The following is a 442712-nucleotide window of genomic DNA, read 5'->3' as shown; positions in this document are numbered from 1 at the left end:
CTGTGCTTGCTGTAACCCACTTGAAACCTTCCAATGACATTCAGAGCCCACGAATCAACAGCTGTTTGACTGTCACCCTAACACAAGAGATGAGGAGCATGAATGAAACAGTCTGTCTGCATAGAAGGGGTGGGGGCTAATAAATCTACTAACCTCATGGAAAGGCGGTGTTGAAGCCATATACTTGGACAGAACTCAGTGAGAAAACACAAAGCTGTATGCCACGCTTCAAAGGTCTGAAAGAAAGCATTCCTTACCTGGCCACTCCACAGCTTTTCCTGCTGCACAGACTTGTATACACCATGCGCTTGCAAAGTGCGGCGACTGCCGTCTGGGATGAGGAAGTCTGTCAGCCAAGAGGGTGTCCTGACAGCCACAGTGCGACGCAGCGCGGCCGTGGTACAACCAATGCAGCAGTCATGAGTGGGACTGTAAAGGAATAACAGATTAGATAAAACCACTGCACGCTCAATACAGCTTGTCCCCACCATTCTCCTAGCCAAGACTTGTCCCAGGCTGGGCCACTTCCACACCGGAGGTGTGTCTAGGACAGGCTTTCACCACCAGCACTCCTGCTCTGAGTGAGGCAGATGGGGACAGGCAGCAGATGCCATTTTTACAAGGTAGTAAGCAAGCTACTTCGGGGGGGGGGGGGGGTCCACAGCACTCCATGTGCTCTAAAGCAATTGCCCTTGTGGCATCTGCCAGGTACTGACATGCCCCCAAGTACTCACCCCTCAGTGGAAGACCATCGTCACGCATGGCCCAGCAGTCCTTGGGGAAATCTGTGCATGCATCAAGCCGTGACTCTGCACAAGAGCTGCCTCTGGGGTGACAACCCCCCCCACACACCCTCCACCCTGCGCAAAGTTGTTCTTTCACTGGTGAGGCACCACGGCTGCACACAGACCAGCACACGTCCAACTGCCTTCCTGGTAAGGCCAGGCTTGAGCGCCCTGGAAATGCACCCAGTTCTGCACCAAGGGCAGATATTGGGGTGCCTGCATATCCACCCCCTCAGCCTCAGTCACAGCTGAGAGCCAGCGAACTGCTCCTGGAGGAAACCCTGCTCTGACGCCTGTCCTGCTGGGGATGGGGGAAGAGCAATGTCAAAGTTGTTGTTTTACCCAAAGAAAGCAAAGAAACCCCCTCCTGTGTGGCTCTTCCCCTCCCATCTTGAAGCAGCTGGGTGTTTGCACTTCTGCCACCCGTCAGAGAACCCAGGAGCAGCAAAGCAGCGCTTGCCAGGCCCGATGCACTGGCAGCAGCTGCCTCCTTATTAGCAGAGAGGATTAGACGCCTCTCTCTTTCAAAGCCCCCTCGTTGCGCTGCTGCAGCTCCCAGCCATCCTGTTTTCAGATGTCATTATCTGAACATGCTCCTAATCCGACCTTGGAGCAGAGAGGTTTGTTCTCACTGGAGCTCTGCCCACAGCGCACGGGGTATTTACATGGCCGTGTTTCGGGGAGCGGGGACAGGGGACATGAATGGCACGACTCACTGCTTGAAAGCTCTTGCTGGAACTTGCCTGCTCTCTGTGGATCTCTGCACTTCATGAAAGAATGACTAAGTTGTGGGAGAAGCTGCCAGTTGAACAAATCAAAGCCTCACTATTGCATTCATTCCAAGCCCTCGCAACCGGTGACGCTGCAGCTCCGCATCTGCAGCTCCGCAGCCAGCCGCTGCAGCTGGCGAGCCATGGGGAGCAGCAGCCACCCCGCGAGGCTGCCGCTTCTAATGTCAGGACAACAACTGGGCAGTTGCTGCTGCTATTACACTTTGAGCACACCAAGCGTACCCCTGTAACAGCATTTTTTTGCGCGTGCAGGACCCTACAGTTATACTCATAGCCACGAAACTACACTGCCTGTTTTACAGAAGACACTAGATACCCACTTCTCAGCGCACTACCAACTCTTCCGCAGCACCCACCAACACAGGCACCCACAGCGCAGTATCCCTTGGCACCAGCCCAAACACAAAACTCAAACAGAAGAGCACTATGTTCCCCTTTCCAAACAATTCAAGTCTTTAAACCAATAGAGGCAGCAAAAGTTCAATCGCCTCAAACACAGAGAAGCAGCATTCAAGGTATTCGAGGACACAGAATGGGAGACCAGATGGTTCTGCTGCTGCTTCCAGTCATCCTGGTTTTCAAATGTCATTAACTAAACATGCCCAGTCCAGCCTTAGCACATGGAGACCCAGCCTTGCTGGAGCCATAAGGGCCAACAAGGACAGAAATAAAGAGAGCAGGTTATCAGCGTTGGCCGAAAATGAAGGTAATAGCCATCCTGATGGCTCAGAAAGACAATCATTGCCGTTTATCCAAGTGCTTCTCACAGACAGTCTAGCAAGGGTATTTTCAGGGATTACCATGAAAACAATACTTTGGGTTACACCTCTCCTTATGTCCCAGACCTACAAGGGAACACTTTTTATACTGCAGTAGGCATGCATTTAATTTGCAGGAAGCTTTCTCACAAGCTCTTATCAGCTCCAACCTGAACTCCCCTTTATTCAAGCAGCCATCTCACAGGAATCTGCGAAGTCCAGAATGCAGAGCAGTCGGGGTAGGGCAGCCAGCGGTCATCTCTGAGCCACACCATCGGGTGTGCAGAGCTGGTGCACGTGCCCAGCAAAATCCTCCTCATAGCTTGCTCAGCTGAGTACAGAATGCAGTAAAGCATGGCTGACTCTGGGAGGGTATTTACTCTGGTAGAACAATGCCTCCTACACCCCGACAGAAGGAAATTCAGAGTCCTGATGCTTACTGGTACGGAGGAAAAGCAGCCGTTATGACGCACAACACATACTGGGCATAACTTACAGCTTGCAAGGACCAAGGCTCAACACTGGCTTCCTAAGGCATAATGTCATTAAGAAAGACCTGGAGACTTGCTAGGGAAAAACAGGTCTGTTAAATAAGCCCATCTTTATACCTCTAGTTTAGAGAATCAGACTCGGAACTGAGCAGGATTTTAGCATAGAAGAGCAGTGGTCAAGTCCCTGGCTATAAGCGTGGCGGAGATGCCCACAGGAGCCCACTCTCAGAGGAATCCACAGGGCAGGAAAGGGGCACTACACATGTGCTGCTGCAGCCTTAGAGAAACCTGCTGTTGAGAAAACAGGGCATGCCTCTGATCGGGTGGCAGGACTGGAGGCTCCTAGCTCTCTTAGAAGACTACAGCAAGAGTTACTCTAACATACCCTCCTCCCTGTAACAGGACAAGAGGCCAGAAGTAGGAATTTTGACAAAACACAGATGTAAAGGGGCGTTAAAACATTCACACAATGGAGAAAAAAATTAACTGAGCCAGCTTTTGGTACTGTCCATGTTGCTCAGGTATGGGATCTAAGATAGAAACCAGCCATTAACAGGTAACAACTAGCTAATAGATAATAAATGCCTTGAGACTTCCTGGAAAAAATATTTCCACTGGGCATTGGGTATAGTGACACAAAGCAAGAGAGACATATTATGACACAGAAGTTAACAAGAGAGTGTGGACCAAATGTTTAAACTAAGACCTTCACTTGACCCCTAAAATTTCCTTCACAGTTCTGCACAAGCCCTCTGCCAGAAGTAAGGCTCCGAACCAACAGTCCAGCTACACGGTACCCACAGACTGCATCAACCGCTTGTGTCACAGCTGAGTCTTGCATTCACACTTCTGGGCTGTTGCACAAACCTGCAGGTGCCTTTTTAAACATCATGGGAAGCCCTTTTAAAGAAGAAGCTCTTGGGGAAAGGGAAGGAGAGGAGCTATAACCAAATATCCACCACCCCCCCATCTGCATGCAACCTGCACAGAAGACTGAAGATTTCAAACACGACAATAAAATCTCACATAATCTTCAAGGGGAACATGAACTTTAAACTCTGAAAGTCATTGAGCAGCTTGTACCTATTCCAAACAAAAAAAGCACATAGATTGTTGGGAATGTTTTTGGAGTTTCACATATGCCAGCGCATACACACCCGTGAATAAATAAATAATTTCTGTCTTCCTCTACAAATCAAGGCAGATCTTAGCTTAATATGACCAAACTTGGAAAGAGTCAGAGCATGCATGAATATATCTGTACACAAGAGTTGTACATGCATAGCTACAGCAAAACACGTAGGTTTGCCTAATGCTTCTGTGGGGACAAGGAAAGTATGCCAGTTTCGGTGAAAGCACGCACCAGCATGCGAAGGAATTGCACATGTGATATTTACTACACCTGGTGCGTTTTATGGGTATCTATAAAAAGGTAAGGGTGGGCAAGGCGCTTCTGAGTCCCTCTGCTGCAGACACTACTACGTGGAAATCCAACATCCAAGCAGGAAGCCCCCACTTCTGGGGTCTCTGTCTGCTGTCCTGAACAAAGTTCACCAGGACCTGAAAGCTGACAACACCTAACTCTGGAGGTAACAATGTCTGCGAAAGGGCTGAGGGCAAAGAGGGGAGAAAGGCACTGAACGGCATTTGCAGGTACAGTGGGCGTTAGAGGGACGACAAGTTCTTCATGCCAGCCCTGGGGCAAGAAGTGGGCTCACAGGAGTCCCTGCCAGGCATCTCCCCTTGCAAGGGCCAAGCGTTTGCTCACAAGACAGGACCATGGCCCCTCCGGAGGCAGATGCCTTCATCTTACCCAGGGCAGGCTGGGTGCCCCTGAAGCGCCCCAGACCCATCCTGGCTGCGGAGGGGTGGCCAACAGAGGCAGCTTCCCTCCTTCCTTTTGCTCTTTTTTGGCAGGGAAACTCTTAAACAAACAAATGAAGAAACACTGAGGATTTAAGTAAACAGACGAAGATTTATCTGACAGGCAGACGGAGCCTTTCCCTGCCCCCTTCCCTTCCCACAGGGCAGGGTGCTGCCTTGTGCTCTTGCTGTGAAGCCAGCTACCAACAGCATTTGCCCCGAGCCCTTGCTGTCACCGGCAGCCCCCAGGACCCTCCTGTGATCCTAGGCCACAGCCAAGCTCTGCCTAAACATCAGAGCTCGACAGTCCAAAACATCAAAGAGGATAAACCAAAGCCATTTGGTCTGTGGCCAAACAAGTCAGCGAGCCCCTCGCAGGGAAGCAAGCTCGTTCATTCAGCTCCCAGGCACTGAACCCTGCAGGTCACCCCTCAGCCCAGAAGGAAGGGAACCAGCTCCGGGCTGTGGCTGGAGGCAGAGCCATCCCTACCTGCCTGAGCCCTGCACCATCACCTGGCACGGAGCCGTGGGTGCGGAGGGGGGTCCCGGCAGCTGGCACCGCTGCGGCCGCTCCACAGCCCCTCGGCAGCACTGCTGTGGGGACACCCGCTGCTGGGCAGCCACCTCGCTCCTCGCTTTTACACAAATTGGCAGACTCTGCCTGCGGTTTTTAGAGTTGGGGAAAAAAGGAGGTAAGAAACAGGTGCAAGAGTGTGAGGTTCCAGTTTCAGTCGAATCGTCAGGCTGCACCCGAGCTCATTCTGGGGAACAGAAGAGACTGAAGCAAGAGGGAGCCCCAACCTCCATCTCACACCCAAAACTTGCTGGCTGCTGCAGTGGAAGAGTTGGTATTACTGCAGGGCAATGCACAGACTCAAAAATACACACAAGCAAGCAGGCAAATGGGCATGCAGAGATGGAATCTACAGATGATACTGTAAGGGGGCAGGAAGCAAGGAAACAGTTCATCTACACAGGAAAGCTGCAGCAATTTAGCACACAGCCTTTTGTGCAGGCTGGTATCACCTGAAACTGCTTAAGTAAAGCAAATCTGCTCAAAGAGATGCAAGAATGTCCACCCAATAATTTGCTCTGGTTTAATTAAATCAGTTAAAGAAATTCATTTTAAAGAGGTGTTACTCCAGCTCCACACAGATAAAACCTCAGTGCCAGCTTACAGAAGCAGAGGGATAAAGTTGGAAGCAGTCTCTTTCTGAAGCGTTAGAAAGAAAAAGGAAAGAGCATTAGGAGACAGGCAGGCATGACGGAAGACTGAAAAACCAACAACAGAGATGCTGTACAAAACAGACACTCCAAGCAGACAAAGTGACTGAGAGACAGACAGGCAGGCTGGCAAAGTGACAGACGCAAAAATAGGCAACAAATCAGCCAGTTGTACTTCTAGCTCCTCTGAATCAGCCCTATCCAGCCAACCACCTTCTCGCTCAGGAGACACAGTCCTAAAGAAAAGCAACTATTTTACCTAAAACAGCAAAAAATACAATGTCAAATCCCCCCCACTCCTCTTCAGGCATATTCTTGCAGCCAGCATCACAAAACGTCTCTCATTATTTGCACAAATATAGAAGAAAAAAAAATCCTGAAGGGTTAAATCCTTCAGCAGATGCAGAAAAGACGGGCTTGGTGGGAAAACAGGGGTGTTCTTCTAAGATGCTCCATATTGTAAGTAACCCCTGCGCAGTCCCAGCAAAGCATTTGGGGAGATTTTTAGTCTGAAAGACACTTTACAAAAATAAATTGTAATTGCATTTAATAATCTTCCCGTTTTCAGAAAGGGCCTGACAGATGCTGCCTAGTGCTCACTTCTGCCCCATTTCAAATATTTTTACCTTATTTGGATGAAATATATTATTTTTCTAATGAAAGGAGGTTTGTTTTTTTTTTTTTTCCAAAGAGCTGGTTTTCCCTTCGTCCAGCTGGTGCCTTTATTAGGTTAGTGCTTGTTCCCTTTTGGGGATGGGATTGTTTTTTTCCCTGAGCTGGGAGAGACCATGCCAGCCCCTCAATCTACAAGTGCGCAGTTCGGAGCTCCTACTGTACAGCAAGTGGAGGAGTTGGGCCCTGCCCTCCATCTTCCCTCTTTCCTGATACCCCAAGATTCACCTTAGGTACATTTCCATTACTATATTTCATTTTTTGAGAGCACCCACAGTGGTAAGAGCCAGCCTTTCATCGGTACAATAGGTAGACAGAGCTCTAAAGGTGCCTATAGAGGCTGACTCCTGAGGAAAACGCATAGGCTGGGGATAAGATGATAAAAAGGAAAATGAAGAAAGTTGGAAAGGCAAATAATTTCCTATGTTTCACCTCCCAGCATCCCTTCATTTGTGTTTTCAATCCCTGGAGGCCAAGCCCCTCTCTTGCTTTGCACTTGCATACTACCCAATGGTATAAGAGGTCAAGTCCAGGCTGGAAGACTCTCAGCTCATGCTTAACATCGGTCTTCGGTGTGCATGGTCACCACCACATACAATTTGTGCTTAACAGAAAGCACCACCACATAGAAGGGACCTTCCAAAGCTTCCTGTTGTCAAAGCCTTTGGGAAACACTTATGTGATCCACAGTGTGCTGGCTGCAGAAGGTCTAGTCAACCATGGAGACCTTGACTTTACCACAACAGGTTTGCAACAAAAAGCTATGCTGGACTTGCTGTCCAGCCTTTGTTTTCCCCAAGCATCGCACTGGTCCCCACCAAAGGACAGGCAAAGGCAGCCTCTGTTTCTGTAGCAGGCACTGCAAATTGAAGCAACCGAGTAGACACAGGCTGGGCTTTTCCACAGCCCCCTCCCTGCTCCAGACAGCAGCCTAGCATACACCATGCTTCCTTCCACCAGTACACACCAGCACAGACCTCCCGGCAACCCTTCTAACAAACCCCAAACCAGGGTGAAGTAGCCACTGGAAATACAGCCAGTTCCCCCACTCTGCTGAAGACAAAATCAAGAGAGAACATAGCCATTAAAAAGCACTTACTTGCCAGAAGAACCTGAGCTGCAACAAGCAAAGGCCAGGTCCAAAATGTCTGCCTCCGAGCCAGGGCCAGCTGGCTAACGAGGAGCACAGGTGCCCCAGGAGGCAGGGCAGCTCCTCGGACACAGCTGGGCAGCCCCGGCTCTCAGGGGACAGTGGCTACAGCTGGGCAGGGTGCCCCAGGGCACAGCACTGCAGGGGGGCTGGGGTTTTTGTGCGAGCTGCAGGACCTAGCATGAGACCTGGTTCCCAAAGCTGGCTTTCTCTCCAACATGGCTTTGTCACATCTCTCCATTCACCAGCCAGTATTTTTTACCATCATGTGTGGAACCTGAGGGACACTTGTAAGTAAAATACTCTGCAAAGCGTCATGCAGCAAAGCAGCAAGATCACAAGGGATCCTGCAGTCCATCCTCTTCCTCCTGATCCCAAACACTGTGAAGTTACACCCCCAATATTCAAAAAGCAATAAAAAAAATAATCTTCCTGCTTCTGACAAAGATGCACATAGGACTTACCTGTCACATCTGGGGGCGAGGAAGGTTGGACAAAGATGGTCAGGGGACATCTCTCTTAACCCTTTCCCACCTTGTCACATTTTTTGAGTTCCCCACACTGCTCTTGCAGCTATTGAAAAGGGAGCTTTCATATCCTCAAATTACTGGAAACCACCATCCCAATATTGTTTCTTCCAGGAGAGAGAGCACAGGCTCTCACGGTTTTACTGAAATGTGCTCAAATGACACTGTTCAGAGGAAGCTCCCTTCACCTGCTTTCTATACGCTGTTAAGGTCCTACAGAAACCATGTTACCAACTCACCAACCAGGGTGTTGTTACTCTTCTTCCTGTCTCAAAACAAAGGCTGATGACACAGTAAAACAGAGCACTTGAATTGGCGGGTAACTGCTGCTGCTGGCTGGCTTGTTCTGCAGAAGAAAGGTTCGCTACCTGGTCATCTTTCAGCTAGCACGATGCCATTCTCAGTGCTTACTGGCCAGTGGGCTAAACATTTCACAGGGCAGCTGATCTAGGAAGTTTTTTTCTAGCAAAAAAAAATAAAAAATAAAAAAAAAATTACAAGTTAGCAGTCAGGCTACAGGGTTCATAAGGACCAAAATGCTCGCCCTAGAACTGTTGCTACACTGGAAAGACAAGGAACACGAGACAGAGGAATAAAACTCGTGATTCACGATAATACCTGCTGGTAAGAAGGTCTGGCTTCTTCCAAATTCTCTGCTGGTGGGTTGGATCTCTTCAATAAAGTACACAAACACCCCATCAGCTGCCAGAGGCCCAGTGTCAGATTTTTTGAGCAACAAGGGCTATGATGGAGTTTTCTGGGATTCATCAGGTTACGGAAAGGCAAAATTGTGACCTATTGAAATGGTAAAGGTTGTAAGAAATAAAAACTAAGGGAGGGAAAAGGGCAGTTGCAGAAAACTGCCTTTTACCCTGCACCAGAACTTTTGAGGTAAGTGAATTGAACATTGCAAACATGGAGGAAAAGGGGGGAAAAATGAACCCGCAGGGATGCTTGTACTGTAAACCTCGTAAGTCACTCTGCAAGGCACATACCTCAGCAACATATTTTCCACATTTCACCAACTGCTGTTGTCCAGGCACTTTCTATTTCCAAAACCTTCTATGTATATAAAATGTACACAGGCAGGACAATACTTTTTCATCACACCCCTGCGTTCAGTCTTGTTTTCTCTTCACAAGGATTCTTGGCTTGGAGAAATGAAAAGTGCCATCTCTTAAGAAAAGCCTTTCCTTTTAAACACTTTCAAATTTGCCCTGTTTTAGCTAAACGTGACGTTCTTTGTGAACGTTAAACAGTGGAGAGAGAGACTGAGAGGGAGAGGGAGAGAGACACACACACACACACACACTCACTCACTCCTGGGGAAGATATTCGTCCATTTAAGGAATGAGAAATCATCACATTCAGCAGCAGGTCTAAATACAGTAATAGGAAGGTCCCTTTCACTCCCCCTGAGCACGAAAATGTCACTGTGTACCAGACACCCAAATACTCAGGAATCAAGTAAATCCCTCATTTTTAAGAACGGAGCCAAATACTTCTGTTGAACAAAGATGGGACTGCAGTAGCTACAAATCACTTTCTGTACGCCATTTCTTTCGATGGCTTCTGTACTGACATGGCCGGGTTAGACCAGTCACGGGACACGGCACAGCATTCCCTGCCAGCAGATAAGACTGAGGGGCCGTGGGCCACCTCACACCCTCCCCTCAGCACGTCGGGCTGCGGGGCTGGAAAGGAGCGGGATGCGGCACCCCGCACCCTGCGGAGCCTCCTGCTGGGAGGGCAGAACCGGAACAGCTGCATTTTACTGACGGGACGATACATCCACCTCACCCTCCGCCACACTGGGGGCAACCCAGCATTACAGTGTTGTTGGAGCTATTTATAGCATACCTTATATTGCACTTACCCCATTCTCTACACTGCCTCCTTCTGACAGAAGCGAGTATTGGAGCAGTCAGAAAATCAACCATAAATTTCCTTCAGAAAACATTTTATAAGGACTGAATTTCTGTAATACTCCCTTTTCGCTCCCTTTACCACCCTGCATGCATATGTCTCCCCAAAATAAGAGCCACAGTAATCCAGTAACAGCCTGGTGTTAAATAGTGGTAACTCATATTTATTACAATTATATACAATCGTATTTTATATTTGAAATCTATACATGATCACACAGACGAGCACACTTGCTTGGTGAGGACAGTGAGACTCAGTTGTTACAAGAATTGCTCTGCTAAGAGGCTCTGATGCAGTGGATAATATAATTGGACACCACCATTTTACCAGCTGAGAACACAATGCTGCAAATGAGAGGCTTCAGAATTCACTGTTTTAATTTGTGTATAGCCCCAATGGGGCAAAAGAAGGCTGGACTGGGCAAGAAGGGCCAGTGGTGTACCTCAGAGCTGGAACTGTTCTCTCTTCTGTAAAGACTGCTCTGCTGAAGCAGGTGCCTGTCACTGGGTAGGTGCAGGTCTCAGCTGATCATTTAAGATGGGTTTTCGCCTCATTTAGGGAGAAAACCAGGCTAAGAACCATTGCAAAGATTCAGAATTAACCAACTATTTCAGCATCTGATATCACCCTGTTCATTCACTCATTCAGGGCAGCTATAAATAAAATGTGAGATGTCAAAAACTGATGTGAGCTCCTTGTCTTTGGAGGAGCAAGGGTAATTGGGATGAGTGGGGTCAACTTCTTTTAAAGCCTTCTTTTACTGGGAAGCAATCAGTAACAAAGCCACCTGTTCACCTGGATTTTACTGTGGCCATGAAACCTGGACGTGGTCCCTAGCAAGCGGCCACTTTAATCAGTATAAGCATGTGGGGTGGAAACAGTGTTCTTTGGACCCCACAGAAATTTAGTGGTTTTAGATGCTAGGTAGTTTCAGGAATTTGAGGCTTGACATAAGGCCTGGAAGAGCCAAGACTGAGATCTGGTGATGAATTCAGTGTTAAAATGTTCTTTTTTGACAACAGAGTATCAAGTAGTTTGAGAAATAAAACAGGGGGTTAATCTAGGAAACAGGGAACTGGTTTGGGCCTTATGTGGGGATTCAAGGCTTGTGAAATCAAAGAGCTCAGGACAGATTGGTTTCTGGAACTAGACAGAAGGATTCTAGGATGCAGCTAAGAGGCTGACTCTTTCAGGAGAGGTGGCATTTTTGTATGAGGACTTATTGTGTAGCTGTGTTGCATGGTAAGGCGATTGGTCTTCCAGCCTAGGCAGTGACCCCAGCTCATGGGGAGGAGGTGGGTCTGGGAGGGGAGAGTAAGCCACCACAACATTGCGAAGCCCTGTGGTGAAACAGGGCCCACCTTGTTTTCTGGGCAATCACGACCCTACTCAAGGTCAATCACAGGAGAATCACTGGAGGGGATGATAGCACTTCTCTCCACAAAATGGGAGAGGCACTGGGGACAGTGCAGGAGGCTAGGGAAGATGTACAGCAGCAGCAGCAGAAGCCAGGATGCCTTAGTCAATCTCATTCTCATTGCTGGCCCCTTCAGGTCTTCGTAGCTTTTCCACTTGCTCATTAATCTGACCATCCCCTCCTCGCCGGTCCTCTGTCTGGACACCCAGACATTCCTCCTCATCCACATGGCTAACATCATCATCCTCATCGTCCTCTTCCTCCTCTTCATTCCTTTGGTTTTCCCTTTTCTCCTCCTCACCCTGCACCTCCATTCGCACTTGGCTCTTGACGTCAATCACGGCCTTGTTGCCCTCCTCCGTGCTCAGCAGATGGCAGCTGACCTTGGAGCCCTCAGGGCTGTGGTTCTCCTTGACTGGTGATGAGGTGGTAGACTCGTTGCTGACAGGTGAGATGTCACTGCTGCTATTATGGTTGGCAACAACAGGGTTGGAGGGTGAGCTTGGCTTCACCGGGATCTGCCATGATGGGATCTTAGGAGCTGAAGGGGAGGGAGGGAACTGCCTCCTTGGGGGAGGGGAAGAGGGGAAGAAAAGGAGAGAAAGGGGCTTTTATTAAAAACACTGAGGGGATATCATTAGAGAGATTGGTATTTGCACTGGAGAAGTCATGTAAAGCAGGACTGAAACTGCAAGTCTCCTTTCTCACAAATGAACAAAACCAAGGCCACTTCACTTCTTCAGCCAGAATCTCAAAGTGCTTTACAAGCACTCAGTAATCGAGCCTGCACACAAGGAAGTATCTCAGCTGGGCAATCTGCAGTACGAAAATGGTCTGGTTTGGCCAATTTCACAGAGTAAGCTAGCACTCACGAATGCTGACTGTGGAAAGACATGAGTGTCCCTTTATAAAACAATCACTAATTAATTGGTAAAGAAAATTCCCACTGGAGCAAGAAGTCAGACACACCAGGTCCTTGTGCCTGAGCCAAGGAATTTCACCACCTGGCTCTCGCCTCCGCTGCGATACACAGCTATTGCATGCTGCCTCATTACAATCCAGGGCCTATCTCCCAGCCCCAGCATGCGCTTTACATGTTGGGGCCAGGTCCTGGCTGCCACAAACTGATTCAGCTTCTCTAACTTGGACGGAGTCATACTAGCTTGCACCAGCTGAGAAGATGGCTGCTCTGTCCTCGAGTCCTTTCCAGGTGGGCTTCAAGTATCTGATAGTGGCAGGCTAATGCCCAGCCCCAACAGGAGAATGCAAGTACCAAACAGGCCCAAATATAAGTGCAGTGGGGAGCACTGGTGCCCTCAGAAACTCACCCATCACGAAGAGCAAAGTAAAGAAGCATATCTGATCTAGCACTCCCCTTGCATCCTTGCTTGTGTATGTGAAAGACAGGAGTATGAAGAGGTATCAGATCAAGTTCTGAAAAGGATGCTATGTGGCAGGGAGTTCTCATGCCCCTCAGCTGGCCTGGTTAGGGCCACCAACAAGAGCAGCGCAGATGAAAGCTGGCTGCTCTCCTGCAGTGAGCGCTCAAACACAGCAGATTACATTTTCTTAGACTGAGCTAGGAACAGTAGTTGCTCTCACCTCCCTCTTCCTGCTTCCACCACCAGCCAGCGAAGAACTCTGCTGATCTCCTGTGAGTGCAATAAGCTAATGTCTGCATTATTTAACCAGCACCATAAATGCAATCAACAAATTAAATCTGGAGACTTTCTTGGCTCCAGTGTTGCTGCTGGCTCCTCACTTCAGAAACATTTGCCGTTTTGTTAAAAAACAACCCTCCAAAAAGTTTTCTTTTTTCCAAAAAGGACTTATCCCCGAACTGCAACTTTCCCATTGCTGAAGAGGTGTCATTAACTAATGCTCTCTCCCCAGCAGTGGTGATAGCACGACCCAGCTTAACAGACAGTAACTTCTCATGTGTCCTACATCCTCCAAAGCTTTCTACTGTGACTCCTTGGAGGAATGGGAGGTGCAGCATGAATTTAAAAGGACATTAAACCCAATGCACTTTTCAGACTTCTGAAAAGCCCACTTGCTGAGATCCAGAACATGTCTAGTCCACTCTTAGACTGATCTCTGAAGTCCATCTCTCAGGAAACAGATGACTTTGAGAAGACTTAGTTACATGTAGAAGGATGCAAGGGAGTCATATCAGAGTGAAAGGATCAATAGCTGAAAAGCTAAACTCTTAAGTAATGTCCTTGGAAAAAAAGACTTTCCTCAAGAACTGAGATCTGATCCCTGTCCTTACGGCTGTCCCACGGGCTGGGATTTATATCACCTCATTTCAGACATCTACTGCATTATAAGATGTCTATACCTGAGCTAGCTAGTCAAGAGAAACAGGCTCTACTGAAGTGTGATTCTTTTCATCTTGGTTATGCCCTAACCACGAACATGTCAGCTGAGCTGTATCCAGAAGTGACTCTCTCTCTAACAGAATGCAGGTGCAGATGCAGTCAATACCTCAAACTCGGTGAGAGGCATCCTGACTGTGGTGAATGGCAGAGAACTCCTCTATTGTCAACAAAAAGGAAAAATCTTATTAATTACCAAAAGCACTCTGTGATTTAAGGCAAGTTTGAAAAGCATTTTGAGACCTGCAGATAGAAAGTGACAGTGGAGTGCAAAGTGGTATTATTAAAATAGTAGTAACAGGATATAGAGCTAGTTCCTGTTGGAAATGCGCTTCCTCTCCATGACTGAGAGAATCCCAGAATGCAACCCTTCCCCCACACAATAACCTCCTCACATATTCCATCCATACCGGTTCAGGAGAAGTCCTTTTAATGAGTAGATCTCAGATTTCAACTCATTAATATTCTGCGACTCCAGAATCCAGTTGGTGGAGGTTGTGGCCTAGAACATGAAAAAGACGACATAAAGATCAAAGTATGAACTGGGAGATAGTTCACAAATGTCACTTTGTCCTATGTTATCCTCCCTCTCCTCCCATCTCGGAAACTCAAGCCCTGGGGATAACACACATAAGCTCTATCATTTAAAGTATCTCAGATCTAAGTGAAACAAATTCCACAATAAAGGACCTGAATGGGTCCCCACAACGATCAGAAATAATAATTGTCTCAACATGCTAAGACTATTTAAATATTCGCTTTCCTTTTGGGGGACTAATTAATCTTGTCTCCAACATACCATGCACAACCATCACTGAAGCATCTCAAGGGGACCTTTCTCATTCGATTAGGAGGCGGCCAGCACTTGTGAGAACTCAGACAAAGCTAGGCCTACAGAGCATGTTTTCCACCAACATAACACACAGAGAACAATACATAAAGAGGTAAACAAAATAATTTGACACTGACCTATGACTAATGATTTCCAGAGAAGAAGAACTAGAACTAGGATCCTGAAATGCAGTGAGAGTTACACTGAATCAGGTCCTTTAGTCTTTCCTGGGACTGCACAGGATGTTAGCTGAGGCAACAGATTCAAATATTATATATTAATAACTATTGGAAGGCTGCTATAAGGTCTCCCCAGGGCTTTCTCAGCCTGGAGAAGAGAAGGCTCCAGGGAGACCTTAGAGCAGCCTCCAGTACTTACAAGAAAGCTGGAAAGGAATTTTTCCAAGGGCAGTTAGTGATAGGACAAGGGGTAATGGCTTTAAACTGAAAGAGGGGAGATTTTGATTAGAAATAAGAAAGAAATTCTTTACGATGAGGGTGGTGAGGCACTGGCACAGGTTGCCCAGAGAAGCTGTGGATGCCCCCTCCCTGGAATGGTTCAAGGCCAGGCTGGACGGGGCTTTGAGCAACCTGGTCGAGTGGAAGATGTCCCTGCCCATGGCAGGGGGGTTGGAACAAGATGATCGTTAAGGTCCCTTTCAACCCAAGCCATTCTATGATTCTATAAAACCATTTGTTCATTTCTCCTAAATCATGAAATAAAGAATCTACTGTCTGCACGCTGTGGTGTTTAGAGGTGGGCTGATAAATCAATGCTTGAAAGTTGCAAAAATTCTCCCTACTAGATCTGAAGAACTAGAGCTATGCTTCAGTTACCAGATTGTATCTGCAGGCAGCAGCTGGACTAGGCACTGTCTCTTGGATATTTCAAGGCAATGAATTCAGTTGGATGGGGAAAGATGATAAGTAACTCATGGAAGCTTGGTACAGCTGCTGTCAGCACTGCATCAGAATTGCTACGGGATATCAGGCAGAAATTAGAGAAAGGTAACAACTGAGGAGAACATGCTGCAGAGAATACTTTCAGCAACCCTTCTTTTAACCCTTTTGCGAACTTGAGAAATGGGAGGAACATTCTGAAAGACAGATCATGGCCTGTGGTTAGCCCATCCTCTCACTCCAGCAACTCCTGTAGCAATGGGCTGAGTATGAGACCAAAGAACACTCACGTCTAGCACTTCCCATAGTAATTTCTGCTGAAAGCCATTAGGAATGAACCCACTTGTGAGCACTGCTCCAGAGATACTCCTAATAAATCCCTGATAAAGGAAGCCAGGACTGGAATAACACAAAACTCCTCTTCAGCAGTTCCTACTAGATGTAGCCAGAACTGGTTGTTCCTACTTATTTTTTACAGACTTCAGCTAGCGCTGAGTAACCCTGAACACCTTCACAGCCAGCACTCCTCACAGTGACTTCTGGGCTGTGAACCCAGTGAGCTGGGAGAGGCTCAGTCTGTAGTAGCTGTGATATACACAGATGCGTTCCCTCGGGATTCACACTCCCAGCCCTCAGACAGCAAGAATCCAGGAGCCACTGTTCTGGCTTTCCAAGACCCTGAAAGCTACAGCAGCACATTAACAAGGGAGTGATTTCCACTCACTGGCCTGCAAAGGACTCAGATTTCCAAAACACATATGGTGCCAGATGCCTAGGATTTAGAAATAAAATCTGACATCTGGGGCTTTTTAGCCAGTCTCTTTAAAAAACAGTTGTAGAAGATTCAAGCCTTGAATTTTTATGTACGTTTTTTAATTACTTAAAGTCCCTCTTTTTAATTTTTTACAGCATGCCAGTAGGAGTTTGAAAATCAGATATAAAAACTTACATTACAGCTGAGAAAACACAGCTTTTATTCTTTGGTTTGTGGGGTTGCCCAAGTTTTTCTTTGTACACATGAGGTTTAGATATCATAACAATGTGTGCTACCATTTCGGTGCAGGGGGTAGAGAGGGGGGAGGAAAAACTTCTTCAAGACTCTCTAAACCACCAAGACTCTTATGCCCTTTTTCTTTCTTAAAGCTCAACATGTGGTCTTAATCTTAACACTTAAGACCTGAAAACAGTTTTCCAATTTCCGGGCTGGCTCCAGGCCACTGACAGGCCACAGTTCCCAAGGAAAATTGAAGCAGAGTGCTGTGACCATAAACTGGCTTTCATGGTTGGGTTTACAGCTGTGCCACTGAGGGATTCCTACTGTACAGTGTGCACACCACATAGTCAGCTGTGGCCCACCAGTTACACACCATCAAAGGGTTTATATGAGATTAAAGTACACGTAAGGGGAGAAGACAACTGTTCATGCTATAGGTAAAAGACTGTAAGCATTGTCAAAGGGATTTCACAGTAAAAAGAAAAATCTCTCTCTGTACAGAGAATACGGCAACATGACTGGGCCCTGAATAGTCACAAATTTGTGAGTGAAAGGAAGACTTCATCTCTGTGTGACTGGTTCAAATCCATCCCACCTCACATGCAACCAACACTTACCAGCTAACAGAATGCTTAGGCCAATGGCTACAAAGTACGTTGGAGATGAAAAGCACTAATTTTCATTGCCAGAAAGAAAATCAATTTTGGTTAAAAGTGGTTACTTGTAGTTACACACGTAACAAGACAAACTAGTCGGAAGTGGTGGTTTTATAGCCAGGATCAAGTCAGGAGTCAAGGGGAATGGGCCACTGTGCATGGCTGATGTGGTTGTGGTGGGGCAACCTGTTACGCTGAGATGACCAAAATCACTGAAACAAGAAACCAAACAGTAAGAATGTTCCACCATTACCTGGCCTGGATCTGAACAAGTGACTTAAATACGGTACTTCAAGTATGTGCTTGGCTGAACAGGATTAAGTCATTGCTTTGACAATGCACAAGGGTTTGGGAGAAATATAAACACGTAAAATTACATATTACACACAAAACCTTTGCACACCTGGCCTTTACCTCTTTTGGTCAGTGGACTAACAGCACAGTTATTTCATCTCAAATGCAATGCAGAAGATACAGAGCTGAGAACAGGTCTGAGGCCTCAGGCACGCAGGCTGCATACAAAGCTATATAGCAAAGCCCTCTCAAAAGTTAGATTTCATTGAGGACCCAGTTAATTCCAGTGCTTTAAACAGACCGCCTATGGAGAAGTCAGCTGCAGAGAAACTGGCTGGGGATACGACAGAGCTGAAGGCTGGACTGTGAATGTAATAAGATGCTTTCCATGTGCCCACAAAAGAAGCCATGCATGTTCCAAAGAAGACGATGGTGTTCTAAAGGTGAAGAATTGGAAGTTGATACCTTAGAAGCAGCCAGTTCTTGGGTGAGGTCCTGGATTTTCTGTTGTTGCTGGATTAAGAGGTCCTGGACAGCTGCTAAAGTTGTCTGTAACTGAGTCACTGTGAGGGAAAAAGGACAGTGTTAAACTGAGATACGTGCGCATGGACACACTCACACACGTCCTTCCTGCTGTCTAGCTGCAAAGATGCCTCTATTCCTACTACATTTAATTTATCTATGCCCGCCTGCTCACTTTAATCCATATGATTTATCTGCACTATGGGTAATCTACCTGCACTGCATCTAACCTCCAGTATTTCTAGTTTATCTTTCCATTGTATAGATGTCTATAGCCCACAGTATATCCGTCCAAAACCTCTCCCTTCTAATTATATTGGTTTATGATTTGTACATCTCCCTGAACTTAGACAATGTTTGTATCATTTATCTATCTTGGGCCTCACACAGGCAAACACTGGGGCTAGCTCCAGTCCGGGAAGAGCCTGGTCTCAGGATTGACCTTAGGGTATCCTCAGAAACGAAAGATGCTTTTCTTCTCACCCTCCTCTAAAAAGTGTAATTAGCATCCTCCCACTCTCAACCCAACAGCTCCGTCAACCCCAACATCTTTAACAAACTTACTGCTGAAAATCATACTTTTTTCCATCACACCAACAGAACATACTTTGCGCTTTTCCCCTTTTATTTCAAGAGAACATCCAGTATTCCCCTCCTACACCCCAGCAAACACTGAAGACCTTCTGCTGGACTCCACCTCCAGCTGCAGGAGAACTTTTTCTACTTTGGTACTTTATCCAAAGCTTCCAGGCAGTAAACAAGCTGATAAAATTAAAATAAAATTAAAAACTCTATTGGTGTGACAGGTAACAGCTAATCCAGACCATCATTAGGGCATCGGGTAATGAACAGACACCCTATAGAGTCAATAACAGAGAAGGTGGCTAAGGTCAGGGAGGCACAGTAATTACAGACTCTCCTGACCCTTCCTCGGATTTCCAGATGGAAGGTGGGGGAAAACACCAAAAAAAAGCCCCTGAAAACATCAGAGAAGCAGAAATTAAAAATGAACTTTACAGCCCTCCGAAAGGCTGTCATTTTATTCCCCTTATTAATATTCTGAGGTTGGGAGCCTTTCCGTAAAAACATAATTAATTGAGGCTGCGCCGACAGTAAACAAGCAATTTCAAATTAAACCGAAATGACGGCGGCTTCATTTGCAAATGTGAACAGATTCTCAGAGCAGATAAATGAAGTCACCACATAAAGTGGAGATGGAGGGAAAGAAAAGGGTGGGGGTCTTGGCAGAATGGAGGATACATGGAGAAAGGCTTTGAGGGGTGAACTGATGGAGTCATTAATCTTTACCTGTCTGTGTCACACTGCCACTCATCTCAGAAATGTTTGACTCAATCCTCTGAAGTTGTTTCCTGTCTTCTTTGCCTCCCATGATGAGAGGAAGCAGGTATTTCTGCATGGAGTACAGAAACTTTTTTAGGAAATAGAGATATGCAAAGTGGTCTTTCTAATCTACCTGAAACATCCTCAAAGCCCACCACCCAAACCTCAGCCTTTATCACAGAGCCAATGATCATTTATCCACACACCTGGCTGAGAAAATAAATTCCCCCTACAGTAGGTGCTAAAAGAAATTGCAGAAGAGAAGATATGAGTTCTGTGGTTACATTTTTGAGTGTGCTAAAAAGCAGTTCCTAACTCCATTAAAGGTTTCCTGGGACAGCTCTTAGTCCAGAGGAACATCTATCACATATAGGGTACCATTTCAGATCTCACACTCTCAAATGTGAACACACTGATGTGTCGCAACATCTGGGCTAGATCTACAAGGGAAGAAATGCAGAAGTGGGAAGAAGTGGAGAAAGGCCCAGGAAAGGCCAGAGCAAGCACAAGCCAGGGAATGAAAGGTATTGATAAATCTTTTGAACCTTGGTGGGGGAATGGTTATGAGTCACGGAGGTAAAAGTAGAGATCTGGAGCACAGGGAAGAGAACTAAGGAACCAGTGCTGAAGGAAATGAGATCCAAGCTAGCACAGGATGGAAGGCAGTTCAGTGACACTGCACACAGCCATGAAATCTACCTCATTCTGCCCTTGCACAGGATGGACTCCCTCGAATAGGTCACAACTTTTCTCTCACTACCATGGATCCTTCTGCAGCACTGCTTCTATGAACTGAATATGCACTTTAACAAGGGCACATCCAAGCACAACACGGCAGGTGAAAAAAACATGAGAGAAAGATGCTCTAGGATGTGGAAACAGCCCTGATAGTGCCTATTGGTTCTTCTTCATCCTGGCTTTTGATGCATGTACACCCACTCTAGGGGCATACGCACAGGATGATTTCTGATTTCCAAACTGACATGTGTGGGACAGCCTTCTTTTACACTTAATAGCACTGGGTTTAAGATTTCAGTGTTGCTGTACATAGCTCTTACCCTCACAAAGCACATGTACATGTTTACACTCGGACATTCTGAAAAGCAAATAGCTTTTGATGACATTCATAAACAGTTCTCTCAATCTTCACAGAACACACATGGACAACTATGCTTTATCATAGAATCCTATCTTTCACATAAAAATCACTATGTGCAAACTGGCTCAAAATCCCACGAAGAGTAGAGGGAATTTATCAGCTGTCTCCAAAAATGTCTTACTCCTATAAAAGAATGTGGGTCTCTGCTAGGCACACAATCTGCCTTATGAGGTTTGGACAGACAACAGAGCAAGATTTGTAAACAAAGAACACAGCAGTAGGATATATTAACAGCTTCAGTGACATTAAGAAAAAAAATTATCTAAATTTATGTTTTCTGGACACTTATCAGCCACGCCATTCTTTGCAAGAATGAAAACATCAGCAAGGTTGGCATCACTACTTTGATATAAAAACACAGGGACAACACACCTCAACAAAATGCCACTCTCTTAAGTCATGTAACTTGCACAGATGGAACATGTTGCTTAATCTGGTCTCTTTCTGAGACCCAGAAAATTAATGACAGGACAGGATAAGAAAAGTAGTTTTAAACTAGAAGGCCAACGCTTTTATTTGTAAAATAAATTTTACTAAACAAGGCAATAATTGTTAAAGAACAAAAAACCATGAAAACTATCACCTTCTCATTACGTCTTCACCTCTGTCCCTTTGTCAAAAATAAAACACAACTTCTACTGGACCAAAGCTATTACACTCTGCTGTGTTGACCTGAACCACTTATGTCCCTCTATGTAGCCACAGAATAGGACTGTTTACCAAAGATATTATCTGATGTCATTTACACACTGCTGGAAAGCAAATCCAGAGTGAAAAAATATGTTCAGCTGCAGAAATGTTGCACAAGAAACAAGCAGAGGCTGCTGTCTCTACGATACACAAGCAGACACACGCTTGCTCTACCTTGTTCTAAGCACATTGGAGTAGAACTACAGGGTGTATGGCAGACCTGGAAATTAGCACCTTCTTTTCAATGTTCCCATTGGTCAAAGAAGATTCTTTTCTACCCAATGCGCAGGATCACCAGTGGAAAAATCTAATATTAGACTGGGGCTATGAGAGGAATGTCTTTTAGCCAATGCTGGGAAAATGCCTTTACAGAACTGTGCTCAGTTTCCCCAGCTTGAAAAATTCTGAAATATACATACATGATGAAAAAGACCTTGTTTCTAGCAGTTTCAGATCCATGGCTAAAAACTAGCAGTTTGAGACCCACTGCTAAAAACCAGTTTTGTTTGCTTGCCACTTTTTAACTCTGCATTTTCACATTAAGTGTCTACATTTCTCAAATATAAGAGTGGCAGTCCCAGTAAGAACAGAGATGCTTCACCAACTTGGAGTCAACATGATCGTTTGGACATAAGCAGCATGACAGCGTTCTCTCAGATATTACCTTGTAGAGCTGGTGGAATCCAAAGGCAATTCCTGCCATTATGATAGCCAAAGCCCCATAATCTCGCCATCTGGAGGCAGGTGGACCTAAAGGCCAAAATCAAGAAATAATCAGAGTCAAAACTGTAGATGACAACATTTCCTTACACTCATTTTATCAGAGAAAAGAGCAACGAATACTGCCTGTTCTGCTGTTTCTTAGCAGGCATAGATTTACTGAGCAGAGGGAATTAAGATGCTGGTAGTCCTTCAGGTGAAGTGTGCAGGCTTCTGGCCCTAGGACATCAAAACACCTGTCCAGACCTCTAGCATTGACACTAGCCTTGCACAAGATGTCAAAGGGAGACAAATCACAGCAGCAATTTAAAAAGTTCCATCAAGCTGTTTTGCCTTACTCTTTCCTTGCAGAAGGCACTCTAAACCCTATTGCATTTTCCCCAGGTAACTGGTTGTGATGTTAGTGCTAGCCAAGGCTAACTCATTACTTCAATACCGATTGTTCTTCACTATCATAATTTTTTAAAATGGGGACAGAGCCAGCAACCCAGAAGAATGCAGAAAAAAAGAAAGAAGGAAGTGTTTTGAGAAAGAACAGAAATCAGGGCAATAAAGAGGTTTATGAACACTGTGTCAGCAATTACGGACTGTTTCAATAAGGAAGGATCCAGTGTCTTTCAAGCCTGAATTACAAATAGGGACCAAAGCACACATAAACAACAGAGAGAAAATATGCAATTAAGTATCTACAGAGAGAGGTAAAGAAGTAGATAAAAGCTTTAGCTATGTAACACACAATTCTGCACAGAAGCTTAGAGACTCCACAGAGCAAAGCAAAGATATGGTATGCCCTCCTCCTTCAAGCAGAATCAGAAGACACTTGTAGTTTTCCACCAGCTTTATCCTTTTACCTTTCTCACAGTTCCCTTAACAAATCTTGTACTGCCCCCAATTTTCTTTAATAATAAAGAGAATGTAGAGTGATCTTTCCTAAAGTTCAGTGGCAGGATGTGGGCAGAACTGATGAGGTAGAAGCCATTGTACAGTCTCCAACAGACAGATCCAAATCTACGTGACCTACAATGTCTCAGAAATGCATTCTGTTCTCCAGAGTTTCAATTTAGGCTTTCAAAGGGAGGATTAACTGGCTGAAATGGCTGGAAGCTTGTCTCCTTTCTGCTTTGCTCACCTATTGCCATTTTTCCTGTTGCTGAGGTCTTCTACAGGCATTTCATCACAAGGTTTACCCCTAATGCCAGCCCTCAGGCTCTACAGACTGCCACTGACTCTCAAGTACTGGCGCTCATAACATCTTGCTATGTTTTAGGATGCAGCTCCTCAAATTACCCACTGGCTAGAAATCCGAACAAATTAAAGCAGCTCTGTCAGAACTGGTGAATAGTGTCACCAGCAGTATTTTGGGTTGCTGCAGTTGCAATTTTGGAGCTTAGGCACATGATCAAATTATAATAACTTTTTAACTTAATGAGTTAACATACGTCAGCTAAGCTGCAGTAACTGGCTGTGTACATGTCAGGATTTAAAATGATCTCTGGCTAATCTTGCTGCAAACCCCAGTCATCCATCCCACCTTCCCCTCCTTACCCTGCTCCCACTGTCATTTCTGGTATCTGAAGTCTCTTGGTTGTCCAATTCTCTGCCCTGAACTTCTGACTAAAAATATCCTTCTGTGACAATACAACTTGTTCCAGGCTGAACTGCCTATTGTAAAGGGTTAATTAATCTCAGAGGGTCTGTGGGTCCAGCTGTGCCCTGTCCATGGCAGTCCTTGGCTGGCTGTCCCTACCTACCTCCCCGCCAGGGTGACCTCCGAGCAGAAAGCAGGGACACCTGTAGGACCCCGTCTGCTTCGCCCTTTCACCTCACTCATCTCTCCCTCCATTCCTCTAATGCTTGAGCTAAGAACATTTTATTGCCCCCTGGTTTTCATTATTAATGAAAAGGGACCAGAATGATCTTTCCTAAAGTTCAGAGAGTCTATAAAGACAAGAAGCTGAAATGCCATTTTACTCGTTTTAGAGATGTGTGAAATAATTCTGTCTTGTGGCAAAAAAAAAGTGACGGGGGTGGAGAGGAAAAGTGAGTGAGTGAGGGATGCAGTAAAGGCTTCGCATTGACCATATCAACTTTACAGTGTTATGAGGAACGTCACAGCTCTGCCTAAAATCCACATTCAATCTTCCTTTTTCTCTGCAATACTGTAATCTAAAACATGGGGTGGAAAGAGGGTTAGAAGCTTCTCAGTTGTAACCTCAGTGCTCAGCTGACTTCTTTGCATATCCTCAATTTCCCCACTTGTGGAACCGGAATAAAATTCAGAGAAAGTGAAAAAGCAGTAATAGCCCAACTACTCTTCGCTTTAGGCACTGCAGAAGTAACAAACCATTCTATATAACAGACCCTCAAAATGGAAACGGAATGGACACAGACATTTTCTCCAGCTCTAGGTCTGTGTTATCTGTAAGTATATTTAATTTTCACAGCAGCAACTGTAAATTGCAATTCCAGAGTCAACACTTACATATTTTTAAGATCCCCATTCATCTCCGAATTAACTTTCCTGACATCAGTTAATTAGGTCTTGTGCATCCAAGTAAGGTCAGCCTCACTAGCATCCACATTTAAAACTGTAGAAACTGAGGCTGGAAGAGGTGATTTGCCAAGAGCAAACAGTGAACCCACGGAAAGGACTTGGGGAAAAAGAGCTGGATTCTAGTTGCCATTTTTAATTGTAAGAGAAAACAGTCTGTATTCTACAGCCTACCACATAATGAAGACATGGGTGGAAGAAGAAGATCCAAATGGCAAGAAAAACAATCACTACAGATGACTTTTCAGCAGGTGTAAAATCTGCACAAAACCCCATAAATGGAGACCATACATACCATGGGGAAGAACACAGACAATACCTGGATGTTAAGCGTGCAGCTTTGCACACCTAGCTCAGAAACTCCCCTGAGTTTGCTTGCAATTATAGGGGTTAGAAAGGTAAAAAAAAAAAAAAAAATATAAACCCAATTAATCATTTAAATATTTAAAGTCAGATTTTTGTCCTCACTGCTGGATTAGTATATTTCATAACGCCAACAGCAGACAGCCCAGGTTTTTTACTGGGGGTTCATTTTAGAGCATGTTTAAACTAGTCAGATTGAGTGATGCTTCCAGTAACTAATCGCATGTCAAATAAAAGATATTTTATGTAATAAATTACTGCTACAAGTAATTCAAATGTCATTTATCAGTTTTATTATCAGTCAGGCAAAGTCTTGTTTCTCTATATTAATCAAATTCAAGCTTTTTTTAAGCTGCTTTTTTTTTTTTCAAGCGGTTTTGACACCTCTTGGCAAAAGTACAAACTGGAGGGAAGGAATCACTCCTCCAGAACAGGAGGAGAAACAGTAGAGATGGTACTGAGCTAAAATACAGAGTCTAGAAACTTAACTTAATTCTTGTCTCTTCCTCCCAAAAGTTATTATTGTTTCTCTTAAACCAAACCCAGGAGGAGTTTGGCATACAAGAACTATGCTGCTCTGAAGGTTTACAAATACGCTTCTTTTTCGTTAACTCTTAAAGAATAAGGAAGTACTTACACAGGTAACAGTTATTTCCAACAAAACATTAGAAGTAATACCTACACTAGCAGCTCAATTTATACAAAAGAAAGTATTTAAGTGGTATGAATTATTTCCTGCAACTTTAATAATTAGAACAGACTAAGCTGACAACAGTAGGAGATCAAGCAAGTAAAATCAAAATGCATAGGATTTATTGCTCTGACTCACAAGAGTGGACATCTTACACTGGATTTGCTGGCAAGTTCACCAACTTGGCTGTCTGCTCCATGCCTGCTGAATGAACTCTTGAGATGGTTCTGAAGCCATCCTGAACTTCTGTACTCGTAACCCACAGTTTTAAAGTAATTTTTAAACATGAAGCAGTAACACCTTGTGGGGAGGGGGGACAGAGAGAAATTAGGTTTCTTAAGATACTACCCACTGCTTTTCAGCACAGTACCCTCCTCAACTTCTTCCTCTTTTTGCTCTGTGGGGGTTAATTCTGTCTCTCTAGTTTCGCTGTTTTGTGTAGAGGTGTCAAAACTACTCATAAAAAAAAGAGTGAAAAATACCGAAACAAAGTGGTTCACAGTCTTCAAGACCTAAACTCCAGCAGATCAGATCATGCCTCACAAGAAACTCAGATGTCTTCTTTGGGTAAAGCAAATATAGCTCAATCTTTTTCAATATCAGCTCTTCCAATATGAGCTCTTCCCTTCAACGAGTCAACTTATAGATTCAGCAGTCTATCTATCTCATTGGTCCTTTAGCTATACTTTTGAACTTTAAACCTTGAAGCATTCCAACACTAGTGTCATGAATACTCTGTATGAAGATAAGCATAACAGATAGACAGAAAAAGTAGTACTTATCCTTCTCTGTACATGACAACCCCTGACAAATCTATGAAAGATAAATTGACTTAGTAAACTATCACAGAAACAACTGTCCTGAAGCAGATTTGGACCAGTTCAGAAATATTCATTACAGGATTAGCATCCAACTGATGAAATAACCTACAGCAAACAAGGCACCTTGAAAGAGCACTGAGCCACTGCACAGTGTCATCCATCAGCTCTAGAGAAATTCATGTTTTCTTTTTGCAGTTCTGATACCATGGAAAGTACTTCACAGGCAGACACAAAGATGAATCCACCATTAACAACATCAGCACTACACCAGTCAAGGAGCAGAACAGGGCCCAGACGACAACTCATCAAAACAAATATTTTGGTCAAACAAATAACATGCATATTTAGCTATTTATTCTTCTTATACATCCATTTAGAGGTTAAGCTTAAATAGAAGGTCTACAAAGAATGGCTAGAGAGTAGAGGGACAATACCTAATGAACCTGTTGTCACCACTTCCCTTATTTTGGGTGTTGCTAAAACGGACTGGCTCACAGGCAAAAGCTTTTGGTTCAAATTATTTGAAAAGCACCAATCAGATCACAAAGCCGGAGCACCAGTTTACAATTACAACCCCTACAAAAGCTTTACTTTGGCGGTATTTTTATTCACCTTTGGTTTCTGAGCATTACAGGATGATACTTTCAGACTTCTCTTTGGAGCTGCTACTGGGAACTTTTTTAATGTTTAAATATTAGTTAATCTTACCTATTAAGAAGAAATTGGGAGCTGGTGCTTTGACGAAAGCCAAAACAGTGAAAGGGAAAAACCAACCAGTGACAAAGTTGCAAGGGTTAACAATGATGACATTGTTTTCCAGTCTGAATTGCATACTTCTTTCCTGCCCTACTCATAGTAGTGGAACACTATAAAATAGGGGAAGATTAACTCTTCGAATATTGGGCTGTGTTAAGAGTTAGCTGAATGAGCAACAGATAAGAGGGGTCTGGCACTGTTTCTTCAGCAAGAGACCAGATTTTGCTTTTCTGGCGTTTTCTGTGAACCTGGCAGACAGGTTCTGCCCAGGAGGCAGAATTCAGTCCTTGAGTTCACCAGCACACCCAGTATAGCAGTCAGAAATATTCCAGCTCTGAGTCCAACTCCACCACAAATCTTTTTCTTCCCAAACTGTGCCAAACCAGAGCATTTAAAAACTCAGAAAGCAAGTCTAGCATTGTCTCTAGCAATAGCAACACTACGCCATAAACTAATAAACACAGCCCTAAGTGGACTGTTACGTTGCTCAATATCTAACCTAGAGCTGCTTAGGAGCAGTATCAAAATCCTATTCTTAATACTTGGCAGGATTTTCAAACTGCCAGACACACATGTGAGCTGAACAGCTTCTTTTGATGGATTTTTAATGGTGTGTACTTTGGTTTTTATTGTTTGGAGCTTAGATACTTTTTTGCGAGGTTTGTTTTAAAATGCAAATATGTATGTAAATTTTGAGTCTACACAGATTATGTTGGGACTTTAAAAATTCTTTGAGAGTCTATTTTGTACACAAAATCATACAATCACACCCACACAGTCTACACAGAATTTCTGCTGTCACCCCTTAGATTATTTAAGATTGAAGAGAGAAAGCTTGTTAAAATTAAGGATCAATATTGACTGTTTATTCTTATTTGTAACCTGATAGCACTCTTAAAACTCATTTATACCGGAGGTCCATTGTGCCAGACCTTAAACTCACAGATGGGAAGTCACAGACTAAGTCCTGAAGACCTCATATTCTAGCTTGCTGATCATGCTGAAAATACACCTCTTTCAAGTAACTGTTCTAGGCATTACCTGTCAGAGTCCAAGGACCATCTGGATGACACTACTAGTCATGCGGTTTAGTTTTAGGTAGTCCTGTGAGTCAGCTCTGCCATATATTAATGATCTTAGAAAACCCTACTGAGGAAGGGAAGGACGACCTTCAGTTTTAGAAGGGAAGACTGAGTCCTATGTGGACTAAATGCTTTTTTCAAGTTCTTATAGTGGGTCAGAATCTAATTTGTATTGACTATACACCTTCAGGTCCAGAGGCTAGTACGTATGGTGTTTGCAGACGATGACCATTTGTATCTCATTTTCCCTGTGTAATCTGATCTTGTCACAGGCATTAACAACTATGAAGTGCATTCAAAGTAACATTTGGTGTTCAATTCTGACAAAAAGTATGGCATTAGTTGAATTGAAATCGAGGATCTGGTGAAATTGCTGCAGAAATCACTACAGAAAGCAACAGGACCAGATGTTTTTCAAAGTGTTACTTACTATACACCACAGGGTGAGAGGGCTGAGTTGGCACGGGCTGTGTAGAAGGACTTAGCGACTGTGGCTCATCCGTGCTTGTGCCCGACTGCTGGAAAGCCAGGTCAACTTCTTCATCTGTCAGGCCTGGGGGAGCAGAGGAAATGAAATCAGTTTAGCACCTTTACCCACTTGATGCACGCATAATTAAATTCTCAAGCCAGGCAGAACCCTTTCAAGCTGCAAAGAATTCTGGCACTGACTTCAGCAGTAATGCCTCCCCAATTTTGGATTCACTGGAATGTCTCCCTCTCTCTTTCTCTGTTGCAATTTAACCTTAAGCGACAGAATATTAGCCTCAACGCTGCTTCCAAATGTGGCTCATTCAATTTCCTTAATTTATCCTTGAGTTTATTGCTGCTTTTGAAGTAGCTTTCTACTGCAATTCTCCATTCTTCCCCCGAAAAAAAGATACCATCAACTGCAAATGTGGCTCATTTTAATCTGTAATGGTGTCAAAAAAAAAAAGAGAGGAAAAAACTAACAATAATGCATGAAAACAGACAGGGAAACAAAAAACTAATTATTGGGTTAGACGACTAATTAGTCTAGATCGTTTCCGAAGACGGGAATAATTTGCTTTATTTTATGACAAATGCAGAAATAAAAAGAAAAAATCAGGACTGACTGTGATTAGTATGAATGGGACACAGAATGTAAGGAGGAAATAAAACTGTAACAAAACAGATCAAAACAAGGCCAAGCCCGAACTTTCAGCTTAGCACTGCCCCGGCCTATTGCTGCATGATTCAATTGCCCTAGGGCAGCCTGGTTTTTATTTCATGTGGGCTGTAGTAACACTGCACACATGGTACATGTTGGTGCAGTCACTCCTGCCATCAGGAAATGCCAGGATGACCATCTGTAATTGGCCACAACATATGGAAAGGATTTGGCCAACAAGGAGGAAAAGAAAAGCAGCTAAAGGATTCACGATGACCAACATCTGTGAAAAAGGAAGCACAGCTGGATTATTTTTTCCAACAGGAGAAAACATCCTCTAGAAAAAGAATTTAGTACTCGGATGGCAACCACGATGTGGGGCCTGGACAGCTGTGTATTATTTGTTATGTTACTCTCCCGCACAGAAGCAGGTAGAAAGCCAGTGTCCCTGCTATGAGGAAGACATGAAGTGATTCAGGACCTTTCACTATACATGCAGCATGCATGCAAGAACATTCAGAAACGGTGGAAGTGAGAATATGCATTTAACGGACGAGATGTAGAAGAGAAGAGACAGACTACTTGATTCTCACACAGCTGTTGTAGGAACTGAGCACAGTGAGGAAAATTGTATGAATATGACAGCAGCGGGAGCAAAATGGGGGAATACTTTCTCTCCATCACCTCCTTTCGAGGTCCATGAACTATTGCTGGTAGACGAAATTCCTGAACTTAATTCTTTAAAACACTTAGCTCTTTAACAGTACAGGGAGACACAATATAGAAAATGGCCAGGCTTCTGGGCATGTTACCTAAGTTTTAAGAAATTTTTTTCAGGATCTTAAACTTCACTGCATACTGGGGGTCTACACAGAATAATCTAGTACAAACAATATTGCCAGAAATAAATACACAAGTCTGTCTCAGAACCATTATTTAATATCATAAAGCACTAACACAGCGCTTCTGGTATTCAGAAGGCTTTACAACTATTAACAGATCTTTTCCCTGTTCCTGTGAGTACATGAGACACTGTGAGTTCCTGTGAGATACTATTATATCTACTCTATAGTGCAGATACTGATGCACAGAGAAGTTAAGTGATTTCTCCAACATAACAGAATATTGTCAGTGTCAGAAACAGTATCCGAATTCTGACGTTCCTGATCTCTGGTCCTGCAGTCTGACAAAAACACCCCTTTACTTGTATTTGATGCATGCCTCAAATAGTAAGGAACCAAAACCACACATAACAGTATGTAATATGACTTGCAGTGAGAGTAATAAAACACATAAGAACACAACTCAGCCTAGTTCTAGTCACAACAGCAATATTTATGGTGTCTAATCCATGCTAAAAAGCAAAGTTCTAATCACAAAGAAACTGTTTTAACCAGTTCCTAACTATCCAATGTAGAAGAAAGCATGAACAGATGCCAACACTGCAGATCACTAGCAACTCTGGAATTTCATAAAGATGGACACAGTATTAGCTGCTGGCTGCAAATGTGGCTCCCACTAGAACAGGGCATTCTGTTCCATATCCATGCACAGACAGCGATCTGATAATATTTAACACTTTGAAACGGATGGAAGTTATGGAGGATCCTTACTTCATTCCACAAAAAGAGCAGGAAACAACACTTCTTGTTTCCTAAGCATACCACCCCTTCGATTCTCATCCTATTTTGAGAAAAAAACCCTAAAATCTTTTGTAGACAAAATGCACTTCCAGGATTATTCTGGTCTTGCCAACTGGGGAGACTCAAGTATCACTGTTTCCATTAAAACCCTTCAGTACTGTGAAGAAAAAGCTGATCCGAATGATAGAATGATGGGAAACCTTTCACATGTGGGTTCCTGTTCTGAATCCTGTGCAAAGTAGCACAAATTAAAATTGTTCTTACTTCCCTGGACTATTCTGTTGCCTTGTGAAGTCGTCTTGTTCATAGTACTAGTGGCATTATACAAAAAGAACATCACAACTACATCCCTTCTTAATTATCAAAGGTGAAGACTGGGAGTGCAACATCTTGCAACACCTCATTTTTATTCATCTGAACAAGATGTTTTTAAGGCCCTGTCATCTTGGCCTCCAAGCATCAAGGGAATAATCTCCCGGAGCTGATTCCTTAAGCATATATATTGAGTATGTCTGCACTGCAACTAGTCATCTGTGGATTCAGAAATATATCTGTCTTCATGATTGTCATTTCTCACACACACTAACAAAAATGTACAAGATATTCTACAATTGTCCCCAGGCAACTATAACTAACTCATCAGAATTTGCTTTGGACTGATTTTTTTTCAGATTCAGCACCAACACACATGTATGCACTCAGTACGAGTTTTCCATGCCTCAAATTATTCAACCTTGATACACTAATTACATAGAAAAGTGGGAATTTCTAAACCAGAACAAAGTGTCATCTGTTCCAGTATCTCCCCTTGCTTAATTTTATCACAGTCCTTCTACCACTGCATTATATAAAGAAGTATCCATGGTCCATTCATTGCTCTAATCTAGCAGCCAGCTGGTAACCCCAAAATAACATCACTTCCCTTGGCTGCAAAAGCAGTGCCACGAAAACTGGAGCTTTGTGTCTAACATAACTCTCAAACAGGTATGTCAATAAAATCACCTCAGTTTAACAGAAGAATTGCTCTAAATCCACTTTCTCAACACTTTGGAAAATGTTTTAGTTCTTCTGGAGTTGCAGCAAGATCAAGACCATGCAGAATGCAAAAGGTTAAAAGGAACAATAAAGGAAACTGCCAATTGTAAGTGAATTATATTTGGCTTTGAAAGCTGAGCCACGGCTATATTATAAAAGGCATCTCTTTGCGTTGTTTACCATCACCCTGACTAATGCAGACCTTTTTTTTTTGTTTTAAATAATCTCATGCAAATTAGACACACACTTCCTTCCAGTTGATTGCTATCTGCAAGGAATAATCTAACCGCAGAGGGTACTGAGCAAGGACTGAGCTGAGGAGAAGGATGCAAGCAAACTGTCTTCACAGCCCTACAGAATGCAAACCTATTCCCTTCCCCCAACCATCCATTTCATTCCTCCACAGTACCACAGCCATTGCAAAGAATCAGTCATAATTTTCACAAAGCCTTAAAATTTCCTTTTCAGGCTGCAGGGTGTTGATTTGAATAATCCAACACCCATGACTGTTTAGCACTCAAAGGTTCTTGCTGATCCTCTTTTGTGATTGTCACTGCTGCCACTCAATTTTCAGGGATCACTCAGATTCTGTAAATTGTAGTCAAACACAGAATCAGAGCAAGTCGGAGAATAAAATGGGTTGTCACAAACATCTCTTGGTGCCTGCACCTCAGGTATTGTATAAAAAGCTACTTTGCCCAAGAACTGTGAAGATTTGACTGTCTGCTTAGGCCCTTTTACAATACCTATTACTGTTTAATATAAGGACCTCATGTACATCACGATACTGTTCCTCTTATGACCACTCTGAAGTAGAGAAGTACTTAGAGGAGTACTGTTATCCATATTTTACAGATGAGGAAGAAGTGAGATGTACAGACACGAGAAGCGCTCCAAGGTCAGAACGGAACCTCTGACAGAAAATAAAACTCAGGAGAAGTGAGTCCCTATCCACTGTTTTAACAGAAATCCACTCTTCTCTATTTTCTGGATGAAACACAGTAGCAATACTTGCAATGCAAAACACTTGCATGAGCTTAACTAGATGAACCATGAAGTTTTTTCTTCTCCTTCTCTGAGCCAGGCTCTGACATTTCAGCGACAACCCTTCTTCCCATCCCAACGACTGAGCATATCTTTTTCTCCATTGCATTCCTCCTTGCATTGTTCAACCCAGTAATTCATGCAAGATTTTCACAACCTGAAGGCAACATTAGTTTTAGGGAGAAAAATTCTGGTTAGGAATAAATTAAGAATTCTGTGATAACAGGGAAAGGTGGTGGAAAGAATTAAGTTCCATTTGTGGTTTTCCAAAGCCAGCTTTATTACGTCTCTGGCAGACCACCCTGGAGCAACCACCACACCTACCCTTTACACGGACAAAAGGCAGGGGAGAGGTGCGGGGTGGCGGGTGGTATCTGTTCTTGTTTTCCTCACACATGCATACACTTTCTATTAAGAAGAAAACAAAATGGAACCGCACAACTTGTTTAGCTACAACATACTATACAACTACCCGAAGTTAGTGCACGGTATCATATGACTAAATGGAAGACACCCCTGAAACGACATTACATTCCTGTTCCTGGAAGCCACTGAGTCAACTCTGCGCAGAAAGAACATGGCCACATTTTAAAAGAATCATCACAAACACCTTCTGGGATCTGATCCAGACTAATGATTCCACCTGTTCAGTCCGTTACATGCAGTGCTGGGCGATTCTTTTATTAAATGTTTGTCCTAGATCCTATTCTGTGCTTAGCAGAACACATTTCAAAAAGGTCAAAAAGGCATAGTCTCCTGATCCATTTTCTTCCACACATCTTGGTTCTTGGGGCATTGGTGAGGCTGAGCCAACATAACAGCGTAACAAAACGTAAGGTCTCAGAAAGATCACGGATTTTTTTACCCTTCATTTACACTAAGATACTGTATTTGAATGTAAACATCCTGCTGCCGCACTTCCAGCTCAAACTTTGTGTAAAGCAACCAGACATCACAGGGAAATTGACTGCTCTCACCCGCCAGGCCAAGAAATGTAGAAATAAAAGGAATTCGAGAAGTTACTGAGAGGGCTTTGAATTCTTACAGCTTCGTTCATCTACAAGACTGTTAATTATGCAACTGCAATCTTTAAGAAACATTATATACTTTAACCCATCAGGGTGACTGCGCAGCAATCATAACTGATAAAGGTGCTCTAACCTCAGCTGCACAGCACTAAAATAAGGAAGGAAAACCTGACTGACAATACAATGCTAAGAAATACAGTGAGCTAACCAGGAAGGAAAAGGTTAAAATAAAAAGTATTTTGGCACACCAAATATATATAAATAAATAAATACATCTGGCAGCAGTTTCTGTTCCTGGCCAAGCTTTTTGGAGTCTATAATAAAATGAAGTGTAATGGAGGAGAGGAGGGCAATGTCAGAGGGTGAGGGTTTGGGAGAGAGGTTGTTAAGTATCTCCCTCTCCTCAGCTGTGTTTACTCCATTTACAGGACCCCAGGTGATTGATAGACAGACAAAAGAAAAGCAAGCAGAGAGTAACCCCCTCTGGGAGCATCAGTAAAGGGGATAACTCCTGACATCATCTAGAGCCCCAAACTCTCCTTAGCCACTTGTAATTAAAAAGACAGAGCAAGATATGTAAACCAGAGAAAAAGTAAAAGAGGATTTTTTTTTTTATTTATTATTAACATTTTGTTGGAACAGTAGAGTGCAATAAGGACTCTCAGAGCCGTTAAAAGTCGTCGGGTGACCTGCAGACCCCTATTTCCCAGAGCCTTGTATAAAATTGAATTTTTTAAACATAAATTACACGTAATGACGACACTGTAAAAACTAACAGTAATGGAAAGCTGTGCTGTATTTCATTAGCCTGTATTATTCCGTGCCACCTGATCCAGCCGGGCCTTGTTTATGAGTTAGTGTGTTAGCAGATGCCGATGGAAGCATTTGCTTCGACCTTGCTCTTCTCATTGGGGCATGAAATTACGACGGCAGCACCTTGATATTACAGCCATAAATACAGTAAACTGCAAATTTAAGCCAACGGCTCCTATTGTCTCTGAACATAAAGCTGATCGGTATTTATTTAAAAGGAGAACGAAAAAAAATATTATATATCACCTTGTTTATGGGTCCAGTCCCCCCCCTTCCCCTAATCTGCCTTATTCACTTGGTTAAATACTAAACAAACAAACTAAATCCTCCCTATTTTCTACTGATTAAATATTCTTATGAAATGAGTATTGTCTTCAGAAAACTGGATCAAAGTACTTTCACTCTGAATAAGAAAGGGCAAGCAACTTGCTTAGTATGTCTTGGAATGCAAAAAACAGGAACAAGCACTACAACTTTTCTTCTCAGTTTTCTATGTATGAGAAGTTCAAAATGTAAAATGAAAAAGTTGCTTCTGGTCACTCATTCATGTTTGTGTGTTAACATGTATGTGTATGCACAAGAGAAAGAGAAATATGTTTTCTTCCAGTTATTTTCTGTGTAAAAATATCTCCCTTGTTAATACTATTTCAAAACAAGGAGGAAAGATACAGAAAAAAAAATGCAGTAAGATTTGGGAGGGGAAAAAAAATGCACAGAATTCCTTCTCTGAGGCAGCAGACAGCAGGCAGAATGCCTCGTTCTTCCATGGGCACTTTGGGTAAATACCCCCGTTCACTGACGACATACCCACTAAAATTTATTAGAGGGGAAAAAATCAAACACAAAGGCAAAAGGACATTGTAATATCACAAAGCATATCACAACATAAATCACAGCATTATAAGTCAGTGCAAAATGTATTTCACTGGTAGTTTCAAGGCAGGGAAAATACAGTTTCACTTGTAGTAAGAGAGGTCAGGTCTTCCTCTTCTAATGTAAAGCTCCGTGCTTGTATAAAGTATGTTATCTCTGTTCCACATAGAAAAAAAGGAAGGCATACCTTAAGTAAAAGCTCCCAATACTAAACTGTGTATTTCAGGGGCCAAAGAACCCTAAAAGAGGAGAATACGAGGAACAACATGCAGGATGAAGTGGCTGGATAACAGGACTCGGACTCGGGATTCTGAAATGTGAAAGTCCTATTAGATGCAGTGCTATCACAGCCTTAACAGGACTCGGATGCCTCATTTTTGAAATAATCTACAACAAGTCTTCAGGTAGAAGACAACATAATTCAACAGGCACAATTTTTGTTTCAAAAAAAGTTAGAATTTGAAAAAAGGCAGACAGCAACATGACTCTAAATCAAACAAGGCATGTCCAGAAGTCCTCAGTAACCTGAATTATGGAATCAGAAGTTCTGTTACAAAGCCCAGTTAAATTCCTACATGCAAAAACACAGTGAAACTTCAATCTTGGGTACCTTCTTCTGAAGACCTGTCTATTACAGAGTCAGTCTAAGAATACCACGATCAGCAAAAAAGACAGAAGAAAGAAGTCTTTCTGTAACATAATTAAATATCTCTCCTTCTAAAAATTTTATTTTATCATCATCTATGAGTTTTATTTTTAGGGCTCTTGCCTTCAGCTATTCCTTTCTATTATCATACAAGCAGAAGAAGAGTAGCTGATAGAAAGCCTCCTTTGAGTGGACAATGGTAGAGCAAGTCCACCTGCCTACTGCACCACTGGTGCTGAAGAGACAACGCATGTGACTGAACTGGAAGCCAATGCTGGAACATGGGAACACAGGACGTCCAATTCAGCCAGTACGTGATGTGAGAACACAGCACAGAGAACAAAAACCTCTGTGTATTTGAAATTATTTCAAATTCGTATCTACCTTGTAGTTTGAAGGCTTTGAAGACTCTATTCCAAGGTAGTTTATCAGGAATAGAATGCAACCAAGGTCCTGACATTTGTTTAAAAGAAGTCTGTATAGGACAGAGAATCCAGATAAAGGCAGAGACACTACTCTAGTAACCATAGTGCTGTCATGACTTGTTACCACAACTGACAACCTCCCTAGAAATAAGACTATGCATTCAGAGAAAACAAGCATTAGATACACTAAACGGGTAAGTTCCCAAGCATACCCAACCTCTGATCTGCAAATGCTTGCTGTTATTCCTGCAGAGAACCAAGTCTCATGGTGATGGTTCCTGATCCTCATTACTTCTATTATATAATACTCCTTAGAGACCCCAAAAGGCACTCACTGTGCAGGTACTGTGCAGAAACAGAGTAGAAGGCAGCCAGACCCAAAGCATTCAGCAGTCTCTGTGACGGAAGACAGCTTGGAGAGAAAAACACTGCACAACGTAAATGAAATAACCTACCCAAAGTACATACCAGGTCTGTGAAATTTCCGTTCTATTAAACTGGGAACTAGAACAAAAACCATTCTATAAAGGTGAAAGGATATTAACTTCTTCTGTAAGTTCATTTCCAAAAGTACAACAGTTTCGTACATGGCACTTCAAAAACCTAGAATCTAAACTTCATTACCAAAACTTACCACAAATTTTAAAAATAGCAGTGTCAGAAAATGTTTGTGCTTCAGACCAATTTACTTTGTGTGAAAGAAAAATGTTTTGTTAAGTAGGTTGTTGAGCAAAAGTAAAAAAATGATTGGCCTTTGGCTACTCTTTGATCTGTGATACCACCTTTAGGAGCTTCTAAGGAGAAAGCCAGAGGTTGTCTTAAATTTGAGTAAGGTAAAACACTAACAATATAGGAGGTTTGGTTTTGATCTACCTTTGGAACTCCAATTTTAAACTGTATTTCCAACAACTTGAACTAGCACGTCACATGAATTCCGGCACTGAAGTAGAAGGAGTTGGCCTGGAAGATCTGCAGTCAACCAGACATCTGTAACCCCAACATCTCCTCTGTTACTGCAGCAGAGACTACCCAGGTCTTTCTGTGGTACAGGCCTGAATACGGTCCATATTAGACTCGACCTAGCAGGCTGGCCCTAATGTGGAATAACTCCGGATTAGAAATCACCGCTCATCTGTTATTACTGGATGAGGCCAGCCTGCAGTTCTAGAACCAGACTCTCCTTCTCCACAACTCTGCATTCAAAAGACAGGAACTGTGCAAAAGAACACCAATTTCAAGCCATTATAAGGAATTCTTTAACCAGATTTGTCCGAATATCTGAAGGATGACTTAGTTTTATACATAAGAATGAGAAAGTCTGTCCTGATGCACCCTTATCAGATCCTGATGTTACTCTGGAAGTACTGATTGCCCCAAACACACTACCAAGAGCACCTGGATACTTTCTACGTTAAATAATACCTGTCATAGTGTAGCCTCTGCAGACTAAGATTAACTGCAACGTAAAGAGCAACCTGGCTCAATATTATTTATTTCCTCTTTTACTTTCAAAACTTCAAACTTTAGAAAGGAACAAACCAAACCCACTAATCTCAACTCCTCACACAAAAAATCATATAAAGTGTATACTAAATGACGTTTTAGTGTTTGAAGAATGCACAGACGGAACACTGAATATGCAGTACGACAGCGCACACTGTGCACTCTGTCAGGAAGTTGCTATGAGGAGCATGGAGAACAGTAGCTACAGCTGCATGTTTCTAAGAAAACCTAACAACACGTGAAGGTATATATGGAAAAATCTATGGAAATGTAAGGAAACCAACACTGTGTGAGCAGCCACAAACACAGGAGTCTACGTCCTTTTTCCAACAGATGTTTTCTCACAATCTTATAGAGCGTCTTCGCTTCTCTAAACCAGTTTCTGTGAAGTGGAATCATCGTTAGACACCTAGGAGTCAGGTATCATTGCACTGAGAAGATAAGCTCAACTAAGAAAAATACATCTAAATACTACATATTTGATTATTATGGTACAAATATTTCAGGAAAATCTGGTTTGCACTTCAACTAGAGAGACACTAATACACTGTTATAAAAAGACATGTCAGCAAGTATCCATTACAGATTATAAATCACCCTCGTTCTTCTTTCTTTTGTTTTAGAGAAATTTTTTTACATGCCATTAAAATATTGTTTGCTGAATGCTACTACAAAGCTAGCCACCTGTAAAATTAAAGGCTGATGCTGCCAATAACAGTGTTGAAATACCTTCTGTTTAAAAGGCAAACCTGCTTTGTAATTTTTAACACAACTGTATAAATATTTCTCCACCCACCCTTCACAATTTTGTTGGTTACATCGCGTCCATTTAGACAACAACCATCTATGTCATCACACAGGATGTTAATCTTGGGTGGAGAAGAAAGAAACAATAGCAAATGAACTTTTAAGAAACCCAAGATTACACATTCAAGCAGGGTCCTTCATGATAAAAGAAGAGCGAAGACAAAAAACATTAGGGGACAAGTCAACAAAATAGCAGAAGTTTCAAAAGATCATTTTTCATCTTTTTGTTTGTTTATTGTTGTTTTTTTTTTCTCCCCATGTGCCTTCGACAGCTCTTCAGAGTTCTACAGAAAATTACAGGAGTCTGGATTAAATGCCCAAAGGACGACTAATGCTAACAATACTAAAAATAACGAGGTTAAGTGGTGGAAAAACTATGGTGACCACACACGGAGAACTGGAGTGGTAAGGTAGAAAAGGAGTTTCATCATTGCTCCCTCGGGACACGCACAGAACATACTAACTGCTTCTAGTTCTCTAGGGTTCCGATTACCATGCCAAACACACCTCCAGAGTTTCCTTATTAGTATAATAAAAAGCCTCTACACATTTGGGTTCTATTCCCAGCCTTGCTATTGACCTTGTGTAGGTCATTTAACCTCCATCTGCCTCAGTTTCTACATCTGTAAAACAGGAATAAAATTACACAGTATCTTCTGTAAAACATTTGAGACTGACACAATTATCACGTACAAAGACCAACTGACAGTTTTGAGAATCTATACATACATTATATGCACTTGAGCTATGTAAGGCATTTGCAACAAATAATTTATTCAAGCAACAAGTTTAGCCTTTTTTTGTGTGCTTGCAGATCATCTTTGGAAATACTTCCAGATTGTCAACTCGCACCAAACTGCATAAGGACCCAAATACATGCTTTGCTTTGAATGGGTGCTCAAACACCTGGCATCACTCCAGTCTCCTTTTGGCCAAGCGTTGCTTTCAACATCCAGTCACTGGGGTTGAATGTTCAAAATGGAAATACTGAAACACCTATTTATTTCTTTTTTTAACACTGTCTGTTGTCTTCTAGTGCCTCATGAATGTTCCAGCCCAAGAGTTCAAACGGGAGTGGTTACACAGAATTCACACAGAAACTGGAGTGAAGATTAAGAAACATTTATGGGCATGTTCCTGCAACATAACACAAGTCAGATCAGCAGGCGAGGCAGCTGAGAAACTTGCTACTATTATCAACTCATACTGTACGAGGATAGCTCTTGGCGTTCCAGGACCAGGAAACATCCCCTAAACAAAGGAACCCCCTCACAAATAGAAAGGGAGTGAATAAAAACGGGAAGATATTCCCTTCTGGGCACTACCTAAGAATGTGTCTCCTTTCCGGGGTGCCAAAAGGCTAATCAGCACCACGATATGGGGGTACCCAAAGAGCTTTCCACAGAGTCGGGGTCAACGATGCAGGGCCAGGGATGCACTTTGCAGATCCCTCTCTCTCCATGTGATTTTGCACGCTGCAGTCTTGAAGCGCAGGAATCGTGCCAGGCACAGGTGGAACACCGTTGCAGGGGAAGCGACTCGTTGACGCGCTGTTTAAGGGGCAGAGCTCCAAGCAGCAGCTTCATCCTTGGTCCCCCAGGGATGACACAGTCCCCGCACTTGCGTGTGACTGAGTGCCAAGTCCAACGACCAGACAGAACAACTTACCCTCTACAGTCAGGGCAGTAGATGAAGCTCGCCAAAAGGACTCTGACTCTTTTCTTCCCCCGTTTCCTCCCTGGTTTTCTTTTACCGCTACCCTGTCTGTCCCAGGCGGCCCAGAGAGAAAAAAGCTCTCCTTTTACGACGCAATGTCTGGGACCAGGTGAGGCCCTGACTCTGCAGATAACCTAACAAATGGGCAAGAGCAGCTTGTGTTCTTACTGACAGTACACGTGCTAGTAAATACCAACCTCCAGGGTATTCTCAGTAAACACACAGCCATCCCTAGCTTCTAAGATATACACACACACACACAAGCACTTGCTTTACCCGACACTGAACTCACACCTCACAAACAAATTATTTAACTACTCTTTTCCCCAAGGAAGACAGTGATCATTTCAAATGCAGCTCCCTGCTCGTCTCTCACATGCACGCAACGGCCTGATAGGTTAAATGCTGCCATTTAATTACAGTAATGGAACCTGCTATTTTTTGGTTGCCTTGAATCCTCTCTCGCTCACTTTTTTAAATATGTACAGAGTCATCTTTTAAACATGTATTCTATATTTCTGAGCTTAACAGCTGCATTCTCCTGGTTACTTGAAAAGCAGGAGCAATGATATTCTGATATTCTTCTCTGTACCTCTGAGCAACTAGCCTTTTAAATGCTACATAAAAAGGAAGACAGGTTGGGGGAGATGCTGTAAAAAGGGATACATGCTAACATTGCAGAGGCCAATCTGCCCCCTCATTCACTTAGATGGCTTGCGTTGATTTTATTGAATAAAACTAGCTTAACCTCCCCCACCCCCTCAAAGCAGCTGGGGCCTGGAGAGGATAAACACAACAACGCTTTGAGTGATTCTACTGAAAAAGCTATATACATCAGTATATCACACTGACAGTATGGCACAGTATGGTTATAGTTATACATATATATATATGTATGACTGGGTGTTAGAATTATTTCAGATCCAGCTGTTCTTAATACAACTGACTCAGTTTCTCCTTCTAAACTAGGGATGATATTTCCTCTGTTTCCCACTGAAATTTGGAGTTTGCAAACTGTTTGCAAACTGGAGAATGTAAAGGTCTAGCAAAGATGAGAAAATGTATTCAGAAGTTCACTAAATTAATCTTATAATCTTGCCATTCCACAAAACGTGTCACAAGCTCAGTCAGTTAATATTTGTAGAGTGCTTTGAATATGCAAAGTGGTATAGAGATATGGGATATATATCTGTTACATTCCTGAGCATGCTGCAAAACACTTTTTTTCTCCAGTGAATGCAGGAAGGGGGCTGTAGGTGGCCAAAGACTAGAGGGTTTTGCGGTTGAAGGAGGACGCGTAACACAGTATTACATGAGTAGCACAATAACTATTTGTGGATTTTACATCTTGTATTGTGTGCCAATTAGAAAAAATCCAGAAGCAAAGAATAAGTACTTCCAAGTCAAAATAAATTCTTACCTATGCTAAGGCCATAACAATCCTAGAAAAATACCCATACTACACCTGTCCTCAGCTTTATTTGTCCTCTAAATGTGAAAACCTTATTTATTTGTTCCATGGCAGTTGGCTCACAATCAGCCAGCCAGCCATGCAGGGATATTGCCCATCTTCATTCTCTGGTACAGAAATCCACTGGTGTCTCTTAAGGATGGAATCTTAAAAGGTGAGGCAAGGCAGAGACAAAGACAAATTTAATTTTATCACCGTAAAAAGGGACATTTCCACATGGGCAGCAAGGACATGAATATCATGTGTATGCGGGGGCAGGGGGGGATTATAAACGCATTTTTGGCGAAATTCAATAAAGCTGATTCCACTGCATAAGGTCAGCAATTTACTTTTAAAAAATGATATGATTGCAACTTTTAATATAACCCATGTATTTGCTGCAAGATGCTCTAGAAGATTGTGTAATGTAACCACCCGACCTCTCCACAGGAGCAGAGATCACCCCATTTACCCTTTATTGTCTTGCTAAAAGCAATGCACATTTGCACAGTATGACAAAGTCAACAGCTTTTACTTCAGAGAGCCTCAGATTTCATTGAGAATGAATTCTCTGCTCTCCTCCTAGGGGAGTGGAGTCTCGCCTAGACTAGGTTCCATCAGAAAAAAAAGGAAAGAATAAACCAAAGACTAAATTCCCCTTTTAGCTAAGGAAAGAGTGGTTGCGCTCCAGATTACAAAGAAGAGGGAACAGTGTGTAGCAGAAAAGCAAATAGTAGGATTTCATGTTCACAGGCACCCAAGACGTAGTTTTAAACAGGGTAGAAATGTTGTCTAAGAGAACCTAGAGAATTATCTCATACAGGAACTTATTTTAACTTTCCTAACAGGAAAGTATCATTAGGTCTGAGATGGATTTCAGCAGAGGAGCAACGCAGATTATTCCAATTACACTCCTTGCTTTAGCCCCAAGAGAGAAGGCTGTCGCTTTGGACCTAGAATACCAGGTTCATTCACAGAGCAGATCAGGACCTGAATTCCTTTACTTGCTCCAGGAAGGCTGCGGGGAAACCCTGGGCCGGACAACCATGAAGAGTAAATTCATTCCATCACAAAAATATATTTATACAAACGTACACAGATTTCTTCAGCTGTCTCAAGGTGAAGCTTGCTTCAAAGGTCAAAGCTGCAGGGCTGGATTAGGATTGCACGCAATCTGCCTGAGCCTTGACATTCTGACATTCTAACGTTTACGGCTCTCCCCTCCCATAATACAGCTGATGGAAGTAAATTCTCAACCTCTGCAAGCACGGCTCTTACTGCAGCAAGCAACTTCAAAAAATCACACGTTGCAGCACCAAGAACTTCAAAACAAGCATATCAAAGCAGTTTATAAACAGAGCTAACATAAATCTTACTAAGTCACTAATGCAAAGTGCTAATTAACCCCATTTTACAGATGGGCAAGCTGAGAACAAGTAACTTGCCCAAAGCCAAGCACGCAGTCAGATCTCCAATGCCTGCTCTTAAACTGTAACTACAGAAGTGACCTTCTTTTGGCACTTTGCATTTACTTTCACCTGAAAACATGACAAATAAATAGTTAAATTTACAAGTCAGACTTTGGGTCTGAGTCTTTTCTGCCCATCATTAAGGCTAACAATTTCAGGACTCAAAATACAACTGGCTATTTTAGCACTGTCTTCTAGAATAGACTTCAACTCACTCTGCTGTAATCATATTGGTTTTTCAATGCTACCAGAAATGGAAATATTATTTTGACAGTAAACAAGGCAGATATGACTCAAAACACACTCAGTGAGCAATAGGAGTTAATTCTGCAAAGCCATTTTTAACGGCTCTTTTACATTACATAGTTACTGTCAGATAGCCAAGTGGAGAGACATCATTAAACCCATGACATTCCAATTATTTGTTAAAATTAAGCTTACAACCAGTATTTTGTAGCATACACCATTTCCTGGGCACCAAACCAGTCTGTTCTAATTTATCAATAATTTTCAAGCTACAAAAACATGGCAAAGGTGATTCTGGACTCTTCACTGAAATCACGAGGAATTTCTGTGGCCCAGTAGAAACAGGAGATGTAGCAGACTGTTTATCCAATATACTCTGAATGAATCACCTCTCTTCTTCTGTGGAGTATAGATCTAAATAGTTCAAGATCACTGTAGGTTCAGCATGAAGTGAGAGAGGAAGGATACTACCACTAATGCAACTCGTATCCTCTGTTACAGAACACATACAGGCATTTAGAGGATGTAAAATTTGAAAGCCGCTCCCTCAATGGCTTCTTCACAACATCATTAAATATCAAAGGGGTGCCTCTTGCGATGCACCTTCTCAACACTTCACACAGAAACCAAAGACAAAGTCACCAAGATTTTCATGTTTTTAATATTAAATAGCAGAGTTTGTATCAAAGTCCTTTAAAATAATCTTGCTTAAAGGAATACACTGCGAAGATTAGCAGGTCCTAAGATGTCCATGACTTTTTTCCTCCTTCTCCCTTTAAACAGACCCAAGTAGGACTTTCTGCCTCATGTTCAGCAACATGCAGAGTTCAGAGCCAGCAGTCTAGAGTATTCAAGCCAAATATGCAAGTACAAAACAGTGCAAGATGACAAGTTTGTTGGAGCTATCCAGTAACAACGATGATGTATTTTCCTGCTAGTGGAAAGCACTTCGGTGAAATTCTTTAGTTCCAAGTAGAGCTTATCAACAAACTTCTAGAAGTTAATACAGAGAGTGCTTCTTCAAAACCCCCAAAACATTCTGGAGAAAAGTGATTATTTCACAACAACTCAAAAACCATTTTTCAAAACATTTTCACTTTAGTATTATGGTACATATTATATTTTTCTATCAATCTCTTTTATTATCAGTTACAATATTAAAGATTCCAGTCTAACCAATACAGAGTGATCTGACAGGTCCATAATATCTCACATTTTAAAAAAACTCTGAGAATTTAAATGTTAATCCCTATTTAGTACGAAAACAAATTTCCAAATCTCAGAATTTCCACTGGGATGGAATGTATTGTTCAACCTAGTTACTAGACACCATTGAGCTATAAAAAACAACTGTCATAAAACAATGAAATGTACCTTGAGTTCTATGTTCTTGTAAAATAAGAAACTCATTTGTAAGTAACTATAGTTTCTATCAAACACACACACTTCTCTTAATCATCTGGCTATTATTAAAAGGTAGCCAACAGAAAGGATTGCCTTCCTTTGCATACTGCATCATGTGGCTAGTTATGCCTAAACTAATGTCAGGTGTTTTTCTGCCCTCTCTTGAATCACTAGTGACTGGGACAAGAGTCAAAAATAAGATATGCACTGATTTCTCCACGTGGACAGGAACTAAATAGATTACTTTTTCCAAGCTTCCCTCCAAATCTTGAGGAATGATAGTGAAGGCTTTCTATCAACTATAAAGATTTTCTTCCAAAACCCTGACAACTCCAAAGAATAGCTGTATCTGATTCCCCAGGATGTCCTAAGGTTGATGAGTTTATCACATTCTGTTTGGACTACTGCTGCAGGTCTCTTCTTGCCAAAGAAGACAAGAAAATCTGTAAAGTTCATGACAAGCTCAGATAACAATCAGTAGTAAAACTGATGGGGGAAAACAGTCAGCATGATGAATAGGCTGGTACTGAACAACAAGTGACAGATATGTAGACAGAAGACTGGTGGGACAGGGAGACATCTCCTTCACAGCAGATGGATAGAGATTCTCAATCATTTTCAGGCGAAAAAAAAAGACAACTAATACAAAATACAGAACTGAGGAATTAATTTCTGGATCATGAGCACATCTATCCTTCTGGATTATGAGACTCCAGCAGTGGGAATCTTCCCTGCGTGTTGAACATTATCAGCACTGGGCAAACACAGCAGCGTGCCAAAACCAGATGTGACTACCGATAATGCTGATTCATATAGGAACTGTTCTGAGTCTGTTAGCAATGAAAGCATTCATTCTCCCATTCTTCAGGTCCCTAATAATTTCCTTGGGAGACAACCAGATTTCCCCATTTATGCAGGGTTGTATTGACACAAAGCTTGGATGGGAGGCACCTGAAGAACAAACTGACAGCATGAACATGTATAGGACGTATTTAACCTAAGCAAAATTTTATAAGGCACATTAGCTGTCTTTCAAAGTCATAAACAGAGGCCTAAGCATCTTTAGTAATTATATATCGCATAGTGCTTTTCAAGAATCTTAGTAAATTTTTTACCCAGTAATTACAGTCTCTATCCCTAAAACTCACTTTGCAAGATCACTTAGATAAAGTATTCTTCATTTCTTAGAATCATAGAATCATAGAAAGTTTTGGGTTGGAAGGGACCCCTACAGGTCATCTAGTCCAACCCCCCCGCAGCGAGCAGGGACACCCCTAACTAGATCAGGTTGCTCAGAGCCCTGTCCAACCTGGCCTTGAATGTTTCCAGGGATGGGGCCTCCACTACCTCTCTGGGCAACCCGTTCCAGTGTTTCACAACCCTCATTGTAAAGAATTTCTTCCTTATATCTAGCCTAAACCTACTCTGTTTTAGTTTAAAACGTCCTGTCACTGCTGTCTCTACTAAAAAGATTGTCCCCATCTTTCCTATAGGCTCCCTTTAAGTACTGAAAGGCTGCAATCAGGTCTCCCCGCAGCCTTCTCTTATCCAGGCTGAACAAGCCCAACTCTCTCAGCCTGTCCTCATAGGAGAGGTGCTCCAGCCCCTCAGATCATTTTTGTAGCCCTCCTTTGGACCCGCTTCAACAGTTCCATGTCCTTCTTGTGCTGAGGGCTCCAGAGCTGAAGGCAGTACTCCAGGTGAGGTCTCACCAGAGCAGAGTAGAGGGGCAGAATCACCTCTCTCGACCTGCTGGCCACGCTTCTCCTGATGCAGCCCAGGACACGGTTGGCCCTCAGCGCACATTGCCGGCTCATGTCCAGCCTTTCGTCTATCAGTACCCCCAAGTCCCTCTCAGCAGAGCTGCTCTTGATCCTTTCATCCCCCAGCCTGTATTGATAGTGATCTTCTCCTAAAAAACATGCAGTGATGTTAAGCAGCTACTGTCCTCTACCTCAGAGGTGAATGCTTTTTAGTGGAAAGCACAGTGAGATCTAGATAACCCATACACACGATCAAACATGTTCCACGCAAATAGCTGCAAAGTTTCAGTGGTTAATGGGTACATTGTGCTCTAAAATCCTCAAATGAAAAGCATTATGAAAATGTAGAATGCACTGACTTCCGTTTAACCAGTACAATCATTTTTCTAAGTCTACACAAGCTGTTAGACTTACTTTATGCTACTGAACACCTGTTCCAAACTTCTTTAATAACCAGAAAGCACTCCCTCCCTGGTACCACCTACGATAGCGAATTTTCTCTCATTGTGGGTTAATTTGTTCTAGATGCTTCATACACTAAGTATATTCTTGGAATAAATTTTTGTTATCAGTATCTGAATTCCAGGTCTCACGTGCAGCTTTGCAAGGGCAAGTGACAAGATATGCACAGGCTTTGGCACAAAACACTTACTAGACAGCTAGAGAACAAGTTACCCGATCTGCAAGTACAAAACAGGACAAGTGCTCACTCACACAATCAGTTGTGCAGTGAAGTTGAGACTTCACTCCTTTTCTTCACCATCTCTTAAATCCATAGTCTGTCAGCACGTTTGAAGAGAAGGACAAGTCATCTAGCATTCCTTGAATAATCTACACTTACGGCCTAATCACACATTCTTGTATCAAATATGGTATTTCTAGAAAAGCATGAGGTTTGGAGGGCCATAGCGGTTTGGCCCAAAGAAGCATTTTGACAGCACAGGCTACTAACTACATTTTTTTTGTATCAGTTATCACTGGACTCTATTGGCTTGCATTGTATTTTCTTCTCAAGGAAAAGCTTTGCAAAAACTGTTCAAGCTTCACTGAGACATGTTAAAAGAATTAATTACAAAGTAAAGCTGAAGGAGAAAATTAATTTTGGAAACACAAGAGGTTACTTTTTTTTTCCTCCCTTTTCTGGAAGTGGGGGAGGAAAGGCAGTTATTTTCATCTTCGTGCTGGGGGCAGGAGTTGGGAGCTGTCCAGTCGATAACCTGACCATCAGAACAAGGTTTGTAATTAAAAGGTCAGTGACCTGGAAAGCTAGGCCCTCACTCTCAGGGCCTCTCTGTAATGACGGCGCTATTAAATTAAGACTGTTATGAAATCAATGCTAAAAAAGCTTTCATGGTAACGAGATTCCATTCAAGGACATGCAAACTGCCTCATGAAATGGACTTAAATTACAAAAAAGAAAAGTAATAAAAGAGGGTTAAATTGAAATCTTCTGAAGAATTTACTTCCTTTAAAGCCCTCCAACAGTGGGCTGTGCCCCCTTCTCTCAGGTCCTCAAGGTGATCCACTTGGGTTTCTTTGGCAAAGAAGGAAAGACAGGGGTTCAACTTCCAAGAATGCTGATTACAGAAAGAGGAAGAAAATTAAGTCAGTTTTCTACCGGAGATCCTGGGGCTGACAGCATTTGTTTCCAGGGAATCAAGTGTCTTTGAGCTCTGACTGGGAAGGGACACGTACAACTAAATAATTTATTCATCCCTTCAGAAATCACCATGGCCTGGCATCTTGGCACTGGCAAAATTTTCTGGAACCCTGACGCACTGTAAAAAGACATGCAAGACCTACAGGAAAACCTTGTGTAGTAACTCACTTCCTACCAGGCAAAACAATGAACAGATTAGTAGATACAACATGTAAAAGGGCAACACTTCCAACAACCTCCACTTCACCTCACCAAGCAAGAGTGTGACTGCTTTTGGAAGCACATAGCCCATTACATCACCTATATATACACAAAAGACCAATCCAGGTAGCATATCTTCTGAACACTGTCCAGCCTTCTGGGTGGACATTTTCCCAATATAACTGAACAATTATACATTTACTTGCCCTAACGCACTTCTGTTGTCCCATCACTATAATTTCTTAGCTCCTCATATGCTTTTCTCTGTTCCCACAGCCCCAGCCTGGGAAGGCATTACTGTATTCATTTTACAGATGAAGAGAACAAGCAACTAAGAAAAAAGTTCTTCATCCAGGAATACACAATAAATCTGTAACCTAGCAGTTTTTCCCTGCCCCAAAAGACTAGCACCCTGAAAAATAGAGCTCCACATCCACAGTGCACTTCCACCCCCTTTCTCCATCTCGCCAGAAGTTACAGATTCAGAGTACACAAAATTAACAAGCCACATGAGTTACTGGATGGGTAACTGAGCAGTACAGGACATCTGAGGCACAACAGTTAGATGACAGACACATTTCCACAAGGGTTTAAACCCCACATGCTGTCTAATTACTCCCAAGGCGCCGCTGATTCTGTGGCATGTCATCAGCAGAATCAGCGAGTTGGACAAAAAACAAACAGCATCTTTTTTTCCTTTCTTTTCTTTCAGATACTCTGAGGGGAAACAGCTGTTTTTCCCTTCATCTGAAGAAGTTCATGATAAAAAGGAGGAAATGTCATAAATTACAGAAAATGCCAGTGTAAGCTTCAAAGAAAATGATAAATGATTCTAATAACTTCATGTTTCTCATTAATGCCTCTGTATCTGGGAGTTTAAAAGTGCTTAAGACAACAGAGAAATCTCATCCAAGTTTTGAAAGACCTTTTACAAATGCAGGACACTCTCAGTCTCCCAAATGTCATCAGCATTACCATCCCATGTCTGGAGAGAGCAGTTCAGCAAACCCCTGACCTGCATGTAACCAGGAAAGCCTACTTTCAGCCTCTGCAACTACTGTTTCACGAGAAACCAAACCCAGTCCAGCTGATGATTCTGAAGAAACTTCCATTTCTCACTGCACTGAAATGTGTTAAACAAACCCAGTTCATATATTAAATACTAAATAATATTAAAAGGAAATAAAATTTGATTGGTCTTTTTTAGGAAGGAGACGCTTATAAAAAAATTATAATTCAAGGCAGAACCACTTCTGCAAGTCTCAGAAGTGAAATTTCTTAGGCAAAGTCAGGATTGCAGGACCTGGAAGCTCTCCCACAGCTAATGCCCCAGCACCATCCCTGTAGCCTACATAGGCTGTAGCTGGGGTAGTGGAAGGCTCCTGCAGGGGCAGGGCACCTGGTCTTTTCCCTTCACATTGATCCAGCACCATCCTCTCCACTGCAGGAGTTTTTACCCAGACTTAGCAGGGAGTCACAGACCTCTCCTGTAGGATTCCACAAAAGTAACTACAAAAGACAAGTTCATGCGTGGTGTACAACTATCTATAGATATGAAAATTCCCCTCCACTGAAATTCTTCTGGGGTCTATAAAAAGATCTTCAACTGCAATTTCTGCTTGAAAAAAAATGGATCAGAGTAACTGTGAAAAATATAAGGGTATCTCTGCATTACTTCCTACAAAGATAATTTTAAAAGAGACTCTTGTAACTGTTTCTCAACAGAAAATGCTTTTTCGGCTGGCAGTGACGACTTCTCTACCAGACAGCCTAACTATCTGTAAACTGGGAATAAACATTATTATTGGGATGACAACGACTGTATATCAGAGAATAGGGGGAATAGCCTACCAAACTGTGTAATCCCTCATTTACTCAGAACTAAAGTAGCCACGACATCTACGTTTCAAGAACAGTTGCCTCCACCTGCTAGAGCACACAGGTACTATGACAGCACGTACGTTCCACTCTTGACCACTCAACAGAGATCATGTTGTAAACTCAGTGGTCAGATTCCATATGGACATATTTCCAGTGACTGCTGGGTACAGGGTCTGCTGGACCCTGCTCCTTCCTATCTCCTACTGTTTTCAAACAAACAATTAGCACAAAGGCAAGGAGGGGTAATTAACAAACAGGAACAAACAAACAGCTCTACCAAACCATTTCTGCTCTTTAGTGATTATTAGCCAAGTAATTCATAAGAAGTATTAGTCGGGCCACAGTTTCTCTGTGCCTCCATCTCCCCACCCTTCCTCTTCTCCCAGTCAGGGATTTATTAAAATTAAACAGATTAGATGGAGCTCCTGATACTAAAAACTGTTCAGCAAAGCCTGCGGTGGGGAAGTGCAGAGCAAACACCAGAGACATTTGTCTCTAAATTGCTCTAAATACCTTCTGTAAATGAAATTCTAACCCAGCTGTGTTGAGAGAGAAAATGAGGAATAACTGGTCATTGTCAGCATAGAAGAAGATCAGGCAGTTATAATATTGCACGATATACTGGGGGCTAAGGATCTCTCGGCAACAATAGATTTTGTATCAGGTTACCCCGGGTAATCAGCACAGCTTTTAGGCTCAGCTTTCCCTTGCTTCATTGCTTCGATGATAGAGTTGAAATCCCCAAGCTTTTATGATTAATTACTCCCCATAGGTCCACATATTTCAAGGAAAAACTCATGGAGCACAGCAGCCAACAGGCTTCAAATTTTAATGCCACCCTGATGGCAGGGCAGGGGAAGCAACATACCTATGTGATTGGAATGCTCTCCAACTGGCACTGGGACAAGCAGTGAAAGGATCACACTCAAAATGATGTACACATGAACTACTTGTCATGACACCATTGCTAAAACACAAAACTGCCATTCCCTTCTAGGTCCTTTGCTATGAGCAAAGTGGTGCACATACTTGAACTCTCCATCTCATGACATCAGGTCTCAGGCGTCTCAATAAACAGTTCACAACCCCAAACAGAGTAACATCTATTTCACAGGCTTCCCTGCTTCTCAAAACTCAAGATCTTTAGCTACAGAATTTGATGTATCCTGAAGTATTTCTTACTTCAATTTATAAGCGGGTCACTCCTCTCTGAAGTTTGGAATTTCTGTTTTCAGTATCATTCCAACTGCTTCAAGTGCTCCATAGTGCATGTAATTAACTCCAAGATAAGATTGTCCTTATTATTTACATCTTGCGGTAAGGATCTAAGCAATATGGTCCCAGGATGGTAGCATAATATGGACTGAACTTCACCTGAAATGCACTATAAGTTGCAGACTAAAAACTTTAGAAAGAAAAAAAAAGAACAAAACATATTTCTGCTATGAGTCAGAAAGGAAAATAAATTCTCAGTAGGCAATGGTCAAAGTATGTTCCATCTGTCTAAGACGATATAGGATTTGTCAGGATCTGTTCTATCCCTGCTATAGAAAAGGACTAAACTCCGTCAGTAGTTTACCATTTCAGCCTGAAAGCCAGGCTGACCCCAAGCTTGACCTTAACCTGACCTTTTTTACTTTCACCAAGTCCTTTGCCCTTCATTCCTCTCGCTGGCTTTCTTCAGAAACATTCGACCTTTTCACCTAGAAGCTGGTCACTCTAAAGCCAATGTCACTGAAGTTAGAACTGACCAACTAGTCCACAACGCTAAACTGTCCTCACTTCAGAAAAGATCTGATAATAGTTAACCCAAAAACTTACAATATGTCTTCTGTATTCTACAATTCCACATCTGGTGCCAATATTGCTCTAGCCAGTTTAGAAGAAGAGAGACTGGTATTTTTTATAAACTTCACATCTTTTTTTGAAACAGACTACTTCCTTTGTCCTTAACATCCGATTTTCCATAGCAATACATTTTGGCTTTACGCTAACTCAAGCTCCCTCATTTTCATTGAGACCATGAACTTAAGAGTCCATACCTTTCTTCTTCAGAAATGCTCTTCTGGCTGCAAGAGGACTTTGGCGGACTCGTGGATTCTGTAAAAACTTCACTGCTGTCGCAATCTGATGAGGGTAGGAGGATTGGAGAAATAGAAGAGAGAAAAGATCCAAGTTAGGAACGGACAAATTCCTATTTTACATTATGCATTCTGTACTGCAAAGTAAGGCATCGCACCCAACACGTCAGGACGGTCTGGAGCTGACAGTAATCCAACTTCCAGAAATGGTTCAACAAGCATCAGAGTTTGTGGCCCAACTCTAATCAGACAGCACAATTATGGTATTTCACACCTAGAAGTATCTTGTTGAATTACTCTTGGAGCAGCTCAATCTGTACAAAAACTCCATTAAGATTCTTAGGGGTTTCTGTCATTTCTACTGTGATCTTCTCACTTAAGTTGGCTCCTACAGTTGAGGGCAACCTTGAGAGTGTGTATGTGATCTGTAACAGTAGGCTCGCCAGTGAGACTGCTTCCTTTCTACTCGACTCAAAGCTCCCTGCAAATTCTAAGAGATTAAGGCCTCTTCTGCCATCCTTCTAATTTATGGAAAGCAATAAATAAACCTCAGCTTGTCATGACTGGAAAAGAAGCAACTTCACATGGTTTGGCTCACATAACAAAAATATCAAAAAAAGTCACTTTTCATGACATAAACGGGTAGGTGAGTGGCTAAATGTATGTGCCACACCAGCACAAATCGCAGCTTACTTTAGACAAAAGACTGACTTCTACATCCTTCTTTGAGGTGACAGAGCACTTGCAACAAACCACTTATTCAAACAAAGGGTGAAGTATGGGATAATACTCAATGGCATCGACAACGGCACTTGTTTTTTACATTTCCATTTACTGCCAGTGAAAGGCATTTGATTTTTTTCTTCATACGGTAGGTCAACTTTCCACATACTCTCCTACACTATTACACACAGCACTACACTTTGTTGCACTAGTGAAAAACAGCTGATTCACTTTACTTTTCTACAAAGACATCTGTTCTGATAGTAGCGTCAGGGGGAATAATTCGCCTGAGGTTAACAGCACTTAGGAGATGGACACATCCACACAAACTAGTGGAAGAGATGACTTCCTTCCTCTAGAACTAAAAATCACCATGCGTATGCATGGAAGAGGTTTTTCCCCCAAACAGTGGCATAAACCTTCTCCTAAAATGGTGGTATATGCTAGACCTATGTTAAGTAGGTCTCGAAGAGTTTGTCCTAACATACAATTTCTGGAATTCAGTCCCAAAATGGTTTTCAGAACTTTTCACAGCAAAAAAAGAAGGAAAAAAATAGCATCACTGCTGAAATCACTAAGTTTCACTTTGTGTTTGAATCAAACCCTTCGAATATGCATTTCTGGTCAGAGAGCAAAGTTCTGATGGGTTTAATGGCACTTTCAATGTACTCCTCAGTGCATTCCATCAATGTTTTTTTTCTTTTAAATTGCATCTCTTATTTCTTTAAATACATTAATCAGGCTAGTGTAGGCAAAACGGATCCATTGGACAATGCAATAAACATGAATTATCATCTATCCAACATGCATAATGGCTTAAAAATACATAATAGCAGGTGTAGTTTAAATGATTAGTTATTACACCTGTGGTGGGTCTGATTCAATTGGGGAAAATCATCTTTAATAGGTTAAAAGGTTTAGATCACCAGGCTTCCCTTAAAGTGGCTGTAGAGAGGGTATGATGGAGTACGCTGTCATTACTAATTCATTTAAGAAAAACATGGGGGATACAGCAAAGAACAGCATAAACGAGCGAATCCAATTTAAACATCAGGTAAAGCAGAAAACACCTTTTAAAAAAGCATGATAAATGAATTTGGAAGAGAGATGGAATTGACATATTTATTTTAACGGGAATTTGACAAAGTCCCAGCACACTTCAAAGTTGGAGGGTAAAACGAATGGGGTATTTTTAATTATTTTCCTTTTCTTATTTTCCTTCATTTTTTTCCTTAAGTTTACATTCAGTAATTTTGAACCGTAAAAAGCTACAGCAAAATACCCCACATAAAGTACACTTTGGTTTCATTTATGTGCACTTGATCTGTCTCCAGCTGAAACGCAGGTGACAGGCAAATCACAGATTTAAACTGTGCTGATGTTGCTATGCCAGATGCAGAAATATAAAGCACCCAAACTAATAACCTTAAGGTAATATGCTGAATAAGAAAGATGCCCAAATGAGCAGACCAACAGACATGTGAACATATCAAAACCACTTTCCCTCTAACCATAATTACTTGTTTGTTTCTTCAGAAACTCCTCAAGACTCCCTCCCACATTTAGTGGGCTAGAGACACAAACGGCCTGCAGACCTGAAATTCTGCAAGCTCTCATATTTAATTATCAGTTTTTAAGCACTAAAAACCTGTAAGAAATAACCAGTATTTTTCATTCTGCTATTTCAATCACAACCATGTAAACATTTTATTGATTCTAACCCTTTATTAAAACTTATTTTTGCCTTGTAAAAATGTAAACACTTCAGCAGTAAATTTCACTCCAAAATAAACTTCTATTTTATCTCTCCTCTGCATCACTTCCTCCATTATTCACAACGTTTTTACTCTTAAAACAAAATAAAATTAGAAACAACAACAAACTTCTTGAAAAACAATCCTGGACGTGTATTCCTCCTCCCAATAATCCCATGTTTCTCGTATCTGTGTTTGCATTTACCTCTGAACATTCCTCCTATAGGCTGAGCTGAAACTTCCTCATTTTTATAATTCATCTTACACACATGAGCAACTTATGAAGCAATTTTGGCCATGTCAAAATGCCAATATTTTCAACAAACATACACAAGAACTTTCCTGCCTTCTACGGATCATTTTCTTTGCACAAACAAGGGCAACTGCAGTCCATAATTTAAACAACAAAAAAAGGAGGAGGAATACGAGAAGACTTTGCAGTCCTCTGTATAGCCAAAAAAAAATCATGCAGCAAATAGCACTCTGACTCAGCTGGTAACATTGTTCCATACTATTTCTGTATCATTTGTAACACTTCTCCCATTTTTTATAGTATTAAGACACTGCCAAATAATGTGCACTGTATCACTGCTCTGATTCTTAGATTGCCAGCACACACTGGCCAGCAAACTAATTTTATCTAGTGGATCAGGTACGTATTTCTCTTCATGAAAGACGCTGTATTTGGCTTTTAAAAGCAAGTCAATTCCATAAACTTGCTATCCTACCGCCACTTCTCCTGCAGTGATATGACACACAAAGACGTATTTCTGACTGGCTGGTGGTGGGTGGAATCCTGCAGCAAGTCTTGTCCTACAGTTTGATTTTCTAATTAGAAGATGAATGTAACTATTCACGGATTATATTTGTGTCTGGCCAAATTACATAAATTCAGTCCAAATATTCTGCTTCAATGTCAAAGATATAAAATGGAGACAGGAACTTTATTGCAGGTGTTGTGGGAGTGCAGCAGGCTGGCAAAATTCTGGGCCAAAGCACAGCACATGGACGTTATAGCCAAGGTCCTTCATTCCTAATCTCCCTCCCTTTTGTGTTAATGGGGAATGTAAAGCCAGCCTTATTTCTCACTATGCTCAAAGATGCCGGGTTTCCAATGAAGCAATCTAAGCTACTTTATCAGTTACTAGCATTAGAAAAATAAACCATGAAATTTAAAATACTGCTGCAAATGCCCACTTTCTACCACCTCAAAAAAAAAAAAACACCAACCCCCCCAATGAATTAACAAAAATGTAAAAGAAAATCACCTTCATCAATAAAAGTTCCACAGGATTTGGTAACAGAGTCCCACGTGGAAAAGAGAATCAAAAGCCCCCAGCAGCACAGCCCGTGAGAGCTCTAATAGATTTCCGCATACTGGGAACCCTCTGTAGGTTATTACTAAACAGCATTTGTTGATGGACTGAGACTTTGAGATGACCTGTGATGTAAAGGTTGGGTCTGAATTATACGTTGCAAGGGATGGTATTTTGTCTTTCTGAGTGGATCTGTATCTGTTTAAATGCAACACTTCTTTTCATTAAGCAGAGGCGGCACAGGCCATGAACTATGCACAGACAGTTTACATTACATGTGCGGAAGCAATCAACACTGGCAATATACATGACGTATGTAAAAGAAGTTGGAATTAATTTTTTTCCAGTGTATTAAAAAATAATAATATGGCAGTATCAACAAACACTCAACGTATTTCAGCCAGAGCAGAAGGCCACAGCTATAGGGCAAACGGAACTGATCAATACATTAGCCTACAGCAACACCCCCTCAGCGTACGGCTGTATGTTTGCAAGGCTCAGAAGATTAAATTGCCTGTGAAAGGTTTCTGCACTCCTACTCTAAAGGAGATACCCAGAATCCTGTTAACAAGCAGCAGGCTAAAGCCAACTTACGCTTTAACAAGGGCTGACTTAAAAGCCTGGCACTGCAATGAACAAGAAAACCCCTTCAAACAGAAACGCTGCATTTTGGTAAGAAATCAGTGCTCTGCCAGGACCAGCTTGACAACTATGGTTATCGGTGGCACACGGAAATAGTTGCAAAGCAGCTGTTAATCAGGGAAACACATCATAGAACGCTGATGCTAGCACTCATGAAAAAATGCAAGGGGCTAATTATGAAGCCATATATCTCACTAAAGAGGCACTGTTCCTTGAGATTCCAGGCAGGGCTCTTTCCGAGTCACGGTCCTGGGACACTACATACACAATGTTCTCCAGCACAAGCTTCATTCTCCCAGGACAAACCTTCTCCCAATTTAGTGTTCTGGGCCCCAGAATTCCTGTCAAATTCGTATTTTACAGAAACTGCTTTTTATTTCTAAAGAAAACATCTGCAGGTGGCTCAGAAGAGAGGAAACACTTTAAAGTTCCTATGATTTCATTGAAATTTTTATGAAACCATACAGAACCCCAGGAATTATTTCTGTTGTGAGAGAACCTAGAGACCTACAAAGTTTGGCAGATCTCAAAGTCGTATCAAGGAAAGTTTAAACATGCAATAACAACAATTAAAAAACCCTCATGTAAAACAGAGCAAAGAAAAACAATTTAAAGCTAGATTCTCAGGAGTCAGAACCAGAAAAGAACAAAGGCAAGGAAGAAACGAGCTTCAAACCGTGCCTAAGAACACCGAACGAGGAGACTACAGGACAGTAACCCCGGAACGGCGACACAAGCTACGCGGGGAAAACCCCAGGTGCCGCGAAACTCGGCCAACTGCGCGCTCTGCGGCCGCAGCGCGACTCGGAGCCATCGCCGCAGCGGCGGCCGGGGGAAAGCGGAGGAAGCCGAGCCCGGCCGGCCCTCCCGCCGCCGCTTACCCCGCACGCCGCCGGCCGGTTGCGGGGCCGCCCGGCGCGGAGCAGCGCGGAGGCAGCGCTCCCCCTAGCCGCGGCCGGCCCCGCTCCGCGCGGGCTGCACCAGCCAGCGCAGCCCAAATTAAGTGTTTTCACTCAGTGGAAATGAAATGTTTTGCAAGATGAAACAGAAAGAAAATTGAGGTTTTAGGTAATTACTAGTTGGCATTTACATATCACAGGCTGGTTCAACACCTATTCATTTTCCTCTTTTATTTTCAATTTTTTAAAATTGCTCATTAAAGTGAACACATGACAGGGACGGGGGGAAAAATTACTCTTCCTCTTTTTCCTGAGGACTACAAAATCCAGATCTACTTTAAATACATTTATCTATAATTATCACATACAAAAAAGCCTTACTTAATTTACATTAACAGGGTGACCAAAAAAAAAAAAAAAATTTATAAAAGCCAGAAAAAAATCCAAGCTGAGCTGTCTTCATGTCATCTTGTTGTGCCTGCTTAGTTCCAGGGACAGCCTCCTCGGAGCCAGGACCCCTGCCACTCCCTGCGCGTGCTGGAATGGGCAGAAACGAAGCAACTGAAAATTCTTCGGTGCAGGCTGCTCTCCTACTCCCATCAGTTTCTCCCACCAGTTCCACTACAGAGGCGTGCTTTCAGATGCCTTCTTTCCCTTCGACATGCTTTCCCCTGATTTCTTCTACTATTCTCACTACAAAGCGACTCCATACAGTCCCTGTTAACTTCTTTGTTCCAGGAGCCACTTCACACTTCCTCCAGCTGTTGCTCAAGGCGTGACCCTTCCACCTTCTGCATTCACGCAGCACCAGCCCTTCCTCACACAACCCTACCATTTCCAGGGATCCAGATCTGCAGCTCGAATCAGACTTACAGGCTCTCTTAGATTGGTGCCCTCTCCATTCCGATTACCACTCTTCAGTTAAACAAATATTTCCTATGAAAAGCCCTTAATTTTCCTGTACCCTTCAGCTTTTTTTTTAATTTTAACCTTGTGAAAGTCTTATTTAACCCCACAATGCATTCTAGAATGCAATTTGTATGAAAAATGCTATATAAAATAAAGTTTTATTGTATCATATGTTAAGGACATAAAATATCCCTGATAGAAGTGTACAGGAGCTGACATGATAGACTAATATATTTTAAGGTCTATTGTGTAAATATGTATTTAGGGAATTCTAAAGCATGGTATTATTGACCCAAGTCTCTCTTAAAACACATTGATATATGGAGTAAAAGCCCTTATGAAAAGTAGCAACTTCGTTTGTGTAGTAGTCACCTTTCAAAGTGAAATATCTCTGCCATCTTCAGTTTTTTCTGATTCGATTTAAAACACAGTAGACATCTTGACAAAATTCCTCTCTTTTTAAGGGGAATAACATTCAAGTAATACTTACATGCATAAAACTAAAGACAACAAGAAACTTTTACACATGCTTTAGGAGAAACATACGATAACTACTTTCGTACACAGAGAAAACGTGCTACCTATGTATTTTTTTTTATTTCAGAAAGAAATACACCTCCAAATGAGACTTCACAACATCAGGTTTAACACAATACAAACTGTTATGGGGAAGTGATAGTTGCTGGACAAACATAAGAAACATGCGCAGAAGAGCAAACTAAATGCATTAAACTGATAATGCAGCCATAACAAATTATAACCAATGAGTAGCATGAACCTTTTTTCTAGAGTTCAAACATTTTAACTTATTGAAAAGATATAATCTCGCCTTCAGAGGAAAAAGAAACTTTTAAAATCCCCTTTTTGTACTTCTGCCTAAGCTTAAATTGCAAGCTTCCTATAATCACTAGTACCACCAAAGAAGGTATTGCAGTGAGATGAACGGGCGGGGAGGGGGGGGGAGTGTGGTGGGAAATAATGCTTGCAATCCAACTGGCAGCAAATTATTTGAAGTTCTGTTTACATAAAAACAGCAATAACCTCATTGCTGAATGTACTGGATCACTGTGGATAACGTATGGACTAGAAGGTCAGTGTCTCATGCATGGAGGTAAGGGATCTAGCTTCCAAGTGTGGGTGAAGCCTGTGTGCCGCCATAATGCTAACTAACTGATTCAACAGGACCTAAGGAAGGTGCCCAAGAGAAGGTGAAAGGTCAAAACTGAGTAAAGAAAATCTGATTTTTGTAACTTTTCAGGACAGTACCCAATTCATACATCTTGCTTCTCCCTTCTTATAGAAGGAAGCTTAGGGATCACCAGGGCTCTGCTATAAAATGAATGCAAGTGTCAAGCTGTTGAGCTGAATCACTCCAACGGAATGTAATGACTCAGTGTCCAAGACGCTCACTACAGCAGAACTAAGATCATTCCATGGCTCCACAACTAAAAAAAAATGCATGATACAGCTTTCAGGGGAGTAGATGGTAGCACCTCCAACTCTTACCTTTTTCACTCCTCTCTCCATATTGCCATTACTGAAGAGTTCAAATAGAGCAGCTCTTGAAAGAAATCTCTTTTACCCTATTATCTTCACATGTGCAGAATGTAAAAAACAATGAAGCTGTGATTTATTACATTTTCACTCTTTTAACTACAGGGCAGACAAGGACTGCTGGAGGTTCATTCACGTGCTAGGGAGCTAGAAGATGACGTAAGGATAGGAAGCCCGTGCCACATCTAACAATTATGCCGAAGTACTTAAAATCGCTATGGAATGGTAGACTCCAGAAGGCTAAATCAATCACAGGCAGGCACCAGAACAGGATCCCTGTTCAGACTTACTTAGATCCTCCTACTTCCACAGTCAAGAGACTGGAAAATACTAGTAATAAAATGGTTCAGATTTAGTGCAAGAGGATCAAAAGTAGAACCCATCTGTGGAAGATGCTATGAAGATGTTTTAGACTGAAATTACTCAAATGGAGAGGAAAAATCAGCAAGCTATTATTCCTTGAATCTGCTATTTCAAGAACCCCATTTAATATTAATCCTTGGAAATGTAGATGAGAATCTGAGTGTTTTCCTTGCAGCAATAAACCCCCAAACAATTAGGGGTGAAGTCGGGGCCTATGATGGCATTATTATATGGAAGATCTGAATGACAGTATGAATAAGGAGATACTAGAGGAAACTACCTGGATCACCAGGATCTAACAAAGAAAAGGTTTTGTGTTGGAAACATTAAAGAAGCTGGAAATTGTGACAGGTGCACAATAAATCATGCAAACCACAGCAGTTGGAAAGTAATAGCAAAAGGAGAAGGACTGAAAACTCTGGAAGACCTTTATGTAAGTTTAGTATTTTACTTAGAGCTCTTTGGGACAAGAATTGTCCTTTTACTCTGTATTTGTACAGTGCCTGGTGCTGGTGTGCCACTGGCCTCCTAGACATTTATTACAATACAAGTAATAATAAAGACTGAGCCGACCATGCACTTTGTTCCTGCTGTTAATTGCCCCATTAAGGGAAAAACTAAGTAAGGGGCAAGAAATCTGATTGGCCAGAGCTGCCTAGTCTATGGGGATTGCAAGTGGAATAATTTGAGATTCGAAAACAGCTGCGTCCCTTGTCTTTTGTCCAGTCCTCAACAGAAAGATGCTCACATCACAGAATTTCTCCTTCTCCTTCATACGTAGAAAGTTGAACGAGCAGCCTCAAAAGCAACCAAGCTTCCCTGTCAACTCTTAAGATGCTTCCTCTACAACAGGAGTGAAACACAATATAAGGGCAAACATGAGGAACATTTCCACTGTAGCTGTCCATGCCATAAATATTCTGCAAATGGGTCCATGTCCTTTTCCCCTAGGGTCAACTGGGCTTTTTTCATGGATGTTACATTCACTATTTAAAGAAACAAAGCATATAGGTGCCAGGAAAATTCAAGACTCTGCTCAACCAATACGACAGTGGAGGTACCAAAAAATCACATGCACCGATCATCAACTCCTCTCTCTTGAAACACTTGAGTAAGATCCCACCATCCTAAACTGAGTTAAAATGTCCAAGAGAATTAGTTCTGCAGAGAACTATACTCAAGCCAGGGTACTCCTGCCTAGTTTCTATGCAGAAATCTGGGTCCAAACTAGAAAGGCCTACAAAATCAGAGAAGGTTCAAAATGGCACTTCTACTGTTTTTTGTTTTCCTTAAACCTTGGCACAGCCAGCACATGTCAGGGACTATTATAATTATACTTTTTATGTGTTGAAAAATTAATAAACAATTACTCCAGGAAAAAAAAAAAAGAAAGCAGCCATTTCCTTGACAAATGCTGCAGAAAGCATCACCAATCTCTTTAAAATCTGCGTCCATACCACAGCAAGGGATCACACCAACGTAAGCATGGCCATTGTTGCTACAGAGAACTGGCACGACTGAAAGCTTGAGTCTGTGACACCATAGTTTTCTCAAGACTCTGTACCTTATCCATAGGAACTACAGGGCACTTTTCTATCTTTGTAACAGAGGAAAGTAGATTCACTCCCTAATGCTGCTTTGGCCCAAGTACAGGCTGTTCAATCAATTTCTATGAAGCCACAAAGTCCAAAATTGGGGTAAGTGTTTAAAATGCGCTAGTTTCAATCCCGCTAGGCCAAAACAGGCTTCCACGCTGCCTTCTTGGCTGGAAACTAAGGGTTACCTCTACTGTGGTAGAAAATCAAGCTCAGCTTACCAGGAAATCACAAGAATGGTAAAAAATACATACTTTCCTGAACAAGTAGTTGAGATAGTAAACACCTGCGACCATGATAAATTCTTACTGAAATTTATTTGCAGCCTAAATCTTGACTAAAATCTGCCATTCAGTTAGCTCTTTCTAAAATATTGGCAAGTTCTATATTAACTTCCTTGAGAATACAGAGGGAACTCAGGTGCACTTGCACTGAAAGGCTTCCAATTTTCTTTAAAAAATTAAATAAAGTTAAATAAATCCCACATATCCCGTTTTAAGCAGACCCATGCTACTCAGTCTTCTCCCCACCTTAAATCAATGGTAACCCAATTCAAATGCCTTACAGCTCTGTCTGAAAACTAGTGGAGAGATCAACGCTTTTTATCTTAAGGATTATGGATCGCTGCTTGGCTGACTAACATACCCAGCAGCCCATTAGAATACCACAAAGGGCACACTGTTTCTCCTTCCACCCCTCAGACTTGAGAAAGCAGCATATAAAACTTCACCACTTCATGTTGTACTTCTTAGCCTGCCTGCCTTGTTTCATACTCGAAACATACCAAGATTTATTAACCTTTACAGTAAAAACAAATAAAATAACGATGAAGTAAAAACACAGTGATGTAAGGGCTGCAGCTAGCACCATTTATCTGTGGAAATCCAATTAGTGCTCAAGTGGCAGAGATACCTGGAAAAGTGCTCACAATCAAATCAAAAAATGATACAAAAACATTAACCTGATGGCTAAAAACTCCACATTTAAACATTTAAAGTAATAAAGGTGCTTTTATTGAGTATTTTCTATATTTCATTAGGTCCCAAATTGACGAGGAGCCCTAGAGATGCATTTCCTGGGCTTTTGGATCCTTAGACCAAATGCTTGACTCTGTTGTTGTTGTTGTAAAAGAGAAAGAGTGTTTCTTGCTAGAATGGCAAACTTCTTTCCACAGCAGCAACTACAACAACAATTGCATATGCAGGAAACGCTGAGAAGCCTAAGAAGATATTCTTAGATCTGACACATTCATTCTGTACTCACCATGACGCAAGCAGAAATGGTGTCTGAATTACTTTTGCATGTGAGAGTCTGGATTTACCTCCATTGTTGCGCTCTACCAGAAATTCTTCTCTCAAAGCCATCGTCTCATGTCCCTTGGCTAGGAAAATGACCATACTGACAAGACAGTTGCCAGAAAGACATGTACCCACTCTACACCTTGATGGTCTCAGAAAAGGAGATAGGAACTGAATAAATAATGAGTCAAGCCCGCAGCAGCAGGGCCCTCAGATTAGGTCTCTCACAAGACTTGCAGAAAAAGCACACACTGCATGTCCCTGCTCTATCTTTCCGAATACTGTGATTCTGCTGCTTTTTGTCAGCATCAAATTCACTTAGATTTATTAAAAGAGGAATCAGGAGAGAGTCACTGTCAATGAACAGAAGACCAAACTTCTAAGTAACAATTTTCTTCATCTCTCTAAAACCACAGAACAGGAGACAAGGATACTTCATAAGTTTGGGAACATCTAATAGAACCTTACCCACTGGTTTGCTTATAGCAAAATGTTACACTTGCTTCCAGTATCAATTTATGCATGCTGCTCTTAAGCTTTACACAGAGGAGTTAAATATACAGATTCAGAACAGAATGCATTAAATGCAAAACAAAACGCACTTCAATTTCATTCCAAGGTGAATTAATTGAGTTAAAAGAAGCAAACTTCCTTGAACTGTACAGAAAGTATATTTATATTTCAAAAAGAATTTTTGCTTTCTATTTTGTCCATCTATTTCTAAAAGTGTAAAAGTCTTTATTACCTTTCTAGGGAGAAGATTTCATGTGAGATCACTGTCAGCATTTTTACGTAGTGCTAATTCTTAATTTCCTTTTTTTGTAATATGAATCCACTGCTCAGAAATAAATTTAAGACTTAAGAACATCATATGAACACCTTGGACTGTACTGGGTACAAGAAAAACAGTTATTTCCTGAACTTTACTGTTTCACTGGGCTGCTACTCACACTCTCATGTTCTGAACTGACTGGCCCTATGTGTGGTATTCTCTTTCTGCAGAAAATGTTCATGAATTAGCTTTTAGATGCCAAAGAGTACAACCTGTCTTCAAGGAGCAATTTCTATGTCCTTCTAACTTTTGTGCTTGGTATGTAGGAAATTATAAAGAGGAATGTGATACCTAAAATTTGTAAAATGGTAAAATATTTAAAATAAAAAAAATGGGGAAAAAAACCCACTTAAACAGATTCAACACAGCAATGTTTAGATTCCCCTCCTCTCCATCCTCTGTAATAAACAGGGATGAGTACTGGGTAGAAATCAGTGGTTAGAGACCTCCTGCTCCTGTTCAGAGTGTAAAGAGTCCTGGTTTATTATTCTGCATTTGCATGTGGCAGCAAATGTGTAAATGTTTTAATAATACAAAAATCCCAATAGAGTGGAGGTGGAAGATATGAAAGAAAGAAATACAAGGACATCTACCTTCTTGAGAGTGAGATAGAAAGGAAAAGAAAGAAGATGGCATGATAAGAGACAAAGCAAGCTTTCTGGGGTGTATCTGGAAAAAGGTAGAAGAGAAATCATTAGGAAGTCCATAGTGCATCTACAGTGATACAGTGTGGATCAATTCATTTAACACTGCCCTGTACATTTACAGAAAAGTACTTTTGATATAATAAAGGCTCATAAACACACAGAAATTGGGTTAGACCTGTTTCGAATTCCTGCCAAACAATGGTTCAGAAAAATGAAGCTCTATTTTAATTAGCTCGACTCAAGAGTGATTTGATAACAGCAGATGCTGTCTGGATGCTTTCAGCTTGATGGGCTCCACATACATGAACTTAAGAGTGGCTTTGATGCAATTAGATATCTCTCTCTCCTTTAACATGTGTTAAGCTGAACCAATGGCTTGTGTCTATTTAACATCTTGAACTAGAAGGATATTGACACTCTTCCTCATTCTTCTCCAAATGAGTAGAGCTGAAGCAAAGAGAAGGCAGCTTATTTGAGGCTTACCCACACCGTTTCAGCAACTTGAGGACAGAAAGGAAAGGGCACCAATACACTACTCACAATGTAATATTAAGGTCTTAACATTAGATCTGTTTCTACCACAAACCACATTTCCTGGCATGTAATTTTTACAGGCTTGGTTACTACCAGTCAAAAAAACTGCCCTATCAATTGCTGCTTCAACTTATGTCACTTTCTGTAAAAACAAAAGGGACTCAATAATAATTCCATATATCCCTTTCAGTCCTATATTCCCAGAAGATACTCTATACACACACTGTACCATTAGTGTAGCTTCCATTCAGTCATGGTACAGCTCTCCCACCTACTGTCCACCATTTTCTTCAAGAGACAACTTCTTCCATTCCTGGAAATATTTGTGCATTCGCTTCTTAGGGAACCCTTTGCCTTTCTGAAGTCATCTACCTATCTCACTCTGTAGCCATAAAGTACAGGCATCTGCTAAAGGACACATGCAACATAGGAGCTGCTTTAATGCATCAGGGACAAGGCTAATAGGAGGTCTTGATTTGTTAATTATCTGTCAGTTTGTCACAGCTGGGCTGCAAGGAGTGGGTGAGGGGGAATCTTGCTGCTTGGTTCTTTCTTTAAATGCTGAATTAGGCTGTCAAAACCTTCATCCCACCACAAGAGGCTGTGAAAAGAAGAGCCAGACTACCCTTTTCTTCCTCCTTTTCCCAGCAGGATATGCTGCTTCAGATGTCCTACCCTCCACGATGTCTCCGGAAATGTATATGGCATACATAAAATGACCTTCACACCATCACACTGTGCCCAGTTTAGTCAAGGGACATTAGCAGACCCGAGCATGATAAATCAGAGAGGAAATCCCAGTGCTAGGGGAGCATGCAAGAGGCATTTATTCTGCAAGGAGTCCTAAAATTGCTACCTGCTTGAATCAGCAATTTCGGAGCAGGGTTTTGGAAGGCAGAAAGCTTGGCCCCTGAGAGCAGACAGATAGATACACATTGAGTTATAGAGATGGAGAAGAGGTGCAGCAGTGGCAACATTCCCTTTCTTCTTACATCTCTGCCCCATGTAATCCTCTAAATAGCGGAAAAAGTTCAGGCTGTGAAATGGGATAAAGCATGGAATACACTCATGGAGACAAAGCTAGAAAAGCAGAAAGCAAGCTGTGGTACAGCAGTAGAATTTACTATAAATGCTTATGCCTCTTAAATCCAGCTAAATGTGGCCGTTAAGCCATGAGATACCCACCCACTCCTCTGTTTTCCCTGCAGGCCACGTCCAGAGCATCCCATCACTCAAGTCCTCTCCTCAACAGGCCCTGGATTATGAAAAATCCCCTGTAGGAGCTTCCCACATGCAACAGACACACCCCTTTTCTACCACCAGCAATGCTTCTCCCTTTCAGGTGTGGGAGGCTTGAAATTTATTCCATGTACACAGGGGTACTGCCTGCTTGAGATGGGAAAACTGAGGGCATTCAGCTCTGCCTTTGTACCGGTGATTAGAAGATACAAAGTCACCTGAACTGGAAAACATGACCATGAGCATTCCCCTAGTCCACTGCAACATAAAATTTTTAAAAAAGTGCCTCAAGTTAACATTTGTTTATTTTACACTTAGGACAGGCGAGGAACAAATACACATAGTCAGCACACATCAAATTCTCAAAGCAATTTTCTTCTGTGGACTGTCTTCTCCTGTAGTTTGACAAAACTAGGGCTTTTCAATTTTCGAGCTAGAATCCCTCAGAACCAGCACTTCATTTTCTAGTGTGATCCACCTACCAGCTGTAAGGACAGAATAAGAGCTACAGTTTCCTCACATCATTATTTAGTCCTGAGCACTAAAATAAACAATCACAGAATCACAGACTGGTCAGGGTTGGCAGGGACCTCTGTGGGTCACCCAGTCCAACCCCCTGCCGAAGCAGGGTCGCCTACAGCAGGCTGCACAGGACGGCGTCCAGGCGGATACATTTTTGCACACAGTCCTACCTTCCCCAGATGGGGCCTATCGAGAAATCCACTGGGGACAAAATAACTGCCTTTATCACTCATCAGGTAAAGTTCATAGATCCATTTCGGGGAACATTTGCAGAGCTTGTCCCTGGAAAATAAAATTTGCTAAAGCACTGCTTCTCTAACTTTACGCAAGCTTGACTCCCTTTTCCACTCATCTGTTGTGGTGGCTCATCCCACATTCCTCAGCTGAGATGGCAGCAAGTTCCTTCAGGAAAATGAGAGTTACTGGAATAAATGCTAACTCTTCAAACCAGGAGAAACAGAACTCCTAAAAGCAATTACAAGTAGAAAGATGTTTACTGGCTACTGACTTCGTGAGTTCCTTTGAAGCCTTTTGCACCCCGTTGGGGGTTATAACCTAAGTTTAAGAAACACTGCTTTAAGGAACTTAACTATAAAGAGACATAGCATTGGTGACGACAATGTGATGACGTAGCATTGTTCCCCACCCCACACCTACATAAGAGTTTAGGAGCAATTTCCCAGCAGGTCCTGGTGGCCTCAGCCCCTTTCCCTTCAAAAGCTCTGCCCTGCAGTGATACAGACTCATGGGTGTTGTGATGATGCTCGAGATAAAGACCCACTAGCATCGATAATACCACCAATGCAGCAGTCAGCATTAATTATTCCAAAACACTACAGGGCAAGGCCTATGTCTCTTAAAATATCTGTCTCTCAATCTTCAGGTCTTTAATAAAATCACCCTCCCAGCCATAGGGTGTAACTGGAATTGTACATACACATGTACATGCAAAAACATAAATGCATAAGGAGAGATTCAGGTCCTCATTAAAAAAATTTAATAAATAAGAATTCACCAAGGAATTCTGCCAGAGTCTGATTTCCAGATCTGGTTTTGCTGCATTCTTGCCCACAGCCTGCAGAGTTCTGGGTGCCTCCCTAGCCTTCTCCAGCTGCACCGTCCTCTTCACATTCAGACTTCTTGCACCCATAATTACTAGGTGCCCTGTGCCAGGCTCCTTTAATTAACCAACCCAACTCTTCTCCCTTTGGGATCAGACTAAGCTCTTTTTTATTAGTTCCATCGGTATCTAGGCCTAAGCAGGATACTTTATACCACTTTGTGAGTGGGGCTGTAGGGTGCACCTGCCTGCAGAAGAGGCAAAGAAAGCAAGGCTACGAACCAAGGGGAAATGGCATGAGGGGCTGATAAAACACCTTTCAAACTTACATCAGCAAACATGACACAGCTCAAAATCCTCAGGAAAATGTCTTGCATGAGGGGGACCTTGGTGTGCCAGTTAGGTGCTGCTACAAGCCAAAGAGCAGAGGCAAGAACAGATTAAAACCGCCTTACTTGTCGTTACACTGGAGCCAACCTTATGATTTTCAGGGCTCCAAGAAAGAGCTCAGCACTCCTGGAGAGCACTATTTCCCCAAGCCTCACTCTCTAGCTGACACTGTCTTACCACCAGCTAGGATGAAGTCTGAATTACAGGTCCATGTAATGCCCTAGAAAAACAGGATCCCCATTTTACTGTTTGTACTTAAGACTCCATGTTCCTGTCTCCCAGGAGAACCGACAGATCAGAGTCCACAAACTGTCCAAACAGTTCTTCTTCCTACCCTGCATGGCACTGCTAAACCTCTTGCAGGCAGCTTCTTTAGCCTTTATTGGTATTATACTTTTAGCCAAGACACTTCCATTCTTTGAAGCTGTTTCATCTAATTTCTGGACAAACTGCAGCACACATGTAAAAAAGAAATGGCAAAATGCACACCGGCCTTTTCTGGACCATGAGATATTCTGCACGTATGTGTTCGTGCACGCGGTGGAGAGAGAATGGGAGGTGAAAAGCAAAAGAGCTGGCTAATGTCTTGGGATTTCTTAGGACAGACGGTCACTCTAGTTGCGCAGCTTGACGTCCCCAGAGAGTTTTCTCAAGGAGAAACCAGCCATCGATCTTGGGACACACAACTTCCAGGACCGTTCCTTATCTCAGAACAGCTTCTGCCACGAATTCCTGAATGCGCTTTAATGTTTAAATTATTAAATGCATTAATGTATTTACATTATTCAAGTCTTATGTGCATTTTTCTAAGATAATTTATGTATAAGAGTTTGAATGTCCATGACTGTTAATGTCTACAACCCTTCCTGTTCATTATTGATTCTGGAAGGGAAAAAAAAAGGCAGTGTTTTAATGCCTTATTTTTAATGTATTAAGAGTCTGAATAAGTGCATTCTCTTTTTTCTTTTGTAATTTCATAATTTAAGTAGTGCATTTATTAAACTGACACAGTATGAATTGTGGTGAAGTCTGGCACAGGTCCATGCTGCCAACGCAGCCCAACCGACCATCACACTACTCTGCAAATCAAGTACAAGCCCAGCTCCTCTTACGCTAGCTTTTATTCCCCACCTGAAATCAGAAGGGACAGAGACTACAAGGAATTATCTTTTAAAATACATTTTCTTTGCTATTTACATGGCTTTTCTCTGTCATCTCCATTTTAAGTCGGTGAAAGTTTTCCTATGCTATTGATGAACTGTTTTAACGCAAATCTGTTTTTTTTCAATGAGCTCTGACACATATACTGCAGGTAAAAAATTTCTACAGTACCTTTTAAGCCCAGTAGCTCCAAAGCTCTTCAAAAATCTAAACTGAATATAGTTCTGTTGTTTCTACACTACAGTCGCGCACATCATAAAACCAAAAATTTGCCCATAGCTTAATGTTCACAAGCAAATATATAATTATACAGGAATCAGGTCACCTCCACTGTTGAACCACAGTCACTTCAGAATGCAGAATGCAACAGCTACTCAGCAGTAGTTGGCCATCCTGCACGCCAGTTTGGGACAAGAATGCTATAACAGGCAACAGAAAGTGAAAAAAATTTCAGTTAACACACAACAGAGCTACCTCCGCTCACTCCACCCACACATAAATGGTGTTGTATGGACATGCACCTTATATATAAATTATGTGTAAATGTCTTAGATGTTTATAGCCAAAAATACTAATTTCAAAGTCCAGTTTTTACTGCCAGACAAATCCACTGCCAGCTGAGCCTACACAGAGCAACAGTGACACCCGATGGCTTTCAGCCTAACCTTCGGACATGTGTCCCCTGGAGAAGAACCCGGGGGCTCCATCGCCTCCGTCAGCGTGGTAGCCCCAACTCAAATCACCTATCAGAACAACTCATCAAGAAGCTGAACTGCAGAGAGATAAAACTTGCTATACGTAGGCACTGTATGTAATTATGAGTGTGTGCATAAGTTTCACAGTACATTCTGCATAATTACAGCCCTGCCTGGCACAGTTGCCAGTGCGAGCATGAACACACACGCACACACATAATGTATGCACAATACTGTGCATATGGACTTGGGAAAAGACAGAGAACAGTGAAAGTTGCTGGCTGTTGTTTTAAGAGCTGACTCTGCCATTTCTAAGGTTAAGTTTGTGTTTTTTTGCTACTCATTACCATTCTTTAACTGTTACAATTTATATCAGCATATAATGTTAAATAATTACAGGGAGCGGAGCTCACTCTAGCGAGGATATAAATGCGCTGTGGGATTCTACAGATTTAAACAAATAACACTCACAGCAGGGGGTGAGCAGATGAATTAGCATTAATATCCTGCCTGGGAGATCCCAGTGCAGTGTTATGGCTTAAATACAGATCTTTTCTGTAACAGTCAATATGACAGCTACTAGCAATACAGCCCAGCACATTCACTAGTCAATATAGCAGCAGCAGCTAAAAGAATGCCCTTCTAATAATCCATACAGCAGCCAGTTAAAATAAATAACTTCCCTTTAACAGTCTATATCGCAGCCAACTGCATTAAAACTTTCCCTTTTAAGGTCTATACAATAGTCAGCTAAATGGAAAAATTGGCATCCTTCTTGGCAGCTTCAGAGGGAAATCAAGCATCAGATGGGCTAGAGACTGAACTCTCATCTCTTGGGGGACAAGGGGGTCCCTTCGATATTGCACTGGTGGGGAATATCACAGCTTGCAGTTTAAGTTTTGTTAAGAAGAGGATTTAAGCCTCCAAAGCCATCACTTTGCTATCTTTCACAAGCAATTACATTCACTTTAAAAAATAAAGACCAAAATCTATTTCTTTCCTGATCAGAACAACGAATGAGGCAGACCACAGCTGTCCAGGAGTAGCCAGCACGTTATTTCCTCAGAGTAAAGGCAATATGCTTTTTCTAGCACTTTTACCATTAGAGAGATACCCCATCTCAGTCTAAAAGCAGAACCCGAACTTGAACTCTCTGTTTTGAATCAGTAGCTGCTTTTTCACTCTCTAACAAGAAGCAACAGGCTGAGGTAGGTTAGGAGTCTACCTCCCTTGGACTATACCACAGCCCCTCATTTTGCAATAGCAATTGCAAAAGACTGTAGTATAAATCATGATAGAAATTGTTACAAAGCATCCAAATCTGAAAACTGAACTGGAGGAAAACCCATGACCACAACAAATTCTGTCATAAGGCCACTACATACGCTTTTTATATCTAGGGTCAAATTCTGTTCTCACATATACAGATTTTATGCTGGCAGACCTCCGTTCTTCTGCGACGGAATGGCTGTGGATTTACACTGTGAATTAACTGACCTGCAAAACAAACCTGTAGAACTTTGACAAATTAAAACAATGCTTCTTGAGGCAAATTAGAAAGTAAACTGCAAAAAACTCATAAAGCACTTAATACTGAGCTTACAGTTTACAAACTGTTCTACAAGCAGTAATAAATCTCCAGAAAATGAAATGTTTAGATATTTTCATATTTTCCATATTGCTAAGACATTTTATTGATAGGGAATTCTGCCACTAAGATACTACATTTGCTAGCTTCTTATAAAAGAAAGGAGATAGATGACAATTTTGTTAGAAATTGGAATGATAAAGCACGAATGGCATTTATTCTTTAAAACTCCACAAATGAAAAACAGCTGCCTGCTTTCTTTTTAAGAAACCTATCCCTTTGGGTATATATTAAAAAACATAAACATAAACCAGGGGCCTACAATCCCACCAGATGTTTGGCACCTGGAGCCTTTTCAAGTAACTGATCAAGAAAATAAATATTTTTTCAGGTAACAGGAGAAAAAAAATCTCTAAAATCTTTTGCATTGTCAATGTCTTAATTTATTTTATCTCAGATTTTAAGGGAAGACTGCAGCTATAAACACATTCCAGATTACAGCCTCCCAAATTAAAAATAAATACACACCACCCTTACTCCAGAAGTCATGGTTTGAAGCTTTGACCATATTTTGCAAAATGACAGTTATTAAAAACAACAAACATGCATCACAGTGAGTCATCTGGTTTCCAACTTGTGAGTCAAAAGGGGCTGATTCCACACAAACTGAAACCTGGCTCTCTGACTACTTGCATGTTTAACGATTTGTATCTCTGCACCACAGCTTCAGAACAGGATGTGGAAGAAAAGAATGAAAAGGAGATGGAAGAAAGGGGAGGGGAGAGGAAGAGAAAAAACACTTCTTTACTGGTCCCAGTGTCATTGCAAATAAAGACCATGTCAAGATTTAAACCATAATAATGGAAAGGCTATAAAGGTCCCTGCTATAATGTTTCCTCTGATATTCCCTTTCATAAATGCTCTCTTTATGTTGCATGCTTTGCAATAATACATGTAATGTTTGTGAACTAGCCCCGCTGGGGAAGCTGTATCATATGAAGCTTCACAGAATACAACATTAGAAGCTAGACAATTCATTTACCAGTTCCTCAACTTCTGTTAGCTACACCTATCTTCTGCAAGAGAATGCAACAAACATGAAGAGACAGGTAATCTAAAGCAACCTCCAAATAAGTTTAGCTGGAAACAGATCTGTATGTACCAATGTATGGACGGAGTTACCTCTTCCTCCAATGCAATACCTTTCTGGATAAAACTAAAAGCCTCTTCCCAGATCCTACATGTACAAGCAAGAACCCTGAACTTGTTTACAGCTATGCCAATCGGATCAATAGTATCCCGAGCTTCCTCTTGGCAGACCGTGGAGAACACCAGTGCCAAGATTATCTTCACCACAGATCCCTGCCAGCACCAGCGCGGTGAGCCTCCCGATGGCACTGCATAAGCACACGGGCGTGGGGTACCAGTTGCAACACCTCCCTCATTTTGCATGAGCGTAGCAAGACCCATTCACTTCAGCAACACACTCTGCTGCATGGAGCTCTGCCTTCCCAGAAGGAATGACCAGCAGCAGCCTGAGGCACCTGCAAGCCTGGCAACACCACCTCTGTAGAAATTAGGATCAGACTGGCTTTAGCACTGAATTTCCCAAGTCACCTGATACCTCTACTTGGCAGCATACCGGGTGCTCGGTAGCTGACCATCAGAGTGAGAACTACGTCCATCTTGACAGGATCGTGGCAACCTGAGGTTGAGAAAGGGGTTGTCAAAAACATAGTGGCAGGGGGCGGGGGGGGCGCGCTCGTCTCAGTCTTGACTGTAATTCTCAATCACTGCACAGAAAGTATTTATATCCTGTTGGCAGCATGTGTAACCAATGCGACTCTTCGTGTCAGAGCTGTCAATTACGGGCTTGACTTATGAGGAAAGATTAAATGAGCTAAATATGTAGAGCTTGGCTAAGAGACCAGGATGGGGGTGGGGGAAAGGAGAAATGATGTGATAACTGTCTGCAAACATCTGAAGGGTGCAGATGCTTAAGGAGGAAAGGAATCACTTAGGGTGGCACACAAAACAAACAGGAGAAGCAAGCTGGAAGGAAGACACAAAAAATTCTCACTGCATAGCAGGGAAACTCCATTCCAGCAAGATGTACTCTGATGTAGAATTGTATCCCAAGGAATACCATCATTCAGGCTATTCAGATGCTTGACAAAACACCACAAAGTTGGCAGCAAATGAAAATCCCCCCCGACCAAAAGATAAAACAGATAATGTAAAAAAGTGAGTCACATTGTGAGTGTGGCTGATGATAGGAAGCTCTCTCTCTTGCCTCTCTCCAGCTGTAAAATTCTTTTACTTAAAAGCTATGCATATTTTTGTTGTTACTTTTCCAGAAAGGCAATTGTCAAAGTAGCAGTGGTGTGTTATGGGATCACAGCTGGGAAGAGGACACGGTCTGTACAATTATAACAAGGAGAAGAGCTATGTAAACATCCATATGAAACCCAAACAAACAAAAAAACCCCATTAAGATGTTTGGAAGGATTTGCAATAAGTGGCATACAGAGAAATACAAGAAACATGAAAAGCAGGGAAAATCTCATCTCCAGTAAGTTGGTTAGGAACTTCAAATCCAAGAATTATACCAACTCTCAACTTCCTAGCTCAGCAAATCTCGCTTCTGAAGGTGCTGGCATCAGAAGTATCTGATGGTTGTATTTCTGTGCATCAAAGTTGGGGAAAGTTCTTTCAAGTTCTTAAGTCATTCTGCCTTTTGTGCCGCAGTTACCTTACTTTTTAATGTGATGAAGATGCAACACATGCTTTACTCTGAGGCACAACAAAGATGCCACAGACATTGCAAATTTTTTCTTATGGCATCATCTTCCAGCTAAAAGTAGGAGGAAGCCAAGAAGTGAAGAAAGTTATCACATTTAGGCAGTTATAATCTGATAAGAATCACTAGCTGTCACTAGACTCTTCTTGATTGCAGTAACAATGACACAGGCAGCACCTGTATACAGGGAAAAGGAGTCCAACTGCTCAGTGGTATTAGAGGTATGAGAGGAATTCAGACTCTCTAGCAACACTTCCCAGGTTAGGAATTTAATAATGTGGAATCAAAAGGCGCTCCAATGAGCAAGTCTCCCGCATAAAGCTATTTCAAGCAGCTAAAAAGGCAGACACTCCTGTGATGTTCTTAAACCGGTCCCTCCTCTCCCTAGGCAGAAAGAACCGTGGGCAATTGCTGCCCTCTACAAGTTGTTCTGCACATAGCATGTTTCCACACACACGTAGCTGAAATAACACCATTATCTCACCTTGACCCCACAACCCAGCATCACCAAAGCGCACACTGCGCAGGTACCTCTCTGCTGTGTGCCGTCACCTGTCTGAAATTCAGAGGTACCCCTTCCAACAGCTGGGATGCCCACAGCAAAGCGCTCCCGATCTTTGAGCAGGCAGAGAGCGGGGCTGCCAACCGCTACAGAACACCCAGCTCACAGCAAAGCAGGCAATGATCTGTAAAAAACTGTTTGTAGGTTTAGTACACCTCCAAAACATCACGTGAACATTAAAAAAAAAAAAAAATTCATTATTCTCTAGGCAAAAATATCAAGTAACATGCAGTATTTCCCAAGTGAGTGCCAGTGTTTTTTTCCAATGTCACAAAGCGCTGTAGCTTTCATTTTACCTTCAGTGAGAGATCTGGGATATCTGGAACTTAAATCATACCTAATATTGAAAAAGACTCTAACCTAACTCTTACTACTTTAATTTCCTTATAAGTTTTGTAAAGAACAACTTACAGTATTATTACTATTGTAAAAAAAAAAAACCCTTAAAACTCTTCTGACGAGTAATGTCGGTTTGTCTGAAAAGCAAGTAGGAATTGCTTTCAGAGCTCTCTTCAGCACAAATGCATAGAAAATACTATAAGCTGCTAACTCACCACACTGTTAGTAATAGAAAATGACTGTACCTATCCTAGTTGTTACGCGGCCTCACCCACCAGCTGTAAAGTGTTGTTTAACCTGTAAGCTCTTAGGGACAGGCAAAGCCATTATTACATTTTGTATAGTCTGACAGGGTCTGAACCTGCTTTGGCCTGTAACTGCTGCAAGTTTCTAGCTTTCATACATTAACATATAATGCTACAACAGCAGTTACATCCCAAACTACTATAGTCCACCCTCTTTTAAAATTGTGATTGAAAGGAATTCCAAAAAAAATTTCCCATTGACCTCAGACAGGCAATTTAACTTGACGTGACAGCGTTCCTTTAACTACGCTCAGTAAGTAAATTTGCATCTGTTTACTTGTCTAAATCAACAGAGTAAAAGGAATTGACAGATTAAGAGAGTACACTTTGGATGAACAACAGAAGAAGTCAATGAATGCACAGAAGAGACAAAAACATGCAAATAATCTCAAACTTATCGGAGGGTCAAACACAAGAGAGGTCTGCTTAGTAAATCATAGAATTATCTTTGCAGCAAACCAAAGGATATTGTGTGAGGCAGTCACGCACCTCTGGCTCCCTGTTCCAGGACCAGCAAAACCGACATCGGCACAGCAATTGCCCTCCTCAGCCTGATGGAATTATTGTCCAGCACTGGGAATCCACGGCAACACCTTCAGGACCTCCTCAAACGTGCAGAAGCATTATCACACCACAGGGTTACTGCCCGGACGGGAGGTCGCAGGGCTGATGGTCTCCTCTCACCCCTGCTGACAGTGGTAAATTATCCTGACTAATGTTTCGCTGGGGGCTGTAAGTTAGTTGCCTACTAACTCTGGCTGTCTCAAAATCCCCTCTGGATAGATTTACTTTTAGAGAAGCATTCAGCGCAGGCCACTGCTCCAAACAAACCCATTGTGGCAGACAGAATATTTGTACAGTAAAGAGGTATAAATCTTGTCTTAAACAACAAAAGGTGGGAAAATGGAAAGCAAAAGTGTGATGGGGAGTGTCCCTCCAGCACACTCCAGTCTCTCACATAATTCCTGGAAACAAAAGTCTTTCTGGAAAAAAAAAAAAAAAAAAAATCATATTCTACAAATCTAGACTAGGATCTTTGAACTTTAAAAGAAAGGATAAGGATACCACACAGTAATCCTTGCATTAGAATGTGTTCCAGAAAACAAAGCGCAAGTTTTTCAGTGAAAATGCCTTTCTTATTTCAAACAACAATTTCAGGCAAAGGAGAACTTAAAAAAATTCCCATGTACTTCAATTTCTGTAGGTTTTCATCAGGCAGAAAGAGCATCTGCAAAGAGACATAGATCCTCAGTGTGTCCAAAGATTTGTTCATAAAAAGTGGATCTGAGTCCTCTTAACTAACATCAGCTCCAACAAGGTCTCTCAAATCTCGTAGCACAGTTCTGTAACCTTTCCTCATTCCCACTCATGGTTTTCTTCACATAGTTAAAGACAACAGTACCATTAGTGTTAGGCTCTGTCAACTTCTAATTACACCAGTTAGAGCTAAAAGTAGTCAAACTCAAAATCTCGATTGGAAAGCTCCTTCCTCAGAAATCTAAATTAAATTCTCTTTAACTATAGCCTACGTAAGAGGAAGCTTAATAGAACACATAAGGCTTAAAAGGAGGCAATGAAACAGAGAGGATCCAATCTATCGTCTGTCACTGAATTCTAAGCACCCAAATCCAGGCAGCTGCGAAAAGGGTAACTAACTGTTCAGTTTCAGTTTCAAAAATTTTATGCATTATAAACACATATCACAAATTTTACTGGTTTACTTCCAAGGAAACCTAGCAACTCAACACAAAAAACGATGAGGAACTAAATATGCCCACAACCAAACCCCAGTATCATGGCTTCAATCTGAGAATTCAACTCACAGTTCAGGAAAGCAAAGATAGATACAAACACTGAATGTGTTCAGCATGGACATACAGACGGATGTGACTTTGTGCCTGTGGATACACAATGGGTACAGAAATGTCAAGACTCTTTGCAGCTCTCCATTCGTTTTCATTATTCCTCAATCACCAGAAAAGTAGTCAAAACCAGAAAAAAGACAAACTAAAGAAGTAGCAGTATACTACAATCACTTTTAAAAAACGTATTACACATGCAAGGCTAGAGACTTTTCCAAAGATATAAAAGGGGCAGAACGAAGCCCCTGAAATAGAAATTACCTCATTTGCCAGGCCAACAGACTAGGTCTCACATCTATGCCACCAACTTGCCAGGTGAACCTGGCTAAACAGTTAACCTGTGTGTCTCAATTAGCTTTTCTAGAAAATGGAGATAACACAGACATACTCCCTAAACATGACAATTATTGTCTGCAGTGTACACTATGATGTTTGCACAAAAAGGGTAGTTAAAAGTATTCTGGCCATTATCATGACCCTTAAAAAATCTGAAAATCAGTTTAACAAAGGGTGGGGAAAAGCCACGAGGGCTCCAGCACATACCAACAAACTCTACACTAATGGCTACAGAGGCAGCAGTAACTCCTGTTACCTTGTACCTTTCAGCAGCCTGTAAAAAAGGGAATAAAATCCATATTTCAGAGCTAACTGCTATCATCTGCAGAAAGAAACAGAAAGAAACAAAAGAAGGAAAGTTAAATAATCCTGCAAAAGAAAATACTCTGCTTCTCATACCATGATGCAGGGATTCTTCAACTTACTGAGAAACCAAGAGTGTTTTACATCTACAACCAGTACTTTTATATTTACAACTAGTACTTCTTCCAGATAGCAGGCACTAGCAAGGGAATGAGTATGTTTTGTGACAGGGAAAACAACCCAAAACAACAAGCAAGCAGCATGTAGAAAGGTGTCACTTACAAGCTCTGCTTCCTTAGGTTTTTCTTACAACCCAGGCTCGTGTTAGGGGCAATCATATGTATAACCTTCATAGTTGTAATTTAGACTTCAGCAGATTTGGCAGAAAGAAAAGGCCAGCAAACATATTCAAGCTCTTAAAAACATCTCAAAAGCAGCACAGAATGGTTAAAAAGCTACACAATGCTGCTAGAGAGAGACAAGCTAAAAAGAGCAGCAGAAAAGACAACATAATGACACTGAAGAGAGAAAATAGACCAAAGAAACAATGATTCAAAAAGAAAAGAGGATTTTCTAACTCTTTAACCTCACAGAAAGGGGTTCTGTCCTATGTAGTTACATCTTTTGCACGTCCCAGAACTTTGAGTCATTGCAAAAAGACAAACCTATTCCAATTCCACAAGTGTTCAGAGGATTATCAGAGGTGGCTGCACATACAAGCAGAAAGGGATGCAGCAGTGTTCACTGATAAGCTGGACTCAAGGAGAAGCTGATCCCACACTGACGATGACAAACGTGGCTGTAAACAGCAGCAGAGCGAGATGCTGACACTCTGCTAACACAAGGTTACACTTCCCACTATGGAGCTACACGGCAAATTTTAATGGGCCAAGACCGACAGCTAGGGAAATGAGTGTCCGCTCTCTGCTGCAAAAATTATAGCTTTTCCCATCCCCCTCCAACTCATTCTCCACTGCCAGAACTATAACACAATGACCTCTTATTAGGGAGTATTTTTCAGTTGGGACAGTTTATTGTAAGGACACTGGATAACTCAAGGGATTAATGGCATGGACGCGGAGTCCCTTATCTACAGTTTGGTAGTTCAAGACACCAAAAGTGGGTTGAAGAAAGAGCAGTTAGGAGTGTGACATGAGTTTGTAGGACTCCATTCTGAAGGCCTCAGTGAAGCCATAAACCTTAGCAAGGTATGTTCTGAGGACCCAAAATTCAGGACATGATACGATGTCGGACTGCACCTGCTACAAGATATTGCAGAATGCTGAAGTCCTCTTGCAAACAACAAGAAACGATTTTTTCTCCTGTGTTCCTGTTGAAAGCGGCAGGCTGTGTGGGTACAGAGTACAGAAGACAGTGCCACTGAGCACACAGAAGGTATTTAGCACCTTGCAGGATACAGCGCCCGTTAGAATGACAAATACAAAACAAAACCAGTTTGAGCCTATAATGACATCTGCTGATACAATGCAGGATGTTTTAACTCTCTTGTTTTCTCATACTTGTGCATAAGCACCACTGGTATGTTCCAAACAGGTCTCAGTCCTATGAAGCACTGAGTACTGTCCGTCACCAATTACGTCAAAAAAGGTGAGGGAGTACAGAGCAGAATTTGGTCATGAGACTTTTCTCCCTCCTCTGGATTCTCTAAGTCTTCTTCAACTGCTTAACACCAGATTTGAAGTCAGCAATGATACGCCTAAGCACATGGCTTTCCCATTCAGAGCCATTTGTTGGATTCATGCCATAGTTTGTTCTGGTGTTTCCACAAACATTTTCATGACATGGCGCCATGTGCCTACAAGTCTGCTTTATGGACCGAGATCTACTGCATGTGTTAGAAGGCAGCGTGCATGATCCTGGCTACAGAGAAGCCACAGCAGTGTGGTGGAAGTTAGGTCATCTGGCTCACAGAACTGAACTGCTCATTTAATAAGGCTTCTGCAGACACTCAGCTGGAAGCAATAATGACTCCTAAGCAAACGTGACAGAGTCTGTGAGAGTTTAACATAAAAAAAAACAATTAATGAAAAAACAAGGAGAAAACCTCCACCTTTCAAATGGCTCTAATTAGCTCACATGCAAGACTCAGCATTATGAGAGTGAAGTTTATGCTGGAGTTCTTTAAATTTATAAATATTTTTATGTGGTAGGAACATACCTCTATTCAGAAAGATACACAACTGCTATGTGCTTCCTCTCAGCAATTTTTCAGTTGCACATACAGTAAGAAATTAATTAAATCAAATGTAATGTTAGACTCTGCCTCGAGAAAGAGAACAAACTGTTGACCAGCACAGGATGCAATGATCTGCTGCCTGCTATGACCTTTCGTAAGGGTGGAGGAAGAAGCCAACCCCCCAAAAAAATAAACCACCAAATCCATCACAAAGCACGACAACTTCAGGTAATCTCACACACAGATGTCTATGCAACTACAGATGGCACGGTGTTACTAGACTAGAGAGATTTTCACTGCAGAGCTTAACAGAATTCATGAACAGGCCCTTTCATTCGATGCACTTTACTGACCCTTCCCAGTTCGCAGTCTTTACTGACATCTCCCTCCTTTAAAAATCATCTCCTGCGTTCTCCAGATAAGAGTTACAAGGTAAAAATAGTTTGATGTGGCCAGTGCTACACCATTATGGAAAGTATTTGAGTCTGCTCACTGCAAACAGCTTGTACTCACTATGATCACCAAATGAAAGCCAGGGAAGAAACTCAACTAGAGATTTATATGTTTAGGACAATAACATGGGCTAAGAATTTTGGCAAGGTTTTGACTGAGTTATAGATGCCCGAAGAGGAAGCAAAAAAAAAGAAAAAGAAGGTTGTAAAACAATATATATACTGCAGCTCCAGAGAGTGGCGGCTCACTTCCCACTCTGCGCCACCATAAAAATGAAAACAAAACAGGGTTCTCTTAGTTATCCTCACACACAAAAAATCCCAGAGCTCTTTCCAAAATGGTTCTGGAGTGAAAACATTGGATCACACGCACTGCCAGCTGCCAGACACTTCTAAGCTCACTCTGAGTGCAACTGAAAATAAAGACAGCTTGAATGTGGTCTCTGAGCAGCAAAGGGTTTTTTTTATTAGACAATAGCACTAAGAATCTGCGTCCAAATTTTGCTGCACAGGTCTTTCTTCAGACTCTTTACTACACAAGCACTGATCAAGAGCGTACACTGCACACACTTAGGACACGCAGTCTGTGCCCAAGGACAACTCAGTGGCCTAGGTGACCCATCTCTAACCCCAGAAAGGCAGGAGGTTATAGATACAGGTCAGAATTCAGAGGTCAACAGCAGGGCAACATAAGGCAGATTACACCTTTTTCACAAAGCACCAGCTCCTCAGAAAAGCAAAACAACGGATGCAAAATGATGCAGCAAAGAGAACAACTCATGTATACTATATTATCAACCTGAAATTCTATGCTGTTTCTTGAAGAACTCACCAGTGGTTCCCGAGATGCTGCATTTTCCGTCGCAGGGCAGGAGCCAGCCTGTAAAGCAAAAAGAAAAGCGAGGTTACATTGCCACCTGAAGGACACAGTTAGAAATACCAGTCTGTCAAGACCGCTCTTCCCAGGAGCAGGATCTCGGCAGATACACTTGTTTCTACTGTCAGCAGCGGTTCTGTGACAGACTGAAGACAAAAAGGTCACAATCACACGAAAAAAAAATTGTTCCGGCAGTCCCCATTGAAAAGAACAAAATTCACACAAATCTGAAGAACTTGTTTCAGGGAGCCAGAGAGACTACTGAGAGATGTCATGAAAGAAACGTTCACCCTAACTCGAATTCTGAAATACATGGTGCAGTGAACAAACACAGCATGAAACTGGGACGACTCCCGTTAAACTCCTGGCTGCAACACGTGTCCCACTGCACGGTGTAAGACAGGACATTTTCCTCATAGACGAAATGAAGATAAGAACTTGCCTGTCTCTAAGAAACCTGACAACGTACTTGACGTCCACAAAGAACTGTGTGATACTAAAAGGAAAAAAATGCCGCAGAAGCCCAAAGTACAGTTGAAGTGGATGCAAAAGTACCTCCCTCCGATTCCATGGTTCACTTTCTCCGCTCTAGAAGGACTAAACTTAACTTGACATCGAGCTTCTCCCATTTCCATGATCCAGTAACGCACCCTTTGTTTCCTGCACTATTCTTCTCAAGATTTCAAAACACTATGATTTAACTAAACCTCACACTATGTCAGCAATACCAGTGCCATCCTTGTTTCCCACACAAGAGATACAGTTTTAGGGCAGATGCTGAACACCTTACCTTGCACACTAGGAAAGGGTGGCACACAGGAGGAAAGCAAAACTATTTGATTAAAGCAGACCAGCAATCCAAAGACTGGACTAGACTTCAAATTCAGGAGCTTCCACCCTCCAGGCTCACCTGCAGTTTTGCTCATATTCACTCACTCGTCAAGAACAGGCACAACATTTTAGTATAGTCCCATGTTTTACAGAATTACTCTCCGGGCTTTTCTTCACTGCCAAAAAAACCTAGTTTGGTCTCTGTGTAACTAGCATATTTCAGCTCTTCCAAGGCAGAGACACCCAAGTTTTACCACAAAATAAAATTATGTTGTCAACCATCTACTGTCAAATGGGATTCACGTGATGTTAAGATGGTCTAAACCACACTGCCTTCACTGTGGTTTTTTTTATGTTTGGAGAGGTGACACATACTGGCTACCTCAACAGTAAAATAATGCAGTTTTATTAGTAATGAAGACAAGTTTTGAGGCTCAGAGAAAAGCAATCCTATTCACTGAGTTTAGGGAAAGATAAAACTTTCATAAAGGTCCTTCAGTGACTTTTTGTCCTCCAATTCTATTCATTACTTTTACACAATATACTACAAAGTATCTCAAGATTTTTTTTTCTATCCACAAAGTAAGCAAAAAATATAGATCAAAATAAGTATTTACCACAAGAGGGTGCCAGAAACTCAAATATACCACAGCTCTGCCGGTTCCAGACATAAGCACCATCACCAGAGCCCAGCCAGATCTCACAGCTAGGCAGTGATTCTCTAGAGAGGCCCTTAGTCTCTTCTTGTGCGGTCATCATCATTTTCACTACTTCGCTATATATGTGCAAAATTTTCAGCCACTAAGAATTCACTTGACATAACCACCGCAAGTATCAGCTTCAACACCGTACTGGAAGTCGCACTGCCTGGTCTGTCTGCAGTGGATACAATGCTATGCAATACCAAGAAAAGGGCAATTCTGTCTTCAACCTTGTCACTGGCTTCCCATTCTTCTATGCATAGTGTACCTGCTTTCCAGTCTTTTACAGTTGGACGAAAGAAAAATAATGAACAGTCTCAAGATCCATCCACTCCTCCAAAAATATGGAAAATGTGAAAATCAACACAAGAATGGTTTGCATGATTTATTAATAAGTTAACTGAACTTGTTTAGGTTGTGGATACACTTATTTGGTGCATATGCTCTATTTTATTTCTTCAGTCAAATCCCAGGACTAACACAGGTATCTTACTATGGGTAATACTCTAAAATATTGGGCCCTGATTCATAGCACACTGAAGTCAAACAAAAGATTCTCATCAAAGTCAGTTAGCGCAGGGTCAGAACTGCTCAGAAGAGGCAGATGAAGACCAACAGATCAAATTCCTGCTGAATACTTCAAAAAAGTATCTATAGCTGTTAACTATTATTTCCATGGAATTGTCCCATCAAGCCACTTGCGTTTAATGTTGAGTTTTCTAAGAATATATGTATTTTGCTCTTCTGTAGCGTGTTTCAGGGAAAATTAAAAGCATTTTAACTACCTACACTGACTTTGCAAAGAGAAAAACTACAGATATATGGTGCAAACAGTACAGGCACAAAGGCACAAAGAAAGAAGCAAACCACCACAGAATTCACAACCTCAGCAGATCCCCAGAGCATCCAAAGTACTGGGGCTTGTTATGTTCTGCCCTAAGGTGCTGCACTAGCGTTTATGGGCTGTCATGCACACAAAATTTGGCCAACCTGGGAAACTGCCCAAAGAATGATTTGAAAGGAAGCCTAAGTTACTCTGAGAAAACATGTTTTATATTGACAAGTAAGAGTCTTGATCCTGAAGACAAATACTCAAAAATTCTGACGTGTGCTTGTACATAACCTGATGACATACACATGCTGAGCTAGATAACTTATGGTACTTTGACTGCATTGTCCAAACCTACCGACACTTTAAATGAGATCTGCATTTTCCTTCCAGCAAGATTTCCAAGTACAAGGCGTAGTGTAACAGCGAAAGAACTAGTCTTACAAAGTCGCGGACAGTAACCCTCCAGAACATGTTAGCTCCGAGACAAGTCAGGGAAGATTCCCATCCTTGCCACACGATGGCTGTTCAGCAGCCTGTATTTAATGAAAACAATGGACATCACAGTCCAGAGACCATTTATCTTCACCATAAAAAGCATATTTTAAGGCAGAGAGCCCAAAGGCTTAACACTCAAGAGCTACAGGCAAGCGGGAAGGAAAATGTACCTATGTATTGACTAACAGTGCAACTAGGGAATTCAGTCTCTGAATTTGAGCAACAAATTTGAGCAACAAATCGGGCATCTTTCAACATATTTTAAATTTGCTTTAACTACTTCCTTCCACAAAGAAAAAATGGTAGCTAGATGGTAGACTCAATCCAAAGTGGGTATAATGAAGCTTTAGAAAGAAAACTAGTAAGATTTGGGCCTCAGTACTCTGCTTGCTTCCCCACTAAACCACATGTAAGAACATCACAAAGTGTAAAAAATGTTGGAACACCAATGCATTCTGTTCACCTTATCAACTCTCCTTTCTCAGTCCCTTACACTAAATCTATATGTAGTCTGTTTTTAGCACAGTGAGCCTTCCAGCGTTATAAAACAATCAAAAGAATCCCACATACAGAATCCACCCTGCCTATCCTACCTCAACGGCTGCACTACCGTTTCGGTACCAATTCAAATTCAGCCACTGCCTTGAACAATCTCACGCCTTTCACGACTCACGCAGACCAGCTACAGACTGACTTCCAGGATTCTCAGCTTCTGCACGTAATTGTACAGATAATTAGGTATCCTTTTGTGTCCCAAACTAAGCAGCTTGGAAAAATTTAGACATGTTTATCTAAACCAACAACACAATCGACAATTAATGCTAAAGAATTTCCATTTCTCTCACACTACTGAGATTTACGATTAGATGGAATGCTGGAGGAATGGGTTGCTGGCTGGCTGAGCCAACGACTCACCAAACATACTGCCAAAGTATTCAGCATCAAAGAAATACTGATAGCCAAGAAAAATCGGAAATTGGCTATTCTGTTCACAGGCCATACCACCATCCTGCTCTTCCCTTTCTTTTACTGCAAGGAATAGTAACAGAGATCGGATCTTTTCTTCTGCTTATTTTTCAGTAAAGTCATTACTACAGGCTCAAGGAACACAATTTCTAAACAAATCAAAATATTTTAAAATCTCCAGTAGAAACCTTTATTGCCTTTAGAATATTATTCCATGCAAATGATTTCATTTGAGCTGCAATACTCCCCCCTCCCCACAATGCCTGAGGCAATGTTAATTCATGAGAACGAGAAAATTAAACTAAGAAAAACAGATAATAAGCCAAAAGATATCTGACACTCCCTTTTCAGCATCTAAACTAACTAGATTTGTAATAGAAAACACGTTAGGACCCAAATGCAAACATGTTAAGCAAGACAGTGCTACTACTCATAGCCCTATGTTGAATGCTTGGCATAAATAAACAGACATCAACAGTGGTAGAAGGTAAATATTTTTTTTAATTCTCTAAATATTTATCAAGTAGTGGGGACAACTTTGTACACGCATTGATAACAGTGTCAAAACTGCAAGGGTTGCATAAGCGGAGTGGCATTTACATTCTGGTAGAGTAATAAAGATATTTTCATTGTTTTGCTTCATTCCAAAATTGTCCCCTTAAGAAATCATCTGCTGTGCTATACGTCCTTCAGTTACACCCCTTTTTCCAGCCAAACTGCAGGATTCTCTCAAATCCCATCCAAGCCAACAGAATCTGAGCACACCGAATATTTCTCAGCATGAGGAATGTGCAGCCAGTGTAAGGCACACATGACGGTGAAGACGGGGATATCGGTCATCGGCAGGCACCGACAGCCTTGGACAGACAGAACAACCCTTCTGTCGCCACTTAAGCACACGATGGGGGGAAGGAGGAAAGCCAACACACAAGCAGGGCTGCTCCTGGTGCGTGTGTGGTGGGGGTAAATACTGGTGTGGCTACCCTCCAGCTGAACCTCACACACCTGCAGCAAGGCAGGCCACCAGAGCTGCCTCTTAAACTCTGCCACTAACGAAGTCACAACAGGCCAGGAGCCAAAAGGGGTCCAACTGATTTGCAATTGCCTGAGAATCCAGCATTTTTGCATACTATGTGACAGAATCCAGCAGAGGAGCAGCTAATTGACCACGTTCACCCACAGTGGCTTCAAAGACCCTCCCTCCTTGGAGGAGCTGACACCAAATAGCCTCTCTGTGGTGAAAAGTTAACTTTGCAGCCTGGGTATTCTGCCTTACCTCAAATTCTTCCTGATTTAGAAAGCAGCACAGCAATAACTCCACTATGTTCTTTACAGCCAATGCCTGAAAAACTCCATGTTACACATAAGCTAAGAGTTACCGTTCCCATTTTTCACTACAGAGACAGTGACAGAGTGACTTTCTTCTTGTCCTTCATTTTAAAACCCAGGGGTGCTCTGGCTACATTTATGAGGCCCATTAAAAAGCAAGACTTTTCTATTTCCAAACATCCAGCCTTCTTCTGAGGTAAAGCAACACTAAATAAATGTTAAAAAAAGGAGTGCAATGGGAGGATACTATACCCAAACTCAGGAGAACCTGAATGTTTCTCAGGCAACCACATTTGCCAAGTAACCAGCTTGCTTTCTGAGAAACCAACAGCCAACTGCCTTGTAGGTTGCCCAAGGGGCTTATGGATTAGTCACAGGTTGTTTCGGGTTTCCTCATTCTGAAAGGATTCACCTGAAGCATGAGGTAGGGACTGTAATGCCTGCACCTCCAGCTACGACTGATGAAAGCACCTGGCTGATGCAAAACTGCCCAGCAAGCCTACTGTGAGTTTGGTAACTGGGCCTTCCACAGCCTAGGAGGAGATTTGTGCTGGTTAGTCAGTGTGAATTTTACGTAACGTATTTATATTTCAGTTTAGTTCAACAATGTTCCCCTACAAACTCAGCCTCCTCTGTCCTAAATAAAAAGGATCAACAGAGAGGTTCACAGCAACTTAGTCAAATCTGGACAGATTTGAATGATTGCACACAACAGCGCGTCAGTGTTAGACTTTGATCTATTTTATTGCCTGTTGCTGAAACAGCCAGACCGTTCATCTCCCGCTGGCTGCCGGAGGGCCCTCTGCGGCCACCGAAAGGATTCTGCAGAATTCCATTGGTATCACATACTGAGAAGTCTGTCCGATACTGGTGAGATGAGAGAGCTACCAGGAGGTCACCAAATTTGAGGCAGGTACAGTTTGCAACCAGACACAAGTTAACCTGGCTCATGAGCAAACCAGTGCAAGTGACAAGAAACCGACGCCAAACACATCATACGCCCATTTTCCCCTCTGGCTCCCATTCCCATTTGTTTCAGGTCGCAGCATCTCAAGGTTTTAGTACGTTTCTTGAGCACACGCTCAAGTTAGTGAACCTACAGTCACTTACCCTCCTCACTGTTTTTGCCAATGCTTATACTACGCCTATCACTGCTGCAACCTTTTACGTTCCTGGTTCAAGGATCTTTCTCCTTCACAGTTGCAAGGCAGAAACATTTTGTCTAACTGGTGCTCCGCCTCATTCCCAAGCCCGGCTGACACAGAAACCGCCTCCTGCCTCCCTGGCTGTGCTGTGGATTCCCCCCAGCTCCCCGATTCGAGTGCTTTCTGGAGCTGCAGCCACTGACCCCAACACGCAAACATGCCCACCGTCTGGGGCCCGGCCCCAACAGCCCTTCCCACCAGCGCTGCCCCGCACAGGGCAGGCCGCCAGCCGCCTCCCCCGCGCCGCGGAGCCCTGCCGCTACCCCCGGGCCGCGCAGAGCGGCCGAGCGGGGGGGCCCGGCGCTCCCCGGCGCTGAGGGCCCCGCCCGGGCAGCAGCCGCCGCGCGCTGCTCCCGCGCACCCCAGGGAGCCGCTGGCAGCTGGGGCTGAGGCGGCGGGGCCTGAGGGGGCCGAGGCGGCCCGAGCCGGCGACCGTTACCACAGGTGCGAGGCCGCGCGCGCGGGGGAGAGGGGCGCGAGGAGCGGAGCGGGCCGGCGCGCGTGCCCCTCTCCGCGGGGAGGGGGGGAACCAGGGACGAAACACCGAGGCGCGGCGCCCTCCCCCCGCCCGCTGCCCCGCGGCGGCCTGGCCTGGCCTGGCCTGGCCTGGGCTCTCCCCGTCCGTCCCCCGCCGCCCCCGGCCCGAGCCGCGCGGGCAGAGCGCCGGCCCCGCTCACCTGGCTGGGCTGCTCCGCTTGCTCTGAGGAGGCCATCTTCCCAGGCCCGGCTAATTCATCCCCGCCCAATCGATGGAACGCCCTCGCCGCGCGGCCCCACAGGCTGGCGCTGCAAGGCAGGACGAGTCGAGCGCCGGGGCAAGGATGCGCCCCGGCGGAGGAAGCCACTCCTGGCGTGAGTTCCCGGCCTCTGCGGCCGGGCCGGGAGCCGGCGGGCGGGCGGGCTCGGGGCAGGCCTGAGGGGAGCAAAGCACGGGCCGGGAGAGCGCGCGGGTGGCGGAAAAGTTCTCCCTGCCTGGAAAAACCAGTCGGGCGGCCATGGCGGCGGCGCTGAAGCGGTGCGTGGTGCGGCGGCGGGACGGGCGGGAGCAGCACGGGCTGGCCGCCTCCTGCCTGCGGGAGCTGCGCGACAAAGGTGAGGGGGGGGAGGCCCGGCTCCCTCGGTCGGGGAGGCGGCGGGGTCCGAAGGCTGCGGGGGAAGGGGCGGCGGGGAGCGGTGTCACTGGAGCGCGGCTGGTTCCGCATCCAGAACGTTGATCCTGGGGTGCGTTAAGAGGAGTGCGGCCAGCAGGGCCAGGGCTGTTCTCCCCTCTGCTCTGCCCTGGTGAGGCCCCATCTGGAGCGCTGCCTCCAGTGCTGGGCTCCCCAGTTCAAGAAAGATGAGGAGCTACTGGAAAGAGTCCAGCGGAGGGCTACGAGGATGAGGAGGGGACTGGAGCATCTCTCCTACGAGGAGAGGCTGAGGGAGCTGGGCTTGTTCAGCCTGGAGAAGAGAAGGCTGAGAGGGGACCTTATCAATGCCTGTAAATATCTGCAGGGTGGGTGTCAGGAGGACAGGGCCAGACTCTGTTCAGTGGTGCCCAGCAACAGGACAAGGGGCAATGGGCACAAACTGAAGCAGAGGAAGTTCCAGCTGAACGTGAGGAAGAACTTCTTCCCTCTGAGGGTGACGGAGCCCTGGCCCAGGCTGCCCAGGGAGGCTGTGGAGTCTCCTTCTCTGGAGCTATTCCAGACCCGCCTGGACGCGGTGCTGTGCAGCCTGCTCTGGGTGACCCTGCTTGGGCAGGGGGTTGAGCTGGGTGACCCACAGAGGTCCCTTCCAACCCTGACCATTCTGTGATTCTGTGATTTCTGGAGGGGCAACTCTTACATGCTAAAAAAGAGCTGACCCGCAGAGCTGTGTGGAGATGGCTCCTGGGCTCTAGCCTAATTACCAAGGGCGCCTTGTCCCTTAATAAAATAAAACAGGCAGCGCGTAAGTCACTTTTGCCATTTCATCAAGTATTTTTTCTGTTCTGCAGCTAGGGGCATTCTGGCTATTGACGAGGCCAGGGAGCCCATCACCTTAGTACTGGCAGAAGATGGCACCATTGTGGATGATGAAGATTACTTCTTGTGCCTGCCACCTAACACCAAGTTTGTGGTACTGGCCAGCAATGAGAAGTGGTCCAGCAGAAGCTTAGGTACTCTGTGGGCGCAGGAGCGTGGAAGGGGAGGGGTGTTTGGAACACACCTAGTGAAATTAGGCTGTCTCGGGTAGATTGGGAATGACCCATGAAACCAATGACTCTTGTGTCAGACAGTGGAACAGCCCAGCTCTCAGAGTCTGCGGATGAAGTGGACAGTGCTGCAGAGAAGTGGAGGCAGCTGGCCAGGCAGCTGAAGGATGACCTGTCCAATATCATCTTGATGTCTGAAGAAGACCTCCAGGTACAGTGGGGAAACCTCTAATTGCTGTTCTTGGCTCTGCCCATCATCCATTTATCTCGGTAGATGGCAGAGAACAGAACAAGTAAATGAGATCTCAAGCTTAATTCAGCTGCTCCTGTTTGGCTGTGGTGCTCGAGTCCATTTTCTCCTTGAGGGGAAAGAGTCGGAAGTGTCTGAGAATGCTGTTAATCACTGATTGTCCCCCACAGCACGTCTTTCCAGTCCTGGCAGTGGGAGGGCAAAAAGTCAAGATTTGGCCAAATGGGACCTGAGGTGGGCTCCTTCCTTAAAAGCAGACCCCTGTGTAACGGGTCAGAGGGGAAGGCTGAGCAGCAGGCCAAGGCTGGCTGCTCCAGAGCGGTTCGAAGAACTGCAGTCGGTTTGCAGAGCTGATTAATTCAAGTATCTGACTGTTTAACCCCTTGTCTGTAGTGAGGCATGGTCACAACTGCCTCTTCTCATCCTCTTGCAGTGTGCAGCTTCCCAAGTGCTACTGGTTTTCCTTTGTGTATTCCCATGCACTCTTAAGAAGTGGTACTTTGTCGGGATTTCTGTTAAAAATGCACATGGTTCCACACCTTCCTGGATGCCTTTTGGTTTCTGGTAAAGAATGCTGGCTGGTGGAGTGCCACTACAGCCTCTTGTACCTAGGCTGACAAGGAACCGTGTGAAACACGCTGGGTTTCGTGAAGGTGGAGGCTCTGTCCTTCAGGCAGCTTGCTCTTTGTGCTGTAATCCGCGTAACAGAGTGAGTTCCTCAGGCAGTCCCTGTAACAGGAGCACTCTCATTGCTTTAAGGTGCTTATTGATGTACCACGTGCAGACCTGGCAGAAGAACTTGCCCAAAGTGAAACCAAAATCCAAGTATTGCAGGACACCCTGCAGCAGGTGCTGGACAGACGAGAAGAAGAACGCCAGTCAAGACAGCTCCTGGAACTCTACCTAGAGGCCTTGAAACATGAAGACAGTATCTTAAGGAAAGTAGCAGGTAGGGAGCATTAGGATGCTGGAGAAGGCGTTTTTCAGAGATGCCTGAAATAGTTGAGTGGAATAAATAAGGCAGAGTAAAGGACTGGAGTGAGTCACTCGCTTAGCAGCTGTTAATGTGGTGGATGTAATAGCTGGTGTAGTGTAAGAATTCTCTGACTGGGTGAGACCAGGAGTTCTCCCACTGCTATGTCACATTTCCCACATGGCCCAAAAGTAGAATATTGGGAGAAAGCTTAAAGCATGTAGTCATCCTTAACACTATGCATTTCTTAAGTTAGAGGATGCACCTAGATACAATGCACATTTTATTAATTTGAAAACCATCAAAGCAGCCCAGGCCACTTTTCCTGTTCTGCGTGTGTCATGGGCTGTAATGATTCTGCTACTTTTCAGAACCTGAGGCTGTACCAGGAAACGAGATGGATGTGGTTGACACGGGTACCAGCAGTACAGGCACCTCAGCCAAAACAGCGCTGAGTGAGCAGATCCTTGCTGCTCTGAAGGAGAAACCTGCGCCAGAGCTCTGCTTAGACAGCCAAGATCTAGAGGTGGGCGAGAATAATACAACCACAGTCTGGCAAATCTCTCCCTCTGGAGAGAGAGGTCATAGGGGAAGCTGTCCTTGCTTCTGCAGGCTGTAACGTAAATATACCTTAGTCTCAAAGTGGTGAGATGTAATGTATTTCTCTTCCTCAGTAACACTACCCCCTGCTTGGCAGTAGCCAGCCGACACTATTCCAAGTACTCTAGTCTGTCCTCTGAAAAGCCACAAAATAATTTTGGTTTTGATCTCTGCCAAGTCATACAGTGCTTCAGCTGTCTTACCAGCAAGGTTTTTTTGTATGCAGATGCATCTAGCTACATTTCTTTTATACATCCCAAACCAAAATGAAAACCTCCCTGTTTTGGAAAACAGTGTAAATAAACCCAGTTTGGAAAGTCTAGGCAAACTTTAACCATTAGAAAGTGTGTTCTTTCTAATGCTATGAACTTGTTCCTTTTGCTTTTCCCTGCTGTACCAAGTAACTGCTTTCTGTTCCTTTGAACATCTGAATATAGCTTCGAGCTCCAAGTATTGCTAGAATATTGCAGATACTCTAGCCCACAGGACAGATGATGAAAGCTGGGAACATCTTCAATACCGAACTGCCGGTATTGAGCAGGTGTTGCATTACTGCTGTTCTTAATGTGGGCAAGGGATTAGTGGTGGAGGAGTATCAGTAGAAAAGACTGTTAGAAATCTGTCTTGCTACAGCTCGTCTTGAAAGAAGACACACAAGCCCTGGCCTCGGCTCTGAGATGGGACAAGCAGAAAGCTGAAGCTCTGCAGCAAGCCTGTGACCAGGAGCTCTCCAAGCGTCTACAACAAGTGCAGACTTTGCATTCCCTAAGGAGCACGTCAAGGGGCAAGAAAACGCTACCCTGGGGAGACTGGCTTAGTTCAAAACGCAAAAAATAAGACACTAGTGCTGCTTGCATCTTTTTTTTTTTTGGCATTAGAGTCAATACAAGCAAAGATCCTGGGAGCCATAGTTTGCTGGTCATACTGTGGTCTGGCTGTAGACAACTAAAATCTGGACATTGTCCTGAGGCTTAAACTCCTGTGATGATTCAAATCATGTGTAACCAAAGGGATTTTGACTTTTTGCAGAATACTAGAACAATGGTATTGCTAAACACAGCATGTAAGGCTTCAGCTTTGAATACCTGGTTGAGAGCCAGAAGCTTCCATCTGATAATGATGGATCCAGCTTCTGAAGCCCCAGGCAGTTTGCTTACTTTGTCCTCCCTCCATTTTTAACGTAAAGGATGGAAGACCTCTGGAAGACACGTTGAGGCACAGTTAATGAAGGTGGCAGAGGGGTTAGTCAGGTGCTGTCTGGCTTTAAGCTCCAGCCTGTGATCTAGGAACTTGAATTCTCATGCTAATTTAATCAGTTAAAGTAAAATCCAAGTCCTTTAACTTCTGTGCTTTTCCTGAAAAGAACTCCTGCCTCTTGCTGCAGCATAAGCACTAACCTGGAAGGTAGAAATACTTGCTTTGTAAGGCTGTGGGGCAGAAGATTTGCATTTGGCCTGTCCGTATTACTTTGCTAATCATTAGTGTAGTATCATGATTCTTTTGTATTAACTGGCTTATTTTTAAATTTGTTAGTCTTTTTTTCTAATATTAAAACCGTTTTGAACCTTACTGTTGGACTAGTTTTGATATTCCCACCAGCTGCTATGATTAAAGAATGTGCTGCTAAGTACAGTATTACCTTAAGGACAGAGGAAGAAGAAATTAAATACAGAAACACTCTGTATTTAACCTGTCCAAAGCATTTAGGTAGAATGCATGTTCATACTGGTGACGCTGCACCAGAACTCTCACCTGGCACTGCTGTTCTGCTCTTGTGAGAACAGAAGATGTACATGAAAAAAAATCTGAAAAGTGAGCTGAAACTTCTGAGAAAGTTTTAGCAGGTACAAATGTTTTCTAGTATCAGGCAAAACCCTCTGATTTAACATAACCTTAAATTTTACAGAATGCCAACTGATGAGTACTCCCACAGCAGGCATTCAGATGAACCCATTGCATGTAGACATTCCAGGTGAATTATGGTGCACTCAGCGTTCGACTGCCAGCGTAACTAACAAATATTCTGAACAGTTTAGTGCCTTTGAGCAGGTAAGCGAAGATACTTAAGGTAACTTCAGAAGAAGCTGCCCATATGGGAACTGTCAGGATTTCGGCAGGAAGCTTGCAGTCAACTTTTTGGTCAGTCTGTTTAGCTAGGGCAGGTAATTGCTTTTTACAATATACACTTCTGGGTTGTAACATTACTGGCCATGGCAGGTAAAAAGGTTTCCTACTGCTTTAAATAGCCACAAGCTGTTTATGTTCAGGTCTTTCTGAAATAGCATATATGGCTGCGCATCAGAGAATTTTTGAAGCATGCTGTATTGCACTGAAAGCTAATTACACTGGCTACCAGTTAAAATTGCGTGCATTGAGTAGACGGGCTGTCAGCAAGCTTTTTCTGTGAGCTTCTGTCTCAGCTTGTGACTACCACTCTCTCCATTATAAACCAGTTTTTCAGTCTTGCTCAAAGCTGCAATACTTTAGCTTTTTTTCAATCTCAACTTGGCAATGGAAATTCTACTCCTCAGGTTGTGCAAGAGGAAAGAAGGGTTTGACCTGTGCCTTTTTTACATCTACTTAAAATAGCAGATAGCATAATTACTTCAATCCTGTGTGTATTAGGAATATTTAACTCGCCTACTTCCAGGCAAACACTGAGACAGAATCACAGAGACCATGCTGATCATTCCTGTAGGAATGCAGTGATGGTCCTTCCAATGTAGCCTTAAGGAAAAAAACAAATGGAGGCTTTTCATTGCTGCTTTTCCCTCTTTTCTGTTACCAAGGTTATAGCCTTTTAGTTGCCTGTAAATTACTACATGCTGCAGTTCTTATGTTACAGAATTCAAATTATCAACTAGACCTAGCATAGTATGATTTAAACTGTTTGTTAGGTTAGAACAAGACAATTAAGACAAAACTATCAGATTTTCATAATCTCATGGGAGTGCAGCTCTACTCTATCCTAAAGCTGAGCTGGCAGTTTAATAGTAATATTGACTATTATTGGCAAAAAAGCAGGTATATAATACTTAACTCTCTTTAAAGCTCTATTATAGTCAGCATCCTTCAAAAGTCTCTGTGAAGAAGGAGAAGCAATTAGCTACTGACTAAGATTAAGAGAATGAGAAGCAATTAACTACTGCATATCATCCTGTAATATCTATAAAAAAATCCTTTTTTAGTGGTGAAGTTTATGTATTGCTTCATGGATCTCTTTCAGTAGTGCAATCAAACAAAGATGAAAACTGCTAAAACATCTCCATTTAATGAGATTTTTAAACCTAACAGGTCTAACTTGATTTTTTTTTTTTGTATAGAATTTACTATAGATCTTTGGATCATTATATTCTGAAAGCTGGTTCATAGCTAGAATTTCCTGTTGGGGATAGCAAAGAGCTGCTGCCAGATCTAATATTTCCCCAGCAAATAATCACAGAGCTTTTCAGTAAACAACCTGTAGCCATTGGCCATCACCTTCTGTATACCAGTAGTGTATACCCATGTGTGTTTGGAGAGGCAGTAACAGGGGATTTTAGCTGAGGATGACAGACAACATCAGAGCTAACAAACTTGGAGACATGTTATTTTTCTTCCTGACATGTTGGGCTTAATGACCTCAGAGAGACAAAAAAAAAGAAAAAATCAGGTAGCCTGTGTAATAAACATCCAGGTGGCCTTCCTCTTGAAAGACAGCTCCTACGACATCAAAATGCTTGATGCTTCTAAACACCTAGGAGTCCTGTGAAATCAATTTCCTACTGAAGAAAGGAACAGGATAAATGAAAGAAGCGAATCAAACAGAACTGCCATGTCCTGATAACCAGATCCCTGCAGAAGTTGCTCCTTTAGAGACAGAACAGTGGAGAAGAGCAAGATACTTGATCATTTTTTGCTTACCTTACCTATCCAAGTCAGGAGAAACTGTCCACCTAAAACATGCTCTGTAATCTAATTTAACCTTAAATTAGATCTACATCTTGTAGACATGAAGTATGTTTGATTCACTTAAGCTTATTTGAGCTGCACAGACACTTCAACTATGCAAAAATTAGCATTTCCTTGATCTTATTCCTGATTCCTGTAATATTTAAGAAGCTTTAACTTTTGAACCACGTGACTGAGCTGCCCACGATTGGTGAGGATGGATTTTGTAGAGGTGTTCAAGAGGGAGGAATACAGTATGGAAGGTCTAAAACATAGCCAGAATGTGTGTCAAATCCTAGGGTGGCTGCCATTACACTTTTTCCAGGGTAAAAAATTAACTCAAGGCTTTGATGTTCTAAAAGTTTATCATTAACACCTTCAAGTAGACAAACCACCTTGTAACAGAGATTCCACCTTGTAAGAGTGAATGCCATTTGCCATGAACGAGTATCCTCAATTACTGGTCTTCAACGCTGCATTAATGATTTCTCCCTTAAAGCACCAAGAAAACCTTTTGCATCTCCTGCTGGATTGAGTTGATGACCAGGCCACATTAAGGTAAACTCTGATGAACTTCTAGAAAGCAAGTAATATGTAGTGGCATAAAAAAACCCCCCACACACCAATACGAAAACTGAGTCACGTAAGCACTGGTATGCCAAGAGGACAGATTTCCTGTTGATTACAGAATTGCTAGTTTCTTACCTACCTAGCCTACATCAGTCAGTAGAAGAATTCTTCCAAAAGATATCTCATCCCTGAAAGTGGAACAGTTTGGGATAGGGGAAAGGGAGGGTATTTAAGTGTCATTGTGTAAAATGTCCCATGTAAAGCCAGAGACAGGGATTCATGCCATTCCTATTTTCTTCTACACTGCAGCACTTGATTTTTTTTGATCAATATTGGACAGTTACAGCCTACAAAAGGGATGGGTTTTTTTTCCCTATCCACTGCTGCTTAATAGCTGAAATACAGAGCAAGAATAAAAGGGAGCACATGTAAGCAGTCCAGAGCATTACTCTTTTTCCATTGTGTCATGAGTGACTCTAGTCCAGAAAGTGCACTCTGCTTTCAAGAGAAAGGTTTCAAACAAGGAACAAGGCTGCACCTAGAAGTCCTCATGGGTGATCAAAAATATTATGTCATCTGGTACCTTCTTTATCTTGGGGTAGTGTTTAAGGTATGAGTCTTACTAAAATGAGAACCTGATGATTTTAAACTTGGTTTTGGGGAATTGCCCTAAGCTGTACCCTTCAGGAAGAAACAAGTGGCTTCAAGAAAAGCTTGGCTCACAATTAAAGGCTGAGCACGAGAAACAGTGTTCAAGTCTTTCCTCTCTTACTGCATATTTTAAACTATGCTTGGCAAGCATATGTGTGCTTGATAAAGTTTGCCCACGCAGTAGTTGAAGCAGCCTTCTCATTTCACTTGGCTATATCGGTCTAATACCTTATGTCTTTAAATCTGATTTTTTCGCATCAACAGCATTTGGTAAACCTCTGTCAGTCCAGGAGAGGGCAATGGTGATAACATTTCTGGCCACTGCTCCGGAGCCACGTTACAAAAGTTTAGAAATGTAATACAATTTATTGAAAGTGAATATTGTGCACCAGCAGTATCACAGGTGAAAAATGACACAAAGCATCTTTTAACTGTCAAGACAACAAGTGATAGATGTGGCTAGAACAAAAATAAAATACTCAAAATACCTAAGCAAAAGTGTCAAAAATGGAAGCAAGGAGCAAGTCAAACAACTACTGGAAAAACTAAGTAGCAGCATGGAGGGAGTTGCACATACTGAGCTATTATGGTCAGTGAGAATGCTCTGCTTTAAACACTTTATTTACAGGATTTTCTTTTTAATAACAGTAAGATAACTTTTTGTGAGCAATTAAGGCATTTTGGCTGTAACCTTTACTGAATTCTGACAGACCTTTCATTTTTTGGAAAAAAAGAAAAAAAAAATTCCAGCTAATCACATTCACCTAAAAACCTAAAGCTTCATTACTGTTGCGGACCTGCAAGAGGAGTCTCTAATAGGCTAACTCGGGTTCCTCGAGGATAAGGAGAGAAAATGACCAGAGACATTACTTGAAAGGTAAATCATGCCATGTTGGAATCTTCACTTTCTGTCACAGCTGCTGCTTGTTCCCCAGAAGTTCTCCCTCCCTTAGCTGCACTGGACTTCTTTTTCTTCTTCTCCTTTTGCTCCATGTTACTCCATGTGAGCTCTTCACTCTTCTGGGTGATGTACTTTAGCTGAGAAAAATAAACTAATCGGTCATCTACTGAGGAACTTCATTTATTCATGAGAAATTAGAGAGAAATGTTTAAGAGAAATTAACAGGGCAAATTCTGATTATAAAAAAAGACAACAGATACTCCAAAAAGGCTGACAAATATCAACTAGTTTTAATTCTTGCACAAAGCCCTCAGTCTAAGCTAGGTACCCTCAGATACTGAAATGCCCTGGCAAGACTAGGATTTATAAATCGATGTTACATCTCTCTCTAGAACCAAGACAGCAATATCAGCAGTTACTCAGAGTTGTAGTTTACCGAGATATAATCAGAGTACAGAAACTTTGCAAGATTCCTCTGCACCCACTTTACATAAACAGCACACAATAGGAAAACAAAATTCAGCTCCAGCATTTACTATGCCTTCTCAAGCAAGTTCATGCTGCATATTTCAAATCACAGACTGAAGGAAAACACCCCCTCACATAAAATAAAAATTGGTATTGGAAGTATTCTTCTTCATGGAAGCACTTACAGGTATGTCAACACATCAGGGAATTTGTGTCCCCTGACCATCATACAGATCAGCACATGAGAGAATACAGTAACGTGAATCATCCCTATGTTAACGTTAGGAGACTTGGCGCCTCAGGGTGGACTCAAGCTATTCCCGACCTCAGGCTAAAACGAAGGAACACCACATCAGGGAAAAACCAGTGATTTATTCCAAGATTGACAATGTTGTAATGTGACTGTTTATTGCGCTTTTGTGCTTGGAAACTGAGCAGCCCTGCTGCAACCAGAATATTGCTGCTTGAATTGCAATCAGATCTCTATTCCCACAGTGAGACACAGCATCACATGAAGCAAAATAAGATGAAAATTTAAAAAACCACTGGATTGTGCCCATCGATCATCTATTAGCCAGTGAAACTGCTTAAGCAACAGTTGCTTCATCATCTATAGCCTTCATTCAAACACTTTTAGTAATTAACCAATTTAAGAATGCTGTGAGACAGAAAATGCAGTGAATCTTACCAAAGAATTGCTCCTTCTCGCCAAAAGCTTCACATCTTCTGTAGTGACTGTGCTTCGTTTTGCATGCCTGCATAAAATTAAAAAACAGCCCCCTTAATATGTTTGCCAACACTGCTTGTAAGAGGCTGTAGAGCATATAATTCAGAACACTAACTAAAATGGCTTAATAGGGACCCAGTAAACCCAACATGCCTATCTTTTCCAGCTATAATACATAAAAACCTATTTTACAAGTTGGTATGTGTGCATCTAAATTCCCACACTTCTTGTGTAAAACCAGTAGAATTTAGCAACCAGAACTTCAAGCACCACTGTTCCGTTTGCTCTTACTTGCCAGGTCACGGTGTTACGTTTTGACTCCTCAAAACATTCCCTTACCTCCTCTGAGCAACCAGATGGAACAGGCATGCTGGCAAGCATCTCTCACTCCCAGACCACGCAGGACTGCTATGTACTGACGCATTTTACAATTATACACAGACATTGATCTAAACAATCACTTGTACCACGTAAATGAACTTCCAAGATCAGGAAGAACCTATGTGGGAGTATCTATTTCCTAACTTCACAGCCACTATTTAAGCAGACAATAGAACCCTTTAAAACTGGAAATACAAGATATATTTTAAAGATTTATCTATTTATTAGAGCCGAATACAGAAAGGAAAGCATTTGTAACAACCAAGTGTTCCAGTACCTACCTTGCAAACATTTCGAGATCTCTTGCAAAGTTCTCTGGAGGAAACACAAAGACACCACATATTTTAGAACGCTAAAACTGAGCGGGAAGAGATACATGACACGGTTCTAGCTGTTACACAGGCTTCACGGCAGGTTATCCGAGTTAGTTACGAGAAGCGACCATCACTTGTTACTGCGTGCCCCTCTGCTGCACTGGCAGGTGGCTCACAATATTTCCACATATATTTAAACGCTTTTTCCAGGTCTGAAAAATAGAATCACCGTTTCTTGTACTTTAAAAAATGTAACGCAAGAAACCACGCACCAGTGATACCCAGTTCCCGTGCGGTATTTTTTCAAGCACGGCTTCTCCCGCAGCCACCCTTCATGCAACAGCGAAGACGCGCGGTTCCGTACCGCACTGCCTGAAGGTGATCTCGGCGACGGCGGCCACGCTCTGCTTGCCGAACTGCACCCCCTTGTCCTCCGCCACGTCCCGGCACAGGCAGCCAGCCGTGTAGTGCACCGCGGCCCGCAGCCTCTGCAAGCGCCGAGGCGGCCGCGGTCAGCTCCCCGCCGCCCCGCGGCCCCCTCACGGGACCTTCACCCGCAACGCCACGTCCGCCGCTCAGTGCCCCGCACCCCCGCCCCCGGCGCGGCTCCATCTTGTCCCGGCCGGGCGCTGCCCTGGGGAGCGGGGCCGGGGGCCCGGGCCGGAGGCGGGGGGGCCCAGCCCCGCCGTACCTGCGTGAGCAGCAGCCGCTCCTCGCCGTCCGCAGCCTCCATGGCGCGGCCCTCAGCGGCTCGGCCGCGTTTCCCGCCCAGCGAGGCGGGGCGGGGCTGCGCCGCCGCAATGTCCGGCACCGCCCCGGGGAAGGGGCCGCTCCGAGGGGCCCCGGGCGGAGGAAGCGCAGCCCCGGGCTGATCCGGTGGAGAGACGGGGCGCGCGCCGGGCTGCGGCCTGCGGGAGGCTCCGCGCGTCACCCCATGAGGTGGCTGCCCGCGCCCGCCCGGTACCGAGAGGCTGTCCCCCGCGGGCGGGTAACGCGTCTGCCCGGCGGAGAGCAGCCGCCAGCCGGGGCGAGAGGCGCAGAGCCGCGCCAGCTGCGGGCCCCGTCCCGCCTCTGCCCCGCTGGCTCGGTTACTGGCGCTGGCAGGGCCGGCCCCGCTCCGCTGCAGGCGGCGGGGCAGGTCCTCTGTCCGCACTGACACGGGGGGGTGGGGGGACCGCACCCCCCCCGCGCGCCATGACCTGGCAGGACTGGGGGTGGTTCGCAATAGAGTTCTGCTGCTGGAGAACCCAAACCACAGAGGCTGGGGCAGACCGACTGCGGAGGTGTTCGCGACCCTCGAGTTACCGCTACTGCACGCAGTTTGTCACACGTGAATTTTACAGAATTCCTAAATCTTACAACACAGCCTGCAGAGAAGCTGCTTTCAACGGAAAGTAATCTTTTGCTAAGTATACACTCAACTATGTAGCCAACTGTCTTAGCAGAAATAAATGGAGCAAAAGAAATAGTACAAAATCAGTGCACAGCACAAATGTAACACTTCAGAGGTTCCATGAAAAAAAAAGAAAGATACAGGCCTCCGGGGGAATTTTCAAGAGTGTGAAGGTGCCTGGCAGTGGGACTGCAGGAACAGGCTATCAGCTGGGGCCAACTTTGCGTGCTGCTGCAGGTATTTTTAACTGCCCCACGGGAAAAGGAGGCAAAGCAGCAGGGAAATTTGGGGAAAAGAGCACAAGCACACAGCTAAGCCAACAGTTTGCGCCAGGGCTTAACACTGGAACAGCTGCCGGAGGGAGAACGGCTTGGTGACAGGAACATCAGCCTCGACACCCTCGGGCTGCACTCGAGTTTTCGTGTGATGCATCCCACCCGTCACACTCTCACAGAAAACAGAGCTCACAGTGTGACAGACTGTGTGCAGGGGGCCAGGAATTCATCTTTCAGAAGCAAACTACTGTCTATTATGAATCAATAACGACAACCAAAAAAAGGTCTTTACCTCCCTGAAATCTTGTGTAGCGTTAGTCTGCCATTCTCTGCTTTAGCAGTTACTGAAATGCTGTCATCTCTTATCTTGATCCCTAGGAGTTTACACTCTATAATAGAATACATTTTTAAATTGTAATATTTTTATTCTATTAAATACTGCACAAAGACATTTTAGCCAGTTTTGGCCAGCAGCAGTGGAAAGAAAACACCTCTAATGCATTTATAAGCAAGTTTATTTAGCTTTCTTATATGATATATATATATTGAGATATATATATGAAATATACTCACAAGTTATTAAAAAAGTGTCCAAACACAAGTTCTAGCACAGTACATTAAAAAGTGGTATTCTAGGAGGAATATCTGAGATCTACAGTATCTGGGCTTCAAGAGGAAATACCTCCATTAGACATTGTAGGCAGAAGAGGACACATTTCCTCCGTGGCCTGTCCAGTTAGTGTGGATAAATACACCTGGCTTCGATAGTAATTCGTATGTATGTGCACCAAAGTAATCGCGCTGAGCCTGGAGTAAGAACACACAATAGACACAGGAATATCAGAGTCATCTGAGTACCAGAAGTTGCATCTACTGATACACGACTACAGGAATACTAAAAATAAGATCTGACTCCGGTATTATAACAAAGTTATTTTCCCATTATTAGCAAAATCACTGCAATGAAACATTTACTAATATCTAGTAATTAAGAGTTCTGTAGAAAGACAAGTATATTATTTCTGCTAGGTACTAATTTAAAAAACCAAGCACTTACATCCAAAGATTCAACAACACTTACTTCTTTATAAAGCATTTTGATTCAAAGATGTCATCGCCCTTGGTTCGCAGACGGAATACTAACACACGCTGGGCACTATCACACCAACACCTCTGGTGTTCTTTATCCAGACATCTCATAGTATTTTATTGCCGTGACTTTCAGGTTTAGCAGAATTCTATTAGGCAATCTATGCCTTTATGTTTACAATGTTGGAGTGATTAGGACATATTGCCATCATGGCGTTTAGACCAGTATTTAAATAACGACATGATGATATTGCAGTAGCCAGATCTGCTACACTATTTCAGGCACCTACCTGAATCAGGTTAGCTGGTAATATTTCATGCCTGTATCCATCATAAAAAGAAAGTGCTGTAGTGAAGCAGGGCATAGGGATACCAATTTGCACTCCAGTACTGATCACACGTCGCCAGGAGTCCTGGGAGAGAGGAAAAGGGGCGGAAGAAAAAGTAAAGAAACTACCAGTGCTTGCTCAGAGGTATGTGCAGGCACACGAATATCCTAGTGTAATAGCATGTGCTATTTCACGTTATGTGAAATCTAATGACAAAGTCTGAGCAAACGCAGCAGTAGATTCCTGATTTTACATAAACAATGTTGATCCAAAATAACGGCCAGTAAGACAGAGTTAACAAACAGTGCAGTAAGAGTGCAGACATCTACTTCACATGCAATTAAACGACAGCCTCCAGCAAGGATGCTGTTCTTTCACATAATCAGCGCATCCCAAAAGCACCAACACAGTGGGGAACACACTGAGCAAACACTGAGGCACTTCCAGGACCTCTAATCAAGCACAGTATAAAGCCCGCACAAGGGCATAAGAGGTCAGCACAATACTCCACACAGGTATGTGGATAATCCTCATTTCAGCTGTACATCTGATCTAGTAACCTGCATGGAATATTCCGCTTCAGTTAAAAGAATTGTTAGTGATAATATATGGCTTCTTTGTTGGTCAGATAATCTGGTTTTAGTCATGCTTGTCAAGTCCATCTGAATCAGGACACTGTTTGGACAGACCTAGGTCTAACAAATGGCAGGTCTGCAACACTGTTATTTTGGTGCTACTGCAAACAATGGTAATAGAACAGAACGTTCTGCTCTGCACAGCTGAAATCCAAGTGCACAGTAGGCACGAGATACAGGGCAGTGATGAGAATGTTCACGCAGGCCAGACATTTTTTCCTGACATCACGGCAGTTCTGAATTACTGCCCAAGGCTCTTCTGTAATAGTAAAATGGAAACCTTAAGTTTCTAATAGTAGCTTGTCTAGTATCAAAGAACAACCATGACACAATAAGGACTATACATTTGTTTGCTCCTGTATTATCTTTAGGTTGACAGTACAAATATACCTTGCAACATTACATGAGACCTCGGTTCATCGCTTGATGTATCTGGATACTGATTTATAAAGTAGTGCTGAAGTGATGCAACCCCCTTTTTTTCTTCATTTAGAACCAACATTCTTCAACTTTCAGATGGAGGCAAGACGCGTATTTTCAAGGACAGGTCACTATCCCTGGCATCTGGCAAAATTCTAATTTGGACCTCAGCATAGCCCACCTCATCACAGTAACGCTCTTGTTCAGTTTCCACCAGCTCCAACTATGCAGTTTTTTTCCTGTCCTGATCTTGTAAGACTGGTAATAAAGAAGGGTACCTGGAAGCCATAGGTGATTAATTCCTACACCCACACGTTCTGTGCGTACAGATATACACACACAGTCCCAAAGAACTTAAGGATTGTTTGGTGATCTTTGGGATTAAGGATGCTGTATAAATAGGTTTCAAGGATGTTCTCTATCTTTTAATTTTTCAGTATAAATATACTTGTGAAGGTAATTCCCAGGAAAGAAGCTGAAGAAATCCAAATTGTAAACTATTGTTTTTATGTTCTTCCTTCCTTTGGAAACTCACCTGACAGTTTTCAACAGCTGTCTTAAAGAAATCATCCAACAGCAAATTCTGGAGCTGTGGGTTTCGATCAAAAGCATCTTTGATTTTTCCCAGGAACACGCTAAGGCAGAACACATGTAAATCAGGAATAAAATTTCACAGCTTTCAACAAAGGCCCAGAATCCAAAGCTTAACAGTGCTGAAACGTGACTCAGTCAGACTCAGATTCCAAGCACTGAGAAAGATGCAAACAAAACAAAGACCAAAGAAAATCTGCACTAGCTAAGCCACCAGAAAACTCGCTTAATCTGCTAACCTTTAGGGCTGTCCACAGAAACAGCCTCCCAGTACCTTAACAGCAGATTAAATCCATGGATTTTCCAAGAAAATCTCTCATCTTGTCAGTCTAGCACTGCATAACTAAATTGCCTGCTCTTCTCCCCTCAGCAACTGAATAGCCTGCTCATCTTAATTACCTTCTGATGATGCAGCCTCCCCTCCACATCAGTGCAATGCCACCGTAATTCAGTGTCCAGCCAAATTCTTTGGCTGCTTGTCTCAGCAGCATGAAGCCTTGAGCATATGAGATAATCTTGGAAGCATACAGGGCCTAAAAAAAAACAGATACCCATTCCAAATGAAGTCCCACAAAGTTGAAAGTGAAATTTCAAAGTCCACATCTCATTAGGGTCGAGTACAGGAGGCACATTCCAGCTACCTGGGAACCAAAATATCCTTTCCAAGTTTTGGAAAATTGAGAGAGAAATCAAGAGCTATTATCGCCATTACAAAGATGGGAGTGTTGAGGGGTGAAAAAGTAAGCTCCTGTGCATGAATTATGACCTCTGCACCCCAGACTGTGGCTTAGACTTGAATTCCTTCAGGACTGTTTTTTGGTCAGGAAAGGAACTGGTCACATTATGCATTGTGAACACCACCAGACAATGCACAATGGGACTGCTGGAACCAATTGTCGTGAAATGTAAACACAAGAACTCCTCACCAGGGCTTACAGCATCCAAAACCTGCCTTGATGTGCAGCTTTAATACAGCACTCTGGCAAGCACCATGACTCACCTTGCGTATGTCCTCCAGAAAGGCCTTCTTGCTCCCACTGAACGGAGTCATTTTAGGCCCACCCAGCAGCTTACTGGCCTGTACTCTCTCATCCTTGAGGGAAGACAGGCACCGTGCAAACACAGCTTCACCTTTAAGTATGGTAGAAAAAGGCAGATAATTAGAAAGTTCAGCATCACTGTTAAGGTCCGAGATACTTGTCCTCGAGCACAGTGAAAGTGCCAGTGAATGACGAGCCGCATACGTAGTGAAACGGCCATGTGTGAAGAGAGATGTACACATGAATTATTTCAACAGCATTACTGAGGGACCAAACTGCCAGTCAGCATAACCATTGGGTAAATACTGACTGACACAGCTTTCCAATGATAAAGAAAAAAAAAAAAACCACAAGTCATCTGCATGAAAATTTATCTTCAGGAACCTTCACCTTTAAAACAGCTCTCTGTTTTAAACATTTACTTTTAAATCTCTTTCTATCTATAGAAGACAGACAGTGTTGCACTGCAGTCTAGGGACAGGCAAGGCTGAAGCCTTCACTAGTTATTGTATCTTGCTTGGAAGATAAAAAGCTGTTGCATAAATGCCAACTCACATTAACTAGATGTGCTTTGAAATACACACAGGCAAAATAAGAGCAATTAAAATCAAGAATAAATCATCAGGTTAACTTATAAGAGGGAATAAGTTTTACAAATCTAGTAGGCTCACAACACTAGCATTCAGAAGCCCATAAGAATGTTTTATAACATCACTAAGCAGGTTACTAAATGTCAGTTGCCAGGGCTAAGGAGCTAGCCAAGCAGTATCTTCAGCTCCCAAAGAGAAAGCCTGAATACCAGTCTCTTGATCTGGCTCAGTCAATTCCTAATCATGCTGGTGTAAGTTGTACTTATTTGCAGTCAAAGACGGTATTATTATAGGGGGGGGGGGTTTCCTTTTCTTAGTCTAATAGAAGGAAAGCAATCAAGTTTATTACAGTCTTCACACTGAACTCTTCTTCCACCATTTAAGTGAGACTTGAGTTACCAAAAAAAACCAAACCCCAGAACAAAAAAACCACCCACGCACGCAAAACAAACCAACCAAAAAAAAGCTGACTGAGTAATGTTTTCACAAGATCCTGGATCCTCCCTGCAGTAGGATTAACAGACCATATCACAATCAGAACTGGCTCCTCCATTTCTGCATGAACTTCCTTCTACACTGGGGAGGAGAAGTGTAGGGGGAAAAAACCAGGAAAAAGCAGGAGTAGCATGACACCGCTTTTACAAGCGGAAGTCTGCAAGTCACGCTTATGCAGTAAAACCACACACACAGCAACTGCCCTAAGCACAGCCATGTTTGCACAAGGGCTATTGCACATACTTCCCTATCAACACATCATCACCTGACAACGCTCCCCTGGCAGTGCAGAGGACTAACTAGGGAGTGTCTCCTCCACTCTTCATCTTTGCAAGAACCCCAAACAGGAGAATATTAACAGCACAAGTGAGAAAGAATGTTTCGAGCCTAGAACTGAAAGATTATAGGTGTAGTAGAATATTCAAACTATTTACAAAACTCGTTTTGAAAAGATATGTTGTTGGAATGCAGTCATGTTTCTGACAGCTATCACTGCAGTTACTCCCTTTTAGCCTACTGAATATAGTTTTTCTTATCTTCTAATACAAAGGCAAAGGAAAAAGAGCTAGAGAAAGCATGAAAATTAAAGTCAATCCAAGAGCAAAGAACCTGTTGAGTCATCTTATTTACTCAACGGGAAAATCTACATTGGACCTGTGGTAAGAGACCACTCTAAACATGTTGCAGATGTGTTACAACTCCTGTGTCACAATTCCCCTCAGAGGCCAGGTTAGATAAAAGGGTAGGTAACAAGACTGTTAGGTATGTATGTGAGCAGGTAAATTCTCACACTTTAGGGATATAATTCAAAGCAATTACAAAATACACATCCATACCTTAGTTTGGCTTTGGATCAGTAGCCTTATAAGCCACAAAACAAAAAACAGCAGCAGTCCAGAGTGTATAATGAAACTCCACAATCAACTGGTATGGAAAAACAGCAGCCACCGTCACAGGGTAGCAGCCTGCCGCTATTCTCAGAGAAATCTGTCCGTGCTCCTCAATCCATACTACAGTCCAGCCCTCATGTTCCTGTTTAGTCACGCTTATGCTGGGTTAGCTAAATTACGCTGAAACATAGAAGACTTAGGTAGATATCCGAAAAATAATTCTTATGCCTTCAGAGAAGTCTAAATACTCATCAAGCAGTAGTCAAGCAATAAGGTTTTGGGGTCCCGTCCTCACCTTTTTTCTTTTTTTCTTCTTTTTTTTTTTTTAACATTTTTAAGGCTATGATGGGATTTGGAGTAGCAGGTAAAGTGGAGGATTACTGAGAGGAATGTTACATCAATCTAGCATGACACTTCTAGCAAAGCACTTACATGTTCACCTGTCACTATGTCATCACTAGCGCTGCGAAGACACCATGGACAAAGGCATGATAACGGTACTGCCGACATTTGAGAAAAAACGTAAAGACAAGCCCAGCAAAGAAAAACAGCAACAGCTCTCAAGGGCAGAAGGACTGCAACAGCTACACCTAGAAAAGCCTCTTCTGTGAGCCAGGCTCCAGTGTGGGCTCATTTCTGAGATTACTGTGTTAACATGCTCCTCACTGTGATCTGGTCCGTGCAGGTAAGAAAGATGAGGCCAGAACGAAGAACCAGTTACCTATAAGTGTGACAGGGACTCCATATTCCAGGGCGGAAATGGCTGTCCACTTCCCCGTCCCTTTTTGTCCTGCGCTGTCCTTGATCTTTGGGAGCAGGTATTTGCCATCGCTGTCTTTGAATTTGAGAATATTGGCTGTGATTTCAATCAGGAAAGAGTCCAACTCTGTCTTATTCCATTCCTGAAATACCTGGAAGAGGAGAAACAGTGTGTGTGTATATATATATATATACACACACACACAGATTTACTATGCATCTACTATATATACATCAAGTGATTTATTGATGTACGTATAAATACACATACATATAAGTATGATCCTCTTCTGTACGCACAATCTCAGTTACTGCTTACTGGCACCCCGCCACATCTACCAAAGATTTCAGCGCTGCCGAAAGGCTGCTGTGCAGGAGCACTGCACTGAAAGGAGCACACCCCAGACTCAGAGCGTCCATCTCCAACAAACAAGGCAGAGGCACAGTCAATCCTCTCGCCTATCATTATCAGCACTGAGGGCTGGAAACAGAACTGCCCTTTCAAGACACATCATACTTATTGACTTGCTTCAACAAGGTCTTTGCAAGATTTGCCTGCTTGATTATAACGCTCAATACTTTACTAGGTTTTTTCAGGCAAGGTAATTCATATCTCTGCAGAAGAAGGTGCTTCCTGGGGACAAATCAACTGCCAAATGGGAGAGTTTAGGCAATTTCTGTAAACATTCGGATGTACACGCTTGCTGCTCCCTATCTCATTTGAAGCTCAGGAATATTGTGCACTGCCCTCGGCAGAAGGCATGTCAGAAAAATTAACTCCATGTACATACGGCAGCTTTACCCAAGCCCAGCTGCCCCTATCAACCACAGGCAGCCACCATGGCTCAAGAACGCAAGACGCAAAACACCTCAGATCACCTTTGACATCTCGTCATGCTCCATGCCCACCACATCTTTCATCAGGTGATAGGCCTCACAGATCAGCTGCATGTCTCCATATTCAATCCCATTGTGCACCATCTTCACAAAGTGTCCAGCGCCCTCATCTCCTACCTGTCAGGAAACATCACAAAATGCCATCAGCAACAGTGCTGTCACCACTTCCAGTGTTTAATATCAGTCTATGGCTTCCATCTGCCTAAAGGAAGGAAGGAAGCAAGCCCAATGCTAACTGAAAAGACTGTGGGTCACAGATCCATTTAGCTGCCCCAGTGCACGACCCAGCCATAAAGCTTTGCCTTTCCATTGTATGGGATAAGCTATCAGAGATGGCAGATCTGAATTGAATGCAGTCAGCCAGAAAATCAACCCACTAATGTCACTGGGTTTATTAAGGACAAACGTGCATGAGCTTCAGCAACCAAACTACTACTATGGACCTAACCACAAGTTAAGGTCAATATCAAATAAATATTTACCCAGTCACAACAAGGTTCCCCAGATCCCACTTTAGCAGCAATGCTTTGAAATATAGTCTTGATATAGGGCCTGTGGGGAGAAATAATATGCCTCAGAAGACAGGCAGAGGACACAAACACCACAAGAAAGAAAAATAGCCTTTAGTATGATGCATCCTTCTGTAACCTGCCGAAAGGCAGCTTGTGGTGAGGGCATGCTGGCAAGCTGATAACTCACCACACAGCAACATCAAATAAAGTGTATGTTTTTCCCAGATCTAGACATTGTTTGCAAGAAATGGGGACAGGCCACGTCACGCTTACAACACTGTTCAGATGAGCTTAATGTACCTAAAGGAGCCCCGATATTCTCTTCTCCATTTTAGAACTGGGGAAGCGGAGGCAGGTTATGATACAGCCTCACACTCCCAGAGCATCAGTGGCAGAGCTGAAACAAAATCCCATTCTATTCCACAATCACAAGAAAAATCCAGGGTGTTCTGGAGGAGAGGGAAAGAGGGAAGAAACTCCACAAACGCAAGTCAGGATAGAGTTATCTGCATTATTGCAGTAAACAGGAGCTTTTGCAATTGCCAGCCTCCCCAAGCGTAGTAAATTGCCTAGCCAACAGGAGAGCACTACAGCTTGCCAAGTTTGGAGCAATCTAAAGTGACCACTGGAGAAGGAGCATGGGTGGCACAAGGGCTGCAGGTACCGTGAAAGCGGAGGGGGACAAAGTTCGGGGAAGGGTGACAAATAGAAGCTGTCTTTACTGAGCTCTTCATGGCAAAAAGATGATCAGATAGCAGATTACTGTTATGTTGCTTCTGGCGTTGTGTCATCAAATTTGACCAGGCTGATAATGTTACGAAATGCTAACACAAACAGACAGGGACTTCAGAAATTCTAAAGCTCAGGTAAGGCTCAGACACACCTTTTCTTTCTACATTTACAGAGAGAATGGGCAAGCAGGCATAAAGTCTAATATGAACATTGATGTACAGTTCTTTACACTAACACAAGTACAAAACAGCACAGCAGCACAGCAGAAGCTTCAAAAAAAATTAATGTATTCAATAGTCAGTACGAACATGTACTGAACCCTCCTTTTATAAGGAGATCATATGTGTCACCGCAGCCATCTTTGCTGCTGCCTGTTTCATGGTTAACAGCCTTCCAAACGCGTCGGTGCCCAGAAGAAAAATCATAATCAAGAAATAGCACTTGTTTAAAATTTAAGCAAAATTCCTTTCTCCCTGGCACCCATTGCTCCCTTCACATCTTTGTAGGTGCTGCTTATGCCTGTGGATTCCTGGAAGAAAAACCTGCCCTGGTTTTGCCTGCCATGAAGGCTCAGCACTGCCCCATGACCCCAGCGAAGCTGAGAAATCTTGAGCCTTGAGGAAGTGAGATCGCAACATATCTTGTTCTCTCCACACCCACGCCCTCCTCCTTCCCTCCCTCTGCTCTCATCGTGAACAGAAGACGATTGTTGCAGACCATTCTGAAGAAGAATATATGAGCTTGTGCTTACCAGGCTTCTTTGGCTCCTCCTGGCATGAGTGAAGGACCATATCTGGCACCCTCCTCTCCACCACTAACACCACTTCCAACAAGTAAGATGCCCTTCTCCCGTAGTTCCTTACAACGTCTCTGGAACAGAAGACAGCAGCATTATGTAATTTCTTTCAATGCCAGAGCTTTACAAACAAAGGTTAGCAGTTCAGACCTAAATTTAGGTTTTCAATTCGGCTTCAGACATGCTAGAAAACAACCTTAGAGAAAGCTTGTACACACACCAAAGTGAGTATTAGGAAACTTCCTGTTGCCTTGACATGGATCCTTGCAAAAGAGGCACGCTGTGAAAACAAAGTCCTTATAAGCACCAGATAGAACAGAGCAGTACTGAGGCCAGAGAAGGCTCAGAATTAAATGTCAGGTGACACATGCTGTGTGCGAAGATGTGGGGGAAGCAGATTAGGCCCAAGGTGGAGCTGCCGAGTGCATTGCAGAGTGAAGGTGCAAGCACGGACAACTATGAGGGAAACTAATTCCCTCCGAGTGGGAGAGAAGCACAGGCTGAGATCCGTAAGGGCAGCTGCAAGCTCCCCAAGTATTAAACCTCACTGAGTACCTGTTTTTCACTCTGGCGTGGCCGACTCGCTTATCCAAGATCAGGATGCCAAAGCAGAAACACTAATACCAGCATCCTTCTAAGAGTCAAAAGTACTGATCTGAATGCAGTATTTTCATGTAAGCATCCCAGATATGCTAACGTAACTTCAGTAACTTCTATAGTTACAGCCTGCTCACAAGCAGGATTTTTTTGTTGGTTGCGGTTTTTTTTTTTTTGCAAAACCAGGTAATTCCTCTATTGTTTTCATTACCGAGATAGCCAAACCAGCAGTTCTGCCTTACTGGATTCTCCGGTAGTCACACAGGATTGAAATATAACAACAAATCTATATCCTCAGATTTTCAAGTCTCCCTGAAAACTCTTTAAGATTGTAACAGGAAATATTCTAAAGGCCTTCACTCTTTAAAAGAAGTCAGTAAAAATATTCTTTGATGATTTAGGCAACTTCCAGGAAAATGTACTTATAGAACAGTCCTTAATGGCTGTAACAATCACCTTTTAATAGGCTGTATAATCTAGTTTTGCAGAGATAACTCAGTTTGGCCTTCCCTGATTAGAGGAAAAATGGCATCTTATTGACTGACTATTCTGACGATCAGAGGAGAAAGAATCACGTGTATTTTATACATCCACTTCGGGCAGAAAACAGGCTTACCGTGGTATCTCTATACTCAGAATTCCCACCATCAATTATGATGTCTCCAGCCTCCAACAACGGCACCTGCCAAAAGTAAACCAGCATTTTGGTTTTCTCCATGCATTCAAAACCTCACTAACAACAAATAAATGAGATCTTCCAGAGGAAACTTTTCCAAAAGACAGCCAGGAAGTCACAGGTGGAAAGAATGTTTCCCTCACCAATTTATTGATAAAGTCATCCACCGCATTTCCAGCCTTCACCAGTAAGATAATGCGACGGGGCTTCTTTAACTTAGAGACCATCTCTTCCAGGCTGTGAGCACCGATCACTTTGGTTCCCTTGGCCTCATTGGCCAGAAAGTCATCCACTTTGGAAACTGTCCTGTTAAAGGCACAAACCTGAGGGAGCAAAAATCCACATTAATAAAAGCTGCCTACAGAACAGTTCCTTTAGCTCAGACTACAAATTACACAAGCAAGGTTCAGCATCACGTGCTCTCTCACTTCCACATTCCCTAACGATGCTAAGCAGAGGTGAACCTGCAGCACGTCTTTGCAAGCACCTTGGGAACCTACGGTTAACAGCCAAGCCCAAAGCAAATTTCAGGGGAAAATCATACATAACTAACACATCAGGTAGCTAGCTGAATACAGGCATGCACTGCTGTTTTTCTGTGGAAACAGGACAAAGGGCAGCTTAGGTTATAAATAAAAGGAGGAAACGACATCCATTAGACCATCACAAGGCAAAAAAAAAACCCACCACAAAATGCTCAGCTCCAATCCCAAGTGCTAGTGAGTCAGCCTTTCAGAACAATGTTTTCCTTCACTTACCACGAAGCCATGGTCGTTCATGTTCAAAATAAGGTTCTGTCCCATCACAGCCAGTCCAATCAAAGCAATGTCAGCTCTGGAACAGGGAAGAACAACATCGCCAGGTAAGTCTGCTTAGCGGTGACCCACACCTTCCGCCGGGCTGTTCTGACCTTGTCAGCTGCTAGGCCAGCCCAGCCCTCCCTAACGAATGTTGTAGCACACGCTCTGCATGGATTCTGCCGGCGGTTACAAGTGACCCTGGTGGCTCCCCGTCAGTCCAGCAGACAGAGCACAGACCAACATACAGCATGTTTCAAGTCACCACGATTTCTCCCCAGCCACAACACAATCAGATGAGTAAGAAGAGTCAGGCATCCAAAACACCGCGCTAGGAGGCAGGGAGTAAAGCAAGCAGCTTGAATCTGTCGCTGATGGATCCAGCTATATCACAACTCCGTGTTTAACAGGTGCTGCTCCAGAAGATCACATCTGAACACTACGCTATTTCTTGGCTTCTGTAACGCAAACTGTCCCAGACTTGGGGTGAGCAAGGGAAAAGAGGGGGAGCGGGATGTTCTGCCAGAGGCTGCCGAACTCTGCCTGCTCACAGAGTCACAGAATCACAGAATGGTCGGGGTTGGAAGGGACCTCTGTGGGTCACCCAGTCCAACCCCCTGCCCAAGCAGGGTCACCCCAGAGCAGACTGCACAGCACCGCGTCCAGGTGGGTCTTGAGTATCTCCAGAGGAGACTCCGCAACCTCCCTGGGCAGCCTGGGCCAGGGCTCCGTCACCCTCAGAGGGAAGAAGTTCTTCCTCGTGTTCAGACGGAACTTCCTCTGCTTCAGTTTGTGCCCGTTGCCCCTTGTCCTGTCGCTGGGCACCACTGAAAAGTCTGGCCCCATCCTCCTGACACCCACCCTGCAGATATTTAGAGGCATTTCTAAGGTCCCCTCTCAGCCTTCTCTTCTCCAGGCTGAACAAGCCCAGCTCCCTCAGCCTTTCCTCGTACCAAAAGGCAGTCCCGACCGACCGCTCCCAGCCCCGGCTCAGGGACGCTTCCCGACGCACAGCCGCGGCTCCGGCACGGACCGCTCCCGGGTTTTGTCAAGCAGGCTCCCGCCCAGCCGGCTCGTTCCCCTCGCCGGTCCCTCAGCCGCGGCCGGTGACAGCCCTCCCCGCGGCCGCGCGGCTCCGGGGCCCCGTCCTCTCCCTCCTCCCGCCCCAGAGCCACCGCGGAAGGGGCCGGAGGGGAAAGCGGGGACCGCACGGCCCGGCCCGCTGCCCCCACCCCGAGAAAACGCGGTTTTGCAGAGGCGAGAGGCTCGAGCGGCTCCCGCCGTCCCTCAGCCGGCCGGGGGCGCGGCGCCCGCCCCTCCCCGTGAGGGGGCCGCAAGGCCTCTCCCGTCAGCGGGGGGCACCCCTGGCTCTCACGCCGCCAGGAGCCGGTTCGGGCGCTGCCCCCAGCCCCGGAGGCAGCCGTGCCGCAGTCCCGCCCGGCGGCAGCGGCCGAGCCCCCCGCCCGCACTCACTGAGCCATGGCGGCGGCGCTGAGTGGACCTGCGCGCGGCGGCTCTCGGGGCTCGGCCTGCGCCGCGCGCCCAGCCGGCCCTCAGCCGCGCGGCCAGGGCGGGGCGCGCTCATTGGCTGTTGGGGCGAGCCCCGCCTCCCGCCCATGGGCCGATGGTTCGGGGGCCACGCCCCCTTAAAGGCGCAGCCGTGGGGCATCCGCCGCGGGCTCTGCGGTCGGGGTCGGGCTCCTGCGGTCGGGTACAGCGGTGCTCCATGTCGCGACAGCGCGGGAATGGCGGCCGGTGGGCAGCGCGTACTGTGCCTTCTCTCTCCTTTAATTACAGAGAATTCATTGCCTTATATGCAGCTGCCGAAACACCTCGGGCATCGCCGCTCTCCGGGGGGCTGCACGGGGTCCGGGAACTGGGGCACGCCTGGCGTCAGGCAGCACTGCGGGGAAAAGCTGGGTCCCGGCCTTCGCCCCACCACCGTCAGAGCCATCGTCAACATAAACCCACCCTTGAAGGACGGCCGCTTCCTGGTAGAGGCAGATTCCAAATGTGAGGAGCGGCAGCGAACTCACCCGTCCAACTTCTGGTCCATTTCTGGGCATTGAGGTGAAGGCGGCTGAAAGCAGTAAAACAGCTCGCAGCTCCTCTGAAGCGTTCAATCAGCTGTCAGAACAGCAACCAGAAAAAGCGAACAGCTTACTGCAGTGCCGAACTGAAAAACCAAAAAAAAGGAATCGGCAACAGCAGCAAGCAGCCAGCAAGACACCCACGCCAGTGTTCCAGGATCAGAACAGATGGGCCCAGCAGCCCGCTGAAAGTGTTTTGCCATCATGCAGCTGTTTGACAGGGGTGTTTGACAGCAAGTGGTGGCCCATTTTTGTGGGGCTTAAATGCTTTGGGAATGCCCTGTCCAGTTTCCTCACCATGACTTTTAAAAGCTACAAAGAACTTCCCACTTTCCGACCAAGAGGAGAGCGATTCTCAGGGATTCCCCGACAGATCCTGTCCGCACAGCTGGTGCCTTATCCTTTGCTGTTCTTTCAGCGCTTCTGGTCATTTTTAACTGCTACCCCCAGATGAGCAAGTTCAGTACTGGCAGCACTATGACACCCTCATCTTTCAAGCAAAAGAATCCTTTGAAAGCATCCAGAAACTACTTAGAAATGCTTCATGACATATCAAAGGGACAAAGATGAGACAGGATAAGAAGGGCCTCTCATCTTTCTCAAGAACGGCCGAGAGAAATTTCTTTTCCCCAAAGCATAAGCCTGTTCAGAACAGGTTTTGAAAATAAGTAATCAATATAAGATAGTAGTAATTAAATGATACCAAAAGGAGCGCACATTATATCTGCTAATGCACTGGTTGTACCTTTATTGTTTCACCTCGTTCACTAACAATTCAGTGGTGCAAGGTTACCATACACAGTTAGATATCTGCATTGCACACCTAAGGCTATACAGCAAATGGATCAGAATTAGTACAAATACATGAACTATATTTACATTTTGTATACTCAAGCTCCAAATATCGGATATATTTACAAAATAAAATAAGAAAATGAAAACCTGAAATTAATGTACAGTGTTGCTGATACACTCCTTCGCTGGGATGAAACCAGTTTGCAAAGAGATTTGTTCAAGAAGGCCACTTATACAGCATATACCTTGTATACCTTGTGTACAGAGAGATTAAACAGGGAAATGGGGACCGTAATTTAAAAAAGTATGCATTTCAGTGCAACAGCATGTCTAATGTCCAAATTCAAGAACCTTAATCAACTGCACATGAAGTATGAACAAGCAGAGTGGAAAATTAAGAACTGGTCCTGGGAAATGCTGATCATTCAAGACTCCCTCTTGCTTCGAGTCCTCGGTTTCAAGGTAAGCAAGAGGTAGCTCAGTACTGCTCAGGATCAGGCCGTTGACTTGGCAACATTTAGAACTGAAGACTTAGGACCTCCATACCCTCAGCTTTCTGAATACACAGCTGATCCTGTTAATTTAAAAATTGTTCCAAATAACATTGGACACAACTATCTGGTTAGTGTTGGACTAGTTTTGATACTTAGAACGCATAAATGGCCTTCTGAACAAAAAAAAAGTCAATCCTGTTCTTGAACAGCTGATGTTTTTAAACAAGGAAGCACAAAATTAATACATTCCTGCTACATACAGTACAGTTCAGACCACATATTGGGGTTATTAACCACAATGGAGAGATGCAACGCACACATGGTAGAGACCCATTTTTAAAGTACATTCAGCAAACCGTTCCAGAGCAGCATTCATATCCTTCCTTCAAGCAGCAGCTTAACAGCCGCATCTTCAACACAACACCCACCACAGCACAAACTAACACAAACTAAGGCTGTGCAAGTGTACCAGAAAGATGTGTGTGCATAGGCAGTATTAGCTGATTGTATAGTACCAATGGGTGTTATTCCAGAGCTAATCCTTTCTTATCTAATGTGCAATTAATTACAGATGCATAAATATACAATACATTACATAAAATTAAATCCCTGTAAATTAGATAACAAGCAGCAAAAAGTAAAGTCTTTGCTTTGAAATACCTTGCTAATCAGTAATAAGGACTACTAGACACTGGCCAAAAAACCCCCTTTCTCAGTGCTCTGGAAATAATATTCCCTTCCCTTCTGCATCCCAGAATATAGGAATCTCCTTTAAAAAGGTACTTAAAGTGCATTTCTAAAATACAGTATAGGAGGTTTAGTTTAGTTTCAAAACATCCAGGAAGCCGCAACACCAACGGCATGGTTTGCAATAGACAAAAAAAGATAATTTTCTCCTTCCTTCTAGTGAGGAGCACAAAACCCCCAAACTGCAGCACAGTTTCACACTCCTGTCCAAGGAATGCCTGTCAGATTTACTGCTAGTGCTTGTGCTCAGCGGGCTGGCAGGCCCACAGCACAATGTGAGTCCCAAGAGCTGTCTGACTCCAGGACTTCGCATACACGCAGCACGTAACCAAGAGTGGGTTTTTAAACAGCAAGAGAAGGCAGCTTAGCACTTTTTTTTCCCTTCTTGCTGTCTCTAAAAAGAAATTTCTAACATGTTGGGCTGGATCAAAAAAGCTGTAAAGAGAATGGAATTTTTTTTTTTTCTTTATTATACTTTTAAAGACAACTTGAATTTATTTCAGTCCAGTTTTAAGTAGAGAAACTGATGTCTCAAACTAGGCTTCAATAACTGGTGAAAGACTGTAACTGTATGCCTTTATATATCAGACCTGAAAATAGCCATGCCCATTTGAACTCCACACAAGAAACTACTACGTCACAGATTATGCAGCTTTAAGAGATACTGATGCTTAAAAATAGATTTTTGTTCTTCTGATGATCTTATCCACATAGACATCAAGTCATCAGAAGCTGCTTGGAGTCTTTAGATAGAAGAGCAACATTTACGCAACACAGCTGTAACATTTCCAGCTCTGTGTAAGATCAGCATCTGTCTCTTCCTGCTTTTAAAGGAAGATCCCTTAATCATGCTTCTATGCAATGCCTATATCCCCTTAGTTAATTTTCTGGCTTATCCAAAGCAAAGACTTAGCAAACTAGTTTTCTTCTAGTTATAAAAAAAGAAAAAGATAAACATTAAAATGCTCTCGGTCTGCCACAAAACACCACCACCTCAATCACTACCCCTCCTCAAACTGGTTCCACTTTCATTATAAACAGTGGCGATGGCAGCAACAACTTAGTGCTTAAAATTAACTTAATTCTTGAGATCGGCTTAGCTCCAGCTTGGAGAGCCCTCTTGCAGCACTCAGTCTTATGCACACACTGGAAGTGCGTTATCAACCATTGCATAACAAAGGAATATCATCACTGTATTAAAAGTCACACACACAATTAAACAAGACAAAACCAGAACGAGAAAAAAAAAAATCCCATCCCTATTATGTTACTGGGTCCCCAGGATGCTCCCTCACTCTGGCTTCCAGTTCTGAAATAAATCTGAGGACCACAGGAGACAGCATCAGCACATGACTTAGCTTGAGTACTACCTCGAAACACATAAAGATATGTCCTAGCAAGTGTCAGGCTCCATCTCCCTGCTCCTTTGCCAACCATGCTTTTAGGTCTCATTATGCATTGCACTTTACTGAAGAATGAAAACCCCGTAAAGCTAAAAAATTGCTCAACTGATGCCAGTCCCACATACATTTTTGGCCACAGAATTTCCAGTGCATGGCATGAGCTGCTGCTGAGTAAGCTGAATCAAAATGACCTTTTACGCTGGAGTGTGCCTCAATGTGCCTATTGTAATAATAGCGGAACAAAACCCGTTCACCTCTCCCTTGAGAGGGTGGAACTTGAGGATGAAATTCCTGTACATTCCCCAGGATCACAGCTAGCCCTGTCAGCACCCAAGGTAAGTCAAGAAAGTATAGCACACCAGTCTGAAACATAGTAAAGGAAAACAAACACCCCCCCTTCAACCTCCCTGAAAACCTAGCTACGAAAGATGAGTTCACTTGTCAGAAAGGAAATTCATTCTGCTTTCCTTTCTCGGAGCAAGGACCAAAACCTTGGCCACAAGGAGAACTTGCATCGTAGGTCAAGAACTAACAGCACGCAGCTGATCTCCAAGAAGCCAATTATTACACCCCTTGACCAGGACCAGAGTCCACTTGATCCATCTTCCAGGAAGGATTAATTCTGAAGTTAAAACTAACTAAGAACCAGGGGGTTTTAGCTGACGAAAACTGCAGCAGGGAAATTAGGGAGCATTCAGCAGTTATTCCAAAAGGAAGTGAAACTCTCCTGCTGTTCCTGGAGAATACTGCAAGTGCTAGGTCTAGAAAGTATTCTGTAGAGAGAGGATGCTTTCCCCATGAACAGACAGGACGTCATCCGAGTATTACAGACAAGGGTGCATGCGTAAAGCAGGCCTTTCAGAACAATGCCGTAGAGCAGCCTATCCTAACATACCAATGACAACCGTAAATCTCTTCCAAAAGAGGTGAGAACTGTTGCTACAGGAACACAGAAGTCAGGACCAGCAGCCGAAAGAGGAGACGCTGTTCTCCCGTGGGGATCTCCTGAAAGCGCTCTAGGGAACAACCACACTGTTCCGTTTCTTCTGGACACTCTCCATCTGAGAGATGAGCATCTAAAACTTTAGGGATTATATCTGATATTTCAGCGATGTGGTTTATTTTTCCTCACATCAGCACAAGTTCTGTCTCCTCAGCTCAGTTCAGAGGCAGAGGAGCGAGTGTTAATGTTTTGGGAAAGAGTCACAGCCAAGCGCTGTTCACCTGCAACCCCACAGCAGGAGTTTAAAGGCAGATTATTCTAGCCAGCCCCTCTTGGTTTATTCCCTATCTTTTTCCAGCTCATGTCTTAGCCTGTTGGACCCTGGAAACTCAAAAACTTGCACGAAGTCCAAAATCCAGTCTGCCCAGATAGATTTGTCCAATATCAGCTTTCAACAGTTTAAATCAGCAGCTGGATCCAGAAAGCCTGAGGAGCTATTGCAGTTCCTGGCTGGGTAATGTCTACATAGAAGAATTTATCTTTCCCTGGCATTAGAACTTTGCCCTGAGGGAACCAACGACTACTGCCAAGTCACAAATTGAATGAAAAACCTGCAGCAGTCTAGACAGACAACAATGGACAGTGGGACAGATACCAAAAAGGTCAGTTGGAGTGGGAAAAAAAATTGTTATAAGAAAAAATAAATAACTTTTTTCTTTCTTTTTAGAGTCGTGCATAATCACTCAATTTTTTTGATTTTTTTTTTTCCTTTCTCTTTTTGTTTGGCCACATGCTACCAGTACGATTCTCAGTACAAGTGAAAAGAAACAAGGTAGGGTTAGAATACCTAGAAAATGTGTTGAAGGTCTTGGGAAGGTAGGGGATGTTAAGCCACAGGATTACATACAAGAGAAACTGTCAAGAATCACAAAGAGAAAATGAGAGGTAACACTTTATCTATCAGAAGGTGAGTTAGGGAGAACAGATGAGAACATTACATGGACTCAGTACTTCAGCTGGCCCGTGCGTCTTCGAGCCAGTTTTGACCTGCGCAAGAAAGAAGTAAAAATATATTTGTTGAATTCTGGAAGTTTATTTTTCTTCCCTCCCCACAGTTTGTCCACCTCTTTTTCATATAGTCCTAGTTTACTCCATATGTTTAGAAAGCAGAATGTATCAAGGGCTATAAGGAGAAAGACTTCTCACTTCTGCTGTGCTCCTTTAAAGGAAGATGGGATCTTTTAAGGACTGCACTGTTAAGAAATTATTTGACACTGTACAATAATACCTCAGTTTTTGGTTTGTGAGTGGGGGGCTTTTTTGTTTTTTTTTGTTTTTTGTTTTTTTTTGGTTTTTTTTTGTTTTGTTTTGTTTTTTACTGAAAGGAAGAGTTACTGTAGCATAGCAAGATCTCCCCAGCAAGCAGGGGATGTCTGTGACCTGTGATAAAGGGAAGGCTTCTACAGAAGTTCAAAAAAGGGAAGGAAATGAAAATTTCTGCTTTAGTTCACAATCAAGATAATGAAAAGGCAGTGCAAACCCACCTGCACAGAGGCAGTAAGAAGCTTTATAAATTTGTAAAACAGCAATACAAGGAAAGCATTCTGTGGCCTCCAAATACAGTATTGCATGAAGCATACCGCACATGTTCAAACTGGATATATCTGTTAAGAACATCACAAGCCAAAGCAACCAGCCACTGCGTTTCCTGAAATACAGGACTTGTTTGGTTTTATTGTTTCTTGTTGCCCACCCCTCTCCCTCCTTCAGTTTACCCATCTTGTCAAATTCTTCAGAACAAGATTAAATTCCATGACAAACGATCTGCCTCCTTGCTTATGACTATCGCACTACTTTCATGCTTTGCTGCATTGTCTGCCCAGGAGCTGCCTCTTACCGTATGGTGCCAGCAAGTAGTGGATTGAAGGCATATAACCAGTCATTCATGTCTTTGTCATTGATGGCCTGGAGCAGGACCCCACGATGCTTTGTGCACACACCAAATGTGTTGGGTGTCTGAAATATTAAAGACAATTTAAAATAATGAAGTCTACAAGCACAGAAGCTGATGCGCAATTCCTCTCTGAGGAATAGTCTGCTGTGTCACTTTCCTAAAAAACCCAAGACCTAAGGTCTTTCATTTAAGTTTCACCAGTCACTTCCAGGATATTATTTAGTCAGTCAAATGGGACATCTCCTACAAAATATAGTTTTAACTCATGAGTGCAGACTTTAACTGTACTGATCCATTTCAGCAGCTCTTAATTTGATTCCTTGCAGGATGTGTGTGTTGTTCTGTATTTTTTTAAAACAAACAAACAAACAACACACACAACCCCAAAACACCACACAAAGGAAACTACAAAAACCAAACACACAAGGTGATGGTACTAACAAATGCTCATACAAGCAAATATGGTGCCTAACAGCAGTCAGTTTCAGGTTTCTTTACAACTGTGTCTGAAACATAAGAAACCCTGAACAAACTGGGAACTTTGGGGGGAGAATCATCAGATGCCAGGCATTCTCCAGGGTACAGCTGCATTTTCCTCAAACCAGAGATGACACATAGGATGGTATGGATGCATCCTGTAGTGTTCCTGCTCTACGCATAAATAAACAACAGCTCTCAGACCGACCTTTACCATTGCCTGTTGATCTTCACTGTATTCCACCTGAGCTGTGGATAAGTTTATGATTCCTCTTTCTACAGGATCTTTATCACTGTTGTAAATAAAAACATAAGGACGGCGAACCACTACGAAGTGCTTGGCCCAGGAGCTGGCGAGTGGCTCCTTGAAGTGGAGGTATCCTTTCTTTGAGACCACAGAGCTGGAAAAAAACCAAACCCACAGATAAACAGGAATACATTTTCCCCTAAATAAGGCACCTACTGAGTATCCCTATTAACTGTAAAACACTGTGTAAGACAGTTGGTCCTTAATACGTTTTGTCTGCAACGCTATAGAAGAGTTTTTTCACAATAGTAAGCTGTCTTTCGCGTTCAAGAACTATGCAAAAGTCTGACAGAAGGAAGTACCCTCAAAGATCTCTACTTCAGTGAACTTCAGCCACGGTTTTGATGATAACAGACATTATATTTAAGTCATTGGAAATCCTGCTCATTAAGTAGATGCAAGGAATGAATGCTGCAGAGATCAAATATCAACACGACTCTCATCGGTCCTGCCTCCATCATACAGAACTCTGCAGTTCTGCTGCCACCTGTTGAATTTACCTTCTTCAAATGGGGCAAAGAAACCACAAATCTCATAAAGCCCTTTTGACAGCTCTCAGGAAAATCCATGATCACGCTACAACAGAAAACTTACCCTGGTCTGATTTCCTCAATATCAGGAACGAGGTTTAGGAATTCATTCTTTCCAGCTCTGGCAAGATAGGAAGTTTCTACTGGAGGCATTAGCTGGAACTGTTCCACCTCGTGACAGGGACTGGAGGCACGTGAATTTGCTTCTGGTGTCCTTTAAAAAAAAAAAAAAAGCAGAGAAAGAAGAGTAAATCACAACAACACACCTGAATGTGATAATGGAATTTAAAGTGCATCTACAGCCTAGCCTGTCTTACAAGTTTCATCCTCCAGATTTTTTTGTATGACATTGGGATCCCTTTGTACAATATCAAATAGTATTTCCCTTGAAATCTGTGGAACAAAACTTATAGTAACCATTAGTAAGTTATTTTCCCACTACTCCTTCGTTTCTCTTGCCAAACACTGTCACAACACAGAAACACGTCTTACTGTGGTTTTATGTAAAATGTACTACTTTGTCAGCACCCTTCCTCTCATGGATCTTAAACTAAGAAGGTACAAATCACATGTCTTTCACTAAGTAGTTATTCTCAATTTTGTCAAAAATATCTTCTATAGATACAGCTGAGAAAGATAAACAGAGATTACTGGCCAAACTGGTTTATTCTGGGCTGTTGTTAGTAGGTCTTTTTACTAGACCTCTGAAAAAAATTTGTGGACTCTACACACTGAAGGTGCACTGGTCACTGGAATGACAAGCATCTGACTTCTTTCAGCACAAAAAAAACGACTTCAAAAGAACAAAATGAGGAAAAATAATTGTGCAGAGTGACTGGAGAAGATAAGGCAAGGGGACTGTACAGAGAAATATCTGAAAGTAGGGAAAAGGAAGAAAAGGGGAGAAAAATAAAATCAGAAAACAGAAAAGACAGATTTGTGAAGCACTGAGAAGTGACGTTTTTCTATTAATATCCTATACTTACTTCTGATCAATTGAATTGCATCTGGAATCCACCAGAGAAGGGCAGGTAGATGAAGGTGTGAGGGTAGCACTACTGAAACTTGACACTGATGGGTCCCGCCCAATTGGAGAAATATCCGACAGCTACCAGGAGAAATATTGGGAAAATATTAGAGGAGGGTTTTTTGTAGCTGGTGTTCAGTTCTGGCTAGAACATGGCATTCAGCATGAAGAAGGCTTCAGTTTGCAACTTGGTGTCCCCTGTGCCTACAGTCAGAATTTAAGGTATTTCTGTCAGCCCTACTCAGCAGTCAAATTTTTGCACACAACCATCATAAACCCATCTGCAGATGAAAATACAATGGCACTTCTATAGACACAGCTTCTTATTAATGTCCCATACTTCTGATTATTCACGCTCTGACTTCCTCAACAGACTTTCCAGTTTGCAACTTGGTGTCCTCTGTGCCTATAGTCAGAATTTTTAAGAGACCCATTTTACCTTTTTACGTAGGGAAAGTGTATGTGGGGAAGACAATAAGAACACTTCCAGTCTGTTAATAAACTAGAAGCTATACTACAGTGAAGTTCAGAGCATTTCTAATTCCTGCAATAGTCTTTGGAACCTGATGCTGAATACCAAATACTTCCAACAGACTGAAAACAAAATTATATGAAGTGTTTTGTCTCTTCATCGTATAAACAGATTCCACAAACTACACACATATTGCTATTGTTCTACAGATACAGTGTATTGCATTGCATGAAATATTTACCTTACAATCACTGATGCTGTTGTACACCTGGTTAAATTCCCGATTGAAAGTGTGAGTAAGCAACTGCAGACACTAAGGTGGGGGGAAAAAACAAACCACACACAGAAAAGAATTTTACATTTAGATTTTCAGAGAAATTTGAACACAAGAGGCAATTTGCCAAGACATACTTGGCAGGTCATGAAAGAATAAACAAATTCTAAACTGCTGTGAAAAATCCCAGAAGAAGAAGGGTATAATCCCTTCCCTCAATAAAATTCAAAAGTTTCATTTACAGAACTACTAATGAAGGGGAAAGAGGTACAGGCATAGCACAAACCTCGCCACCAGCACTGGCTGGTGAGGATGGATGCTTCCACTGTAAAGTATATTAAAATGAAACTCACACAATACTGGATATTCACCATGCTAGCTGAGCAGCTCATCATTAATCTTTAATCATCTTTGGCACCTCAGCTTAGACCCATGATGCTTTTCTCATGTTATACCTTGGTGGCCAGCTCTTTCTCCCGATCCACCAGGCTCTCAATATCTGCTGAGTCATAGCCACTGCTCTCACTGGGCGTCACAGCACTCTCAACTGTTGTAGTCGAAATTTGTGAGGAAATGCTGGTGGAGGTACTGAGGGTTCCACTGCTCAGACTGGGAGATAATGAGTCACTCAAGGACTTGGGGATGCTGTCACCAAGCTTTTCACGAAGCAGAAGGAAATGTCGGGTTTTTTCCACCTAGTAAGAAAAGAAATCAGTGTCATCTGCTCCAGATGTTGCCTATTTTACAGGCACTGAATTCTTATGCATTCTTTTATAATACCAGTAAACATTTTCCCCGTGGAGGGGAGTTCACAATGGCATTAGAAGTTGAATCTGCCTTTGTTGAACGCACTGGGATGCTGAGCTGAAGATTCTACTCAGCAGCCAGCCACACACTTTCTATATTCTATGTCAGAGAAGTTACTTAAATCTTGAATTTGAGAACAAACTCCCATATGGGAACTTGTTCAGCTCAGAAGGTCTCACAGTGGGTAGACTAAAGGCAAATTCAAAGGTACAGTTGGCCTTTTTCTTTCACTTCCCGTATCTCTTTACTCACCTCATGAAGCAGCTCCAGTTTCTCCAGTTCCCACTGATGCTCTAGAATGAGACTGTCACCCCTGGGCCTCCAACCTGCCAGGTTTTCTTCACCTCGCACATATGCCACAGATGTATCCAGGACTTTCCTCCTCCTTCTCTGCATTCCTGAGCAGTAAAAAACAACATAAGACATGTTAAAAATATAGCCAGAGGGATACCACTAAGAAACACTTACCAATCAGCAATCTGCGAAGAACAAACACTTCTGTTGTTTGGCTGGAAATATACAAGGCAATACAGCAGCAATCACACATCCCAAAGAGACTGGATTTAGTCCAGCTTCCTTCATTCGGGTATTTTCTATTGGCAACTACATAATGCAAACTCCTGTTCAATCTAATTCCACACAAGAGCTCCAATTGCTAGGTCTTAGAGGAAAAATATACTGATACTACATGAACTATGTTCATTCCAAGTTATCAAGCTTGAGTCAGATATCAGCAACATCTTCAAAAGACCAAGAGAAAACTCAAGTATCAACTGCGTTCGCTATGAGACGTGTATTATGTCCCTTAAGTCTACGATCCAGGTCCATGCCCAGTTTCCTGACACTCCCGTGTCAGAAAATGTAAAGTTTTCAGTGAATCCTCGGTCACCAACTGTAAACACAGACCCAAGTCAAAAGTGAAAGTCTGCGTAGGTTTTTTATGGAATAGCAATCCTCCATTGTTCCCATGAAACATAGGAACTGCTTCCTATCAAGACAGAATTTTTTATTCCATTCTGCCTATGACATCTTCTGCAATATTTCAGCTTACAGCATCATTATGGATGGAACACCCGGTCACTGCTTACCTGGACTTCCTGTATCTGCCATTTTGCATAAACTTAGCTCATAGATCCCAGTTACTCGATTGCTGTTCACAAGAAACCAGAGGGGAAAAAAAAAAAAATCCCTATTATCTTCAGAAATAGAGCGCATTAGCTTTAGTTCAGTGGTCCCCAAATTAGGAGTCTAAGTATAGTTGTTAGTTAGAACTACATCTGAATTCTAATCTCGACATAAAATATCCAGGACATGCTGCATTTCTCTAAAAAAAGCCATTTCTCCCATGTTCCCCCTCACCCCCCATTAGACTCAGAGAGCAGCTGCTGCAGTAAATTTCAGGTCAGGATCATCTATGTGCATGCATGAAAAACGGATCTCTCTTCCCAACTATTCTAGTCAGAAGCCTGGAAAAGGGGTCAGTAAAGAAAGCAGCCATCAGAGTTTCACGGAAATAAATGCAAGCAAGCAAGAATGTTCAAAACCAGACTGAAGAACTAAAACTAGATAGATTTTCAAAGAAGAAATAAAGAAAACTAAGCTACATTCTCCCTATGTCCTCTAAGAAAAATAACATGTGCTGACATAAAACATCAATACCAAAATTGGTAACCGAACTTACGAATCTGGAGATTTGGAGTAGCCACTGCCAAAGAGATTGCGCAGTGATCGCGGTGGGGAGATCTTGGCATCTCGTGAGTAAAAGACCATACAAACATCCTTTGTTATAATGGCAGGCTGAATGCAGTGGTCAAGCTAAGAGAAAAAGCAGTAATGAATGAGTGGCTGCAGACAACTATGCCAAATTGCACTACTCCCCCCTCTTTCAGTGGGACAGCTTTCTGAAATTTGTTCTTGCTTGGGTCTTTGGGGAAGGGTTTTCATATGTGCTTCTGTGAAAGAGAACTGTCAAATTTCCTGATGCATCTTCTGGGTGAAACAATTGTACTACATAAAACAGTGTCTTGCACGCAAACCTAGCTAGTCCAGTGTTCATAACACTAGTAGTATTTACATAGCAACATTCACTGATTTCAATGGGTTTTCAAATACAAAAAAGATAAAATGAGGCACAGAAAGGTAACAGATCACCAGTTTCCCTTCACATTTGTTGCGAGGCAGCAATACCTTGCCATCAAGAAGTTAACTGTGAATAAATTTTTCCACCCTGTTCTCAGAAAATGAATAAAGACTTTCACTGACTTCAGGATTCAAAAATTATGTACTCCAGTAAGTAATTCTCGGGTGCACACTGTCTACCATCTTGAATAGTTATACTTGAGTTGCAAGCAAAAAGGAAGGCACAGGTCTCTAACCTCCAGGTAAGCAGAAAGGGTCATATATATCTTCTCTCCATATGGTGTCACTCGATTGAGGAGAAGGGAGTTATGCAAGGAGCTATCCCAAACTGCTTCAAACCGATAGAAAGTCCTGGAAAAAAGTACAGTAAAAGTTCAATAGTAAGAGTCCCACTGCATCCCTCATCAGTCAGGTAAAGCATCTCTTCCTTGACATCATCCACCATAACTCTTATTGATCTCAGTGGCTTAGATAACAAATACTTGAAGCAAAGACCTTTTCTTCTTTCCCAAGATTACTTACTTCCACCTCAAACAGTGTGGCAGAAGAGACCATTGCCTGTTATGAAAAAGACTCATCGAAAAGAGAAAAGAGGGAATATAGAACAGAACAAAAACTCATTACACTGCAGGGAAGTCAGCACTAAAGAACAGTGCTTCTAAACAGCCAGAATTCCTCTCTATTGCTTCAAGTGCAATTCAGCCCAGCTGGACCTTCAAAGTGCATGGGAAGATTCTTTTTTATAAGCAACACTCATTCTGCACTATATTTTAGGACTAATATATAGCAACAGAAGACATCTCTCTAATACTTAGTCATATAAACCCAGCAGCTTTGGACAGATCAGAGTGATTGATAGGTAGGGATAAGTCCTATATTCAAGTGATAAAGATTTCTTTTTATGTCCCTACTAACTTCAAGTAAAAACTTGCAGATTTAACACAAACTTTTCAAAGAAGTTTCTTCAGTTTGGTGCATGGAAAGAAAGGAGCTGAAGCTCACACAGTTCTGCCCCAGCAATCAGGAAAGTTCATTGGTTCAAGTAAAAAGTGAGAGAGCATCACACACAGGACAGCTAAATCATCAGGTCTAGAGTTACCATTACACTCTTAGCTCATTTCCCGAAGCCCCTGTTAGAAAGGCTTCTCCATCACAAGTAGAAACTGATTTCATGTAGGTTCCTTTGGAAGGAAGTCCTATACCCTTATTCAGGAATACAGCACGCTTTGCAGTTTTCTACACTGGTACCAGAAAAGGAAGGTATTAATTCTTCACCACTCCATATAATTTCCCTCCCAAATTCTCTTGCCGTTGAGGTTTCCCATCCCATTTCGAGTCCAAATGATGTGGTGCTAAAAGCAAGAACGTGGTTCAGGTATATTATTCTTTTCAAACAAGTCATATCTCCAAAGAGCTTCTGTACTTCTGCCCTAGGCCAACTCAGAAAAATAGAAAATGAAACCAAAGGCAAATGACAAAAAGCAGGGTAGGAGTAGAAGGAAGAAGTAACAAAACAAACCAAAACAGAAAGAAAATAAACATGAAACAGACAGATCTGAGACACAACCAAGATCAGATGTTATCAGAAACAAAGAGTTCTGATCTCAGATAGAGTTCCCAAGAATACCCTTTTCCTGATACCAATTACACAATTCCAAGCTAATACATTGAGACACCATGAACTGTGCAGTGAAGTAATATAATTTGAGAATATTACAAAACACTGTTTGCATTTGAAGTAACATACTGAAGAAATTACTCCTAAATGTCTTGCTTCTATTAAAAATGCTACAGAGAAACATATTCTAAAGGCTAAGTGATTGGTAATTTTGAAAGCACTGCAATGTAGTAATCCTTACTTAGTTAGATTAGGCAAACAACACAGGTTGTCCTTCATCATGTCTTAGTTATAAGATCAATTTTTTAAACTTCTTGCAAGCTGCAGACTTACTGCCTGGGTGGAAGAAAAAGCAGTAAAACCTGGTTCTCCACAGATGGGAAAGCCAGCATACCTAGCCCCTGAGTCAGCTCGGCACCGCTTTCCAAACATGACTTCTCATCACGAAGAGAGAACACAGGTGTAAATGTTCATCAGTGCAGAACTAAATGCCCCCCTTTAGCAAAGTGATGATTTCTGGATGAACACCAATTTGAAGTCAAACACAGCTTCGAGACAGTTACTCTACTGGATTTTGTCTAGCCAGGAAGTTAAATATACACAGGCTTGCCTGTCCAAATCAGAACTTGCAAGAATAGTTATAGAGGGAGACAAATAACAGAAGTGAGCAAACTTCTTCCAGCATAGCCAATAGCGCAAGGAGGAAAATGGAGCACAGAACAAACAAAGCACGGAAAACAGCAGAAACGGGTTAAAGACACTAACGTATAGCTAGAACTGATTTTTAAGTGGATTTTAGCATTAGTGAAAGGTGATGAATTGAGAGCACTGAAGACTTAAAGTCTTCTCTTTTTCAAAGAGGCAGAACACAAAGTAGAGTGCAAATTGTCCCAGATCGTGCCGCCAGCACACCTGGCTGTGAGCCAGTCTGGAAGGTGAAAGAGGAATCCAGTCTGAGCAGCTACTACGTCTCGCTTCTCTGCCAACTGGTAAACTAAGAAGTAGCAATCATATGGTTAAATTTCAGATGCAAATCCAACCTAAGAACAGAAGTTGAATGCCAGTCACATGGCAGCCAATGCTTTTTGTTCAGTGCAATTCTGAGCTGGAATTTCAAGTAACGTAATCATTCAGTCCTTGACTTGGTCCTTCAAACATGGAAAGCATTACAGAGTCAGAGACAGTACAAAATTCCAAATTTAGTTCTTTGATACAGAACAAAGGAAGAAAATAGCAAGGACTACAAACAGGGACTATATTCTGATGGCACATTTTGAGAATCAGAAGGACTGAATGAAGACAGCTATCTCTTGCATGTGAAGAAAAGTTTACCTTCACAAGCTGCCCACTGCATTGTACCTGAATAAACCCCTGACACAAAGGAGGAGGAGGTATACTGCTGGAAGAGCTAAGAGGCATGCTAACAGAATTCAATCAGAGCTAAAAGGGAAGTGGCAGCAATACAAATGGGACATAAAGCATTCTATTTTCAAGAACCTTTATGCACAAAGGAAGCAAACAGAAAATACCTAGGCATATCCTTATCAAGAAAGAGCCTGTAAAAACATAGAAAGAGCTTCAGTTAGTGCAGCCAAAAGCAGAACAGAAAAGCAGCAGCTGAGAGGAACAGAACAAGTGGACCTGAACAAAAAAAACACCAACCAGAAAACAAGGTTGCAGACAATGAGCAAACATAAGACACATCCCTTACCAGGGCTTCAGCCCCACTCCACCACCCTGCCATGCACTCATTCCAACTTAAGCCTTGGCATTTTGGGAAGAGATGGTCAACAGCTTGACTTCACTCACACTCATCTGCCATCCAAGCAGCCCACCTAATAGAAAACTACACAGCTATACAGGAATTTCTTGAAACTGCTAGAGAACAGAAAGTATAGGGCTTTCCAACTGCAAATCCAATAGCATCAGACTGGAAACTAGCAACAGCCCCCTTATGTTCCAATTATCTCTATCTATTAATTCAAACACACTAACAGTAAAACGCCACTTCTCAGCGTGAGGCAAAGAATAACTGGTAAAACCCCGACTGCGTGCATTTGCAGTCACTAGGTGGCAGGAAGACTTCAGTTGGTAGGAGCCATGTCCTGAATCCACCTTTAATATCGCAGCAGTATTTCAAAGTCTAAGCCTCTAATGGTGAAGGAAGAAGCCATTTCAGCGCCTGGATGGATACGACCTCCAGCACTCAGCAGCTGCAGCAGAGATGGGCTCCCAAACAACCCCCTTCCCTCTGCAAACACTCGTTCAGAGTTAAATTTCAGAGATATTCCTGCTTTGCACCAGTTAAACAGCCACAGAGTGGTCAAGTGACTTGGCTGATGTCAGAGCAGGGAGAGGCTGTGCCGGCAACGCAGCATTCTGCTTCACTGCCCTTTGTTGCAGACACTAAAGCAAAACAATGTGGAGTCTGACTGACCTTTACAGCAATGCACCCTAACGAGGAGACACACGCAGCCAGCAACCTCTCAGGCAGGGGCCCAAATGACTGCAGCTACATGGAACAGACACCCCCTTATTAGAACTGGAGTCAATGTGTGATACATCTGTATAAACCCACAAATTATGAAGTTTAATTTACAAAGCATGGCTCTTGCTTAAATGGTCACATGCTTGTTCCAGGAATAATACAAGTATGTATACCTCCATAAATATATTCCTCGAGATTGCCCTTGTACTTGAATGCTGTATTCTAGCAACAAACCTTGATGACAGTTTGAAAGTTCTGGGTTAAGTTCTGAGACTCCCTTAAGCTGTTCCTCTCCATCCTCCCTTTACGGTGCTTAAAACATGGAAAGTAATTCAAATGCATTATCAAGAAATACTCCATGTAAACCAATGGACTTCAGCTTTATCTGGAGTTTATGGTAACATTTGTTCTCTATCTGCATGCCCTGTGCCCATGGAATTCTATGTGTAATAATTAGCAAAATTCCCAGCTTTCCAAACATCCTGCCAATACCTCTGAGGTCAAAGACATTTTAGACTCCTGCTAGAGCGCTTACTTCATTCACTTACCTGTTGGAGCTGTGAGAGGACTTCAGGTATTTTGCAGAGATAATATTCAAAGACAGAATAGCATCCACAGCAGCTTCATCTACTTCTGCTTTATTTCTTATACGTCCTGAAAAGGGTAGGAGGGGTAAAAAAATTAAAACTAAACCTGAAACACAGAAGGAATTTATTTTTCCAAATATCATTTCAGACTATGTGATTAACAAGCAGCTGTAAGCAGAAGTTGCAAAACTTAAGTTTTTCCTCTAGATCTTTCTCAAAATCCACCTCTCACAGTCAATACTCATGAAGGTGACAATCTCATAAAAAGAGAAATCATTATTAGTACTTTTTTTTTTTCCTTACACAGCAACATACAAACCAATATACTCACCAACAACCAGCTCTCGCACATCTTTCCAGTGCAACTCACTGCCCTTCTCATGGATAATGGTGACTGTGATTCTACGCTGAATTCCCTGGTAGAGTTCAGAAACAAAACACAGGTGAAGTATTCCCCCCCACACACACTAACATCATCTACTTTGCACTTATACTTTAAAAATAAAGCAAATAAAATCATTTAAATTGGTCTGTAACTGTGAACAAGCACCCATGTGTTTCAGGGCCCTAAAATTAACTGAAGAGGAACATTATATTCTCATATGTAACAGAAATTACACTTCTCTGTCCTCACTCCACAAAGGCATAGGTTTTTTAACCTAAAATAGTCCTGAAATTGTTGCTGCACTCTCAAAAATGATATGTATGGTCCCTAGGATATATCAGACTTGATCACAAAAACAAGCAAATACTTGGGTAATGTGTGCTTACACACTTACATGCTATATTAAAGTGTATATACCGAAACAAAAAGTGTGTATACCAAAAAATATTACTAGAAAATAGCAACTACTCAAGCAGATATTCTCCTCCTTTGTCACATATATCTGTTACAAGTCAAAATACAATAAAACTCTGTAATAGCTGTGAAGGTAAAAATGTCGAATAGAAATAAACACCACCTCTGAAAAAGAAAAATTCCCCACGTGTTGGTTGCAACAGATTCCACTCTTCCAAAGGTGGACGACAACTATCCAAGGAGAAGGTGCTTTGTGTGTAACTGTCTCAACAGAAGCTGAAAGATGTTTGCCTCTATGGTGGATTTCACAATGGAATTAGAGGCTAAAATCACTCTGGTTTGAACTGGAAGTAACTGATGAGGACACTTGTACATCCAGCACTGAGTAACATTTTTATTAATTTTTTAAAGGACATTATTGGAATATGACCATTATTCCTAAGCTATAAGAACTGTTCTTATCATTTCAAGAAAGAGAGGAAATGCAAGTTACAGGTAAACTATGAAAAGGAACTGAGAATTTGAGAGTAGAAAAAACGTAACATAAACCTATAAACAATATTTAACTAGGATTATCTTTAGAATCTAGGTAAAGACAAATTATCATTAAGGATTATTAAAGGCATTTAAAACGTGCTGAGACGTGGTCATTTTGTAGATCTGTCTCATAACCACATGAAAATAGATAGAACAATGAAAGCTGAGTCCACACAATCCTTCTGCGTCCTTGGTAGTGATGTTGGAGAACACTAAGGCACAAACCTGGTCCCAAAGGCTCCTACTTGTTAAAAGGCTTTCATCTTTCATCAGTGGGATGCACGCCGATAAGCAAAGGAAACAGCAATATACTAGGGCCAACCATGCTCTCCTCACAGCCCAAAGCTAACAGACTAAGTACAGACCGAAAGATGACTGACCCTACAGCTATCGTTAGACAGCTGTGTGGGAAAGGAGAAGACCTGAAAGATGCTAAACCCAGTCATTAGCATTCCAATCCGCCCCCCACCCCCCCCACCCCCGAGATGAAACTTGCTGTTCTACAGCCTGCTTTAGTACCTGGTGAAGGAGGAACGTCCCCTGACAGGGCAGGCCTCCAGTGTGGTCCACAATCGCAGGAATATACCTGTGTGAGACAGTGAAATCAACAGGCAGGACAGATACACTAGCACAGCAACTTTACACTCTATTTTGCCAACAGTTCCCTCTCCATATATCTGAAGAAACAAGAGTGTTTCTACTGACTCTCAGACTGGACTTTTATTGGACCACAGTATCAGTGACATACAGAAGTATCATATACTGTACTTGCAGTACTCCTGGAAAACTCTGCGGAACTTGCTTCTCAATATAATGCCTAAATACCTGTCAGGGAAAAGTCTTCTCTGTAGTAGAGGTGAACATAAAATAGGGCCTGCGAGATGACTTCTGCATTGTAAAGTCTCTAGTGACCCGAAGAATCTAAACTCATGGCCTACGTAAGAGAAATTATCCCAGCACCTATTGAGCTGGTGTGCACGGGCTTTCAAAGTGGAAAGATTACTTCAAGTGTGAAAGAATTTCATTCTGTCTCTTTGGTCCTTTCCAATGGGGACAAGGAACATCAGCAGAATTTACACCCAGTCACTGCAAAGCAGCCAGACACCAGGCTGACACAAGCCAGGCCACTACCCAATAATGATTGCTAAACATAAACCTTGCCTGAACAGAACAAACAGTAAAAGATCCAACTCCCATAAACCACTGTTCTTAAAATATAAAAGATTAATATGGGACTTACTCCCCTGTTGGCTCCAATTCGCTGATCTCAAACCACACAAGGAGGTCATATTTGCTCACACTCTGGCCCAAGCTGGGTTTGCTCATAGTATTTAACTTTGTAGCTGGCACTTAAAGAAAGAAAAAAGAAAAAAGCCAATGGTTCACAAAGACTAAAAAAGTAAAGCTTACCCTAGGGCTCACAGAAACATGTAATTTCAGTGATCCTATGCATTCTACACACATATGCAGACCACAGCTTTTTCCCACAAAAAACGGTGTTGCTTACAGCAACCATTATTTCTCACAGCGTTGTTTTTTAAGTCTAAGGTACTAGATTAAAAAAAAAAAAAGTTAAATAATGAGATAGAAGTGTATCCAAAAAGCTTGTAAAAATATACAGTCTCCCTAGATCCACAGAAAAAAAAGTACATTTCCCCTTCCCCACACAAGGAGGAGGGAACAAAAAAAAAAAAAAAAAAAATCAAGAACTTAAAAATTCAGTCTTCAGTCCTTCATGTTACAAATTGCAATGGTACCAGTTTAGATAAGAAAATGGTTTAGATAAGAGAATGTGTATCTAAAAAGGCTGAACAAGACTTATTCCAGAGCCAAAATCCTGCCAAAGTATGTTTCTGGGCTCCTTATGGTTTCGTACTTGTGATTACTACTGGCCAGATCTTCTCTTAACTCCTTTCATGCAAATGTAGGAATAAACCATGTTGAAAAAAATATCGGAATAACTGAAAGTCTAGAAATAACCTGATGTTCCTTCACACATACTTACATCACACCTTTTAGCTGTCAGTACATGACTTCTCTTATCTGTTCGCTCCTTTTGGTTTTGTAAGTGGGAACATTTTAAAAGCTTAGTTCCTGTGTACTCAGACAGGTATTTTTGTAACTCTGCAACTGATTTCCCATTTTTTCTCCTTTCATATACTAACCTCATTGCTTTTATTAAGCCAAATAATTATCCTCCCTTCTTGCCTCTCAAGCCCCATCCTTCCCTTGCTCAAGTGTTCTTTAGGTTCTCCTATTGTCACACCTCTGTGGAATCCTGCAGCTCCCACCATGACTTAATTTGCATGCATTGGAAGGGCATAACAGTACCCAGGTAAGAAAAGGTCCTTATAGATGTGCTTGTGCAATTTCTGTTGAAAAACAAAATGTGAATTCTGTTTCTTTTTTGCGTAAAATAGCAGCTACCTCAGAGGGAGAGGTTCTACAAGAATTGGTCATTTACAGCACTACCACTCCATCATGCCAGGTAGCAAGTTTTAGTGTCATCATTTACTCTTCCCATCCATTACTCAGGGTAGTCACTCTCTTACACCCATCATACCATGTAGCTGCACATAAACTCATTACAGCTGGACTCAATGCTGTTGATAGCAAGAGGAACATCAAACACACCAAGTCACTCAAGTTTGCTGCTAAGCAAAGAAACTCAAAACCACCAGAAGAGAAAAAAAACAGAAAGACGCATTTAACTGAACATGAAAGTCAGTTCTAGAAATTCTCATGGACTTGCACTGTCATAATTAATAACCAGCATGTCCGGCTTGTGGGTTTTTTTGTAATAAAGCAGAATAAAAATGTAAGTAAGGAACAGCACTGTTAGTGGAAAAAAACAGAAGATGAGCAAAATGGAAACCTATACAGAACACAGCAGACTGTTTCCTCTACAGCTAGCTGTTTTTTCATATGCAGCATCTCTCATCCCAGTCTCACAAAACTGTGCACAGAATGCACACGCACGCACACACAAAAACAAAAAAAAAAAAACCAAAAAAAAAACAAAAAAAAAAAAAAATCAGAGTTCCAGGAAATTTCAGGGAATAGATCCAGTGTCAAAGAAAAATCTGTGATACGTAGCACTCTGGAGTTTATAGACTCTCCATATGGTTCTCTCTAGAATAGCTCTAAACTTAAGCACAGCATCATCCTTCCATGACCGCAACCATGGCAGTTTCCAGTCCCAAGAAGACTACATGATACAGATATGAAGAAAGGAATTTTGAAGCACGTTTTGGAACTACTTCTACATCTACCATAGATCAAGTTCGGCTACTAACCATCTCGTTTAGGGGCACGCTCACTCTGACAACTGGGAACGGGCAGAAAGAGAAAAGGTGGCAGCTGGTCAGCTCCATCCTGGAAAGCAGCCACAGCAGAGGATGCAAGCATGTTGGCATGCTCGGATAGCGTGTTCAGCACATGCACATTTACATAGCCAGACATAAGATACCTAATCAACTCAATTTTTCTTTCATGGTCTGCAAATGGAATGGAACACACACAAAAAAAAGGATGGTAGAAACATGCAGGTGTGAGAAAGCTGGAGAAGGAAGAAATTAAAAGGTGAAATGGAAAAAAACCACAACAGTTCAGCATGCATTATTATGATTAAGCAAAGAAAACCAAGGATCATTTCAACAAAACTGACTCACTAAACAAGAATGTTAGAGATCAAAAAGATGAAGCAGCTAATGAATAAGCAGATTTCCAGTCAAGTGCTCAGTAAAGCACATAAAGAGCCACAGCTAGATCTCACAGAATATGGTCAGCACCTCAGGAATTAAATTCTACCCTTTAACGAACAAAGAAGCACTTCCGGCAAGAGGAGGTTGAAGAGAACACACAAAAAGGAAGATAGCCAGCAAAAATAGATCCAATGCTCTTTGCAACATTCACCCCATTACATTTCTTGGTGTCCTGAATAACTTCAGAAGACACTACAACCTTTATTTTCAGTAGCTGATGTGTGATGTACAGAATCAGAGAACCGTTCTCACCTGGCTTTGAGAGTGGCATAGGAGGAGGAAAGAATCTTCGGGAAGGCTGTGGAGGGCTATAGAGAAATGAAGAGTTATCAATATAGAGGCAGCTAAACATAAGAAATACATACAAACACACACATATGCATTTATGTATACACACACACCCAGTACAGTCCTTCCACCCATTTTTGTCTCTAAAAATACCCTCAGAATCCCATGAAGATGGGTAAATATCACCTGTCAGGAGAACAAGTGGACTCAGCACGCTTGTTAGACTAACCTATGTCCTTCTTCTATTCTAACTTAATTAATCCTATCTGTCAGTAAAAAAAAAAAAAAAAAAAAAATTTACAATTTCCAACTGCTCTACTCCCATTCTGCACTGAAAATTTAAGTAGGTAACAGGCATTTCCCAAAATCACTTAAGGAAAAGGAACAAGCCTCAGCTGGCATTTCCTCTTCAAACTAGCACATGCTTCCTCTTTGCAGCTGCTGCCTTCAGCAGGAGGGCTGACTGGGCCAAGCAACTCGGACAACAGCCTCATCCCTTAAGCTATGAAGATGACTATGACTAGGGGTCCTCTATAGATTCCAAAAAATCAAACGCTCAACTTTGACACTAGTATGTTGAAAGATTGAGAGCCTTTTGTTTTCCCCCTAATCTCATCTCTCTTCTTTTGTCATCCTACCTTTACGCATCAAGCCACTTGCCCTGAGGGAACACTGCACCTTGGAGAACTGTTAAGCTTTACCCAGAACTCACCGAGATCACCACAGAAGTTCTGAGTACAATATTCTACCACCACCACAGTGTTTGTAGGGTGGGTGCAGCTGTATTGGCAAAACAGCTTTCCATGTCTGAGATGGTAGAACGATTCCATCACTCACTAACAAAACATACTACACTGGGTAAACAGGCCTCTGCCAGCACCCTTGACTCAGTCAGGAATCCTACTCAGGAGGGTGTGGCTGTGTAATTTCAGGAGTATGAAAAAGCACTGCCCGAACCGCAGAGCTAACCTGACCATGATCACAAACAGCCTTCATGCCTCAACAGTGAACAATACCTGTTGAGATCCTGTCCTTGCAGATGGAGAGGATGCTGCTGATAATGTCCAAAGACTTCAAACACAATAGGCTTTGTTTTGATGTACTCCACAAAGGATTCTGTCACTTCCACAGCAATCTATCAGGCAAAGTAAGGAAAGAAAATGAGACACACGAAAAGGAAGTCTTGGAAGAGTGACTTTTAGGAGTCTGTATTTTTGATATGGTTTAGCGCCACTCGCAGTAAAAGTAATTGCATTTCTTTTAAGTTTAGGCATTAATTCTACTCTTCACTAAAGAAGAAAATGGAAGCTTCAATATCAGGCATTTTAAGTAGGAGAAGAGGAGGCTACATGGAACCAAAAGATTACACAGTCCATAAAAAGAGATATATTCAGTTCATCTGGGATCATGACCAGTGCTATTCAAATATATTTTATTTCCTGAATTCTAGACTGCTTTCATTGAACCTCCTGGAAAGGAAACAGAGAATTCAAAGGCAGGAAGTAGAGGTGAAACAGCAGAGTTACATCTGCCACACAGAACCATTCTGTATTTTGTTCTCCATTGGGGATTACATCATTCACCTGATCACTCCTCCTACTGTCTGTTCTTAATAATTCCCCTTGCCCTTCTTCCCCATACACCTCTTACGAGTTTAAGAAGAAGGATACACACTACTCCCAGTGCTAGAACAGACACTTACTATTCATGTAAAGTTTTACTTACATTCTGAACATGGTAAAACCCAAGGGGAGTCCCTCGACCATTATTTTTGAGAGGTTCTGTTGAGAAAGCTTCATCATGCCGATGTAAAAAGCTTTAAAAAGAAAAATAAAACACTACAAAACAGTTCAGTGAAGACTGCTGTCTGTGAACCCAACAGGGAAAGGAAACACGTAAATTTATTCTACTAGAACTTTACAGGGAGTGGAGTGATGGCATAAAGCTAGGAACACAATTCCCATACTTGATCTGTGTCTTTATTACTCCCATTCTTCATTCTCTTTCTTAAGAAACTAAGCCAAAGAACACTTTCACTTGAGAGCTACTGATTTACTCAAGGGTTATACAGCTTTCATTACAATTGAGCAAATGTACAATCTAATATTGAATTTTTCACATCAAAAGCCATTATCAAGCAAAAACTTAAGATATCTGTAACTTAAGACTCCTCTCTGATTCTTAATTCCTTTCTGCAGAACTGCTAACAGAAAGCAGGTACTGCTCAGAACAGGAATGCCAGTAACTGACAAGGTGTTTTTCTCTGCTATACCATGCTGCCACTGATTTGAAAAGCTCTCCGTCAGACCCTCCATTGCCTACTATTATTTGCACTCTCTATCAAACCATTAATTGCCTAATGTAAATAAGGACAAATTCTTACTTGAACTGGCAGAAAATATCTGCATATTCAGGAAGGATGCCGCTGGCCTGTAGCACTGTCACACGGAAGGTAAACACGCTACCCAGTTTCAAGCGATCACCAATTTCCTCAGTGAATCCTTCCATAGTCATCTTTCCATCCAAAGTGGCTGACTTCAGGTCTTAGGGAGAAACAAGCATCCCACATGAAATCACTTTTTTCTTTTTCTTTCTTTTTTTCCTCCTTTCTTTTCTTAAAATATTCCTTCAGGCAACAGTTTAGTCCCATCACACTCTTTATTTGTCTTTTGAGCCCAAATTATTTGCTGATAATCAAAAGCTCCAAACACCTGGGAACAGTTTTTCTGCACAGTTCTTCAAATGCATAACTCCAGCATCTATCATATGCAACCCACCAGTTACACCTCTCCTTACCTATCATATCCTTGAAGGGCGCTCAGAACCCCTTTCTATCACTGACTGAAAGGGTCACAGATTTCCCTTAAGCTGCCCAGAACTACTACATATTTCTTGCTTACCTAGCTCATTCATTCTGTTGATCTCCTCCGGAGGAGTGGTTACCTCTGAATTCTGTCCTTGCCCTTCCACAATTCTTAATTCTTCCAAGGACAGTCCAGACCGCGTCATTGCAACTGAAGAAAAATCACTCTGAAAAATTAAATGAAATGGCATGTAACAGACTCCTGCAGTTTCTGGTTTTGCCATTCCCTTCTTCCCCCACAATACTTATTTAGAAGCACAAACTACTGCACTCATAGAAACCTAACTCGATTTTAAAAACTTCTCACCTTATCAAAATATTCATTGTCAAATGAAATTTTAGCTGTGCCAGACTGTCGAATACCAGACCCATAATCTGGGGCTTCTTCATCAGCTAAAAAACAGAAAAAAGAAAACAAAAGAAAGAAAATAATTATGGGGAGGAGGGGGGAAAAACCCTCAGAGTTATCTAAATGGAAGTTCTGATTACAATGGAAACCAGTCTGTAAAGCAGAAGACCCCTGGTTCCAGTCATCCAATAACAGATTAGAATGGGTGCTGGAAAAAATCACAGCAGAAATCCATCCATCATGAACTCAAATGTGGGAAAACTACAAGACAAGTATGTTCACAGCTTAACTTATGAGAATTTTGAATGCAAAACAACTTTAGTACTCATTTTGATTATTTATTTAATTCTGGTTGTTATACCTGAGGTAGATCAACATACCATAATACAATGACCCACATGGTAATGCATACTTACATCGACTTAAATTGCCATCTAAACTTCTGTAGCTATAAACTAAGCAGTAACACTGGCAAAGCTTCACAAGTATGTGCTGTAAGTGTGAAAGGCGGTTCTGTCCGTACAATCTGTCCATTTAACCTCCTCCTCTTTGTGGAGAGTAACAACAATGAGGCCTGGTTAAGTGCCAGATATTTTTTCCACAGTAAATGCATGCTTGCAGGAGAAATCCCAAGATCCAGAATGTGTTCCGAACCTTCACTTAGGGATCAAATAGTCCCTTTTCAAGAGATGTCCCCCATTCAATTTCTATTGGACATGTTATATTCTATTTATTTGCATGGATAAATAGAATATTTATTTGGAAGTACTTGGTCAAAGCTAAGGAGACCAGACCAAACCAAACTAGAAATGAGATTTCTGTGCACATTAAATTAGAATTTATTTCACTTGCTGTTTTAGTCCCTGCCAGAGTGATTCTTATACATCTTCAGAGTCTGAGATTTCATTATACGTTCCCATGGAGATTGAAACTTCCAGGGCTACCCTACCCAATAGGGTAGGGTAAATGAAATAAAGAAATAATAATTGAAATTATAAAGAATAATAAAGAAATGCTGGCATTTAGCCACTGCTAGAGAAGAGAAATTATTAGAAGTATCTGTGCTCTCACCAGCATGGACAGGACATGGCTAATTACCAACAGTGAAACCCAACTAGCTCACCTAAAATATTCGCAGCTGACTAGCAGACTGCGGTTAATCTCTGGCACACAGACAATGGCAATTCAAAACTGGATGAAGCAGTTACAATCCCCATATATCTACCCTTCTCTTCTGAAAAGCTGATAATTCTTAGTGATCAAACAGTATGTTAAAGCAGCTTTCAAGTCTCAACACATTTTAGTGAGGCAATGAAACAGAAGACTGCTGATGATTTCTATCTATATTACGCTAAAAAGCATCACTTCAGGAACTACTTCACATGCTATTCAGCCAGTGGAGGAGCACGTTTCCGGACATTACTTAAAAGGATAGTTTGAGAAGACCAAACACTTGGTACATTTAACTTCTCTGCAAGTCACCACAACTATCAAACCTGCACATACCATTGCCCATTGTTTATACTGGGTGCCAGAAAGAACATATTTGCTTTATTTTTAGTGCTTAGATTTACTGACACTAGTTAGCCCTTTCACTGTTTTAAAAGCAGTGTTGTATTAGTTGCCAGGTATAAACTTCAGTGGTCAACACCATGATTTTAAAAGCTTCTGATCAGTAGCATGATTTCAAGATTTATTCACGCTTCGTCCATATGATTCACACCAATGAAAAAATTTCAAAAGCAAGTTAATAATAAAGAACAAGTGTTCTTTGCAACACTAAAATTATTCAGGTTTGGGTATAAGAGAGAATGGTTTAATCTGTTTGCAACTCTTTGGTATGCTATGAATAGCTGCAGCTTTAAAAAACAGGCAATGTCAAGTGCTCAGAGTATCTCACCTGCTATAGCTTGCACTGCTACTCGCAGAAATCCTCGTACTTCCCCTTTCTCACTAACAACAGCTACTCTGTGAATAAGAGGCACCGGGTACAGTAGATTGCTCAGGTATACAAATGCTCTGGTAATAAGAAGGAAAGAAAACACAAACAGCATTAGGCGATCATCTGCAAAACCCGACTGCAGTACTCGGCTGGCTAACGCCGCATTCAAATCTTCAGGCAGTTTACTTTACTCCATCTGTTAGACCTGCACTGTGGTCATGTAACCATATTGTCCACACGGGGCTCGCCAGCGTGTCACAGCTAAGTGAAGCCACAAAATGCTCTAAATCAGAGTATACTGGAGACACAGGGCTTATATTAGTGAGTTACAAAACATATGAAGGAGACAATTTAAGATGATGGCTTTATAGAAGGTAATTTTAGATGCACCACAGTTGTAAATGGAGCTGTTAGCAAGGTGATAGAAGTCAACTAAGGAACTACTGATAACAAAGAATTGAGTTTTCCACCCCATGAGTGTAGTCTGAAGTGATAAATTAAAAGGGAATTGATCTACTGCGTTCACACAGCCTCAATTATTTTATTGAGCATATAAAAACACTCTTCTAAACAAACTGACTGAATATTTTCTCTCTTCTATGTTCATTTGATAACACTGTATACAGAGTAACCAGAAATCCCCAAAAACCATAAGTCATCTATTGGGTTTCTTGGAAGATTCACTAAGTGTACGGATAGCGGAAGACTGACAGTCTTCACAGCCAAATATCTCCAGGAGTATTATATCTATTTCTTTCAAAAAAGAAAACAAACCAAAACAGCAAACCACCACAACAGTACTCTAGAGCAATCATTTCTAAATCACAGTTTACAATAGGAAAAGCAGCATTTAGGCCCACTACTGCATGATAGTGCCATACACTAACTTTTAAAGTTATATACAAGTAGGGTCTATTTTGGAACAGTAAGTTAACAAGTTTTATTGTGCAGATTTTTAACTAAAAGTTAGACTAACATTATTGTTTTACATTTTCGCAATGAATTGCAAAAGTTCTTAAAACACCACACTTCAGTGTGATTAGCCTGGGCAGAACTTTCAATGCTGAGAAGCCCAATGAGTCAGGTGAAGAATGGCTCTCAACAAAGGGAAAAAGTAGAAGGCTTTATCAAGTGAGCTGTTTCAGAGTTCAGAAGAGTACTGAGATGCAGAGAAGTTTAAACAATAGTTTTACCAGTCATTAAATCTAAAGTGACTAACCAATTATGTACGCAATTTTTAATGAATTTATGCATATTAAACTATACTAAACACTAGCCATTTGTTTAACCAGATTTCCTTCTGGCAGTCTTTTTATTAGTCTGTATTATTAACTATAATGAATTCCTCAAATTTATAATTGTTATTGTTTAATATTCACAGGGAAAGTCCTGCATGACAAACGAGGACTGAGAGAGAAACAGAAGTGTTCACTGCCTTTGTCTGGAGACATCAGCTGTAGAATTTGTTCCGTGAGCCCAGCCAGACTGATCCGAACTCACTTCCTTGCGACACACAGCTAAGGTCCCAAGTTAGACAAGGTAAGGGTTTCTCCCTGGGTTCATGTGCCCCTTCCCTGAACGAATGAATGATCTTGAAGTAAAAAGGTAGTCAAACAGGTGTCAGTTGTGAACCAAAGAGACAAAAATAATGCTACTAAAAAACAAGGTGGTGACAAAATGCAATAAAGAGAATGATTAATAAGGCTGCAAATATAGCAAAACAAAAAATGAAGAAAACTATACAACAACAGCAAAAAAATCAACTGCAACGTAACACTTGACTAAGATTAGGATCTAATACTTTTTCAGTCTGCTCCAAAGTGAGGTAAGCACTGATAAAGCAGGGGAAGGGAGAGGAGACTAAATCTAAAATAACAAAATGGGAACTTTATCTCCTTTTTGCTGTCGTCTAAGAAAAAATTTGTATTTTTAGCTTTGAAATTTCAAGCGGTGCTCATTTGAGAAAGCAGCATCCCACCATACAAGAAAACAGCCCCCCCCCCACTAACAAACTGTATCATCTGCTTGGACTGGACCAAGGATGGAGTTCAGGAAGGTATGTAGTTATATGCTTAACACAAAAAAACACATACAATTTGAACATTTCAAGCAAGGGAGAACGGACATTTTTCCCCAACAGAAAGGAATCTAAAAAGCCTTGTATTGATATGCATACAGCAAGAGACAGTTTCACTAATGAACAGAAGCAGTCATTACAAAAGCCCTCCTACTTCAAAGACAAACTAGTGGAAAGGGAGAGCATTAACTGCATGAAAAATATATTTTTATTTGCATGGCTGAAGTTCCAAAGCTGCTGTCCAACATATGACAGTCAAAGCATTCAGCTTTATTAGCAACTACAATTCTGTCACCTCAGTAAAATGACAATCCCGAAGAAAAAAAATACTCCTCATCTTCCTCAACTTCCTTCCATCCAGTCACCTAGCTCCCTGGAATCATTATAACTTAAGAGAAAGAAAAGCACATAATGCCAAAAGTTTTAAGCTTCTTGTTCGGTGACGGAAATGCTGGATCTCATCTGTAGAATGGAGAGCAATAGCAGATTTGCTGTACAGAGAAAAGAGCTGGTTTATGCAGCAATACTGCCTTCCAGTGCCATTCCATCTGCTTCATCAGAAGACAGCACCAAATTAGGAGCGAATGAAATCTTAAGGTTATCCTTCTCCTCCTCTTCCCACACCTGGGAGAACTCCCACTCCCCCAACATCCCATATCCAAGTGTCCTCCTGCACCTTAGCCCAGCAGACTGAAAGAGGGGGAGCTGTATTAGCAGAAAGATTGGTGAGGTAACATGGCATACTCACAACAAAACTAGAAATGAAATTTGACAAACACATATTAAAAAAAAAAACACAACAGAACAAAACCAACAGAACTCAGAATGATGATGGGTATTTTTTAAACAAACACATCAATTCAAGATTTAAATAAAATATCCCATAGTCCTCTCCCACCTCCCTTAAAAATATAGCAAACGCTTGAGATGTCACCATTAAACTGAATCCACCTTAAAGACAGCCCAGCATGCCAGAAGAGATGGCTAAAGGGACCAGCTCTTTTTTTCCTTTTCCTTAATAGTTATAGTACAACTAAGAGATAGTCACAGCGGGGCAGAGGGGGGGGGTGTGTGGAAGTACTGTGATGCCCCAGGAGTTGGATAACCACAAGATCAATTTCTCATCCTCCTCTCTTTCATGACCTGGACTCATTATTGCTGATGACACACCCCCGCAATGATATTAAAAATTATTTTATTTTTGTCCTACACATTCCACCACACACAAAACACTACACAGTTAAAAGTGTTAAGGAATTCTGGTTTTGTTATAAATTGAAAGCTACCTTGTGCTCAAGACATTATCTACATAGATGGACGTACCCTCTGATACTTGCTAGTTACACTATTCAAAAGGAGACTTCTTATGCTGGAAGACACTGAGGAATCAAAATAGTTTCGGTGCTAAACAGTCCAACAGTTTTCTGCTGACAGAATCAGCACAATAGAAGAACAGAAGAGGAACAGAAATAGAACAGAATAGAAATCAATGACTGGGAAACAGTCCTTCAGCTGTCTACTCAGAGATAATACAAACTAAGTTTCGTTCCTCAATACAATCTATAACCCTAGTAGAGTCCCTTAATACGTGCAGGGTACATGGTTCAGGCTGGTACCCCAAACTGCCACAGCTTCACATGTCTGTCCATAGAGACAGAGCTCAGTATTCTTTTTAATACATGGAGACGGGAAGTAAGATGTGTAATTGCCAGGAAGCACGACTGTTTTCATTATACACTGTATTTGCTCAGCTTGTGTTGTGCTTCCTGAAGAGCTTGTGAAATAAAGATGAATAGCTCAACTTTTTCCCAAGCACTAAAGGTCCCGCTCTGAAAGAACATGCACAACAGGAGAATATGCTGAGTATGCCAGCACTGTTACAAAAAAGCCGTCCTAGCTATTGCAAACAGCACACGTATCCTTTAACTAGCTGACTACCACTTCCAAGGCAGTTAAGATGGCTTTCCTGAACGGACTCTTGTGGATCAGATTAACCTGAAAGAATTAAATTTTATAAAGCACATTATCAGACATTGCACATAGGAGCATAAATTCAGAGACGAAAGAGGATTAATGCAATTTCTTGCACCTTTAGTAACTGTACTTATTGTTTCAAAGACTAGATGAAGAAAGTTCCAAGATTTAATCGCAGTTTGTAAATAGGTCCACTAAAGACAAAGCATGAGGTTAGACAATACAGCTAAACTGGTCTAAAAGATTGATGAAAGACCGGCAAACTCAGTCCCCCATTTTTATAAATAATGCAATCAAGTTTCCTGCATTTGAGGAAACTGCAAAAAGATCCCACCTTCCTGAGCATGAAGTCTTCCCTGCTTACAGTCACAGAAAAGGATAAAGACAAGCTCTGGTCTCTTCTTCTTTGTTCCTCCCCTCCACCAGCCATGGAGTGTTACCCCCTCTTCTGTACATGCCCATGGTAACCACCTCCCTTACTGTTTTAACAAGTAGATTGGCTTACAGAGTGATCAAACAAGCGAAAAAACGTAACTGGGGGACCGGGAGCAGAAGAGAGGGGAGCAAAGTCACTAAATAAAATCTGTTTCTTATCGTGAGTTACATGTTTGAGCAAGACTATCTGCGAAGAAACAGTGCAAAGCACTACATATTTTAAATGCAACTTGCTGTCCTTTGGGTCTACACCACAGATCGAGGTCTGATAATGCCTTAATCATATCTAGATTGGCAAAATGGATAATACTTTAAAATACATTGCATAAACTTGTTTCAGAAATTCAAGCATAGCACATGGGGAAAGCACTGCAAAACACCACAAGCCAGTGAATTTTAATGATTATGACCTTTCACTATATAATACTTGCTACCAAGAGTCATGTAGAATCTGAGAAGCCAAATAATCTCAAAGAATACTCTTTTCCTCATCCAGAAAGGGCCATTCATCCTTCTCCTCGTGCCATCTTTTCTTTTCAGACACAGAGGATGCTAGATGAGTTTTCAAAAAATGGATTTACTGGACTTAAAGACTTTCCACCATACTCTGAGATTCTCTTCTATGGGAGAAAATTACATACTACAATAGTATTTTAGTGATCCTGCAATGGCTAAATAGTGCATTCTTATGAAAAACGTTAAAAACTGTACACAAGCAAAACTGCATTCATTCTATGTTGCGACAGTCATCTAGAAACAGAAATATATTTACTCACATTGTCACATCTAAGGGTTATTTTCTCAGTTATTATTTAGGTCTTCATGGCCTCTGACATGGGAATTTTAAACTTAATGTTAAACTACGCTCTTTCTCTCTGGCAATTCCAATTTATGTATATAGATATTTTGGCTGACTTGACAGATATTCTATGCAGCACAAGGCAAAGCCATTGCAGCCTACAGCAAGAGCTGGTCCCTTTTGGCCATTCTCACAGTAACCTCACCAACCTTCCCACTAAAATGAACCAAGGGGATCGGTCGTAAAACGGGTCGCGCCCATCATTGAAGAGGTCTGATCCCTCCTCAGTTCCAGCGTCGGAGCCAGTATCATCCACAAAGGCCTCATCATCAAAGTCCTCCATCTCATCCTGCTGCTCATCAGCCAGTTCAGTGATGTCGGAGTCAGCCGTAGAGAAAGTGGGGGAGGGCGTGCGATCAGCAAGACGCTCATTCACGCAGCCATGGAATATGGGGGAGCTAGATATCAGTTAACGGAATACCAATTAACAGAGTGAGGGGAAAGAAGAATGCTTCATTTCACAGCCATCTGCTGCCATCAGCACAGAGATCACCTGAACAACAAGCAAAGGCTTCAAACCATCTGGACTGCAATGAAACGTAAGGGAAGAGATTGCTAACAAATTCAGGAGAAAGAGCATCCTTGAACTGAGCAGAAAGCAAATGGAAAATGAATATAGACAGGGTCAAACATATAGATATTGAGAGCACACCCATTTAACAGAGCTACAATTCATATTTCCAATATGCAGCATTTTTGTAAATAAAAATACTGTAAAGGTGCAGCCGACATCAGGAAATATTAGAGAATCCCATCAGATATTAGGTATTTCCAACGCATATGACCATACTATTTGAACCACATATGTAAGTAAGGCCCTGGACCACTTTTCCCCTCACTTTCCAATGTTCCTCATATTCTCACAGCTCTACTCCAGTCACTTTAGACAGAACTTAGCTAGCTACCTTTTTAAAAAATAAACTTGTAATTTCCTAAGAGTTCAGTCAAATCAAATTGTAGAAGGTTACACCAGAAATGGCAACATTCTAAATAGCATTTTCCACTCTTCACTATATTTTAAGTCTATCAGAAATCTCAGAAAGAAAACACGCACAACTAACACTAGTGGCCGTACAGTTTATAACCATGTTAAAAGTCAAAGTTCATCCAGAACTGACAAGAGTTACCAGTGTACCAGCAGTTGAGATTATCATCACATACCTTCCAACCAGCTTGAACCAATGAAAGCGATCATAAAAGGGGTCACTGCCTGTCATTGTGCTTTCACTCTCATCCTGTGTATTAGATGCCATCTCCCCAGCTCTGTCATACATCTCGCGCATCAGGTCCAACCTCTGCCTGCACAGAAGGAAGCAGGATTAAAAAAATTAACAGAGTGAATCAACCAAGCAGGGAACACAAAGTGGGGTACACTGACTTCACCTTTACCAAACTACACATAGGAAAGGGATAATAAAGAACAGAGGAGTCTATACCACTAAGGCTGGTACAGTACCAATTCTCTGACACGTTAGGGATTCTAAGAAAAATTTTGTAGGCTAAGCCCACTAAGCACAAGGCAAGGTCACTGCAGAAGCTTACGTAAATCTCGTATTTCATTCAAACTTCTAAATACTCTTCTTTCACATCTAATTCTGGCATATTTTTCCTCTTTCTTTTTTGCATCAGACAATGTTGCTGAGTAACTTAGGCTGTTTTTTGCATTCCACTCCAGAAATGTTGGCATTTTGATTCAAAAGTAAACAGATTCCATTACAGACTTTTATTTATTTATTTCATTGAAAGAAACAAGTGTTGCACACTGCAAGAGCCTTCATCCAGAAATTATTAGTGAAAAAAAAGTTCTTCAGTCAGTATTTAGAGAATTGAGAAAAAAAATGTCTTTTGCCTGTTTCCAAGAACATGATGAAAATAATTCAAGTTACAGTCAGAATTTGTATAACTTCCATAATATGTACGTTTTTTATTATAAATTATACTCTATACTACTAGGCTATGTAAAAGCAGGTGCAAGGAAGCTTTTGCAGTGAAAGGAACATGAAAAAAATTAATGCACAGATACAAGCTGTGAGGAGCCTTAGATTTAAAAAATAAAATCTAACCTCAAATTACAAAAATTAAGTGTGGAGGCAAGGTAAAATGCTGGAGAACAAATGGTCTTGCTTAAAAAATCTAGAAGGCTGATACTTAAAATACACCACACTGTCTGGAAAGTTGGCATTTGGGAATACACAGAGAAGAAATAAGTACAACAGAGAATGAACAGCAAAGGGTGAAATTTTTCAGTAAATCTCCTTGGATATAAGGAAGTTTGTCCTCCAGTAACATTTACATACTTGAGTTTTTCTAAGGACCAGTAATGCGTGGCTCCGTTCTTCAGATCCTGGACTTCCACAGCTACCACTGTACGGGGGAAAGGCCTATTGTCCCGGGTCTTCTCCAACTCAGTGGGCAGAAGCTCTGGCGGCAGTGGTGAGTAGAGAGTGTCCGTCAGCAGGACAAACTGAAACTGCACCTGAGTGGAAAAATCAAAATTACTTTAGTTCCGAGAAGTCTGATATCAGCATCACAAAGCGAACAGAGACCTAACCTAAGGCAAGCCACTTTGAATTCCATTTCCGTGAACAGATTCAAGGTTTTTTATGTCACTTTTTTTTGTCTCAAAATGGCATAAAACATTTTCCAGCTGTACGCATATATTTTGCCTTTATCGCCACAGCTAGCAGATCTGGAAAGCCATAGACCTAGCACATGCTTCTCTTAGTGAAGCACTCACTTCTCTTGGAAAGATGAATAACCACATGAAGTTAAAAGCCAAAAGGAAAAGACGGGGCCCTGGGGAGATGTACATGCACATGTGTTTATGATATTGACAGAACAGTATAAGGGAAATGACAAAGAGGAAAATATATGAACCAGATTTGCATGGGATGTTCATTCAGCCAGAAGTCTGAATCGGAGACTCATAATTTTCCGAACCCTTTTAAAGCCCAAACTAATCAGCAAGAGACATATAACTTCAAAGACCACAAGTAACTCTGAGCATTTGAAGCAGGACTATACAGTCCAAACCGATGAGTCAGAAGATCCAAAAAGCTATTCTGCTCGTCCCTACCTTTTTCTTTAACTCTACACTGATTGCATTGGCTTCTTTCAGATATACTGCATTTCCCCAGAGCTGGTCCCTCAGTGAAGTAAACTGGTGAAATTTCCACTTCCTGAAAGCCCACTGTGCGAGTTCATACTCGTGTCGCGTCCAGGGCACTAGGATGAGCAAAGAAACAAAGAAATAAAACACCATGGCTTCTTCTTGAAACCATCACATATAGCACCTAATACTACTGCTAACTGTGTCATCAGGTTCTCAACACCTTTTCTGGAAGAGAAGAACAGAAAATAAAATCCAGCATTTTATTATTCAATGAGGAAAAACTGGATTCAAACTTCGTCACCACTAGCACTGGAGGTACAATGATCAGGTAAGGAGATTTGGAACACAGAAAAGAAAGTAAGTTCTACTCCTATTAGTTTAGATGTGTTAACAATTATTGAAGCCAGATGCTGAAACAGCGTAATGAAAGCAAGTATTATGGGAATAATAAACTCTATCTACTATACAGAAACGGAGCTATACACACGTCACAGCGTGAGTTGTAAGAATTCCTATCAAGGACAAAAACTAAACTTCAAAATCAAAACAAGGTGACAGTATTAATTTGGTTTAGGACATTTGAACTCTGTTAGTGCCAAGAAGAGATAGATTCCTTCAAGTTCAAGACCACCAAATCAAAGCTTGTAGTTAAGGTAATCTAGTTTGGGCATGATTTGAATTTGGGGATGCATATCTACCGTTTATGTGGAATGTACTCTATGAATAGGTATTTTACATCTTAATACTGTGAAGATTACAGATCAAGAAATTATGAAGTGTTTTGCGCTTTCCAAAGCACATTTCCTATCTATTGCAAGAGATATTATAGCAGCTACTCCTTTAGGCTTGGCTATGTCCAAATCACTTTTAGTTTCAAATTCACCTTCTTCTTCTTCTTCCTCCTCCTCCTCTGTTGTTTCAGCTGCCAAGGATCGTGTCTCTACCTGTTTCTGTAACGCCTGCAGCTTACTCTCATAATCCTGTGGGGAGAGAGGAGATACCATGTAGGAGGACAGACAAAAGCAAAGAGAACAGTTAAGAGAGACTAACACCTCAGAGGGAATGACAGACACAGAATAAAAACATAGAAGACATTTCCATTAACGCTCAGAGGTCACATACCAACATCTACTGTTTTAGTATAATCTGTCCTTGAAAAGAGAGAAGACAGAGGCCAATACAATTAAAATAGTAGTGCTGTTTTTTTAAAACCATCAGATATACATGCTCATAGTATCTGTAAAAGGGAAATATTTAGGATTTTTCTTTTTTTTTTGCTAAAGATTGGGAAAAGGTGATTTTTTAAGAACCTGCTTGCTGCTTTCAGGGAGGTAGGAAAGAGGCAGAAATAGAGAAAAGTACAGAAATAAATTTAAAAGAGGAGAATTATTCACCTTCATTTTCTCAAACAGAAGGATTAACAGCACCACTGATTTGCCTTTTGATACAAAAAAATTAATTTCAGATTTTAGGAAAAAGACATTTTGTTTTCAATTAGATTTTTCTCTTGGGATGCAAGTATTACTCTCACATGTGTATTTAATATACCAGAAGATGAAAAAAACACCACCACCCTGGCAAGTGGACAGAGAAGTCTGTGCAGAGCTTTTCCCACAAGGAGCACTCCAACCAACTTCTGGTGCAAGAGCATTTTCTTCCTGTGCAACATAATCATGCCTTGAAATAAATGCGACTAAGACCTAATGACCCTTTTATTATTTGCTGGTGAAACAAATACAAATTCAAGACACTTAAAACAGACATAGTCCCCATGATACTGGTCTCGGAGCCTACCTTGCTACTCTATTTTATTTTTTGAAGAGAATCCTTTGGTGTATATATTACACAGATTAAACTGGCTTCTCAAGATTTTTATACAAGAGTTGCAACAACAATTCACTACGAGTGTTACAGAGTTCTTAACGGGAGTTCTTGAAGCCACTTCTCTTGTATTCCAACCTTCTCTTTTCCACAGTTCCAAGTCCTAAAAGTCTTCTCCAGTGTGCTGTTTGCAGCGATGCATTCTTACATCTCACAGCCGTAGAAGGAAAGCTTTACACTTTCCTCCCACCCTATTTAAGCATCCCACCTAAACAGCTACATTACTTTGTTTTTGTACAGCAAGTATCATACTTAACACTGCCACAATGCGATTGCGTCAAATTTAACACAAGTTCAGTCAGAAAGACCTTTACATGGTATTTGGAAAGGAGATAAACCTGAAGTACATTCCTCTAAGTTTGCAAGTAAGATTTCCCGGAGGTAGCGTTAAAAAACAGTACCTGTGCTCATAGAGTAACCACCTGAAAATGCAGAATTTTCAATACCATGAATTCGATACCCATGACCTTTAGAGAGAGAAAACTGAACTATTAAAGATATATGGCCTTTGCATGGGGGCTGCATCTTCTTTTTCTAATTTCCTCTTGAAATTTTATTTATCTAAAATGCTCCCTCTTCTTTGTTTGCTCCATGCGCTCTAAGATGGCTACACGCTTACAGCATAAGCAAACCTTAGCCCAGCAGCAAAAGAACTACAGGCAAAACAAACATGTATCCTTTCTTTTGATATTCCTTCTGAAATTCTTAATGATTCACCAAAAAGCTATTCTAGATGCAGTGAGGACGTTTCAGACTTATCTATAGTTCTGATATATCCAGTGTGCTCTTAAACATTCATTAACATAAAGGCACTCTGTCTGATCTTTTTCTCCCCCATCCGTGTAGATCATGCTATTACATCTGAAACCAGGATAAAACAGGTCAGTGGCGAAGTGACAGAAACAAGCTTCTCTTACTTGCAGGGAAGGGCAAAATAATTTATTTTCCTGGGGTCTGAAGAAGATAATCTGAGGATATCATTTTGAGCAGCTAGACTGTAGAAATGAAAAACTCTTCAACTACTGCTTAAGTAGAATCTTTGATCAGATTCTTTTGGAGAAACTGAAAAGCTGCAGAGCAAATGGTCAAAAATCAGGAGTGCTCCTCTGTGAAATTTCTACCTCCAGCATGAAAAACCCAGGCACATCAACAATTCAAAAACAGAGACCTGTTTCTTGTCTTCTGTATTTTCAGACTTGTGAGCCAAGTAAATATATCTTCTCTACATTTAAACACCTAGATAAATAAATGTTTAATATAAGGAGACACTTTTTATCGACTCCACACGAACAAACGTTACTTTTAAAACTAAATAAAAAAAATTAAGTTTAGTTTCCCATAATGAAAAGGGGAATTTCCCATAATGAAAATATATACCATTTCCCTCAGCAGAAAAACAGGACTAAGATTGCCTCCTGGCACTTGATACCATGGTAGTATTTAAAAATAATTGGCACGGAGCAATAGATGAAGGATGAATTTCAGGTTGGTTCATACAGAGTGTGCACTGACTGCACTGTGAAAGGGGCTGGTTTGCTCTACTGGGCATTTGGTCAGCTCTCCAGAGAAACTTTTCCACATCTGATTAGTGATAACACACACATAATTGTTAGTACCGATGTAAAGTTGTTTCAACTGCTACAAAATAAAAAAACTGCATCTAGAAGCTGCCCTGAAGGTCCATGCCCTAGACTCCCTAGAACCCAATGCATATTGTTGTACAGCTTCAAACTCGTGGATATCATGAGCTCCATGAATGTGGAGAACGGGAATGCAAAGTTTATTTTACCCAGGGGTGTGGAAATATCTAAAGCCACAACAATCACATATTTTCTGAAAACAGAAAAAACCACCATACACTCTAACTAGGCCAAGCTTTAAGACCAGACTGGACCAGCTTTTTAAACAGAACACTGTACCATAACAACTTAGATTCTTTGGATCTATGGGACGTCTGCGAAGGTACTGTAAGGTATGTGATCCCCTCCCGTATTTGAGGTATACAAAAAAGTCCGTTTCTTTTTTCTTCAGTGAACAAACAGAGAACAGCCAGCTCTGTTTTCTTCCAGAATTTAAATAAACAGTGCACAAGATGGTACAATGGGACAGCACTGAACAGGAGTAAGCCTTGTAGCCCCTTGCGCTATAAAAAGCTGCTTTTTTTTTTAAATAAGCTATGTGACAGTAGACACAAATCTGCGTAGGCCGCTTTACACGTAACAGCGGAAAGATCAGGGACTTACAGGAATCAGACTGAGAAACAATTAAAGGAGCCTTTGTAACTCTGCTAGAACAACCCCAGCCCCAAGACAAAAATTAAAATCAGGACAAGCCTGCAATCAAGATTCATTTCCATTTCACTAAGATGAGTCTGACACTTACAAGAGTATTTCATAGTTTATTGAAAGAGCACTTGTTACAATACAAATCAGTTCTGCTTTTCACAAGGCAGATGCTTGCTCTTAAGACAATCCAAAACTTGTTTTTTCTTAAACAATGGACAGATCTGAAAATCCCATTTAATTCAAAGGCAGCTCACTATTTTCTTTACAGTACAAATGGGTACACAGCATAGATTTTTCATGTGGCAGCTCCTGAAGTAGTTCAATGGGAAGTATCCGAGTCAAATTTCAACATATAAAAGATAAAGAGCAAATTTCAACATATAAAAGATAAAGGACAAACAGTGAGGGAGATATTGAAACTACGTTGAATGTACTGAAAAAAACAGCATCCTCTAATTTGACAGATTCCTAAATTCAGACTGCTTGAGAAAGGATGTTGAAGTCAATCAGAGGAGCATTAGTGGCATGCATTTCCCCCCAACCCACCTCCCAAATCCACATGTCCCTAGTGACACGGATAAAGGATATTTAAGAAATCATCACTAAGGCACAGGTGAATACAAGCCAGCTGTCAAAGCACACAGCACATCAGCACTTAGCAATGGCAATTAAGCTTCCTAAAACAGCACTCCCATCACGGATGCCACATGTCCATTAACCTGAAAGCCTTTTTACAGTCTTCTGTAGAAGCAGCTGGATTACTGTTCATTAGCTCCATTAATACAGAATTTGGAGCAAGAGGTGTGCGTATTTCTGATAGTGCAAGGAGATCCACAAGTTCTCACATTGCTTCCCTTATCAGATGAGGCACTGCACTACAACTAATATTCAATTCTTAAAGTGGGCAATTATTTTTATCGGATTTTTTTTTTTCTCTCTCCAAGTTTCATTTCTGCAACATCCTCCCAAAAGCCAGGAAAAAAGCTGCTTCCTCTGAACAGACTGGGCTTCATTTTGACATTGACTATCCTTTTTCTGTCAAATCATAAAACAACAACAGAATAAGCAGGGTTGTTTTGCTGCACTAAAACACTGGGGTAAGATAGCCTGACGGTAACCTATTCATCATAATCACCACACCCAGGCATTCACAGATATTAATTCTCAGATTGTTAAGCTGAAATAAGTTGGCAAAAACTTTTAGTGTCTAGCATTAAAATAGCAAGTAGCCGGAGTTTTTTTATCTCATGTCAGTACATGTAGTTGTACGGACTTCCAAATTACTCGATGTTCAGTAACGTGGTGGTTTCACGTAGGCCGTGAATCCTCAACAATCCTCGAAAAGATGGGACACAACATCAGATTGGTTTCGTCTTCTCTCCCATGCAATCTGTCTCTGTCTGGCTACATATCCCTACAGAATTGAGAGGATTTTCCTGACCATGCATTTTTAAGAGTCCAAGCCTTTTTGAGGATATGAAAGAACTCATTACTCAAGTTGCATGAAAACAAAGTGCAATGCGCTACTAAAACAGGATTCTAAAATAAAGGCAACAGCAAAATATGATTTGCAGCCCAGAACTCATTTTGCATTTCTGACTCAAGCTCAAAGAAGGTATTGCTCATCTACAAGGCTTCTTTTCTCTGAGAATGAAGACATTTTTGGACATGATGCTTATTTCTTTCATTCCAGTAGGCCAAGGCATGAGACAAATGCAAGTTACAAAGCCATATTTAAACACAAAATTAAACCTGCTGTAAAAAAAAAAGTTCCAAGTGATGGGACCAGCTGATTCTTTTAGGACAGTCAGACTGACTTTGTATCTCCTACATCGAGGGCCAGTATCCTGTCAGTAACACATGTGCAGAGACTTTTGAGTCGATACTTGATTAATCGATACATAAATAGTGCACGGCTGCCACTTCACGTGTGTTGCAATCAGCACCTACACCATGCACAGCTGCAGGTGGGGAAATAGGATGGGAAACAAAAGATGGAAAGTAAGCTTGAGTTACTTCCTACTCATCTACAGCTATGCTGAAACACGCAGAAGTAGCGATTACCAGTAGGGCTTATATTTTAACAAAAAATAAGCAACCTCAAGTAAATTAAGGATATTTGTGCAAAACAGCACAAATTATTTAACTGTACAGATACACTGCAAAGTGGACCTATCTTACCAAACGTCATATAGTAGCCAATTTTGGTTTTAAAACCATATTCAAGTTAAACGCAAAATAAGTCCTCAAAGCTTTAGATGGGCTTATACTTCCAACAGATTTTCAGAAGTAAGTGCAATTTTGTCTGCACTTTAAGAAACTCAGAGAGAAGAAAGTGTGTAATGAAAATTGGGACTTTCCAATTGAGATAAAACCCCAAGCTCATAAAGACTATTCCTTAATCAATAGTTTTTCTGTAATTTGTTTGAAACAGTCTGAAGTAGGGATTGCAAGAATTTGTTTCATGGCAAATCATCTGCAAGTACAGACCTCTTCAGATCAAAACAGATATTAACAAATTTAACTTGCATTTTGAGTGTGGGAAGAAGGAAAACTAATCTTATTTTCTCCTATAAGTGACCTTCTCCTTTACTAAATAAGTCTTGAAACAGGGGTTTAATCCAAGACCAAAGGCACTAACATGAGGTATCCACATGAAGTTGAAACAGTTCAGTCCTCCTATCTTTGAGAAGAACTCAGCCAATTCAAAGTAGTGATCTATAAATCTTCATAACTACTTCAAGAACATCTCCCAGACTCATGCCCAAGAAAGTTGAAAACATAAAATAAAAAGAATTAACTTTTTGAGGCTTCTCCCTGCACCAGAGAATCAAAAAATCCTAGTTCCTTTCCACAATCTCTGTATAATAATTAAAAACTATTATGTATTTAGATATACAATGGTAATTAGAAAAAGCTTATTTCCAAAGTATTGCTTCAGCAATATATATACTTATGCTGACATAAAATTCTATTCAGGCAGATTTAACTGTCACAGCAATGTCATACCAATAATTATGAACTTAAGCAGAAGGAGAAAAGACATCTCCTACTCAGAGAGTAGGACTGTTTTGACCCAATAGCTCTTCTTAATTTCTCTACAAAAAAAGCCACTTATCTTGTCAGCCGACAACTTTTGGTTTATAGATTATTACTATTAAGAATTTGAGTTAAGAGTGAAAAATATTGTTCTGAAGAGCCAGATCAATTTAAAACAGATGGTCAGTTTCCTTATCGCTAAGAAAAAGGTCACAAGAAACATTCAATGCTAGAAACTAAATTCCTCTGTTGATTGTCTACATAAAACACAGGAGGAAGGTAGCACTTTGTGAGTTCCAGACAATATTTTCAGCATTAGAAAAAATACTCCAAGACACACAAAAAAACACCTGGTAAATGAGCTAGCAGGGAAGTTCTCCCCTCCACATCCCTCTCTTCAAGTCTTCTAGTCTATGAAAAAACTTCTTACAATTTTTCTGAATGTTCTTCCAATCACTGTGGTTAAAACTGCAACAAAAGTCACATGCAAACTGAACGGGCTGAAGGGCCAGTACCTTGTAATTGTATGTCGAATTACCCAAGCTCTACCTGGCCAAAGAAAACCCCAGACATAGGCAAAGGCAGTCCTGACATTTCTCAATGAGAAGCCAGAATTGCCCTTGCTTCCCTCCTCCCCCAGACTACTCTTGGCCAACTAATCATACTGTAGTTTCTCTGCCCGTTTTGAGGTTAGGAGCTGAGAACTGGCGCCTCATCCGTGGGGGCGTCACAAACTGGTTATAGTGGTTAAGCCGGTCAGTCTGTTTTGGGTGGAAGTTAGCTGTATTGCTCTCTGCACTGCCTCCATTGCTGTGACTGCAGTACGGCTGTCGGTGCTGGTGGATGTGGCGTTTTTGCTGGAAAGTCTGCAGGTCCGGATTCTGCTGCCCGCTGCACAAGTGCAATGATTCAGAGGAGCCCGATGTTTGACGCCGCAAGCTTTTTTGAGAGCCATTATTGAGGGAATTGCTTCTCCAGCGCAACTGAGGTGATGGCTGCTGCTGCTGACTGCTAGGCTGCGACTGTGTGTTCAACTGCTGCCTGTTAATTTGGATATTATCTTGATTCCTCTGGGGGCCATAAAGATTCCACAGCTGCTGAGGGTCTTTAGAGGCAGCTCTACTTTCTTTTTCTTTGTTTTCATCTTTGTTCTTATCATCTTCTTTTGGAATTCTAACCTCAATAACTTCATCCTCTGTGATAATTATATGGGTGCCTGGACTCCATGAGTTCCTATGTTTGGGATTGCTTTTGAAAGGAAACCGAGGCTTGCGATTTTCAGGCGGAATAAATCGGTGTGGCATATTTTGTCGACGAAGCTGTTTTGCTATTTCCTGCTGCTGCAGATTTTTAAATCGAATCTGTTCTTGCCTCATCCAACGTAATCGCCCACGTCTGAAAGCTGGATCACCTGCCATTAGCTGAGAAACACGCTCCTCTTTAGCAAGATCATCATTCTCGCTTCTTTTTAAGTCATCTGTGGGCTTCTTATCCACATCCACCACACTGGCAGAGTTTGGAGACTTAGCATTAGCCATGGTTGTCTGGGCTTTCTCTGGAGACCCTATCAGAGGTAAAACCTTCTCCATTTTTAGCATCTTATTTCTAAGAACTTTTATCTCTTCATCCTTCATGTTGTTCTGCTTCTTCACTTCTTGCAAAATATCTTCCAATTTGTCTATATGCACCTTAAGGTCATCCACATCAGTTACTCCTTTACCATTGGCCATAACATCTTCAATTTTCTCATCTCCAACTCCTACTGTATCCCAGACATCACGGGCAACAGCTCGCCATGATTCACGCTCGTTAGGATCTTTTTTCCCATACATGGCACAAAGCTCTTTCATTTTAACAATGGCCAGAGCCTCAATCTCCTGCCTAGTGTGCCTGAAATCATTGAGTGCAACCTCATAGCATATCTCTTTCACAGCCTGAATCTTTAAGTCTGAGATGGTAACCCACTTGGAGTCTTTGCTAAGGCGTCGACGTTGGGGTATCTGGTACATTTTAATAGGCTCTCGTTTCTTCCCACTGCTGGGGAGGCCACACTTTTTTACAATGGTTTGGAGCTTGCTGGGGGGCAGCTTCTCTCTCAGGGAAGTGATCAGTCTCCAACTCTCCTCACACGATCTCTTGTCCGAATCATCCCCACTATCAGAGTCTGCATCCTTTGGAAAAACAAAAATCAAGAAGTGGCCCCAAAATAACCAAAATTAAAATTGTAAGAAAATGGAAAAGCTAAACAAGAAGTAGCAGGCAAAGAAAACTAAATCAAAATCAAAATAGAACAAGTGATAAGGAAGTCCCTGAAGACTGAGTGTTAGGGCATTAAAATGTGTCTTCAAGAGTCATGGGCTGTCAAAATTGGAGCTCTTCACTAAAATAAGATTAACATTATATTTAAAAGTCTTGTCATCTCAAAATAGCAGATAACCTAAACTCTCCCCTCCCGATCCCTTCCAAAATTTTAAACAGATCAACTAAAACCGAGTTCCTGATTTAAAAAATTAAAAACTAAGTGTAAACAGCACTTCACACATGCTACAAAGACATGCAAATCCCCGCCACACACATTTGCCTTGGTGACTGCTGTTGCTTCTTTCAGCAAATCCTCCCCAGGTAGTAGGTGAACACAATAGCCATCATAGAAGATGTCATAGGCAGCCAGAGTAAGTCAGGTTAACACTGGTTAGTAACGTTGCACGTGGTTGCAGGGATGCTCAAGTTTAGAATCCACTTCACTACAATAGCAGCCAGAGAAGTGTTAGACGATAAGAAAAAATGAAACAGAAGCAGCCGAAAGGTTCAATGTTAAAAGGACTGTAAGTGCCACTACGACAGGTGAAGACAGTGGTTCATACTCCCAGACTTGCTACAAGCTAAAAGGATATCCAGAATCAGTTTCAGAGGTGAGTTGTGGTTTGGGGCTTTTTTTCCGCCCTGTTTGTCACCTTGTTGCTTAGTTTAAAGAAAAAAAACATTAACAGTCTTGTCTGTCCGAAGAACGAATTTCAGAAGAATGTAGCAGTAATAATTTTTTTTTTTTTAAATAGTTTTAATACGAATTCTCTATTTGATATCCTTGGTTTGTCCTCTTCTCAAACCCTAGAGCCTGGAGCTTCCACACACTTGCTAAGATTTATGCACATTCTGCTTCTTCATTAGAAGTTTTCCACCATTTGCTAAACGATTTTTAATGAGCAGTGCTTCAGGTTTCCATATGCTAGGAACGTCTGTTCAGGTATACTGCCACCAGAAGTTAAGAGTATCCATTATTGCTTACTGCAACCAGGAATTAAAGTCAGACTACTTTTCTTTAAAGGATTATTAATCTAAGACATCTCTTTAAAAAACAAGAAGTCCTATGCATTGTTGCGATCCAAACATCTTCAATAAAACACAGCAGTCAATCTCTAATGAACCTCTGTCTAACATCCCTATTTTTTACAGAAGAATTATAATACATGAGAAATCAGGAACAATAACAGCAAGTATTCTAAATGCAAAGGAAACCCAGGTCTTTGACTCAGAACCATGGCTTCCTAGACTTCAGACTTCAGGTGGAAGACCATGAAGAATGGGAAATACAATATAATTTATTTTGGGTATGACAAAAAAGAGTAAAAGAAATACTGTTCTGCCGTATGGTCATCAAGCTCCATAGCCTACGATTGACATTATTTGAGCTTCTTGGGACCTTATGTATTTTTAAATATTTAAGAATAGCACTAGAGAATCAACTTCTCCTAGCTTAGGCCACAATACAGGTTTAGAAACAGAACATAAACTCTGTGAGTTCACAGACAACAAAATTTGTGGCCTAAGCAAACAGCATCTCACAAACTGCATATTGCAGTGGAAACAAAAGATGCCCTGGAGGAAGACACTGTACAAGCTACACACTCAAGGTTACGCCCAGAAAGGCGAAAAATAAACTACTCAAACATTAAGTCACAAGTTCCACAGAATTATTATTATAGGTTACAAAATAACCATACTACTACTTATGGGTAAAGCACATCTTGCGCATAAAAAGCTGATTAAGAGACACTATGTGGTCATTGCCCTGTGTACACCCGGAGGTTAACCAGACCAATTAGTATTGCTATACACCCACATTCTAATATTCAGTGGTCACTGCAAAGGCATTATGACCAAGAAAACCAGGAAGGCAATTTTAGCTCTATTAAACAAATTTTCATATTCAATTTGTAAAATGTAGAATGATTATTTCTATTTTCTAGTAACACTAGCAAGGCAAATTTATATTGGTTGTAAATTTGGGGAGACAACAACTCTTATTTATCTTTTTTGTATAGCACATCTAACAAATACCCAAACTGGTTGGAATTTCAGCACAGAAACAAAACAATCTGCTAAACAGGATTAGCCAGCATCTTACATCAAAGATTATACTCCAATTTAGAACAAGAATATTTATATTTCAATGACAATCTTACATAGCAGTCAGTTAAAGAACCTGCTATTGCAGCTAGACATCGCAGCAGTGTAAATACTTCTAAGGTACACAAGCTGAAATGCATTCCTAGATTTCCCAATCATTACTCAGCTACTGTTGCATGAATGCATTAATCCTGTCCATTCCAGATTCCGCATACAGTGACACAGAAATGACGAGATGTGTCAGGAAGTTTTGCTGTCACCTGAAATATTCTTATTCAGCACTGTAATAAGCAGGATACTGCTTAACAGACCAATGATCTCTTTTGATATGATCGCCTACAACTAGGAAAGGTGTCCTTCAGGATTTATATTGATAACACGCATAGGATAATCTTCCACCTTTGTCAGCTAATTGAAATCAGCAAGACCAAAACAAGCTTAAAGAAATCAGCAACTTTATTACAGCATTAAACAACCCACTATCTAAAGAACATTCCCTTAATCTTAAGTATACAGGGAAACAAATTCTCTTCACACCACTTTTATAAATGCAGCCTTATTTGAAGCCTCTCCTCAGATAGCCGATTCTCACATTTTTCATTTATACTATAGCTTAGCTTATGCCTGTCAGCTAAGATTTAAGGGAGGGAATTCCATTCCTCGCATCTTCTTTGACACGTAGCGAAAACTTACGTGATACTGAAACTATTTTTCTTTTTACATTGAACCGATTTTTCCGTACTACTTTCAGCTACACAAATTTTAACTGTAAAATTGCAGAGATGAAACATTACACCTTAACTTCCTTTCTGAACTAAGTCTTGATTTGGTTCAAAGTCTGCAGCCACTCCTCTCCATCCAAGAAACTAGTCCCTTGCGATGAAATAATCAGAGCTGCAGAAGTCTTTCAGTGTATAATACAAACGAAAAGTGATGTAGCTTCTACCTATGGAAGCCACAGCACTTTGCTCCATTCTGCTTTTGGGAGAAGGGGAAGAGCTTTACCATTTAAAATCCAGCATGCATTTAACCCACAGTTTTCAGTGATCTCAGACTAACACTACAAACAAATGAATCATAATTTTGAAATTTTTATTAGAATTCAGGCACAACTACATCTGCATTCTAGCTAAAAGACAACCCAGTGTAGTTAATGCAGAATCTGGACACTCAGGTTTTGTAAGGAAATCTAGATTTCATTCCTGGGCTTGGTCTTTTTTTTAAAATTCACAGGGTGCTTGAAGACTGCGTGCATTCCTATTGATAATGCACTTCAGAAGACATTTGTTGTGAGAAGACTGAAGTCTTCCGTATCAGACATAATTTATCAGACTTCCTATTTATGAAATAGGTGGAACGGTGGAATTCCCTTTGTTCTGAATGAGTTAACATTCCCTTTGCCCACTGCTCCCTACTCATAACCCCACCATCAACATGTGTACCATTAAGACCCTTACAAGGAACTCCATGCAGGGTGAGGGAGAAGGGTTAAAACATGCACAATGCAGCAACATTTTCAGACATCATTCAAAAAAATAAACCTAGCATATCTATGTTCTAGGAATCTCTTTGGTAGCACAAAATTAGTATGTTCTGGTGATCCAAGACAAAAATAAAGGCAAATATCCCAAGAAGTAGCTATCAAAAAGGAACTTCAAAAAACACAGAGCACAGAAATGCCCTTCTTTCAGGCTCAAGTTGCAAGAAATCCAACCTGTCCCAACAAGAACTGATTAAAGCCTCTTCATTGTCAATTACAATCTCTGAATTAATTCACTGTAGACACGAAGTATTTGAAAGCAAAGGGAGAACTGCATTGTGCAGACAACCCAAGCAGGCTTCCTAAACTTTCAGATAAGCAAGGACAGGAATTATTGTTTGCCAAAGGTATAGTTAATCTTAAGTAAGGACACATACCAGTCTTTGCTGCTCCAACAAGAGATCAGCTTCCTCCTTCTCTTTCTTATACAAAATCTCCATTTCTTGTAATCTGAAGATGAATAAAAGAACAGAAGTAGCTGAAGAGGTCATTATTTTCACATTGGTGTTACTCTACATGCACAGGCTGATGAATTACAGTGACAAGAGTAAAAGTCATTCCACTTTAAAGGAACTGTTATTTGTCTATTATAGTACTGTAGAAGTGAAACTTCCTATAAGTTGTAGTTCAGTCCTTCACCAAAAGGTCTACGGGGTTAGTGGAAGGTGCTTACATGTGATTTTTAAAGAAGCCAGAGCACCAAAACACTTACGTAAAACAATGAGGAAGCTTTCTGAACTTCCACAATAAGTATCAGAGATGTTATGCAGCAGAACCTAGATTTAGATTTGGCACGGACACCACCCAAATAACCTACAGCTGACTCCTTGCTTCAGGTAAAAATCTAGAGATATTTTGTTACCTTTTCTCCATCTCCTGTTTCATGTCAATGCCCTGCTTCTCCAGAAGCTCCCTCTGAGCGAATGTCCAGTCAACTGGCTCAGAGGGAGTCTCAGCTGATGGTGTTTTCTCTCTCTCTGCTCGTGCTTGCTCTGGATGGTTGAATCTGAAGACATGATTCTTACCCATGATAATACGATTTCCTAAAACCAGTAACAGAAGTTAACTCTTTCAAGTAAGGATTCCAAAACCATTGAAAAACATCAGTGAATGACTCATCCCACTTATCCTGTTGGGTGACAGCATAAGAAAAGATTGCCCTATAAGGACTTCTGTACACGTTCAAGTTAACTAGGTGATAAGGAAAAAAAAGAATGCCTGGTTTGTACAGAACAAGCCACTGCTGTAAGAAACAGTACTCACAGGGGACATCACCATCCTCAGAGGTCCAATCTAATAATCCAGCAGAGTTTATAAAAATTAAAGGACAAACTTGCGAGACTGACCAACAATTGCCGCCAATAAAACACCTCACTAAATCCATTCCTTTCCTCTAGCGGCAGTGCCAAAACATGGACAAAAGCCACTTGAGCAGAATTTTCAGTTCATAAAAGCCTAACTTAAAACACTTGAATGCATGGTGGGGATTTTTCGTTTGCTTGTTGGGTTTCTTTTTTTTCACCAGTACAAAAATGAGGGAGGGACCCAGAAAGAATCATAGTTTGAAAGAGATAGGTTAAACCCCATAATTTAGGGAAGTCACTCCCTCATCTCTAATTCTTTCCCCACGTGCCTTTCTAAAGGAATGTAAGCAACTGACTGGGAAATCTAACGATAGCAAAGAGAAGCTGTTGTACTCCTGCAGAAGATCATATCTTAGCTTTGCCAGGAAACTGAATTTTCCATCAGCAACTGGCAGCCTGTCTGCCGTGAGACTGCCAAGGGCAATAGGCTTGGGCAACAAGGTATTTGAATAATACCAGGGTAAGCAGAAGGACAAGCAGGATGCTGCATGGCAGTGAATATTTAAGTTCACCTACAGCTAGTGCACCAAAGAATGAAAGAACACAAACTGCTGCCAAGAGAAGAACAGTATCACCTTCTGTTTAAAAGCTACACTCCAAAGAGTAACATTGCTGTCCTCTAACAGCACCCAGCATTCTCTACGTACGATGCAAATGTCACATATGGACAACTCTTAGATGGAGAGTCTACAAAAAAACCAAACCATTCTAACATTTCTTACCTGAGCGCAACTGCACAGGCTGCACAACCCTCTTGCCATTAACATAGGTTTCCGATCGTTCGCAAGGCTCCAAAGTAACAATAACTACAACAAAAACATTGATGAATGAGACTTTAGAGAGCATTGTATAGAAACAGAAGTGTGCAAACCCTAGAGGCCTCTCGTTTTCTGCCTATTCTCCTACTAACACCAAAACAAGATACAAGTGAATCACTCCTTTATGTTATGCTCATCAAAAAAAGAAATAAAGCCCCATGAGAAAAACCAATACTACTGACATCTCCACAGATTGCAGTTGAAAATTGTTATTTTATTTCCTGTTTAAATTTTCATATTTATAGTTAACCAAGATCAGAACTTAACTCTTACACTGACTGCAGCCTGCAATTTGAAGCCATTATCACTTAAACAAATCTTATTTTCTTCCCCTAAGACTCATGAAAACAGCAAGTCAAAAGCTGACTGTTTTCTTGAGGTAACAGAAACTTTCAAATACCAGCATTCCCTGGCCAGCTATCAAGGAAGGAGTGAAAGATTCAGCAACACTTTGCTAGGAGAAGTAGGCTTTTTACCTTCACCATTGTTGTTCCTCTCACTTCGAAAGATACAGTGTTCTTCTTTGATATGAGCCCCACTCAATACAATGTCTTGCCTTCGCTCAGCATCAGCTTGGCCAACCCTGGGTCCAACAGAAGATATTTTAAGAGCAAATCAGACACCTTCTACAGCTCTGTGTAGGCCAATACAGCCCAGAAACATCCAGGAAAACAGTCTGAACTATTAAGACCATCCTTCAAATTTAAACGTTTGAACTAGCATTTAACTCTGTGTTGCAGGTAACTTATCCTCCAGTTCATTGTAATGATAACAGCTTGACAAAAGAAAAGGGAAGACTTCTCTCTCTCTCAAAACATGTAATTTAAAGAGAGAATTGAAATGTTAAACATCTCTGGATTTACTGTGGTTTTTTCCCCCTTGTGTACTCCCTTTTCCCTTTAGCAAAGCAACATGGGAGAGAAAAAACGGAAGTGACAGGAACGCCCCGTGGTGCGTTTCAGCAGGCATACAATACAGTGATCATCCCTTCCAGTGATCATCATCTGCACTTTAACAAAGGAGCAGCAATGGCTCAGGAGACTCTTCCTGAATAATTTGATGCCACAAGCATTTTCATCCAGCTTCCAGACAGTGAGAGAATGGCTGTATCCCTGGAGGGCAAAGATTTATGTCCATTCCAGTCTCAAATATTTGAGCAATTCTAGAGATGGACAACTTAATTTTCAATCCTAATGTTTACGAACTTCTTGCTGCACTTACCATTCTACACGTTTCTGATCACAGCTAACTAGGATCAAAACTTTTAATGATTTCTCAAGCCCTAAGCTATTCTGTCTATCATTCTGTGCTGAATTTTCTACAAGCTTGATATTCTTTTAGTTAGGTACAATGCATACTAGAGTAGTGCCATACAACAGCACCTGCCTGTGTACTCGTCTCCATTTGTTCCCCAGGAATATACAATCTAAGCAACCAAACATGGCTTAGTGCTCCAAAGAAAACAAAACCCACCGCTCTCCTTCCTGATGTCTTGACAACAAGCTTTGAAATAAAAATCCATTTTAAGTTAAAAGTCTGGCAATTTAAATTTAATTTCTTATATGTGAATGCAGAATACATTAATTGTACAGAGACATGGATAACAGTTCATTTAAATAATAAAGTGGACAGTTGTCCATATTCCAGCTGCTTTTATAAAGTATTATGGTTTTCAATCTTCCACCCATCAAAATCTCTAAGCTATTTTCAGTAAGTTTTATTACTTTTGTTTTCCTATATCTTAGAAGAGAGATCATGATTGCTTTTACTGCTCAGGTGTAGTAACAAAGTTCTTAGAAAGCTGAGTAACTGCACATGTTACTTTTAAAGCACAAAATCAACTTAAAAGAAAATGCATTTCTGTACTTATTTCCACCTACAGCTATCTCATGCTTCATTTGTACCTGCAAGTTGAATAGCTCAAGGCACAATTATTATTTAAACTCACAATGTCTCTAGCATGGGGATTTAAGCAAGCAAAGAAGCAGACTTCAGAGTGTATTAGCACCAGTCCTCACCTAGTAATACCATCTTTGATGTAGTAAAGCAGACATTCAGACATCAGTGGATCTTCATTAAGGTTTACAAGATGCGGAGTCTGAAAGAAAAGAAAAAGATAATTAAGAACTGAGGATCTACTTTCAGGCTTCTTCCCACTTTTGTGGAGGATGTATATTAATCCAGCAGTTTTGCCATGTATATCAGGGTTATTCCATAATGCATTTTTTCAACTATAACGTCCTGCAGCACTGAAGAGCATCACAAATAATAGCAGAAATACACCTCGGACTGCTTAGTTATCTGAAAATATCCATCACCAGAGGGAATAAATGCTTCAGCTGGAAAAAAAAGATTCCTTGTAGAGTCTCTGTAAATTTTGATAAGGAAGTCCAAGAGCAGAAAAGGTTGCTTCAGTAAAATTTTGAAACTGATGTGGAATCAACTTTGGCTTTTCTTGGACATATACAGGTCAGCTGATCATTTGGCAGAGCCTGTTAACGTCAAAAGAAAAATCTAGAACTACCATCATTCTCCGATATCAATAGCTACAAAGCTCTTCATCTAAAGTTCTTCTAAATTTAAATCCACTACGGTTACTAAACCAACCTTCTTTGGTGAAAAAACCCCATTGGAATCAGCAAACAAGTCACAAGGCCTTGGTGTGAAAATCTAGCCAGTGAGATAGCAGTAAGCACAAGCACAAAAGAAAAGTCAAAAATGGTTAAACAGAAGAATAAAGACGATAAAGAGAAATAAAACTGTTAACAACAACTTGTCCATTTGTTACCCTCAAATAGAATAAATTTAGCACAAGAAAATAAATTTGGTTGATATTCCTTGGCAACACTGCTTCCATCAACTTATTCTAGCTGCAAAAAAATTACTTGAGAGATGTTAACAGCGCTTAGTTTACAGCAGCTCAAAAATTACTGAATGTTTACAATTAAATTTGTCTTTGAATAGAGAAGTCTGATTGTCAATTGCCCCAGACTTAACTACAAAGACAGAGGAAAAACATAGGGGACACCTAAACCACAGCTGAAGATGTCCCATGCTGTCATCCCTATTCACCAGATTCAAAGCAACATTTAGAGCTGTATAAAGCTCTTGATTGAAAAGAAAATTTCAGAGAAACCAAATGCCAGGCATAGTCAACTGCTGTGACAACACTATGACTTGTACCACTTGGATACTTTGAGAATAATGCTGTACCCTATACGCACGTTTTAGCACCTGAGTTCATTTACTACATTAAATCAAAGTCTGAACGGGCCTTTCACGGGCAACAGAGAGCTTTGTAAGAAATAAAGCTCAACAACTTGAAAGATGATGCTAGCAAAACTGACTGCTCACTCATTCTGAGATCTATTATTCATCCACAGACAGTTATGTCTGCCGCTTTCTCCTGTACAGTATTCCTCAGGCATGAGCTGAAGGATCATCTCTGCTCCCATCTTTGATTACAGCACAAGTAATTAAATTTCCACAATCTATTTCAAGAAGTTTCCTGTCATTAAAGGCACAACTAATAGATACAGTAAGGATTGCACAATGTGATACCTTTTAATTAATGAAGTGGGCAAAATTTACCTTACAGAGTTCAATTTACAGCTCAGCTGGTAAAAACACAGTGCTGTCCCAGTAGCATATGATTAGATCTATACTGGTACCTCAGAAGTGTAAAGTTTTTATAAAACAACTTCAAATTTACTATCTACATCTCCTAAATTTTCACAACAGCGGCTACAGCTACTAGAAGGTGAACTAATGAAACTGAAGTGCAAGGATAGCAAGGAACAGAAGCAGACAGGACTAGGTGAGAAGTTTTACTTCTCCTAATAACTCCTATATGGGTAAAAATAAATACTATCTATTACCAAAGCAACTACTTGCTCCAGATGGCATTTACACACAAACCTGATCAGCTGAAAGTGCACCAAAAGAGTCATCAAAAAGAGCTGAGTGACTCTGAGGGAAAATCTAAAAGGAGATGAGGATCCATAACATAAGAGAAAGAAATGTAAAAGACACTAATTCATTCAGTGTTCTTACAAACCTTAGGCACTTCTGAAGTAGATACCAAAACCAAACCGGAGTTCTGCCTACTCCAGTCAAACACTACTTTAAATGAAGAATTAAACATTTTAGCCAATTTTGCTACCCTGCATCCCTGGACAATGCCTCTAGATTGGTCACCATTTAACTTTATCTAAAGTTTGTTACACACTTGCACATGCAAGTTTGAGGCTAAAATATTACCCTGTGCTCCTTGTTCAAAGATCTTTGAGATACGAGAAAGTACATTCTTTTCCTTGTACTTCCTCAATAAATCTGCTTTAACTACATATACAGCTTCTCTACTAACTTATCATTTTATATTTGTATCACTGATTTATGCCCTTTTTCTGCACAGTTCTGCTTCTTTCAAATGTCAGAAAATAGAACTATTGACATGTACTGGAAGAAATATTCCGCTGCATCCCCTATGTTCAGTGGTTCATTAGATTACAATTAACAAATAAATTCAAGGAAGAGCAAGACTAAACAAGACTTCAAACTTCTCTGGGTATCTCAGAGAAGAATAGGTGGATTACATGAAGGACACACACAGCTAGTGCACAAAGCAGCAGCAACAACCTAAGAGCCAGCATTTCTGGTTGCTACCAAATCAACAGATACACAAGGAGCTGCAAACTCTTCTGCTTGCAGCACAGATTTTTCTAATGGAAGGTACAAAAAAGTTCAACCATTTTTTGATACCAGAAGTATCTCTGTGAACTTTTCACGCTGCTCCTATTTCATCATTGTATTAGGCTAGCACATGCTTTCTTACTTTAATGACCAATGGAAGCTACCACAGGCAATTCTTTCCGCAGCTCCCCAAAAGCACTAAATGCCATATTGCATCACTTGCATGAGGAATAGCATCAAAATTCATCATTATGGGCAAAATAATCCTTAGATGTTGAGTGTTTTGATAGATTCTAACACTAAAGCTATTTCCAAAAAGATATTGTAAAAGGAGCTTACTATTAAGGTCCAAACTTTGCTTATGATTTTCTGTATCTTAGATGAATACAGACCCTTGTGTGAATGGTAGGTCCCTCACCACCCTCTCCTCCCAGGCTGATCAGCGCTTTGGAGACATGATGTGATTGTTACCAATTTTCTCTACCTTTTTAGGTGAGAAGACTCCCAGTGTTCCTCCATCTTCCCGAATGGCAACTCCCATTTCTGCCAACAACGCCTCCCTGAGAGAGAAAAGCAAGATGTTTACCAACAGGCTGCTTACACAAAACAAGGTCTAATGAAAGTCATGTAATGAAATACATTAGAATTTCAACCAGCTTATCCAGTGACGATACAGCCAGGACTGCCACCACCTCATAACAAAACAGGACAAGTTTCTCAACTTTAGTCCCAGAGTTTGCAGGCCTATAGAACGGCAACAGCAAAAATTTTACAGAGATTTAACAGCATTTTAGTGCAACAAAGTATTACAAGATAAGTACATTTTAGGACATTACTTTCATTGTTTCTTCAAGGAAGGTTAAAGTGTGCTCTCAATTTAAAGACTTAATTTAGGTAAAAGGAGCTACCACTATTCATTAATTTACACAGACTAAACTGGCTCTTCCTGATCTAATATAGAAAGTATCCTCTCATTCTTAATACATCAGAAGGATTGTGTTGGGTCAGACTGCTCATGTAACACAGTATTTTTGGCTTTGACGAAGCACAACAGTGATGTCAACACAGAAGAACAAGAACACGGCAAACACTGTGATATTTTCCCCAAAATATTCTCAGTGTCCCAATTTCTTCCTAAGGAATTTCCAGCAATAATGGAAAGCATTTCTCTTAAACAGTCATCCAAAGTTATTTTGTGGTTGGGTTTTTGAGGTTTTGGTATCCTTTCAACTCCTAGCATCATTAACACCATGCAGTAAAGACTTCCACAGCTTACCTAAGCATTGCAAGAACTTCCTACTTGTTTCAAATCACCTGTTAGCCTTAAAGTCCCTTAGCTCTGTCAGTGAGTAATCAACCTTTACCCACTTTCTTCAGGTACCTCTCATGATTTTATGGACTGCTCAGTCACATTGTTTCCAGGCAAGGGTGCTCCTCTTTCAATATTCTAGTAAATAACACTCTGTTTGGCTGCACCCACTTTCTGACAACTATTAAGATCTGTCTTGTTGCTCTCAGCCACAATTCAAATCACAGCTCAAAAGCTGGAGCTGTTTGATAATTTTAGGTACTTCGGTACTAAAAATTTAACCTTTTCTGCTTAAATTTAGGGCTAGAATTTTTGGAATGGTGGAATGGGGAAGAAAGAGACCAGGACTCCATGCTGCTTCACAGAAGAAACCAATGTAGCGGCTTAGGTTGTCACCTGAATTACAACGCTAAGCACTTAAACTGTAGGAAACACAGGAAAGAATACAGCTTTCTCTCAGTATTGCCCCTACAGTTATATATAACTCAAAGGTCAGCAGAATTATTCACTAAGCACTATTCTGCTGTTCAATTGCTTTTGAACGGGGTAACATTCTCCATTTGCCACACTTCTCCGTTTTCTAGAGACCATCCACACGTACAGCACTTCTGATTCCTGACCTTTCCATCCTAATGGCCTCAGTTTTCCGCAGCTTCTCTTCCCATGTTTCGTTCAGCTCTGCAATGATCTTCTCCGATTCCTGTGTGAAAATCCCAGAAGTTGTTTTACAACTCTTGTCAGAGTTCTTTACATACTACATGAAGCAATTAACATTTGTGCTCAGTTCTAGACCTGAAATTAATTTCAGACTTAAGTACTCCCAGCACTTCAAAACTCTGTTATCTTCCTTAATTTTTGAATGGGTAAATAGCCTTGAAGGCAAGCTGAGAAGGAAAGATTACTTCGTATCTAACTACAATCAGACTTTAATTTGAACCACATAATTTCTTTTTCCTATTTCCATTTTTTTTAATGTGATTTACAGACATCATTCAGTAACTGGATGCCAAGGAACCGCTGAGACCACACATATTTCCATGGCAACACTGGATGTCTAATAGGAAGGGATATGCAGTCTGTGTTTCAGCCCATTTCAACCCCTGTGGCAGTGTCTCACAGAAAAGACAGGAGAATGAAGCATAGATTCGACACAACCAGCTCTCCCCACTCATCCACCCATGGAGATTGGGGGGGGCTTTCATGAAAATTAAGAAATACTTCACTGTAATGCACTTTTGATGTGGTTCAAATCTATGCAGAATTGGGACAAGGCTGCTATTGTCTGGATAAAGCATGCTATTCTGTGTGCTTCACATTTTAATCTGTGGGGGCTGGGCGAATACAACAGTGGCAGGATTATTCTTCCTCCTTTTTTCAACTTTGGGCTAATTTGGTGTTCTGAAAGCCGAGTGCATTTGCTAGTCAGACTTTGTCCACACTAGTGCTGACCAGGCTTCCAGAAGTCTATACTTATGATCAAATTTTCCGTAATTACCACTGAGGCCCTGTAAACAAGAATGAAGATTTTCATTTATAATTTAGTTGTAGCTCCAGGCTACAACTAAACCTAAATATTCCTAACAGGAAAGGCTGTGCATGAACCCAGTTTCTCGGCCACTACAATTAAGTGCCCTTTTTAAGGTGTAAGCGGGTTTCAGACAACTTACTACAGAAACAGTAGCATACTGTATATATTTCCTAAAGGAAAATTCTCCCAGGTTCACTGCTATTTAGCCTTGGAAAAGACAAAAATAATAGCTACCTTAATCTACGGCAATACCTACCTTCAAACGTTCAATTGCCTCTTCTCCTCCAGGCGTTGACATGATTCTTTCCTGTATACTGGACACAGATGTTAAGCCCACCTGACTACTGAGAGAGCAGGAGGACGGAGATGCAGTGAGGGACCCCATGGAGGCTGTGGAAAAATTGCCAGGACGTTGATTCTCGGAGGCTAGTAAGTATCTATGTTTACTGTTCTGAAAATCTTTCAGATCTGGGAGAGAGACACACAGACAGAGGGAAGGCAGAAAGATGGGGAAAAGGGAAGTAGGAAGAGGGAAGGAAGAGGAAAAAGGAAAGGAAGGAAATACAAGTGTAAGAGGAAAGCATTTAAGCAGCAACAAGACAAGTTTTGTAATTTTTAGATGGCAGTTCTGAAACAAATCTTTTAATATTAGTATCCATAACATAACAATAACTCAGTTCAGACCCTGAGAACTATTATTGACTACATCATAAATCATTTTGATCAAAAAAGTTTGAAAAAAAAAAAAATTACACACTTGCCAAAAAATAAACCATCCTACTTCTAACTGAACATTTAACTGAGCAACATGGAGCTCAGACCAGGATCAGATTCAGTTCCTGATGAGATTAGTGACATTTTGGGCTGAAGCCTGAATGGACACCAACCCCTTAAACTCAGCAAAACATTCTCTTCCAGACTGCTTTAATCTAAAATGATGATTAAGTAAATCTTTATCACAGCAGTGGTTCTGCTGCTGAACCACCCAGACCCCACGGACAAAGATCTACCCCTCCTTAAATTCTCACAGGACAGTGAGTAAATCACTTGTCAGTCCATGAGGGGAAGAACAAAACACAAGTTCACAATAACATCATCGTGTTTCCTCTTGACCCTCCTTATCTGAAAAATGGAAATCTAAGATACCTGACCAGTGAAAGCTCTGATAAGGCTCTCACATTTCAGAAGGTGCTTCAAAGCATTTTGGTCTTAGTTTAGAGGAGGAAGGACTTCAAAAATCCCCAAAATTAATACGGTCGTTTGTGTAGCCTGGAAAGCTGGAGGCTTGAAAGATGCCTCCTTGAAAGACAGAAACCAAGGAAAAAGTGCATGAATGATTTAACAACAAATAGCCAAAGGCAATTTACTTATATCTAACTTAGCTTCTCAGATACGTCTCTAAACCATATCCTCAGAACAATCACACAGTAAAAAACACCCCGTCTTCTAATATGGAAATATCAGACAACTAAATAGCTCAGTTTTAATAATTTTTGTTAGTTTTAAATTCTATTTCAAAAACAAATCCTTCAAAATAAGTATCCTTATGAAAGAAACAGGTCAAATAAGACCTTGCAAGTTATAAACAAGGGCCGCACACTGAGAAAAATGAGATGCTCACCCAGACATTGCAAAAATTTCCATGTCCTCCTACATCTCCTCTACTCCTATCCTGAACAATTCTGCTATTGTCAGCCTTATGCCCTAGTTCACTCCACATTCAACCTGTTGTTTCAGCCTCATGAAACTGATGACTGCATCAAGTCAGTTTGAAAACCACCATCTGCAAATACAGGAAGCAGGGGTGGAAATTTAACGGAAGAAAAGCAGGTTAAGGGAATGCCATCAGGATGAGGAAAGCAGGCACAAAAGAGCAGGAAGGATGAAGTCTGGAAAGGCCAACAGACACATGCAATCCTGAAGATAAAGGAAGTGGCACTTGCAATAGCTTTCACGGTTGCTGTGACCAGAGAGAACCAAAACCCTCAACATCATGCACGCTTCTCCCGGAGGCTGCAGCTTTCACACGGATGACATATGCACACGCTGGAAGCAGCATCAGAACGTAAGACAAGGCCAGGATGAGTCTTTACACCACCAGTAGCTTTAATTTCAGGAAATCTCAGACAGATCTCTTCCAGTTGTTATTGTTTGGGTGAGGGTGAAGAAGACTGACCTGAAAGAGTTTGAAAAGTCTACCAACCCCAGATTTACATAGAATACATTTCTCTTGCAGTGACATATATTTCCCTTTAACAGAAGCAAACACTAGAACAAAAATAAAATGCTATTTCCTGTCTGGTTTTAACCCTATGAAGTTAATCATCTACAACTGAGTATTTGAGCGCAAATAAGAGACCTTCATCAGTATAAGATGTCCAACTTGTGGTTTTTTTTAAGAGACTATATAAAATAAATAAACCTCAGTCTCCATGAGGAACTGATAACATTTCATCTTCAGTGAATCAACTCACATTTAAACCAAGTAATTCTAGATGGAAAAGAGATGTTAAAAGGCCAGGAAGCTAGGTGAGCAGCTGTCAACTCGATCCAAGAAATGCTGGTTAAGCTAGTTTCCATGAAACTGCCTTGCATTCCACAGTGAGTGTTCTGTCTGGGATTTCCCTGTGAGAAATGCTGGCATGCAAAGCTCAGTTAAAAGCTGACCCAGAGAAAGCAGGTTAAAAAGAGAACCACACAATACACACATTTGCCTCCACTTCCAGAGTATTCATCTCCCATTGGATCAACTGAAAGGAAGCAGGAGGGAAAATACAAGAAGGATCAAAACTGAAGGTTCACCAGCGACATAGGAAGGGATGAGAATACTACTTGTTGTTTAAAGAAACAAAACACAATTTTCAGTAACACAGTTTTTACAGTTTTGATTTAGAACCAAAAAACACAGACTGTACCAAGCATGAAAACCTCTACATTTCATTGTCTTCTGGCCCCATTCTCTTGAAAACAAGCAAACAAAAAAGGTAAATACATGTTACACATCTTCAAGCAGTCTGTGACTAAGTCAGGACTTCTCCTCATAGGCAAATAAGATCTGACAAATCAGAAACTGGTGCAACATTCACTTTTCTTTTTTTTTTTTTTTTTTTTTTTTTTTTTTAAGTCAAAGAATCTTTTAACCCACTGGAATATATTCTGTGTTTTTATGGGCACCTCCTTCATTAGGAATTAAATAACTGTTTATATTATAAAAGAACGTAGCAGCTAAAAGTTTATTTGCCTTGTTTGGAATAAGGACTAGGAAATAATTCAGGTATAAGTTTGTTCTGGTGCTTCAAGAGGTTACTGGCAATGCAAATCAGTACAATAGGGCTCTGCCAGCCTAACTCAAAATCTCGCCCCAAAATGAATTCATTATTTATTCACAAGCAGCTGTTTCATAGCTGGGTATTTTGAGATCACTAATGGTTTTTTTACTCAGGACACTGTCTAAGACGAAATAGCAATCATCATCTTTTCTGAGCAAGGATGGCACTGAAGCCAGGTATAAGCAAATAACTTTAATACTTTAAGGAGGAAGAAAAGATGCTTTATTTCTCAGTATGAAATTAAGTTTCTGTATTTCAACTATCCTCTTTCTTTTGGCAGCCAGACAAAAAGCCATCCATAAGTCACCAGGGCAACTCTTGAATGTTTAAGCTCTATTACACAAAATCATTCCACAGTAACAGGAAACTCAGTCTCCATGTTTTCCCTCAAGAGTTTGAAGGTGGCCTGTCAACTCTACACACAGTCCTAGGACAGTTGTTTAAAGGCAGAAGAGGCTAACATTCCTAAAACCACGTTCAAAATTTAATATCAGCACCTATATTTAACTTCCATGTTTTAAACCCCCTTCTCTTGCAGTCCCCAGCGCTCCCTCCTCCATAAGTGAGACCAAGCTCAAGATGGTAAAGCCCTTTTAATCCACTTACTGTCAATAATATCTCCCAGCCCTTGGGCACGCAGGAGATCCTTAAGCCTTGTCACCTCCTCCTTCAGCTCACGCACCAGCTTGGCATTGGGATCTTCATTGATAACAGCATTGCATTTAATTTGTTTTGCACGATCAGCATATCTGGAACCAGACAAAAAAACCCCAGCCTTACAACGAACATGTAAGTGCTTATACGCAACACAGGAATACACACAATATAGGGGACATTTATCTTGCAGTGGTACACCAGAAGAGAACCCTGGATTATATTCAATCACGCTTTTGAATTGATGTTTAACACAGCATATTGCTGCAAAAAAGACAAGTCTTATTTAAGATGGATTAACAATATGTACAACAGACAATACTTTTGTTTTTTCCTTTTTTCTTCGTTTAGTTCTTTGAAACCTCAGCTAGACTAGCATGTCCAATTTTAGGGACCACACTGGAAAAGAGCATACAAACACAAGAAGATGAGTTTGATTTTTCAAGTTAAAAGTAGACAATAAATCCCTAGCTCCCTATTCACATACAATAGATTGGTTTTCCTCTTTCAGGGTAATTGAGTTCTTGCCAGTGTAAATTCTTCTTACCCACAGATTTTCTTGAAGTATAAGCCCCCAAAGGTTTGAAGGATAGAATGTGGCCATTAGAGCTAACAGCTACCGATATCCATCTTAGATAAAAATAAAGTACCTTAAAGTGCTCAAAGTTTCATCGTAGTTTATGTCTGCCGGACTCAAAGCAGCAACCATTGCAGTTCTGGAATTACCACCTATAATGAACAGGCAAGATTTTAGATGAAACTACAGGGCACAGTCTAGGTACTAATTACACACTAAATAACAGTATTTTCAATGAATTATAGAATTCAAAATATTCTACATTCGTTAGGAACATACAAAAATCATAAACAAAGAGAGCTGTAACTTTAACAAGAGGTGGAATCACAACTCCAATTTGACCACTAAAAATATTTTAACCTTATACTTGATATAAATTTAAGTGAGTTAAAAGCAGTCAGAAAATTTAATGAGAATTTATTTCCATATTGGCACAGGCAAATCAGTCATACCTAGATTTTCTCGAAGAAGCCATGTTAGTACAGAATCCCTGTACGGTATAAAGTCTGTCTTCTTCTTTTTTTTACTCTACAAAAAAAGAACACACTACTGTAAAATAGACATTGAACGGAAAGTTAATGTTTAAGACATAAAAATCATAGTACAGGTATTAAATAACCCTGACAGCATGCACATGTGCTATCTAAACAGAGGGGTGGCTCATTCTCAGTTGTACAAGTGATTGAGTTTGATATTACATAACATGCAACATATTCAGACATCTAAACAGATGATGATAGGCATCCAGAGAATTCCCTTGAAGCACTACCTTCAGAAAGGTTTCTCCGTGTGTGAAGAATATCCTTCTAACATTTAAATACTGTATTCCAACACCATTCCAAGAGAATTTAAGCAGTAAACCTTGCTCATTCAGGGGAAGATTCAATTTTCCTTTGCTAGAAAAGCTAGAGTTTTTTTAGAGCAGTCAGAAGTCCATGACAGGGGATTCCACAGCTACAGAGATAGGGGTGCATGCATGAAAGGACAACTAGCCAGTCCTCCTGAGTTTCTGTAAGCAGTATTAGGTAACTTCAGGACAGAAAAGATGAAATTACTTGGGCACTGAAATTTGAAGTATGAGTAGAAAGGAAGTAGTTTTAGGGGGGTTTTGCAGGGTTCTATTTTGGTTAAAAAAAAGACAAAAACTTTATAGAGACTACTCAAACCAAAGCACAAGGCCACAAGATGGGTGCCCAAGTATCTAAGTTCTTCGCCCCAAAATCAGTAGTGACAAATGTAGAACTTCCACACAAGAGAAGAGGGCCTTCTCAGCACCTTTGGCAGACTTCCCTCCAAATTTCCTTGTGAAGTCTTTCCCTAGCTTCTTAATTTGGTCTAAAAGAAACAGTGATTAACTGCAAAAGCTCTATAACAGAATGTGAATCTTGGGTCATCCATTTACTTACACAAATAGTTAGTAGGCAGACATCTTGCTTCAAGGGATGCCACAAGTTAAATTCCACACATTTAACACAGGATATGCCTTTGCAATAAAAGGCCTGATTATAATTTGTGTGAAACTCCTCTTAACATTCAAGAGGTGCCTAAAATGTGAGTTAGTCTTGAAAAAGTTCTATTGTCCCTTGCCAAAGGGGAGTAACCTGACAATGGACAAGTAAAATCACTAAGGGCAGGGAAGCTCCAGATGCTAAAGCTGAAAACTAAAATTGAGTAAATAGCCAACAATGCATCATATGGGTAAAGAAAACGCACGGAGAGTAGAAGCATGAAAGCAAAGACAAAGTAATCCCTACTAAAAGTAAATATTCCTGAGGTAAGTCACCAAATCAGGAACAGGGATGGAATAAAAGACTATTCCTAAACACATAGTTAAATATGTATTTTTCATTGATTTATCTCCAACCTTGGAACATGTTTAAATTTTAGTACTGATAATTCTCTGGCTTCATCACTATAGTTTATAGACACAAGAATTTCTCAAAGACCTGACTTAAAAGATCGCTGCTCTGATTCCAAAGTGAAAAGAATAAAATCTTCCACTCAGGCAAAAAAGACAACATCCACTACTACTCAGACATCATACCTTGTTGGTGCAGTTATCCTAAGTTGAAAGCATTAAAGAGAGAGGAAGATACAAGATGAACTTCCTAACAGAGCTTTATATATAATTTGCATGTTATTTTGGATAGTCTTTTCTTTTTTTGAGAAGCCCAATGAATGAGAATAGTTTTCACTAAAAATATGTAAAAAGCACTTAAGTGTATCGAACCTGTTCAAGCTGTTCAGAACTCACTTTTAAACAGCAATAATACACTTTTTATTTAAATAGTAGTACAAAAGTAAAAGACAAAGTACTTTTCTAAATCTACAACATTATGTCTGGATCAACATATGCTCATTCAACTCTATACATTATTAAGTTCTGCCATTGCAAAAAAAAGCCAGTGATAATCAAATTATTACACTGGTACTTCTAAAATTTTTAACAACAAAGCTGCAGTTAGTTTTCTAAAATTATTTTTTCACATAAAAATAAAATTACTGCTCTGCAGAACTAAAAGCTTGCTATGTGAACATGTCTTCTACACAAATGCAGGCTTCTTTTGCAACACTTCTTCACAGCTAAATAAGCCAATGCTTCAATCTTTCAACAAATAAAGTTCCTACCAGCCTGCATGACATTCACAGAATACTATCAACACTATTCATCCATCAAAATACGCACCACTAATTTGGCTGAGAACGCTAGGCCAAGAACAGTGAATGATTCTGCTGTACTCCAAGGATTTTACTGTCTCTGTTTTACTAGCTATAGCAAGGTTGCCGCAGGAAGTAAAAGCTGTACTTACCACTTCAGCCAGTGCTGAAATAACTTTGCCCAGAGTTGTGAGAGACTTGTTTATATTTGCTCCTTCCTGTGAAAGCAGAATCCAGCATTATATAGTAATTGAAATTGTTCAACATGAACCTCTGCAGCATGAGTCAAATGTCACATCCACAATCAGAGAGAAAAAAAACTTGTCTTCAGTTTTGCAACTTTTTTTTCCATACTTACAATAGAAATCCTTCTCTTCCTTCTTATTTGTCAAGCAAATACTCTACATGGTGCTTGTGTACCCAACTTCTCTCTCTTCCCCCCTGCATCAATATCCCAATACCTTTAATCGGGTTCCTTTGGCACCAGTTGAATCAGCTCGCTCACTCCCAGCTAGATCCACAAGGCTAATCTTGCTGACCTGAAGAGAGAAAGCACATTAACAAGGAGAATTAGTTCCTGGTGAACTAGAATAAAAACAAAACTTCAAAACAGTTCTGTGGCAGAAGAAATCTACTGTCTAAAAAAAAAAAAAAAAAAAAAAACAAAAAAAAAAAACCACAAAAAAAAAAAACAATCACTGTAGTGTGCTTAAAACTACAGTCAAAGTTTTCACAAGCAATTAGCTTGATGTTAACTTATGGATAAGAAGTGTCTAGGATTATGTTCTGTTTTAAGTATCACTATACTCTAAATTACCTGAAAAGAGAGAATGCGGTCTCACATGAACAGAGCAGAACAGAAGTCCAAAGAAATTAAATGTTATTGCTACAGACAACAGGAGAATTTCAATGGAAGAGAAAATGTTTCTTCCTGACTCTAGTAACACCAACAATAAAGCACTGGCCTAACTAAAACTGCAGACTGCGTGGCAGTTAATGATGAATTGACAGGGTCATATCATGGGGGGTGGGGGGCATGGCAGCATCTCCAATACATAAATGTTTTTCAGATCTGTCCACAGCAGTCAGTTCAGAAATGTGAACATCACCTGTATTTCAGCTATTTTTGCACGCAGAGCCTCTATTTCAGAGTAATAAAAGCCAGAAAACTGTTCCATGCTAATCAGTGTACCTCCTTTTAACACGCAAATTCCAGAGTGCCTGTCTTCACTCGTCCCAATTCCTGTGCCCAAAGAATAGAGCTAACGAGGCAAATATTTTGCACTGACAAGCAAAACCACAGAAAGTTCTGGGAACAAGAATGGGGAATATTAACATCTTTTATTTCATATATCCCTCCCCATAGAACCTAGTCCTTAAGAATATATTTTTCCCTATCAACATATTCTCCTTGTATACATATTCCCCATTTAGCTGTTTTTAGAATCACAAATAAAATCCCATAAGAAACAAAAGGGCACACAGCAAGTTCACCCTTAGACAACACACCAGAAAAAACAATTCATTCTCATTTTCTCATCACACTGCCAATAAGACACTGCAGGGAATATTTGTGAAAAACAGACAGAAAGCCACTTATCTGTAACATACCTTTTCTGTGGAAAGATCAGTTTCTGTGTCATGTTTCTTCTGAGTAAAGACAATTGTAAACACAGCATGAGAGCGGCTGCTGGTTTCATTCATGTTGGTAGCTGCCACAGTCCTAAAATATGAATAGATACAGACATGTTCAGAAAACAGTAGCCTCCATGATGCAAGTACAGCTACCTGCAGGGCCGAATGCAGCCACAGAGGAAAGAGACCAAGAGGCTGTACAGTTGATGTAACAGCCCTGCAGCTAAGACCAAGCCACACCAACTACCATTAACAAACCCTTTGATTTTTCACTCCTGAGTTACTCTCATCTTCATCACGGTTTAAACAGAGCTTCCTCAGTCTGTGTACTCAATCTACCTTACACTCAAACACCCAAGAAAACGAGTGGCATTCAAGTCACTCTTTCCCACACATTGCTAAATGGAGCCTACAGCTAACATGAAAACAAACACTATGGAACTGGAACCTAAAGCTGGAATGCCAACTTTAGCCCTGATCACTTGAACGAATGAAAGAGGAGACTCTGTTCACATGTTTATTCACACCAATACAGTAACACAGGACACAACGAAGGCAGAACTAAAAGTCAGTACAATTATTTACATACTTCATCTCAAGACATTATACTCTTTAAATATCTTTATGGTGCTTTACAGCACTATTTCACCACACAAATCAATTTCAGCCTTTTAATAGCATTGATCAGTGCTTATTTCATCAATGCTACCCATGTGACATGAGGTTTTTTTTGAAAAGTGCCAATGCATCACATTAGATATTTTAAATTTGCCATTTATCCCCACAACAGAGATAAAAATATATAATATGCTACCATCACTAACCTGGCTTTGTTCCCAGCATCCATGAGGTCTGCAATGTCTGTATAAGACGTGACTGCTAACTTGGACAGATCTTCCACATATGGTCCAAGCAGAGGATGTTCTCGCACCCGCAAATTCCCTTTGTTCTTCGGGTTCAGCAAGTCTCTGACTCTCTCACAGTAAATCTCCATATAACTCACCTGAAAACAGGAATTTGTAGAGATAATTTAGTGTTTCTTAAGGCTGCTTCTGCAAGCAGCTCTGCAGCATTTCAGAGTGCCACTGGTGGAAACTTCCCCCCTCTCCACTACAGGAAAGCTGTAGGCAAAGGTCTCAGTTTATGTGACAGCTCGAGACAATAGCAGAAGGTAAGAGTCATCACTGGTCTCATGCATCTGATCTCCAACATAAGCTGCAGGACTTGCATCCATGTATAGATCACTCAACCATTCCAAAAAACTTTGGTGTTTAATTGAAAATTATACACTTGAGTTGACAATCATTTTAACAGCTTTAATATATCACAGCAGCAAAACTATCTTTATAACAAGGCAAACACCACAGATGGTAAAAGGAGTCTGCTTACAAGGAATCTCTCTTATGAGCCTCCAAAACAAACTTCAGAAGGGAGAAAAATTAATTTCTTTGTATGCAGAAGCAACTTTTGATTTTAAGTTGTACCCATGACCTGCTGTATTCCTGAGTCATCAGTACAATTACGCAAACTACAGTAATCTTAAATCTGCACCCTTTGAAATAAATTACAAAGCTAAGATTATTTTTAAATTCATTCTTCAATTTCTATGTTTCTCATGGCACTAGGCTTATCCCAGTCCAACAGGTACTTAGCAGCTGCAGCAACCAAGGTATTAAACATTAAGAGAGACAGTAAGTGATTCACTTTCATTCTGTGGAAGGATCACACATGTAAGCAACAGTTTTAGGAGACTGAAGATCTCTTTCAGTATAGACAATTTAGAAAAATGAATCCTATATCCAAAACAGATCACAACACACTATTTATACATTTCTATCACTATTTCTGTCTAGCTGCCTCCTTCCTCTGCTTATTTGTCAGGTGTTCATTCTTTTTGATTTGCATTATAAGAGAGACTATTTCTCTCTCACATGTACAAATCTATGCTTGGAGACTTAATCAGAACCATAAACAAGTACCAAATACAAAAAACCTCATTAAAATGTGGGAACCTTCTCTTTCACAAAACTTACACAATACTCCCATGGCATTCAAGCATTAAGTCATCACAGGTTAATAAAATACAATTAAACGAAGCATTCAAAGGGACAGATTCAAAGCCACAGAACTAGTCATTTTCCAGTTCTTTAATTTAGAAGCAGTAATGATTTGAGTTCACAGTTATTAATAATAATCACATTTGACTTCTACTGGCTTTTTGGTCTTCCTTTCATTCTAAGCCTGCAACATATTTACCTGTCAGGTCATTAAAACTGACTGGGGTGGGGCAGGGGGAACAGTAAAAGAAATAAAACACTGTTTCTGCAAAGTGGCTGATTTTATTCTTATTTTGGAGCAGGGCAGGGAGACAAGACAGAAATAGAAATGGTGTAGTATGATAGCATATGAAAACCATTTTCTAAACACAAACCAACCTAAGTAAGGATAATAATGAAGAAAAATAAAATACTGATAAGTTTCTTACATATGCACGGCTTAAACAGTTTTTTCTGTAAACCAATCTTACTAACAGACGTCAGGTACGACTGTATGACTAAGATAATCTAGACAAGAGCTGTGGAAAAATAGGCTACAAATTATGACTATACTAATTGACAAGAAGCATGTAGTCTTCCATCTGCCAGTCAAATTAAAAAAAAAAAAAAAAAAAAAAATCTTTAAATGCACGTTGAGGTTTGTCAGCTCACCATCTGTTCCACAACTGTTACAGAGGTAAAGGTATACTAACTTTCCGGTGGGGGGAAAAAAGTCCCAGAAAGGTTTTACTTACATTTGCCTCAGACATGAAACAAAGAAAAGACAAAAAGCTTTAAAAAAAAAAAAAAAAATCAAAAGTCAAAAATCAAAAATCAGCATCTTAATACAACATCAGTAACATAGCATCTAAACTCAGTTTGATGTCCAGCACACAGATATTCTTTGATAGCTCACCATACTCACCTCTACAGAATATGACATTTCTTCATTGCTGTTATCATTGATTTTCTCAAACAGTTCTTCACATAGCTGGAAAGAGATAAAACCCAAGTCAAAGTTGTCTTTACTGAGTATTAGCAAGTAACTACTATGACATGTCATTAAGCTGGCTTTAGAGAAAGGGAAGGAAAAGAACCCATTAACTCAGCCCCATATAGCCTCACTGGGAACACAATCTCAATGCTACATCACTATCATTCAGCCGCATGTTATATAGTACCTCAACAATTGTTCTAGGTTTAACCAATACTATTATTCTGTACTATAAAATTAGAAAAAGCCTGTAACAACTGAAATTGCAAGTAATAACTTTTGAAAGGAATTATTAGAATCCTTAATCCCCTCCTAGTCTCATAAAAACAACAGTCTGCTTATTTGGTGTGCTGAAGTTCCAGGATTCGGATTTAAATCAATAGGCAGAAATGATTTCTAAATTTGTTAACAGTATCTTCACATGAAGGATACTTTAACTCTCAGCAGTCTACTGCTTCAAGACTGCTTGTCTACAAGTAACTGAAACGAGAGACCTAAAATTAAGATAAAGGAAGAAGAAATGAGCAGTGGGCAAGCCATGGATATGTATTTGGAGATTAAAAAGCATAGGTACAGAGAAGGATAAGAGCAGAAAGAGGTTTCTGGAAGAGATATCTACAAGCCCCTGTATGAAAAATAAACAGATTATGAAGAACACAGGCAATTTTGAAATTATACACTCTGCAGTATTCAGTCAACAGATGGTTAAAGAACCAAAGTTTCACACCAGGGACTGGCAGACAAGGAATTTTGACAACACCGAAGAATTTAATGTCAACACCACGACGACTGTGCTTTACCTTCTGTGTATGTGACAAGAAAGACAACAGATTCAACAAAGTCTCCCACAGACCATTCATTTTGTACCTTTATGAGAAGGCCTCCCAGTGAAATTAGAGGGAAATGATTTTGTTTTAAAACTGTAGTAGACAACAGGAGCATTATTAAATCTGCAGGAGCATTATTAGGGTGGGAGTTTTTTTAGGACAACACTTAATTTGTGTGTATATGAGGTTTCAGAAACACAAATACGAATATCAAGATTATAACAAAAAAAATTTAGCATGAAGCTGTTGTCACAGATTTTCAGCTTATTTCAGCTGTTACGCTGTTACTTTACATTACAGTACTAAAACCAAAACGCTTAGATATAACATCTGTGCTTCATCACATTAGCTCTTTCAAGATTATTTTAAGCTAATCACCAGAACACTTGCAACCTATTTCAGTACATACGCCCACGCTATTAACAGAGAACAATGCTCTATGTTGTCCACTTCACACCTGTGGCACAGGGCCAATGTCTCCCACAAACCTGTAGCAGAATGAGGACTCCAGCTGTTCAGATATTTATTTATTAGAACTGAAACCCAATCTCAGATTTCTATTTTGGGAACACAGGAAGGCACTACCTTCCAACAAACTCAGTCCACTGTCAGCGCCTACAAGCTGAGGAAGGCCTGCACTTAAAAAAAGTGCCACACAACCAACAGCTATAGAATGTTAAATTCATGATGATGGCATAAATTGGCATAAATTGTTGCCAGTCACATTTCCTGTGGGGGGTATCTCAACTTCTTCATGGCAAACGTCAAAGACATATTTCAAGGGGAGAAATAATACTGGGCTGTGCTCAGTTGCCCTAAATAATTTTTCCCCATGTTTTGGTACACTTCAGAAGCAAGCTGTGGTCGTCTGATAACTGTTCTTGTAATATAAAATGAGCGTATCAGCAGACATGTGTCTGAACATGCTATAAAAACCAAAACCCCTTTCTGGGTTCTGTTCTACCTGGGGAATTATGCCTGCTTGGCTCTCCTCCTGCTTGCCCATCATTGTGTACGATTTCCCAGCTCCAGTTTGTCCATAGGCAAAAATGCATACATTGTAGCCCTCAAAGGCATGCAGCAACATCTCCTTCCCAATATCATTGTACACACGGCTCTGAGATGCAAAGCAGGGATCTTCAGGCTGAAAAGACATGAAAAGAGCATAAATACAGTCTTATTCTATCCTTCAAGTAACATTTCAAAAAGCAACTGGGTTTTTGCCTACTTCTGTCTTATGGGTCAATCCCTTTGGAAGAGGCAAATGTAGCACATTTTCACACACAGCTTTTTCCCAAGGCAGATTGACAATGACAACCCTTGCAGGACCACTGCATCGCTGCTAAGGAAAGAGTGTGCACAAAGAAACCAGCCAATTTTGTTTTGTGAACACTGTTAACTACTGGAAAAGTTTCGTGCAAGATCACCGACAAACGAGATTCAGGGTGTTTTGGAGGAGGGAAGCGAGGGGAGAAAAATCAAAAGTAGAGTTCAGAGAGACAACACAAATGAATAAAGGGCTGGCAGCTACAAAAATCCCACAATGGCTGGTCTTGACAAGGGCTCTGAAGGGTAGTGGGGGAGGAAAAATAAGCAAAAGTTGCTTAGGTTTATTTTGTTGGGTTTTATTTTAAGACTAAAAGGGTGTAAATAAATCATTAAAATGACCAACTTTCTCTTGCAGCTGTCTGATTCCACTGTCTAACCCAATCCAGATTTCTATTTACAACCTCATCGGTGACTACAAAATCCCTAAGTACGTCAACACATATTTCAAATTAGCAAGTAGCTGAACCAGTCAAGGACAATGTATCAGAACATTTTTCTATTGCTAAACTCCAGGTTCGCAATAAAACTTGAATATAACATTAAAAAAAGGCTACTTTAAAGTAATTTAGCTCAGTGATAAAACAAAAAAGCCTCTGCTGGAGGTGCATCCAGTGATGAAAATTTGTACACAGACAAAGCAAGTAATTACCTTCAAACACTCGACTGAAATATTTGTTAAGATTTTGAAAATAGGCACCACTGCACACGCAATGAATAACACTCACTAGCTAAAGATGTCAAAAAGAATACACTTGCCAGTACTCAAGGCAGATACAGAACCTGTATAAAACAAAACTTCATGAATTGTAGAAATTAATTCTCCATTTTTTAAGTAGTGCATTCCAGGCACTCAGGCACTGCACTGATCAGACTCCCAACATCCCGTCACGAGAGGCAATCCAAGATGCAGCTCCACGCACGGTACAGGATACAAAAACACTGACAGAAAGCTGGGTTCAGTGTACATGGTATTTTTTCTGATGTCCTCTCTTGATCATTTAGGAAAGTCTTTGGTAAATAGACTTGAAAAAATTATCACACTAATGATTATCTATGCAAATGTTTTATGTTGCACAAACCAGAAGAGACTGCACAGATAACATACCACTGAAACTTGATTTTGTACGAGTAAGTTACTACGTTATTCTTAAGTTAGCATTCTCTCTTCCTGAAATGTTGGATTTTAACGTTACTTGCTCCTGAAATCAGGATAAATGTAGCTGTGCTAACATTCTAACATTGGGGTCGAGGTTTTATCAGACCACTTCTCCTTGATGCTGCTTATCTGCCCATTTTCACGAATTGTGTTCACAATGTTCCTCTGACTGATCCTGTAATCTATACATGCATGGCTGCTCTGCAAGATTCAGTAAGAGAGCTGCACAAATCCAAATTTTCCATCGTGACAACAATTTTGTTGGCCACAGATTTGCTCGGAAATATTGAGTTCTATTTGCCCTAACCAAGTTACTAAAATTAATCTTAGAGAAATACATTATCTCTTCTTTCTGTATGTTTTGAGAAACTAAGGCAAGGGAGGGGTAGATGGCAGAACAACACAGTTCTGCTGCAGAAAAATTACAGGAAGTCAGCAAGACCTTTGCATCAATTCACAGGCGGGTGGGGCAGAGAAGCTAGAGAAGCATTTATTGCTTTTGCAGCTATCGGAAACATGGATCACTACTCTATCTTTTCCCGATATGCCAAGGGAACCCAGACCACATTTCTCCTTGAACTGTAAGAACGTGAGCAACTTTAACTTCTTTAAGAGCAAAACCATATTAACTGAGGTTCACATATATCCTGAAAATATTTAGAACAAAACATTGTTGAAGAATATTTTCAAGTAATCTTTCAAATAGCCACAACTTTTTGTCAAACTCCAGGAGCTTCGCTTTCTGCTCTCCCCCAGACTGGAAAAGACAACATACAATGACAAGCTTTTAACCTGAATGAGGGTGAGAGGCACAGCGCAAAACATCTGACAGGGATGGCACGATCAGGAGAAGAGAATGCAGTTAAATCAAGCCAGTCAACAAGAACAAAAAAAAATACGGTATTCTTGCAAAAGAGCTTACCGATGTGTGGGACCAATAAGAGTAGTCAAAGCTGAAGGACTTTGGTGCTTCCTTAGGATTCTTTGGGTTGATAATACCTACAGGAAATAAAATTCAAACTCTTAGCTAACTTGACATTTAGAAGCATAATTAATGAGCTTGCTGACACTCAGCTTAACCTGTGAATTTGAGTATTCACAGAGTTGCCACACTGCACAGAAGTAGTAAGATTGAAGTAATAGACTCAGAGCTTCCTAACATTACATTTTTGTAGGCCTTATTTGAAATAAATCAAGGGAAAAAATTCTTAGAAGGAATGCTGCTGCTAAACAAAAATCTACTGTTGGACAGAAAGCCGGAAGTAGGCCACTCTGGTCCCTTGACTTTTAGAATGGGACAGGCCTTTAGGAGTTGAGCAAGAAGGAAGATCCAAAGCACTGAGAGTTCAGAATCACTGGTGATTTCATAGCAGCACAACTCAAGCCTACCTTGAAATACACATTACGCAGTACAAGAGCTCATTGCAGAAGGATTTTCTTTAAGAAGTCCAGTATGTCCAGGGCATTGAAGACGACATGAAAAAAGTTGGATCTACACACATTTCAGGGCTTATCTGCATAGTTTATTTCAATGTTCTTTTACATGCACGAAGCCTAGAGACACATTCTTAATGGGACTGACATTAATTGAACCAACCAAATTACTGATAATTGTTCTTACTGTATATAGCCACTCACAGTGACCCCCAACCAAATTGTGCACCACTTCTCCTTGGAACTTCCATAAAATTTACAACGGCTTTATGATGAAGTTCACACACACACAAAAAAAAGCCAGAATGAAAAAACGCTTGTGTGTAGTTCTTATGTTATAGCCTTTATAAGTCTCACTCAAAAAGCTGACCTGCAATTGCCTTTTCGGCTCTTACAATCCTTGACTTAATTTTCTTCCCGAGACATTAATATATAAGAAGCTAAGATTCTTCCTGTAAATTCTCTGAACACTTTACAAAAACCAGAATAAACATACTTTGCAAAAAACCACCATTTTCTATTTATATTAGTACATTTGTAAGTTTTATGCTCTTTTCCTTTTCTCAGATCCTCTAATTCTTTCAATATTTGACCCACACATGCGCATTCCCCACAATTCATGAAAGCTCTTCCAGATACTTTTCTTGTTGTTGGGTTTGGATTTTTTTTTTTTTTTTTCTTTCCCAGGAACAAAACAGCTTCCTATAACCTTTGCCTGTGGGGGAGCAATACACAATGGATTCAGCTGTCATTTTAATGGCATACAGAATGTCTGTAGTTTCTGTATTCCAAGAAGGGTAATTTATAAGCACAGCTCTTGCTGCATAAGTTAATCTCTACTGCTTTCTTCTTTTCAGTACTACAGTGCTGGAAATACTTAAAACCATTCCTTCCAGCAGCTGTTTTCACCACCATCTGTTTAAGTAAGGATTCTGAAAAGGCATACTTTTGAGGGTATCAAAATTACATAAACCACCTTAGACTCACACATACCCATCTGCACCTAAAGCAGCAATCTGCCTTTGGGAGTGATCCACTAATTATGACACATACAAACAAAATCTACAAAGAAAGCAGCAATACAAAGGTGGTGGCAGTCTTCCTGGGGATGATTTATATCCTGATACCACTCACCCTAAACAAAGGATGCTTATTTCTGACACAGTCATGCCAGTTAAGCTACATTTTGGGAGACAGGGACTTCTCACTTTCCTTCTGTGATAAATAAGAATTATAAACACCCACACCTCTTACCATTTCAAACATTAACTTTACATCATGTTGCACTGAATCCCCATTAAAAATAAAATCACTCCTCTACCAGATGCTGCACCCCTGAGCAGGGCTGTGGTCCAAAATTACAGTGTGGAGAAAAGACCACTGTCTGGCTCGCAAACAGCAACAGTTGCTACGCTGTTTCTTGTGGCCAACTCCATTTCACTTGGATGCAACCTTGTGCTGACATTCCTGCCTTATAAAAGCTGACAAACATGCAAAGCCAATGAATAATATGCCTTGTACCAGTACCGTATCAAATGGCAAAAATGCTTCTGGCTTTGGATAGCAACACGGACATCAACACATAACAAACTGGTAACCTAAGCAGTCATATATGGCTTTAGTTTCCCTTCACTAGTTTTGACTAAACAGCAGTACATCTACAGCATACACTATTAAAGTGAGCAAATAACAAATCCCAGAACACAACTCCCCTGCCCCAAACTTAAATCAGTTCTCTCCTTTCAGTGTAATCTAGACTGCTACAATTCAATTTCTCATTTCTCATTCAGCTATTTAGCATCAACGCTCTGAAAGGTAAGGAAGAAGTAATGCCTTGCACCTGGAAGTTCCTACCCGAGAAAGCAATACAAATAACCCCCAGCCTCCACATCAGTTCAATGTAACAACCTTTGTGAGTGGACAACATTGTTTTCTTCAATTACTTTGGACTATAAGTTCAAGGGAAAGTAATCTAACCATTAAAAGCAGAAAAAAGCAGTAATAAACAGAACCCTTTCCTATGTACCAGCACCTACTCCTATGTACTATATAACACAATCCTAAGCAGATACATGAAAAAAATGTATTGCCAGCACGTCTCCCGACAATATATACTCTGTTGCTTAATCTCAGCAGCAAATAACTCTTGATACAACTCTTGTGAGAGGAGTGATGGCTAGGAAGAGGTAACAGCACCTACTTTTACTGGTACATTGCATTTGCAACATTGTCCTGAAAACAGGAAACTCCTAGCCTTGCAAACTGTGAAGGGAACCAAGACAAGCAGAAGCCTAGCTACATCTCTGCTGACCAAGAAACAAGTTTTTAACCACAATCTAAAAACACGCATCAGTTACCCAAATGTCACATCAGTGCAGTTTTACTTTAAGGTGCAAATGCAGTAACAAAAGAGAGCTTTCATCACGGCATGATCAATTTGCCTCCTCTTAGAATCAACAGTGAAATAGCAAGTATTCATCAGTTTTTTCTTTTCGATTTTTATATTGTTGTTTGTAAGTACAAAGGACATTTCTCTTGGCCAAGGTAAAGCTGCCCTTGGTCTCTCCAAGGAAACAAGGGTTAAATTGCCTTCTAAGATTCTACTGTGACAGAAACAGAAAACAGAACAAGCAGCACAATTTTCAGTATTGTTCAAAACCAGGTTTGATGTGAAAATACACACTTCCTATTAATTAAAAAAAAAAAACACCCAAACTAAAAATCTCTAGGAAAAGGCCACTACTTCCAGAAAGAAAGCAAAGAAGCCAGACATTTAATCAGAAGAATAGCTAGTTTTTCCACTCAGCTTGCTGTGCATAAAGGCATTCTGACCACCCATGAAAGACAAGATCTCTAGCTAGGCAACAGTCTTAGTGTCTGGAAAGGGCACTACAAGCTTGCCATTGCAGCTTCATCCTGCTTGCTTCAAGCTTAAATTTGATCCATCACATTTGTGAAGAGTGAAGTCCAGGCTCCATGATTTATGCAAGTGGTTCTACTCTGCCTCATTTTTTTTTTTTCAAAGCCATTTTTTATTACTGTTATTTTTAGATAGGCTTTCCTCCGCTCCTTCACACCAGGTCTAGCTCACTATTTTGAAAACTACCTTCTAGGATGCATGTTTCTGCAAAGTGTATCTTGAGAAGCATATCAGGAAAAGGAGATTAACGTTCAAGAAGGCAGCTCTGTCAGAGGTTGGGAATGCAGCTGCCTGGCCAAAACCTTCCACTGCAAGAGAAACGGGTCAGAGAAAACCTCCTGGCTTCCAAGAACTCTGCATGCTGTCCCCCTCACTACTGTGATCCAGTCATAGCCTTTTCACTCAGCTTCTAGCCCAAGCCTGAAGTCTATTTATGCCTGTTCCTGTTTCTTACACAGAGTCTACGTCCTCCATTTTCAGAATCACTGATTTAACAGAATTCCCAGTCTGTCTACAAATGAATCCAGAGCTGACTGATTGAGAAAATACAAGATTACAACCTCGACAGATTTCAATCGGACTGAAACCCTCTTCATTTGGAACACTGAGCATCAAGTGAGTAGCTACTAGCACCAGTCACGTCTGATGTTGTCTGAGTTGGAACCAAGCGACCAGATACGCGATAATGTGAGATAAATCACCTGAAAGAAGATGGTGAGGCAGCTAAGAAACCAGGAATTTAACCTAAAGTAACTGACCTAACTTGCAGGTGTCTATAGCACCAAGCATCTTTTTTGGAGAGACAAGCAAATACATGAAATCTAGCTACTTTTAAAGGAAGCTAATGGATATTTCTGAAGAAATTAAAAGACTTCTTATAGTACAGGTAAGCTTCATCCTAAAAGTTCATATGCAAAACTGCAAAATACAAGCATGATCATGCAGAAATTAGACTGAGTGGGCAACACTGATTTTATGTACCATATCATTCAGCAACCTCTGTTTTCAGCTGAGCACGGAAACAAATAGAATTAAAAAAGTAAGAGGACTGTTTCCAGTGTGTCCAATACCCACAAGAACACTAAAAGCTTTTCAGTTATTTGGTTTGTTTTTTAAACCATGCAAGGCCAAGATGAATTTTATTAGTGAATCATGAAATAGGTCATCATCTATCTCCTCTCACCACAGCAGACTCACAGCATGATACACAAGCTAATGGTTTAATTACAGAGCCTCAGGAAATGAGAACGGCAGTAAGGCAGACAATCACAGCAGGAACACATTAATGGCCTTTTTATCTTACAGAATAAATTTGTTTATCTGCTATTTCAAAGGTCCAATGCGGCAATTAACTTCTGTTTGCAAACTGACACTAACGCTTTGTGCTGCAGATATAATTAGTTACCATCAGCATGGCACCGTAGCAACAGAAACTCGAAGGGGTATTTTACAAAACCAGTATCTCCTATACCATTGCTACTGAAAAAGGTTACACACATAACTCCAAACTGTCGAAAGGGTGAAACAAGTTGAAGATACTCATTTCCTACTGCAGTGTCTAAAAACTCTTCTGGGATCAAAGCAGCAACCAGAGTTTGCATTAATGTGCACCATTTCCCTTAGGAATGGAAGGCTAAGAAAAAGGCATAGGAATACTAATCTTTCAAAAATATACTCTAAAAATTGTTGATTTGGTTGACAGAGATAAATGCCCACATTATTACTTTTGTTATTTGAGTTATGAATTTCCATAATTTTGAATAACACACTTCACCTTAAGACATAATATTTACATCAGTTTTCTACCTTGCTAAGTAAAGTAGAAGTAACTACATGTCATAAATTGATATAAAATTCAAATAAAAGTACACTGTGAATATCTATGCAGTCTTACCATTTAATTTGAAGTAGTTTATTTAATACACACTGCCACCCCAATCTAGAGACATCTCTTGCAATTTAAAAGCTTATTTCTCCTTACAGTTATATAGCAAGCCATACAGAGCTGCTACAATGCCATCTGAGGTGCCTCTAAGCAGGAGTAATCCACATATTCTCTGAAGCTCAAATCATTTAAACAATTCCTTTTAGCTACTTAGCTGTTTAACATTAGTGGGTTTTTATGATACCTGTAACTACAAACATGAGAGTTTTATATATCACTGACCAAAAGGTAAGGAAATCAACAGTTTTAAAACAAAATTCTTCACACCAATTAATCTAAAATTTTGTATCATTACCTAACATCCACATATTTTAAGTAATTAGTCCTTGCACAGAAGTATATAGTAGGAGCAGTAGAGTCCAACAAAAGATGAGAAAGTGGGAGCACAATCAATGAAGGAATTCTAATTTTATATGTGCTGTATCAACAGTAACAAGCCAATGCTCACAAAACATTTGGATTTTAACATGCCCTTACTTTAACCGGCAACTTCATTTTTTGGCATAATGTACTTCCACAGTCCATCCTACTTGTTCCTTAATTAACATTTTTCAAAATGTCCACTATCTGCTTTATCAGCTACAGCAAAAATAACATACACTTTCATCCTTTCAAATCTATGAGATCAACTTCACTGCTAGTTTTTAATTTTAGCAAAGACTCTTAGCAAACTTTGAAAGACCACTTCACTATTGCAACAGTACCTACATACTTGGTAATATGTATTATTTTTCTTTCCTACTGTCATTTTAGACATCTAATTATTTTTTTCCTTACAATCCAATACTGATTTGTTGAAGCTGAAATTCAAAAAGCATGTCTTAAATATGCACTTTATTTAACAATTATAACTAGACTGTAGATCACAATACAGAGCTGATGCAAAGCTACGGTATTCTGGGATACTTTCAACTGGAACCAGCACTGCCTTTCTCCTCCTCCCTTCCTAAACATAGACACAAATACACTCCCACTTCAAGACTTTACTTCTGGACTTACACTTCCATTCTCCATTAAAACTAACCAAATAAACAGCCAGTGGGAAACCTACAGAGAAGAAACCAGGAACAAAACAAAATAAAAGGCAAGCAAGCTTAGCCAAGATCAGCCCCCTCATTCCATTCCCATCTACTCAGCCACATAAATATTTTTGCAGGCACGAATGACCAAAACTACTTCTTGACCACTTAAATCTCACATCAGATTATAATGAAGCCAAATTTGTAGTCCAAGACTAATCTGTTTTCATTCCACTCAGCACTGCTCCTCAGCACGTCACAAATTTTGCAGGTTAGAAATTATCTGCAGTTCAGTATCTGGGGATACAAACAATTCTCTCTAATAAGCTCCTGGAACAGAGAACCAGAGCAAAGCACACAAGATGTCAGAACTGAAATAATTCTCTTCTCCCTTGTTACATTTAAAGTCAGGTCACTAGATTTAACAGCTCCACCTTTGTTAGCAGAGTCATATTACTGGGCATTCTGCCATCAGACATGCCACATATTAGTCACTGTAGGGTGCTCCAGTGAAGAACCGGCTAACTGCAGTTTGCCCTTCAGATAAACACCAGCAGACAGAATTAACTTGGGCTAAATCCTGGGATTAGCTGATGCACAGTCTGTGCCAGAGGAGGGGGCGGGGCGGGGGGGGGGGGGAACACACAGACTGATATATTAATATCAAAAAAAAAAACATCCCACACCAAACAAACTATCAATTGCCAGTCAGAAATAAAACCCAATAATGGTGAAAGTCAGGTATGGAACAGTAGAAACTGAAGTTTCATGATTTGTGCAATACAGCCTGCTTTCTGACATTTACTTCTTCCATTCCCATATTGCTACCACATCTGCCAATGCTGAAGGCACAAAGCCTCCTTAGTTTCTACATACGAAATAAAATTTGCTTTCATCTCACTAAAGAGGCTTCACACCAGCCTCAATACAAGTCCTAGCACCAGCAGTAACCTACACAGAGCACACATTCCTACCAAATGCCAGCACATATTAACAGATAACAGCTAGCAAAAAAGTGACTGTCCTGTCTTCACTTTTGTTCTCATTCATCATGAGTATCAAGCAACAGGCAGAAAATCTCAAAAATCATGTTAGTCTAGACAGAACTTTGGAAGGGGTAACATTCAGGGAAGCCAGTACCAAATAATTCATTTCTGTGCCTTCTTCAAACTCTATTTGAATCAATATAAGCAACAGTTTCATTTCATGAGGTCTGAAAGCAACAGTTTCATTTCATGAGGTCTGAAAAATCAATTTAGCGAATATAAAAGATCTGGGGCTTTCAGAATTGACTCCACAAGACCAAATTAACATTAAATATACAGTCTCTTAAAATGCGTGGGTCTGGAAAATATATCTGCGCCATCTGTAGACTGGAATGACAACAATGAGAACGTGTTCGTTAGCGAGAGCAGGGTGGAGCAGGCATTCTTTGTTTGTTGGAACATGAATAACACTCCAAAGACACATTTAATACAGGCTTCTTTCCTACGTATACGTTGCAATCAGAAATATGGCTATACTGTTTTTATAAGACAGACTTTCAGGGTTGTTATTATAAGAGATAAATGAAGGGAAATGGACACTTCCAGCTTGTAAAGCAGCGCTTGCTTTTCAAAGCATTGTTTGCATTTTTCAAATCATTAAAAGGGAAGGAAACCAAGTAGAAGCTAAGAACGGCTCATTTGGAATTCAACCGGATTCTCTCCCCACTGTGGAATTTCAGCCCTGTACTGGGAGAAAGGTTGGATGGGGGAGGGAGTTAGGCTCAACAGCAGCAGAGCAATGCAAATACTTGCTCACAGAAGCTGCTAGAAAACTGCTCTCATCCTCAGCTGCTCTTACAGATCCAAGTGCTATAAATACCATCTCTGCAGCTGGTGTTCTGGGAAAACAGCATGCCAGCAGGCATTGCACCAACCAGGAGCTAGTCAAACCATATTGTTGTACCAACCTGAAAAGCTGAACCAAAACTTCCATTGTCAACTGACTACCCAAAAACGTCCTATTGCAGAAGATGCGTACCAGGTCTGTGTATGCAGTTCACTAAGCACTTGGAGTTGAGCTGAATTGTTTCCTCACGTTTTCCGCTTCAAGGCAAATAAAACATTATCTCCCTCCTTTTACTCGACTACATCTCCAAGAGCCAATGGCTTTCTCCAAAGGCCATTCTGACCTTCAGACACGTGCCAGCACTACATTAAGACAATATCATGTGGCACCGGAATCCTGGGGAGTCAGTTCTGCCAGCCTCCGTATCATATCTTAAAGGATTCATGTAGCGAAAACATCCAATTCTTCAAGTAGTTCCCATTGTCAACTTGCATTTTCTTTACTTCTACCTGCGCACTGAAAGGTGGCACATTATTTAAGCATTTGATAAACAGAATCATCTCTCAAGCCCTCGAGCCCTAGTTCTGTGTCAGTGGGCACTAATTCTGAAGGGGCAGCATTTCACACGGTTTACTCACCACTGGCAAAATCTTACCTGGATTCACTAGTAACATTATCTCTCTCTACTATAGTTCTGTACTAACTCCCCAACAGTTTTTTAAATGTAGTACAACTGCATTTAACATTAGCTGGAACATCCTCATCATCCCACAGTCTTGCTCCAGGCCCAATATTTGTACCTCTAATATTTAAAAATCATTAAATGTTCATCTTCTCTCACATCTCAGAAGTCATCTTCCAAAACAGATTTATTTTTTTTAAAGTGTGCAGAATTAACACTTCTCAAGTTGTTTTTATGCAGTCATAAGAATAGCTGTAGAAGGAAACCCAAGCACCTCAAAAAAACCCAGTATTTTTTCTATTCTCAAAGAAAAAAAAAATTCCAGACTTTAACAAAATGTATGAACTGTCAATATTGTAGGGCAGAGACAGTGATTAAGACAGACTTCTGGATAATCAATGGAAATCCCTAACCCTGCAAGACACAAAGAGCTCTAACATTCGTATGTAGTTTTTGCTTGTTGTCTGCATTCAGCAATACCTCTGTTACCATTTTATGACTCCTATGCCTAAAATGACCCAGTACTATTAGAAAAAACAAAGAATCAAAAACCACTCCCCACCCACCGCCACTCTTGGAATTTAAAGAGAATAGCAATTGCCTCCATTTTCTCTTCGACACAAGCTTGCATTCACACCTTCTCTTGCCTGTTACAGCACTTGCAACAAATGTAAGTAATTAGTAGCAGGACAGCCATTACTAGAACCTGGGTTATCTACTATTGTGACTTCTTCTGACTTGTCCTTCAAACCAGTTTCCAGCTCAACCTCAACTGCAAGACAATTCACGCATCCTCCACATGACAAAAAAAAATCCATCTTCCCGTAAAATAGCCTGTTTTGATAACACATCTGCCATGGATGCTATGTAGTACTAACATACTGGACAAGCATTCATTAGTTTTACCAATAGTTATTAGGATTTACAGACCAGAAAACTAGGGTGGGATTAAGTGACTTTCCTCCACTTCTGTTTATTTTCCCCAAGATGACCCCCTTAAGCAAGATGCAAGCATAAAAAAACTGGAAACATTTAAGAAAGAAAAAAGAAAAACAAGCTGTACGTGCAAAAAACACTACACAAGACATGCTTTAAGAAGCAATGATTTTTGGCAGGCATAAGTCATCAGAAATGGGGTATGCTTATTTTTGAGAAATCTAAAATCATTGATTTTTAGAAGACGGGTTGAGAGTCAAGACTGAAATCTATCCATGAAAATTAATCCTCCCACCTATTCTCTACTTTCATGAAAAGTCTCTCCAAGAGAAGAAAGAGAAGTAAAGTTATCAGGTAAGACAACTACAATGAACTCTTACTTGCCTTTTCTACATATGTAGCGTATGCAGCATAAATTCCCATTACTTTACTATCTATGTGTACTCAGTGTTAGCTTAAATAAAAGCCAGTTTCTTATATGGACTTTTCTCATCAGTAACGTAGACCAAAGATTGTTACCATGATATGAGTTCCTTACTGAAAATACCCAAATCATGCTTACACAATACTACTGCAGAGGAAAAATAAAGTAAAATCAAACTCATTATTGTCCTGAAGGCAGACACACACAGGGTTTCTTTTCCATTCAGAAAACAGTTAAAAATTACATCAGAAAGAAAAAGATCCGCAAATTATACTTCCCCCCTTTAGGATTAAGCTTCTTTGAAAGCTTCTTACTACTTTTTAGATCTATATAACAATGAAAAAGGCAAAATTTAACAATATCCTCTGCCAATGTATACCATTAAAGTACTGGTTGAATTACTGATGAGGTTACCTTTCAAGAGCTTTGGCTTCTACACTACTTTTCAAATATCAGCAATTTTAGTCTTTTATTTCAAAGATCACTCACTTAAGCAGCCACGTCAAATCAAAAGCCTTTTAAGTCAAGTCCTGCTTTCCCACCCATTTTTATTTTACTCCAGAACAATTGCATAAAGCGGGACGCATCTTAGAAGAAAATAAATAAAATAACAGAAAAGGAACGCAGATATTTTCCTATTAATTTTTTAGTTTAAAAGTTCAGGTTTAGATCAGAGGTGTAGACATGTTACAGAGATAAAAAAAACACACACAAACAACCACTAGAAGAAAAATTTTTTTTTTTCCTCAACCTCTACAAATCAACCCCAAAATGCCTTACCAAAGTTTTTCTGATACCAAGGATGCCTGCTTGAGAACTTAACTGTCATTTGTCTACAGCAGCAGCTGGGACTATTGTCACTAGCAGATGGGACCGCTCCACTGTGCCTATTTTCATTAAACACCCAATACCTTAAGCAGTCCACAAAAGAACCTTCCAACATTACTGAGCCACAGAGACTATTACTGAGTTAAAATCCAAATACATAATTTTCAGCCCTAAACTGAGGATTCGGTTGCACTCATACATTTCAAGATAACCTAAACTGTGCAGGCACATTACTATGTGAATATGATTTATGGCAAATCAGAATATACAACAATCTAAGATGAACTATAGTTTGAGACCCTGTCTTACTCTGCCACTGGCACTCACAAGACACTAAAAGCTATTCTCATTCATCCAGTGCACAATTAATGTAATATCATTTGTAGATGACATTTCAAGTTGGATACTCCCTTATTTCCTTAGTTTTCTACACGTTTATTTAGCTTTTTAAAAGAATAAGCTAGCTGGACTCTTCACTAGCAATGCATATCTAAATGCTGTCTTGTAGTAGCTACTAGCTTGAACCTCTGCTTCACTTTCATTTGTTTCTATTTATGCATTATTTATTTACAGATGGGATTATGAAATCAGTTCCACAAAAAAAAAAAAAACAAAAAAAAACCACAACCCAGAAAAACTACAACACTAGGGAAGTCTTCAGGCACAGAATAGCTTAGCTTTTCATTTCAATAATCCAAGGCAGCAGCTGCCAACATTATTTACATTTGTCAAAACCTGATAAAAAGAGTACAAGAACTACTGACACACAAAATACTCTTAGCTCCATAGCTCATCTTTCATCCCACATATTATACAGCAGAATCTTTTTCCAGCTCATCATAAAAACAGTAATTTCTGGAGTAGACAGGCAATAAGTAATTAATACATGGTGGTTAAGATACACTGGTGTAAAGCATGCCAAACAAAAAGAGTGAAAAAGCAGGAGTGAAAGACAAAACATATTCAATCAAGAAATGCTCACAACATGAGTTATTTTTGAATTATTCATTTCAAAAAGTTGCTTGTGTTTGACCTAGAGCACGATAAACCACCTATCCAGTAATTTAAAAGAAATATTAAAGCAGATAAATTTTCATATTTATTTAAAGACTGACAAAATTAAACAAAGTTATCTCAGAGGAAAAGAGAAAAGCATATCAGGGTTACTTCCAAAGTTTCAGTCTGTTTCAATATTAAGTGGTATTTTAATCAATAAACCACCACCACAAAAAGCAACTTAAAAGTCCACTGATGCCAAGTTTCACTTGAAAATATTCTGTAATAAGCAGAATACGAAACAAACAATATATTAGGCAATGCCAAGCTAACCAATAGTAAGACCTGCTAACAGAAGGATTGCCCTAGGGAATTAATTATCAATATGAAAAGTCCTCAGAGCCTACTAACTTTTCCTTTCTCTCACCAAGAACCCTGGCACAGCTGACTACACTATGGGCAAGGCTACACACACAGCTATACCATGCCGAGTCCTGACTAGGTCTGTGCACAGGACACTCACGGGCATACATTCATATCTAGTAGTGACCCCTGTACACCAGGCAATATAGATATACTCTCAAGAACAGAACTCCAAAAGACACAAAGCATTTAGGTCAACTGAATGCACTTGCATAGCAGGTGCTTTTAAAAATAAATTTTATTTTTCTTAAGATTGCATCTAAGTGATAACAATAAAACCCAACAATGGTCTTTTAATTTAATCCCACTCAATTACTGTTTTAGCAAGGGTTTTTTAGTAATTTGATGGTGACATTACATCTTCTTTGGAAAGCATTTTGCATTCCCAAATTAACTTCAGTAGTAGGATTTTGCAGTTTCTAACTTCTCCTGTCTTTAAGAATTCCTCTATTATCTTCCACACTCCTACCCCCACTTCTCCCATTTCCACTGAAGAACTGTTGGCAATATCGTTCAAACGGATATGATCTGAGCAGCACAGGCCTTCTGCCAAAATATCAGCCCCTTAATGCAGTCAGCACATGTGACTTCAGCTGGATTGCAGAATTTCATTTTTGCAACATATATTTTAAAAACATAAAGACTGACCATTCTTTAAGTGCAAGATACTGTATTACTGCAGATAAATACCTTTGCAAGCATAAAGGGAGAAAAAAATCAGTCTTGCCATTTTAGACAAAGAAAAAAAGACAAACAATGTGTTTCAAGTACTGATTTCAAAATTCCCCTATTTTGCATCCTTCCAAGAGAAAAACAGAAGTCCCAATTACTCACAGTAAGTGCTCTTAACATTGTGAATTAAAGGCCTTTGTAAGAAGTCTCTGAGATTAAGACATATATAGAACTGTATTCAGATGCACTGTAATTTTTTAAACACTGAAAAATTATAAAGATGGAGATCTACTATGGATCTTGATTAAAGGCCTTGATCTTCTATGAGGAAATAACACAAAAGCCAGACATGATAACAAGTTAATTCTGTAAGAGACCTTAAGTCCCCAACAAAATTACACTTGTCTTGCTTCAAACAAAGTTAAACTATGTAACAAAATTGAGAATAAGCTTCCTAACCCAGTAGGATGCTCTGTTTTGCTGGCAGTCCCAAAAGCTGTAAACAGACAAATTTGCACTAAAACTGACAAACAAAAGCAGCATGTCAGGCAACAACCCTGGTGGTATTCTGACTTCAAGTATTTATTCATTATGGATGCCAAAAAAACCTCCTTTTTTCATACATTCATAAAAAAAAGAATTTCTAATCATAAATCACATCTGTGATACCATTTTGTGTCTCTATACTGTTTTCCTTAAAATAATCCTAAGCACTTTGCCTCAGTTTCACTATAATGTATTCTCAGTCTATATCAGCCAATACATTGACAAAGCTCAGACTTAGACAAAGTTTAAACTCAGGACCCACAAAGGATTCATAGAATAGCTTGGCCAATCAATACGTAAAGAACTAAAGTTCAAGTAACAGTCAAAATCTCTTCTTAGCTATCAGACTTCACACTGTCTCATCAATTCTGTTCATCACAAAAGTCCATTAAGCTTTAATTCAAAGATAAGGGAACTTTATCTCTCTTGGACGCTGAAAAAAGTCACTACCCAACATGTCACCAGCCTCTCAGATTTGCCTCCTGTCAATTTGATTAGCGCAAACACGAAAAAATAACCTTCTCAGAGGCAAGATCTCTAAGCCTTGATCATTTCACTGGGACATTTGAAGGTATGAAGCGGGAACTTCATAGGCCAGAATTACTACTGAATTCCCTTTATTTTGAAATTGCTGCATCAGCTATGAGAGTCAGATACATTACTGTCACTTTCTGTAGTCAGCAAGTTCAGACCTTAATAATAAGGAGTTCAATAATGTAACTGTGAGGCTGCAAAGACTGAGGGATCATGAAAAATAAAGAATCTTTGGCAGAAATAGCAACAGTACTTATGCCCCCAAATCTAACACGTAGCCTAAAGCACAACAGAAGAATTCAATCTTGAAGTTCTATGCATCAGACAACTTCAAAGGGAAGATTCTTTGGAGAAAATATATCTGCTCAGGTTTTTTCCCCCACCAAACAATGCCTTATTTTTAACCTTTTTTATATGATCCTATTCTCTTCAATGAGTAAAACTACACCTCTATCTATTGCTTTCTTCTGTATTTCTCCTCTAAGATGGAAATACAGGGAAAAAATAGTCCACCGATTGTGAGAACACAGAACTATTCCAACTAATGATTCCTTTCTCACAGTCTGTAACAGCCCCTGATGACTTAAACCTGACCATCTGTCCTGTCACCCATCTTGTATCAGAGCCATAGGACTCCAGTAGAAAGTTTCAGATTAGAGCATTTCCAGAGCACAAAACATAGCAAAAGCTGTAAAGGAATTCCCAACTAGATAAATCAGGAAGCATTTTTCTCCTTCTGAAAGCTGATGCAGTTTCTTGAAAATGTGTCTTTGCAGTGCAGCTCTATCATTCACAAACAGAATCAGTGTCTTCTGTCTACACCACATTTCAAACTTAGACAGATTGCCAGAGATTCACTGATCAGTCTTGTCGTCGTACCACAAACAAGCTGTTTCTGCAGACTCCTGGAGTTCAAAAACCTTAGGCATCTAAAATTATTGCTGTCACATCATGACAGCAGCAAGAAAACCTATTACAGTGGCACCCAGTGGTGCTGCTATGGTTCATAGCTTGGTGGCATTTCCATAACAAATGCCATCTAATGGGGTCTATAGTTCTTCCATTCTGCACTGCTTTGGTCTGAAAGTTGGCAGGCAAAGTTGGGATACAAGCACTTGTTTCTACACAAGATGACTTCTAAACATGCTCCCCCCCTTTAAAATCAAAATTCTGAAATACAGTAAAAAAAAAAAAAGTTTCTTTGGGTAATATTCCACAAAAGGTCTGAAGACAAGAATTTACTGCACCAAAAAGCAAGCTCTCTTCTGTCTTATGCCTCTCTTCCTATGAAACCATAAACACCGGATACAATTTAAACGACCACAACCAGGACAAATTCCATTGTAGACGCAGGCTGAAGTACAACCTTGGCCAAAAAAAAGGGAGGAGCCTGTATGAAACATCCTTTGTATTAACAAGCATGAGTAAATACTCCAGCAATCACACGGCAAAGCAACTCAGTGTTCTTGGCATGTTATTTCCTACAGCTACAGACAAGACGACTCTACTTGATTACCTAACAAAGAAAAACTACCATAAGAGCAGCAGTTTACAGGTATAGCTATCAGTCTACACATGGCCAACAACACTGCAGCAAACGGTATCAATACTGCCCCGACCTTAAGAAAGATGTAAAAAAAAATTTTTTTTAAATTTTATCAATAAATGGTGTACCGATATTCAGTTTCCCACAGAAGTCTTCATCTCCAAATTTGACCACAATGATTATTTAAGAACCCTAACACTTCTAACTGGTTAGAGAATAAGATGATTTTATGTAGTTTGTTGTTTGCTGTTTTGCCACTGTTCACACATCTAATTTGGAAAGAATGAAACTCGACATCCTTTTCCCCTCAGCTTTCTCACTCAAATTATGCTCCTTAACAAAGATGCAGACTGCACAATAAACACACCAAGAACTAAAGTAGACCCAAGCAGGAGTTGTACCACAACAATTATCATGTGGTGGTCTGCAACATACCCCTGTATGTGTCATTCCACGTAATATTCCCACAAACCGAAGTTAACAAAAAGGTTTTCACTTCGGTATTCTAATCTTTCCGCAGAATTTTCAACTCTCCACAAACAAATGCCACAAACAACTGTATCAAAATCAAGATACTCATGATGTAGACCTTCTAGTCAAATTCAGAGACAATCTAGTTTGTCATGACAGCCTCAGAAGAAAATATTCCCTTAAAGAGTAGTTCTAGATGATATAATGTTCCACAATATTCAGATTAGTCTGATCAAAAGAAGAGGACTAAGCAGGAAGGGGTAGGAGAGAGAAAGACTCCCTTACAAGATTAAAATAAACTTACTGGTTGAATTGCCTTGCATCTGGATGATACATTTGGATTCTTTGCTGGTTTCTCGGGAATTGAAGGGCCGGACCCGAACAGCCACCTTCACTGAAGCCCCAGACATTCTGGTTGCTTGTAGTGCAGTCACAAAATTGAAAGTGAGGGGTCAAGAGTGTTTCAAATTATCCTTCTTGTTGGTGTTCTCTAAGGAGAAAAAGATAATTTAGTTATTTACAGCTATTGCATTCAAGATTTGATAAAATTAGGGAAGTTCAAAGTTTTTTGATAACTTCAATTTCTGCTCTACAATCACACCCCCCCCCAAACTGTGACTTCAAAGACAGAACTGGAAAGACACTTAACAGCACCTGTACACTGTCTCCCTAGTCAAAGGTTTCTGTCATCTGATGCAGTTCTTTTGAAGTGTACAAACATATTTGCTTTCATCACTTGATTTTCTTCCCAGAAAGTAGAGACGCCAATACCAAAATGAAGATCTGGTTGCAACATGTGTTAGGCTTAACCTAACAAAGATAATTTTAGCAGTAAAGATACAGCTACTTAGATTTCAGCATGAGCTAGCTACCATACACTACATATCTACGTTCTCTAGCCGTCGGCCCTTGCTGCCACAATGCATTAGCAATAATACTAAAACCAACACAAATGTGATGGGTCATATCACAGTGACTTTTAATACACACTATTCCAGAGAAAAAGGTGTACCCAACAACCTTAAAGAACCCTTTGCAATCCTGGGAATGTCCTTGTCTCAAAGGAAATAAAAACTCATTAACTACTTGTGTATCTAGTGATTAAAGGACACACTACCCCAAGGAAGAAGAGGAATCAAAAATTATGCCTTCAGGATAAATATTACTATCTATCTTCAGCAAGTGTTCACCAGTAAATTCATCTTCATTATGAAAATACTTATTCAAATCCTACTGCATCCAAATGACAGATTACTTCAGCTGGCAAGACTATCCCTGATCACCACAATCCACACTTCAAGGCACGTCTGAGACAGTATTGAAATCTAGAGTTAATAAAGATGGGTTCAATTGTATTGTCCTCGACCAACCTTTTCCATTAGAAGAAAGTTTTTTCACTCAGTCTGCAACTAAGCAATTTAACTTATTGCCACAGGATATCTTCAGCACACAAGTTAGACTCAAAAATCAGTAAGATAGATTCAGAGGAAAAGCCATCAAGGTCTAGTAAAAAGCAACCACCCTTGGCTAGCAAAGCCTCCATGGCACAGACTCTCAGAACCTTGAAGACTATACTGAGAAAACATGACTACATGGCTGATTTATCCTTAAATTCTACATACCTGCTACAGCCACTGCTGAAGACAGGATTCAGGGCTAGGTGAAGCTCTGGTCTGACTCAATGCAGGCATTTCTACCTTGAATCCGAGTTAACATGGACAGAACTCTACCCTGCACAAGTCACCTACACATTGGCCCAGAAATCTCAACATCTTCTTTTCTGGTTATCTCTACACCACATATCCAATGAAACACTCATTTCAGAATTGTAATCACAGTGCCACAAAAGTACAAAACTTACTAGCAGACCTAAAGCAGAAGCACTTCAGCTCTAAAGTAAGTTCTACAGATCCTAAAAATACTTCTACATGCTTAAACCAAGTTATGACACATCTTCACACAGTACAAGAAGTTTTTAATAAAACTGCATTACTTCATTAATGCATCACATGGTGAGGGCAGAAATTAAATTATGCCACCAAGTAAAAGAAGTAATTTAAAGCATTCCTTATTTCACCAGGTACCTGAGGTATCTCACCAGACTAGAAGAATACGAATGTCTTTAGGAAGAAGCCAACTGGATTTCAATGTCACTGGTACAGCAAACCAGTAGAATAATGATTCATGAGACAGCCCCACAGTTAACCTTAGGTTAGTACAGAATTTCAAGAAGTTTCACAGAAAATTTAAACATAGAATAGAGCAAAGTAGCAATGGGAATGAATTCACATGATCTTCAAAGTTTAACAGAGATTCTGGGTTGGCTTCGAGGGCTGCTTTGTTCACTCTTGCTCAAAGGTGTCTACTTTTTTGTATAACAAAGTGGATCAAACATGTAACTTCATTATAAACCTTCTTCCTGAGCATCTACTGTGTGGAGTTTTTGCTCTCCCTTCTTAATAGGACCCTTCCGTAAGTAATAGGACCCTCACATGCAAGCTAGCTGACAAGGCTAATCCTGATACATCCCAGTAGTATTATTCAACTGACCCTGAATATTGCTGCTAGAAAACAGGAACACAGCCACTAAGCATTCTGTTTCTGAAATACAATTCAAGAAATCTACCAGGTGTAAAATCTCTGTTATTACCAAATTCATAGTGACACAGTTTACTTTGCCAGATTGCAGAAAAAGATGAGTTGGTGGAATTTTCATAGGGTGTAGCACACCATAGAAACTCTGCCTGACACTGGCTTAGTGGTTCTCATCTTTCTTTCCTCATGTACCCATATTAATGTTAACACCATAATTTTGCCAGCTTCCCAGAAGGACCAATGAATAAAGGTAAAGCCATAAATGAAGGGGATTTTTTTTCAAAAATACAACAAATCTGTTCTTATAATATTATTTATGAAAAGTAGGGAGCTTATTTTCCCTTCTTACTGAAGAGTCCCACATACAAAGATTTTTTTGCTGATGTTGTCATAGAAATACCTCTCAGAGGACTGTATTAATTATGACAGAAAACTAGTATAGCAAGGAAGTTAGAAAACAGAAAATGGAGTGGAATTTTCATCTACTTGAAATAAGAAAAAAAAAATCTTGAGTACCTCTGGACACCATACTCACAATAAGCAAGCATGAAAAGCACACTGCCAGAGGCTCCACACGCACTAGCTAAATGATAGCCTTGTTTGAAACACAACTGTGAAGAAATTCTTACAGAACAGGTCACAAAATCACCTACAACAGCATAAAAATTTAATTGCTAGAATTTTCAAACTACCAACTTTTCCCAGCCTCCACTTCTGTGCTCACAGAAAATTAAATGTGGTGTAATTCAAATCTCATTCATTCTCAACTCTACTACTTTACGTAGCTGAAGTACGCAAAATGCCTACTTGTAGTTGCACAGATTTTGATGTTTTGAACACCATCTCACTATGCAAGACTTAATTTTCTTTAATAAGAAAATTAAGCAAAAACTACATATTTTTCCAAGCTTCCCATAAATTTAAGTTGTTGGGGAGTCCAGGGCTTTTTTCCCCACTTATCAACAACCTCAACTGGTTATAATATTTTCTAAAGGCAGTATTGCCCTCATGATACAGAACGATACAAGAAGGCAAAATGATACCAAGTTGCACAGCATCACAGATAATAAGTTGCAACTGGTTTTTCAGGGTTCACATTTCCCAGTAGTATCACTTGCAAAACTCTGTCTACAGAGTGGTAATAGGAGACGTAACTTGCAACAGAGCAAAACAAAATGTGCAATACGGTCTGTGGTACGGATTTAGAAGAACAATCCTTAAAAAAATCTCTATTTTATATGTTCAATATAGGCTTAGAAGGCTGCCACCCATGCTAGAATGAATCATTCTCCTTATGTCTTGCAAAAAAAATCTACTAGCTGTGCGTCTTTCAACGTTCAGCCGGTATGAACCCAGTAAAGAAGGGAACTGCGTGCTTGAGTCCTTGACATGATATACCATTGGCTCTAAAACAGGTGGCAGATGATAGCGGAGTTTAGTGAGCTCCATCAGCACAAAAGCAAATCCTACATATTAATATTACACTCATTTTAAACTACTACTAAAGATACCCATCATCCACCCTGTAAGTCACACGGTGAGGTTTAATATTGAAGCGTGTTATTATACAAATCATCTAAATACTTTGTTTGCTGTTATTCAAGCTTACAAACCCAACACTGTTGGTCAGTCACCCTTCATGGTCTCAAACCACTTGTAACTAGATTTGTACTTTCACACATATGTTTAAATGTTCAGCCTGGAGAAGAGAAGGCTGCGGGGAGACCTGATTGCAGCCTTTCAGTACTTAAAGGGAGCCTATAGGAAAGATGGGGACAATCTTTTTAGTAGAGACAGCAGTGACAGGACAAGAGGTAATGGTTTTAAACTAAAACAGGGTAGGTTTAGGCTGGATATAAGGAAGAAATTCTTTACAATGAGGGTGGTGAAACACTGGAACGGGTTGCCCAGAGAGGTACTGGAGGCCCCATCCCTGGAAACGTTCCTCTTAAAGAAAAAAGCTGCTCATTAAACTTGGATCCTTGGATGTATTTGAAAGTTCTGACAAAACAGTTTTTATGCAATGTCAAAATACAGAACATATTGCTATTTATTGAAACAAAGTTACGAGTAGGGGTTTAGAGTCAAATGGTTATTTGTATATTCAGATAAGTTGGCAACAAGTTCAAAGTGCTAAAAAAAAAAAATCAGAATCCGTATCTGTACAGTCAAATTAAAAAAAAACAACCCACCACACTTCATAAATGAAGAAGCATCACTTTTATTTAACGTAGCCAGCCATTGTGTCATGTTTGCATAGGTATGCCTACCCGAGAATGTGCTCACTTTTCAACAAAAAAGCTGCTTGTAAATTAATCAGTACAACAGCTCTAAAGAAAGAAAATGAACAAGGACAGAGATTAGTAAATGGAAAGTTAGCAAAACAGCTGTTCAGAACAGCAGGGGTTTATGAACAAGAGGACTACTGCAAATCCAATTTTAGGTCCTCCCCCAAGGATCAGGTAGTGATGACAGTCTGATGTGTCAGCTGAACTTGCACACTACGAATTGCTGTCTTTGTACTCACTGAAGATAAAACAGCAGTGCAGAGCTTGACGATGCACTGAGAATCCAATCATATAAACATGTGGCTATTTATCAACATACCAGCATATTGGATTGTGCAATAACAAAGAGAACTAGAGCTACGAAGGAGCTGCAAGCAAAGACAAATACACTTTAAAATTTGGTTTGAACATATTTTACGTTTCACAGAACAGATACAAATTCACCATCTGCTTCTGGTGAATTCCAGTCCTCCAGCCTCAGGTGCACACCCATATTCTGCCAGTGACCCCAAAACCACCAGGCCTGTCATCCCGTCTCCCGCCTCCTGGCTCGGCTCTCAGGGATTGTCAGATCATCATCCCAACATGGCTGCCTCAGTAATTGTGCTGTACTGAGCCCAGGGACAGATCCACTACCTACAGGTCCGCAAAAAACACACTGAAAAGCACCATCCTGCTACATTCTTGCACCTTCCAGCAGCTTGAGGGACTACACCTCCCTCCCGAACGAGCAATTATCGCCTCCACCTCATCTGAGCTAGAAAGGAGAAAAACGACGGCGAAACGCGGCCGACACTGGGGACCCACGCAGCGGCCGGGATTCAGGGGAGGAAAAGGACGGGAAGCAGCCGCACCGCCATGGCTCGCAGCGCCTGGGGGAAAGGGGAAGGAAGCGTCCCGAGGGACACGTATATGCATCTCGCAGATGCAGCCGAGGAAAGGCTGAGCCGGGCCCCACGCCCTTGTGCCGCTGCCCCGACAGCTCCGGGTCACCCTGTCCCGCCGCCGCTCCCCGCTCCCCCGCCGCCGCTTCCCAGGCCCCATCCTACCCGTGCCCCCCCCCCCCCACCTTCTCCCAGTCGAGCAGCTGCGTAAACCGGCACCCCCCTCCTCCCCCACCGCATTACGGCATCCATCCCCGCCCCGGCACCGAGCCTCCCCCCGCTCCCCCACCAACAGCCGCCACCGGGCCGAGCTCCCCTCAGAGCAAGCCGCCCCCTCACCTGGGGACGGACGGGGGTATCCGCAGGACGCGGGCGGTGCGGGGCCGCCGGCGCTGTCAGCAGCTGGGGAAGGCGGCGGGGCCGGTGAAGCAGCGCAGCGCGGGGGGGAGGAGAGAGAAGAGTCCGGCCACCCCCATCACGCTTCGCCGCCTCCACCGAGGCCGGGAGACCCCAGGCCGCCGCCGGGAAGAGAGCGGGAAGGAGGGAGGGGAGAAAAGGGGAGAGAGGAAAGGGCAAGGCCACGACGAGAAGAACGAGCGCAGCGACCCGCTCCCCCCCAGCGCCGCTCCCACACTGACAGGATCGCGGCGCTCTACGACCAAGCCCGCCTCCGCGGGGGGAGGAACGTCCGGGTCGCCAATAGCCGAGCGCCGCTGTTCCCTCCTCCCTGCACCTTACCAATCGCCAGGCTCAGAATCGGCGCGTGCCCGCCTCCAGCCGTCCTAATCACAGCCTGACACAACCGCGCACCAATCACAGCTGAGGAATGCCCATCCGCAATGACGAGCCGCACTCCTCCCTCTGAGTCAATCCCTCCGCCGAGCCTCGGGAACACGGCGAATCTGGTCTTCTCCACTTCTAGCCAATCAGAACCCGGGACGGAACTCGCGTCATCCCTCTTTTAGCCTATGAAGAGAGCCGCATCACTGGTGCTCCTCCGTGGTGTGTGCGTGCGCGCGCGTCTCCGGAGGCTGAGGCGGGCTGCTGTGCGCGCCCGGGAGCGCCGCCAGCCGCCAGCAGGGACGTGAGGAGAGCGGGCGCTGGTGACGGGGAAAAGCACTGAGCGTACGCGGCCGGGGGGCGCCGCCGCCGACGCGGGGGCCCCTCAGCGGGCCGGCATGCGCGCCCGCCCGGGAAGGGTGGCCGAGGGAGCGAATTCGTCAGCTCCAGTGGGATTCGGTAGGATTTGGAGGCCTAAGCAGGGCCTGACGATGGCAGCTCACAGGGGAGGACGAATTCCTCCCCCCCCCCCCAACGTGTTTTTGAGCAGCCTAAGTTATTTTCTGTAGATCTCATAATGCATTTCTATGTAAGCGATTCAATTGTTTTAGGCAGTGGTGGTGTATTAGCTCCTGTACTTTCAATGAGTTCATGTGTATCCTCACAGTAAAAATTCTGGTGGCAGTAACTGGAGCTGCAAAGCTCCTCCGTTCCACCAGTGCTCTGATCGCTGCTGCTGCTAGAAATAGGCTTGTGTTTAATCTTAGAAGCACTTTAAAGCAAATACATTACATGACGTACCTTAATTATGTATTTTCCATACACACCCCATCATACACAAATTGGATTTAAGCTGTTGAGAACGTGTGGGACCCGAGATTTCTAGTTTCAGAACAGGGTTTAGTTTTGCTCACAGGCCCGTGGCTGTTAACTACATCAGTCTTCACTGTGGCTCGTGCTTCCCTATCAGTTTCAGGTTTTGGGGAGAATAGTTGGACTTATTTTGGGAGAGTTATTTATTACTTTGTTTGGTGAACAGTGACTTTTCCCTCTTGCCCTTCTCATCACGTGTGGATCATCTGTGCCAATGAATGCAAAAGCCTAACACTACATAGCTGAACAGTGGTTTGTAGGGAAACACTGCCACAGAACCAACAAAGGAAAAAGAGGGGACTTCTAGGTGTCCTAGAAAATACCATTATTTGAACTTTGGAAGACTTCCTATTGATGGGACATATGATTCAGCGGTGTTTTTAGTGTGGTGTAACTCCGCTAACCTCTGTCTAGGGCCATGTCGAATTAGGTCAGTTATAATTTCTCTAACAAACCGAAAACAAATCCAAAAACCAAAACCTGTTTCAAAATCCTCTGCAAACTGTCAAAATAGTGGCTGTGTGCTGTAGTCCTCTGTGGTAACAGACAATATGATTAATTTTACTTAGCAAAGTTTGTGTAGTGTCTCTTAGGAACGGTAGTTCCTGCATCACTGTCTTATGTCTATGTTTGGAGAGTACTCACACAGAACAGTTCCAGTCTGTTAATTCAGTTGCTTCCTTACAGAGTCTTGAAAAATCTGCTAGAAATATTCACAGGAAGTCCAGCTGCATGTTGAGAAGGAAAAGGGTAAAGGGTGCATGACACAGGCTGTATAGCATGTCGGAGGTCACTCACGGCAAAGGAGACAGGAGGAAAATTCCTCTGTAAATGTCCACGTATGGAGTTGAAAGGTGGTCAGGAATTCTATCTCAATTTAATTAGACTGGCCTTCTCAGTATCATTTTTAAAAGTCAGATCTCCTAGGGTAACTTAGAATTAACTTATTAATAAGTGTACTTAAGTGGAATTCTACTGCAATGCTCTACCTGTGAATCCTGTTTAAAAAAATTAGTGTCCATTCCCTGATAGGAGAGGGACCATTCTTACTCCTTTTATGTGTTTCTCACCAATACCACATAACCCTGCAAAACAGTAGAAGCAGATCCAATTCCCTGCAAGCACGCGTGCATTCAAAACTACAATTTAAACATTCCTTTGCAAAGAAATATTCACATAATGAAGGTCCTCAACACAAGAAAAGCATTCTTGAGCATTATTATACCAGAAAAATGAGAGCAAGTCCTACTGTGAAAAATTTCTTGCATGTATTAGTACAAATAGTTGCTTACACAAATCACTGAGATGTGCCACCTAAAATGGGGAAGCCTGTTGAAATACAGGCAAGAGGGTAGGTTTAAGCTAAGGGATAACAAAAAGGAAGACAGCTACGCTGCAGTGCAATGCTCCTGGGGATTGTTAAGAGTCAATCTGTTGCTGGCTAAAGCAGCGCTGTCATCCTGCTGTTAACAGCATTAGGCTGCCCTTACTGCCAGCAGGGAATAGTTGACAGAGATGTAAATTGTGCTATTACGTAAGTGTAAATTGTGATGTAATAGAATCAATTGTACTGAACTGTATTGCTGTAACATCAGAACTAGCCCCAGTAATTTCTCTAGTCACATAACTAGAGGGCAAGGAGACCAGCGATACCATCTTGTAACTTCAGATTTCTCAAGAAAAGCACATTTTGCAATGTTTATGTAAATTAGGCATTCCTGGGATGTCAAAGGTAATTCAATCAATAGATAATTTGTGTTCTCCAATGTAAAGTCTCTGTATAAGGTTACAGTTGGATTGAAAAAGGTACATGATATGTTAGTAGGGGGGAGAGGTAATCACAATAAACTACAGGTGGTATTAAATGAATTAAACTAAGAATTGTCACACAGCCAATATGCTTTTGTGGGACATTTATTCTTAATCCAATACTAACTTCAGCTTTCCTTTTCAGTTACTCAGATGTCCACTATCCACTAAAAGACGGGTTTGAGTCACTTTTGTGCCCAGAAGACAGCAATCTAATGGTACTTTCAGTTGCTTAAATTAAAATACATTTCACTATTCTGCCCATGAATGCTGAATTTGGGAAAGCATTTGTCTAAATTCACACTTTTGAAATACTTCATACTCGTTGTCCAGATAATACTGTTTTAGCCACTTAATGTTAGTCTTCGTGTCTTCTGTAATACCTGCACTGATACATTTTCAAATGATAAATGTATGCTATAATTAGATGTAACAGTTCAGTATGCACTTTGCTATATATACTCCTCAGGTCAAAGTCTGATATGATAGCAAAATATATATAAAATCAGATTCTGAAGGGCATTGTCATGATTAATACATCCTATAAATGTAAATATTTCTATTTCCTCCTGTCAGACAAGGTTAAAAGAAACATCCTGAATTTATTCAAACAAGCCTTTCAGTTGGTACAATGGAATAAATAAAAAATAGGATTTTCGTTTTATACTTGCATTAAAAAAGTGCCAGTTCCATGCAGATCTTCTGGTAAAACATTTAAATTCACAGCCCTCTTTGATATTAGTTGTAACACTCCAAATATGAAATATCAAGAACTATTAGAGAACAGCAGACCTCAAGCCCTTTAGAGGATATACTTGAGCAAACAGGGTTTTTTTCTGATTGTGCTCTTCGCATTTTATCAGATTGCTTATTGTTTCCACAGCATCCTTATTCACAAGAGGCAGTGGTGTGTCTAATTTGTAACAGCTGAAGAAAATCAGAAGAAAGCATTTCTTCCCTCTTTCCAATACTTTCACATTCATAATCATCAATAAAACTAAAAGCTATACCATGTTAGCTTACAGAAGAAAACCCATAGTGAAACCATAGTAAAAACAAATATACACTGCTGAACAGTTGACCTCCATCAAATGAAGCATAAATCCTTAATAATGAGGTGAACGGTGGAACATTTAAGTTTTCCTTTATGTAGAAAAATAACTACCTCTTTACTAAAAGTGAAAACGTACCCTGAAAGTTGTAGCTCTCTGCATGCCCTTATGACATGTTCAGAAACTGTGATGTATTTGGATGCTGAACAACAGGTTGCACATAAAGGCAGAGCAGACTTTGTTCTGTGACTTCTGAAGAGGGAAGAAGAGGGGGACTGGAATTTGTGGAAGGAGTGAAGGTTAAGGAAGTAAAACCAGTCAACAAACAAGTTTCTCTGTTCTAACAGTCCATGCAGACACAAACTTTGGAATCTTCCTCCCACCCTTGGGGAAAATACAAACACGCACACTGGTGGAACACGGACCACCACAAAACAACAAAAAAAAACACACAACAAAAAACCCACCACATCTTCACATTTTAATTTAGAATTACTTGCACATCTCAAAGGTCAGCACTGGGTTATATATAGCCTAACGAAAATTCTCGCTGGAGCCTGTCACCAACTGTCATGTAGCTAGGAATAGGTATACGCGTCACCCACTTGGGAACATTATCAGTTTGAAGCATTACTGATATCTGCGTGCACAGAAGTTTTCCACATAATTTACTAAGTTACCTCCAGATCCTAAATCAGTATCAGCAGATCTGAACAAAGCCACCCAGTCATTTGTATTTTTTACACTTTCACTGGCAGACTTAAAGGAAAGACAAAGGAAGCACTTTGTGTGAGTGTGTATTATTTATTGTAGTTCAAGAGAGTCAGGAATTGAACAGAAGACACAGCGAAAAACAAAAGAAAACCTTTTTTCAGACTTAATTTTAAAACACTGTGGTTTCAAATCCTTTTTAAAAAGGAAATTCAAGTATCATATGCAGGGGGCAGTAATACAAAAATGTTTGTGAATTTTTTTCTATTTTTTTTAAAAATGTAATTCTACATTTCCTGCACCCTTTCTGCTTTGGTAAGGCCAAGCCATGGATACAAACTGGTACGCAACATAAAAAATGACCCCCTGCCCCAAACTGCAGCCTCCGAGAATAAAAGGATCTGCGCTCTACGGACAAGCTCTAATGGCTCAGAACTGTCATTTAGCATATATCATATCTGCAGCATTAAAATAATGGATTTTTTTTTTTTTTAAGTCACTGAAATCCTGCTATTCCCAAGCATCTCATTCGTGGCAGCTGCTTTAGCATATTTCTATCCCAAGGCTTTTCAAAAATACCAGAGCATCTAGATCAACATAAAGAAAAGGGACATTTCAAAGAATGGAAATTAAAATCTGTATGTGAAGTCTTTCCTTTTTTGAAATTATCCTTGTGTCTACACCAATTAAAAACCAAATATGCAAATATGTGTAATATAAAAATACGATCCCAAGATTAACACTTTGTTGCAGGCACAGTTATCGCACAGAATGTTTTCTTTTGAGGGCAGGGGAATGATTTTGATTTTCACAGGGATTTTTTTTTTTTTGCGTTACAAAAAAAAAAAAAAAAACCAGCAGTGCAGGTTTGATGGGTGGAAGAGGAAGAAGGGAGGGAAAGAGGAAAAAGTTACTTTAGCAGCAAAATGTCCAAGGTTCTAACCACAATCAAATTAACGGATATCTGGCTGTAAAAAATAAGGTTGAAGGGATGCTGCCCTGACCCATTCATCTTTGCTAAAATAATTCAGCTGTAAAAACTCCAAAATGTGACATACTGAAGGACAGTTTTGTAACATAAGAAACTTCCTAGCTTGTCCTCCATGTTATTGACCATCATTATCACTTAAATATATGTACAAGAATTAAGCCGCTTTTCTCCTCGTCCACATGCGTCTGGTCACTACTGCAAGTCAGTGCCAGTGGGCGTGCTAATCCCATCAACAGCTCTCAAAGGGTATCTGCTCCCCTATTACCAGAACAGCCCACGCCCTGCTCTTCCCAGTGGTGTTGGCGTGCACTGCAAGGGAATTTTTAATGGTCAGCATTCTGCTTGTCTCTCATCCAGGCTTGGATTTGCTCTTTAAGTTCTGGCACTAGTTGTGTAAAGAAGAGAAAAAAGAATTATTAACTTCACAGTTAAAATTATTTAGTAATACTACTATAAGAAAGCTCCTCATGACCAACAGCAATTTCTTTTCTAGAAACTTGATCAGGAATATCTACTACTACTTTCTTCTCTGTCAACACATTTTCTGCACAGCTTTGAGTAAATGAATTACATATTTACCTACTATAACAGTATCCTTTAGCCTGCTAGTTACAAAGGCAAGGGTGTGGGGTTTTCTCCCAGAAAAAGGGAAAACGGAAGCAATTAACTTTTCTGTGCAAGTTGCAAGAACTGTTAACTGAGGCCTCAACACTATCCTCTGACAGTATACAGAACAAACTGCTTCCCCCAGCCAACAGCTCCACTGCTCACTGTTAAATGGATACCTGGTTCCAGCATATTTTCTGTCAGTGTCTGACGATTGAAAGGATCAGTGGAAGAGTTCAACAGGTGCCTCAGGATGATTGACCGGTCCATAATAGTTCCAGACGGCAGCCTCACAGGGTCAGTCATCAGAGTGTCCATCAGGGGATCTGAGGGCACAAGTGTCTGCTCATTAAATTGAAGACAATAGCTACAAGTTTCATCTTCCCACAAAATCACAGTGTGGAACCGATATTCAGGGTCCCCATCAGATATATTGCTGAAGTTACAGAAAATGGTTAAAATTAGCCGTGGACTTCAGCCTTTATACTGCCTTTCCCTTTCTGAACTGGGACTAAGCTATTTTCACCCTATTTTCAGATTTTGTTTTTTTGGTTGGTTTTGTTTGTTTGTTTGGTTTGGTTTTTTTTGCTGTTTTAAAATACACGTAAGCAAAACATGGATAGGACTAGACAGTACAATCCCAGGAAAAAAAACAAAGAAAGAATCTCTTAGCTCTCTATATTTACTTAACTAAACTATTTACTTAACAAATAATTAAAACAAAGCAGGATGCAAGACTTCATAAACAATACATAGTTTCTATTAATACATATTCATATTTAGAATTTTTAGAAAAAAAATCCCTGTTCTCCTAAAAAGTCAGTATTTAGAAAACTCAGCTTGCCTCTGAATTCATCTGGAGCATCACTGTAATCAATTTCCGCACGGGCATTCTTGGCAACAATTTCCTCCACTTTCTCTGCCAGCAGTTTGAATTTCTCTATTGCTATGGTTGACTTGATGCCAGCCTTTCTCATCTTTGAGATAACCTCCTCAAAGAGCTCTTTACTGTAGGACCTCTACAAGCAAAGCATAAAAAGACAACTTTGCTGAGTTGTAGCATCCTCAACACGCCATAAAACATCTAAAGATCTTTTAATGCATTTTTAAAACTTCAGAAGGAAGATCAATGAAACCTCAACATTATGTCAGACAGAAAAGTAGTATGTAGATAACTTTTCATCTAGCACAAAATGTCAACTTTGGGGTAGACTTATGCTTTTTTACTGGCCATCACTACTGTAGAACTGTTCAGAACCAAAAAAAAAAGGCAACATCACCTAATCAAAATGAGTAAGAGACTCAGAGAGGCTGACAGTAATTACAAGGATTGTTCCTTAGGCAAAACATGTGTCTTGCCACTCTTGTCTGTGTTCTTGTTCTCACAAGTCTTGGCCGACAATACAGCATAAAATGGAAAGTTTTTCTGATTCTTAACTTCTCCGATAATGTGCAAGGCAGTACTGGGAAAGAAGGTACTCTTTCTCCTAACCAAAACAAAAAAAAACCCCACCCGGTGATGTTGCAAAAGTAGTAAGGCAACTCCGAGGGAAGTAATACTTGCTGGAAGCTTGCCAACCAGTGCAGTAAGAACTGTACAGCTCCACAGCACGACACTCGGAGACCAAATGCATATCCTGTAGTTTCAACTACAGCAACATCGCTTTCATGTGAAAAAAAAAAGTTAGGCAAGGACTTTTGAAAGCTGCTTATGTTCTAAAGACACTGTTTTAAGTTCACAATGCCATGTTTTGATATAAGCGTTTTAATAAAAATTGTTATTTACACTGCAGTGCAAGGCTGAATTAAATGACAAAACAAAACACACTAAGTCTCACAGATTTCTATTTTCCTTGGGGATTTTGAAGTGTTCAACACAGCCCCACTTCTTTTATCTACACCACACTGCATGAAGAAATATCACTCACTGCTTAGGACGCACAGTGCCCTCCCAAACTCCTTTCTAGTCCACAGCGGAAAGCAGAACTGTGGCGATATGCCCAGGGCTTTATAAACATTTTCAGATCCCTTCTAATACGTGCCAGGATTTGCAAATGGGAGATCTAACAGAAAGCTTTAAAGAGACCCTGCCATGATCAAGCAACTTTTTGTTTGTTTTGGGGTTTTTTCCCTCCTAGGACCAGTAGCCATTAACTAACGGTGCATTTCCTTGGTGTTTCTTTCCTGTCATTGAGTGTTTCCAAGATACTTCTCACCCCCCCCCCCCTTTTTATGAAAGGCTACTTTGTTAATTAAGCTTTATTCCAGTTCCCACACCAGCAGGCTTCTTTTTAATCCCTACGTCATTGCTCTGCATTTTGCTGTGGCTAGGATCAATGAAAATGATGGATAACATTCTCACTTTCATTTATACTGAACAGTATAAAAAATAGACTGCGTGCGCATTATACACATGCAAACACATAAAGTCTGTTTCAGAAGTGTTACTGATATTATCCACAATTATCAGAACTTAAATAATTACAGGAAAAAGATCATGAGTTACTCTGATACCTCTGCTTCACTAGACATGCAAATACAGCTTGACGTGTTGTACACCAGCTTCCACCAGAGTTTCAAGTAGCCACTCAGAACATTTTTTTCCCCTCTAGATTTTGAGAAGTTTGTATTATAAGACACAGGCATGGAGGTATGATTCAGTAGTTTGACAACTTCACAAGAACATAGAGGCAAGAACTTATCGTAAAAATTAACATTCTGCTCTGAAGACTACCTTGAAGAGTTCAAAGGTGTCTCATGTATGCTGTGTTTTGTCAGTTTATTACACAGCCATTTAATAAAATGAATTAAAACAGAAAATGATTTGGAAACTGTCAGTCTAGAGAACGACCTTTGGATTGTTAAATGAGGCTCTTACTCTCAGTCCCAGCTCTGCCTGTTTCATGTGTTCTTGATGAGGAAGTCGGGAGGAAGTCAAAACTCTTTGTATGCTTCAGTTTTCCCACTTGCAGTATTAGGAGAAAGTACTTCTGCTAATTTGCAATGAGGCTGTAGCTATAAGCAACTGATGCTCAGGAAACTTCCTATGTGTGTGAAGTGCTATAGATGTTTATGTGTGTTTGTAGGTTTGCAGAACACTTTGAAAACATACCCGTCTACAAAGAGCAGACAGCATGAGACACAGAGACCATCTGCTGAAAGAAAACAAACTGCAAACATATATGACAGAAACTGGGTGGCAGCCTGTGAGTAAGATGAAACCTCTGCTAGAGTGTTCTGCAAAGCTGTGTTTGCCCACAGTGCTTTTGCCCTTCCCCCTCTCGTCTTTCTGGAGCTCACCTGGTCATCAGCAATTGCTTTAGCAAAGCGAGCACAATCTAGCTGCAGGTAAATGTCAGTCAGTTGGTCCAACAGCTTCTTTGGTTCAAACCCGTATTTCTCAGGGTTTTCGACTTTCAGGTCACGGCACTTGGGGCCACACAGTTGCTGTAAGTTAAAGTTCAACATAGCAGCCAATCGCGGTCCAAGCTCCTACAAGACCAAAGTAAAACACAGATCACAGCATGAAGGCAATGATAAAGAAGATTACCACTAGATTTGCGTACAGCAAGATCAGAAATTATTAACTAATAAAATGATCGTTTTGTAGGCTTGCAGGAAGTGTCTTTTCTTTATGCATGCTTTCCATTAAAAAGAAAATAATACAACCAGCTTCTGTCTGGAAGGACTACACCATCTCAGTGACTAAGGTAACGCTCTTAACATCAAGTAACTTCAACAGCAATTGTATTTCAGTGAGTCAGAGAAAGGGGAGGAGAATGGAGACAGAGGGCTACCAAACATTTCCAGGATATTATCCAATATTAGAGCTGTTACAGAAGCTAGAAACCAAGTTACATCTGAGCAGGACTTACAGGTCTGAGAAAAGGTTTTTGAACCTGCTTGGTAAGGATATGGAACATATCAACGGTTTCTGTTGCCAGGGCAAGATATGAACGAGACACCCGCTCATCCTGAGCTAGCTGTGATTGCCGAGCCTGTTGCTGATCCTACAAAATAAACATTCAGTGGTTACAAGTCCACAGAATTTCCTACATCATCACCAATCAAAATCTTAACAGCCATAAAGCTAACACGATCTAGACAGACAAAAGAACAGACTGCAATTCAGATCTAGATGCGATGCATTTTTTAGGGTACAGCTCACTTCTACTACTTAATACTAAGCAAAAGTCTGCGTCATTTTTCCAGAATTCTGCAACACTAAAAATGGATGCAAATGGTATCACAAAACTCTATGGTTATTGAGTCTGTTTAAATCCTGCAACTGCTCCTCACAGCCGCAGAACTGGGTTATGCTTCCTTTCCATCCCAATGCCAATACTTCAAAATCAGCTTGGGATTTGAGAGTCAAGTGAGGTTCTCTCCAATTTATGCACCATCATAAGTAATAAACACTCCACACTGGAATGATCTGTAGATGATGTCCAGGTCATTTTGTCACTACAGAAATGGCTTTACCTTGCTAATAGGCATAAACAGGAACAAAGGCTTCAGAAGAGTAAACCAGAATAAGTTTAACAAACAAGATCTCTATAGCTTTTCAAACTTTTTTTAAAATCAATAACTTTAAAATAGAAATACCTGACATTGGTGGGTCAACACACATAATTGTTTAGTCAGACTAAGGTCTGATGTACAGGACTCTAATTGTCTGCACTGAATCTACCCCAGATCAATGCTTTAACAAAATAAAAGCTTCTTTTCCTTGAAGTCAATTCAACTGGCGAGCATCTTCTAAAACCTCCTTCAAGAAGGTTAAAGCCTCAATTTCTCCACTTAGAATTAAGTGCACAGTAATTTAAACCTTTACACTATTACCACTTCCCATCACACTCTTTGCCAGCCACAACGTTAACTATGCAGTGATGTTTTTGCAGAGTATCATCCAGAATATTGGCAGCAAGAAAAAGCATCAAGAACTTCTTACGAGCAGCTCTTTGGTGCTGCCCCTTATTAAAAAGTTTTTTTTAATGCTCTTGTATTAGAAAGTTAAAAATAAGTAAAGGGCACTTTGAAAAAGAGCTCTGTTCACCCTAGGCAGCAGGTCCCACTGTTCTTTATTCTTCATCTCCTCTTGCACTTCATGGATACGTTTTAGGGACTCCAGACTTTCATCCAGCAAGAAAGTTGTGTCATTTATCAGCATGTTGATGTAGCGAACAAACTGCTTGCCAGAGCTGAAAACATTGAAACACAGTTATCACGGCAGAGTAGATGGGTGCACAGACCAGACTGTAACCCCAGCAACACTCCTTCTGCACTCTGTATTTTGAGTAATGATCCCATTCCCCAAGCCAAGTTGATTGTGGTGTCCAGAGCTCAGTTCAGAAACACTCCAGATCTACTGGAAGGGGCTGCCATTTAAGATTCAACGGAAAACAACATCACCCATTCCCAATGGTAATGACCTCCTCAGGTCGTTGCCTGAGCAGCTTGCATAACAGTAAGCAGCACCATACACCATTTCCTACTCACTTGAACTCTTCCATAAATGTACCATGGTGAGCTATATTCTGCCAGAGGCTTTTGAAGATGGTGCTGATATGGTAGCGGATTGTAAACTTGTCATAGAATTCGCTAGTGGCTCCAGTATGTTCAACATCTGAAAACAAAAACAGATCCCAGACTTGAAATCAAAACTTTCCCACCAGGATTTACGTGCAAACACACTACATCTCTCCCCTGCTGCCTCCAGTGTGATGAGCTTCAAGCACCAAGCGTTAACAGATGAAATTCAATTCCAATTCAGAAGTCACCATCTTAATCCCAATTAAAAGCAGCAGCACTGTCCATTTTTCAATGCATAACCACGCTTATTTCCGAAGAAAAACCCTTGGAAAACAAAACTTTCTGTTCTATTCAACGCCACTCTGCTCTTCATCCCACAGTCTGAAATGTCAATAATAAGAAAACTCTGGAAATGCTGCAAAAATAGTTTTTTCTGTGGGTACAAAGCCCTTCTGAAGCATCCCAGTCTATGGGACTAGTAAAACCAGTCAGAAGTTTTAAAATCCGAATAATCCCTTACAAAACAAACAAACCCCTTCCATTTTGGAGTCTAAACACCACAAAAACAATCGTCACGTCAATCTACGGCACTAGAGTTGTCAGTGCACAGCAGCTTGCAGAAGGGTTAGAATTCTCAAGGTTCCATCTAATGCTCTTTCCCCTGATTCCTGAGCAACAAAGCCTCATCTTTACAAGACCCAAGATCTAACTTTTTTTTTTGAGTGGGTTTTTTTTTTTCCTTTTTTTCTTAAATGTTAAAACAACTACAACCAACCTTTTGCCTTGTAATACTCCTTGCTTACTGTACACCCAGTGAACTATAGGCAAAGCACTTACCCGTGTAAAACTTCATCAAGGAGGGGACTAACAATTTAGTGGAGAGAGGGTGATTCTCAATCATTTCAAAGAACTTTTGTGTCCGGGGCTGAACAGCTGGATTTGTCATGAACATCACTTCAACCAGCTTGGCTACTAAATACGGATTTCGGATGTAGTTCTGGTTGCACAGCATCACAACAAGGAACATCACTATGTCCTGAGTACAGGGCTCGTAAAGCACCTGAGGAGCATATCTGAAAAGAGGGAAATAAGCAAAACAAAATGAAAAACGCCAGCCCTGTGTTTTCCAGAGAAGATTTATCATGTACATCAAGTAAGTTCACAGCATTCATTAGCAACAGGAAAAGTTTAGTCATTTTATCGTAATTCCCCATCTTTCTCTACAGAAACCAGATTCTTACTCTTCCAAAAGGTCCTGCCAGCTCTTCACTACTGGAAGCTGAATTTTAGCCTGAAACACTATCATATTCTTTTGTTGCACATAATAGCAAATTTGCCTTGAAGTACCACTGTAACAGCATCTCAGGAAAGCAAAAGCCTCATCATACAACACAGCGAAGTCTGGGTTTGAAAGCACATATCGGGAATAAAGTGACCAGCTTCACAACTCCAGGATGACATCTGAATAGCATTCATGCCCATCTAAACTGCTAAAACTATACCAATGCATTTCATCCCAGCAAGTTTATAAATGGGAGAATTTTCTACTTACTAAGCTATGACTTTTTAAAAATATTATTCTAGTGATGATTAAACATATCATGAGATCAGAAGGACTCGGCAAACTCCAAGCCACAAGGAAAATTCTTGGGAGGAGGGAACCAAAAACGCTTCAACCTTCTTGCAAGAAAAAATGAGGTTAGAAGGGACTCTGGAGCTCATCGAGGCATTCTGTCGGCAGCAATGCCTGCCAATGCCATAATCTTATGGCCATTGTTAAAAAATAGAACATTATTACAGGACATATAAACAGGACATATTAACTACAGAATAGCTACAAAACTACTTTTGCACCCTAAATTTATGTGCACACCACCTGTTACAGGGGTGAACAGTAGTACAAATTTCCTTTAGATATAACTTTACTTACTGTACAATAAAAAATAAAAATTCAGCAACATCTTCCACGTAAAACTCTGGCAATGCTGCAAATACCTTCGGAACTTCAGGAGTTAAAGGCAATTTTATGCTGTAGAATAAGAGACAATAAACAGGACAGTAAAGTAGCAGGGTTAAGTAGAAACTGTCACAAGCTCTCTAATGGAATTCTCCTGTGGGAATGCTTTACAAGAGTTCTGAAAGTGAGTTTTTAAAAATCCATGTCAGTACTTCAAGTGTACTAAAAATACCCGATGGTTGCTCTCCCACAGCTGAACCTTAAACTATAAAGACATATATTCTATGCAAGAATTTATGTCACTGACATAAAGTAACAAATACATAAGAACGCAGACACTGTAAAAAAAAAAATTATTCAAGAACTGCTAAATTCCATAAACATTCTAACACGACCTGAAATATCTTTGACACAATTTACACAGACAATCCTGACACTCACTTGGGATAGGCAGGGTCAAGAATACGAAGCATCAGCTGAATCACCATGCCATAGAAATTCAGGCATCTCCTGAGAAAGTTTTCATCCAGCAAACCAGCATCTGCACAAGCCTTGCACCTCACCAGTTTCTGCAGAATATGCATACAAAAACTAATCCAGGGCAAGACAACATGAAAGGAAGGTCAAGTCTATCCAAGCTAATCAATATATCTGTGAATTATGACAATTATACAATGGTCTCTTCTCAAAATACGCTCTTATTTGAAGAAAATAGTGAACTTAACCCCAACATCTCAAGAAAAACACGCACACAATTCAAAGGTACAGGGACAGAGGTACAAGCTTTAGGGGAACAACGGAAGAAATAACAGAGCTATCAAAGTGGGAAAATGTGCATTTAAAGTAATTTTGGTGATACAGCTCAGAAAATTTATGTCAATTTATACTAGGAAGAGCTAAGCAGGACAGACCTTCAAAAGAGAGGACACCAGCATACTCATCTTTGCAAGAATTCTACATGAGATTAGGGACTTCAGAGTTCCATCTCCATCTTGGGCACAGACTGTGCAGGCACAACTACTCCCAAACAAGCCACAGTCCCTTTGCTTGTTCTCTCTCCAACAAAAGTGGTATTTTCTTCTTTCTGAGGAATACTGCCTAAGTTAATCTTGGTGTTACTTTGAATTTTAAATTCACAATTAATGTTAAATTGTGTCATGACCATCTACTGTAGTACTTGCATGGTTCATCGATTCAAAACCACCACTTTCAAGAAGCATCAGTGGGAAGTTCCACTTCAACATTAGGACAGAAAGTAAACATACAGACAGGCTGACAAAGGCACTTAGCTGAGAACTGAACCACTTACAAACCTTAAGCTGTGTCTTGCAACGTTTCAGCATTTCTCGATGCCTGGTAGCCAGAGGAGAATCCTTCCACTGACTTTCATTGTTTTTCAGATCTTCAACAGTCCTGAAAACCATATGCAACAAGTGGTCATCACGACAGAGGGGATAGGTACTGCCATCTACACGGCATTCAACCTGCTGAATACCCAGAAAATACTGAGAAGAAAAGTGGGGGACAGAGCTAATCATTTTCACAGAAGTTACCCACTGTCACAACAAGAAAAATAAATCGATTTTCCAAATGCAGACTGAAAGCTGCACAGTGTGCATTCAAAGGCATTGCACACACTGGCTCCAACATACATGCCTGTCAGACACATCAGAACAGTAAAAAAAAAAAAAAAAGTACAAAATACAGAAGGGCTCTATCCTGCCTGACAAATTAATTTTATCTACTGTATTAAAAAAACAACAGTATTTGCCTTTAATCTTTTTTCACACTGAAGTCTACAGGCACTTTAAGGAAGGTTAAAAGGATGTCTTTAAAATTAACCCTAAAATGAACCCTAGCAAAAAGAAGGGCTGGTCCAGTTAGCAGCAGGATATTTAGAGATCTCACTCATCTTCTAATATCAGAAACTGGAAACTGGAAAACAATCAGCTAAGGAAGAAAAAAGTGGCTGACAACAGAACTTGTTAGAAACACCTTCCCTTTCCCAAGAAAAGCACAAGTCTGCATCCTGTGTATCTTCCCACTTTCCACTACTGTAAGTGATATTTCGCAGCTTTGTTCTACCCTTCTCACGCTCCACTCCCCACAAAATTCAGGTTTGCAGAGGAGCACAATACATGAATAGTCTATAGTCTCCCCGTCAGTAAAATGACCTGTAAATCAAGGTGGTTGACATTACCTCCCCTGCCTTATCCATCTTCTCACCCTGCCCCACAGCAGAGAGAACTTAAATGTACATTACACACACACCATTTACATAAAAAATCCCTACATATTCTTGTATCTTAATCCTTTTTAGGAAGGGCAATGGATTAGAACAAAACTCCACATACTGAACTATATGAATACGGTCTCTTTTCATCCCTCCTCTAAGCACGAATTCTCTTCCACATCAGTCGCTGCCAACAGCAGAAAAATATCCAGTCTGATTTCTTTATTACCAGCATCTAATTACGTTGCCCAGTGTTGCAAGCAACTCGGCAATTCATGGGAAACGCTGAACACGAAGCACCTATTGATGTCAGTAAAAACCAAGAGCTCTTCACTCCGCACCGTTAGATGGGAGATTGCTGCATAAGCAACTCCTTCGCAACAATTCTAAATAAGGAAAAAGAAGCAACTCCTTTCTCTAGCCAAATGTATGGCTTATTTACAAGTAATCCACAGGCTGGTTTACATGAAAACACTGTTTTTTCTGCAAGATATACTGACTTTTTCCGCTCCATTCTCTGCAGGTTCCCAGGTTCTTGGCCTGCATGTGCTTTAAAAACTAAAAATGAAATCACTACGAATGCAGTCCAAAAATCCTGTGATGAACTCATGGTATTACTGCCAAGGAACATTTACCAAAATGCAATGAGTGCAATTATAAACAATGGAAATACTGATGATACAAAAATCTGTTCTAATTTTAACAAGACTATTCTTCGAGGTTTAGCAACTATAATAGTCTGTTTGAATTTATGCCAAGAGAAATGGAAAACAGCAATATCTTCATGCCAACATCACAACTTTTATTTATAAATTTTTAAAATTATAAACCACATGCTGAATTACTCATAATTCAACAATTTTAAGAGTTTACTGCTGAAGCCTCCCCAAGAGTACAACAAGTATCCCACCTCAGAAGCCAAAGGGGAAAAGGTAAATATCCTCCAGGACACAGAAAACAGCACAGGCACCAACTAACAACGTCTTGTTTCTGAAATCACAAGGCATCTACAATGACTTGATTATCAGACACGTAACTCTGTATGCACTCCTACAGCTACGCCAAGGAGCCTGAGGCACCGATGTCCACACACTGTCAAGCACCACACCGCAGATGAAGTTATAATAAACAGTGTTAAGTAACATCATGAATCCTAAAATGCTCTGAAGATAATTGAATTCTTTTAAACAGAACGGTCTTCTCACCAATTTCAGCTGCCTTGTGTAACCAGTATCCTCAATCCCACTATTATTTAAATTCCTGATTCCTATTATTTTCCTCCCTCAACATAAGCAAAAAATCTAAGAGGGCCAAAAGCAGCAGATGAACAAGCAGTTAACATTATCTGTACTTAGCAACAGTTTTACCCAAATTGTCACTTTAATTTCTGTCAAGTTTATAGGACTTGCCACCATGATCAGAAGATGACATTGCTAGGACACTAGTGCTCTCTGATGCAGCAGACCATTAACAACTTCTAACCTGTTGAGCTCCCTGATGGCCCGCAGTCTACGTATGTACCGACGGCAGCTTGGCAGGATTGAGAGATGATGGGCATGCAGGGTTAGGAAGAAACATTCTGTTGGGAATTTCGGCTCAGAAAATGGAGACGGATCTCTGTCTAGAAAAACAAACAAACAAGCAGTATAGGTGAATAAATTAAAAAAATGAACTGCTTTATCTAGGGGCGAGACCTTGAACTCAACTTTCTTTAAAACAAGTAAGAGCAGACAGCATCAAGAAAACATGTTTATGAATAGGGGCATTATTTGCTGAAATCAAGTACTTCCATGCACCTCCACAGTATCAAAATCAGAAGGCACAGTAAATGCTTGACATCTCTCAGTAAGAGTACTCACAAAGTTCAGCAATCCAGGCTGTAACATCCTCCATTGTTGCTTTCACCCTTGTCTCATCTGTTGGGAGGTCAATACGACACCTGGGATGAAATACGTACATGGGATCAACCGTTTCCAGCTTTATCTTCGTACTTAGTTGCTGTAGTACCCATAAGAAGTTGAGCATAAAGCCATCTGTAGATACCAAACGATCATCTGCCTGTGGGGTAAGAAAGTAAATAGTTGAAGACACAAGCTTTGAAGTACAAGGGTATTTTCTGTTGCTTTGACAGTACTCAACATAAATGAAGTATGCAAGTTCAAGAAAAGGCAGAAATGACAAAGAACATGGACCTGTAAGGAGACCTTTGTGATAACAGGAAGGTCACTTACTAACTTACATATTATCTGTCTCTATGGTTCAACTAGACATTCTCAAGAACACTAAACAAACATATAAAAAGTAGTAGTAAAGTATGTTAGAAATTAAAAGGGCTTAAAAGGGCCTCTTTCAGGAATGGTTTGCCACAGATATAGACAGCAACAGCAGAGTTTCAAAGAGCTGCTGAGCTTCAATTCCTGAGTTTTATCTTGTGTAAAGGTTCTATTACCTCTTCACTGCAACTTTACAGAAATGTTCATAGTAACAGTTCCAAATGTTTGCTTTTGAAAAAGGGACTTGAAGACAACAATGAGGCAAACTTCAGTTGTTCAGGATTCATGCACAGATTTTATCACAGGAAGTGAGTGCAATGTGTTAATTAAACAATGGCAAATTAATATCCCTGTTGTTTCACTGGAACCATGCCAGTTCATATCTGCATCACCCCTTTTACAGAAACCATACAAACAAAGCCTAGCAACTTACCAGCTGGGAAATCAGTTTTTTAAACATAGCCAATTGGAATGAATGAAGCCCCCATAGATTCAGGGAAGAGGGATTGCACAGGGCTGGGTGGGAGTACAAAGCTTTAAACTTTTAATATAGAATCCCTGTTAATGAAGTGACATGTCAGTCCTAAGAAAGAAAACAACGAACTGATCAAATAGGTAAAACTGAGTAATTTCAGAAACGGGAAACGTATTGAAAGAGATAAAGACTGATGAGAGAGGTTCTCGCTTGTTGTAGTAGGCATTCAAAATGCTTTTGTCCTCCACTCAGAAGCCACCATTGCATGAGCCATCTAGTGCTATTTGTGCATTGACCAGGCCCACGAATCACAGGAAGAGTGTTCCCTTTATTTACCTGCATTTGCGCCTTTTTCATGTTGGCATTGACAATAGCTGCCATGTAATTGAGCGCTGCTTCTCGAGTTTCACCATTCAGTAAAATACTATGTAGAATCTTGAACAGCTCTTGCTGGAATTTCAAGTAAACATTCTGTCAGATTGCATGTACTTCTCAACGTTGCATTCCTGCTTTCTTTTGCTCCATATTTCTATGTTCTACAAATTCCACAACACTAACTACAACTTCTGTTGTGGACTTACTGTCAACATTATATGCATATAACAGTTACAAAATTAGTTACAGAAAAGATTATATATAGAGAGATGACTAGTGCAATACACACACACAACTACGATATGCATTTTTTATTCATCCTTTAACATGAACTATAACCCATGACTAACTGTTCTGTTATTTCCTAAACTGGCTTACAGCCTTAGAGAAATATTTGTAGCATTATGTTTCTTTCCTAATTCCCTTCAGCCATATCCTAACAGATCTATTGTTTAATAAAGAAACTAGATTATTGTAGATTATATTCTTCATTTGTGTCAAAAACCAAAAAAAGCCACAATATTTTGCACTTTTTTTTTTAAACATGAGAACACTTACCCTTGCTAATTCCAGGTAATGCTGCAAAGACTGGCTAACAACCCTGGTGTTTTCAAGAGTAATGGCAGGCCCTGAGAAGTACTTTTCAACTACTTTGTTCTGAAAGTAGAATGAATATTGGCAAATGTATGGGGGAAGGGGAAAACAAACAAACAAAAAACCCCACCACACTACTATCAACATCCTTCTGTAACACTTACGTCATCTTCAGCAAAGACGGAGAGACTGAAGAAGGCTCCAAGATAGGAAAGTCTCTGCAGCTCTCTTCCTGCACCTGCGCTTAAAGATTTAGGCAACCACAAGGGCAAAGAGACAACCTAGGAAACAGGAGAAACAGTAAGTTAATCCAAGCTGCCATGTCAGCCGTGCTACTTTATCTGCACTGTCACTTTCAGTGTTCGCCACATGCACTCAATTCTTCAACATCCAGCCATGCCAACCGCTAAATGGAAACATCTCCTCAGTCCTCCAGCAACCTGAGAAAGTCATGTGTGCCACAGTTTTTCTAAATTCTCAGGGAAAAGGACTCCCTTTGCCAGTTTACTTAACTATTGCTTAGCATGAAATACTCCAGTAGCCCCTGTTTAGTGTTATGAAGAACGTTATCAATGGGGATTGTACCATACAAACAAAGTTCCATGGTTCTTTTAACTTGAAAAAAAGAAACCAAACCCCAGACTGGATGAACTTACCAAACTGCACATAGGGTGTGTCTTCCCAAACTTGATTTCACAAAGTTCACATAGTGCCTATAAAGAAATCCCAAGAAAAAATACTTTTGTGTGTAATTACTAAGTAACCTGTCTGCAAATAACAAGCTTAACTGGGTAAACTGCTGAAAGAATCAAACCTTTTTCCCTTTATCAGTGGAAAAATTTCCATCTTCCACAACGGTGAAGAGTTCCAAAAAGAGCTAGAGCACACACTGCTCCCATTTTAGCTTTTACATCTGTTCCAAGTTGTCTCAAAAAAGCTAACACGTCTCACAGGATAATAAATTATTGCACTTATTTCAAAAATTAGCTGTGCAAATTGTTTGTTTGTTCAGAACATAACAATGCCTTTGCTGGACTCCTGAACCACCACATAAAAGTCAGTAACAATAATAAATAGAGCAATTGTTCTATACATACACCAAGGCCTTTGTCTTTTGAATCAGAGTGGAAAAATGTCAGATGAACACAGAAGCCAGAAACAAAGAATCCTATCCAAGATCTCTAACTCACTTTCAACTGCAGCACAGAAAAAAGCAAGCAGTTATAACAGATGATTCTGAAAACACAAAAATACTGTAGGCTTTCATATATCCCGCTTCTCCTGTACTCTCTGTTCTCATTCTTCAATTATACAACAGCTAGTAACTACTATTCCATCCTTTCAGTGCACACTATGCCAACTAGAGATGATCAAAATGGAGTATCATTTTCAAGTAGCCCTTCCTTGTAGCCAGTGGCCAGATTTGCAACAGTTCACAATTTAAACTGGTGGGAATAACACAAGAGCAGGAAAACACAGAACCAGCAAAAATTATTATTTTTGCAAAAGAACCGCTGTTGCTTAGCCAATTTGATTTGCCACAAACCAGCTAATTTCCTGAAGCACAAATAAAATCTGAGATGTAATAGCCTTTTTTGGCACCATACTCTGAAGATCCTAAAATCTAAAGGTGTTACCTGACAACGCTCAATTTAGCCAAGAATTTAGCTTGTTCTTTTGTGGTCGAGCATGCTTTTCAAAAGACTTTTTTGTTTTATCAATAAAAGCAGTAGGAGGGAAGCAGATCTAGGGACTAAAGTATGCACTTAAAAAACACTAAAAATAAAACCTCCAACTTTTCAGCCAATGAATATTATGAATTTTTCATACAGCAAATAGTAACCAATTCAAACAATTTTGGGTTTAATGCAATATATTTTAGTTTCCCACATACAAAAGTGAGTCTGCCAAACACTGGTATGGATACTGGGCCTTATTTCCCAGACTTCAATTCGGAGGAGCTTAGCAGGATTTTACAGCCATCCATAGCATTATAACTAGTATGCATGATGAAATCCATACATATGATTAATCTTAAATAAAGCAATACATACAAACATTTGAATAGCCCACTATACAAACTCTGTACATTAAAGGTAAGATATTAATGGCCTCAGACTACTGGATTTGTAATCCATACATATGATTAATATGATTAATTTGAAATCCATACATATGATTAATCTTAAATAAAGCAATACATACAAACATTTGAATAGCCCACTATACAAACTCTGTACATTAAAGGTAAGATATTAATGGCCTCAGACTACTGGATTTGTAATGGTCTTTTACACACCTCATACCACATCAAGCTTCCAACATAGAGTTTAGCAGTAATCCATTAAGCAAAGAAAGCCCCCAAATGCTGCAGTGCATTACCTCATATAGAATCTACATAAATTATCAGTAATCATAAAGAAACCGCTCCTAGAAATGAACAGTCCTTACCATAAGGGGGTATTTAAAATTGTCACTATCAAGGGAGCACTCTTTGGAAGCTAGAGCCAGGCCTTGTAAGATGGGAATAAAGATCTGTAAAAACAGAAGTAGATCACTTTATTCAAGAACAGGATGTAATCCAATGACACCATTGCCGCACACAGCACAAAATACCTGCTCATTCTTCAAATACTGCGTTACACAAAAGAAAAGCAAAGACCTTTTCTTTAAATTTCTATCAGTTAAGCCTGAACGCTTAAAAGATTATTCCAAACTGAAAACCAACTTGCTTGATACAGTGTAACATACTGACTTGACGCCTGAGCATAACAACTTGGCCATAAAAACTTATTTGCAAGCACTTGTATGTATTTTTCCTTATCACATTCTAACTTGTTTCCAAACACCTACTTTGCAAACCAAATAACCCCACAGACATATGCACCTAGATTTAGACCCAAAACTAACAGATACAAGCTGAAGCTGGCAAATAGTAATAGCACACTGACAATAAATCGCGTGTTGTTCCGTCAGGTTCTCTGGATGTGGAAACAGATGCCCATTTCATACAGGGTCACTGCAGATACCGTATGCGTGTGTGCAAGCACGGATGTTATACACACAAATGAGAGCACAAGTTCTGCAGAGGTATCCAACAACCTGATTGCCCAAATGGGTAATAATTTCTTTGCCTATACATTTGGGGTAATAATATAGCTCTAATTTTGCATGTCATGTAAACAAGCTGGGTTTGTGCTGGTAAGCTGTAACTGTGGTAAGAGTAAAGATAATAAGCAGCAGTCAAGGACTGTTATGAGAGGAAGTGACATGACAGGAACTTACTAATCAAAAGTAATTATACCCAATTGGTAAGACCCAATCACACAGCTCTGACAACTATACCCTCACAAAATAAACTTGCAGCAATTCTGCAGCAATAACAAGAGGTCCCACTGAATTTTAAATTTAAGCATATTGTGTTGCTTCTATGAAGAGACAAAAAGATTTATTAAACAATATTACAGAAGAGAACTATAAAGAGGTGGTTGTCTGCTTCAGCTAGAGGAGTGGTTCTCTTCTCCAGGACAGGTGACCTTTAACACTTTCCATAACCACTTTTTGACAGTCTTAAATATACTTTCAACTGCATGAACCTCTGCGAAAAGGTGTCCAGACAGAGATATAAATTATTAAAAGGTACTTGCACTACACACAAAAATTAGCTTATGTCATTTTTTTTTTTTTTCAAAACTGGAAGGATCAAACGCCATTCTGAAGGCCCCATCCTTACAGCTCAGTCACGTAATACTACAGGAGGGCTAATCAGAGACAATTACAATCTCACTGATCTGCTTTCATATTATATGGGCTAGAAGTTTGCTAGTTTTGTGTCTTAATTACTAAGCCCACCAGTTCCAATTGTTTTATCACCTCAGTGAGCTACTTCGACACATAAAACTATCTAATGTTTCTCAGTCATCTCCTCTGTAAAATGAAGACTTAACGGACTAGGACTTGTAAAATGCTCTTAGCACCTTACATGCAAACTATTAAAAGTCGCAAAGAAAGGTCAACGCTGCAAGACAGAAAAAAGAATAAATTTTTCTGAGTACGACTACAGAAGATTGCTGTCTCACACATACATTTTGAGGATATTTTGTACAGAAGCACAGAAAGATGAAAGCCCAGTATCAATTGCATAATATAAGCCTGCATATTTCACTTCAACATTACATAAGTGTGTGCTGCTTATCAACAAGCGCACTTTTAATAATTAGAACCAGCAAACAATGAAAGTCAGTCTTTTTCACAAAATCTTAAATGAGTCAAAAACAAACAAAACCGAACTCCTATTGCTTAACAGGCTGCTAGCCCCTGAAGTCATAGGTACGGAACTGTGAGATGTTGAATAAACCTCCGCAAATCCACTCTTAGATATTGCAAATAGTAGAATCATATGATATAATTATTTTTTACCTATGTCTTACCTGTTTGAACACCTCTTCATCCTGGTAAGTTGTTCTCACCAGTTCTTGGATGAAACCAAATGGGAGATTCCTACACAGCATATATGGTACCAGCAAAGACTGCTGCTGCAATGACCTTTATTTGAATGAAAAAAATTATCCAAAACCACTGATTATTTGCAGTAGTATTTGTAGTAGTATTCGCAAAAACATCAGAGTATTCACATCTAAGGATGTGCCAGAAAGCAGATTATCAACACGTTGACACACCTACACTGCTTTCAAAAGTAACGAACCTTGTCTTCTCAAGTTACTTGTGGAAAGGTTATTCTCAAACAGATGCTGCTGCCAACATCCCACTTTAGTTTAATGAGGCTGGAAGAAAATAACAGCTTCTGTGTAGTAATTGGTTCTCCCTTCTACTCCTCTCTAATGAAAAGACCCTTTGTTAAGTTCAATGGGTAAAGGAATGTTTTTTGATATTTGTTTTTCCAGATCAAGAAAAGAACGTAACAGTATTAAATATTATAGAAGTATTGTTTGGAAACACAAATATAAAATTATGCAGATTTTAGTAAAAGTCACATATCCTATTTTAAAAACCTTTCTACTGTTCCAACTAAACAGGCTGCTAGTCAAACTGCTTTTGAAACAACTGCACTTGAAATCTCAGAGTCGTGATTCAGTGCAGAGTGTCTACACACAGATTTATATTACCAAATCTGTTGAGGCAAACTCTCTGAAGTAAGCAAGTGCTACGCTACTTCAGCAGTTTCTGCTACACATTTGGATAAGGCTGCTGTTCTCAGATGCAGCTCTACTGGTTAGTGACTTCACATGAGCAGCGCCCCAACAATCTGCAAGTAAAACAGTTTCTGCCTGAGGTAAGGCAGAAAACAGCTTGGTTAACTCAGATGCCCCATTTAAACTGTTCAAACCAACCTGGATGATTTTTCCCAAACACAATCAGAAAACACTTAAACTGCTCTCCATCAACACGTCAGTGGGAGCAATAGCCTCCAATGGTAAAGCGATCAGCTATTCCTCTGGCACATAAACGTATCCTGCTCCAACAACTGATCTTAGTTTTCGTAACTAATCCTCAGAAGGAAACAAAAACCACCCCAGAACAGTCTAATTTCATGACTAACATCAGCTGTATTTACCTTGGTTGCGTTAAGGATCCCTGTAGCACCAAAGCAGCATGTGAAATGCACTGTGATCGGATGTTGCTCAGTAACTGGCTAACTGTTGGCTGGCTACACATCTGATAAAAATAATTTCATTTTAATACAAACTAGAAGTATTCAGAGACAGAACAGACAGGAAATATGATAAATTTCTTTATTCACTCAGTACAAATGTAAGATGCAAACTGAGATTAGCACTACTCGAGCTAAAAGCCTTCCAGATTATATACAAAAAGTGGTGTTTTTATTTTTCCCCCAGAAGCAAAAGCTTAAAGCAGAATATAGAATGTTGATAGGGATCTGGTCTCACGAAAATACGTTTTACATGGAATAAACTTGGATAAAATGCAGTAGACCTAAAGGGGAAGGCCAGTTTCTAACAGTGCTTATTTTAGAGATGTAAAACATATACGTGATTCAAATACGATGAATGAATAAGAGTCAAAGAGGCCTTATATATTCTATAAATCTATTTCTACAACAAAGCCATCAAGAAAGAACTATCAATTTCCACCAGCCTTCCCCACTAAACAGTAAGGGGAGCATCTCTGACAGCACTGATACAACTTCACTCATCCGCAATATACCTTTGGTGCTTTTCTCTCCTCTATTCCAACTCTGTCGAAACACTCAATGAGGTAGTTCAGCATCTCTGTCTCCTTACAATTTTCAATGGTGAAGTGGTCACTGCAGGAATCGGAAACACTCGAGCTGCCAGTGCCTCCCACACTTTAACACACACAAAGAAGAAACAAAGCATTAGGTACAGTTCTTCGCTTGCGCACAATCAAGTAACTCATCAGCTCTTGACTTCCTCTGTCAATTTTCTGAAGACTCCATCCCAGCACACACATGGCTCAAAAATTAGGATAATTTCTGTGATCTATGAAGAGCTCTCCCTTTAACTGCTTGTCCAACTCTGAAAGATCAGCTGTAGTGTAACCTGACTGAAGCATCAAGTATCCCATTAAACGAGTAAGCATCTGAAAGACAGCACTAAGGCGCATGACTTCAATGGGAATCAATAAATCTTTTTCTCACACGGCAACACAGAAAATGAACAGCCTTTAAGTTGTACCTGACATCAAAAATGTTCGGACGCTCAGGAGGTCACAACACTTCCGTGCCATGATGCAACCTCTGCACAGTTTCTGCACAGTCTCTGTAGATAGCTTTCAAAACGGCAGAAACTTCCCCAACCCTGTCAGCACTACCCAACCCACAGCAGGTCAGAGCCTCCCACAGCAGGGAAGGGACCTCAGCCGACAGATACGGCTACAGACAATCACTTTACGTATTCTAAGGAAGGAGAACAAACAAAACAGGAGGCAATACGTTAAAGCATCTGTTCCTTTTAAAATCTCCCCATTAAATATAATTTAATTTCAACTCAGTTCATTTCAATTCTCTTACAGCAAAACATGCCATTTCATTATGTAGCACAGCTGGGGGGAGGGGAGAAGAAAACACTGATATTGTAAGCACGAAAACTAAATCCACAAAAACAAAACCATGCTTGAGACAAGAGAAAAATCAAATACAAAAGTGAGAACAGACCCCAAAATTCTCAATCTCAGACTTGTTATCTCAGCAGAATTCTTCTCTACATAACAGCTTGGCAAAGCTAATTAAAAGCAAAATCCTCATTTTACAGAAGGGAATCAGACAAGATATATTCACTTTATGTAAATGGAATTTTAAAAATAGCAGTTACGCAGATGGTCTACTGCTATTCCTCAAAGAAAAGTCAAAACTTGAATTTCCCTTAAACTGTAAAAGAATTTACATTTTAATAATCAAGCTGTACAAATCTATTGCGCAAGCTTTACAGTGCAACCAACGAATCAGGGAAAGGTTATTGCTGCTAAGCATCTGGTAGCTCAGCATGTTAACAAACGTAATTTCTAATAGCAGCAACCTCTTTTTGCAGAGAGAAATTGTTCTCAGTTATTCAACTAAAGCAAATCCATGTAAAACGTAGCTCTATTAAAACAGTACTGCGTAACCATGAATTCATATACAGGTTTTCTATAGTCTCCCTTTTAAACCTCTTGACTTCTCACATTCAGCTTAAAAATTCTCCTTCTGAAAACATCAATTTATACAAAAAAAGTACTACTTCTATAGTTAGTCATTCTGTTCATGATTTCATTGCAGTAGTAACTGAAATTACTGTAAAGAAAAGCCCATACGTCCTTCATACACATAGTGAATGCCTTGGTATTTTCAGAATGCAAGTTGTTGCATAATTGTACAGTCACTGTGTTTATAACTTAACATCTTACTTCTGTCTGCAGAATGCCAGGATTTAATACACAAACTAAGCCTCCAGAAGCACAGCAACCTCAGAAATCCTTACCAAAGGCTTTGCAACTCAATCCAACACTTGGATTAAACTGCCAACAGGATACGAATTAAAAGAAACCAGGGGGGGAAAAAAATCCTAAATTCCACATACATAAAGAACCCTAAATTTGTGTTATCAAATTCACTCTCCTGAAATCAGACTGGAATGGAAAACAGGAGATGCTATTGGAAGGTCTTCTTGTTAACAGTCTGACTTTAGCAGTAGTGTCCCACCGTACCACAGGAAAAACCATAGACAGAAAAGCTGGCGAGGGGAGAGGCCATCTCATACCAAGTCTTTCTGGACATTCCCTGACATCACAGCATACTTCCTAAAGTCTTGACCTAGCTTAGTTTTAGAAGGCTCAAGCAATTAGATTTCCCCTGACTTTTGCTGCAACTCAGATACTTCAAAGGGGGCTGAAAGTCTTGGAGGAATTCTTTCCATCCCAGCTGTTCAACACACATGTAGTTTTTAAAACTCTCACCTGGTTTCCCTTATACCTTCGCAGATTGTAACTGACTCTGTGGCCAGCTGTAGGCCACCTCAGAACTGCTATCATTCACAATCAGGGATTTGAACGCTCATGGAAAATGACTACAGAAGTATCATTTTTCAGAAACATCTTCCTAAAATACATGGTTTTTATATAAAACATTCAGTGCTTTTCTCCAGCTTGTGCCGACACAAAATATTGGGGCATTTCTTTGGGAATTTTGGTGCACGGGATGAAGCTGATAAAGGCTACATTTTAATGGCAAAAGAAAGAAATTAATCATTTTCACCAGCTAATAAAAAACACAAATCACTTGGATGACAAACAGTTTTGTATGAAGGCTGCTCATTTTTCACACCAGAACCTCAGTCTAATAGGAAACCATTTCTGCATCAGCCAAGACATTGCAGCATTACTCTGCAATGGAATGTAAGAGTAGAGAAGATCCTATCCTGCATTTACATTTCCAAAAGCTTTTTTCCCCTTGATGTATCCAGTATTCCACAGGTTTTTTGCACAGCTATCTGGCTAGTTTCCAAACAGAACTCCGTAATACAAATTCTCATTTTGTTTTCACGTATCTTGACGTCACACAAATGAAAGGGATTCGTAAGTCTCAGTAACATATTCTGCTCTTCCCCCTTCATTCTTGGCTGTTCCAATTACATCAACCTCTACTACGCACCACCTCAAAAGGACCAGTGTAAACTTTCACGTGTGTTTTCTTTACAGGCTAGAGGAGTGATTCTCAGCTGTGTCAGTCACTGCTGCTTGACAGAGTCATACTGTTTGCATCAGCTGACTATTTGCCACCATCTCCTTTTCCACGTTAACTTTTGTCCTCATTTTCCAGTTTTTGATAGGAAAACATGCACATGATGCACCACTGGTTTTAAAACTACAACCATGGGTGAATAATATTCCTTCTACTCATACAGTCAGTGAGGAGTTCCACTCAAAACCTCCTTTCAGAAACCATGCTGATTAAACCTAAAAGGCAATATGATTAACATTTACTTTATCTCAGTCATCTCCCCAAACAAGAGCTGACTAACTAGCATTCGTTGTACATGTTTGTACGCCATCTTAAAAAGCCATCCAAATCATCGCCTTGGCTTTAGTCATTTCCCAAGTTACTTTGAAGAACACTTGACACTACACAGACTGTTAGTTCCTAAGCAACCAAACATGCAGGTTACATTCTCTTTCTCCAATACCTGGACCCAAACTGGACACAAGAAAAATCATCATCTTCATTTTCTTCATCACTACTGTCCTCAGACACATCAGAAACGGCAAGAAGGAGGAGGGAGAAAGGGTTGTCGTATATACTACCACAACAAAAATGAAAAAGGCCATCAGATTTTTTAAGCCACAAGAATAAGAAAATGGTAGCTTTTCTTTGTAAGTCTGCCAAAAATCATCTTCTCTAAACATGCAGACAACAGCTAACTCCATGTTAGTAAAACCAAGGCTATACTAACATGCTCTGTTACACTACTACAAGTTATTCACATATCGAAGGTACCACACATTCACAAACCAAAAATTTAACAGGAATTTTGGAGACCTAAGAAAAATTACGGCTGAAGTGGGAATGTTTAGACATGACTGAATAATAAGTATTACAATTCTAAGCTACTAAACTTTAAAGCAGAGATCCCAGAACCTTGCGTGCTCATTTCTCCCTCCTGCAGGGGCTGAGGATTCCAGGAGCAGCCAAGAGAGAAATGCAGCAGTACTTGGCCTGGCATACTGAAATAGGCTAATCTGTAATTTAAATTTCTGCACTAGGGAATCAAATCTAACATAGGCCAGCAAGTAACAGCTTTCAACAAAACAACTAAAGTCCTACTGAGAAACTGACTTCCAAGCAGGACATCTGTTTGGTTTACTACGCAGCAGTACAAACTGAACAGAAAACTAATAGTTTAACTGGAATGGATGTAAGAAGAGGAGGAAATTAAAACCATATTGCTACCTTTAAAGTAACTACATTACACCTCAAGTGTTTGCAGAAGTAGGTTTAACATTTTGGCAAAGACAGGTTGTTAGCAAGTCAACATATTAGCACAAACCAAAACGCAGAAATCAACTCAGGGTCAGTAGGGTGAGCTCAGCACAAACATAAGTTCTTCCAAATTGCATGATTATGCCACACCCTGCACGGCACACATTAAACAAACTCTCGTTCTTGTGAAATACCTAGAAGGAATCCTGTTCTGTAAAGAACGCCTGCGCAACATACTGGGTGAAGCAGTAAACAAAGGTGGACCCATTGCTGCGGGTCTCTGTCTGGATGCGATGACTGGCATGGCTGGAGGGCTAGCAGCCACGGCTGGAGGACTTGGTGAACTAGATGGGATGGAAATATTCAAGGAACGCGGGATGGAAGAAGCTGAAAAGCCTCCAGAATGGGCAACAGTGTATGGCCGGTACCTCGGAGAGGAAGGCGGCATCCAAGAAGAGCTTGTTGCCGTGAGGTGAGAGCTGACAGTGATGGAAGGCACAGATGTGGTGGCAACTGAACTGGCTGGTGGGGTAAGAGATGAACCAGTCATTGGTACATAGCTTGTGAAATTGGTAGTAGGAGCTGGACTAGTCCCATAGAGACTAAACCAGTTACAGGGGAAAAAGAAAAAAAAAAAAGCAACGATTTAGGATATGCAGAAAAAGGGCGAAAAAGATAAAATGAGCAAGAGAAGCCCTTGCCCTTCTGATGACTCTCCAGCAATAATTCTGCACCTCACACACATTATTCCTTTTTACTAATGTTGAATAAAACCATGTCACAATCTACACACGTTTAAGGTAAGAGTCATAGCCTTCACTGACGCAAGCTAGAAACACTTCTCAGAAGGAACCAGCTACACGGCTTTAACCTATCAAATACACCTCTAGCCATGGCAAGGTACTCAAAAATGGTGAAATGGAGGGAAATTAACACGAAAAAGAATGAGGAACTTTAAAAATCTATTCTGTTTCTTGCTCTTGGGAGATTTCTATGCCCCTCAGTCTCTTCTAGTCTACAAATCAATATTCAAGTGAAATCAGTATTCAGTTATAATCAGAAGTCACCTGGATAATGAGCTTGAACCAAAGGAGCCCACGTTACAGAACATAGGGCTGCTTCCTGGGTTAGAGCCCATGTTTAAAATCAGGCTTCTATCAGGAGACCGGGCAGGTGCAGCAATTGGTTGCGATGTGGCTGTCAGGCTAGCAAATGGGTTTTCATCCCTTGATTGGGTGGACATCATCAGTACTTCCATCAAAATCTGCCCGATCAAGTCCTTAAAATCTGAAAACACTGTTAAGAATAAAAGAAGAAGTTACTACCCTCATCTACTGTCTTCACCTACACATTAATCAGAGATGTAAACATTAGTAGAGATTTCAACTAAGAAGGACAATAATTGACTTCTATGAATTAAGTGCTACTTTTGGCTAAAACAGACTGATACTTACATCTATAACTATCACTGTCTATATTAACTAGGTTCTGAAATTAGAACTATACTAAAATACAACTTTTATGGAAAGTACAAAAGTTCATAGACAACCTAATGTTGTTATTGTTGATTACTGAAGTTCTTGTCTGTCCCTCTCGTATTTTCCCACCCTGCTGTTCAGTTGGGCAAGTTGTGTCATAAAGAAAGGAAAAAAACACGCACATACACCCCACACATGCCTACACATAAGCTAACAACTTTGAGTTTGGTCATATCTTATAGCTGATACATAAAATATAATTTGTTACATAATCATGAATTTTTAACTTATCAAATTAACTGCTAAATGTCTATTATGATGCAAGAAAACTCATTAAGTCAATAAAAGGTTTTGGGGAAAAAAAAAAAAAAAACCAAACAAACAGCAACACTGCCATATCACCACCCTAGTTTGACAAGAGAAAACAGAACCGATGAGCACACAGCAACTGACTGTAACAGGAGCTATGACCAATCAATCCCACATTTTAGGGGATTCCATTTACTGCTACATCTGCTGACAGCAGATGCTGAAATCAAGCGAAGACCAGAAGAAGGTGGCTCCAGCATTGTAGCAATGAGAGAAGCAGCTAAAAATAACAGTAGGGAACGTGCAACTCAACTGAAACAATCCATAAGAACGGTAACAGTTCAGATTCCTACCTTCCTTTGGGTTCTGCTTAAACTGAGCAGAGAGTGAATTCAGGAAGATAACATCTCTGTCTCGGTCCTTCCAGGAGACTCTGAAGATCTTACAGACCAGCTGTAAAGCTTGCTCCTCAGATACTTCAGACCCAGACAGAGGTTCCTTGGTTGGGAGGGAGGGGGGGGAATAAAAAAAAAAAAGAGAATCAATTTATTTGCAATTGTATTAGTCAAGTTACAATTTTATCAGATGCAGATCTTCTTCAAACAGCTTTAGACTAACTCTTAATGGCAGATTTTGTATACTTATGAAGAAATATAGACATATTTGTCAAAATTTATTTGGAAAAAAACTCTGAAGAAACACACAAGAGATGCAGAAAAGATTTAGCAGAAATACATAAAACCAGTAGGAAGTAAATTCCCCAAACATAGTAGAAAACAGTATACTAATTTAACCAAGACGCCCATGATGTCTGCTTTAAGGAATTAATTGGGGATTCAAATTTTTATTATGCACAGGTATTTTGAGAGTTTCTTGTAAAAATTAAAGCACAGGAAGAAGTGGGTTTCCCCAAGTCTCTCCTGCTGTCAAACCTTTGCCCAAGATAAAGACATCTTTCACTTGAATCAAGGCAGGACAGGACAAAAAACTCAAGAATTTGCCTCATTCCCCTTTCTTCCAGAAAAGGAAGACCATGTAAACTGTGCTATAATTGAAAAACTAGGGTCTCTAAAAGGAATGCTACTATATATAATGGCTAGCAAAGATTAAATGGGAGGGTTCTTGCAATCCTAAGGCAGTTTTGAGTGTGCACCTGAAAAAAAATGATGGAATACAAAAAAATAAAACTCAAGTAATTACCCCTGCAACGTGAGGAGAGCATTTTAAAGCGTTTCCAAAACATACATGACAAGCCAGGAACATAACTCCGTCCCTCCCTGCACTCTTCTACCAACACTGTGAAAGTAACATACTGCACAAAACAGATGATTCAGTTGCATAGGCTGCTCAACGCTATTTTCCTGCAAGAGTTCTCCTGTGAGAGTTGTAGCAGAGTTGCTAGACAAAAAAAAAAAATTCTGATATTTGACTAATACAAGTGCTCCTATGTATCACACTTCTTGAGATGGTAATACTCTCTCTTTCAGAAAAAATAAGTCAATGGGGAAGAACAAAATACAGACTGAAAAAAACACGGTTGCCAATAAAAGCTCCCTTTTTTCCTTTGAGACCACATAATGGCCACCAGGTAAGCCTGGATTTATGGGAGTTTTCCAGCACCTACCAGCACTGTACCCTTTTCAAAAGCTTTCCCTCAAACCATAAATTTTGGTACATTAACACCTTTTTATTGACTTAATCACTCAGCTAGTATTCTACTGTTTTCAAGTACTTCTACTTCTCCTGCCTATTTCTGCAAAGAAGGCTTTATTCTTAACGTCATTTCCAGTGCAGACAACCAGGCAAGCAAATTTTTTGCTCACATGAGGATATGCTGTCTCCTATCCACTTAACTTTTTGGTATCTCCAAGTAAGTAAGAGGAATTGCACCAAGTTTGCAAAGCTTTATTTTACTTTCCACTGCTCCCTCCCGCCCCTTCGAGACTGTCCTTGATTCCAAGCTATTCACAGTAGTACAATGCAAGCTGTCCGACTGCCTGATCTGCAGCTAGGAATTGACTGGAAAGGACTCTGCAGCAGGGTTGTTGCTACATGGCTTTAAGCCAGACTTTACCAACTGACCTTATTACTGACAGTACAGGAATAAACAAAGACATCTAATGAGCACTGCAAGAATTGTTGTAGAAACTTCTCTCCACTACACTGATGTCCCATTTCTTTATGGCTTTCTTTCACATGGGCCTTAAAATCAAATGACAAAGAGGAGGATTTTAGGAGTGAATTAGAGCTTTGTACTTGCTTGCTTGCCTTTTCTACTTTAAAAGTTTCTATCGCCTGTCTAAACCTTGACAGGTAAATATTCTTCTTTAATTTCTTGTAATATCATTAAGAAGAAAATCTTATGACAGCATTACTTCAGCATACATAACATTTGAAGAAGTACTTTGTTATTAGAGCTCTAAATGCTACACAAATAAACTGCAACAATCTTCAGAACTATCTTCAGAAGTATTTCTTCAGGCGTACTACGTATTAAAAAAATAGATCTGGGCATTGAAAGGTCACTTAGCTGTAGAATGTATGACAAAAACACTTTCTTCAATTTTCAAATATAATTCATAAAATAATCTGCGACAATCAAAATGCAGCTTGACATTGGAAATTTTAACTTTTTTTTCCTTCCCACAAATTTTAATGAGTAAACACAGTGAAGAAATTGTTCGCAGATGACATGAGTGCTAGTTCCATCCTCTTCAAGCACGTATTCAAAACACGGAGATGACTGAACTCACTGTATCACTCCTCCATCCTAAATCCTTTCTTCCTGTTTCTATTCCATTACTTGGAAACTTACCACACACAGGTCCGGTAAAAAAATTTCTCTGAAAACCAACGTTGTCCCTTTTGACAAAGAAGAGAACGCAAGACAAGCCCCAGGAATATTACAGATTGCAAAGCTGCAGCCATGTATCGCTATGTCAGCAAGGGAAAACACAACAGCGTAAGCAAAGGCAGAATATACCAAGTCAGAGGTGAAGTCTTCATAAAATAAATTTCACTTTTTACCTAACAGAAACATATGTTACACCAAAACCAGCACTGTTATCTCCAAATTGCATAATCTGAACAGGTTCTCCAATGAAATCCTGAAGTTTGATGTTGCAGTAACAGACATCTGTAGGGTGGAAGAGAACAGCCAACATGAAACAGACTACTAACCTTATCCGTCAGACTCCTTTTCTCTCTGCGATCATTCTCATCGACCTCCATGTTTTCAATTCCTGAATCCACATCTACCTGGGACATACTGCAAGTGCAAACAAGAGAAGCAGCCCATTAACTTGTAGAAAGCCACAGACAGTCCTCTAAGATACTGACTGAAAGAGTGTCACCTTAAGCAGAAGCAGCAGAGAAAAAACAAAGCAACAGCAACAGCCATATGTACAAACAGCAATTTAAATCACTAGTGGATACATGCTTCTCATATTACACTTCTTTTGAATTCAAAAAACACAATACTAAATTTCTTCAGCAGGCAATATAAACTACCCAACTGTCACAGCCCATAATCTTTCCCTTTTTAAATAGAGTAGCTGAATTGTCCCCACCAGACATGCTCATCGCTTAATGTCTCAGATAATGCTTTGTCTTCTGTCACTTTAGGTCAGGAATTCCCATTAAAACTGGATTAGAAAAAGCATTACAGGGGTCTAAACAGTGTGTCATTTTAAGCATTTAACCCCATTGCATTAACACTGCTGGAAGTGAGAAATGGCAGAATATTTTCCTGTGTAAGTGGTTTTGATGATTAACACTGTGCAGTATTTGCTGGCTTATACAAGCTGCAGTTTTTACCTTTTCTCACAGGAGACACTATCAATATCCATGCTCTGAGACCGAGAGAGAGACTGAGATTGTGTTTCAAGGCTGTTAGATGGAGAACTGCTGAGTGAACTCACTCCTTCGCTGCTCTGGCTTCGGTGGGCTACTCCTAGAGAAAAGGCACCACCAAGATTACTACTACAGAGACGAGAAGGCACTACACAGTTATCTGGATGGAAAAGCAGAGGAAATACTGGTTTTCAGTCCAGCTCTTAAGCATTCTTAGTAATGCATTAGGAAATAAATGTCAATAATATTCACATTTCACTACAGATAATCATATTTTCTACCTCCCCTTGCAGCAGCAATATAGGAATGCTTACCTGCATTACAACACAGAGAACAAAATTAAATTTGCATCCATGAAGTGTTGAGAGAGATTCACTCCCACAACAAAAAAGCAGCACTGGCAAACTGATCTCCTATACGATTGCTCTGTATACTGCCTTAAGACTTTGTCAAAGCCCCTCTAAAGTCAGTCCTATAAGAATCGAACTTCACACTGGGTCATTACAATGGAGTTAACCTGGGTGAGGACACAGAATAAAAATTATGTGAGTTCTGACAGTGTTCCCACAAAACTTCCCACAATTTACTGGGAAATTATAATTACTTTTCTTCTCCACTAGAATGAAATAAGCACCCAAGGAGTCCTAACAACATGCACTAAGCACAACACCAGCAACTATAAACAATACAATGGCTTTGGAGCATGGCTGATGAGCGTCAGGACATGAACAGATGGATTCACTCTGCAATGAAGTGTCCTTCAGGCAAGTGTTCGATACTAGCATGGTAGGAAGACAGTTATATGCATAATTACAAATAATCCAGAAAACGCCCTGCATTCAATAACAATGGAAGTTGAATGAGACCTACAAACATCTAAATAGAGAGGGCTCTTAAGTGTAGCCTATTCCTAAAATTTGTGCCTAGCGACACTGTTTGAAGTTATGATTTATAATAAACTAGCATTAACTGCGAGCTGCAACTGTAGTTTTATCAATATCAGGTATTTGCATATCAGTAAACGGACTCCTTGAAGGAGCAGAAAAAAGGTATTATTCACCTGTCTGTTTAAAAAGAAAGCAGCAGTGAATTTCACTCCTTTGGGTTCTTTCGCCTGAAGTTTACAAGACATTCCCCATATAGTATTAGGTTTCAGGTGAGAAGTGTAAAACCAGATTGACAACCTATTTTTAAATTCCAGCACTGGCTGCGTTTCAGTGTTACTACTGAAAAGCGCAAACTTGTCCCGCACTTAAAGCAGCAACACATTCCGAAATTAACAGTGTGGGCAGCAACACAGAACAAATCAGGACTCTGCTCTTTGACACAAGCTGATGCTTTCGAGCACCCTTCCCAAAGCTTTTCTAGGTCTTGAAACAATTAATTTTACAGGAATAAAAGTGCAGAAGGCACAAATATCCCATTTAGAAGGCAGTTTGCGGAAGAGCAACTAGATATTCAGCATAGGAGGTAGGAAAAGTTGCTTCACTCTGTCGCTTGGAAACTCTTGTTTTACTCCCCCAGGTACAAAACCAGTATATATAAAACTTCTTAGATTGGGTATTAGTCAGTACCCAGAAAACACTCAGATCTTCAAATAAAAAGTGGAAAAGACATGCGAGGTAAAAATTAATCTGCATTGGTATTCAGAAAAGAATTTAACAAGCAGATCGTCCAGACACCTATGCTCTGTAACTGAAGACATGTAAAAGCACTCTAAGGTATATCAGGGAGATATGCATATGTAACTTATACCTATCACAAAATACTCGCTAAATGTCAATTTCACTCAGTTTGGTTCAAAGCTTCTATGCTTTGCTTAGCAATTTTAGGGCTGTAGCTGTGTATTACCATTCATTCATAAACAACGTTCAGACAACATTCTTTAGCCCATTAGGTTTTCAGTGTGAAAAGCAGAATAAAGATACGAACCAAGATCCTCCAAGAAAAGTTAGATTTCACCTAACCACCTATTTGCCAGCATTGAATGTCTGCAAAAGATTTCACCCAGGAAGCAGGAAAATGTCAAGAAAAACTCAATTTCTGTTCTAAATGGCTATTTCCTCCAGTCCTGGAATTTTGGTGATGCATATTACAGCTTTGACACTGGAAGTCCTTGCACAATGCACAGACCCAAAGCCTAGTACAGATTCTCCACAAAACCAAGGACACAGAACCACCAGGTATAGTGTCAGAACTGAGCAAAGTCGCTCAGGTCAATCAGGTGAAATAAAAGCAACTTTCAAAAGCAATGATGTAGTTTCCCTAGAGACAACACCCAGCAGAAAAACGCTGCCCATGGCAGTGGAAGGCTGACTTTAGCAGGTATTCCAGCACACCGCTGATTTAAGACATCTCATTTACAGCCTTGTCTTCCTACAGTACATCACCAACTATAAGGCAGCCGTCTTCCTTGAGTCCTTCCTCTCCCTTCCTCTTCCCTCTTCCAAAACAAAAAGCTAGCTAAGTCAGTGGATGCAGAGACTAGAGCAAACATGGCTTACCAGGGTGAAGAAATGCATCGTTCTGCCTTCCCCTGAGGTCTTACTCCCACTGCCAGGAAAATGGACTTTAACAGTTATACTGCAGCACTCATTAACAGGCTTCTTCAAACAAACTGTTCTACCCACCACCTTTTCACAACACTTGCTTCTGTACTTTGCTGGATTGGGTATACAATAAAATACCTGACACCAAGTTATGGTTTTCCTTAAAAAAAAAAGAAAAAAAAAAAAGAAAAGAAAAGAAACACACCAGCATACAGAGACATGCAAAAATTATGAAGACCACACACCTAGTATGCATGGCTGTCATTGATGCACTGTATTTAGTCTTTCAAAAATATTTTTAAAACACATACAAAATTATGGTCATATTTTCCATGAAATTGATGTGCAAGTCTGATCTCACCATGACACACAACTTCTTATAAAAACGGATGCTTACAAGGACACTATTCAGCTGGGGCTGCTCTCTGTATGTCCAAATGAATTAAAATCCTCTGCAGTCATTTTAGTCTACTGCTCAAAGGAACACCTGCAAACCACACAGCATTAGCTGAGTCTTCATTTATGCTAAATAAATACAGCAGATAATCAGTCGTGAACATTTTTTCCTGATCTACTCCCCAATTTGACCGTATCTCTTACCCTGGTCTGAAAAACACACACATTATTAAATTGCTGCACTGAATGGCGCTGTAGGAAGCAAACACTATACTGACCAGGTAACTTCTGTATCTGGTCATCAAACAATCTAATCTGTATAATTAGGTAGTGTTCAGGGCAGACAGAGTTTCTAAGGTCTTAGCCACCCGACCACTTCAAACCATGACAAACCTGCCTGCCGGTACACGCACATTTCTACCTTCGGGGACGTGTTTCCACACCTCCTGCTCTGCTGGCATTGTCGTTTATACAGTTGTGCAGTAAGATAGGTCAGGACCTCATCCATTTGAGAACTAACCATTCATTTTTTCTAGGTTAGCTTTCTCCTGGATTAAGTCCATGATCCACCTTACCACACAGTTGCTACGGACAGCGGAGGGAGAGGCAGTGAGAAATACTCCTTTCAGCAAGAGCCTAACCTAAGATGCATTGAAATAGTCACATGAACACAGCAAGTGAACTCTGTACTGTTCTTAAAAAAAGTCACCTTTGCTTCTGAGTTGCTGTCTATAATCATGAGGACAATACACAGTGTTAAATTCCATCTGCAATGAGCTGTTCACTGGAAATGCTTTTGATAGCTTTTTCTCTGTCCTGCTTTGGATACAAGGCAACAAAATAAGCAGGAAAGAGTCACTTCTAGGTATTTCAGAACAGCACTGTAATTAAATTACAAGATTTAAGCTTGTAAGTTACTGTACTTGCCAAAGGGAAAAACGCAAAATTTCAGAAAGAAAATAGGTACAGATAAAGAATTCTGCATGCTTATCAAGAAGCATTTGAAAAAAACATTATTTCCATCAAATACTTAGAAATCATATTGAAAATCTGTTTAAAACAACCTTGACATTTGTTCTGAGATTAGTTTTGTGAACCTCTGCTTTGTAACACAACACGCAAAACAATTTAAGTTTTCAGATAAAGATCGCAATACTAGAAAACATGCCAATTTGTTTTGATTTCCAAGATATCCAACTTGAAATCAAGATCATTATTTACTCTTTTAGGTCAAAAGTGATATTACACATAAGAATACTGTCTTCACTTCTCTACAGAGCAACCCTCCACTTTCCGTGCTTATGAGGCATTACTCATCTCTTCTGCAATAAATACTATTCGTAAATATCCTGCTTGTATTTACTCCAGTAAATAGTGAAATTGGCCAAGTAATACAAAGGAGAAAGCAAATACTTTATTCTTACATTGACAATGCAGTCACAGCCTACTATTTTTAATTGTGCCAAATGCTAGAAATTAAAGATCAAAAAATGAACTTGGGACTGATTGCTAAAATGTACCTAGAAACCAATCAATAAAAACTGTGTTGCAAGACTGAATAGGGTTTTTTCCTGTCTCCTTGACAGATAGGCTTTCTTTTCTGTAATATTCTGTAATATTAATTGCAAACTTCAAGCTTTAGTAACCCATATTTTAAATGTCATTAGTTTACCAATACCCGGAAAACAACTGAATCTAACCATTTATTATGTGGAAAACAAAAACAAAAGTACCTTCATTCACCATTTTAGAATGTTTCTTTCTGAAAATTATTTTTAGTAACAGCAGAAATAACACCAGTAATAGTGTTCACAGAATCACAGAATGGCAGGTGTTCGAAAGGGCTTGTGGAGACCACCTAGTCCAAGCCCCCCACCAAAGCAGGGTCACCCAGAGCAGGCTGCACAGCACCGCATCCAGGCAGGTTCTGAATATCTCCAGAGCAGGAGACTCCACAGCCCCTCTGAGCAGCCTGGTCCAGGGCTCCGTCACCCTCAAAGTAAAGCAGTTCTCCCTCATGTTCATGTTCTACAGATAAGGAGTTGCACAGTAACATTGAGTAGACATAAAATAATCACTTTTGTCACTAACATGCTGCCAGCCTACCTGATGCACCAATTGGAGAGGTAGCTGGGGTCATGCTATGGACATTGAGGCCGAGACTATGGGATGGCCCCGGGGCTGGTGCCACCGCCGGCGGTCCCGGTGGGGTCTCTCTCTGCGGCGACGTCAGTGGCGTAGAAGGCTGGGAGGACGGGCCACCCGCCAACCGCGCAAGGCGCCTTCGACGAATCTGCACAAAGGAAATAAAACAACAGCGAATAAACAAGTTCGTTGGCACGTACGTATGCACAGGCAGCCCCTTGTTGCCCTCTTGCTCTCCTACACAGCAGGGGTATTCACCCCTGCGAGACTTCCAGTACAGAAATGCTACTCGATAACATGCTAAATGGAGCTGAGTCTTACCGCCGTTCCTCTGTTCTGCGCGACAATACTAAAATACCCTTCTTGTTTAGATTTTAAATACGTATTTGCCGTCTTGGAAAACCATTTCCACTGGACAGTACCATGTTTGTCCCTCAAACGGTTGCGTAAGGCAAATTTAACATTTACTGCTCAGCAATTTCAAAATCTGTCACACTCCCCCTGCATTTATTTTGGCATTTGATGAAACAAACCGTATTAATCTGATAAAAGGGACAATATGAACATGACCTTTGCCTTAAATTCACACCACATGATACTAATAAAAGCACCCGTGCTAAAAAAGATCCAGTTGAAAATTATTAAAGAAGACTGCTGTCCCAGTGAATCTGACACAGACCTGCAACACTAAAAATATGCAACTCATCTGCTGGACAGAAGCACCTTGGGAAGTCAGACAGTAAATAACATCCTCTCATCACCTAGAGACATTCCACCACACCGAACTGAAACAATTCGCTAAGACAGAGAAGCATCCACCTTCAAAATCAGATTTCAGAAAACTGTTATGAATCTATTGATTAAAAGTAGCATGTGACTGCATAACTAATATTACACGTGAGAAAAAAATGGACAAAATAAAACTTATAAAAGTTATCAAACTCTTAATTTGTACGTGTTTCAAGTGAAATGAAAAACAGAAAAGAAGTTATTTATAATCACAGGCTGCCTGAGAGGATCTGTTCCTAAAGCTTATATATTCAGCTCAAAATAGGTCCAGCACAAAATAAAAGCATCATCTTTCAGGGTGTCCACTCCCTGCAAAAATAAGCAACTCACGTTGTTCCCTTTTTTTATTATGATACTTAAGAATCGCATGCAATGTATCTGCTTTAATTTCTGCTCATAATCCTAAAGAACTGCCAAGCAAGTACAGGAGTGAACAAAAGATTTGTGTCAACTCAATGCCTATGCTACATTACTTCAGTCATTTAATGGCCTGTGAAACCTACTCCAACAGGAAGAATAACAGATCAAACTAAATCAGACTTCAAAAACTGTGGGAAAACAGTGTCTGGAACTACATCTCCCTCCATGACAGGTGTCACCACATGAACATGGAAGGCAGCTAGGAAATAAATTCCTTTTTTAAAATTTTTTTTGGTTGTTCTTACGACAGAAAAAAGGCTAGGATTAGAATATCTTAATCCCTCCTCCATGTCAAGCAAAATAGGGGAGCTTATTGCACAAATACATTCTTTAGCTCTACCATAAGTAGAAGCTGTACACTTTAGGGTCTCTCAAACGTTTTTAAAAATATCTTAATTTTTCTCCACTTGTATTTTATATCTTAATTTTTCAGCTGTTTATCTGAAAAAAAATACAGAACTACCTCACCCCACAGAGGCATACCAGAGAAAATGTCAGCCACATGTCCCCACATCCGTTTTCCCTATTGCTGAATCCAAATGAAGTGTTCACAGCTTACGAAGCTGTACCAAATATACTAGCAGTTAAACAACCTAGCTGAATTGAAATCTATTCGAATTAGGCAGTTGAATTAAAGTTTTAACAGCTGTTTCATTACCATTCATCTCATCTATAACCATGTTTTTCAGATAAAGGAATGGCAAGCAGGAATGGAGGAACAAAAAAAAATACAAACACACACACAAACTGCCCATATACGCAGAAGTGGCTGAGGGAGAGAGATGAAGATTAATTATGTAGAGCGCAGAAAAATAAATGTGATGTGAAGCTTTCTGACAACTGCTCACGTTCATTCTCGCTAGCTAGTTCCAAGTCTAGCGTTTGGAAGCAAATATGTAAGGATAAAAAAGCATAGCTATTAATCAATATATTTATCAATTTATTCTCAAATACAGTCAAACGTTGATTACTCAAACAAGGTCATCTCCCTCACCAGGTATGACTTGCCCAAAGCCTCTCTTCTCCCGGTTTCAGAATCATCTCCCAGTTTCAAGCAGGTAACTGAGGCCACTTGTGCCACTCAGCACTCCTTCACCTACAGCGCTAGGCTAAATCAACACCAAAGTTACATCAAAACCAGCTGCAATCATCGCTGTTGAAACAGGAGGACACCAAGACGAAATTTCTACTTCGCCTCTGTCACCTTTAGTTCATCAACCACCCATCTTTCTTATGGGCCAATCCCCCAGACTGCAACCTGCCCCGAAAAAAATTCTCAAAAGGGCATGGAACAAAGAAATCTGCACAGAGACCGAGCTGCCTTTAGGTAAGATATTGCAATTAAAATCAACACAAGATTTCTCCATGCCCCTTTAAGAATGATAGGCAAATTATACTTATCTTCCTTACTGCTGAACAAATTAACATAAAAATATAAATACACTCTGAATATTTTTTCCCCCGAAAGAGACAGCTTTCACAACTGAGGGTACATTTAGCGATTGTTAAAGGACAAGACTTGGTTCTTAGATATCCTGAGCTGTCACATTCCTCGACGTTTACATAAAATTATCACAGAAATCTGAAATTTGATCTGAAGATTAGAAAGTTTAAGAGAAGGAAAAAAAGGGGAGAAACAAAGATGATATGCTAGAAAGGCAAAGGTGCAGGCTGAAAGAGAAGTTTGAGAATGCAGCATAGAACTGGTGCACACACTCCGTCCAGTTAATTCCCTTGTGCCTTAAGCCCGAACAACATCAAGACCAGGGAAGTGAAATAGGCTTCATGCTCAGGGCACAACATGGGGACTCAGAAGACGCAGCTTGTTTGCACAACACCAGGCACAAATGAGGCCCCAACCTGTCGCCTTCATGTGACACAAACAACACGTGTCAGAGCTGTGGGAATTCAAAGTGACCTGTTCTTATTTCAGACTGAGTGACTCCCTGAATTACCATGCAGAAACACATAGCTGGGGTTGTTTGGTTTTTTTTAAATATTTTATTAGCAAAGTTTAGGGTACCTCAATAATACCTAACCCCTGATTTCTGCAATAAGCACTTGCAATAGTAACCTATGACAAAGCTGTTGTGTATCCTTACATTACTTAACAGTGACAAGTTATCTGGTACTAATTATTACACAAGCTATGCAACAAACGATGCCCATCTTCCCTGCAGAGCACAACTCAGTAATACACAGTTTAAAATATTAATAAAAAAATCTAATTGATTGAAAGGAAAAAGCACATTGGTTTTTAATTATTACAGTTTTGCTGGACACATCTGGACTATGTCTTTGAATAGCAGGTTTCAGAAATACATTTTTTATCTTACTGGACTTCCTACAAACTGTTAGCTGGGCACACTACAACAAACAATGTGAAAACAGCACCCTGTTAACAACAGTTAACTGATAATTTGATTATGCAGCAGATCAATACAGATACAATCAGGAAGACTGGTCCCTCAGGCTCACACACTCTCGGTTAAAAAAAAAAACCAACTCTATCAACATCTGCTTTAGTGGCAACTGCGTAGTGAGACTCCACAGATTTTTTTTTTAATTCATAAATCACAGAAGAGTTCCAAATCTGTACAATAAAGGGTAATTTGAATAGATAGCTTTATTTTTCTTGTATTTATTAGAGCATGTTAAATTGGTTTAAGATTGGTTTAAGAAATGCTTCATTTTCTGGTGACACTGGTCATGTTTTCTGCCCAGAAAACACTACTCTGAACTACTCAAAATCACGTAACTGCTAAAAAACGCTAAGTTAACATCATTCTTGCTTGCCACATTTGGCTTGATTCTGCTTTTTTCTATGCAGCCCCTATTGTCATCTTGTGCCAAAATTTACACACTAAAAAGGAATCTTCTCCCCTCCTAAATATTTTTGTGTGGACTGTAGTGAATGACAACTTCTAGTGCTCTAACAGAAAAAACACTGAGAAAATTTCAGTGAGAGACACCGTTGATAGCAGTGGAAAATCTCTTCCTGAAGCTAAAATATATCCTATAATCCCAAAGCCATTATCAATTGTACCCATCTCTCTTCTTTTAAAGTTAGAATCTGTTAGTTAGACTTAATCATGGTTCGATATAAGAAAATAATCTAATCTACAAGAGGCTTGCAATTAATTTCAACTTAAGTTTTTTTTATCCCCTTCAGTCACTGCCAGACAAAAAGTTTGAATCAGATATAAGTAACCCATAATATATTTTAGAAGGCTATTTTTCCATCTAGCCCACCTCTGATCCAGGGTCCACTGGGTCAAGTAACAGCAAAGTGGAGGTGTGGAGGAATATTAAAACAGACTTGGCTCTGACTTTTCAATAAGGTGTCCATTAACAATAGAAAGTGACAGCGTAACTCTCTTAAAACGATGTAATCTTAAATTCGCCTCAAGCAATCACCTAAAAGACCAGTCAGCTCTGGTCCTAGCTGAACTGTACTAGGAAGACATGGAAAAACTTGAGTCACTCAAGACAAACATTTTGCCAGAAAAGGTAGATGAGTCCCTACTGGAGAACTCATTTTCTGCAGCCTCAGTTCCGTGATGCAGTGGTTTTGATGATGTCGGTATTTTGCTGAAGCAGTGACACAAACAAGCTTACATACGTTAAATAATTCTGAAATTAATCATAAAACACCTCATAATCAGATGCAGTTTAACACTCATGTCCGCATGTACACAAAGTACTCATGAAATACATCTATAAAAATTAGAGATCCCTTTTCACAATAGAAATTACAACCGTAGCGTCCTAGCCCACGCTCCCCAACATGGGACTCCTTTTCTCAATGCTTCCATAGAGTACGAGGACCTGTATCAAGTAAACAGCACGAAGTATTTCCTCCTGGTTCCTTCTGCAGCATGGTATGATTGCTAAATCATCATGTACAGTGTAATCAAAAATATCTCAGCTTTCTGGAATACAAATCTGAGTGACGACAGCCGCCACCTTGCTCTACAATCCTTGCCATAAGATACAGTACAGAACAAAAACAACTTCTTTTGATCCTCTACGGAGTAACAGCACAGCAATGAGCCTATGCTGCAGCTGGTCCAATACAATACACTTGTTATGTATGCAATACAATTTAATGTGAAAATATTATTTTAAAGAGACGAGGGAAGATCTGAAATTGTACACGATTTGGGCATTACACTGGGACAGTGGGGAACTCCCTATATCCTGATCAGTACCATGACAGAATTCATTTGAGAGTCCTCCAGTATATGAACAAAACAGAAGACCTTAGTCCACATTAAAGAAAAAAAAAAGACAACACCATTGCTTAGAAGGTACAGAGGACAGTTCACATCCCATGTCAGATGTTTGTCAACCACAACACCTATAACTCTTAAGTGAAAGAACAAGGAGTTGAATTAAAAAAAAAACCAAGCAAATCAAAGGAAGCATTGGAAAACTGTCCAGCCTGTTTCAAATCGTTTCAAGAAAAAATTATATTAAATACAAGACCATCCCCCCCTTGCTTCTCAGCACAGAGGAAGCAAGATTTTAAGTGGTTTACTATGTTAAGAAGTAGGGTTTTTTGTAAATCACAGAGAGAAAACACACAGCACGCCTAGCGCTGCAGGCAGGCAGGAGACACCCTCCAGACAAAGACCACCTCGCAGCTGGGAGCAGAGAACCAGCGCTTAACGCAGAGAGCAGCGACCCAGGCGGGGGTCGCGGGGCAGGGGCAGCACCCGGGCAGCACCGGGCGCGAGGCGAAGCAGAACGCCCTGCCTGCACACCGGCTTCCCCTTAGGGTCAGGAGAAGGGCCCCAGCTGAGCCCGCCGCCCCCTCCCCGCGGGCCCCCGCCGCCTCACCTCGTCCGCGCTCAGCTCCTCCATCGCCTTCCTCTTAATGGTGAATGGAGGAAGGGCGCCTTCCTCCGCCCCGCCGAGGGGCAGCTCCGAGGAAGCGCTCTCCTGCCGCCTGTGCCCCCCCCGGGCCGCCTCACAAGGGCATCTCTGGGGCGGCCGCGCCGCACCGCGCCGCGCCTCGCCTCGCCTCGCCTCGCCCGCCGGCAGCCGGCCCCGCCGCCGCCGCCCCCGGCCCGCTCCCTGCCGCCCGCCCGCGTCTCAGCTGCCGCCGCGCCCCGAGGCGGAGCCGCCCCCCGGCTGCCCCAGCCCGCCTGCGCCCCTCGGCCTCGGCCCCCGCCCGTGCCGCGGCCCCTGCCCCGCGCAGAGATTATTCATCAAAACAAGAGGGCGGCGGCGGCCATCTTGGGGCGGGATCACGTGAGACCGCCCGGCGGCGCGGAGGGAACCGGGCATGCCGGGCCCCGCGCTGCGCCGACCAATGGCGGCGCCGGGAGGCGGCGCGCGGAGCGGCGGCGCGAGCGGGAGGGGCGGGGCCCGGCGGCTCGTCGTGGCGGCGCGGAAGGGGCGGCCCGCGCGCGAGCGCGCTATGGCAACGTGCGCGAGGGCGGCGCTGAGGGGAGGCGGCCATGAGGGCCGGGAGGAGCGCGGGGCGCTGAGGAGAAGGGTGGGCGTGATGGAGCTGCCCGCTGCGTCGTCGCTCGCCCGGAGGCGGGAGCAGCCCCGCAGGTAGGGACGCCGGGTCCAGGCTGGGGTTAGGCTGCTGGAGTCTTCCCCTTTTAATGGGTCCGACTGTGCTGCGCTCTTTCAGGGTGTTAGCCCACTTCTCGGTGACCGCTGACTGAGGTTCTACAGGCTGTTTGCCTAATTACTACAGTCTCTATAACATACCAAGGGAAAACGAACGCATTAAGCCCCCAGTGAGTACTGGGCCTTGGCCCTAAGTGTGGTTTAAGCCTGAGGTATTTTTTTCCTTTCTTGTGTAAAAACACAAATTTTTCTGCACCTAGTTGTTTCATTATACCATAAAATGATATTTTTGTGAAAGATACTCTTCTTTTCCTCTTTGTTTTCCCTCTCCCTCAAAATGAAACTCCAGCTGGAGAACAAACCAGCCAGAGTCTGTGTTGTCTTTAAGGGAGTTGGAAGGTCTCTTCCAGCTCTGCTTGTTCAATCAGTTGTAACACATGTAGGTGAAATAGAAAAGGATTTTGAGAAGTTGCTGTTTCAGAAGAGGACAAAAGAAGGGAGTTGCATCAGCAGATTTTTGCCCTGTGGATGAACAGTCACTAATAATAAGATCTTAATAGACAGCTATGAGAAGTGCAGAGTGGTTTGGCTCGTTGAGTGAAAGAATCCCATAAAAGGAGGACAACAGGATGTTCTTAAGATGGAAGCAAACTGGTCTGTATGAACAAGGGGTAGAATTAAGACATATTTCCATAAACACTGCAAATAATTATAAAGTAATAAAATTAGTCAGGTTTTTTATGCATGAGGCAGATAGGATATTTAGTCTTGTGTTTCATCATGCATCGTCCTTAACATACTCTATTGATTTAAAGGTGTTTGAAGAAAAGCAATGTTTTTGATGGCTTAACCAAGGTGCCCAGAATAGAAAACAAATTCTTTTGCAAATAATTGGATCACAACATATATTGTCGGTCTTTTTGTAGAACATATGCGTATTGTTACCTTTGATTTTTAGATGATGCATCATTATGTATTTCTTTATCTTCTTGGGATTATGTTTCATGTTGCTGTGGGTTTTTCCCCCCCCCCCCCAATGGAGTTGGGGCTATAATCCAAGCACAGGCTTTTATGGGATTTCACTTGCTGGTTTGTTCTTATGCTAAACAATATAGTCATTGCACAGAATAGTATGCAAGAAAATTATTAGGGAACTACACACAAATTTATGTCTTAACAGCTTTTGAGTAAAAAATATTAACCTTAAGAGACTTCTGATGGTGTCAGGGAAGAGAGTTACATGCTCCATATAAAAGTAGTCTGTATAAATGTGTCACGAAGACCAACTTTTAGAAACAATAATAGCAAACTACATTCAGTGATACAACTCCTTACACTTTTATTAGAGAAAGTGTTTTGAGACTGTGAATCCTGGCAGTTGTTTTGGTTTTCCATTGTCTGTTTTGACTGTAGAATCCAGAAGGCAATACATTTCTGTTCACCTGTCTATAAAGTACTTTCACATGCAGCTGGTGTACCTTAAAATCATCTTAATACACATGGCCAGCAGTTGCACTAAAAACCTCAGAGGTTGGTCGATGAAAAAGTTTCACCATCAAAGCAATAGTGTAAGAGAATTGAAGCGGTCTGAAAGACTTTAGAATAAAACCTTTCAAGTGCACCTCTTGGGAGTTTTGTTCTTGTCCTTCAGTTCTGTAGTTCAAGTGCATATCTTATTGGCATGGGCTATCTTAATGTCTTTTTTTTTTCTTTTCTCTCCATTTTCAGAACATGTGACTGCTTCCTTTCTCTTTTCACCTTGCATATCAAGATGTTTAATTTGTATTTTGTGAAAGCATGCGAATTGGTTAGCATATAAATGAAATTAGGATAAGCAGTTTTGTCACTGTAATAGCTTCTCATCCTCAAGAGTTACAGTGTATCCTCAAGCGAGTTCTGCATAGCATTAACTGCTTTCATATCAGTAGTTTGAAGTAGGAAGGTAGCAATGAGAAAAGTAATGTCACTGCTGATAATAACTCTTCTATACATCTAACAGTAAGAACTTCTAATGAATTATTATTCTTCTCATCATGCAGGTTTTCAAGGTTGCATTTTTCTGATTTCTATTTGGAATCTCTCTTTGTACTAAGAGAGTTCTTAAGGTCATCATTGCCTTTCTGTGTTGTTTCTCATGCATATCTTATTGGAGTGCACAGCTTAAAAGCTGTGGGCTTTGAGAGTATCTGCAATATTTACCATTTAAAATACTGCTGCTGGGAACCTCTCCCATTTCAGTCAAGGTGCCGTGCGTTCCAGAGGTGCCATCTAGTGGAACAGCGACGGCTGCCTGGCTGTTGCTGTGTGTTGCTCATGGCTATGTTTGCTGCATGAATTTGTTGTTTATATTAGGATAACATGGTAACTGTAATTTTGTTTTCAAATAAATGAAAACTACTCAGTTCCCGAAGGAAGACACTGTCAAGATCCACAGAAATAAACACCAGGCATTTTACTGCTGGTCCCCCACATTTCCCTAACTGTATAAGGAATACTAGTTCTTTTCTTGATATTTTGGAAACTAGCTTAAATTTACATAGTCGTCCAGTAATTATATGGGGGGTTCAATCAAACAAAAGGCCCTCCAAGCTTCAACAGATTTTGTCTGCCTCTGGTGGTAGCTTTAAGAATTCTGAACTGACAAGAAGTAGCAGAAAGGTAGTGTTACTTACATTTTAAAACATCAGGGATTACTTTAGAATTTTATTTGCATAGAAAGTAATTAAGTTATAAACTTAGCTAAATTTAATCAAACTCTTTTCTTTTTCCACTGGTGGTAAGATCCCTGCAATGTAAATGTTACCAACTCATGTTATGTGTAACTACCAAGTTGATCTGATCACTTTGTTTATACAAGGCAGAATAAAACCTACTTCTCTATGCAACATTACACAAGGTCAAAAACATTTAACTTAATTGAACAGATGCATGCAAATAAATCTGAACTAAAGAAGCATTGTTTTCACTCTGTATATGTGCTTATAGAGTTCAATTATTTTGCAGACTGGAATCTACATGGATTACTCAGACCTGTCTTCATTGTTCTGCAATTGGATCACAGGCTAGTTTCCTCCGGTAAGCCAAACTTAATTATTTTGAGAACAAAGCAGCTGTGGCACAATATAGGGTCTTACATTACATATTTAAGATATGATCAAGTGGCGTTAACTACTAGTCTGCAACTTAGAGAAGCATTTTGAATAATAAATCTGTATCCTTTGTCTGCTTTCTTTGTCTCTACCATGTTCCACCTCTGTTTTGTTTGATGTTGGCATGCCCCTTTAGAATAGGCAGTTGTTTTGATTTAGACTGTTAGTTAACCAGAGACCCAAGCCACATCACTTACATGTTGGGTTGTGGGGTTTTTTCACCTTCCAAAAACACATTCAGAAGTCAGATAGTTCAGATTGGTTTGGCGCATTTATTAGCAAAAATCAGATCTTTAATACTGGCAACAGCAGACTTATTTCCTGAGCCAGAAACATCAGACCATTTAAGTTAATTGATACAACAAATCAGTTCTCGTCTGTACAGCCATCACTGGACATGAGGATGCAGTCTCCTGTAGGTAGCTGTCTCTGTGTAGGAATCGGGACACATACTCAAGCTCTCTTGAAGACCTGTTTACATACTTGATTCTCACAACGAAGCTCCTGCCAAAAAAACCAAGAGTACAGATATATAGTGAACAAAGGAACTGCTTCTGAAAGTGGACATAGATCCTTTGCCACAACTACTGACCACCACTGTGCTGCCACGCAATAGGTTAAGCTTGACATTCTGAATGTAACTATACAAGACAGTGAAACAATGAAGTTGTTCCAGCTAAACTAAAATCAAAGCAGCACGTGCTCACTATCTACCATCCATTACAAATACTACAGAGCTGGAAGACTTGTGCACACGGTGACCACATTATAGATCTTATTTTTGTCATATAGAGACAGAATTAGTGGAAATCTGAAGTAAATACCAGGTGGAGGTCATCTCCTTCAAGCCAATGAGTCCAGCCCCTGTTGTTGTTCTCACCAGTCTGGACACAGACAAGTTTATCATTTTCCCAGGTAACTAGGCTCTGTGGAAGAGGAAACAAGTGTTTCTGTATGTCTTTGTCTCGGTTTCACAAATACACTCGTAGACAATGTCCTTTTTTCCTAGATAAAAGGGAACCTAAATACTACTCCTGAGGGAAAGTGAAACTCCTTGTCTGTAACTCAGGTTCCTACCTCTGCATTGCATTACAAATAGCATTCTTGAAATTATTTCAGCTCAAGCAGCTGGATTGATAATGGCATCTTAATTTTGTCACAGCCTCTTGATTCAGTCTCACCTTGCATTTTCTGTTATCCAGGCCTTTATTATCTTCTTCAAACTCTTCTCCAATTTTGAATTGAAGCAAATAATCTCTGAATGTGCTAGTGGTATGGATATAAAATGAATCACCATCTTGTTTGATCACTTTCTGAGGCTTCAGCATTTTTGCTATCTTGCGTGTTGCAAAGTCAATACCTTAGACAGGAGGCAAAAAGGTCAGTTATATTTATCACCAATCGTTTTGACACCCAGAACTTAACCTTATTACTAGTAGAAGCATTTCTTAGATAGTTTGACCTTACTGCTATGCAAGGCTTTGTTGGTTTTGGTTGTTTTTTTTTTTTGTTTAAAACTCTATGTTACACAGATCAAGTCATGTTCTTGTACATTTAACTCTCTGGAAACCTGTTTACTCAGTTGTTGCACAATTCCTATGCGAGATTTCTAGGACTTAAGTCAGGAGAGTCCTTTTAGGAGTTGGGGAGAGTTGGTTTCCCACAGACACCCCAAGCTTGGTCTCAGATTTACCCCTGCTCACCTAGCAGGAATAGTTAATGCCTATTCTCATCCTTTGTCAGAGGAAAGGCTTTATGTGAATTAACAAGAATTCTTTGCATCCTATACCTTAAATAGGGTAAAATGAAGAACAGTCCTAGCATTCATTACTCGGGCTTGTGTTCAGGACATGTACTTGCTATAAACACTTTTTAAGTGCAACTAGAAAACATACACTTGTCAAAAGATTCCCTGGTTATCTGTAATGATCAGTCACCTCTAACAGAATCCTGATGTTCTTGGTAATACTGACCTTAAAGCAGTGCTTCTAGAGGTTTGTTTTATTTTTCTATTTCTCTAGTGAATGTTTGTTTCTTTAGAGGAACAGGCCATCTATTTGGTAGGCAACTGAATTACACTGCATCCCAATAGCATGCTCAGAGTTGGGTTTTCAGGAAGGGGGTGGGTAAAATGGGGGGCTGTGTATCAATTAATTTAGCTGTTTTCATCCCCTAGATTAAAAGTGTCATTTTATATGACCACTAGAAGTTTCTCCCTTTATGCAGGCTGAGGTTGTGATCTTCTTGACAGGGTGTGTTCAGCTACCATGTGTTGAACCATATGGCTCATTATGCAGTCTGTGTTTGAAGTGCGACTTCATCACTGTATGCATTACAGAAGTGCCAGAATCTGTCAGTCATGTTTTCACATGGTTACCAATTTATTTTAGCACAGAAGGGTTTGAATTCAGTACTGGCAACAGCCATGCACATGAAGCCTTAACATGGTTATAAGAATGTATAAATACAAACTACATACAAATCTAGTCTTTAGAGTTAGATATTAAATTGAAGGAAAGACTGGGCTTGGAATTGCCACATTCTTTTCTATAACCCTCTAGTTATGCAGCTGATCAGATATTAGCCTCCTCACTCTACTTACCCTGGCAGAAAAGTTTTTCATTCTAGCTGTACCATATTTATTTCAGTCCATGTTTTGTTCATTATGCTGACAACCAAGCAGAAGTAATTAAAGATAGGTTGCAAATCATTAACATGATCCTTTGCCTTTACTTTTAAGTAAGTTCCCTCAACTGCATGCTGAAAACAAATTGCATTTTTCACAAGATTAGTAGTTATGTTTCATTAAAAAAGCCCTTTACTTAGCTGGACAATGTTTATTATCAAGGAACAGACAGAATCTCTATTCTTTTTGAAGACATTAACACATTAAGAGCGTATGACTTAGTATTCAAACTGATGAATAAATTCTTATTATGGGAGCACCCTTTCCTTTTTTCCTAATTTATAATACAGATGAGAAACAGAGAAGAGTTCTTTCACCATGTTAAAAGATACTAACTAGACAATCTATGTAGGTCACCCAGCATAGATACAGTCAGAAAATATATTTCGTTCTTGTGGTGTATACAATAGCCAACAAGAGGCACTGCTGGTCATCAGTTTACAAGAAGTCAGAAAGGGAGAAAGGGGTGGGAGAGGCAGGGAGAAGGGAAGGCAGCACACAAGGTTGCCTGCTGTCACAGTCTGTAATGAGCTTTAAACAAGAAAGCTGATAAAGTATCAGGAACAAGAACTTTCTTAGTTCCCTGTTAAAGCACCGTTAATCTTTCTCTAAAAGATCTGAGCAAGGTAAGAGGTTAGCTTCAAGCACTCCAGAAGAGGGACAGTTAGAGAAACTTATCAACAAGTCACAGTAATGAGAGGAGTATTTTGTAAGCTGTTGAAAGATAAGTGAAACCAAGCTAAACAACTGCCTGGAAGTGTCAAATACTTAAACTTTTTTTTTTTTTATTACTTAACATTTAATTAATCCTAGACAGCTTATGTAGGTTTGCGCTCAAAAGCAAGTGGAATTGACTGGACGGGGCAAACTCTTCCCTGTGTCTGATGAAAGCTATGCAGAAATTCTACTTTTAACAAGTACTAGGCTGAGAAATTCCTGAAAGCTGCAAGGACACTTGGGTGACAGGCTGAAATATAGTTAATGCTGTCTGTTTATCCATAAACAAAGATTTTTCCATTGTTTTTCAGAAAAAAAAAAAAAGCATCAGCAATATCTAGGTCTTAGAACAACTCAGACTTCTAAAATGCAGGAGAACCCTTACAGGGGAAGGATAGAATATGGTATTTTCACCTACCTAAGGCCACCATGTAACCTTCAAAGTTGTCATTGCTGATAAGGTTCCAGGTTCCACTGAAATCCACAGGCATTGCCAGACTGTCAAAGATATAGTCAACCTCTGACCAAAAAGTAAAAATGAAGAAGTAATTTTCCAGCTAGTCTTTATATAAGGAAGACTGTGGGTGGAATTATGTCTGCGAGCCTTTCTGATGGAGGGGAAGGGTACTATTGCTGAGCCAATAGGTGAGAGGGTGTTAGTAGATCAGCTTCAGCTGCATTGGAGGGAAAAGTTCACAGTTTCCGAAATCTTTGTGTGGAGCAAATGTTAATAGCCCAAGAGTCACAATGCAAACCAAAAAGTGGTTTAAATGATTTGTCTCTATCTTGTATCCTTTAAAGGGAATCATAGACACATTTTGTCCTTATTAAATTCCCTGCATGTATATTAGATCTGTGGCTTTATGATGTGAAATCTACATTTTTGTTGAAAAGGTGATCTACGCACCGTAAATACACGCTATATTTGAACAGATGGGGATTGACTGTTAAACTGTGGAGAGTGTTGTATCAGCACATTTTAAAGCAGTACCTATGGCAAAGTAATAGAGATAAATGTTGTATCTTGTTAGTTTGTCTGGAGTGAATAGTAGGCAGCATGGTTGTCTAGTGGTTATAACAGAAAAGTGAAAGGCAAATCTTGTTTGTGTGTGTTATTCTCTGATGTGACTTTCAACACGGCTCTGCTGTGCCACAGTTTACCTCCTTGTGTTCTGATTTCTTTAATGCTGTTAGTTATATCCCAGTTAAATGAACATACATATACAAAATTCTTTATTTTCTTAGGTGCCTTACCTGCCAGAAAATTTGTGTAGCAGTTAGGCATGAGACAGCAGATCCAGAGGTCTGAGCTCTGTTCCCAGTTCTGCAGCTCTGTATTTATAAGTTTTCCTAGATGTGAAAGAGGACGAATACTTGTTCTTGCAATCCACTTTCAACTCCTAAAAATAGCCGATAACAAATTAAAAAGTACTCTAGTGTATGTAGAAGATGTAGCTCCTCCCTTTGCTTTTTATTCTTGACACATACAGTAAAGGAGAGATGACATAGAAGTTATTCCCACTGATGCTTTATTAGATGCTACACATTCTGGCAGAGTGTATACGGAGTAGAACACAGGGTGCAGCAGGTAAACTTTGGTGTTGGACTTTATCTTCAGCAAAGAAGTGAAAGAAATCTCTTAAGTGATGACCCAAAAATGTTTTGAAAAGTGAATGGAGAATGCTTGACTTTGAAGAGAAAGGATATGTGAGGAATTTGGAAGTGAGATTTTATTTCCTTTGGAAGATACATAATTCTCCAATTTCTTGCAGTTCCTCCATCTGTGGTTACCTTTTGCAAACTGTATGCCTTATTCTTACAATTTACCAAGTGAGAAATATGAATTTAATAATGCTGAACAACTAGGCACTCTGGAATTTCTAAGTACAGGGCAGCTAGATAACTTCTTACCTCAGTTTCCTCATCAGTAAAATGGGGAAAACAATCATTCCTGAAGTCACACATATATTTTGAGTGTTAGCTTAATCGCACATTTTAAGTGGTCAGATGGTACAGTAATGAGTGCCACGATGAAGGCTACATTAAAAGAAAAACCCAAAACTGATGGGCCAGGGAAATCTTAACTTTGTTGCTACTATAGTAAAAAGGGAATTTGGTATTCTGAATCTTGAATGAGGAACTCGCCTATAGCTGCTACGTTTATCTATTTACTGCCTCAGGTTAGGCTGAATAAAAGTATTTTGCAGAGAAAATGAAGTTTCCCTGAACTTTAGCTACATTTTTGGAGCTGACAGTTTGACCTACATGACTCACAGAATCATGCGAGTAGGAAATAGGACGTCAAAGCTTGCTTCCTGTTTGCAGATGGATATTGTTCTCTAACCTATACTAGACTAGGAATGGCACAGAGAAATGCAAATTAATGTTTCCCCTGGACTCAGATAGTAACATTTCACCCATAATTTGTTATTACGAGGTTATGGTAGTAAAGCACTGTTGCAATACTACTGACTCTTCCAAGTAAAGAGAAGTCAGTAGTTGGGTAAGTCCTGTGTAAAAGTCTGGATATAACATTTTAATTGAAAATTAACATCATGCAGATTGTCTGGGGTGTGGTGTTTCTTTCTGTAAATCAGTGCTTAATCTCAAACCAAGACTTTTAAAGGGTACTAGGGTTGCTATTTCAAGGGTCAGCCAGAGAATTGCCTGTGGAACTTTTTCTAAGAACTGCAAAGTGCTCTGGCCACATCCTTTGATAGTTCATTTCTTTCTCCCTTACAAATTCCCAATGTTCTGTGGAAATAATTTTTTTCCATTTCCATCTTAATTGTGCAGCACTGAACCTCTAACACAGTGTGGCCTCATTACAGGAGATAAAGTGGTTCCTGCTGCTGTTGCAGTATTTATAAAATATTTTGAGTGTCAATTATATGTATGGTGGAAGGGCCCTGTGTTCTCTTAATAAAGCAGAACCAAATGCAGCGATGTAAAAAGTCTCATTTTTGTTTTTAGAACATCTATGAATGCATTGTAGCCCTTTTAGAAAGTTCAGTGAACTGCATTATTCACAAACCTTGCATTTTGAAGTACATAGATTCTCTTTTAGATCTGGTCCACTCTTGAAAGTTACACCTATCTCACATTTTTGAATAGGCATCACTGACTGTGATGCTGATGACTGATTGGAACAGTGGATAGTCAGTGTGCGGTTACTCCTAGTGTTTTAACAGGCAGGTTTCTGGATCCCACTAGTAAAACAAAAGATCCATACTCAGCAGTCAGTGTAATTTTCGAGCAATGTTCTGTTTTGTGTAGACAAAACTGTACTGACGTCACTCTACCTACTGAAAAATCACGCAGTCATCAGACTTGGTTAATAACAGGATGACTAAAATTAGCATATTACATGCAATTTATTTTATTGAAAGACCCATCACACATAACTACATTAAAACCCAGTGAAATATAACTGTTTGGAGACCAAAGCTTTATGAAACATCCTATTGAATTTGCAGTTTCTATAGAATTACACAAAGTGTACCAACACACACCAGCATCTTTGTTTAGAAGAATAAACCTAAAGTGCAGTTTTACTCTGAAAAGTGACCACATAAATAGGGTGCTTTCCCATTAGAAAGATCCGCTGTGTTTATTCAGAAGCACACTGGTTGACTTGAGGGCTGAAAATAAATCTTTTCTTGCCCTCTATTCTTGCCAGTCATTAAGATAGACAGCGAGCAAAAGAGAAAAGTAGATCTTGTCCTTTCCTATGCACCATCAATAATATAGCTACCTGCCATCAGTTATGGCAGTTTGATTGCTAAGTTGTCAAGGGGGCATAATTTATCCTTCGGTATCTTTATTACTATTGATAAACGAACCCAGTCTCATTTCAATGGACAGTGTAAGCTTGCCTGTGCTCCAAGGGAAAAAATGGCAGAATGAGTACATTTGATGTAGGAATCACCAAGAAAAAAACATAAGAATCTTTGATGCTACTTTCTGTCACAGTGCGGTTACAGATACACTTGTGACTTGATTTTATTACACTAATCTCCTCATAGATTCTCCGTAGACATCCACCTTCACAGGCTGCAGCTAGCAGAACACAGATGTTCTAGTGTATAGTAATTGCAGCATTTCATGTGGGGCTCCAAGTTTGCATGCCCCATGCTGGCTCCACTGTGGGTAACAGGTTTTTCTGATAGTATCTTGACTCCCCTGTTGGGTTTTATAGGAGCCTTGTAGGCCCTAGGGCCACCTGTGATGTTCTATGTTTGGCTTCTGGCTTCCAGACTGCCACTAAGCTTCTAGGGAATCTCTGCCTCAGCTTTTCTGGGATCCCCTGCCCACGGAAGGAGGATGACAGGTTGCAATGGCTATGATCCTGGAACGTGTCCCTCATTCTAGACTTGCCCAACAGCATCTAGGCTTCCTGCTCCGAGTCTCTCTCATTCTGCTGGATTGGTTGATCTGAAAAATGTGAATGGAGTCATCTTGTGGAGATCGTATGAAAAAGCTGTTGACCCATTAGGTAGCATCTTGGAAACCTTGACATTTTTAATAAGGCACATAATTAAACAAAAATGGGATAATGGCAAATAAAGGGAGGTAGAATTCTATCACCATGACATTGACAGTGCCCCTCTAGTTTATATTCATGTAATGCAGGCAATATACTGTTAAATTCAAAACCAGATTTCTAGCAAAGAAAAACATTTCACTTATGTACAGTCTCAATATCCTACCATTTCTGCTCAACTCCAGTTACAGAAAACAATTCTGGCTATATACATTTGGCTCCAAAGTAAAAGCTCGTTTATTATTTGAAATAAAGGGACAACTGTCTGAGAATCAGTGCAATGACACTATTATTAATTTCTGAAGTAGGTCTGTCTTTCCATGACAAACAGTGCTGAGATTAACGTACAGCTCTGGGAACATGAATGGAAAAGTAAAGCCCAAGGCATTTCTGGGAGCAAATTGCATGATGGCAGACAAACAGGCTGCATATTTGAAAGGCAGGCAACTCAAACCATGGTATATCTAGCACCGCTTCAGCCAGGAGTGAATTTTTCCTTTCCAGGATAGAGCTAAATAATTTATTTGAGGTGCACCACATGTTGGCAATCTTTTAAAAAATGAGTTTATACATACATTTACTACCAGTAAGTGGTACATTTTGCAATTAAATGGCTTTGTTAAGACACTAAGTTATTAAAAATATTTGTTAGTATTTTATAAATAGCACTCAGAGCCTTCTGAGTTAAAACTAATTGGAACATTTTCATTTGTTTTGTTTGTTAATTTGTAATTCTCATATGCAAGTGTGAATTCTTGTACTTAGTTCACTGCACTGTGACAAAATGTCTAAATGTGAAAATCTTATTGTTGGATTTAAAACAGATTGTGTAGGTCCAATTATTGAGTGCACCAAACCTCAACAGCAACTATGTATGTACTAAAGCCACAGAATTAGCCCAGTATTTACTTAAAAACACAACAAAAAAAACAACCCCCAAAAAACACATTTTCCTGTACTGAACTGTAGCTTTTTTCACAGCAGAAAATGAGTTAGCTGTATAGTGCCTGTTAGTTCTCGGAATCTCTTGCATGTTTCTGTAAGGGAGCCAAGACAACCCCAGCATTCCTGTCTTCACTCTCTGGACTATACAGATTATTTTTTTCTATGTATGCTTGAACTACATCAGGCACTAGGTAACGAATGCTCTGGCCCCTCCGCAGTGCTCTCCTGATCTTGGTGGAGGAAATGTCATTTGTGATCCATTCTTCCACAAGGTGAATGTTATTCTTATGTTTCCACAAAATATCAGATTCATAGATGAATTTCTGAACGCTGTTTCCAGCCCTACTGATGCACACAAGGCCATGATTTTCCACAATTTCAGTGATGTCCTCCAACTTCCACAGACTGGGGATCCCAAAAGATTCCAGCATGTCACTTCCACAAAGCAGTTTAACCTGTGGGACACCTTAAAAAGAAAAATAAGTGAGAAACGGGGCTTGGTTTAGGCCACCATATTTTATCTAACTCAATGCAGACATTTAATTTCTAGGCTACCTCTCTGTGTCTTTGGTTAAGATGAGACTATGGAATGAAATAAAAAAAGATTCAGAGTATATAATTTACAAGTAGTAGCCTCAATGCAGGATTATTCTGAAAAAAAGTTTATAGGAGTCCCTTCATTCAAAATGACTGGAAAATTAATATACTTATTTAGCCTTGGGGTGAATCAATCACTGTGAGGAGCAAAGTAAAAGAAAATACAGAGAAAATTCCAGAATAGCTAAGTATGAAAGGATACTGTAATGCTGTTAAAACTTTATCTGACATTCCACAGAGTTACAGAAGAGGAGCTAGCTTTTACGGGACAGGGGGCAGAGGGGACTATGTTAAAGGAAAGGAAATACGAACAAAAAAAACCCCAAAACCATAGACTGTGTAACCTGACTGCAGGGGACTTTCTTCCACGCTACATTTTATAGCAAATCTAGAGGAGCATGCAGATAGAAACCACCTTAGAGTAATGGAAGCAAAATTGAGAGTGCTAAATCTGCAGCTTCCAGTAATGTCACAGGTTGGTAGGAATGTAGTAAAACATCTGTCAACACAACATGAAAAAAGCCTGCCTGATGCTGTTGGTCTTTTCTTTGAATACAACTTTATCAATTAAACAGCAGAATTTGGAAAGGTTCAAGGGAACAAGTCAGGCAGAAGTCAAGATTTGTTATATAAAGGATTCAGATGGTCATTATGCAAGGCCATTCAAACCCTGTATGAATACATACAGTTGTACATGTTAAGCTAAAGAACTAAAATTAAGTTCTAAAAGCAATAACCAAAATAAATGCTACGTAAAATTACAAAGCCAAGCTACATAAATTACAATGTTAAATGATCCTGTACCCAGATACATTTTGAATTTCAGGACTTAATCCTGTCCATTCTTCAGCAACTTATAATTTGATCCAAAATTCTCAGCTGTAACTACAGTATAGTAAAGTTCTGTAGGTAAAATGGATAGCTCAGACCTCTATCAGACCAAATTTCTATTATCTTTAGTATTTTTCATGTCCTATATATTTTACCCTTACAGTCGTCTTGTTACAAAGCCTATTGCTTTATGCTGTGGGATCTAAGTGAATAAACTTCTTCAGTGAAATCAGAACTAAGAAATAGCATCAAAAAAAAGCTACTCATCAGCGCAATTCCCTTGAAATAGCAAGTACTGTTAAGCATTGAATTTGCAAACAGACTTAACTTTTTATATCTGGACTCTGATTTTTCTTTTTAACGGGGTCATGCCTGTTTGGCTCCTGTTTCCTCTTCCGTCCTGGCTTTGTTAAAGGTGTAGCATTCTGCAGACTACTACTGGGATCAGGAGGTAAAAGCTTTTGATGATGGTACCTGCAAAACAGATGCATTTCAGGTATTTTAAAGATGTAGGAGAATATAGGGAAGAGTATGGCTTACTAAATAATGTATCACCACTTCCTCCTGCAGTACTTTCACAGACAATCCATCCAAGAACTGATCTGCTGGAACAGGGACATGTGAGAGCTGGGTCCCAAGATGGTCAGAATGCAAAGATTCCAAAGCAACAAGGTCGGTTTGTTTCTTTTTTTAATAAAAATTCGTTTTAAAAAGAAAAACCTCAGTGAAGTAGCAGTGACTGAGTAAAAAACATAAAACTTAAAAAAAAAAAAAAAAAAAAAAAAGATATTCCTTCAGGCAATTCTCTTGCCAGCCTTTAAATACACAAATGGGCAGCATATCACAATCAGAATCAAATGAGGGAAGTGTGTGTAGCACTTGTCTACCACAGTTTCTTGTCCTTCCTCATAAACACCTTTTCAGCACAAAATTTGAATAAAGCCTAAGAAACAGTGTATCTTCAAAATTGTTCACAGGCTTTTTTGTACGTTTAAGAGTAATGGTGCAATCTTTCATTTACATTGCTCATATAAATAGCACTTCTGACTTCACTGAGTCTATTCATGTAATTTGGGGTTAGCCTGCTGTTAATCTAACTTGTTAAGAGATAACACCATTCCTTATCCTTTTATAGGTTCTTGAGACTTGTTAGAGTCTGGCTGAAGAATACCTTAAAACTTTTACTGTTTCCAACCACTCACTCTGGCTGCTTTCCCAATCATCAACTTCCACCCAATCTGAATTTTTTGTAGCTAGTTTTGCCATAGTTACTCGGTGGTTCGCACTGATCAGACCTTTCTTCTTATATGCATCACCTACTGGTGAAATTATTCCTTTGATTACTTTGTATTTCCCTGTGGAAAAAACACATCACACAAGAACATGAAAAGTGGTTGAGCAGATGATACTTCCACTGCATTGTATTTAAACTATTATTCACTGCAATCTCTAAGAACACCAATGCCAGCTCCGATAGCCAGCCCAGTGGAAAAGTATGGTACACTTTTAGCATTGTGCAAGGCAGCACAATTAAAGATTTACTAAGCTGTATCAGAAAGATAGATTTCTATAAACTATAAAACTCATGCTTTAGCTCATTCAAATTAGGAATAAGCAACACATATATAAACCTGTTCTCTCATGTATTTGGCCTACATGATTTTGTATGATACATACATGCATACTAGCTTCAATATCTAATCAGTATTTCCAAAAATATCTGTCACTATTAAACAGGCATTCATATATGCAAAACATTCACCTTCACATTTAACTGTCTAGTTATCAGAGCTGTTCTGAATGATATAAATTACCATCCTACCCGTTTCATGAAAGTAGTCTTTAGCCAGCTCAAATAGCCTTAGATGCATGTTGGTAATGGGATTGAAGGACCCACAGGCCAGCAGTACCACTTCAGTCTTCTTGTCAGGATCTTCCATAGCCATTCTTTGCAGCTACAGAGCCAAGGGGAGAATGTTGGTGCTAGTCACCAGTCACTACAAGAAGAGGCGAGATTAAAAAATAGTTATTTGTACTTATTTGTGCTGCCAATAAGCAGAAGATTTCAAGATCAAATTGAAAACTGTATTTTCCTTCCAGCAACACTTGGCTTGTGATTGTTCATGTGATACTGCATTATCCAGTTTTTAAGAGATTACAACCACCACCTCTAGTTCTTTCTGGTTATCCCTGGGTAACGGTACAATGCAAGGAGCTGAGGCAACAGTGGCATTATGTTGCAGAAAAGAGGATAATTCTGCGCGCCTTCAGAAATCAAGGATGTAGACAAAAGTGAGTGTGCTAGGAAGAAGATATATGTAATAGATAAATGAACGCAAATTTGCCTTGCCCATGTATTACCAAAGCAGCTGTGATTCCCTCCTATATGCAAGAGGAAACACCTTTAAAAATGAAGTGACTGAAAACAGGCTGCTTGCCTGAAGAGAGCACAGCATAATGCCCGCTCTGAAGCAAAGCAGCTCATGCAGAAAAAACTTCATGAGATTATTTGTCCTGATTGCAGGACAAACTTTATTAGAAGTTCACCCTTTTTTATAAGATGACAATGCCAAGGAAGGGAACTTCCTTGGAAGTAACTTCCTTACTTCTAGTGCTCACAGTGGCGAATAGAAAATCCTATGACAGTTCCCAGTGCTGCTACTCTAAATTGCAGTGAGTCTTTTCAGAAAAATCTATAGAACTAACATTATATGGCATTAAATTCTGGAGGAGAGGAGGGTTAAGATTTCTTCACTCCTGATTTATTTTCATTTTGCATGCTCTTGGTATGTGGGAAGAGAGTGCTATGGAGTAAACATGAGAACAACCCATCTACTTGGAACTGCAGAAAGTTAGCAGTAGGTGTACCAGCAGAACAGATGACAGAAAAGTGAATTTAAAAAAGTTTAGTAAGAGCTGCAATTAAATACCAGATTTTTTTTCCTTTTTAAAAATACAACAGCACTGTTCCAATTGTAAACTTCAGTTTCAGAAAGCTGCTTAAGAATTGGTGAAAATAAGGAAACTTCACTACTTAGCTTTTTAATTTCTCCTCACACTGCATGGATTTTTGCTTCTCAGTGTTCTTTTCTTTCATGAGGATATTCTGGCTTGCCAAGATGGTTTCCCCTAGGCTGGCCCTGAACAAATGAAGACTGGAATATGTTATGGGCCATTCTCCTGCTGTTGCTATTTGTGAGATGTCCGAGACATCAGGGTTGAGCACTGAGTAGTCTGCCATTGTTTCTACAGCAACATCACTGCCTGCAAAAATCCCACTAGGTCACCCTCACATTCTGTCTCCTTTACAAAGAAGCCAAGTGATGTTCGCAGCTGCCACAGCAGTGAGATATCATCACAGCTAAATCTTGTAACAGCTACTATGTACTAACATCAAATAGCCCTTGAACAAAAGGGAGGTCTTGCAAGGCTTCGCATTTTGCAAGTGTTAGTACTTTTCTGTGCTTTCAAGAGTTTCGCAAACTTTTAAAATATTCTTTGTTACTGCAGTGTAGTTCAGCATTTGAAGGGTTTGGCGTTACTTGAAATGCAGTCTTCACAGGGGCATCAGCTAGAACAGTTACTATGGGAACAGGCAAGGAAAGGAGTTAGACTTGCCTTTGTAACACATAGAGCCCTACTTTCTGAAGAAAGCGACTCATGCTGCAAATTTGAAAAGGCTTGATTTCCTCCTTTTTTTAAAAAAAAAAGCAAAGGGAAAAATAATAGAAAATTTCAAGATGAAAATACGCAGGGCCTTTTCTGGAGTGGAGTTAGTCAAGTGTCCTTTTTCATGCTGCTAGCTAATTTTACAGTCTTCAGAAACAGGCAATTATTGCGTCATAAACTCACCTGGTAATGCTTCCTATCTGCATAGAAAATGAGAATATAAATATAATTTAGTAGTTTGCACATAGAATCACAGAATGACAGAATCACAGAATAGTAGGGGTTGGAAGGGACCTCTGTGGGTCATCTAGTCCAACCCTCCTGCCGAAGCAGGGTCACCCAGAGCAGGCTGCACAGGACCTTGTCCAGGCGGGTCTTGAATATCTCCAGAGAAGGAGACTCCACAACCTCCCTGGGCAGCCTGGGCCAGTGCTCCGTCACCCTCAGAGGGAAGAAGTTCTTCCTCATGTTCAGACGGAACTTCCTGTGCCTCAGTTTGTGCCCATTGCCCCTTGTCCTGTCACTGGGCACCACTGAAAAGAGCTTGGCCCCATCCTCCTGACACCCACCCTGCAGATATTTATAAGCATATATTAGGTCCCCTCGCAGCCTTCTCTTCTTCAGGCTGAACAAGCCCAGCTCCCTCAGCCTCTCCTTGTAGGAGAGATGCTCCAGTCCCCTCACCATCCTTGTAGCCCTCCGCTGGACTCTCTCCAGTAGCTCTTCATCTTTCTTGAACTGGGGAGCCCAGAACTGGACAGAGTACTCCAGATGAGGCCTCACCAGGGCAGTGTAGAGGGGAAGGAGAACCTCCCTCGTCCTGCTGGCCGCACTCTTCTTGATGCACCCCAGGATTCCATTGGCTTTCTTGGCAGCCAGGGCACACTGCTGGCTCATGGTTAACCTGTCGTCCACCAGGACACCCAGGTCCCTCTCCGCAGAGCTGCTCTCCAGCAGGTCCACCCCAAGCCTGTACTGGTGCCTGGGGTTGTTCCTCCCCAGGTACAGGACCCTGCATTTGCCTTTGTTGAACCTCATCAGGTTCCTCTCTGCCCAGCTTTCCAGCCTATCCAGGTCACGCTGAATGGCAGCACAGCCTTCTGGTGTGTCTACCACACCTCCCAGTTTGGTGTCATCAGCAAACTTGCTGAGGGTACATTCTAACTCTTCATCCAGGTCGTTGATGAAGAAGTTAAACAAGACTGGGCCCAGTACTGACCCCTGAGGGACACCACTTGTTACCAGCCTCCAACTAGACTCAGCGCCGCTGATGACAACCCTCTGAGTTCTGCCATTCAGCCAGTTCTCTATCCACTTCACCGACCACTCATCCAGCCCACACTTCCTCAGCTTCCCTAGGAGGATATCATGGGAGACTGTGTCGAAAGCCTTGCTGAAGTCAAGGTAGACAACATCCACAGCTCTCCCTTCGTCTACCCAGCCAGTCATGTCATCGTAGAAAGCTATTAGATTGGTCAGGCATGATTTCCCCTTGGTGAATCCATGCTGACTACTGATAACCTTCTTTTCTTCCACTTGCTTGATGATGGCCTCCAGGATAAGCTGCTCCATCACCTTTCCCGGGATGGAGGTGAGGCTGACCGGCCTGTAGTTCCCTGGGTCCTCCTTCTTGCCCTTTTTGAAAATTGGAGTGACATTGGCCTTTCTCCAGTCCTCGGGCACCTCTCCTGTCCTCCAGGACCTCTCAAAGATGATGGAGAGTGGCTCAGCAATGACATCCGCCAGCTCTCTCAGCACTCGTGGGTGCATTCCATCGGGGCCCATGGATTTGTGGACATCCAGATCGCTTAAGCGATCCCTCACGCAGTCCTCCTCGACCAAGGGAAAGTCGTCCTCTTTGTAGGCTTCTTCTCTTACCTCCGGGGCCTGGGATTCCTGAGGGCCAGTCTTAGCACTGAAGACTGAAGCAAAGAAGGCATTCAGTAGGTCTGCCTTCTCCGCATCCTCCGTCACCAGGACACCCACCTCATTCAGCAGCGGCCCCACATTGTCCCTAGCCTTCCTTTTGCTGCTGATGTAGTTGAAGAAGCCCTTCTTGTTGTTTTTGACATCCCTTGCCAGCTTCAATTCCAGGTGGGCCTTGGCCTTCCTCGTCGCACGCTGCATCCCTGCATGCTCTCACCACATTTCTGTACTCTTCCCAAGTGGCCTGCCCCTCTTTCCACATTCCATGGACCTTTCTCTTCTGCCTGATCTCTGCTAGAAGCTCATACCCTCAGTCTCCTGATTTGCACTGACATCCTCTGTCTAGCACTGTTGTAACAGAAAAGAGCTGCGCAGTTGATGTGGAGAGCGGAGGAAATGGCAGAGAGGTGTCATCCCATGGTTACCTTCGCTGTTGTGTCATCCTTATAACCAGCACAGCACCTTCAGAGCTGGGCTCTGCTGTGTATGAAATGACCTTCGGGTAACGCTAACGCTTTGGGGAAAGCTATGCAATTTGCACATCCCAGCAGAGAAAAAGAGAACTATGTTCCAGTGATGGTTAAAGCCCAGCTGCTGCCTGAGCTGTGTATGGAACTATGCGTGTTCTTACCGTGTAACAACATAAGTAGTTTTGATGAACGACACATAATTTGGCACTGCTTGACACAACAAATTATTGCAGTTTGACCACAAGATCCAAGCTAGCAGCCTAGCTCCTGCTATAGAGAGGAGAGAGATCTGCATGCAGGTGTTTAGTTTCACAAAACTGAGAACGGTCTTCAAATAATTAATGCTATTTTATGCCAAATACTAAATGAAATATTAGTAAAACCTCTCTACAGAGACTTAAGAAGGGGAAAGAAAGCCTTCACTCAGATTTTCCCGAAGTGTAGGACAGCCTGGATCATTTTCCCTTCTTCTTCAGAAGGAAAAGTGACTTGCCCTGTGATGTAGTCCTTTACATACGTGCTTATGTATAATCTCATCAGGCTTCTTCGTGATCTCACCGCTATTTAGCCTGTACTGCTTGCAGCCCTGCTAGCACTCAGCTGGATCGGACACCTGTTTGCACTCAAACCCACCCCAGGATGCCTACCGTAGGTTTTGGGGGGGTTCAAAACCCCCCTGTTCGCTTCTGGGGATACGGAGGCGTTTGTGGGTGTGCTTTGGGCAATCTCAGTTGCATTTCAGGGGCACATATTTATTAAGCGCGCCCGTATACCTGCAGAACATAAACACCACCAAGTGCTACGTGTACGGCGTGCAACCGCTCCCGCTTGCCGCCCGTTTCGGCAGCCTCCTCCCCGCAGCTCCGCGCCGCGGGAGGCCTGCACGCGGCTGCGGCCCCCGGCGCGCGGGACCGGCACCAGGCCCCGGCCCAGCCACTCCCCCGCCGCCCCCGCCGCGGGCCCCGCCGCCGCCCCGAGCCGGCCGCCCCCGCCGCTCCGCCCCGCCCGCCCTTACCGGCCCGGGCCGCGCCGCCGGCTCCGCGCTGAGGGCCCGCACTGGGCGGCGCGCGGCCGCGCGCTCTCATTGGCCCGGGCGCGCCGGAAGCGGAGGCGGCCCGCTCCCCGCCCCCCCCCCCCCCCCCCCCCCCCCAGCTGGCGGCGCGGCCTGCCCCAGGTGAGGCGGCGGGGGGCCCGGGCGGCGCGCGGGGCTCGGCCCGGCGGGGAGGGCTCTGCCTGCGGGAGGGCGGCTGGGCGGACTCGCCTCCGCACGGTGTGGGCGCTGGGCTGGAGCCCTGGCCTCGGGCGGTGCCGGAGGTCCTTCCCGCCTCTCCCCCCGCCAGGCCTCCGGTTCGCTCCGCTGTCTCGCACCTTCCCGGTGGGGCGGGTTCTCCTGGCTGGGGGCTGCTGGAGCCGTTGGCGTTAGTGCAAACCCCGGAACTTGCTGGGCAGCGGCTGTCGGGCCGGTGCGCGAATGCCCCAGAGATCGTCACCGTGGGCTTCTGTCCGATACCCAAAGAAGCACCAGTTTTCTCTGGAGTGCTCTCGTTTTCTACAACTAATGGTACTATCTGAGGTGTTTGCGTGCTTCAGGCACCGGTACCCGGGTTGTGGTCTCCTAAATAGTTTCCCGAGGGGCAGCTGAAGAGCAGAATCTGTTGTTTCATATAGCGGGACCTCAGTATTTCAGTGGTTGCTGCCTGGTTTCAGACTTGTTTGGGTTTACGTGCTGTGGCTGTTTGAGTTACTACCTTGGTGAACCGCCTCTTACTACAAAGAACAATCCTGCAGACCCACACTAACACTTCTCTATTTCCACTGCAAGGAGCTCCAAGTGTATTGATTAGACATTCCATCATCAGGATATTAGAATAATTTTATTGATGCTTGGACTGTTTTAAAAGAAGCTTTAAGTTGTTGATACACAACAATAAAATGTTCTTTGTTCTAGGAGTGTCATGTAACTTCAGATTTTCATGTGAAAACAGAAAATGGCTTCAAGAGGAACAACAGAGACCAGTAAACTAAAACAAAATTTGGAAGAGCAGTTGGATAGATTAATGCAGCAACTTCAAGATCTGGAGGAATGCAGGTAATAGAAATAGATGCTTTTCTCTTACATAGTAATGTTTTTCATAAGTGGTTGGCAGAAGAAAATGGTACGTTTCAAAATTCTGGTGGGATTTTGTGTTTTGCTGTGGCTTTATTTTTTTAAAAATTATGTGTGATGTTTGTGTTAGGCAGTAGAAATAATTTTTAAAAATCTTTCATGAGGAAGAACTTCTTCCCTCTGAGGGTGACGGAGCACTGGAACAGGCTGCCCAGGGAGGCTGTGGAGTCTCCTTCTCTGGAGATATTCAAGACCCGCCTGGACAAGGTCCTGTGCAGCCTGCTCTGGGTGACCCTGCTTCGGCAGGTGGGTTGGACTGGGTGACCCACACAGGGCCCTTCCAACCCCTACCATTCTGTGATTCTTTTTATTAAACTCATTCGATTTATCATCTTGAGGAAAATGCGGGCAGAATATTCATTACTGTGTTCTTTGAAATTTTGTATTTCAGTGTGGCTTTGTAACTTTTAATAGCTGTTTACAGAATTTACAATTTTCATATGGGCTTTTTTAATAGCAGTTATTTGCTTTTGTATCTGTTTTGTGTGGTCTTATAATTACGGCTGTTTGGGGTTGTGGGTTTTTCGGTTTTTTTTTAATTTGTCTGACGTTTTCATATGGTTTGTTTCATCTGATTTTGTGTTAGTTTTTTGTGGGCTAATAAAATTTGAGATGGACTGAATTACCAAGGAAAAGGGTTTTTTTTTTCTGTTTCGGTACTTGCATTTAAACACCTTGTGTGGTTTTAGGTGCTTTCTCTGACTATCATTCTAACTTGTCCAAGCAGTACATACTTTTTGAAGAACAATTATAACTGCTAATGGTTGGTACTGCTATTCTTTGAGTCGGGCAAGGTTTAGACAGCAGGATCAGTTATTCCTGAATAACTTGATGATTTTGGGGTGAGGAGATGGGCTTTTCAGATAATTTGATTCACCGCAACTTTAAGCAAGACAATTTAACTGTGTATTTCTGTTGAGACCCAAAATACACTTTTAAACACTGCACCAAGTGTTGAGTGTCCCATAGTTGTCAGGGCCTTTTAATACCGGTGACTTCATACAAATGACACAGGTGCATGGGTGGCTAGGAGGTGGTGCAAACCCAAGAAAACTATGTACGGGTTAGCTAAGTAACTGCTAAGAGGGCTAGAGCAGAACAGTCTGAAGTGAGGTGCATGTTTTAATTGCTATCTGAGGAGGCATGCTTCATGATACTTGATGTCTTTTTCTCCCCGTTATGTCTCAAGTTTGGTCCTGTGAATTAATGTGTCTTGTTGGATCCTCTTTAGAGAGGAGCTAGATGCAGATGAGTATGAAGAGACCAAAAAAGAAACTCTAGAACAGCTGAGTGAGATCAATGACTCGCTGAAGAAGATTATGTCTGGAGATATGACTTTGGTGGACGAGCTCAGCGGGATGCAACTGGTAAGGATGTTGTGTTACTAAAAATAGCTCACATTCTGCCCGGACTCAGTGAAACAGGAAACAGTGGTTCATTATAATGTCATTTCATTAAATTCATTATAATTTTTACACAGGCACATGTGAAAGCTAGATCTATGTGTCTAATTTTTTTATTATTTAACATATGTGTACATATAAAAACTGTCAGCTCTCTTGATTTTAAAAGGAAAAAAGCGTTGAAGAATTATAACCATAACACTGTAGAAAAAACTGTGAAATTGCAGGGACTAAATATATCCTTAATACTAGAAAATAACATAGAATAAAACAAATTAATATAAAAGTTGTGAGGGACAATCCAGGACAATATATATGATGAGAAGTAAAGTTCATGCCTGCTTGTTAGAAAGCATAAAGATAGCGTTTCTTGTGCTCTTATTACTGATTTGTATTTCAGAGATTCATACCAGTCCAGATGAAAAGGCTTTAGGAATGACTGTAATTTCAGGTTGTTTTAGTGAATTGATCTTATTTTATGCTGACTTCCAAACTTCTGATCTATTTTCTGTCTTTTCAGAAGTTTAGTAAGAGCATTATTTGTTTTCTGAGCCGTATGTTTTAGGGTTTTGTTTCCAGAGAGATCATGGTTTGTCCACACGTAACTGTGGTGAGATTTAATCATAATAGTTTTGATACTCCATAGGGGATCTTGAGTAACAATACGAGATTTACCTTATCATTTACATTCTGCTTACCCATACAAGAGCTATAATCATTGGTCTGGGCAATAAAACTGTTCACGGTAGCAGAGCACATCTACTTGTGATGTGCTAATATGAGGAAAATGTTGGAAATCGTTACAAATTAAGAGCTGGACTGTAAAGAAAAGTTTCACAGCTCTTAGAGTAGTTGCAAGAATCAGTGGATTTTACAAGCCCTGCGTAAAGGTCATATGTTTTTTCATCTAGCTTCCATGATTATGCAAAAAAAATAAAAGATCTCTTTAATGAAATGATGCAGAGGATACTAATGATGCTTTCCAGCCTTCATTAATCTTGTCATGCAGCTATAGCTTGTGACTGCTATTAGTTCTGGTCATTCTTGCTCTTTTCCTCATAGGCAATACAAGCAGCCATCAGCCAAGCATTTAAAACTCCAGAAGTAATTAGAATGTTTGCAAAGAAACAACCGAGGCAATTGCGGACAAGGCTGGCAGAGGTGAAGGTTTCTTTTTACTGTAAAAACTGTTTATTTGAGCTAGACTGATTTAAATTTGTAATGATTTCTACGAAGAGCACCAAGTGTGTTAGAAACCTTGCTGACAGCATCACAAGGAGATAGAGAAGTTCTCTTTCAGAATTTGTTCTGTCTTAAATGTTCATTAAGGTAACGGGGACAACAATGTGTATTTCTTTTATTATTTTCTATCTTGCTGCTTCAAAACAAAAATGTGATTAACAGATAGTGAACTAAGTGCAAATAGAAAATCTGAAGAATGTGAATCTGTAATTGTATGGAGGGACTGGAGAGTGCCCTCAGTGTTTCAGAGATCTGGACTGAACTTGAGATCCAGATAAAGTGAAATGAAATGTGGTTCCTCCATGTATCAGTGATATGTGAATCTGTAATTTTGAATGACTACCAGTCTTTGATTAGAAGAGATTCAAGTTTGGACAAAGTAGAGTGCCAAGGTTGGGTGCAAAGGCTATTTGCAGAATGGTCAGAAAAACTTCATGGCCATCCTTTAAATTGTGGGTAGTTCTGTCCCTTGCTTCCATGCTTACTGATGACATTTCTAGGCCGTTGTATTGCTCATGCTGTTGTGTTGAGTGAAAGTAATGGGAAGCTTACGTATTTTGATTTATTTTCCCCCCTGGTATACAGATGGACCGAGACTTAATGGTTGGGAAGTTGAAACGAGACCTATACACACAGCAGAAACTGGAAATCCTGACTGCCCTCAGAAAGCTTGGTGAGAAGGTAAGGTGTGATAGTTAAGTGGACAGAAATTTCTATCTGTATATTGAAGAGCAGTTTGAAATAATGAAAATAAGAAGTTGCACCTTTTCTTTATGAGCAAATGATAAAAAGGAGCTTGCTTTTGTAGTACATAAAGGTCCTTCCATTTTAATGCTAAGCTTTCTGAAGCACTTGCTGCTGAACATACATCAGATAGTATCGTGCATTTATATAAGGCTGTTTCTGCTTTGAAATGCTTTCTTTGATGGGTCGTATGAATGAATCACAAGCCAGTACAAGTCGATGATCATTTATAAAAGCTACAAAACAAGTCTTTTAGTGGCTAACTACCATCTATCCACCTGGCGGGAACTATCCAAGCCTTTTGACGTACATTGAGCTTTACTTTTGTATTGGTGACAATACCTACCTCTTGGTGCAAGATAAATTGGAGAGATGAGTGATACAGTTTGTTTCCCCAATAAGTAAATCTGTGGCAGAACGATCCGTGTTTTTTACCACTAGAGGGAGGAAGAGAAGTTGGGGGTTTTTTGTTGATGGTATATGAAGAAAATGTGTTGCTGTGTATCGCTGTACTTAAACTTCATTAGGAAATGAGGGCATGTAATGGAAAAGATCAAGTGCAGGACTTAAAGGAGCTGTATTCCAAGTAGATGATATTAGCAAATGCTGTCCCTCAGAATGTTTTTATTGCTTGACTGTCAGGGGAAAAAAAAATGTTTTGGAAATAGGTTAAAAGGCTAATTAAGACTGTGAACTGAATGCATGAACATACGTAATCCTCCTGGCATGAGTTCCTTGGACACATCAGACAAGCCACTTCACCATGCTTTGACATAGCCTCTTTATCTATTAAAATTATCAGTAGCCTACCTCACAGAGGACTTGCTAGGATAGTAGTTTCACATCTGTTCTGAATGTGAGAAATTACGGTAAATGTTACAGGTTTGTCTGCACAGTGTTACAAAATGTTAAATAGTTGAATGCTTGCTTGCAGAGGCAGGTAACTTAATATTTTTACCTTATTCCAACATAATTCTGAATGTCTATACCTGATTTCTATATTTTTAATAAATAAACTGACACAAACACTGGACAGTTTGACACAATTATGCTTTGCTTTAACAAGGATATGTATCTTAGGCTACTTAAACGAGTGAGTTTTAACTTAGAGTATCTGAACTTTCCAAATGTAGGTTACTACTTAATTATTGTAAATATTTTATGGGCATCTGTCACAAGGCATCAAAGCGCATACATAAAAGCAAAATATACTTGCGCAAATGTCACTTTAAAGGAAGAGAACGATTTCTAGGTTATTGAGTCTTAACATGGTCAAAGTTGGTAGTGACTACGTGTTTTTGCATTCCTCAGTAGATGATATGAAGTAAGTTTACATCTTAGCTTGTTACTGTATTGACTACATTACAAAAAAGTAATTGACATGCCTTGCATAGTTTTGGTACAGAGGTGCAACGTGACCTTTTCATTGAGAATTATCACTGGAGGTCAGCTTGAAACTTAGTGGTGAGTGTAGAGACATGTCTGATGTGCATAGGCTATCCTTCCTGGGCTGGCAGACGCCACTGAGAAAAAAAACAGTGATAGGGGGAGTAGCTTGCATTTTTACATTGGCTTCTAATATGTTAGATAACACTGCCACTTAAAAACTGCAAATTGACCATCGGTGTAACCTTTCATAGTTCATGTATAGGCCTATGCAGATGGTGGGAATTAAAGTGGCAGGAATATGCATAGTTGAGGTCCCAAGTTCACAGTTATGGCCTTTTTTGATTTAGCTCACTCCAGACGATGAGGTGTTCTTGTCAGCAAATGCTGGTACAGCCCTGAGCCAGTTTGAGAGAGTCTCCACTGACCTTGGTGAGTTTTCATTCTCATAACTTCCAATTTCTTTCCCTCATTGAACCCTGATGAATAGAAATACCTGTGATTCCCCTGTGAAAGAGAACATATGAACAAAAGATTCATGCAGTTAAATTTTGATGTACATTTTTCTGTTATATTAACAATGAAACTGATACATTGTCCATGAGGAAAAAGTAATGCAGCAAAAAATCCAATGCCAAATGTCCATAAAATGCCAAGTCGTGCCCATAATGCTGAAGGCTTGAATAGTCTGTCTCAAGCAGAGATACCATTCTGACAGTTAAACACAGATCTCTTTTGCATTAATGCCTCTCTTCGGGAGAGCCGTTTCCTCTGCTTGATGCAGAGGATTCCGCAATTATTGGCATATTGTCAAAATACAGCTTTAAAGCACTCTTGTTGTCATAACTCTCATCGTATTGATAAGACCAAAAGTTCAGTTATAGTGTGCATTAAAAAAGCACAACAGTTCATTTGAGCATTATAGTTAGAACTGTGATGAAAGAACTATGAATGGCAGGAGCATGCCAGACTAGGTGAAAGTACAAATAAGCTGTCTCTGTGACCTACCTTTCAGTACTTCTCTTCCTGAGAGCGTAAGCACGGTGAGAACCCTCGAACCCAAAAGGGTCCTTTGTTAGAAACTCTCCATGTGTGGTGGGTTGACCTTGGCTGGCCACCATGTGCCCACCAAGCCGCTCTCTCATTCCCTCTCCTCAGCAGGACGGGGGAGAAAATAAGATGAGAAACTCATAGGTTGAGATAAAGGCAGTTTAATAAGGAAAGGCAAAGGCTGTGCACAGAAGCAAAGGAAATCAAAAAGATTTATTCTCTACGTCTGATCAGCAGGCAATGTTCAGCTACTTCCTGGGAAGTAGGGCCTCAGTACATGTAGCAGTTCATTTGGAAGACGAATGCCTTAATAATGAATCCCCTACCACCTCCTTTCTCCTAGCTTTTGTTGCAAAGCGTGGTGTCATAGGGCAGGGAAGATCCCTGTGGTCAGTATGGGTCAACTGTCCTGGCTACATCCCCTCTCAACCTCTTGCCCACCCCAAGCTGACTGGCCTTTGGGGGGACAACAGCCTTGATGCTGTGCCAGCCCTGCTCAGCAGCAGCCAGAACACTGGTGTGTTATCAATACGGTTCTAGCTACAAATACAAAGCACAGCATTACGAGAGCTGCAGCGGGGAAAGTTTAATCCATCCCAGCCAGAGCCAGTACCCCAGGGCTGGTTTCAGACCTGTCAGGCCAGTATTTTTTTCAAAATTAGCTGAAGTGTTCTAGTTATTGAAATGTAGGTTTGATTTCTTTTTATCTCAAGTGTTTTGCTTGAATTAAATTGTATATAAGGAAATTCACTATTTCTGCTAATATTACTGAAAATGTTTTTTCCCCTTATAGGATCAGGAGACAAAGTCTTTGCTCTTGCAAGTTTTGAAGTAGAAAAGGCAAAACAATGAAGAGGTGCGTGAGGCTTCTGTCTCTCCAGTTATCAGCAGCATTGGACTTCTGTCATATTGCATTTGTTTTTTCTATTTTTAACATGCCAAAAAAAAGAAAAGCAAAACAGAACCAGAAAAAAACAAACCCTAAACTTCTTGGGTTCTTAACCAGAAGATATGAAGTAAACAGCCTTAAGTGCACTTTGGAACCTTGGTGTCTGTACCCCTTAGTAATATAAGCTCTGAGGCTAAACGCTAAGTGGTACTCTAAGAACAAAAGCATGGTATGACTGTATTTGGAAAGAATCAGCTATTTTGAACGTTTCTGAGTGTGTATTTCTCTATTAAAACATACACTTTTTGCATGTGGTTGTAGCAAGCAGCTCTTTTTCAGGAGCAGTCTTGATGAGTGAGTGGGTTTTTTGGGTGCTCTTCGTGTTGCTTTCAAGTTGTCTTAATTTTCGTCTGGACCCCCTACTAAGTAGCTTGTACTAGGAATGCATTGAAGCTTTGAAAAATTGACATCGTTTGTTTTGAAATGCCATCTTTCTACAAACTGTTTGCAGAAGAACAAAATTGAGACTGTATGCTGATCGTTTGCCCTTAGCTGCCTGTTCGCTGTTGCTCATGAATAAGTGCCATTGTGTCCTAGCCTTGACTGACAAACAATGGTAGCTCTGTAGGGAGCTTCTGGAGTAATTTAACCTTGTGTATTGAAATGACAGGGAATTGCTAGGAAATGGCAACAAGAAGCCCTGTCTGTGACCTCTTACTTTAGCTCTGGGTGTATAACTACATGCTACCGCTATTTTCCAGTATTTCTGAGATAGCATGGAATAGCTTGCAAGCAGAAGCAAGTTTAAAAAGGATCATTACGTGATCAGTGCAAGCATTGCTCAGTCTATTTATCAATCGGTGGTGCTGTGGAGATGGAAGGGTCTGTGTCTCCATGGAGAAGTTAGAATCCTGAATAATATCAGGGTGTAGGAGGATTTATAGTCTCATATTGTTGAATTTTTAGCTCTTGAGTGTGGAAAAACTATGTAGGACTCTAGATGTGTATTTGACTTCCCAATAAACTCTATTTTGTAAAATCAATATTAGGGATCTTGTTCTTAAAGTACTGGCTGCTTCACACTTTAATTCAGTACTTGTTAGCATTTTGTCTGAGCTGATTAGAAGCCTGTATTTCACTGAGAATTTTTTCAGCTTGAGAAATGTGCATTTCAGGTCTGTCCTACCCGTGATATATATTCAGGCACTGAATATAAATGAATAGTAAATTAATATAATTTGTTTTTTAAAAAGGCAATTCTTAATTGAATTTCATACCTGCTCCCCTTCTTATTTTACTACTAGCTAGAGAGAAGTATACAGCTTCTACCTGTAAAAAAAAGAAAGGCAAAAAGAAAAGTACCTTCGTGAAAAAAAAAAAAAGTAATTTCCCTCTATTTCTGTGCAAAAAAAGTTCAAACATTAGACAGTTTGGGTCCTTTGGACTATATGTTTTAACAGGGAGTTAGCACTTCCTTTCTTTGGAGAGCTTCAGAAGTGGAGGAAGCGTTACGAAATCTCATTGGCAAAAGGAGCGTTTGGCTGTGAGTGTGTGTTGATGTGCTGTTAGTATCTGGCACCCCTCAGAGAAAGTGTGACTGGCCAGTCACAGATACAGTCAGTTCCCCTTCCCATAAGGCGGGGCAGAAATATATCAAGAGAAGAAAGCTACCATTTTGCTACTTAAACTCCACAGATTATCTGTTTTTAAAGTGAAAAATTTATTTTTGCTTAAAGGAGAGCGAAGTACAATAAGCAAATGCCACAGTGGTTTTTGCTGACTCTCCAGCAAATTACATTAAAAAGAGGTTAAACAAAGATCTCTACCTATGCTACTAAGGTGACAGGTGTATCTTCAGGACAAACAGATTTTGTGCTGGTTATAGTGATTGGGTATTTTTTTGACAATGTGTCTTAATTTTTAGGCATGTTTCTGATCTGTGAAATGTGATAACTGCTATCACAGGAAGTCTGTTGCTGGAGAGAAAAGGATGGTGATAATACTGTAAAGATCAGAAGAATTCCTTGGGAAAAAGTGATCTTGTTTCCATCTTGTTGGTGCTTTGAGTTATGAAAATTAAGAAATACATGTGCTAGAAGTATGATACTGAATTCTTGTAGAATTAGTAATGGTTTATAAACCAACTTTTAAACTCAAATGTTGGGTAGACTCAGTTCCAGTTTATGGTGGCATGGCAGGTTTTGGCAACAGTGGAGTTGGACCTGCATTGGTCAGCAGTGAAGGTGACCCACTGTTTTGAGGAATCCTGTGTTTAATGGAGTAGAACATCCGTGTTTCACCTATCATATATATACACATATATTAGGCTTTTATAGATAGACTTTAGCTTCAGTGAGAACTGCCATTAAATTGAGTGAGTGGAGTGGAAATAGTCTTAAATTTGGATAGCCTATTGCAATGTTAATCTGTGTCACATGTTAGTCACTTGGAAACTAAGTGGGTAGCATAGACTATAAACAGAAAATTAACATGATCAGCCAGAATTTAGATTGCACTTGTAGGGCATAAATACCCTATAAATAAGCAAGTTTGTCTAATTGTTAACTAGGACTGGAGTAGAGTAAATCAGAAAATGTGTTTTTTTTCAGAATGTATTTTGCTTTAACACAGCAGAGACAGCATAATTTATGTCTTTCACTCGTGGAATTTTTTTCTACTTTCTTTTTTGTAAAGAAGCTTTTATTTAGATGGGGTCTTTTGTCCATTATGTCAGAACCATTTTCCTGTCTGGGGCAGTATTATGTTCTCTGACAAAGGCTGATTGCAGCTTTAAAGCTGAGAGCAGTTTATTAAAAGGCGTTATTAGACAGTCTAAAATTACTGAAAACATAACAGTCCATAGGGACTGTAGCTGCCTTCGTTTCCTTTCTGCTCATTACTGGTGCTAAGTAACTCTTGTCCCCCCACACCCCCCAACCTGCTTGCAGCATTAGTATGTAAATTAAATCTTAGCACTACCACAGGTCACAGGAAGTTTACAGTACAATGATACGGAAATCTTTTTCCTTGTAGCTTGAGAGGCTTGTGTTTCCAGGAGAAACTTTTTTATTGATTTGCAAATATTTTGGGATTTTTTCAAAGTTTCTGTACTGCGGGCGGTTGTAAAATTCCTATTAAACTGATCCTTGACTGAATATCTTTTTGATGTTGTACTCCTGCTCTTGAAAAGATCTCTTGTGATTTAGATGGACAAAGATGAGATTGAGATCAATGACCAATATTATTGCAAGATTCCATATGCCAGGCCAGACTTCCCTTCTCGGAAGTTGTGAAGGGTCAGAAAGCATAGCTCTAACCCAGAGGCTGAGTACATCCTGCAGAATGCCTTGACTATAAATGTAATTTAACAAGGAAGCTGTTGCCAATATGTAGCTATTCTTATGTTGGCCCTAGTAAATAGTTATTTAAGTGACCTACTTGAGGTGGTTAGATTAATGTCAGAGGCATAGTAAATTAATCGGTGTGCTGTGCTAAATACTTTGCCAAATAATCCTGGGATGTACCTCCACTAGTATATCAAATGTTTGTGCGTGGGCTGGGAAAGAGTCGATAATCTATTTATTATAATAATAATTTGCTCAAATAAAAACTGGTAACAAAAGAAGAAGTCCTAAATGAAAGCATGGTTTTGTCATTTAACATACAAGCTTGTGATGGTTCAGTGTTAGACCCGGGCAGATCTTTTATTCTCTACACATCTTTCTCTCCTGGAGCAAAATACAGATTATAATACTTGAATATCAAGTGCTATGAAGTTGTTATTGATCATACATTGCTTTGAAGATTGAAAGTGCTTTGTTTTTTGTTTATCATTCTACTTCTGAAATAAGAATTGTAAAGTACACAGTAGCTTTACATACATCAGCAAAGTTGCCTAAAGTTCTTTCTGGCCATATATAACCTCCCTTTTATAATCTTCTTTCTCTATAGGGTGAATCTACTGATTGTACTGATCTAAAAGAAAAAGCGTTAAGAGAGAAAATTGAAGCTTCAAATGCTGCCTCTCACTCTTCTGTCTTTGTCTCCTTGTATTATTTCCCTCCTTTGATCTTGAATGGAAAAATAGCAAGTTATATTTGTCTTATAGGAAAAATACAAGGTTTCTTAAGAGATCCCTTAGTTCATCCTGTTACCTTGCCTCTTAAAATCAAATTTATTTTTATAGAGAATTCTGTATTAGTGATACCCTACTGACCTGGCATTTGAAGCTGTATCATTAGTGGCTGAAATGGTAGACAAAATATGACCATTTGGGTTTGTTTCCAATGTGGCCATTCCTTTCCTGTATAAGGACAAATACGATTTTTACATTGTAAAGAAATAAGCCTGCAGGCATCTTTTAGTTCCCCCTCTTCCATTGTTTTTAAATTGCCCTCACTGATTTCTGGGGAAGTCTTTCCTATTAGAGAAGTAAACTCTTGTTTCAATTCTGTCTGCTTAGCTACCCACGAGAGAGGAATAGGAGTGCTCATATTGGAGTTTTTCTTTAGGATTTGTGGAAAATGTGACACCTTGTCTTGCTATGAGGTTGTAGGGGTTTTTGACTTTACCATAATAGGGTTTTACACCTGTGAGGGAGAGGGGAGAATTACTGGAGTTTGCATTGCCTGAGGTTTCTCTCCTGTAACTTTTAAACATCCAAGCTTCCCACCTCAGTCAGGATGTTCAGAGCATCTAAAAAGGTGGCCTGAAGTATCTGACACTGTCTGACAGGATAAATAAAAATGTTTCAGACTAGGTAGTCTCTAAAGTAAGGTCTTAAAAGACGAAATACAGACATGAGGTTAGTGGATAACTATATGTAAGGCATTGCTGTATCATGCACTGAAATATCTACTGTACTTTAACACACTAATGTGTTAATGATGTATTTAATAGCAAATTTCTTTTTAAAACAAGTTCTAATCATGGACATCTCTTTTTTTTTTTATCTTGCTATCATAATAGTTTGCTGCTTGATAATGTTTAGGGTCCTGTTTTCAACATGCCTCCAAAAATGGGTTGGTAGTAATCACAGATATACTGAAAATCATCAGGCAGAACCACCTGCAAGTCCTGTGGACAGAAGTGTTAATGTCTGGGTAAATAGCTTTTCTTTTGATTGTCCAGTTAATGTCCTTGTAAGGTAGAGACTGAAATGAAGTTCTGTAACAATGCTGTAAAAGAGTGTGCTTTGCAACTTTGTAAATACCAAATTTGATCTGGGAACACTTCTGATTTTGAATAAAATAGACATCTGAGAAGGTTTCTTACCATACAAACTAAGTCTGGACTGACCAAAAAAAAAAAAAAAAAGGTTGTCATAGCCTTTCTTACACTAAAGGGCTTTTTTGTCCATCCCGCTAAAATATCTCCGCTTACCTCCTCATTGCACAGTCTGTAGAAACATTAATATTGTAACTAAGGCAGCTGAACTATTTCTTTAATTTTCTAGTATACTCTCTCATCTACGTGAGTTGTGCTCGTCACTAGTCATGGAAATCTCAACTGTTGTGACCCTACATCCTTCATTGCAGTGTTCCAAGTATGCAAAGAGTTGATTGGTTGAACTGCATTTAGTTTTAAGGAAAAAATGTACTGTTTCTGCATCAGAGCATGATTTTGATGGATTGGAATTGTCAGACTAAGTCTGAAACATAAAAGATTCTGAACTAAAAACAGTTCCCTCACTGGGTACCAGACCTCTTGGAGAGCAACAGTTTTCATTGTTGGTGCATGTGGTTAAATGAGATGGATAATGAAAGCAGGGCTGGAGTGTACAGATGCTGCTGGAAGCCCTTAATGAGAGGGAAAAGCCAACAAGTACAGAGGGACTTGGAGGGTGGAAGCAGCTGTACTGTGAAGGAATCCTAAATGAATTTCAGAGCTGATTAAGAAAGAATTGGAGATCAGAGAAGGACAGAGTGAATTGAGAGAATTTTTCTAAGTCAAGCAGGGATTCAGAGGAGGTTTCGTAAAGCTTACTAGGACAAACAGCAGCCTTGTTAAACACAGAGATTAGAAGCTATTGAAAAGAAAAATCCATTTAATCTGTTAGATTTTTATAAAATAATGCCCAATCTTTATGCAATACTTGTAAAAATGTTTTGGAGGCTTAACCTTTAGATAATTAAACTGCCTAACATTCCCCTGCTGATGATAAGCTGTATTATTCCAGTTTTGTGTTTGAGGGCAAGTAGGGTGACAATTGGTAAGAGAATGATTTGATCAAGAGCAGTGCACGTGTATCTTCTGTTCACGTTGTGAAGGTTTGTGCATTCCCATGAGACGTGAACAATATCCTACTAAATCTGCTGCGGAGCTGGGCGTTAAGAGGTCTTTTGAGCATCTATTATGTCTTATGATGCTAAAAGTGACTACTATAATGGCAAGATGTCACCTTGTCTGATAGCCAAACATCTCAGTAAGCTTGGCGGTAACAAACGAAGGTGGGGCAGAAGCTGACTTTGACTCAGTGTTTTAAGAAAATCTAAAATACTCCAGGGGTAGAGGAAGCTTTATAGTATTTCTTGCTCTGCTAAAACCCTTTCTAAATAAATGCAGGATGTTAAATTGATGCTGTGTCAGATTGCTGACTAACCGTTGTACAGGCAGCCAGCTAAAATAGAATAGGAGAGCTAGACAATACTTAGTCATAAAATGGTGTTTTGCCCATGATGTTATCGGTAAGAAAACTCATACTATTGCAAAGATGCAAATGATGGCTTAATTATATGCTCCTACAAGCGCAAGATGCTTTTAGATCTTTCCTTCAGACTCATGTACTGTGCTAATTAGCAGTAATCCAACTGGAGGATCCCAGAGCAATGCTTCGGCATATTTTTTTCAGCTTATGCCGGAGCTCTTATGTTCTTTTCTTAAATAATTAATAATCATTACTGCCTGCTGTGCTGTGGGTATGTGCTAGTGATCTCGGATCCCAGCATATTTGCACCATTCCTGTTCCTGTCAGCAGCTTGGTTTTGCTCTTTGCAGAGGCTTTCATCTTAAGACCTTCATTAACTGGCGGTGGGGTATGGATTTCATTGGCGTGGGGCTTTGATGTTGCTAAGTAGCAAGCTGTTAAAGGAAGTGCCACCTATTTCATTACTGTGACTACGTTTATGCAATTAAGTTAAATACCGAGTAAAAAAACAGGTGCATTTTACTAAATAACACTTAGTACACAAAGCATTTTTATCTTCAGGAATTTTGTACTTACCTTGCTGATCCCACCAATGCATATTATGGGTAAGCAGCATTATTGTTAAGCTTAGTGGGAAACCAAAATGCAGATCAGTGATGGAGCCGGGGTGGTGAACCTTTGATGGCTTTTTTTTTCTTTTTTTTTTTTTTTTTTTAATCGTTTCGCTGTGTCCTGACTCTGGTTTTACTCTGCTTCAGTCTGTCTAGGGGAAGGATTACTTTAGTTTTGAGCGCTTGAATGCCCAAATGGATAGTCGTTCTGGTCGGAGGTTCTCTGAAGATGGCATTTTCTGTATTTCCCCAATTAGCTTGAATTAAGCTGTGCTGATTTTTGCAGTGTCTTTAACTTTCTTAGCATGGTGTGATTGAAAAGTGGTCACGTCACCTGTTTTAACGTTCATGTGATTTGTCTAACGCGGCGCTGCCGGAGAAGGCGTGCTCCTCAGCCCTGCCCTGCCCCGTCCCGTCCCGTCCCGTCCCGTCCCGTCCCCTCGGCGGGGCTCCTCAGCCCTGCCCCGGCCCGGCCCGGCCCCTCGGCGAGGCTCCTGCCCGGGCAGCCTCGGCCGGGCCCTGCCCGCTGCCGCCTGCGGGCGGTGCCCCGGCGCCCCGCCCCTTCCCCGCCGCGCCCCGCCCTTCGCCGCCGCGCCCCGCCCCTTCCTCCCGGCCGCCGCTCGGGTGGTGCCTGCGGCGCCGCCGCTGCCCTGGGCGCCGGGACGCGGCGGGTCCCTCTCTCGGAGCCGCCCAGGCGCCGCCCTCCCTCGCTCCCGCCCTCCCTCCCGCGGGCCGCCGCCGTGACTCACGCCGGAGGAGGCGGCCGCTCCGCTCGGCTCCTCCGCCCGCGCTGAGCGCGCCCGGCTGCCGCCGCCCGTGCCGCAGGACCGCCGGGGCCGGCCCGGCCCCGCACCAGGTGAGCGCGGCCGCGCTTTGTGCGTGGCGCCCGGCCGGGAACAAAAGGCGCTCGCCCGGGCCGGGGCGCCGCTCCGCCGGCCCCGGGCCTCCGCGCCTCCCCTCTGCCGCCCCGCCGGGGCCGGCTCCCGCGCCCCTTCCCCGCCCCGGGGCCCGCGGCGGCCGAGCGGCCGTGGGCGCTGGCAGGCCGTGGCCCCGCGGCACAGGTACGGGAGGTGCCTGTTTAATTTTCTGGCATCATCTCTTACGTCATGTGGCACCTTGTGTCACGGCGGCCGTGTCCCACCCCGGCAATGGCTGCGCGTTGGTGGCAGGTGAAGGCGTTCCCCCGTAGAGGCAGCTGAAGGTGCGCTGGAGCCGTCGGGAGAGCAGGTGTCACGTCCACGGGCGATGAACCGCGGTGAGCGGGCACGCACCCGCGTGTCGTACGAAAGGTGTGCGGTGCTGCACGGGCTCTGGCCCGCAGCCTGAGGTGCCAGTCACTCGTGGGGGAAAAACGCTGCACGGCCAGCGTTTAGTGCAGGGCTTCGCTTGAGGGTGGTTTCTGCCTTGGCCAAAAAGTCTGTTTCTAGAGCTTCTGAAGGAGCGCTCCGTAACTTGTAGTTTAGTGTGAAGGTGGACGGTATTTGTTGGCACACAACAGTTCTGTGTCTCTTGGAAGGATACGTGAGAGATGAAGAGCATCGCTTTCCAAACCAGAGAATGTCAGTACTCCAGAAAGCAGATGGGAGATGATAGTAGCTTCTGCTTAACATCCAGATGTGCTTCATAGGGTATATTTGACTTTGCAGACTTGCATTTGCTTTCTCCTCAAGAAGAGAATTTTTTGCTCTGTTGTATATCATCTTTTATTTGACCGTTCCTCATCTTGGCACATTGAACAACATAAGCTTTGATGCTCTGTGAGATGAGAGCGAGACACTGTGCAGATGTGGTGGCTTAAAAAGAAAAAAAGACGACCAAACTCCAAAAAACAACAAACATTGGAGGCAAGTTAAATACGCTTGTTCAGTTTCCAGATCCGAGTTGGCTCCTGTATAATGATAGGTATGTCTCTGGAGTATTTTTAGAACATAATTTTAAAAAACATTTACACATTCAAAATTTTATATTTCATTTTTGGCCACTGAACTTGCAAGCTGTGAACTTCTTTTGCTCTTGGTATTTTTGGAGCTCACATGTGATGCGACATAGCTGGCTGAAGGAGAAACGCTTTGTGAATGGTGAGAAGCGAGGCTAAACAACATCACTCAGGGGATTTATTTTGAAAATACGGGTATTTACAGTGAGGGGGCGTACAGAAAGCTACATATTACCACTCTTTTTAAATGCAGGCTTATTTTCTTATCAAGCTAAACGCTACTGTTTGCCTTGACAGACAGATTTAGCTGGCAAATGGCGGTGGGTGTACTTCAGATACATTGGAGTTGCTTTGCTTTGCCGTTAGCTGAAAAAGCATAATCTCTTCCATTGTATCTCTGGCATCTTGGTAGAAATCGTCAGGTTCTTCAGCATAATTTAGAATTGTTGGTAAATGAATTTGCACGCTGTCTTAGTTGATATGGTGCATCGTAATAGCATAAATCTAGAAGGAAGCATGTGAGGTTGAGCACATGCAACTAGAGCAAAGGCCGTTTTGAAGAAGTTAACTGAAAATTGGTTGGCTGAGGTTTTATGGCTTACCAAAAACTGCTTCAAAGCCATAGTTCTCTTTTAGTTCATTCTAAGCATTGCAACAGAAGTTACGAAAAGTTATATAGGACATAAAAGTGCTTTCGGGATTCTTTTTGACATCCAAGTGGGAAGATACGGAAATCTTCATCTGGAAAATGGCCCCAGAGCCTGATAGGAGCCACTGTAATAAATACACATCAGATACACCACAGATGTCACTGGCCAGAGTGCCTGTTTACGCTGGCGTCTCGGAGCTCTGTACTGCGCAAACGGTGCAGGTGTGTGGGGAAAGAGGGCTGTTTGCTCACGACATGAATTGAAGCTTCTGTCTGCTGCCTTAACAGGAATTGGTTAATACTCATGTATTTTACCAGGTATATAACCTAATTACGTTAATTATTAGGGCTGCACCAAAACAAATTCTGAATCCCAATTTTATGGGAAGTCTGTAGTTGTATCGATTTCTGCTCCCTTCCATCCCCTGCTGTTTGCCGCCTTCCCCCATCCAGGGTTTTAGAGTGCTGTAACTTTGCAAGAGAGAGGTTTCCAAGCAGTTTGTGTTATTTTCTGAACAAAACCAAAAGTGAATTGAAACAAAACCTATGTTTTGTAATTGCAGATATTGTCTGTGATACACATCTACTTCCAAAACATAATAAAGCAAACGTCTTGATGTGTTTGATACAGTGAAACTAATGTTAAAGGTTGAGGCTTTGCCTAAGAAACAACTTGTGTGCATTTGATCTGTTGATGGGGGTTTAATACTAGGTTTCTCCTCTCCAGAATGTTTGTAATCTGTAACCAACATAAACATTTGTGATTTTTAGTAAGTGTTCAAATTCCTAAGTTTGTTATTGGCTACAAAGCATCCCTCCTGAGCATCTGACCTAGTTTTAAGCATCAAAAATGCACCCAAGTGCTGTGCATACAGAGAGGCGATTGGAGGCTTGGAGAAACTTCCAGTGGAGTTTTTGCCAAAAAAGAAGGATTGGGTATCTTCAGAAGTATTTCTGTAAATGCGGATGCAAAACTGTGTTTCTTTTTATTGCAAACTGTTATCAGACTGGATTTCCTGCTGAAATGCAACAGGGACAGTAGCATCTGACGCAGCTATACCACACCGTTGTGTACCGAATGCAGAAGCGATTGAACCCGATGTTTGAGAGCTCTGATTTTCTGGAGAAGTGATAGTATCCATTAATGTGATTTCAGTAAAGCTATTGCATGTATACAAGTATGTGAATAGTCCCAGAAGATGGATGTTTATGTTTTGATGCTAATGTAAAGATATGTATTATTGGAATGAAATGTTTTGTCACCTGTTCCACATCCTAAGAAACGCTGGTAGTCTAATGGTCTTGCTTGTAAGTACGTGGGAAAATGATACGTAGATAGGTTTTAAATGTACTAAAACCTTTGTGCCAACAAACTTAATTTCATTTAGGGAAAAAAAACCCAAAACACTTTGTTTACTGTTGTATCTCTGGGAATGGATGAGACTTACAGTTCTTTTTCCCTTTAAAGAGCCGTGACCTGTCCGTGACCTTCGGCTGGCATAAGAAAGTGGATAGACCAGCATGCACAAAGCTACGGAGTGTTAATAGGTGAGAAGAAACCAAAGATCAGAAAAATGACAAAAAAATGTTGGTTGATAATTGAATAAGCAGAACATTCTTCTGACTCTGGGATTTATTTTCAGACTTGGTGCTGGGGAAGCATTATGTAACAAGTACTCCAAAAAATGAGGAAAATTTAATTTCTTGTTTCTGCTTGCTACTGGTGTTTTGACAGAATGTTACAATGCTTATGTATGGTTGACATGTCAGCTTGCATTCAGGGTGTGTAATCATGCTTTTTGCTTTTCAAGAAGTATTTTCAAGGTTTTACCGATTATCGAATCTGCCAAGCCTGTTTTTCTTTTTAAAAAAGCAATATAGGTATATATAATAATTATTTATGCTATTTTAAAAACAAACAAACCAACCCTACAGCCTAAAAATCTCATCTGGAGATAAACTACCACAAAAAAACCCTATGAATTTCAACTTCTTGCACCATTGAAATTCCTGACTAAATTAGCTACTGATTGGGGAACAGAAATGGAGCCGATAGATTTGTACAACCATTGCACTTGCCTCAGGATGTTCTGTTTCATTTCCTGCAAATACGTCAACCAAGAATTTATTTGATTTTTTCAGAAAGTCTATTTTCTCTGTGTTAGGAGGATAGCTAACAGCTGTGGAAGCAACTTAAGTAATCAACTCTGTTTATGACCATGACCAGCCTCTGAAACTTTCTGACTCAGTTCATCCTCCTATAAAATTAGTTGACTGCTTCACAAGAATGTTAAGATGCTTAATTAAAAGTGTAATTGTTTTACTTCTGAACTCGTCCTGCTCCTGATTCAGTGCACATTGAAGTCAGTGAGGAGCTTTTAATTAATTTCATTGAGCTTTAAATAAGTATACGTGTAAGCACACCCACGTACACTTAAAGGAAATGTGGCCTGAATTTTTTCAGCAGAGTTTCTGTAGCGCAGCAGCCTAAATACTGAAACAGTTTCAAGTAAACTCCTGATGGAAGGCTTTTTGTAAAAATGGGAAGGGGATAGTGCAACTGCGGTGATTTCTGGTGCCTGTTGCCATACTAATGGTGTTTTAATAGAGTTTCCTAACTTTGGATGTGCTGGTCTTATATGGAAAACTGAAAATTTCGTTGTGTCCTGGCGACTTGCTCAGTTGGTCAGGGGAGGCAATATCAGACTTCAAGATAAACATGGTAACTGAACATTTATGCAAAAATGATCATCAATAACACACTTACTATAGTTAATTTTAAGAGTTGGTGCCAAATTGAGAAAAATAGGAGCATTCACATCTGCGTAGCTGCTTTTTTTCAGGAATGTCTGTAGATGCCAAATAATACTCTTTGGTTTATGTGGAATTCATGAAAGGTTTTGCTTAACTTCAGAGGTCAGGAGCATCAGGATTTTTTTAAACAGAACTTTTATCACTGAACAGAGGAGTCTGCAAAATAAACCTTTCACAATTCACATAAAGCTGTTTGCAACAGTTTTCTTAATGTTTCACCGTCATGATTCTTAGTTCACTAGCTCTTACAAAGTATGTTTTAAACCTGAAGTAAAATTCTGTATCTGTAATAGCATGTGTGTGGAAATACAGTTTTAGCATTTTGGTTTTAATATATCCATTTCATTGTTGTTTTCTTAGGAGCTGCAATTTTTGACATAACTGCTATAAGCTCCTTCCTTTTGTTGAGAAATTGAATATATTGAAGATGTACTGTAATTGTACTAATGGTTTGGGAAGTACAGAAATCTGACTGCAACTTCAGTAATTCTCTTTCCCCGTTCTGCCTTGAGTTGGTGGTTGTTGCATACAGTCCTGCTCATGGAAGCTTTCTGAAGTCGTCTGGAATCTTACAGTAACATTAACTCGTAGAAGGATCAGCCTGGTCTTGCGCATTGTTGTTAATGGTCTCTGGGCTAGCACCTTGTGTTATTATTGGCATATATTGGAGTTTGATTAATCAAAATATGTATTGTTGCATTTGCATGATGCCCCCATTCTTAGGGGAATGATTTCCATTTATCCTGTAAATGCACTGAATTTTGTGTATATAGGAGATCTTGAAACGATCAATTTTAAGTACTTCATTAGTGTTGATCTCTGAATAAATCAAACTTGCCATGCAATTCCACATACAGTTTTCCGTGCAGCTCAGCTTGGTTGTGTTTAACATATTTGTATTCTCAGTCTTGCCTGTGATTCTTCCAGTTTTCATTGTCCTCTGAAACTAGTCAGTCCCAGCACTGATCGGGACTTGGTATAACCCTTAAAAAACCCTGTAGTCAGTAGTTTATTTCTCTTCAGCCTGTGCATGTGTGTTTGTACAGTAGTGCTAAAGCGAGATTTTTGCTGTCAAACTGATGACCTCATACAGGTTTATTTCACAGTTGAGGGCTAATGTAATTAAGGTAACATTCAAAATTGTGGCTAGGGAAGGAAGGAAATTGCATCCCTTTTCCTGAGAAATAGGAAGTCTCTTGAAGGCCAGATTTCCTACCTTGTATTCCCACTTTACCGAAAACTGTAGAAAGCAAAATGTCTGTGGTAAAATTGGTGTGTAATTAGAAAGTTGTTTTAAACTTGTGAAATTTAAAAGTCCTCTCTTAAAATTGACAAGGATTTTTTTTCCTTCCTCCTCTCTCCATCAGATATCTTTGCAGCATGGTCTTGTTTGGTGACCTGAAGAAGGTAACAAAAATCCTTTTCTTGTGCTTTTTGTTTTTAGTAAGTCCTTCAGAGAAGAGAGGAACTGACATAGTTTTACACATATGATTAGAACAGCTATTTAGACCAGTTTATGAAGCACTACCAAGGAGAAGACTTTTATCTTAGGAGGGCTCTAGGAGCAGGGATCTCTTGCCCTTATTATCCAATGATGTTAATGATGCTAACAGATCACTGAGGGGGCAAAGGATTTGTGTGGTGGTTAGTGCAAAAAAGATGATCAAGGAATATATTCGTGTTAGACAAAGAGCCATTAATTATTAGTTCAACTTTCAGCAAGAGCTTTTAATCAAATATCTCTTTAAATGATTTTAAAAACTTAACCATACATTGATTCAAAACTGAAACCACTGCTTTGCTTTTTTGATTATGCAGAGCATCCATGGGGAAAACGGCACACAGGAATTTTTTCTTTTTCCCCCCTCTAAAAAGGCAAGATAAATATACCCCTTATGATACCTACTTATCACTATTTTAGAGCAAATGTTATTGATGTATGAGGCCAGAAAAATATTTCATGTTGTTGTCCAATGGTTAGGCAATTTTAGTGGTCAGGAACTATTAATCTAAGAGTCTCTGGTCCTAACACTGTACTTTGATACAGTGTTGCAAAATATTAAAATGCGAAGTAGTCATCAACCTGATGACAGCTCATGTTTTAATTGCTTTAAAAAAATTAGTTAGCCATAATCTCTCCACTGTAAAAGATCTGTAGGCATTTTCAGTGCAAAATGGATATGAACTGGCATTAATGACGCTCAGATGTCAGCATAAATTACAGGGCAGCGTAGGTCACGTTTTAAATTGGAAGCTATCTCTAATATGCTAGGCATCTGTAGAAAGATACTATGTTGATGAGTACCAAAGAAACGCCCATAAATATGATGGTGCTTCAGTGAGTGGAACAGTGCAGAGAAATCCTTTCAGCAGGCGTTAGTCGTGAGGTCTGCCATTTCTGGTTAAATATAACAACGCGGTGTGCTTGAGCTGCTGCGGAGTTGGTCACTAGACCACAGGCAGTTCGACTCCAAGTATGGTACTTCTGGTTTTGGGGGGTTTTACTGCATGCTTGTGAATTGGAATTAAATGTTAGTGTGTTTTAACTGCTTACAGATACTTACTGGAATTTTGCCTGTTCTGTTTTTAAACTGTGCTGTAATGGTTTATGATTTGTTCATAGCATGACTTGCCTTTTTGTTAAAGCTGACTGAAGCATCAAATTTTTGCACTAGACATAGTTGAATTTCAAAAATCTGAATACAAATACACTATAAATGAAACTATTTGGTTGGAAATATACCAAATACTGAAGTGTTTGTCCATTAGCACTGCTGGTAATTCTGAATGCGTGCTTGTTCATGAGTGTTTCTGTTTCCTGTTCCATTTAAAAGTCACTTGAGAATTACTAAGAAGGCAGAAAAAACATCCTACACCTTGGACATATACACATACTCGCATCAGTTTTGATATTCTACTCCACTGTGTAGGCGTGGTAGGCTTATTTTATGTTTCTTATGAAGGCTGAACCAATTTCTTCCTTCTACAGTCAACTAATTCTTTATCAGTGTTTATGCTCCGTAAGTGTAGGGTGTTTATGTCCCACGTATTGTTACTTTTTAGCCTGTTGAGTTTAGTTTCTGTAATACATAAGGCAGTCTTCAGTAAAACCCAGTTTTAATGCTAATGATCTGTAAGTCTTCAGAGGATTGTGAGTCCAGCGTTACCACTTCTTGCAGAGCTTCTTTGAAAACGTGACTTTGGTCATTAAGCTGACATTACAAGAAAACGAAGTGACCACAATTAATGGTCTTGATCTTCCTTGTGCATGTGTGTGTATTGGCCTTGGTTCAGTTTCTGCAAAGGTCATAGAACAGGCGTGCTGCAGGAGGCTCTGTCATCGATGCCAATAAGTCCAAAAATACACTTTACAGGTGGAGGTATTATATGGGCACATACTTCTACAAGGTACATAGTATGCCTACTGTATAAAATAGGATAGATATATTGAAAATAATTTGTTGATTCTGGTAAGCTGTTGACAATATTTTAACTTATTGGTGCTACATTTTTTCACTGGTTTATAATTCAAGTTAAAATCAAACTGTGAAGATAAAGCTAATTTCTTAGGAAAGTCATCTCAAGTTTGTTTTGTCTATGTACTGCGAACTTCATTTTCTGTTTCTGGAAATACAGAGTTTACAAGGAGATCCATAGAAAGCATTGCCATATAGTTGTTTTGATGATGGATGTGTAACACATTTTTACAGCAGTAATTCTTTTATGTGGGATACCTAGTAGTTAAAATAGTTTGTTATCTATCATTAGTGTCTAATTTCCTGTCTAGAAGATTTGTAGCTTTGTTATAAATACGGGAAGAGGTGCATGAGCCTCTCTGAAAGGTGTTGATGATTAGGACAAGAGCAGCACTCGTCAATCCAGCTGTGGAAGACCATCTTGAGTAAAGTATTGTAACATTCTTTTAGAATTGTTTTTTTCAACTGGGTTAGAATTTGTGTATAAACTGCTGTAGCTAAGTGTTGTCACTTTTTAAAGAGTTTTTGACAAATTCATCTTTGAAGTGTGAATACCTTTGTGAAACGAAAGTCTCTTTTTAAGGCTTTGTTGCTGTTACTGCGTTTAATTTCAGAGACTTCAAGTTGACTGACATGAACTACCTGAAAACCTGTGCTGCCTCTTTTAACTGTGTGAGACGTGATATATGTCTTCTCTGTGAGAGATTGCTGCTGTGGTACGGCAAAAAAAAAATCTGGCAAGCATTAATTTCATAAAAATGGTGATTATAATGGCAGCTTTTTTTTTTTTTTTTACAGTTGGCTTGAGCATTGATGTAAGAACTGTTTTAGTATATTGGGAAACTTTTTTGAATGCACTTCATTACTACTTTTGAAGTCCTTTCTGCAGCTCTGAAAGATCGTCCAGGACTGGGGGGAGGGGGGGAAAAAAAAGGCCCTGCTTTTTTTTATAGATATTCATGTCTACACGGCAGTGTTTTGGGCTGTTACCTGCCCCTCTTCAAGAGGGAGGACTGTACTGTTTTGTTAAAAATTTAAATCTAACATTTAAGGGATGTGAACCTACCACTGGAGTTCCAGCTGTAAATTGACCAGAATCTGACACTGGGGTTCAGATTCTAAAGTCAGCTAAAAGATATTACTAACATAGAAACAAAGGCCAAAAAAACCCCTGTATTAAGTATTTCAACTCTTGCTGTTCACCTATAAATAGGTAGCTGTTATGAATTCTTCATTGTTGTATCCCTCTGGAGATGGAAATTAATCCAGTCTCCAGCTGCCTGTGGCTGAAGGTCGTGAGTCAGACTGAATTAGAGGAAAATTCGTAGCAGGATTTTGCAGACTCTTGTTCCTGACTTCGTTTTACGCTCCAGCTTGGAAGGTTTTTAGGGCTCTAGCTGTTCTCTGTAAAATGTCATTTGAAAATTAACAGGGCTTAAAGGCGCGGCATCCCCTTGCACTTACAAGCTTCCCAGTATGAGCATGTTTTAACCACTGAAGTACTCAATAGCGCAACTGTGGAGGCTAATAGCTTAACCTTGGATAATGAATATCATAGAGTTAAAGGGACCTCTTCATGCTGGCTGTTAACTCAGCTTGTGTAGTGCAAAGGAAACCCGCAGCGGTTGGTTTTATTCACCATAACTCCTTATCTGTGCTTTTATAATACTATCCCATTAATTGAGATTTTTAGCTACCTTGAACAGAACCAGCCAGATTCAAGAAAAAAAAATAAATTGTAGGTGAACTAACTCCTAATGGATTTCTTTTGGCTGTAACTGGAAATGATACAAGATATTAAAGAGGTAGTTGGCTGTGATGTACATTTTAAAGAGCTTGCCAGATGGCCGCTGTAAGTACCCTAAATTATTAAGACCCAGTATGTAAAATACTACATTTACTGACAGCTTACTGCCTTTTTCTTTTTTTTCTTAACTTAGGCTGTGCATATTCCTCAGATTCACTTTGTTTTTTCCCATACTAGAAAAATGTAGATGTTAAGAATTTCAGCATTACAGAGGACTAGAGTGCTGGGGGGAATATGTAATTTGGAGGAACAAAAGCTTCTGTTGCTTTCTCATTGCATTAAATAAGCATGTCTTTAAAATTAAATGGGATGCCTAAGTAGTTTGTCTTATGCAAAATTTACAAACATGCTGGTTTTTAGTCTGTCTTTTTTTCTTTTTCTGTTGGGATGTGAAATTTTTTGGGGTTTTTTGTTGGATTTTTTTTGAAGGGGAATGATGGGAGGGGATTTGAGGCAATTTAGAAGTACTTTATTATGAACCTGTGTGTGGCATTGCCCAACAGAGAAGCCCTTGCAGGTTTAGAATTCATAAGAGTATAGGTGGAAGTGAGGGAAATAGTGTTAGGAATCTGTAATTTCAGTTGCTCTGTGTTTGGAATCCTCCGCTACTGAAAGTATTCATTCAAAACAGTTCTTGCCGGTGAGCTTGAGTTTCGTAAGGAGCTGTTTCCATCTATTCGTAAAACAGGCCAGTTAAATTGAGTTTGAGCACAGATTTCTCCTGTCTACATTTTTTTTAAAGTGAAAATATGGTAGCTGATGTTGTAAATCTAGTTAGGAAAATAAAGTTGGGGTGGGGGCTGACTGGAAAGGCAGTATTTTATTTCATTATGTACTGTTGTGTCCAGGGTCAGTAATTGAAGAGAAAGCCGCTACGGTCTTGTAGCTTATTTTTGGGAAGGACTAGATTTTATTTTCATTATAAACCTTTCAGGACAAGTGGCAATGTGGAGAGGTAGGGAAGCATCTCTTAATGCTAGTGGTAAAGTTAAAAATACTTAATCCTGTTTCCCTTTGGTAACATACTTGTAGCCCAGCTGTTTTTTGGTTTAGATGTACGTACAGCTTCTGGTTCCAAAACTATATCCAGTTTACTCTCATCTGCAACTTACTGCCTTGCTAGAAGGTGTAACTTCAATCTGTAGTGTTTTGCATGAAGGTGGTGCTTAGGCTTTCTTGTGCCAAGGGGATTGCACATAATCTTTCCACAGCCGGAGATCGATTTGGTGGGCAGACAGAGCAGGATGGGAGCGGGGATGTCAGGCATGCTTGACTCTGCCCAGTCCACATGTTGGGCCTTGCAAAGCAGAAGGCATTCCTGTGATCCTCTCCCAGCCCTTCTGCAGGCAGCGTGGGGAGCGAAGTGCTGAAGAATGGGACAGCTTTTGCGTTTGTTTACTGACCAACCTCGTTTACAGCTTGGGAAAGGGAGGGAGTGCTTTTAAACCCAAATTTATTGCTTTGGCAAAACCGGGCTCACAATTTTGGCAGTAATATATAGATCTTTCTCTCATTTCTTATTTGTCTTGTGAATTATATTAAAAATAAATGTGAATTAAATTTCATTCCCTATGCCTGACAAACAAGGGAAATTAGGTGACCCAATTATGTCCATCTGCAGTGTGTTGGATGCAGCAGGACAAGCTTATAGGATTTTTTTAACACAGTTTAGCGAAGAATGTAATCTTTTCAGACTAAAACTACAGCTTTTGAAATTCACAGGTTAGTCTTTTTCATGAGAAAGGAATTGAATAATGGCACTAGAGAGTAGAACCATGCTTAGCTGCAAAATGGATAAGATATCAGATGACGAGGCATTTGGCTAGTTATCGAACATATATAAGATTTATACATGTTCCTTTTCCGGGTTAAGTAAAGGTGGCCCGTCCACTTGGAGTCAAGTCCGGTAGATTTGTCTCAATTTGGTATGCAACGCATCATGATCACAAGTGCCCAATATAGTCCCTACGTACCACGGAGACCGGAGGTGTAGTGTGGGGTGTACCACAATGTCATCATTTCGTTTTTTCTTTTGTTGGTAGTTAGGGTGGCAGCCCAGACTTTCCTGTTGGCTTTGCACACCTGCTTCGCCCTTACCTGGAGAGACCAGTTCCAGACTTGATAGAACAGTGCATTCTGTACGGCTTCATCAGCCCTTGGCATCTCTTCCCTTAGCGCTAGTAATTCAGGATAGGATTTCGAGAAGTTCAGCTGAGACCCCAGTATTTCTGCACTTGGGCCAAAAAGTATCAGTGAATGTGTAACTGGGCTGCTGAACAGCTTTGGCTATTCAGTCAGTGCTGGGGGGATTCCTGCAGGCCAGTACACAGCAGTTCTTGTTTTCCTATGTCCCTGTCTGGCGCTTTGGGCTGAAAATACAGATTGCAGTGTTATCTTTCAGGGAATGTTTCTCACATGCGATATAATGTATCTGGCAAGAATAGGTAAATTAATTCCCTGTTTTAACTATAAGCAGTAGGATTCATTAGTGTGGTTGATGAAAGTTTGTTTACGATGTATGGGATGTGCAAAATGTGTTATTATCTTTGCTGATCAGCTGACGTTGAGCTGCCAGCATCCTGCATTTGGCATGTTGCATCCTGATGCTGGTTCAATTTCCTTATGCTGTTGCAATTCGGTGACATGTACTTTGAAAACACATTTCTTTTCAGTTAGTGTGCCATAACGTTTTTAGGTTAAAAACTCATTTAACCTAGCAATGCTTGGAGAAGCAACACGATCTCTTAAGGGATAGAACCTAAAGCTAAGGTTTTGACTGTTTTCCACCTCCCATGTGGACATCTCTGAACTTGTAAACATTACTTCATTGCTTTTAAGTTTTTCTGTATGTTAAAAAGTACTCTTTGTAGCAATCTCTGACCGAAATGTAAGCCATTGTAAGGAAGCAGAATTATTTAGGACAGAAGGATAAGGATGGATTGAAACGGGAGTCTTTCTGCTTAGAATAGTTTTCATTTCATTTCCATGGTAAAGGACCTTGCATGGTTTTATCTGTTCTTAAATCCTATCTGGGAATGTAAGTCTGTTGGGGCAAGAAGAATTTTGATTGTAAGTTTGAGGAATGGTTTTATGTTCTTGTATTTTAGTGACACCTAAGTGGAAAGTATTCAGTTATTTTTTTCTCATACTCGCAGCAGTACATGGTGTGAGTTAGGCTTTGACAGAACTTCGTGACTAGGAGAAAACACGAATATTGCTTTCCATGGTAGGAGTGCTGGTTGGTGTGACAAGCCCAAGCACCTATTTTTGTACCTGTGTAAGCGAAGGGAGGCTTGTGCATGGGTGAAGCGATAACAGACCTACCTGAGTCCTGCTTAATAGACTAAATGAAGCAGTCACTGCTCATTTAGACAGAGGCACGAAAAATTGGAACTGAGCATGGGCAAAATAAGCAATGTTCTGACCTTGCAGGAACAGAAGATGGATATAGGTGAGCAAAGAAACAGAATTCAGAGCTGGTAATTGCAACTGAAGCAAAGAATTGCCTGACCTGAAAAATGCTTCAGGGCTGGATCATTGTGTAGCACACAGGTCTGCTGGGACTCGTAAGATTGTGAGCAGGACTCGTGCTACTGGTGAATCAGCTGTTCCTCAGCTGTCTTGCTAAACTCTTTCTCGTATTTTTCACTTCTTCCCTCCCACCCCCAAAATACACAGTTGCAAAATACTTTCAGATCTTATTTCTTAGGGTTCGTTAGAGATGAATGTGGAAATGTTGGTGTGTCGTTGAAAACGTTGGAAGCGTGAGCTGCTGTTTAGAATAAATAGGAACAAGTTGGTAGGAGAACCTTTGTGTGGCTTTGGAGTGATCACCAGGCCTTTTAGTCTTACTTTGTTCTCATACTTTTCTGAAAAAGTAATGAAACTGATTTTTTTTTTTTTTTTTTTTTTTTCCCAATTCAGTCATTGGAGCCTTTAGCAGAAAAGGTGTTTGTTATTCAGAGGATATGCCCTATGATTTAGCAGAGTTGTTCTCAAGTTCTGGTGTGCAAGCTTGATGTTCCAGCCATGTGTTTGTTGTGACAGTGGTGGGGTGAGTTCAGCTCAGGGCAGCAATGTCGATGGGACAAAGACAGTGTGTTTTGAGCACTGCTGCTGACTTATAGAGGGATAGACTTTTGCTTGAAACTGAAATTGTGTGATACAAGCCTTCTGGCTGGTCATGAAAATGGCCTGTGTGGTGGCTGTTGCAGTTCTCAGCTGAATTCCTATGAATTTATAGGGCTAGGAAAACATTTGATGTTTGTTTTGATTTATATTTGGTGTTAAATCTAACAAATGCATAGATTACTATTATTTGTAGTTTGGGGTGTGCGTGGGGAATTTTAGTGGTGACTATAAATATGCTGTCACTGTCAGAAGGACCAAAGTGCATCTTGGAAGCAGTAACTTCCCATGCTCTACTCCTTTTCTTTAGGAAAGAGTTTGCACAGTTGTGTGGTGAGTATTTGTACGGTGGTGGTGGTGGGGATGTGTCTTTGAAGTCCATAGAAATGAGAAGAGCAATTAGTTTCTGCAAATGGTCCTGTTGTCAGTGTTGTAGATAATCTTTCTTGGGACTGTACTCCATGTTTAGAGGGCAAGAACAGTGGGAACTAATTAGTGAGGCAGGGCTTAAATAATCTTTTCAGAGCAGGCAATTTCTCTCCTCTGGAGAGGTGAAATGAATCTTTTAAGCCTTTGATAAAGCTCAGCTGCTTCGAAAACTTGTTTGTAAGAGACATTGTGGAGAACCTATGGGTGAAGCTAGCAGGTATTTTGGATTCAGCATTTCTCTGATAAATCCGGGGTACAGAACAGTTGAGTAGCTCTAGCTACTCCTGTCTTGTTTCCCTGCTAGTAATGACATCTGCATGGGGCGGTGAACAGCCATGGAAGAAACTGAGTTCGTCTAGATCTGCCTTTGCTTGCTGGCCACAAAAAAAAAAAAAAAAAAAAAGTATGTTTGTTAAATTTAAGCTGGACTTTATTAACAAATGCTGCAGGTATGCGTCTCTTCCCTAATCAGAAGCTCATAAGTACAGCCACTTACACTGTTAATTACATGATTCTAGCTGCGATGTTGTCCTGAGTAGCTGGTACTCACTGTTTCATTGCACATTACAGAGGGCTTGAACTGTCACTTCATTTGTGAGACGGAGCTGCTTGTCTTAGAGGCTAGTGTGATGGATAGGAAGAGTTATAAATTCCTACCATGCCCTGGTACCCAGTGTCAGTTGTAAAATATGTTCAGAAATATGTCACGAGGCTAAAAAAAAAAGAGAAAGTCTGTAACTGTTAGCTACTGGTGACTGAATAGTGAGGTTTGTCTGAAAAATTCTGTGCAAAGGGTTTTCTAGCCTAGCTTTCAAGTGCCAGTCTTCGTAATTGCTATATTCAGATAACATATGCATAGTTGAAAACAATAATTTTGGTCAAAATCAGCATGCTTTACATTTCTCCCTAGCTTTCCTCAAATCCTTGGTAAGCTATGCCTCTTTTTTTTTTTTTTTTTTCTTTACTAGAAGAAATTACATGTCACGGTATTTATTGGTTTTTCCAGGGAGTTGGATTTTATGCTGAAAGCTTCTTGGAGAATGCAAAGCTTGAATGCATTCCATTCTCAAGTGATTGGGAATCTCATTGGTATGGCCAGGGTGTAAACCTTGCTGAAGAAGAATGACTTGACCACTAAAAAACTTATTATTTAAAAATAAACAGAGTCTACAAACTCCAGAGAAGCCTACAGTTTTATGAATTTTGGTTAGCCCGTGTTCTAAAGCAAACTGTGATTCAAAGCATATTGAGTGAAGGATCTTTCTGGTTTTCAGCTTTGTATATTTCTGTAATGCTTTGCTCATTTGTTTTCACAGGGCAGTTTCCTCATACATTTTTTCCAGCTACGATCATTAATTTGGACTGAACACGTGAGTTATCTGATCTTCTGTGGTTTTTAGAAGCAGGTACGTTGACAGGAAAATCTCTGATGTTTTATTGACTGGGGATGGGGGGGACGACCTCATCTGTGTGCCAGAAAGAATTGCAGGGTTAGGGAAATTCTGCTTCAGTAATTATGTATAGCATATTAATGTAGCTTTCTCAAGAAAACAAAGTTGGTAAGTACTTTGATAAGATTTTTTTCAATCCTTCATTTGTACAGATGGATTGTGCTGCCTTCTGGGCGTAGACCAGCTTTGTAAGTGGGTGTGGAAATATACTGATGTAATATGTGCTGGGTAGTATTGTCATCCTAAAATGTGTCTTAGAAAAGCTCTATGTAACAGGAACAGAGATGTGTTAGAGGTTTTCATGCTGGGGTCTCAGTACTGTCTTAAGACTTTTGCCTGTCTACTTTGATGTCATCAAGTAGGAAGAGCTGTGGTGGCTGAGGCTATCACCCAAAATAACTGTGCAGTGTATGAAGAGCAAAGCTGTAGTCTTAATTTAACCTTTTTATACATATATTTTGATAGCTTTTGAGCCATGTGGAGTGTTTTTTTCCCCATGTTGCTTACAAACTTTGTGAAGCATTCGCTGCGTGGGTAGGCTTTAGTATTTTTATCCTTCCTGTTAAATGGGCGGCTTCATGATAAATCCACTTTAGCTGAAGTTTAGTTTACAGGAACCAGGTTTAGGTAGGAATTTCCATCACCCCTTTTTAAAGTTTCAAAAACTAGTAAACATCTGGAAGACTGTTTTGATGAAAAACAAGGAATAATTACATGTATGGACTACAAATCTCTTGTAATATCTGATGTGTAGAGGAATGCTGGAATGTGGCCTCCCTTGCTGGCATGGGGACAGCTGTGGCATTTTCTTGGTGCTAGTGTTTGGTGCCACCTATTGATAAATATCCCAAAGAGTTTGTTCCATTTTTAAACGATAGGTGTGTTACCACTTTTCAGGGGTTTGGTGTGTTTTTTTTCATTTCTGAATTGATTTCTTTGGCTACTAGTACAGCACCTTCATCTCTCCAAGTAACAATATTTAAAAAAAAAAAAGGAAATAAAAGTATGTATTGGTATAATATTAAGAACCAGTCACAACCTTTCAGACTTGGTATCTTGATAAACGTTTATTGTTTTATCAGTTTCTGGGTATGCATAACAATGTCTGTTGCTCACTGTCTTATTTTGTTCATTGTCTTGCTACTGACAGCACTTCTTAGCACTTGCTAAATTGCACTGTGGAGTATATGCTTAGTATAATAATCCAATCTATTTGAGTTGACACTACACAAAAATGTGGGATCATTTTATTCCCCTTTCAGAAATCAGTTTGCTGATTATAGCAAAAAAATATGATCACCCTGCACATTTACAGGCTGCAGGTTTCCAAGCAGAACCGTCTATAGCAAATCAGGGTAATGCAAATCTTCCCACTGGAAACTTACTCAAGTAGGACTGGTGATATAGCTTTCTCCACTTTTTACTACTGTTATCTTCGTGCTAAGTAATGTGGGTGGTAAAGCCTATCCCAGCAGCTGCTACTGAAGTTTGCATTTCTTCCGACTCACTCAGGAGGGCCTATGTGTAATTTTAAACTGTTTCCACACCCAGATTACTTTCCCTTAAAAGTAATAATGAAAATAAAGTGAAGGGAGAGGTTGGTAATGACTACAAGAAAACATTACATGGCAAACTGTGTGTTTGAAGCTGCTGTGATACGGTCTTCACTAAGCATGCCTCATGAGTAGTGTATTCCCTTGGTTACTAAGGTTCAGGAAAGCAGATTTATAGCTTAGTTTAGGACCAGGTCCAATTCTGTGAATAGAAACTGGTTGGAGAACTGCTCTGGAGCTGCTCCTCTGAGCTGTGCGTGGTGGAGGAGTGACTGGTTTACACCTCTATCCACAGATTCCTTAGTGGGGATTGCGTTCCTCCAGCATGCAGTACTTCTAAGAGGTTAGGTTAGTTTGTTATGCTGCGGTACTGGTGTATTATTTGAAGCACCATTATTTTCTGAATTTGAAGTTAAGGTTTTTACTATTGTTGACTTAATAAACATGCTCCAAGATAATTTTTAATAGAAGCTGAAGAGTATGCCTGAACATTTTTTTGTGTCTTGGTAAACACCCTGTTGTGGAACTTCCAATATTTACCAGATGCTTAGACAACAAAGTATAATCATGCTGTGCTCTATAGAATTTAGATAGCATAGTCCATTTATTCCAAAACATAATAATTTTTTGTTAAAATAGAAAAGCAAAACTTCAGCTTTTAAATGGTATCAGAAAGGATGATAAACTCTACTCCTTCCCTGCTCCTCTTAACTCTTCTTTCTCTCCAAAACAATTTTATAAATTTTATGAAGTTTTTCAGAAGTACAGTGATATTTTTTGTATGATATAAAAAGGAAAAAAGAAAAAAGAGAGGGGAGAAAGACTTAAGAGTTTAGATCTCATCCAGCTTTTGTTTAGCCTTTGCAGGCTTGATGGCTGTGCATTCTGCATCCTGTTTTCATGCAGTTATGCTTATTTATGGAAAAAACCCAAAAGCACAGACTCTTCTGTCGGGGTGATTCTTTCATCTAGTTGTTAGAAGTCTCTTTTCCTACTCATGCAGTAATGTAACAACAGATAATGAGCTAGTAGGGATGTGAACATCAGCCTCTTTGAATGTTTGAGTTGCATATGTAAGGCCCAATTCAGCTGTTGAAATTTTTAAGGATTTCTCTGATGAAGCATGTGGTTCCTTACTCTCCTAGGCTAATAAGTAGTGTGCCCACTGACAAAAAATAAGTGGTCTGGAAATTAAACTTTCCCTATTGCTCCTATTATACCCCATTACCCATTTTGTCTTTTTGTGATCTTACATCTTCAGGAAATCCAGGAGCTGGCAGGAGGGGAATGAACCGTGAGGGCGTCCCCGGAAAGAGTCCGGAGGAGGTGTATATTCAGCAGAAAGTGAGAGTCCTGCTCATGCTGAGGAAGATGGGATCAAATGTAAGATGCACTGTCATAGCCTGTGTTTTGTGTTTCTCGAGGCAATTCTGTAGTAACCAGGATAGTGCTTGCTCAGATGGGCAGGTGATGGTCTTATTTTATGGCCTTTTGTTGTAGCTGTCATTGGTTTAACAATTAACTGCAATTAAACACGATTGATTTCTGCTTAAATATTGTGAGATTTGTGACGCCTGAAACTAAATCTGAGCATCTGATAGTTTTTCTGCGTACAGTAAAGTTTTTGTTATTGGAAAACCATAAAAATAAAGCAACTGTTTTAAGGTGACTTTGCATCTCTCTGTGAATGCATGAGTTACCAGTTTGCTGCTGTGTCCTTGCTGGTGGTATAGTTTGCACAGATAACAGTTGATTAACTGTTGAAGAGTAGAACGGGGGCAACTGTGACGTTTCTTACTGGGAAGTGGGAGATATCTTCAGTCTTCATTTTCCTTTTTGCTGACTGACTCTTTGTAAACTTCCAGCTGACTGCTAGTGAAGAGGAGTTCTTGCGCACATACGCAGGTGTAGTGAATAGCCAACTTAGCCAGCTTCCTCAACACTCGATTGATCAGGGTGAGTACTGGATTTGTTTGCCTAGTGTTTGTTTAATCTGTGAGAGCGGTCTCAGAAAATACCAGATGTATGTTCCTGTATTTCCTTAATAAGATACCACCTACTTAAACCCATCCTACAGTCAGATATGCCTGCTATAATTTTTGAAAGAGAACTCAAGTGTACTGTTCAACAGGTGGTTTTATTTTAACAGATAAAGTCAGTCTTAAGATTCGTTAAGATGAAGAGCATTGTTAAACATCGTATTCGCCATGATAACTCAAAACATTGATGGCCAAAGTCCTGTGAACTAAATGTGTGTATATAGCTTCCTATTCTATTAAGTAGAAAAAAATTTTAACCTGATTGTTTTTTTGCTATAGATGAAGTTAAATTCAGGTATGCATAGGTCCCTCTCATTCTGAGTGTGTCTTGCTACATTCAATATGGATCCTCCCCGTAATATGACTTTCATCTACATTTTTATATTCTTGAACTGGACATCTGTGCTTAAAAAGGAACAAGGCTGGGGGTGGCACTTCAAAGTGGGAGTTTTATAACAAAATAAAATTTAAAGTAGATTCAGATTTCTAAGGTACAAATTCAATTTGTTATGCACATAATTTAGTTTCTATGACTCTAGTTGCTTGGTAACACTTCTCACAAAATAAAATGGAATCATCTAGCATCATCTTTTGTTTTTCACATTCCGTGAATGTGGAAGTGCAATGTTGCTATTTCAGCAGAGTAAGAGGGAAAGTTTAGCAATAGGAGGATTTTGTTTCCCATTGCATTTCTTTAATTTGCACAACATAATTCCTGGAGGGGGTAGTAGACATGAAATAAGCAAGTTTACAAATCTGCTTTGGTTTGTTTAGATTCCCATTAAGGGGATGAAGTATGTGCTGCTTTTGTGAATTCTTTGTGGGAGTCTTGGTGAACAATTGTGTGGTGCTACTCTGAATCTACAATTCTCTTCTGAACCTGAATGTTTCTTTCTGAATCTTTTTTGTTTCTCCCCTTCATAGGCCTCATGCCAGATCACATTCATAGTGTACAATTTAGTATTGAAGGCAAATTGCAAGACTCATATGCTAGAAGGAACTAAGTTGAGCAGAAATTTAATACAGATCTAAGACATTTAGAAAACCATCAGAAACAACCTGCACAAACTTGCTCTTTGGTTTTAAGCCTGTGTGTTCATTCCTCACATAGCTGGGGAATTGATGGAGATAGATATACTTGTATATTTTGGCTCAGAATTCTTAAACTTTTCTCCCAGTCTAAAGTGGAAAATTTGCCGGTTTCTCCTCAACAAAGGAGGTAGACCTATTCCGTTAAGAAAGACTGTCTTAGTTGCAGTTGGCAGTTTTCAGCATTATCCCTGAAGTAGTTACGTTTCTCACAATGAAAATATATGCTGAATTACCTGCACTTTGGCGAAGAAGAGGTAATAAAAACAGAAGTCCAGCCAGGGGGCACGGATGCTTTGTACAGCTGTGCTCCTGCACAGCTCGGTCTAACTTTCTTGTCTAAACTGTCTGGTCTTATAATCTGTGAAATTGTATTTTCTCACATTGTAGAGGGCTTTGGAGACTCAGAAAATAGTATTTTGACATAACTTTTAAATGTAATCAAAGGAGAGACCAGCGGTTACTTAGTCTGCTTCTAGACTCACTAACCATGCAATACAGGAAATTCAAGAGGTTCATACATTGTTAAAAAAGTTGTCTTTGAACAGATGCTAACTGATTTCTTTGTCATCATTTTCGTAAAGTCCTTGAGGATTCTTAAAACTTTGTCTATAGGGAAGTGAAGTCCTCACTGTTGATGCTTGGTTTGATCTGGTCTGAGACACTGCTGTCTTTCCTGGGAGATTTGACCCCACAATCTACCTTCAATCCTCCCAAATTACAATTAAGCTGGTCTGACCATTAAGGTTTTTCTTGGTACAGGAGAAAAGAACGAAGAAAGAAAATAGGTAAATATTTAGAGAAGTGGGAAAGGATGCTAGTTCTTTTCATACTCAGCTATGCCATCTCTCCAAATTAATTAGTGAATAACATGAAGAACAAATGAAAATGAGGAAATGTAGCCAACTACTTTTTCCTTTGGAGAAAGGTGCAGCTGTAGTATGCTATATAGACATAAGCAACTATAATTTATTGCTCAGGACTTTGATTTCCTTGGAAATCTCTCCAGATTTCTAACAGTCACATACGATAATGTTGTTCTTTGCTTTTTGGTGTCACGGCTCACGCAGCAGCAGTCACTGCCGTCTGTCTGTACCTTTTGCTATATCCTGCTGGTGGTGAAACAGGAAGGGTCGGTTATGGAAGTATTGGAAATGGAAAATACAAATGGCATAGGTGTGCAATTCGCCATCTTAAGGCAAATTCCGTCTCCACTAGATGGCATTATCTTGCGCCGAAAACCCCCGTCCCAAGTCCACACACTGAGGTGCTTCAGTGTTTTGTGTTCCTCAAGATTGCTTAAAGGAATTTTCTTCCCTATTTTTCTGCTGTTTCCGTTGAATCTCCTCTGAAGGATTTTTTTTCTTTCATTTATGCAATGTGCCTTACACAAAAGAAGGTGTGTTATTTAAGGAGTAACTTACGAAGAGTTAGTATGCTAGTGGATTTCACAATCTTTTCTTCCAATAGTAGGACAGCTTGCTCGCAAGCCAGCCTAACTTGTCCCAGACCTGTCTTTGGAGTCATTTTCCTCCAGCAGGCACACAAAAGACAGAAAGCTAATTTCATACCCCTGTTTTGTTCCAAAAAAGAGAGAGACACTTTTGACCTTAGCACTCTAAAGGCTTTGTTATAGACCTGCAAATTTTTGTGTGCCACTTAAAAGTGCTGTAGTCTGGCTCCACATTTAGAGGAAGAGTAAGGTCATTTTCGTTTGTTGGGGGGGGGGGGAATTGTCCTTTTTTTTTTTTTTTCGTTGAGAAGAGTCTGGAGGATGAATGGTCTAGAATTTTGTATCACAGTCGCTATTACAATTTTTGTGCTTTTCTTTGTTATGCATCCATGAAATACTGTCTTAGAACAGCTGGCTGGTGGCCTCCTAGTAATTACCTGAGGTAGTACTGCTGAGCTTATCATTGTGTGGGGCTCCCTACTACGGTTTCTGATAAAGATCTGTCAGCTGCTTTGTTGAGTCTATTTGTTTGACCACAGGGAGTCACTGCAACCTGTGTGTCCGATACATATTTGCAGCAATGTGACAGTGCATTGAAGAAAGAACTTTACACTTGTCCCTGCTGAATTCAAGGGCTTGTGCCATAAACTTTCAATGAGCCAATATTAATAGCAAAAGTTCCTCCATGATACTCTGCTTATTGTCTTAGGGTTCAGCAATAGAAGTTAATTGCTAATTTTGATCAGGAAGCATCTTAGAATACCTCTGTAATTTTTAAGCAAGCCTGAAGTCTAAGACTCCCCTTCAGTTTGTGCATATTTTTGTAGGAAGAGGAGAAATTAAACTCTGTATCTTTTTGTTTCCCATCTTGCTTTCAAAGGGAATTCATCAGTTCAGATATACAAAATCACTGTGTTTTAGGGATTGTTTACAGATCTCCTTTTACGTTTGAAACACCTTCACTCTTGAAGCACCTGCATTGTATACTGGTGAAGTGAATCGTGTTTTCCTGACAGGAAACTCACAGTTACTTTAATTGCATTACTGAATATCTTTGTGTAAATCAGGTAATAATGGCATATGCCCAGGGTGCTCTATTGTGCTGTAGCAGATAACAAATTGAAATTAGTGCAGATCTTTCTAGTATGTGTTCTAAACTCTTTACATTCATAGCCACAACATAAATTAGAGCAGCAGTTCTTTCTGTGAAGGGATCTTAAACGACCAGAACATGTACTCCAGTCTTAAAGTAGTCTTTTTTTTGTTTGCTTTTTGTTTTAAATTCCAGATATATATGCCCTTTCTTTTCAGTGTATTCCAGAATCTTGGGAAGTGCTTAGTCCCTCAGCATGTTGACTTTGATACATGCTCTCGAGGTGCTGTTTCGCTAACACGGCCTACAGTCCACCAAGAGCAAGGAACGGTTAGGCAACTCAGATGTCTGGATGCTGTTCATAGCTTGATATTTTAGCTATTTTTATTAACACTCTGACCTGTTCACCCATTCTCTTCTTCAGCTGATCCAGACAGTCATGTTGCATTCATGGCAGTTGAGGCTTATCTGATGTATCAAAAATACTTTATTATCCATTGAAAGATGAACTGCTAGCAGAGGGGATGAGATCTCAGTAACCCAGGAAAGCCTGAACAACAGTTATAAAACTCTAATCTGGAGTATTTAATACTTAAATTTAGTATTAATAAAGAGACTAAACGTTAATGTCATGATCACGGGATTTTATAACCATTTTTTTCAATCATTGCTGTAATGTTGTTAACACCTATATGAAAGTGCAAAATATGGGGCATTTTTCTTTATTTGAGCTTTTTAGCTGACATCTGTGGGTTGTTTGGTGTTTTGTTTTTATGGCTCCAAGAATAACTGAGGAACCCAAAGGCATCTCTGTTCAGTGTGTATGCTAGAGAGTGGATGTAATCATGAGCTGCTCTGAGGTATTAACATATTAGTTGTCTTCCCTGCATTGCAGTAAGAACTAATGTAGCTCAGACTCATTAGGTTTCTTGAGCTTGAAATGATGAAATTAAAGCTTTCTCACATATTTTTAATACAGGCAATATGCCTCTCAGGAAGTTTATACGCACAGAAGCATCTCCTGCATAATGAACTTATTTCCTGTTTCCCAGTTACTTGTATTTCTAAATGGTAGGCTAGCACTTGGCTTTCTTAAGTCGCTGCTCTGGCAAATCTGTAAATGGAAGCTGTGCAGCTAGTAAGCATGATATGTGAATTATACTAAGACCTTGGTGATTACAGCTCTGTTGTTCCTATAGCAACAGGAGTGTCGTGCTGGTTCTTGAAGAAAGCTGGTCCCTTGGGGAGGACAAAGCCGAGATGCAGACACATGCCTCAGCTAGGTTAGACGTGTACTCTGGATGGTAGGGCATTACAAATGGACCTGGGCTGCTTGTGGAGTTAGAAGGGGGAACTTGCTCATTAAATATCAGATAGTGGTGGAGAAATGGAGGTAGAGCTCTTCTCAGTGTAGTTTTATTCTTTTGAACTCAATGCTTGTTTTACTGGGCTCCTCCTCTCAGCAGTGCCTGTTGTATTTTTAGAATGCCAGACTAGGATACTAATACTGGCATTTTCAGAGAAAAGTTAATATTTAGGAGATAGTTGCTGGAAGGTGAGTGAAGAAATGTGTGTATGCAAAGATCTTGAGAGAAGTTAAGGATTTTTTTTTTTAATTTGGCACCTTCAAAAATTCATGACAGGATTAACCTTCTGATCTCTAAAGGCTTTTTGGATTTAATTCATTTTGCAGGTGACTACAAACAAATCAGGTGTATGTATCTATTCATCATTCAGAGAACACTTGGCAATAACAGCTGTTAGATGTGTCAGTTAGCATCTATCTTTGTGTTAAGGTAGTGTAGTTTTAATCCGGCTCGTACCCTACTGGCTTGATGTCACTGTAGCCAGGTACTTGCTGTGGAAAGCATCAGCTTCAGTCATCTTGGTGAAATTCCCTGAAACTCGAGTGAACTGATTAGCAGTTGCATGTGCTGAGCTCAGTGGCTGCCTATGGTCTTTACTGCTGTGCCGTAAAGTCATTTGACCTTCAGATCATCTTGGCTTGTTAAAACTGAAGTCCAAGTGTTGTAAAAGAACTACTAAATTCAGCAATCCAAACAACTGCAGTTAGAATGCAATTTCAGCAAGTTTTTTTGGCAAGTTAGTGGGGTAAGATTGTCACTGTTGCTTTTAAGATAGGGCATAGTTACCAGTTGATTATTGTTAATTTCTAGGAAGGGTGAGGGTGGGGAAGTGTAAGGCAGAAGAATTGGGAGAAGTGTTGGTATATCTGAGACTTGGTGGCAATTAATGCTTTGCTCATGAAAGAAGATGGGGAGTACTTGTTTGGTATATGTAAGTCTCTATTTCAGTGTAGAAATGTGTGTCCAGAAAAGGAACACCTGTGGAAAGAGAAGTTGTATGTATAGAAGGTCAGATAGAAGTGTGCCTTTTTCATTGTTCTATACATTAATTACTGGAAGTGCAAAGCTCAGTGAAGGATGTGCTAAAAGTAAACATGGTTTACCATCCTATTGTCTTAGTTGCAGGCTTTTGGCAATGTGCAGCTTAACTTTATAACCTGTGCTCTGCTTTTTACATTTATTTTTCACTTGATTAGAACGAAAACATCCGATGTGGGAGCCAAGTGGGTACAGCAGAAGCTCTATTCACGAGTACTTTAATCCCTGCTTTCCTTTCACCACATAGAAACCACTGCTGTATTCTCTGGAAATGTTTGTGTTTGTACATGAGCACAGGCGGCTGTGGCATTGCTTAATGAGCCAACTTGTTAGATTGGTTTCGTTTAGCTCTGTGTAGTTCGGGTTGTAGGACTCAAACAAAACCTGTTTTTGTGTTGAGAAGTGTGGACTTTTGTGTTGAGAAGTGTGGATGACCTTTTTGTAGACAAATGTCACACAACTTTTTTCACTACAGGACATCTTCAGAAATAATCATGCTCCGTAAGTGGCTTCTTGAGGGTTGAGAGCACTGTAAGGAGTGTCCCTTTCATTTGCACACTGTGCTCTTACCTGGACTTGGGTTAACCAGGGAAGTTTCCCATTCCGATTTGAGATCATTGAAATGCTCAGCTAAAACCCGCAGGACTTAGTGCCCTTCAAGGGGTTGTGGCATTGTCATGTTATAACTAACGACTTGGCGTACAGACATGAAGGTATCTGCCCTTTTTGCAAGTCCCCTGAAGAAACTGGCTCCGGATCTGGGAAATAGTATTGCCTTTTATATCCCAGTCAAGAGACACGGTGCTCGTAAAGAGTAGAGGAGTGCTGAATAACAAACGGTCTATTTTGTTAGTGAATATAAAATAAGGCCACGAGGTGCAATACCGGGAGGGCAGTGATATGTGGGCAGAAAGTGGCTGGGCTGACATTGCCCGGGAGCCGTCGATTTTGAGGTGAAGTAGACAGCCCTGGTCATGTCAGCATCAGACTGGATAACTCGCAAGAACTTTCTGTGTGACTGCTGCTGTTTTTCCTCTTTGTAATAACATATCACCTCACTAAGGATAAAATTGGATCTTTAATGTGGGAATAAAAGAAATCAGCATAGGCTTGAGTCTTCACTGCAAGATGTTGTGCTGTTGGGTGTTGTGCCCTCCGGTTACCCACCCACTTATCTACCTGGAAGGTGGTATTATCTCTTATTTGATAGATCAAATTGTCTTTTTCAAGGCAATTGCCTGAGGCTCTTGCAAATGTGGGCTGCATGTAATTCCTGCAAATTAAAACATTGGCGGTTCTACCAAATAACAGCTGAGGGAGCAGGAAATAAAACTGTTCAGAATTGTGTCTAAAATCCATTCTTTACTAACCTTGTTTAAAACTGTACCGTGAGACATAGAAATGTATCACTTCTGATCTTTTATCTTTTTATTTTCTTCCTTTCTAAAATGAATAGCTAAACCCCTTTTGCCACCTCTGGTCTTCAGTGCTATTCTCTTTGTCCCTGTGTGTTGTTTTGCTGCTCCCTGGTGTTCTGGCAGAACCTTCTGACTTTGTATTGCCATCAGATTTCATCAGTTTTCAACTACTTTTCTGTTCCAGGATCATTTATGAAAGTATTAAGTAAAATTGTTGCAAAGGCCAGCTGTTGAGAAAATGCAGTCATAACTTCCTTTTCAGCCCAATGATTATCCTTTCAAACACAATTCATAATCTTTCCTTAACGAATTGTTTACCCACCTTTGTTCTTGTACTGATTGCCCATCTTAATTTAAGAAGTGCCTTGTGGGAAGCTATGTATGATAAAGTGCTACAGAATATCAGAGAGGGAGCATGCTTTTTGATGATGTTATGATAAAAAAAAAATGCACTTTGTTCACGAATTCAGGTAACTTTAGAAATATAATTATCATAATTACATTGGAGGTAAAACAAGGGTACCACACACTGACTGTGCAGTTAGCTTTGGCTGTGAAAGACTGAAAGCTTGAATTCCAGATTCATTCTCCATCCACTGTTCTCCTTCTTCCTTTAGGATGCACATAATAATAGTAATTCAGTAATACTATAGGTATTCAAGCATTTTCCATTTCTTTATTCTTTATTACACTCTTGCTTTTTCCTCCATGTAGAATGCTGTTCTAAAATTTGGATTTTTTTCTGTTTCCTGTTGTGTTGACAAGCTGTGCTTGTGTATTCCCTTCTCTTTTCCTGTTCAAAGTCCAGGCGAATGGCAAGTTATCAGAAGCTCATATCGACAGTGACACTGGTATGGAAGCTGTGCCAGGTGGGCCTAGAAAATCGGAACAGGAGCTGGCTGAGTGTGAACCCGCTCTTGAGCGAGAGCTGTTTTGATTGTGAAAGCTGACATGAACTGCAGAATTCCCAGCATCCTTGGTGCCGAAAGCTATTTCTGCTCATCATGTGTTTTCAGCGGCCGTGTGCTCGGCACAGTAGGCTGCGCATGGGAGCAGTGCCGAGAGCTGGAATTGTTCGGGACAGGCAGAAATACTGACCTCTGTGTTTACGGGGTTGCGTGATTATCTGCAATGAAATTTCCTTTTCTGCGTGAAACTTGTAAGGATACCTGTAAGAATTGTTTTTGTATTTAGACTGTAGAAAGGGGAGACCCCAGGAAAACAATCAACATCTGTTAAGTAATCCAGCTCATCTCTTGTGCTAATGTGACGTCATCTGTGATTTTGCTGTTGCTAGGCTGCTCCAGCTGCTCTGGACTGGCATAGCAAAGCCTCCGCGACTTTAAAGGGGGGTGCGTGTAAAATACAGCGGCATAGGTTGTGCTTTATCTGCACTTGCTTTCTTAATGCTTCTAAATGTCATTACTCCCTCCTCTTTTTATCATAGAAGTGTTTTTCAGAATCCTTGCAAATAAAATCCTTCTTTTTATAGAGGCTGGTAGTTCTTATGCATTTGAAAAAAAAAAAATCAACATGGCAACTTGTTAATTCAGAGCTGGATCCTAGTGCTATATATCATTTATGTTTTGATCAAGGAAAAAACAGTTTGTGGAGGAGATGAAAAGGGAGATGACTGCAGGGCTTCTGAGCGTTGGTGAGAGGGAGCATCAGAGCAGTTTTTGATGTAGTTCTATAAGATTGGGGGGGGCCTACATATGAAAAACAAACTACTGCTTGGTCCTTAGTATTTCCTACTTCAAGTACATATAACAAATTGTGAAGTGTATAAACATAAGTGTAGTTGCATTTTATAAGCATGGATTTAGTTTTTAAGCATACTAGCAAGGGGAGCTTACAACTGCCTCTTTTCCCACTTTTTTGCCACTTTTCATTCTATATTGCAACTAAAGAGCAAATTAGGTAACTGAAAAATGGAATTCATATAACTTTAACAGATGAAGAATGTTTTAGTCCTTTTTCTTTTACCTTCTATGCAGGTGTTTAGGTAGACATTGCTTGGGGCACAAAGCTGAAATCTGCTTCTTGATATGCTTCAAGTAAAAGACTGGAGATTTTTTACATGTGGATGCTCCATCCAAGTTGAATTTGAACTTTCCAGACCCCAGTAAGAGAATTCCATAGAGCTGATCAATTACCTGAATGGGGCGGGCAGTCTTGGCATTTCCTACTTTGTCGTCTAATCCTTTAATAGACGCTTTGAAGAAAAACTTGTTAAGCAAAATTATCCCAAGCAGACCGAAAATTAATGAAAGCCAAAATGGTCATTGAGTCATCTCTTGCACTTAGGATCATTTGAATGAAGGAAATAACGTTTAGAAATTATGTAGGAGGATTCACTGTATTTTATAATCAGTTAGATAAATGCTATTAGAGGATCTACAGATGAAAGAAAGCATTTACTTTTATCTGACTTTTGCAGGGATCAAGTTTTTACCAGAAATTAAAAATACTGCACTCAGCCCTTCAGGGTTGTTTTCCAGTTCTTGTCTAGACTAGAGATATTGATTTAAACCACTACTTTGACACTACTGTGTGATGTATTTTTATTTCCATATTGTCCTGAGGACATTTCTCTTTAAGTGCCTGCTAGGCCACGCTTTATAGTTAGGAAGTCCAGAGAGCTGATTTTTTTTCCTGAATATCTCAAAGTATCTTTTTGAAGAACGAGAGCTTAGCATGGAATGTTCTTTACAAGCCTGTATCAGATATGATTCTCAAGCCATTCAGATTTTTTCTGCTATAAATGCCCACTGGAAAGACCACACAGGTCTGTAAAGACTAAGAGAAGGTTATAGGAAGCTAATAACATCTTTCTGTGCTTAGGGGACATGGGGTTTGATGGTAATTATACACAGTTGATAGCCTCAGTTGGAAAAAAACCACAAACAATATCTGAGAAAGTCCACACACTGAATTCTTCTGGAAAAGATTTCTTCAGACTAGGGGTAAAAGCATTACTTAGCAAAGCTCTATCTGTTCCCTGGGCAAATGGAAGCCTTCAGTTTGAAAGAAAATACTGCACTTCCATTAGAGAATGGAACATTTTGAAGACATGTTAGTTTATAAAGGGTATTTAAGTGATTTTCAGCAGGGAGGAAAAAAGCAAAAATCTTTCAGATGGCTTATTAAAGCATTTTTTATTCTTAAAAGCAGAGTGATGAGTATCTGGATGTAAAGATAAGGAATATCTAAATGTCACTTTAAAAGGTCAGTGTAGTGCATAGGACAGTACAAGCTTTATTGAACAGTTGAGTTCCTCGTGCTTCAGAGAAGCTTGGTAAGTCTCCTGTGCAGTGCCAGTGTTTACAGGGCAATGAAACCAGAAAAAGAGATTATTTCTGCATGCCTGTGGTGAAAATCCTATGATATTTTTTTTTTCCCAAGTCTTGCTTCTTAGAAATATGTGTAAGCAAGGAATTCTTGGTTTCCTTTGGAAACAAACTGATTTCCTTAGGCTTGCAAAGGAACATTTTAAATCTAGCATTGAAATGTTTAGAACACTTCAGGTTCCAGTCCCAGAAAAATAAGAAAACACAGCTTTCTCTTCTTTCTGTCCGCTTTTTCCTTTCCTATTATTTTGTGGATGTGTAGAATGACAGTTTGGGTACTGCATCTGTCCACTGTTCTTTAAATGTAGTAATTGTGGCGCACATTTTCCTGTATCCATTGTTATTACAGGTGCTGAGGATGTTGTGATGGCATTTTCCAGATCAGAGACAGAAGACAGAAGACAGTAACTACAGGGCACCTGAACAACACAGAACTGGAGAGGACACTGAGATTCCTGAAGATAAAGGAGGATGGCTGAGCATTAATAAGTTCCTTTGCCCACCCTAATTGTTCCTTGGTATTCCTTCTCCTTTGTAATTTTGTTTCCCTTTGCCCAACCTTCAGAATGCATCTCACAGCCATCTATTCCTGTAAGGTTTTCTTACTCAGCTGGGCTGTGTTAATTAAGGACAAACCTAAAGGGGTATTTTTGATTGGCTAAAGGAAGACAATTTTTCAAACTTGACCAATGAAAACCTCTATCTTACATTTTATTTTATATTTAAAGAAAGTCTCTTGACATCCTGCTTCTAAAGAAGCTTTTCATGCTGTGGTGCTTATTTAGGTCAAACTTGTGAATTTGAAGAGGGTTTGATTGGGCTGTATAGAACTGGAAGCAACTTGTGACTGGCTGACAATGCAGATGCTTTCTCTTCAGTTGGCTTGCAGGTATTTTGCTGACTTTGACTTTTTCGTGACAGAAAGCTGATGTTTTGGTGCATTGGTTATTTCTTTATACTTACTGACTTGGGGGAAAAAGACAAGTGTGCTTTGCAATATTTATTACATCTACACACATATAAATGCTTGCTTTTTGGGGTTTGTTTTGTTTTTTTGATTGGCTTTGAGATCATGTTTTTGATTTCCTATTGGCTGCAGTGTTTCTGATGCAATCAGTTTTTCCATACTCATCTGCTCTGTGGCCTCAAGCTCTTTTGGGAGCATGTATGGAAAGCATATTTAGTTCAATAAGTCTACCTGTTTAAGCTGGAACGTGGAGACCACCAGCCGTTCTGGGCTACTGTGTGGGCTGTACTACAAACTCCTGGTAGACCTGGCTGTTCAGGTGGCTTCTCTCTTTGCTTCTGACAGAGGAGCTGTAGATATTTTGCAGGAATTGCAAGAATGAGATCTATGGCCGTGACATGAAGTTGCCAAATTTGTATAGAGAATATGTGAACTTGTTTGAAATACTACGTATAGTTCCACTTTAACCCTTTAATTGCTGCACAAGACTTGCTCTCACATAAGGAAAAATTAATGTTCATTAACTTAAATCCAACTTGCACTGAGCTTTAATAAACTAGATTTCTAGTCACTTGAAAAATTGTATGTGGCTTGGCTTCTTGCAACTGTTTGGTGATATGGAAATTATCTGGATCCTAAGAGTACCATTTTCTTTAGGCACTGTTCCAAGAGGCAGTAGTGCTGCATTAAGCTGTCCAATAGTGAGTGTACAGGTGACACTCTCAGGTCTACACCCTTAGTAGTTGCAGGGCCTTAAAACAACACACGCGCATTTACAGACTGAAAAACCTGCAGTGAAATTCCTGAAGTGCACTGACTGTCAGGAATCTGCACATAAAATTTCTAGCACTGCTGCCTAAAACCTAGGACTTCATTTTCTCTCATATGTGCAGGTCTTTTTACAATACTTCTGGATTTTCCTGTGGGTTGCACTGACTTTAAGATGTTTCATAATCTATTAAAGCAGAACTCCATTCACTTGTTCCTGGTTCCTTTCATATGGTTGTTAATTATTTGAAGTAACAATTCCAGAATCTGACTGTGACAACATGACCATTTTCATGGCAAGAAATTATGATGACAAGATGCTGTTATGGTCTCAAAATGAGGAAAAAGCTGGAGAGAAACCATGGAATGTATGAAAAAGGAAGAACGGACTTGTGAGCACAAGGAGGGAAATTATCTTGAGCAAATAAATACTGTGTAATGAGAACAACTGTACATCTATTTTTGAAAAAGATCTTCTTGATTCAGGTGCAGCTTTGTAAAGTTCAATGTGAAGGTAAATCTTTTACCCCTGTTTGTTGGGGCCAGATAAGAAATTTCTTTATTAAAATAAACCAGGAATGAGCCCAAAAGATTCTTTAAATTTTGTCCTGGTTGCCTAAGAGGCACTCTAATTTTAATTTTGGTGCAAAGGGAGGCAGCCCTTAAAGGGTTAATTTAAAGGGATACTGTGTTTCTGGCTGCTGGCTGGAATGAGTGGGCTGGGTTGTGGTGGCCTGTCGTTGTCAAGCTAACATGCATCCTCCGTGTGTATCTATGGCATTTCTGAGCTGTTAAATCTTTTCAAGGAGAAAAGTGCAGTGTTTATGTGGTTTAATCTTTTCACTGAAAATGTAACTGTTGGAGGGGAAAAATACAGTTTTTAATAGCTACTCTTGTTTCTTCTTGATTTATTATACTGTTAAACCACCAAATGGAAAATACTTCCTTCACCGTTGTGGATGACTTACATGTAGACTCCAGACTTGGAGTCTTGAGTAATAGGTTGAGAAGGATATGTTGAGAAAAGGCAATGTGTCGTATAACAACATGATTTGGGATTCAGAAACTGGAGAAACTGAGAATATTTGTGCTTGCTTTGTTACCTGTGTGCTCTCCCCCTCCCCACTGGTGACTTCCTAACTTTAAACCAGGGCTAGAAGATTTATAATAAAGAATTTGTATATAAATTGGGAAGAAAGTAGTGGAAAAGAGGGCTTTCTAATATTCCCCTTGAACTATACTTCTAAGTATTTATCATCTTACTATGAGAACTAAATTTTTGTTACCACTGTGGAGCCTGGATTAATTGGGAGGCAGAGAAAACTGTATGGTTGACTTGTATATTGTATGTACAAATTTCTCTAGCTTTACCTTTGTGCTTTTGCCTGCTTAGGCAAACCATTTCTGATAAAAATAAGAAATCAAATGTTTTAGAGGTTGGAGAAAGATGTAGAGCTGACTCAGGTACTCCTCTCATCTCTCTCCAGATGGGTAGCAACTGCTGTAATTGTCGGTAGGTCAATTGTGTCTGTGAGCTTTGCCCATTGTAAATGAAAATGAGACTCCACCATTCTCATAGGCCTGTAGATTGATTCTGCCAGGTCCTAGAATAAACCCTGGAGTAACAGAACATGTGAGCTGCTGGCACAGCAACACTTTGGGAGGAGCTATTGCCTGAAAGAAGCTGGACCACTAATAAAAAAAAAAAAATAAGCTCTTCAGTTTCTTTGTTCCTATTCCTAGCTAAGGTAAGTAGTTACTGTAAGTTGTCTCCTTCTGTTGGCCATTCAGTGTCCTGTGTGAAAGTTTCTAATGCTTTACGATTAAATCTGTTTCAGTTCCATAAAGTCTCTGTTTCTAATTCACCAGCAGCCTAAATAGTTCTGGTGAAGGCTAAAGATTAAGTGGCCCATGAAATTCAAAGACCCCTGTCACGTCTAGAAAAGATCATCCTAGATAAGACTTCAGGGTCATATGTGGGATAAATTTGTATAGCTATTGATAATCTGTTACAAGAATAGAGCAGTGCCATGTCTAAAGTTATCAATGTTTTATAATGCAGGAGGGAAAAAAATAAAGGCCAGAAGTTGAAAGCTTTGAATCAAATATGTATAATGTGTGTTAGAAATTATGTTATTAAAGACATACTGAGTGCCTGGGCAACGAGGGGAATATATGATTTGGATTACCTTAAGATCAGTCCTTCAGCTTTGTTTTTGGTCTCTTGCCTCCTAAAGGACTGTGTGGCAGAGCTGACAGCAAAACAGGCTGCAGGGCACTGGGACCAGCAGAAACCAACAGTGCAGTAAGAACAATTTCTGGAGGTTTAAGAAAGCTTCAGTAGTATTCAGTCTCTACAACAGAAAGAGTCCTTAGTGAGTAAGCATCTCTTCCTCATTGTTATTCACCAGTAACAACATGTTCCAAAGCTTACTTGTTAATAAAGAGCTTTTAAGAAGCTTTGTCAAAACTGCAGAATAGTTGTTTCAGGTGTAAGAGTAACAGGAGCACTAAAGTGTTGCACAGTTGCTGCCTTGGTGGTGTATTTGCGGAATGCAGCTGATTTTTAGATGGCCTCACAGCAATATGGTATATTTCTAGCCTCAGCATCAATCTGTTCAACGCTGGCGTGAAACTGGACCTATTTGTTACTCAGCGCTGCAGTCAGAGGTATGTGTTGTATGCAGGGCAAACCCTTCCCTGTTCACAGCATCAACAGGAAATAAAAACTATTTTTAAATTTCTTTTAGGTGAAATGTTTTCACTGGTTTTATTTCACCTTCTGCCGCAGAGTAGTGTTAAGGATCCTGTCAGGTAGGTAGGCCCGAATGAATTATTTCAATAAACTTAAGCAATGTGAATGGCCTTGTGCAAATCTAGGTTTTAAAGGTGTTAAAATATGTCAGATTTTGGTAGTCATGAGCCAGGCGTAGCACTGGTGGGCGTTTGGCAGTCAGACTGTTTTGTTGCAGCCTCAGGTTCATGATCAGTGTGCTCTAGTGCTTGCATCCTGCAGATTTTGTGTCCTGTGTGCCTGTGTATCATCGTCAGAGCTGCACTAAATAGGTCACTGGATTGCCGTGGTTCTTCCTCCAGATCTGCCTTAGATTTGCTGTGTAAATACAGCAAGTCTTTACTGACACTTTGTGCTACAGTTTCCCTTAAACCTCCTCATTACTGATGCTTTTCACACCTTTACAAATACAAAAGTGCTGTGTAACAGGGAGGAGCATTGTTATTACTTACCAAGGTAAGAGAGGAGCTCGGATCTATTCCACGTCAGCCTGTAGTAGGTTTCCATACAGAGACAGAAATCACCTACTGTCTTCTGAGCTCTGCTTTCATTTCTTTGCAGCTGATTTGCCCTAAGCAGAATTCCTGCAGTGTGTTATAAACAACCTGGCTAGTTTCCTTTGTAGCATGAAGCACTTCAATTTTGGGGATTATTTATTTTGGAAAAGAGAAAAAAATTTTTTTGAAGCTTTATAGCCTGGCCTGCTTACAAGCCTCTTGTATCAGCTTGAAATAGTTACATGTACAGAGCTTTTTCCTGTCTTTACATTTTCCAGGTTCACTCTCCTTGCTACTAAATGCTAATCTGTGACCAGAGGGCTGTGAAACTTGGAAAATAATCTTTTAGCCTTTGTTTAACAATTAAAGTACTGAGTCCAAGGCAGGTCTGGGCTGATGCATCTATACTTTTCTTTAGTTTTTCACCACAGGTGATTATTGCTGCCCTTTCCTGCTGCAGTTCCAGGTGCAGCAATCCCTGCAGGGTCAGAAGATGATCCCGTCTGTCCCCTCAATGGGAGCAGCTGGCGACACTCGATGCATAGCAAGCATGCTCTCCTGGTGCGTTGTGCACATCAAGTGCTACACAGCACCTGAGCTCTTTGGAACCCCCCAGGGAAAAAGGCCCTTTACCCACTCTGTGAGTAACACAGGTGGTTAATAACTAATTTTTTTTCTGGTTAACCTTGCTACTTTAAGTTGGTTGAGCTCAATCCTAAAGTTACATCTGCATTGGGAGTTGAGACTCTTAGAATATTAGGGACCCATTTAGTGAGATCTGTGTTTGAATAGCTATTGAATACTGTTCTTGGCTTAACTGTTATAGTCTTAGCCCCAAGAAAAAAGTTAGTTTCCTGTATTTTGTTTGCACTGCACACCACTTTTATATAGCTAATTTCAAATTTCTGAAGACACAAATCATAATGAAGTTATTCAAGCATGCAGAGTTTGCTGTTCACACCGTAGTCCACACGTCACGTAAAACACATTCCTATTTTGCAATAAGGTGAAAGTAATTTTACTGCTTTGCTCAGATAAAGCCTATGGCTGTAACTCAGTATTCTCCTGATGCTTGCACTGTTCCAACAGGTGTAAGAAACGAGGACAATTGTTCTGAAAATATCTTTCCCCAAATCAGGGGAATTTTGTGAGATAAGCGTGGATAATAGAAGTTCAGATCAAGGTTTAATGTAGAGATACACCAGAATAAGAATGTGGCTCCAAAACCTTGCTTTGTAGCTGTTCTACCTGTGGGGTTTTCAGCTGCCACAAGAGCCCAACAGTTGCTTTTGTTTCCTGCCCTTAGTCTGTTCCTTCAAAGAAGCTGAATGCATAATTGTGGTCTGCAGCTTGTGCCTGGAACTGAAGCATGGCTTAGCCAAGTCTAGTTGGTAAACAGGAGCCCTGTGTTCAACTGTAGTAGCAAGGGAGTATGGCCCTGGAACTTGTCGTCTTTGTAGTGTAGAGTAAGACTGTGATGGTCTCACTGCTTTCTCACTGATGGTTTTAAGGTTTGGTTTTGGGTTTTTTAACTGTGAGAGGGCATGGAGAGTTCCCATGATCTCAGAGGAAGGATGCTGCTTTGGAAGAGAGCTGCTTTGGATGTTATTTGTTATGTTCAAGGCCAGGTTGGACAGGGCTTTGAGCAACCTGGTCTGGTGGAATGTGTCCCTGCCCATGGCAGGGGTTTGGAACAAGATGATCTTTAAGGTCCCTTCCAACACAAACCATTCTATGATTCTCTGATGTACATGCATTTGTCCCATGAAGCAGGAGAAGCTTGTGTTGCTGCTGACTGTGCACTGTAATCCATTTGCAGCTTTACTTGTGACCCCCTAATCAGAGGGCACAGTATAAATTGCATTGGATGTGATTGGAATAGACAGTGGTAGCCAAGCATTTTCCTTCAGTCTTTTGTCATGTATTTCAAGCGCCTGCTGCAGACAGACATTAACTATGTGTCGCCTGATCCATGTCTGAGTTAATGCCTGAAGTGTGTGCCAGATGCCTGGTCACAGCTAGGCATGGAGTTTTCTTATTAAAGTACAAGAGTTCACAATGTAGTCTGTACTCTGTGGTTTATTTTTTAATGGCTAGATTCTGCTAATCTCTGGCGTGTGTGAGGAGGAAGACAGGGGCAGGTCAGGAATGGGTGAACTTCTGTAGGTGGAAGCATAAGAGGAGGGTTCTACCTCACTGTTGTATTCTCCTAACCTTCTTTGAACCTGGAGAAAGATGGTGATAAAACTAGATAGAATCTTAAGCTTTTGACTCGCCTTGCCAGCAGCACCAGACTTCACAGTGTCCCTCTAAAAGGAACTGTGCTGCATGCTGGTTCTGTAGCATGCTTAGTGCTTGTACCATATAGGCATACAGTAGAGCCTTTTGTTTTAGTCTGGCCTTGACCCTGAGGTCACAGTCTTCTGAAACTAAATGGGACATTTGGACCTACCCTGGCGATATGGTGATTTTTACTGGGGTGTTTTTTTTTTCTCCTCTCTCTAAACGTAGCAAAGTCTAGATGTCAGATGATTGGAGCAGTGCAGGGAATTAAATTAAACCTTTTCCCTTTCAGTGCCATTGTCAGAAGGAGGCGGCAAGACTTGGATAACTGAGAAATGTTTAGATTAACTACAGACCAGTAACAAACGGGCAGGGCTTTCTAAGAGTTTTGCAGAAACCAAAACCAGCAGAGCTCAGATGTGTACCTGCTCCAGTAAATAGTAGATGAGCATGGTAACACTGCTATGTATGCAAAGATTGACAGCTCATATCCTTCTATAGAGAACATCCTTTCCTCTGTCCTTAGAGGTTGGAGAATTTGTCATAAAAAGCACCATGGCTTAAGTACTGGTGAGATGGATCGCAGATAATGAGGCATTTGACATAGTAAGATCCTAGACCTGGTAGTGCTTACAGCTTAAAGTCAACACCTTCAATTCAGCTCGGACAGAGGGAACATGCAATTCAGCTGTGTCAGGCTGCTGTAGAGCAAAGCCACAAAAGAGCTCTGAAACACAAGTACTTTTGGATCTCACTTAGGGATCATAAGCAACATTAAATCTGTGGGATTGGGTAGCGATTTATTTGAGCTTCAGCCACAATTAAATTGGTTCTGTAATTCTAAAAGGACACATAGTGACGTCTTTGCAGGAGAGGCCACGCTGCTTTTGTGATCTGATGGGCTGGTGTGTTCTGCCGCCTGGGTAGAAAGAAGAGATTGTGTGTTGTTCCTGTAGTCTCCTGTCTTGATGAGTGCAGAGAGTTGGTTCCTGCCTGGACCTGAATAAATCTTTATGAAGGTTGTTAGCACCGTTCTTGCCTAGAGCTACTAAAAAGAGAGGGGGAGCAGTAAGGGGGAAAAGAGAGAGATTAAAGGGGAAAACCCATTAGGTTATAAATGCATTTTGCACTGTGCTAGAGGGTAAATAATGCTTTATACATGTGACAGAGATACTGTGATTAAGGAGCTGTCAGGCAGGAGAGCTGGGCAGCAAAGGGAGCAGAGATGCTTTAGGGAAAAGAGTATGAAGATGTTCTAATGCTGCACTCTTTTGTGCATATCTAGTATATGATGTGTGGCTTTGTGTGCCTTTCAGTGAAAATACCTGGTATTTTTGCAGGTATTTAGGGTTTTTTTAACTTTCATTGCTCAAGTATCTTTTCTGTCTGGGATATCTCACTGGTTACTATTGACGTTACTTTAGAAAATGGTCAAAAATTCTAATCTACGCTTCTACTTCTGGGTCTAGGATTAGGACTGTAGGATGTCGTATGATAATCTTGTACATAAAGCGTGGCTTCAACAAAGAGAAAAGACTAGCTCCTGTGCATCTTGCTCAGTTTGAGGACTCCTCAGTCATTGCGGAGCCTCTGGAATTTCAGCTGCCATTATACACCTCCTGTTCAAGTCGGCTAAAACTGGGCACTCACATTCATTTTTAGATCAGGTCAATAAATACTTGACCTATCCTGAGTTGTATTCTAATGTAACGTTGCACAGACACCAGTCATTCCCAGAGGCTCTTCCTTGCCTGTATGAAGCTGCCTGTGTAAGCTGAGCTTCAGACAGGATGATATGCCTGTCTCATCTCATAAGCTTTTTATTTCCACTCAATGGGCAATGTATCGTTGAAGCAGCAGTAAACACAGAGAAACGTGTGCTGTTAGAATGCAGTGCAAAGCACTGCACTTCAGTCATTTAACGCAACATGGGATTTACAGCCCCCTTGTTTCCTTTGCAGAAGACAGTGTGTCATTCACCTTACTCAGCTGGTCCACTTTTGACAGACACAGAAGAACAGTGGATAGACCAGAAGGAGAAAAGGTTAAGAAGTCTTACGTCAGGGGCTCATTGTCCATATTGAAAACAAGAGAAAACCTGAAATTTTTAAAGGTACAGGTGGAATGGAAATTCATGGCTGCCGAATGTTTGTCTAGGTAGTAGGATGGTCCTTGAGGTCTTGTAGGGTCCAGCAGAAGTTGATCCCACAGAAGAAGTGGGCGCATAACCTCTACGAAAGAACTCATTAGAAATGTTCTATCTTCTAGATATCTAACTAGAGGAAAACATGGAGTTAACAAACTAATGGATACATTAAAGCAGCGCATGTTGGGATGGGGTAATTCTTGTAAATCACTCGGATTCACTTACATGTATTAGGATGGGGGGGAGGGGCATCCTTCGTGCCGAGTACAAATCATGGTGATGTTGGTTCTGCCGGGTACATGAGCCTTAGCTCTGAGTGTGTATTTGTTTCCTGCTTTGTGAAGACAATAAAGCTCTTTGCTAGCTAAGGTTAATATGTTCATAACACCTATTCAGCCTGCACAAAAGCCACTGAATAGAATTCCGCTGTTTCCCTGGTCAGTGGCGAAGTCAGTGATAGAAACAAGCCTCTATTTGTCTTCAGTGCGTTCCCAGAACAGTATTCCACTTCTTTAACACAACCTTCCCAGCCCAGGACAGTTTGCCATCAGCTTTTAACCTCCTTTCTGCTGCAGAGTAGCAATGGAAAGCAGCATCTAGCTTTAAAAACAGAAGACAGCCGTGTCCTTGTAGGGAGACTGTCTGCCTTGGAGCTCCCCACGGGGCGGCAATCGGTCCCTGCTGTTGGCAAGGAGCTCTCGCTCACTCGGCAGCATTAATCAGGGCTGACTGTTCCTCTTAATCCTCTGATCCCTTCCATACGGATGAGAACACAAGCGCTGCATTTGCGTGTTACGCTCTTCTTCACTGAAAATACGGCCAGCTCGGTGGCTTGCAGCAGGCAGCGATTAGATGGGTGGGTGATCAAAACATGATTAGTAAATCTGCAGTTAGAGTGAAGGTCAGGAGGGCAGTGGCTTACTCTGCAAGGAAGGGTCACAATGGGTATCTGTCAGAATAGAAATAAATATGAGACATGACAAAGGATTTAGCTGCACTCTTGTCTGATGAGATTGTAACTTAAATAGCCAAGGCACTGCTAGGAAGAAGCTAGGAGCACTGGAATTTTAGAGGGGGGGGGGGAAACCAAGACATGAAAGGGGGCTTTCCTCCTGGATCAGATAATTTTGAAGGGGCTTTTTAAAGCACCAGAGATAGTTTAAGTAGCTAAAAAACAGCCTCAGAAATCGGGACGTCTGCATCAATTCCAAATTTTGTCCCAGATGCTTTTTGTGACTGACATACAGAACTTCATCATTTTCTTCAGCAGCTAGACAGTAAAGGTATTGACCATGCCTTGCAGAGGTTTGTGAAGCTTTTTATATATCAATGTGTGAAATGCTTCAAGACGATGTCGAACATGTCTAGCAAAGCTGCAGTCTGTTATTGCCAGATGTGATGAATTTGAGCAGGCCGGGAGTGGCGAGGCGTTCACATCAGATACCACAAGTAGAACAACAACAACGGTTTGCTTGAAGCCAGTTGGAAGACAAACAGTGGCCTGGTTTTAGCTTATTTTTGTTGTCTCCACATGCTTTCTGTATTGGCAGTTAATGAACAAAGTGACCTTTATTTTTATTATTAGAAGATAAGAGGTGGGAAATGTTTATAAATGCCCTATTTTTCAAAAGGCTGAGTTCTGGAGAGAATTTGGGCAATGTGGGGTGAAGAAGAAAAATGACTTCTGACCTTCAGTCTTTTGAGTCATCTGGTTTTTGAGTCAGCTGCTGCAGGACAGTTTTATTTCATTTACCTATGAACAGCCCACAATTAACCCGAAGAGGCTCCTTTCCTGTGTCTTTCATAAAGTAGTTTCTATGCTGACCTTTCTTCCACTGTCCGTCACAAGAACATTAGTAGAATGAGTTTTGACAATGAGAAGACCAGTGCTGATCGTCTGTCCTAGAGCGGTGTTGAGCCTGCTGTTATTGTTGTTATTTGATTTGGTCTGCTAATAGCACTCAGAGGAAAAGAGGAGATGCAACTTTTCTTTTCTCAGGTGAATGTTGTAGCACGGTAGCACAACTTCAGTTTCCTAGACTGGTTACAGGGACTGGAAAGGAGTAGTAGCAAATAAAGAATCAAATATTGAATAATCTGTTTTTCTGGCATTCCACTGTTCCCAGTCCTCCATGCCCTACATAGGTTCTAAAACTACTTCCAGCACAAGTCTGAAGACTAAACATTTGATGCAAATAAGTGATTGCTCTGAGAAGTGTTGCACATTTTCAGGAAAAAATAAATCTGCGTTTAGGCCGGAAAGACAAAAGCAGCTTTGCAGTCTGTATCTGTGTGGTTTTTTTAAATATAATTTAATAATGAGGCGATGAATACCAGAAAAAGAAAAGTTGAACATGATAGCTTTCTTCTAGGCTGTAGTGGTAAGAGTTTACAATCTTTGCTCAAAATGTGTTCTCAAGAAAATCTGGACATTGACTGAAAGTGAATGAACTGTCAAGTAGGGATCCCGATAACGTGTTTGTGTTTGTGTGTAATATTCTTGGTTCTGATTATTTCTTATTGCATAGTGCATTTAAAATAGTATCAGACTTCATGCTTCTCAAGATTTGTTTGGAAATTGGGACTGGCTGTTTATGATATATATGGTCATTTAATAGCAGGGAATTTATAAAAGTTGTCTTTTTCATGAAAGTAATAATACTCTGAATTTCTGGAGAGGCTTTTGTCCTAGGATCTTCATGTACTTTACAAACAGTTAATGAAGTCATACTACCTCCTTGTGGAACAGGCAAGTTGCATTAAATTGAGAGGATAAATGAGGCGGAGAGAGATTAAGGGACTTGTCCGTGGGTAGGTCAGTGGTGTCCTCAGGAAGAGAACGTAGCAGCCCTGTCCTGTCCCAAAATCTTACCTTTGCAAACGCTTAGGACAAGAGCTCTGTGCTCACTGAATAGGGTCAGTGCAATTGGGTTCTCAGATCAGTTTTGGGGGTTTTTTGTGGTTTTTGGACTGTATAGGCAATAGTAAAAAAACCTGTCTTCAGAGAGCCCTTAGATAATTTTGGTCTACTAGTCAACCATTCAAAATAAAAAATATTCCAGATGGTGTTTTCAGGAAAGGCAGAGCCAGCTTTTTCAACAGTAATATTTGCCTGCTGAGGTTTTATTTCTTTTCTTCCCCAAGGGACTCGAAGGCAGTGCAAGTACCATTGAGGGGGGCAAAATTCCCAAGTAATGGAGGCAGGCACAGTTAAAGGCAATTTGCCATCATCAGCAAGCCTCAGGTTTCCTTACTGGTAAAACTTGGACCAGAGAGCAGTAAGCAATGAATGTCCACTGCTGTCCGCAGGAAGGAGCGGGTGGCATTTGGTTTGTGGGGTGACAGCCCTGTTTCCTGCACCCACCGCTGCACTGCAGCCAGACCCCTGCAGAGCTGCACAGGTGGGGTTTGAGGGACGGAGTGCCAAACAGCCTTCTACTGGTTTCCACGCTGTTGCAGGAAGGCATCGTATTTTGCTCCTTTTCTTCCTCCTTTCCCAGCCGACCACTTACAGAAGGAAACCGTTAGGTATCTTTCATTCCACAGCGGGGCTTTTTTGTCTGTAGCAGCATATGAGACGCAGTGGAGATTCAAATATGCTTTTAGAGAAGACTATAGAAAAAACCAGCAACTTGTTTTCACAGGAATGATAATTTGTCCTAGAGGAGGAGAAAAAAAAAATCTTTGCGGTGTTGTAGAGTGCACCTCTACCTACTTAATTTAGTCATATCTATCCACCTTACTGTCTTACAGCAGTGAGAGTGCTTTTTTTGGTTTGTTTTGTTCCTTAATATTTCTTTGGAATATCTGATAAGTGTTCTTTTGTGGATGATCTGTGCAATTGTAAACCATCTTGGTTGACCCTTTGTCACTTCTTTTGCTAAATATCATTGAGTTTCATGGATGTCAGAGGGAGATTAAAGATCTTGGTAACAGTGAGCCTTAGCACAGCAGTGATGACGGTGCTGGAAGAGCTATGTGTGGCAGTACTAGCGTAGTCCTTATGGCCCTGCTGCTTCAGCCAGCGATTATAATGCTGGGGACACAACCGGAGGCTTGTAATTTGGTTTCCTTTTCGAAGTCTCTGAGATAGACTGCAGTCCAACAGGAGAGCATCTGCTTTTCTTTTTGCTGAAGAACACTTCTGGAACTTCTCTGTATAAGCTTACTTAAAAACCCATTGCTTGATTTTATTAATATGTAATAATTTGGCTCCTTTTACCTACAAAAAGTTATTTATCTGAATAAAATGCAAGAATATTATCTAACGAAAGGGGAAAATAAAGAGTATAATTGTGTTAATTATGAGAATACCAGACATGTAATTAATACGCCACAGGAACAAAGAGCAAATGTACTAATAGCACATAATTGGACTTAAACTACACCCTTGGTAGAAGTCTCTGCAATGGAACTGTTGCGTTTGCGCTCCTTTTCAAATTCGCAATAAGGAATAAATTAACATCCATTTTCTTGCCCATACAAAGACGGAATCATATTGTGGGATAGGGTAATGAATTCAGAGAATGCCTTTACATTCCCATATGGCTCTTTGGGAGGGGAATACTCATGCACATGGCTCTTCTCTCCTGCCTTGCAGGAGGCAGGCAGAGAGAAGAGGAAAACCCCATTGTATGACCAGATGTTCGCTGAATACTGTGATCCTAAAGAATACAAAAAATCTGTAAGCTGAGTAATTTAAACATTGTCACCAGTACCTGGTTGCAAATATTTAAGTCAGTTTATCCGTCCATCCTTTTATATATGGTATGTTACTGCATTATGGTGTCAGACAAGGAAATAGGTAGGGTAGGGACATCTGTGGTAGAACTGGAAAGAAAACCCGTAGTTCTTGACTCTTTCTTCACCCCCCAGCGTAAATCACTAGTTTGGTTTTCTATATAAATTGGGGAGTTAAAGCAGTTGTTAATGTGGGCATGGCTAGCTCTGCTGCTCTTCAGAACAGATTAGCATGGTACATGAAGAAATAATGTAGAACCATTGGAGTCCTTGTTTTTTGTGGACACACACTGTAGAAAGGCTCATCCAGAGCACCTGACTGTAATTCTTATTTTACTGAGTTAGAGAATGATTAGTAAAATAACATATTCCTGCTGCTGTTTCACTTTCTGTACTCTCTCCCTCTTTCTCTTTAGTGGTGTCTTACTAAGCTTTATAAATAATTTATTTCATGCTCTTCAAAGGCCACAGTGGTTTCAGGGACTTAGGAGATCTCAGTACCCCTTTGAGTAAGGAAATAAATTTTTAAGAAATGGGTCCAGTTTCATTCAGACTCCATGTTTATTTATATAACACAGCTTAAAATAGCCATTGTGTTATTAGATGCAAAGACTTACATTAATAAAGCCTAAATTTTATTGAGTTCCTTAAGTCAAGCATTGCTTTTTAGCTAAGTGCTTGAAAGCCAGTCTGTTCAAGGTATTTCAAGGTATTACAGTATTTCTTAATTCAAGATATTTCAAGGTATTGCAGTAGTTCTTAGTTTTACCTACACTCTTTGTGCCCTGCTTTCCTAAAGACGCAGATGAAAAGCCTAGAAATTCTGTCTTATTCCATTGTAATGCACCTGTCATCACAATATCTAGACACCTGCCTTTCTTCTTCATAGAAGTATTGTGAGAGTGCATTAATTAACACTTGTAAAATGCTAGGAGATCCTAGGATGGAAGGTGCTAATGAGTTGTAAAATATTATAATGATGTTGCAGAATATTCAGTGTCTCTGTAAGAAAGGACTTGCATCTTTCCTTCATTCTTTCATGTTTCTAGATGCATATTTTGCAGTAGAAGGTAAGTCTGAGCAGGAAAAAAAGGATTAAACAAGGTAGAAAGATTGCTAATGCTGCTAGTTTTCATGTGAGGAAGCTGGTTGTCTTTATGTTCTTCTTTGCTTATTGAATTTTCTTTTTGTCTCTCTGATGATCCCATACTTCAATGGCTTGTTGAGAATTCTCTGAACATTCAGGGGAAATGTCAGGGGAGAAGATTTTCTTCTTCAGATTGCCAAGTCCTTCATTTGCATTGCCTAAATCAATTCTCACGCGTGATCAAAGCAGTTCTGGAAATTTTCAAGTGTGGGGAAAACCAGTCCTCTAATTCTTTTTCCTATAATATATACAGTCAGGTTCCAAAGCATTAAACAAAAAAACCCACTTCATCGACCCCATCTAAAACCACATGAATTTTATGCCTCTTCATGTTCAGCGGATTGCAACAGTGTATATTAAAGGTAGCAAGGCTAGAAAAGATGTAACAGAGCATGTAGTATGTTTTCTCTTCAAGCTGGTAGGGGCATTGCTCTAGCGTTTTGTTGCAGAGTTTTGTTTTGAATGGCCCAAAGGATGCTGCTTCTGCCTGTTGCCTGAGAAGAGTACTCTGTGATTTCATAGATCTTGTTGTGAAGAATTATTTTTTTATAGTCAGCTTGAATTATCTTTTTCTTAGTGTCATTATCATTCATTCTTCCTGCCTGGTTTAGACTGATAAAGCCGTACCAGCACCAAAAAATACTAGATTTCAAATTTCCAAAACACTTTGGGATTCTCCTGTTGCTTTCTCTAGCAGGAACAGGAGAAGCTGGGGTGTAAGACAGCTTCTCAGAAACTGGTCTGTTGTTGCCTTCATCTAATACTTTGCTTGGCTGTGCGTGCAACTCTTTCATGAGCTTAATTATGTTACTGCATAGTCTCTATGGCAGTTGGTCCCCTTTCAGAAGTGGTTGCAGGGCAGCTGTGATAAACCACATGCTCAATAGAGGAGAGAAAGCTAGGTTTCGAATTCTAACTTCCCATTAAAAGCAATCATAATCTGGAAACAAACTAGTATGCAGACATTAATTGTACTGAGATGAAAAGGAGCCCCCACCCAGTTCTAGCCTCTTTATTTAAAGACTAGACCGTTTTCTGAACCCAACTGTAGACTGTTTCAAGTCTGGACCCTTTCCCCATACCTCCCCTTTTGAACAAGTCTAATATCTAGAAGTAACGGTGCATATTCCACATGTATTCAGAATCACTTATGAGCCTGAGCTCCAACAATCAGATCCAGATCTGCTCTTGACTTAACTGAGCATGTCTCGCTTCTCTCTGTATTTATGGTACGTGCTGGCTTCCTTTACGTAGCAAGCAAAGGCATTCATTTTTACCTGTCACTGTATCTTTTAATTTCTGGCTGCTCAGCTCCATTCTGACAAGTGCAATAAATGTGTCCTCCTGGGTCCTTGCAAGCTGGGCATTAGTCACACTGTGCATTTCAAGGACATCAATCCGATAGTTTTTCAGCTGTAACAGAAAACATGTTCTGCTAGGAGCCATTTGTTCCAGTTTTGTTGCTTACTAATAAAATAAAAATCAATGCTTTTGTGGAGCTTGAGAAGCAGGTCAGAGAGTAGGAGGGAGATAGGTGGTGAAAATGAAGGTGCTGAAGTTGGTTCTCTGAGTTTTTCTCTGAAATAATGGCATGTGGCATTTCGGATAAAGTGAGAATCGCTGTCAACTTGTGAAATGCAGTTACCTCTGGCAAGCAGTACAGCTGTTGTTTAGCAGCGAATAGGACTGGTGCATAGCAGGTCTCACACTGGGCAATTTACATCAGGTTTAGTTTTGTGAATCAAAAGGTATTTGAGAGGGTGTTGTATTTGCCATACTTTTAGAGTAAGTGCTGATGGAACATCAGTGGTGATATGGATCAGAATTTCATCTTGCTGTCTCCACCGCAGGTGGACTACCCATACTAGCTGTATCCTCAACCATTAAACTGCCAGTTCAAACCACTTAGTCATCAAACTAAACAAAATCATCTAACTGATCTTAAAATACAGACTAAAGAATTATTTGCTTTGCTGAATCAGTGCCTTAGTCACACCTGACTCGGAGGGGTTTTGCTTAGAGAGTGAAATGCAATCAATGTCTTCTCCTGCCTTGGAAATTTCCCAGTTTCATCGTGACTGATTCAGCTGATTAATTAACCTGAGCTGGTAGTGTCATTGTGCAAGAAATAAGGTTTACCTGGACATAGCATTTCTTGTTTTAAAAATGCCTCCTCTTCCGGAATCAGATTCATTTAAACGAATCCTGATGGTAACACTGAAGTCCCCTTCTTACCGTGGTCGATGGTAGTGAGCTTTCCCCCCGTTATAATGCATGATGTAGCCCAAGTGGACTGCAGAGCAAATGTTGCTCTTTAAACTGTCTTTTCTGCCACACCTATGAACTGAGATTGCTCTCCAGTTTAAAGGTAATAATTTATTTTTGCAGAAAATATTTTAGACTATGTGTGTATATTTGTATGCCAGCTGGCCACTGACTTATAAGCCCTCTTCAGATACTTTTTATATGGACATTCAAGCTCTGTACATGGTTATATTGCTAATCAAAATCCACTATTTGGGCAAATAGATTTGTGTTATATCATGAATTCATCAATGGGCAATCATCTTTTAGCTGATGATATCTTGGCTTGCAAATCTTTACTGATGGGGTGGTTCTTACTCATGCATTAAGTTAGTGAGAGTAGTTTGAGAGTCATGCTGAGCTGGACAGTCCTTCTGCTCTCCATACAAAAGAAAAATACATAATGTAGCATACTGTCGGCTGAAGCTGCGTTGGCAGAATGTAAAGACTCAGCTATCTGGCAGCAGATGGGCTACAGGCTTCTTCTGATATGATCTGCCATCCAGCATATGGTAGACAGGCTGAGAAATCAAGGGGTTTTAGACTGAGGCTTTAGCTTTATTTAAAAAAAAAGAGGTGTCTTAGCTCTTGATAGAGCAGGTGGCCTACAGCACCCAGTCAGTGAAATAAATGTGGGCTACCTTGGTTGCTCGGTTAAGGGATAGCTCCGTAGCACAGGATAGTAACTGGGGTATTGTTCGTTGTGTTGGACCACAGTGTATTTCCCTTCAAATTCCATTTTTGCTCTGCACATGCTCATATTAGCAAATATGCTTAAGATACAGCATGTAAAGATGGTTGGGTTTGAGGATGGAAGAAGCCGTTGGGCGGGCATAACAGCTTGCCTCTGGATATCCAAATGGACTGGCTTGCTGCAGGTCAGATTCTGTCAACTTGCTGAGACCTCTGGATGATCAAGGGCAGTGAATAAATTGGTTTCTCGCCTTTCGTCCCCCCACCTTGAGTTTGGAGTAAACAGGTAGTCAGCAGGGAAGGCAACAGTCTGCCTTGGGAGGGAGGGGGAGGTTTCTTCAGAACAGATCAATCTTGGTATTTAAATTTTGGAGTGTTTTAAAATAAAGAAACATCACATCTCTAGGATTTTGAACATGCTGGACTTTATTTTTATTTCACTGTGGGAGTGAAATGGCTAATAGGTACAAAGCATGAGTAGTCATATCTAATTATAAAATAAGTTGGTTGGATTTTAGTTGTCAAAACTCTAATCACGGTAAGGTATTTCTTCTTCTGTTGAAGGATTTTCTAATTGGGATTTTTGACCAAAGAGCAAATAGCTTTCGTACTACAGGACAGGTTGTGTGTGACTTAGTTATTCCTATGAAACTTCTTGATTTAGGTATTGCTTGTGAATTTTTCCAAACAAAACTAACAGGCTTTTGCCTTGCTAAAAGCCAGTGACATTACACAGAAAAAGGTTTCTCTCTATGCAGAGGATTTGTCCAAAGTGTGAGCGCTGCCGTACCTCCGTTTGGGCAGGGTTAATGCCACGCCACAGGACGGCCCTCCTCTGCCGCACGCGTACCTGGGGATGAGCACCGAGGAAACCCTCTGTCTGCGAGCATCAACTCGCAGAGGGTGACAGCGCTCCGGGGTGGGTGTATGTTCGGAGCGGACACATTTCCGCAGGATTGCTGTTTCTGAGTTCTGAACACACCCCGAGAAAGCGTGCCCTTGTTTCGTGGTGCTTGTTGGAGGCAGGTGTTGGCAGTTTGTCCGTTCCTGGGTGGTTCAGGGCCCCGCAGAGGACCCGGGTCTGTGCATCTAGCTCCCAGTGCCTTACTGGGCTGGGCTTGCTGCTGCTGGCCTTGCCGTCTTTGGCATCGGTGTTGAGTTAGGTAAAAAACCAGCTTTTTTGCCTTTCTGCTGAAAAGGCCTGTGAACGTTAAGGTGAAGGAGTTAAAGGGCTACAAGGGCGGTGAGGGGACTTGAGCATCTCTCCTACAAGGAGAGGCTGAGGGAGCTGGGCTTGTTCAGCCTGGAGAAGAGAAGGCTGCGAGGGGACCTAATATATACTTACAAATATCTGCAGGGTGGGTGTCAGGAGGATGGGGCCAGACTCTGTTCAGTGGTGCCCAGCGACAGGACAAGGGGCAATGGGCACAAACTGAAGCAGAGGAAGTTCCAGCTGAACATGAGGAAGAACTTCTTCCCTCTGAGGGTGATGGAGCCCTGGCCCAGGCTGCCCAGGGAGGCTGTGGAGTCTCCTTCTCTGGAGATATTCAAGACCCACCTGGCCGCGGTGCTGTGCAGCCTGCTCTGGGTGACCCTGCTTGGGCAGGGGGTTGAGCTGGGTGACCCACAGAGGTCCCTTCCAACCCCGACAACCCCACACAATCATTCTGTGTGATTCTGTGTGAAGCAGGGGGTTTAACCTTTCCTAAAACGTCGGGGGTTTAATCACCCTTTGCCTAACTCAGCTGGGAGGCCGCAGCTGCACCCGCTCAGCGCTGATGCCCAACTGCCCGCAGCTGCGGCAGCGCAGGGACCTTCGGGAAACAAAAACCCAACGAAAACCCCCAAAACCCCCCTGCGCAGCCCCCCCCGCCGTTCGGACAAGCCCCCGGCGCCGTGCCGGTGCCGCAGCCCTGGGCCCCGCTCCGCCCCGCCGCGCAGTTGGGCTCTCCCGCATCCCCCGCGCCGTTGGTTCGCTCCCTCCTCCGCCTCTGGGAACCGGCGCGGCAAGGCGGGGGGGGAACCGGCCGCGCTCGCCGCCGCCATTTTAGGTGCCGCTGGCGGGGGAGGGAGGGACGGGAGGAGGAGAGACCAGGCGAGCGGAGCGGGGCAGCACAACGCTTCTCCTCCCTCTTCCTCCTCCTCCTCCGCGGGGCCGAGCCGAGCCCTCCGCCTGGCGCAGAGCGGGGCCCGGACCAGCGGGGGCGCCACCGGCGGGGCCGCGCCGCCCTGCCCCGCTCCGCTGCGCGCTGCCATGCCGCCGCCGCGCCGCCCGGGCATGCCGCGCTCGGCGCCGGCCCCCGCCGCCTGCCTGCTGCTGGCCGCGCTGCTCGCCGGGGGAGCAGGCGCTGCTCGAGGTAAACGCGGACGGGGGAGGGCGGCGGGTGCGGGCTCTCCCTTGCCCCGGACGGACGGACCTGCGGGGTGGGGGTCCTTGGCTCCCTTCGTCTTTCGGGAGGGGCACGGCGCCGGCCGGGGTGACCCCGCGGCGGCCGCTGCACCTGCGGGGAGCGGGGGGGGGGGGGGCGCTCACCTGGACCCGGCTGCTCCCCCTCCCCTCCCCGGGTCGCTCCTGCCCCAGGGTCGGTCCCCGCGGCGGGCGCGGTGCGGGCGGCCGCCCCTTACATAACCGCTCCCGCCGTGCCCGAGGCGGGCAGGGGGTCCTCACTTGTTGCAAGATCCGCAACCGGCCTTGCGGGGAGCCCCCCCGCCCGCTGGAACCGCCGCGCTGCCCGGCTCGGAGGGGGGGAAGGGGAGATGAACCCCCCCGGGGAGCCCCGGGCGGTGCGGCGTGTGCGGAGCTGACCTGCGGAGCCGCGGTATGCGCATTGCGGGGCTGCTCCTCAGCAGATCTCGGTCGGAGGCTGGCGAACGCCGCTTACCTGAAGGTTACCCCTTGCATCCAGGCTGCCATTTCTGCGGGGCCGAGCTGGCCCTGCCGTGAGAGCCGAGGACTCGCCTGTCGTTTAATGTCGGCTGGAAGCGTGGCTGTGAGATGGCTTGCAGATACATCGAAGGAAAGTTCTTGATCTTAAGCAAAACCAGCTCGTTAGGGACACATCTTGCTGCAGCTTCCCTAGGCAGGATCAGGAGGCTGCTGCTGCTGTAGTAAGCGGTCTGCCAGCTGCTCAGATAGTGGCCATGATCTACCTGTACAGGATCTCCTAATTACAACCTATTCACTGATATTCTTGGAACCAGTAAGCGTAACGCGTACCACACCGCTACAGAAGCACGATTTCATTGGATTGCTAGGCTTGTCCACCATTTGAAATGATGACTAAACTACAATCAAAAACCATTTTCAAAAAAAGCTAATAGGTACTTGGGAGCGAAGGGCACATTTAGACAGCGTCGCACAGGACAGCTCTGCTAGCTCTTCTGCCGGCTGTCGGAGGCTGTGCTTGTTTTCAGTCGGGTCGACGGAGCTGCTGGACCGCAGGCCCCGATCTGCTAAACTTCATCACACGTAGCTGAGTTACGGAGCGAGGTCTGGTGTGGTTTGGTATGTGCAGTTGCCGTAGTCCCCGTGACATTCTGGCTGCTCTAGGTAGGCCGGTTCATAATGTTATGTGAAGACATTCAGTGGCAGGTGAGCTCTGGAGAACACCTGGAAGGCTGCTAGGGCACTTCCATTTTCCCGTTGTTAGGAGAAGCCTTTGTTTGGAAGCATTTATGGTAAACGTTCAGTTTTGTGCTGTAGTGCCAGTTCTGTTTTTTTCAAGTACATCTTCATTTTTTTCACCTGTGACTTTAGAAGTCCTTGTTGCTGAGGTTGCTAAGATTTATTCTCAGTCATGAGTGCTGAATCGTGCTTGGTTCCATGACGTGCAGAAGTGGACTGGGAAGGCTACACCAGAGTGGCGGGTTCCACTCTCCAGCCCTGCCCGTTCCTGTGGTTGGAACAGGGGAGTGGAGTGGTTTCTTTCTTGATGATGGAAAGAAATGGGAATACCTTTTGGGGGATGTGACCTTGCACATAAGTTAGGTGTGAGCTGACTGACCTACCTTCTTCCCTGTTGGTATTTTAAGGGGTGCAAAGAGTGGTTTCAGGTTCTAAAGAGGCACATTCCTGTCCAGCTGATGCAGAACTTTTAATTTAACTTGTCTTGTAATTGGTCAAGTTGACTCCAAGTATTTCTAATCTTGTTGGACTAATGTTGCGGTGGAAAAGCAGTAGTTAGCGGCGCATTCAAATAGCGTTTGTCAAAGTGAAACAATTGGATATTTATCAGCAGAGCTGCCTGGGGAGTGGAATGGAGTGACTTTTCAGATGACAAGGCAGCGCATCTAATGGCTGCTTCTTCCGTAGCTACTGACCAGCTAGAGCAATAGGCCTCTCTTGCCTTGGGCCCTTTCCAACTTATTGTCATTTAGGAAGGGTATTGATCAAAACAGTACTAGCTTGGGGAAGTTTTGCTGATCGGTGATTATTTCAGGAAGTTATGTGGTGCTATGAATGTCTTAAATCCAAACCACAGACCACTTTCTCGCTACCATGGTCTTACTGCAGAGGTTTCTTTGACACAGGAACAGCCTTTATAGTACAGGGCTGTTGGTTAGGATTCTGTCTCCTTTTTAGAAGCAAAGAAATTTAAGACTACCCTAAACCATTATGAGAGACAATTTGGCTATTTTGGGGGACTGTTGTTTTTTTTTCCTGTAAGGGTTTATGAAAGTAAGAGAGCACCAAGAAGAGACAGAATTAACCAGTGCTAGACCTTTCTGTGATGAATAATGCTTGGGAAAGCATAATACACAGCCATCTGTTCATGCAAACAATTTTCATCTCTTTTTCTGTATATGTTATATAAAATAATACACTGCTGTGGAAATTGGAATGGAGGAGAGATGGTGTGGGCAAGCATGATTTACTTTGCGTGTTTGGAATACTGTCGTGCCAGTTGCCTTCTCCCATATTATTAGGCTGCAGGTTGTGCTGTCTGTGCCAAGTTATCAGGAAAATTTATTAACGAAACTTTTCTAGACTTGTAAATGTATCTTTGGTTTGAGGTCTTAATGTTTCTGCAGGCTTGAAATCAGCAAATCCGATTGTTGCAAAGACCTTTTTTAAGACGAAGAACAGAAGCTAGGCTCACTTACTTCAATTTCTCGTGGAAGTTAGAAGGCTTGAAGTTAAACCCAGGTCAGGCCACAAGGACAGCATCACGTGAGCATTTAATCTCAAACAGATTAGATTAGAATTCTGGTATTCTGGGTAAAGCAACATCTTCTACCATGAAAATCCAAGTGTCTGATAGCTTAGTGGTTCATGGCTGTGAAACTGTTCTGCAGAGGAGAAGAAACTCTGTAGTTATTGACTGTTTTGTTTTCTGAACAAAAGCACTTATACTATTTTTCTGAGCCTAGTCTCTCATTCTGTTTAGCTGTATTCAGAGAATTCTCTCTGAAATTTTGTTTATGGTATTGAGGGGCATGCATCTTCTAGCACTGTCATCGTTATCAAAGAGAAGCGATACCTCAAAACATGGGAGAGTTTAGTAAGTCAGAAGTCTTGGCCTTAAATAAATCTTGTTTTGCCCTCTAATGTATTTGATTTGTACTCGATTGACTCGCAGGAGGACTAAACCTCCTTAGGAACCTTTAGAAAGGATTATTAGAAACCTCAGCACCTTTGGAGAACTGTCTGTCTGTCCTTTGTTTGTAGTATTAGGTCTTATCTCACTTGCTTTGTATTCGGATTAAAAACAAGTTGCTGCTGTTGCTCCCAGTTGGTTTCCCTGTTTTTAAATGGAGTCAACAAGTAGAGCTGGGAGTGCCGACTATACGGAGATGATGTTTGCTGTATTTGTAAATAACATTCCCTTTCAAGGAGTGAAGTTTATAAACATGACAACAGTTAGAAAGTAAGTGATTTCCACTCTTGCACTATAATTAGCCACACTTAAGAGAACATTTATTAAATGAGTGTTTACAGTTAGAGGCTTATGTTTTCTATTTCAGTGTTCTGTTTAGTTTAAAACATTTTAAATTTCACTTCAGAAATTAAAGCTTTGTTGCCTTAATCCTATTTAGACTGTTTTGTGGTGGGATATTTCTGTTTTGCTGTTTTCCCTGCCAGGCTTTTATCCAAATTGAAATTTGGTCAGTGTATCCTCTGTCTAAGGTCTTTGGCGCTCTGAACGTTTCTTCTGCTGCAGTTGTGGATAATAAAAATTGCGGCTGGTTTCTATTCACTCGTTTGCATGTACCTTAGTGTCAGGCTTATAGCACAACTTCCATGTATCTTTGTACAAATAAAATGAGATTTAGGCAACCGGTTCAGTGCAGAATGGGAAACTGCCTGTAACTGGTGATAAACCAGAGATTTTTTTTCCCTAGGCAAAATATAATTCAATAAAACCTGTTGAATTCCTGCAGCCATTAGTTTGAATACGGTGTTTGGAGAATTAGTGTTACTTGTGCAGACTCAAACTGTAGGCACCTGGCAATCTATAAACATTGCTGTGTGCTCCCAGTGTGTGACAGTTGAGCTGCCAGAGCACAAATTAGAAGCACACCTTAACTGTGGCAGAGAATCCGAGACACAGATCTGACATGGTGGGATGAATTTCAACCACCTGATTTTCCTGCAGCTCAGAACCGCAGAGGTTAATGTTGGTGGATGCCCGTCCCCTTCCCTGATCCCTCTCCTAGTGCAGATTCATCCCCCTAAATTTTGGTACTGCCTACAGCTTTCGTGTCCCAGTAATGGAAATTGTCGTTTGTCTTGGAAACCCGTACTATAGATAAGAAAAGTTCCATGCTATCAAGAAACTCTGCATTTCAGCAAAACTTGTCTTCAGTTTTATCCCATTTTTTGTACCTGGTTGTGAGATGATGATTTGTGAATAAAATTCTGGGTGTGAGAAGACCCAATTAAATAAATATAACAGATCTTTTCCTTTCCATTGATATATTTCACGTTGTTTATATACAAAGTTAATCCTCACCCTTTTCTAATGGAAAATACAGGCACAGCTCTGGATCGCAGGCAGGTTGAGTCTGGGGCAGGAACAGAACACACGTTCTAATCAGGCCATGCTGCACCCTTTCTTACTAAACTTTACTTTCAGGGTGGAGAAGGCATATTTTATTGTGTAGATCTTTACTCCTTGGCTGAGCTATATTTCTCTGGGACTATGTACTATACAAACTAGTTCTTTTAATGATATTGCTTGAAATTTCATCAGAACAGGACTAAATTACCGATATTCAAGGTAAGACATACTTTAGAGTTTTTATTGTCTCCCTAAAAGGCATGCTGGTATTCTCTTACATCAAGAGGAAGACAACTGAACAAAAGATGTACAGTAATCAAAATTTTTGTCACACCTTCAGGACAGGTGTAAAAGACTGCTTAGTCAGTTCATTGAGTGCAGTTCATCTGCATTGGCAGACAATATAATTTTCTTTTTATGTAATCTGGATTTTTCATGAAGTCTGAAAGGTGGATTTTAAAAATGAAGATTTTACATTTATCTGCTGTCACTAGACTGAACACCTAGTGTTCAAACCCTAGTACCTGCTATTGTGTTCGTTCAGTGTGTTTTACCAGTTAATTCTTACGAATTTGTTTTGATGTAAGTCATCTTGCTCTAGTTCTAAAGGTGTGTAGCGTGGCTGAACAACGCTATATATTAGACGTGGTTACCCAGGAGAAGAAATATTTCCAGCTACAGTCCTTTCTGGTTGAGGTGCGTCTAAATCTTCAGTTATGTGGGTGTCAGATCCCATTGAAGTCAAATGAACTTCTGACCACTTGTAAAGAAGATAATGAGAGTCCTCAGAAAGGACTGTGATAAGTACATTTAATTTTAATATTGCTGCATTCAAATAATAGAACTGAATTAATTCTGATTGTCTTAAGATTATAGCTTTTGATTAAAGTTTCCATACTAGCCCTAAGCCCCGCTGCCCTGCCTACATATTCATTTACATGCATTAATTCTTTTAAAAGGCAGGAGAAGGTTGCCACTAGTTGATCTGATGGATTGCGTTCTGCAGCATCAGCATTGCTCTGGGGGAAGCATCCTTTCTTTGAGGCGCATTCCTTTTCCTGCAGAACAGCCAGCAGTAGTAAAAGCTGGTCTGTTCGGCTTCACGAGAAGCTGAGCACATTTAACTAGAGCAAATGGTATTTCAAAAACCGGTGTTCAAGGCACACATCACATCAGGCACCAATTTCCTTTCCCCCTATAGCTTAGCAGCAATTATCTTTAGATAAACCGAGTCAGACAGGTGGCTTTGCAGATGCGTGGTCAGTCATTGCTTGGCAGCAGTAAAGGCTCTAGCATGACTTTTACAGTTCAATTTGCTACCTGGAAAAAGAGGTGCGCTTAGCTGCCTCTTAAATTTTTTTGGCCACTGAAAACGAAGTAGAAGTCGGCTTGCTGGGTTGTGCCAGGGTGGCTTCCCCCGCTTGAACAGATTAAATGCTGGTTGGGATTTATAGCAGATTCCAGTTGAGGCCCTTACAAATAGTGTGAATATTGTATTTCAAGGAAACCAGTGTAGTTTATCCCAGTTAAATGGTGAGAGATTAACAGCTCAGGGCACTTTGTTAGTGTCAGGCTTGGAATAGGCCAACTGTTTTGGTTTGAAATGAACTGTCTGGCTTTGAACAACTTTCTCTGTAGATTTCAGGAGTTTTGTGACAGTAAAAGAGGGGAAAAAAGGTAAAAGGGTAGTTTTCAGTTCAGCATTTAATAATATTTAAGCCAACTGGGCTCAGAATAATACCTGCTTCGATTTTGTGGTTGGTTCAAGCGAAGCAGTGATGTATCGCCCATAAGCTGTGCCTCCAGTTCCAAATGCCAGCTTGAGAATGTCTTGCAGCGTGTCGTTATGCTCGAGTCAGTAGATCGCAAATACGGAGAACGCGCCTTTCCCGGATGTTCAGCAGGGAGTTTGATGTTTTAAAATCCAGTGATGTTTAGCCTTCAGAAACACAAAGGGATTTAATCTTTATGTTTTAAAATCTGGTGATGTTTTAGCCTTTCTAAACACAAAGGGGTTTACGCTGTATGATTTTATTGTCTACAGCACAATAAAAGGACATGACTTTGCTTTTAACTGGGCCGGTTGTTTGAAGGTTCGCTAGACTCTGCAGATGCTTAGCATGCTCATAATTCTGTTCATATGTGGTTACAGTACTTCAAGCTTTTATAGAACTGCCTACCCGACAGTGGTGGGATTTACTGTAGGTTGCTAAATTAGAAGAAGGTTTCTCAATGCTTAAAAAAAAAATTAATTGTGATCTACATTCGGAAGCATTAGAATGGAGATGGAGATTTTTCTGTCAGGGATCTCATCCGTTATTTTCTACTAGGTCCTTGCAAAGACCAAGATGAGTGGATGAAAGGACTCTGCTGCCTTCAGTTGAGATTGATGCACTGGCAGAAAAATACAGAACGGCGTCCTCCCTGTGCCCTTAACAGCCGTAGCTGTATTAGTGCAGCACTGTTCTTCAGACCAGATCTGAACTGAGAGACATTTTTCAGTTGAGACTCGCACTCCAGCGGTTCCTGGCGCCTTCCCTCAGAGGGAGGAATGATGTGTTGGTCCCTCTGGGCATGAAGTTTGTTTTAAAACGTCGGGTTCCTTGGAGGGTGCTGCAGCGTTGTGCTCCTCTGGGTAAACAGAACAATGTGGCTGACATTTAGCTGGCGATTTGGTATGCCGAATATTGAAAGCATGCCCATGTGAGTGTATTGAGGCAATAAAGATAGTGTTGCCATGTTGAGTAAAACCACACGGCGGTAATTAAACACTGTTTGCGTTAAAATAGTTTACTGTGAGTTCTCTCTTGCTGCATTATTATGTATGAAGATATTATATCCCATCTAGCAGTTTGTTGCTACTACCAGTAAAAGATTGCAGACGAAAGCGTATTGGGGAGGGTATTATGGTTTCCTGTATGAGTTCTCTGCCTCTAGGTTTCATAATTTGCTGAAGTGTCCTTTTATCACCTTTTTTTTTAATTCCCCTGGATAAGCATATATCAGACATCATGAATCCATTTTAGTTTGTTGGAGAGGTGGGATTCAGAAGTCTAGGTTAGCCTCACAGCTCTGCCTCTCTTGACAGTCTGCTTGTATAATTCTTCAGAGAGGTGAAATAGCAGGACTCGGCCGTGTAGTAGTGTTCTAGCTGTAGTATGTACTGTGCTGTGATTGCACAGGCATTTATTTCAGCAGTTCTAAGTACTTGATCTCCTGCAGACCAAAATCTGGGCAGTGTCACCTATTGAATGCTGTTTGGTGTGTTTGTTACAGCCTCTAGCAAACTATTTCTTATACTAGACTGTACATCATTTGCTGATACCTGTCTGGCAAGGAGCAGTTTTCGGGCCCTCTGGGTGAATGTTTTCCATACCTTCTAAAAAGCTAGATATGTACAACCTCCCAGAACTGGATCTGGGGAAATAGTATTAATTTAAGAAGCAAGGGTATGCTGTAGCCTAAGAGGTTTTTTGAAATAGCAGATATACATTGCCCGGAACAATTTGGGTGAAACTGATGTATGTAGAACCTCAGCATGAAGAGAGCTAGACCAAGAGAAGCAGTATATTCACCTGTCAAGAAGAATTAGTGGTTACACCACATATACTGGTTCTGTGGATTAGAAGCTATATTTATCTTTGGAGAGCATAACATAAAGATAAATATTTAATAATCAAGGCTCTCTCACATTGGGTTGTCTCCTAGTAGATGGTAACCTAGTAGATAACATATGATTTTGTCTTGCATCTTTCATGATGTACTAAAAAAAACTATTTTGCAAGCTGACAAGGAAAGATGCTGCGTGTCTTTGCAGCAGAGGAGGAAGACCACTCATCTTAACCGTGCTGAGGCGATCTGTTTACAGATTCTTCTGTGTGGAGTTGAAGAATGTTTTTATGGGCGATCTTTTAGTGGAGTTTCCCAGTCTCTTAAAACAACTACTAAATATAAAAAGTAGTCTGTATTTTATGCAGATTTCAAGGCATTCTACTGGATGACAGAAAAGGACTGAGCTTTTGGCCCCCTATTCCAGTAGCGTTTGAAATCTGTGTTAAAGAGCACAAAGCACAAGTCCTCCAAACGCAGCAGGGCCTGGGACGCTTGGGTTGCGTCTCTGCAGCCGAGGGGCGGGACTGCGAAGCCGGTCTCTTGCACTTTTCCATTGCTTCTCCGCTCTCCCTCTTTCTTGTGTTTTGCGTAGTTCCCCAGCTTCTGCAGAAATCCTGGAGTCCTTCCTTAACTGGGATGCTGTATAAATGACTGGTAAAACCGGTAGCAAAGGTTCTAATTCTTATGCTGGGACAGAAATGTCTGTCACTCCCCGTTCGTTCCCTCGAGAAGAGTCCCTAGGCCTTGGGTAGAAATTAGTTAAGTTTGATCTCTTTTCCACCTGTTCTCTTAATGATAATAAAAAACCCCTTACAAGACAGAATGCTGAAAACAGAAAAAGCCTTCACCTTCAGAAGACTAGTCCAGCATCTGGATCCCAAGTTTTCCAAGCTGGAGAGAAGTAGAGCGGAAACAAACCCTTGCGTTCCATGTTGGCCGGTCTCTTTTCATCTGGTGCTGAATATAGGTTTTTCCAGTGTCACACTTGGCACCAATGGCAGTGGCTCACCATCTCTGTTAGAAGGTTTCTGAATTGCACTTCAGGGGCATCTTAAATCCCAGCATAGTTAAGAGACTAATTGAGATTCTCTGAGTTGCTTTTGGAAAGCCTACAGGGACACTGAACTCTTCTGAACGTACTTAGCCAGGATTTTGTCTCAATTTTTTCAATTTAGTAAAATGCTGTTTCAGGTTTAGAAAAATGAGAGAGGAATATATTTAAAATGGTATTATAAAGCATTTTTTAAAGAAATTTTGACTTTGCGCTTTGTTTTCCTTTCAGTTAACAAGCACAAGCCATGGATTGAAACAACCTATCATGGTATAGTCACAGAGAACGACAACACGGTGCTCCTGGACCCCCCTTTGATAGCCCTGGACAAAGATGCACCTCTGCGCTTTGCAGGTAAAGAATTCATCTGCATTGCTTTTTGAAGAAGTGGAGATACTTTCTTGATGACAAATGCTGTGTGTTACTTAGTGCATTTACCCTAACGGCAGCATACGTTTTTGAAGCTTTTAAACCCTAGGAAATGTCTGTGCATGGACCAGAGTTTTATTTCATATTTACAGCCATAAATATACAGCTGTATCCAAATATCCAGACCGGAGAGTGCTCTGTATTGCAGATAATCCATGCTTCTTTCAATTTCATCTGTGTATATTAATTTTTCTGTTTTGTTGAGATTTTTTGGGTTGTGTGTGTTTGTTTGATTTTGCATAGTGTCTAACCTTTTTCTCAATCCTCTGTATTCCACATTTCACAGTATTCAGTCTGGAAGTTCTGAAACAATTATTTTCTTACAATTCTGAAGAGAGTTTTTGGTTTTCTTAAGAGTTTTTGATTTGTGTCTTAATAGATTGAAACCAGTAATTAGTACAACTAAGACTGCATTACTTCTGTGCAGTATTTGGACTGAGAATTCCTGCAGAAATCTAGACCTACTGTGATAAGTTTGCTTAGTAGTTTGGGGTATTCTAAAAAACGGACAGTCCCTTCTGCCTGAATAAAAGGCTTTTTCTCCTCCAACAAAAAACGTAGAGAATGATACACAAGCCATTTGCAAAATGTAGGCTAACTCTGCTCTTTCAACACAGGAGTGACAGATGACAGTTTTGTTACAAACTTCGGCAGTAGTTTTTTTCTGAAACTCCGCTGTTTTAGGATACTGCATTCATTAATCGGCTGCAGTGTTATGGAAAGTACATTTATGGTTTGACAAAAATATTAGAAAACTGTGTTTGAAGAATACCGCTGGGCATCTGCAGGTATTTAAATTAGTTGTAGTAGGTAACACAAGCTTAAGTTGGGTACTTGCAGAAGCTTACTTGGTTAAGTAAAATTTTAGGGTTAAGAATCCTAGTGAAATGCCTAGAGGATGTGACATGAGCCATTTTTGGGAACAGTGCTTAGCCTGGCTTCAAGGAGGAAGTGGTGGAAGAAGAGAGTGATTAAATTAACAGCCATCCAAAACGTTCAGCACGCTAACTGCATTTTGTGCCGCAGCATTTCGGCAATTTGGTCACAATTTCTTAAAGTGGCACTTAAAATAACAGGTTTTTTTCCATTATCATACGGCTGTAATTATCTCCCAGGCTGCTTTACAAATTCAGGAAGTTCAGAGATAATGGTAAACCTCTGAAATTCAGACTTTCTCATGCATTGAATGCACATGGTAGAGGCTCTTAAGTGATCTTAACTGGAAAAAAAAGTGCTGTCTATGAACAAAAAAACTTAATTTCCCAGTGAAGAAGCTCGTGTTGGGATACACAAAATGTGTGAAGTAAAAAGGATTATGGGAAGACTGACTTGCATACTTGGTGATTAGGAGAATGTGAATCATCTCTTGCAGTTCTTAAGTGCTTTACATGTAGGCGCTGGTAGTTTGACAGCATTGAGCAGATTTTGAAAATGGCAGTTTCACACCTCGTGGTGGATAGAAAAGTTTTTTTGAGTGCTGGATATCGTGAAGCTTTAAGAAAGTACTAGCAGAATATCTCCAAATATATTGTCAAATTGGCAGAGGAAAATCCAATGTCAAAGCATCTCTTCAAATGAGAGTGCTTTTCCATTGTGTTGGTCTAAACTGTATAAACATGCTTTCATTTAATAAGCATTTTTGCTAGCTGAAAGGTGGTTTTATTAAACATTTGTACAAACATTATATGTTTTGACTTTCAAAAAACTAACAATTATAAGTAGCAGCAAAGCAATTGATTTAAAATAGTTATCTTAAATTCTGGGTATAGCACACTAATGTTGTACATAAATTTTCCTGAATATGGCTCTGTTGGATTTGAATTGTGTAAATTTTGAACGACTGTGCTGTGGGAATCTATAAAAGCATTTTTCTGCCATTAAATGGAACAATTCTTGAATCTGTCTTTGAGGAGACCAAATGTGGGCAGCGTGTTGAGTCAGCATTATCAATCCGAGTTGGGGTGCTGTAGTCATGTCCTAGGACGGAGAATAGCGTTGTTGTTGTCCAGCAGCATCTATGTGGGGGTTTAAGTGTGAGAAGCCCATTAGATCAGTGACATGTTTTCGCAGCAAAACAAAGCATTTTCAGGATTAAATGGCTGTTTCAGCCCTAACTGGTATATTCCTGCTTATAAATCAAATTTATTCATATTTCAAAAGGTTGGATATTTTAATTAGCTGTGCCCCCCAGCTGAGCTGTGAAACTTTTGAACTGTCTGCAGGTTTAAAATATTTTAAGTAGAGCTTTTTGCTTTATTTCAATTTTGAGCATGTTGAAACATCTTGAAGTTTATTTAAATGCCGCGTAGTACTTGAAGTGTGGGGCAAGTAATATTTTATTGCCTTGCTCACTCCATGCTGTGGGTAGGATCCTAAAATTCAGGTGTGCAAAAATAAGTAGGGTTATACAGAAGTTTATTTCTAGGGTAATTTGCATGATTTTACATGTGAAACGTTACACCTTTGAATACAGCGTTTGAATATAGTCATGCCAGGTTGCCTTGTTGTACTGCCTGATGTGTAGTAGACCCAGTGGGATCAGCCTTTTGTACCAGGATTGTACCAGGTCTGCGTGAGAAGGCAGGGGCCATTCTCCTTCCTCACTGAAACTATTCTACGTTACAAAGCATGTTGGAACTTGATCCAAAATGGTTTTGCTGCAAAAAATAAAATAGAGGGTAGCTAGATTTTCTTTTTTATATTAGAATAATGCATGTCCAAAATCACATCCATGTCTGAAGCTCTCAGTATGGATTTCTCCTTTAATATCCAAAAAGGAGCTGAATTTTTATTGCATTTGAAATGACCGGTATTGTATCTGGATACCTTCACATCGCTGAATGTGTTTTGTTATCAGAGTGTAACGCAGGGTCTTGCTAGAAATGTTTCCTTGGTTTTTTGATGTGTCTGCAACAGGGTTTTAATCCATCTTCCCCCACCCCTAGAGAAAACCGCTTCTCAGCCACAGTGCTTTATTTTCCCCTTACTAATCTGGCATGCAAGAAGTATTTTTGTGGGGGTTAGGAATTTTTTGCCTTAGAGCATGAATATGCATAGAGCTTTGAAAGCGATGTTGCAGAATCTTGATTCATTCTTTCAAAAATCCCCTCTCCCTGGAGGTGCGCGGGGTTCCCGTGTTGGGTGGGTGAGTCCGCGCTGGTTAGAGAGAAACCGTGTGTGGAGACGATGAGTGACACTGCGACATCAGACAGATGGGATTTTGATCTTGTCACATCCACGGAGCGATTCAGTGAGTGGACAACAAATACGTCGCACAGCCGGTTGGCAGACCTAGGAGGAATTTTGTTACAATAGTGTTTCAGCCATTTTTGCATCAAATTTAAGGCATGCATGAAGTGACATTTTGTCCTGTACCTAGCATGCATACAAACACAAACTGAAATGGCGTTATGGCTAACTGTGACGTCTAAAATCGGTTTGCTTTTGAGCGGTTGTGTATGGTACCAAGAAACACCTGTTTAGGAGACATTCTAAACGTAGCGAGGTGGAAGGCTTGCCGTGATGCTCCTGTAGACTGGTGCTTGGTTAGAGCTGGGAGAATACACATCACCTCCGTCGGTGGAATGGAATTGTGGAGGGATAGCTGACTCTGGGGTTTGACGAGTGTCTAGTCAAATACTGTATGACCAGTTCAAATCTCATAGGAGAACCTTTTTTATAACTGTATAATATAAAGTGTTTTACATCAGTATATTGTAACAGTACAGAAAGAGACAGAACAGTAAAAATCAAGAAAACCGTAAAGTTCTAGCAAATCCTCACTGTCATTCGATGGGGCTATACTAGAAAGGAGAAATACAGAGTGCCTTTGGGATACAGAATTACTGTATGTTTTCTGGCTAACATCAGTTCCACAAACCTGTGTTATCTGTAAAATAAGATGTTTTTTCAACTGTACAGTGTTTCACTCAGCTGTAATTACAGTTCTATCTGATTTACAGCTTATTTAGCTGAACAGTTTCCAATATACAGATATAAGCTAATTTACAGATGGGTCATCGTTCTTTTGTAAGATTAGGAGAGGTAGATGTTTATTTCAGTAACATGTCTCAACTTCAGAATGGAAGGAGAAAAAGAATTAAGCACATACGACAGCATCAAATTTTAGGGAGCATGGTATGGGACTAAGCTTACTTAATGGCAATGAAAAAAATTCACTGCCAGGAATTCTATAATCACAGAAGAACCTTACCTATACTGTATAAATATATGCATTTCATAACTGAGATGAAAATGAGTATCGTCTGTGTGTGGGAATATTAATCTGTAAATTGTCTTTGTCTTGAAACAGCTCTTTAACAGTCTGGAATATATTTTTGAGAAAGGAGGGGAAGCTTTAATTTTTTGAATATTTTTACTTTAGAGAATTACTCCATTTTGCTTCTTTTCATTGCAGAGACACTTTGAAGAAGGGAGCTTAAAAAGCCTGTTAGGTTGGGAGCTCTGCATTTGCTTATTTAGAGCACTTGCGTCACACGTAACGCCACAGTTTTTATGCATTGTAACGTTTTCAGACACAAGAACCTTGTCTGTGTAGTAACAAAAGGGCTTTTTGTTGATTTCACTAGTGTGAATCAGTGTCGAGTCGGTTGTTCTGAGAAGCTTCTGGCAGGGATTGAGCTATGGTACACCTCGAAATGAAGCTGTACACCTTGAAAAGCATCTGGAGCCCCACGGGTATTTACCGGAGAGCTTATTTATGTCTTATGGTCAGGAGCCAAAAATAAAATGCCTGAATTTCCTAGCAGCCAAATTGGGGTTGGTGCCAGAGTTAAGGGTCACTTCAGATGATAAAGAACTGAGCGGTTTTTAAACAGCCGGATAGATAATTGCTGCATTAATACACTTCTCCCTCTACTCTCTGGTATCAGGCTTTCTGCTTTAATGTTCCCTTCCATGTATTTTTTTTTTTTCCAGTAATCTTAATGTTTCACACACACTGCTTGACTCTCTAGGTTAGAGTTGCTGGGAGGGAGCAGGGAGGTGGGTGTACAGGAGTGAGAGATGGGGAAGGTTTGAGAGCTGGCAGTTGGAATGTCACTTCTGGCTAATCAGGGGTGTCAGCCACCAATTCAAGCAGTGTAAAATTTTCTTGAATGATCCTATTGCCAAAACACATGAAAGTCTGGGAGTATATTTATATCCTGGGTAAGAATAGACTGAAATAAATTATGTGGGTGCCACAAGAGAGAGCATACTTGGTGCATTAAAATAAAGAGCTGATTATAAATCTAGGGATTAACTGAAGTGAGTTTTGGGGAGAACTTAATGAAAGCTGTTTCAGAAACTGGCTCGTTTCAGAGTGAAGGACTACAAATCATGATATACTAGAAGGTATTTTTCCTTAATTATAGTTCTGCTTTAATATTAAACTGTAAATTTGCCTTTTTAGGAAAAATATTTCTCTAACTGTAGTGCCTCGTCCCTTTTTAAGGCCACTGTGGAATGGAGACTTGAGTAACTGTGTTACTGCAAGCTGTCTGGCATGTGTGAGAATGAACAGGGGATCTGCTAGAAGTAATTTTAAGGGTGCAGGTCTGCTTTCTTGCACTGGAGTTCAGGTCAAAGGTGATGGTAATCAGGAAAAAATAATGGATATGTTGGGTGATATATAAAAGGTGGTAGTTTGGGGGTTTAATAAATGATGATTTCCAGGGGAGTGAAGAACAGGGTTAAGTGTCTTTTCATTAAAACTGTGAAACCATTCCAGGTGCCTATCAGAGTCATCTAATATTGTAAAACTCCATTATAGCTGGGATCTGCTCATAAGCGTGGAATATCCAGGATGCGGTGGGAGCCTCTGCTTTTCTGGAGCTTTCAAGGCAGGCTACGCTAGGGCGCCCGCAGTGCTGGTACATGAGCATATCCGAGTACCTGGATCTCTTCTGTCCAGCATTACAGCATTTCAGCAGAAGCATAAAATGACAGCAGCTGTTGGTTGCTTGTTGGACCTAGACAAGCAATATGCTGCTAGGAAAATAGAACGGGCTCCCCCAACCCCCATTTCGTACATTGAAGGTGTTAGGTTCATTACGATCACAATTTAATATGTATATTTTTTGATCAGGAATTATGGCAATGCTATCAAGTTGAGTTTGATGCAGAATTTGAATTTTGCAAATCCTGGGTATTGTGCAACCTAGACAGATAAAAGTCTATGTAGAAACACAAAAATCCCATGACTATTTAAAAATTTTTCTTTTTTTCTGGAACTCAAAAGGGGAAGAGGAAGATTTTTAATTGTAGGAACATGGTGATTTCGGTATAATAGAGAAAAGCTTGTTCAAATTATTTAATATGTTCTCTTTAATTAGAATAGTACAAATAAATTCTGATGAAAATTCTGCTTTTTGGATAGTTCTTCATCAACATGGAATTTTGAACATATCTTTTATTTAGAAGTTGGTATTATTTAAAAAGACAAGAAAAAAAGAAAAAAGCATTTTGATAAACTTACTAAACACTTCAGAATTCTACAAATGACAACCTGGAATTAAAAGGTTAAATCATATTTAACATAACTAAAACTCTAAAATTGTAGCAGTTACAGCAAAACACCACTGAAATTTTAAAATACAGTTTTTCCAAAGCTTTTCTGTGTAATGTGTGCATCTTTGCCTTTTCCTTACTTGCTCCCTTTCAACTTTTCCTGTTACTGACTTGGGTTTATCTTTTCTCCCTTTAGAGAGTTTTGAGGTGACAGTCACCAAAGAAGGTGATAAAGGGTTCTTTCTATCCCTTTTATGAATATTAACCTACTAACTTTGGTTGTGAAATGGGGAATCGGCACTTAAACAGAAGATCCTGTCATGCTCTTTTGTCCCATTTATTCTCCCATATTTTTTTTCTATTTTAAAATATATTGATTAAAAACTGTTATGTAACCAAACCCTTGGTTAGAAATACCTGTCAATCAGACATCCATTTGAACCATTTGGGATTACGGTACATTGTGTGGAAACCGAAGAAGTTGGGTTTGGGGAAATTAGCGTTTTCTGATATTTTCACTGATAGCTCACTTCTTTGGGACATCTGAAGTTTTTTCATATGCTTTGTAGAGTAATACTTAACTGCCAAAGCATAGTATCACCTTCCCTGCAGTACACTGCCTTCCACACATACTCCAGCAGTTTAAAGTTGGAATCAAATACCTTTTTCTTGAATACCCCTAGTGCGTTTACAGTCGGAGTGCATTCTTGGTACTGAGATACCACTGCAACTGTAGTAACAAAACAGCATTTTATGTTGGTGTAAGAAACTCACCTTCAAAACCTAAGAAGTTGTACAGGTAAAAACCCAGCGTAGGTGATCAAACGGTTTATGGAGTGGCTTTTGTTAGCACAGCTGGGCGTGCTGGCAGACGGACCGAGCTGTGCCAGCGAGGGGGCTCGTAGGGTAATCTTAGGCTGAGATGTGGTTTAAAATGAGGTACTGGGGACTTCTCTTGCAAGCTTGGGAGGATGAAGAGTTTGTGTAGAAAGGAAAGCCTACTAAATCGTTCCATGTGAGAGCTTCCTTGACTAACATGCCTGGTCTGTGTTAGTAGATAGCTGTTGAAATGGATGCCTGAGAAGTTGGTATTTCTACCTTTCTCATTCGGTAGTTTATTTTGATTCCCTAATTTTAGCCAGGTACATTGCACAGGAAGACTTTGTTCTTTGATCAGTTGACGGAATTTCTGTAATTATGGTGCTGAACCTGTACTTGAAGCTTTTTCATCCCTTGACTTGTAACTGTGCATTTTAACCTTTTGCTCTGGTCAAAATAAACAAGCTGCCCAGCTATTCCCAGTAGCTTGGCATAGAAGATATCACCAGCGGCCTTGGCTGTGTGCTCTCCTAAGATCTACTCTTACCCTAGAGCTATCTCAAGTACTCCTGTGAAATGCCTGTCTACTTTTCTCTTTTTCTCTTTTGTATTCCTGCATGAGTGGATGCAAAGTAAACAAGTTGCTTGGAAGGCAGACGTATGCTTCTTTTACTAAAGTTCCCAGAAATCACCCATTTTAAAGCACAGTGCTCTTGCTTTGTCCACAGACCCTCACGAACCCTTGGCTGCAAAATATTTGGTCGTTTGTTTTAAAAACGTGTCGTGATTTTGACCAGTTCTGACCTCTCTTATTTTGAATCTGTAGGTGAGATTTGTGGATTTAAAATTCACGGGCAAAACGTTCCCTTTGAAGCAGTGGTAGTGGATAAATCCACTGGTGAGGGAATAATCCGCTCGAAAGAAAAGCTGGACTGCGAACTGCAGAAGGACTACACCTTCACCATCCAGGCCTACGACTGTGGAAAGGGTCCAGATGGAGCCAATGCAAAAAAATCCCACAAGTAAGTAAATCTGTGGTGGGCTGAGGGGAAGTTTGGTTTCAAGCGGTCTCCTGCTCCTGGTGATTTATGGTCTACATATTTAAAGTAAATGTAAACCAAGTGTTAATACTGGAAGACTTTCATATAAAGGCAATATAAATAGCAGCAAAATGGAAATGAATTGTTCTGACATCTCCTTAGCTGTATTCTAGATGATACTGCTTTATTTCTTGATGTCTCTGAATTTACATTAGAAAATAGTGTGGGGACAGAAGCAGGAAAACTGTTGATATAGTTAAAATCCGGCTTGAGTTGATATAAAGAGTTTGCATGGGACACCAAGCCTGGACATTGTTTCAAAATTCAGTTTCTTAACTGATACTAAAATCAATCTATATTAAACTTGACAAAATGGAAAGGAATACATGTTGCAGTTGTTTCCAGACAGCCTCAGCAAAAAAAGCTAGATCAATAGCATAAGTTTCATCTCTGCCTAGATTAAAGAATGGGAACAAAGCAATCCTTAGCTAATCTTTATCTGAAGAAAAAACCACAACGTAAAATGCTCTCTAGAAAATCCACTTGAGAATAACTGTTTAGCACCCTGGTGTAGACATCTGCAGAGCATGTGGAAGATTAGTGTTGGTGTGAAGCAAAGAAGGGCATAAAGAAGATGAGGCATAGACCGGCAGCAGTCATCTTGGTGACAAATACAACCTTGTTACGCTATAGCTGTGTGCTTCAAATAGGCAGTAGAAAGTTGTCCCCTTAAGGATTACAGTTGTGGAAAATAGGTATGACCTTAAACTCTTTCTGATATCCGATTTGACTCTGGAAGAAAGAATTTAAAGAGAAAGATGGCAACAAATATTTTATTGGGTTGGCTGGAATTATATACTTTGTTTGGTTTGATAGTGTATGGTTCTTTCTCTGCACTGTAGAACTTACCTATATTTTTCTACCTGTGCTGGTTAATTGAGATAGAAACTTTGTTCTGATAGGTCTAGTAAAAATTGTGGTTATCCAGATTCATGGCTGTGTAATGAACTGGCACAAACCTAGCAGCGTGCTCGGCAGCTCTTGTTTTCCCGCAGCAGAATGATGGGTTGAATTTCCAAGACCTGCACCTACAAATCGCTGTTGAAATTTCCCTGGCCCGTGGCTTGCTGTGTTACGTCTTTTTGCGGCTTTTAACCATTTTGGAGTTTAACTCTTAAAGTCAGGAATATCAATTATGTTTTGTACAGAATGCTATTTTTTGTGGCATTTGTTTAGCAGTTAGGATAAAATAAAACCTTAAAGAATTTTTTTTTTTTTAGCACAACCATTAAAAAACTTTTGCTTTTATGGAAGGACTGTAGTGATTGAATTCTTCATTAATTTATATTCCATATTCTTTTTGTTATTCACCTTTTCTCCTTGGTCATTAACAGAAACTGCATTATTTTCCTATTGTGTATATACCAGCGATCAATGACAAGCATGAAAGGACGGAATTCAAGATCCGATCTGTTTAGGATTATCTAGCTAGCTCTATGATGTGTTAAAGTGTATCTTCCACTTTTGTGATTCTGCCATTTAATTTGTCTGATCTCTCGTTCCTGCATCCAAGAAATAGGCCAGTTTTCACTGACATACACAGCTCAGTACTTTATTAGCAAAAGAAAGCTAATAGGATGCACTTGACTGAGCTCTTAGTCCAAGGCCAGTCTTAGCTGTCATTCTTGTTGACATGAAGTAAAAATTGGATTTTTATGTCAAATACTCTTGACAGCAGGAAAGAACTTGAAGGATTTACTGTTTTAACAGAAGTAAAAGCCTGTTTTGTCCCAGCTGTGTTTTGTGGTATTTCTGTAAAATGGCGGCAATTTAATAGTTGCAATACAAGGGTTTGGATTTGATTTGCAAATAAACAGCAATAGTAAGCAATAATCTAAAACCACAGTGAATTATATAGCAACACACTGGGAAGATATCCACTGGTTTCCTAGTTAGGGTAGTAGAGATTGTTAGTTTTGTTAGTCATTGGTCACTTCTTTCAGGGAGCTTATGTTCTGAAGGATAGCTTCATCTGTAGAAGGGGGAGCTGTTCTGTCAGACTCCTTGCATGGACAGGAGTTGTGCAATATGTAGGAGACTGACCTTGCTGTTTTATTTCCAGAGCGACAGTACACATTCAGGTGAATGATGTTAATGAGTATGCTCCGGTGTTCAAAGAGAAGTCCTACAAGGCAACGGTTATTGAAGGGAAGAGGTATGACAACATCCTGAAAGTGGAAGCGGTGGATGCAGATTGTTCACCTCAGTTCAGCCAGATTTGCAATTACGAAATTGTAACTCCGGATGTACCTTTTGCTATTGACAAAGATGGTAAGAATACGATGCAAGGTGGGCTGGGGATTACCATAATTTGCCACTCTAGGACTTCAGTCTGTCAGCACAAAACTACAGCAGCCCTGTTTTAACTTTCCTACAACGTAGTTAAATGGAGGTGTTCACTTCAGCAGACCGAATTGATAATGAAAAGTGAGATGTCTTTCAGTGTCAATGCCATGTGCTATGACTCGTGTAAAGAGCAGATGGGGTGTTGCACATGTGTTGTTTCTTGTAAAATGCTTTGCAAAATAAAGGAAATGCAGTAGCTGTATTACGTTGTAAACCAGCTCTTAGTAGGCTTTTTTTTTTCCTATAGTTTTCTATTCTGTATTAGGATAGCTTTTGCAAATTACCTTTCAAAAAAGAAATTCCAAGTGTGTGTTTTTCACATTTGAGATGCTCATACGTGGCTCTGGAGATTACAGTATCATGGTTACTGGTTTTGAAGTGTAGTGACTTGTTTAGGTCATTTCCTTTCTGCTGGTTGTCTGTGGAACACTGGAAATCTAGTCTGCTTCTAGGGGTTCAAGCAAGCTGACTAAGCAAAGCCAAACAGTTTTTAGTGGGCTTTAGTTTGAGTTTTGGGGGATCCACATTGCCAATGGATAATTTTCATGAGTGTGCAAATTTAAAAAACGTTAGAAAGTCCTGGCACATGCCAAACAATTTATGTATCAGTTACCACCTAGGAACAGTTTCATTTTGAGTAATCTAATATACTACTAGGAGCCTGAGAAGTATATACATGCTGTTCTCTGTGTGTGTGGTCATCTCCGGATTTATGTAGTTCTTAAGGATCTGGGCCTGATGTCTGGCATTGAAAAGTCGTGTAGTGAAGGGCTAATTCGTTTGCAGGTGTATCTGCATAGGTGGTACCTGGATGAATTGAATGCGGCAGTCACCCTGAGAAATGAGTAGATATTGATGTCTGGTGATTGGTTTTTTTTCTCTGTGTGTCAGGTTATATAAAAAACACAGAAAAGCTGAACTATGGTAAAGAACATCAGTATAAACTGACAGTAACAGCGTATGACTGTGGGAAGAAGAGAGCTGCTGAGGATGTGTTGGTTAAAATTAGCATTAAGCCTACATGCAAGCCTGGCTGGCAAGGTTAGTTCGGTCTCCTTCCTATCTGTTTTAGCATTTGCCAGTACCTTCGGTTAAACACGAGACATTTTTAATATGATTTCTTTGGGTAAATACACAGGTTGGAGCAAAAGAATAGAATATGAGCCTGGCACTGGTTCGCTAGCTCTGTTCCCCAGTATGCGTTTGGAGACATGTGATGAACCAATAACCTCAATTCAAGCAACGGTTGAACTAGAAACCAACCATATTGGTAAAGGCTGTGATAGAGACACCTACTCCGAGAAATCCATTCACAGACTCTGTGGTAAGGATGCTTTTGTTAAAGTGGTCTCTTTTGCTGCTTAGTTTTTCTTTGAAGGTTAGACCACAAATTGATGAGTAGACATGGTCTTCGTTTGCATGTAGTTCCCTCCAGCTTTTTTCCTAGCAGGCAAGAAAAATCATGAAATTGGCTGAAGGTGACTTTTAAATAATTCTCAAATTTAGTAAAGAATTCCTGTGTTCTGCCTCTCCACTAGCTTATATAGACTAATGATTTCCCTCACGTGAGTCATGTTCAAGAGCTGAAAGAATGTTGTGCGGGAGGGTATAGCCATTAAAACCTCTCTGTTTTTCTGAGGCTTGATGGATGTGAGGGGTGCAGTATAAGAAATACATGGTGAAAAGGTAGATGGGAAAACCAAGAAAGCGTGGTTCGGAAAAATGAGTTTACCTGCATCAGCTGAATTTATACTGTGCTTGCCCTGGGAATAAAGGGCACCTTGGTATCATGCATGTTGCAGTTAAAGGTCTTATGAAAAGTTTATGAATCCTTTGTAGCCAGTATGGAAGAAATGAGATTACAGGACAATTTATCATTGATGATTTATGTCTTCAGCTTCAGCTGAAGTTAGTTGAAAGTGTGAATAGAGCATAACCCTAGAGACTCGGGCAATTCCAAAGCTATTTAGGCTTGAAGTGGGGAAAAAAACAGCAAGCTGAGTACCTCCTGGGTATCGTTCCTGACTGATAACTATGAGACAGTGGTCTGGGAGAGGATGCTTATGCAGCCCCCTTTGACTGGATGGATATTAGTCTTAGAACTAGTGTAGTGTCAGGAGAAAGGCATCATGTTCATGGGCTTGAGGGGCAAGTGGTATTAATGTAATGGTTCCTTAGTGCCACATTATTTAAAGGGAGAATTGCTTGATGTGTGATGGTAGTCCATAATCCTGACAGCTGGTGCTGAAAAATGAGTGCTCAGAAAAACAGTTTGGTTTCAAATTAGCAGTGATCTTCTTAGTTTCTACCTTTTTTCATTTGAGCGTTTTTGTTGTAGGTGCTTCTTCTGGCACAACTGAGCTGCTTCCCCCTCCCAGCAGTGCTGCTAACTGGACGATAGGACTTCCTACTGATAATGGTCACGACAGCGACCAAGTCTTTGAATTTAATGGCACACAAGCTGTGAAGATTCCCGATGGCGTTGTCACAGTCAATCTAAAAGAGCCCTTCGTGATTTCGGTATGGATGAGGCATGGGCCTGGAACCAAAGAGAAGGAGACAATTCTGTGCAATTCAGACAAGACAGGTTTGTCAAAACTTCAAATGTAAACAGTCTTATTGCTGGGCTCTGTTTGTTTTGGTATGCTGAGGCAGCCTATGTGAGAACCTTAGGTTTTTTCTCTAGGTTAGGTTTTTCTTGGAAGTGAAATGGACTGCAGAAGTCACTCTATATTGTGCTTACCTGTAGAGGCATGGGCTTAGATCATCTAGCTTCAGTTTCAGATCAGGCAGCCATGTTTTTCTAATTCTGTTCTATTTTATGTCATGCATTTGTTTTTGCTGTGGTAGATGACTTACTCTGGTAATGCAGTCTCGTCTTTGCGTCTCCAAAGATAGCCTTGTTCTTGATGCTGCCAAAAATCATGAAGATACATGTGTTGGGTTTAGTGACAGCATTAGTTACTGTATTTTTTTTTTCTAGGAGGACATAATTTCTCTGTTCTCCCATGATCAAGTTTTTTTTTCACCCTGTGCATAATTGCAGTCTCTGTGAATGCCACAGACACAATCATTTTGAAGATGCTATTAATAAGGAGGAAATTTGATAACTCTTTCCATAATTGCTGTCTAAAGGGGGTAAAAGAATTCTTGTCTTTGTCAGCTGGAGCAGTGGATTTGTTCAGTGCATTAGAAAGATACTTTGTTAAAAATGCTGCTAGGTTTTTCAGAGAAAATGACACTGAATATATAATAAATTTTATTTGAAAATAAGAAAGATTTAGCAGTATTTATAATATCCTAAAAGCATTTCTTTGAGCAGGAGAAAAAAGACTGTCATGCAGAACCAGGCACAAATATTCTCCTCTTTTCCCTACCTTCATCCATTCCTGTTAATCAAAACCTAAAACTTTGGATTCATGGAAGTAAGTGAACTGAAGAAAAAAAAGAAATTTTAAATACAGTTTTCCCTGTTTTAAAGGACACAGGAAGCAGATCTTCAAAACAAGTTTTCCTTTTTAATTCCTTGGTTTGGCCTAACCATACAATTTTTGCGAACAGGTAGTTCTGGTAGTATGAATATCATTTGCCTTCATTTCAGTCGTATGTTGTGCAACATTGAAAGACTGGAACTAGGTTTGTTGGAGGGAGACAATATTGAATATATTGCACTGGAACAATACAGTCAGGTTTAGTACTGTCAGGCTGAAAGATTGACATGATTTTGGTATTTTTTCATTCCCTCGTTCCTTCACTCATCTATGCCATGGAATGAATGATGTAGCTAAAATGTTTCTTTTCCTTATTCTTACCTGCTTTGCTAGCATCTCACCTTTGTATTTATTTAACTGATAAATCCTTTAGAGCTACAACTAAGTAGTTTTCTCTTAGGAAAGCATGTCTGCCTGCCATCCTGTGTACATGTTCCAAAACAGTAATTAGATGCAGTAGAAGCTACTCATTTGTAACAGAAAAGCTCTTCTGTTTGCAAATAGAGCTCTTTTTCTCCTGCTTACAGGTTTATGTTTATGAGTCTTCAGTCCTGTGCCTTGGTTTAGATTGGATTTGGAGACAGACATGTCTGTCTGTTGTACCGTGTATTACTCATGGGCTGTTCAAGAATGTTTGTGCCAGCTAGTAGCACAAACGTTTCTCATTCTTCACAAGATACCCGATTTACTTCCACATTACATTTGTTTCTTCCTATCAGTTATCTGGGGATTTATGTATGAAATTACAGAACGGGTAAATTTTGTGGAGTTCTTGAATTTTACAGAAAATAATAATGTTAATTAAAACTTGTGCAGATATGAACCGGCACCACTACGCACTCTATGTACACAACTGCCGACTTGTTTTCCTCTTCCGCCAAGATCCTTCAGAGGGAAAAACATACAAACCTGCTGAATTTCACTGGAAACTAAATCAAGTAAGTTTGGAAGGACAGTTGGTGGGATGTTCGAATGCAGTGAAAACCAGTGGAGACTAAACTCTGTGGTAGTATAATTATTCATAAATACTTTTTTCAACTCCAGGCTTCTGATGTCATGTTTTATTGAACCCAACAATACTTACTTTATTTGTGATCAAGTGTCAGAGATAGATGCAGCTGTTCACAGAATGACAGAACCACAGAATGGTAGGGGTTGGAAGGGCCCTCTGTGGGTCACCCAGTCCAACCCCCCTGCCGAAGCAGGGTCACCCAGAGCAGGCTGCACAGGACCGCGTCCAGGTGGGTCTTGAATATCTCCAGAGAAGGAGACTCCACAGCCTCCCTGGGCAGCCTGGGCCAGGGCTCCGTCACCCTCAGAGGGAAGAAATTCTTCCTCATGTTCAGCTGGAACTTCCTCTGCTTCAGTTTGTGCCCGTTGCCCCTTGTCCTGTCGCTGGGCACCACTGAACAGAGTCTGGCCCCATCCTCCTGACACCCACCCTGCAGATATTTGTAAGTATATATTAGGTCCCCTCGCAGCCTTCTCTTCTCCAGGCTGAACAAGCCCAGCTCCCTCAGCCTCTCCTTGTAGGGGAGATGTTCCAGTCCCCTCACCATCCTTGTAGCCCTCCGCTGGACTCTCTTTCCTTTTCATCTTGAATATAACATACTGCTTTAGTGGTTTTGTTAAACCTAGTGGGATACTCATGAAATAAAGTACAAGTTGTTGTCCTGAAACATAGGAAAATGTGTGTTTATATGTGAAAATGCAGTGTCAGTCTTTTAGCTGTGATGTCAATTCTCTTCACTAAAGACACTGTAAGGTAGCGTGCATGAGAAAACAGAAGATATTCCACTTCGGCTACAGCATTAAAGTACTTCTGAGTGTGCAGCATTTTTGCAGATCAGAGCATTAATAGGATAACAGAAGAACTTATCTTCTTAATCCTTTTTCATGCTGAAATAACATTTGTGACTTTTTACGCATTGCGAGCGGTAGCTACGAATCAGTTTTCTTAATTAGATTTTACTCCACAAAAATAGAGTTAATAGGCCTCTGAGGGATGCAGGTCATTTCTGTTTCCTATTTAGAGGAGTTGTCTGTTTGTATTCTTTCAGTCATGTATTCTTCTTGTTTTGGATTTGAGAGTGGAGACTGTAAGAACTAATCTGTACTTTGATCTGCAGAAATTGTTTCTATGAATTCATGATGTTTGTGGTCATGAAGAAGATGACAGAACGAGCTAAATATTTTGTGTGCTTTTCCAGCCCTCTGGATCCAAGTGATAAAATTATCTATCTGTAAATTTATAAAGGTTATTTTGGTTGCTTTAGGTTACTATTATAGATCAGTTTTGCCAGTTACCTAAACAATGAGTTACTTTCTGACATAGCTAGCTATATCCTGTTTTCTGTGCAGGGCAATGTGTACTGTTTTAATGGTAAAATGCCCATATGTGTCCTTAGGGGAAGATTGTTACTTTCAAAAAACTAATCAGCTTTCGCTATAAATAATTCTGTTGTGGAAGGCTTTTTTTAGATTCAAAACGGTCATGTATTTCCTCTAAAGAGTCGCTTTCAGCAAATACAGGTCCTTTGTCAAATAATGTATTGTAACAGTATTTCAGAATGCTTGCGTGTAGAAATGTCTCTTTAAATTTCAATATGCTATTATTAGATACTGTAAAAATTAAAGGAACGGAAATACATGCAGCTTCCTATATTGGCAATAGAAGAAAAGAAACTATATATAAAAGTTTGACAGTTGGTTTGCTTTTTTCAGATGCGTGCCATGTGTGTGAAACATAAAGTATGTTTGTACAGGCTTATAGGTTGTCAGTACATCTGCATGTACATATATGCAAGTGTGCATCAGGTTGGTTATTCAACTAATTAAAAAAAAAATTAATATTTCAAACTTTCTTTGCACAGGTGTGTGACAAAGATTGGCATCATTATGTCCTCAGTGTTGAATTTCCTGCAGTAACGCTTTATGTAGACGGTGTTTCATATGATCCTTTCCCAGTGACTGAAGATTACCCACTTCATCCTTCAAAGATAGAAACACAGCTAGTGGTTGGCGCATGTTGGCAAGGTAACTGTTTACAATATTAATACTTTAAATTAACTTTTTTTAGTGCAGTCTTGGTGGTTAGCCTAGAAGTACATGGACAGTCTTTCTAGTGCATGAGAAATAACTTGTTTTGTCTTTTGCAGATGATTTTTGCCCCTAGCTAGTATCACGTATTTCCTCTTTTAGTCATTTTTTCCATGAGTGTTTTTTTGCTCGTTGGCCACAGGTGCATATGAAATAGGAAGCTACTCACCAAGCAGCATTCCACCAAAGTGAGTTTTGTGGTAACCATGGGAAATATAGCTAACTTATTTTTAAAAACAGTTGTGAGAGTACATCATATACTTCAGATTACTAAGCAGAACACTTAATTTCGAGTAGGTTGGAAAAGCATATTGTAGAAAAAGTGTTCTCATAAATGGAAACATAACCAGCAGTAAATTCAGCTAAGCAACACAGTGTTGCTCTCTCTTGGATATTTTACCATTTCTGCTTACAAAAATACGCATAGAAGGCATCTGCTTTATTGTGTGCAGACTCTGGGTTAAAACACGATACTCTGCAAGCTGTAAAATGCTGATTCACATGCGTTAATACTTACGAAACCTACTCTTCAAAGCTTGAGAAAAAGGAGAAGAATGCCTCTGAACGTGGAGGCTGATGACCAGAGATCTTTGTAACAAAGCTCTTGCTTCACAGACCTCAATGGAAATGTTTGCTTGCTGATTAAATTACACCCTAGCTGGTATAAAGCTGATCTTTTCTCTCAGAGATAAAACAGCGTTACATCGTGCATGTTTTATTGTAGTTCAGAATATAGTCTGTAGTTGCAGTCTGCAATAATGCACAGAAATAGCTTCTGAATGAATAACAAATAGAAAGCTGCGAGAAATTTTAATCAAATTAACAGTCGTCTTTCTTATAATGTCTCTTTTCTCTTTGAGTTTTAAGGCTTTGAAGTGTGAATGAAGGTTAAATTTTCAAAACACCCTCCCCATCAAATTTACTGTTTTGTGACAAGTTCACTGTCTTTCAGTATTAATGTTACTTCAGTGGTAGAATCATTCTGTTGTCCCTTTGAGTCAGTTAATTATTTTCTCCATAAGACATCTCATTTTGTTTGTGACTTTCCAGCTATCTCTTCTAGCTCAAAGCGAAGCTATAGTGGCTGGTTTTCAAGAAACTGGAGCTTGGAAGCTCTGTTCCAGCAAAGTGTATGGATTGTATAATGGCTTCCATGTATGTTCTGCATCTTAACAAAAGCATATACTTTTAGTTTTAAAACTCCTCTGCTTTCGTACTGGCACCGTTATATGATTCCTTAATTTCTTCTGACATGAATTTTCTTTTTAATGACAGCAGACTGAAATTAGGAGCATTGAAAATCTGGAATACAAGAACTTGATGCACTACTTTTTAAAAATTCTACCAAAAGCCTGATATTTAGGGGGTTAGAACACAGGGGAGAAAGGTACGCCGAAGGAGTGACATCAGTGCTTAAGGCTGTCCTCTTTGTCATACGAAGATTTTGAAATAAATCAGGCTGCTCTAAGTTATATATGTAGCTCACCTCTAAGGAGAGAGAGATTTTATGCTTTTGGAAAAGTTCTTCTGACATTTCTTTTAAAAGATTAAAAGCTGTCTTTAGTTTCCGGTGCTTCCGCTCACCCCGATGCTTCCATCTGATAAATTGACTGCTTAATACATATGATAGTATTATTATGATTAAAAATGTGTGTCGGTAATGGCTCCTTTTGATCAGCATTTAATACCTCTTGGTGATTTGCTGATATAGGCTGGATCTCCCCATAATTTCCCCTGCAGTAGCTGGGAGAGGAGAAGATAAATTGAGCAGGTTAATAGACCTGTATCTCATTGCTCATGGCGGTTTGTGTGAGTCTGGGGATCTGCAGTTGAGGTGTTCCCCAGTGTGACTGTTTTTAGTGCAGCTTGTGTGTGGGGCTCTCAGCTTGTCTTGCCATGAATGTTATGTTCTTGTAACAGCATAGTTATGCTGCTTCCCTGCATTGCAGCTAGTAGTGTTGCAAAGCACTCGTAACCCTTGAGAAGCTGGGTCGAGTACAAGCAGACATTTTGGGGGAAGTGCTGCTGTGTATTTTCTGTGATGAGAGTTTGCCAGATTGTAACTACTTGGTCCTTTCCCTGTTGTCCTATTCTTTGTCTTGCTTTTCTACAGAATATACAGGAAATGAAAATGACAATGAAACTGTGCCCGAGACCTCTGCAGGTTGCTGGAGTTTTTTCCCTACTGTTTTATTTCATTTTTAAGCCAAGACATTGCTTCATCTCGCACACAGCATGAAATGCAGGCATTGCATTTGGGCCATTGACCTTCACATAATCCTCTCCTAGGCTTGTTTCTTCATTGTGCTTCTATTTCCAGAGCTTCATCAGCTGATTTTTTTTTTCTGCTTTCTTTTTGGTTTTTTGTGGGTTTTTTTGGTTACACCCAAATGCACATCCATGTACAAATCTGCAACCATTGTGATTGCAGTGAAGTGGTGTAAAATGAGTTGCTGATGTAAAATATCAGCTATAATTTCTTTCATCCAGTTTTTTTAAAACATAAATGCACCTCATCCTATATAAATAAATGTGTATATATATGTATGTAGGTATGCATGTGTATCAAAATTATTAAGTAGGTTGGGAAAGACCTCTGAAAGTTGGGTAGGTCAGCTCCCCACTCAAAGCAAGACCGATTGACAAGAGGTTTGTAGCTATGCATCACAATTTAATTTTGCAAGGATGTAACAGAATCCAGGGGCTAGAAGCTGCAGCTGTACAAATCTAGACTGGAAATTATATTATTTGTAACAGGACAATTCATTACAGAAAATTTTCTGGAGTTACTCCAGGGAACATTTTTGACTTAGAATCTTTAAAACAAGTTTAAACATCTTTCTAAAAATCTAGTAGCTTAGTAAGTGATGACCTTGAAATACAGATTTCTGGGTGGTGTTCTGTGGCCCCCGTTATTTAGCAAGATATGGGCTAGGTGATCATCACGATGTCATCTTCAAAAAAATCTAAGCAATAAGGAGCTTATTGGGTTGTAATTCATTTGGCTTAACTCCGATATCTAAAAATTAGTTACCTGAGTTTAAACTGCTCACTGGAGTCCGTACAGAGATGAAGGCACCTTTAGAGGGGATCAATTAACTCTTAGCCATCTTTTTCAGAATGAGTTGAATCACTTTGTGATGTTGCTTTCTACCTTTTGAGCGTAAAGAGAGCCTGTAATGACTGGTTTAGATGGAGGTGGCTAAGATCTAGAGGAAGGATGCTGTCGTCTTCCATCCTGACGGGCATTGCCTGTTCTGTAGAGAATCGACTAGTGGGAGGCGTTACCTCAACATCGAGATTCGGGTTTCGTAGTTCATCTTGTTGATTCTGTCTTTTCACTTCTGAAGAACACCACCTCGCTGTATGGGTGATTTCTTTTGAAATGTTTGTTATGAAAATACTAGCCTTGGTTTCACAGTTCAAGATGGCCACCCCTGTTTCGAGGGCCATATGCATGGTGAACTGTTTAATTCTTTCTTTATGCTTGACCATAATCACAAGGTTAACACCCAGAATGGATAAAAACTAACCCGCATGTATGTAATACTTTGTGGTACCAGAAGGCATATTTGTTGTTTTACAAAAGAAAAAATAAAGCGAAAAGAATCAAAACATATAAAGATTTTTCTTTCCTTCCTTTATGAAGGTGGTGAACTCCACATGGCTCAGTTTTTCCGAGGCAATCTGGCGGGCTTGATGATTCGTTCCGGTAAACTGGAAAACAAGAAGGTGATCGATTGCCTATATACTTGCAAAGAGGGACTGGATTTGCAAATGGCTGATGGCGTTGGCAAAGGCATGAAGGTAACGTTGCATGTGAATAGAGGGGAGCACGTATATTGCTTTGGTGATAATTGTTACAAGTTGTATGGGTGTCCCGAATAGAACAAGCTAATCTGTTGTGACATTTTTCACTAAAATTACGTGAAAACTAGGAAGTATTTCTCATAGAGACATGGTCTTAGTGGAATTTAAGAGTGTTACTGTGTTCTCTTTAAGTCTTGAAGAGAAATTCTGTATTTGTAAGCCTGTCTCTTTTACCAGCTATAGCAGGCTGTCTAATAAAAGACAGAGATTCTTAACAAGCAGCTGAGAAGAATGAGACTGACTTGCATGCCTTTTTTTAATAGCGAGGTTGTGTGAACAGAGCTAAATTTGTCCTTTATATTAGCTGTCTCTCTTCCATGTTACTAGAATCTTTACATCAGAACTATGAGAAGTGCCTAGTTTTTTTTTCTTAAAGAATGAAACATTAAATGTATTCCACTGGAATGAAGAAATGAATAGGGAAGTTAAACTATTTACTACAAGGCCAATAAGTAATGGCCTTATTGCTTTGAATACAGATGTAATTATCCTAGCATTTACCAGGTTAAGCACTGCTGAACTTCCAGTTTGAATTACCTGATCCTGTTACTGTGTGGGTATTCTCTTATATTTTTTTCCCCTGTTGTTTCAGGTCCACATGAACCCAAGCCAGTCAACGCTGACCTTGGAAGGGGAGGATATTGACAGGGTTGATAAGGCCATGCAGCACATTTCCTATCTGAATTCCCGCCAGTTCCCAACACCTGGGATTCGGAGGCTTAAAATCACCAGCGTTGTCAAGTACGTCCTAGTGCTGAAAGAATGTGCCACTGTACAGCGATACCAAAGCCTGGTATCTCAGTTGTGATAGAGAAGGGAGTCTTGCTGTGTGTAACCATCACACATTTATTCTTCCTGACAATGTAGTAAGGAGTGTGTAAGATAGGGAGGAACTTACTGCAAGGGTATGCTGTGAGTATGTCCCCGGTATCACAGCCTTCATTAAAGGTGTTATCTGTGGCTGTTAGTCGTAGCATAGAAAATGGGGCCAAACGTTAACTGTAAGTAAAAATTAATTGTAAGTTGCTCCCTTGGTGGAGAATTCTTACTTGCCAACACAGTTGATGAATTTATCTAAGACTCTTGGGTCTGAGACAGAGCTTTTTAAAAATTTATAAAGCAATCACTCTGCATAATTACGCCTCCCGCTCAAATAGCCTCCTTGACTGCACCGAACTGCTTCTGTATCTCGTAGATGTTTCAATGAAGAGGCCTGCGTCTCCATTCCTGCTGTGGAGGGGTATGTAATGGTCTTGCAACCAGAGGAACCAAAAATCAGCCTCAGTGGCATCAACCATTTTGCCCGCTCGGCCTCAGAGTTTGAGAGTTCTGAGGGTGTTTCCCTCTTCCCTGAGCTTCGCATAATCAGCACCATTACGCAGGAGGTGGAGCCAGAGGGAGATGGAGACGAAGATCCCACAGGTAACACCCTGCTCTGCTTAGGGCTCGTGCCTGCCCTCACCCCCTTCGGTGATCACGCTGGAGGATCTTCCTCTTCCAGAGGCATGGATTTCTCTTTTAAGAATCTAGTGGGGGAAACGAAGATGTGTATCTCTTGTGAGAAGGTGTAGATACTCTGCTCTGGGCGAACAAAAATTTATCTGGAAATGGTAGTAAGCCCAGGCCATTACCTTCCTGTAAATCCCCCTTGTTTGTTTTTTGTATTTTTTTTTAAAACCAGTATTTCATGAATAATTGCTCTCTTTACTTCAGGCCCAGATCTTAATATTTATTCTGAAAGAAGAGTTGAGTTTGCATGTGACTTTTTATAGCTCCTGGGCTCTTGTCTGCTTCACCTTTGTTTCTGCTTACCTCTTTGACGACTTCTCTGTTTTTTAGTACAAGAGTCTTTGGTGTCTGAAGAGATCATGCATAACCTGGATACGTGTGAGGTGACGGTGCTAGGAGAGGAACTAAACCAGGAACAAGAAAGCCTGGAGATTGACATGACACGATTACAGCAGAAAGGCATTGAGATGAGTAGTTCCAACCTGGGCATGATAATCACAGGTAGGGGTTACTACTTCTGGTTTTTTTGTAGGAAGGGTCTGAAGACAGTGATAATGGGAACAGCGTGCTGGAGAGGTGGTTTGTCACACCTTACTCCAAATACTTCGTTTTTGACTAGAATGTCAAGCTTAGAGGTGTTACAACTATTTTGTGGGAAGCTGTGATTCTTGAAAATAGGTCGTTCTAGAACCGCCTTTCTGTTCTCGTCTCAAGTCCCAAATTACACGGAGAATCCAGTGCCCAGGAGCATCATTCGTTTCTATTTTATATTCAGGATATGTTAATGTATTTGAATGAAAGGCTCTCAGGATCCCTTTAAAGACTAAGTGGGTCTAGGATTTGATCACAAAATCAAACCAGGGAATTTTCAGTGGAAGCACATATGGGTGTCTGTGGTGTTACCTTTTTTCTACGAAGTGAAAAATCTGTCAGCCAAGAAAACTTACTTGAAGAAAAGGAGAAATACTTGTTGGGCATGTGATGTTGCACTGGTGTTTTGCAAAGTAATTGTTTTAGTTGTTCATTTCTCTCCGCAGGGGTTGATACGATGGCTAGTTATGAAGAAGTTTTGCATTTGATACGCTACAGAAACTGGCACACCGTTTCTCTCTTTGACAGAAAGTTCAAATTAGTCTGCTCTGAGCTTAATGGACGCTATGTCAGCAATGAGTTTAAAGTGGAGGTATGTAAGCTGATCTTCTCACTCTGAGAGCCTGGGTGGCTAGGGGAATGGAAGGTATTGTCTCCACTTACAGATAATTGATCAATTATTGATTTAGATTTTTGTCCTGTAAACAAATATTGGTAAACATGCGCATTTCAGGCTGTATTTTATGTATAAATGTGTTCTTAATCCTACATTTCAGCTTTAAATAAGGCTGTCTAAACAGAGGTGAAACTGGTGTGTTGTGGAAGGAATAGTGTGGCTAATGGAAGTGTGAAGGCAAAAAAGGCTGAATTGGAAAGACAGGGTATTAATTTAGCAAAAACCGAGCAAACAGAGTAAGAGTAGTGCTGCCAGAGACTGGAGTGGCCTTCGTGTGTAACTTCTAGGATTCCACAGATGAACTTGCTGGGCCTTTCACTGTTTTGCTTGTGTGATGTTTAAATCGATGCTTAAATCGCTGATACTAAGGGCTCATGTAAGAGCACAGACAGGCTAAGATTGTGTTTGCAGTAGAATACAAGTTAATTATTCCTTAGTACACTTACATCAAGTATGTGGAAGTACAGCAGGGCTGTCCATAAAGGGCGCTAAAATTTCAGGTGCTGGAATGTGAAGTTATTTATATTGAGAGGAACTATGATGTATCTCTGCATCTTTCACCTGTGAGCTTGAGTTTCTGCATTGTAAAGTTAATTGCGTTTACAGTGCTTGGGTGGTTACGCTGGACTGGGGAGCCTCCTGTGCTGCAGAATAGAATTTTTTGTGTTAAGTAATGTGGTTTTGTTTCCTGAGGAAATGCTGTGAGCTTGAATTGGGATCTTACCAAACTGTTCAACTGGAAGTGCTTTCCTCGTGCTGCAGTACACGTGCTCTCTTCCTGCGTCGCAGCGGCCCGCCCCAGGACGGCTACCTTTAGCTCTGCTGTTGGGCGAGGAAACACGCAGTGCTGTGCAGATGAGGAGCTTGCGGTTGCACTAAAAGTCAGCGATGCTCAGCATGGGTTAAACTTTAAAGAATAGGTTTTTTTCTTAACCCTTTGACTGTAATAATGGATTTTTTTCTTTGCTGTTAGCTGAAGATATACAGCAGAATAAGAAAAGATGGGAATGAAGAAAACATAATTAATGTGTTCTGTATCTTTGTTTATACTGTTATTTGGGGATTAAAATGACTGGCTACCAAATCTGATAATAAACTGGCGTTATCTGGTTTATTCTGAAAAACTGGTGTCTGTACACAGACTTGGCCAGGCTAACTACAACAGATTGGAGAGCTGTGAAACCGAAGGGTTTGGTGACAGGGAGTTGTGACATACGAGGAGCTGCTGATGGGGATGGCTGTCCCCCGAGATAAGCCGTTGCTGCGTCAGAGGAGGACTGGATGCCTGCTCTGGGAAACAGAGATTTAAATTTTTTTTATTTTTTTTTTTTTTTAATTTCTTTCTCTCTCTTCAGAAATAAATTCTTGCATTTCTGGAGTTTAACGTTCTCTTTTTGTTCCTAGGTGAATGTTATCCACACAGCTAACCCAGCGGAACATGCTAATCACATAGCTGCGCAGCCACAGTTTGTTCATCCAGTGCATCATACGTTTGTTGATCTCTCCGGTCACAACTTGGCTAACCCTCACCCGTTTTCTGGTAAGAGTTCTCAGTCGCTGACCTTCAGCTGTTCTATGCTGGTGTTAAACTGTCACAGAGGCTTCTTGCGGCAGAGAAGTTTTTTTGCTCAGAGTTTACACCAGTGTGTTGGACTAATAGCCGAAGCAGCTCCTCGGTCCTGTTCTGCTGCTGCCCAAGCAGGGAGGAGTGGATTACTAGAGATCTGTGAAAGACCTTTTCCTGCCAGCAGGAGAGCTTTCTGTTGGTGTGTGCGTTGGAAATGGGAGGTGTGCCAGTCTTGAGGTGACTGTAAGACCTAGGTAGAGGACTGTGAGGAACCAGGGCAGGAGTTGTTCTTAGCAGCATGAGGAAGGAATGGCAGCGTTACTCCCTTGATGAGTTGTGGTATCTGTCCTTTCTGTTTTAATTAAATTAATTTGGCGTGGGTGTAGGATGTGAGAGGAAGAAAACAGGCATTTTCGGGAGGAGTCTCTGTGTGTGGTGGAGTCTGCTTTCCATGTGTTGTCAGTCCTTCAGATGGATGTCATTATACTTAAGGAACTAAGTTTTAATTCTTAATCTCCAGCTGACTTTTTAAATGGCCTAAGACAAACTGCCTCTGTGTGGCTCCATCTAATAGTTGTATAATGCCGTTTCCCTCTTGCAGGCGTTGGGAACGGAGGACTAGCTACGAGCATTGTGTAAGAGTTGCTTCTCAGTATCATCTAAGAAACTTCTTTTATTTTCTTGTTGCAGTTGTTCCAAGTACAGCCACGGTGGTGATTGTCGTTTGTGTCAGTTTCCTGGTTTTTATGATTATTCTGGGAGTGTTCCGAATCCGAGCTGCACACCAGAGAACGATGCGCGACCAGGACACTGGAAAGGAAAATGAGATGGACTGGGATGACTCTGCTTTGACCATCACCGTGAACCCCATGGAGGTAAAGCTGGTGTCTCAGCACTTAAGCAAAAAACGCCCTTTTGCAGCTGTAATGGGTGTGATTACGGAGTAGCAGAGCAAAACCAACCAGTGGACACAGAGTACAGACATTAGCTGTGAATTTTTAACAAATGTGCCAAAGTGGCAAATTCCAAGAGCAGTTCTGTCTGGGATCTTGCGCGGGTTATAGCTTTGTGATACGTAATTGGATTTTACAGGTCAGTGTCCAGCACTAGTGTTTGTCATGCTGCACACTACCTTAACCATGGGCGGCTTTTTTCCCAAGTGGCAAGAATTGTTTGTTGAAACATCTGTGTTTGCAATGTTTCCTCTCCTGTGGCTGACATCTGAATTTTTAGAAAATGGGGAACCAGAAAGATGTGCAGCCTTAATGCTCTTGTGTGACCCTGCTGAGCGATCCTTTTCCAGTAGAGTCTGAAGTACAGGATCACACTTCAGAATTAGTTTTTAGAGTGACAGGATTGGTAGCAATGTTACGAAGCTGTTTTAAAGACCGCTCCTTCCTCTTGCTTTTCTGGTTGCCTAATTACTGCTGAACTCCTAAAACCAGTAAGGAATCTGTAATAGCTCTTTGTTAATGTGGTGCTTTGTGCCTGAATTCAGAAGACTAAAAAGAATTTTGGCCACTATGATACCGACAGTGAATTTCTGTCTTAACAGACTTACGAGGATCAACACAGCAGTGAAGAGGAAGAGGAGGAAGAGGAAGAAGAAAGTGAAGATGGAGAAGAAGATGACATCACTAGTGCAGAGTCTGAAAGCAGTGAGGAGGAAGAGGGAGAGCAGGAGGAGGACCAACAGAACGTGAATAGACAGCAGCAGCTGGAATGGGATGACTCGACCCTCAGCTATTGATTCTAGCTGCTCCCCTCGTCTTTCTGTTTCTGCCCTAGAAGACTCCGCTGTAACACGCTCCATTGTTACCGAGGATTCATGGTGTTTAAAAAAAAAAAAAAAATATTCTGGCCAGTAGCTTCAACCCACCCCCACCCCGTGTTTGTGTTCAGCTAGTTCCTGGTGCTGTCCCTAGGGTTGTAGTTAGCACCTCTTCTCCTTCAGCCAGGCCTCAGTGACTGGATTTTTTTTTTTACGCTATGTGAGGAACCACCTTGCACTTTTTTCTCCGTGTCATCTCAGCTAAGTGACTCTACTGATCTGTAGCCATTGCACATGAATTTCTGGACTGTCTTTTTTTGCTCAGTGAAACAAACTTGGCTTTGTTCCTTTTTCTCGTTCTAAAAGACGCAAAGAATGCTCGTTGACAAAGGGTAAAGCTGCTCATTTCAGCCTGTTGATTTCTTTTAATTTTTTTTTCCCCAAGTTAGTGCATGTGTAAAGTGGCAGAATGACGTTAATATGTAGAAGATTAACAGACTTTTTAATATTTTGTAAATATATTGGAATTATGTAATTATGTCATTTGTGGTAGTGAAAACAGGGATTGGGGTTTCAAACATGCTAAAGTAAAAAAACCATGCAGCATGAAATATTACGTCTCATACTACTGCAGCAGGAGCACGGGCACAGTCATTAGCATAGATGCTTCAGTAACACAGTGTCATTGGCCTTGACTGCCATGTGCACTCGTGCCCCGCTCTGGTTTTGCTTTAATTCTTCTTTCTTTAATCTCCTTTTATTTTTGCAACGGGAACAGACAAGCTTGTGAGAAGCTGTAAAGGCTTTAGGAACCTCTGCAGACATTCAACTGCCCTGTGCAATATGGTTGTTTTCTTTCTTCAATTAAGTCTTGGCATAAGGGCTTTTAAATTATTGGGAAAAAAACACTACTTGGCTGGTGGGCGAACTAGGGAGCTGTTGCTGTGGTGAGTGGCCGCGGCTCCTGTTAATTAGCGTGAGGCTGCCCGCAGTGCAGGGATGGTCTGTCCGTCCTGCTGCCAGGGCGGGTTGGTCACCGAGCTGGTTGATCCTTACACTGGTAAGTGAAGCTGGGAAGCCTGAGCCCTGTGTACCTGCGCACCTTGGCTACCAGTCTACATCGATAGGTGTTTGTGGGGTTTTTTTTTTTTTTTTTTTTTTTTGCTGTTCAGTTTTTCTGATCTGGTAGTGGGAGGGTTTGGGGCATAGCTGCTTTCATTTCTGTTAAACACACTCCTCCTCGTTCCCTGTAGCCCCTTGTACAGTAACTGGGACTGTGGGTGTATTAAGCCTTTGTTTACACTTGGTAATTGTGTTTACCTGCTGGTGAAGAACTAGAGCATAAATGATCCTTGGGAATCATGTTAATATTGTTCCAAGTCCAGAGGATTTTTATTGTTTTGGATCACAGTTCTAACTTGGAAATGCAAAGGACTTCTCTAAAGAAATAGCTGAAAGGTACGAAAAGCAAGTTATGACCCCATGGTGGAGAGTGCTCGTTTTTTTGTAAGGCAGGTCTTATTTAACTTTATTTGATCTTACGCAGAGCCTTGAATGATGAGTATCTGCTTACTTGATTTTTACGTTTGGAGGTGAATTAAAGAGAGTAACTTGTTTTGCCTGTCACAGGAGACTAGGACTCCATTCGCTCCTCAGCACGGTAAGCACAGTTCCAGTTCTGGCTCATCGTGGATGTGGTCTGCCTCGGCTCTGGGTGCACAGAGCCCACAGCTCACAGCAGGCTGCTCAGCGGCTGGGGGTACACGGCAGGGAAGGGCTGCGCTGGGTGAGCGTGCTGGAGGAGCAACGAGTGAGCCAAAAGGGGGGCACAGCAAAGAGAGGAAAGATAAGGATGGATCCAAATGTTTCTATAAAGAGAGAACAGATAAGGATGGATCCAAATGGTTCTGTCATTTTGATTTTCAGAGCAGACCTGTTCTCACCTAGCGCTGTGTGTAATGCGATCTGTGGTGGGTTTTACCTGGGGTGAGGCTCGGCTGCGGAGTGCCTTTTACCATAGTAGATGGACCTGGGAGCAGGGAAGAGAACCCACACAGCTAGCTTACTGGTTTTGGGGGTTGTTTTGTTTTTGTTTTTTTTTTTTAATGTAAAATTTTAGATTTCTAAAATGGGGAAATGGTTTTGACTACTTACGTGGTAATATAACTGCTAGTTTTAAGTAAACTGGGAAACTTTTAACTTATGTCTGACAGTTGTCCTGTGTTAATGTGTAGAAGACTTATCCTTCCATATGCTGTTGCTGTAGCTGCTGTATTTTAGACCAAAACTGATCATGACTTGATGGTAATACTGAAAGGTTGTAAATGTCCCGATGCAGTTTGTAGCCACTGTCGGTATAACTTTTCAGATGTGTATATTGGTAACAGGTCAGTTTGGAAAGTCTATAAGCTACAATAAATTTCTGGTTCTAAAGGTTGTTTGCATTTATTTCTTATTGAATAGAACAGAGTTGAATCGAGTTACATTACCTGGGTGGCAATTTGCCTCTGCTGGCGGCAGTAGAAGAGTTTTGGGTTTGTTCATCTCTCATAGAAAGACTCTGGCAGCACGTGTGTACGATTTGTCAACCCTTTTCTTTATTTTTTGACTTACGAAACATGTACCTACAGCAACTGAAAAGTTAAACATGTAAACATTCTCTTCTTACAGAATCGTGGTTTGGCTTAAAAAAATATTTCTTTTTTCAAAGGCAACAGAATAAGCACAATCAGTTTGTACAGAGTTAAAAAAAATAATCACAGAAACATCTCTAAATAAATAGAAAGGGGTATCACTTTGAGCATATTTATAAAGTCAGAAGGTACTTATTTATAGTGAAATGTATTATTTGTGAAAGTGATTGAAGTTTCAATCTTCAGTACAATTCAGCTTGGTGAGAACCATCAGGTGAGCTGCTGCTTTGTCATCGGTTTCCTTCAAGGCACCATTCCAGGGGTGGACGAGGAGGAAGATCCACTCAGTGACTCAAGGGTACTTCTTGTAGGTAAGTCCATTTTCTAGACTAAGTAACCTCTCTGTAACACTCTGCTGGATTGAGAAACACCTTTGGCATTGTTCAGTTCTTGCAGTTTGCACTGACACAGCTTTGGTTTATTGCACTTCTAAAACTGAAGGACAGCTGACGTGAGCCACTGCGCTTTGTACGTCTGTAAAACGGCATCAGGGCCGGAGTTTTCTGGAAGCGCTACCAAAACAGCGGCTGAAGGCGTGACCTGCTGCGAGTCTGCGACCCGAGTCCCTACGCGTGGCCAGGGAAGCTCCTAGGCCAGACAGCCCTGCTGCAGCGTGGCAGGCAGGAGCCCGGATGGCCGCTCTGGGGCCACGCAAGAGAACTGCGTGTGCCTCCGCAGAGCTGCAGTACGTTGCTTCCCTTCCCCAGGGATGTACAAACCACTGATCAGGTGGTTGTGGTTTCAGTGCATCTCGGCTTGCGTGGCGCCTGATATTTTTGCATATTTTTTTTGCTCTATAAATTAATTTAATGAGGAACGAGATAGCAATATTTACCTGTTCTCAAAAGTGAAGCAAAGTTGTGTGGCCACAGGGAACTCTGGGCCTGCCAGCCCAAGAGAGGGAACACAGAGGTCAGAAATGCCCGCATCTCCCTGCTGTTCTCTCACTGATCAGGATGCAAAGAGCTCTAAAGCCTGCAGTATTTTCTTTTAATGCAAAACAACTATTAGACCTTGAGTGTTGGGCTTCTGTTTTCCTTTTTGCATTTCCTACTGAGTACTCCAGCAGGATCCCCGCCAACCTTACTTGATTCTACGATTGTGGCAAATTTTCTGTATCTCCATCAAGTTTGGGTGTGGAATGCTTGGTCTATACAAATCTGGCTCTTAAAACAAACAGCTGTCAAAGAATTACAAAAGATGGCATCAATCGTTAAGAGGACAGTGGTGGAACCTGGTACAAGCATTATCCTGGAGGGTGGGTGACAAAGGCTGATGCACAGACCAGGTGCTCACCAGCCATTCACTGTGTGCATCAGTCCTGCCTATTAACTAGGAATTAGCATCACGTGACCTGTTTTTCTGGGCGAAAAAACCTCAGGTAAGCAGCACAGTCATCAGATGGTGCGCGGCAGCGTCTCGCCGTGAACGCCCAGCCTCGCGAGCTGCGCGCAGACATCGCAGTCTGCTGCCCCGGGGAAACTTCTGCGTTTGTCCAAGTCCCTGCAGTAACAGGGATTGTTTGTAATGGGATGGAAGCATCTTCCTGCTCCTAATTTAAATGGTGACATCCAGCACCCTCTTAGCCTGGGAAGCTTCAGGCTATATAATCTGGCACAGGAAAGGAAAATTATAATACTTACAACAGCTAAAAAAAAAGGGTCTGATGGTTTAATAATCTGTTGACCAGCTCAGTTTCATACTACTACCACTTGCAAGTAGGTATTTACTGTTCTCAGATTTTATTTGATACCTGAGACCACTATCTGCTGTTCAGCTCCAGGCAGCTGCATACCGTTCTAGAGCCAGGAGACCCCCCCTCAGAGGGAGGGTGACAGTGGGCAGCAGAGGCAGCGGTCAGCCTCCGCCCTGGAAGCAGCGGCGGTTCGTACACTTTTCGCCGCTGCTCTTTTCCTAGTGTTATGGGCAAACGCGTCGTCAGGGGAAGACGTGAAGCTAGCGTTCCGTTCTAGCTAGCGGAGCAGGGTCTGTAACACAGAGCAAAAAATTCCTTGCTCCAAACATACTTTCCTTACTACTTATTATTAAACTATATACTGAAGGGCTGTTACAGAGAATGTGTTAATAAGTAATCTGGATCACTTGGAAGGGCACGTGCTCGTCTGTCTTGAAATGTTCCGGCTGCTTCTCAGTCACAGACAGCATCATTTGAAAGGGGTGGAAAAAGGGGATCTACATGGGTTCTGTAAAGTTAAAATGAGTTTTCTGCATCACTGCTGCTTCCAGTAACCGGTGCTCTGTGAGAGGCAACCTGGTTTATATTAAAATATACAAAACAGGAGAGAACAGACTTCACAGCATAACATCTATTACGAAAATAAACAGTAAGTACTTTGAATTTAAAAGCAGTAGGTACTTAGAATTTAAATTAGCAACTGCGTAACACTAAATTGTCATCTGCTAGCATTTGTTTGTATGTAGTGAGGGAGGCGTTTGTTAAAGGTGTTTCATAGTCCGTTCACTGACCCAACCTAGTATTGCCTACTACTGTTCATTTCTACTACAGGTAGAAGTTACTTTTTTAAGGCAGTTTTAACTTAGCTATGCAGCTGATGAAGAACAAATCTATTTGAACTGGTCCTCTTAGAACAAAAAAAAAAAAAAAAAAAAAAAAAAAAAGGTGGAGTTAAACAGCCAGTGTAGGCCATCATTCTTTTAAAATTGAAGTACAGGGTACCTGATTTTAAAGTACGAAAAAGAGCTGAAGAATCAGGAATAAGTTGTACCTGTGTGCTGGATGCAAAAATACTATCAAATCAAATTTATCCCTTGACAGGGAAGATTGATTTTTACAAATAAACAGGCCAGTTCAGCCTCTGTCCTACACTTCCTGGTTTTGTGGGAATTCTAAACCAGGGATGAAAGCTAAATTTACACGAGAGAGCAGTCCATCATTTGACGATGCACGCATCTCTTGTCACTTGAGAAACAGGATCCGAAATGCCTGTAGCCTTTTTTACCTACATAAGTAAAAGAGTTTAAAAGAAAGCTGCTCAGCCTAGTTAAGAGCATACAAATCCAATACAGGATTCAGCTTCAGGGGTGTCTTGAAAATCAGACAATGCTACTCCTTACAAGCAGGAACAACAGCACCCACAGGAACCTGGTGCTGTGGAGCTCGTGGGGAAATGGAGGGCAGCGCCGCAGGGGACTGCTAAAGGAAGCAGGTACCAAAGACCCTACCTCTCCTCCAGCATGACCCGCGGCTGCAGCCTGCTTGCTGCGCCCGGCCGTGCTCGGGCGAGGCACTGAGGGGTGGCAGCGGCTCCTGGTCATCTGTCCCTGTGCAACAGAAGTGCTCAGCACTGCTCCCCAGGTGGGGAGGCGAGCTGGAGGCAAAAATATGACACACAAGAAGAAATATGTGACTGATGACAGCACCTGGTGGGAGAGGGGAGATTCTGCCTGGGAAGGAGACGGCAGCAGCAGTGAGAACAGGAGGAGGCTGGAGCAGGCAGCTTGTCCTGATATCGGTACCGGCACAGGTGAGCGCAGCTTGCTCTTTGGCTGAACCCCCCCCAGCCACACAGTCCTTGCACACCAGCTCCAGTAACAGACAAAGCGTCGTGTACTGTGGTGGAGAGGAGGAAGAGTGGGAAAAGGGACAGGGAATAAATTTGTAAGAAGATGAGAGCTAAGAAGCAACTTACTGTTTCAGTGTTAAACCTGCTCATCTGGCACTGCTCTGTCCTTACACAGGAAGCCAGGCTGGCCCAATAACTGAGGCACAGAACGGTACCGTCTGCCCCAGCGGACACTGGAGGTACACGGAGCAACCCACGTTACACACCAATGCTGAAAATGCGATCTTGCTGTTGTCAGGCTTATAAACAGAATGAACGCAGAAACCCAGGAACTGCTTGAGGCTCAACTAAATCCTGAATTAGGGAAGCAAACGATTCCTAACCCACTGGTCAACCCCAGCCTGTTCTCGTGGCACCAGTTTTTTGACCGCAATGGCTGGGTTCCAGTTCAGTTTCAGCATGCTTTGGCCTCTGTAGCAGAGAGAAGGTAACACGACAGCACGGATGTTTTTACCCTGTCACAATGCAGAGTAAAACAATTTGTCCAAGCCAGCTTCAGTGGTGATTTCAGCTGACCTGCCTTGGTGCACACTGGAACAGGGTAGGAGGAGCAATCACATGGTGAAGTTAATGCCTCTGAGCTGTGATGGTGGGGACCTGGAAGATGGGCTATGATACAAGAGCTACAGGCATAGTAGGTTCTCAGTGTACAGCTAAATTTTCAAGGAAATAGAAATAGACACATTAACACACTGGAAGGATGTTATAACTGTCCGACCTCTTCCATTAGAAGATGTATTTGAAGTTTAAGGAGTCCTTAAGGATACAGTACATCCACCTACCTTTCACTGTATGCAGTAATTTTATTGCCTCATGTCTCTCCCTTGTCCCCCAAAGATCTACAGCAGACATGATTATGCAGCTGATGACAGTCCAATCATTTTTTAGTCGTGCAGAAACGTCTGATCTCTGGGAACGGGTGCGGGATCTTCAACATGGCAACATTCATCAGTCTTTACAAACCTGTCTACAACTGCTGGACTCAGTGCAGGTATGACATTCTCTTGGAGCAAGTGTGCAGGCTGATGTGGCTCTACTGTCTGTTGTCTTTGGATACGTTGTGTGCCAGCCAGTTCACTTTGGTTTTCCAGCTCTCTCGCAGGGCTTCATTAAACTTCAGTCTGAAGTGCTTCAGTGCCTCATCATCTGTTTTCCCAAGAGCCAAGGAATCCTGAAGGTAAGAGGCAGAAATCAGTGTAGCCTCACTGAAAGTCCAACTGAATGATTAGCTGCTCAACTATTAAAATGTTTTCTCGCTAAGAAATTACTCCACTGAAAGGAGCACCGAGTAGGAAACCAGTAGCCATGAATTGTTTTAAATAGTTTTTATAATTGCACAAGGTTTTTTCATTGTGATAAATACATGCATCCTACCCTGATGTTGGGAGTAGGGAAACAGCAGGGGTTTTAGAGCTCCTGTACAAAGCTCCTGCTCCAGCCAGCCAGGTTGTTACCGTTTAAGAGGCAACCTGGGAAGAGGAAACGATACACAACCAAAGAGCTCTGCCTCCTGCCCTGCGAGCTGGTTCTGCAAGGTACCTGCTGCCCTGGTGCTGAAGAATCTGAAGTTATTTCCTGAGCGACAGAACCTGGCATTTCTGATGTCCTGCACATGAATGATGGACGTCTACTCGTGATTTCTGGAACTCATTTGCTTCAAAGAATGTGCCCTCACACACTGAACTCCTCCTCCTCGCTGAGCTACGAGACCAGTTATTCAGTTTTAACCATAGTGGGGCTCTGATTCTCTTACCTTCAGATACTGAATGTCTTTCGAGCAGCTGAGTTCTGGCAGGCCAGCAGCTTTCATCAGTGCAAACAAGTGCAGGAAGAGAAGACCATGGCGCCTCAGAATCATGTAGGCTTTTTCACAATAACCCCTGAATCTGTTCAGAAAGGAAGATGAGGCAAAGGAATGAAGGCTGCAAGCTGTACGATTTTATAAAGCAAGACTACGTAAGAGTCTGAACTGTGCTGTCTGCACTGATGACTACCAAGCTTTCATCTTCTCCAACAGGCAGATAATTACTTGCTTTCGTGCATATAGACAGCTATTGGCTATAGGTTACGTATCATTGGTGAAAATAACTTCTGGAAATTGAGAGCTTAAAAAGCTGAACTGCTAACACTTACCTTTCAAACTTCTCATTGTTGTTCGTTTTTCCTTGCTGGATGACATGCACAAAGTCGTAGGTTAAGATGAAAGGAACTCGTTCTCTATTAATACCAAATTTAGTCTTGAAATTCCCCAAAAAGTGACCAAAATCAATATGGAACAGCTGAAAATAAGGAAGAAAAAAATCATTTTCAGATTAGTATCTACTTTAGCTGATCAGTGGTGAGTTCTCTTCACAGACACTGTATTCAAAATTTTGAATTTTGGGAGGGAGAAAAACGACCTCTCCCGGGGCACTCCTCCGGGAAAAGAGGCAATATTGACTTGCCAGGATACCCTCTAGTGTAATTAGATGTTGGATAGGACAGAAGAGGTACTTACCTCTTCAATACTTCATGTATCTAAAAGAAATTTCAAGTTTTGTAAAGCCTTAGCGTGTCACTAGTAGAAGCAGAAAGAAAACTACCACAGGCGCCCTACCAGTGCAGTCTGCAGTCCCAGCCAGCGTGTGGAAAGAAGCTACCCTGTTTCAAAGTTACTACAAAATATTACTTGCTCAGGTAAGGTGCTTTTTTTCCCCCCCCTCCTTGTTTTTTTATTTTTTTAAATACCAAGCCCAGTGAAGTGGCCGCACCACTACGCAGGGATGGGAAGGAGGATCCCATGCAGAACCCCGCACGCTACAGCAGCGTCGCAGAGCTGCCGCAAACCCTGGACCTGCAAAGCCCACGGCTGCAGACCGCAGGGCATCGGCTCCCTGGAGCGGGCAAATAACCGAGCGGCCTCTGCGTTGCGGAAAGAGGTTTGTAAGCTCCCTGCCCTGGATTTTTTGATGGGGAGGCAGCTCTAGCTAAGGGCTGCTCTAGTCGCAGCCCAGGGAGGGAGGTCAGTGTCTTGCCTCTGTCGCTATTCCGTGTCACTGCTGGGCTTCTTTGACCACGACTGCTTGATTTAGGGGAATTTAGAGGAGTGGGAGCTACACAGAAACAGTGCAGGCAGGGCAGGCAGGCAGCTGCGCCCACCTGAGAGACACGAGTCTTTAAAGAGCAGCAGCCAATTTCTTGCTTTCAAATACTAACTAGCTGACTTCCCTGGACCTGCAGGAGACTCGCCTTGTACTGTCTCGCACAGGGTCAGTTTAGGCTTTGTAGAATTCACAATTAAACAAGAAAGATAGCTTAGACTTGTCCCTTTACCAAAATATTACTGATGTAGTTTAGTACATGTCCTGTTACCAAAGGGATTTTCTTTTTCCTAGTTTTGCCAAACAATGTATGAGAAGACACCCACTCTGGTAGCTATTCCTGTGGAATAAAGGAATCAGTAGAGGTATCAACGCAAAATTAAAACCATGCTGATCGCTTGCATTCAGTTAAAAAAAAAAACAAAACACCACAACACCCAAACATTTTTCCTAGGAGGAAGACTGTAAATATATCGGCTTGGGTAAGCAACAGGGTCTTACCTAACAACTACAAGCGATTTGTGACTCTGCTGAAGCGGAGTAAGTCTTCAGACTGATAGCACAGTGCTTGAGTTTGCATCTGCAGACAATTTTAGGTCTGAGAGGTATGAATTGGTCCACTGTAGTTTCAAAGTGGGTATTAACAGCGGCAGCTGATGGCAGTGATGCTTACAGAATTGTAATTCAAATGGTAAAACTTGTATTTACCCTCTTAGTGATAGAAGCTATTGAGAATATTTGTCCAGTCTGCCTCTCGGCTGGAAGGTGCGGTACATTCCTTAGCAGTAGGATTGCACTGGGATGTATCTGTCCATTGCTAAGTAGCATTCACGCCCCTCTTCCAGTACTTCAACAGCAGCAGTGAATCCCCATACCTGTCCAGTTTCCCGGATCATGATGTTATCACTGTGCCGGTCCCCTATCCCCAGCACATATGTTGCCACGCAGTACCCAGCACAGGAGAGAGTGAACTCCTCTATAGCTTGTTCTAACGCGTCGCTAAAGAGGGTAAGAAAAAGATTAAAAGAGAATTTTACATTGCATAGCAGTACTTCACCACTGGGAAAGCTGATTTTATAGCTTCCCCCCCACAAACCTGCAGCAGAAAATAAAGGAATCACGCGTCTGAATTTCTGTAGTGCTCCCATCCACACTTCACAAAAATCAGCTGCAGTAACAACTGTCTGCAACCAGACAGGCTGGCTAAGGTTGTGTCCGCAGTCTCAAGGAAAAGGGTTTAGCCTCAGCTAAATTAACTCTTTTCTGGATCTCCACAGATCCAGATGAAGAGGGCTCCTAGAATGATTTCTGTTGGTGCCCTGTAATTTGGTGCCCTGCTACATCAGAGCAGCACTGATGGAGTCCTGCTGTCTGTTTCTGTATCTAGTAAAACCCCCAGTTACATAGCTTCTGTGATGCTTGCTTTTTTCACCTCCCAGTCTGGCATTACTCCTCCTGCCGTTTTTCCAGCTGCCACCATGCTGACCATCTATCTCTGGAGAAAGTAACAGGACCAATGGGAAGATCAAGGTTTGGATCCAGCCCGTGCACAGTGCTACCTGCAAGCTTTTTTCATCTTTGATAGCTTAAAACAGTAACCCAGATGCCTCCATTTCTGCTCAAGACCTCCACAGATCCACAGGATGCCTGCTGGCGTGCCAGGCAGAGAAGCAGCCATAGATACTGTGGGACAGCTTGGAACTATGCACGACTGAAGGAAAAAAATGGAGCACAGCAGAAGAAACGTCCCCAGATAAGAGGAAGCAGTAAAACAGCACTAACAGGTAAGCCTGCTTACCCCGGGTTCTTGGATTTCAGCCAGTTGAGCAGCGCGTCCTTGTTGAAGGCTGCAGTGGCCACCATGTTGCTCTTGTTCAGCTGGATGTTGGCAATGGTGTCTGAATGCATGACTACTTCTATCAGCCCCGTCTTGTCTCCTGTGGAGAGGCAGCCATAAGGGGTCATCCTGCAAAGATGAAAGAAACCCTTCCACTGAAAGCTTGCCCAGAATTGGGTTGTGTTGACTTTTAAGCTTTCCCTTGTCTGCCGTATCCACTCCATACCTACTCTGCATTTCTACTCCTCAGTACCACAAAACCTGAGTAACTGCTCACAGAATAACAAGACAAAACAAGCTTGCAGACAAAATGGCCTCACCACACATGCTCTATCACTGCAGTAGGACAACTCCATGCACATCACTCACCTCAGGTCCAGGCCCTCCTGCTTCCACAGGATGTCCATCAGCTGGATCATCTGCAGAGTCAGCATGTCCTGACGAAGATCTGTGCAGCATTAAAAAGGAAAAGAGGGTCATAAGAACCTGCCCATTCTCCCCTCCTCTTGTGTTCTTGCACGTGGCACTTGTTCTGCCCCTGGAGCAGACTGCTAGAGGGGCCTTTGCCATGTTTGACACTTGCTAGGTCTAGCTAGTAAAGAACATCAGCACAGACCAGTGTTTATTAGCGCAGTAATCATGTAAAGCCTTAACTCAGACACAATTATTCTAATGGAGGTATATGCTACTTGACTCTGCCAGAGCTCTTTCCAGAGCAGCCAGTGTAGCACTGTAGAAGACATCTGTCTGGACACAGCAGCGAGCAGCAGCCACTCCAACCCCACAAAGCCTGGCCTGCTGTAGCTCTTTCAGACCTCGTGCCTGGTTCTTTTTTACTGTGCAAGGCTATCCGGCTACTACTGTGCTAAAATCTTAATGAAGGGGGCAGCAAGGAAATACAGAGGAGAATTTATTATAGCTCCAGCTTACTGTCAAACAACTCAAACACACTGATGGTGCCCATTTAGACAACCTCTTAAAGGTCCATATTTAGGCCCGCTCACCACAATAAATATTTGAGACTATGTATGCTTGTGGAGATATATCCTTTAAAGACTTACCATCTCCATTTTTAAAAATAATACCCACTCCATCTCCACCAGTCTCTTCGTTATTAAACACAATCCATAAAGGTTTCATTTTGGAGTCCATGAAGGTGCACTGATCCACACTAGAGGAAACCAGAACATTACCATCACAGTCTCCATCTATTAAAAAAGCAGCCATCTAAGCTGCAAATTCAGCAGCATCCACAAACACTGATGGACTGGTGAGTTCCATGAGAAAAGAGGGCCTCGGGGTAACCAGAAGCCTGGCTCCACTGCTGCACAAACCAAGAGATGCAGCTATCTCGCTTACCAAACTTCAGCGAGGATAATGTTGGGGTTCAGGGGGGACTGGAGGTGGGAAAGTGCTTCAAGGTAAGTTTCCTGCTTCATGCACACGTGCATCATCTCCTTGGTTTGAGGCTTGGTGGCCTTCTGAGAACTCGCTTTAACAAAGTCATTCAGAGATTTCATCTTGTTGAGTGCTTCTCCCTGAAAAAGGGGAGGGATGGAACATGGTTAACAAATGGGAAATTCCCAGAGAAAGTTTAAAAACTATTAAAATCTACTGTGAAATGTGAACCTGGGTTGTATCTGTTCTCTTCAACTGGTGGCAATTTCACACAGTTATTAGTATCTGCTTTAGGGAGATCCATAATCAGTTATGGAGATTCTGATGAGTACAAACGTATTGCGAGGTAATGACTGCAGTCCAAAATACCAGGAATAACGCACATTGTCAAGCACCAAAGGAAGAAGTGAGGTGCACTGACTTGAAAAGTGAGGATGAGACCTACAGCCCCTGCCCTGGAATGCTTTTAGGGAGTTCTGGTTATGCAGAAGTGCCACTCGGTCTTGAAAATTGCAGCAGCACTGGTTTGTGGGCACATCTTAGATCTGACTTCATGTGTACAGGAGTCCCTCACTTCTGAATTAGGTACAGCGATCCTTGACAGAGAACAGAGAAGTTTTGGAGAGTGGGTACATAGCAGGATTACCTCCACACAACAACTGAAGGGAAGAGTGCACTGCTCTGAGCTGGACAGCCAGTTGTGATTAGCTCCTACTAAATGGTAACTCATTCAACTCATCTCATAACAGCAGCAGTCTCTGAACTTTTCAAGCCGTTGTAGACACACAGTGTAGTTTGGGATGTGTGCGGGTAAGTAAGAGATGAGGAAAGTCACATGTGATGGGGAACTCCAGACTCTTAGCAGGATATGCCAAAACCAATATAGCAGTTAAAAGGCTTTTTTTGTATTACTGGTAATGTTAAGTTGTAAAAGCTAACAGCTGAGAACCAACTCCAAGCAAGAGGGAAGTCAACCTTGCAGCTAAAAGCAATTTTTACCTGTTTCATCAAAACTTTCATATGGTGGGTGCTGCCTCTGCAGTACGCTTCCAGGATCAGGCCAAACCTCAAGGCAACTGCAGGAACGTGCATTTCTGACCTTGGGGAAGAAGGGAGGTTAAAGCAATTCTGACTCACTCCAGTGAGTGAGTAATTCTCCCATTCATGCCAGCACAAGGAGAGGGGGGAGGAGGGTGCAGACTATTAGCTGCTGTTTAGATTCCTTCTGTGTACTGGGGATGGAAAAAAATGCACCCCAGAAGGTGATGTAGAAAAAAAACATTGCTTGAAGTGATGAGACATCTTTCTGGATGACTAAATTACTAACCACTCCTTTAAGAAGGTTACTTAAGGAGCAAGGCCAGTTCAGAGCCGGGGGTTCAGAACTGGCAGGTGGCCATGGATGGCCAAAGTAAATTTCAACTCACAGGCATGTGTGTATGTACAAATGCTGAAAAGGGAACCTAAGCCAAACACCACCACCACAACAAAAGAAAAAACACACAGCCAAACAAAAGATTGGGACCTCCTGCAATAATTCTTATTCAGTCTCAGAAAGTATAAAAAGCAGCAGCTCCTGGGTTTTGGTAATCACAGCAAGGAAATCCCACCAATGCTTTGATGAAAAACACTAGCTAAAGGACAGCCAAATAGCCTTTAAATAGCTACCCTGGCATCTATACATACAGAAGTGCGTGCTGTCTCACTTCACAGAGCAAGGAGGAAACCAGCAAATGCTGGTTTCACTTGATTACTGAGAAAAAGCCCTAAACATTTGCTCTTTACCTCAGATGCCAGAAGAGGAAGTGGCCGATCTTGCGGTTGGATAACGCCCTGTCCAGCAGGAACTTGGTTAATTCACAGTCTAAGTAGGATTCATACTTCAGCACCTGGACAAGCTGTAGCAAGTATTGGAACAATTCATGATCTCTGTGGACAGAAAAGAAAAATAAAAGACAACCTTATCTTTACTGCAACAAGCGTACTTGCAAACACTGCAAAGACAAGCCTGTCAGCCTTGTTCACAGCCCCCCTCAGCAGCCCTGAACATAAATAGGAAGAAGCTCTGCATATCCCTTGTGGATAACACTTACGTCAGCTTCTTTAATGAGTTGATAGCAAAGAAACCAACATAACAGTCAGGAAAGCTAAAATCCAGCAGCTCCAAGGCATTCAGGACAGGCAGCTCCGGCCAGGTCTGGAGCAGGAAAATCATCTGTAAGGGAAAAAAGAAAATAGCAAAAAAAAGAAAAAGGAACAAGGTTTTTATAACAACGAGTATAAATCTAAAATTCTACTGATGGCAGAGAAGCTCCTTGGCGGGGGGGTGGAAGTGGAGGGATATGTCACTATTTATAGATGCCTTAGAGCAAGTTTGCAGACACCAGGTCAAAACCCATCAGTCCAAACTTTCTAGCCAGGCTGGCAGGAGGAGACATCCAAGCCCGCAGCAGGGTTACATTTGCTGTACCACAATTAGTGGAATAAGCTCTTTGGGAAAAGCACTTTTCTGCAGCATTATAACGTAGACTAGAAAGAGACCTTTCGAAGGTCCTGTCAAAGCTCTTGAAGCAAGGAGGGATGAGCAGCACAGACGCCATCCCTAACTGATGTCTGAGGTTCTCAGTGGAAGAGATTCACTGCCCCCCCTGAGGTAGCTTGTGCTGGTCTCTCGCTATCATCAGTTAAGAATATCCAATCCAGATCCTATTTCTGCCAGGAATTAAACAGGTATTTTTTTCTTGCCTCCAGATTCTAGAGTGAATAAGCAAGACCTTGGTGATCAGTAATGAGTCTGAGACAGCACACAAAGCCAAATGGAGCCCAGAAGGGCCAGAGCTCAACTCAGCTGGGTACCACTCGGCGTACGTTCGCAGTGACTGGTTGCGAACAGAAAATCTTCCTGAGCCTCAGTGATGCCAAACCCACTTGCACAGGGGCACTGCGAACACACCCGTCCCCCGCTAAGCTGGCCTCCCAAACACAACACAGGAAGGCAGACACTGAAAGATGGGTCAAAACGGGAGCCCTGGCAGCCACCCCCCAGCATCCTCACCTGGGCAACGTCTTCATGCTTGTTCCATTTGGTGATGATAAGCAGCTTTGCCAAAGCCTGAGGGTACTGGTCACGGATATCATACCTCATCTTCCACACCAGGTCTTTCTCATGCTCATAGAGCTCAGTGTGGCTCCTCCTCTCCAGTATCTCCTTCAATTGCAGCTTCTGCTCATGGGAATCACAGGAAAGAGCACACACAGGGCTCAGTCTCAACCCCAAGGACTTTCTCAGCCCAGAGAGACTCTGGGGTATGACTCCCTGCGGTGAAAAATGCTAGTTGGGGCTAAGGTGGAAACATATAACTTGATCTCTGAAACCAGCCTTGCACACAGCTGAAAGACTGATGCCAGAAGACTCACCTCCTCAGGATCTTCTGGTCCAGCGCGGGGTTGTTCTCCATTCCTCCCCAACTCCAGCAGCTGGGACACAAATAAAGAGTCTGAGAAAGGCTCCTTATTTCCTCTGTACTTCTAGCTCACCATCACTTCAGGCATTTATGCTGCATCAGAGATCTTGCCACCTCTGGCAAAGGGAATCCCACCTCTCACAGCCCAGGTGTAGGTAATGTACTCCGCAGGACCCCTCTACTCAGAGGTCTCACCTAACTGCCCACAGAGCCCCTTCCCTGGTGGTAACAGGAATGAAGGGATGAGTCCTGCCCCCCACAAGGGCACACCTGCACACCCAGACACTTCAGGAATGGGGGCTCTGGCTCACCAAGCTCCATGCTAACACCAGTCATTCCAGGATCTTAGAACGGGTGTGCATTTGCCAAGCAGACAGCGCTGCCCAAGGCCCCCTGCACACTGGTACAATCTATTAAATCTCCTGAACCAGAACATGCGTCATGGGGGAGCATGTGCGCATGTTCCTGGCAGAGCAGATCCCCTTTCCTTCCTGTAACGGGCACATTTCTTCTTCCACTTCAAGTGTTTGGCCAGTTGCAGTGCCAGATGGAGAATCCCCACACCACCCGGCGTGTTATCACTCTGTGCTGAAAGGGAGGGAGCTATCTATTTTCACTCATTTCCCCTTTTATTCCTCTTCCTTCCTATAGAGTCTAATGCTGCCTGCAATTTAAAGGTGGCTCAGTTGAACCCGTTTTTTTAAACAAATGCTCATCTATGAGAGCAGCTTTACCTCAGGAATTCACAGCTTGGAAAAGTATTCACTCAAAGGTCCATTAGTTAAGAGAAAAAGTCAATTTTTCAATTAACAATATCTATTCATCAAGTTTGCTTGTACCCGGCCGCTGTCGACAGCCGCCCAAGAGACGGTGGCACTGCCTGCTCCTGCACCAGCAACGCTCGGGAATTTCTGCGCCTCCCAGAAAAGCGCCCGCGTCCCCTACCTGCTCAAACGACGGGTAATACACCGGATGCGATGCGACGCTGGGGAAGCAGATGACCAAGGCTGCTGCACTTTCTGTGTTGGGGTTGCATTGTACCGTGCCCATGGGGTTCAGAAGTTCCCCTTTCTCATCTGAAAAGCAAAGTACATAAACCCATGAACCCTCATCTTCTGCAGCTTTGGTCCAGAAAGCAGAGCACAGACCGCTTCCAGCTCTGTCACTGGACACTGCCTGGCCCTAGCAGCTCACTTGTTTTTCCCGACCTCTCGCAAGCGAAGCACGCATGACATCTTTAGGACAGCGGCAACCTCTCATGTCATACGTGCAATGCCAAGCAAAACAAGGCCTCCATCTTGGCAGGGCTCTAGATGCCATCCCAAGACGGAGCGGTAATTGTACTGGGGTCTGCCAGTCTGAGCTATTGCGGCCCCTCCTGCGACCACTGGACAGCAACGCAGAATGCAGGGACCTCCAGTCTTTGTGGTGGAGATGCCAGACAAACCAATACAGTGGCTCTGTCTCCTGACGTACCTGGAAAGGAGGACCACATGTGCAAGCAGCATTCCCCCGTTTTCAGCTGGTCCTTATAGTCAAAGAGCATGACGTTCACCCAGGCGATCGGGCAGTCCTGCAAAGCAGAGGAGGAAGCTCATTTGGGTGCTGTAACTGTAAAAGCTGGATGAAGGTAAAAGAACTAACAAGAAACTGAGATATCCCCAAGGTAAGCAAACCCCTCGCAACAGCCAGGAATAGGAAGTTATGGAATCTTGATCTTTTCCAAGTCGGCAAATTGCTACACTGAATGCTACAGGCAGGTAACTTCCCACTCAAGAGTACGCAGGCACCCTCCCACCAAAGAGCTACTGTAAAGAACACACCACTCCAGGCAGCCATGCCTGTCTCCTTGCCTTTTCAGTTCTCCTAAAATCAGAGTACAAGATGGCAGCAAATTCAGGTATTTGCCAAAACCTGGGGTCTTTTGTGTAGTGCTGAACAGCACCAAACACTCCTCACAAACGTGTCTATAATTTCATCATCCAGGATTTCGCATAGCTGAAGAATCTCTAAGTTTCCCGTAAGGCCTTGCAACTCTACACTCAGTGAGATCTGAAGGAGCCATGACATATGTACTTCATATATTTAACAGTTTGAATGGAGGGAGAAAAACCTTAATTTGGAAACAGGGAACACAGAGTTAGCATGACTTCAAAAACTAGGCAAGGAATGCTAGATATATCTGACAATGGAAAGAAAAAGCCTGCCTCCTTAGTACAATAAGGAACACTATATATGGAAATCAAACTTTACACTGCCAATCCCCCCTCACATCCCCCCCAAAATCAAACCCACAAGCCCCACCCAGTCACACACACCAGTCTCATTTTGGAGGTGGGAGACTGCAGCAAGTAATGCGACTGGGACACGGCCAAGAAAGAGAACCCGTCTCCCTGCTCTAACCCAGTTCCCCGCCACCAGAGCAGACAGACATATTCCACAAGTGACCTAAGGCTTCCTGCACTCAGGTTCCCCAAATGGAACAGTTTACTTCATGTAACAGTTTCAGCAATGCCAGCGTTTCACTCAGCTGCTCAGAAAACACCAAGGCTTAAGCATACGCTCAAGAAACTGACTTGCAAAAAGGCTGCGAGGCAAAACTCTAGCGAGATGTGCCCACAAACAGCGTAATATTTGAAGGGAACCGCAGTGAGACATCATCGTGTTCCACGGAGACATTCTAGCAAACGTATCAGGCTTACCCCAAAGGTACACCAAAGGACATGGTGGAGGTAGCAAAGCCAGCGTTTTCGCCTAATGTGACAAAATGAATCACTTCCAAGCGGCTCCTCACAAACTTTTGAGTTGATTTGATTAGAGTAACTATCCTGGGCAAAATCCCATTTGAGACATCGGCTTCTAGATCACAGGGGAGAGCCAAACAAAACACCACCACCAGCAACAACCTTTTCTAGCAGAGTAAATGACATCGAACCACAGCACAGAGCCTGCCAAAACGCAAGGCAAGATTTTGGTGGATAAGGTCCAGCAAAGCAACGATTCAGCATTCTAAGGACAGAAATGTCTCCGGCGTGACTTACAGAAACGCTGAAAGCCAACCCTCTGGGTGACATTAACCCTCTGACTCATCCCCATCAGCCTGCAAACATGCCTGTTTTTGTGGCAGTAAATGATTTAGTCCCACCTATCTGCTCTGGACAGTCTGCACAGACAAACAACATGCACGTAATTAATCTCCGAGTATGGTAAGCAAAGCAAGCAAAATGATTATTAATAAAAAACAAAAATCAGGGTGCACTCTGACTGTAACGTCCTCTCACCAATCATTTTAAATGAGATCTGAGCGCCTTGCTCAGAGCTGCAGCTGACCATGTGGAAAAATCCATTTCTGCAGAGCTCACCTCCAGCAAATACTGTGATTTTATATTAAGAGCTCACCAGAACACATCCACCTTTCCCCTGTACCAGAACACATGTGAACAAGATCCTCTTAACAACTCAACTAACCAGGCTGGTTTGGTTTTGTCAATCAGAATAGCAAGATTTCCTTCTGACTGCTTCAAAACTGAAAATTGTTCCAGTGTGACCACAAAAATGCAGCCTGTGGATGAATCAGATATTCTGCTCGATAAAAGCCTCCAGCAGGAGCTGGAGTTCTGCTATCCCAAAGTGAAAAATACGACGATAAAAAGGTTGATCCTGGTCCTGGCCTCAAAGCGTTTCTAGTCTGAAGTCTCCAACCCAGAAACTGGTCCACACGAGCAGGACTCGGGAGCTGCCTGTTGCTCCCCAGACGTTCAGGCACTGTAGCCCTGAGATGTCAAGCCAATAAAGCTCAGTGAACCTCCCAGCAGTGAAAAGGAGCTAGCAGGACTGAGACTAAAGTCTTCTGCGATCACACTTGTCAGCCCCTCATTTCTCTGCACTCTAGTAAAGACGGCATGACTAATTCTCTCTTTAAAGCATGGTAACAACGTTTTTGTGCCTGCAGAAACAATGATTTGCAGAGGGCCAAATATATTTCTTGCTCACAAAGAAAACTCTTCACACGCAAAGAGCTAGAGGCACCATGCTTAGGCTGCAACACTGGGATACCACCAATTCAGTAACAGGCGGCACTTAGGTCTGCTTTTAGCTACTGAACTATTAATGGGCTGGAAGTTTTGGAATAGAGGAGAGGAAAGTGAGAAGTATCACTACACCTCTGATTCAGAAGCTCAAGAGCTTCCAAAGTGATTCCACCCTTTCCATCCTCAGTTTGCAGCATCTGAACAGTAACCCTGAAGATTCTGCGCTTTCGCGTTACCTCACCTAAAGCTTTGCTGTAACCAGTGTTTACATCCCTCACTTTCTTCCCCCTTCTTAGCTGTTAATTTGCTCCATGGGGGATTTGCATGACAGACCTTACTAGAAAGAAGATGCAACACAGAAGATGGTTTAACCTCAACTACGAAACAAGGAAGTTGCGGGACAGCAAAACGGAGCCACTGACACAAATGATTCCTCTGTACGTGCATTCAGATGCTGGGTATGTTTCTTAACAGTCTGTCTGGAAAAGAAATTACATTTAAACAAACTTCCCTACAGGCAGCCACTCCTCAGTTTCCTGTTCCTGTTGAAGTTACTGCCCATCATTCTGTGAGCTCTTTTACTAACAATGTCTTCTGAAAGCAAAGGGCATTTGGGTCAGAAGGGTCTCCTGTGCCCTCCAGCACTGGCAAGCCTGGCTCAGTTCCACACTGGCTTTACTTACAGCTTTCTTGGACTTCTTCTTGGTGGAACGTGCCTTCTTGGCCTTCTCGATGACAGCATAGAGAGCAAAGCAGAGCCGCGCCATACGGGGAAGATCACAGATGTTAATATCGAAGTCCAGCCTCTGCTTCCACACTGGCTCCGAGCACACGTTCACTTCCGAGCTTGACACTGTCTTGCACAGCATCTCATTGCCATGAAAGAGACCTGCTTGCACCACCAGCTGAGGGAAGGAGAAGAGAACACCATGAACCCACCGGGACTCGAGCTGTTTGCTGAAGACGGGTGATTAGAAGAGGAATGGGGCAGGGCATCCGCTCCCCTGAACAGGATGCCCGACTCCTATTTCTTTCCTGATTCACTGAGACATTAGTTCCTAAGTCTTCCTCCTTGCTCAACTTCAGCAAGGGCATTGTTATCTTTTTACTTCATGTGGTCTTGCAAGAGCTGCTTAATCATTGCAAAATGCTTAGGTAACCCATTGGTAAGAGTATTAGTTTTCACCCTGTAAAGTCAGGCAACATAAATATTCACCAAACCTTGCCCACCAAGGTGCTGCAAAAGCTCAGGAACCCATCACGCTGAGAAAGCAGGGCAGACACCAAGAGGTGGGCAAGGCCTTATGCCAGCGAGGAGGCAAATCAACGCCACAGCAGAAGGGCATGGGCAAGCAGCCAAGCCCCCAGCCAGGCCTGCAGCGCAGTGTCGATGGCGAGCTGTGGCAAACCTGCACTGCTCTTGCAGTCTGCCAGATGGCTGCACAGCCCACCAGCCAAGCCTGTCCCCAACTCTGCCTCTTGTTACAGTATTGCTGGCTAGTCTGAGCCACAGGAGTCCTCCCCAGGAGAGGCTCCCTGCAAATGACAGGGCACTGGGCAGAAAAAAATAACTATTTCATTGCCCGTTTCTTTATAGAGCCTTGCCCTGCAGAACACCTGTATGTGTGATACGCTCTTGCCCAGTTTCCTTCCTTTCCCATTCCCCTTCTTCTCATGGCAAACCCCTTGCCAATCCCAGGGCTTCGCTGCATCATGCTTTCTGTCTCAACGTTACCAGTCACCACCTCTCCCATCAGGCTCTCTTCTCAGAGCTGAATTTCCCCTCCTCTGCTTTTTGCAGCCTTCCCTGCCCCTCCGCACCGCCGCCAAGCAGCATCACCGCAGGGCAGTGGCTGTGCTACTCGGAAACCTTTGCAGGGGAGTGTTTCTAAGAAGGCGTTCTCCGTTGCTGGGCTGCTGGCTAGCAAGTTCCCCTTCCTGTTGTGCTGCAGTTTAGAAACTGCCCAAAGGCTGAATGAAGCATGATGGAGGATCACGTGAGATCAAGCTGTCAGCCCCTGCTCTCCTCACCACACAAACAAGACAGACGCTACTGGGGAAGCCAAAATACAAAACCAAAACTCCGAAGTGAGTCAGTACCTACCTTCATTCTCTCATCAGCATTGACCTTGCTGCCTTGCACCAGCTCAATGTAGAAAGGCTGCTCTAAGGACCAGAGAGAACCATAGTTTGGCTGGAAAGAGAAAAGGGTTCCCATCAGAAACAGATGCAACAAACGCTTCTCAAGCCAGTGCCAGGCCCCATCTCTCATCGCACGCTTTTTGCTCCAACAGAAAAGAGCGTTGCATTGCAGGCAGGGAGCACGAAGTCGGCGACAGCCAGGGAAGCCGTGGAGGGAGCTGGAAGGCTGACTGGAAATTCCCAGCTCTTAGACCCTGGTGAGGAACCCGTCCCGAAAGGGGCAGGGAGAACCAGCTGCTGTTCCCAGACAACATCTGCATCTCCCTCAACAGCTGAGTTGAGGGTGACCCCGCTGGGTCACTGTCCCCTTTTACCTTTTTCTTAGGGAGCGGGGGAGGCTTGGCAACCATCTTTGGGGGGCTGGCGATGCAGTTGGTTTGCTCATCTCTCATAGCTATGATCATGGAGGAGTGTACCATGGTCAGGTGGGGCGTTAGGCCTCGGTGCAGGCAGCTGCGAATATACTGCAGAGAGAGGACAGAGTCAGCACGGGTGAAACGGAGCCGGGCAGGCAAGAGCAGTCAAGTGAATCAGAACAGGCGGAAGCAGAAACAGGTGGAAGGAGTAAGGAAAGGACACAGCAACAATCAAAATTCAGTTTTAATTTATCTTCTCTTGCTGTATGAACCTGCAGCTCACTGGAGTCACGTTGCCAGAACTGAGAATATGAAGTGCCTTTTATAGCTGGCATTTCATCAACTGACTCAAATGGCTGCATTAAGGGAAAACACCAAGAAGGATTCAGCACTCCCAGCAGCAGTTGGCCCTGCCAGGGGAACACAGATACAGGATTACTTGCCCAACTTTCAGGAAGAGAACTCCCAGCCCATCATGCAAATAAACAGATATTTCCAGAACCATAATCTATAAAGGCATTTACACAGCACTTGGTACCCAGGGACTGGCTTAGATCACCAGCCCCCAAAACCATAAGGATCTGTTCGGTTGCTAGAAGTATCCCTTGCCCTAAGCAGCACCCAGGTCCTGCCACTGATGTGTTGCATTCCTGTAAACACCGTTGCCTCCTCGATGGAGGACAACATGTCTCAATCCACCCTGCAAGAGGAGGCCACATGGAAACAGACTCATTGATAAAGCAAGACACACGGCTCACCTGGAACTGGTACAGGGGGTAGTTCCCATAGAGATATTCACATTTCCCATTCACCTGCAGGGTGTAGTCCTCTGGGTTCTCCACTGTCTCATGGCGGAAGACAGTAGCCTGCTTCTTGATAGCGTAGCTCATTAATGTGATGGGGAACTCCTTTGGGGAGATCTGGAAAGTGAAGCTCTCCTGCAATCCCAACAACACAGCACGCACTGTCAGACACCAGCAAAGGGCTGAAATCAGCACAAGGAGCAGCAGTAGCTCAGCGGATAGGTAGCAACATTCCTGTTGCTGGCAGTAAAGAGGATAGGAAGGCAGAAATACCCCCCACCTCCCCAGACATCACCAAAGGAGTAGCGATGTTTGCCAAACCGGGCAGGAGCATGTTTCACCAGCGCAAGCACAAGGCTGGAAATCAGGAACTTCAAGTCCAGTCTAAGCAGAATCACTGGTTCATGTGGTTGCTAGTCATTAAAAACCTTCCCACTGTCCTTCCACCAGCAAGGCAGAGGGTGGCTAGGGTCACCTCATGCTCAGACATGCTCAAACACACTGCTCTGGAAGGCCCTTCTCCCATGGGGGGGGCTCCTGCTTCACGCCCAGGCACAACATGCAAAAACCACATTAACCAAGGGTAGCAGACAAGAACAGGGGCCCACACCTGCAAGCAGTGTATGCTGAGCAGGCTCTTGTGCTCCAAAAGGAAAGGCACGTATTGGATTCTGTGCTCCTCTCCTACCCAAACCCACAAAGCTGTCCACCACCACACATGCATACAGCAACCTCAGCTACGAGCTAACCAGTACACCCAGCACATGTTCAGGAAGCGGAACAGCTCCCTTGCCTGGTGGCTCAGAGTCTCCCTCCCAACCATCTCCACAGGCAAACGAATCTGGTGAATAAAGATGATCGCTGAACACATGGAAACACTGTCCACGCACACATTATTCTGTCTCCAAATGCCCAATGGTTCCCAAACGGAAAGCACAAACCAGTTAAACATCGTCACAGAAAAGTTTGTGCTTTACCCCGCCAGACTGAAACTTGACGTTGACAAAAATGTTCTTGGTGGGGGTATGCAGAGGGCCAGTCCCAAGGCCTTTGGCCAAGGGCTCCAGCTGCAAGGGGAAGTTGTACTCCATCCAAGCTGCCCAGTTGAGCTGCTGCCGCTTTGCTGCTCTCTCCTCACAGAACTGGCACATCTTGGTGCGGAAGTCATTCACCTCCGGATCCTGCACAGAGTCGAACTCATGCAAACCTAAGTAGAGAGCAAGAGAGAAAGGCAAAATAAGCACCTGCACCCAATGGGGGAAATGAGCCTTTGATAATCAAGTGTCTGTGAAACAGTCTTCCTAAACACATGCTAAGTATCTGGCCAAAAGGAGAAGAGTCAGCCAAGCTACCGGCAGTCGCTTCTTTACTACGTACAGTTGCACCAGCTCAATTACTATAGCCTTCTGCCACCAGGCAAGGTGACCCTTCTTGGGTCTGCACACACGCTGTTCCCTAACCAGATCTACCAGACACCAAACTCACTAATTCCACCGCTTGCATGAGCAGAGCTCCATCATGATTCCATACGGACCAAGGCTGTCCAGGACAGCAGCACGTTTCACCTACAGCCAACACCCCTGCCACGCTCCTGGCGAGACCAGTGATGGGGGGAACTGACCTTTTCCAATGAGCAGGCTGATCTGGGAGTTAATAACCTTCTTGACTCTGTCTCCTTCTCGCGCCACCAGCCGCAGTACTGGTAGGAAGGGCTGGATGTCACAAAGCCGCCGTTGCTCGTCCTCCAACTCTTGCTGTTCTGCTGTCTGGTTGATGCATGTGAAGACGTACGCCTCGGGATCGCTGAGCATATGGTAGAGCGGCTCATACTGAGCATGCTTCCACACCACCTGGGCCAGACCAACAGCAGGGTGAAACAAACCGCTGCATTGCCAGAGCCTCATCCTCCTCATACCGTCACCCCATGACCTCACTCTCCCGACATACACCATTTAGCGAGGGCAAGCTGCAGCCAAACCTCCTCACAGCGTTCCTGGACCTGCAACCACCGGCTGCTCCTCAGCCCAGTCTGGTGGCACCAACTTGTGCTGAACTGCTGGGTGGGTTTATTTGTGAGTGCTTTAACCAACTTCCTTTTTTCACGCTTGCCCTTTGTTTCAGGCAAAGTAAATCCCTCAACCTGAGTAGTTAACTAACCCCCACCTGAATACCTCACAGTAAGTGCCTGCTGACTGCTAGCCTTGTGAAACAGAGGCATTACTCCCACTGGAAGCAAAACTGGGTTAAGTAACTTGCACCCGGTAACACGAAATCTGTGACAAGAGCCAAGAACTTTTCTGAAGTCTTCTCAACGCTATCCAGTTGCCAAAGAGCCCTCGCTCCCAGCGGATGGCACTTCCACATGACCACTCGTATTCCATTCCCTCACCCTCAGCGCCTGCTACAGGAGACAAAGCTGGAGCAGACGGCTCTCTGGTCTGACCCAGCCTGCCCACTGGCTGGAAAACACAGATCTGCAACCGCACAGCTGGAACCAATCAGCTACAGTTACGCATTTTTTGGCTGGGTTTGGGTTTTTTTTACCTGAAAATCGCAGCATTAGAAAACTTGGAATAATCTGGCACTGTGCTTCTGTCCCTTGTGATCTGTGACTCATCTAGGCCAGATTGTTGCTGCAGAGAAAACCTTTTCCACTGTTTTCCTTCACTCTCCCCTAACTCCGCTTCCTGCCCAGGGAAACGAGGGAGCAGCTACGTTTCGTTTACACATGGTTTCACTACAGCATTTTATTCCTCAGATGAAGCTCTAAGAAAAATCCTCTCTATTATTACCATTCCCTATTTCCAGTCTTCAGTTTCTGCGAGGGAAGAGAAGGCTGGGCTGGCACCCTGAATACTTTGAGTCAGGCCAGCATTTGTGTTTGACTATTTGGGGGTGACTCCCCTTACTTGCCTATGCACACACAAGAGCTTTCATAATGGAAAATCCAGTGTGGGGCCTGGCTGGGTCAGAGGAGCAGTAACTGAACACACAGTCCACGCGCCCTGCGTGGCCACCCCAGCTCTGCCCTCACTCCGTAGTTACTCTAAGTTTCATCCCAAGGCTGGACGGGTACCCAGAGAATCGCGCCCGACACCACTGGCACCAGCACCCTGCTGCTGGCAGTCTCAGCGGCGAGATGTGGGTCTGGCAGATCGCAGAGGCTGTCACAAAAGAGGAGCTCTCGCAGCAAGGCACAAGGAACGGCCTCAGAGCAATGCAGAAGAAACCCAGCATGCACCAAGTTAAGATCCAACACCTTTTTCCCCAGGTGCTCCTTTTGCTCCAGGAATTGCAGAGATGACTGTGGAACAAGGCTGTTACCTGCTTGATGGTGCCCAAGCTGGCATTGCAGGACACCGAGAGGTTTAAGTATATGCCTGTGGGCAGCAGAAAGTCCACCTGGATGTTTTGGTTTTCCCCCTTGGACCAGAATTCCATAGGGCAGTAAATGCCTGGGGGCATCGTGCTCACTTCTTAGCTACCACCTGCAAGAAAAGGCAGAAAACCTTGCTGTTGTTGCTGTTACCTACATAATGTCTCCTCAGATCTGTGCTGGGCTCTGTAGAACATTAATGTGCAAAAGGACCCAAAGGAAGGAAGGCTAGCACAGCCTCACAGCTCAGGAAAATATGCACCTTAGTCCAATTTCCAGTCCGGTGCCTTTAAGCCACTGGGTCGTTCTTGCTATAGAATTTGCTTCCATTTCAATGCAACTCTTTCTTTATCTCTTCTAGACTGGGATTAACATATACATTTATAAGTGACAATGAAATTAAAGAACCATCTTCACTTGAAAATGACGGCACTTCTCCCGATAGCTCATCTACGACCAAGCAGCCAACAGAAACAGCAGGTCCCTACCCCTGGCTTTGTCAGGCAGTCTTCAGGCCACATGCTCCAAAGCTCAGCTTTGTTCTTCCAGAGCTCAGTTCCAGTCTGCAAGAGGGAGAAAGAGGTGTTGCTGGTTTTGAGCATGCATGCACTTTTATACACACAAACAAATAATACACCACTGTATATTCCCCCTCTACAAGTACAGGAAAAATGAAATCTAAGGCTGAGGCAACCAAAATTAGGTCAGTTTGTTTGTTTGGGGTTTTTTTTGATGGTCTCTCTCTGTGGAGACCTTATTGCAGCCTTTCAGTACCTAAAAGGGGCTTGTAAGAACGATGGGGACAGGTTTTTTTAATAGGGCCTGTTGCGACAGGACAAGGGGTAATGGTTTTAAACTAAAAGAGGGGAGATTCAGACTGGATATAAGGAAGAAATTTTTTACGAGGGTGGTGAAGCCCTTGCACAGGTTGCCCAGAGAGATGGGAGATGCCCCATCCCTGGAAACATTCAAGGTCAGGTTGGATGGGGCTCTGAGCAACCTGATCCAGCTGAAGATGTCCCTGCTCGTTGCAGGGGGTTTGGACTAGATGGCCTTTAAAGCTCCCTTCCAACCCAAACCATTCTATGATTCTATGAAAATAGGTTTGTTAATTCCATCTGCCTCCATCCACTTGGCAGGGTTCTACAATTTATTCTCAGTACATCCAAAGAATGCAAAAAACAGAAAAAGAATTTGAATGTTATCAGGTACAAACTGTTGTTTTCAAACACAGGATAAGTGCCCACGTGAACAGCTAAAACAAAAGGCATTCAGCAGAAGCCTGTCTCACTTACCAGGGAGTTTTTCCACCAGGTTGGCAGAGAAACGTGCTGGTAGTACAGCCTGGAGGGTGCTCACATAGCCATGGCTCAGGGCTGCTGCGGAAACCAAGGCTTCAGCCTCCTGCCAGTCTGACTCTTTGCTGGTTCTAAATTCAGCCCGGCATGTGCCCTGGGCAATTCTAACAGTATCACGTATCCTCAGCCCATGAAACCAGTATGAAATTTGGTCATTCACAACTTAAAAGATGGCTTTACAGCTGTCAGATCGTGTACAAACTTAGAAAACCAAACGAGCAACATGCTGCTGAAGATTTGGTGAAGCCCCAAATGGTGAGGTCCTGCAGGCAGCTTCGCGTGAGACAGCCCAGCATCTTATCTGCCAGTGCCTGGGAGCACAACACTTCCCCATCAGCAACGAGGTAAGGATTCCCAGAAATATGAGCTATGTTTTATCTGTCCTGCTTCCTCAGCACACACGCTGTATCACCCAGAGACCGGATACGGAGACCACAAAACCACCCATGTGCTTTAAGAGGGAGTGAAGTCAAAGGGGGAGGAGGCAAGGTTTACAAGTTTGAATAAAGCAAAACAAGCTTGCCTCGCCTTCTGCTCATTAACAATAAAACCAGCAAGTTTTCCAGAATATCTGCTACCTCAGCCTTTCCCAATGGCAACAAAAGCAGCAAACTACCACAACTCTACTGACCAGCAGGGACAGAAGACACAACAGCCGAAGTGCTTCCTTCTGCGGAGGATTTCTACCTGATGCCACATCCCATCAGATACGAAGTACCTTACCTAAGCTGTTAGCACTAGAACATCAAGTTCAAGTGGCTCAGTACCTTGTCTTTCCAAACTCACTGACTGTCTCACGATGTAGAGGGATTTTTCTGACAGAACCCGGAACGGATAAGCCAAAGGAAGAATAACTCTGGACTTGCACTGTCTGCAAGACTTTGTTTACCAAGCCTCTCCCCTTCCCACTGCTAAATTCAGAATGCTCTACTAGTTGGGCCTTAGATCGGATCCAGTGGGACAGTTTTTACAAGAAGCAAGCTCTGCGCAGATTAATATTCTTGCACCACCCCACTTTCATCTTCCCTTTTCCTTAGGAAACTGGAACAGAGTTCTCCAGCCTGTAGCCTTGTTTGCACTGTCTTGACCTCATGAGTAAAAGTAATTACAACTCCCTTTTCTCTGGGTCATTTTGTCATTTGTGAATAGCCAAATGCAGCATCATTCCTTTTTGGCAGGGTTTGCACTACTGCGGTTGTTTGACATCTACTCGTTGTCTTTCACCGCAGCAGTCTTTAAAAAAAGGATTCCCCATTGCAGCTGTCAATTTTTAAAAGCCCTGGCATCATCTCAGACTTTCATACTGGGGGATGAACAGATTATTGTTAAAAATCCCATGTTGTGGTAGGGTTCTGACCTGTAAGTCTGGTAGCCTGAGCTTCAAGTTAATCAGCCCACACTTCACAGAAATTAGTTTACTGCACAACTTGCGTATCTCTCAAAGCTAGGGTTTTAGTTTGTGTTTTAGTGGGATGCAAACCCACAGAACCAACCTCAAGCAGGTACACAGGCTATCAAAGACCCCTGGCTTCCCGAAACCGGCCTGAAGCCACCCACTTTCTACCATAATACGCCCCCAGTCCTCACTCTTCCTACTGCAATATACCCCAAAACACCTCCCGGCCAGAATACTTCCACATTCCCCCGCCTACATCTTCCTGTCACGCTTCTTCCTCCCCCGCCAGCCACATCTCCCACAACTCCCAAATACCCGTCCCCAGCGCGAGGCAGGCACACGGCTGCCTTCCGACGCCGAGAAGGCCAGGCAGCTGAGCAGGGCAGGACGCGCTGAGAAGGATGGCTGAGAAGCAGAATGGACAACCAGAACGCACAAAGCTCTTGGTCTACAACTGGCATGTACATACACTCGACCTCAAGGCTGGCCAGCCAGCTGATCCATTTGGGTGGCCAAAACAAGTCACAACGTGTACACCCAAGCCAAAGACCCGGCCCTCAAGCAGGCCAAGCATACTGCTCTGTGGGCTTCATGTAGTCCCTGAACTGGAGGTATGCACCGAACGCTTGAGGGAACCGCAGGGCCTCAGATACCTCCTCAGTCATCTCAGGCACCAATTTTTATAGAAACATAGAATGTTTTGGGTTGGAAAGGACCTTTAGACCCCATCTAGCCCAACCCCCCTGCAATGATCAAGCACATCTTCAACCAGACCAGGTTGCTCAGAGCCCCATCCAACCTGGTCTTGAATGTTTCCAGGGATGGGGCCTCCACTACCTCTCTGGGCAACCCATTCCAGTCTTTCACCACCCCCACTGTAAAAAATTTCTTCCTTATAACCAGTCTAAACCTACCCTCCCTTAGCTTAAAGCCATCGCCTCTTGTCCTATCACAACAGGCCTTGCTAAAAAGATTGTCCTCATCTTTCCTACAGGCCCCCTTCAGGTACCGAACAGCTTTTCCTCTGGGCCCACTTGTACACAAGCCTGACCTAAAAACTGCCCTGTGGTATGCACTTGCTCGGGCAGGCCACCCAGGATCGCATGCTGCGAAGGCTGTCTACGAGGCACGCAATCGTCCCGATGCCAGGAAAGGGTATTGCACAGGCAGGAATTGCAGGGGCAGCGTCAAGCACAGGAAAGCAAGAAGTAGTTTGTTCAAAACGATATTCTGTTGTTTCCCAAGAGGGGCAGGGCCCCAGCTGCCCTAAAGAAAGCACCATTCTTCCTATCCCACAGGGAAGCTGTAATGGAAGCTCTTTTCCCCAAAGAAGCAAGCACACTTGATGGGAAACTCAGATCTTGCCAAGAAAACGTGAGGAGTGACCAGCCGCGACCCAACGGGAGAGCCCAGCAGTGGGACAAGCAGTGCGTGGACTGGCTGGTGCACAGCATGGGCTGGGACCAGCACCTGCACGGGGCCATCACATCTGCTTCTTTCACTCTGCAGGTAAACAAGCTCTTAAACTGCAGAGCACAGGATCGCTTTGGACTTCCTGGAGCATGTAAGAGGAAGAGAAACACACGCCATCACACAGCGCAGGTCCCAAAGCATCAAGCACGCGCCCAACAATGGATTTCCATCAGTCCAAACACAAAGGTAGTCCCCACAACTCCCAGAGAATTCAAGTATACTCCCCTTTTCACGTGTATTTCTGCTCTGTGGAATATTTTTGTAAGAGGAAAGTAAAAATCTGTGCAAGACAGACTTTCTCAGGAACCTAGGATGAATCACAGAATCATAGAATCATATCATAGAATCATAGGTTGAAAAAGACCTCTAAGATCATCAAGTCCAACCGTCAACCCAACACCACCATGCCTGCTAAACCACATCCCGAAGTGCCACACCTACATATCTTTTGAACACCTCCAGGGATGGGGACTCGACAGAAAGACACATGGACCCATTCCACACTGACCCCTGCCTCTGGCTCAGGCCAGCCCAACAAGCAGCAAAAGCTCCCAGTAGTGGACAACTACTCCACAATGCCACAGTAATTTGGAGATGTGGAGTCACTTCCTAGTGGAGCAATCGGGAAAGATGCAACCATTGGTACTAATTCCTTCTTCGCCGAGAGCCATATGGTGGGCAACGAACCCACCTTACAATGCCCAGACCTCCTCATCACAGGGCAGAGAAAGAGGTGGAGGAAAATAATTATGAGACAAAATTCCAGGTTTCAGATGAGGGCAAGTCCTCAACTTTCTCTCCCCGCTTTGCCTCAATTCATTACGCTGCAGGAAAGCTACAGATGGCTTTGCCCTCCTTAATCTTTCCCCTCGCATTAGTTAGTGTGAAGGTAATAAATGCGTATCGCTCCCATCGAGGAGGGATGACCAAGGCACACGGGACATGCCCAGGTCCCTGCCAGGCCAGACCACAAAACCCCAGTGTTAGTGGATGCCCTGTAATGAACACAGGCACAACATCAGCACCAGGAGGTAGCACATGTTTGGAGTTCACACACCCCGAGGAACACATAGTTGCACATAAAGGCAAATTTATGCAGAGTTTAATAGACACATTTTGAAATTACCCAGTCAGTATTTTAACGAGCCAGCAGTCAACATAAAACACACTGACACAGACCTCCTCTGATGAAGTTTACCAACCACAGCTCTGGTGTTTACAACACACAACTGCTATCCAGAGGAGCAAACAGCAAAAAAAAAACCACCCAAAAGGCAGCAAGCTAGCAAGCTCACACATGGAGCAGCGTTCCACAAACCTCTGTGAGGCTGCAGCGTTAGACACGGAAGCTCTAACGCCCACAACGAGATGACAAAATTACTAAACCCCAGGACTACAAAAATACCTTTTGAGTTTATAAGAAATGAGCGGTGCAGAGCACGCAGGTGATGCGCGTCGCGTGGGAGACAGCAGGAAATCACTTTCATTGCAGGCAGCGACTTGGCTGGGGGAGGAGACCACGGGAATTTTTGTGTACACACGTGCTCGGCGTGTCTCTACCACACAACCAATGCACTCGGCAGATCTCAGCCAGCCCGAGCTTTCATAGGCGCAGACCCACTTCAGTGAGCGCTCTGAAGGCGGTTTAAGTTTGGGCTTGCTTTTTTGGCGGGGGTCACAGGGAAAAACAGGTCCGTCGTACACTGCGGGCAAGTCACTTGAGCATCGACCGACTGCAAAATTAACCCACAAATTCCCCTCCAAGAAGAGACTGGGAAAAATCCCGCGGCAGGTAAGCGTGTCAAACCGCGACCACGTGTGGGAGTTTTGGGGGGGGACTCCCCACTTGCAGGGCTAGCTGGATATTCACACCCAGATGCCAGCCCCGTAACTTAATCACACAGAAGAAACCATGCTGAATCGGCTTCCCTCGTGGCATAACGTAAAAAATCCCGATTCAGGCTCCAGTCCCACGATGCGGACACAGCCTGCAGAAGCTCATAGCAAGACTGGCCTTTGCAGCTCTGCCTGCTGACAAGTATCGACACCCTGGCTATTTGTCCACCTAAAAGCGAGCACGCCCTGGTGAGAGGTGCTAGAAACGCAGCCTCGGGGACTGCCGGCCTGCAGAGGTGCGAGCATCTGCTGTGCCGCCCCGTCCAGCCCGGCTGAGCAGCAGGACGGACCCGATGCTCCCACCAGCCGACGCGACCCACGGCAAGCGGGACCGAGAGCTCGCAGCCGTCCCTGCAGACTGCCGCCACGAGCGACTCGGAGCCGGGACACTCGGCTAGCAGCAGCCTTCTACGCCAGAAGAATGGCTTTGCTGCCTTCTTGGATGCCCGCTCACATCATTCATTCTAGAGCTGGCATTAGCAGGATAGATTTTGCTCTCCTGTCAACAAAAGCATTTACTTTACAACTCCCATTAAGCTTTCTGTAAAACACGCATCGGTGTGCCAGCTGTGCTGCCAGGCCATCAGTGCTCGCTCTCAGTTCCTGTGACAGCGTTGCACCCTCAGCGCAGACCGGAGTTGCACCAGAGCTCTGATTGTCTCTGGTTCCTCCTTCAGCACATACACACAAATGTAAGACTTGACCCATGAGCTAGGCAGGAAAAAATTAGGACCCCTTGAAAAGGTGTGGAGAAGCATTCAAGTACTGAACACCCCCTAAAATCAATGCTTTGTATCTTCAGGGTTCATCTCAAACCCTTGTTCAGAATATTCTGATCTCCTTCATTTGGTTTACCGTAATAAGATTTTTACCTCTACCAAATATAAAAATCAAATAAAGGTTTTTGCATACTATCAGCTTCTGTTTTGTACACTGATCTCTTCTACCCTGCCACACAACTCCCTGCACCAATTCATTCTTTCTTTCAACAGGAGTTCATTGTTCACCCCACTCTACGTAGTAGACACAGACATACATTGGTTCGATAATGTCTTTTATTAGAGGTTTCTAAGCCCCTGATTAATCACCTTTACTCCCTACTTTGCTTACACAAGCCATCAGACTGAGGCAGACATACAATACAATCTGCCCAGGATAACTGGGGAAGGGATGAAAACGCACGCACCCAGCTCTTCAGGCCTCTAAACCACCACAGAGCACACCCTTCCCTACCAGCGGGGCTGATACAAACCAGCATTCATGTACCAAAACCAGCATCTTCCGTGCACCAAGACTTCAGCAGCGAACCATGGACTTTTCCACCTTCCAAGGAACTGTCCTAGCTACGTGGAGACTATGAGGATCATGATCTGAACAACCACTGGATCCAGAGAACCCCTTGGCTTATGCCCTTCCCTTTATGAAATAAAGGCTCCTTTACTTTGGGCATTTGTATCGTTCGATGCCCACCTTACACATGCCCACCCTCATAAAACAGGCTCACGGAGAAAGGTAATGGGAAGCAGAACTACGCTAATGTAATCTGAACTGGAGCTAACCTTGTTTGTGTGCAGGGCTGACGATGAGAGGGGTTGTCAGCAAGGAAAGAGATAGGACAGCAGAATGTACACATGGTGATAAACACAGGCTGCAGTTCTGTGGGGCTCCCAGCTCTGGAGCAACTAGGGAAAGAGCATCCGAGCGATACGGAATCGTTCAGGCTCAGCAGTGCCTTAGATCCAACAGCCAGAGGGAGGGACAGAGGAGCGCAGGTAAAGCAACTCAAGAGAAACAAAAAATATAAAGCCATACCTCATTCTGGAAGTAAAACAGTATCACCAGAGAGAGGCGGAGGAACACCAGGGAGTAAGAAAAGCATCTGACGGGAGGACTCAAGCACCTTGCTCTAGCGGAAACTTTTAGGCAAGTTCACAGTCACTCGACTATGCTTTCAGCGTTGTCTGAGGACGCATCTAGTGGGAAACAGTGCATTCAGGGGTTAGAGCAAGAGCTTGAAAACCAACAACTTGCAAAGTTCCATTCCCAACCCCGACGACTGTTTGGTGCCTGACTTCAAACAACTCACTCCTCCGTGTTTCGGCTTTTGCATGTGCACAAGTGTCTCTCGTGAAGGATGTCGCAACTCTTAAACGCTGGCAAAGTGATCCGGGATCTTTGCGCCCTTGCTATTACCGCTAACAGGGGCATAGCCTGGGAGCTGGAGGAAGTGGTGATAAATGAAAGCTTCTAGCTGAGGAGGTGGCTGAAATCTTTTTCAACTGCTGCCATGGGTGGACAACACCAGAAACCCGAGTGCATCTTGCTGATGAAAACACAAAACGAGCCACGCATTTCTAACGGCCCTCCAGCACTATGTTTAACTTTCCTTGCTTCCAGGTTCCCACCCCGAGCTCGTCCCACTCCGGCGTGGGGAGACTCTCCCGGGCGAGCTCACCCAAGCCTCCCTTGTGCCCCGCCAACGCCCACCGGCCAACGCCGACCCGCCGCAGGACACGCAGCCCGGCCGGCCAGATGTGGCCAAGGACGCACAAACCTCTGGACGACTTACAGAGCCCTCGGGGCTGGAGAGGGCCTCTGCGGCCATCGCGTCCAACCCTCGTCTTGACCGTGGTGAGGCTCCCCAGCACGGGGCGGGCAGAGGACCCCTCCGGCGCCCCACGGGCGACAGGCGCGGTCACCGGCCGAAAGACGCTTAAAGGCAGGACGCGGTTTGCTCGGGGCGCCGTCAGGATTCGCCGCACGGAGGACAGGGCGAAGCTCCGCCGGCCCCGGCCCCGGCCCCGCTCCCGGCCCCGGCCCGGCGCTCACCTGCGCTGCTCCTCCGCCCCGGCCGCGGCCCGCCGCTGGCCCCGCCCCGCCCGGCCGCCGGCCCCGCCCCCTCCCAGGCACCGTCTGCAAAGCGGCCGCCCGCGTCTGGGCGTCAGGCACCGTCTGCAAAGTGCTGCGCGCCACCGAGCGCGCACCGCCCACCCGTGACCCGCGGCGGGAGAGGGGGGAGCGCGGCGTGGCCCACGCCGGTTACCCTGCGCTGGGCGCCGGTCACGGTGTGCGGGCAGCCACCCACCCGCGCCCCGCCGCCGGCTGTGCACCGCTGATCCTGCACCGGCAGGGACCGTGCGTCGTGCTCCAGTAACACAGCAGCCACCCCAGTCACCCCGCACGGCACCCCAGTCACCCACCATGGGACCCCAGTCACCCAGTACAGCATGGCAGCCACCCAGCACAGCACACCAGTCACACCAGTCACCCAGCATGGCACCCCGCATGGCACCCTGCATGGCATACCAGTCACCCACCATGGTGTGGCAGGCACACCAGTCACTCAACATGGCACCCCAGTCACCCAGCATGGCATGGCAGCCACCCAGCACAGCACACCAGTCACCCAGCACGGCACACCAGTCACCCAACATGGCACCCCAGTCACCCAACATGGCATGGCAGCCACCCAGCACAGCACACCAGTCACCCCAGTCACCCAGCATGGCATCCCATTCACCCTCGCGTCCCTCCGGCCCCACGCTGCACACCAGGCGTGGGTGCGGCACGGGGCTGTGCGTAAGAGCGTGCACAACAGGCAATATATGGCCCCAAGAAACCAGCCCTGGACGTTGTCGGTGCCGGGCTGCCAAAGCGTCGCACGGCTGGCACTGCGCTGCCGCAGCCGATGCGGCACACGGAGCAGGGACACGCTGCTGGTGGCACCAGGCAATAGCTCCATTAGTGGCAGAGCTGAAGGACACAGTGTTGAAGGCAGGCCCTAAATCCACATCTACGTGTACAAAGTACTCACGTAGGAGATTTAAAACGGTTTGGGATTCCCTCCTTCCCTGGGCAGCGCTCCTTTGGCGGTCACTAGCGCCTGCTGATCACGGGAGAGGGGAACCCAGCACTCCTCGATCTGCTGGATGCCCAGGACCTACAGGCTCTCTGCCCGTGGGTTTCTCCCCCAGCCTGCTGTACAGGTCTGCTGCCCACAGGTGAAGCCCACCTGGGCATCAAACCCTTGCGCAAGGGCCCACCGGAGCCCCAAGGTGCCTTGAGGGTCGGCCGCCGCTCAGCCCCCCACGGGGCTGCTGCCGCCCTTGGCACAGCGCATCTCCCCGACTCGTTGCGGGAAATCGGCGGTCCCCGAGCAGCAGCAGACGGGGATGAGAAATGCTTCCAGGGTTCAAAGACAATCACTCTCCTCAGTCGCGTTAAATTTTCAGCAGCAATTATAGACCCAAAGACCGTTTGTTCATTTGAAAAATCCCTCTCTTTTCACATGTCTCCTCTCGTGCTTGAGAAGTGCCCGCTGTACTTTGGGTCACGAATCAGAGACTGTGAACCTGGATTTGTGCCGGTAATCCTTTCGCTCCCACACACGGAAACAAACCATCTCAGTATCGGACACGGTTAGCGTTCCTGCATCGTCCCAACCTGGCCTGCAATTTTACGACTCCCAGAATCACCATTTTTCCTAAAGCTTCTGCTGCTGGAGGCATGTGATTAAGCTATAATTTATTTTTTTTCCCCATGTTATAATCCAAGAAAGGCTCATTATTCTTGAAATCTGACTCATTTTTTTCCCTGAGCATTACCAGTTGGCAATACAGACAGCTTACCATCAGTACAAAATGTGACTGCTGAAACATTTGTTCTTCAACTCCACTTGAATCTACTATCACGTCTTAATGTGACCTTTTAAAGCTCAGAAACTGTCTATTTTAAATAATCAGCCCTGACATGTGTTGAAGATATTTTTAACAGACTGTTTACAGGAATTCTGGTTTCTCTTCTGCTATTTTTTTCCTTTTCAGCAGCTTCTCTCTTCATCATCTCCAAGTTTCACATATAGGACCGTACTGAACACTTGTAGGACATTTGCCCACGTGGCCTGTGAGAAATCAGACAACAGCAACCGTAGGGAAGGGAAAAATGAACTGAAAGTCAGAAAAATAGTTGCAAGCTGCTGGATTAAAGATCCAAGACCTCCAGGAAGAACCGCAGGGAAGGACCAATTAGCTGGTTTTCCTCTGTGTTATTGAGAGCAAAACAGCACCAACAGGTTTGAAGCAGTCACTGGGAAGAAGGGCGAGTGGTGTCCACGTGGCATTATGTCAAATGCATCCAACGTCGGGCATGTGCTAGGCATGCCGGTTCAAAAAGGCCATCTCCACGCCATGCCAGGCCGGTATAAATCTACCCAGAGTTGTTCATAAAACTCTGAAAGGTTAATTTTGTATTCTCAGCTCTTAAGTTCTCTTGCCACGCAGCGGGCACGTGCTCCATGCTGCTGTTTCTGGCGAATTTGCCAGAAACATCATTCCGTGCTCCTGCCGAGCTGAGGGTCTGCCTCGTCCTGCTCGGCGAACGGTGCGGACCCCAGGCTGGTATTCATTCACAACCGCCGCACCGTGGTCCGGGTTTCACGCAGGACTCATCCGCTGAGCGCAGAGGGGAGAGGAATGATCACTTTTTGTACAATTGCAGGGGCTGATCTCTGCCGCAGGGACATGGCAGCTCTGTCCCCAGTTAAGAGCTCTGCAGTAACAACACACAGGGTCAAGTGCGGCAGCTACAGCTTCACTCCAAGGTAAGCACCAGGCGAAGAAGAAAAATTGGTATCTAAAGCTGATGTGGACATAGTTGTGGATAACACAAACTGACTTTCATTTAAAAAATTAGTATTTGCCACATTGGACACGCCCTGCAGACTACCCATGGTTAGCAGAAAACTGTAGACAGCAGAAAGACAAACGGACAGGAGGAAAGGACGACGAGTTTTCAGGCATTCTGCATCACACAAGGGCTGGCTGAATGTGCAAGTCTGCAGGATGAGGAGTGTCCAGAGCTCACAGGAGGGAGGAGAGACTGCCTGCAGACTGGGATAAAAATCCCGGCGTGCTTGGCTAGTGTTAAGGGCCGCTGTCTATTATGCATTTACCAAAGCCAAACCCAACGTGCGGTTTTCTTTTCGTCATTTGGCTGTACCCCCGTTACAATGACCACTCACATGAACACCACCTTTTTATATCCCTTTTCTTCCACAAAGACTTTTTTGAGCCCTTAGTCTTAATTATCAGTCTTTCATAGCTCCACCTCTTGGCATTTATCCTCACATCTTTTTTTCAGGCTGTTTCCTCTCTTCACCACTCCAGGTACACCACCCTTGCACATCTGCTCACCCTCTCGGCATCCCTTTACACAACGGACACGGTTGGAAACACCGGCTGTGCAGCTCCTGACCATCTCCCTTCCAAATCCCTTCTCCACACCCACCTGCTGCATGAGAAATTCAGCCGATGTTCACAGCCTCGCCGAGACCGCTGGTCAGCTTTTGGAGGAAAAAGGAACAGGGGGAGAAAGAGGAAGAGGATGACAACAAGCAAGTAACGTAACCACAGTGCCTTGGTGTTTACAGGATTGCCCAGCAAGAACGCTTTCAACTGCCAGCGGAGCACCTGGAGAAAAAACCACCCTGCCTGCCCTCCTGGGTCCCGAGCCACACAGACAGTGACAATTTTAGTAAATACTAACATTTTTGAAGCTGAATTCACCACCTCTACAGACAAGGCCAGAAGTAACCTCTGTTACCCTCCACTTGCTGGGGCATGGGGTAAACAAACAAATTAACCCCCCCCCAGCAAACTCACCACATTTAATTGCACCACAAAGCAAACAGGAAGCGAGAGCAGTTTTAGGAGAGCTGAAACTATTTGCTCCATGTGGTTACCACTACCAAACAGGCGGGAAACCGCGCTTGTGCTTCAGCTATGCAGTTGGTCTGCAAATACGGCTGGTAATTTGCTCTTATTTAAAAGTCAAAAGAGGGTTTTTTTTGGCAACAAGATCTGAAATAGGATCACAGCCGCGTGAAGCGTACAGCCCTGATCCACACCAGCTGTCGCAGAGGTGAGCAGCGGAGCTCATCTGTGTAAGCACAGCCAGAGGACACGGCCCCCGCTGCGAAATGCCTACGGCCAAACCAAGCAGCACTTCAAGATCTGGAGCTCACTCTTTCTTTTTGCACCTTACATGAAAGGTCTCTGTGCTCTAGCATCACACTACACTGCTACAGGCTTTTCCTTCTTTGGGGGGATTTCTTTAAGCACACATATATAGGGCACCTAGGCTCTCTTGTAAGCAAGCAATGTGCACACTGAGGGGCAATGAAGACATTAGGATAAACTGTACTATTTTAACTGCGCCTTCCAGCCGCCAACTGCTGTATACGTTTATTTTTGTGTTTTGAACTTTCCAATTCTCCATCTTCAAACAGCCAGAGCTGCCACAGCCTTACCAATTTTGGTGACCTTCATAAACAGCTTAATATTTCTTTATTTTGCAGATGTTTGTTCAAGTAGGGCACAATGTAAAAGGTGAGGGGAAGACTCGACCTTCACCCCTTTCAAAATCAGTGCTAGTGCTCTACGGAAAGCACTGACTAATCTAAACCAACTGCAGATCCAAAACCTCCTAAACTTTCTGGGGAAATTCAGATATGAACTCACAATTTTAATGTCAAGCCCCACGTGATTATTCATACAGCAGCGCAGTAGGACATCAGTGATAACATGCACCAACTGCTCCACTAGCCAGAAGTACTATCAAAACAAACACTCATCCTAGGGAAACCAAGCTCTGATCTAGCACGGGGAGTCCGGCAGCACCAACCTAATTTAACATAAATTCCTGTTTAATAGCAATATAGCATTACCACTAATAAAGAGTAACTAGTGAATGTTGTTAATATATTCAGAACACATACTTTCATTTGTCCTGCCTAAAAAAACTTAAATAATATGTGCTGTAAACTCTCCATGCTTGTGCTTTTCCTCCTTCGTTCTTGATAGACAAGAAAACCAAGGTGCAGAAATGAATTGGCCAAAAGTCACATAGGGGGATGGTGGAAATATCAGGTTAGACCTCTGGAGTCCTCGCTAAAGGACTTGTATCAATAGGATAATGTAAATTTACTTGTAGAACATCTATATATTCAGTCAGGAGAAGCAGAATGATGATGAAGAAAAGTGGAGGAAACAGTGACTTAAAAAGCTAATTAGGTCCACAATAATTTTAGCAGGTTGGGAGGTGACTGGGCAAAGGACAGCAAGTGCATCGGGACCCATGACCGGTGGAAACAGAGAGGCAATGGACAACGACCTCCTGTGCAAGAGCTGCAAGGAAGACGATCCCACAGTTCCTGTGATGATGTTGGCTCCTGCCACGGCTGCGAGGGCGCAAAGCAAATTTCCCTGGGCTGAGCAGCAGACTCAGGGAACACGGATTTGCAGCAGCCAGCAGTGCGAGATAGCAGGGCAGTAGCCCCTGACATGGGTCTCTGGAGAGAAGAGAAACTAGCAAAAGGCCGTGTTGAATAAAACCGAGAGGAGAAATTCACCACAACACCTTCTTAAAATGAAGACTAAAACTACCACCTTTCTCAAGAGGTCACTATCACACGTCTCAGGTTCCACTTTCCCCCAGCCCAAGTCTGACAAAAGTGGCACAAATCCTGCTAAGGACAAGGCAGGGGACAAACACCAGGCAAGGATATGTAAGGAAACAAACCCCAAAGGATCACAAGCACATTTACCAGCTCTACCCAGTATGGGTTGCATTAACCTGGGGGACTGCAGAGGGACAAGGGCCTCGCCGAGCACCCAGCTCTCTGCTGCCCTGGGCCGATCATCTCCTCGCACTGCAAACTTGTCACCTCCTGACACACACATCCTTACCCAACCCCAAAACAGATGCTGGTTTTCTCCTATGCTTCATCGATGCTCAAGCAACCTTCCCAGGAGGCGGATATTTCTCTGAAGAAAAATGCGGCCGTTCTTTCATGGCTTGGACTTTGGGACAGCCAAGTGTGCTGTGGCTATAACACGAATTGTTTTTCTTTCAAGAGCAAGGCCATACTTTGCTTGTTGATATTGTCACAAGAGATATTTCAGAGAAGAAAACCGGGACAAAGCCTCAGCACGTTTTTCTCTTCTTTTGATGGATGCGCATTCAAACAAAAACCTCACTAAGCAAAACGCTTCCATGAGCTGCATAGGAGCTGACGGTGAATTATTGGGGGTGGGATTCAAGGACTCGAGCAGCCTGTTTGTTCAAAACTCCTCTGAAAAGGTGTCAAGCCTGGGACCCCGAACGACAGAGAGAAGGGAGAATGATGACAAACATACTCAGCTCTCTTGCTGAAGGCCAGAATGGCGTACTTTGGTGTCCTTGTCCAGACAAAGATACTGTGTGACCATGCATTTAAAAGAAGGATAGCACAGACTTGAGAACAACGCATTCCTCCACAATTTCCCCATAAATGCTTGCAGAGGAAAAATAAGCAACAAGAACTGACCTGAGTTAGCTGCAGCAAGCAACTGAGATTCCTATCTTGATCATCTGCAACACCACGGGACTTCTACAGGAGAAAAATCCCCAGAGGCAGTTCTCCTTAGGAGGTTATCAAAATGAACCAGGAGGCTTTGTCTGATACCTCCTTGGTTGCTTCTTGATCAGAATTTCAAAGTTACAACCTGTGCCAAAGTACTGCATTATGGAAAAAGCAAATTCTCTTAACTGTTGGTGTTGCAAGCAGCGCAGCATCCCAGAGAATGGAGCGGAAGGTATTAGTCAAATGGTAGATGGGAGGAGATGCTACTGACCCAGTTCTGCAAGATACGTGAAGCTACAGCTATGTCAGGGATACAGTTTGAGTTACTGACTGAAAAAACGTCAGACAAAATGGTTTGGGGGGGAAAAACACAAAAAACCAAACCAACACAAACAAAAACCCCCACCAAAATTACACACGCTGCTCTGAAAACCCAAGACTTCATGCTTTCAAGGACAGGACCTGGAGTAAGGTACTCACGTCCTACTCCGCATCCTGGCACTGATGCCGTGGCCTTTAATAAGCTGCTTCACCTGTTTTTCTGCGCGCAGAATACCGATAATATTACTTCCGCGTTTCACAGGGTATTTTGTGAAGCTTTGATGTTCGTACAAGTCATTTGAGGTCTTCAACTGGCGGTGCTACATGAGTTCAAAGCATCAGTGTCTCAACACAAAATATCATTTACTTCTTCGTCTCTTCAAAATGTAATTGCACACATCCAGACAGCATTTTCCCACACGTACAAGGAACGCCTCTCAAAAACTCACTTCTGTTGAAGATGGTTTTTGATACAAACCCAAAGAATGTCAACCACCACTGGCCAGAAGCTACACCCCTTTTCTCATTATCGGTTCTTCAGGACGGACAAACAACTTTCCTCTCTTTTTGTTTTTTTTTGCAATGCCATTGCTTGGGAGTACTTCTTCTTGCAGAAAGTGAGCAATCTATAAAACCACAAATTTCCATTACGAGTTGCAACTGCCTGTTTAGCTAAACCACGCTACTTAATCTTGATATTACTGTTAGGGGATTCTGGATCCCTTTCTTTGCTACCAGCAGCAGCGCAGCATCCAGCCTTCCCACACTCAGAAGTACCGCTTAAGTTCACATGAATGTCGGCTTCTCAAAAAAAAATATATAACTAGACCTCAGTGATAAAGTCAGAACACTGAAAGAAAAAAAAATAAAAGGTCCTTCATCCCGTTTGGGAATTTTGGGGGTCCTTATTAATTGTTTCCAGTAAGACCAGATCTTGCAAACTTTTGTGTGGGTGGCTGTCTGCACACCACAGACAGACAGATGCAGGTGCTGCCTGCACGAAATATTTTGCACAAACTCATGAGTTTGTTATATTGGGTGGGCTCGGTTTCTTCAGTTGTATTTGATGTTTAAAATGTCTATTCCAAACTAAGCAACATTCAGAACCCAAACAAATACACTCTCAGCATAAAACCCAGAATCTATGTATCATGTTACAAACTGAGGCAGATGCCAGTGACAAATGCTTTAAGAATTTTTTAGCTGCCACCTGAAAAATCACTTAAGAGTCAGAAATAAGTAGCAAAGGCCATTGCATGAGTCATCAGTAACAACATGGGGAAAAGGAATGCGAAGGGAATCTTTTTTTTTCTTTTTTTTCCTAAAATGAAAGATGGCTTTGGCTGAAAGAAAGTCATAATTTTTACTGTTACCAGAGCAAAATTTCCATTTGTGAACAGGGGAATTTCCACCTGAGATATATTGATGAAGAATCATTTACATAGCTGGAGGTAAAAGTGCAACTTTTACCCTGGGAACAGTGTTAAAAGAAAAACAAACTCTTTTCAGCAGCAGGAAAGTGCAAAATTTTTGTCCTCAAATTTTGGTCCAGAAATAGATAATGTTTGTTTTCATTAAATCTTTAAAAATACTTACAAAGAAGAGAAGATGTATTTCACAGAAGTAAACATTCCAGCCAGCCTAAACAGAACTAGGACTGGGAAACCGTGCCGGACCAGTATTAACTGCATTAAGCACTTACACTACACGCTACAGGGGTGAGTGTGCCTCTCAAAATCAAACAAAAAGCTTCACTGCATATTATTACTGCATCAGCCCTGGAAACGTGGCAGCAGGCGGGATGCGAGGGGGCTGGGGCTGCCCTCCCACCCGCAGCGCACACGTAAGCAGCTCCGCTCGCCGCCTCGAAGGATTTTCGCAGGGCTCGCCCTGCCCGGCCCCACGCTACCAACTCCCTGCCTTCATGGCCTTCGCTGCCCTTCGAGGACAGCGGGAACAGCAGCACCGAGCGTTTGGTATCGGATCACTTCAGATTAGCGTTTGCAATGCGATTTGCAAGTGACAACAACTGATAACATATCAAACTGCTTCGTACCACACTCGCAGATCTTCTGCCCAGTGACGCAGAGACCACTATTATTAACTTGGGGTGGTGAAAAACAGGGTCACAGAAACATTTTCTTTCTCTAAGCAACCTGGGCAGCTTGTTACAATGGAATTTTATACTGTTCTGCATTATTTTCCTCATAGTTCAGTACTGTTTTTTTCCTCCTTGATTGCCGAATTGAGGCCCAGCAAGACCAAGCGACTCTCCAACACAGGGCCATGGAGGATCTGGACCAGGGCAGCAAACCTGCTCCCAGATCTCCCCTGTGCAAAGCTGGCATACAAACCACTGTGCTGACCTTCCTCACAACGGGCCTTCCAGCGCCCTGTGGCTCTCAGGCCCTAAAAAGGGGTTTAAAAATCTCCATCATCCTTATTCTTAGAAGCAAAATTTTGGAATAGATCAATAGAGGGGAAAAAAAAAAAGAAGGAATATTTTTTCCTATTATTTTCATAGTATAAGCTTTTTCCCTCCCCCCCATCTTTACTGCTGACTTTTCTGCTATTCCCACAAAAAGGGGAAAAACAGAGCGTACCACAAATTAGCAAAGTCTTCAAAAATCAGTCCCCTAAACCCAGAGAGACAGGGGAGACTGGTGGGGAAGAGCCTTCAGGAAAGCTGTCCGCCAGCCCCAAAGCACAACCACCCGCCGCAGTGCGGAGATCAGCAGTAAGTCCCAGCCCGAGGGATAATTTCAGCCAGTCCTTGGGATGGGTCCCCTGGCACACGGTTTGGTCGGAAAGAGCTGCTCAGCGCTCGGCTGGCATCCGGCAGCCTGCTGGGTTTTAATACCAGGGCAGGAACGGCCATCTCCAGCAAAGCCGAGGCATCCTGCAAGTCCAGCTGAGCCTTGCCTAACACCCCCAGGAACAAACCTTCTTCCTCTTGGGATACTTAGGACTGGCATCACCCCCAGGTCCACGCTCCTACCCAGATAAATGAGATGCGCTTCCGGCGGCAGAGAGCAACCAGCCTTCGCTGCCACGCTGGAGAGGTGCTGCCGACGAGCACACGCGTGACACATGACAGGCACATACAAAACCAGAGGCGAACTCCACGCACAACAGCAAAGCAGGACACACAGAAGGCGCATTCAAGATCAGCATTGTGTCTCAGCTATGGGCAAAAGCTCCCACATGTCTATCTTGTACCACATCCTTTTGGGTCCCCTGGAATTTTTATCATCGGTAGTTGCAGAGTTTGTTTCTCTTCTCTGAGAGTTAAGGAAAAAAAAACAGGCACATTCTCTGCACAAATTGTGTGTCATTATGACTTGCAGACTGGGTTTTACACATGTAAGACATGCCACTTCTTTCTGAGCATACTTTGTCCAGGTCCTCATCCCAATGGCTGCCTTTCAAAGCCAAAGCCCTGCACTCCTGGTAACTCACCTTCCCTCACCACCCATGGAGAAGTGAAACAGATTTATTTACTTATTCACTTTAAATCCTTTTCCCTTCAAGTTTCCAGGAAGACCATGCTGTTCATTTGTCAGGGCTTATTTCAAGGAAAATACTTGGGTACTTGGAAATTAAGGGGGGGGGGGGATCCCACTCATTTAACTGTGCGCTTTAGCCGAGTCTAGCACATTAAATAAGTCATCTGCTCCCAAACAGGCAACAGAACTGTCCGTACTGGTAAACAACACTGAATATTAATTTGATTATTAAATCAATTGAATGATGGCAGTTTCCATGTGCAGTCTTAACTGCTTACTAGAGGATTTGCAGTCTGTCTTCATATCTGTACATTTTACAGCACCGAATAACGAGGCTTCACCTAAGTGACTTGTCCATTTTAACAGGACAGCGATATAAAATAGATTATCCCAGCTTACACACCTTTGCATATACAACTGCCCAGTCACTTGGTTGGAAAATTGTAAAGGTCTTAGACAGAATTTGATACAATTCTATTTCCACGAGGTCCTCGATAGCCAACTTCTGTACTAGTATGACAAGCACACAGCAACTCACCTCCCCCCAGCTCTTCTAAACAGGAAAAATTTTGGTCTTATCCAGCCTGCCTGGAAGTTCCTTTTCTAAATCATCTCTGCTGTAAGCCTGTTCTGCACCAGCACAAAGACCTTAAGTCCAGCTTTGCCCTGACACTAAGAGGAATAAATCATCAAACAGCAGCAGCCATAAAGCACCTGCAGCCTGTGTTGCTGGTGGGGGCTCAGCAAGGTGACTTGGCATTGAATTTCCTATTTTATTTCCTTGCTACCTGCAACAGGAAAAAAATCAACCTCTCATTTCCTTCCTCCTACCCACTTTCTGCTCAGTGTTTTGAGTGACCAGCGTACACTGGCTACAGTCAGAAGCCAGATTTTTAATTTGCTCTTTTTCTAAATGGCACAGGTAGAAAGGCACAGAGCAAAGTCTCCTGGATGAAATGAGAAAATGACAGGGGTAAGGAGAGGACATAACAGACACCCATCATTGCAGAGCTCTAAAGGTACGATGCTTGGATGCCTACAGGAAGAACCAGGGGCACACTACTGTCAAAAAGGAGATGGATTCTGCCACTGAGTTCACACACAACTTTGGCAAGGCAATGCTTTCAGAATTAGAAATTTAATGGAAAAACTATGCTTAGAAATTTAATGGAAAAATTTACTGAAATCTGTGCAGCCTCTTTCCATAAGCACCAGCTTCACAGGTACGTGCCATTATGCACAGCACGGTACTACTGCCAAAGCACATTGCCAAGCCACAGCGCTTTGTGTGACTGAGAATGAAATGACCTGGAGTTCCCACTGGAGATACTGAGAAACATGGAAACCACTTGAAAACACAGACCAAACGCTAGAATACCGCAAGAGGGGATGTAGCTTGTTTCCAATGACCTGACCATAAAACCCTACTTCTAGAAAGAAAAGTTTTGAAAAAAATCAGCGACAAGAAACAAGGCACCACAAAAGGGAACTATTCAATTTATGTTGGCGTCAGCAAAGAGTCTCTCTTTACCATCCCATTTCAAACTGCTATATTCTCAGCCAAAGAGCAGCTCTCATGATGGGGAACAGCAGGAAACTTTGCTTGCTTTGCTCCGAGAGGTCAGAGATGCCAGGTCTTGAGGCAGATGTTTTCCTGGGAAGCACTGGCTTCAAAACTGTCCAGAGAACTTCTGGGCACTGAACTGCCTGCAGCACGAAGACCACCACGCTTTGCAAGCTGGGCAACCCCAGCGTTGTTGCGACGGCGCAGATGCACGCAGCTTGCTAAATCGCCAACTGTACCAGCAATTGTCTCGGGCTACGCAGGCTGGAGAAGAGGGGGGCGAAAACAAAACCTGACTGGCAGTGCCTCTCATTGGGGATATCTGCTTGCTAGACGTGTGGCTCACCAGTTGGATGTCCCCAGGTTAACAAGCCTCCTGCGGACGCACGGCAGGGCACCCAGTGAACCCCCCACGGCAACATCTCCCGCCTGCTTCTGCAGCATCCACACACCACCCGCCTGCTCGTCTGCCAGGTTCCTTTGGGACACTCTGGGGAGCCAAGATGCTCACTCAACATTCTGAAAAAAAGTTTGCAAAGAAAAGAGGCCCTTAAAGACCTTTCCTCCCCACCCCCAAAAGCCCCCAACAAAAATACACCTAGCTACCACACATGTGATTCCTTCCGTGGCAAAAACAAAAGACATTTACAAGTCTTTTGACACTAAAAATACATCCTTCCTCCTCCTCAGACTTCTCCTTTCGCAGAGGCATTTCTCTTTCTGTGCCGTTTCCCAGCCTGTCACATTTGTCTCTTACTAACTCCCACCTCGGAGCCAGACCAACGCCCTCTCAGAACACAGGGCTCCTGGTGATGCCATAGGGACCGTTAATGTCACGCCACGACAGCCCGAGCCACGGCACCCGCTTACAGACCGTTCAGTGCAAACAGGTCACGCCCCGGCTGTTCCTCCATGCACATTATTTATTTACCATTCTTCTCTTCCTTCAGTGCCTTATTGATTGCTGCTGCTGATTCCCGTGCGCTCTGCTCGTGCATCGCCGGTGTCGGGAGGCGACACGCAGAAGCGGGGAACACTTCTGAAACACCAGACAGTCTTTTCCCCATGGTCACATAAACGTCCACACAGCAGACTAAGACTGGAGTAGCTCCCCTAGATTGGCAAATGATAAAACCCAAACCAACCAATCCCTCAAAACCCACACCTGATCTTTTTTCACTGCTGAATCAGAACCAGCAAAATCCACAGAAATTTGAAATGTATTTTGCCAAGAGGAGAGATGCACAAGTACAGGCGTCTGATCTTGTACACCAGAACGGTTGAGCTCTTGTCCCCCAGGACTCCTGTCTTCACTGAACCTTCGCCTTCCCTTATCTCTGCTAAGGGACACCCCCAGCATGTTTGATGACAACAGATCACTCAGCACTGGGAATCGCTCGTCCAAAGCATCACAGCATTTTTCCCTACTCCTCTTCCTCAACCTCTTTCGTGTGGCCCAGCTGACCAAAGGCGGCAAGGCAGCCAAAAGTCTACTCAATTTACCAGTGACAAAAAACAGCATGTGAAATCCTGCTATGCTGCAAAAAAGAGTAAAGATGAGGACACCTGACAAACATGCACAGGAAAGAGAGCTCACAGAGTAAAGCCTTCCCCAGCAGGCACTTTAGAGACAGCAAAATAGCCAGCCATGGGACAACCAAAGCTTTATTAATTTTTTATCGTGTTCTTGACGGTCAGTATTTCCAGCTCATCGACAGATGGCTGCGCCTGCTACCTTGGCTGTACTTTGGAGACCTTATAGCTACAAGCTGGCATGGGTAAATGGATGTCCTGGCAGTTCTGCCCCCATGTGAATTTGCAAAGACTGAATGAGCCCCATAAACACTGCTCCCATCAGCCGGGTCCAGGGGAGAGTGGTCTCCACGCTGGCAGCATCAGGAGAAGACACTGAGTGTGAATTGTCCAGCAGTACTCCCCACTTACTCCCTTGGGATCAGTCTTACAAGAGAAAGTTAAAACCTGTCACGCTGCTTCTCTTATGGCACAAAAAATAGAGGAAGAGGCTATTAAAAAAAAAGCAGCATAAACGATTCTGAAAACAAAGTTTTTCTGTGCTCTGAATGAGGAGTCAGCAGCTCTGATTGCACGTGGGCAAATTCCCCCAAAGTTTCCCTGAAACTTTCCATTACAGAGGGGCAAGTGAGCTCTAGTAAAGACAGCCATTAAGTTTATGCTGATACTTGTTTATTTACTTCATTTAAGGTATCTGTTAGATCTTATCATGGGTGACTGAATCACCCTCTACTACATATGTGCAGTTGACTCTCTGTGATGATGTGCTCATCAGCAGTTCTACAGATTGCAAGCGCTCGGGAGTCATCTGGCTTCTCCCTGCAGTGCTCTCCTGCCCTCTCAGCTGGCTGCCCTAAGTGAAGGACAAGGTGCTGCTGGGAGGACTGGGAGCTGCCAACTGACAGGCGGTTTCTTTTAATGTACAAGACAGTTGTAGCTTTTCTGCTATCTGTGTGCATCACACAGGTTTACAATTAGAAAAAACAAAGAAATCTGCTTCTCTAATATAGAAAAAGATCTCTGCAAGAGCTGCCCAGGGCCAGGCGAGAGAGCAGTCAGATGCAGCTCTCCAGGAGGAGAGAGGATCTGCTACTTTCCTGACAGAGGTGCCTGGAAGACTTGTCATGGGAAACAAATCCAGGAGGATAACAACCCTAGGAATTAATCTAGAAGACATGCAGGGGCATCACCATGAAACGGCCAATGACAAAGTTACGTTCAGCACACGGTAGAGACTCACAGTCAAATCTCATTAACTATATCCTCGTATCACAGTAGACAGCTCTGCCCACAAGTCAGCAACCACAGCATTACAGTGCAAAAATCATTCATATGCTTGCTGGTGGCTCTGGAGGGAACTGTGAAATGAAGGATAAAGCGGAATCCTAATGAGAGCCTGTTCCTGTTGTTTGGGAACCTGGACTAACCGGCATTCTGGCCAGCTCCTTCACAGCCCTGGTACCAATTTGTATATGGAAAAGCCAGGCAATCCTCCTCATTTGCACAAGCTGTTCTTGCCTCTCCTTGTATCACTGGTAACATCTGTTGAAACGCCACGAAAATGGCATTTAATCTGCAGGAGCCTTTGGTGGAAGCCAAGAGTGGGCAACTTAAATGAGGAGATGTCCCCTCCCTCCTTGCCCTGCTCTAATGTGCATGCAAAGCTCATACATTAATTTTTCATCTCTCTCCCCGGCCACTGACTAAAGAAGCGCCTTACCCAATGCCCTTTCCTTTCCAACCTCCAGCGCAGTCCTATCCTTCCATGCTTTGGCAGCTGTTTTTCTCCTTCTCCCTGCCCATTTGCCTGCTGTTGTCCTGCTAATTATTTTTACAAGGCTCAATAATGGATACAATCTTTCCAATTTTTCATTTCCTTCCTACAGCCCTATCTGCCAGGCAAGGAACTCCCCAGACAGCCGGGCACCGTTGGCTGCCCATCCACCTCCTGCAGAGAGGAACCATCACCAGAACAAGACTTTGCAACCTAATCCTCCATTTACCTTTCTCTGGACCCTGCGACTGTTACCCAGAGGAGCAGCTTTTGAAGTCCCTTAGCAACACGTCAGCAAACCAAGGCTCTGATGTCACCAATAAAAACAGCAGCTCAGAACCACCCATTTGTCTCATGCCTTGAGCCAACAAGTTATCTGTAGCCATCTAGCCCCATTCCTCAAAAAATCTTGCTTCTAGAGAATTTAGCTTTGACTCACTGGCAGACAAGGCAGCAACACAGTAAATTCAGATCAAAAAGAATCTCCCATTCTGCAACAGTCATACTGACCAGAGCCCAGGACTCCTCGTGCCTCTCTCCAAAGCGCGTGGCATCGAACAAGAGCCCAGATCAGATCCTGCAGTGAGCATGATACCGGTCCCATATAGTATATATACCATACATATGGTAGAGCAGCTCCCTCAACCCTAATTCATCTATCAAAGATGATAGAATTCATCTATCAAAGATGAATTACAGATTTAACTAGAGCGAGCAGAGACTCTCTCATGTTAAGTCAGTGGGAGGCTAGGAAAAATGTTTTCAATCAACATTGCTAGCGAGCCCTGTTGGGCAGAGGACACTGCTATAGGTTTGACTCCAGCAGGACACCTCACGGCGCAGCTCCCTCATCCCAACGATGTCCTAGAAATAACTTCCTTCACATTTTGGCTTTTACTGATGATTAAACAGGTCATTTCCCCCCCCTCAAAATACAGCGGGGAAAACATAGCAGTAAGTACAGGAATTACACTGACAGCAGAGTTCCTAATGCAACTTCTTTGTTGTCTATGAATGCTGTCAGGCATCTGAAAAACAGAAGTCACCGCTCAGGAATTGTCAGATTTTTGCAAACCGTCAGCAGTTGCTGTCTGGCTCGCGGTTTGGGAATCCCTTCTCCGAGCAGTTCGCTATGGTCCAGCCTTCGCACAAGCTGCCCGAGGCCCTGGAAAGGCAGCGCAGCTCAGAACCGGGGCACTTCACACCAGACACTTGCTCGTTTCACACACTACGCAAACCTGGACTGCGTGGGGGGTTTTAAAGCACAAAATCCCATATTCTGAAGGAATCAGCACTGGTGGTGCACCAGCCAGCATTGTTCTGACACTACGTCCGACTGACCATCACAAGCTGCCCAAGTATAGGGCAAATTCTACTTTTGGCCATTCAAGAGCGGCCGAGGAAGACAACTGCCAAAGAGGAAAATTCACGGACCGTTCTGCTGCAGTCGTGAGGCAGCAAGCAATGCATTGCTGAGGAGCACGGGCACACCACCGCACCACCTCCTCCAGAGCCACTTCTGCGGAACACGACGACAGGATCACACCTGGAGAAACGCGTCAGTGCCTTTTCCAGAGCCTGCACCCAGACCTTTAGCAAGCGTCGCCAGAGGCTTCTTCCAGCCTACCAACCTCCACCCCCTGTCCTCCTCGCAGCTTGTTGTTTCAAAGAGCAGTGGTGTGAAAAAACAGGAAGCCATGCAGAGAGGAGAGAGAATACAGATTGAGGCATGAAACTGCAGCAGCAACAGCTCCCCCAACACGCACCCCACCCCCTCTTCCCTTCCCACCCCCTTACCACAGGCCATGTTCTCGGTGAGAAATGCTGCACTTGCTCTTGACGGGAAACCGGTTACGGAGCAGCATGGCCAGAGAGCCGCGGAGGGAGGGGAAATCCAGCGGCACGAAGGGAAACGCGGCTCAGCAGAGGCTGCTGGTCCTGGGGGAGGTGGGGGGGGAGAGGTGGGAGCGCAGCAAGAGAGCCGGACCAAACCCACGGGTATCGGAGGTTCTTGGAGTGGCTGCTGCACTGCACTATCAGCAGGAGTCCCAGCACACGCCGTCCGCTGCCGTGCGGCCGAATGGGCAGGAGGGAGTGCGAGGGCTCCCGTCACCGCACTCTCTTCTTTGGGAGGCTGTGCTGACGGGGATGGCTGGGCATCGCCTCTCGTCACGCAGCGGCCCTGCGTCTCACAGCCAGGTTCTGGAAATGCTGCAGGAACAAGGCAGGCAGAGAGCCTGCTCCAGGTCGATGCGGGGCTCTGCAGCCTCCCTGCCACACTCAGAGAGACGCCAGACGGACTACAACCAGCAACTGCCCTCCGATACAGAGGATAACGACCAAGGGCCTTCGGGGAGGGGAGAACAGACTGGAAAGGGTGCAGCACACCCAGAGCATCTGGGGCAATGGGAGCTGTGCCCTACCTCCCTCCAGACAGTGCACGAAGCATCACTTCCCACACATCCCCCTCTCAGAGCTCCCTTGTTGCTCTCACTCGGAATTGGGATGGCTCCTTGCCTCCCCTTCTCTTCTCCTGTGTTGCTTATCCCTTGCTAGGGCAGCTGGCCCTTCCACCACTGTCAGCCACCACTTTGAGCACACTAGGTTCAAGAAGTTCAACAGATTTTGCTGCAATTCTTGTAGGCTAAAGAGGGATTTTTGAAGGGAAATGCAAGATTGAGTTGTTGCCCACTTCTCCCTTCTGCAGCCTCTGCAGCTGGCCACTCGCAGCTGTTAGCTCACTTTTTAAAGCACTGCTCTCTCTGTAGCTTGGATAGGATATTCCTGATCCCTCGTGCACAGGAAAAGTCCTAAAGCTAGACTAGCTTTGGGAAGTAACACAAGACTAATTCCTGCTCTGAAGGTCCCAGGGCCATGGAGTCAAAGGGACAGGTCAAATAAGACACTACTACAGAGGCAGTTGTGCATCCATTTTACATGCCAAACTTCAAGGAAAAGTATGCAAGAGCTCAGATTTGCAGCTTCAAATATCTACTAAGGACCATTCTACAGCCTATTTGAGCTTTATCTATGACCTGCTGCATCCAAACAGCCCTAAGCACCATTCTTACGCCCATGTATGACCTGTTTAAGGAATAAGGATTCCGAGTCTCATCTATCTGTTGAAGAGGGACAGCGGATCAGCTTGTCTACAGCTGTCAGCATTCACCGCTCCCCCGGCTCACCCTCTGCTGGCAACTTCTGACAGAAAAGTTTCTATTTTGCAGGAGTCCTCACTGCTCACACCCTTATCTTTTTAGTCTTCTACATAAGGCTGAGAGATTAAAAGGGTGGAGGTGAGGAAACAACAGTTCGGGGGCAAAAACACTAGCAGGGGAGCAAACCCCTGACAAACACACACCCCCCCCCCCCCCCCCCGGTTTCCATTTCATATAAACCATTTCCAACTCTCATGTAACCAGGTCTATGTTTATGTCAACCAACTAACTGGATAAAACAAATAGAAAAGAAGCAATGTCACAGGAATCTTGGTGATGGTGAAAGCACGGGAAAAAGACAAACACCAAACCCAGCTTGGCTACTGCTTCTGACGACCAGCATTTCAAATTTAAAGTGAATACAGGTGGGATAAGCAGGCACAACCTGAGCCACAGCAGGTAACAGCTCACAACACGAGGCCACAAAACAACCCAGCACATCCCATAGCGAGTGAAGCTCAGGATCAGTTACAGGCCTTAAGGTGACACCAGGCATCTCCCTACACTGCTTGGATTTTGTCAGTCAAAATTCTTTTACATCTGTACTAATTCAGCACTGTGCACAGGCAAGTTGTCCTTCTTTTCTACTGTTAGTAACACAGAAAAACCATTTTTTTAATTGCTGAAACCAAAAGGGGAAGGAGTGAAGACAGAGGTGAGGCAACACGATAGAAAAGAAGAATTAACCAGCCTGATATCTACTGGTGGGAAAGGGGAATGCAGTATTTCCTCAGTCATTTTCAAAGCCTCCGTGGTGCTTGTGAAGGGATACGCCGTGCTGTGGTTTATTTATAAAACCTGTAAGAATGTTGACCGAAGGCTATAACTTGAAGAAAAACAAGCAGAGATCAAGTTTTCTAAATGCATTCACAAACCCAAGAGAAAGAGGCTTACCAGTAAGACCCTCTGCTGTTAGCAGGATGCAGAACACAAGAGAGGCCCCAGTACTTCTGAGCAGCTAAAGACGCCACGCCAGCCATGAACAATCCCCCTGGTTTAAAGGCAGCCAATGCCGAGTCTTCTGTTCCAGCCACAGACACAAGGCGAGGAGCAGGGAGCTGTGAGAGGGCCTGAACGCGGCTGAGGGGGATTCCCAGCTGGCAGAGCTCACCAGCCAGTCTTTCTAAGCTCTTTGGTAATTTGTTTTGTCTTGTGAAATAACTGATGAAGAGAGATGCTCCTGCAAGCGGTGATTCAGAGCATGGCCTTCATCTAAATGCTCTGAATCATTCTTTGGAACAGACCATCTCTGCCGACATTGATGGAGCCTATGAAGGCGGCAGCAGCTAGAGGAGACGATTATCTCTTCTGTGGCATTCACATCATGACATCCACACAAGAGACCTAACTATTTGCCATTGGCACTGTCACTCATCTAAACCTGCTCATGAAAAGGACAATGCAGGGGCAATAAGGAGAATGAGAGGGGGAAGAACAAGTCCCCTTACAATGCAGCCTGTCATCCAAATTACTTGGACCACAGACAGTTCAGCCACGTGCATCCCTGCTAATTATTACTAGGAACACAATAAATTCTGCCGACATCTGATCGCACCTGCCCATCACCTTCACAAAACTTAATCAAGCCCAGCATAATGGGGGATGCTGCTGGGAGGGGGCGAGCAGGAGAGACCACTGCAGGCAGAAAGGGCAGCTGAGCTCATATTCCCACCGTCGTTTGCGGACTTTTAGAATCTCCTTTCGACATTGCTCCAACGTGTATTTG

At 41.9% G+C, this 442712-nt stretch overlaps 12 protein-coding genes across 39 annotated transcripts; 4 read left to right on the top strand and 8 right to left on the bottom strand.

Annotated features, from left to right (window-relative positions):
- Nucleotides 1–10324: 10324 nt before the first annotated feature.
- Nucleotides 10325–90019, bottom strand: PEX14 (peroxisomal biogenesis factor 14). The gene is made up of 9 exons (XM_075437441.1): nt 89961–90019; nt 82880–82927; nt 53132–53216; nt 28784–28906; nt 22034–22119; nt 19488–19590; nt 18123–18220; nt 14393–14484; nt 10325–12171 (listed from the first exon to the last, which is right to left on the bottom strand). Exons 1-9 carry the CDS (start codon nt 89994–89996, stop codon nt 11706–11708), a joined length of 1137 nt encoding a protein of 378 aa, XP_075293556.1. The 5' UTR covers nt 89997–90019; the 3' UTR covers nt 10325–11705.
- Nucleotides 90020–90099: 80 nt separating this feature from the next.
- On the top strand, nt 90100–97576 carry DFFA (DNA fragmentation factor subunit alpha). The gene is made up of 6 exons (XM_075437443.1): nt 90100–90375; nt 91262–91423; nt 91540–91670; nt 92469–92658; nt 93054–93208; nt 93916–97576. Exons 1-6 carry the CDS (start codon nt 90279–90281, stop codon nt 94117–94119), a joined length of 939 nt encoding a protein of 312 aa, XP_075293558.1. The 5' UTR covers nt 90100–90278; the 3' UTR covers nt 94120–97576.
- Nucleotides 97577–98861: 1285 nt separating this feature from the next.
- CENPS (centromere protein S) lies at nt 98862–102287 on the bottom strand. Its single transcript, XM_075437444.1, has 5 exons — nt 101916–102287; nt 101589–101712; nt 101192–101225; nt 100491–100557; nt 98862–99471 (listed from the first exon to the last, which is right to left on the bottom strand). Exons 1-5 carry the CDS (start codon nt 101955–101957, stop codon nt 99316–99318), a joined length of 423 nt encoding a protein of 140 aa, XP_075293559.1. The 5' UTR covers nt 101958–102287; the 3' UTR covers nt 98862–99315.
- A 1102-nt stretch (nt 102288–103389) lies between these two features.
- Nucleotides 103390–116863, bottom strand: PGD (phosphogluconate dehydrogenase). Of its 2 annotated transcripts, none has more exons than XM_075437439.1 (13): nt 116774–116863; nt 114699–114774; nt 114084–114263; nt 113881–113946; nt 112623–112741; nt 111110–111179; nt 110610–110744; nt 109693–109882; nt 106957–107087; nt 106356–106489; nt 105901–106000; nt 104272–104394; nt 103390–103699 (listed from the first exon to the last, which is right to left on the bottom strand). In XM_075437439.1, exons 1-13 carry the CDS (start codon nt 116791–116793, stop codon nt 103580–103582), a joined length of 1464 nt encoding a protein of 487 aa, XP_075293554.1. In that variant the 5' UTR covers nt 116794–116863; the 3' UTR covers nt 103390–103579. The 2 variants fall into 2 exon arrangements, with proteins under 2 accessions (XP_075293554.1, XP_075293555.1); XM_075437440.1 differs by lacking the exon at nt 116774–116863 and adding an exon at nt 116211–116299.
- A 682-nt stretch (nt 116864–117545) lies between these two features.
- Nucleotides 117546–214580, bottom strand: KIF1B (kinesin family member 1B). Of its 11 annotated transcripts, none has more exons than XM_075437420.1 (49): nt 214262–214580; nt 208460–208645; nt 191869–191945; nt 189426–189605; nt 187566–187631; nt 185429–185607; nt 184581–184692; nt 183431–183508; nt 183122–183187; nt 182356–182373; nt 180764–180839; nt 180385–180463; nt 179687–179829; nt 178460–178501; nt 176008–176219; nt 174844–174923; nt 173399–173474; nt 170241–170320; nt 168699–168805; nt 168127–168210; nt 166903–167083; nt 166418–166490; nt 153772–153868; nt 152853–153001; nt 152074–152252; nt 150938–151075; nt 149926–150174; nt 144390–144508; nt 142448–142533; nt 142178–142307; nt 141661–141820; nt 141003–141093; nt 140294–140412; nt 139242–139297; nt 136466–136574; nt 135745–135811; nt 134221–134305; nt 133851–133956; nt 129433–129547; nt 128739–128872; nt 128146–128207; nt 127310–127455; nt 126706–126945; nt 126218–126289; nt 125464–125585; nt 124542–124691; nt 123849–124041; nt 123107–123225; nt 117546–122256 (listed from the first exon to the last, which is right to left on the bottom strand). In XM_075437420.1, the coding sequence occupies exons 2-49, from the start codon at nt 208563–208565 to the stop codon at nt 122214–122216; spliced, it is 5451 nt and encodes a 1816-aa protein (XP_075293535.1). In that variant the 5' UTR covers nt 208566–208645; nt 214262–214580; the 3' UTR covers nt 117546–122213. The 11 variants fall into 11 exon arrangements, with proteins under 11 accessions (XP_075293535.1, XP_075293536.1, XP_075293538.1 ...); XM_075437421.1 differs by having other exon boundaries at nt 123855–124041; XM_075437423.1 differs by having other exon boundaries at nt 176008–176141.
- A 4640-nt stretch (nt 214581–219220) lies between these two features.
- On the bottom strand, nt 219221–261613 carry UBE4B (ubiquitination factor E4B). Of its 5 annotated transcripts, XM_075437665.1 has the most exons (29): nt 261417–261613; nt 255327–255513; nt 250240–250375; nt 249604–249691; nt 246777–246921; nt 245704–245932; nt 244831–245238; nt 243843–243956; nt 240370–240511; nt 239759–239859; nt 238614–238728; nt 236635–236718; nt 234840–234896; nt 234348–234464; nt 234148–234246; nt 233551–233664; nt 232326–232524; nt 231949–232087; nt 229547–229646; nt 228675–228802; nt 228207–228305; nt 227114–227349; nt 226244–226370; nt 225801–225945; nt 224620–224754; nt 224045–224236; nt 221589–221763; nt 220924–221070; nt 219221–220523 (listed from the first exon to the last, which is right to left on the bottom strand). In XM_075437665.1, exons 1-29 carry the CDS (start codon nt 261438–261440, stop codon nt 220462–220464), a joined length of 4044 nt encoding a protein of 1347 aa, XP_075293780.1. In that variant the 5' UTR covers nt 261441–261613; the 3' UTR covers nt 219221–220461. The 5 variants fall into 5 exon arrangements, with proteins under 5 accessions (XP_075293780.1, XP_075293781.1, XP_075293782.1 ...); XM_075437666.1 differs by lacking the exon at nt 243843–243956; XM_075437667.1 differs by lacking the exons at nt 243843–243956; nt 244831–245238 and having other exon boundaries at nt 261417–261611.
- Nucleotides 261614–262052: 439 nt separating this feature from the next.
- LZIC (leucine zipper and CTNNBIP1 domain containing) lies at nt 262053–297047 on the top strand. Of its 5 annotated transcripts, XM_075437152.1 has the most exons (9): nt 262053–262139; nt 265164–265235; nt 276199–276300; nt 283642–283782; nt 285092–285227; nt 286326–286424; nt 287091–287186; nt 288986–289067; nt 290479–290884. In XM_075437152.1, the coding sequence occupies exons 4-9, from the start codon at nt 283682–283684 to the stop codon at nt 290535–290537; spliced, it is 573 nt and encodes a 190-aa protein (XP_075293267.1). In that variant the 5' UTR covers nt 262053–262139; nt 265164–265235; nt 276199–276300; nt 283642–283681; the 3' UTR covers nt 290538–290884. The 5 variants fall into 5 exon arrangements, with proteins under 5 accessions (XP_075293267.1, XP_075293269.1, XP_075293270.1 ...); XM_075437154.1 differs by lacking the exons at nt 262053–262139; nt 265164–265235; nt 276199–276300 and adding exons at nt 282838–282867; nt 294526–297047 and having other exon boundaries at nt 290479–290541; XM_075437155.1 differs by lacking the exons at nt 262053–262139; nt 265164–265235; nt 276199–276300 and adding exons at nt 282838–282867; nt 292499–294519 and having other exon boundaries at nt 290479–290541.
- On the bottom strand, nt 265763–269239 carry RBP7 (retinol binding protein 7). Its single transcript, XM_009938294.2, has 4 exons — nt 269131–269239; nt 266491–266669; nt 266134–266235; nt 265763–265813 (listed from the first exon to the last, which is right to left on the bottom strand). The coding sequence occupies exons 1-4, from the start codon at nt 269201–269203 to the stop codon at nt 265763–265765; spliced, it is 405 nt and encodes a 134-aa protein (XP_009936596.1). The 5' UTR covers nt 269204–269239.
- On the bottom strand, nt 273209–282787 carry NMNAT1 (nicotinamide nucleotide adenylyltransferase 1). Its single transcript, XM_075437149.1, has 5 exons — nt 282709–282787; nt 277451–277625; nt 276800–276983; nt 275957–276102; nt 273209–274666 (listed from the first exon to the last, which is right to left on the bottom strand). Exons 2-5 carry the CDS (start codon nt 277572–277574, stop codon nt 274266–274268), a joined length of 855 nt encoding a protein of 284 aa, XP_075293264.1. The 5' UTR covers nt 277575–277625; nt 282709–282787; the 3' UTR covers nt 273209–274265.
- Nucleotides 297048–298461: 1414 nt separating the features above from the next.
- On the top strand, nt 298462–329419 carry CTNNBIP1 (catenin beta interacting protein 1). 4 transcript variants are annotated; one of them, XM_075437293.1, is made up of 7 exons: nt 298462–298687; nt 301885–301964; nt 304598–304637; nt 314387–314440; nt 317336–317457; nt 317940–318030; nt 329271–329419. In XM_075437293.1, exons 5-7 carry the CDS (start codon nt 317362–317364, stop codon nt 329327–329329), a joined length of 246 nt encoding a protein of 81 aa, XP_075293408.1. In that variant the 5' UTR covers nt 298462–298687; nt 301885–301964; nt 304598–304637; nt 314387–314440; nt 317336–317361; the 3' UTR covers nt 329330–329419. The 4 variants fall into 4 exon arrangements, with proteins under 4 accessions (XP_075293408.1, XP_075293409.1, XP_075293410.1 ...); XM_075437294.1 differs by having other exon boundaries at nt 314387–314476; XM_075437295.1 differs by lacking the exon at nt 304598–304637.
- Nucleotides 329420–349499: 20080 nt separating this feature from the next.
- On the top strand, nt 349500–389135 carry CLSTN1 (calsyntenin 1). 2 transcript variants are annotated; one of them, XM_075437438.1, is made up of 19 exons: nt 349500–349617; nt 359156–359278; nt 366060–366089; nt 367509–367704; nt 369845–370053; nt 371020–371169; nt 371267–371452; nt 372467–372715; nt 374436–374557; nt 376493–376655; nt 378832–378882; nt 380368–380525; nt 381181–381329; nt 381784–382010; nt 382428–382598; nt 383135–383280; nt 384769–384904; nt 385622–385806; nt 386487–389135. In XM_075437438.1, exons 1-19 carry the CDS (start codon nt 349515–349517, stop codon nt 386679–386681), a joined length of 2949 nt encoding a protein of 982 aa, XP_075293553.1. In that variant the 5' UTR covers nt 349500–349514; the 3' UTR covers nt 386682–389135. The 2 variants fall into 2 exon arrangements, with proteins under 2 accessions (XP_075293553.1, XP_075293552.1); XM_075437437.1 differs by lacking the exon at nt 366060–366089 and having other exon boundaries at nt 349506–349617.
- A 159-nt stretch (nt 389136–389294) lies between these two features.
- Nucleotides 389295–422532, bottom strand: PIK3CD (phosphatidylinositol-4,5-bisphosphate 3-kinase catalytic subunit delta). 5 transcript variants are annotated; one of them, XM_075437432.1, is made up of 25 exons: nt 422500–422532; nt 421483–421643; nt 414036–414110; nt 413496–413659; nt 411793–412021; nt 411149–411378; nt 410127–410306; nt 409327–409476; nt 408915–409004; nt 407494–407715; nt 404256–404352; nt 403725–403855; nt 402733–402792; nt 402371–402538; nt 401409–401530; nt 401101–401244; nt 400315–400414; nt 399277–399455; nt 398979–399088; nt 398287–398365; nt 397879–398046; nt 396956–397079; nt 395134–395279; nt 394754–394886; nt 389295–394171 (listed from the first exon to the last, which is right to left on the bottom strand). In XM_075437432.1, the coding sequence occupies exons 4-25, from the start codon at nt 413634–413636 to the stop codon at nt 394034–394036; spliced, it is 3141 nt and encodes a 1046-aa protein (XP_075293547.1). In that variant the 5' UTR covers nt 413637–413659; nt 414036–414110; nt 421483–421643; nt 422500–422532; the 3' UTR covers nt 389295–394033. The 5 variants fall into 5 exon arrangements, with proteins under 5 accessions (XP_075293547.1, XP_075293549.1, XP_075293546.1 ...); XM_075437434.1 differs by lacking the exon at nt 422500–422532 and adding an exon at nt 422225–422473; XM_075437431.1 differs by lacking the exon at nt 422500–422532 and adding an exon at nt 422240–422473.
- Nucleotides 422533–442712: the final 20180 nt, after the last annotated feature.

Source organism: Opisthocomus hoazin, chromosome 16 (genome assembly GCF_030867145.1).
Source record: "Opisthocomus hoazin isolate bOpiHoa1 chromosome 16, bOpiHoa1.hap1, whole genome shotgun sequence".
In the NCBI taxonomy this organism is placed as follows: Eukaryota; Metazoa; Chordata; class Aves; order Opisthocomiformes; family Opisthocomidae; genus Opisthocomus; species Opisthocomus hoazin.
This window is presented reverse-complemented; position numbering and strand designations above follow the sequence as displayed.

What these genes read in the sequence shown, in the direction of transcription:
- PEX14 (XM_075437441.1), bottom strand. Translation starts at nt 89,996, where the DNA reads ATGGCCTCCTCAGAGCAAGCGGAGCAGCCCAGCCAG. An exon ending in AGCATTTCTGAAGAAGAAAG is followed by an intron (nt 28,907 to 53,131) that starts GTATGGACTCTT and finishes CTGCTCCCCCAG; the next exon opens with GCCTGACAGATGAAGAAGTT. An exon ending in AAAGGACTTCTCCTGAACCG is followed by an intron (nt 12,172 to 14,392) that starts GTATGGATGGAA and finishes CCCTCCCCCAAG; the next exon opens with GAGGCAGTTCCCTCCCTCCC.
- DFFA (XM_075437443.1), top strand. Translation starts at nt 90,279, where the DNA reads ATGGCGGCGGCGCTGAAGCGGTGCGTGGTGCGGCGGCGGGACGGGCGG. An exon ending in GCGGGAGCTGCGCGACAAAG is followed by an intron (nt 90,376 to 91,261) that starts GTGAGGGGGGGG and finishes TCTGTTCTGCAG; the next exon opens with CTAGGGGCATTCTGGCTATT. An exon ending in TAGACAGCCAAGATCTAGAG is followed by an intron (nt 93,209 to 93,915) that starts GTGGGCGAGAAT and finishes GTCTTGCTACAG; the next exon opens with CTCGTCTTGAAAGAAGACAC.
- CENPS (XM_075437444.1), bottom strand. Translation starts at nt 101,957, where the DNA reads ATGGAGGCTGCGGACGGCGAGGAGCGGCTGCTGCTCACGCAG. An exon ending in GATCTCGAAATGTTTGCAAG is followed by an intron (nt 100,558 to 101,191) that starts GTAGGTACTGGA and finishes AATTTTATGCAG; the next exon opens with GCATGCAAAACGAAGCACAG. An exon ending in CGAGAAGGAGCAATTCTTTG is followed by an intron (nt 99,472 to 100,490) that starts GTAAGATTCACT and finishes TATTTTTCTCAG; the next exon opens with CTAAAGTACATCACCCAGAA.
- PGD (XM_075437439.1), bottom strand. Translation starts at nt 116,793, where the DNA reads ATGGACCAGAAGTTGGACGG. An exon ending in ATGGACCAGAAGTTGGACGG is followed by an intron (nt 114,775 to 116,773) that starts GTGAGTTCGCTG and finishes TCCCTGTTCCAG; the next exon opens with AGCTGACATTGCTTTGATTG. An exon ending in AGTCCCTGTCACACTTATAG is followed by an intron (nt 107,088 to 109,692) that starts GTAACTGGTTCT and finishes CCATACTTAAAG; the next exon opens with GTGAAGCTGTGTTTGCACGG.
- KIF1B (XM_075437420.1), bottom strand. Translation starts at nt 208,565, where the DNA reads ATGTCTGGGGCTTCAGTGAAGGTGGCTGTTCGGGTCCGGCCCTTCAAT. An exon ending in GTGTAGAGTTAAAGAAAAAG is followed by an intron (nt 152,253 to 152,852) that starts GTAGGGACGAGC and finishes TTTTCCACTCAG; the next exon opens with GTGCAGTTTCAGTTTGTCCT. An exon ending in CAAGGACAGGATCTCAACAG is followed by an intron (nt 139,298 to 140,293) that starts GTATTGTTCACT and finishes ATTTCTCTATAG; the next exon opens with CCCTCCACAGCCTTCCCGAA.
- UBE4B (XM_075437665.1), bottom strand. Translation starts at nt 261,440, where the DNA reads ATGGAGGAGCTGAGCGCGGACGAG. An exon ending in ACATTTATGGAAGAGTTCAA is followed by an intron (nt 225,946 to 226,243) that starts GTGAGTAGGAAA and finishes CAATGTTTTCAG; the next exon opens with CTCTGGCAAGCAGTTTGTTC. An exon ending in TGCTCCAGATGAATTCAGAG is followed by an intron (nt 221,071 to 221,588) that starts GCAAGCTGAGTT and finishes TTGTGCCCTCAG; the next exon opens with ATCCCCTGATGGACACTCTG.
- RBP7 (XM_009938294.2), bottom strand. Translation starts at nt 269,203, where the DNA reads ATGCCTGTGGATTTCAGTGGAACCTGGAACCTTATCAGCAATGACAAC. An exon ending in AGGTTACATGGTGGCCTTAG is followed by an intron (nt 266,670 to 269,130) that starts GTAGGTGAAAAT and finishes CTCCTGTCTAAG; the next exon opens with GTATTGACTTTGCAACACGC. An exon ending in TGGATAACAGAAAATGCAAG is followed by an intron (nt 266,236 to 266,490) that starts GTGAGACTGAAT and finishes CCTCTTCCACAG; the next exon opens with AGCCTAGTTACCTGGGAAAA.
- NMNAT1 (XM_075437149.1), bottom strand. Translation starts at nt 277,574, where the DNA reads ATGGCTATGGAAGATCCTGACAAGAAGACTGAAGTGGTACTGCTGGCC. An exon ending in AGACTACTTTCATGAAACGG is followed by an intron (nt 276,984 to 277,450) that starts GTAGGATGGTAA and finishes TTTTTTCCACAG; the next exon opens with GGAAATACAAAGTAATCAAA. An exon ending in GAAACAGTAAAAGTTTTAAG is followed by an intron (nt 276,103 to 276,799) that starts GTATTCTTCAGC and finishes TCTGTTTTGCAG; the next exon opens with GTACCATCATCAAAAGCTTT.
- LZIC (XM_075437154.1), top strand. Translation starts at nt 283,682, where the DNA reads ATGGCTTCAAGAGGAACAACAGAGACCAGTAAACTAAAACAAAATTTG. An exon ending in CAAGATCTGGAGGAATGCAG is followed by an intron (nt 283,783 to 285,091) that starts GTAATAGAAATA and finishes GATCCTCTTTAG; the next exon opens with AGAGGAGCTAGATGCAGATG. An exon ending in TGCGGACAAGGCTGGCAGAG is followed by an intron (nt 286,425 to 287,090) that starts GTGAAGGTTTCT and finishes CCTGGTATACAG; the next exon opens with ATGGACCGAGACTTAATGGT.
- CTNNBIP1 (XM_075437295.1), top strand. Translation starts at nt 317,362, where the DNA reads ATGAACCGTGAGGGCGTCCCCGGAAAGAGTCCGGAGGAGGTGTATATT. An exon ending in TGAGGAAGATGGGATCAAAT is followed by an intron (nt 317,458 to 317,939) that starts GTAAGATGCACT and finishes GTAAACTTCCAG; the next exon opens with CTGACTGCTAGTGAAGAGGA. An exon ending in TCAACACTCGATTGATCAGG is followed by an intron (nt 318,031 to 329,270) that starts GTGAGTACTGGA and finishes TTGTTATTACAG; the next exon opens with GTGCTGAGGATGTTGTGATG.
- CLSTN1 (XM_075437438.1), top strand. Translation starts at nt 349,515, where the DNA reads ATGCCGCCGCCGCGCCGCCCGGGCATGCCGCGCTCGGCGCCGGCCCCC. An exon ending in TGCACCTCTGCGCTTTGCAG is followed by an intron (nt 359,279 to 366,059) that starts GTAAAGAATTCA and finishes TTCTCCCTTTAG; the next exon opens with AGAGTTTTGAGGTGACAGTC. An exon ending in TGTGCCCGAGACCTCTGCAG is followed by an intron (nt 378,883 to 380,367) that starts GTTGCTGGAGTT and finishes TCCTTTATGAAG; the next exon opens with GTGGTGAACTCCACATGGCT.
- PIK3CD (XM_075437432.1), bottom strand. Translation starts at nt 413,636, where the DNA reads ATGCCCCCAGGCATTTACTGCCCTATGGAATTCTGGTCCAAGGGGGAA. An exon ending in TCAAGTTTCAGTCTGGCGGG is followed by an intron (nt 410,307 to 411,148) that starts GTAAAGCACAAA and finishes TTGGGATTGCAG; the next exon opens with GAGAGCTTCACTTTCCAGAT. An exon ending in AAGACATTCAGTATCTGAAG is followed by an intron (nt 394,172 to 394,753) that starts GTAAGAGAATCA and finishes TCTTACCTTCAG; the next exon opens with GATTCCTTGGCTCTTGGGAA.